The 506,145-nt window shown below is 30.2% G+C and overlaps 35 protein-coding genes and 3 long non-coding RNA genes across 80 annotated transcripts; 17 read left to right on the top strand and 21 right to left on the bottom strand.

Moving 5' to 3' along the window:
- Positions 1-94,289: 94,289 nt before the first annotated feature.
- LOC103580459 (uncharacterized) lies at positions 94,290-117,773 on the bottom strand. The gene is made up of 3 exons (XR_008403969.1): positions 117,631-117,773; positions 117,473-117,546; positions 94,290-94,455 (listed from the first exon to the last, which is right to left on the bottom strand). It is a non-coding gene; the product is annotated as an uncharacterized LOC103580459 (long non-coding RNA).
- Positions 117,774-118,654: 881 nt separating this feature from the next.
- On the top strand, positions 118,655-121,707 carry LOC103580460 (ADP-ribosylation factor-like protein 8B-A). Of its 2 annotated transcripts, none has more exons than XM_008562202.2 (2): positions 118,655-118,850; positions 120,796-121,704. In XM_008562202.2, exon 2 carries the CDS (start codon positions 120,823-120,825, stop codon positions 121,381-121,383), a length of 561 nt encoding a protein of 186 aa, XP_008560424.1. In that variant the 5' UTR covers positions 118,655-118,850; positions 120,796-120,822; the 3' UTR covers positions 121,384-121,704. The 2 variants fall into 2 exon arrangements, with proteins under 2 accessions (XP_008560424.1, XP_008560425.1); XM_008562203.2 differs by lacking the exon at positions 118,655-118,850 and adding an exon at positions 120,493-120,602 and having other exon boundaries at positions 120,796-121,707.
- Positions 121,708-122,421: 714 nt separating this feature from the next.
- Positions 122,422-124,018, top strand: LOC103580461 (G/T mismatch-specific thymine DNA glycosylase). The gene has a single exon (XM_008562204.3). The coding sequence runs from the start codon at positions 122,435-122,437 to the stop codon at positions 123,614-123,616; it is 1,182 nt and encodes a 393-aa protein (XP_008560426.2). The 5' UTR covers positions 122,422-122,434; the 3' UTR covers positions 123,617-124,018.
- Positions 124,019-124,602: 584 nt separating this feature from the next.
- On the top strand, positions 124,603-225,976 carry LOC103580479 (uncharacterized). Its single transcript, XM_053740449.1, has 6 exons — positions 124,603-125,341; positions 125,686-128,172; positions 129,815-131,379; positions 131,451-131,744; positions 132,587-132,860; positions 225,888-225,976. Exons 1-5 carry the CDS (start codon positions 124,603-124,605, stop codon positions 132,836-132,838), a joined length of 5,337 nt encoding a protein of 1,778 aa, XP_053596424.1. The 3' UTR covers positions 132,839-132,860; positions 225,888-225,976.
- Positions 136,417-198,163, bottom strand: LOC103580462 (beta-1,4-N-acetylgalactosaminyltransferase bre-4). Of its 2 annotated transcripts, none has more exons than XM_053740560.1 (7): positions 197,328-198,163; positions 159,121-159,410; positions 143,340-143,593; positions 142,067-142,303; positions 138,743-138,926; positions 137,919-138,137; positions 136,417-137,057 (listed from the first exon to the last, which is right to left on the bottom strand). In XM_053740560.1, exons 2-7 carry the CDS (start codon positions 159,273-159,275, stop codon positions 136,919-136,921), a joined length of 1,188 nt encoding a protein of 395 aa, XP_053596535.1. In that variant the 5' UTR covers positions 159,276-159,410; positions 197,328-198,163; the 3' UTR covers positions 136,417-136,918. The 2 variants fall into 2 exon arrangements, with proteins under 2 accessions (XP_053596535.1, XP_014298004.1); XM_014442518.2 differs by lacking the exon at positions 197,328-198,163 and adding an exon at positions 186,041-186,266.
- LOC103571168 (venom metalloproteinase 3-like) lies at positions 199,532-202,902 on the bottom strand. Its single transcript, XM_008549216.1, has 10 exons — positions 202,849-202,902; positions 202,716-202,779; positions 202,401-202,609; positions 201,928-202,020; positions 201,666-201,828; positions 201,340-201,578; positions 201,108-201,259; positions 200,095-200,265; positions 199,879-200,019; positions 199,532-199,799 (listed from the first exon to the last, which is right to left on the bottom strand). Exons 1-10 carry the CDS (start codon positions 202,900-202,902, stop codon positions 199,532-199,534), a joined length of 1,554 nt encoding a protein of 517 aa, XP_008547438.1.
- Positions 212,539-216,678, bottom strand: LOC103571145 (A disintegrin and metalloproteinase with thrombospondin motifs 5). Of its 2 annotated transcripts, none has more exons than XM_053740559.1 (10): positions 216,623-216,678; positions 216,099-216,139; positions 215,929-215,996; positions 214,967-215,125; positions 214,765-214,882; positions 214,369-214,571; positions 214,146-214,297; positions 213,215-213,397; positions 212,995-213,132; positions 212,539-212,901 (listed from the first exon to the last, which is right to left on the bottom strand). In XM_053740559.1, the coding sequence occupies exons 2-10, from the start codon at positions 216,103-216,105 to the stop codon at positions 212,619-212,621; spliced, it is 1,311 nt and encodes a 436-aa protein (XP_053596534.1). In that variant the 5' UTR covers positions 216,106-216,139; positions 216,623-216,678; the 3' UTR covers positions 212,539-212,618. The 2 variants fall into 2 exon arrangements, with proteins under 2 accessions (XP_053596534.1, XP_008547413.1); XM_008549191.3 differs by lacking the exon at positions 216,623-216,678 and adding an exon at positions 216,351-216,509 and having other exon boundaries at positions 216,099-216,274.
- On the bottom strand, positions 216,843-222,352 carry LOC103571144 (A disintegrin and metalloproteinase with thrombospondin motifs 1). Its single transcript, XM_008549189.3, has 11 exons — positions 221,811-222,352; positions 221,312-221,379; positions 221,146-221,203; positions 220,870-221,066; positions 220,320-220,409; positions 219,535-219,709; positions 219,215-219,426; positions 218,607-218,758; positions 218,338-218,520; positions 218,118-218,255; positions 216,843-218,024 (listed from the first exon to the last, which is right to left on the bottom strand). Exons 1-11 carry the CDS (start codon positions 221,815-221,817, stop codon positions 217,739-217,741), a joined length of 1,566 nt encoding a protein of 521 aa, XP_008547411.3. The 5' UTR covers positions 221,818-222,352; the 3' UTR covers positions 216,843-217,738.
- Positions 223,871-228,328, bottom strand: LOC103571140 (venom metalloproteinase 3-like). Its single transcript, XM_008549186.2, has 11 exons — positions 227,494-228,328; positions 227,333-227,397; positions 227,213-227,273; positions 226,929-227,143; positions 226,412-226,504; positions 226,159-226,333; positions 225,837-226,060; positions 225,618-225,772; positions 225,216-225,395; positions 225,001-225,144; positions 223,871-224,888 (listed from the first exon to the last, which is right to left on the bottom strand). The coding sequence occupies exons 1-11, from the start codon at positions 227,498-227,500 to the stop codon at positions 224,606-224,608; spliced, it is 1,602 nt and encodes a 533-aa protein (XP_008547408.1). The 5' UTR covers positions 227,501-228,328; the 3' UTR covers positions 223,871-224,605.
- On the top strand, positions 225,994-237,665 carry LOC103571142 (uncharacterized). Of its 7 annotated transcripts, none has more exons than XR_549029.1 (8): positions 225,994-226,076; positions 234,546-234,849; positions 234,950-235,215; positions 235,332-235,433; positions 235,976-236,141; positions 236,297-236,997; positions 237,059-237,162; positions 237,304-237,665. It is a non-coding gene; the product is annotated as an uncharacterized LOC103571142 (long non-coding RNA). The 7 variants fall into 7 exon arrangements; XR_008403962.1 differs by lacking the exon at positions 225,994-226,076 and adding an exon at positions 233,443-233,509 and having other exon boundaries at positions 234,546-234,831; XR_549025.1 differs by lacking the exon at positions 225,994-226,076 and adding an exon at positions 233,443-233,509.
- LOC103571141 (A disintegrin and metalloproteinase with thrombospondin motifs 7) lies at positions 228,417-233,259 on the bottom strand. 2 transcript variants are annotated; one of them, XM_008549187.2, is made up of 10 exons: positions 233,171-233,257; positions 232,087-232,154; positions 231,831-232,025; positions 231,649-231,741; positions 231,229-231,346; positions 230,940-231,160; positions 229,874-230,016; positions 229,340-229,507; positions 229,027-229,173; positions 228,417-228,868 (listed from the first exon to the last, which is right to left on the bottom strand). In XM_008549187.2, the coding sequence occupies exons 2-10, from the start codon at positions 232,135-232,137 to the stop codon at positions 228,574-228,576; spliced, it is 1,431 nt and encodes a 476-aa protein (XP_008547409.1). In that variant the 5' UTR covers positions 232,138-232,154; positions 233,171-233,257; the 3' UTR covers positions 228,417-228,573. The 2 variants fall into 2 exon arrangements, with proteins under 2 accessions (XP_008547409.1, XP_008547410.1); XM_008549188.3 differs by lacking the exons at positions 230,940-231,160; positions 231,229-231,346 and having other exon boundaries at positions 233,171-233,259.
- A 729-nt stretch (positions 237,666-238,394) lies between the features above and the next one.
- On the bottom strand, positions 238,395-242,935 carry LOC103571166 (venom metalloproteinase 3). Its single transcript, XM_008549214.2, has 11 exons — positions 242,890-242,935; positions 241,772-241,839; positions 241,650-241,710; positions 241,071-241,276; positions 240,893-240,985; positions 239,899-240,073; positions 239,578-239,801; positions 239,323-239,468; positions 239,037-239,219; positions 238,756-238,899; positions 238,395-238,677 (listed from the first exon to the last, which is right to left on the bottom strand). The coding sequence occupies exons 1-11, from the start codon at positions 242,933-242,935 to the stop codon at positions 238,395-238,397; spliced, it is 1,629 nt and encodes a 542-aa protein (XP_008547436.2).
- A 1,972-nt stretch (positions 242,936-244,907) lies between these two features.
- LOC103571139 (low density lipoprotein receptor adapter protein 1-B) lies at positions 244,908-294,559 on the bottom strand. 2 transcript variants are annotated; one of them, XM_053740562.1, is made up of 6 exons: positions 294,307-294,559; positions 253,843-254,057; positions 250,253-250,365; positions 248,264-248,517; positions 245,806-245,933; positions 244,908-245,302 (listed from the first exon to the last, which is right to left on the bottom strand). In XM_053740562.1, the coding sequence occupies exons 1-6, from the start codon at positions 294,347-294,349 to the stop codon at positions 245,114-245,116; spliced, it is 942 nt and encodes a 313-aa protein (XP_053596537.1). In that variant the 5' UTR covers positions 294,350-294,559; the 3' UTR covers positions 244,908-245,113. The 2 variants fall into 2 exon arrangements, with proteins under 2 accessions (XP_053596537.1, XP_053596536.1); XM_053740561.1 differs by lacking the exon at positions 294,307-294,559 and adding an exon at positions 278,296-278,495.
- Positions 294,560-307,388: 12,829 nt separating this feature from the next.
- Positions 307,389-313,405, bottom strand: LOC103571137 (zinc finger protein 33A). Its single transcript, XM_008549180.2, has 3 exons — positions 313,199-313,405; positions 312,037-312,270; positions 307,389-311,760 (listed from the first exon to the last, which is right to left on the bottom strand). Exons 1-3 carry the CDS (start codon positions 313,334-313,336, stop codon positions 310,594-310,596), a joined length of 1,539 nt encoding a protein of 512 aa, XP_008547402.1. The 5' UTR covers positions 313,337-313,405; the 3' UTR covers positions 307,389-310,593.
- A 933-nt stretch (positions 313,406-314,338) lies between these two features.
- Positions 314,339-318,657, top strand: LOC103571135 (elongation factor 1-alpha). Of its 2 annotated transcripts, none has more exons than XM_008549179.2 (5): positions 314,339-314,424; positions 315,896-316,072; positions 316,318-316,926; positions 317,126-317,401; positions 317,602-318,657. In XM_008549179.2, the coding sequence occupies exons 2-5, from the start codon at positions 315,929-315,931 to the stop codon at positions 317,956-317,958; spliced, it is 1,386 nt and encodes a 461-aa protein (XP_008547401.1). In that variant the 5' UTR covers positions 314,339-314,424; positions 315,896-315,928; the 3' UTR covers positions 317,959-318,657. The 2 variants fall into 2 exon arrangements, with proteins under 2 accessions (XP_008547401.1, XP_008547400.1); XM_008549178.2 differs by having other exon boundaries at positions 314,409-314,502.
- Positions 318,658-319,153: 496 nt separating this feature from the next.
- LOC103571134 (28S ribosomal protein S14, mitochondrial) lies at positions 319,154-320,498 on the top strand. The gene is made up of 3 exons (XM_008549177.2): positions 319,154-319,264; positions 319,775-320,014; positions 320,270-320,498. The coding sequence occupies exons 1-3, from the start codon at positions 319,196-319,198 to the stop codon at positions 320,453-320,455; spliced, it is 495 nt and encodes a 164-aa protein (XP_008547399.1). The 5' UTR covers positions 319,154-319,195; the 3' UTR covers positions 320,456-320,498.
- Positions 320,499-321,092: 594 nt separating this feature from the next.
- Positions 321,093-324,554, top strand: LOC103571164 (gustatory receptor for sugar taste 64e). Its single transcript, XM_014442485.2, has 7 exons — positions 321,093-321,544; positions 321,622-321,853; positions 322,476-322,611; positions 322,811-323,013; positions 323,073-323,385; positions 323,463-323,781; positions 324,404-324,554. Exons 1-6 carry the CDS (start codon positions 321,335-321,337, stop codon positions 323,521-323,523), a joined length of 1,155 nt encoding a protein of 384 aa, XP_014297971.1. The 5' UTR covers positions 321,093-321,334; the 3' UTR covers positions 323,524-323,781; positions 324,404-324,554.
- On the bottom strand, positions 324,553-329,215 carry LOC103571133 (gustatory receptor for sugar taste 64e). 4 transcript variants are annotated; one of them, XM_008549174.2, is made up of 12 exons: positions 328,547-329,215; positions 328,176-328,243; positions 327,574-327,697; positions 327,392-327,510; positions 326,738-326,932; positions 326,386-326,666; positions 326,160-326,314; positions 325,915-326,077; positions 325,479-325,568; positions 325,308-325,400; positions 324,978-325,012; positions 324,553-324,895 (listed from the first exon to the last, which is right to left on the bottom strand). In XM_008549174.2, the coding sequence occupies exons 1-11, from the start codon at positions 328,606-328,608 to the stop codon at positions 324,992-324,994; spliced, it is 1,371 nt and encodes a 456-aa protein (XP_008547396.1). In that variant the 5' UTR covers positions 328,609-329,215; the 3' UTR covers positions 324,553-324,895; positions 324,978-324,991. The 4 variants fall into 4 exon arrangements, 3 of the variants coding, with proteins under 3 accessions (XP_008547396.1, XP_008547398.1, XP_008547395.1); XR_549024.1 differs by having other exon boundaries at positions 324,640-324,655; positions 324,812-325,012; XM_008549176.2 differs by having other exon boundaries at positions 324,553-325,012; positions 325,289-325,400.
- A 98-nt stretch (positions 329,216-329,313) lies between these two features.
- LOC103571132 (uncharacterized) lies at positions 329,314-336,923 on the bottom strand. Of its 10 annotated transcripts, none has more exons than XM_008549170.3 (5): positions 336,121-336,923; positions 335,949-336,054; positions 334,186-334,303; positions 332,911-333,153; positions 329,314-331,389 (listed from the first exon to the last, which is right to left on the bottom strand). In XM_008549170.3, the coding sequence occupies exons 2-5, from the start codon at positions 335,949-335,951 to the stop codon at positions 331,325-331,327; spliced, it is 429 nt and encodes a 142-aa protein (XP_008547392.1). In that variant the 5' UTR covers positions 335,952-336,054; positions 336,121-336,923; the 3' UTR covers positions 329,314-331,324. The 10 variants fall into 10 exon arrangements, with proteins under 10 accessions (XP_008547392.1, XP_008547394.1, XP_008547390.1 ...); XM_008549172.3 differs by having other exon boundaries at positions 335,949-335,999; XM_008549168.3 differs by having other exon boundaries at positions 335,949-336,204; positions 336,296-336,923.
- Positions 336,924-338,626: 1,703 nt separating this feature from the next.
- LOC103571129 (nose resistant to fluoxetine protein 6) lies at positions 338,627-345,275 on the top strand. The gene is made up of 11 exons (XM_008549163.2): positions 338,627-339,256; positions 341,247-341,396; positions 341,669-341,904; positions 342,150-342,358; positions 342,457-342,712; positions 342,785-342,945; positions 343,165-343,333; positions 343,411-343,604; positions 343,672-343,801; positions 343,903-344,095; positions 344,876-345,275. Exons 1-11 carry the CDS (start codon positions 339,019-339,021, stop codon positions 345,172-345,174), a joined length of 2,235 nt encoding a protein of 744 aa, XP_008547385.1. The 5' UTR covers positions 338,627-339,018; the 3' UTR covers positions 345,175-345,275.
- Positions 345,276-345,475: 200 nt separating this feature from the next.
- Positions 345,476-348,824, bottom strand: LOC103571127 (probable serine incorporator). Of its 7 annotated transcripts, none has more exons than XM_053740995.1 (9): positions 348,736-348,824; positions 348,318-348,534; positions 347,939-348,103; positions 347,682-347,866; positions 347,129-347,607; positions 346,860-347,060; positions 346,749-346,787; positions 346,267-346,429; positions 345,476-345,974 (listed from the first exon to the last, which is right to left on the bottom strand). In XM_053740995.1, the coding sequence occupies exons 2-9, from the start codon at positions 348,342-348,344 to the stop codon at positions 345,836-345,838; spliced, it is 1,398 nt and encodes a 465-aa protein (XP_053596970.1). In that variant the 5' UTR covers positions 348,345-348,534; positions 348,736-348,824; the 3' UTR covers positions 345,476-345,835. The 7 variants fall into 7 exon arrangements, with proteins under 7 accessions (XP_053596970.1, XP_053596971.1, XP_008547378.1 ...); XM_053740996.1 differs by lacking the exon at positions 348,736-348,824 and adding an exon at positions 348,598-348,613; XM_008549156.3 differs by lacking the exon at positions 348,736-348,824 and having other exon boundaries at positions 345,477-345,974; positions 346,267-346,417; positions 348,318-348,641.
- A 75-nt stretch (positions 348,825-348,899) lies between these two features.
- LOC103571128 (extended synaptotagmin-2) lies at positions 348,900-356,044 on the top strand. Of its 3 annotated transcripts, none has more exons than XM_008549159.2 (15): positions 348,900-349,025; positions 349,296-349,417; positions 349,499-349,892; positions 350,098-350,238; positions 350,310-350,386; positions 350,658-350,870; positions 350,973-351,093; positions 351,158-351,328; positions 353,438-353,529; positions 354,068-354,116; positions 354,194-354,283; positions 354,365-354,610; positions 354,671-354,947; positions 355,016-355,310; positions 355,459-356,044. In XM_008549159.2, exons 3-15 carry the CDS (start codon positions 349,545-349,547, stop codon positions 355,787-355,789), a joined length of 2,451 nt encoding a protein of 816 aa, XP_008547381.1. In that variant the 5' UTR covers positions 348,900-349,025; positions 349,296-349,417; positions 349,499-349,544; the 3' UTR covers positions 355,790-356,044. The 3 variants fall into 3 exon arrangements, with proteins under 3 accessions (XP_008547381.1, XP_008547383.1, XP_008547382.1); XM_008549161.2 differs by lacking the exon at positions 353,438-353,529 and adding an exon at positions 351,924-352,009; XM_008549160.2 differs by lacking the exon at positions 349,296-349,417.
- A 1,302-nt stretch (positions 356,045-357,346) lies between these two features.
- On the bottom strand, positions 357,347-361,264 carry LOC103571163 (trichohyalin-like). The gene is made up of 2 exons (XM_008549210.1): positions 360,511-361,264; positions 357,347-360,456 (listed from the first exon to the last, which is right to left on the bottom strand). Exons 1-2 carry the CDS (start codon positions 361,262-361,264, stop codon positions 357,347-357,349), a joined length of 3,864 nt encoding a protein of 1,287 aa, XP_008547432.1.
- Positions 361,265-363,255: 1,991 nt separating this feature from the next.
- Positions 363,256-366,059, top strand: LOC103571126 (X-ray repair cross-complementing protein 6). Its single transcript, XM_008549152.1, has 3 exons — positions 363,256-363,552; positions 363,626-363,827; positions 364,489-366,059. The coding sequence occupies exons 1-3, from the start codon at positions 363,379-363,381 to the stop codon at positions 365,919-365,921; spliced, it is 1,809 nt and encodes a 602-aa protein (XP_008547374.1). The 5' UTR covers positions 363,256-363,378; the 3' UTR covers positions 365,922-366,059.
- A 377-nt stretch (positions 366,060-366,436) lies between these two features.
- On the top strand, positions 366,437-370,121 carry LOC103571162 (EF-hand domain-containing family member C2-like). Its single transcript, XM_008549209.1, has 9 exons — positions 366,437-366,505; positions 366,573-366,885; positions 366,947-367,413; positions 367,521-367,747; positions 367,860-368,057; positions 368,224-368,700; positions 368,775-368,888; positions 369,004-369,183; positions 369,896-370,121. The coding sequence occupies exons 1-9, from the start codon at positions 366,437-366,439 to the stop codon at positions 370,119-370,121; spliced, it is 2,271 nt and encodes a 756-aa protein (XP_008547431.1).
- Positions 370,122-370,460: 339 nt separating this feature from the next.
- On the bottom strand, positions 370,461-379,461 carry LOC103571124 (protein Wnt-11). Its single transcript, XM_008549151.1, has 5 exons — positions 379,081-379,461; positions 374,522-374,763; positions 373,350-373,702; positions 372,952-373,223; positions 370,461-370,767 (listed from the first exon to the last, which is right to left on the bottom strand). Exons 1-5 carry the CDS (start codon positions 379,173-379,175, stop codon positions 370,590-370,592), a joined length of 1,140 nt encoding a protein of 379 aa, XP_008547373.1. The 5' UTR covers positions 379,176-379,461; the 3' UTR covers positions 370,461-370,589.
- Positions 379,462-382,513: 3,052 nt separating this feature from the next.
- On the bottom strand, positions 382,514-386,931 carry LOC103571123 (arylsulfatase B). 2 transcript variants are annotated; one of them, XM_008549148.2, is made up of 8 exons: positions 386,395-386,931; positions 384,979-385,138; positions 384,603-384,829; positions 384,261-384,528; positions 384,021-384,178; positions 383,667-383,952; positions 382,814-383,097; positions 382,514-382,655 (listed from the first exon to the last, which is right to left on the bottom strand). In XM_008549148.2, the coding sequence occupies exons 1-8, from the start codon at positions 386,569-386,571 to the stop codon at positions 382,515-382,517; spliced, it is 1,701 nt and encodes a 566-aa protein (XP_008547370.1). In that variant the 5' UTR covers positions 386,572-386,931; the 3' UTR covers position 382,514. The 2 variants fall into 2 exon arrangements, with proteins under 2 accessions (XP_008547370.1, XP_008547371.1); XM_008549149.1 differs by lacking the exon at positions 386,395-386,931 and adding an exon at positions 385,988-386,202.
- A 302-nt stretch (positions 386,932-387,233) lies between these two features.
- On the bottom strand, positions 387,234-391,454 carry LOC103571122 (arylsulfatase B). Its single transcript, XM_008549147.3, has 7 exons — positions 390,830-391,454; positions 390,001-390,160; positions 389,688-389,914; positions 389,376-389,616; positions 388,940-389,097; positions 388,272-388,853; positions 387,234-387,836 (listed from the first exon to the last, which is right to left on the bottom strand). Exons 1-7 carry the CDS (start codon positions 390,950-390,952, stop codon positions 387,588-387,590), a joined length of 1,740 nt encoding a protein of 579 aa, XP_008547369.1. The 5' UTR covers positions 390,953-391,454; the 3' UTR covers positions 387,234-387,587.
- A 1,376-nt stretch (positions 391,455-392,830) lies between these two features.
- On the top strand, positions 392,831-396,623 carry LOC103571118 (uncharacterized). Its single transcript, XM_008549136.3, has 8 exons — positions 392,831-393,063; positions 394,212-394,379; positions 394,556-394,767; positions 394,944-395,229; positions 395,467-395,494; positions 395,693-395,939; positions 396,289-396,360; positions 396,429-396,623. The coding sequence occupies exons 1-8, from the start codon at positions 392,955-392,957 to the stop codon at positions 396,528-396,530; spliced, it is 1,224 nt and encodes a 407-aa protein (XP_008547358.1). The 5' UTR covers positions 392,831-392,954; the 3' UTR covers positions 396,531-396,623.
- Positions 396,624-397,037: 414 nt separating this feature from the next.
- On the top strand, positions 397,038-400,997 carry LOC103571119 (zinc finger protein 91). The gene is made up of 6 exons (XM_008549137.3): positions 397,038-398,067; positions 398,137-398,222; positions 398,752-399,067; positions 399,312-399,415; positions 399,478-400,309; positions 400,967-400,997. The coding sequence occupies exons 1-5, from the start codon at positions 397,038-397,040 to the stop codon at positions 400,045-400,047; spliced, it is 2,106 nt and encodes a 701-aa protein (XP_008547359.1). The 3' UTR covers positions 400,048-400,309; positions 400,967-400,997.
- On the bottom strand, positions 397,156-402,253 carry LOC103571120 (uncharacterized). The gene is made up of 4 exons (XR_008404011.1): positions 402,172-402,253; positions 401,695-402,084; positions 401,165-401,563; positions 397,156-397,242 (listed from the first exon to the last, which is right to left on the bottom strand). It is a non-coding gene; the product is annotated as an uncharacterized LOC103571120 (long non-coding RNA).
- On the top strand, positions 401,481-413,946 carry LOC103571121 (E3 ubiquitin-protein ligase TRIP12). Of its 7 annotated transcripts, XM_053740739.1 has the most exons (11): positions 402,392-402,540; positions 402,623-402,939; positions 404,757-405,104; positions 405,196-405,507; positions 405,591-407,026; positions 407,109-407,489; positions 407,915-408,485; positions 408,874-409,120; positions 409,205-411,635; positions 411,728-412,046; positions 412,313-413,946. In XM_053740739.1, the coding sequence occupies exons 3-11, from the start codon at positions 404,786-404,788 to the stop codon at positions 412,507-412,509; spliced, it is 6,213 nt and encodes a 2,070-aa protein (XP_053596714.1). In that variant the 5' UTR covers positions 402,392-402,540; positions 402,623-402,939; positions 404,757-404,785; the 3' UTR covers positions 412,510-413,946. The 7 variants fall into 7 exon arrangements, with proteins under 7 accessions (XP_053596715.1, XP_053596714.1, XP_053596712.1 ...); XM_053740740.1 differs by lacking the exons at positions 402,392-402,540; positions 402,623-402,939 and adding an exon at positions 401,481-401,571; XM_053740737.1 differs by having other exon boundaries at positions 402,392-402,939.
- Positions 413,947-414,111: 165 nt separating this feature from the next.
- LOC103571117 (transmembrane protein 256 homolog) lies at positions 414,112-416,223 on the bottom strand. 2 transcript variants are annotated; one of them, XM_053740745.1, is made up of 5 exons: positions 416,153-416,223; positions 415,795-416,064; positions 415,583-415,736; positions 415,400-415,509; positions 414,112-414,425 (listed from the first exon to the last, which is right to left on the bottom strand). In XM_053740745.1, exons 2-5 carry the CDS (start codon positions 415,882-415,884, stop codon positions 414,282-414,284), a joined length of 498 nt encoding a protein of 165 aa, XP_053596720.1. In that variant the 5' UTR covers positions 415,885-416,064; positions 416,153-416,223; the 3' UTR covers positions 414,112-414,281. The 2 variants fall into 2 exon arrangements, with proteins under 2 accessions (XP_053596720.1, XP_008547356.1); XM_008549134.2 differs by lacking the exon at positions 416,153-416,223 and having other exon boundaries at positions 415,795-416,146.
- Positions 416,224-416,274: 51 nt separating this feature from the next.
- Positions 416,275-417,625, top strand: LOC103571116 (mitochondrial import inner membrane translocase subunit TIM14). The gene is made up of 3 exons (XM_008549132.2): positions 416,275-416,384; positions 416,823-416,957; positions 417,310-417,625. The coding sequence occupies exons 1-3, from the start codon at positions 416,382-416,384 to the stop codon at positions 417,520-417,522; spliced, it is 351 nt and encodes a 116-aa protein (XP_008547354.1). The 5' UTR covers positions 416,275-416,381; the 3' UTR covers positions 417,523-417,625.
- Positions 417,626-417,713: 88 nt separating this feature from the next.
- On the bottom strand, positions 417,714-420,065 carry LOC103571112 (growth hormone-regulated TBC protein 1-A). Its single transcript, XM_008549127.3, has 5 exons — positions 420,001-420,065; positions 419,630-419,831; positions 418,902-419,402; positions 418,643-418,828; positions 417,714-418,045 (listed from the first exon to the last, which is right to left on the bottom strand). The coding sequence occupies exons 1-5, from the start codon at positions 420,018-420,020 to the stop codon at positions 417,941-417,943; spliced, it is 1,014 nt and encodes a 337-aa protein (XP_008547349.1). The 5' UTR covers positions 420,021-420,065; the 3' UTR covers positions 417,714-417,940.
- A 66-nt stretch (positions 420,066-420,131) lies between these two features.
- Positions 420,132-452,225, top strand: LOC103571115 (14 kDa phosphohistidine phosphatase). 3 transcript variants are annotated; one of them, XM_008549129.3, is made up of 4 exons: positions 420,132-420,225; positions 421,870-422,043; positions 451,034-451,167; positions 451,993-452,225. In XM_008549129.3, exons 1-4 carry the CDS (start codon positions 420,132-420,134, stop codon positions 452,083-452,085), a joined length of 495 nt encoding a protein of 164 aa, XP_008547351.1. In that variant the 3' UTR covers positions 452,086-452,225. The 3 variants fall into 3 exon arrangements, with proteins under 3 accessions (XP_008547351.1, XP_053596721.1, XP_053596722.1); XM_053740746.1 differs by having other exon boundaries at positions 420,168-420,257; XM_053740747.1 differs by lacking the exon at positions 420,132-420,225 and adding an exon at positions 420,304-420,471.
- On the bottom strand, positions 422,939-447,059 carry LOC103571113 (arrestin homolog). Its single transcript, XM_008549128.2, has 10 exons — positions 446,991-447,059; positions 436,482-436,653; positions 430,759-430,812; positions 430,403-430,538; positions 430,095-430,247; positions 425,974-426,121; positions 424,911-425,105; positions 423,967-424,130; positions 423,596-423,877; positions 422,939-423,513 (listed from the first exon to the last, which is right to left on the bottom strand). The coding sequence occupies exons 2-10, from the start codon at positions 436,616-436,618 to the stop codon at positions 423,217-423,219; spliced, it is 1,566 nt and encodes a 521-aa protein (XP_008547350.1). The 5' UTR covers positions 436,619-436,653; positions 446,991-447,059; the 3' UTR covers positions 422,939-423,216.
- A 26,386-nt stretch (positions 452,226-478,611) lies between the features above and the next one.
- Positions 478,612-491,671, top strand: LOC103571111 (barH-like 1 homeobox protein). Its single transcript, XM_008549126.3, has 3 exons — positions 478,612-479,702; positions 485,033-485,258; positions 490,559-491,671. Exons 1-3 carry the CDS (start codon positions 479,240-479,242, stop codon positions 491,043-491,045), a joined length of 1,176 nt encoding a protein of 391 aa, XP_008547348.1. The 5' UTR covers positions 478,612-479,239; the 3' UTR covers positions 491,046-491,671.
- The last annotated feature ends 14,474 nt before the right edge of the window (positions 491,672-506,145 follow it).

The following is a 506,145-nucleotide window of genomic DNA, read 5'->3' as shown; positions in this document are numbered from 1 at the left end:
AATTAATTTTTTTAAATGTTAACTTATAGTTTAGAAATTTATTTCAATAGAATATTAGTTTTTTTTTTTAAGTGCATATGCGGCAGTGGTTTTTTTTTAATTAGTAGATTTTATAGAAATCTAATTGTAGTGTTTGTTCTATTGGCGCAAATTTCATAAAATTTTTCTATCAAATTTATCAATTAGTCGCGTAAATTGTAGAAATACCGATAGTACAAAAGTTTATATATATTGAATATATGATAGTAGAATTCCCTTAATTTTAGTGTAACTTAAAACAAAATTCTGGATTTTCCAGTTTTTAATTAAAAAAAAAAAAATAATTTTGCATTCTGATTATAAATATAACATTGTAACAAAAATTTATAATAAAAATCTGCGGAAATAATTAAATATGAATAGTATTTAATAGCCCTTAAATTAAATTTTTTTTCTATCATAAAAATAAAAATAAAAAGAATAAAAAAAATATTTTACCGGAAGAGTAGAAAATTTTTGTGTGATTTTCAGCGTCAGCTTGGCAAAAAGGGATCACGCATGAGTGAACAAACGTGATGAAATGAGTAATATATATATATATATATATATATATATATATATATGAGATGAAAAATAAAAAGGAAGAGAATAAAAGAAAAAAAATGCGAGTTAACTTTATCTGCAGTGCAGTTTATCCGTAAAGATTAAACCAAGCCGAAAGGTACATCATTAGCAACGTGTGCGCAAGTGAAGATAACAAATATCCGTCTTCTTAAATGATAATAATTTTTATCACGCTTATATACTTACACAAAAAAAAGGAAGCGAAAAATACTATATAGAAAGTAAACTGAAATCACCAGTGGGATCTGATAGCTTTTACTTTCGACAAAAGTAAAAAATTACTATTTCTTAAATAAAATGTGCTATCATAAATCAATAATTACTAAGCGTTTGTATCTTTGGTTTATAGAATAGTAAATTTTTATGGTTTCATAACAACTAATTCCCGACAAGTGATCCCACAGACTAGATTCAATTGACAACTGATCTAATCCATCAGTTTCATAAAGATTTTCATAACTTTTCTTATCATCATCTTCAAAACCTTTATCTTCATCATTTTCCGCCAAATGTCAATGAGATCAATTTGTGGCATAAAATTATTGATATCAGTTGACGTCACACATTTTTTACTTATGCCAAAAGTAAAAACTATCAGATCTATTAATAGTTTTGAGTTACGTTCCACCGAGTAATTATAATTAAATTTTGAGTTCTGTTTTTTTTTTTTTTTCATGTACCTGAAGAACGGATCGTTTTCTGTATAACGAAATGAAAAGTAAAAAATCTACTGGATCTAAAATTTGGAAATATTTCGCACAGGCACTGGTATATCATCCGAAAAATTTCAGTCACACCATTACCCTTAAGCCATCTTTCAGTAGTGAAATTATAAATTTCTTAATTTTCGTTTCGCGAAAAACGTTCAAATCTTCCGGTAAATTTTTTTTCTGTGTACATCTGTGATATTATTTATTGCTCTCCTTATTCTTTATAGTTTATAAAGTACTAATAGCATCAATACAATTCTTTAGATGCTATTTTTTAACTTGACACTCTTAAACCCTAGCACATTACTGCCGTGCTATCAACTCCATCGTGTCTATATATCTACCGAGTAAATCGAGTAAAAAGTATTTCTGTATAACAATAGTAGTAGTGGTTGTAGAAGGTGAAGTTGAAGTTGAAGTACAAGTAAAAGCAGAAGCAGAAGCACGAAAAGAATAAGAAGAAAAAGAAGAAGTAACAATTTTATTTGAATCCTCACAAGACGAAAGCACTTTACTCAGATCGCTTTACTTGGTGCTTTCGATTCGTCTTTGCTTACCTGATTGAATTGCGAATCAGACGGAAACATTGCTGCGACTGACAATGAGGGCTTACATTTAATATTCTCTATTAAGTCTACAGACGATGCAGTTGTATATTTATACTCATATACATTTATGAAAATTTTAAATAATAAATTTAATTTATAAAACATTTATATTTTAAAAGCCTTATCTTGTAAGAATAAAAAAATCCATTCAAATTTTATATATTTTTATTGTTTCAATCTAATGGAACATAAATTTTCGAGAAAACACTTAAATAATGAAATACTTGTAAAATGTCACGCGAGTCCTTGAATACAAGTAAACTGTCGGCAAATGGGTGACGTGTTTTTTTATAACACGGAAAGTCATACTTTTTTTAATTATTAAAATTGACAGACCACTGCGATAGGTAAAATATTAAATGCGCATCGACTGAATACGGCTTAGAAAAATGCCGATGCTAATTGTGTAGAAAAAAATTTTTTATAAAAATATTCATTAGAATTTTGAGTTGACATTTTTCAGTAAATTTTTAAGCTTTAGATAAATTTTTTTTTGAACTTTTTATAATTATATTTTGAAAAATCAAATAGGGCAAAGGTACAAGTTTTTGGCCACTTGAAAAATTTTACTAATTTTAGAAAAAAAAAAATTGTTGAAAAAGTGTTTTTTTTTTCTCGCATCAAAAAATCCTTTTTTTTTCTGTGTAAAGTATTAATCACATGTCCGAAAATGGTACTTCAACTCTATTCACTTTAGATTAAGAATAAAAAAAAAATATCAAAATTAATATCCTGAGGCAGAATAAATAAAAAACTGATTCATTTCAAAATTTATTAAAATATAAATCATGCAAATTAGAAATTTTCAACTCAAATTTTAAAATTCACTATTTTAAAAAAATTTTTTTTTGCGCCAGTATATAATACCAGTAGTAATGTAATACACTTAAGCAAATGGATTGTTCTCTATTCACTCTATGAAATGAATAGTGTTATTGATTAGGCTTTTGAATTCTACCCAACGTGTAACATTATAATTGAAGAGTTATCCTTCAAGTAAGTGCTATGCGTATTATGTTTTTCCGTTCAGTTGCGATAGTTACGCTAAAGAGAACTGTCGCAATTAGTACAGAGTAAAAATTTTTTGATTACTGTCATTCTTGAAGATTACTTATATCATTAAGTTTTCAAATTTTTAACTTAATTTTTAAAAAACTGTCTTTAATAATGTAATAAAATTTCTTATGAATTTTAATTACAATGGGGTGGATTCAAAAATATATTTGCTGGTTAATATTAATTATAAATACGTGTAATAAAATAGACTTTTCAAATGCATCGCCTAATGATGATTTTCTCTCGACTTACAATCAAGTGGTAAATAAATTGTGATATTATTGTTATTAATATTCAATTACTGCAAATAATTAATTTACTTAATTAATATATTAACAGCTAGATATATTGAAGTTGTGTTTTCCGGACCGGCTCAACCCTCTCATTGTAAGTAATGATTTGATTGATGTAATTTATCCGTCGTCATGGCAGGGCGATGATTATTCGACTTCTATTATGATTATTGATGAGGATTTTGAGACAAATAATATTCAATTGTACAATCCCGCGTATCCTACTTATCTGTTATCTGCTGATTCAATTGCGAAACCCCGATCGTTGATGAGCAATCTACAATCTTCTTCTTGGTGGAACATCATTTCTCACTTTTTTGTAATTGAAACTAATGAAAATTTATGTGAAGATTCTTCAAAAGTTCTTCAATCACTTTGGAAAGCTGATTTATTCTCTTCATTCTATGTATGCAACGATTCAAACAACAAAACAATGGTCCACACCTTTAACCCCTTTACTAGACGGGCTCCAAATGCTTGGGAAGAAGTCTACACGATCGACAAACCAAATGACAAATGGACTCTCTATAAGCGGCCATTCATAAACAGTAAGTTACAAAAAATTTAAATAAATTTCATTGAGATAAATTAATTTTTATTTTATTTTACAGACAAAAGCGTATGTCAGAACCTGACATTCGACAAAACTAAATTTTTGGACGGCCACGAAGTCAAAGCAGTAGCAATTCCTGAATTTAATAAAAAATCCTCTTTAAACAGAACCCGCGACATTGAAAGCTGTCGTACAGCTTTACCGTACAATCATTATTTGTTTTTGAAAACTATATTTCCCGCGTTAAATGTCACACCCATTATTACTTACAACTCTTCGGTCGATTATGTAACATTTAAAAATGGTACATATGATATCGGTCTAAATACTCGGCATATCGGAGGTGACCTCGATGATATTGACCATTCAGAATTATTTTATGAGGAGGGATATATGATACTTACTCAAAAAAGAGGTATGACAGAAGTATTTGAACAAGTTTCTAATTTTTTCGACCTCGAGACCATAATATTTATTGTATTTCTATTATTTATTACCTTTATTGCAATTATCAGAAATAATAACCGACAGTACGGTTTAGGATTACTAGACATATTGAGTTTGATTTTGAGCAGAGGTATCTTAGCACCACTGAACAAACTTTACATACGCGTTATTTTTATCATAGCATCAGTTGTTATTTTTTTTGTGACTCCGATATTGCAAGGATATTTTTTGAGTTTCATAACGAAACCGGAAGTCAAAAATGTTGAGACCCTACAGGACCTTGTTGACTTAAAATATAATATTTACGCGCATCCTAGTGTAGAAAAAATACTGCGAAAACAATTGGAATGGAAAGACTCATATGACAAATACTTGCACCTTCCCGAAAATGTAAGAAAACTCTGCTATGAAAAAATTTTAGTTGACGATTCAACCGCTTGTTTGGCTCTGTATACTTTTCAATTGAACATGGCTTTGAAACACAAAAACTTGCATTTGTCAAAACAATATTTTGCTAAAAGTTTCATGTCATTCCAAATACGGAAGAATTGGCCGCTAAAAAATAAATTTGATAAAATAGCTTTACAATTACGAGAATCCGGTTATTTAGATTATTGGGAGAAACGGTCGTTCTATTATCCGTTGAAAAAATTGAAGGCTATTGAGGCGAAAAAATCGTCAGCGGAAAATCTTCAGTTTGCTCTTCAAAATTTTGAGTTCGGTTGGTTAGTTTTTTCAATGGGTTTGGTTTTCTGGACAATTGTTTTTGGCATTGAAAATTTGATTAAGAGGGTAATTCGAAAACGGAGACGTGCAATGAGACGTGAACCGCGATTTGTTAAATTACGACAGAGACTTCGGTACCGTGATGGAAAAATTTTTATTATTAATGAATATTTGTAATTTTTTTGCATATTCTGTCACAAACTGTTTTGATTGATAATTTTCCGAAATAATGAGCAGCAGTACTTGCGTGTTTTTACATTGAATTAGGTAATGGTGAAATTTTTTTGCACGTTTGATATCAATCAAGTTTGAACTTTAAATAAAATTTGAAAAGTTATTATTCAGAGTATCATGTTGGAAATTTGATTCTTTCGCGTTACAGAAAAAATTTAAAACCCCATAAATATTAATTTTTGTCATATTACTCGCCAATTTCGTAAATTTCTTTAAGGGATATCCCGCACAAATAATATACATATATATTAAATTAACAATTATCTCAATTATTAACAATTTTTTTTTCAGTATTTCAGTTTATAATATTATATATTTTCAAAATAAAACAAAATTTCTGTGATAAATATTTAAAATTTATGAGTGCGTATAATATATCTGTATTCTACTTTTATGTATTATGTTTATGCATACATTTGTGAGTGTATATGGATATATATAACTATTTGTCTTTCATTAAAAATATTAATTGTGAGTTTTAATAAAAAAAAAATACTTCATAATAATAATATTAATATAATTATTCTAGCATCCAGTCCTAAGTTATAATTTAAATATACAAAGAATAATTTTTCTCATTACTTATGAGAAGTATCATACATGATAAGTATTTTTATGATAAAGTCAAAAACTTTTGTTTCCTTAGCAAATATTATTTGCATACTACTTCATATTTTTTGTTCATTTCTATTCTTACAGTACGCGGTAAAAAGTTTTTTTCAATTATACAAAGCGTTTTTTACTTATATATATATTAGAAATATAAAAAAATTTTTTTTTTTTTCAAGTAATAAATATTTTAGTTATTTTCTCAATTCCGGAGTTCGAACAGAAGTAAAACCTTAGAAGGTTATTTTGTAGTGGTCCCGCTGCGATGTCCAACTTGCCCCATTTTCTCTTAGACATAAATAAACACTTTTAACACCAAAAAAAAAATGTTTCTGCATTTAGTGTCGATTTATCCCTGAGTTCTCTACTCGTAACAAAAATGAAATATTTTTGATAAAATTAATATGGTTAAATAAATATTAAATTAAATTATTATAAATGCAATAAAAAAGTAAACTATAATTTATCGAGCCTGCTGTTAGCAGTTTGGTGCAATAAATCATAACACTTAATTTTTACACTTGTATTAATCGTAAATCTCCAGATGTCAACCGCCGCGTCTGTGCAATACAAAAGACAAAAAAAGGGTATAAAAATAATAAAAAGACACGGAATGAAAATCACAAAAATATAAGGTGAACATGACAAGTTTTTAGGTTTAACTAAATTTTTAAAAAATTTTCATTTAAAAAAAAAAAAAAAAAAAAAAAAAAAAAAAAAAAAACAATTAAAGGTTGAGACAAGGAAATGAAGAAAAAGGGGCAATATAAGTCAAGTGTAGTTTGTAGTCGTAGAAGCGAACTGATGACGGTCTGACCGATGCTGACCCATGTCTACTGATGGTAATTTCCCGTACTATTTTGAATTTAGATCGAATTTAAGCAAGCTGTTACATGTCCTCTGCTTCATATATATCCACGTATATTTGTCGTGAATCGTGTCACGTTGAAATGCGTGTTGGTTAAATCCATATGTATATTGCACACTTATATACACATTTACTTACACTTGTGCATTACATATATATATATATATATATATATATATATATATATATCCGTTGTGATGTACAGATACATTTATGTAATATATATATGTATATATTTGTCGCTAGGGTGCAACGGCTTTGGCCCATTTACCGGCACGTCGAGTCGTTACGCGTAACGAGAGAACGTGTGTCCGTTAGCGTTATTACGAATTTTGTTGACCACGTGGAAATGATAAAATTACAGAGAAGAAATATTGCTTCGAAAATCATGATCTCTTTTTTATTTTTAAATTTAAATAAATGAATATACTTTCAAGTGGATGATTAAATATATAGTTGTTTTTTTTTGTAATTCGTTTAACAAAAAATGATTAATAGAAAAGAGCTGGACAAAAAAAAAAATTGCGTAAAAAATAGGGAAAATTAGTGAAAAAAAATTTTTCAAAATTATTTTCAGTCACTATTTAAATACTGCTACGATCATTTTTGAAGTTTGAAACACTCGGGACTTAATTTTAAAATTATTATTTTTTTTTTTATTTTTTTCGACTCTTTTACTGTTATATAAAAATTTAAAAAAATTTGTGATATTTTTTAAAAAAATTCCGACTCTTAATTAAATTAAAATTAATTTTCAATGATAATTCATTTAAATCAAATAACCATGTGGTTAATTATAAATTACTGTGACTGTAATCAATGTTATATATACCTCTATAATAAATTATTAATTGAAAATAATAAAATTTAAAATAATATGAAATATGATAAAATTAAAAAGAATGAAAAAATTGAAATAGCATTTTATTGATTTATTGAAGATTTTCTTTTTCCGATTTTACATAAGATTACAATAAAATGAGTCGATAGATGAATAATGTGAAAGACTAATAATAGTTACAGGAAACGCAAATGACATCGTTGCTCAACGATAGAGTGCTACGCTATATACGTAATTTAACTTGAGAAGTAAAAAAAGTTAAATAAAAATGAGAAAAAGAGTTTGAAGCATCTGGTGTCTCTGAGTGAAAGAGCTTCGTTTGCTCCTTATTCACCTCTATATATGTATACATATAGATCTGTATCTTATATTTTATACATATATATATCTGATAGTCTATTCAATACGCGTGAGTAAGAGAGACAACCAATCGCGCAGCCATCGTATATAAGGCTTACGAGCTCGAATGGTTATTACGCGTGATTTACTTGTAGGCTCAAGCATAAGATCCACCGGGGCTTTACTCTAGCGTACTTGAGGAATTGTCGCGCACCTCCGCGAATTCGTAATTCCCATCTTCATATTCACCACCATGAAAAGAGGAATAAAGAGACGATATAAACTACATTAACATGCTTTTGTATTTTAATATTAAACATTATATATACTTATATATATATATATATATATATATATATATATATATATATATATATATATATATATATATATAAGCATACTGTTCTAAAATTTTAGTCATGCCCATCAAGAGTTTAGCATCTTTTATTTTATACATAAATTATGAAATATATAAAATATCTCTGTAATAAAGGAAGTTAGTTTTTTTTAATAAATTTAGTAGGGGTGTTGCGAATATTCATCGAATCGAATAGTGACTTTGATTCGAATATTCAAACTATTAGAATAATTTTTACGATTCGAATATTTTGCACTATTTGAATTGAAATTCGAATCGAACACACCCCTAACATTTATGATACTAAAATTAGCCGCATGGAAAAAAATGATTGACAATAATTGTAGTTCAACTTGTAATTATTTATGTTGTGTTCAATAACTAATGTCGTTTCAATCAGTAAAATTATTAGTTTAATGTTTAAACTGCTATAATTAACAGTTGATAGTTGAAATATACTGTTTGACTATTTAAAATTACTATTTAAACTGTAAAAAAACTACAAGACACTTGTCAAAAAAATGCAACTGTTATTAATTTCTTACTTTCTACTCCATAGTATTTACTGAGATTCGGTCTAAGCGCGCTGTTCACGAGAATCTCTGTAATATTCACTAATATTTTTTTTTCATGTGACGTCCAATAATTTTTGGATTTTTTTTTTTAAAATAAATTATAAAAAAAAAAAATATTCAAAAAATTGCACCTATAGTTTTTTAAATTTTCTACACATGCATATTTTAAGTTTTTATTTTTCTGTAACTGATTAATTAAAAAACAATCTGAAAATTTTTAAATTGTCTGTCAACTTCAGGATCATTAAAATTTACACTGCGAAAAATTGGGAGTGATTACGGATTTTATTTAAATCCGACTCACTCCAGATTTCCTCCGCTAATTTTTTACAGTTTAAAAACTATAATTTTTTGATATAACTTAAAAGAAATTTTATTTTGCTACAAATTTAAATTATTTCATCTTCTCCAATTTAAGAAAATTACTAGAATAATAATAAATTCCAAAAAAAATTTCATATTTTACTAATTACTTTTTGCTGTACTGCAGAATTGATCACGTCCCATTTTTTTCAAAAAAAAAAAAAAAAAAAAAAAAAAAGTTTTTATTATACATTTTATTTTTTCATGGACAGTCATTATTGCAAAAATTTTTTTAATAGTTATCAATTATCGTTATGAGAGAATAAAATACTCTAGTAGATAATAGTAAATAATTTACGACTATCGCTATTGTTGATATTTTTTATTTTCAGTATTTGTGAATGTAATGGCGACAACACGTTGTTATGGGCCGATTAACTGAGACCGATAAAGCCACTAGGCGATAACGAGGGGGTGGAAATGATCCCGTGACGCCTCTAAAATCCATCATCGGCTATACAACTTTTAACAAAACGACGGAATATTCAATTGAAAAGCTAAAACTGTTGAAAATATAAAACGCTTTTAATTTTTAACGTTTTACTGGATATTTTAATACGCTTTAATGGTTAAAAATACAAAAAACAAAATAATAATAAAATGGGGTAACGTTTTATCTGGATAGAAATTTTAATTGTAATAGATATAGATACATATATATATAGGTATTATGCAATAAATATAATAGAGGCTTTAAAAAAAGGGCATGGAGTTTTTAGATGTTTTTTTATCGATTTCTGATTGTTGAAAAATAATAATAACAATTTTTCAGCATTTATGGACTAATTGATCGCTTTTCTTAAGAGTGAGTTTTAAATGAAAAACGTGATAGAAGTGAATTTGATATATTTTTTATATTTACTCAGCGTAGCGGCAAAACTTAGAAAGTTTGTGCGAAATTAAACTAATATGGCTAAAGTATATTATTATTAATTAACTTTTATCAAGTTAAACGCCCTGTGACAATAATGGTGTACGTAATAGAGAAAACTAAGTGGAATTTTAGTTTTTAGAGTTTGACATTTATATAAAGTAATTGCTATCAATTTACATTATGTAATTTTACTGGAGGCAAAAATTAAAATTTTTTAATATTTTGTCTGATTTAATATATACTCTGTAAATTTATTATTGTTATTATTTTTTTTAGAGGAAGGCACTGTTGGAATAAAGGAAAATTTTAAATTTGTATCTTAATTTATAAGTAAATTTATTTAAAATTTTTCAAGGCTGCGTCAAAAAAAATTTGAAAATGATAATTTTTGAGTAGAGAAATTCGGTGCAAAATTATACGACATTTTTTGATAGAAAAAATAAAATTCTGAGTTAGTTTATGGAAAAAAAATGAGGCAAGTTGGTCAGTTTAAAAGAGCGGGAAATTTTAAATTTTGAATAAAAATTTTTTTTTTTACGTTTGTTGTCTGAGTTTTTTTTTTACTGAAAATAAGAGAATTTGAATTTGAGGTAAAATGGATCACGATTGTAAGAAAAATTTTTGGCTCGGTTGATGCTGACCAATGTGCTCCAATCTTTTGTGTAAACGGTAACTAAGTATTTTTAAACAAAAGTAATTTTTTTTTTAATTAAAAAAATTTTTTTATTAAAGAGAAATTAAATTTTCGAGTGAAAAAAAAAAGGTATAATAATTTTAAATTAAATTTAAAAATGTAAATTTAACGGTAACTTTTGAAACGTTTGCGATATTAAAGAAACTTGAAATGTTGTTAACTACTATCGAAGTCAAGTGACACTTGCAACTCAAGTTAAGACGGATCGTTGAACTCTCTTAATAGCTAGGGAAATTGTGTCAAGTTGTTGATATTCTCGAACTATAGTAATTTAACAGTATATTGATTTAATTATAAAACAAATTTTATGATAACTTTTGCATAATAATAATGATAACAATAAATTTAATTTAAGTTCAAAAACAAAATTATAAATCATGAGAAATAAAAGTAACCAGTTTTCATTAAAATAAAAATTTAAAAGAACAACTGACATAGAAAGTAGTGAAATACGAGTGGGTACTTACAATCCAAGTGTTAGTTGTTAATTGTTCGATTTATTTCTGTTCGAATTATTTAGGGGTGGGGCGGGAAAAATTCAGTATCCAAAAATTTTAGTGTAGTCTTTTCGTTGAAAGCGTAGACCGATACTAAATTTTTTCAGTTTTAAACTTTGACGATCAATGAATTTGGGCAAGGAAGGGGGGACAAAAATAAGTTTTAAGAAACATCATAAGAATCTATTGTACGTAAGCTACAATTTGTTGCCTTCTGTTCTAAATTCTAATGAAAATTAGAAAATAAAAGACACAAGCGATCTATAGTTTTCTATAACGCACTATATTGTTTTCTCTGAAAATCCTAGAATCACCCGAGAGAAATCCTAGAGAAAACCTAAAGAAATCCTATACAAATCCTGAAGAAATCAAAAAGAAATCCCAGAGAAACCTAGGGAAGTCCTAGAGAAACCTAGACAAATCTTAGAGTAATCCCAGAGAAATCCTGGAGAAATCCTAGAGAAATCCTAGACAAATCCTAGAGAAATCCTAGATAAATCCTAGACAAATCCTAGAGAAAACTTAGAAAAATTTATTTCTTTGAGAATCCTAGAGAAATTCTAGAGAAATCCTCGAGAAACCTAGACAAATCCTAGAAAAATCCTAGACAAATCCTAAAGAAATCCTAGAGAAACCTAGACAAATCCTAGAGAAACCTAGACAAATCCTAGAGAAATCCTAGAAAATCCAAGAGAAATCCTAGAGAATCCTAGACAAATCCAAGAGAAATCCTAGTGAAATCCCAGAGAAATCCTAAACAAATCCCAGAGAAATCCTAGAGAAATCCTAGAGAAATCCTAGAGAAATGATAGAGAAATCCTAGACGAATCCGAGAGAAACCTAGACAAATCCTAGAGAAATCCTAGAGAAATCCTAGAGAAATGATAGAGAAATCCTAGACGAATCCTAGAGAAACCTAGACAAATCCTAGAGAATCCTAGACAAATCCAAGAGAAATCCTAGTGAAATCCCAGAGAAACCTAGACAAATCCTAGAGAAATCCTAGAGAAATGATAGAGAAATCCTAGACGAATCCTAGAGAAACCAAGACAAATCCTAGAGAAATCCTAGAGAAATCCTAGAGAAATGATAGAGAAATCCTAGACGAATCCTAGAGAAACCTAGACAAATCCTAGAGAAATCCTAGAAAAATCCAAGAGAAATCATAGACGGATCCTAAAGAAATCCTAGACAAATCCAAGAGAAATCCTAGACAAATCCTAGAGAAATCCTAGAGAAAACTTAGAAAAATTTATTTCTTTGAGAATCCTAGAGAAATTCTAGAGAAATCCTCGAGAAACCTAGACAAATCCTAGAAAAATCCTAGACAAATCCTAAAGAAATCCTAGAGAAACCTAGACAAATCCTAGAGAAACCTAGACAAATCCTAGAGAAATCCTAGAAAATCCAAGAGAAATCCTAGAGAATCCTAGACAAATCCAAGAGAAATCCTAGTGAAATCCCAGAGAAATCCTAAACAAATCCCAGAGAAATCCTAGAGAAATCCTAGAGAAATCCTAGAGAAATGATAGAGAAATCCTAGACGAATCCGAGAGAAACCTAGACAAATCCTAGAGAAATCCTAGAGAAATCCTAGAGAAATGATAGAGAAATCCTAGACGAATCCTAGAGAAACCTAGACAAATCCTAGAGAATCCTAGACAAATCCAAGAGAAATCCTAGTGAAATCCCAGAGAAACCTAGACAAATCCTAGAGAAATCCTAGAGAAATGATAGAGAAATCCTAGACGAATCCTAGAGAAACCAAGACAAATCCTAGAGAAATCCTAGAGAAATGATAGAGAAATCCTAGACGAATCCTAGAGAAACCTAGACAAATCCTAGAGAAATCCTAGAAAAATCCAAGAGAAATCATAGACGGATCCTAAAGAAATCCTAGACAAATCCAAGAGAAATCCTAGACAAATCCTAGAGAAATCCTAGAGAAAACTTAGAAAAATTTATTTCTTTGAGAATCCTAGAGAAATTCTAGAGAAATCCTCGAGAAACCTAGACAAATCCTAGAAAAATCCTAGACAAATCCTAAAGAAATCCTAGAGAAACCTAGACAAATCCTAGAGAAACCTAGACAAATCCTAGAGAAATCCTAGAAAATCCAAGAGAAATCCTAGAGAATCCTAGACAAATCCAAGAGAAATCCTAGTGAAATCCCAGAGAAATCCTAAACAAATCCCAGAGAAATCCTAGAGAAATCCTAGAGAAATCCTAGAGAAATGATAGAGAAATCCTAGACGAATCCGAGAGAAACCTAGACAAATCCTAGAGAAATCCTAGAGAAATCCTAGAGAAATGATAGAGAAATCCTAGACGAATCCTAGAGAAACCTAGACAAATCCTAGAGAATCCTAGACAAATCCAAGAGAAATCCTAGTGAAATCCCAGAGAAACCTAGACAAATCCTAGAGAAATCCTAGAGAAATGATAGAGAAATCCTAGACGAATCCTAGAGAAACCAAGACAAATCCTAGAGAAATCCTAGAGAAATCCTAGAGAAATGATAGAGAAATCCTAGACGAATCCTAGAGAAACCTAGACAAATCCTAGAGAAATCCTAGAAAAATCCAAGAGAAATCATAGACGGATCCTAAAGAAATCCTAGACAAATCCAAGAGAAATCCTAGACAAATCCTAGAGAAATCCTAGAGAAATCCTAGACAAATCCTAGAAAAATCCTAGAGAAATCCTAGACAAAACCTAGAGAAATCCTAGACAAATCCAAGAGAAATCCAAGAGAAATCCTAGAGAAATCCTAGACAAATCCTAGAGAAATCCTAGAGAAATCCTAGACGAAAACTAGACAAATCCTAGACAAATCCTAGAGAAATCCCAGAAAAATCCTAGACAAATCCCAGATCAATCCTAGAGAAATCCTAGACAAATGATAGAGAAATCCTAGACAAATCCTAGAGAAATCCTAGACAAATCCTAGAGAAACCTAGACAAATCCTAGGGAAATCCTAAAGAAATCCTAGAGAAATCCTAGACAAATCCTAGAGAAATCCTAGACAAATCCAAGAGAAATCCTAGAGAAATCCTAGAGAAATCCTAGAGAAATCCTAGACAAATCCTAGAGAAATCCTAGACGAATACTAGAGAAACCTAGACAAATCCTAGAGAAATCCTAGAGAAATTCTAGACGAATCCTAGAGAAATCCTAGACAAATCCTAGAGAAATCCTAGACAAATCCAAGAGAAATCCTAGAGAAATCCTAGAGGAATTCAAGAGAAATCCAAGAGAAATCCTAGACAAATCCAAGAGAAATCCAAGAGAAATCCTAGAGAAATCCAAGAGAAATCCTAGAGAAATCCTAGAAAAATTCTAAAAAATACTAGACAAATCCTAGACAAATCCTAGACAAATCCTAGAGAAATCCTAGACAAATCCAAGAGAAATCCACGAGAAATCCTAGAGAAATCCTAGACAAATCCTAGAGAAATCCCAGAGAAATCCTAGACAAATTCCAGAGGAATCCTAGACAAATCCTAGAAAAATCCTAGAGAAATCCTAGACAAATCCTAGAAAAATCCTAGAGAAATCCTAGAGAAATCCTAGACAAATCCAAGAGAAATCCAAGAGAAATCCTAGAGAAATCCTAGAGAAATCCTAGAAAAATTCTAAAAAATACTAGACAAATCCTAGAGAAATCCTAGACAAATCCAAGAGAAATCCTAGAGAAATCCCAGAGAAATCCTAGAGAAATCCTCGAGAAATCCAAGAGAAATCCTAGACAAATCCTAGACAAATCCTAGAGAAATCCTAGACAAATCCAAGAGAAACCCAAGAGAAATCCTAGACAAATCCCAGAGGAATCCTAGAGAAATGGTAGAGAAATCCTAGACAAATCATAAAGAAATCCTAGAAAAATCCTAGACAAATCCTAGACAAATCCTAGACAAATCCTAGACAAATCCTAGAGAAATCCTAGACAAACCCAAGAGAAATCCAAGAGAAATCCTAGAGAAATCCTAGACAAATCCTAGAGAAATCCTAGACAAATCCCAGAGCAATCCTAGAGAAATCCTAGACAAATGATAGAGGAATCCTAGACAAATCCTAGAGAAACCTAGACAAATCCTAAAGAAATCCTAGATAAATCCTAGACAAATCCTAGAGAAATCCTAGACAAATCCAAGAGAAATCCTAGAGAAATCCTAGAGAAATCCTAGAGAAATCCTAGACAAATCCTAGAGAAATCCTAGAGAAATCCTAGAGAAATCCTAGACGAATACTAGAGAAACCTAGACAAATCCTAGAGAAATCCTAGAGAAATTTTAGATGAATCCTAGAGAAATCCTAGACAAATCGTAGAGAAATCCTAGACAAATCCAAGAGAAATCCTAGAGAAATCCTAGAGAAATCCAAGAGAAATCCTAGAAAATCCAAGAGAAATTCTAGACAAATTCTAGAGAAATCCTAGACAAATCCTAGAGAGATCCTAGATAAATCCTAGAGAGATTCTAGAGAAATCCTAGACAAATCCTAAAGAAATCCTAGAGAAATCCTAGACAAATCCAAGAGAAATCCTAGAGAAATCCAAGCGAAATACTCGAGAAATCCAAGAGAAATCCTAGACAAATCCTAGACAAATCCTAGAGAAATCCTAGACAAATCCAACAGAAATCCAAGAGAAATCCTAGACAAATCCCAGAGGAATCCTAGAGAAATGGTAGAGAAATCCTAGACAAATCCTAGAGAAATCCTAGAGAAATCCTAGAGAAATTCTAGACGAATCCTAGAGAAATCCTAGACAAATCCCAGAGAAATCCTAGACAAATCATAGACGGATCCTAGACAAATCCTAGAGAAATCCTAAAGAAATCCTAGAGAAATCCTAGACAAATCCTAAAGAAATCCTAGAGAAATCCTAGACAAATCCTAGAGAAACCTAGACAAATCCTAGAGAAATCCTAGAGAAATCATAGACGGATCCTAGACAAATCCTAGAGAAATCCTAAAGAAATCCTAGAGAAATCCTAGACAAATCCTAAAGAAATCCTAGAGAAATCCTAGAGAAATCCTAGACAAATCCAAGAGAAATCCAAGAGAAATCCTAGAGAAATCCAAGAGAAATACTAGAGAAATTCTAGAGAAATCCTAGAGAAATCCTAGACAAATCCTAGAGAAACCTAGACAAATCCTAGAGAAATCCTAGAGAAATCCTAGACAAATCCTAGAGAAATCCTAGACAAATCCTAGAGAAATCCTAGACAAATCCTAGAGAAATCCTAGACAAACCCAAGAGAAATCCAAGAGAAATCCTAGAGAAATCCTAGACAAATCCTAGAGAAATCCTAGACAAATCCCAGAGCAATCCTAGAGAAATCCTAGACAAATGATAGAGGAATCCTAGACAAATCCTAGAGAAACCTAGACAAATCCTAAAGAAATCCTAGATAAATCCTAGACAAATCCTAGAGAAATCCTAGACAAATCCAAGAGAAATCCTAGAGAAATCCTAGAGAAATCCTAGAGAAATCCTAGACAAATCCTAGAGAAATCCTAGAGAAATCCTAGAGAAATCCTAGACGAATACTAGAGAAACCTAGACAAATCCTAGAGAAATCCTAGAGAAATTTTAGATGAATCCTAGAGAAATCCTAGACAAATCGTAGAGAAATCCTAGACAAATCCAAGAGAAATCCTAGAGAAATCCTAGAGAAATCCAAGAGAAATCCTAGAAAATCCAAGAGAAATTCTAGACAAATTCTAGAGAAATCCTAGACAAATCCTAGAGAGATCCTAGATAAATCCTAGAGAGATTCTAGAGAAATCCTAGACAACTCCTAAAGAAATCCTAGAGAAATCCTAGACAAATCCAAGAGAAATCCTAGAGAAATCCAAGCGAAATACTCGAGAAATCCAAGAGAAATCCTAGACAAATCCTAGACAAATCCTAGAGAAATCCTAGACAAATCCAACAGAAATCCAAGAGAAATCCTAGACAAATCCCAGAGGAATCCTAGAGAAATGGTAGAGAAATCCTAGACAAATCCTAGAGAAATCCTAGAGAAATCCTAGAGAAATTCTAGACGAATCCTAGAGAAATCCTAGACAAATCCCAGAGAAATCCTAGACAAATCATAGACGGATCCTAGACAAATCCTAGAGAAATCCTAAAGAAATCCTAGAGAAATCCTAGACAAATCCTAAAGAAATCCTAGAGAAATCCTAGACAAATCCTAGAGAAACCTAGACAAATCCTAGAGAAATCCTAGAGAAATCATAGACGGATCCTAGACAAATCCTAGAGAAATCCTAAAGAAATCCTAGAGAAATCCTAGACAAATCCTAAAGAAATCCTAGAGAAATCCTAGAGAAATCCTAGACAAATCCAAGAGAAATCCAAGAGAAATCCTAGAGAAATCCAAGAGAAATACTAGAGAAATTCTAGAGAAATCCTAGAGAAATCCTAGACAAATCCTAGAGAAACCTAGACAAATCCTAGAGAAATCCTAGAGAAATCCTAGACAAATCCTAGAGAAATCCTAGACAAATCCTAGAGAAATCCTATACAAATCCTAGACAAATCCTAGAGAAATTCTAGAGAAATCCTAGAGAAATCCAAGAGAAATCCTAGAGAAATCCTAGACAAATTCTAGAGACATCCTAGAGAAATCCTAGACAAATCCGAGAGAAATCCTAGACAAATCCAAGAGAAATCCTAGACAAATCCTAGAGAAATCCTAGAGAAATCCTAGACGAATACTAGAGAAACCTAGACAAATCCTAGAGAAATCCTAGAGAAATTCTAGACGAATCCTAGAGAAATCCTAGACAAATCCTAGAGAAATCCTAGACAAATCCAAGAGAAATCCTAGACAAATCCTAGAGAAATCCTAGACAAATCCTAGAGAAACCTAGACAAATCCTAGAGAAATCCTAGAGAAATCCTAGACAAATCCTAGAGAAATCCTATACAAATCCTAGTCAAATCCTAGAGAAATTCTAGAGAAATCCTAGACAAATCCAAGAGAAATCCTAGAGAAATCCTAGACAAATTCTAGAGAAATCCTAGAGAAATCCTAGACAAATCCTAGAGTAATCCTAGAGAAACCTAGACAAATCCTAAAGAAAATCTAGACAAATCCTAGAGAAACCTAGATAAATCCTAGAGAAATTCTAGACAAATCCTAGACAAATTCTAGAGAAATCGTAGACAAATCTTAGAGAAATCCTAGAGAAACCTATACAAATCTTAAAGAAATCCTAGACAAATCCTAGAGAAACCTAGACAAATCCTAGAGAAATCCAAGAGAAATCCTAGAGAAATCCTAGACAAATCCTAGAGAAACCTAAACAAATTCTAGAGAAATCCTAAAGAAATCCTAGAGAAATCCTAGACAAATCCTAGAGAGATCCTAGACAAATTCTAGAGAGATCCTAGAGAAATCCTAGACAAATCCTAAAGAAATCCTAGAGAAATCCTAGACAAATCCAAGAGAAATCCTAGAGAAATCCTAGACAAATCCTAGAGAAACCTAGACAAATCCTAGAGATATTCTAGACGAATCCAAGAGAAATCCTAGACAAATCCAAGAGAAATCCAAGAGAAATCCTTGAGAAATCCTAGAGAAATCCTAGACAAATCCAAGAGAAATCCACGAGAAATCCTAGAGAAATCCCAGAGAAATCCTAGAGAAATCCAAGAGAAATCCAAGAGACATCCTAGACAAATCCTAGACGAATCCTAGAGAAATCCTAGACAAATCTAAGAGAAATCCAAGAGAAATCCTAGAGAAATCCTAAAGAAATCCCAGAGAAATCCTAGACAAATCCCAGAGCAATCCTAGAGAAATCCTAGACAAATGATAGAGAAATCCTAGACAAATCCTAGAGAAATCCTAGACAAATCCTAGACAAATCCTATACAAATCCTAGACAAATCCTAGACAAATCCTAGACAAATCCTAGACAAATCCAAGAGAAATCCAAGAGAAATCCTAGAGAAATCCTAGACAAATCCTAGAGAAATCCTAGACAAATCCTAGAGAAACCTAGACAAATCCTAGAGAAATCCTAAAGAAATCCTAGAGAAATCCTAGACAAATCCAAGAGAAATCCTAGAGAAATCTTAGAGAAATCCTAGACAAATCCTAGAGAAACCTAGACAAATCCTAGAGAAATCCTAGAGAAATCCTAGGCAAATCCTAGAGAAATTCTAGACAAATCCTAGAGAAATCCTATACAAATCCTAGACAAATCCTAGAGAAATTCTAGAGAAATCCTAGACAAATCCAAGAGAAATCCTAGAGAAATCCTAGACAAATTCTAGAGAAATCCTAGAGAAATCCTAGACAAATCCTAGAGTAATCCTAGAGAAACCTAGACAAATCCTAAAGAAATCCTAGACAAATCCTAGAGAAACCTACATAAATCCTAGAGAAATCCTAGACAAATCCTAGACAAATTCTAGAGAAATCGTAGACAAATCTTAGAGAAATCCTAGAGAAACCTATACAAATCTTAAAGAAATCCTAGACAAATCCTAGAGAAACCTAGACAAATCCTAGAGAAATCCTAGAGAAACCTAGACAAATCCTAGAGAAACCTAGACAAATCCTAGAGATATCCAAGAGAAATCCTAGAGAAATCCTAGACAAATCCTAGAGAAACCTAGACAAATCCTAGACAAATCCTAGAGAAACCTAGACAAATCCTAGAGAAATCCTAGACAAATCCTAGAGAAATCCTAGACAAATCCTAGAGAAATCCTAGACAAATCCTAGACAAATCCTAGACAAATCCTAGAGAAATCCTAGACAAATCCTAGACAAATCCTAGAGAAATCCTAGACAAATCCTAGAGAAATCCTAGAGAAATCCTAGACAAATCCAAGAGAAATCCTAGAGAAATCCTAGACAAATTCTAGAGAAATCCTAGAGAAATCCTAAAGAAATCCTAGACAAATCCAAGAGAAATCCTAGAGAAATCCTAGACAAATTCTAGAGAAATCCTAGAGAAATCCTAGACAAATCCTAGAGTAATCCTAGAGAAACCTAGACAAATCCTAGAGAAATCCTAGACAAATCCTAGAGAAATCCTAGAGAAACCTAGACAAATCCTAGAGAAATCCTAGAGAAACCTAGACAAATCCTAGAGAAATCCTAGACAATTCTTAGACAAATTCTAGAGAAATCGTAGACAAATCCTAGAGAAATCCTAGAGAAACCTATACAAATCCTAAAGAAATCCTAGACAAATCCTAGAGAATCCTAGACAAATCCAAGAGAAATCCAAGAGAAATCCTAGAGAAATCCTAGACAAATCCTAGAGAAATCCTAGACAAATCCAAGAGAAATCCTAGAGAAATCCTAGAGAAATCCTAGAGAAATCCTAGACAAATCCTAGAGAAATCCTAGAGACATCCTAGACGAATACTAGAGAAACCTAGACAAATCCTAGAGAAATCCTAGAGAAATTCTAGACGAATCCTAGAGAAATCCTAGACAAATCTTAGAGAAATCCTAGACAAATCTAAGAGAAATCCTAGACAAATCCTAGAGAAATCCTAGACAAATCCTAGAGAAACCTAGACAAATCCTAGAGAAATCCTAGAGAAACCTAGACAAATCCTAGAGAAACCTAGACAAATCCTAGAGAAATCCAAGAGAAATCCTAGAGAAATCCTAGACAAATCCTAGAGAAACCTAGACAAATCCTAGACAAATCCTAGAGAAACCTAGACAAATCCTAGAGAAATCCTAGACAAATCCTAGAGAAATCCTAGACAAATCCTAGACAAATCCTAGACAAATCCTAGACAAATCCTAGAGAAATCCTAGACAAATCCTAGACAAATCCAAGAGAAATTTTAGACAAATCCTAGAGAAATCCTAGACAAATCCTAGAGAAACCTAGACAAATCCTAGAGAAATCCTAGAGAAATCCTAGACAAATCCTAGAGAAATCCTATACAAATCCTAGTCAAATCCTAGAGAAATTCTAGAGAAATCCTAGACAAATCCAAGAGAAATCCTAGAGAAACCTAGACAAATCCTAAAGAAATCCTAGACAAATCCTAGAGAAACCTAGACAAATCCTAGAGAAATCCTAGAGAAACCTAGACAAATCCTAGAGAAACCTAGACAAATCCTAGAGAAATCCAAGAGAAATCCTAGAGAAATCCTAGACAAATCCTAGAGAAACCTACACAAATCCTAGAGAAATCCTAGACAAATCCAAGAAAAATCCTAGAGAAATCCTAGACAAATCCTAGAGAAACCTAGACAAATCCTAGAGAATTCCTAAAGAAATCCTAGAGAAATCCTAGACAAATCCTAAAGAAATCCTAGAGAAATCCTAGAGAAATCCTAGACAAATCCAAGAGAAATCCAAGAGAAATCCTAGAGAAATCCTAGAGAAATCCTAGAAAAATTCTAAAAAATACTAGACAAATCCTAGAGAAATCCTAGACAAATCCAAGAGAAATCCTAGAGAAATCCCAGAGAAATCCTAGAGAAATCCTCGAGAAATCCAAGAGAAATCCTAGACAAATCCTAGAGAAATCCTAGACAAATCCAAGAGAAACCCAAGAGAAATCCTAGACAAATCCCAGAGGAATCCTAGAGAAATGGTAGAGAAATCCTAGACAAATCATAAAGAAATCCTAGAAAAATCCTAGACAAATCCTAGACAAATCCTAGACAAATCCTAGACAAATCCTAGACAAACCCAAGAGAAATCCAAGAGAAATCCTAGAGAAATCCTAGACAAATCCTAGAGAAATCCTAGACAAATCCCAGAGCAATCCTAGAGAAATCCTAGACAAATGATAGAGGAATCCTAGACAAATCCTAGAGAAACCTAGACAAATCCTAGAGAAATCCTAAAGAAATCCTAGAGAAATCCTAGACAAATCCTAGAGAAATCCTAGACAAATCCAAGAGAAATCCTAGAGAAATCCTAGAGAAATCCTAGAGAAATCCTAGACAAATCCTAGAGAAATCCTAGAGAAATCCTAGACGAATACTAGAGAAACCTAGACAAATCCTAGAGAAATCCTAGAGAAATTCTAGATGAATCCTAGAGAAATCCTAGACAAATCCTAGAGAAATCCTAGACAAATCCAAGAGAAATCCTAGAGAAATCCTAGAGAAATCCGAGAGAAATCCTAGAAAATCCAAGAGAAATTCTAGACAAATTCTAGAGAAATCCTAGACAAATCCTAGAGAGATCCTAGATAAATCCTAGAGAGATTCTAGAGAAATCCTAGACAAATCCTAAAGAAATCCTAGAGAAATCCTAGACAAATCCAAGAGAAATCCTAGAGAAATCCAAGCGAAATACTCGAGAAATCCAAGAGAAATCCTAGACAAATCCTAGACAAATCCTAGAGAAATCCTAGACAAATCCAACAGAAATCCAAGAGAAATCCTAGACAAATCCCAGAGGAATCCTAGAGAAATGGTAGAGAAATCCTAGACAAATCCTAGAGAAATCCTAGAGAAATCCTAGAGAAATTCTAGACGAATCCTAGAGAAATCCTAGACAAATCGTAGAGAAATCCTAGACAAATCCAAGAGAAATCCTAGACAAATCCTAGAGAAACCCTAGACAAATCCTAGAGAAACCTAGACAAATCCTAAAGAAATCCTAGAGAAATCCTAGACAAATCCAAGAGAAATCCTAGAGAAATCCTAGACAAATCCTAGAGAAACCTAGACAAATCCCAGAGAAATCCTAGAGAAATCATAGACGGATCCTAGACAAATCCTAGAGAAATCCTAAAGAAATCCTAGAGAAATCCTAGACAAATCCTAAAGAAATCCTAGAGAAATCCTAGACAAATCCTAGAGAAACCTAGACAAATCCTAGAGAAATCCTAGAGAAACCTAGACAAATCCTAGAGAAACCTAGACAAATCCTAGAGAAATCCAAGAGAAATCCTAGAGAAATCCTAGACAAATCCTAGAGAAACCTAGACAAATCCTAGACAAATCCTAGAGAAACCTAGACAAATCCTAGAGAAATCCTAGACAAATCCTAGAGAAACCTAGACAAATCCTAGAGAAATCCTAGAGAAACCTAGACAAATCCTAGAGAAACCTAGACAAATCCTAGAGAAATCCAAGAGAAATCCTAGAAAAATCCTAGACAAATCCTAGAGAAACCTAGAGAAATCCTAGACAAATCCTAGAGAAATCCTAGAAAAATCCAAGAGAAATCATAGTCGGATCCTAAAGAAATCCTAGACAAATCCAAGAGAAATCCTAGACAAATCCTAGAGAAATCCTAGAGAAATCCTAGACAAATCCTAGAAAAATCCTAGAGAAATCCTAGACAAAACCTAGAGAAATCCTAGACAAATCCAAGAGAAATCCAAGAGAAATCCTAGAGAAATCCTAGACAAATCCTAGAGAAATCCTAGAGAAATCCTAGACGAAAACTAGACAAATCCTAGACAAATCCTAGAGAAATCCCAGAAAAATCCTAGACAAATCCCAGATCAATCCTAGAGAAATCCTAGACAAATGATAGAGAAATCCTAGACAAATCCTAGAGAAATCCTAGACAAATCCTAGAGAAACCTAGACAAATCCTAGGGAAATCCTAAAGAAATCCTAGAGAAATCCTAGACAAATCCTAGAGAAATCCTAGACAAATCCAAGAGAAATCCTAGAGAAATCCTAGAGAAATCCTAGAGAAATCCTAGACAAATCCTAGAGAAATCCTAGAGAAATCCTAGACGAATACTAGAGAAACCTAGACAAATCCTAGAGAAATCCTAGAGAAATTCTAGACGAATCCTAGAGAAATCCTAGACAAATCCTAGAGAAATCCTAGACAAATCCAAGAGAAATCCTAGAGAAATCCTAGAGGAATTCAAGAGAAATCCAAGAGAAATCCTAGACAAATCCAAGAGAAATCCAAGAGAAATCCTAGAGAAATCCAAGAGAAATCCTAGAGAAATCCTAGAAAAATTCTAAAAAATACTAGACAAATCCTAGATAAATCCTAGACAAATCCTAGAGAAATCCTAGACAAATCCAAGAGAAATCCACGAGAAATCCTAGAGAAATCCTAGACAAATCCTAGAGAAATCCCAGAGAAATCCTAGACAAATTCCAGAGGAATCCTAGACAAATCCTAGAAAAATCCTAGAGAAATCCTAGACAAATCCTAGAAAAATCCTAGAGAAATCCTAGAGAAATCCTAGACAAATCCAAGAGAAATCCAAGAGAAATCCTAGAGAAATCCTAGAGAAATCCTAGAAAAATTCTAAAAAATACTAGACAAATCCTAGAGAAATCCTAGACAAATCCAAGAGAAATCCTAGAGAAATCCCAGAGAAATCCTAGAGAAATCCTCGAGAAATCCAAGAGAAATCCTAGACAAATCCTAGACAAATCCTAGAGAAATCCTAGACAAATCCAAGAGAAACCCAAGAGAAATCCTAGACAAATCCCAGAGGAATCCTAGAGAAATGGTAGAGAAATCCTAGACAAATCATAAAGAAATCCTAGAAAAATCCTAGACAAATCCTAGACAAATCCTAGACAAATCCTAGACAAATCCTAGAGAAATCCTAGACAAACCCAAGAGAAATCCAAGAGAAATCCTAGAGAAATCCTAGACAAATCCTAGAGAAATCCTAGACAAATCCCAGAGCAATCCTAGAGAAATCCTAGACAAATGATAGAGGAATCCTAGACAAATCCTAGAGAAACCTAGACAAATCCTAAAGAAATCCTAGAGAAACCTAGACAAATCCTAGAGAAACCTAGACAAATCCTAGAGAAATCCTAGAAAATCCAAGAGAAATCCTAGAGAATCCTAGACAAATCCAAGAGAAATCCTAGTGAAATCCCAGAGAAATCCTAAACAAATCCCAGAGAAATCCTAGAGAAATCCTAGAGAAATCCTAGAGAAATGATAGAGAAATCCTAGACGAATCCGAGAGAAACCTAGACAAATCCTAGAGAAATCCTAGAGAAATCCTAGAGAAATGATAGAGAAATCCTAGACGAATCCTAGAGAAACCTAGACAAATCCTAGAGAATCCTAGACAAATCCAAGAGAAATCCTAGTGAAATCCCAGAGAAACCTAGACAAATCCTAGAGAAATCCTAGAGAAATGATAGAGAAATCCTAGACGAATCCTAGAGAAACCAAGACAAATCCTAGAGAAATCCTAGAGAAATCCTAGAGAAATGATAGAGAAATCCTAGACGAATCCTAGAGAAACCTAGACAAATCCTAGAGAAATCCTAGAAAAATCCAAGAGAAATCATAGACGGATCCTAAAGAAATCCTAGACAAATCCAAGAGAAATCCTAGACAAATCCTAGAGAAATCCTAGAGAAATCCTAGACAAATCCTAGAAAAATCCTAGAGAAATCCTAGACAAAACCTAGAGAAATCCTAGACAAATCCAAGAGAAATCCAAGAGAAATCCTAGAGAAATCCTAGACAAATCCTAGAGAAATCCTAGAGAAATCCTAGACAAATCCAAGAGAAATCCAAGAGAAATCCTAGAGAAATCCTAGAGAAATCCTAGAAAAATTCTAAAAAATACTAGACAAATCCTAGAGAAATCTCAGACAAATCCAAGAGAAATCCTAGAGAAATCCCAGAGAAATCCTCGAGAAATCCAAGAGAAATCCTAGACAAATCCTAGAGAAATCCTAGACAAATCCAAGAGAAACCCAAGAGAAATCCTAGACAAATCCCAGAGGAATCCTAGAGAAATGGTAGAGAAATCCTAGACAAATCATAAAGAAATCCTAGAAAAATCCTAGACAAATCCTAGACAAATCCTAGACAAATCCTAGACAAATCCTAGACAAATCCTAGACAAACCCAAGAGAAATCCAAGAGAAATCCTAGAGAAATCCTAGACAAATCCTAGAGAAATCCTAGACAAATCCCAGAGCAATCCTAGAGAAATCCTAGACAAATGATAGAGGAATCCTAGACAAATCCTAGAGAAACCTAGACAAATCCTAGAGAAATCCTAAAGAAATCCTAGAGAAATCCTAGACAAATCCTAGAGAAATCCTAGACAAATCCAAGAGAAATCCTAGAGAAATCCTAGAGAAATCCTAGAGAAATCCTAGACAAATCCTAGAGAAATCCTAGAGAAATCCTAGACGAATACTAGAGAAACCTAGACAAATCCTAGAGAAATCCTAGAGAAATTCTAGATGAATCCTAGAGAAATCCTAGACAAATCCTAGAGAAATCCTAGACAAATCCAAGAGAAATCCTAGAGAAATCCTAGAGAAATCCAAGAGAAATCCTAGAAAATCCAAGAGAAATTCTAGACAAATTCTAGAGAAATCCTAGACAAATCCTAGAGAGATCCTAGATAAATCCTAGAGAGATTCTAGAGAAATCCTAGACAAATCCTAAAGAAATCCTAGAGAAATCCTAGACAAATCCAAGAGAAATCCTAGAGAAATCCAAGCGAAATACTCGAGAAATCCAAGAGAAATCCTAGACAAATCCTAGACAAATCCTAGAGAAATCCTAGACAAATCCAACAGAAATCCAAGAGAAATCCTAGACAAATCCCAGAGGAATCCTAGAGAAATGGTAGAGAAATCCTAGACAAATCCTAGAGAAATCCTAGAGAAATCCTAGAGAAATTCTAGACGAATCCTAGAGAAATCCTAGACAAATCGTAGAGAAATCCTAGACAAATCCAAGAGAAATCCTAGACAAATCCTAGAGAAACCCTAGACAAATCCTAGAGAAACCTAGACAAATCCTAAAGAAATCCTAGAGAAATCCTAGACAAATCCAAGAGAAATCCTAGAGAAATCCTAGACAAATCCTAGAGAAACCTAGACAAATCCCAGAAAAATCCTAGAGAAATCATAGACGGATCCTAGACAAATCCTAGAGAAATCCTAAAGAAATCCTAGAGAAATCCTAGACAAATCCTAAAGAAATCCTAGAGAAATCCTAGACAAATCCTAGAGAAACCTAGACAAATCCTAGAGAAATCCTAGAGAAACCTAGACAAATCCTAGAGAAACCTAGACAAATCCTAGAGAAATCCAAGAGAAATCCTAGAGAAATCCTAGACAAATCCTAGAGAAACCTAGACAAATCCTAGACAAATCCTAGAGAAACCTAGACAAATCCTAGAGAAATCCTAGACAAATCCTAGAGAAACCTAGACAAATCCTAGAGAAATCCTAGAGAAACCTAGACAAATCCTAGAGAAACCTAGACAAATCCTAGAGAAATCCAAGAGAAATCCTAGAAAAATCCTAGACAAATCCTAGAGAAACCTAGACAAATCCTAGACAAATCCTAGAGAAACCTAGACAAATCCTAGAGAAATCCTAGACAAATCCTAGAGAAATCCTAGAAAAATCCAAGAGAAATCATAGTCGGATCCTAAAGAAATCCTAGACAAATCCAAGAGAAATCCTAGACAAATCCTAGAGAAATCCTAGAGAAATCCTAGACAAATCCTAGAAAAATCCTAGAGAAATCCTAGACAAAACCTAGAGAAATCCTAGACAAATCCAAGAGAAATCCAAGAGAAATCCTAGAGAAATCCTAGACAAATCCTAGAGAAATCCTAGAGAAATCCTAGACGAAAACTAGACAAATCCTAGACAAATCCTAGAGAAATCCCAGAAAAATCCTAGACAAATCCCAGATCAATCCTAGAGAAATCCTAGACAAATGATAGAGAAATCCTAGACAAATCCTAGAGAAATCCTAGACAAATCCTAGAGAAACCTAGACAAATCCTAGGGAAATCCTAAAGAAATCCTAGAGAAATCCTAGACAAATCCTAGAGAAATCCTAGACAAATCCAAGAGAAATCCTAGAGAAATCCTAGAGAAATCCTAGAGAAATCCTAGACAAATCCTAGAGAAATTCTAGAGAAATCCTAGACGAATACTAGAGAAACCTAGACAAATCCTAGAGAAATCCTAGAGAAATTCTAGACGAATCCTAGAGAAATCCTAGACAAATCCTAGAGAAATCCTAGACAAATCCAAGAGAAATCCTAGAGAAATCCTAGAGGAATTCAAGAGAAATCCAAGAGAAATCCTAGACAAATCCAAGAGAAATCCAAGAGAAATCCTAGAGAAATCCAAGAGAAATCCTAGAGAAATCCTAGAAAAATTCTAAAAAATACTAGACAAATCCTAGACAAATCCTAGACAAATCCTAGAGAAATCCTAGACAAATCCAAGAGAAATCCACGAGAAATCCTAGAGAAATCCTAGACAAATCCTAGAGAAATCCCAGAGAAATCCTAGACAAATTCCAGAGGAATCCTAGACAAATCCTAGAAAAATCCTAGAGAAATCCTAGACAAATCCTAGAAAAATCCTAGAGAAATCCTAGAGAAATCCTAGACAAATCCAAGAGAAATCCAAGAGAAATCCTAGAGAAATCCTAGAGAAATCCTAGAAAAATTCTAAAAAATACTAGACAAATCCTAGAGAAATCCTAGACAAATCCAAGAGAAATCCTAGAGAAATCCCAGAGAAATCCTAGAGAAATCCTCGAGAAATCCAAGAGAAATCCTAGACAAATCCTAGACAAATCCTAGAGAAATCCTAGACAAATCCAAGAGAAACCCAAGAGAAATCCTAGACAAATCCCAGAGGAATCCTAGAGAAATGGTAGAGAAATCCTAGACAAATCATAAAGAAATCCTAGAAAAATCCTAGACAAATCCTAGACAAATCCTAGACAAATCCTAGACAAATCCTAGAGAAATCCTAGACAAACCCAAGAGAAATCCAAGAGAAATCCTAGAGAAATCCTAGACAAATCCTAGAGAAATCCTAGACAAATCCCAGAGCAATCCTAGAGAAATCCTAGACAAATGATAGAGGAATCCTAGACAAATCCTAGAGAAACCTAGACAAATCCTAAAGAAATCCTAGAGAAACCTAGACAAATCCTAGAGAAACCTAGACAAATCCTAGAGAAATCCTAGAAAATCCAAGAGAAATCCTAGAGAATCCTAGACAAATCCAAGAGAAATCCTAGTGAAATCCCAGAGAAATCCTAAACAAATCCCAGAGAAATCCTAGAGAAATCCTAGAGAAATCCTAGAGAAATGATAGAGAAATCCTAGACGAATCCGAGAGAAACCTAGACAAATCCTAGAGAAATCCTAGAGAAATCCTAGAGAAATGATAGAGAAATCCTAGACGAATCCTAGAGAAACCTAGACAAATCCTAGAGAATCCTAGACAAATCCAAGAGAAATCCTAGTGAAATCCCAGAGAAACCTAGACAAATCCTAGAGAAATCCTAGAGAAATGATAGAGAAATCCTAGACGAATCCTAGAGAAACCAAGACAAATCCTAGAGAAATCCTAGAGAAATCCTAGAGAAATGATAGAGAAATCCTAGACGAATCCTAGAGAAACCTAGACAAATCCTAGAGAAATCCTAGAAAAATCCAAGAGAAATCATAGACGGATCCTAAAGAAATCCTAGACAAATCCAAGAGAAATCCTAGACAAATCCTAGAGAAATCCTAGAGAAATCCTAGACAAATCCTAGAAAAATCCTAGAGAAATCCTAGACAAAACCTAGAGAAATCCTAGACAAATCCAAGAGAAATCCAAGAGAAATCCTAGAGAAATCCTAGACAAATCCTAGAGAAATCCTAGAGAAATCCTAGTCGAAAACTAGACAAATCCTAGACAAATCCTAGAGAAATCCCAGAAAAATCCTAGACAAATCCCAGATCAATCCTAGAGAAATCCTAGACAAATGATAGAGAAATCCTAGACAAATCCTAGAGAAATCCTAGACAAATCCTAGAGAAACCTAGACAAATCCTAGGGAAATCCTAAAGAAATCCTAGAGAAATCCTAGAGAAATCCTAGACAAATCCTAGAGAAATCCTAGAGAAATCCTAGACGAATACTAGAGAAACCTAGACAAATCCTAGAGAAATCCTAGAGAAATTCTAGACGAATCCTAGAGAAATCCTAGACAAATCCTAGAGAAATCCTAGACAAATCCAAGAGAAATCCTAGAGAAATCCTAGAGGAATTCAAGAGAAATCCAAGAGAAATCCTAGACAAATCCAAGAGAAATCCAAGAGAAATCCTAGAGAAATCCAAGAGAAATCCTAGAGAAATCCTAGAAAAATTCTAAAAAATACTAGACAAATCCTAGACAAATCCTAGACAAATCCTAGAGAAATCCTAGACAAATCCAAGAGAAATCCACGAGAAATCCTAGAGAAATCCTAGACAAATCCTAGAGAAATCCCAGAGAAATCCTAGACAAATTCCAGAGGAATCCTAGACAAATCCTAGAAAAATCCTAGAGAAATCCTAGACAAATCCTAGAAAAATCCTAGAGAAATCCTAGAGAAATCCTAGACAAATCCAAGAGAAATCCAAGAGAAATCCTAGAGAAATCCTAGAGAAATCCTAGAAAAATTCTAAAAAATACTAGACAAATCCTAGACAAATCCTAGACAAATCCAAGAGAAATCCTAGAGAAATCCCAGAGAAATTCTAGAGAAATCCTCGAGAAATCCAAGAGAAATCCTAGACAAATCCTAGACAAATCCTAGAGAAATCCTAGACAAATCCAAGAGAAACCCAAGAGAAATCCTAGACAAATCCCAGAGGAATCCTAGAGAAATGGTAGAGAAATCCTAGACAAATCATAAAGAAATCCTAGAAAAATCCTAGACAAATCCTAGACAAATCCTAGACAAATCCTAGACAAATCCTAGAGAAATCCTAGAGAAATCCTAGAGAAATCCTAGACGAATACTAGAGAAACCTAGACAAATCCTAGAGAAATCCTAGAGAAATTTTAGATGAATCCTAGAGAAATCCTAGACAAATCGTAGAGAAATCCTAGACAAATCCAAGAGAAATCCTAGAGAAATCCTAGAGAAATCCAAGAGAAATCCTAGAAAATCCAAGAGAAATTCTAGACAAATTCTAGAGAAATCCTAGACAAATCCTAGAGAGATCCTAGATAAATCCTAGAGAGATTCTAGAGAAATCCTAGACAAATCCTAAAGAAATCCTAGAGAAATCCTAGACAAATCCAAGAGAAATCCTAGAGAAATCCAAGCGAAATACTCGAGAAATCCAAGAGAAATCCTAGACAAATCCTAGACAAATCCTAGAGAAATCCTAGACAAATCCAACAGAAATCCAAGAGAAATCCTAGACAAATCCCAGAGGAATCCTAGAGAAATGGTAGAGAAATCCTAGACAAATCCTAGAGAAATCCTAGAGAAATCCTAGAGAAATTCTAGACGAATCCTAGAGAAATCCTAGACAAATCCCAGAGAAATCCTAGACAAATCATAGACGGATCCTAGACAAATCCTAGAGAAATCCAAGAGAAACCCAAGAGAAATCCTAGACAAATCCCAGAGGAATCCTAGAGAAATGGTAGAGAAATCCTAGACAAATCATAAAGAAATCCTAGAAAAATCCTAGACAAATCCTAGACAAATCCTAGACAAATCCTAGACAAATCCTAGAGAAATCCTAGACAAACCCAAGAGAAATCCAAGAGAAATCCTAGAGAAATCCTAGACAAATCCTAGAGAAATCCTAGACAAATCCCAGAGCAATCCTAGAGAAATCCTAGAGAAATCCTAGAGAAATCCTAGACAAATCCTAGAGAAATCCTAGAGAAATCCTAGAGAAATCCTAGACGAATACTAGAGAAACCTAGACAAATCCTAGAGAAATCCTAGAGAAATTTTAGATGAATCCTAGAGAAATCCTAGACAAATCGTAGAGAAATCCTAGACAAATCCAAGAGAAATCCTAGAGAAATCCTAGAGAAATCCAAGAGAAATCCTAGAAAATCCAAGAGAAATTCTAGACAAATTCTAGAGAAATCCTAGACAAATCCTAGAGAGATCCTAGATAAATCCTAGAGAGATTCTAGAGAAATCCTAGACAAATCCTAAAGAAATCCTAGAGAAATCCTAGACAAATCCAAGAGAAATCCTAGAGAAATCCAAGCGAAATACTCGAGAAATCCAAGAGAAATCCTAGACAAATCCTAGACAAATCCTAGAGAAATCCTAGACAAATCCAACAGAAATCCAAGAGAAATCCTAGACAAATCCCAGAGGAATCCTAGAGAAATGGTAGAGAAATCCTAGACAAATCCTAGAGAAATCCTAGAGAAATCCTAGAGAAATTCTAGACGAATCCTAGAGAAATCCTAGACAAATCCCAGAGAAATCCTAGACAAATCATAGACGGATCCTAGACAAATCCTAGAGAAATCCTAAAGAAATCCTAGAGAAATCCTAGACAAATCCTAAAGAAATCCTAGAGAAATCCTAAACAAATCCTAGAGAAACCTAGACAAATCCTAGAGAAATCCTAGAGAAATCATAGACGGATCCTAGACAAATCCTAGAGAAATCCTAAAGAAATCCTAGAGAAATCCTAGACAAATCCTAAAGAAATCCTAGAGAAATCCTAGAGAAATCCTAGACAAATCCAAGAGAAATCCAAGAGAAATCCTAGAGAAATCCAAGAGAAATACTAGAGAAATTCTAGAGAAATCCTAGAGAAATCCTAGACAAATCCTAGAGAAACCTAGACAAATCCTAGAGAAATCCTAGAGAAATCCTAGACAAATCCTAGAGAAATCCTAGACAAATCCTAGAGAAATCCTATACAAATCCTAGACAAATCCTAGAGAAATTCTAGAGAAATCCTAGAGAAATCCAAGAGAAATCCTAGAGAAATCCTAGACAAATTCTAGAGACATCCTAGAGAAATCCTAGACAAATCCGAGAGAAATCCTAGACAAATCCAAGAGAAATCCTAGACAAATCCTAGAGAAATCCTAGAGAAATCCTAGACGAATCCTAGAGAAATTCTAGAGAAATCCTAGACAAATCCAAGAGAAATCCTAGAGAAATCCTAGACAAATTCTAGAGAAATCCTAGAGAAATCCTAGACAAATCCTAGAGTAATCCTAGAGAAACCTAGACAAATCCTAAAGAAAATCTAGACAAATCCTAGAGAAACCTAGATAAATCCTAGAGAAATTCTAGACAAATCCTAGACAAATTCTAGAGAAATCGTAGACAAATCTTAGAGAAATCCTAGAGAAACCTATACAAATCTTAAAGAAATCCTAGACAAATCCTAGAGAAACCTAGACAAATCCTAGAGAAATCCAAGAGAAATCCTAGAGAAATCCTAGACAAATCCTAGAGAAACCTAAACAAATTCTAGAGAAATCCTAAAGAAATCCTAGAGAAATCCTAGACAAATCCTAGAGAGATCCTAGACAAATTCTAGAGAGATCCTAGAGAAATCCTAGACAAATCCTAAAGAAATCCTAGAGAAATCCTAGACAAATCCAAGAGAAATCCTAGAGAAATCCTAGACAAATCCTAGAGAAACCTAGACAAATCCTAGAGAAATCCTAGACAAATCCTAGAGAAACCTAGACAAATCCTAGAGAAATCCTAGAGAAATCCTAGGCAAATCCTAGAGAAATTCTAGACAAATCCTAGAGAAATCCTATACAAATCCTAGACAAATCCTAGAGAAATTCTAGAGAAATCCTAGACAAATCCAAGAGAAATCCTAGAGAAATCCTAGACAAATTCTAGAGAAATCCTAGAGAAATCCTAGACAAATCCTAGAGTAATCCTAGAGAAACCTAGACAAATCCTAAAGAAATCCTAGACAAATCCTAGAGAAACCTACATAAATCCTAGAGAAATCCTAGACAAATCCTAGACAAATTCTAGAGAAATCGTAGACAAATCTTAGAGAAATCCTAGAGAAACCTATACAAATCTTAAAGAAATCCTAGACAAATCCTAGAGAAACCTAGACAAATCCTAGAGAAATCCTAGAGAAACCTAGACAAATCCTAGAGAAACCTAGACAAATCCTAGAGAAATCCAAGAGAAATCCTAGAGAAATCCTAAAGAAATCCTAGAGAAATCCTAGACAAATCCTAAAGAAATCCTAGAGAAATCCTAGAGAAATCCTAGACAAATCCAAGAGAAATCCAAGAGAAATCCTAGAGAAATCCTAGAGAAATCCTAGAAAAATTCTAAAAAATACTAGACAAATCCTAGAGAAATCCTAGACAAATCCAAGAGAAATCCTAGAGAAATCCCAGAGAAATCCTAGACAAATCATAAAGAAATCCTAGAAAAATCCTAGACAAATCCTAGACAAATCCTAGACAAATCCTAGACAAATCCTAGAGAAATCCTAGACAAACCCAAGAGAAATCCAAGAGAAATCCTAGAGAAATCCTAGACAAATCCTAGAGAAATCCTAGACAAATCCCAGAGCAATCCTAGAGAAATCCTAGACAAATGATAGAGGAATCCTAGACAAATCCTAGAGAAACCTAGACAAATCCTAAAGAAATCCTAGATAAATCCTAGACAAATCCTAGAGAAATCCTAGACAAATCCAAGAGAAATCCTAGAGAAATCCTAGAGAAATCCTAGAGAAATCCTAGACAAATCCTAGAGAAATCCTAGAGAAATCCTAGAGAAATCCTAGACGAATACTAGAGAAACCTAGACAAATCCTAGAGAAATCCTAGAGAAATTTTAGATGAATCCTAGAGAAATCCTAGACAAATCGTAGAGAAATCCTAGACAAATCCAAGAGAAATCCTAGAGAAATCCTAGAGAAATCCAAGAGAAATCCTAGAAAATCCAAGAGAAATTCTAGACAAATTCTAGAGAAATCCTAGACAAATCCTAGAGAGATCCTAGATAAATCCTAGAGAGATTCTAGAGAAATCCTAGACAAATCCTAAAGAAATCCTAGAGAAATCCTAGACAAATCCAAGAGAAATCCTAGAGAAATCCAAGCGAAATACTCGAGAAATCCAAGAGAAATCCTAGACAAATCCTAGACAAATCCTAGAGAAATCCTAGACAAATCCAACAGAAATCCAAGAGAAATCCTAGACAAATCCCAGAGGAATCCTAGAGAAATGGTAGAGAAATCCTAGACAAATCCTAGAGAAATCCTAGAGAAATCCTAGAGAAATTCTAGACGAATCCTAGAGAAATCCTAGACAAATCCCAGAGAAATCCTAGACAAATCATAGACGGATCCTAGACAAATCCTAGAGAAATCCAAGAGAAACCCAAGAGAAATCCTAGACAAATCCCAGAGGAATCCTAGAGAAATGGTAGAGAAATCCTAGACAAATCATAAAGAAATCCTAGAAAAATCCTAGACAAATCCTAGACAAATCCTAGACAAATCCTAGACAAATCCTAGAGAAATCCTAGACAAACCCAAGAGAAATCCAAGAGAAATCCTAGAGAAATCCTAGACAAATCCTAGAGAAATCCTAGACAAATCCCAGAGCAATCCTAGAGAAATCCTAGAGAAATCCTAGAGAAATCCTAGACAAATCCTAGAGAAATCCTAGAGAAATCCTAGAGAAATCCTAGACGAATACTAGAGAAACCTAGACAAATCCTAGAGAAATCCTAGAGAAATTTTAGATGAATCCTAGAGAAATCCTAGACAAATCGTAGAGAAATCCTAGACAAATCCAAGAGAAATCCTAGAGAAATCCTAGAGAAATCCAAGAGAAATCCTAGAAAATCCAAGAGAAATTCTAGACAAATTCTAGAGAAATCCTAGACAAATCCTAGAGAGATCCTAGATAAATCCTAGAGAGATTCTAGAGAAATCCTAGACAAATCCTAAAGAAATCCTAGAGAAATCCTAGACAAATCCAAGAGAAATCCTAGAGAAATCCAAGCGAAATACTCGAGAAATCCAAGAGAAATCCTAGACAAATCCTAGACAAATCCTAGAGAAATCCTAGACAAATCCAACAGAAATCCAAGAGAAATCCTAGACAAATCCCAGAGGAATCCTAGAGAAATGGTAGAGAAATCCTAGACAAATCCTAGAGAAATCCTAGAGAAATCCTAGAGAAATTCTAGACGAATCCTAGAGAAATCCTAGACAAATCCCAGAGAAATCCTAGACAAATCATAGACGGATCCTAGACAAATCCTAGAGAAATCCTAAAGAAATCCTAGAGAAATCCTAGACAAATCCTAAAGAAATCCTAGAGAAATCCTAAACAAATCCTAGAGAAACCTAGACAAATCCTAGAGAAATCCTAGAGAAATCATAGACGGATCCTAGACAAATCCTAGAGAAATCCTAAAGAAATCCTAGAGAAATCCTAGACAAATCCTAAAGAAATCCTAGAGAAATCCTAGAGAAATCCTAGACAAATCCAAGAGAAATCCAAGAGAAATCCTAGAGAAATCCAAGAGAAATACTAGAGAAATTCTAGAGAAATCCTAGAGAAATCCTAGACAAATCCTAGAGAAACCTAGACAAATCCTAGAGAAATCCTAGAGAAATCCTAGACAAATCCTAGAGAAATCCTAGACAAATCCTAGAGAAATCCTATACAAATCCTAGACAAATCCTAGAGAAATTCTAGAGAAATCCTAGAGAAATCCAAGAGAAATCCTAGAGAAATCCTAGACAAATTCTAGAGACATCCTAGAGAAATCCTAGACAAATCCGAGAGAAATCCTAGACAAATCCAAGAGAAATCCTAGACAAATCCTAGAGAAATCCTAGAGAAATCCTAGACGAATCCTAGAGAAATTCTAGAGAAATCCTAGACAAATCCAAGAGAAATCCTAGAGAAATCCTAGACAAATTCTAGAGAAATCCTAGAGAAATCCTAGACAAATCCTAGAGTAATCCTAGAGAAACCTAGACAAATCCTAAAGAAAATCTAGACAAATCCTAGAGAAACCTAGATAAATCCTAGAGAAATTCTAGACAAATCCTAGACAAATTCTAGAGAAATCGTAGACAAATCTTAGAGAAATCCTAGAGAAACCTATACAAATCTTAAAGAAATCCTAGACAAATCCTAGAGAAACCTAGACAAATCCTAGAGAAATCCAAGAGAAATCCTAGAGAAATCCTAGACAAATCCTAGAGAAACCTAAACAAATCCTAGAGAAATCCTAGACAAATCCTAGAGAAATCCTATACAAATCCTAGACAAATCCTAGAGAAATTCTAGAGAAATCCTAGAGAAATCCAAGAGAAATCCTAGAGAAATCCTAGACAAATTCTAGAGACATCCTAGAGAAATCCTAGACAAATCCGAGAGAAATCCTAGACAAATCCAAGAGAAATCCTAGACAAATCCTAGAGAAATCCTAGAGAAATCCTAGACGAATCCTAGAGAAATTCTAGAGAAATCCTAGACAAATCCAAGAGAAATCCTAGAGAAATCCTAGACAAATTCTAGAGAAATCCTAGAGAAATCCTAGACAAATCCTAGAGTAATCCTAGAGAAACCTAGACAAATCCTAAAGAAAATCTAGACAAATCCTAGAGAAACCTAGATAAATCCTAGAGAAATTCTAGACAAATCCTAGACAAATTCTAGAGAAATCGTAGACAAATCTTAGAGAAATCCTAGAGAAACCTATACAAATCTTAAAGAAATCCTAGACAAATCCTAGAGAAACCTAGACAAATCCTAGAGAAATCCAAGAGAAATCCTAGAGAAATCCTAGACAAATCCTAGAGAAACCTAAACAAATTCTAGAGAAATCCTAAAGAAATCCTAGAGAAATCCTAGACAAATCCTAGAGAGATCCTAGACAAATTCTAGAGAGATCCTAGAGAAATCCTAGACAAATCCTAAAGAAATCCTAGAGAAATCCTAGACAAATCCAAGAGAAATCCTAGAGAAATCCTAGACAAATCCTAGAGAAACCTAGACAAATCCTAGAGAAATCCTAGACAAATCCTAGAGAAACCTAGACAAATCCTAGAGAAATCCTAGAGAAATCCTAGGCAAATCCTAGAGAAATTCTAGACAAATCCTAGAGAAATCCTATACAAATCCTAGACAAATCCTAGAGAAATTCTAGAGAAATCCTAGACAAATCCAAGAGAAATCCTAGAGAAATCCTAGACAAATTCTAGAGAAATCCTAGAGAAATCCTAGACAAATCCTAGAGTAATCCTAGAGAAACCTAGACAAATCCTAAAGAAATCCTAGACAAATCCTAGAGAAACCTACATAAATCCTAGAGAAATCCTAGACAAATCCTAGACAAATTCTAGAGAAATCGTAGACAAATCTTAGAGAAATCCTAGAGAAACCTATACAAATCTTAAAGAAATCCTAGACAAATCCTAGAGAAACCTAGACAAATCCTAGAGAAATCCTAGAGAAACCTAGACAAATCCTAGAGAAACCTAGACAAATCCTAGAGAAATCCAAGAGAAATCCTAGAGAAATCCTAGACAAATCCTAGAGAAACCTAGACAAATCCTAGACAAATCCTAGAGAAACCTAGACAAATCCTAGAGAAATCCTAGACAAATCCTAGAGAAATCCTAGACAAATCCTAGAGAAATCCTAGACAAATCCTAGACAAATCCTAGACAAATCCTAGAGAAATCCTAGACAAATCCTAGACAAATCCTAGAGAAATCCTAGAGAAATCCTAGACAAATCCAAGAGAAATCCTAGAGAAATCCTAGACAAATTCTAGAGAAATCCTAGAGAAATCCTAAAGAAATCCTAGACAAATCCAAGAGAAATCCTAGAGAAATCCTAGACAAATTCTAGAGAAATCCTAGAGAAATCCTAGACAAATCCTAGAGTAATCCTAGAGAAACCTAGACAAATCCTAGAGAAATCCTAGACAAATCCTAGAGAAATCCTAGAGAAACCTAGACAAATCCTAGAGAAATCCTAGACAATTCTTAGACAAATTCTAGAGAAATCGTAGACAAATCCTAGAGAAATCCTAGAGAAACCTATACAAATCCTAAAGAAATCCTAGACAAATCCTAGAGAAACCTAGACAAATCCTAGACAAATCCTAGAGAAACCTAGACAAATCCTAGACAAATCCTAGACAAATCCAAGAGAAATCCAAGAGAAATCCTAGAGAAATCCTAGACAAATCCTAGAGAAATCCTAGACAAATCCTAGAGAAACCTAGACAAATCCTAGAGAAATCCTAAAGAAATCCTAGAGAAATCCTAGACAAATCCTAGAGAAATCCTAGACAAATCCAAGAGAAATCCTAGAGAAATCCTAGAGAAATCCTAGAGAAATCCTAGACAAATCCTAGAGAAATCCTAGAGACATCCTAGACGAATACTAGAGAAACCTAGACAAATCCTAGAGAAATCCTAGAGAAATTCTAGACGAATCCTAGAGAAATCCTAGACAAATCTTAGAGAAATCCTAGACAAATCTAAGAGAAATCCTAGACAAATCCTAGAGAAATCCTAGACAAATCCTAGAGAAACCTAGACAAATCCTAGAGAAATCCTAGAGAAATCCTAGACAAATCCTAGAGAAATCCTAGACAAATCCTAGAGAAATCCTATACAAATCCTACATAAATCCTAGAGAAATCCTAGACAAATCCTAGACAAATTCTAGAGAAATCGTAGACAAATCTTAAAGAAATCCTAGACAAATCCTAGAGAAACCTAGACAAATCCTAGAGAAATCCTAGAGAAACCTAGACAAATCCTAGAGAAACCTAGACAAATCCTAGAGAAATCCAAGAGAAATCCTAGAGAAATCCTAGAGAAATCCTAGAGAAATCCTAGACAAATCCTAGAGAAATCCTAGAGACATCCTAGACGAATACTAGAGAAACCTAGACAAATCCTAGAGAAATCCTAGAGAAATTCTAGACGAATCCTAGAGAAATCCTAGACAAATCTTAGAGAAATCCTAGACAAATCTAAGAGAAATCCTAGACAAATCCTAGAGAAATCCTAGACAAATCCTAGAGAAACCTAGACAAATCCTAGAGAAATCCTAGAGAAATCCTAGACAAATCCTAGAGAAATCCTAGACAAATCCTAGAGAAATCCTATACAAATCCTACATAAATCCTAGAGAAATCCTAGACAAATCCTAGACAAATTCTAGAGAAATCGTAGACAAATCTTAAAGAAATCCTAGACAAATCCTAGAGAAACCTAGACAAATCCTAGAGAAATCCTAGAGAAACCTAGACAAATCCTAGAGAAACCTAGACAAATCCTAGAGAAATCCAAGAGAAATCCTAGAGAAATCCTAGACAAATCCTAGAGAAACCTAGACAAATCCTAGACAAATCCTAGAGAAACCTAGACAAATCCTAGAGAAATCCTAGACAAATCCTAGAGAAATCCTAGACAAATCCTAGACAAATCCTAGACAAATCCTAGAGAAATCCTAGACAAATCCTAGACAAATCCAAGAGAAATTTTAGACAAATCCTAGAGAAATCCTAGACAAATCCTAGAGAAACCTAGACAAATCCTAGAGAAATCCTAGAGAAATCCTAGACAAATCCTAGAGAAATCCTATACAAATCCTAGTCGAATCCTAGAGAAATTCTAGAGAAATCCTAGACAAATCCAAGAGAAATCCTAGAGAAACCTAGACAAATCCTAAAGAAATCCTAGACAAATCCTAGAGAAACCTAGACAAATCCTAGAGAAATCCTAGAGAAACCTAGACAAATCCTAGAGAAACCTAGACAAATCCTAGAGAAATCCAAGAGAAATCCTAGAGAAATCCTAGACAAATCCTAGAGAAACCTACACAAATCCTAGAGAAATCCTAGACAAATCCAAGAAAAATCCTAGAGAAATCCTAGACAAATCCTAGAGAAACCTAGACAAATCCTAGAGAAATCCTAAAGAAATCCTAGAGAAATCCTAGACAAATCCTAAAGAAATCCTAGAGAAATCCTAGAGAAATCCTAGACAAATCCAAGAGAAATCCAAGAGAAATCCTAGAGAAATCCTAGAAAAATTCTAAAAAATACTAGACAAATCCTAGAGAAATCCTAGACAAATCCAAGAGAAATCCAAGAGAAATCCCAGAGAAATCCTAGAGAAATCCTCGAGAAATCCAAGAGAAATCCTAGACAAATCCTAGAGAAATCCTAGACAAATCCAAGAGAAACCCAAGAGAAATCCTAGACAAATCCCAGAGGAATCCTAGAGAAATGGTAGAGAAATCCTAGACAAATCATAAAGAAATCCTAGAAAAATCCTAGACAAATCCTAGACAAATCCTAGACAAATCCTAGACAAATCCTAGACAAATCCTAGACAAATCCCAGAGCAATCCTAGAGAAATCCTAGACAAATGATAGAGGAATCCTAGACAAATCCTAGAGAAACCTAGACAAATCCTAGAGAAATCCTAAAGAAATCCTAGAGAAATCCTAGACAAATCCTAGAGAAATCCTAGACAAATCCAAGAGAAATCCTAGAGAAATCCTAGAGAAATCCTAGAGAAATCCTAGACAAATCCTAGAGAAATCCTAGAGAAATCCTAGACGAATACTAGAGAAACCTAGACAAATCCTAGAGAAATCCTAGAGAAATTCTAGATGAATCCTAGAGAAATCCTAGACAAATCCTAGAGAAATCCTAGACAAATCCAAGAGAAATCCTAGAGAAATCCTAGAGAAATCCAAGAGAAATCCTAGAAAATCCAAGAGAAATTCTAGACAAATTCTAGAGAAATCCTAGACAAATCCTAGAGAGATCCTAGATAAATCCTAGAGAGATTCTAGAGAAATCCTAGACAAATCCTAAAGAAATCCTAGAGAAATCCTAGACAAATCCAAGAGAAATCCTAGAGAAATCCAAGCGAAATACTCGAGAAATCCAAGAGAAATCCTAGACAAATCCTAGACAAATCCTAGAGAAATCCTAGACAAATCCAACAGAAATCCAAGAGAAATCCTAGACAAATCCCAGAGGAATCCTAGAGAAATGGTAGAGAAATCCTAGACAAATCCTAGAGAAATCCTAGAGAAATCCTAGAGAAATTCTAGACGAATCCTAGAGAAATCCTAGACAAATCGTAGAGAAATCCTAGACAAATCCAAGAGAAATCCTAGACAAATCCTAGAGAAACCCTAGACAAATCCTAGAGAAACCTAGACAAATCCTAAAGAAATCCTAGAGAAATCCTAGACAAATCCAAGAGAAATCCTAGAGAAATCCTAGACAAATCCTAGAGAAACCTAGACAAATCCCAGAGAAATCCTAGAGAAATCATAGACGGATCCTAGACAAATCCTAGAGAAATCCTAAAGAAATCCTAGAGAAATCCTAGACAAATCCTAAAGAAATCCTAGAGAAATCCTAGACAAATCCTAGAGAAACCTAGACAAATCCTAGAGAAATCCTAGAGAAACCTAGACAAATCCTAGAGAAACCTAGACAAATCCTAGAGAAATCCAAGAGAAATCCTAGAGAAATCCTAGACAAATCCTAGAGAAACCTAGACAAATCCTAGACAAATCCTAGAGAAACCTAGACAAATCCTAGAGAAATCCTAGACAAATCCTAGAGAAACCTAGACAAATCCTAGAGAAATCCTAGAGAAACCTAGACAAATCCTAGAGAAACCTAGACAAATCCTAGACAAATCCTAGAGAAACCTAGACAAATCCTAGAGAAATCCTAGAGAAACCTAGACAAATCCTAGAGAAATCCTAGACAAATCCTAGAGAAATCCTAGAAAAATCCAAGAGAAATCATAGTCGGATCCTAAAGAAATCCTAGACAAATCCAAGAGAAATCCTAGACAAATCCTAGAGAAATCCTAGAGAAATCCTAGACAAATCCTAGAAAAATCCTAGAGAAATCCTAGACAAAACCTAGAGAAATCCTAGACAAATCCAAGAGAAATCCAAGAGAAATCCTAGAGAAATCCTAGACAAATCCTAGAGAAATCCTAGAGAAATCCTAGACGAAAACTAGACAAATCCTAGACAAATCCTAGAGAAATCCCAGAAAAATCCTAGACAAATCCCAGATCAATCCTAGAGAAATCCTAGACAAATGATAGAGAAATCCTAGACAAATCCTAGAGAAATCCTAGACAAATCCTAGAGAAACCTAGACAAATCCTAGGGAAATCCTAAAGAAATCCTAGAGAAATCCTAGACAAATCCTAGAGAAATCCTAGACAAATCCAAGAGAAATCCTAGAGAAATCCTAGAGAAATCCTAGAGAAATCCTAGACAAATCCTAGAGAAATCCTAGAGAAATCCTAGAGAAATCCTAGACAAATCCAAGAGAAATCCAAGAGAAATCCTAGAGAAATCCTAGAGAAATCCTAGAAAAATTCTAAAAAATACTAGACAAATCCTAGAGAAATCCTAGACAAATCCAAGAGAAATCCTAGAGAAATCCCAGAGAAATCCTAGAGAAATCCTCGAGAAATCCAAGAGAAATCCTAGACAAATCCTAGACAAATCCTAGAGAAATCCTAGACAAATCCAAGAGAAACCCAAGAGAAATCCTAGACAAATCCCAGAGGAATCCTAGAGAAATGGTAGAGAAATCCTAGACAAATCATAAAGAAATCCTAGAAAAATCCTAGACAAATCCTAGACAAATCCTAGACAAATCCTAGACAAATCCTAGAGAAATCCTAGACAAACCCAAGAGAAATCCAAGAGAAATCCTAGAGAAATCCTAGACAAATCCTAGAGAAATCCTAGACAAATCCCAGAGCAATCCTAGAGAAATCCTAGACAAATGATAGAGGAATCCTAGACAAATCCTAGAGAAACCTAGACAAATCCTAAAGAAATCCTAGATAAATCCTAGACAAATCCTAGAGAAATCCTAGACAAATCCAAGAGAAATCCTAGAGAAATCCTAGAGAAATCCTAGAGAAATCCTAGACAAATCCTAGAGAAATCCTAGAGAAATCCTAGAGAAATCCTAGACGAATACTAGAGAAACCTAGACAAATCCTAGAGAAATCCTAGAGAAATTTTAGATGAATCCTAGAGAAATCCTAGACAAATCGTAGAGAAATCCTAGACAAATCCAAGAGAAATCCTAGAGAAATCCTAGAGAAATCCAAGAGAAATCCTAGAAAATCCAAGAGAAATTCTAGACAAATTCTAGAGAAATCCTAGACAAATCCTAGAGAGATCCTAGATAAATCCTAGAGAGATTCTAGAGAAATCCTAGACAAATCCTAAAGAAATCCTAGAGAAATCCTAGACAAATCCAAGAGAAATCCTAGAGAAATCCAAGCGAAATACTCGAGAAATCCAAGAGAAATCCTAGACAAATCCTAGACAAATCCTAGAGAAATCCTAGACAAATCCAACAGAAATCCAAGAGAAATCCTAGACAAATCCCAGAGGAATCCTAGAGAAATGGTAGAGAAATCCTAGACAAATCCTAGAGAAATCCTAGAGAAATCCTAGAGAAATTCTAGACGAATCCTAGAGAAATCCTAGACAAATCCCAGAGAAATCCTAGACAAATCCTAGAGAAATCCTAAAGAAATCCTAGAGAAATCCTAGACAAATCCTAAAGAAATCCTAGAGAAATCCTAGACAAATCCTAGAGAAACCTAGACAAATCCTAGAGAAATCCTAGAGAAATCATAGACGGATCCTAGACAAATCCTAGAGAAATCCTAAAGAAATCCTAGAGAAATCCTAGACAAATCCTAAAGAAATCCTAGAGAAATCCTAGAGAAATCCTAGACAAATCCAAGAGAAATCCAAGAGAAATCCTAGAGAAATCCAAGAGAAATACTAGAGAAATTCTAGAGAAATCCTAGAGAAATCCTAGACAAATCCTAGAGAAACCTAGACAAATCCTAGAGAAATCCTAGAGAAATCCTAGACAAATCCTAGAGAAATCCTAGACAAATCCTAGAGAAATCCTATACAAATCCTAGACAAATCCTAGAGAAATTCTAGAGAAATCCTAGAGAAATCCAAGAGAAATCCTAGAGAAATCCTAGACAAATTCTAGAGACATCCTAGAGAAATCCTAGACAAATCCGAGAGAAATCCTAGACAAATCCAAGAGAAATCCTAGACAAATCCTAGAGAAATCCTAGAGAAATCCTAGACGAATCCTAGAGAAATTCTAGAGAAATCCTAGACAAATCCAAGAGAAATCCTAGAGAAATCCTAGACAAATTCTAGAGAAATCCTAGAGAAATCCTAGACAAATCCTAGAGTAATCCTAGAGAAACCTAGACAAATCCTAAAGAAAATCTAGACAAATCCTAGAGAAACCTAGATAAATCCTAGAGAAATTCTAGACAAATCCTAGACAAATTCTAGAGAAATCGTAGACAAATCTTAGAGAAATCCTAGAGAAACCTATACAAATCTTAAAGAAATCCTAGACAAATCCTAGAGAAACCTAGACAAATCCTAGAGAAATCCAAGAGAAATCCTAGAGAAATCCTAGACAAATCCTAGAGAAACCTAAACAAATTCTAGAGAAATCCTAAAGAAATCCTAGAGAAATCCTAGACAAATCCTAGAGAGATCCTAGACAAATTCTAGAGAGATCCTAGAGAAATCCTAGACAAATCCTAAAGAAATCCTAGAGAAATCCTAGACAAATCCAAGAGAAATCCTAGAGAAATCCTAGACAAATCCTAGAGAAACCTAGACAAATCCTAGAGATATTCTAGACGAATCCAAGAGAAATCCTAGACAAATCCAAGAGAAATCCAAGAGAAATCCTTGAGAAATCCTAGAGAAATCCTAGACAAATCCAAGAGAAATCCACGAGAAATCCTAGAGAAATCCCAGAGAAATCCTAGAGAAATCCAAGAGAAATCCAAGAGACATCCTAGACAAATCCTAGACGAATCCTAGAGAAATCCTAGACAAATCTAAGAGAAATCCAAGAGAAATCCTAGAGAAATCCTAGAGAAATCCCAGAGAAATCCTAGACAAATCCCAGAGCAATCCTAGAGAAATCCTAGACAAATGATAGAGAAATCCTAGACAAATCCTAGAGAAATCCTAGACAAATCCTAGACAAATCCTATACAAATCCTAGACAAATCCTAGACAAATCCTAGACAAATCCTAGACAAATCCAAGAGAAATCCAAGAGAAATCCTAGAGAAATCCTAGACAAATCCTAGAGAAATCCTAGACAAATCCTAGAGAAACCTAGACAAATCCTAGAGAAATCCTAAAGAAATCCTAGAGAAATCCTAGACAAATCCTAGAGAAATCCTAGACAAATCCAAGAGAAATCCTAGAGAAATCTTAGAGAAATCCTAGACAAATCTAAGAGAAATCCTAGACAAATCCTAGAGAAATCCTAGACAAATCCTAGAGAAACCTAGACAAATCCTAGAGAAATCCTAGAGAAATCCTAGGCAAATCCTAGAGAAATTCTAGACAAATCCTAGAGAAATCCTATACAAATCCTAGACAAATCCTAGAGAAATTCTAGAGAAATCCTAGACAAATCCAAGAGAAATCCTAGAGAAATCCTAGACAAATTCTAGAGAAATCCTAGAGAAATCCTAGACAAATCCTAGAGTAATCCTAGAGAAACCTAGACAAATCCTAAAGAAATCCTAGACAAATCCTAGAGAAACCTACATAAATCCTAGAGAAATCCTAGACAAATCCTAGACAAATTCTAGAGAAATCGTAGACAAATCTTAGAGAAATCCTAGAGAAACCTATACAAATCTTAAAGAAATCCTAGACAAATCCTAGAGAAACCTAGACAAATCCTAGAGAAATCCTAGAGAAACCTAGACAAATCCTAGAGAAACCTAGACAAATCCTAGAGAAATCCAAGAGAAATCCTAGAGAAATCCTAGACAAATCCTAGAGAAACCTAGACAAATCCTAGACAAATCCTAGAGAAACCTAGACAAATCCTAGAGAAATCCTAGACAAATCCTAGAGAAATCCTAGACAAATCCTAGAGAAATCCTAGACAAATCCTAGACAAATCCTAGACAAATCCTAGAGAAATCCTAGACAAATCCTAGACAAATCCTAGAGAAATCCTAGAGAAATCCTAGACAAATCCAAGAGAAATCCTAGAGAAATCCTAGACAAATTCTAGAGAAATCCTAGAGAAATCCTAAAGAAATCCTAGACAAATCCAAGAGAAATCCTAGAGAAATCCTAGACAAATTCTAGAGAAATCCTAGAGAAATCCTAGACAAATCCTAGAGTAATCCTAGAGAAACCTAGACAAATCCTAGAGAAATCCTAGACAAATCCTAGAGAAATCCTAGAGAAACCTAGACAAATCCTAGAGAAATCCTAGACAATTCTTAGACAAATTCTAGAGAAATCGTAGACAAATCCTAGAGAAATCCTAGAGAAACCTATACAAATCCTAAAGAAATCCTAGACAAATCCTAGAGAAACCTAGACAAATCCTAGAGAAATCCTAGAGAAACCTAGACAAATCCTAGAGAAATCCAAGAGAAATCCTAGAGAAATCCTAGACAAATCCTAGACAAATCCTAGACAAATCCTAGACAAATCCAAGAGAAATCCAAGAGAAATCCTAGAGAAATCCTAGACAAATCCTAGAGAAATCCTAGACAAATCCTAGAGAAACCTAGACAAATCCTAGAGAAATCCTAAAGAAATCCTAGAGAAATCCTAGACAAATCCTAGAGAAATCCTAGACAAATCCAAGAGAAATCCTAGAGAAATCCTAGAGAAATCCTAGAGAAATCCTAGACAAATCCTAGAGAAATCCTAGAGACATCCTAGACGAATACTAGAGAAACCTAGACAAATCCTAGAGAAATCCTAGAGAAATTCTAGACGAATCCTAGAGAAATCCTAGACAAATCTTAGAGAAATCCTAGACAAATCTAAGAGAAATCCTAGACAAATCCTAGAGAAATCCTAGACAAATCCTAGAGAAACCTAGACAAATCCTAGAGAAATCCTAGAGAAATCCTAGAGAAATCCAAGAGAAATCCTAGAGAAATCCTAGACAAATCCTAGAGAAACCTAAACAAATCCAAGAGAAATCCTAGAGAAATCCTAGACAAATCCTAGAGAAACCTAGACAAATCCTAGAGATATTCTAGACGAATCCAAGAGAAATCCTAGACAAATCCAAGAGAAATCCAAGAGAAATCCTTGAGAAATCCTAGAGAAATCCTAGACAAATCCAAGAGAAATCCACGAGAAATCCTAGAGAAATCCCAGAGAAATCCTAGAGAAATCCAAGAGAAATCCAAGAGACATCCTAGACAAATCCTAGACGAATCCTAGAGAAATCCTAGACAAATCTAAGAGAAATCCAAGAGAAATCCTAGAGAAATCCTAGAGAAATCCCAGAGAAATCCTAGACAAATCCCAGAGCAATCCTAGAGAAATCCTAGACAAATGATAGAGAAATCCTAGACAAATCCTAGAGAAATCCTAGACAAATCCTAGACAAATCCTATACAAATCCTAGACAAATCCTAGAGAAACCCAAGAGAAATCCTAGACAAATCCCAGAGGAATCCTAGAGAAATGGTAGAGAAATCCTAGACAAATCATAAAGAAATCCTAGAAAAATCCTAGACAAATCCTAGACAAATCCTAGACAAATCCTAGACAAATCCTAGACAAATCCTAGACAAACCCAAGAGAAATCCAAGAGAAATCCTAGAGAAATCCTAGACAAATCCTAGAGAAATCCTAGACTAATCCCAGAGCAATCCTAGAGAAATCCTAGACAAATGATAGAGGAATCCTAGACAAATCCTAGAGAAACCTAGACAAATCCTAGAGAAATCCTAAAGAAATCCTAGAGAAATCCTAGACAAATCCTAGAGAAATCCTAGACAAATCCAAGAGAAATCCTAGAGAAATCCTAGAGAAATCCTAGAGAAATCCTAGACAAATCCTAGAGAAATCCTAGAGAAATCCTAGACGAATACTAGAGAAACCTAGACAAATCCTAGAGAAATCCTAGAGAAATTCTAGATGAATCCTAGAGAAATCCTAGACAAATCCTAGAGAAATCCTAGACAAATCCAAGAGAAATCCTAGAGAAATCCTAGAGAAATCCAAGAGAAATCCTAGAAAATCCAAGAGAAATTCTAGACAAATTCTAGAGAAATCCTAGACAAATCCTAGAGAGATCCTAGATAAATCCTAGAGAGATTCTAGAGAAATCCTAGACAAATCCTAAAGAAATCCTAGAGAAATCCTAGACAAATCCAAGAGAAATCCTAGAGAAATCCAAGCGAAATACTCGAGAAATCCAAGAGAAATCCTAGACAAATCCTAGACAAATCCTAGAGAAATCCTAGACAAATCCAACAGAAATCCAAGAGAAATCCTAGACAAATCCCAGAGGAATCCTAGAGAAATGGTAGAGAAATCCTAGACAAATCCTAGAGAAATCCTAGAGAAATCCTAGAGAAATTCTAGACGAATCCTAGAGAAATCCTAGACAAATCGTAGAGAAATCCTAGACAAATCCAAGAGAAATCCTAGACAAATCCTAGAGAAACCCTAGACAAATCCTAGAGAAACCTAGACAAATCCTAAAGAAATCCTAGAGAAATCCTAGACAAATCCAAGAGAAATCCTAGAGAAATCCTAGACAAATCCTAGAGAAACCTAGACAAATCCCAGAGAAATCCTAGAGAAATCATAGACGGATCCTAGACAAATCCTAGAGAAATCCTAAAGAAATCCTAGAGAAATCCTAGACAAATCCTAAAGAAATCCTAGAGAAATCCTAGACAAATCCTAGAGAAACCTAGACAAATCCTAGAGAAATCCTAGAGAAACCTAGACAAATCCTAGAGAAACCTAGACAAATCCTAGAGAAATCCAAGAGAAATCCTAGAGAAATCCTAGACAAATCCTAGAGAAACCTAGACAAATCCTAGACAAATCCTAGAGAAACCTAGACAAATCCTAGAGAAATCCTAGACAAATCCTAGAGAAACCTAGACAAATCCTAGAGAAATCCTAGAGAAACCTAGACAAATCCTAGAGAAACCTAGACAAATCCTAGACAAATCCTAGAGAAACCTAGACAAATCCTAGAGAAATCCTAGAGAAACCTAGACAAATCCTAGAGAAATCCTAGACAAATCCTAGAGAAATCCTAGAAAAATCCAAGAGAAATCATAGTCGGATCCTAAAGAAATCCTAGACAAATCCAAGAGAAATCCTAGACAAATCCTAGAGAAATCCTAGAGAAATCCTAGACAAAACCTAGAGAAATCCTAGACAAATCCAAGAGAAATCCAAGAGAAATCCTAGAGAAATCCTAGACAAATCCTAGAGAAATCCTAGAGAAATCCTAGACGAAAACTAGGCAAATCCTAGACAAATCCTAGAGAAATCCCAGAAAAATCCTAGACAAATCCCAGATCAATCCTAGAGAAATCCTAGACAAATGATAGAGAAATCCTAGACAAATCCTAGAGAAATCCTAGACAAATCCTAGAGAAACCTAGACAAATCCTAGGGAAATCCTAAAGAAATCCTAGAGAAATCCTAGACAAATCCTAGAGAAATCCTAGACAAATCCAAGAGAAATCCTAGAGAAATCCTAGAGAAATCCTAGAGAAATCCTAGACAAATCCTAGAGAAATCCTAGAGAAATCCTAGACGAATACTAGAGAAACCTAGACAAATCCTAGAGAAATCCAAGAGAAATCCTAGAGAAATCCTAGACAAATCCTAGAGAAACCTAGACAAATCCTAGACAAATCCTAGAGAAACCTAGACAAATCCTAGAGAAATCCTAGACAAATCCTAGAGAAACCTAGACAAATCCTAGAGAAATCCTAGAGAAACCTAGACAAATCCTAGAGAAACCTAGACAAATCCTAGACAAATCCTAGAGAAACCTAGACAAATCCTAGAGAAATCCTAGAGAAACCTAGACAAATCCTAGAGAAATCCTAGACAAATCCTAGAGAAATCCTAGAAAAATCCAAGAGAAATCATAGTCGGATCCTAAAGAAATCCTAGACAAATCCAAGAGAAATCCTAGACAAATCCTAGAGAAATCCTAGAGAAATCCTAGACAAATCCTAGAAAAATCCTAGAGAAATCCTAGACAAAACCTAGAGAAATCCTAGACAAATCCAAGAGAAATCCAAGAGAAATCCTAGAGAAATCCTAGACAAATCCTAGAGAAATCCTAGAGAAATCCTAGACGAAAACTAGACAAATCCTAGACAAATCCTAGAGAAATCCCAGAAAAATCCTAGACAAATCCCAGATCAATCCTAGAGAAATCCTAGACAAATGATAGAGAAATCCTAGACAAATCCTAGAGAAATCCTAGACAAATCCTAGAGAAACCTAGACAAATCCTAGGGAAATCCTAAAGAAATCCTAGAGAAATCCTAGACAAATCCTAGAGAAATCCTAGACAAATCCTAGACAAATCCTAGAGAAACCTAGACAAATCCTAGAGAAATCCTAGACAAATCCTAGAGAAATCCTAGACAAATCCTAGACAAATCCTAGACAAATCCTAGAGAAATCCTAGACAAATCCTAGACAAATCCAAGAGAAATTTTAGACAAATCCTAGAGAAATCCTAGACAAATCCTAGTGAAACCTAGACAAATCCTAGAGAAATCCTAGAGAAATCCTAGACAAATCCTAGAGAAATCCTATACAAATCCTAGTCAAATCCTAGAGAAATTCTAGAGAAATCCTAGACAAATCCAAGAGAAATCCTAGAGAAACCTAGACAAATCCTAAAGAAATCCTAGACAAATCCTAGAGAAACCTAGACAAATCCTAGAGAAATCCTAGAGAAACCTAGACAAATCCTAGAGAAACCTAGACAAATCCTAGAGAAATCCAAGAGAAATCCTAGAGAAATCCTAGACAAATCCTAGAGAAACCTACACGAATCCTAGAGAAATCCTAGACAAATCCAAGAAAAATCCTAGAGAAATCCTAGACAAATCCTAGAGAAACCTAGACAAATCCTAGAGAAATCCTAAAGAAATCCTAGAGAAATCCTAGACAAATCCTAAAGAAATCCTAGAGAAATCCTAGAGAAATCCTAGACAAATCCAAGAGAAATCCAAGAGAAATCCTAGAGAAATCCTAGAAAAATTCTAAAAAATACTAGACAAATCCTAGAGAAATCCTAGACAAATCCAAGAGAAATCCAAGAGAAATCCCAGAGAAATCCTAGAGAAATCCTCGAGAAATCCAAGAGAAATCCTAGACAAATCCTAGAGAAATCCTAGACAAATCCAAGAGAAACCCAAGAGAAATCCTAGACAAATCCCAGAGGAATCCTAGAGAAATGGTAGAGAAATCCTAGACAAATCATAAAGAAATCCTAGAAAAATCCTAGACAAATCCTAGACAAATCCTAGACAAATCCTAGACAAATCCTAGACAAATCCTAGACAAACCCAAGAGAAATCCAAGAGAAATCCTAGAGAAATCCTAGACAAATCCTAGAGAAATCCTAGACAAATCCCAGAGCAATCCTAGAGAAATCCTAGACAAATGATAGAGGAATCCTAGACAAATCCTAGAGAAACCTAGACAAATCCTAGAGAAATCCTAAAGAAATCCTAGAGAAATCCTAGACAAATCCTAGAGAAATCCTAGACAAATCCAAGAGAAATCCTAGAGAAATCCTAGAGAAATCCTAGAGAAATCCTAGACAAATCCTAGAGAAATCCTAGAGAAATCCTAGACGAATACTAGAGAAACCTAGACAAATCCTAGAGAAATCCTAGAGAAATTCTAGATGAATCCTAGAGAAATCCTAGACAAATCCTAGAGAAATCCTAGACAAATCCAAGAGAAATCCTAGAGAAATCCTAGAGAAATCCAAGAGAAATCCTAGAAAATCCAAGAGAAATTCTAGACAAATTCTAGAGAAATCCTAGACAAATCCTAGAGAGATCCTAGATAAATCCTAGAGAGATTCTAGAGAAATCCTAGACAAATCCTAAAGAAATCCTAGAGAAATCCTAGACAAATCCAAGAGAAATCCTAGAGAAATCCAAGCGAAATACTCGAGAAATCCAAGAGAAATCCTAGACAAATCCTAGACAAATCCTAGAGAAATCCTAGACAAATCCAACAGAAATCCAAGAGAAATCCTAGACAAATCCCAGAGGAATCCTAGAGAAATGGTAGAGAAATCCTAGACAAATCCTAGAGAAATCCTAGAGAAATCCTAGAGAAATTCTAGACGAATCCTAGAGAAATCCTAGACAAATCGTAGAGAAATCCTAGACAAATCCAAGAGAAATCCTAGACAAATCCTAGAGAAACCCTAGACAAATCCTAGAGAAACCTAGACAAATCCTAAAGAAATCCTAGAGAAATCCTAGACAAATCCAAGAGAAATCCTAGAGAAATCCTAGACAAATCCTAGAGAAACCTAGACAAATCCCAGAGAAATCCTAGAGAAATCATAGACGGATCCTAGACAAATCCTAGAGAAATCCTAAAGAAATCCTAGAGAAATCCTAGACAAATCCTAAAGAAATCCTAGAGAAATCCTAGACAAATCCTAGAGAAACCTAGACAAATCCTAGAGAAATCCTAGAGAAACCTAGACAAATCCTAGAGAAACCTAGACAAATCCTAGAGAAATCCAAGAGAAATCTTAGAGAAATCCTAGACAAATCCTAGAGAAACCTAGACAAATCCTAGACAAATCCTAGAGAAACCTAGACAAATCCTAGAGAAATCCTAGACAAATCCTAGAGAAACCTAGACAAATCCTAGAGAAATCCTAGAGAAACCTAGACAAATCCTAGAGAAACCTAGACAAATCCTAGACAAATCCTAGAGAAACCTAGACAAATCCTAGAGAAATCCTAGAGAAACCTAGACAAATCCTAGAGAAATCCTAGACAAATCCTAGAGAAATCCTAGAAAAATCCAAGAGAAATCATAGTCGGATCCTAAAGAAATCCTAGACAAATCCAAGAGAAATCCTAGACAAATCCTAGAGAAATCCTAGAGAAATCCTAGACAAAACCTAGAGAAATCCTAGACAAATCCAAGAGAAATCCAAGAGAAATCCTAGAGAAATCCTAGACAAATCCTAGAGAAATCCTAGAGAAATCCTAGACGAAAACTAGGCAAATCCTAGACAAATCCTAGAGAAATCCCAGAAAAATCCTAGACAAATCCCAGATCAATCCTAGAGAAATCCTAGACAAATGATAGAGAAATCCTAGACAAATCCTAGAGAAATCCTAGACAAATCCTAGAGAAACCTAGACAAATCCTAGGGAAATCCTAAAGAAATCCTAGAGAAATCCTAGACAAATCCTAGAGAAATCCTAGACAAATCCAAGAGAAATCCTAGAGAAATCCTAGAGAAATCCTAGAGAAATCCTAGACAAATCCTAGAGAAATCCTAGAGAAATCCTAGACGAATACTAGAGAAACCTAGACAAATCCTAGAGAAATCCAAGAGAAATCCTAGAGAAATCCTAGACAAATCCTAGAGAAACCTAGACAAATCCTAGACAAATCCTAGAGAAACCTAGACAAATCCTAGAGAAATCCTAGACAAATCCTAGAGAAACCTAGACAAATCCTAGAGAAATCCTAGAGAAACCTAGACAAATCCTAGAGAAACCTAGACAAATCCTAGACAAATCCTAGAGAAACCTAGACAAATCCTAGAGAAATCCTAGAGAAACCTAGACAAATCCTAGAGAAATCCTAGACAAATCCTAGAGAAATCCTAGAAAAATCCAAGAGAAATCATAGTCGGATCCTAAAGAAATCCTAGACAAATCCAAGAGAAATCCTAGACAAATCCTAGAGAAATCCTAGAGAAATCCTAGACAAATCCTAGAAAAATCCTAGAGAAATCCTAGACAAAACCTAGAGAAATCCTAGACAAATCCAAGAGAAATCCAAGAGAAATCCTAGAGAAATCCTAGACAAATCCTAGAGAAATCCTAGAGAAATCCTAGACGAAAACTAGACAAATCCTAGACAAATCCTAGAGAAATCCCAGAAAAATCCTAGACAAATCCCAGATCAATCCTAGAGAAATCCTAGACAAATGATAGAGAAATCCTAGACAAATCCTAGAGAAATCCTAGACAAATCCTAGAGAAACCTAGACAAATCCTAGGGAAATCCTAAAGAAATCCTAGAGAAATCCTAGACAAATCCTAGAGAAATCCTAGACAAATCCAAGAGAAATCCTAGAGAAATCCTAGAGAAATCCTAGAGAAATCCTAGACAAATCCTAGAGAAATCCTAGAGAAATCCTAGACGAATACTAGAGAAACCTAGACAAATCCTAGAGAAATCCTAGAGAAATTCTAGACGAATCCTAGAGAAATCCTAGACAAATCCTAGAGAAATCCTAGACAAATCCAAGAGAAATCCTAGAGAAATCCTAGAGGAATTCAAGAGAAATCCAAGAGAAATCCTAGACAAATCCAAGAGAAATCCAAGAGAAATCCTAGAGAAATCCAAGAGAAATCCTAGAGAAATCCTAGAAAAATTCTAAAAAATACTAGACAAATCCTAGACAAATCCTAGACAAATCCTAGAGAAATCCTAGACAAATCCAAGAGAAATCCACGAGAAATCCTAGAGAAATCCTAGACAAATCCTAGAGAAATCCCAGAGAAATCCTAGACAAATTCCAGAGGAATCCTAGACAAATCCTAGAAAAATCCTAGAGAAATCCTAGACAAATCCTAGAAAAATCCTAGAGAAATCCTAGAGAAATCCTAGACAAATCCAAGAGAAATCCAAGAGAAATCCTAGAGAAATCCTAGAGAAATCCTAGAAAAATTCTAAAAAATACTAGACAAATCCTAGAGAAATCCTAGACAAATCCAAGAGAAATCCTAGAGAAATCCCAGAGAAATCCTAGAGAAATCCTCGAGAAATCCAAGAGAAATCCTAGACAAATCCTAGACAAAACCTAGAGAAATCCTAGACAAATCCCAGAGGAATCCTAGAGAAATGGTAGAGAAATCCTAGACAAATCATAAAGAAATCCTAGAAAAATCCTAGACAAATCCTAGACAAATCCTAGACAAATCCTAGACAAATCCTAGAGAAATCCTAGACAAACCCAAGAGAAATCCAAGAGAAATCCTAGAGAAATCCTAGACAAATCCTAGAGAAATCCTAGACAAATCCCAGAGCAATCCTAGAGAAATCCTAGACAAATGATAGAGGAATCCTAGACAAATCCTAGAGAAACCTAGACAAATCCTAAAGAAATCCTAGATAAATCCTAGACAAATCCTAGAGAAATCCTAGACAAATCCAAGAGAAATCCTAGAGAAATCCTAGAGAAATCCTAGAGAAATCCTAGACAAATCCTAGAGAAATCCTAGAGAAATCCTAGAGAAATCCTAGACGAATACTAGAGAAACCTAGACAAATCCTAGAGAAATCCTAGAGAAATTTTAGATGAATCCTAGAGAAATCCTAGACAAATCGTAGAGAAATCCTAGACAAATCCAAGAGAAATCCTAGAGAAATCCTAGAGAAATCCAAGAGAAATCCTAGAAAATCCAAGAGAAATTCTAGACAAATTCTAGAGAAATCCTAGACAAATCCTAGAGAGATCCTAGATAAATCCTAGAGAGATTCTAGAGAAATCCTAGACAAATCCTAAAGAAATCCTAGAGAAATCCTAGACAAATCCAAGAGAAATCCTAGAGAAATCCAAGCGAAATACTCGAGAAATCCAAGAGAAATCCTAGACAAATCCTAGACAAATCCTAGAGAAATCCTAGACAAATCCAACAGAAATCCAAGAGAAATCCTAGACAAATCCCAGAGGAATCCTAGAGAAATGGTAGAGAAATCCTAGACAAATCCTAGAGAAATCCTAGAGAAATCCTAGAGAAATTCTAGACGAATCCTAGAGAAATCCTAGACAAATCCCAGAGAAATCCTAGACAAATCATAGACGGATCCTAGACAAATCCTAGAGAAATCCTAAAGAAATCCTAGAGAAATCCTAGACAAATCCTAAAGAAATCCTAGAGAAATCCTAGACAAATCCTAGAGAAACCTAGACAAATCCTAGAGAAATCCTAGAGAAATCATAGACGGATCCTAGACAAATCCTAGAGAAATCCTAAAGAAATCCTAGAGAAATCCTAGACAAATCCTAAAGAAATCCTAGAGAAATCCTAGAGAAATCCTAGACAAATCCAAGAGAAATCCAAGAGAAATCCTAGAGAAATCCAAGAGAAATACTAGAGAAATTCTAGAGAAATCCTAGAGAAATCCTAGACAAATCCTAGAGAAACCTAGACAAATCCTAGAGAAATCCTAGAGAAATCCTAGACAAATCCTAGAGAAATCCTAGACAAATCCTAGAGAAATCCTATACAAATCCTAGACAAATCCTAGAGAAATTCTAGAGAAATCCTAGAGAAATCCAAGAGAAATCCTAGAGAAATCCTAGACAAATTCTAGAGACATCCTAGAGAAATCCTAGACAAATCCGAGAGAAATCCTAGACAAATCCAAGAGAAATCCTAGACAAATCCTAGAGAAATCCTAGAGAAATCCTAGACGAATACTAGAGAAACCTAGACAAATCCTAGAGAAATCCTAGAGAAATTCTAGACGAATCCTAGAGAAATCCTAGACAAATCCTAGAGAAATCCTAGACAAATCCAAGAGAAATCCTAGACAAATCCTAGAGAAATCCTAGACAAATCCTAGAGAAACCTAGACAAATCCTAGAGAAATCCTAGAGAAATCCTAGACAAATCCTAGAGAAATCCTATACAAATCCTAGTCAAATCCTAGAGAAATTCTAGAGAAATCCTAGACAAATCCAAGAGAAATCCTAGAGAAATCCTAGACAAATTCTAGAGAAATCCTAGAGAAATCCTAGACAAATCCTAGAGTAATCCTAGAGAAACCTAGACAAATCCTAAAGAAAATCTAGACAAATCCTAGAGAAACCTAGATAAATCCTAGAGAAATTCTAGACAAATCCTAGACAAATTCTAGAGAAATCGTAGACAAATCTTAGAGAAATCCTAGAGAAACTTATACAAATCTTAAAGAAATCCTAGAGAAATTCTAGAGAAATCCTAGACAAATCCAAGAGAAATCCTAGAGAAATCCTAGACAAATTCTAGAGAGATCCTAGAGAAATCCTAGACAAATCCTAAAGAAATCCTAGAGAAATCCTAGACAAATCCTTGAGAAATCCTAGAGAAATCCTAGACAAATCCAAGAGAAATCCACGAGAAATCCTAGAGAAATCCCAGAGAAATCCTAGAGAAATCCTAGAGAAATCCTAGAGAAATCCCAGAGAAATCCTAGACAAATCCCAGAGCAATCCTAGAGAAATCCTAGACAAATCCAAGAGAAATCCAAGAGAAATCCTAGAGAAATCCAAGAGAAATACTAGAGAAATTCTAGAGAAATCCTAGAGAAATCCTAGACAAATCCTAGAGAAACCTAGACAAATCCTAGAGAAATCCTAGAGAAATCCTAGACAAATCCTAGAGAAATCCTAGACAAATCCTAGAGAAATCCTATACAAATCCTAGACAAATCCTAGAGAAATTCTAGAGAAATCCTAGAGAAATCCAAGAGAAATCCTAGAGAAATCCTAGACAAATTCTAGAGACATCCTAGAGAAATCCTAGACAAATCCGAGAGAAATCCTAGACAAATCCAAGAGAAATCCTAGACAAATCCTAGAGAAATCCTAGAGAAATCCTAGACGAATACTAGAGAAACCTAGACAAATCCTAGAGAAATCCTAGAGAAATTCTAGACGAATCCTAGAGAAATCCTAGACAAATCCTAGAGAAATCCTAGACAAATCCAAGAGAAATCCTAGACAAATCCTAGAGAAATCCTAGACAAATCCTAGAGAAACCTAGACAAATCCTAGAGAAATCCTAGAGAAATCCTAGACAAATCCTAGAGAAATCCTATACAAATCCTAGTCAAATCCTAGAGAAATTCTAGAGAAATCCTAGACAAATCCAAGAGAAATCCTAGAGAAATCCTAGACAAATTCTAGAGAAATCCTAGAGAAATCCTAGACAAATCCTAGAGTAATCCTAGAGAAACCTAGACAAATCCTAAAGAAAATCTAGACAAATCCTAGAGAAACCTAGATAAATCCTAGAGAAATTCTAGACAAATCCTAGACAAATTCTAGAGAAATCGTAGACAAATCTTAGAGAAATCCTAGAGAAACTTATACAAATCTTAAAGAAATCCTAGAGAAATTCTAGAGAAATCCTAGACAAATCCAAGAGAAATCCTAGAGAAATCCTAGACAAATTCTAGAGAGATCCTAGAGAAATCCTAGACAAATCCTAAAGAAATCCTAGAGAAATCCTAGACAAATCCTTGAGAAATCCTAGAGAAATCCTAGACAAATCCAAGAGAAATCCACGAGAAATCCTAGAGAAATCCCAGAGAAATCCTAGAGAAATCCTAGAGAAATCCTAGAGAAATCCCAGAGAAATCCTAGACAAATCCCAGAGCAATCCTAGAGAAATCCTAGACAAATGATAGAGAAATCCTAGACAAATCCTAGAGAAATCCTAGACAAATCCTAGACAAATCCTATACAAATCCTAGACAAATCCTAGACAAATCCTAGACAAATCCTAGACAAATCCAAGAGAAATCCAAGAGAAATCCTAGAGAAATCCTAGACAAATCCTAGAGAAATCCTAGACAAATCCTAGAGAAACCTAGACAAATCTTAGAGAAATCCTAGACAAATCTAAGAGAAATCCTAGACAAATCCTAGAGAAATCCTAGACAAATCCTAGAGAAACCTAGACAAATCCAGAGAAATCCTAGAGAAATCCTAGGCAAATCCTAGAGAAATTCTAGACAAATCCTAGAGAAATCCTATACAAATCCTAGACAAATCCTAGAGAAATTCTAGAGAAATCCTAGACAAATCCAAGAGAAATCCTAGAGAAATCCTAGACAAATTCTAGAGAAATCCTAGAGAAATCCTAGACAAATCCTAGAGTAATCCTAGAGAAACCTAGACAAATCCTAAAGAAATCCTAGACAAATCCTAGAGAAACCTACATAAATCCTAGAGAAATCCTAGACAAATCCTAGACAAATTCTAGAGAAATCGTAGACAAATCTTAGAGAAATCCTAGAGAAACCTATACAAATCTTAAAGAAATCCTAGACAAATCCTAGAGAAACCTAGACAAATCCTAGAGAAATCCTAGAGAAACCTAGACAAATCCTAGAGAAACCTAGACAAATCCTAGAGAAATCCAAGAGAAATCCTAGAGAAATCCTAGACAAATCCTAGAGAAACCTAGACAAATCCTAGACAAATCCTAGACAAATCCTAGAGAAACCTAGACAAATCCTAGAGAAATCCTAGACAAATCCTAGAGAAATCCTAGACAAATCCTAGAGAAATCCTAGACAAATCCTAGACAAATCCTAGACAAATCCTAGAGAAATCCTAGACAAATCCTAGACAAATCCTAGAGAAATCCTAGAGAAATCCTAGACAAATCCAAGAGAAATCCTAGAGAAATCCTAGACAAATTCTAGAGAAATCCTAGAGAAATCCTAAAGAAATCCTAGACAAATCCAAGAGAAATCCTAGAGAAATCCTAGACAAATTCTAGAGAAATCCTAGAGAAATCCTAGACAAATCCTAGAGTAATCCTAGAGAAATCTAGACAAATCCTAGAGAAATCCTAGACAAATCCTAGAGAAATCCTAGAGAAACCTAGACAAATCCTAGAGAAATCCTAGACAATTCTTAGACAAATTCTAGAGAAATCGTAGACAAATCCTAGAGAAATCCTAGAGAAACCTATACAAATCCTAAAGAAATCCTAGACAAATCCTAGAGAAACCTAGACAAATCCTAGACAAATCCTAGAGAAACCTAGACAAATCCTAGACAAATCCTAGACAAATCCTAGACAAATCCTAGACAAATCCAAGAGAAATCCAAGAGAAATCCTAGAGAAATCCTAGACAAATCCTAGAGAAATCCTAGACAAATCCTAGAGAAACCTAGACAAATCCTAGAGAAATCCTAAAGAAATCCTAGAGAAATCCTAGACAAATCCTAGAGAAATCCTAGACAAATCCAAGAGAAATCCTAGAGAAATCCTAGAGAAATCCTAGAGAAATCCTAGACAAATCCTAGAGAAATCCTAGAGACATCCTAGACGAATACTAGAGAAACCTAGACAAATCCTAGAGAAATCCTAGAGAAATTCTAGACGAATCCTAGAGAAATCCTAGACAAATCTTAGAGAAATCCTAGACAAATCTAAGAGAAATCCTAGACAAATCCTAGAGAAATCCTAGACAAATCCTAGAGAAACCTAGACAAATCCTAGAGAAATCCTAGAGAAATCCTAGACAAATCCTAGAGAAATCCTAGACAAATCCTAGAGAAATCCTATACAAATCCTACATAAATCCTAGAGAAATCCTAGACAAATCCTAGACAAATTCTAGAGAAATCGTAGACAAATCTTAGAGAAATCCTAGAGAAACCTATACAAATCTTAAAGAAATCCTAGACAAATCCTAGAGAAACCTAGACAAATCCTAGAGAAATCCTAGAGAAACCTAGACAAATCCTAGAGAAACCTAGACAAATCCTAGAGAAATCCAAGAGAAATCCTAGAGAAATCCTAGACAAATCCTAGAGAAACCTAGACAAATCCTAGACAAATCCTAGAGAAACCTAGACAAATCCTAGAGAAATCCTAGACAAATCCTAGAGAAATCCTAGACAAATCCTAGACAAATCCTAGACAAATCCTAGAGAAATCCTAGACAAATCCTAGACAAATCCAAGAGAAATTTTAGACAAATCCTAGAGAAATCCTAGACAAATCCTAGAGAAACCTAGACAAATCCTAGAGAAATCCTAGAGAAATCCTAGACAAATCCTAGAGAAATCCTATACAAATCCTAGTCAAATCCTAGAGAAATTCTAGAGAAATCCTAGACAAATCCAAGAGAAATCCTAGAGAAACCTAGACAAATCCTAAAGAAATCCTAGACAAATCCTAGAGAAACCTAGACAAATCCTAGAGAAATCCTAGAGAAACCTAGACAAATCCTAGAGAAACCTAGACAAATCCTAGAGAAATCCAAGAGAAATCCTAGAGAAATCCTAGACAAATCCTAGAGAAACCTACACAAATCCTAGAGAAATCCTAGACAAATCCAAGAAAAATCCTAGAGAAATCCTAGACAAATCCTAGAGAAACCTAGACAAATCCTAGAGAAATCCTAAAGAAATCCTAGAGAAATCCTAGACAAATCCTAAAGAAATCCTAGAGAAATCCTAGAGAAATCCTAGACAAATCCAAGAGAAATCCAAGAGAAATCCTAGAGAAATCCTAGAGAAATCCTAGAAAAATTCTAAAAAATACTAGACAAATCCTAGAGAAATCCTAGACAAATCCAAGAGAAATCCTAGAGAAATCCCAGAGAAATCCTAGAGAAATCCTCGAGAAATCCAAGAGAAATCCTAGACAAATCCTAGAGAAATCCTAGACAAATCCAAGAGAAACCCAAGAGAAATCCTAGACAAATCCCAGAGGAATCCTAGAGAAATGGTAGAGAAATCCTAGACAAATCATAAAGAAATCCTAGAAAAATCCTAGACAAATCCTAGACAAATCCTAGACAAATCCTAGACAAATCCTAGACAAATCCTAGACAAACCCAAGAGAAATCCAAGAGAAATCCTAGAGAAATCCTAGACAAATCCTAGAGAAATCCTAGACAAATCCCAGAGCAATCCTAGAGAAATCCTAGACAAATGATAGAGGAATCCTAGACAAATCCTAGAGAAACCTAGACAAATCCTAGAGAAATCCTAAAGAAATCCTAGAGAAATCCTAGACAAATCCTAGAGAAATCCTAGACAAATCCAAGAGAAATCCTAGAGAAATCCTAGAGAAATCCTAGAGAAATCCTAGACAAATCCTAGAGAAATCCTAGAGAAATCCTAGACGAATACTAGAGAAACCTAGACAAATCCTAGAGAAATCCTAGAGAAATTCTAGATGAATCCTAGAGAAATCCTAGACAAATCCTAGAGAAATCCTAGACAAATCCAAGAGAAATCCTAGAGAAATCCTAGAGAAATCCAAGAGAAATCCTAGAAAATCCAAGAGAAATTCTAGACAAATTCTAGAGAAATCCTAGACAAATCCTAGAGAGATCCTAGATAAATCCTAGAGAGATTCTAGAGAAATCCTAGACAAATCCTAAAGAAATCCTAGAGAAATCCTAGACAAATCCAAGAGAAATCCTAGAGAAATCCAAGCGAAATACTCGAGAAATCCAAGAGAAATCCTAGACAAATCCTAGACAAATCCTAGAGAAATCCTAGACAAATCCAACAGAAATCCAAGAGAAATCCTAGACAAATCCCAGAGGAATCCTAGAGAAATGGTAGAGAAATCCTAGACAAATCCTAGAGAAATCCTAGAGAAATCCTAGAGAAATTCTAGACGAATCCTAGAGAAATCCTAGACAAATCGTAGAGAAATCCTAGACAAATCCAAGAGAAATCCTAGACAAATCCTAGAGAAACCCTAGACAAATCCTAGAGAAACCTAGACAAATCCTAAAGAAATCCTAGAGAAATCCTAGACAAATCCAAGAGAAATCCTAGAGAAATACTAGACAAATCCTAGAGAAACCTAGACAAATCCCAGAGAAATCCTAGAGAAATCATAGACGGATCCTAGACAAATCCTAGAGAAATCCTAAAGAAATCCTAGAGAAATCCTAGACAAATCCTAAAGAAATCCTAGAGAAATCCTAGACAAATCCTAGAGAAACCTAGACAAATCCTAGAGAAATCCTAGAGAAATCCTAAAGAAATCCTAGAGAAATCCTAGACAAATCCTAAAGAAATCCTAGAGAAATCCTAGAGAAATCCTAGACAAATCCAAGAGAAATCCAAGAGAAATACTAGAGAAATTCTAGAGAAATCCTAGAGAAATCCTAGACAAATCCTAGAGAAACCTAGACAAATCCTAGAGAAATCCTAGAGAAATCCTAGACAAATCCTAGAGAAATCCTAGACAAATCCTAGAGAAATCCTATACAAATCCTAGACAAATCCTAGAGAAATTCTAGAGAAATCCTAGAGAAATCCAAGAGAAATCCTAGAGAAATCCTAGACAAATTCTAGAGACATCCTAGAGAAATCCTAGACAAATCCTAGAGAAATCCTAGACAAATCCAAGAGAAATCCTAGACAAATCCTAGAGAAATCCTAGAGAAACCTAGACAAATCCTAGAGAAACCTAGACAAATCCTAGAGAAATCCAAGAGAAATCCTAGAGAAATCCTAGACAAATCCTAGAGAAACCTACACAAATCCTAGAGAAATCCTAGACAAATCCAAGAGAAATCCTAGAGAAATCCTAGACAAATCCTAGAGAAACCTAGACAAATCCTAGAGAAATCCTAAAGAAATCCTAGAGAAATCCTAGACAAATCCTAAAGAAATCCTAGAGAAATCCTAGAGAAATCCTAGACAAATCCAAGAGAAATCCAAGAGAAATCCTAGAGAAATCCTAGAGAAATCCTAGAAAAATTCTAAAAAATACTAGACAAATCCTAGAGAAATCCTAGACAAATCCAAGAGAAATCCTAGAGAAATCCCAGAGAAATCCTAGAGAAATCCTCGAGAAATCCAAGAGAAATCCTAGACAAATCCTAGAGAAATCCTAGACAAATCCAAGAGAAACCCAAGAGAAATCCTAGACAAATCCCAGAGGAATCCTAGAGAAATGGTAGAGAAATCCTAGACAAATCATAAAGAAATCCTAGAAAAATCCTAGACAAATCCTAGACAAATCCAAGAGAAATCCTAGAGAAATCCTAGAGAAATCCTAGAGAAATCCTAGACAAATCCTAGAGAAATCCTAGAGAAATCCTAGACGAATACTAGAGAAACCTAGACAAATCCTAGAGAAATCCTAGAGAAATTCTAGATGAATCCTAGAGAAATCCTAGACAAATCCTAGAGAAATCCTAGACAAATCCAAGAGAAATCCTAGAGAAATCCTAGAGAAATCCAAGAGAAATCCTAGAAAATCCAAGAGAAATTCTAGACAAATTCTAGAGAAATCCTAGACAAATCCTAGAGAGATCCTAGATAAATCCTAGAGAGATTCTAGAGAAATCCTAGACAAATCCTAAAGAAATCCTAGAGAAATCCTAGACAAATCCTAGACAAATCCTAGAGAAATCCTAGACAAATCCAACAGAAATCCAAGAGAAATCCTAGACAAATCCCAGAGGAATCCTAGAGAAATGGTAGAGAAATCCTAGACAAATCCTAGAGAAATCCTAGAGAAATCCTAGAGAAATTCTAGACGAATCCTAGAGAAATCCTAGACAAATCGTAGAGAAATCCTAGACAAATCCAAGAGAAATCCTAGACAAATCCTAGAGAAACCTAGACAAAATCTAGAGAAATCCTAAAGAAATCCTAGAGAAATCCTAGACAAATCCTAGAGAGATCCTAGACAAATTCTAGAGAGATCCTAGAGAAATCCTAGACAAATCCTAAAGAAATCCTAGAGAAATCCTAGACAAATCCAAGAGAAATCCTAGAGAAATCCTAGACAAATCCTAGAGAAACCTAGACAAATCCTAGAGATATTCTAGACGAATCCAAGAGAAATCCTAGACAAATCCAAGAGAAATCCAAGAGAAATCCTTGAGAAATCCTAGAGAAATCCTAGACAAATCCAAGAGAAATCCACGAGAAATCCTAGAGAAATCCCAGAGAAATCCTAGAGAAATCCAAGAGAAATCCAAGAGACATCCTAGACAAATCCTAGACGAATCCTAGAGAAATCCTAGACAAATCTAAGAGAAATCCAAGAGAAATCCTAGAGAAATCCTCGAGAAATCCCAGAGAAATCCTAGACAAATCCCAGAGCAATCCTAGAGAAATCCTAGACAAATGATAGAGAAATCCTAGACAAATCCTAGACAAATCCTAGACAAATCCTAGACAAATCCAAGAGAAATCCTAGAGAAATCCTAGAGAAATCCTAGAGAAATCCTAGACAAATCCTAGAGAAATCCTAGAGACATCCTAGACGAATACTAGAGAAACCTAGACAAATCCTAGAGAAATCCTAGAGAAATTCTAGACGAATCCTAGAGAAATCCTAGACAAATCTTAGAGAAATCCTAGACAAATCTAAGAGAAATCCTAGACAAATCCTAGAGAAATCCTAGACAAATCCTAGAGAAACCTAGACAAATCCTAGAGAAATCCTAGAGAAATCCTAGACAAATCCTAGAGAAATCCTAGACAAATCCTAGAGAAATCCTAGACAAATCCTAGACAAATCCTAGAGAAATCCTAGACAAATCCAAGAGAAATCCAAGAGAAATCCTAGACAAATCCTAGACAAATCCTAGACAAATCCAAGAGAAATCCAAGAGAAATCCTAGAGAAATCCTAGACAAATCCTAGAGAAATCCTAGACAAATCCTAGAGAAACCTAGACAAATCCTAGAGAAATCCTAAAGAAATCCTAGAGAAATCCTAGACAAATCCTAGAGAAATCCTAGACAAATCCAAGAGAAATCCTAGAGAAATCCTAGAGAAATCCTAGAGAAATCCTAGACAAATCCTAGAGAAATCCTAGAGACATCCTAGACGAATACTAGAGAAACCTAGACAAATCCTAGAGAAATCCTAGAGAAATTCTAGACGAATCCTACAGAAATCCTAGACAAATCTTAGAGAAATCCTAGACAAATCTAAGAGAAATCCTAGACAAATCCTAGAGAAATCCTAGACAAATCCTAGAGAAACCTAGACAAATCCTAGAGAAATCCTAGAGAAATCCTAGACAAATCCTAGAGAAATCCTAGACAAATCCTAGAGAAATCCTATACAAATCCTAGACAAATCCTAGAGAAATTCTAGAGAAATCCTAGACAAATCCAAGAGAAATCCTAGAGAAATCCTAGACAAATTCTAGAGAAATCCTAGAGAAATCCTAGACAAATCCTAGAGTAATCCTAGAGAAACCTAGACAAATCCTAAAGAAATCCTAGACAAATCCTAGAGAAACCTACATAAATCCTAGAGAAATCCTAGACAAATCCTAGACAAATTCTAGAGAAATCGTAGACAAATCTTAGAGAAATCCTAGAGAAACCTATACAAATCTTAAAGAAATCCTAGACAAATCCTAGAGAAACCTAGACAAATCCTAGAGAAATCCTAGAGAAACCTAGAGAAACCTAGACAAATCCTAGACAAATCCTAGAGAAACCTAGACAAATCCTAGAGAAATCCTAGACAAATCCTAGAGAAATCCAAGACAAATCCTAGAGAAATCCTAGACAAATCCTAGACAAATCCTAGACAAATCCAAGAGAAATCCTAGAGAAATCCTAGACAAATTCTAGAGAAATCCTAGAGAAATCCTAAAGAAATCCTAGACAAATCCAAGAGAAATCCTAGAGAAATCCTAGACAAATTCTAGAGAAATCCTAGAGAAATCCTAGACAAATCCTAGAGAAATCCTAGACAAATCCTAGAGAAATCCTAGACAAATTCTAGAGAAATCCTAGAGAAATCCTAGACAAATCCTAGAGAAATCCTAGACAAATCCTAGAGAAATCCTAGACAAATCCTAGAGAAACCTAGACAAATCCTAGAGAAATCCTAGAGAAATCCTAGACAAATCCTAGAGAAATCCTAGACAAATCCTAGAGAAATCCTATACAAATCCTAGACAAATCCTAGAGAAATTCTAGAGAAATCCTAGACAAATCCAAGAGAAATCCTAGAGAAATCCTAGACAAATCCTAGAGAAACCTAGACAAATCCTAAAGAAATCCTAGACAAATCCTAGAGAAACCTACATAAATCCTAGAGAAATCCTAGACAAATCCTAGACAAATTCTAGAGAAATCGTAGACAAATCTTAGAGAAATCCTAGAGAAACCTATACAAATCTTAAAGAAATCCTAGACAAATCCTAGAGAAACCTAGACAAATCCTAGAGAAATCCTAGAGAAACCTAGACAAATCCTAGAGAAACCTAGAGAAATCCTAGAGAAATCCAAGAGAAATCCTAGAGAAATCCTAGACAAATCCTAGAGAAACCTAGACAAATCCTAGACAAATCCTAGAGAAACCTAGACAAATCCTAGACAAATCCTAGACAAATCCTAGACAAATCCTAGAGAAATCCTAGAGAAATCCTAGACAAATCCAAGAGAAATCCTAGAGAAATCCTAGACAAATTCTAGAGAAATCCTAGAGAAATCCTAAAGAAATCCTAGACAAATCCAAGAGAAATCCTAGAGAAATCCTAGACAAATTCTAGAGAAATCCTAGAGAAATCCTAGACAAATCCTAGAGTAATCCTAGAGAAACCTAGACAAATCCTAAAGAAATCCTAGACAAATCCTAGAGAAACCTAGACAAATCCTAGAGAAATCCTAGACAAATCCTAGACAAATCCTAGAGAAACCTAGACAAATCCTAGACAAATCCTAGACAAATCCTAGAGAAACCTAGACAAATCCTAGAGAAATCCTAGACAAATCCTAGAGAAATCCAAGACAAATCCTAGAGAAATCCTAGACAAATCCTAGACAAATCCTAGACAAATCCTAGAGAAATCCTAGACAAATCCTAGACAAATCCTAGAGAAATCCTAGAGAAATCCTAGACAAATCCAAGAGAAATCCTAGAGAAATCCTAGACAAATTCTAGAGAAATCCTAGAGAAATCCTAAAGAAATCCTAGACAAATCCAAGAGAAATCCTAGAGAAATCCTAGACAAATTCTAGAGAAATCCTAGAGAAATCCTAGACAAATCCTAGAGTAATCCTAGAGAAACCTAGACAAATTCTAGAGAAATCCTAGAGAAATCCTAGACAAATCCTAGAGTAATCCTAGAGAAACCTAGACAAATCCTAAAGAAATCCTAGACAAATCCTAGAGAAACCTAGACACATCCTAGAGAAATCCTAGACAAATCCTAGAGAAACCTAGACAAATCCTAGAGAAATCCTAGACAAATCCTAGAGAAATCCTAGAGAAACCTAGACAAATCCTAGAGAAATCCTAGACAATTCTTAGACAAATTCTAGAGAAATCGTAGACAAATCCTAGAGAAATCCTAGAGAAACCTATACAAATCCTAAAGAAATCCTAGACAAATCCTAGAGAAACCTAGAGAAATCCTAGACAAATTCTAGAGAAATCCTAGAGAAATCCTAAAGAAATCCTAGACAAATCCAAGAGAAATCCTAGAGAAATCCTAGACAAATCCTAGAGAAATCCAAGACAAATCCTAGAGAAATCCTAGACAAATCCTAGACAAATCCTAGACAAATCCTAGAGAAATCCTAGACAAATCCTAGACAAATCCTAGAGAAATCCTAGAGAAATCCTAGACAAATCCAAGAGAAATCCTAGAGAAATCCTAGACAAATTCTAGAGAAATCCTAGAGAAATCCTAAAGAAATCCTAGACAAATCCAAGAGAAATCCTAGAGAAATCCTAGACAAATTCTAGAGAAATCGTAGACAAATCTTAGAGAAATCCTAGAGAAACCTATACAAATCTTAAAGAAATCCTAGACAAATCCTAGAGAAACCTAGACAAATCCTAGAGAAATCCTAGAGAAACCTAGACAAATCCTAGAGAAACCTAGACAAATCCTAGAGAAATCCAAGAGAAATCCTAGAGAAATCCTAGACAAATCCTAGAGAAACCTAGACAAATCCTAGACAAATCCTAGAGAAACCTAGACAAATCCTAGAGAAATCCTAGACAAATCCTAGAGAAATCCAAGACAAATCCTAGAGAAATCCTAGACAAATCCTAGACAAATCCTAGACAAATCCAAGAGAAATCCTAGAGAAATCCTAGACAAATTCTAGAGAAATCCTAGAGAAATCCTAAAGAAATCCTAGACAAATCCAAGAGAAATCCTAGAGAAATCCTAGACAAATGCTAGAGAAATCCTAGAGAAATCCTAGACAAATCCTAGAGAAATCCTAGACAAATCCTAGAGAAATCCTAGACAAATCCTAGAGAAACCTAGACAAATCCTAGAGAAATCCTAGAGAAATCCTAGACAAATCCTAGAGAAATCCTAGACAAATCCTAGAGAAATCCTATACAAATCCTAGACAAATCCTAGAGAAATTCTAGAGAAATCCTAGACAAATCCAAGAGAAATCCTAGAGAAATCCTAGACAAATCCTAGAGAATCCTAGACAAATCCTAAAGAAATCCTAGACAAATCCTAGAGAAACCTACATAAATCCTAGAGAAATCCTAGACAAATCCTAGACAAATTCTAGAGAAATCGTAGACAAATCTTAGAGAAATCCTAGAGAAACCTACACAAATCTTAAAGAAATCCTAGACAAATCCTAGAGAAACCTAGACAAATCCTAGAGAAATCCTAGAGAAACCTAGACAAATCCTAGAGAAACCTAGAGAAATCCTAGAGAAATCCAAGAGAAATCCTAGAGAAATCCTAGACAAATCCTAGAGAAACCTAGACAAATCCTAGACAAATCCTAGAGAAACCTAGACAAATCCTAGACAAATCCTAGACCAATCCTAGACAAATCCTAGAGAAATCCTAGACAAATCCTAGACAAATCCTAGAGAAATCCTAGAGAAATCCTAGACAAATCCAAGAGAAATCCTAGAGAAATCCTAGACAAATTCTAGAGAAATCCTAGAGAAATCCTAAAGAAATCCTAGACAAATCCAAGAGAAATCCTAGAGAAATCCTAGACAAATTCTAGAGAAATCCTAGAGAAATCCTAGACAAATCCTAGAGTAATCCTAGAGAAACCTAGACAAATCCTAAAGAAATCCTAGACAAATCCTAGAGAAACCTAGACAAATCCTAGAGAAATCCTAGACAAATCCTAGACAAATCCTAGAGAAACCTAGACAAATCCTAGACAAATCCTAGACAAATCCTAGAGAAACCTAGACAAATCTTAGAGAAATCCTAGACAAATCCTAGAGAAATCCAAGACAAATCCTAGAGAAATCCTAGACAAATCCTAGACAAATCCTAGACAAATCCTAGAGAAATCCTAGACAAATCCTAGAGAAATCCTAGACAAATCCAAGAGAAATCCTAGAGAAATCCTAGACAAATTCTAGAGAAATCCTAGAGAAATCCTAAAGAAATCCTAGACAAATCCAAGAGAAATCCTAGAGAAATCCTAGACAAATTCTAGAGAAATCCTAGAGAAATCCTAGACAAATCCTAGAGTAATCCTAGAGAAACCTAGACAAATTCTAGAGAAATCCTAGAGAAATCCTAGACAAATCCTAGAGTAATCCTAGAGAAACCTAGACAAATCCTAAAGAAATCCTAGACAAATCCTAGAGAAACCTAGACAAATCCTAGAGAAATCCTAGACAAATCCTAGAGAAACCTAGACAAATCCTAGAGAAATCCTAGACAAATCCTAGAGAAATCCTAGAGAAACCTAGACAAATCCTAGAGAAATCCTAGACAATTCTTAGACAAATTCTAGAGAAATCGTAGACAAATCCTAGAGAAATCCTAGAGAAACCTATACAAATCCTAAAGAAATCCTAGACAAATCCTAGAGAAACCTAGACAAATCCTAGAGAAATCCTAGACAAATCCTAGAGAAATCCTAGACAAATCCTAGACAAATCCTAGACAAATCCTAGACAAATTCTAGAGAAATCCTAGAGAAATCCTAGACAAATCCTAGACAAATCCTAGAGAAATCCTAGACAAATCCAAGAGAAATCCAAGAGAAATCCTAGACAAATCCTAGACAAATCCTAGACAAATCCAAGAGAAATCCAAGAGAAACCCAAGAGAAATCCTAGACAAATCTAAGAGAAATCCTAGACAAATCCTAGAGAAATCCTAGACAAATCCTAGAGAAACCTAGACAAATCCTAGAGAAATCCCAGAGAAATCCTAGAGAAATCCTATACAAATCCTAGACAAATCCTAGAGAAATTCTAGAGAAATCCTAGACAAATCCAAGAGAAATCCTAGAGAAATCCTAGACAAATTCTAGAGAAATCCTAGAGAAATCCTAGACAAATCCTAGAGTAATCCTAGAGAAACCTAGACAAATCCTAAAGAAATCCTAGACAAATCCTAGAGAAACCTACATAAATCCTAGAGAAATCCTAGACAAATCCTAGACAAATTCTAGAGAAATCGTAGACAAATCTTAGAGAAATCCTAGAGAAACCTATACAAATCTTAAAGAAATCCTAGACAAATCCTAGAGAAACCTAGACAAATCCTAGAGAAATCCTAGAGAAACCTAGACAAATCCTAGAGAAACCTAGACAAATCCTAGAGAAATCCAAGAGAAATCCTAGAGAAATCCTAGACAAATCCTAGAGAAACCTAGACAAATCCTAGACAAATCCTAGAGAAACCTAGACAAATCCTAGAGAAATCCTAGACAAATCCTAGAGAAATCCTAGACAAATCCTAGAGAAATCCTAGAGAAATCCTAGACAAATCCTAGAGAAACCTAGACAAATCCTAGAGAAATCCTAAAGAAATCCTAGAGAAATCCTAGACAAATCCTAGAGAAATCCTAGACAAATCCAAGAGAAATCCTAGAGAAATCCTAGAGAAATCCTAGAGAAATCCTAGACAAATCCTAGAGAAATCCTAGAGACATCCTAGACGAATACTAGAGAAACCTAGACAAATCCTAGAGAAATCCTAGAGAAATTCTAGACGAATCCTAGAGAAATCCTAGACAAATCTTAGAGAAATCCTAGACAAATCTAAGAGAAATCCTAGACAAATCCTAGAGAAATCCTAGACAAATCCTAGAGAAACCTAGACAAATCCTAGAGAAATCCTAGAGAAATCCTAGACAAATCCTAGAGAAATCCTAGACAAATCCTAGAGAAATCCTATACAAATCCTAGACAAATCCTAGAGAAATTCTAGAGAAATCCTAGACAAATCCAAGAGAAATCCTAGAGAAATCCTAGACAAATTCTAGAGAAATCCTAGAGAAATCCTAGACAAATCCTAGAGAAATCCTAGACAAATCCTAGACAAATCCTAGAGAAATCCTAGACAAATCCAAGAGAAATTCAAGAGAAATCCTAGACAAATCCTAGACAAATCCTAGACAAATCCAAGAGAAATCCAAGAGAAATCCTAGAGAAATCCTAGACAAATCCTAGAGAAATCCTAGACAAATCCTAGAGAAACCTAGACAAATCCTAGAGAAATCCTAAAGAAATCCTAGAGAAATCCTAGACAAATCCTAGAGAAATCCTAGACAAATCCAAGAGAAATCCTAGAGAAATCCTAGAGAAATCCTAGAGAAATCCTAGACAAATCCTAGAGAAATCCTAGAGACATCCTAGACGAATACTAGAGAAACCTAGACAAATCCTAGAGAAATCCTAGAGAAATTCTAGACGAATCCTAGAGAAATCCTAGACAAATCTTAGAGAAATCCTAGACAAATCTAAGAGAAATCCTAGACAAATCCTAGAGAAATCCTAGACAAATCCTAGAGAAATCCTAGACAAATCCTAGAGAAACCTAGACAAATCCTAGAGAAATCCTAGACAAATCCAAGAGAAATCCTAGAGAAATCCTAGACAAATTCTAGAGAAATCCTAGAGAAATCCTAGACAAATCCTAGAGTAATCCTAGAGAAACCTAGACAAATCCTAAAGAAATCCTAGACAAATCCTAGAGAAACCTACATAAATCCTAGAGAAATCCTAGACAAATCCTAGACAAATTCTAGAGAAATCGTAGACAAATCTTAGAGAAATCCTAGAGAAACCTATACAAATCTTAAAGAAATCCTAGACAAATCCTAGAGAAACCTAGACAAATCCTAGAGAAATCCTAGAGAAACCTAGACAAATCCTAGAGAAACCTAGACAAATCCTAGAGAAATCCAAGAGAAATCCTAGAGAAATCCTAGACAAATCCTAGAGAAACCTAGACAAATCCTAGACAAATCCTAGAGAAACCTAGACAAATCCTAGAGAAATCCTAGACAAATCCTAGAGAAATCCAAGACAAATCCTAGAGAAATCCTAGACAAATCCTAGACAAATCCTAGAGAAATCCTAGACAAATCCTAGACAAATCCTAGAGAAATCCTAGACAAATCCAAGAGAAATCCTAGAGAAATCTTAGACAAATTCTAGAGAAATCCTAGAGAAATCCTAAAGAAATCCTAGACAAATCCAAGAGAAATCCTAGAGAAATCCTAGACAAATTCTAGAGAAATCCTAGAGAAATCCTAGACAAATCCTAGAGAAACCTAGACAAATCCTAGAGAAATCCTAAAGAAATCCTAGAGAAATCCTAGACAAATCCTAGAGAAATCCTAGACAAATCCAAGAGAAATCCTAGAGAAATCCTAGAGAAATCCTAGAGAAATCCTAGACAAATCCTAAAGAAATCCTAGAGACATCCTAGACGAATACTAGAGAAACCTAGACAAATCCTAGAGAAATCCTAGAGAAATTCTAGACGAATCCTAGAGAAATCCTAGACAAATCTTAGAGAAATCCTAGACAAATCTAAGAGAAACCTAGACAAATCCTAGAGAAATCCTAGAGAAACCTAGACAAACCTAGACAAATCCTAGACAAATCCTAGAGAAATCCAAGAGAAATCCTAGAGAAATCCTAGACAAATCCTAGAGAAACCTAGACAAATCCTAGACAAATCCTAGAGAAACCTAGACAAATCCTAGAGAAATCCTAGACAAATCCTAGAGAAATCCAAGACAAATCCTAGAGAAATCCTAGACAAATCCTAGACAAATCCTAGAGAAATCCTAGACAAATCCTAGACAAATCCTAGAGAAATCCTAGAGAAATCCTAGACAAATCCAAGAGAAATCCTAGAGAAATCCTAGACAAATTCTAGAGAAATCCTAGAGAAATCCTAAAGAAATCCTAGACAAATCCAAGAGAAATCCTAGAGAAATCCTAGACAAATTCTAGAGAAATCCTAGAGAAATCCTAGACAAATCCTAGAGAAATCCTAGACAAATCCTAGAGAAATCCTAGACAAATCCTAGACAAATCCTAGAGAAATCCTAGACAAATCCTAGAGAAATCCTATACAAATCCTAGACAAATCCTAGAGAAATTCTAGAGAAATCCTAGACAAATCCAAGAGAAATCCTAGAGAAATCCTAGACAAATTCTAGAGAAATCCTAGAGAAATCCTAGACAAATCCTAGAGTAATCCTAGAGAAACCTAGACAAATCCTAAAGAAATCCTAGACAAATCCTAGAGAAACCTACATAAATCCTAGAGAAATCCTAGACAAATCCTAGACAAATTCTAGAGAAATCGTAGACAAATCTTAGAGAAATCCTAGAGAAACCTATACAAATCTTAAAGAAATCCTAGACAAATCCTAGAGAAACCTAGACAAATCCTAGAGAAATCCTAGAGAAACCTAGACAAATCCTAGAGAAACCTAGAGAAATCCTAGAGAAATCCAAGAGAAATCCTAGAGAAATCCTAGACAAATCCTAGAGAAACCTAGACAAATCCTAGACAAATCCTAGAGAAACCTAGACAAATCCTAGAGAAATCCTAGACAAATCCTAGAGAAATCCAAGACAAATCCTAGAGAAATCCTAGACAAATCCTAGACAAATCCTAGACAAATCCTAGAGAAATCCTAGACAAATCCTAGACAAATCCTAGAGAAATCCTAGAGAAATCCTAGACAAATCCAAGAGAAATCCTAGAGAAATCCTAGACAAATTCTAGAGAAATCCTAGAGAAATCCTAAAGAAATCCTAGACAAATCCAAGAGAAATCCTAGAGAAATCCTAGACAAATTCTAGAGAAATCCTAGAGAAATCCTAGACAAATCCTAGAGTAATCCTAGAGAAACCTAGACAAATCCTAAAGAAATCCTAGACAAATCCTAGAGAAACCTAGACAAATCCTAGAGAAATCCTAGACAAATCCTAGAGAAATCCTAGAGAAACCTAGACAAATCCTAGAGAAATCCTAGACAATTCTTAGACAAATTCTAGAGAAATCGTAGACAAATCCTAGAGAAATCCTAGAGAAACCTATACAAATCCTAAAGAAATCCTAGACAAATCCTAGAGAAACCTAGACAAATCCTAGAGAAATCCTAGACAAATCCTAGAGAAATCCTAGACAAATCCTAGACAAATCCTAGACAAATCCTAGACAAATCCTAGAGAAATCCTAGAGAAATCCTAGACAAATCCTAGAGAAATCCTAAAGAAATCCTAGACAAATCCAAGAGAAATCCTAGAGAAATCCTAGACAAATTCTAGAGAAATCCTAGAGAAATCCTAGACAAATCCTAGAGTAATCCTAGAGAAACCTAGACAAATCCTAAAGAAATCCTAGACAAATCCTAGAGAAACCTAGACAAATTCTAGAGAAATCCTAGACAAATCCTAGAGAAATCCTAGAGAAACCTAGACAAATCCTAGAGAAATCCTAGACAATTCTTAGACAAATTCTAGAGAAATCGTAGACAAATCCTAGAGAAATCCTAGAGAAACCTATACAAATCCTAAAGAAATCCTAGACAAATCCTAGAGAAACCTAGACAAATCCTAGAGAAATCCTAGACAAATCTAAGAGAAATCCAAGAGAAATCCTAGAGAAATCCTAGAGAAATCCCAGAGAAATCCTAGACAAATCCCAGAGCAATCCTAGAGAAATCCTAGACAAATGATAGAGAAATCCTAGACAAATCCTAGAGAAATCCTAGACAAATCCTAGACAAATCCTAGAGAAATCCTAGACAAATCCAAGAGAAATCCAAGAGAAATCCTAGACAAATCCTAGACAAATCCTAGACAAATCCTAGACAAATCCAAGAGAAATCCAAGAGAAATCCTAGAGAAATCCTAGACAAATCCTAGAGAAATCCTAGACAAATCCTAGAGAAATCCTATACAAATCCTAGACAAATCCTAGACAAATTCTAGAGAAATCCTAGAGAAATCCTAGACAAATCCTAGAGTAATCCTAGAGAAACCTAGACAAATCCTAAAGAAATCCTAGACAAATCCTAGAGAAACCTAGACAAATCCTAGAGAAATCCTAGACAAATCCTAGAGAAATCCTAGAGAAACCTAGACAAATCCTAGAGAAATCCTAGACAATTCTTAGACAAATTCTAGAGAAATCGTAGACAAATCCTAGAGAAATCCTAGAGAAACCTATACAAATCCTAAAGAAATCCTAGACAAATCCTAGAGAAACCTAGACAAATCCTAGACAAATCCTAGAGAAACCTAGACAAATCCTAGAGAAATCCTAGACAAATCCTAGAGAAATCCTAGACAAATCCTAGAGAAATCCTAGACAAATCCTAGACAAATCCTAGACAAATCCTAGACAAATCCTAGACAAATCCTAGAGAAATCCTAGAGAAATCCTAGACAAATCCAAGAGAAATCCTAGAGAAATCCTAGACAAATTCTAGAGAAATCCTAGAGAAATCCTAAAGAAATCCTAGACAAATCCAAGAGAAATCCTAGAGAAATCCTAGACAAATTCTAGAGAAATCCTAGAGAAATCCTAGACAAATCCTAGAGTAATCCTAGAGAAACCTAGACAAATCCTAAAGAAATCCTAGACAAATCCTAGAGAAACCTAGACAAATTCTAGAGAAATCCTAGACAAATCCTAGAGAAATCCTAGAGAAACCTAGACAAATCCTAGAGAAATCCTAGACAATTCTTAGACAAATTCTAGAGAAATCGTAGACAAATCCTAGAGAAATCCTAGAGAAACCTATACAAATCCTAAAGAAATCCTAGACAAATCCTAGAGAAACCTAGACAAATCCTAGAGAAATCCTAGAGAAATCCTAGAGAAACCTAGACAAATCCTAGAGATATCTAGGATTCATCTATTCTTCGGGATAAATTTCACTTCGAAGGAATTAAATAAAAAAGAAACAATCACCATGGATTCAATCCGCGTTTACTTCGAAAAATTTTTCCAGTAGGGTAGTACCATTTGAAGCCCCTTCTACATTTTTGGACGTTTAATACTTCATTTTAATTAATGAAAAAGTGTAAAACAACATTACCATTTTATGAGTGGGATCAAAGTATCTTCAAATAATTCTAAAGATTAATTATGTAATTGCGTTTCTTACAAATCATTATATTAAAATTTTTCAAATGTCTAAATCTGGCACTAAAGTGGTCAAAAGCGGTACTTCTACCCTATAATTTAAAGAAAAAAAAAATAGTGTAGTCGATATGTGTCGTTAATATAAAATTTATTTAAATAACTAATTTAATGTTCCTTTAAAATGTTATCCAATATTCTCGGTAACATAATATTCACAATAGCCATACCGTTGAATCTATTGAGAACACAATATAATACAAGGGTGAATGGTAACTAAACTTGTCTGGTACGCTATACTCCTACGATATAGACCTTTAGTAGCGCAGCAGTGTTAGCAAACTACACATAACACAAGACCAAGTATATTTTGAGAGAGTAACAAAAGGGATGAAAGGATTAAACACTACATAGATCTGAAGATACACTTGCCGTGTGTATGTACATTTGTATGAGTGTGTGTGTGTGTTTGTGTGTGTGTAAGAGAAAGAGAGGAGAGAGAGATAGTAAACGAATGCAAGGCCAGTCAACGTATCACGTTATCCACTAATGAAGTGCCTCATCAATCCATCGTATCTCGATCCCGTAGCATTTACGATGACGCTATAGTGTGTAGAGAGAACTAAAGCTTCTCTAGTAGAGTTGCATACCCAGCACAACGTACGTTCACACTCATACAGATCAAAGTACTTACTATTTCACAGTAGTGAACTAGTTTTAGAATATAATGTAGTTTAAACCTTCTCTTGCTCTTTATAGTAAAGGGTACAGTAAAATCAACTTTGAATTTGCGTCGCTAAGCTCACTGAGCTTTACATCAGTTAGATTTCTATTACAGGGTTTATTAGAATTTTTTTTTTGCATAAAAAAAGCCATCTGCATGCATGGTCATGCATGAATCGTGTGTGATAATGCATGCTCATGTACGATCATGCAAAGAACTACTCAAAAAGGCATGGCCATTATTTTTCCACTAAATATTATCAGACATGATCGGACATGACTTTACAAAATCATATATAATAACTGCATGTTCATGTATAACTGCATGGATCATGAATGACCTTTCATTCCTCGTCATGTATGATTAAATTTTACTTTATATGAATCATGTGTAATCAGGAATTACTTTACATGAATCATGCGTGACTTTACATGGATCATGCATGCTCATGTAGGATCATGCAAAGTCATACTCAATTATGCATGACTATTATTTAGCTGCTAAATATTTTCATGCATGATAAGGCATGACATTAAGTGAATCATGAATGACTGCATGGATCATTTATGACAATCCTATAGTTCGAACAGATAGTGGATTTCATGAAAATAAATGTTCAAATAAATCTATTTATATTGTTTAAAATAATTAAAATTAGTACTGTTTCTAAAATAGTACTAATTTTGAAAGAAATTTTACAAAATTGACCTACGGCATAATTAAAAAATAATTCAGGGCAAAATTAATGAAAGTTAATTTTTTAATTTCAAAATTACTTAATCACCATTAAATTGCAAAAAAAAAAAAACTCAATAACTGGTTGGAAAGAAAATAAAAATTTATCGTCTGAGCTATAACATGCATTTAACGTAATTGAGCTGTTACCTTTCGTTTAAAAGTTCTTTAGTAAATCGATGGAATTAAACTTTTTTTATTCTAAAATAATTTTAAATGTCCATTATTTAAAAACTCCTACGAAGCTTGCTCGTTTTCAAACGAGATCAATATATTTTTCAATTAATAAATCTAATAAAAATTAATCACTCGTTTAGAACTACGCGCGTTACAGTGATATATGATAACTCGCGTTACTTCTATTCGCATATGGACGTAAACTAAAACTGTAACAGCAAAATTTTATGAAAGATAACAGCAGATTCTGCAATTCTTAAATTATAAAAAAAAAAAGAAAAAACTAAACATAATCTGTCAAATGTGAAATCGATCCCATAAAAATTTGATGGAAATGGTAAAATCCAAAGAGACGTTTTTTTTAAAATCTCTTTATAACTAACTTCGTACATATATCATACATTTAATGTTATCTTTTTTCATTTTTCAGTATGCATGGATTACTTTAGTTTTGTGTTGTTCTCTTCAGTGTATTCGCCCGTTTCATATATATGTGAAAACGGCGTCCGTCTGACAGCCGGACCGGAAGGGACGATATCTAAATCCGAAATGATTTCCAACCGGCTGCAGATATAATTGTCACGCTTCGTTGAGGCGAGTTGAAGCTCACTCTTCTCTTGTCTGTCGTCTATGCTCCTACTGCTATAAATGCTGGAAGAGAGTAGAGTCACTACTGTTACATCAACTGGATTCTCTTCCATAGCTTTCACAACTTGTGCTCCTTTTCTGTTAGCTTATGTGTAGATGTATGAACGGATGAGAGTGTGATGAGATTCGGCGACACAAGAGTGTGTTATATGTTGAGTTATTATTACTAATGTTATTGTTATTAAATATGCATTGTTAAATTTATCATTTGACGCTTCTATACTAACAGTGTATAAATAAACTTTGTTTGTGTTGTTTTGAGTTTAATTGTTTTTTTTTTAATTATTATTATTAATTCTATTATTATGATGACGAGGAAAACTGGGCTACGACGGCTCTTCTAAGCCGTTAATTATTCTTTATAACTTGAGTATAGGGTACAAATTTTTTTTATTATTTTTGAAAAAATTTATCGTAGTTTGAAAAAAAAATTCCGGGGCATGATGAGCCTCCTTTCAAAAATTTCGAATGAAAAGTTTCAGAGAAAATTTTTTTTTTCGAAATAGTGATTCATTTTACCATTTTTCCCTTAATCTTTCAACTACGTTAATAATCACGAATAAAAATAAATCTTATATTAAAAGCCGGTGACATTTACAAATTCAGTTAGCGCGAAAAATATATTTTTTAAATTATAATCTAACAAATCAAATTTTCCAGATGACACATTCTTTAGTTCTCATTTTAAAAATATTATTTATATGACTTACTAAATTTTTTTATTAAAACAAAGTCTTCATATTCAAGTATTCGAGAAATAATTTTTTTCAAGACCAATAACGTGTTCCTGCTCTCACTGAAATTCATTTTTATATAATTTGTTATAAAGTATAAACTTCAATCACAAATGTTCACGTTGGCATTAACATCAACAGTGTCTTATTTTCATCCCGAGAGAATTTCAGACACGCAGCTGACACGTAATTTCCCAAGCTTGCACATCCAGATGTAACTACTTGTAGTAGAAGTAGAAGTAGTAGTAGTAGTGTACGGTATCGTGCTGCCACATGATTGCCGATCCAGATGAGCAACGTCGCGCCGGATCAAATTAAATGTTGCTCCCTTTTCATTTTTCCATTATCACCTAATCCAAATATAAATAATAATAATAGTAATAATAATAAAAAAAAAAAATAAAACAATATACTGTAAAAAAATTGTGGAGTGAACATGGATTAAATCCGGAGGGAATTCGGAGCGACGGAGTTAATTCGGATTTAAATAAAATCCGTAAATAATACTACAGTTAGTCGACGTCTAATAATTTTTGAAATTTATTTAAAACGAGAAATTATAAAAAAAAAAATATTTGAAAAAATTGCACTTATAGTTTTTTTAATTTTCTACGTGTGCATAGTTTTAGATTTTTTTTTTTTTTATTTTCTGTGTTTAAAAAAAATTGCGAAAATTTTTGTCGACTAACATCAGAATAATCCGTAATCAATTCAAATCCACTCTCTTTCTTTTAAGGTGTGTAATTATTAATAATAATAACAATAATAAAAATAAAAATAAAAGCTCGACAGATAAATGAAAGATATAAAAAAATATATTTTTATGATTAATGCCAAAATCAATCAGCAAGTTTATATATACCCGCCAATACCTATCAACACTACTTTCATATCTTTTTCCTCTGTTATATATTTCTTTCTTCATTTTTATCTTTGTCTCTTTCTTTTACCTTTACTACTTATATATATTTTTCATCTTTTTTTCTTTAAGCTCAAGAGATCTGAACCTGTAGACAGTAATCATCTCTTGGACTTTGTAAAGCTCTTGGGTTTTATGCTGTCTCAAGCTTCTTAAAAGTAACTCATCAACAATAATAATAAAAAAAAAAAAAATTATATTTCTATATATACACTGAGAATTATATGATAAATTTTAGTCGTTAATTGTCAGCAAATTGAAACCAAATGAATAATAATTACTCTTTTGATGCTAAATATTTTTCGATTCGGGGTAAGAAAATACTCAATTTCGATGGCAAAAATAACAGGTAACAGAAAACGTACGATATCATTTGATACTTTTTTTTGAAACAGTTGGAAAAAAAATTTGCATGTGGCAGCTTAATTACCGGCCACATTCGAGTGTGAAATTGTCAATTAGTTTGGCAAGCTCGTTTCGAAAGTATACAAGAGCAAAAGTGGCAAGCCAATTAGCGGTGGACAGATTTCGAATAAGACGCTCCACTGAGTTTATAATCAATATGCTTGTTTATTTTATTTCGTTACTTATTATACAATTTCCGACATTATTCTCCCACGAAAAAATATATCCCAACACAATAGTATACATGCATGTATCTTTAGCGCTGTTGTATGTATGCCATATTGCCGGCATATTTTCCGGATATATATTTTTCTGTAAAAACTCAGTTTATTTAAATTTAAATTTGAATTTAGATTTTATACTTCAATAGTAAATAAATTATAGAATAATTTAAATGAAAAAGTACGCGCGCATTACGTGAATTTTTTTAAAATCCTCAAAATATATTGCCTTCAACTGACACTGTGCAGCTTTAGACATATCGGTTATTCAAATTTCACGTAAAAGCTTTAGTGAGACTAATTTAGAACACTTTGCACCTTTTAGTATTTGAAATTTTTATAAATTTAAAATACATTATGAAAAGTCGTTTAAAATAAAAAAAAATTAAGATTTTAAAAGTATGAATATAATATTTATACTATTGCTAACAATGCTACGGTGGAAGAGAGTAATCATAGAATTCGTGACCATTTTCATGATTATTTTCCGACGTCAAGATTTTGAAGACTACTAATAGCAAGTAGCAAATATCAGATTCAACTCCGCCGCCAATCTTACGGCATTATATATCGGGTTGTTTGATTCGATAATTTTTTAAATTTAATTATAAAAAAAAACACAGGGGCAAAATGGTTCTTTCGAAAAAAATTATTAAAAGTTAATTTTAAAGTGAGGCAATATGACCATCAATAAAAAAATTTAAAAAGTAGTTTTTTAAAATTTAAGTTTGCAGTGGTCCAAATTGCCCCATTACGTCAGTACTGTTCCTTTGAACAGTGAAAAATATTAGCGCACTTACCCGCCCCCCCCCCCCTTGATGAATTTATGTAAGTAAAAAAATTAAAAATCTTAATCGAGTTTTTTTGAAATTCAAAATTTTCATACCCGGAAATTGAGTTAAAAAAAGTATGACAAGTTATTTATGTTTAAAAATAAATATATGAGTAGGAGCTTACGTACGACAGTTAAATATTGCTCTCGGTGATATTATATTCTTACATGAGATCTCAAATGTCCGTAAGTCGTTTAGTTTTGAAATAACTACTAAGGGTAGCAATAAAACGACACGAGTGACTACGAAAAGTAAGAATGAGTTTGGTAACATTGCAAAAATACAATTTTGAATAATACAGAAAAAAAAATAAATAAATAAATAAGAAAAAATGAGTAGAGTAGAGGAAATAAAATAAAATAAAATGTGAAGATGATAATAAAGTTAGAAATAAAGAAATGAAAATTCCTCATAGAAAGACATGGAGGTCATCCTCATTTATCTTCATTCATCGAAATTTATCCTGATATCGGTCTCAACTCTGAAAATGAATGATTCCTAGGACTTTTTATGGCTTTTCCTACTAGAGGGCATCATAATGAATAGAAAACGTTGATGGTGTGATGGGTTATTCCCAACAGGAGCAGAGTTACGGGCTACTCTTCATAGAAAACCATCTATACCATGTCCACCCATCTCCACTAGCGCTTGTTTGGGTCTCAACTCAAAAAATAAATTATTCCCAGGATTTTTTATAGCTTTTCCTACTAGAGGGCATTATAATGAACGGAAAATGTTGATGGTGTGATGGGTTATTCTCAACAGGAGCAAAAATACGGGCTACTCTTCATAGAAAACCATCTATACCCATGCCCACCCATCTTCACCAACGTTTGTATGGGTCTCAACTCCAAAAATCGATTATTCCCAGGATTTTTTAGTGCTTTTCATGCTTTAGGAAATTTTTTTATTATATTATTAATGGAAATTTAAAGTGAAAATTAAAAAAATAAAAAAAAGTATTAAATGGTGCATTATAATGGTGAGAAAAAAAAAGGATTTAATTGCCGAGATCTTATCATGTGATTCACATTCCGATGCAAGATTCTAGAAATTTTCTGTTGGATGAGACTAATTTTACATAAAATTCCAGAATCCAATGAGTCACTCTCATTATCTATTCTATGAGAATTCGTTTGTCAGTTATATTCATCCTTGTTATCCGATCGTTATATTATTTTATATATAGAGAGGCATTAAGAAAGATAAGAGAGGGAGGATGAGAGATACAAGAGTTTAAGGTATTTACCAGCACGACGTTTATGACATTCTTTTAGAAGAGAATTTTCTCTTACCGTCAACCTATTAAATTCTTATTGAAAAATACGGTTTTTTATTTCTATTTGCATAGGATATATAATTAAGCAAAAGGATATTATGGTTTGAATCCTTTCAGTATTAAAAATTAACGAAAAAAAATCCAAAAAATTTTCAACAATAGAATATTTTTTAAAAGAGTAATCGGAATTAGTTTCATTAACTTTAATTAGGGAAGACTGTGGTATGATGGGACACAAGACGCGTCACAAATTTTATGATAAAAAGATATTTCATCATGAATTTTTTATTGAATTCAAAGTTATTACGCATCGTAATGTGATACCATGTATTCGGGGTAAAATGAGACAGCAAAATAATTTATTGAAAAAAAAAAAAAAAAAAAAAAAAAAAAATGTCAATTTTGCCTCGAGATAATTTTAAAATTAAAATTTTTCGAAGTAAATAAGACACAAAATTTTTTTATCGGTGGGGCAAGTTGGTCAGTCTATAGTGCAGCCAATTCCAAATTTTCAGTAAAAAATTTTTTTTTTCGAACTGTTATCGGCACTACTTTGTCAAAAACTAGGAAAGCTGATTCTGTGGTAAAGTGGACCACGTGCATATTTTTTTTTTTATTGCAATAGATTTGTTGAAAAAAAAATCGGAAAATCATCAATTGTCTGTTAACTTAATCATCTTTAAAATAAAGAATCACTCTCTCCTTTTTCTTATCGAATGTATTGTTGAAACAATAGAACGTACTGTTATTTTTAGGCATTCATACATTCATCAATCGCTAGCAGATCAATGAATAAATAAAAAAAATAATAAATACTCAATAAATTTAGTGGGTTTTTGCTGAACACAACAATAAATCGATAACGGCAACATGATAAGGCTTTTTGTTGAAACAATATGACGAGTAATAAAATTATTTCAATAATGCTCGAGACAAAGGGGTAACAAAAACGAAAAAGTGTTATAAAATTTGTCTATTTTACGCTGGGTATACGAGCGAGAGAAAGACGGAAAGAAAAGAGATATCCGCCGGGATATAGAACATAGTAATAGTATATAGTATATATGTATACCTCAACTTTTCTCTCAGCGTCATCTAGTTACGGACCTTCACCCTCCCCCAGGGAGTCACCTCTTTTCCATCAAATTTATCGCGTTACCAACTTTTAATTGTCCATTAGAGAGCGGCTAATTAGCTACGAGGGCACGTCATTGAGTTGACAACCAAAAAAAATAACAAAATTAAAATTGAAATGTTTAAAAGAAAAAAATATTCTAACTCGACTTGCAAAAGGTCAAAGAGTCAGACGAGTAAGTTAATGTACACCTAAAATAGAATGACAGTTAACATTCAGTATGAATTATTATTAAGATAAATATCTAAAGATCTGTTAATTTATATTTATTTCAAAAGTTTTAACTCACTTTTATTAAGATTATTATCTTGTAGATTATAACTTGTTCTTGTGACACTCAAGCGAGAGTAATATATATAGGGGGGTTAAGAAAATAATGAATTTTTGTGCATTTGAATGTAGAGAATCTTCTTTTTCTGACTTACATTTGGAACAATTAGACAAAATTTTCAGTTGCAGTAGAAAAAAAAAAATTCTGGGCGGCAAAATGGACCGACCCCAAAAAAAATTTTTTTTTTGATTAAGACACCGAATATATTTTTTGCGGTTATAAATATATTCAGTCCACTGAAAATTTTGGAAAAAAAAAATTTTTTAAGTGGTCCATTTTGCCCACACTTTCCCTGCATATATATGTGACCTCAATAACATGAACCTGTCTTTTTGTAACATCGTTTAGAAATTTCCAGTTTTCATACTTTAATTTTTTTTTAATAAAATTTTTTGAAATAAGAAAATAAGAATTTAAAAAATTTTTGAAGTTTTAAAATTTATCGAGCGACAGCGAGAAATTTTAGCTGTACTTCTTGTAAGAGTAAAGAAAATATATAATATTTCAAGCTCACAGTATCTTTATAGCCAAGAATGAAATTCATCTTAGGGCTACTTGTTCGCTTTTACACCGAGATCGACTGTTACACGATGATAGAGCAAGTTTATATTAGTAAAGTTTTTATACCACTTGTTACCCCAAACAATAATGTTATCACCCATTCTGTTTTGTTATTTTATTTTTTACGATACTTTTATCAGTATAATAATATTTCATATGGTCCAGCTGTCGTATATATAATATGAAAATATTTAGGATTAAATAATGTCAATACAAATATTTCATTTAAATTTATTAATCAAATTCACTGTAATAAAAAAAAGATAATAATTGATGAGTTTGTTCGTAGTGATGTTCATAAATTTTTTCTTATTAAGTTGAATTTGAATTTAAAATCAAATTTTACAGGAGGTATTATTTTTTTTTTAGGCAAATTTAGATTTGTTAAAAAAAATTCATTTTTCATATACTTAATCAAATTAATCGATTGTAGCAATAGGCATATAAATATGATAAGAAAAAGCGGGAAAATTTTTTAAAAAAATATGTTCCAGTTACCTGACAGTTTACAAAAAAATTATTAAATCCCTCGCTCTTTTTTGGTGTTACTATTATAAATATAAATTAATTTCTCAAAAAAAAAAAAAAATAATTACCATGATGATTAAAATTTAAAAATTACTTACATCTCAATTATCTTTTTAAGATGGAAATTTAAACCGAAAAGCACTAACATTAAAAGTAATAGCATATATATATATATATATATATATATATATATATATATATATATATATATATATATATACTTAAATGTTATTTTTACTACTTCGTAATCTAAATACACATAGTAGTTATTTTTATAAATTTTATTTCATTCCTAAAAAGAGTGTCGAGTAACGTTAAATGTAAGAATACAACCGAGTTGTGCAATTTCATTAAAAGTTAATGAAAATTCTCTCAGTTTAAATTAAAATTTTTTCTTTTTTCTCTCATTTTAAAATCTACATTTATACAGTCGATCTTTCTAAACTTTTATCTCATTCCGTTCATTTCTCCCATTCTTATTTATATTTATTCGTCAAGCTACAACCCGTGCGTTTTTTTATATAAATATATATATAGTTATGTTTGTAAATGTGAATGTTTGTCTGTAAATATACTTTTCTTTCATACAATTTATAATTTTCCAACTCAACATACACATTTCCAGTGCAACGAACCTTACAATTAGGAATGGCCAATTGGAGCGCAAGTAATAAATCGTGCGTGCGAATGTCATGATAACACGAAACACGAGAAAGCAAAAGGAAATTAAATTGTTTTTATTTCAAAAACTCGAGATTTGTTAATTTTTCATTTTTATTTGGTTTCTTTTTTTTTTTTCTTCATATTTATTATTATTATATTTATTTAAAGGGTGAAAAATAAATATGACAATAATAATAATTTTTTATATGAAAAACAATACGAAAAATATTAAAACTTTTAATTTCTTTTATATTTATTCAATTTAAATTAAATGTGTAGCGAGAAATGATAAAAATAAAGATAATAATTTTATTCAAGTGCGATATAATTTTCCGGAATGGAGTAATTAAATTTGAAATTAAAACTTTTATATTTTTTCAACATTGCCACTGTAGAACATTAACAAATATACGATATATGGTGACCGTAAATAAGAGTATCAGAGAGAAAGAAGGGGAGAGAGCGAGGACAACGTCGAGAGGATTAATGAGAAAAGTTAAGGATGAAAATCGTTACGGAAAATACTGCTAAGTGATTCGTGAATAAATGGCTATGGATTTTCGATTGTTAATCTCTATTTAAAGTTTATTCTATTTTTTTTTTCGGCTGTAAATTTTATTTTTTTTTTTAGCTTTTCCAAAGCTATTTTAATTAATTTTATTATTATCAAAATGCAAGCTAATAAGATCTTAAGTTTAATCCTTTAATTATTTTTGATTAAATATTATGAGGAAAATATTTTAGTTAAAGAGGCAGGAAAATTAATTTTCTTTCTTATATTAATTAATGTATGGCTTATTACTGTCTACTAAAATTTTTTCTAGAATGTCTTCAAATTTCGGGCTTAGAAATTTTGTATAAAAAATATTTTCCTGGCCACTCAAAAATAACTTGTGATATTTTTTTTTTTTGAGACAATTTGATACAGAAAAAAATTTTTCATGAGGAAATCAAAACAAAATTTTGTTTGCGTAAAGAAATCCTTGTTTTCTGTGTAATATTTTTAAAGATGATAGTTTTGACCGAAGTAAGTAAACGAACTCCTCTACTATTACGAGCGGTATCAAAACTTGCAAACTTGAAGGCGTTAGCCCGGTAGTAATTGGAAGCGTACCATAACCTATCTCTATTCATTTACTTACTTGCTATAAAGCAGTACCGACATATAATGAGTGATCGAATAACAAACCTTAATTATTTAAAGTTTGTAACTTTAGTTAGACCTTTAATTAAGACGCCACTGATCATTTTGCAGTGTGAAAAAAGGGTGTTAAAATGAGCTCATACCATGCGAAGTAAATTTACTCTTATCGGAACCTAATGGTGTGAATATAAGCATTTAAGATCTCATATGAAAAAAAAAATATAAATACTAATATTTATGAAACCTAAATTAGAAGACGTCTTATAAGTTTTTGAATTCTTTTAAAAGCGACAAATTATAAAAAAAAAAATATTTGAGAAAATTGCACCTACTGTTTTTTTAATTTTCTACATGTGCATATTTTTGTTTTTTTTTTTTTGTAATTGATTTGTGGAAAAAAAAAAAATTCAAAAATTACTTATTGTTTGTTAACTTTTTAAAAAAATTTATTACTGATAAAATAAGTGATGTCGCTTTTATTAAACTGAACAAATTGCATAAATTTTTTATCACTTATCAAATTAAATATTTAGGACTAATGTATTAATTATGAAGTGATATATTTAATTACAAAAAATTGATTATTATTAATGAACTGACATTTGGAATCAACTTTGAAATTGGTAATTTTATTTGATTATTTTATGTAAATTCACCCAACTATAAAATGAACTTTATCATTGAAATAATAATTAAATTAAAAGTACCTGTCAGTAATAAATCTATTAAAAACTATATGATTTATTTTTAATTATCTAAAGTAGTACGAAAAACATACTATACTAATAAACCGTAACTAATTTTCCTATTTTACAACTATACAGCTCTACTACTACTTGTATGGAAGTGTGTAAGCTATTCTCACGTGCCGACACTTGGGCGAAACTTTTGGCTCATTACTTAAGTAGCGCGAAAGCACCAACAATTTACGAGAGCCCATAGATACACTACACACCAGTGTTCCGACTAGTTCTCGATCTTCCCAGGATTACACCCTATCACTATAGAATAAAATGCTTCTCGTTAAAACTCAGTGAACTAAAAAGTATAAAAAAAAAAAAAAACAAAATTAATAAATTGTCGAAAAAGAATCTTCATTACAGTGAAATTTTTTTTTTCACATTCCGCTAAGAAAATCGATGAATTTTCAAAAATTCAGAAAGGTATTGGGTCGATTTTCTAAAATCGCGTCTTCAGCAATGTCAACATTTAAAGATCCTAAGAAGCTACTCCGACATTTTCAAAGAGATGTCTGCATGTGTATATATATTTATATATTTATGTATGCTCGAAAATATAAAAGTACTCGAATACTGTATTGGACAAATCTTTTGGAATAACCCTAGTATATAAAAGTAAAGGAAAGAAATTTTTTTTCACGACATCGTGCCCTGAGTTCCGATTTTTTAGATGTAGGGGAGGGGGGACGAGTCCCTTATTAAGGGAGAGTGGGGCAAAATGGACCCCTGGGAGCAAATGAGCTGACATTTATATTTCACCCCTCCCCTTCCCCAAGTTCTAGAACTGACAATTTCCGAGTTGAAATTTTTTTTTTTTTTTTTTTTTTTTTAAGTATTGTCTCATTTAGCTTCAAAGATCTACAAAAATATGCATAAGATATCGCTACTTGTCAAAACTTATAAAACTCAGATCGTCTTGAAAACGATGAAAATTAAAAATTTTCAAATCATCCGAAAACGTTACTTTCACAGTTTCCTTTCTCAGATAGCTTCTTGTGAAAAGACCTAGCCCATTTCTGTAACGAGGACTTTAAACCTGATAAGCTTCAATTTTTTTTTATTTTTCACTTCACGATAATTCTTACCGATTCCATCAGAGTTCAAAGTTATTTCAAGAAAAAATCTATTTCCTTTCTGGCTTTTATTATAAAAAAAAAAAAAAAAAAAAACTAATAAGATATAACAATGATATATATTTAATGCATTTGTCATTCAGAATGTAACTTTTACATGAATAGCAATAAATAAAATTTTTTTAAAATTACTACTGAAGTACTGAGGTCTATACAGCGGAGTAGAGAATAATGAAAAGGAATCCCGGTTCCGATCGATCTTTCACTTTAATGTAATGTAATGTAAGGGTCGTAGGTGACGGTACAGAGCCGGAATATCGTGGCTAAATGTTCAAGGGGTGTAGGGTAAAGTACAGAAGAGGTAGGAATTGTCGAGTAGTAGAGTAGTATAGTGGAGTGAGTGAAAGAGAGAGAAATAGAGGGCTTGTGAATGAGAAAGGAAGTAAAGTGAGTGAGAGAGTGTAAGAGAAGGAGGGTAAGGGGGACGAGAATGAAAATGAGGATGAGGACGAGGATGAGGATGAGGATGAGAATAAGGGTATGAGGAAGTTGTGCATTGCTTTGGCGCGGCCACGTGAACCGAATTGTCATTATACGGTCGAGTGTAAGCGTCGTCACGCGACGGAATAATGGCCGTTTGTATCGGCAACCAAACGCCCGTTGAAATTGCTGGCCTCATGCCTTCCGTCGATTCTCTAACAACGACTTGCTCGTATATACTCACCCGTTGCAATGTCCACTTTATATATATGTGTATGCATGCCTGAAGTCGATGACCTGCTTTAATTTATGTCCTACTCGATTTATTTTGAGAACTAAATAAACAATCACGTTGATATATTAAGATTACCGTCTAACGATACTCTATCATGCGACATTTCAGTTATCTTAGTATTTTATTAATTGGCTGATAGTCATTCAATTCAATAACAACAATCGAATTCTTATAGATTTTTTTTTTGTTGTCATTGATTTAAAGAAATATATTTTACAGTAATTAAAAATTTCGAGTCAAAGTTTGTTGGAAAAAAATTTGAAAAGACTTCACAAAATTCAAACAAAATTTTTTTTTTTTAAAACCAATACCCACAGACTCAAGCTTTATATTTAAAAATGTATTTATTTTAAATTCAAAAAAGTTTACATTTTTTATTTATTTATTATACATATATATATAAATTAACTAAAAAAATTTATAATTGGTTTTTTTATATTATTAATTTAAGTTTCATTCAGTGCCATTGACTCGCGCTCTTCGTTCATTAATAATTCTGAAAACAGAAAAAATAAAAAATATTTTATTTTTATTTTTTAAATTAATTAACACACTCGAGTGCCAACTTTTTAAATTGGAAGTTGGCTACTGCGTGCTCTCCACATCCACTCTCACTTACTCACACACACCCATCATACATATATACATATATATGTATGCAGGCGTAAAGGGATAAATGAAAGAGTGAATGTAACTCGCGATTTAATTTAGCTGAAAAGAAGACTGAGTAGTTGGATTTTTACCGAGGGAAAGTATCACTTTTTTTGATAGAACAAAAGCTAGTGGTTTTCTATTCTCACACCCAACATACAACGCTACTAGACTACACACAGATATATATATATATATATATATATATATATATATATATATATATATATATATATATATATATATATATATATATATATATATATATATATATATATATATATATATATATATATATATATATATATATATATATATATATATATATTCTACTAATGTAATGTAATACATGTTGTACATGTAGTAGTAGTAGTATAGTAGTTGTATAGTCAGGCAAGCAGGCAGGCAAGCCCATACCAACAACTGTACTATGAAACGCATCATTACCCTCTGCAAGGTCTAACGAACCGTGAGACGTTGGTGGTTGCCTTCTAGCTAGCTCAACATCAACGACCACCTGAGCCACTGGGAAATACCAAACTTTTTTCCAACTTTTTATATAGCGTTAAAAAAAAAATAAATAAATAAAACATAAAATAAAATACCGCAAATTAAATTTAAACTTTAGGTTTTTTCAATAAATAATTAATGGTAATAATATGGGTGAGTTAAGAAAAGTGAGACGAAATTGCAGTGTTTGAAAAATAGTAAAAAAAGAGGACTTTTAGTTTTTTTGGACTTTTAAATTATGCGAGAGCTTTCATTTTGCCACCCGATTGATTATGTTGAGATTTCAAACGGTCTGGTGATTAAATGGGTGATAAAAAGTTATTTTATTAATGGCTAAAGTGGCCCAGGTCGTTATAATTCTCATTGCGTTTTTAATTATAGTCATTAGGTATAAAAATTGATTCAATAGTGGGGATATTTTTTTTTTCTACAATAAAAGAAAGGATTTTTTGACGATAAAAATTTTTTGCATTGTAAATTGAAAACTAAAATTTATTAGGGTGAAAAAAAAATTCCTTGCGTTGAGAACCCATACGAAAAAAATGTATGTGCGGGCAAAATCCATATATGAGACATATAAGGCATATATGTCTCATACATGAAGCATATATGAAGTTTGCCCCCATATATATTTTTTTCGTACGGGAAATTTTTTCTAGTCCCAAGAAAATTTTGAGATTGTATGGAAACCCATAGGAATTCATGTAGGAGTGTATGGATTTATAGAAGAAATCATGTAGGAAACTATGGGTATTTGAATTCCCATTTTCACATGGTGCAGATTCCCATAAGAAATCGAGGTAAAAATCCCCATAGGAATCCACATGGATTTTCATAGGAACCCATGTGAGAATCTTCATCAGGATTTATACTCGATTCCTACAGGAAATCTTATGGGAACCCACATAGGAATCTAGGCTGGATTCCCATATGGCTTTTTTTTTATAGGAAACGCAAAATTTTTTTTGCGCCAAGAAATCTTTTTTTTCGGTGTATAATTAATAATATAAATAAATAAACTTACTTGATTTCAGTGAACATGAATCTGACTTCGTGTAGAACACGGATTACAAACAAGTGCAAGTACCAGTGTTCCGCAAATGATAATAGCAATTATCACAGCGATAAGATACCAAGTGTTAAACGGACCGGATTTAGATGTCGTTATTTTTTTAGCGCCTGATAAGTCAGCCAGTTCGTACTCAGCTAAGCCAAACCTTTTAGCCTTGGCTATAATATACCTCAGGCGCCGCGATGCTTTTTCGCACGACATAGTCTTTTATTAATTTATTCCTTCTTCGTCTGGGGTCTTCTCTGCGACCCGTAGTACTTTATTATATTTTTCAGTCGTACGGTTGAATTTATCATCCTCGAGATGATAACTCAGTAGCTATCAATCCTTTTTACTGGAATTCTTTGACATTTTGATTTATTTGCTGACCCAAATATTTATTGAGCTACAACAGAATTTTTTTTTTTTTTTTTCAATTCATTATTTTTTTTTATTTTCAACATAAATACAAAAAAAGTTTTACTTTTTTTTATCAATCAATAAAATAAAATAAAAATACTGTAAATTTTTTATTAAAAAGAAAAAAAAAATTATTTGTATAAAAAATTATTTAAAATTTAAAAACTAAATAATGATTATTCATATATATTTTTTCATAAACTTGTCATAAATAAAATTGCAAAAAAAAAAAAAAAAGATGAAAATGATGACAAATTGCTTTTTTAATATGAATGTACTTATTTTGTGCTCAACTCTGGTTAATTCATAAATGAATATTTATTAGCAACAAGCGCTTTTTTTTTTTTTATTTTTTTTTTTATTTTCTCTTATTTTACCCAACTTCTTTATTCATTTAAATCTACATATACATGTATATTTTTTTTGTAATTGTGTTTTAGAAATGCGTAGTAAAGTTAATTCTCACCAAAGAGCAACCGCAATCACCGAGAGATCCTTTATAAATAATTCATTAAACTCCTCTCGACCACGAAAATTCACAAAATGCCGCTGGGTGTCAAACTTCACAGTGCAAATATGTTTTACTAATTACTATTTAAATTAATTTATTATAATCAGTTATTTGATTAGCTGCATCGTATTAATTTAATGATTAATTATTTTCACTTACATATGCATATACACATATTATAATTTATAATTATATATATGTATGTATATATTTTTTTTATCCATTTATCTGGACGTTATTTGATCAACTATTATTTTATTTTCGTTTTTATTTTGAATTGTAATGTTAGTAGAATATTAATTATAAATATAGAAAAAAATCAAAAAACCACGTGGTTGGCGGCTTTGATTGTATCTGAACTGGCCGCATGTTCATACTGACGTCGCGACGCTTACTGGTTTGCTGTGATAACGCTTAAGACATTTTATGTGTACGCGCGTTTACAATTTTGCGACTGCGCACTTCTAATATATATATATATATATATATATATATATATATATATATATATATATATAAATTTAGTATTTTATATAGGGGAGACTAGGGCAAAATAAGATACCAATTTTAGGTAAAAAAAAATTTCATTGTTTAAAAATGTTAGGAAATGTTTTTGAAAAAATAGGGCAAGTTGATCAACCCCGAAATTGCGGCCATTTTCAAATTATCAAGTGAAACAATTCAAAAGTGTTGGAAAATATAATTTTTTTTTTTTTAATTTTATATGACTCGAAAAGTTGCCAAATTTTTTTTTTCGGCCGTCTAAAAATTTCTACTTTCACTAATTTTTAAAATTCTCTTATAAAATTAATAAGAGAGATCGCGGACAAATCTTGAAAAATTAAAAAAATAATTTTAAATTGAAGCATTTCTGGTAAAAAAAAAAATTACGTAGACTTAATTGTTCGTAAATGATTTGACTATTGGAAATATTTAAACAATGGTATGAAAAAGTCATAGCAAATATTATTTGTGTAATATAAATATAAATATATAAAATGTATGAATGTAGTAGACAATTTGATAATTAAACTTTTATAAGGTATTAATAAACCGTTTATTAAAATAAAATCCAATAATCTCTTTATTTCATATAAATACGCAAATATATATTATATGGTTCATATGATTCTGGAACTAATTTATAAATCAGAGAGTAAATTCCTTTTCAGTAAAGTAATTAAATTAAATATTCACAATAAATCCAATATTTATCATGAGTATTACGTTATATTACATAAAATATTTGTATGACTATTGATATTTGAATTTACTGACTGATAGCGATGAATAGAACGGTAAATATTAATTTAAACTGATGCAGCAGTTTTCACATTACAACTTGACCTACTCGCTCTATTTTGCATACGTTTATTAAATAACTCAATCGCAATTGGCTGAAATTTATTTTTTCTACTTTATCAGTTTTTACCTTTGCGATATTGATATCGAATATTAACTGGGGCGAAACTCTTGTAACGGAAATAAAATATTAGTACAGTTATCAACACGAAAAAAAATTTCACTGCAACAGAACTTATCTGCGGCTGCAATAGAATAGAATGACACTATTAGGGCCGAACGCGTAATTTTTATTGAGACTATTAAATTATTGTCAGTCGAATTATATTGCAACGAGACATTTAGTTTAGTACAGTAATGCATTTGTCAATGGTTAATTTTACCTCACATTTCGTGTACTTTGAGTCTCCATTATTAAAAAAATATTTCAATAAAAAATATTTTTAAAAAATTTTTTTTTTTATTTTGGAGTAGTCGCGTTATTAGCAATGGCCAATTTACCCCTTATCTTTCATAAATATAAGGAACAAAAAAATTTTTTTTTAGAATAGATGTCTTATTTTACCCTGATTTTCTTTGATTTTAAAAAAATTATTGATAAAATTTATAATAAATGAATGAAAAAATTAAAATCATGATACACGGAAAAAAAATTATAGTAACTGTTCCTAGTACGTTTATGAAATATCATCCCATACCGTTATGGTAATGATTACTTGGAATTATGGGATATAGACCCATACTTTCTGGGGAAGTTTCCATAAGTATGGGAACAATTCCTATCATTATGGTAACAGTTCCCATATCGCATGTGAAAGAATCATGGTAATGATTACCATACTCATAGGAATAGTTCCCATAAGCAAATAGGAACCAATCCTATAACCACATTGTAACGATTCCTAAGCGTATATGGTAATGGTTACCATAATATTATAGTAACCATTACCATAATATTATGGTAACCATTCCCATAGTATTATGGTAACTATTCCCATAATATTATGGTAACTATTTCCATAATATTATGGTAACCATTCCCATAATATTATGGTAACGATTACCATAATATTATAGTAACCATTACCATAGGTAAATAGTAACGATTACCATAATTCCATAGGAACTATTCCGATACCATGTGGGAATTATACCCATAATTATAGGAATGATTACCATAATATATATGGGTGCCGTTCCTATAATCAACATTTCAAAAAAACCGGTTACCATGCAGTATGGGAACCATTCCCATAATATACTGTAACTGTTACCATAATTTTCTCTCCGTGTATGTAATGAAATAGAGTTATTAACAAGCTACTAAAAATAAAGAGTTTATTATTAATAAAATAAATAAATACGTGTGAATGATATTGTGAGTAGGACATAAAATATTGTTATAGAAGAAAAATTTTATATCGTACCTTTTGTCTGTTTTATTTGTTATGGTCATGTAAAAGTTGGATACAACTCAATATTCAGTAACATATTTCACCATCATGTTGTATAAAAATAATTTATATTTTTTTTTATTTTATAGGAGACTGTGATGTCAGTCGGGTGTACACACTAGATAGAATAAATATACAGAGTACGGTGGTTATAGTCTTTTGCCTGTTCTCTTGGACAGGAAATAGCTTGGGATGGATGACCAGGGTGGTTTATTATCCCGTGGGAAGAGTGCCATGCGGAATTTGCGCCTTTAGGTGAAATGTGAGGGTGCAAGAGAGTTAGAGAGATAAAAATAAAGACAGACTAATGGAAAACACGTAAAAGGATATAAAGAAGTAAAATAATAAAAAATAAAAGAAAATGTATGAGTGACGGAAAAGAAGCACATCGTAAATAAAGTATACAAGGAAACGTGAAAACGCGAGCTTGGAATCGCAACCAATGGGAGTATGGGTAGTAACGTTTGGACACATATATATGTATGTGTGTATATATTTATATATTTTGGTTAAATTCGAGAAAATGGCTGTTTTAAGAACTTCTTTAAGTTGTGTTATTTTATTGATAGTATTTTAAGCAAGAGTGGGGTAAAATAAGACACCATTTTTTAACAAAAAAATTTGGAAACTGGTTAACCCTCAGGGCCAGCCTCGAAACTTGCCGATATTTTTAAGCTTTTTGAGTTCAACAATACCTTTGAGTACTTTTGTATTTTCAAGCTTTTTCTCACACACACATACACAGACATCTTTTTGAAAATGTTAGAATAACATCCTGGGGCCTTTGAATATCGATATTTGATGAAATTTAGATTTTCGAAAATAGGGATGAAAACAGTAACTTCCCAATTTTTTTTAAATTTGAAATTTTTTAGCGGGAAGTTTAAAAATTTTTTTTTGGGAATGTTCATATATAGCCTCGAGAAAAAAGAGATGGGGTAATATGGTCACCCCAAGTAATAATAATAAATAAAAAATTTAGTAATTGATCAGCGAACGGACGAACTAATCAAACCAGAGTGTAAATAAAATTTTTTACTAAAGGTCCTGAGAATTCGGAGCAGACTCTAGATCAATTTAGAAGTTTATTAGAACTCAGAGTACGCTACATAGTACTTTTATTAGCACTTGAGTGGTTCTGTTACTTTTTTTTTATTTCATTAGTCAATAGTCATGTTTACTATTTCATAAAATCCTCGAGATTGGATTGTTTATTTATTTACATACTTTTTTTTTTGAGCGCAAGTTTCAGTATTGTTTTTTATCTGATTCGTGTGCTTTAATTCATAATAGTATAAATCTTTTTGCAACAATAAATCTTTTATATTTACCTTTAATTAATTACGACTTTACAAAATATGACTAATTATTATTTTCCGCTTATCAATTTTATTTAATAAGACAATTTAATTTACGTACTATATATTTATTTTAATACTTTTCAATAAATTTTTTTTTATTTCTCATAACCAAATTCAAGAGAAAAAATTAATTAAAAAAATTTTTTTTTTCCTTTTTGGACGGCAGTAAAATTCAAATGAAAATATAGAAAATTTTTTACTCTAATTACTGATTGGCATTTTCAAAAAAAATATCAAAGTCAAACATAAAAAACTAAAGATTTCAAGCTTTAAAAAAAATCATATATATATGTATATATGAATTTGTAATGTAATTAATGAAAAACCATTGAACAGAGCTATTATTTAAAAATTAATATTATCAAATGTAAATTTATAATACATTATATTCGTTATCTGTCTTCCACATGAAATCCGTCGAACAGTTTATTCCCTTTGGAGACTAACAGCTGAGTAGGAAAACGAATATCCGAGTATTTCAAGCACGTTCTTGAATCGCATTATTTAATTAGAACTACTGCAGGACAAGAGAGATATAACGTAGGTACCTACAAAACGACCAGGCACATGGAAACCGTTTTCACGTCTGCGATATGAAAAGTCACGACAGTTTTAAATCTCAGCTTCACAAAAGAAAAAATAACACTGACAATAATAATAAATTGTATCATAAAAATCATTATTAATTTTTAAAACTTTTCAGATATATATTCCCTTGATCAACATTGATATATATTATCATCATTATGAAAAAAAAAATGGTAACGTATATTATTTAATGTTCCGAGTGACAATACAGTAAGTCAATGCAGTGATATTCAGTCGTTAATTGCTCAAATATAATTCAGATTTAATAAATAAAACTTTTTTCAAATTTCTAGAGCTCAAATTTGGTACTCCAAATTTTATTGTATTTTTTTTTTAAACATTTCATTAAAAAAATTAAATTTATATCGTCTTTATCCGCAAGCACATGATATGTATGAAGTTCCGGAACACGGAAGATAAAATTTTTTTTCTTTTAACAGAAGACAAGATAACGAACGATTTCGTTGTCGTGACAAAATAGATTTACTTACAGCAACAAATCTATTGGTTGCAGTAATAAATGATGTTGGGTTAGTATTATAAATTGCGTTTACTATTGAAGCGAACAGTATTAGTTGCCAATACTAAATGTTATATTATTGTCGGAACATATATTCAATTTGTGACCAAAAAAAAAAAATAGAATTATTGATACTATAGTTCTCGTTATGAAAACGTATTTGAAGAAAAGTAGGTTATATGAATTATCAACTGAAAACGTTAAGCTGACAGAAGTAGAATATAGAATTCGCGTAAATTTTATTGGTAAAAATATTTCGTGGAGAAGTGGAATGGTCTAGTTACTTTGAAGTGTCGGAAACTTTTTGAACAGATTATCAAGTTTAATTAACAGATCGAGTTTTATACTGCTGGATGTAAAGTAACGTTCAGGAATGCATTATTTATGAAAATCTAGTGAGAAAGTGCCGAAGTATAGTCACTTTGAAGTTTCGGAAAAGATTGTCATAAGATCTTAGCCCAAACTGAATGGTGATAGTGAAGATTATCAAGTTTGATTAACAGATTAAGCTCCGCAGTGTCTACACTTGTAATTTAGAAATTTTCTTTGAAATTTAAAGCAAATTACTTAAAATGATTGACAAGTTCGAGTGGATAAAAGATATAAAATATTAAATTATTTAAATACTTTATTTTTACATGGCTCTAAATTTCCAATAGAAATCAAAATCCATTTTATTTCAAAGAAAAACGACTGTATTGATTTCATTAGGTTAGAAGTATTGAAAAATAAAACCTTTTAAACTGACGTGTATGCTGTACATTGGTGCGAATTAGCTGTTATCACGATAGAACTGTAGCGTGATGACACAGAAAAAAATGAGGATAATAAAGTGCACTTTTAAGTGTTCAAGGTTTAGAAAAATTCCTAGTGCAAATGAAGCAATTATTTGTAAACAATCCTGCTAGTTCTGGGACGTAATTTATTAGCGACCTACATAACGTGTTTTTTTTTACACAGGAATAGATATGGAAATATATTTATTTTATCAGTTAGAGACATCATAAGTGACAATTCGGTATTATTGATATTTTTTTTCCATGACATAAATATTAATTTATTGGAATAATTTAAACTCTTAATGATTCTTTAACAGTTTCTATAATTATTATTGACTCGAACTTATCTATTACCAATAGGATACTAAAGGCTAGACACATTTTCATAAAATTTTCATCAATTGATTTACTGTCATTTGTTAACTTATTGAGTTCTGACTGTTCACTAATTGGAATTTTTTATTCTATGGATAATTTATACTATTTATCATTTTACATACAATCATTACGCCAGTAATTAAGTTACATTTTCAATTAATGGACATCCGAAAATGAATATGTCGATACATTTTACTGATTAATTTCAAATGTAAAATTGACACTAAAAATTAACCTTTAAATGGCGCCTCTAAAATGTCATACGTTGACACTTTGACCCATGCTTAAAAAAATTACCAAGAGTTTTCAAAATATTTTTACAAAGAAACCTCAGAACTTCGATCATATATCCCTACTCTAAAAACGAATTAGTGAAAATCACGTGACGATCGCTATTTGGCAGTGTTTAAATTAGTGACATACTTTTCAATAGTAAACAGTGAATAGTCACTATTTTCACTGTTTCAAATTTAAGAGAGCATTCTCAGTACAAAAAACCGCCTAACCCCATTGATTTAAAAAATAGAAAAAACTGTAAAAAAATTTGAAAATGATCAGGGGTCAAAATGGCACCCGGTATCATTTAAGGCCTAAAGAAATGAAAACTGTCTTATTTGATGTAATTTTAAAATTCGATTTTTTTTCAACTATGAAATTATTCTACAAAAATAGTATGAAATGTGTTTTACATATTTTATATGTTCCGGAAAAAAATCAACATTTTTAAATTAATCTTTAGCATTGTTTCAATGTCTCTATTTTGCCCAGCCTACTTTTTATAAACATATAATTAGCCCTTCCGGTTTTATAGCCAACCCATTAAAAGAGTTTTGTTTCCTCTGCTTTATTCAATTTTTTTAGATACTCCTACTATATCATATATGTACTTTGTAATAGAACTAAGGCTATAGTTGGTCGGCACCACTATAATAGGAGTGTCGATAAGTGTCGGCTAGAGTTTAGTGGGGACAGAACGAATAAGAATGCAACTCAAAGTTGTACTGCGTGTGACATATAAATGTACAGGCATATAAGTGTGTTTATGAGTTTCCCTACTTTTTCGAACTACTTATACAGGGATCGAAAGTACCGTATCAATAAAAATTTATCGTAGATATTTATTTTTAAATATACCTATTTGGTATCTCATAGTATGTATTTATGTATACGATACTGAAAACCGTCATTTGAATTCGTAACGCGGTCTTTCGTGTTGAGTAGGGATTTTAGGTGAACTGGGAAAGGGTTTGTTTGTCTAAAGTGACGATAGTTACAGTAACTTGAGGTATTCTACACCAGTTCAGTCAATAAGTAGACTTCATTTGGTTCACTTGTCATAGAAAGTTTAACTTCTCATTTATTATGACAAAAATTTATTTTAATTCAATAAAATTTTTGAAGTAAAATCAAATCAACTAAAGCTCATTACAATTTTCAATTGAATTTTTCTCATACTGAAAAATAATTTCTTAAATTTGGGTAAAAATATTATTTTGTGTTACTGAAATGTGTAGTGAGATCCAGATATCAACTCCAGAATCACAAAGAAAATATTTCATTCACATTTACATGGTAAATATAATTTATTGCCTCCCTGGTGGAAATTTTTCGGAATTTTCTCTGAAAAATTCAGTTCTAAAGACTTTTTCAGGGCAACCGAACTAATGAACTTTGAAAATTGAACTTTACCAATTTACTGAGAAAAAAGCTAAATTCAAATCGCCAAAGTTCAAATTTACAAAATTTCAAATTGCCAAAGTTCAAATTTTCGAAGTTCTTTAGGTATGAAACCCTTTTTCAGAGTTTTAAAGACTTTTTTTTAAACAAAAGTCCGAAAAATTTCCACTAGGGCTCTTTTAAATTATTTTTCAAATGTTATTAATTTATTAATTTTGAATAATTATTTATGCCAACAGGAGCAGCAATCAAAATTATGTACTCCTGGTTATCCAAAGCCTGCTGCCATAACTGTAGTTTTGATAAATATTATATATAAATTTTTACAAAAAGCAATTAATCTGGCTGTTTTGAAAATCGATGACCATTACATTGGAAAAAGTCAAATTAAATTATTTAAATCATCTGAAAAAATTAAATCCGTCAAATAATTTTGAATTTTTAGTAACTTTTTAAAAACGTAAAGAATTAATAATGAGAGCGCAATAAATTCAAATTTCCGCATATCAAATTTTTTTGTTTTATCAAAATTAGAACATTGAGTATTTTTTCATCGACAGAATTAATAAAAAATTAATGTTCCATCACTGTTCTTATCGATATATTAATAATAAAATAAAATGCATAATTTGAAAAACGTTGCCTGAATAGCGTCCACCGGTCATTTGACTTCTTGATTATTTTAACTTTCATCCACGGAGCTGGTGCATGACTTGTGAATGGATTGAATGTATAAATTATCGAGTTATTGTTGTATTCGTGATGTACAAAAAATGATGATTATGTTTGATACTTTCATAGAGTTTTAAGAATTGTAGATGCATCTCTTCACTATTTTGCTCTAGTATCACTAACAATAAATGGTGACTTAATATTCCACAGAGGTGGGGATTTTGATCCCTTAGCAATAGCTTGGGAACGTTCAATTGAATTCATTGTCAAAATATAAGTTGGATAAAACGGATTAAATGGTTGAATAGTTGTCGATTTTAAGTCTATTTCGGTCATAACAACATGCCGATCAATTGCTTAGCGTATAATTTTATGCATAATATTTATTTATTCCACAGCAGTGGCAAGGAGATTTAAACTATCGGCAAAACATAAGTTTACTAGTCAACTAGTCGACTCATATTTTGTCGATTCTTTAAATCCCATTGCCAATATCGCGGGCTTGAGTAACATTGACCACAAAATTATGCGCAAACTCATCAATCAGCATGATATTATCATCAATAATAATAATTATAATTCGATGACTATTAAACCGTTTAATCCGTCTTACCGGACTTATATATTGCCAATGGGTTTGATTAAACGATTCCAAATTATTATTAAGGGATGAAAATCTTCTCCTCTGTGGAATATTTAGTCACTGGTTTTTATTGGTGGTATTGGCGCAATGTAGTGATTAGATGCATCTACAGTTTTTAAAACACTATGAAAATTTTAAACAAAATCATCATTTTTTGAATCTCATGAATACAATAATAATTTAATAATTTATACATTAAATCCGTTTACAAATCATGCTCCATCTCTGTGAACGAGAGTTAAAATAATTTAAAATTCCGATGACCGGTTGACTCTTTTCAAACAACGACTGAAATGCTATGTCTTGTTTTATATATGATTGATATTTAATGAGGATATTTATGGGACATTAATTTTTTTATTAATTTCTGCCGATGAAAAAATGCTCGAAGCTTTAATTTTGATAAAATAAAATAATTTAATATGCGGAAATTTTAATTGCTCGCATTTCTTGTTTAAGTCTAAGTATTTACAGACAGAAATTATTCACTGATTGTTTGAAATTGTAAATGATGTTGACTGAAAATTTTTCACTGGTGTAAAATTGTAAATCAATTGTATTTTTTTTGAAAATAATTGTTATATTTATGTATTTGAGAGTGAAGTGGTAATTAATAAAGATTTATGTATGGGAATTGTGTTTTCGAAGTATGTTAATTATTTGATGTCAGTCCTTAGTAATTTAGTTATGATAACAATCGATAGAAAATAAAAAAGATTTAATAATAGTAGGTGTTAATAAAAAATTATAAGCGTTTGAACATTGCGTGACTGGACATCGTCAATGGGGTAGGAATATAAGGGTACAAACGGGTGTAAAATCGATTTTAACAAGACACAATCAGGTAAGTGAAGTAAAAAATATCATTTGTTAACATTATAGAAGATTTTTTTTGTTTAGTATAATCTTTGCATATTTCTAAGCTTTGTAAGAAGTGAAGTAATAGTCGCTTCAATAATTCAAGGGTTGCAACTAAAGGGATAAAAGTGAGAAAATTTTTCAGCTGAAATTTTTTATTCTTCACAAAAAATTTATTAGACAAAAAAAAATTTTTGACATTTATGACCTTTCAATTATTTGAATTTTCGTCAAAAGTGCCTCATTATTTTTTTAAAATTTAAATATTGACCGATTTCCAAAATTATTAGGATTTTCTTATAATTTTTTTTTTTTTAGTTTATAAAAATTTAATGAGGTTAATTTTTTTATGTATTTGGTCCTATTTCAATTTTCAAACTGGAATTTAAAAGTTACAAAAAATATACTGTATAACGTAATTTTGAAATTAATAAAATATATATTTTAATTACAACCATATTTTTTTTTTATTGTACGTCATATTTTTATATGATGGATTCTTTAATAGCTTGTGATTGGATATTTCTTAATTATCTGATAATTGAAAAATTAAAAAAAAATTTTTTTATAAAAAAAAAATTTCATATCGATTTCAGGTTCGAAGTAAAATATAAAAGCTAACAGGCTGACGTGTATGCCATCCATTTTTGCAAATTAACTGCGTTATCAAGATGTAGCGTGATGACAATAGCAGAATAAATAAAAAATTATCAATTACTTTGACTATTTTTATTTTTATCAAAAATACTCATCAGTCAACAATTAAAATTTATTGGCTTATTATAGAACCTAGTTATAGTTGCAACTTTAATTGAACTGCAGTATGAAATTTTTTTTATGGGAATTATTTTACACAGAAGGTGACGAAAATTAAAATGGATGTTCTGTGCGCGGCAATGCTAGTACATGTTCGCTAATTGTAAATTGTGGAGGGGACACGTGTGAAATGCTCGCGTGAGTTAAGTAGTAAAAGGACAAATAAGCAGACAGACAAAAACTTTTGAGATTTTACGTGCTGACAATTTTATGATCATGAGGTCGCTGAGAGTTTCGCAGTGAGATAAAAAGTAAAGAAGAAAAATTATAATTGAACGTAAGTCAGAAAATAAGTTTTTTTATGTAAATATTTATATAATAATTAATTGAAAATAAATATTTGCAGGTTTATCGCATGTTACTTTCATACTTTGCCACCAATTATGACTAATGATCTCGTGCAATCGATCAGCAGCAAAATGAGACCATCACACGTTACTAGTATCTTCAGTCAACTAATTTTGTTATTTATTTCCGCTGACTCTTAATTAGATGAATTTATTTATTTTTCCACATTCAAGTATTGGAAAATTAGTGTACTCAGATTTTTATTTATAATCATAATAATATGAATAAATTTCAAACAATTCGGTACAGTCCAAAAATTTTTTCTAAATTTAAATCAATCATTTTTAAAAATATTTTTTTGTAAGCCACGTTTTAAAACTTTTTTTTTAAATTTTTAATTTTATCACAGATTGCTTTTGCTTCAAATTATTTATAAATCTCATAGATTAAAATTTTTTATTGACCATAAAAAAAAAATGTCATTCACTTTTAAATCTTCTCTGTTTCACTAGAAAAAAAATTTTCTACATCATTTAAAAATAAGGTAAGAGATCAAGTACCTGATCAGGGAACTAGTACCCGGTCACTCATAGATTTGTATATATATACTAAATTTTATAAAATTTAGATATACAAATTCATGGAGATCGAGTATTAGTTCCCAGCGTATTAAAGTCATTGTATTGCCACAAGTAATTGATAATTTTATTTTTCTACTCAGCAAATTATTCATTTTTCATGTCAGTCTTATCTGCAAACTGATACCGAACTTTAATGTATACTATAATTTATAATTCAACTTGATTCTTAGTGGTGTCATAGTTAGCATTCACTAATAGATTTATGTTGTATTGCATAAATAAATATACAAGAATAATATTAACTTGAAAGGAAAACAAGTTAAGTAAAAGATAGCATTAGTATGTATGTATTAAAATAAGAGACGTCAGGTAACCCATAGTAACCGAATCTGTTCATTAGAATTTCACAGTTAACGGCACTTCAAAACGAGGGCTCGGCAATTAATTACGAAGGCAGTGATATAGCGTAATCTAATATCATAAATAATAGGAAACTCGCGCCTGGCTCGCTGTACAGTTGAGTCATTATTTATTCAGGCGAATTCTCTCCCTGCAGAATAGCACTGTACACTGTAGAGTAGAGAATACAGTAGTTGTATATTCATATATATACATAAAGAGAGAAAGAGAGAGAGAGAGAGAGAGAAAGAGACAGTAGTTGTGTCCCGCGCGATCCACTTTGTACCCCTTTTACCATCCAGTGTGTTATATACCCTACACACCCATTTACCCTCCCTCGACACTCACCCACGAGCACTGTTCTCTTCTACCAGACACCACTCTCTATATAGAATCATATAGATTAGTATATAGCGTGGCGGACACCGAAAATTTAAGCAAAACGAATCTGAATCATGAAATACAAGTTAATTGGCCTACTGCGACATGTCGCTATGTTCACTATGTTTTTCTCTCTCAAACTTCATCATTATTAATTATTATTTTAAATTATCGATTATCGATTTTTTTTTTTTTTTTATAAAAATTGATTCTTTCCTCTTTAATTTTAAATTACTACAGGAGACACTTTAAGTGGATTACATTGAAAGCATGGGATTAGTACAGGATTACAATGAATTGGTGATTTTATCTAATGGGTGGTATTGAGAATTAATATTTAATTACACTGGTAATTCACGGGGATTACTCGTGTGAAAGAAGGACGCAGTTTCAAGAGTCACCACTAAGCTGCGTATAAGCGCACAGAATTTTCTTCCTCAGACACATGTCATCTAGCTTTTAACAGCCGTTCAAATGGACAATTTAAAAAATTTTTTTTCATTTAAACAATCTCAGTAAACGTATGAGCGAATCGTATCATAAACAGTCCTTTAGCTTCTTACCAGCGTTACACATTTACGAGCTTGACTGTTGTCAAGCTTCATACTGTTTAACACAGTTACAATCTAAAGGACGATAGGCCTGAGCAAACCTAGTCACATAAGCATGCAGATGTTCATGGTATTTGTCGTGGGTGGACGCCTAGAATCGTGATGATTATCAGCGAAAATCTATCGATGGCTGAAAATTCATGCATACCTTTATCCAACTATTAAGAAATTTACGAGTTTTTATAAAGCTGTCAACCAAACTTGAAACAGGAAATGGAGCTGTCAAAAATTTCTATACTTCACTACAAAAAATATTATACACTTAAAACTTATTGATAAATTAAAATGAATATTTTTTGTATGAATTAGGAATTATAGCAGAATATAAAAAATTTCTAGATGATCACAATAATAATTATAGTGCAGCATAATAATTTTTTGACGAAACCTCCTGTTTTAGGTTTGGTCGACAGCATAGTAATTCGTAAATTTTTTTTTGTCTCCATTTTTCTCCGTGTATAAATAACTGTAATATTTTTTTGAAATTATTAATTTGAAAATATTCCTAAACATCGGATATTTTTTTTATTTTTTTTTTTTTTTACTTGTTCAAACAGAGTACAGCCTGGAGTTGTGTTATTATATACGGCTTATTATTGTTACTATTATTATGTAGCATTCAGCATGTACTTTGTAATTTATTTGTTATTCAAATTCGACTCCAGATGCACTAGAGTTGGATTACTTTATAAAATTCAACTGCTATTTAGTCGCCATATTTTAAATAAAAGTCTACCCAGTTTACAAAATAATGCTTCTTACTATGATCTTCTTTATAAAATTCAAAGCTATTGAAAAATAAAAAAAAAAAACAAAAGGTAATATACATATAATGATATTGGAAAAATATGAAATCAATTTGTCAGAGCTTTTGAAAAAATTCTCTAAAGAAAAATACATTCAATTGATAACACTTGAGAAATAATACCGTCGTTTTTCCTGATACAGCGATACTAGGATAGTTGAAAAATATATATCGTGTATTGGAGTCGTTTATAGTACGTCATATATATATTTATCTCGGGTCCCTCTCGTTCTCTCAATAGAGCAACGAGCAATGATAACTTTTTAAATCGAATTGACTCAAATTGAATCTCAATTCTCATTGAATTTGTCAAGTTAATTTAATGTATTTTTTTTTTTTTTCTTGTATTTATTTTACTTTTATTTAACTTTGTTACAAAAGTTTACGGTCAAGTCCAATTAGAAGTATTTCATAGGATATCTCTTATCCTTTATCAAGTCAAGGATAAAAAAAATAATGTCGAGGCACCGAAAAAATAAAAGGTAAAAATAAATAAAAGTAAAATGTAGGGAATTCAATTCACGTGCTTCCATGCATCCTTCACTAAAAATTTTTTTATTTTTTATTTTTATACGAACCTTATTTCAATGTATATTTTCATATCCACTAACACGATATATATTTTTCGTACAATGTGGGTGTACATATGGTATTCCGTATAGCGACACATGAGCTGGTTTTGTTATGTATAGTTTAGTATAGAAAAGCATAAGATGTAGAGGAGTGAATAAGTAAAGCAAAGCGTAGGTGGAAAATTCTTGTCGTTGCAAGCACACCTACGCCTTTTGCAAGTAGAGATCCCGGTAGTGACATTGAGGGGATGAGTCGAGCGCCCATTCAACCGTCTTCTTGTCCTCGAGCTACTGAAAATTTCTACGATACGCAATATATATATATATATATACATATTCTGCATATATATGTAAATATATATATGGAAGTGCAATGACATATACATTTGAGTACATGGTACTTGTGTAAATAATCTTTAACTGTCAAACGCACGTGGTCGATTTGGAAAAGAGTTTGAAGTTATTTCATTTATAAATATTATGTATTCATAATTTTTATTTTTAAATATAATAAAATATATAGAAGAGGGAAGGGTAGCCCGATAAATATTGAACCAAGTTTTATGTTTAGTACTAAAAGACTAGGTTGCTAAAAATTTAAAACCTATTTCGAGTAGTTTTTGAGTAAACGGAAAAAGAAAAGAAAGAAAGAAATTTTTTTTTTTTACTGTGGCTGATAGAAGCGATTTAGTTTAAAATTTGATATGCTTTTCGGGCATATAATGGCTGCTGAAAAAATTTACAGAAGTGGGTTATCATAAAGGCGGGAATAGAAATTTTTTTTGATACACAGAAAAAAAGAATCTCTTGGCAAAAAATTTTTACTCGCCCTAAGAAAAATTTAACTTCTTAAGAAATTTTTTGCATTATGAACTGAAAACGAAAATTTTCTTGGGAGAAAAAATTTTATTGAGCCTAGAAAAAATTATTTGAGGCGAAAAAAAATTTCTTGTGTCAAGAAAATTTTTGTTTCCATTTCATAATACTAAATTTTTTTTGCGCCAAGAAACCCTTTTTTTTGTAGAGTAAGACACAACCGGGAAAATGGTGACACTAAATTTTTTAGAAATTTTGAAAATTTTCAAATTACATTTTATTTAAAAGATAAGAAAATATAATTGTTCTTAGAAATGATAAAAAAATATAAATGTATTTATTTTTAATTAAAAACTTAATATTTAAAACGCAATTACTAAACCCGCCATTGATTTGTTTATAAAATTTAAATTTTTAAAAAATAAAATGAAAGCAATTTTGAATAAAATGAATTGATACAGTGGAACTGTACGGTTATTGTCAGTAAAATGATATTAAATTTTCATATGAATACTTGAATTGCAACCATTACATTGGTTTATATTTGCCAATTGAAACAGTCAATAACATATCAAATAATGCAGAGGAATAAAAAATATGAGATTTAATTTTAAAATAAATGAACACTAACCAAGCTAATTGTGTCAGACGAGAAATGTGTCGACGAGTAGATTAATTAGTTTGATAAATTGCAGGTTAGTTAGTTATGACCCATGTAATGAGATTCTAGGCTTTAATAAATATATAAATCCTCTAGTATAAATATATATGTGCTGAATATTGAGAGTTCAGGATAGCACGATTTATTGTATCGATTCGTGTACGCGTAACGTTTCTACAGTATTATTTATATATATACATATACATATATATTTGTCGACGTTGCGGATTTTCTCGAGTACGAGAGTTCTGTATGTGCTTCGCCGCATCGCACACACGGTATTGCATATGCAAACAAGAAATCACGTTTCTACTATTCTCGAAAAATTGTCATACGTCATATTCTCTTAGTAAATATTTGTTTAACTATTGGTATATATTTATTTACACAATTATATCAACACCAGTATATGAATGTTCTGTATAAAAAAATATACTTTTTTAAATTTTCCTCTTCATCGAAACAGACTGGGTGAAAAAAATAAAGAATATGTTTATTTACTGACTACATAATGACTTTGGTTTTTGATGAATTATTTACGAAATTTACAAAAACAAACACTGGAAAAAATCGGGAGTGAATTCGAGTGGTTACGGATTTTATTTAAATCCAAATTCACCGTCACTCGGAGTTTGTAAAAAAAATCACTTCGCACGGAGTAAATAAAGAGTTTGTTTCTTTAGCGGAGTGATTTCAGAGCCGTCTGGATTTTATTAAAATCCGCACTGACTCCGAGTTTTCATATTGAAATAAACTCCTTCTTGGAGTAAATTTCACTTCAAAACTTTTTATGATACTGAAGTTAGCCAACGTTAAAAATGATAAATTGTATAAAAAAAAAATATTTAAAAAATTGCACCTATAGCTTTTTTAATTTTCTACATGCGCATGTTTTTAGTTTTTTTTTTTTTTTTTTTTTAGAATTGGTTGAAAAAAAATCCGAAAATTTTAAATTGTCTGCTTCATAATTTTCCATTTTTTACAGTGAAGTTACGAAAAAAAAAGTTGTAAATAATCATCTATAAAAATAAAAAGAAAAAATAAATAGTGTAATGTCTTACTATATTATTAATCAAGCTTTCATTGTTGCGTGTTAAACCCAAGTGATTATTAATTGCTTAGGACTGGTATGGGACTCGAGTGTCACACGTTTAGTTGCATGATGTCTGATATATATTGGCGTTGGGAATGTGAGTACGTGAGTGTATGCGTGTGTTAAATGTATATATATATATATATATATATATATATATATATATATATATATATATATAAGTGTGAAATGTAACATACTATCGACAAAGCATGAACGCGAGCAGTTTGATCTTATTAACGTTTCCATTCGTCGCTGGCACGTGGTGGCAAACAAGGTTTCGTAGGGTGCTCAACTCTGCTGACTACAGAGTAGTATGTGCTCACCTCATATGCGATATGTGTGCTTCAACGCGACAATGTCGATGCATCATCGATGCCCTGTTTCCAATAAACTCAACCAGACGTTCCAGGCTCTTGTCATTAATCATCCGAAGTACTGAGCGACGGCTAACATGAGGACGGGCTGGTTACATCTAAACGTCTGTTACTAATGTTATTAATTTTCCTCTTTTATTATATTTTAAATAAATAAATAAAATATTACTGACGCATTGATAATTTGATTATTATTTTTTTATCGACACTTGAAGTGATTTTCAGGAAAATTTACTTTTAAAAATGGATATGAGGTTGAAATATCGGGCGGTGGATTTTATAATTTGCTATAAATCTCGACAGTCAGTGGAAACTTGAAGATGAATTAAATTGAAAGGTTCGAGAGAGAGTATGGAGGAAGCTGACAGTGATGGTTTAATTGGTGAAGAGACGAGCCGGTGACACATTGGCACGAGACATTGGGATCTCGAAGCCGTCTATCTTTGTGAATGATAGCAGGGAGCATCCTTCGGTCGAACGAGTAGAATGAGCCTCATGCTTGGTTCCCTTGGCGTTCGCACGAGTCGGCAGGAAATTGATTGGCTTCCCCAGGTTCCATTCCCTTCGACTGAGATTAATTCCCATCGACCTTCAACCGTGTAATTTCGTGTTACAAGTTTACACCAGGCTTAACTCCTTTGTATTCATTGACTGTGTACTAGTTCACCTACAGATCATTTTATTTTTTATCATTTTTTAATTACTAAAGTAATTGGGTTTTCATATTTTTTTGTGAGTTGATTGAGAATTTTTTTTTTAATTCCATTCATTTATTAGTTTCGAGTTTGATAAGCTCATTAAAAAATTATTCTAGGCTTTACATAATTAATTTTTTATGGCTTCTTTTGAGTTTGTCTTCCAAAAGTGAAAAAAAAAAAAATACCGCAGCTCGGATTTGAACCGAGACCTCCAGATTACCGAAAGCCCAGGGAATAGCAATGTATTGAGTCCTCGTTAACACACACAAACACTGCACACGGTAAATAGAGGAAACAACAGTTACACATCCACGGAACAAGGTCTATGACACAATCCTCTAACGAGTTTCCCCGAAACAAGAACTTCTGTAACGTGGGTACCAAGACGTTATTGAAGTAGTTGTTGAATAGATGCGTATAGAGCTCAAAACCGTTCTGGCGCGTTACCACTTTCGCCACTGCGGCTTCTGTCAAACGTAAATTATTTTATTGTCCTTATACTTAAAATACGAATTGCCAGATAATGAGAGACGAGCGATTACCGACTGTGGTAAAGAAATTTTTAAATAGCTTTTTTTTAAGACGGTCTATAATAACTGATGTTCGAGCTTTTTTTTTCAAACAAAACCGTTAAAGGCAAATTTAAGAACGAGGCGCAATGCATCATTAATTGCTTATTGAAATAATTTTTTATTATTATTTATAATAATTTTTTTTTGTCCCGATATAAAATTGGCCATAAAAATAATTAATTACCAAATTTTATTAATAAAAAAAAAAAAAATACCGCAGCTCGGATTCGAACCGAGAATTCCAGATTGCCAATTGGGGCTCATAGACAATGGATTCTGTTTGTTTCCAATCAAACTCAAACTCACACAAATCAAACGTGCAATGGAATGTCTTAAGTATGTAAAGACTAATTAGTGCTATTTAAAACCACACAGGAAACAAAGAGAATCCACCATCGAATCGACACCCGGCTGGTTTCACTGCCCCCACTGTGACAAGACAAGCTTGCCACAAGAGCCCCAATGTCATGGGGCTTCCTCATGACATCGGGTAAGTTACCTCGAAGCAGCTTACAGTCCACAAACTGTTCTGGCGCGTTACCACTTTCGCCACTGCGGCTTCGGTCACTTTGTCATATTTAAATCGCTTATAATGTGCCTTTATATTTGAATACTTTGACCGACAGTACTCATCATTTTTCAAATTTAAATTTTCTTAAATATTTAAATTATTTATATATATATATATATATATATATATTTTTTTTTTTTTTTTTTTTTTCAAGATAATTTAAATAGAAGGCTAGAAAAAATTTTAATAGACGTTTAAAAACATTGGTATGTAAATATAAAAGGATACATTGGACAGTTGTGTCTATATATTTTTTTTAATAAAAAAAAAAAACTATTGGATTTTTATTTGAAATTCTCTTTGATCTGGATCGTGATATTTTTTTTACTTTTACAGCCAACGATTTTTGCGACTCAGAAAAAAAAATATAATTTTGATTAAAGCTTAATTATTTGAACATTTAATTAACCTCAGACTCGCTGTAGTAATTTAATAAAAAAAGTTTAATTAGAATAAAATTTATGATAAATATTTTAACAAAGTAAATTAATAACTTCTGAAATAGGTATTTGTGTAATATAAATGAATATTAATATATATGTATAAAGTAAAACTGTCGAAATAGTTAGAATGAAATTAGTGAACATCGTATATGCAATAAATTAGAGAGTCGAGTGAAAGAGAATTAAATTTATAGTTACAAATGGACTGTCCGATGTCCTTGTGGTTTCAAGAGCCTTTTCCCTTGTCTCAGCATAGCTGTTTGCGTCAAGTACCGTTGACTGAGTTTCATTGTCTCCGTGCAACCAAAAACTCAACTATACATACTATTCGGGGTGAAGGTGCAAAGAGAACAAAGAGAATGATAAAAACACCCTCAAATCGTCCACGATAAATGCATTTTTAATTTACCGGTATTTACATACTTCTATTGCTATGCAGACTTAAATTTCGATCCAGACTCAAAGTACAACTTTAGCTCAATCATTTACTTTTTTTTTTTTTTTTTCATAAATTTTATTTATTCTCAAAATAATTGGAGTCAACCTAAGTAACTTTGGTCTAATCGGGTGATTTTAACCCTCTTTCAAAATGATATTTAACCCTCAACGGTCACGCTTCCGGCACGAATGGAAAACTAAAACGGTCACGAGAGATCAATTGATATTTTTATAGGGATCAGAATTACTATTTTTGTTAGATTCAAATAATTGGACATAAAAGAAGTCTTTTATAAAAATTATTTGCTAAATATAACGTGAAATAAATAAATACACTGTAAAAAATTTTCGGAGTGGACGAATGTTTATTTGTTTAACGTCAGAGTAAAATTCACTCCGAAGGGAGTTTATTTTTATATTAAAACTCTGGTTCAAAGTGAATGCGGATTTAAATATAATTTAATTCACTCCAAAATCACCGCTGGAAAAACAAACTCCCCCTCTACCCTATATGCGAATTGATTTTTTCTAAGACTAGAACTTTGAGTGACGGAGTGAATTCGGATTCAAATGACATTCGTATTTTTACAGTGTACTAAATTGATGAGTTTCTCAACCAAACAATCACAATGTCAAAAATTGGCAGAGTAAACGCAGATTAAATTTGGAGCAGATGATTTTTTATTTATTCAATTCATTCGAAGTGAAATTGACTCCTAAAGAGTTTATTTCAACACTGAAACTAGGGATCGAAAGGATGTGGATTTAAATAAAACTCACATCAATCTGAAATCAGTTCGCTGAAAAAATTTCCCTATTTACTGCATACGCAGGGTGATTTTTTTAAAACCCGAGTGACAAAGTGAATTCGAACTGTAGTAAAATTCATATTCCCTCAAATTTACTCTCAATTTCCTACAGTGAGTTTAATGAAATTATATATTTATAGTTTATCAGATTTTTTATTTAATTGATAATTATTTGATCAGTTTATTGAAACCGTTAATTAATTTATTTAAATTGCTACAAAATATTATTTATTCAATTTTATTTAATAGCTTTGAAATGCATTGAGTTTATTCGGATGTTTATTTAACAACTTGGTTCAATAAACTCTTTATTATTTATTAATAAACCATTCAATTAAATCTAATTAATTGTTCATTAAGTATAATTAAATTTATTGAAATCAATTAATTCCTTTTTTCATTGTCCATTGTGCCTTGAGTTCGTCATTTTATCTCAGTCTACTCTGTACACACACGTATACAAACACACACACACATATATATCTAAATATTGCCATTAATTGTAGGTGTGCATTTGACATCAGAAGCATTAGTAATTAGACGTCAATTAATTTCATTGAACTCAAAGACAAACGTTTAGTATTATGGATTAATTATCGTATGTGTACATATGATTAAAGAGATTGTTTAATTACAGAATAGATACGTAAACATTTAATAACACGATTAAGTGTTAATTCACAGTGGCATCTTTACTCATCCCTAAATTGATTCACAAATCCTCTCACACGTGACTACATTAAAGTACGTTCAGCTTTTAATGACTGTAATTAACACCATGTTTCGTAATTGGTAATTTGAATACTCAAGTATTACTAAATGCCACTAAAATATTTAAAAATGCTCTCAATTAGTGAGACTATGGCTCAATAAATAAACGTTATTTTGTAGGATTTGGTTAATTATAACTATTGATTGTTAATAATCAATTAATATTTTTAAAAAATCGTACGATAGTTTCATTAAAACTTCTGTCCGTGTTTCAATTAATATTTGAAGTTCGTAATGGATTTTTGATTGTAAATAAACGGATCAATAACATGCGTATGCTTTGAGTAAAGTAAATATGTGTATGTTTTAAACAAGGTATAACTGGATATATCCAATAATACGGATGTATCTATTTCATGAGCTACTGTAAACTCGAGTTTTGATTGGAAACGTGGGAAAATACCAGGCATTAATGTCATGTCAGTAGTTTGTGTAAGCTTTGGATTATCTCTCTGAGCTTATAACATCAAACATACTTTCAATTGAAGTCCACTCGTGTAATATATCATGCTTAATTTATTCCCGCTTAATTGTTATTGTATATTATTTCAAACTTACATAGAGGTCAGCATCTACTGGATACTGGGTAATTATTTACACAGGACGGAATGTATTATCGCCAAGGGCTAAATCTGAAATTAAATTTACCATCAATAAAAAATAATTTTTAAATTTCGAAAATTTGATATTTTAGTTTTTGAAATAATGTCTCATACCTTCATACTCGTTCATAAATATATATGTATATATATCAATGGATAGTAAATTTAAATATCATCCTTTATATTTGAAACTGATATTTTTTTACACAAGTTCTTTGCAGCATTAACTTTTATTTTTTTGATAATAATTAATTTTTTTTTTTTTGCCTAAAAATATCCAAATTGTCGGTTATCTATTTGTTTTTTGTTTGTAAAATTTAAAAGAAGCTGTAGAAATTTAAAGAAATTTTAATCTATTGATATAGAATTCAAACGAGTGTGAATGCAGCAGGTATAAGACTTTTCTGAATTTTAAATAAATAAATAAATGATTTAAAATAATGAAATTTAAAAAAATGCGCATACGGATTTTTCATTGATATAAATACGCATTTTTTTATTTTTATTATATTTACATTTTATTTATTTATTTAGAAATTTAAAAAATTCCCACTTGTCAGTTACATTTACACTCATATAATTTAATTATTAAAAAATGAAAATGAAGTCAGGTATCTTTTCGAAAAGTAAATAATAATTTATAAAAAAATTATTAATGATAATTTTTAACTTATTTTTAAAAAAATATGTAATTATAAATATTATTTTTCCAACAATTATTATTATCATGCAAATGAATTTTTATAGTTATCAAAATAAACAATTAAAATGCATTGAATGACAATTCATTATTTAAATTAATTAAATAATTAAATACTTACCAAATAGGTTAGAATTTTTTTTTTTTTAATTTTTTTCACCAATAAAAACTTTGATTTATTAATTTTATTTAAGACTATTCACTTTATCGCGCACATTTTTTTAAAATATTCACTGACTCTATTAACTTACACTAATTAAAAGTTCACTAATTATTAATTACACTTATTTATAATTAAACTATCACCACAATTGTTGTTAAAAAACTAAGCAACTAAAAAATTTATTTCTTTAGCAAAAATTAATTCACATTTCAAATAAACCGCCAGCGACCTCTGGTGGGAATTTTAAAACTTTGAATTCCCGCTCAAGTTAGAATTGTCGCCATTTTTTGTGCAAACCTTGTAAACATACGAAAGTCATAGGAAACTTAAACAATTTTACTTATTGGTAATTTATAATCAATTAACCACCAATTGGATACATTGCTAATAATCGCACAACAATAAATTATTGTAATTCAATTTATATTAAATCAATTGATGTGATTATTCTTCAAGTGACAGTTCATTAGGGTACGTACTAATAACCTAAAAATACTCATTAAATGTCATATGTTATATTTTATTATTTCATTTGAGTATATATTTAATTTGCAGTTATTTAATTATTTAATATTTCAATTTAATTTCATTTAATTTGAATTCTCGACTCGCAAAATTTAAAAATATTTAAATTCGCTATGATAATTATTGATTTTTTCACAAAATTATTTTGATTGCAATTATGAGTCATTGCATGATTAATCATAAAATAATAATAATAATTAAATATATTTTAATAATTATTTGAAATTTATTACTTTTATTCAAAATTTCGCAATAAAAAAATTTAAACTGATTACATTTATAATTAATTTTTTAAATTACTGACTAATTAAATTTATCATTTATTTTATAACAAAAATTAATTTATAAGTTGATAGATTTTTTTTAAAATTCATTAATTCTTTTATTACCCGACAAATAAAAAATGATTTAAAGAATTTTTGTTAGGTTAAGAAATTAAAATAAATTTTAACAGCACATTGTTAATTGATTCTTAACCTACTGTTTAATTATTTTATACAATTAAATTATTTATAATGTAATATATTTTATTAAATTCAATTAGATTTATTTTAATAGTCTATAGATAAACAAATGTCTGGTTTTTTTTTTTTAATGGATGTTATCTGTGGTAATTATTTTTATCTTTATCATAGTAGTTATTAAAAATTTTAAATAAATTCCATAGTACAATTGAACAATAAGGATATAGATAAAATAATAAACAAATTACTTTTATTATTTATAATTCAAATTTTAATTTTTCTAAAAATATTTTTCAGATCCATTAAATAAAAAAAAAAAAATTAAGACGATGAATTAATTTTTTGACGCTTTTCGAACTTAAAAAATTATGATACTGAAATTAGCTAACGTCTTATATTATGTAATTTTTGGATTTCTTTTAAGATGACAAATTATACAAAAAAAAGTATCTAAAAAAATTGCACTTATAGTTTTTTAAATTTTCTACATGTGCATATTTTTAGTTTTTTTTTTCTCATAAATTAAGCTGTTGAAAAAAAACTTTGAAAATTTTTAAATGTTTGGTAACTTCAGGATCATAAAAATTTTATTCGATTCACATTAATTTTAAAAAACTCACGCATGACATTTAGTTTAGTAAGCACTCGAAAAACAAACAAACGATATCGAATTGGAATTAATTACAAATAATTTTTTTTAAATTTATCTATCAGTAGTAAAAGAAATTAGTCATTTTGAGCATTAAATTGAAAAAAAAAAAAAAAAAAAAAAAAAGACTCTAGAAGATACACAAAAAATGTATGAGTAATTTTTTTTTTAATCAAATTTACTACAAAATTATCAATAATAATTTATGTAAAATCAATAATTCAGCTGCAGAAGTTAATTAATATTGAATCGGTCTCAGGTATCAATGCAATAATAAAATTAGTAAAAATAATTATGTAACTTTTTGTAGCAAATTAATTTTAGTATCGCCGTACATTCGTAATAATTAGTGATTAAATTTTTTATCTTAAAATACTTTATGTAAATTTAAATTCAATAAATGTATGATAACATCTGATTAATTCAAATCTATCTTAAAATAATCAGCCCGCAAAAAAGTGTCGAGTAATCTGATAAATAAATATCAGAACACGTGTAATTAAAAAATTTTTTACTCTACTTGGCAACAGAAAAAATGATTAGAATTTTTTATAAGTAATTCTCGTTATTAAATTCTATAATCAGGTAATTAGAATTTAAAGTAAAATTTTCGTGGTAAGACAGCATAATTTTACAAAATTTTTTTTATAATTTAAAATTTATTTCGGCATCGTTTGTTTGTAATAAATATTTAAAATTATTAATATATTAATAAATGCCTGTGCTGATTTGTTTAATAATTAAGTATTGAGGTGAACTATAATTTTTTAATTATTAGCTGGATTGAAACCTGGTGCAACCGAAAATGTTTGCATTAATAAATCGTATATTGGACTGGTTAAAGTCATTATTTTGGAAGGAAGAAATGGAATTGACTTTGATTGGACTTCAATACAGTGGGAAAACAACATTTGTTAACGTTATTGCCTCCGGGCAGTTCAGTGAAGACATGATACCCACAGTAGGCTTCAATATGCGTAAAATAACCAAAGGGAATGTCACCATTAAAATATGGGACATCGGAGGGCAGCCTAGGTTTAGATCCATGTGGGAGAGATACTGTAGAGGAGTTAATGCTATCGTTTATATGATGGATGCCGCTGATCCCGATAAAATAGAGGCTAGTCGTAACGAATTGCATAATCTCCTGGACAAACCTCAGCTATCGGGTATTCCTGTTTTAGTACTAGGCAATAAAAGAGATCTCCCCAATGCTCTAGATGAAAACGGTCTAATAGATAGAATGAATCTCTCAGCAATTCAAGATCGCGAAATTTGTTGCTACAGTATTTCTTGTAAAGAAAAAGATAATATTGACATAACCCTTCAATGGCTTATAGCTCATTCCAAAGGTAGTGTTCGTTAAATTAATTAGAGTTATTAAATTTTTTTTTTAAATCTTAAGTTTATGAATGGAAACAAAGAAAAAAATTGAAAATAATTCGAAACTTGTGTTATCAATAATAACCTTTTATCAATTATGCATAATAAATAATAATAATAATGATAATAATAAATAATAATATTAATAATAATAATAATGATGGTAAAGAAAAAAAATTTCTTTGATAATACGCTTCTTTAAATCGAGTATATATGCTTATGTATTTCTTTGATAGTCTAGACCGATATCACTAAGAAAATCCTCTTTTATATTTTCATTAAATTTTTTTTATTGTAACTCCGAAAATTATTTAAATTGTAGTATTTATTTTTAAGTTTAAATTTGATTGTATAGAAGTGTATGTAATAATAAAATAATTAAAAAATAATTTGCATTTTTTGTGTAATTTAAGAACCAATTAACAATGTGCCTTTTTTTTTTTTTAAACAAACTAATTTATAATCATTTTTTTGTCGAAGGTATGTATCGCTAATTAATAATTTTATTTAATGATCCTTAAGTTAGCAGACAATTAAAAATTTTGGGACTTTTTTTTCAACATATCAATTACAAAAAAAAAAAAAAACTAAAAATATGCACATGTAGAAAATTAAAGAAGCTAGAGGTGCAATTTTTTAAATATTTTATTTTTTTATAATTTATTATTTTAAAATAATTTCAAAAATTATTAGATGGCGGCTAACTTCAGTATCATTTTTATTTAATTAATTGTTTGTTTGAAAATTTTTTTATTAGTTAATTAAATTAATTTCTGGAAAAAATAAAATAGTCTGGTCAAAATGAAGATAGAATAATTTTAAATAGAAGAATTTTTTAAAATTGAAGTGCTTCTGCTTAATGAATAAAAAAGCTCTAATTTTTAAACGCGAGATTTGAAATTCTATTTTTTATTTTTATTTTATCCTGGTTATGAATTTTCCATACGTGTAACAAAAAAAAAATAATTTTCTGCATTCTTTCATAATGAGAAAAAAAAACTTTTTTTTGTTTGCAGATTTTCATAAATAATTTTATGATTAAAATTCTCAAAGTTAGATCCCAGGTAAATTCATTTTATAAAACAAAAAGTACCATAATGTCTAAGAAAAAAAACGGCCGGTTCGAGGGAGTGTCAGAAGAAGAAATAATGAAGAAAACCAATTCGCTACCAGATTATTTGCAGCCGGATTTGGATGTCGTTTTTGTGGGCATAAACCCAAGCTTAACGGCTGCATTCAAAGGTCGTTATTATGCAGGGCCCGGTAATCATTTTTACAAACTACTGCATGCATCTGAATTAGTACCAAGTTACGTTCCTTTTGATGAAGACTACAAATTACTTGAATATAACATCGGACTGACAAATATTGTCGATCGCGCAACTCGATCATCTGCCGATTTAAACTCTAAGGAAATAAAACGAGGTTGTGATATCGTTGATGAAAAGCTGAAGAAATTCAAACCGAAATTGGCGGTTTTCAATGGGAAGTGTATTTATCAAATTTTCGCCCAACAGTTTGGGAAGACGAAATTTAATTTCGGTCTTCAGAATGAAAAAATCGGTGACACTGCTATTTGGGTCGTACCTTCAAGTAGTGCAAGGTGTTCAAATTACCCGCGTATGGTAGATAAATTACATTTTTATCAAGCTATAAAAAAACATATTCTATTTTTACGTGGCGAAATACCAGATATTAATCTCAGTGAATTTTATTCAATGGATTTAAAAAAATCGACGGTTAATAAAAATCAAAATGTAGCTGATGAGTATCCGCAGTATTTTATAACAGAAATTCTTGATGGTACGCAGAATAAATCGAATGAAAATAAAGACAAAGAAGAAATAGGTGAATATTCGGTAAAAAATAATGACACTCAATCGTGTTATTTTTTAACGGATATAAAAAAAGGTGAGGATGAGACAGTAAGTGCTAGCGGTAGTGTTCTGTCAGAAGAAATAAGCGATGAAGGCAAAGAAGAAATAAATGATGAAAGTAAAGAAGAAATAAAAAGTTTTATAAATAAAGGCGGGAAAGCTAAAAAAAATTTAAAAAGAAGTCGAGATGAGAGTGAAGGAGGATCTCTATTTAAATTGAAATCTAAAGATAAGAATGATAAGGGCGGGAGTGTTGATTTTATGAGTTTGATTAAGCAGAGATTGTTAGAGAAAGAAAAAAAAAATAATGAGGATAACAATGAAGTGAATGATAAATAATTATTTGCACATGAGTTTCATAGTCTATTTTTAAATTAAGCTCCGAAGACTCAATGTCTTAGTACGTTTATATAAATTTAACTTTCGCAGTAACATAAGTTCTATTTCCAATTACGCTCTGCAATTAAACTTTTACAATCAGAAAGGATTTGAATATAACTCTGGTGAAAACTTTTTAGAATATTCTACCTAGATGGTTTCTGGGATTTATATTATTTTGAAATTTAATGGACACTGAGACAGAGTAGAGTAGAGACTTTTTTTTTTATCAAAAAATACAAAAAAAAATTTTTTTGGTTCGTTTTTTTTTTTTTTTGAGTCTGAAGTTTAAGTACAAACTGTATGATTGTGGTATTTATTTTTTTACTTTAACAAATATAATAAAAATAGATATATTTTTTTACGAAACCGCTTGTAGCGGATCTCAATTTCTACCTCGTTTTTTAAATTATTAATTATTTATAAGAATCTTATGTAAGTGTATTGAACAATAAAAAAATCAATTTTTTTTGTTAGAAAGTAAATTGATTTTTTATAAATTTATTTGTTAATTTTTAAATTTTTTACAGGCATTCTATGGAAAAAAAGATACTTTTTATTTTTGTGACTCATTCAAAAAAAATAGTTGTGTTTTTTAATTACTGATTATTAATTACCCCCAAGGCTTTTAAACATCCATCGGACGGCTTAATTTTGGTCAGGATCGCGGTCTAAACAATTCTATAGAAGTCTCTAGACTCATCTCCCTGAGTTCAAAAACAGCGGGGTTTTGGGATTTTCCCGCAGGGTCAACCGTTTTTCTGATTTTTTAAAATTAATTGTAATTAATATAGATGACTACGAATTTTGGGTTTTGGAGAAGAAAAATTTTTTTCTGGTACACAGAAGATGTAAAAATAATTTTATCAAAAATATCCAATAAATTAATGGCCTACTTCACGTTATTGAATTTCCAATAAATATAACCAAAATATATAAAATAATAAATGGCTGAAACAATAAGTGCGTGGATACGTTCAAGACTCGGTGTAATAATTGATTTAACTCCATCATCAATAGGAAATTGCTGTCGCGATGGGACATTTTATGGGAAAATATTACACAGTTACGCTATAATAAATGACAGCCAATTAAATACTATAAAACATACAACAGACCCAGCATTGGCACGTGTCAATTTACGACATCTTCAAGTATGGCTGCGATTTATCGGAGTCGACTGCGATCAAGAGTCCATTCAGGACATATCCAACGGCAAGGGTTCTGCAGCTTTGAATTTACTTTACAAAATATTTCTGTGCCTTGAAAATAAAGATCGCTTACATTTCATAACCCTCGAGAAAGAACGCGAAAAATATATTCCGACTTCAACGAAATTCGACGTTAAAGTTGTTTCAGAAGAACCGGAGTTCGATGCGAGTTTACCAGAACATCCGTTACTTAAATTATTAGAAAGTAACACGAGTTTGTCAAGTTCACATAAACAAGAAGTTCAAAAAATGATCAGTGATTATTTGCGTGGACGTCATAGTAAAGTACGTTTTTCACAAACGTCTGAATCGGAAACGGTTAGTCAGGATTCTGTTGATGAATTGTTGAAAAATAAACCTGTAGGTCGTCGGTCTAATCGTGAGGAAGTTAAGAAAAGTGCTAAAAGTAAAGTTTTGGCAGAACTTGATGAATTTGCTGAAAAACATGCTGACGTATCACATTCAAAAAGTGAAAGTAATATTAATTAACTAACTAATTAATTAGTTAATTAGGGAAGTCTACGGTTTCTGTGACGTCGTCCCGTGACTGTGAATTCTTTTAGAACTCGATGAAATAAGACTTTTTTTCTTAAATAGTTATAACTTCTTCAAAAGTAGACTATTTCAGACGTTTTTCTGTTCAAAATTTTCGTTTTCAAATATATTTTCCAGAAAAAAATACCAAAAAAATTGCAGACATTTAAATCTATGAAATTTTTCATTTTTTTTTTTTAAATCGTATTTTTTTGAAAACCGTAGACTATCCCAATAATTGAATAAATACTTGAGTTATTAATTAAATATTTAATTTTTCAAAAGCTTATGAAATTCACGGTCGCCCGGAAGCAGCGAAACAATACATTGAGGAGTTAAAAGCTCGTAGAAAACAAGAAGCAGAAATCCAACAACGTAGTAACCAAATTCAAAACGCGGCTTTGTCTCAATTTTGGGAAAAATTTGAAAAAGATCAAGAGTATAAATTCGATGAAATAACTGCCCGTACGGTATTACGTCAGTCGCGGTATGAAAAAAAAATGGTGACTAAATTATGCGAAATACACGCACAGAAAGACAGACTGGCTGCTAATAGGCAGATGGTTGACGAACTGATGTTCAAAGCAAAAGAGGATCACGCGCGTTTGATCCAAGAAAGCAAACGTGAAATGAAGCTTTGGGATAATGAGGAGCTGGGCGACGAAGCTCGGAGATTCAATGAATTGCAAAGCCGTATGCAAGATGAGGAAAAGGAAAAAGTTAAGCTTGAAATCATTAAAACGGCTCAAGATATTGTTGGTGACTTGATTATGCTTGCGGTTAATTCTGTGGATTCTGAAATCCCCCGTAGTTTGTGGAATGAATGGAAGAGTTTATTCATCAAAGGTATCAAAATTTTTCCATCTCGTTACGAAGAATCCTTTAACGAAGATTATAATGAGGCAGAGAATCGGTTTGGAAGTAAAGCTGATTACGAAGTCAAAAGCGAAAAGGAAACAAAGGAAGATCCTGAAGTCATTTCTGATTACAACCTTCACGAAAATGCTTTGATTGATAAAGGTTTGTATGATTATCTAAACATAAGTGGACCTTGGAGTGAATTTGCTCCAGAAATCGATCAACAAGATAAAGAATTCATTGATTTGGGGTCAGTGGTCTTAGGGTATGTTGTTAATAAATTATTACACGAATATCCGCACGAGCCCATGAGACCCAAACTCCCTGAGGTCAAAGTCCGGGCAGTCATACTCGGAGTTCCTGATTCAAAAAATTATCTTACGATTCAAGACTTACTGAAGCACAAAAAAATATCTGTCATTCGTGTTGAAGACGCCATTAATTACTGCCTGCAGTGCTACAAAGAAGAGATGAAAGATTACGATCACGTCGAAGTGGGAAAGCTGGAAACTGAATCTGAATCCTCAATAAATCTTAAGTCTTTGGAAAGAGATGATAAAAATAAAAGTACAATTGTTAATAAAAAAACGCAGACTCCCAAAATAATTCCTTACGATGACATGCATCCTACATTAAGTGACAGCGCGTATATCGGTAAATGGATCCACGAATTTTTTCTGTTAGGAGAACCGATTTCTGATGAATTGATGAGTAAAATTATTTTCGAACACCTAAAAAATATAAATACAAAAGGATGGGTCTTGATAAATTATCCTGAAACTTATCGACAATTAGCGTATCTTGAGTTTTCATTGAGTGGAAAATCACCCAGTGATATAGAAAAAGTGTTTAATTTTAATGAAGATGATACTGAAGATGCTGAGTTTGAACCTCGTATAAAATACAGTCATCCAGAGACGATTTTTTATCGCGAATCCAAGTTACTGCCGAACCCATTAATTAAATCGAATGATAAATTTAATTCTTGTTTGACTGCGTACATAAAAATGCTACCGAAACCTAAAGAAGTTGATGCCAACGCTGAAGAACTATTTGAAATACGGGCTGAAGACGCGACGCGATCAGATGAATTTTATGGCCAACAAGGAATAGCTAAAGTTGTTTATTATGATCAGTGTGACAATGCGACCCTTAAAAGAGTTGCGAGACTCGTGATTGGAGACGTCAAGTTGCCGAGGAAGCCTTCTGTAGAAATTTTCGGAAGTGCTGCCAGCAAAGCTGATGCTGAAGATAAATCTAGTGAAATTTTAACAAACAGTTCTGCTAAATCATTCAAAAGTTTGGAAAGTTCTGAATCTCATGAAGACAAAGTTAAACCTGGAGAAGAAAAGTGGACTTGGATTGATTTGCCTCTGACTCTTGAGGTTACGAAGGCGTTGATTTTGCTGTGGAGGAACTGCGAAAATACTTATCTTGATGGGTTAAAAGATATTTTGTGGTTAAAGAGATTGAATCTGACTGCGATTATTCCTTATAAAGATTACGTTTACAATCGTGTGATTCAGTACAGAAGTAAAGATGGTGGTGACAAACTAGAGCTTGTCCAAAAGTTTAAATCAGCACTCAATGATGTTCTCGGAAGTGGAAAAGTAAATGAGAATGTGAAGAATGAGTTGTGCAGCAAGCTTGATGAATTTCAGATGGAATTGTGGGAAATTTGTGATGTAAAGAGACGACGAGCTGAAGAAGAAAGGAATAAAATTGTTGAGGATGACTGGGCTACCAAGCAAATTATTGTTCTGGTTAATGTTTATGTCACGATTATACAGATTGAGATGGACCGCTTTGTTGATACTCTACAATTTTTGAGGACTTATTACCTGACGATGCTGAAACGGGCGATTGGAGATAATATTTTTAAAAAAATTATACTTGATAAATTTATTACAGAAGGTAAGGAAAAAAATTTATGATCTTTTGCTGACAATGCCCCCAGTTTTTTTTTTTTAAATATTCAGTGACTAAAAGTATTCAAATTTTGATAATTATTTAAAAAAAAGTTTAAGCATTAATTCGAAAAAAGGCAACGCAGTTACAATTTTGCCGAGACAGATTTTAAAAAAAATTATTTAAAGTTGACATCAATTAGGAGCTAAATGAAATTTTGAAAATAAATTTCAGTAAAATTCTTGGCGTCGAAATTATAATTTTGAATGTCAATTTTTTTTATGCTAAAATTTATTTACCGAGTTTCGTTTAATTACTAATTGATAACAACTGTGAGTAATTATTTTTAAAATCTATATTTTAGCGAAATTGTCCTTTTTTAGGGTACATTCCTAAATGCAAGTAGCTGTAACGTATATTTGAAAAATAAATTTATAAGAAATTAGAGAAAACTAAAAATCTTGTCGAAATAAAATGGCGACAGAATATGATAGAAAAAAATTTTAAATATTAAAAAAAAAACACGCAAGTGTTAAAACAAACCTTGGTGGGGAAATAATATGCAGAAGGGTGTCCTAATACACTTGGAGATTTGAATTAAATTGCTCCAAGTGTATTGCAGCTAAAAAACGTCACTTAACTGCTATTTCCCCACCAGACGATGCCAGATGAGTTTGCTCAGGAACATGGAAGTTAACAGCATCAGCAATCAGCTATCATAACACTGAACACATTACACTTTACTCAAGCACTTCACTTTACTCAACACTTCACTACACCACAAATACTTTGCACAATTTAAATTAATAAATAAATTTTACAATCACTGCACAATTTTACACGACGCCACTGCAATACTGTGTTACAATTCAAATGAAAAGAAAGGTCTGGACTACTACTGCCACTATCGATGATACTGTCTGTCGCTATCGAACCGCCAGTTGATACACAGTAATCGATTTTGCGATACTCTCGCCCCCCACTTTAGTAAAAAATGTAAACGCTGAGTGCCGCGACGCGCAACGGCGACGCGCAGTAGCGCCAGCTTGGCGCTAAATTTCAAAATGTAAATTTAATAATTTCATTAAAATTTATTTGTGTTAATAATTGTATTAATTTGACTAAAAAATATATTCTAAATTTTTTATTTTTCATTAACAATTTGTTAATTATTCTTATTACTCGTGCGGTAAATTCAAATGTTTGAAAAATAAATTCTTAGAAATTGGATAAAATTTAAAAACCGTAAGTCAAACGAAATGGTGGCAGCGCATTTCGGAATGCACTCTTAAACTAATCCTTTAATTTTATTGAAATTAATTAACAAAATTTTAATACTTTTACGACAGTGCAAAGTCATTTAATATTTTTAAAAAATAGGGAGCACTGTTTGACAATGCCCTTAATTAGGTTACAATATATAATGACTGTGAATTTAACAGGCATCAGTCAAACTCAAAGATATAAATAAATAGAGTAAATAATTTTAAATTTGTCTGATGTGTTACTACATTCACACTTATTATTACATAACCTCCTAAAATTGGAAAGTTTGATTTTAATAAGAAAAATTCAAAAGGATATTAGTTAATGTAATCTAACTTTTAATTATTAAAAAAAATTTATGACTAATTAAAATAATTTATAGGAAACGTTAGCGACACAGAAGAAAAAGGTTCAATGAAATTTCCCAAGTTACCGGAGATAAATGACACTGCGTTAAAAAAAGAAATTTCAAATTTGATGATAAATGCTGATGACAATTTACTCGATCAAGCCAAAAGTCATTGTTTGGAAATAATAAAACCAACTGTCAATTATGCCGAGTCAACAATTGTGGATGTGTCCACTTCAGCAGTTGATGATCTAAAAAAAGAAAGAGTTATTAAATCTACAAGACGTTCCTCGGATGTCAAAGAGAGTAAAGTAAAGAAGAAGGTTTCAAAATCTTCTGAAACGTCTGTTAAAACAAAAAAAATAACTTCTGGTACTAAAAAGAAAAAGAATTTATTTTTGGAATGGGAGTACGCGTTAATGTATGAGATAAATAGAATCAAAATGAGAATAAAAATAATAAAATCAGCAATTGAAGTAGATATTGACTTCCTTCTTGGAAATATTAGACGAGGATTTATTTCTGCATATCGATCAATAAATGAAAGATATAAAAGCGAAATAAATAATGTCGATTATTTAATAAAATTATTTCACATAGCGATTGATAACGGAAGAATATTTGAAGAAGAAATAATTTTAGTTGACGATTGTTTTGTTATTCAAAGAGATCTATCGACTATTGATACCTTAGCTTCAGAAGACGATAAGAGTGACGATGATATTAAATTTCGATTAGAGCAATTGTGTTATCTGAAGGATGTACTCCAGAGTGTAGAACCTTGTGGAATTATTTCAAAGGTTGCATTCGTTTATATTTTACAAGACTTAGTTATTTGTACGGAAGATGGAGACGAAGAAGAAGAAGAATTGGAAGAAGGGGAATATAAAATTTCTTCTTTACCTAAAGCATGGTTTGAATTAACGCCAAGAGAGATCGAAAAAATAATTGATGAAATTTTTAAAGATGATACTGTCGATTGGAGAGAGTTTATTATTTATGCATTAGATATTTATTTGAGTCAAGACGCGTTGCTGGATGCTCTTTATGCTTTAAAAAAGTTAGACAGTAATAATGATGAAATTATTAGTAAAGAAGAATTTTTATCTGTGCATCTCTCGCCTTTTAATTTCGAAAGTGATCATGAAGCAGTTGATGAAAAAATGGTCAGAGAAGAAATATTTGACAAAGAAATTAAGGAAGAATTCCTTGAGAAAGAAATTTTAAAAAATATTGATCAGAATAATCCAATAAAATTAGAAAATGAACAGACTATTGAAGTTACTGGAGAAAAAAAAGAAATCATGGATGGAAAAGACATAAATACAGAAAAAAGAAATAGTGATGAAGAAATAGAACGACTTTACTTGATGAAATTATTTGTCTGCAATATATTTTCAATTGATGATAATAATGTCAATTACATGGACATTTTATTGGCGTTTTGTAAAGATGATAACCCGGTTTATGGTTTCGGTAAAGCTCTGAGTGTAGCTCTTAGTCAGAGTATTTGTTTGGATTATGAAGAAGGAGAAAGATATGTTGTAAATATTGAGAAGAAATACCTGGCGAAAGAAGTGAGGAAACAAGCTAAGGAAGTAAGTTAATTGTGTATTTAAATTTGATTTCTTGAATGATGCTCAATAAAAATTAATTATAAATTTCGTAGATGTGTAGAAGATGCGTTGGCCAATTGATTGATGAAGTCATTGATTACTGCGATGAATCGGCTATTAAAATTAGTGAGACTGCTAATATAAAGTATGATGATAATGAGCCGTATGAGGATGACGATATGCAAGTGATGACTTATAAAGATGACATCGATCTGCTTTTCATTAATAATGAAGATTTTTATGATTATCAGAATCATAACGTTATATATTTTAATGCTGGTGGTCATCGTGCTAGAAGAACGAGTACTCGTAAAGTGATTTATTGGATATCAATAAATTTCTGTGAGGTAATTATTGTTTTTTATTTATTTATTATTTTTTTTTTAAAGATTTTTTTTGATAATCATTTTTAGAAGGCTATAATTTAATTAAAAATATAATTAAATGTAAATTTATGTAAATACATAAAAGGGAAACGAGCATAAGAGGACAGTTGCATATTTTTTTATTTTCTGATTAAATTTAAGCGAAAATTTGATTAATTAAATTTTAAATTTAAGTGTCATTGCCAATTTATATCAATTAGTGTATATATTTGTTTAAAGATATTAAAAAATAGTCATAAATTTAAAATCAAAAGTTTTTTGTTAAACTATCAAACATTATTTATTCAAATATTTTTTTTTTGACATTTAAATAAAAAATCAAGTCATAATTTCGTTTTTTTCATAATTATTAAAAAATTTTAAAAGTAAAACGATAAAACTCACAATTATTTTCACTGTAACAAATATTTTAGACATTGTAATCTATTAATTACATTTAATTTTAATAAGAAATAAATTTTCCGACGCATTTTCTTAAGTAATTTTAATAAAGTAACTTGTAAGTAAATAATCAAATAAAATAAAATGTCAATAACTTGATTTTCTACCCGCAATTCTATGAAAGAGGCCATTTTGAATTTTTAAATTTGAATCAAAGCGCGCATTTGTTTACGCATGCGCTAGAACTTATACGCATGCGTGACGAACCGACGCCAAGCACATACCGCTAGCGCATAACGCCAGCGCATGACGCCACTGCAGCCATTTTAGATTTCAATCCTTTGTAACTGGACAGAATTTACCGCGTTTTCAAACCGGCGTCATTCTCTCAGTGTCTAATAAACGTAATTTATAATTTTCAGGAGGTTTTAGTTAAATTATTACCAAAAAAAGTTATCGAACAAGTGAATATTAGTACAGAGATGTCATTAAATGAAAATTTACAAGTGGTTAGTAGTGAAGTGCAGTGTAATATTAAAGTGAATCCTAAATTCGTGTTGGCTCATCGTCTCATCCATCATGACTTCATTATCAAGTTACTCGAGTCTACAAATAAATTCACCAACAAAAATCTGAACAGCGTCGTGCGGAAAGTGATGGAGGAGAGAAAATAAAATCAAGTGTAATGCAGACAATGTGAGTTTTTATTTTTTTTTTAACCATTTTTTTTATTTTTTTATTACACGTTTTGTCGACTGAAATTTTTCTCGTGCTCGTTTGTTTTTTTTTTTATTATCACACTCATGTTCGTACATAATTTTCGAAAGCTGTACAAATGAACAAAGATTCGTTATTCCTACAGTTATTTTATTTTTTTTTTTTTTTAATAGCTGACCAACTCAAACTATAAATTATTATGATCCTGAAGTTAGCAGACACAGTAAATTTTTTTATTTTTTTTTTTCCATAAATAAACTACAAAAAAAAAATGCACGTGTAGAAATTTTAAATAACTTCAAGTTAAATTTTTTCATATATTTTTTTTTTTATAATTTATTGTTTGAAAAAAAAAATCCTAAAATCATTAGACGTCAGCTAACTTCAGTATCATAAATTATTACCATTTTACTTATTCACTTATTTTTAAATACTTTTATTTATTTTATAAATGCTTAGCAAATATCTAGTGCCTTATGGTATTTATAATTTAATCACTATCTGTCTTAACTGATGGACAGTTTTCATTTTATCTTGTGATTTTGTTACCCGAGAAAAAAATTATTTTTTATTTTCTGGAAGACAATAACTTTTTTTTTTTCAATTTCAAAGTATGACAACTAATTATTTATTTGTTGTTAAATTACATAAATATCATGGACCGCAACATATATATTTATAAAATTTCTCATTTTTTTTAATCCTCGAAATTTTCATTTATCAATCGACTTCCAATAAATTGTAAATATGATAAAAAGAAATTTAATTTACCACCTATTCAAATTAAGCGCCAAAATTGAAAGATAATTTTTTCATTTTATTTAAAACAAAATTTAATGCATATAATTTATTACCGGTTATAAATTTTTATTTATAGAAAACACAAGAGAAAAAAACTACATTTAATTTTTGAACATTAATTAACTGTTAATTAATTAATTAACGAACGTAAATAATTTTTTTTAGTGTTCTCGTGTAACAAACTTCACATTTAAATCATTCTGTTTAAATCCTACTATCAAAATCATACAATAAGTAAATATATTACAAGAGACTTAAAAAAACATCAATTGTTTATGGATAATAATTACAATATATAATAATCACACTCAATGAATGAACACCTGCATTCATATTTATTTATAATAATTTCAACAAACAATTATTTTACAACTAATTTATTTGTTCAATTGAAAATTTATTTTTCTATAATTAATTTTCAAAAAAATTCAAAGCCGATGTTCTTATGAGTACAAAAGTAACAGACATCAGACAAATTTGAAATTTTTAATAAATAAAGTAAATAATGAACAAAATAAAATTTCAAAAAAATGCGCACTTACAAAATTTTGAAATTAATAACTGCATTTTTTATAAATTTTACTTGTTTACTTATTTATTCATAATTTTAAAATTTTCTGATGTCTGCTACATTCTTACTCATATCTTTTTATCATCAGCTTTTAGATTCAGCAAATTTTTGAATTTTATTTATCCAATCATCTCATTTTCGATTATTATTTTTTTTTGTTCTTAATCGCGATTTAGTCGTTAATTTTAATCATTTTCACAGCCCTCGACTTACTAGTTGACATTTTGTTCATTATTCATTTTTTTTCTAATTAAATTATTTTTTTTTGTTAATTAAGTATCATGCAATTTATTAATTATATTATTTAATAATAATAATATATATTTATAAATGGTAATGATTATCATACATATGATATGATTCGAATGATTCAATTTATACAGAGAAAAAAAATCTTTATCATTATTATTAATTATTAAGTTTCAATTCGCTTATTGAGCGTTTTATTTTATTACGTCAACTAGACAATGATCAGAAGATAGCTAGTGGTATATATTTATCATTTTTTTAAGTATATTTAGTTCAGATAACACACTAGAGATCATCGGGCCTTTTATTGGAATTAATTATTTAATGAACTTCAATATTTATTTATTATTATTATTATTTTTTTTTATAAACAAATACTTGATTGTAAAAAAATAAGCATAACTCTCTAGGAATTTACATTATGGAAATCAGATCCTGCTACTTTAATAATTAATATTTATTTAATCTTAATTATTAATTAGATAAATACACTAGCAAATTAATAATTCCATTATTTATTTTCTTCATTTTTAAAAATTGTTCGATATTTAAATAATCAATTATTATTTAATTAAATTTACAAACTCTGACTGCTTGTGCAGAATATCTCACTCTTTAATTTTTGCACACCAGTATTTTATTACAGTATTATCTTAATTTTAAATACTCGGGTTCTTTATTTAAACTGAATATTGAAATTCTGAGAGCGTTAACTATTACTTTCGGGTTTTTTGAGTTAAATATGAGCTATTAATTAGGAAAATTATTTAAATAGATTTTTTTTTATTACTCGGGTGTGCTGCACACCAGTATTAAGTTCTGGAAATAACTTGATTCTTTAATATTAATGATAGCTCTATTGGAGATAAAAATAATAGCAATAGATTAATCAATATTTAATCAACTTTATTTTAGAGTAGACTTTAAAAATTTATAATTCATTTTTGTTTGAGTATTATTGTTTATTTTAATCCAGTCTTTACTAAACAAGTTCAAAGTAGTCTAGAAGCCAAGTCACCACAGTTGACTTTTTTTTTGTATTTATTTAAAAGATGTCAGTTTTATGGATCTCTAAAAAAAATAATAATTTTGTTGCCTTGTAGTTTAAAAGATACAATTAATCAAAGTCGCGCGACAAATTCACGGGTTCTTGTAGGGTTGCTATCAAATTTAACCGTAAGCTGACGATTTGTAACAAAAATCCCACAGTTCAACTGTAGAAAAAAACTTTTCATAGATAGTATGCTGTCTAATAAATTTACTAGCTAAATTAAATAATAATTAGCCACGCGGTTATTTTTAAATTTATTTTTTAATATTTTAATCCGATGTCTGTCTTATCTTCAGGCTGACATTTGTTCTTAAATATAAATTTCATCGATCAGTTTTAGTAAAAAATATTTTCAATATTTATAATTATCAAGTTTTGAATTTTTATACAGTCATTCAAAATTTCTAAGTCATCATTCACTAACTCTACTATAATTTTTCAGAAAACTAATTTTTCAGCGGCTCTTATTACCGTGTCTTTTTAAAATTAAACATTTTTTAAATCTTTGCGGCTTCTAGACTATATTAAAAAAATTTGTAAAGAGTTCTTTTGACATCGCGAGTAATTTCAATAAAATTTATGAAAAGCTTATCGTAGAGTACAATAGAGTGACTAAATAATAGAATTATTAATTTACTCAACAGTTCAATATTTCTCGGAATAAACACGCACCAAGTCTTTTATTATTCAATTAAATTGTCCAGTGTTTTATTTTATTCTTCAATTAAATTAAATAATTGAACAAAAAAAAATAAATATAAAAAAAAACTTCTAAAAATTTTATCTTACATAAGTGATAATAAATATTACATAATAATAATAATCATAATCAATAAAAAATATATTTATATCTAAATATATATCACTTAATAATACTATCACTATATACGGAAAATAAAAAATAAAAATATATAACAAAATAATACGCGCTAATTTTATTATCAATACAATAATTAAATTACCACAGTTTCCTATTTTAACTTTTTTCCAAATATTAAGACACTGTTTAATTATTATTTTTTATTTGGCACGTTTAAAAATTATCATCTCATTTTATACCTTTTTTTACATTTCCTAAGTCGTTATACTAATTAACGTGATAACTTTTAAAGGAAGCAATAAAAAAATATGGGATCTCAGATTATAACGCGGCTTAATAACACCATTCACTTTCATTCATAAATTTTAAATTCATTAATATTTAACTTTAAATCAAGTCTTTTGTCTTTAATTATTTATTTCCTTGTATTTTTTTTTTTTGTTACTATTTGTTGTTCTTGTTTTTACTTTAAGTTTGTTCACTTTATTTGGATTTGAAGTTTTATCTGTTGGCTGAATAAAACTTCAACCAAACCATGGTAGCCATCAGCTGGGCTGAGGGGGCGTCAATTTAACAAGTAACCAAGTATAAAGTTTATACTTTTTCTTATCAATTAAGTTGTATTTTAAATTCGTCAGTCCATCTGTTGCAAACCTTTTTTTACCTGTCTTCAAATATTCGTATCTGAAAAATATAATTTATTCATTAATAAATAGATAAAGAAACAAATTTATTGTTCGTTAAAAATTTACTGTCATAAATTAATTAATAATTAATAAGAGGGAGAGCTTAATTAGTACAATCAAATGGTCCTGTAACTATTGACCGGAAAAAATATTCTTGATAAAATATCATACATTTAAAATATATAAGTATATAAAATATGTGGAATATATAGTATGTACTCCCTTAAATTAATTTATTTAGGGTGTTTTGTCTAGACATTTATTAATATTTAACTATGATATTTTGTCCAGGAATAGTTGGCGGCCTTATTAAATTTTTTGATTTTTTATTTTTGAAATTTATGAGACAGTCTTTTATCTTACTATAGAATTTTTATAATTGAGCAATAATATGGGACGGTTCTGTAAAAAAACTGATAAAGTCCCTGCTATTGTGGTGTTAAGTCCGTTTTAACACCGTTTTTTTTACTGTACAATACTATTTTACATGTATAGTAAAATTATGCAACTGAAGATTGAAACGTTTTTGAAGAGCGCAACAAAAATGAAAAAAATTCATGTAATTTGACTGCTTAAGGGGTAGCTTCGGTGGTTGGGGTGGGCTAAGATTTTCAGCTGACATACCGGCATCTATATGCGAAACATTTCAGAAATCTAGTCATCCAGTAAATTTTTTTTTTCGTTGCGCGAAAAATATTCCGATCTTCAGATACATATTTTATAGAAATATTTTATTCATTGAAATTATTTATAAATCAACTGGTTGGATTTCCACACCAGAGTTCCGTTAATAAAACAAAAAATTTAATAAAACAATGACAGGAATTTATGGAAAAAAAATATAAAAGTTGTAAATTACCTTCGTGGATTGGCTTTTTCTTTCCTGTGTGACAGCATCTTGTAGCGCGCGATATTAGGTGGATATCGTGATATATGAAGCCCTTTGGCCTTTATACGATTCGCCATATCGTCATCTTCGCCACCCCACCCCCAAAACATATTACTGAAACCATTTACCAGCCGGAATTGACCCCGAGACATTGCTGATACTCCACCAAATAAATCCGCATATGGTAATCTATAATTTTATTTCATATATTATCAGTGACTTATTAGTATATTTGATGGCAATTAATAATTCGTACTCAATCATTCCACCGGAAATAATTAAATATTCAATAATAAATAAATTTTCTATTCTTAAAAAAGGAAAGAGAGCAGGGGGGTAAAATGGGTCTCCTAAGGAAAAAATTTAAATGATATTTTTTTCAATAGTTCTACTTTTATTTGGTCTTCCGATAAGTATTCGATATTGATACAAGTCAGCTGTATTAAAAAAAATTATAATGTGGGAGAAAATGGGCCATAATTTTACTTTATTTTTATTATCTCGTTATATAAAAAAAAAATTTTGAATGTTTGGTAAAATAGATTTTTCTGAAAAAAATTGAACTAAATTTTTTTTATAAATAAAATTTACTTTTTTTATTTCATAATAAAATAAATTTTCATGATTTCGAAATTATCAATTATGAAAATTTATCCCTTATATTTTAAATTTATAAAAATTTTTAACGGCGCGTATGACCCATTTTCTTCTATTGCAGTCAGAAAAATATTTTAGTGAGACCACAGTACATAAGAAATGATTGAATAGGGTAATAAAATAAATAAATAGCATACCTATATTTAAATTTATCGACTGCAACTGACATATGTCGTGGTTGCTCTGGACAAGTATAAAGATTTCTATCATCTTCTGGTAGTAAATCAACATCATGAAAGATAAAACAATCAAATGTTTTTTCTTTCAGTGCTTCAACGTATCCTACATTCATCAGCATTGCGCGGTTGAATGGTCCGTTACCTAATGCAGTAACATAAAATAAAATTTAAGTGATTTTTCTTACATTTTTTTTATGAAAACCCATTCATAGATTATTCATGGCTCATACATATAAACATGTATAGTATAGTGAGGGTGAGTTAAAGTAACTTCGAAAGGTATTGAAAAAAATTAAATTTGTATGAATGCATAAATGATCACTAAAATATCCATTGCTAATGCCCTGTATTAAAAATTCAGTTTTTTTTTAATACTTTTACTTAAAAAATTTTTATTGCCGCGATTTGTTTTCGAAGTACTTTTTCATAAATTGATTTTTTTTTACTTTCAAGTTGATAAATTTAGTTTTTAATTTCTGACATTTAAGAGCAGGGTTACAAATAATTAATTATTGCTCATAATAATAATTTATAGAGTAATTAATTTAAATTTCAACTTCTTTTTACTGTCAGTAAATAATTTGAATTTTTTTTTTAAATTATTGATCATAAACAATTAATAATTAAAATCTAATTTAATTAATAGAAAATTTATATTTTAAATAATTAAGAATAAATTTTGTTTTTGATTCATTATACTTTTAAAATTCTGTTCACAAGCTTGTAAACATTTATGGTGAATAAAAAAAAAGTTCTAGTAATGCAGAAAGATAAATTACTGTAATATGTCCTCATGAATGAAAACGCCATTAAAAAAAAAGAAATTAGTGTTTTCGCATTACTTTAGCTTGAATTAAAAACTAGAAAGTAAAAAAAATTAATTAAAAAAAAGTTTTGTTTTTTGTGAAGAATTCTCTTAATTACGTTACGTGAAAAAAGTTAAATTTTATGAACGTTTATTTCTGAAAAATAGTTTAAATGAGTTTCAGTAAATCTTGACATTATGATTTATCATTTATAATTAATCTAAAATGTTTCTGAAAGACCTTAATTGAAATCGTACTTCATTAACTAAAAACTATTAAACTGGGGCTCATTAAAAAAGAGAATACTGGTCACGCAATAAAGCTGAATCGAATTTTATTCCTATTCATGCTCAATACTTGAGCGAATTTTTTACAATACATCCATATAGAGTATACTTATAAACTGTCTCAATCAAGACGCAAAAGCCTTCAGCGCAGAATCTCTAGTTTTCAAGTATTCTTTTCCTCTCATACTTTACATACTCAGCTGTATACCAGCTACTTATCGTCTCTGCTTGATACACTTGTCTTTCTTCATTTATACCAGGCACTTTTTTTTTTTTTTTATTAATTCATTAAAATTTTTTTCATTAATAAATAATTTCAAAATTATAAAATTTTAAATTTTACCGGAGTTCTGGAGTTAAAAAAAAATTGCTTCGCATGCGGGAGTGAGTAGAAATTTTCTCATGGGCGGTAATTTTAGAGTGGCGCGATTTTATTTTAATCCGCATTAACTGGTCCAGAGTTTAAATAAACCAAATTTACGTTTAGTAGAAACAGCTGTTAATTATAAATTTAATTATTTAAACAAATAATTGATTCAGATATTAATAATTAAACTTAAAATATCATGTTTTTGATTTATAAAATATTTTAGTAACTCACTAAATTATAATTTCGTATATTTAATATATAATGAAAATAATTAATTATTTAATAGAGTGACGTAGTTTTCATGGAAATATTTAATATTTCGGTACAATATGAAATGTTATCTCGTGATATGGTTGATGTAAGATACGTCAGTTTATGACTCAGAGGAATTATATTTATCGAAATTTTATTATCAGCTGCTTATAATTATTAAAAATCATTTCGCATAAATATATGAACAGGGAGCTCGTTATTATTTGCGTAAATATATATGTCAAAATATCAAAGACCTAAGCTCACTATATATTTTAATTTTTTTTATAATTATTATTTTCCAAAACTCCCCTTACTATTTATTAAATAAATAAAAAGTCATTCACTCTGCATTCACTCCGCAAATTTTTACAGTGCAAAATTTATTCTAAAATATAATTTTTTAATAAAACAGTTCCCTAATTTAAAATTTTTGTTATCTTTCTCTATTAATATTTAAAATTAAATTCAACTTCCATTAACTTATTACACACCAACGAACACTTTACAAGATTAACCTGCATTCGTATTTTTATTTATAATTTTACTCTGTTCCATACAATGCTTTTATACTCTTTTTTTTTTTTTTTGCTATACACCAGCACCTGCCTTATCCTTTTTCTGCATCAAAAAACTTAAAATAAAATTGAAATTATTACGGATGAAAAATTTACGATTTAATTATATTGTTGACATTGAAGTCCACCTGACAGCGAATCAAAAGAATTAAATAAAAAATATAAACCCGGAAAAAGCTATATTTAATTTTGAAAATATTAATTAACTTTTTTCATTCAAAAATAAAAGAATTGATCTATAAAAGAATAATTTTTCTTTAGCCCGGTTGTAAAGTTGATAAGAAAAGTAAACAGACCGTTATCATAATAACTTTTCTCACATGTTTGAAATACGTATTATCTACGTTAAAAATATTACATCAGAATAGAGTTAAATTAGTAGACATATTTGTTCATATATATACATCATATATGTATATATATAAACTTTGTGAAATGTATAAGCATATAACCACAAGCTATTAGATCAGCAAAATTATTATTATACTTTTAGTTTTCCTTTTATAATTTTAGATAATATTGACCATATATACTTATATATATATAAATATATATATGCTTACATGGTTAGTATTTATTGATATTCAGTAATGAACTCTAACCTAATTATCGGTTAACAAGTTTTGCATTATCGTGGTCATAAATAATTATAATCAATTTTGATGATATTTATATTTTTATGACAGTAATAAATTTTTTCATAAATTATTAAACATGTTTAACATATATCGTACTGATTAATTTTATAATTATTTATGATTATTTTTTTACATTTGAACGAACAAATTGATTAAGTCATAAATAAGAAATTATTTCAAGTTTATTTAAAAGTAGTCTTCATTTTAAATTTATTATTATTGTTATTTTTTTTAATTCAATTTGATATTATCTTACGGTATTGTGAAAATATATATGTGAATTATTCAACAATAGGTAGAGAGATTTTTGAATTATAGATGGAATTAGAAATATAAATAAATGATGAATACCTTCTTGCTCAACGATGAATATTTGATAGTCGATTTGCTGTTTAAGCAGCATGGGATGAAGATTATATAAGAGCGTTTGAAGATGCTGAGGCCTGTCTCGATATGGAATTATTATGGCAACTTTGTATCGGGGCTTACAATTTTCTGGTGAACCTTTGCCTCCTGGTTTTACGTCTGTCAATTTCATTTCGATAACTGACAGTTCTGGAGGATTCTTATTGACAACTAGGGGACCGGCTGTAAATAAATATATTGTTATTTATTTGTTGTGTTTTTTTTTTTTATCGCAGACAAACATTGTTTTCGGTGATTAAACATGGGTTGTTTTTTTTTTTCATTAATTATGATACCGCGAAATGACTGGTCGATATCAAAGTCCATTATGTTGTAACTGCTTGAGATATTTTAGCAATTTTTATTTTACATTTTTTAAATCATCACTTGAATTTAATGACCCGTTAATTATTAATTTTTTATCGTGTATTATTACTTTGTAAATATATAATCAAATAAGTCCTTTTTTTAATATTTTGACGTGATTAATATTTAATTGACATGATAATAATAAATTAAGACTAGTTCAACTTATTTCAAAATAGTAAATTACGCACCTAGAGTGCTCCCGTTCGTATACAATTTTTTTTTTGTCACAAGAGGATAAAATTTTTGATTAAAATAAAATTTAAAAAATTGATTTAAGAACCCGTGTTTAAAAAATTCGTTTCAAAAAGAGTCAAAAAACGTTTGACACGCGGAACTTTTAAACTTGATACAGATTAGAACTTATTTTGAACTTTTGTAATTTTTTTTAGTAAAAAAAAAAAAAAACGTTTTTAATATACATTTCTCAAAACGTATTTTGAAAAAATTTTACCTTCGTTCCAAAAAAAGTTCTCATTATAAACAAATAGCCTCTATAAGAATCAAAAAAACGTTAATGAAAAGTTAAGCTACAAATTAGAGTTTTTTGAACTTTTTCGGAACCAGGGTAAAATGTATCAAATTTCCATTCAGAGAAATATGTTTCAAAAATGTTCTTTTTCGACTCAAATTTCACTTATATAAAAATGAAGCTGAAGCTAGCGGCCGTAACAAGTAGCGGCCACGCGAATAATTGCTGGCCGCTACTTATTACGACCGCTAGCTTCAGTTTCATTCATATAAAATTCTACATAAATTTTTATTAACACGGGAATTTCATTTATTATTATCATTTAAATTTATTTATTATTTGTTGTTTGTCGTGTAAATAAAAAAAAAGTGAATTATTTACCAAGATTTGGTGGAATAAGAGGACATTGTTTTATAACTGATGAGTCAGTGACGTTGGGTCCATTATAAGTTGTATTTCTTGTTGGACTAGTTTCCGTTCTTGAGACATTGCTGACATCCTCAGGTGCCACAGCAGTCTGCATTGTTTCTTTAGTGAAGTTTGTGTTTGTCTCAACCGAATAAGTTGGTACTCCTGTAGTGATACCGTAAATAATCAAACCCCGTGGATGTCCTCTGAATGAGCGCTCGGTATATCTACAACAATTAAACAAATTAACTTTAAAAAAATTTTTAATTATTTACGCACTAATTATTTTTAATTAAATAGTATATATTATTATAATAATTTTATAGGAATTTTGTTAATAATTATTTAGTTAATTAACCTCTTCTAAATTTATCCAAATATTTTGGCAAAGCGTTCGGCATTAATAGTCACTAGTACAAAATTATTCAAATGATATCTCTTGCACACGGAATAGTATTATTTTGGGCTAATGTTTCTATCTATAGGGTCTATCAGGAAATAGAACGTGAGGAATACTCTCAATAATTAGTTTATCGTGACTTAAGATAATTATCGAACTCGGCAATTTACTATTTCCTCGTTAATTTATTTAGAATATTGGATTTTAATTTAATGACTTTTTCATTTATTTATAAATTACATCAAGGAAGAAATAACATTTACTGAATTTGTAATTTTTTTTCTTAATTCAACTTCTGCCAGTTCTTAAATTTACATGGAAAAAAAAAAACAACAAAAATTCCAACTAAATACTTAAAAAAATTTGTAACAATTACAGTTTCAAATAATAATTTTTTAAAATTGAATTCTGGACCTTTTCTAGCCGTATGTTGCACTGAAAAAAATTATAAAATTTGTCATTGTTAATAGATAACTGAAAAAAGTTTACAGAAGAGTCTAAACATGTTCATTTATAGTATGCAGTTAACTGTTTTCTTCTTTGTATTTTCAAAAATTCAAAAATCGTTTGAAAAAAGTTCGTCAGTGTCAACTTTTTTTCAGTTTTCAACGATTTTTTGTACACGGGTGTATGTACTTTTGACTAAAATTTTAATACAATTTTCAACTTATATGAAACTGTAATTCTTACAGAATTTTTAAAAATATTTTCAGTTTTTTACTCGAAGCGCCGCTGAGTGAAATTTTAATTTTTGTTGTTTTCTTTCATCCGTATTTTTATTATTTCATTTTTCATATTATTTATACTTCTATTCTAATTTTTTTTAAATTTCTTCTTTAAAATTTTTGTCACTTTTAGTAACGAGGGTAAAATGTCAGCTTAAAATTTTTAATAAAATTGAAATTAAAAAAATTTTAAGTAAAAAAATATACCTGAGTTTATATAAATGAATTAATTAGAGTTAAAAAAAATGCATGTAATTTTTTTTTTTTTAATTTGTTTCATAGAGAAAAAAAATACAAAGTGTTGAGTAAAGTAGAAATTAAAAAATTAACGAACGTGACCTGATTAGTAAAAAAGATCGCAAACTCATTGGCATTGAGCATCAGCTGGCTAAACTAAAACCCTGATCGTCCAGCTAATTTTGCGGTGACACGTCCGGTGGGCTCGTTATTATGGCACGGTACCAACTGCCCGTAAAACCACATACGCACGTGCACTAGGCTGCACAAACTAAAACTATATATTATATACACTGGTGTGCACACACAATATCGTAAGCGAAATGTTGATTCCAAGTGCATTCATTCGGGAAACCGTGCAATGCACGCGTGCCGATGCCCCTCGGGAGTATTACTGCCAATATAGGTTTCCTTCTGTTCTATATAGCTATTTAGCTATAAACCAGTGATTGTTATGTGACTATGTCCAATACACAGTACACATAACTATTATATTATATTGAATACCCGAAATTTATATTGTCATATATATTGACAATTATATTTTATTTCTCGATTGAAAAATAATTGAAAAATTTTAAGCTTTTTTATTTTTCCACAGAAAAAAAGGATTTTTTGCCGCAAAAATTTTTTTCCATCATGAATTGAAAACGAAATTCTTTAGGGACGAGAAAAAATTATTGCGCCGAGAAATCTCTTTTTTCAGTATAGTTTTTCTGGTTTTTTGGGAGTTCATGCGCAATAATTACTTTTACATGATTCAATTTAATTAAAATCATTATTTAAAATTTTAATATTTATTAACAGTAAATCTGGCTAACTTTGAGTTACCGGGGTAAGATTGGCCGGCTAAAAAAAAAATATTAAAGTAATTTTCGTATTTGTACGTATAGTTTGCAGACGGCCTAGATGCTAAAATATCCACTTAAGTTCTTAAAAAAAAAAAAAAAAAAAAAAACTCAACATATTTTTAAACGAGCTCGAGTTACTTACACAGGGTCAACTCGAGTTGACTCATTGACAAATAAATTATTTATATATATATTTATTAATATCAAATTTTTTTCCAATGCTCTCCTTTTCTATTTGCAGTAACTATTGTGAAACAAATATGAGTATTTAAATGAATGAAGAAATGAAATTCTCATTTTTTTTCATAATACTATTAGTGCTTCATATATTTTGGTATTTATCAGCTAATTAATACTACGTAATTATCAAAGTCACTACTATTTTTCAAAAATAGAGTTTTCAAGTACAAAGGATTGGAACAAAATAAGCCTCTGGGGGCAAAATGGGCTTACATTGATATTACATATAACCTATTTTTTCTTAAGAGGCCCAATTTACCCTTCTTCCTTATTTCAATACATCAATCACTAAGTCGTTATTCGAAGGCAATCAAAATTTAATTAATAAATTTTTTTCGTCGTACAAATCCTCTTCTCTTCCAATCCCAATACAAAATAGTCTCGCATATTATTCTGTAGTGGTTATAAATATGTGACGTCATCCATAGAATTGGTTCAATATCTGCGGATGCTAGACTAGTATAAATTGATAGACAGACATCGCGAGTAAATATTTTCAGATTTTTCCATCCCATTTTCCTGAATCCGCTTCGCGAGTTTAATATTGAATAGTGCGCGATTAAAAAGAAATAGACAAGTGACAGTAACACCAGCAGGCTATAAAAAAATATATACATAGATAAACAATAAATTACTGACATCGCGGTGTCAGATTAAAAATCCAATAAAATGTTAAACTATTTTTTAATTATAAATTCAAAGTTTTTCAAACAATTTTTAATACTTTTAACGCTATGGTCTAGAGTCAGGCTTTGGGTTTTGCCTGCAGAAATTTTTTTGTGGTTTTAGGAGTTTAATTTTTTTTTAATCGCATTATTGACTTGAATTGAATAATAAAAATAATAATGAATAATATCGCGCCAATTTATAAATTAAAAAAAAAAAAAATTTTTTTAACTGAAATTAAAAAGTTTAATTGATAAATTACTTGCCTTAATACTTGTTAATTATTTTAATTTAATAAAAGACATTGTAATAATAATAAAAAAAAAAAGTTAATAGAATTTTTTTTTAACATCAAGTGAAAAAAAATTTTGAGTAAACTTTAAATTATCAATTAATCAAATGGACCGAATTAATTTTTCACATTAAGTAAAATCACCTTTAATTACTTCAGAAGTTTATAATTGTCTGACATTATGTCATTTTTTTTTAGAACAGAGTTTATTAAAAATTTTTCAACTCATAACTTTTAAATGATTTTTTTACTGCTCTAAAATTCAAAGACCGTATTTTAAAAAATTATTTTTAAAATAAAACAATTATATAATTTAAAAAATATTAAAATTACCATAAATATTTTTTCTCGACTTTACAACGTACTGCTAATAAATCACCACTTAAATTTTAATAGGTCGTAACCTAAGTGATGACATTATAACCACCGAGAAATGTTTGTTCTTACATATATGTGTATACATTAAAGTATGATTTATAGTTTTTTTTTTTTATCAATTAAATTATTTGAAGCTGCGATTATTAAATAAATAAAAATATTTAAAATAAATAAATTATAATTAATAATTTGTAAATCTAATCATAATATATATTATTATAATATATACATAAATGCGCTTATGCAGCATAAAATTAATTTACAACAAAATTATGCTGATGGTAGAATTGTCTTGAGGGCGCAATGACTATACTGGGGATAGAATAATGACATGACAGATACAATTTAGTAACGGAGAAGACTTAAATTTTATTATAAATTATATTAAATTGTTGAGTCGAATGCTATTGGTTTTCTTGTTCTTTGAAATATCCTCCAGGCGTTTCTTTTAATGTCTCTTTTTCCGAGGTCACGGATTTAGACATCTATCCCTCGGGGGATTTCGCGATAAAAAATTTATGCTAAAGTTTATATGCAAATTTTTTTTTTTTTTTCCATGAAAATATTTATTGAGTCATACATATATTTTTATTTATTTTATATACTAATGCATATATAAGTATAAATGCAGAGAGGGCAAAATGGACATCCCTAAAAATTTTAATAAATTTGAATTACATGAACAATAGTGCCATTTTTTTTTTTTTTTAATTTTACATTAGAGCAATATAGACATTTTGGGGCAGTTTGGACCAAATATTTGTCATGAAATTTTTGAATTTTAAAAAATTAAACTTTAAACTTTATTAGAAATGATGATTTTCCCGATCGTGATAATAAATATATTGATAATAAAATAAATATGAGATTTAATTATTTCAAAAATTGAGATTTGAATTATAATTTTAATATTTATTGGCAAATAAAGAGGACATGTCAATTTGAAATGATGTAAAGTAGACATTTATCAGTTTCTCTAACATGAATCCAATAACTTGGATTATTATCCATCACTTCCGGTTTATCTGGTAGTAATATCCGAAATGTCGATGAAATACGCGATAATATCTCTTGGTTGGCTGTGAGTGTGTCAATATTTATATCCGGCATGACCCTCATTCTCGAGTTATATTCATTTGTGTAATGAAATAAACTAATAGATTATGTATGCTCATTTATATCGAAGTGACAAATAAATATAAAAACGGAAAAAAAATAACAATAACAAATATGAAAAGGTTTTTATTTGATTTGTCCCTTGTCTACCTTGAGTTTTATATTTTATGTGACTTTACCAGAATTGACTGTCGAGTTCTTACCCTTGGGCTTTTATCATTTATTTTTTATCGTGACATCATGTCACGATTACAATTTTTAGGTCAATTTTTTTTTTTTTTTTTTTTTTTTTATATACCATTTTTGTCAAAGAGGTTTTTATGATCATTGATACTAAATTTTTTTCTATTATGAATAATAAATTTTAGTTAAATATGTATAAGTTTGTCATATTTTTCTATATACAAAAATAATAAACTTTTTTTTTATCAAAATTTATAAGTTTTTTCCATTATTTTTCTCTCATCGATGACAAAGTCGATTTTAAAACCAAACAGATTCTTATTCAAATTTTTATTTTTTATCAGAATATTTTTTCAAATTATAAATTTATTTTCCCTCTAGTTTCTTATTGAAATCAACAGTATAAAAATTTTTTTCTTTGATCAAAATGGGTCTTAAGAAAAATAAAAATAATAATTTTATCATATTTGTAAAAAATATACTTTACCCAGCAATTTAAGAGTTAACATACAAAAAATTATTCAAAAAATATGTGGGTAGTCGAAACTTTTTAAAAATAATTCTTAAAGTAATTAACTATAATTTAACACCATTTTCAAAATTAAAAGTGCGTGTAGTATATTTTTAATTTGTCAATAGAGAAAAGTCAACGCTTTGCGATTAGGGTGTGGATTAAAATCTTTTGTCCCCATCGCTCAAATCAGAATAAATTTTCAATAATTGTTATTATTATTTATTTCCATATTACACTTAATTGATTTCAACATTACTCAATATTCACAATCTCTAATTATCACAAAGCTGAAATTGTTTGCCGTAGGTATTTGTAAAGCGCAGTTACATATACAATATATCTATATCTATATATTATATATATGTTTATAATTCAGTATATACTCGCGGCAAACAATTTCACCTTTAATTGTTTGTTCATTAAACAAATATTATAATCATAGAAAGGTCGTTTACACAATTATTGCAAAAAAAAAAAAAATTCAAATAAAATTTAACTGTCAATACTTCAAATAGCAAATCAGATAATAATTTACGGCTCAACAATTTATTTGCTCTTTATTTTTTTATTTTGAAAAAAGCCGGTGTTGTTATTAAATTTATTTTCATTAAATTTAAGAAAATCATTAATCAGATGAAACTCTTCACAAGCATTGAATTACCGATGCTTGAATAGATGAATCAGATGTATAATGAATATATCTGAAGATATCGAGAGCATCGATCATGAATATAAATTTTTTTTTTTTTTTCTTTTTTTTTTTTTTTTTATATAAAATATTTTTTTTATATTGGGATTTATGATACCGTCTTTTAGGAAAAATATAAATCTTATGTCGTGTATGCACGTTCTTGAAAATATTTTGTGTACGAGCTCGAGGCGCGAGGAAGTAAAATGTATATAAGTACATACTGCATGTACTCGTACATTGATGTCTTTGACGCTGCCAGAGGGTAACGCCCAACTATATAATACATAGACGTGGATAATCTTGACGTCTTGATACTACCCAGGAAATATTTAAATTCTTAAAAGAAAAATATTCTCAGTCGGCGTGCTCTCAATCCTTAAATTTAATATCAAATATTTTCACCTCAATTTCAAATTTTATATTTATTTTAAATAATTAAAGTTTGTTTATCTTAAATCATTGGTAGTTACTTTGAATAATAAGACTCATTAACAACATAATTATTTTTTTTTTTTTTTTTTTTTTTTTTTTTTTTTTTTTTCAAAATCGAAGCTACTGAAACTTCATTTCAAAATAAAAAATTAATTACATTTTATTTTATCAAATTTCCTCAATTAAGTATTCAAATTTTAATTTCTTACGCATAAAAGTTTTGCTACTGATAAGATCAGATAAAAGACATTATCCACAAAAAGTTTCTAAATAAATTAAGAAAAATAATTGAAGCGAATAGTTTCGAAGAGGGGATCGAACCCGGAAGCTTTCGGTCACGGACTGAGTGCTTTGACAATTAACATTAAATTTTGGTGATCAATTTTCTTTCAAGACGTTATCGAATGTAGCGTGATAATAATTTATCAAGTTCGTGGAGCGTAAAAATTATTTGAATATCGATTTTTTTTATTAACTACTATTCGATTTTATAAACTTTTACTGATACTGATAGATTGTTTTATTGTTGCTTAAATTAGTTAGTGTTTTAATCAAATTTTTTATTGCAATTAATGTAAAATGATAATTTATTATAATTATCAATTTGAATTAACGATAAATTATCAGTGTTAATTATAAATATTGGCATTGCAATTTCCAAATATTGGAAATTGAAATTTCAGTGAAGTTTGACATAATTTCGAAATCTGTTATTTAATACCTTCCTAGGATTTAAAAAAGGGAACAAGTTAGTCGCTGTGTTTCTCTGAGACTCCTAAGAAGAGTTTATTAGTTTTTGAACACTTAAAAGACTTAAATATTCAAATTTATAAATTTTTTGTCTCATTATAAAGTCGCAGAGTTGAATAAGCTGTTGAAATAAAATAAAATCTGTAAATAAGCCAGTGCAAAATTTTTTATAGGTCATGTAGATGAAGCACTTTGCATAATTATCTTTAAATTATTCAGACAAGCTTCGTGTTACAAAATTTTACACAATTTAATTATACTTAAGTAATAAAAAAATTCTTAGTGGAAAGCCCAGAAAAATGGGATGCTCGGAAATCATACACTTTTTTCATTTAAATGCATTGGATTGTTTATTTTTTGTTTGTATTCTAAAAGACTAAATTTCAACTACAATTAACAAAAATTTTTTTTTATTTTCACGCAAAATCGAGAATTTAAAGAAAATTTTTTACCAAAAATTTGAGATCACTTTTTTTTGGAAAAAAAATTTTCATGTATGCGCAAATCTAGATTCACACTATTTGTTTTAAGAGCAAGTACTTAAAAAATTTTATCAGATTTCTACTTCACAAATTCCGATGACGCAGATCCCAAATATCTAAAATTTCTATGAATTTTCTCAGACTGTGATCTTGGTCAAAACTGAAGCTCTGATGGACGAAAAAATTCCACCAATTAACATACAGTGAAAGAAAAATTTTAACAAACCCAAAAATAATGCGCATCGACATCTGCGCACACGTGAAAAAATTTTTCCAAAGAAAGCGACCTGTGTCCGATTTTGCCGATCTCTATATCAAAAATTTATTATTCTATTATTATCTAATATCAAGAAAGAGGTAAAACGGACTGCCCAGAAAAATATCAAAAGTACTTACTAGACCCATTTTGCCCCCTATTGTTGTCATAAAAAAATTCAGAAGAACACATCTTACTGCTCTTTTCCCTGAATCTAATTCTTCATGAGTGAAATTACGGGTGCGACATTTCTTTCTTTTAGCAAAGACAAAAGTAAAACAAATCCTCAGAATACTTTAGAAGTTAATCAGCTTAAAAGCTGTAGCTAAAGTTATGCATTAAATTAAAATAATAAGTTAAATATAATTAAAAGGAATAAGTAAGATTTATTATTTGTACAGTAAGTAATGCAAGGCAAAGTTACACATTTCGAATGAAGTAAGGAAAGAATAATAAACGTGAATGTAATTTACACATAGTATTATTTCAAAGTAAACGAGAATAGAAGACAAGTATCATGTCTTAAAGTACCAGCAGTCTAGGTCATTAGTACAGTTTTGTATATATACATGCAGGCTGTCTAGTTAGTTGGCAGCATAGCATGAACGCAGTTATATGGTATAGAGCTTTAGTGCGACAGTATAGTAGCAGTACTACTGACGACTACTACTACTAGTGCTACTGCTACTTATACTACTACTTCTACTTCTACTTCTGCTTCTACTACTGATACTCCTGGTTTATACGAATGCTGCTGACTCAAAAAGGGGTAATGCCGCACTGTGTGCAAGTCTCGGGTAAACAGTCGGTCGACTGATAACTTGTAGAGACCAAGCAATATCGTCTACACATACCCTTCATACCCTACCCACACTTGTATGTATCCAGATACCTATACTAGATTATACCGCAGACTGAAGTGCACTATATATTCTATAGCACACCAGTAAAGCCGGAAAGCGCTAGTCTGCGGTGTCAGTAGAGACACAGGAGTTCGATATCCAAGTGTTGCCCTTGAGTTTGTAACCAATATTTATATATATATCTGTCGATTTATATACAATAGATATATTTATAGTATCGAGTCTGCCAGATATATCTGTTTATTTTTGGCTTATAAATCTTTATTCGACCTTTAGTTTACAGATACGCTATATTTTTTTTTATGCATAACCACATAAATTTTTGACTCAAGATATATAAATTTGGTTGAATGTTTTGGTTTCAAGTAGTTTAGGATTCAAGTCACAATATTTGATCTTTTTTTTTCGTTTTATAAAATTCATGTTCTATAGAGTTTTGAAAAATTTTAATTTTGAAAATTATGTTCTAAAATTTTGGTTTTGTTTAAAAAAAGTAATTAATTTCACTCCAAGAAGATTAAATAAGCGCACAGTCATCTGCTCCGAATTCGCTCCGCAAATTTTTTGAAATGTAGCTGATTTCTAGTGAATGTTCACTAATTTCCACACGAAATAAAAGAATTCTTTGTGTAAAAAATTTTTACTAGCCTCAAAAAATTTTTTTGCACGAGAAATTGAAAAAAAAAAAAATTTTCTTGGGACGAAAAATTCTTTTTTTCTGTGCATTGAATTTTACTAATTCATTTTCAGAGAACAATATTGCAGTAAAACATCGTAGTGCATGTACTACAATATGTAGTAGAGGGTACTACATAAATAGTGCTGACAACTTAGTATTGTAGTGAACATTGATGACTGTAATTGGTGTTACTACAAGTGTGGTTAAGTTTATTCCAAGCTGCTGCTGGGATTTCTTTACCCAACTTGTAGTTACCTCCACTACAGCTGCTATTGTAGCAACCACAATTGTTTTTCTTCTCAATAACTAAATGCCAAAATCAAAGTTGTTTCAACTAGTTTAATCATTTTCGAAGAAGTAGATCCACCGTTGCCATGTTTTATTTTTTAAGCAGAAATATTTCAAATTAAACAACCTTCCACTAGATAGTATACTGTCTTATACATTTACTAATTGCATTTAATGATAATGAGCCACACGAGTATTTTTAAAATTTCTTAATTAAATATTTTAATCTGAGGTCCGTCGGCGGAATTAAAAATTTATAAGTCATCATTTTCTGTTTTTATTTTAAATTTTCGCGGTTCTTAAAATATACTTTTCAAGTTTTTCTTTTGACCGTAATAAAATGATGCAAATTAGTATAATTTAAGTCGAGAGATCGAGTTTAAATATCAAACATACTTGAAGATAGACAGCTCTAATTGGAGAGCAAGTAATGTAGTTCAAAGTGTATACTTAAATAGTATTACCGAGAAATGAAAATCTCCGCTTCGCGTTCGAGGTGTACAATGTCTTCACTTAATAATGCGCTTAAATATGAATATTAAATATATTTCCAAGCTGCAGATCGCTTTCGCAATTGTCAGTTGTAAATTATATAATAACTATGCTCTTAAGTAATTATTCAATTAATTGATATCGCATAAAAGCTGCTTATATTCTGACGTCAATGTAAATATTTTTGCAATACTGTATTTTACTTCAGTGCGTCGTGATATAAATTGATCTGGCACTTGCTTAAATAATTTAAAAATTTTGAATATTTAAATTCCAAATATGAAAAAAAAAAATATATATATAAATATTTTACAGAGAAGTACAAAATGACTTGTTTTTGGTTACGTTTATTAAGACAATAAATAGCCGCTTTGAATTGATGACGTAATGAAGTTTGTTTCAAATAGGATTAAGGGTAAATTAAATTATTCGTATTACTAATGGCGAAGACAACAACAGTGACTACAATAGACGACACAAATTAAAAGGAAAAATTTTAATAATTCTGCACAATACTAAATATTTAAATTTAATTTATAATGAAGCTTTAATTAACACTAAATATCCACTGATCTCTTAATAATGCAGATTGCAAAATTAATAATTATCATTATCATAAGCTTGGTGGGTAGCCATCAGATTAATTAAACCGCGAACTAGATAAAGTAAAGAGTAAATAAATTTTTTTAATTAAAAAAAAAAAATTATATAATGCAATTTAAAATTTTTCTTACTTTTTTTTTTTATGCACGCTTAAAAATTTGCGGAGTGAACGCGAATTAAATCTGGAGTGAATTGTTTATTTATTTTCTGCCCCCGGAGTGAAATTTACTTCAAAGGGAAGTTTATTTTCATATTAAAATCCGAATCGATCCTTCCGAAATCTCTCCGCTGAAAACTCTATTTACTCCTTATGCGGTGATTTTTTCAAAACTCATTAATTCAGATCTGAATAAAATCCGTAATCACCGCGATTTCATTTCCTATTTTTGAAAAGTAAACAATTCAGCATAATCAAGATATAAAACGAACATTTTTTTTTCGTAGCGCCTGATTTTATCCAGCCCTATGCTGAAATCAAACAATTAAATAAAAACTCAATGATTTTATCTCTTTAGTGCAGAGAGTATCTAATTTGCATATTTTCCTTTAAATGACCGTTTGCGCAATAGTTAATGAAGCTTTTTAACATAATCACTGATTTCATCAGTTCCTGATAAACTAATTAGCAATTAATCCTATCGATTGGCGAAAATACCTGTGCAGACCCAATGGTTGGGATTAGTCGTTTTCCAATACAGTCTATCTTTCGATATACATATATTTATATATATAGATATACAATGTAACTCTCGAGAGGGCGTGTAACGTCACAGGTTACGCCTCTCCCAAGAGGATATTGTCGCCGACATACATGAGAGCGATACCCGCGATAACTAATGGCATTTTGTCCGACGAGACTTTTGTTATTTCAAACTCTAAGTGCATACTTCCATTTATTTTTTTCACTACAATTGTTTTAAACTTTTTTCAGTATTTAACTAATTCATCATTTTATACTTTACTCCATGTTTAACGTCCTTTAGTATTTTTTTTTTTTATTTATCTATTGAATTAACAACTTTTTGTTGCACATTGCGATCGCTAAATTTGCATTTATTTTCGCTGAATGATGAAATTTGTCGTTAGTGTAACAAAAGTGATGAGGAATGTTGAGAAAAAACGGTCACGATGGATTTCGTTGGCACGCCGGACATCCAACGGTGCTGTAATAGAATTTCATATAATTGGATCACGCGGATCGATGCCTCCTTCCGGTGTGATGAACACACCGCGCAAGTCTACGTTGTTGTCTACATAACACATAGTTAATTTTTTTATTTGTGGGTAGGAGGCAAGAGGGTGATTTATTTATATATTTATATTTTTATACTTTTTGACGAATTCGTAACTTCATTCACGTACGATAACTTTTTCATCTGAGTCTCAACGACGTTAGAGGTAACTTGGAAAGGATGTTAAGAGAATTTCAAGTGAGTTTGTAAAGAAATCTTGAGTTCGGGTTTAGTTATATATTGATGATGCCAGGAAGTGAATAGAAGGATGGTGTCTGACAAATACTGGGCACTACTACTTTGTAGAAATATTATTGAATTTTATGTTTTTAATAGTTTTTGTATTTATCGAATTTTTTTTATCTTCTGAAAAGTTTAAAAGTTTTTATACGATACTATTAAATTTATATGTTTGTATAATTGATGAATAATTGATCTGTTTATTTATTATTTTTTTTTCAAAAAAAATTTTAACATTAATCGAAATTAATATTTTTGAGATATTCTAGAAGTTGCGAAGATTAAAAAAATGTTTAATTTTGAAACTGCAGTAAATTATAGTAGAGTTAGTGAATGATGACTTAGAAATTTTGAATGACTGTATAAAAATTAAAAACTTGATAATTATAAATATTTAAAATATTTTTTACTAAAACTGATCGATAAAATTTATATTTGAGAACAAATGTCCGCCTGAAGATAAGACAGACATCGGATTAAAATATTAAAAAATAAATTTAAAAATAACCGCGTGGCTAATTATTATTTAATTTAGCTAGTAAATTTATTAGACAGTATACTATTTATGGAAAGTTTTTTTCTACAGTTAAACTGTGGGATTTTTATTACAAATCGTCAGCTTACGGTTAAATTTGATAGCAACCCTACAAGAACCCGTGAATTTGTCGCGCGACTTTGATTAATTGTATCTTTTAAACTACAAGGCAACAAAATTATTATTTTTTTTAGAGATCCATAAAACTGACATCTTTTAAATAAATACAAAAAAAAAGTAAACTGTGGTGACTTGGCTTCTAGACTACTTTGAACTTGTTTAGTAAAGGCTGGATTAAAATAAACAATAATACTCAAACAAAAATGAATTATAAATTTTTAAAGTCTACTCTACAATAAAGTTGATTAAATATTGATTAATCTATTGCTATTATTTTTATCTCCAATGGAGTTATCATTAATATTAAAAAATCAAGTTATTTTCAGAACTCAATACTGGTGTGCAGCACACCCGAGTAATAAAAAAAATTTATTTAAATGATTTTCCTAATTAATAGCTCATATTTAACTCAAAATACCCGAAAGTAATAGTTAACGCTCTCAGAATTTCAATATTCAATTTAAATAAAAAACCTGAGTATTTAAAATTAATATAACAAAGTTGATTGAATATTGATTACTCAATTGCTATTATTTTTATCTCCAATAGAGTTATCAATACAAATATCAAAAATATATTTTCAAGTATAGAATTCAAAACAACAAAATAAAATCCACTCATATTTTAACATCTTTGTTTTTCATACAGTCGCGTAATATTAAACGGTTTTATATTTCAATTATAGTTTTACAAACAACTCCCATCATATCTACAAACGTCCTGAATTTTTTCCCATTGTATTGTAAAAGTTTCAATATCGCTTTCAATTAAATATAAAAGTTGCAAAAACCTAAAACTTCACTAAATAAATAAAAAACAAACATCAATAAATAAACCCGGTTATATTGCCAAGTTTTTAATATTTTTATAAGAAAATAAATAGAAAAAAAAAAGGCAATTAATTTATATTTTATATTTTTGCTATTATTTTCCACTGTGTATTCACATTTAACGTTTATTTATTTTTGTCAGCAATTTACCGTTGATGTTATTTATTTTATTTATGTAAACGATATCAACTAATTTGCTTATGCTCATGAACCGCGTAAACCAGCAGAACAAGCATTACATAACAAGCGAACAAAAATGACACATGAATCTACGAGAATGTGGGTAATATGTAATATTTAATGTCTAATATTTAAATACCAGTTTACATATATAAGTACTGTGGTAACTGTTATTTAAATGTCAAAAAAAAAAAAAATTTTTTTTTTTACTACAGAGAATTTTAAAAAGTATTTTTGAAATTAAAAATAAATTACTATCTCTCTCTCTCTTTCTCTTAGCTGTTATAAATAAATTTTGACAAGGCGAAATTTTGTTATTTTTAGAAGTATTTTATTGGCTGTCATACTTATCAGGCATTAAAAAAATAATCAAACTTTGAATTACATTTATTATTTTTGATATTTATTTATCTTGATGATAAACAAAAAAAATGAGTACTTTGAAATTTATAAGTATTGGTAATTAATAATAATAATAATAATAATAATAATAATAATAATAATAATAATAATAATAATAATAATAATAATAATAATAATAATAATAATAATAATAAATTAAGTCGACTTAAACTCATTCTAAAGGATTAATATTAATTATAATACTGTAAAATCGGATTACTGAGTCATTTTGGAAGCTTAACATGTCATAACTTTATTACACAAATTATTTAGAAAAAATTTTTTTTTTATTACTGTCGAAAGTTAGTCAGCTTATAATATATATTTAACGTATGGCTTCGTTTTAAATAAATTAGTAGTTTGACGGAGTAACGCCAAACGAGGGTACTTTAGCCCTTGGTTTTTGTTAATAAGTAGAATTAATGAATATGAGACTAAGATTGAGAAAAATCCGATAAACTTGCGGTAGATTTGAATTAAATATTATTTATATTCAATCAAAATTTTTTTAAACTTCCCGCTATGAAAATTAAAAATTTTTCAAAAAAAGGGATTTTTATCAGATCTCGAAGTTTTGAGGTCCTAGGAAACTATTTTGACTACTTCCAGATGGATGTCCGGTCATGTGTGTGTGTAAACTTTTTTTGTCGTACGATATCTTTTGAATAAATCAACCGATTTAAATGTTTTTGGCGGCAATCGAAAAGGCTCACCAAGATTTAAAACTTGTTAGATTTTGCAGTTGATCACTCGAGTAGTTTACAAGTTATACGATAAAAAAAAGCTCGAAAACAGTAAGAAGTTTTGGGGTTGACCCCGTGTCAAACAGTTTGCTGATTTTTTTTTGCATTTATATTTTAAAAAATATTTTTATTAGTTTTTATTTTTATTTTTTTTCATTTTAATGCGATAAGAAAGTGTCAAAACTTTTTACTGATATCGTACACTATAATCTAATAATAATAATAATGAATTTAAAATAAATTGATTAGAGAAAAAAAAACAAAGTCAATATTTATAAACATATTTAATTAAATAAATATAAAAAAAATTAATAATAATAATTGTAATAAAAACCTTGAAGCATTAATAGTAAACATCGTTTCAATAGAGTGTCCATCTATAGCACCACTAAGTAGATATTGCAGTGCGATAAGTGCGATAACAACGCAGGCGAGCGCCTTGTATAGGTGGGCTCGGTGCCACGATGCCACGGGTGCAGCCACAGACATCGCACCCGGTAAGACACCATAACTTCCTCCTATCGGCGGAAGTTATGTCTCCTCACTTTCATTATTTTCCTTATTTCTTATATCTATTCCCAAGCTTATTATCAACTTCAATGCACTCACACATCACTCGTACCCCTGAAACCAAAGATAAAATATTAATTTATTTATTTATTCAATATTATTATTTTTTTATTAAAAAAAAGAATTAAAAAAAAAAACGGGAATACTGTATTATGATTTTATCTTGCCAGATATTTTATTGCACAAGTGCACAAGTTTTATACGGAGTACAGAGCGTGACAAATTACGTCACGTGACGGTACTAGGCCAAGGATTCTAAAAAATCAACCGCAGAATTTTTTTCTTTATTGGAGATTAAAAAAAAAAAAAATGTAGAATGAAATAAAGAAGTGAATGAACGAATGAATGAATAAATGGAAGCGAAGGGTTTTTGTAAAAAAGAAAAAAAGTGTGGATTTAAAAATACGAAAAGTATTTGCGGAAGAATTTAAGGAACGTAGTAATTGTTAAATGGGTTGGAATTTTTTTTCGGAATTATTAAAATGATATAGTATGCTAGAGTGACTTTAATGTTACTGAATAATATATTATCATGTTTATGTACATATATAAACACATCAATTATATATTAAATAGTATTTTATTATTAAAGAGACTAGGGCACGACAGAAAACCTCGACAAGTAATTAATTTTCGTACCTTTTTTTTTACAAAAAAAAAAAGTATACGTCATTTTTATTTATTTTTAAATAATCTGTCATTACAATCTTTTCAACTCAGTACAGTACCACGTGTGGTAAATATAACATAAAATTTTAATTTTGTGGTAAAAAAATTTTTTTTTGCGAAAATGCGAAAAATTTAAATAAAAAAAAATACGGAAGTCAACAATTTTAATGTAATTCAAAAAAAAAAACCTGAAAAAAGGTTAACCCTGTTGGCCAATCCCAAAATTTCTGACTGATTTTGAGCTTCATGAGTTCGAAAATAATTTTAGATAAATTTTTAAACTCTTTCTCAAAACATCGATATTTATTAGAAATTTGAATTTTTAAAATCGAGCAAAATCAAAATTAATTTGAAAATTTTCAAGTTTTTTAGAGAAAAAAATCTTTTTTTTTTTCTGTACTGTTATATTGTTCTAAACAACTTGTCTGATGTCTCTGAAGTCTGAAAATATTTAACTGAAGTCGTAATTTTGATCGGGATCGCTGCTAAAGAAATTCCATAGAAAATCGCGGAAATTTTTTGACTGATTTTTTTCCGAGTACTTCGCATAGATCTCCTTTACTTTGATGAATATAAAAATCCAAAGTACTTTGTACTTTGTAAAATGTCTGTTTATTCATATATTTATATGATGGATTAATCGTAAATTGAGTAAAAGATAAATAATCATTTAAAAAAGAGTAAATCTTTTCGTAAATAAAACATTATTATCTCTCTTAAGAGACAATTAAAATTCAGTGGAAAGGGTCTTAGTAAAATTATTCGGTAGCTGTTGAGTGTCGCTGATGGTAAATGCTTATCCCCGAGAATATTTGCCTTTCATACGAGAATCTCCGCGGTATGCAAATTTAATCCTAGCTTTTGGGGAAACACGTGGTGAAATCTCAAATACATAACTCCTGAGTAAATAAAAAATATTTTTAAAAATACATGACGTTAAATAAAATGGTAATAAAAACAAAACGACCCAAGTTATAATTGTTATTATTTTTATTTCCGCTTCCGGTAATTATTTTTATTTTATTCTCAAATAAAAAACAATTAAAAAAAAAAATTATATTGCATTCATTGCCTATTACTTTTTTTCACATTAAAGTTTTCATGAATTTTAAAAAAATATACTAGATTTTTTTTTTTTTTTTGTACATATTATAAATTCTTTAACCAAAATTTAGTGCAAAGTGAAATAGATTTCAAAAACTTTTAACGTTAAAATTGAAAAAAAATATTAAAAATTAAATTTGATTGTTTTTACAAACAATTTGTCTAGTTTTTTCATTTATAGTGACATTAAACTTTCAGAACAATACCCTAGAGCACAGAAAATAGATTTTTTTTGGCTTTGTTATAAAAGTTCAACTGATTCGACCGGAAATAGTGCTTTTAGGTCGTGGAGATGATGTCATATGACATAAAAAACATTGGGTCAAAAAGTTAAACTGAAGCGCTTTAGGAGTCTTGAAGGGTTCATATATAAATTTTTTTTTTTTGTTTCATTTTCGGGCTGTTGGAATTTACTGTCGAGGACAGTTCTGTCTGTTACTCTCATTTTTCTTCTACTTTTATTTTTTTTTTTTTATTTAACAATACACAGGTACTGACTTTATATTTATTTAAACTTGAAATCGTGGGTTTATGTAGAGTAGAGAACAAAAAAAAAAGAGGGGTATGTACTGCGCACTGTTACTGTTGAGTTTACGGACCAGTGAAAATTGTCGGATATTGGACGACAGAAAGAATCTAGTTGTAGTGCAGTAGAGTGGTAGAGATGGAAATGAAAGGAAAAACTTTGTGCATCGATGAATTGCGTATGCATACTATAGTATGTGATTTTATTTTTATGCATGAATTTTTTCTATACATTTATATTTCCATAGGATAAAGTCTAGTAGTATTGGTTTGAGTATTAATTAATATTCTTTTGCAATTCAGTCTAAAAAAAATTTCAGTATAACGAAATCATGTAATTGATTTATCTGTACGTTTTCAATGTACATTTCAATGTATGTTCAATTATTATTTAAATGCATGAATATTTACAGTTTTGAATTGGCGAAAATCCTTTCTAGGTCAAATGGCTGAAAGGCAGAAGATCAATAAGTTATTCTGGCTGGACCGAAAGACCGTGACCAATTGACTTGGAAATAAAATTTCATAACTTTTATTTCCTTTTATTTTCAAACTATCGATTCATTTTTAATAGCCTTGTTGCTGGGGATTTTTTTAAACAATTGTCAAGTAGTTTAAATTATTTGAATATTTTTTTAATGAAATAGGACTCGCCAATAAATTAAGGACGATTTGTTTATCTTTTACATTCTATCACAGAATATTAATATTTTAGATTTATTTTATTCAGTATATTTTTTTTTTTTTATTAACATGAAAGCAGTAACTTTATTTTTATTTTTGGAATTTTAATTTAGACGTTTAATTCAATATTTGTACTAGCTTGTGTAACAAAAAATATTGATTTTTTCGTGGTAATAGGTGACTTTAATCAAAGTGATGCAAAAACATAAATTTAATTTTCGAATAAAAAGACCTTGAGGTGGAGTCGAACCGCCGACCTTTTGTTGAAATTGCTTTGACTGTCAACAAAATGTCGCCATTTCCTTGATTACTTTTAATAAAATTTCTTATAAATTCAACTTATAAAATCAATATTCATATCTCTTATTAATTTCATCTTAGAGAAAAAATAGGGTAAAATAGGTCATTAGAAAAGTTTGATCAAAGTTTTACTTTTCAAAACTGATATTTAATATGGTACTGAAGTTAGAAGACGTCTATTAATTTTTTGATTTTTTAAAAGACGATAAATTATAAAAAAAAAAAAATATTTAAAAAAATTACACTTTTAGTCTTTTTAATTTTCTACATGTGCATTTTTTCAGTTTCTTTTTTTTTTTTTTTTTTTTTCAAATTTTATTGTTCAAAATAAAATTATAAAATTTTTAATTGTCTGCTAACTTCAGGATCATATATTTAATCATTATTTTGTATTTTGACAATCAATTACTTTCAGTAGATTATGAAAACTCGATTTTGTTTAAAATGAAAGAAATTTTTTTGCAAAATTTTTTTTTGAGACTAAGCCATTTTCGCTGAAAAATAGAAAAAATTTTCATAGCTTGTAAAATATGTCACAATTTTTTTCCATTAATAGCAAAAATAAACGATGTAGGATAATCAGGATTAGAAAAGTGATTTATTTATTCAGTATCCTAATTTAACCAGCTGTTCAGTAGAGATTTTTATCATTATAAAAAATATATGATTATCGATCTAAAGACCAAACTATTTTTCAAGACTTTCAAACCTAATTACTCATCGTCCAGATGATGTTTTCTACCAGAAATTTGATCAATTTTACTTATCTTACTTTCAGAATGTCATAGTTGACGTTAATTATCATCAATCATAAATCCTTGACGTCTCTAGCTTTTATAGGAGCATTTTTATATTTAATAATCTAATCGATCAATAATAATCTTGCTTCTAATCTAGTCTGCCTCGATAGCATGAGTCTGCCTTCTGAAAACGTGCCAATTTTTCCGTCTAATCTAAGGTTATATTTATTAAATATGCAATTATTGTTGAATATACATACATATATATATATATATATATATATATATATATAGCAGGTTTCTTGTAAGATTGGTAAAACGGTAATTGTTATGGTATTATTATTAGAGGCCACTTGAAAATTCTAATTCCACTCGAAATTATACACGTAAGCAGAGTCATGATTTCCGATAACGAAACAACTTTGATCACGATTCGGTATTTTATTATTATTATTATTGTTATCTTTGCCATCAGCCTATTTACCTTGTCTTTTTACTTTTTTATCTTTGTCATGGATTAAAAATCTAAAGTAGAGTATAGAGTATACTAAAAAAACTTTATAAATTTTTAAAATTTTAAAAGCTTCTATATCACGAAGACTCGTTTATTATCATATTTTTTTAACGTCTACCTTGAAAATAGTTACGAAAACGAAACATTTTTAAATTAAAAAAGTTTTTTTCTACTTATGCATACTCGCGTGTGAAAAATTTTTTTATTTCTATAAAAATTTAAAATTTTATTGATGATAAAATGTCTGAAAAGGTTTATAATAGTTATGAAAAAAAAATTTTTTTAAAATCTACAAGTGGGAATTGAATTTAAATTTAATAAGTCATTGTTTAGTTTAGTCTACTGATTATGTATATCAGAATATATAATATTACATTATCTTGATATTATCTTATGTCAATACAATCTGTTTCAAAATCGGTTCATACAATAAATTTACTTATTAGTCTGCGGTTATTAATAATTTATTTTTTTTTTTAACCAATTAAAATATATAAAAATTAATTTAAAATAAATATTTATCAGAGGGAAATATTTAGTAAATATTTTTACCAACAAACCTATTTTATTAATTTTTATATATATTTTACAACATGTTTTTAAGTCGACTTTGACTTTTGTCCAAGCAATTCATTTTAATATATCGTTATATATTTTAATTTTTATGCTCGGTCGTAAATATTTATTAATTATATTTCTAAAGTACTTGAAAAATATTTTTTACTACTATATACATATATATATGTGTATATTTTTTTTTTTTTTCATTAGCTAGAGTTACAAAGTAATAGGGTAATAATTTTATTTTTATCAACGACTGCGTGTTTATGATCCTCAAGAGTTTTATGGTTATACTATGGTACAAACTATCATCGATATATATCGATAGTTGCGACGAATGAGAATAAAAGCGAAATAGTAATATAGTAAGGTAAAAAGTAAATAGCCATAAAAAAATGGTGAATAAAATATAAATAATATATATTTTTTTATATTTATTTAACATTTTTCCAATAAAAAAAAAATATAAAAAATCGTTCGCGTACTTTTGATCGTAATACTTTTATACCATATGACGTGTGTTTATTCAACCGACTAGATATTAATTGTCAACAGTATATTCGTTTATCTTGTGTATTTGCGCATTTTTATCAATAAATTTTAGTAAAAAGGAAAGGAAAAATAAATATAAGATAGGGAAGTGGAAAAAATTTTTGATAAGCGATATGTTCTTGTTTTTTTTTTTTTTTTTTTTTTTTTTTTTTTTTTTTTTTTATTACTATCTAGTGTAATAGTTATTGCAGGGGAGACCGGGGCAAAAAGGTCCCTACTGCAGTGCCCATTTTTTAAATTCATTTTTATGGTTAATCATGATAATTAATTATAATGAAGGCGCGAGTATGACGGGTCATTTAGTGTCTAATTAAATTTCGCGGCTTTTTAACAATGAGTAGAAATTATTTTTATTTTTTTTTAAATCTGTCGTGAATTTACAATAATTTGAGTTAAAAAAAAAAAAAATAGTACATTATGAATCTAGGGCGGGAAATAAGACGACGCGTAATATTGTCACCCTGAGCTGGGATGAAGGTGACAAAAAAGCGGGTTGCGATACCTTACTATCCTCGTGTGGTGTGCATACAAATTTTTTATCATACCAACATGGAAAGTTTGATTGAAGTAACAATGAAAAAAATGTTTATGGTGAAATTATGTCTCGCTTAAATAACTGAATAAGTTTGAAGAACTTTAGTTTGAAGTTCTCCATTTTATTCAAAAGTAAATAAATGAATTGAACAGAAAGTACAATATATATATACATATATAAGACTCATTAAGCACATGACTGTCAAGAAACATTTTGATAATATTGAAACACTCTCTAATTAGTAGAGTCGTGAATGAAAGTTTGTAATTATAAATGAAATGAAAATGCAATGGAAAATAGAAGCAACTACGTCTGTACAAAACTTTGCTTCAGATTCATTTAATTTTCTATTTGCTGTAGTTTTTTAATTAGAAAAAAAAGTTTTATTTTACTTACACTCTTAACTAATTAACGTTTAAGTTTAAGTACGGATTTAAATGACAAGATTTTTTAAAATTTTATTGAGTGATTTTAATTTTCTACTTTTTAATATTTACATTAATGAAAAAATTAAAATTTATTATTTTGACCTCATTGATAAATTTAATTTCAACAATTAATTATCAGAAGTATGGAATGCAAAATTTTCATACTGATGGCTTTTGATAAATTATTCATTATAAATTACTTTGATAATTAATATCCTTTGTCGTTAAATATTTTTGATAGAATATACAAATAATGTTGAGAGAAAAATCATCCTAATAAAATTGATTAACTATAAATTAATCTGTGGTAACTAAATTCAAACGATAATTAAATTATGAAATGACATATTATCAGATATTCGAAAATATGCAAAATGATTGAGGGACACTAATAATAAATTACAATAATTTTCAATCATTAATTCATACATGGAGCGAAAATCAACCAACGATTCTAATAAATTTTGAAAACCATTTTTTAAATATATATGTATTGAAATATATTTTTATATATAAATTTATATTCTTATAAGAATCCTAAGAGGTACAAAAAAATTTGTTGACTTCCGGTTTAATTGAAGTTAACAATCGGTTACTTAAAAAAAATTATCTCCTTAAATTTAACATAGTCAACAATCTTTTTTTTTGTGTTCTTGGGTATGAGAAATTTCACCATAAATATAAAAATATTTACTATAATATAAAAGGAGCATTTTCTTGTCAATATGGACAGTTTCCATACTAGTACCGGATCTATTCCCATAAGTACATAGAAACCGCTCTTATTATTTTCTCTCCATATGGTTTCGTGTTACTTCTGTGGTAAGTCAAGTAGGAGATATCCGTAATATGAAAATTTTATCAGGAGGACACGAAAGCAAATCAAACCCTTGAGGTAAAATTGGCCGGTCAAAATTTTTCGCGCCAAGAAATTATTTTTTTCACGTGTACTGAAAATCTGGGAAAAATAAAATTTTTCAATCCATTAAAAATAATTAAGTTACTCATTACAAAGTAAAATAAATTTTAATCAATGATATTAATAATAAATACGTATAATATATAAAGACAATGCACTATGAATAAATTATCTGGAGAGATAAAATAGTCGCTTTGTAACCTTAAATCATCGGCATTTATTCCCCGGGATTCGAGGTCTCTGTGGATACCCTCGAGATGTACAAAGAAAAGAAGAATAAAAAAAAAAAAAGAAGAAAATAAAACGTAAAAGAAGAATAGTACGGTAACGAAGAACACGTTGATAGGAAAAGCGACGAAGAGCTGCGCTCGTAGTGGTGGTTGGTTAGGAAGAGGAAGAGGAAACAAAAGAGAAAGAGCAAGAGGAAAATAGCACCAGAGTAAGAAGATCGATAGACATCGTCATGGCAACGACCACATTAACTGTCTTTCATTCTAAATTTTATAAAAATATAAATGTTTCGTTAAATATTTTTTTTTATGGTGTCAATTTATGTTCGTTAATTTTTTCATATTTTATTTAATCTCTGGGTAGAAAAAAAAAATTTTTTATAAATAAAAAAAAAATAAAGTACGGATCTGAATGTCGCAATATTCTGCAGTACTTGAGCTCAAAAGCACGTACTGTTGTATCGATGCCAACAGTAATAGTAGTAGTGGAAGCAGCATTAGCTATTTCGCTTATTCTTCTTTCTGCATTCACTTGCTACACCTACTGAACTTATTGAGAATTCTCTCGAAATTCCTGCGAGAAAATCCGGCGAACAATAAACTTTATATTTAGTTTGATTAATTTTATCGATACTGGGAAAACTTACTTTCATTTTGCAGTTTGCATCATTCTGCAGCACCATTTTTTATAGTAATTAGAACTTTTAAGGTCGCTCTCGATTTCATGTAATTGAGAAAAAAAAACTATTTTTTTGGTTTCATTTATTATTTTTTGCGTTGAAAAGTTTTTGTCGATCTTCAGTTTTATAGGGCATTAAATTCTCTTCAAAAAAAGCCCATTGAGTCAAAGCTTTGTCGTAGTTTTTTCGTTATAGAGTGAAACTTTATTTTTTATTTAAATTCCGATAAATTCACTCGCCGCTAAAGTTTTCACGGTATAAAAAAAATCAAATAACTGTTTTATAGAGAGGTTCATTGCTTGCCACAAAAGGTCTAGAACGAATTGATAAATTTGAGTTCAAAAACTTGGTATTTTCACATTAGAAAAAAGGGCGGGAAAATAAGGTATTCAAAAATATTTTTTTCAAATCGTTCTGGATTGTCATTTATCACTCTTACAAAGATTTCAAACCAATTCGTAATGTCTGTAACTTATTTTTGAAGATTTTTTTTTTTCAACCTTTACTAGGGTGCAAATAATTTGAACTTAGAAATTATTAGATAGCCTTTGAATGATTTGATAAATTCAAATTAGATAGCAGATTATATTTACAACATTAATTGACCTATGAGCTATAATAAAAAAGTTTTTTTTTTTTTTTTTTTCATTTCTTGAGCCACCTCATTTTGCTCAAAAATGAAAAAATAATTTTTTGAATAGCTGTCAAAAATTCATCTTTTTCTGCATTTATGTAAAGTAATTTATCAAAATTTATCAAAGTGTACAATCAAAATGAAAAAGTGTATTTTTTTTAGTAGAGCTTCCATTTTTAAAAATAATTTGAAAAATATATATTTTCTATTTTTCAAAGCTTAATTTATTTATATTTTTTTTTTTTTTTTCGTTTGTTGGTTTAAATATTATCTTGTTATAAATATTTTTATTAACAAGTGTCTAATAGGCGAGTATTATTGAAAATTGATAAAGAAGATTAAAAATAATAATAATAATAATAATAATAATAATAATTGTTGTTATTATTATTATTATTGACTAAAAGAGATTAAAAGTTGGATGTACTATATAATGGAGTGGATATGGAGATAAAGTAAACAAAGTTTGTATGGATGTATAGAATATAGATAAAAAAATTCATGTATTATTCTAGATACTGGCAAAAAAAAATAGGAGTAAAAAAAATGATTATTCGGATGCATCATTCTAAAAGCTTTCTCTTTAAATTCAGTGCGCTGTGGACCAATATGGATTTTTTTATCCTACGTATTTATTTTTTAATTTCTGGACGACGAGAATTATACTGAATAGCATTTGGCAGTTTTCCAAACGTAGACGTAGATGTAGAGTATCATGATATAGGAATGGAGGTAAAAAGAATTAAAAGTGAAACAGAAAGCGATCAAATTTGGTGGAAAATTTTAAAGTTAAATTCAAGTATTTATAAAAGCTTTTTAATGTACAGTGAATCGGATGGAGATTGAAGTGGAGTAAATTCAATGATTTTATTCTGTTTTTATCTTTATGAGTTTGTTCGAGAGAATTTTTAGTTGGAATTTCTTTGTGAATGTTTCGCAGTTATAGAAATATTATAGTTTGGTTGAAAAAAAAAATATTAAACGAATCAGGAATTGATACAATAAAAAAAAAACCACTGTACTATATTTTTTTTTTTATTCACAGGAATGAATGCATTTTTATTTGAACCAATCGGTAAAGTGTAAAAAGACAATTTATTGAATACTCGATTTTTAAAAAAATTTAACAATAAAAAATTCAAAATAATGTTTAATTATATTTACAAAAGTGATTTTAGAATATTTGAAAAACATTCAAAGAAAAAAAATTCTTATGAAATTTTAGGGGTACTCGGTTTTGCCCCCCCCCCCTATATATTTTTGTATATACATATTAATCATCTCTGATAGCGTTTAAAACCAGGAATATTTAAGTATAATGTCTTTCATTTATATGGGAGTTGTATTTTTTTTAAACTGAAAGAACTAAAATAAAAATTTTTTAATGTATAGTTTATCTAGGAGACATCGTAAAAATTCTCGAGTGGGTAATAACTTTATATCTTCCTAACGTACACTAAATTTCCGTACAATACCGTAAAAAATCCGGCCATACGTTCATTTATTTCAGCGTCTATGAGATGCTATTCAAAAAAGTTTATGTACGGAAACAAAAGAAACTTTTATGTGTGGCTATTTATTTATTTATCTCCTCCATTAGTCGTAGAAACACGAATAAATATTGAACGTTCATTAAATCGACGGCATAATTAGCTTGTGTTAGAGGTTTATTTTTATTGTAATCAATCAAGGTTAAATAAATATTATTCAGTGTATATATTTTGTGTGAGATGGCACGGAACATCGAAAGTGACATCAGCTAAAAATAGTAAGTTACTAGAGTATTCAAATTGATCGCTCCGAAAATAATGATAATGTAATCGGGTTAATATATGCGCTTTTAAAATTAACATCCACGTTTCTAAATATTAACATAATACTTCGGTTTAAAGAATCTATTATTAAAGATATTTTTTTTACTTATTAAATGAAGTTATTGTAGAATTTTCATCCAAAGAAATCCCTACAATCCCATAGAATTTGAAAAAAATTTCGTTCAATAATTATCCTAATTTTTAACCTCACAAATCTCTACACAAACATAATCATCTCTAGTATCATTTAACCCATTGACAGATAAAAAATTGCCGTCTCTAGTTCAAAGTTCAATTATTTATAAACAATAAACATGAAAATATAAATTCTCTAACGTATACTTTGTCTACAAGACGCCATGAAAAATCTCAAGTGAATAATAAATTTAATTTTTTCCGACGACACTAAATTCCCGCACAGCGGCGTTAAAAATAGGCCAGCACTTTCATTCACTTCATCATTGATAAAAAAATATTTTAAAATTATTCATCAAGAGAAAAGTTCAATTAACTTTTTTATTCATAGCAATTTATTATTCATACCCTTAGATATTTTTGACTTTTCCATTAACGAGTAAACGTACATTTATTGAAAGTGACTAATACATTAATCTAAATTCAAGTGAACATTTTCTGTCATAAAATTGGGAAGCTAAAACCTTCGAGTTGAATCCCCTTATTTTCTATAATACTTTTTCTACGTATATATACCGAAATTGTGATGGCTCTATTTTCTTTATATCCGATCCTTAGAAAGTTAGCTATTGCATTTGACATTTTACGGTATGCACACCTTAAACCCACTCTTGTGTTCTTTACAATCGATATTTTATCGTCGGTATGTCTTGAACATAAACCAGTATTGGTAAAACTTTATTGTGGTGTGTTTCATCTCTCGTCATTTATTCTCAAAAGCCAAAGCTAACCTCCTCTGTATAACCAGCAGCCTGGAAACCGTTCAAGGTTTACTCCTCTTGACTGAGTATAAGATCATTCGATATTCCATGTGCTTCATCGTTTTCCGGGACGATGAGCCACGGTTGCAAATTTCTACACTCAAAAGTTTATCTTTTGAAGTTAAGCTCTTACAAACACGTAAAGTTCGCCCACTAAATTAATTACACCCTCTATTATTACTTCGAACTCAGCTTTCAATAACAAAAATATTATTCTACTGAAATTTCCTTAATAATATTACAATTGCATTTATATTTTAGTCATTTCAAATTTGTTTGAAATTCGAGTTTATAGTTCGCTTATATGTTTAAAGTATTATTATATAAATATTCAAACTGACTTTATTATTACATTTTAGTTTGAAATTTTTCTACATAAAGTCCGAGTCTCTTGTGCTTTTCTTGTTGAAATCATTTTTCATTTCTCTCTTTTACATCTAGACTGCCGTTTCAACTTTTCTTCTCGAGGACTCTCGGGAGAGCATATGAAAAATTTCATTCTCGAAATATTATCACATTTTTCCATAAAAGAAAAAAAATATATATTTATTTACTTTTTTTATTATTTTTACACTAGGGAAAAATAATCTCATTGACTTCAAAAGAGTTTCAATGCTCTCCATATTACATTCCATTCGAGTTTTTTTTTTTTTTTAGAAAATTAATCTTTCATTTTAATCGAAAAATTACAATAAATTTATTCAAACCTATTTTTAGCTCAAGTCAATTTTATTTCTAAAGAAAATAAAGTTTTTAACAAATAAATAATTTGAAATATTTATTAGTATTTTCTATCAAAGCATTAGTAGACTTAAGCTGCTTGAAGGTCTAGTGTTCGAGCCCGGATCTCGGCGCTAAGCTAAACTGTCTATAAGCTCTAATACAAAAAAATGATTATTTTATTTTTATTTTTTTTTTTTATATTTCTTGGAAAATTTAAATATCAATAAACGTACTCGATTTCATTAGCTTGTTTTTTTTCAATGACACGAATATAACTCTATCAAAATGACTTTTCGCAAATTTTTTCAATACCTATCGAATTTAAAAAACATTCTATTATTTAAAATTATAAGAATTGTATTGAGTAAGATTTTTTTTCATTACTGATATTAGAAATTATCTAATTTAATTTGATATTGAATATAAATTCATTAAAAGTTGTGATGTAGGGGAGACCGGGGCAAGACGGCCCCCTGGGGCAAGAAGGCCCACCTCAAAAATTAACCAACATTTCTTTTTTCTTATTTTCTTTTGATTATCATAAATTCAGATTATTTACTCATTTTTAGCCTTATACGTGAAACTAGGGGCAAAATGAACCACTCAAAAATTCTAAAAAAAATGTATTTCACACTATTATAACCTAATCATGATTAATTTAATATAAATATCATTTTTTGGTTAATTCTATGGATTTGGAGTAAAATACTTATTAATCAATTAAGTTATTTTTTATTAAATAACTTTTAATTCATTCATATAATTTGTTATAGAATCCAACAAAACAATTATAATTATTATATGTAACATAATGAATAATATATTTATAAAATTTGGTAATATGTTTGGAAAAAAATTAAAACACTCAATTTTTTTCTACAGAAGTGAATAAATTACTCGTATTATATCAAAGAAGGTTATTTCGAGTAATATAAAAGTAAATACAGTTGTTCAAGAGAAAAATATAAACAATTATAACGCGGGAAATTTTTTTACAATTAAAAAAAAAAAAATTTTTTTTCATTTTTTTTCGGAGGGGGCCGTCTTGCCCCAAAAAAAAAATTTTTTTTCAGGAGCTTCACCAAAATTTTGGTGAATTGGGTTAAAGTTGGACGAGAGTAAATTGAAAAGCCACAAAGAATAATAATCGGCTTAGGTGGGCCGTCTTGCCCCGGTCTCCCCTAATTAAAAAATAAATAAAAAATTTTATCACAAATATTTACAATATTAAAAGTCGGTTGGTTTAAATAACAACGTCATAAAATGACTATACAATAATATGACATTAAATCTGTTATAATTTTTCTTATCGCCCGTCAATTTAAATTAATAAACTCTAGCATCGATTTAGGTTTACGACGCAAAGTTAAAACCTCAGCTCTTTAAATGCCAATAAAATATAAGTATTTTTATTTATCACATCGACTTGCGCTAATTAATTTAACTTCTATTAAAAAGTTGGTACTCGGAAATTATAACTTACGTCAGTAGTTTTATATTTTTTTTTTAGTTTAGCTACAAGACTTGAAAAAAAAAAATTTCAAAGTATTATAAGAAATAAATTTGAGAATTGCTTTGAATATATATTTGATTTATTGAAACGTACGAAAAATATTATTCTTCGTATAGAATTTCAATTTCACGGTTGAAATGCAGATCGAAATTCGTCTGGGACGGAGGATCGCTCATTCTTCTACCCTTTTTCTCTTGTGAAATATTTCACTGAACCGTAAATATTCCGGAAACGATACACAACGATCAGTTAATATGGAATAAATGTGTGTATTTACATGATAAGTATTTAACATTATACGATATACGACCGGATTTAAAGTCTGTTTGAGTGACAAAAGCCATGAATAAATTTGTTGTATATTGTTTGAGGATATAATATCATTTTTTAAAAATTTTTACGCTAAACGAGCATCGCTATCCGGTGTAATTAAAATTTCATATTTGGCTACTTGTGGGTACACACAAAAACGCTCAATAAATAAAAGGAACCAATATATTTTTTTTACAAAAGTATTTATGATGCTTTTACTTCTCACTGACAATGAGCACAAAGTTAATATTAATATTTTAATTTTGTACTGACTTTATGCCACTCAGAAAATGTTCACTTGAATTTAGATTAATGTATTAGTCACTTTCAATAAATGTACGTTTACTCCTTAATGGAAAAGTCAAAAATATCTAAGGGTATGAATAATAAATTGCTATGAATAAAAAAGTTAATTGAACTTTTCTCTTGATGAATAATTTTAAAATATTTTTTTATCAATGATGAAGTGAATGAAAGTGCTGGCCTATTTTTAACGCCGCTGTGCGGGAATTTAGTGTCGTCGGAAAAAATTAAATTTATTATTCACTTGAGATTTTTCATGGCGTCTTGTAGACAAAGTATACGTTAGAGAATTTATATTTTCATGTTTATTGTTTATAAATAATTGAACTTTGAACTAGAGACGGCAATTTTTTATCTGTCAATGGGTTAAATGATACTAGAGATGATTATGTTTATGTAGAGATTTGTGAGGTTAGAAATTAGGATAATTATTGAACGAAATTTTTTTCAAATTCTATGGGATTGAAGGAATTTCTTTGGATGAAAATTCTACAATAACTTCATTTGATAAGTAAAAAAAATATCTTTAATAATAGATTCTTTAAACTGAAGTATTATGTTAATATTTAAAAACGTGGATGTTAATTTTAAAAGCGCATATATTAACCCGATTACTTTATCATTATTTTCGGAGCGATCAATTTGAATATTAAATAATTTCTTATTGTTATTAAACCGTGACCATGATATATAATCGATAATTATTAATCGTAGAAATGTGGACGAGGTTAATTGGACAAATTATGCCATCAATTATTTGGTCGTTTCGTCATTTATATTTTGACTTCATATTTATAACAAAATATTAGATTAATACCTACTGAGAGCCAACATTTTACTCAATTAAAATTACTTCAATAAGTGAATTGCCTCGAATTGATCAATTTTATCAAGTTTTGTTCTTTTAATTTGCGTCATATTTTGACATGAAGACTTTTTATTTGGGTGATTCATCCCTGAGTAAAATGTTGCCTCTCAGTAAATACTAACCTAATATTTTGTTTTAATTGTATAATTGTTTATTTATAGTTTGGCTGATAAAGTCGAAACATAATTGATGAAACGTCCAAATAATTAATGTCTTAATTTGTTTAATTAACTTCGCCCCAACTTCCAAGATTAATAATTATCGGCAATTACTATTTTTAGCCAATGTCACTTGTGAAGTTCTGTGTCATCTTACACCAAATATATTTACCGAATAATAATCATTCAATCTTCATTGATTAGAAATTCTTTCTGAATCCCTGATTACGAAAAATTATTTGAAATGATTCAAAACAATTTGAAACGATTAATCTAAATAATAAATATAAATTATTTATCATGATTCCATTCTTGCTCTTGTCCTAGTATTCAGAATAAGTGATAGTAGAGAAGATATTGTAAAATTTCATGATTAAATAAAGCCGTAGAAATGTAATTACTTTAAAATCTTGTGATTTCGGTATAAGAGTACTTAAGGATGCACAATTACTCAGTAAACTTTAAAAATACTACCACGAAGTCATATATATATATATAGCCACTGAGAATGTCTGAGGTTAAATGGATTAACTTATACACTCAGAAGCGTAAAGAGAAACAGTAGAGAAAATTACTACAGAGAATGAAGAGGAAATAGCAAGTTGAGTTGTTGGTAACAATTTTCAAAGCAACTATCCAATATCCACGAGTTCTATGAACACAACAACTTTTATACTAACTTCCAATGTTATAGTATATAATATTACCCTAACTTTCGGATTCACTTCAAATTGTTGTTGTAATAAATATCAATTTCAATGTTACTAGCATAGACTAATTTTTTTAAGTGTTGTTAGTTACTCAGCTGTCCGGTGATAAATAACGCAGACCGTCGAAATAAATTTTAAGCTCAGGGTTTCAATTTTTGTCATACCCTTTTCATACAGTTGAATTTTAGTCGATGAATAAATTTAATTCAAAAATTTTTTCTGTTACATCAAAAATAGAAATACATTTCAACCTGGAGACCAACTGAGTATTTTTTCTATTACTCCAATCAAGGGATTGAAAGAAAACAAATAAAACCTCCAATGAAATTTTCTATCGGTCAAATCAGTTCGGTCCCTCTTTTAGACCACTGGTTTTTTTTTATTTTTAAACCCAAGAGACCTTTTTTATATTTCTATTCAAATTTTATCAGTTTGACACACCAGCAAGCTTAGTATTTTTTTTTTTTTCATTTTCTCAGATCTCGATATTTCTCGAAATATGAAAATAAAAATGACTTTGTGTTATTCTACGATTCGCTTATTGAATTCGGCAGGAAATATAAAATCAAGAAAAATATCTTAGACGAATACTACGCGTTTGAAATATTTATTTCTATATATTTTAAAATTTTTTAAGAAAAAACAAAACTACGTACTAGAACCACTATTTATGTTAAGTGACATGTGTCAATAAAACAAGCGCGGACAAATGTGATTTATGGCTTACGACGACTACTGTCTGGTACTCGACTAAAACGATGTTTGAATAGTAAATTAAAATGTTTAAAGTCTGCAAGTACATTAATGCCTAGTTGACTTAAAAAATTTTCTACAAAATCACATATGTTAATTCTCACAGAGCTACACGTAGCAGGAAATAAATAAACGTATGAATGATACACAGAAACTTACAGGAAAAAATATATTTACACAGAATAAAATCCCGATTTGTGTCAACTTTGTGATAAACTGCCAAATAGAAAATTTTTCTATCCGCCAATCTTGCCGGTACTTTTTTCATTTTGTGTATTCAATTTTTTCATAATATTTTTTACTGGGTTGAATTTTTCTCATTTTCTTGACACGTCTCAGCCAGAAACTTGATGTTTTTTTCATCCTTCTAAAGCTCGGCCTCCGCTCTCATGCTGAATTCTTTATTCTTTTGTGTAAATTCTATATGATATATTCACACACGCAATCTGCATAACTTGTTCTCACGTTTAATCCGACATTACATTAACTCTTTTCAAAAGCTACATTTTTTTATACAATATATTCTTCTTTTTTATCACGATATAAATTATAAAAAATGTTCTAGTAGTAAATTATATACGTAGTAATTAACCACGTTGCTACATAAATTATTTAGTTTTTTATTCAAAATAATTGATCTCTATACCATAAAAAATCGGGATTTAATTCGGAGTGATTACGAATTGATATATAAATTTTTACACATTTTACAGACAAGTTAAATTTTGATTTCAGTATACTGTCATCATGTTAAATATTAAAGACCCGAATTTGAACCCCTTTTTTTTTGAATACCGCGCGAAAAGTTTTTAGTGCTGAAGTAGCATAAAAGCTTAATTTTTTTGTTTGAACTAGAGTTGATGATTTTATTTTTCACTTTTTTTGTTTTCAGAATAGCAATCGATCAATAAAAAAAAACCAAAATTTTTTCAAATTTTTATCATACATTTATAACGCGATATATTGATTTAATGTAACAAAAAGTAATAAATTGATAATTTATCTTATAAACTAATTGAATATGAAAAGAAATAATTTAAAACTGTCTTTTATCAATTCAAAAAATAAATAAATAGATAATTGCTTTGAGCTTTAAAATATCCTTTGACGACTCTTCTTATTGAAAGTTACTCCATAGAGTTTTATAAAGCAAATACTTACAAGTTTTAAAGTATTAAATAAGACGTTATTTTGGAGTAGTCAACTGGCAAACTTAAACTTTAGTGTATTGCACTCTTGAAGCCGATTGGATTTCAGAGATATTGATTTTATTCGTTACACACATGCAGACATGTAGCTTTTACATTTATATAGATTTAGATAAAGACGACTTTTAAACTTTTACTATTTAATTTCCGTTCGTCAAAATCTCTTTAATGCGATTTATATTTGCATTATACTATAAAATACCTATTACGTATTGAAATATATTTTTTATGTAATTGAATATAGATTAATCTATAATCGACTTATAAGATATTGAATTCAATGTTACTATTTTTTATTTGAAAGAAAACCCAAGGAAAAATTTTTTCTAAACAGTAAAAATATAATTACTGTCTTTTTATTAAAGTTGACGACTTGAAAAATTAGACGGCCAATTTTTTGCGTAAAAAAATAAGTTAAGGCGGCTGTAACGTGGATTAAAGTTTTTTTTGCTGTGGGTCATTTCGGTGGTAAAATTTTCGCCGCAAAGTAACGGATCGAAGCAAAAGTAAAAGAAAAAAAAAATTTAGATTCATGCTGGGATAGAAAAATTAAATTTGCGGGAAAAATGAAAAAATGCATTCATTTTTTTTTTATTAAATTTATGATAACTTTTGCCATGAGTCGTCTTCGCTTGATTATTAAATAAAATAAAAGAATAATATCATGAAAAAAAAGTTTTTCCAAAATTGGTCTCAAGTTTTCTTTACTCTTTTCCAATACTTGTATGAAAATTAAATCGGAATATTTTATTGCTTAAAAAAGTTTTCAAATTCTAGAGTATCGTCTTATTTAATAAATGGATTTTTGATAATCATTTGAATTATGGAAATTTTTTCGTTTGTAAATATTTGAATATTTGGAGTTCAAAAGAAAAAAAAGCTGAATTGAAATGGAAATTTAAACAATAAATTGAGTTAATTTATTTACTGAAACTATCTAGAAGATACTTTCCGTGTGAACTCACTTGTGTTATCTAAATTCCCAACATTCTATTGGAAAACGAGAATAAATGAGATTCCTGAACGAATAATCAGGTTTAATGAGACTCTCGTGTACCATTTGCTAATCTAGTAATGGCAAATCTACTTTGTTGAGATTCCGTTTGACACGTCACTCGAAATTAACCACTAGACTTTTAGACCCACAGTAACTTGGTAAGAGAAACTTTATTTGCACAACCGCACAAATAAAGTAATTAATTAATTACTAAAATCAAAATATAAAAGTCATCTAAAATAAACCATAAATGATGTCATCTTTTTTAAAATTGTTTTAATAAAATTGCTACGTGACATGTGGTTTCACGTCGTTATTTCAGCGTGCTCGTTTCGACGCCTCAATTTACTCTGATTTTGTTCAATTAAACTCATTGTTTTTCAACGCCAATTAATTTCATTTAATTTTTTTTTTTTTTTATGATAATAAAATAAACAATCAATAAAATCTACATTTATCACGTGAATTTGACAATTAAAATTTAATTAAATAAAAAAAAAAATTCCTCGGGTATTAAAAAAAAAACTTCGGTAAAAAATAGAAAGCAGTGAGCATTTAAAATAAATTTGTCAATTTATTTTTAGTAGAAGTGCACATTTTATATTGAAACAGCCATATAAGCGCCGCGACTGGCGCATTGTCGATGTAGTGCACGAATCGAATCAATGTACCTCGTGATAGCATATTCTCGAAATAGAATTGTACTTTTTTAGTCACTAGAAATGCCAAGTGTCTCGATCTTTGCGTTATCTTTTTATTTTTATTTTATTTCACTTAAACTCGATTTTATTTATTTAAAAAAATCTTTTTTTGAACGAAACCTACTTTTGAATTTTCTCATAATGCAACTTTTTGATTATTTCAACAATTTTTTTTTCTGTTTTGAGACTCCAAAAATATCATTAATCCAAAATTTATAAACATATATTTATATATTTCCAATTTTGTTTGAAAAAAAATTCGTTTTCCATTTTTTGGCAAAATGTGGCCGTCAAAAAAAATATTTACTTTCCAAAAACAAGTTTTGAGCATCTCAAATTGTTCAAAAATAATCGCCAAAGTACAAAATAAAAATTTGATATTATTTTGGGAAATTTATAGTTTTTTGATTTACTAAAATTTTTGGGTTCTCCGTTTTTCTTGGGCCTGTTTTTTTTGTATTTTATCTGCTCGTGGCTACTGTAGATGGCATTTATAGATTAAATTTTTTAGTTTTATTACCTGTTTTTTTGAATCTTAGTTAAAAGTTATTTTTCGCCTGAAGTATATTAGAGCAACAAAAGTTTATGTTGCGACTAAAAGTATTTGGAAAGTCGTTAAGTACCTCTGACAGCTTTACTTGAGCTCGCTTTCCACGAAAGTACAACAACGAAACATAAAAAATTTACCGTTTTTATATATATATTTTTTCGTTTAAATTGAAAGCAGCTGTCATTGGATTAACGAATTTCGTATTATTTTTTATAACAATAAAAAAAATCTACATGATTTTTCACGTCATTCGTTTCGTTGAAAAGAAATTTCAGTGATATAAATTTATCGGTTAGTCAAAAGTAAATTGTTGGTAGTGGTATTACGGTATCACCGTGATTTACGAGTGTCACGAAAGCCCATTTGCAAACTACGGCACTTCCGGTAGTTGTAGGAGACCAAGTATCTGGAAGTACTCCAAAAAGTTATTTTTTTATATTTTTTGTCTATTTTAGTTTATCGCGTTTCGTGTAATCGATTGGTAATTATCTCAAGTGAATTTTTTAGTTGATAAGGTTAAGAAAAAAAAATTGAATTTAACTGTCTGTTCTACTTCGTGAGAAAAGTAGACTAGACTCATTTATCAATGTCTCATTTAATATTTAATCCCAAACGTCCTTAATGTCTTGTACGGATATTTATAACTTCGTTTATATATTTTTTTATTTTTATCCTTGATAATTATTTTCAACCCGTCTAAAAAAACATTTATTTATGTCATCAGTTATTTGTTGATCAATAATTGTATGTATTGTGAAATTTTTTAAAGTAGCCACCTGCCGTTTTCCAAAAATTTATCAATTTTCTAATTTTTGAGTTTTTCAAAATTTAAATTTTATATAAAAATTTCTTAAATTACAAATTAGTTGTCTGGTTATTTTTAAAGTAATAAATTTTGAATTTAAAATTTTGAACTTTTTGAATTTTTTGTGAATGCCAGTGAAAAAATTCCAAATTCATGCAGAGTTATTACATTTTTTTTTTTTTTTTTTTTTTTTTCAGTAAAAAAAAATAATAAAGAATAATAATAATTTAAAAAAAAAAAATTACTTCATAAAAATTGAAATATTGCAGTTGTATAAAATATTTCAAAAGCTATTTTAAGAAGTCATGGAATGAATATTTCAATAAAATTGACATAATAGCTTTTTCGTGATAACTCACAATGGCCCAGATAGTATTCTACTAAAAAATTTCACAATAAGATAAGATGAAAGCGCTAATCACCAGCTGTTAGTTTTTCTTTTATCAAAAAAAAAGTTCATAAAAGTATTCAATAAAACAATTTACCAGAGATTAAAACAAAAGTTTTCAACTTCTTATCTGCGTGATAAAAGTATTAATATTTCAAACGAAATAATCTTTATGCTTTTTAAATACAATAAAACACAACATTCGATTATACAAATAAATCATTTCTATAATATTTCATCACTTTAATCAGCCATAATTATTTAAATGATGAATCAAAAATTCGAAACTTTATTCAAATGTCTGTTTTTTGTTTTTAATGAAAGTTTAATGTCCTTTTAAATACTTTACGTTATCCTTTAACTGAAAAGACGTCTAAATATTCATTGAAAATAAAAAATATACAAAAACAGTAAAAAGGATAATAACCATAATATAAATTTATGGCTTATTGAAGTTGTAATAATTAGCACTATAAATAAAGTATGTGGTCTTCATAAAACAAAAAAAAATTTGTAACCACTTTGAAAGAATTATAACTTTAATCTAAAAGTTACTTTTCTATCATTTTTCTTCAGGACATGAAAATCCTAATAACATATATCTGCTCATATATTTATCCTCACCATAATATTAAAACCCGAGGGAAAAAAATTATGAAATTGACATATGAACACGTAGATCTTAAAACTTTTTCTTTTTTAATCCTAGCGCATTATTTTTCATACTTTTTTTATCCGGTGAACCTCATTGGTGACACTCTGGATTACCCGATTTAATTCTACTTCCCCGCACTTTTATTCTTACTAAAAATCAAGGCAGCATATATATATATATATATATATATATAAACCATTTCCCGGATTTTTTTCTATTCATTTTATATTTTTATCTTTTTATATATATTTTTTATATTTATTTTATCTTACCCGCAAAAAAGCAGTAGCAAAGGCGAAAAAAAGTAATTCAAGACTCGACTTCCGTCGATGTGTAGTACAAAATTACCGGTTTTGCATCCAAGAAGCTTTTCTACTTTCCTTATTCCTTTATATTCATACATATTTTATCTATCTATACATACATGCATATATATATATTTATCCAACATATTTATACACACGTATTTATATATATTTTATCAGCATTACGCATTACGATTTTTTTTTTCATACTAAAAAAAAAAAAAAAAAAAAAAAATGCTGTAATCACAGAACACACAGGTGCCATAGAGTGTTACTTCCAGATAATAAATAACGACATACATCTTGGGGTGAATTTAATTATGGACTTAAAAAAACATCAGCATTAATACATAAAAAAAAAAATCTCACAACCTGAAATACTCAAGGAAGACTTAGTGAAAAAAAATATTAAATATACAAGGTCAATGACGCAAAGCAAATTATAATAATCATCGTGTAATGACGTTTACTCTTCCATGTCAAATTAATCCGTCAATTAAAATGAATTTTTTTTTCTTGGACAAAACATTCTATTAATATAAAATAAATACAATGTTTAATTATTGCATATCATGCATGATAAGTTATTTATGTCGAATAATATTTAACACCTGTGTTTATTTGCCTGTTTATTCAGCCTTGGATTTTACTTGTTTAATTTATTCAACAAAACAATTGTCTTTGTTCGGTTGTATTGTATTCATTTTAGAGCAAGTAAAAAATATGTATATATGTATATATATATGTGTATAAATGGATGTATATAGATGTATGCAGTGAGAAAATCTTGATACCGAATGGCACTATGACCCTTATATTATGGACTTGGACAATAAAGACCGAGGGGTTCCACATACTCTATAATTCAGTGTCATGAATATTTTCTTTAAACTATTTTATATCCATATGTAAGCATCATGAGAACTTTATACGAGTATGTATAAATTTCTATGTTTATATTCATGATTTAATGAATTAAATAAAATCTAATCTAAGTATTCAAATAAGAAATACTATTCTTATTTAGAGTAGATGTGGGATTTTATTAAATAACTTTTTTATGAAATTAAATAGCTCTTTTTTTATTTGTTAGGCTGAATTGAAAGTTATAAAATTTTAAAAAAAATTTGTTGAAAAAATATTGCGCGACTGTAAATAATTTTTTTTAAGTAGGAAGATATCTCGAGTCATAATTTAAATCGTAGATTGGATGTACTTATGTTGAAAACGTAAATTAAACGTTTAAAGATGTAGATGTTTATAAAAACGTATTTAAAACGTATTCGACGTAGGAAAACGCAAATACGACGCATTTATGTGAACACGCCAACAGACTAACGGAATATATAAATGAAATATTCGCGTTACTAAATCTAAAAGGACTTATATGTTTATTCGCCCTTTTGGCCTTCGGGAGCTCTCTAAAAAGAGTGTAAAATTTTTTTTCATTGCCAATTGTTAGGCAGACTTAGTTTAGAGTTCAAATTTTGAAATAACTTATTTTGAAAGCTTAAAGGGCGCATGACTTTTTAGCGTTCGAAAGTTTTTTTTAATTTTTTTGCTTCACAGAAAAAAAAAAGATTTCTAGGTACAGAAAAAATTTTGCATTATGAAATGGAAACGAAAATTTTCTTAGGACTAGAAAAAGTATCAGTTCAAGAAATTTTTACTTGTCTCAAAAATTTTTTTTCGACCCAAGAAAATTTTCATTTTCAATTTATTAAACAAAAAATTTCCTAAGTCGAGCAAAAATTTTTTGCGCCAAGAAATTCTTTATTTCTGCGTTCAAAACAACACAGAAAAAAAAATTCTCGACTAAAGGTAAATATTCTTGATTCAAGAAAATTTTTTTTGAGACCTAAACTTTCTCAGATAAAGTAGAAATCTTTTCTGACCAAGACGAATTTTTTTTTTAACCAAGACAAATTCTCTTGGCTCAAGAAAATCTTGACTTGGTTCCCAAAAACGTTTGTCTTCAAAAATATTTTCTTGATTAATGATAACTTTTTTTTCTGTGAAGTCTCCAATTGTAATAAAAAAAAATGATATGCCTTTTTGGCTCTAGCAAGCTTCTTAAAGTCAAAAGGGCGTACAAAAATTCAATTCCTTCGGGAATTTCTAACGCGATCTATCTTAAATATTTTTTTGAATTTCAAAATCGATTAATCGCCAACCATAACAATCGCAAATCATGTAAATGATTTATCCATGTTTTGAATAAATAATAGATTCAAACTAATGTAAAGTATGAAACAAATTAAATGCAACATCAAAATAAACGTAGCATTCATGTAAAACGAGATATAATATCACGTTGAATTACGATTGTTCCGTGTTATCAAAACATCAGAATAAGTTATATGTTATATATGAATAAGTGTAAACAGGTGACGTTAATGTTATCAATTATCAATGATACAACATTAATTTTTAACACGAATATATTAGTAATCATCTGGTGGATAAGAGCATCAATAATTATCACGCGATGCATAAATATATAAAATGGTATATTTTATTATCACAATGAGCAATGTACACAACATAACTCTGTTAACATTTATTATACAGAATTTATGTGGAATCATGCAATGCATTGACACGATGACTGATAGAATATACATTTTTTATTATTAATTTATTGTTATGCATACACTTTTTGTCACCGAATGCAATTATCGGGATCGTTCATCATTAAAAAATAAATGCAATAAATTAGTTCATTATTTTTTTTATTTTATTATATAATTATTAATGCAGTGACAGTTTTTTTTATAATTTATGGGACATATATTTTATGTATACTATTCTTTTTATTGTTGCAATTTTTTACTTCAGTTGAATCTCTTCTTTACTGTGTAGAATTTTATATAAAAATTTTCATTGCAATTTTTTTGAATAATTAGTAAAATTAAAAAAAAAAAATATCCGAGTACTTATTAATATTAATATGGAAAAAATCAATTTATAATGATATATTATTTATATAAAAATTATGATCCTGAAGTTAGCAGACAATTAGCAATTTTCGAATTTTTTTTCAACAATTTAATTTAAAAAAAAAAAAAAATTGACAATATGCACATGTAGAGAATTAAAAAAACTGTAAGTGCAATTTTTTTAAAGATTTTTTTTTTTTTATATTTATCGTTTTTAAAAAAATCTAAAAATTATTGGCTAATTTTAATATCATAAAAAATTCAGTATCCGCCAACTTATTTTAAGAATTACCATACTGGGACTCAATATTTTTTACATAATTTTATAGTATTTTTTATTATTACAATTATCAGATAACAAAAATAAACTTGTCTTTATTAGACAAGTTCAAACAAACATTGCATAATGTAGATAAATATTCTAATACAAAACATCTACTTTCTCCTGACTTACTTTCTATTTGTTTACTCTTCTTCACATCGTTAATATGTATATATATAGGTATACTCATAAAACTATTTCCAATACTCTATAGTTTATAATAATTTGATATATATATTTATATATTCGTCTATATATACATCTCAATTTCAATACATTGAAACGACAATTTATTCATGACTTGTCTTTGAGACATCCCAGACTCGCATACCACGTGCTTCAAAATATAAACTACACTAGGCAAGAAATGAGAGAATCAGCACTTACTACACCAACTCCGGACGTGAAAAGACCTCGCCAAGGTCTTTATTTAATAAAATTTCAAGGCTTTTGTTTAAAAAAAAAAAAAAAAAAAAAAAAAAAAACATTTATATACATGTCACATTAAAATATTTTTCTCAATCTATTTAAAGTTTCATTGACTAAAACTTCATTCATAAATTTAATTTGGGAATAGTCGGTTTGCAATTATCAAAAATAACTTTTTTCAAAAATTTTTTTCAACTGACCTGCATTAATGCTGCAAATTTTCTCTTGACAAAAAAAAAATAATAATAATAAATTTAAAAAAAAAATAATAAATGAGTCCTTAGTTTGATCACTGAATTAATTTAAAAAAAAAAATATTTGTTTTGGAGAACTAGTAAACAGTGAAGATAAATTGAAACGCAAAGCACATGAGATCAATTAGATGAATAAATAGTTGTGATACATAACGACATTTACAAAGTCCCGTCGTCGACTAGTTATATGTTTGACAGACGGATTCGGTGACCGCGCATTTCGCTGACTCCCCACTATGTCGGTACTTTTATCTCTGTCCTCTCTCTTTTTCAATGCGCAAGCGTTATGTTCAATATACATAATGTAATGATAGACGAAGATGAAGAAGATGAAGAAGATGAAGAAAATGAAGAAGAAAAAGAAGAAGAAGAGGGTAAAGATGGAGATGAGGATCAAGAAATAGAATGAGAAGAAGAGAAATAGTGATTAATACAAAATAAAAAGTACAAAAATCCAATAAGATTGTATATAAATATATATATAGATATATTTTATATATAAAGTAAAAAGGCTACTGGTTTGACGGGATAAACTCGGTATTTAGTTTTATTTGTATTGCTTACTACAGTTAAATGTCTATGTGAGTCTCGTGAGACCTCAAGTTGATACGAGGCAAAGTTCGAATATGAAGATCGTGATCCTGAGATTCGCGGTTACAGAAACATGCAATCTTTTGTTCATTTATGTCACGAAGGTTTATTATTGTTCTTTTGCTTTTTTTTACATACATAATTACTTATAAAGGTACTTGTTATAAACGTAATTATAATTGCAAAATCAATTATCCTCAATGTCTACACTTAGAGACTGTTCGTAAAAAAAACATTTTTTTTTAATTCATTAAGCTGAATAATTTAAAAGCTTTTGTACTTTTTGTATCTGCTAACAGATCCTTATATATGCAAACATATATATGTATATTTGTTATCGGAATATTGACTGTTAATAAAGATTGCATGGTGTGACCAGTGGGCGTACTCAATATGGAAATTTTAGTGGTTGATATGTATTTATAATGTGTTGGATAAATAAAATGCAATAATCAGAGTCAAGTAGACATTTTAAAGTTAAAAAAAAATGGAGAAATATCTTCTTTAAATATATGCCGGTTTTTCATGTGACCAAAGATTTTCTCAAATAAATTTTTAAGTGAAAAGTTTGAAATTTTTTGTGGAAAATTTAATGATCCTGAAGTTAACAGACAATTATCATTTTTTTTTTTTTTTTTTTCAAATAAGGAATTACAAAAAAACAAAAAAACTAAAAAAATGCATATGTAGAAAATTAAAAAAACTACAGGTGTAATTTTTTTAATTGATCGTTTTGAAAAAAATCAAAAAATTATTAGCTGTCAACTTATTTCAGTATCATAAAATTTAGTAGCGCGAACAAACGCATACTTGAAACGCGAAGCGTTGGTTTAACTTTTGCTCAAATTTTTGAATAGATCTTGTCTCATTAATTCTTTACTTCAACTTTAATATTTCAATCAATTAGTTAAGAATTAAGATGTCTGTTGGTATTTTAATAAAATCTCGATTTAATTTGAATATCAACGAAATATTTGCAGTATGGTAAGAATTTTCATAATCCTTATCTCACTGTACAGACCGTTATTATACAAAAGAATTTCGGGAATTTGATTTAAATCATTAGATTATTGCCGATGGAATTTTGATAATTCAAATCTACATACTAGATTTTTAAAAATTAAATATGAACTTTTTTTTGTACAAGAAAGTATAATTTATTTTTGAGAGCTGGTTTACGGAAAAAAAAAAAAAAACAGTTTCAATAAACGTCTGAACGAAGTGTTAATTTAAAATTAAACAATAAATTAAATTTAATGAGCCGTACTCTATAATTTATAGTAACAATAAAAACTAAATAGAGAAGTAACAATAAATAAATGAATAAACTATTAAATATATATGGAAAAAGTTATCGACCATTAAATTTTTATTTTTTCTCACGTATTTTCTACAATTCACGCTGTAACCACCTTTGAAAAATAACGTATTTCTTAGGCTAGGCACGCTTCTCAACTTCCGAACAAAATTCCACGGTTGCCGTACGACGAAGACGAGCAGGAACTTAAATAAAAAGTCGAAGTGGAAGTAGAACTTTCGTTTTACGTCCTATAACCCAACTTCAAAGATATATATCACACTTTTGTAATGTAGTTTCCGTGAAAATTCAAGGGAATAAGTAGTAAAACGAAAAAATAACTACAAGATGTAGCACATAAATGTGTAATGACATTGTATACATATAGATGTATATACGGGCAACATGAACACCAAGAAAAAATTCAAGATAAATTTTACAAAATCTAATACTTGGAAAAAATATACATTTCAGTGCAAAAAAGTCATTTTTGCCCAACGATGTCTTTGGAAAAAATCGACCGATTTGTTCCCAGTTCGATGTAATCAAAAGAGCTTATTGAGACTTAGATTTGATCAAGCTTAGAAATAAATCGGTCGAACGATTTACGATTTATCTAACAAAAACCTAAAAAACATTGTTTGTATAACTTATAAACTACTCGACCGATCGACTTTAAAATCTGATCAGTTCTAAATCTTGGTAAAACGTCTGTCTGAACTAATAACTTCCCTTATTTTGGAAATTTTTTTCACAATGGGAAGTTGAAAAAATTTACGTCCTTAATTGCGCACTTCAATTTTATTTTTCGCTAAAAAATAGTTCATTTAAATTTCCATTAGAAATAAAAGGTTTTTTTCATATCCGAGTTAATTATAAACGAAATCCCATAGCAGCTGAATCGTAATTAAAATAAAACCTAGCATCTGAGTTTGAATTAGAAATTAATCCTATTGAAAACGGTCATGTGAATATTAAACACATTCTAATATACAATTATACAGTTATTACATTTCATTTCATTTGCATAAATTTGCCTGCAAGGCTATCGAATACATAAACTTTCTGCTGTTGCTGTATTAGAGTTTAATTGCAATACAAAAATTTTTTTTTGCCAAGCGATGAAACTTCTCAATAATCAATTTTTTTTTCTTTTTATGATTAAATTTATAGACTTAAAAAATTTTTTCCATGTGTTCTTCTTACGATTTGAAGTTGATGCTAAATAAATTATGCCGATTGATTATGTATTCTGAAAGTTATCGTGACCGCATACATATGAGCAGACCGACTGAGGTCAACGGAATTGAAAATGATATTCAATTTTTTAATTTTTTTTTCTTTTATGAATATTAAAATTAATCGACAAAAAATTTGCAACTGAACATGGAGTGGAAGATTTTAATTATTTACTCTCCTTCGGAGTGAAATTTTTTTTTTTCGGAGTGAAGAAGAATTTCGGAAAATATTCATTATAAAAAAAATTATTAATATATAGGAAGGTTGGGGTTTTTATATTTTGACATTTATATTGAGTACGGAAATAATTACGACTTCCCTTTTTACTTCTTATTCTTTTTTTTTTTTTTTCTATGAATCTTTTAGCTCAAAAAATAACTAACCCAGATAAAAAAAAGCAAATAAGTTTGAGTAATAAATAAAAACAATATTTTATTTAGCAAATTTAAATTTTAAATTCAATCTTATCCCCCATAAATAATTCTATACATTTAATAAGAAGAAGGAAAGAAAGAAAAAATTAATTATGTAGAATAGTTTAAAAATTGATAAAGAAAAATATATATATTTATATTCTATATCGCACAAAGTGCGATAATAAAAGCACTTTCTTACTATTTCTTTTTTTATTTTTATTCCATTTCATTTATACTGCGTACTATAGAGTTTTATCCGTTTAGAAAGGGTGGCTGTGGTGATTTTACCTTCTGTAATGCTGACGAGGTACCCTGGAGGCAAGCCAATTTAAACTAGACATTTCGAGATTAGGGAATAATCCTTAGAATCAAACTAACTTTTTTGCTTATTATTTATTTTCTTTTTTTTTTTTTTTTTTTTTTTTAATTGCATAGTCAAAATGAAAATGCACAAGCATTATTTTTTTTTTTTTTCAAAAAGCTTTAAGATGCAATAATTAGTAGGTAATTTAATTAATTAGTTAGCTAATTAGACCGACGCTTCAAAAGATTAACAATTAAACCATACAATTATAAGAGACCCGGGACAAAATTAGACACTGAAATAAAATGAGAAAAAATCTTTTTTTTTTGCTTATTAACTTTTATTTACAAAATTTAACGAAGGGTGTGGCAAATAATTTGCATGTAGTATGGCCACTTCAAAATTTTTACCAAAATTTTTAGTTCATTTTACCCCGCAGTTTTGTCGTGTCTTAGTTTCCTATAATTGAAAAAAAAAAAAGAATTTTTTGCTGAAAATTTTGGCCGCATTTCCGGGACAACCAATTTGCCCCATTTCTTTCGAGACTTTTTCTGTTTTAAAATAAAATTTTTGTCTTTCATTAAATTAGTGTCTAATTTTAACCCAACTGCTTACATACTTTATGGTGTCTCGTTTTGCTTTATTCTCATTTTGCCCTTATCGTTATAGTAAAGAATTTTTTTGTACCATTTATTTTTAAAAAAATTTAATTAAAGCTGAGAGCACAGTAAAGCATATTTATGTTTTAAAAAAAAAGTTTTATTTAAAGAATGTTTTTTTTTTTATGTTAAGATATATTTATAAAAAAAAAGCTATTGTTATGGTTGCGAATGAGGGAAAGCAAGAACGAGAGTAATTAAGTAGACTCATGATGATGATTAACTTGCTTTAATATGTGACCACACGATTATCGACCGTGGACAATTGGCTGATGGAAGTCTAAAGAGGAAAGAGATGTTTATTGTTTCCGGTCAATGAATCGGATATCATTATCGTTAATAATTATTACGTAACCAGTTGGTAATTACACCAAAGCCTAAACATACTTTCAAAAAAAAATAATTATCAAAAAGTAGAGTAACTTTTAATGGAAACGGTTATGAGTTTTAAGATCGAAATTTAAAATTCCATTTCAATTTTACTTCCTTCTATGGAGATTGAAAATTGAAATAGGGAAGTTGTTAAATATGGAAAAACAATTTTCTCAATATTTCTGTAATTGATCAACTGATTTCAGTTATTTTTTAATCAATCGGCAAAAATTAATTATATTTAAGAGGAAAATAAACGAGACTACGTTTTTTGCACTCTTAGACTAAATGAGAATTTTGAAAAAATTTTTTTCAGAGACGAATTAGAATTTTTGAAAATAGAAAATTTTTAGCTCTCTGTTAAAGTTTTAAAAAACGCTAAAGTCTATTTTAGATTTCCAGTATTTGATCGTGATTCAATGAAATCGTGAATCAGTTCGAAGTACCCCTTAAATGATAACAGTTTTTAAAATTATTGTATAGTAATAATTTCATTAAAAATTAATCGTTTGTACAAAATCTCATTATTTGTGTCTAATTTTCAACTGCGTCATGTTAATTATACTTAAAAATAATGATTTTTGATTTTGAAAACAGAAAGTATTGATGTTCAAAAAATGAATCATTTTTCAAATTTTTAGTAGAAAATTAAAAAAACATGTTAATTCTGTCCAGTATAGTATGTTTTCTTTAAAAGTGTACTTTTTCGACTAATTTATCATTTAATTTAAATAGTCAACTGTTTCCAGAAGTAGTTCAAACCGAGAATCAGCGAAAAATTTTCTTTAACCAAGCGCACACCCACTGAGATGTGCAAATAAATTAAATGTTACAGTCTTAATGGTTAGAATCTAGATTTATATCTAAAGTTCGTACCTGACAGTTTTTAAACAAAACTTTTTTTCTAGCCGATAAAAATTACAATGTTTTATATATTTTTATAGTTCATACATACAGTAATCATAATCTGTCTTCATATTCGAGTGCGTTAGATGAGTTTGATAGTTGAAAAGTGATCTTCGTTGATAGACCGCGAAAAATTCCTCAAAATTGGCTAACTGTATTCATTTTTGTGAAGAAATTTATTTTTAATCGTGAATCAATTTTATGACATCTCAAAGTTTTTAAAAAGTTTCTTAGATACGGAAGTTAAATATTATTTCACTGGAAATTTTATTATCAATTAATATTCAAAATAGTGTAGAAATTATTGATCAAAATACAAAGTATGGCATAGAGATATAGATATTAATATATAAGTGCCAAGAAGTTGTGAATTTATGTATAAAAATTATTTATATTTCTTGTTTTCTGTACACTGTATACTCGTTATAGAAGGGTAGAAATGGTTAAGGGATGTAGACCGGTGGTTATAAATCAGAAACGGGAAAGCAGCACGTACGTCTCCAGAGCGAATGAAAGCAAGTTGGTCGTTACATCGTGCTTCACTGTGAGACTTGAGTACAGAAAATAAAGATGGAATATAATATATATACATATATATAACAACAGTACTAATCGTAATGAAGAATATATATAAAACGAGAGAGAGAAATTTTTAGTTTATTCAAAACTTGCTAACATTAGTACGTGCCTACATTCGAGTTAGGGCTGAAATTGCACTTGCATTCAAAGTAGAAATTGCACCCGTATTCAGAACTTAAATCACTACTTTACACGGAAAAAACATTAATTGCTACAGCTGTAGTTGAAGTTCTACGAGTTGAAGTAAAGAAATGTCAACTTCAACTTAGAATAACCTCAACTACGGATAATTACTGCAATGTTGAGTCATAAATACTGTTAATGTAGTACAGTTTACTACACTGTAGAAAATCGGGAGTGAATTCAGTGTGATTACGGATTTTATTTAAATCCCAATTCAATCTGTCAATCGGAGTTTCAGAAAAATCACTCAGCTGACGAAAGCTTTAGACAAGCCTTATAAAATCACGCTAGAACATAAAAATAATAGAAAATTATTATTTTTCCCAATATCGAGCTCCAAGTCTGTATTGAGTCTGTATTGAGTCTGTATTTTCTCTGGAAACTTTAGCCAAGGCTTCAAAAATTACGCTAGCACATCAAAATGATAGAAAATGAATATTTTTCCCAATATCGAGTTCGAAGTCTGTAGTGAGTCTGTATTTTCTATGGAAGCTTTAGACAAGCCTTATAAAATCACGCTAGCACATAAAAATAATAGAAAATTATTGTTTTTCCCAATATCGAGCTCCGAGTCTGTATTTTTTTTTTGATAATTTCTTTTTTTGAACAACTTTAAGAAATTTAAGAGACCAACGCCTAACTTTCTTTAACACGTGTCCTTCGCTGCATTTTGTGTTCTCTTATATTTCATAAAGTCGTTTAGAAACAAAATTTTCAAAAATATTTGTTTTTGAAATTTTTTTCTTTTTTTCTGAAAATTTGAGCACTGTTTGAAACGAAAATGTGGACGAAGCTCGGAAAATAATTTTTTTTTTATTTTTTAAAGATTATGAGCTTTTCAGAGCGAAAAACGTGATCCTTCAATTTTTTCAAAAATTCGCTCGAGTGAAACAAAAAAACGGCTTGTTGGATTCATTTGGCTCTATGTAGGGTTTCTTTGGGCATATTGAACTGTGAAATGCACACTCAGCATTATTGATCTCGACAATATTTTCGATCCAGCGCTTGGTTTCCAAAAAAACTATCAAAAGCCCTTTTTTCGTTGCATTTTCAAGTTCATGTGACGAAAGTAAAAAATTTTTTTTCGAGAAAACAATGGCTAATCATTCAAGAGAACTTATTTAAGTTCTTGAAACCAACCATTAACTTTCTGTGCGATCATTAGTCGCTGAGATATCGATAATCAAAGACAAAAGGATTCTTTTCCATGTGAAGACCGATATCTCGGCGACAAGTTGACGTATCAAGGTCTATAACAAATGAAATTAAAGCTAAACAATGAAGGTATCTGATCCTTAGAGTTGTTAAGCGAAAAAAAATTTTTCCACGCCCGTAGACCAAAAAAAAAAACTAAAAAAAATTTGAAAATTTTCCTTGTCGCTGGTTTTTCTAAAATTACCAAAAAACAGCTGACGCTAAAAATCTTTCAAGTTCTAATCCAAAAAGTAGACACTTGGAGCTACAATTTCCTCTTTTTTCTTCCTTGTACGCCCATTTCTCTCGAAGTTACGGCCTGTTGAAAATCTCCCAAAAATTTGGGATTTTTTTTCTATCTTTTAATTTTTTCCAGTAGTGTATTAATAAGAAATTTTATAAATAATTTACTTAAAATAGATTGTAGTGTTCGTAATAAATTTAACATTACTAATTTCTGTATCTAGGTTTAGTGGTAGTGTTAGTGTTAATGTTAGTGGTATTGGTAGTGGTAGTGCTTGTAACATAGTAATGAAACTTGAGTGCTTCTCTCGCACGAAATAGAACACGAAACATCCATAAGTACTAATACACAAGCTTTCTGCACACATTAAGAGTTTATATAGATGTGTGATACGTGTATGTATAACAGAGTACCTTGAACGTGTTACATGCGTTCAGTATAGCGTCTATTTACGTTAGTAATTAATGAAGGTGCGCTCACCAGGTCTCAGCTCGGGTCGTGTTCGTAGTCCGCGACGAAACAATATAATGCATTACCTACCTATCCCGGAAAACCCATGGAACCATTAATCCACCCTTTAATGTCTACTTCAATCAATCATCATAAACTTTGTGCGTTTAAATCTTTGAGTAATTAATTAATTTTTTTATTTTATTAATTGACTAATCTTAAGAATTATTTATTCAAAAATAGTTACTCCGCATACAAAGTGAATAGAAAAATATTCTTTTAGTGTTTTTCCAATAAGACTTTCGCTCTGGAAAGAACTTTACTCCATGGATATGAAATGAATAAAAAATCAACTCCGTGTTCACTCCGCAAATTTTTTACAGTCCATATATATTTATATATATTGAGCATTTAAAAATAATTTATTTAGTGTTTTTATTTTTTCACGCATCAATTTTAAAGTTGACGATAAGGTAATTGCCCATGTCGATTTCATTTGAAAAACTACATATATAATTGCGCAATTATAGTGACCATAAAATTAAAAAAAATCATTTCCGAGAAAGACAACATTTTTACAATATATATATCTATATAGATAAAATATATAGACTATACTATATTACACCATAAACTACACATAAATATGTATGCATATATATAGACTATAATATACGGTCATGTGAGCAGCATTATATTAACGGATCGCGTGACTGAGAGCTCGAGGTGAAAATCGTTCGATTGCATTTTTCCTATCTTATTTGATGTAACAATTATACGTTGATAATTTTACTTTTTCATCATCAAATATCGCACATAAATTACAATAGTTAATTTAAAATTGCTAGATTATAAACAGTGTTAAGCAATACTCCGCTTAAGAAATTGCTGATATATATATTTTTATCGCATGTCAAAGACACGTTAGCGTTTATTAACGCATTTGTAGGCATCTGTTTTCTATTATTATTATACATTCAAAAGAACTTATGTGATAATAGGTACCAAGTATTATTAATATGATAACAATAACGTCACGTAAGAGTGATTATTTTATTTGTATTTTTTAATTATCATTCTGATACTCAGCATATTATTGGTTGCAGATTAATAGAAAATTCTGTTCATTGTCATACGATACAATTTGGAGAAACTAATTGATAGTCATACACGGAGAGAAAATTATGGTAATCATTCCTATAATTATGAGTATAATTCCCATATGGTATGGGAATAGTTCCTATGAAATTATGGTAATCGTTACTATGTACCTATGGTTACTATAATATTATGGTAACCATTACCATATACGCTTAGAACCGTTACAATGTGGTTATAGAATTGGTTCCTATTTGCTTATGGGAACTATTCCTATGAGTATGGTAATCATTACCATAATTCTTTCACATGCGATATGGGAACTGTTACCATAATGATAGGAATTGTTCCCATACTTATAGAAACTTTCCCAAAAAGTATGGGTCTATATCCCATAATCCCAAGTAATCATTACCATAACGGTATGGGATATTTCATAAACGTACTAGGAACAGTTACCATAATTTTTTCTCCGTGTATTAATAAAAGAGCTTGCTTACTATTTTTTATTGTTGGATAAAAATAATTTGCATTAACGAAAACATAAATTTTGCATTCATAGAACTCGGGAAAATTCTATCTACGAAATCTAATCCGATCTCGATAAATAAATTTGATTTTTCTCGGGTGACAATCAAAACTATATATAATTTCAAGGAAAGAAGAAATTATGTAAATTGACTTAGTAATATCATGCGATGAAAGAAAATGTCAAATAAATTTTCGGTTATTTATAAAATATGTCATTCTTATCACAAACTGTTGAATTATTATTTATAAAATAAATAATAAATGTGAAATAACTTTTTTAATTAATCGATTTTACTGAATGATTAATTAATATTTTAAAATAACTCCTTTGTTTTTTCAAATGTCAGACTGAATATTCGAAGTTTATATATTGTGAATTTATATAGACGTTTTACTTATGTTTCATTTCTCGGGAGAATTAGCATCGATTGAGAATTCGGTTTAGGACAGAACACTAAATAATTTTCGAAGTGAATATCGAACAAATGATTTTTTTATTTATTTCATCCTTCTAGAGTGAAATTCACTACGAAAGGTTAAATGTCAACATGAAAATCTGAGTCACAGTAAAATTCAGAGTTTATTTTAATGTCAAAACTTTGAATCGGAGTGAATGTGGATTTAAATGAAATCCACGTCACTCCCAGATAATTTTTCTGAATGAAAACTTCTGACTCATGCGTTCCGTTTTTGGAGGGATTTTTTTTTTTAAACTCCGGAACTCAGACGATCAGAATAAATTCGGATTGAAATAAAAATCACATTCATTTCGAGTTCACTCCCCATTTTTTATAGCGTAGTATATTTTGACAAAATAATTTTTCTGTAAATTTTATATATATTTCGAAATATTCAAAGTGTCATTAATTAGAAAACGCAATCCCTGAAAATTCAAACTGTCTTTTAATTTCCAAGTAAACAAAAAAATTTTAGCATCATAAATTTTTTTCTACTATTGATTCATTTGATTTAAAAAAAAAAATTTGAAAAATTTTCGTTATAAAAGTTTATTCGAAAAAAATTTCTGTTAAAAATTTTGATTCTTTTTCAAATCAAAACTATTTATTCGTGACTAAGTATCAAATTCATTTATAAATTATTTCACGCAAAAAAGTATATTTCTTAACTACTAAAAAAAATAAATTCATAGCAATAAACATTTTTTCTCACCTTTTGTTGCAACAATAATTAAATGCGGAACTAAACTGATCCTAGAGAAAAAAAAAAACAATTTTTTTCCTACAATGTAATCAGATAAGTTTAATTTATCATATAATCACACACGACTCTATTTAATTATCCTTATTTATATAAATTAAAACAATTATAACCAGTTGACCTTGAAGGTCAGTATTCACTTGACACCGGTGCGCGTGGAAATCCCACGAGGTCACACACTCACGCGCACTTTTCTTTATTACATTCCTAATAAAAAAAAACAATAATAATAATAATAAATAACTTATATCAAATGAAATAAATCCGTCCTCATATTACATCTATTTAAATTCAAGATTTATTAATTGTACGTAATCACTCGTGTAAAAATTATTTAAATAATTTTATTGAATAAAAAATAATAACGACAATGAATAATTAATTAAATTAGCAAAACAAATATACGGAATGTTTATAGTCCTTTTTTTGGTTAAACTCAGGTTTCCATCAGGATCACAGGATAAAACAGTTTTTGGTCCAAATAAATAAGTAAAAATGAGATCAACACACCTGAGTTTATTTATCAGTGATCACAACAACTCGTAATATTTGTAAATTTATAAATTAAAATTAAATTTTAATCGAAGCGTTATTAGATATTTGTTGAGATGAGTTTTTAATTGAGACAATAATTTGTTATTTAATTGAAGCACTTGATGATTTAATTTATTAGGGACAAATAATTTCGTTAACGAGAGAAAGAAAGTGATAATAGTCGGGACGGTGCGCTCCGAGTGGCCATCTAATGTAGTGCAATGAATTGAGTGCAGTTGGATACTGCTACCACTGCGGCTGTTGGTCCTTTACTTGTTTATCTGCAGCATCACTGCATATGCACAAATACCTTCATCTATACCTTATACCCCGAGCTCATGGACTTGCCCGACTTGCTCGGTTGAAAAGGTTTAATCTATATTGAACGCGCGTGATAACGCTTGGGTTCATGGAATACCTGTTATACTGGCATCCACGAGCCATCTGGCGGACATATATACGAAGTTTTAAAACCAAGAGGAATTGGATACTAACTGTTTTATCGAATGCGAATAGTAGATTCCTTCAAAATATGGGTGAGGCTCATTCTCCCGAAGCCCAAAATCCCGAATGCAACCTTTACCATCTGTAAAAAATTTATTTAAATATTTACTGTCAACTTAAAAGTAACTGCTTGCTCTACAACACTTTCCTTAAAGTTACCTTTAAAATACGGCAGTAGCTTGTAGTTAACTTATGGTTAGGGTGGCTATCAGGGTTACTTAAATTTTTCTCAAATCACCACTGTCACGGCATCTATTAACCATACTTGAAACTTCTTTACCATTTCTTACAGACGGTAAAGGTTGCATTCGGGATTTTGGGCTTCGGGAGAATGAGCCTCACCCCAAAATATAAGGGTTGAATTTAACAGATTTCGAAATTAGGACTATTGGAATTGAAAGTACTGGAATAATTATTTCTTAGAATCAATGATAGGAATAAAGTTGATTGCAATGGTCTGTAGACAAAAATATCGAATGAAACACTTACTATCAATACGGAATGCTGAAGAAGTTGAGAATTTACGTAACAGATGGCAGTCTGTATGATGAAATTCGACCCGTTGCCGAACTTTGAGTTTGATTTAGTTTTCAATTTGAATTCGACTCAGTTAGGTGAATATAAGATCGCCCGAGGCCTAATAATATTTTATTCTTCACATTATGCAAAATGAGCTGATTTAACAATTTAGGTTCCAATTCCTGGCTTCCGATTACCAAAGACCTCAAAAATCGCCTCTACATCGTAATCCGATCGAAAATACTCTCTCTGGGCCTAATTGATGCGAAAATTTAATAGTGGGTTACTTTTTTGGAAGAATAATCTGTTGAGGGTTTTCCCGCTTTCGAGTCTTCGATTTTCCGAAAAAAATTTGAAACCCTCCTTTTGGGCTAAAAATTACTTTTTTTGGCCTATTTTCCTCAAAAGTTGTACCTGCCTCTATCAATTTTTGTGGAAGATAGTTAAAGTCTGTTATTGGGATAAAAAAAAAGAGATAGCAGTGTTTGGTCATTTGATTCATTTAGAAAGAAAGAAAAAACAATATGTTGTCTGATCATTTATATTTATCAATAAATGGCGTCATATTACTGCGAAACTGCACCGTATTTAATAAATATTTATACTACGGAGCTTTCAAGCATACATTGTCCATGAAGGCATAATTTACCAGGGCCACAAGGAGTACCTTCAGCAGCTTCAGGCAATTCGATTTTGTCTTTTTTTGAACATTTAAGTTTAGCGCAAATGCTGTCATCTATTACAGTCGCATTTCCATTTACTATCATTTTGCATTGTTGGTTAGCATCGATTCTTCTTCCTGGCAAATATCTCGGCAACGGTTCACCCGAACGAGGTTTATTGTACAAACAACTCGCTTTTTTACTTCTAAAAATTAAAATTACAGTTTTCTTATACCTTGAATATACCACGAAATTTATGTAAATGAACACAAAAAAAAATTTACCGTATAAATTTATCTATTTCATTAATAGAACACGGTGACCAATCGAATGAATGGTTTGAAAATCTATTATATGTAGTCATAATATAGCCATTGTCATCTTGACATTTTCCGGTTTTTTCGAGGTCGTGACTTGAACCCATTCTGTGAAGTTTTCAAACTTGTTTCAGTAAATAATACAATTGTAACTTAATTGATGAAATAATATTTTTTACGTACAAATGTCCCAATTCATGCGAAGCTGTTTGAATACCATCAAATGCAGCTCTGTCTTGTACAAAAGCAATTCTATTACAGGTATTGTCTGTACCTATATGACAAGCTCCGCTAATAAAAGTTGTTCCAACAGTATTACATTTTGATGTGTTAGTAGAGTTGCATAATCCTTGGCTACAAATTAACGGATAATAATTTCAATCAAGACGAAATAATTTTTGTGACAATCAGAGATTCTTTGAAATTTCTATTTTGCAAGTTTTTTGACTCATTGATTTCAAAATTTGATCAATTCGTCATCAATTTCTTTGATTGACACAAAAATCATAGAAATCGGCTGATAGCTCAAATTTTCAAATAATATCTTTTGAATAAATCAAATTCTCATGAGTTATTGGAACTATTTTGTTAGTTTCCTTTTCGTGTTTGAACAAAGGGGCTCTTAATAATATTTTTGATAGAATAATTTTTGAAGAAGGGTTTTACTTTTTTCTCTATTAGACTAAAGTCCACGGTCGTACTATCTTTGATGCGCTTGCGCAGTAAATAAAAACTTTGGCCGAGTTTTTCTCTTAAACAAACGAATATTATCAAAAATTGAAGCGCACTGCTACACGAAAACAAAAATAGGCGCTGCAACAAGATTTTGTCTTGTCAATGAAACAGGATTTTTCCTATTGTAGCAACAGGAAAATTTGAAAGCAGTTTAAAATTTGTATTTAGAGATTTTGTTTCTGAAAAAAGCTCAGCGGAAAATATCTGACGACCCCAATGAGAGCTTATTATAGTAAAACCTCTTAGAAATCATCCAAAGAATCGCAGTAGGTATCTCTACTCTCTAAATTTGGAACAGTGACTATTCCCTGTTTCACAGTTATAAGTACATCAAGTGGGTATACTTATAGCTGTAAAATAGTGCATATACACTATTTTTCAGTGGATATCCTTGTTTCAAATTTAAAGATCCGATTTTCAAAAGTTTTCACTGTATTTTATGATAAGTATTTAATACATACGTTAACATAGTTACTGCGATGTCATAAGTATCAAATGGAAATTTGTGCTGCATGTTATATAACCAAGTTCCCTGTTGCCGACGAGCATTTTGATAATAGAGCAACCCGATATTCTCGGAATCTACCTTCATATAAGGAAGAACTTTGGGATCCTAAAAATCCAATGATTTGTCAACGTGATTATTTGAAATAAATAATGATCAAAAATAGTATAATACAACTGTATAAATACCTCAGCTAAAATAACACCAGCTATATTCAATCGGATTTTTGGATTTTCAAAACTTCTGTATCTCATATCAACTCCGTTCCAAAATGACAAAAGATACAAAACTTTGTCCACTAGAGTTTCACCTATTAGTTTATTCAGTGTGTTTTCAACAATTACGAGAATTTCAGGATGAATCATTTCTATGGTAGATCTTTTGGATCTGGATTTTGTTTTTGATTCGGATGGTATTTCTTTTGGCACTATGGAATTATATAGAATGATTTTTGATACAAAATGTAACGATTTATTGATTACAGAAGCGTATTTAATTGCATTGTAACACTCACAAGAACGTGATTCAACAGCATCTGCTGGTATTTTATAAATAATATGATCAATTTGATCATCGGATTCATAGTCAAGTTCGTTATTGACTGATCTTCGTTTTCTCGCATGTTCCTTTAGTCGATCGGGTACTGGATGAATGTATGAGTCACCAATAAAACCAGTCTATTGTGAAAATCAAATGAATACAAAAATAATAATAAATATTTTCATTGATATTTATGAAAACAAACTACAGCTGGTGATGAATAATACCAGTCTTACCATAGTTAATCCTCCATTGGAATTATTGTTAACAGCTACTGTAGTTGCGTGTAATGTATTTTCGTAAATCGATGGTAAAAAATGTTCAGATATCTAATTAAAAATTAATTTATATGAATTTTTAGTTGACAGAAATTATTATTTATTCACTATCTAAAAAATTCGTATAACGATCCATCCATAAAAATTGACTAGAAACATCATGAGAATCCAAAAATCCTTATGGATTTCTGTTGATTTTCATGGGGGAAGTAAGAAATCCTATAGTTCATAAGAATCCATGGGAAAATTTTTCTACATCAATTTCATACATGAATCTTGTTGGGAACCCATGGAATTTTGATGGAAATTCATGGGATCTTATGAAAATCCATGGAAATCCAGCTGGATATTTCATAGAAATCCATATGGATTTATAGATGAATTGCAATATGAAAAGTTTGTAGATAGTGTTATCAATAAATTTTGCTTACGTTATGGTGTGTTATTATTGGATTATGAATATCGCTTGAATTTGATTTAATTGAATAAACAGGCAAATTTTTACCGGCCAAAATTCCATCGACAGGATTAAGCCACATCCTTTTAGACTCGCCAAAAGGCTTTTGAATAAGATACGAATCATTCATACGTTGATTTTGTGGTTTTGATATAGAAACAGGCACAACATCATAAGTTGGCACTGAAAATTAAAAAAAAAAAAAAAAAAAACAGAGTTTCGTTTATTAACAATCTTTCGTCTGTTAACGATAGTAAGTCGCGATAGTTGACGGTCAATGATTATTTACCTTCAGTAATATTATATACTGAGAATATTTTGTTCAACTCCTCCGGCGTCATCATTTGATGAATCTGTAATTTATTTTATTTTATTTTATTTACTATTTTAATTTTATAAATTTTTTTAATTTAAATAGTTACCATTTGCGAGGATGTGCTCGCAATAATACCGAGCAAAATTAGTTCCCCAATCATTTTCGCGGAATAAAAATTCAACAGATTAGAATAATTTCTTCTTCGCGCTTTATTAATTCAAAAATATGTAAACAGATCTTATACTTAAAGTATTAATGAAAAATTCACTAGACTATTCGAGCTTTTATCGAATCGAGAGACAAAAAACGAATTGTTAAATGATAAATTAATGCCTTTGTCAGGGCTATGAACCCACTGTATTGATTTCAATAAGTGAATCACATAAAAATTGTGATTTACTCTTCATTTATAGTAACATTCATCAAAATGGTGACTGATTTTTCTTTCCCAGACAATGAAATTCTGAATACCCCCCCCCCCCCCCCCCACTAGATAAAATCTTATTTAGAACATTCTATGGACAAAACATGTTTTAAATATCTCAGTGACTACAACTTGAAATATTCTTATCATGGGAAATTTCCGTCCTAATAAATTTCCGTTTCATTTTTATACCCTGATTTATTTTAGATCGAAAGTTATGACGACGTATTAATTTCGTATGGGCAATGACCTTATAAATAATATGCCTTATTAAATTAATCAAAGTTTCTTTTGTAAAGGTTAAAAAAAAGAACAACGGAAATCAAATGCGCATTAAAATTTTATTTGATTCTATAAAAATATATTTAAATATACTTCTAATTACGGTCATAAATAAACAATCAAATAATGTTACTAATAAATAGACAATGAAAAATAAAAATAATAAAATTTATAAATAATCGATAATAAAGTAAATAAGTCAATTAATTGTTTAATTATCGACTTCCGGACGATGAGAATTTATTAAATTGATGATTTAATAAATAAAAGAATAAAGGGTGACGGAAATTTATAAGAAAAGCATACAGAACAAACTTAACAAATTAGTAATTTTCAAATTAAAATTTTATTCAATAACATTAACATATATACAAAATAAATAAATAAATATTATTTTCAAGCATCAACAATTCTATAACTTAAAACAGTTTTTATCTGTATATTCATATATTAATTAGACTTTCAAACACACATTTTCCATGAAGACATATTTTTCCATTTCCACAAGCTGTACCTTCAGCAGCTTCCGGTACTGGATCATGAGAATTGTTAATTGAGCACTTAAGTTTCGTGCAAATACTATCATCTATCACAGCTGCACTTCCGCTGTTCAAAATTCTGCATTGTTGATTTGCATTCATCAGCCGTCCTGGCAAATATCTGTATATCGGCTTACCCTCATTAGGTTTATTGTTTAAACATGATGCTTTTTGGCTTCTGCAATAAAACATCTATTAATCACCAACACAATGAATTATTAACGGTAACTATACAGCAGCGTCATGTCACTAATTTTCTTTTGTTACTAAAGTATACATTGGAAAACAGTTCACGCGGTAATATACTTGCCAGAAAAAATCTACTTCAAAACAATAATAGCAGAGTATGGGAATTTATTAACTCGAAAGTAGAATAAAATAAAATTTTCTTACATTAAGAAATTTTGCATATCTATTAACGAACATCTTGACCATTCAAATGCATATTTTGTGAATTCATTGTATGGAGACATGATGAAACCATGCTTAGCTTTACAATTTTTGTTAACTTGACCGTCATGATTCATGCCAAACCTATAAGGTAATTAGTAATTACAATGGTTATTAGCTCAATTCAGTTAATATACCCATACTCGGAAAAATTATTGTTTGAAATGCTGCGGCGTTATATTAAAGCTAGACCACGTTGTCGACCCAATGGAAATTGAAATAAACACATGAAAAAATTACTGACCACTGCAAAATTTGTACTGTTTGTAGTTATTTGTGATAGAATTGTTGTCAATTTAACGATGGCCATAGTAATTTTTGCAATATGTCTATTTCAGTTTCTGCAGGTGGCAATCATGATTTTGACTTTACTATGGCACACCATAGCATTTCAGACGAGAATAGTTTCTTCATTTATAAAAAAAAATTCGTTCCAAAAAGGTGAATTTCGGTGGTTTTCCAAATTTGAGACAATTTCGAACCTTGAGTTGGTCATTTATTGAATTTGAAAAGAAATCCAAAAGTAAGCAAAATTTTAACTCAATACTTTATGTGCATCTCAAAATTTTTTCAACAAAAATGATTTGATTTGAAAGTTTTAATATGAAGAATGTTCAAAAAAAGCTCCCTTATCGGAACTGTTCAAGCATTAAGTCTGCAGGTTAAAAATTTTTTTACCATCGAATTATTGTAAAGTTTCAAAATTCAAAGTTTCGAATTGTCTAAAATTTAGAAGTTCGCTATTATGAAAATTTTTGAAACAAACTTTTTTTTACACAAGTTCATTATTATCCTTGACTTACAAATGTCCTAATTCATGGGCAGCAGTATTAATTCCATCAAAAGCAGCTCTGTCACGAACAATAGCTACTTTTTTCATTGTCTTCTTCTTATCATCTACATGACAAGCTCCTGCTATGTCTGCAACTTGTCCAAGGATATCACAGAAACCCATACGCTCGCATGACATCAATCTAATAATTTAATAAATTATTAATCATTTTATAATAGTCGAAGTTATTTATATATTCTGTGAGTATCAAATACGTACGGAGTCATAGTCACTGCTGCATCATAGCTATCAATAGAAATTAGTTTTCGCATAAAATACAGCCATTTCCCTTTCGCTGCGAGACTTTTTGATGATCCCATTAAGTTTCCATCAACAATTCTGATGTACGAAAGAACATATGGGTCCTATTATTAAAAAAAATTTTTTTTTACCATTATTAATAATTCTAATAAATGAATAAATTAAAGTAATTTGTTAATCACCTCAGCGAAAAGGATACCAGCAATATTCAATCTAACTTTTGGATGTTCCAAGCTTCTATATCTCATATCAACGCCGTTCCAAAATGTTAACAGATATAAAATAGCATCTTCTATTCCTCTAAATCTGACGAAGAAGTTGTAATCAGCAATAATTAATAATTCGGGATATATTATAGCTGGATATAGTCTTTTTGATCTGGGAAACACGCGTGGTGTATATGATTCCTTTAATGATGCTGTTATAAATAAAATTAAATTTTAATTTCATCAAAAAGTTGTCATTAATGCTTATAAATATTGATAGAACAAATTAATTATAATAAATCCTAATTACAATAAAAACATTATTTGCATAGCGATACTTCCTCACATTATCGGATAGCAAACCAACTTTTACTGATGTTTAGAACTTGATGGTCTCTATAAAAGCGACGAAATATTGCTATTCAACGAATGTTTTATCGAAATTGATGAATTAATCAATCAAAATCGGATTATGGTCAAAGTTCGAGCCACGGTCTTTGTTTCATTGCCCGTAGATCAGTAATTAATTACATGAATTATATCTGAACTGATACTAACGTGAGTGCATTTTGGTTTGCGGTATTTTATGGACGAAATGATAAATTTTGCTATCGGACTCATGATCCGTCGTATCGTTAATAGATTTTCGTTGTCTTCTTGCGTGTTCCATCAGTCGAGATGGCACAGGTTGAATGTAATTATCACCAATAAAACCCCTCTGTAACACGAGATAAGAAAACAAAAAATAATCTATACCTACTTAAAATAGCATACTTTTAATTAATGATAATTAATATCTTACCATACTTTCTCCATCAGGATGATTATTAACCGCAATCGTACTGGCGTACAAAGTATTCTCGTATAATTGTGGCAGCAAAAATTTTATCATCTAAAAAAAAAATATTATTAATATTTAAGTAACTCAAAATTAATTTTTTAAATATATATTCTTACTTCAGTATCTGTTTGTATATCCATTAAATGTCTATTATTTGGGTCAGTCTTAAATCTATAAACTGGCAAATTTTCTCCCGCTAAAATTCCATCAGCAGGATTGAGCCACATTTTAATATGTTGACCAAAAGGTTTTACAGATAGAAGTAAACTATTGTTAAACTGATTTCTCGGTTTGGTTATGGAAATTTTTACAATGTCGTAATGAGGCACTAAAATATATTTATTTATTTTTTAAATTATTTAAAAATCATGTCATTATTTGGTACTTGTGCAGTTTTCAGGCTCCACCTACTTTAAGATTTGATATGGTGGCACTCGGAACAGAACTCTACACTGTGGAAAATTCCCATTAAATTTTACTATGGGTGCATTGTAACCCCGGACCATAAGAAAACTGGTACAAAATTTACAAGTGTCCCATAGTAAGCGTATGCGCATATGTCCAAATCGTGTCGTCTGCGCATACCGTTTACTATGGGACGTTTGTAAATTTTGTACCAGTTTTCTTATGGTCCGGGGTTACAATGCACCCATAGTAAAATTTTTAGGAAATTTTTCACAGTGTATTTATTACTTCCGATAACAATGATGACCTTAATCATTACTCGCCAAGTCTTGATAATTAACTAAGAACCACTTGATCTAAAAAAAAAACGTTCTGTCTCACTGCGCATGTTCACAATTTATAATTTTTAAACGAAATGAAAACCGATGAGTCTGATAAAAAAATTAGCGAAACAAATCATGGCTAAACTGATATCTGTTTAATAAAAAATGTTATTTTAGTAAAACAGGTGGAGCCTCACTTGTGCATAAATACCAATAACTTTTATTTGATTTTAACTTAGTCCAAATGAAAATTCACCTTCAGTTACTTTTCTAACTCCAAAAAATTTATTTAATTCATTTTGAGTCATCATATGATGGACCTGTAACTAAATTTGATTATTTTTATACTAAAATTTTCTTTATAATTTTCAATATTATCTATTTTATTGCAATTACCGATTGCGAACCTGCAATCACAATAACAGCGAGTAAAATTAATTCTATATACATTTTTTTTTTTTTAAATTCTATTGAAATTCTAAAAAATTTTTTTAAAATATTTTCGAACCACTTATTGTGTTATAAAATTTCGCAAGACTACTGAAGTTTTACTTGGATTAGAAGACGACAAAATTATGATATTGAAAAAAAAAAAAAAAAAAAAAAGAGGCATTATATGGATATAAAAGCTGTTGACAGTCCGCTGAACTGAATACACTTGACTCAATAACTAAATCATATAAAATAGTGTTATTCATCAATAACTATTTACAATAATATATATCATGGTTCTCTTACGCACTTTCTTTTGATTACCGATTAATTAATCATTGTCGTACAAATAATATTTATATTTATATCATTACCAAATAGTCAATAAATACTTTATCTATTTGAGTTTTTTAAATATTTTTAAACGATTTATTATAACCTCACGTCAGTTCCATAATTTATATTTATTACTGACGTCATTGAAATTTTTTTCACCTCCAAATTTTATAAATGTGATCTATTGCTCGTTACTTGATCTTGTTTAATAAACATTCAAGGTTTATAAAAATAGAGGCATTTATTCTAGATCAAAAATTAAATAAAAGTAAACAATCTACTCAAATTATTATTTTTACTGTGAATTCATAATTATAATAATTAATAATTAAAGAAAAAAAAGCTTTTTTGTATTGATAAAATTTTATTTAAGTATAAAATACAATTAAAAAAAAAAATAGTACATTGTGTAACAAGTGAGCTAAGTCAGTACATATTAAGCGCAATGCTCGTTTACAACTTGCGCAAAGTGAGGGATGCTTATAATAATCAACAAAACACGAAATTTGAACGTTCAAAAGAGTAGGAGAACGTCAAAGTCGTAACGAGTAACACAATAATGGTAAATTGTTTACAAATAGCGTCAAATTGACTTCAATTTGTTATTTGACTTTCATACAGACATTTACCATGAAGACAAATTTTCCCCACACCACAGGGTGTGCCTTCAGCCGCAGCAGGAACAATATAATCAGATATCAGTGCATTGCTACCAAATAAACATTGCAAATGCATACAAGTACTGTCATTAATAACGTAAGCACGGACACCATTTAACATTTGACACTGTTTATTTGCGTCCATTAATTTCCCAGGTAGAAATCTGTGCAGCGCTTTGCCTTGATTTGGTTTGTTAAACATACACGTTGGGTTCGAGCTGATAGATATATAAAAATTAACCCAGAAACTGTCTGCAGTCATTAATAGTACTATTGTATAAAATATTGAGTCGCTTACTTGATAAATTTTTGGAGATCCAGTAGTGAACACAAAGACCAGTCAAATTGTCGGGGTGTGTGTACATCACTTGGTGCCATAATGTAGCCATTTTGAGCAGAACATGCTCTGTTGACTTGACCATCGTGATTAATACCAAATCTTATGGAAAATAAACATCAATTAATATTGATTGAGAAATTATGATTAATAGAGTCATGTGGGTCAAGTGTGCGAACCCATTTATTTTGGACTAAAATGCATGGGTTTTACATACACTTACCAACTGCACACACTTGCTCTACATGACTACAGTGTAAAAAATTTTGAGTCCGCAGTGCGGTGCGAATGATTTAGTGTTAAAATTTTCAATACTTCGACTCTCGGCATTTAATTTACAATTATAGATTATATTATCGGATATTTGAGATAATAGCACCGATCAGTGTGAAAGAAAATGGTTTGATATTTTACACCAAGAAAATTTCACACCAAGCAGATCGTGTAAAGTCCTGGGGACCATTTTCACCCCAAAAATTTTTTACAGTACAGTTATAAAAATAATGATTGTCAATAATAAAATTGTTTACGCATGTCCTAATTCATGAACAGTCGACGATATTCCTTCGTACGCTCCAGTATCACGGACAATTAAAACCTTGTACATTGTTTGATGGACATGGTCTACATGACAAGCTGACCCGACTGGACTAACTCCCAAAATAGCGCAACCTTGATTATCACACATTTTATGCCTTTAAAAATAAAGAATTAACAAGAGCGATTAATCAATTGGAAAATTTGACTTATTACTGAATACTCAATTCAATTTTTGAGTAAGTTCATACTTACGTCATCATTGTAACAGCGATATCATAACTATCAACTGGAATAACTGAATTCATGCTATACAACCAATGACCTTTAGTTTCTATTTTTGATATGTAATCATTAACTCTATTACCTTCGGCATAATTTCTTATGTACGAAAGAACCCATGGATCCTAAAAAGAAGTCACCAATTTTTTTGTTATCTTTTGATGTTAATTGATAAGATACGCAATAAGTTATATTACTTGAGCAAATATCAATCCAGCGATATTCAATCTTATTTTAGGATTTTGAATACTACGAAATCTCATGTCAACGCCGTTCCAATATGACAATAAATATAAAATAATTTCTTTCATATTTCCACCAAATTTACGATTCAAACTGTAGTCAACAATAACCAGTATTTCTGGATAAATCGTATTTGGATAAGACCTTTTTGATCTAGATTTTATTTTTAATGCTGCGTAATACAAAATTTGAAATTAGACACATTAATTATCTATAATTATCGTTGGGGCAAAATGGCGCGCTTTTGAAATCTTGCTAGTATATTCAAATAATTAGGAACTGTCAGAAAATTTGTGATTTCAAAATTTTATGGCTGGAACTTACGCATTTGCTTTTTCATTTTAGCCTCGGGTATTTTATGAATGATATGATAAATTTTATCATCGGGTTCATTGTCGGCGGTGTCATTGAGTGATCTTCGTTGTCTTCTCACGTGGTCCATCAGTCGAGATGGAACCGGTCGAATGTAGGAGTTGCCAATAAAACCTGTCTAATATAAAAGCGACAATAAACTTTTTTATGTATTCGCCCAGTTCAAAAACACCCAGTTCATGTAATATAGTATTATTTTCTTACCATACTCTTTTTGCCACTACGATCATTATTAATCGCCAATGTCGTAGCATGTAATGTATTTTCATACAATTGAGGTAGTGCATACTTGATATACTAAACAATGAAATCAGTACTATCATGATTATTGAAATACTACAGACAGAATTTGAGGCTTGTCATTAATAAACTTACGCCTATATGTTTTTCCGATCTAACTTTATTCCTATTAATGGGATCTGTTGAAAATGTATAAATAGGTAAATCTTCACCCGCCAATATTCCATCAACTGGATTTAGCCACATTTTGATATGTTCGCCAAATGGCTTCAAAGATATCAAAAATCCATTATTATTGTTATTACTTCTATAAACATAACTATTAAAATTATTGGGTACTTCGTAAATATCAACAGCCACAACTTCATAATTCGGTACTACAAAATAATTATTTATATATTAATAATTTAATTAAAGAATTTTTTAAATCTTCAATTCAATTTTTTTTACCACTATTTATATTATTATAATTTGATGCAAAACTTTTTTGCAATTCTTCTGGTGTCATCATTTTGTGTATCTATAATCGATTATATTGAATACATTATTTATTTAAATACTCAATTAAATTATTAATGATAAAAAGTAATTTTTATAATCTCACCAATTGCGATGATACGAACGTAATGATATTAATGAATAAAAATTCGGTAATCATTTTTTTTGTTGATCAAAAAACTAAAATATTTTCATATTATCAATGTTGAATAATTATTTATTTGAGTAATTAACATAAATAAATATTTTAATGATCTTACCTACTCGTTATTGTAAAAGGAACAAAGATCTTCCGAGTTCCCTTCAACTCTTAACGTGAGGAACTGACTTTTAAATTTTAGAATACCCGTATTATAAACTTCTATGTCTACTACTACCACTTGATAGTTTTTTACCTGGATAATGTATTAAAAAGAAAATATATATCTCTTTCGAATGAAAAAAAAATATCCTCACATGGACACGTTTTTTTTTTTTCACGTTATGATTTTTGACGTTTTGTGTTTGTATTCTAATGAAAGGAGTGACATCACCACTAGAATAACTTGTAAATTATGCGGCAGATAGGCCATTTCTAACGTCTTTTTAATCTATCATTCTTTTTTTTATATTACTTTTACTTTTTTTTTCTAAGCTTTTGCATAATTTTTTTCAGTTTATCGGTCATTCGTTAAGTATGACAATAAAAAAGATACTTAAGAATCATTTTTGAGACAGGGCATAATTTTTTTTTTAATGAAAAAAAAAAAAAAAATTTATGAAAAGTCACGTAGTCCAATTCTTGCTGAATATATTTTTTGAGATTTGTTATCAATTTATTGATTTCTCGAATTTATTGTATGCAAATGAAAAGAAACTATTAGAGTAAAGTAAAATGCCCAAAAATTTTTTCGAGAACACAACACTTTTCTTTTTTTTTTTTTTTTTTTTTTCAATTTTTGGGCAACTGGTTTTTTATTTATTCCTGAGTTTTTATACTTTAATTTAGCGAAATAATAAATTTGAGGTACAGAATATTATTAACGAAGATTCCTAACAATGCCTCAAATAAAAAAAAAAGTAATTAATACAAAAACAATAATTTACCGAATATTTGTAATTTTCTTAGCGGAAAATTAAAAAAAATTGGGCTCATTTGTAAAAAATTAGCGATGAAATTTGAAAAAGTGAATACTTATAATGATAATGGACAATAATTGATTTCTTTGTTTTAAGAATTTACAATTTTTTTCAAAAAAATGTTTTTTACTATTTCATAGTCAATTTTCTTCTCACTATAATGATGTCGTAAACAAACTAATTTTTTACTAATGGATTTTTATTATTTTTTTGCTTTATTGATAAAACTATAGTACATTTATTGATAAATGAATATCATTAAATTATAGATTTTTCATATAAACATGAACCATGGAGACACATTTTTCCGTCACCACATTTAGTACCATCAGCAACACCAAAACTATAATTTCGTTCAATTGTCGAGTTTCCATTTTCATTACAAACTAAATCTATACACATTAAGTCATCAAGTTCGCCAGCTGATGAGCCCCCTAACATTTGACACTGTCCATCTGCGTCCAATAATTTTCCAGGTAATAATCTTGGTATCTCTATACCTCTTTTTGGTTTATTGTACAAACATGTACCTTTTCCCGATCTGAAATCAAATAAGTATACGATGAATTAATAATTGACAACTTGATATATTATTCATGTTGAAAACTGAAGAAATAAATAAAATAAAAATTACCTCAAGAAAGTACGAAAATTAGATCGTGAACAGGGTGACCAATTCCACGACGTTGTTTTATAAACCAAGTATGAGTTCATAACATAACCTCGATTAAAAGCGCAGTATTTATTGTCATTATCATGATACGCTCCCAGCCTGAATTTGGTTACAAACTAATTAATACTCAATAGATCAATTTCTTCATAGTAATTTATAAACTCTGATGATTTCTACTTACAAATGTCCTATTTCATGAGCAGCTGCCATAATTCCGTCATAAGCACCCAAATCATTAACAATAGCAATGTTCTTAGAATGTCTTAATCTATGATCAACCTTACAAGCATTTCCAGAAGATATACCTTTAATTTCTGCACTGTTCTCAAAGTCATTCTTATATGGAGGTAAAAGTATTTTATATCTACAATAGAAATTGCTTTATAATCATATTGTAAAAATTAATATCAATGATGAGTCATCACAATAGATTTTTCAGTTTTCCATTAAATCATAAAAATTAAGGTGTAGTCAAGACAATTTTTTCAAAAACATTCGAATATTACTTAGAAAACATACACGCAGAGTATTTTTAACTAAAAATCACCCATAATATTTGGTACTGTAATGACATCTAGCCAGTAACTCAATTTTTACTACGTAATTAATAGAAATTGCACTTAATTTTCATGCTATCGAGTAGTATATTTTTACAATGTGCATAGGAAAAATTTCGATATTTACTACATGTCTTCGCAGTATCAAACTTTTTGGATAATTTTTACTCAAAATTTCTCTGCGTCTATAATAAAAGAGACCGAGCACGATTGGATATATTAGAGAATAATTATTTCTTGTGATTTTTAGACACTGAATATAATTCTTTTATAATTAATTGGGACTCTAATTTGAAATATATGTAATTTGTGAACATCCGGCGATAATCATATTTTTTTGAATATTTTGTCGTGCCTTGACCTTATATATATATATATATATATATATATATATATATATATATATATATATATATATATATATATATATATATATATGTATGATTCATTTTCTATGCCTCATTTACGTAAGAGCATCAATAGATAGCAATATATCAGGATTATTTTAACGACTTGAAAAAAAAAAACGTATGATGATAAAAAATTAAAACTCACGAAGTCATTGTGATAGCAATATCGTAACTGTCTAATGGAACAACATTTTTTTGACCATATAACCATCTCTTTTTATTATTTATTGATCTGTATGCATACAAAATTCTTCTATCATAAAGATTTGATTTTATATAAGTAAGAGCTCTTCGATTCTGCGTTAATTAATAATCAATTAAATTATTAAAAAAAAAAAAAAGTCATTTGTCAATAAAGTTTTTGATACCTCAGCAATAAGAATCTTGGCGATGTTCAATCTGACTCTAGGACGATTTAAACTTCTAAATCTCATATCTACGCCATTCCAAAATGCTAGGAGATATGGTATCATTTTCCACAGGCTTTTATCGAGCTTTTTGTACAAAGAATAGTCGACGATTACCAAAATTTGTGGGTAGATTATTGGCGGAAATGCACGATCAGTTTTTCCTAGTAGTGTTATAAGTTGAGAATGAAAAAAAATTTACAAATTAGTGGTTTGATAATTATATAAATCTATTGTATACATCTAGTGATATTGAGTATTGTAGTATCGTGTGTGAACCAAAATCACACTCGAGTAATACCTATTCCACACGGTGTATAAGATGCTATTAAAAATTGAATTAATCTTTTTACTTACGAAGTACAGAAGGAACCATTGATTTAATTTTTTCATAATTACTATTATTCTTATTAACTCCTAATGTGGTAGCATGTTCTATTTCATTATTCAAATTTGACATCACGTGATATATTACCTTAAAAGAAATGAATAATTGCACACTTCAAGCGCGAAAAAAAAATAGAAAATAATTATTTTAAAAAATTTATTATTAACTCACATTCGGCCACTCTCTAATATCAGGTCGACGTTTGTCTTGAGTAAAGTTAACCATATAAAGTTGCGTATTTGAATCAGCTAATATTCCATAAACAGGATTAAGCCATAGTTTTTTTTGTCTTTCAAAAAATACATCAGTATTACTTTCTTTTCTTAATAACTGTAATTAATAATTCGTTATTTCATTAAAAACCTGTTCTAAAATTAATTAAAAAATTTTATCGAATCAATATATCATAAACAATTGAAATAAATTAACATAAATAATATTCACTACACGGAGAGAAAATTATGGTAACAGTTACAATATATTATGGGAATGGTTCCCATACTGCATGGTAACTGATTTTTTCGAAATGTTGATTATAGGAACGGCACCTATATATATATTATTGTAATCATTCCTATAATCATAGGTTAGTTCCCATATGGTATGGGAATAGTTCCTATGAAATCATGGTAATCGTTACTATGTACCTATGGTAATCGTTACCATAATATTATGGGAATGGTTACCATAATATTATGGTAACCATTACCATATACGCTTAGAACCGTTACAATGTGGTTATAGAATTGGTTCCTATTTGCTTATGGGAACTATTCCTATGAGTATGGTAATCATTACCATGATTCTTTCACATGCGATATGGGAACTGTTACCATAATGATAGGAATTGTTCCCATACTTATGGAAACTTTCCCAGAAAGTATGGGTCTATATCCCATAATCCCAAGTAATCATTACCATAACGGTATGGGATGATATTTCATAAACGTACTAGAAACAGTTACTATAATTTTTTCTCCGTATATAAATATGATAATAATCTTCTGTAGATTTCTTGGACGATATGATATTTGAATGTTACAAAAACACTTTTCAGAAGAGTTTTTATTAGGATTACAAGTTAAATGACAGTTTTAATTAATTTAAAAAAATTATCTATTTATTTTTATTACCCTTTTATTTTCTTGTGCTGACAAACTGCAAAGTAAAATTAATCCGAATATAGTTATTGACAGGAACACTAAAAAATTTTTTTAAAAATGTTTAAATTAATTTTCAAATTTATACTATCGTCTTATAATTAAAAAAAATTTTTCTTTATTTAATAATTAATATCATTTACCAGACATACTGAGATTTTTTTAAATTTTCAAAAAATTCCCTCTAATGTAATAATGAAAAGTTTCAATTTCCAATTTATAGTTTTCGTCAATGAAATAATAACAATTCAATCCTTTCACTATTAGTTTTATCGGGTGATATTTCATCAGCCAATCCGTGCCAACATCTTCAGACCAACTGTGAAATTATAACATTGATTTACATTATTTTATAATTTTTTAATACATCTAAGTATTATTTATCTTCTACTTACAGACGTAAGTATTATAAAATAATGTAAATCAATGTAATAATTTAACAGTTGGTTCTTCAGATATTAACGCGGATTGGCTGATGAAGTATCACCCGATATAACTAATAGTGTAAAGGATTGGATCGCTATTATTTCATTAACAATAAATAATCAATCAATCAAATAATATATATGTAGGTATACGTAGATATATATGTATGTACGTATATATTAAACACACAAATATAAAATTTCAATTTATACTTTAAAAACTCAGAAGAAAATATAGATACCATTTAAATAAACTTTGTTTTTTACTCACGAGTCTTCGATTTACAAATACACTTGATATTTATTATTTATCATGAAATTCAAGTTCTGTAAATTTTTATGCTACATCGTTAACTTTGAGTCGTGAGGAAACAATAATTTTTATTGTGTTTCTAATGTTAATCGCATGAATTTTCATTGTCGAGATATACGTGTACGGTATGTTTCACTACATATATAATTAGTTATACAAAAAATTTGAAATAAAAAATTTTTCACCATACCTGCATCTAAAACTTCAATTTTCACTCTGCCCATGTGAAAAAAAGTTTGATTGTATAGTCTATATTAATATTAATCATCCAGAAGTTCAATAATGTGCTGAATAGACTATAGTCCAAGATAGCAAAATGACGTCTTAATGAGTTCTGAATGAGTTCCTATTTATGATTTGGATGTCTCATCAACATCTTAAAGAAGTCTTTAAGAAGTTCTCAAGATGTCGAATGAGCCACCTAGCGAGCTCAATAAGACGTCTTTCAAAAGAGTTCTTTTTTCTGACTTCGTAAATAAGACTTTAGTATGAATTTACCATGACGTCTTTAAGGAGCTCCTAATTTTTACTTCATAAAGAAGTTAAAAAAAGAATACATTTAGACGTCAAAAAACTGACGTCTTATTTATGGAGTTTTCAAAAACTTTTAATTAAGAGTTCTTAAAAATGACATCTTTAAGAAGTCATCATAAGACTTCTTGAAGACTCCTTCAAAAAGACGTCGTAAAGCAGTCATTCCGACTTGAATGTTGTCTGGGGTGATATCACTTATTATATTAACGCATTTATTAGCGAAAGTAATAAATCATCAGTATTTTCAAAATAATTTTTATTAGTGATCAATAAATCTATTTTATCTACAAAAGAAAAATATTTTTATACATGAGTAAAAATATTGGCAGCACAAGCCGAAGGCCAATGAAGCCAACGTTATTTTATATTCTATAATTATGTATGAATTTTTATTAATAAGTTCATAAAAGTGGGTTACAACACAGTCATTAAAAGAGTACTATTCTGGTTTTTTTATTTCTTAAGATTTAAAATTACTTCATGTCTTGTCGTCATAATTTTACATTTATTATTAATAAGATATTTCATTTTCATAAATACATGATCCATGGATACAAATTTTACCAATACCACACTTAGTTCCATCAGCAGCACCAAACTTAAAATATCTTTGAACTATCGAATTTTCATTTTCATTACAAACTAAATCTATACACATTAAGTCATCAAGTTTGTCAGCTGATGAGCTCCCTAACATTTGACACTGTCCATCTGCGTCCAATAATTTTCCAGGTAATAATCTTGGTATCTCTGTACCTCTTTTTGGTTTATTGAACAAACATGTACCTTTTCCCGATCTGAAATCAAATAAGTATACGATGAATTAATAATTGACAACTTGATATATTATTCATGTTGAAAACTGAAGAAATAAATAAAATAAAAATTACCTGAAGAAAATACGGAAATTAGATCGTGAACAGGGTGACCAATTCCACGACGTTGTTTTATAAACCAAGAATGGGCTCATAACATAACCTTGATTATAAGCGCAGTATTTATTGTCATTATCATGATCCGCTCCCAGCCTGAATTTGGTTACAAACTAATTAATACTCAATAGATCAATTTCTTCATAGTAATTTATAAACTCTGATGATATCTACTTACAAATGTCCTATTTCATGAGCAGCTGCCATAATTCCGTCATAAGCACCCAAGTCATTAACAATTGCCGTTTCAAGTACTAATCCAAACTCTTTATCAATCATACAAGCTCCCTGTTTCGTAGCAATACCTTTCATTTTAATTTGATTATCGCTGTCATCGAGATCTTGTGCTTGTAATTCATATCTTTAATATAATCGAATCAAGAAACAGGCCATAATTAATTAGATAAAAACTTATTGTCCTAATCATTAAAAAGAAATTCAACTCACGAAGTCAGTGTAACAGCTATGTCATAGCTATCAAGCGGGATTTTATATTTTTGTTGGAATAACCATGATCTTTTATTCTCTATTGCTTCTCCAACATACAAGTTTCGATGTCCTCGAACATTTGATCTCACAAATGAAAGAGCTTTTGGATCCTGTATGTACATAATTTATCTATCAATTATTGGTAATAAGAAAATTTTTTAATTAAGAATAGAAAAGAAAAAAACCTCTATCATATTAATAAAATGCGATTTAAAAGTTTTAGTTTCAAAAATTGATTTAATAAATTTTTTTATTCGCTTAATTTTATGGTCGTTTTAGAAGCCATTAGTGTAGAAGCGATAAGTAAAAAAAATATGTACCCGGGTATACTTACAGGGAAAAGACAGAGGTCTGTTAAATTTTTAATAAAATTTGTCACCTTTTTTGAATATACTTTTGTAGGTGATAATTTATATAGAAATTTTTACGGAATTTTAAATGAAAATTTTTTTAATTTATTGGTATTCATTAACTAGACATATACATATACGGAGACACAGACTTTTGTGTTTAAAGTTTGCAATTTAAAAATTTATTTATTTATTATAATTATGTATATAAATTACCTCAGCAATAAGAATACCAGCAATATTCAATCTGACTTTAGGTTTGGTTAACCCTCGGAATCTCATATCGACGCCGTTGAAAAATGCTAACAGATATGGAACCAATGCCCAAATGCTGCGATTAAATAATTTGTAGTATGCGTAATCAACTATCACTAATATTTCTGGATATATTATTTTTGGAGGTTCTAATGTTTTTTTTTCTGTCAGCGCTATTAAAGTTAAAAATTGTAATTAATATCATCGCTCAAAATCCAAAATAATTATTAATAAATATGTTACTGATTATTAATTACCAAATTCATTTATTAAATACTTACGTATATGATTACTACTGTTGCTGTCAGTTCTGACTAAATTATAGTTTTCTCTATAAAAAGTAATATTAGCATAAATACTATTAGAAATAGGTCTTGAGTACCTATTAATTTGTTTGGGAACATATTTCATTCGGTGTCCGGTAATATGAGGAGTGGGTCGTTGATAACCATTTGTCTGAAATTTCAAAAAATTTACAATTATTATCTATTCGATATTTTTATTGAAACTAAAATTCATCTGCCAACAATTTTTGGCTGCCGAATTTTAAGTAAATTATTATTTTCATATTTTTCCCTTTTGTGATATTTATTGCAAGCTACCCCACCCTTTTTGATATTAAAATGACTGGAGCTTTTTGTTTCATGATTCAAATTTGAAGTAAAATAAGAAAACAGTAAAACGGACGGAGTGAATATCGGATCGAAATAAAATCTATAATCACTTCTACTTCTTTTTTTTTTTTTTTTTTTTTTTTTTTTTTTTTTTTTTTTTATAGAAAATTAACTCGTTCTGGGTTTTAAAATTGAGCAGCCGTTCAGTCTAGCACGAAAATTACTTCCAAACAAGTTTTTTTTAAATCCAATGACAGTTTGTCTGAAATAATCTAACCCGAAATATTATCATAATCTTCAATATATTTTACACATCGGCACTAGCAAAAGCTTGAATTGCCTATATCTTAATCAATAAATATTGATAGATTAAATTTTTTTTTTTTTTTTTTTTTTTTTTTTTTTTTTTTTTTTTTATATATTAAATAAGAATTTATAAATGATATAACTACCGATTTGTTGCGGTCATTAGCTTTATTAATATCCAACGTAGAAGCATGCGCTATATCATCATACAAATTTGACATTATGTGACGTATTACCTGTAAACAGAAAGTTGAACATAAAAATTTTAATTTTATGATTACAAAATTCATATATAGGAAAAGGGAAAGGATAAACAAAATAATTTTATTAAAAAATAAAATGTAAATTATTAAAACTCTTTTCCATAATAAAAAAAAATCCCCATGAAATTTTTTAAGTAAAAAAAAAATTTATTGATCCAAAATTTATTACGCTTCTCAGTCATATGAATGTGAAATTTATTTCTAATCATGAATTATACTAAAATTATTGAAATTTTAAACATAAACTTTAGATGGCCCTAATTGGTAATTACGTTCGTGCTGCCTCTAGATACAATTTGAAAAAAATTTATCGGGCGCATTTTTTTCATAATTTTAATTTTCAAAAAATTTGCATCTCTCCCTTTCTCTTGACTATTACTTATTTTTATAATTATAATAATTATAGATCGTTATTATACAAAAATGAACTTACATTAGGATGTTCTTCAATGACAGGCCGATGTCTGTTACGAGAACTTCTAACTGAGTAAACTGGCGTATCTAAATTTGCTATAACTCCATGCAGAGGATTGAGCCATGATTTGATATGTTTTCGGAATCCACGTTGTCCATTAACATTTCTTTTTCGTTGCCTCGTTAAATTTTCCGGCGCTAGCTTATAAGTCGGCCCTAATATTAAATTTGAATTTTATTGAATTAATTTGCATTTCAAACATTTTTTTTTTTAATTTTTGTGTAACTACTATACCATAAAAACTAGCCATGCGGGTCGTAGATAATTTTTCCCCAGATATTTTATCGTATCTCTGTCAAAAAAATAAAATAATAATTAATAACAAACTTGATTATGACAATTGATAAGTCTCAATTTTTTATATTGTTTAATATAATGATAATTATTTATCACAAATTACCCCTTCATTTTGGTTTCCTGATACCGCATGAAGCAAAAATAGTCCGACAATAATTTTATAAAAAAATTCTGAAAAAATTTTAAAAATATAATTAATTTTTTTTTTTTTTTCATAACAAAGAAAATTATAATTGTCTATAAATTAATTACTTAAAATTTAATTAGTAGTAAATATGTTTTATTTTTATTGATGAATTCTAATGAATAAATTTTTTTTTTTTGCATCAATTTCAAAATGTCGGTTTTCTTTTTTTTCGCTTGATTTAAATTTCGAAAATATCTCGCCAAAAAAAAACTTTTACTTGAAGAAAAAGAAAAACTGCTCAATATATAATTAATTTATTGCTTTCGTGAATTTTTAAAAATTATCCAGTTTTTTGAAAAACAAAGCCAATATAAAATTTCCAAACAAACGTAAAATTTTGAATTACTTAAGAATAAAATAAAATAAAAAATTAACTGTAAATTAATCACAGTTTTAAAAAAAAATTACCACTTACCTCGCATAGTGACGTTTAAAAAATAAATGAACCGATACCTAAGAGATTAAAAAAGTAAAGTGATGATTATTTTATCACAAACTTCCTTATAAATCAAACGTCAATCGTTTCAGTTAAGAAAAAAAACCACATATTTACACATACTGTTACTAACTTTTAATTATTTTGATTACTGAAATTCATTAAAAAGTCATTAGTTCTATTCACATATTATCGTACATATGAGTTAATATTTATTTTTATAAATTTATCATTATTACTTTTATGTCACTTAAACATTCAAATTTTGTAATTGTTTAGGCTGATAAGTTGCTTTGTTAAGTTTTCATTGATAATTGGGCGTCAATCTGTGAGTACTTCGATTATTTATTTTTTCTACGTAATAATTAGTGTAAATCTATAATTTTTCAATTAATGATCACGCGATCAAGTTAAGTGTCAACTTTTTAAGATAAAATAATAGATAATACAAGTATGTCATATTCTAATGATTTATTTTAAATTCAACATCATCGATATTTTTTTTTAATAGTACAGTTGTTGAAACAGAATCATTTGAATATTTTTTTTATTTAATTACTGACGTATTAACGTAAAAATATTTGAGCAATGAGATAAAAATTATAGATTTAATTGGTCTAGAATTTTGAATTGTTGTTTATTATTTTACGTCATATATTTAACTTTTTTTTTTTATCAAATATGTTCTTTTGAGTTACGTCATTGATCATTTATTTTGGTGATGCAATTTGGGCTTTGAAATCAATTTTTTATTTTTAAAAAATGCCAACTCAAAATTGATTACCAATTTTATATATTGCATGTATTTTTAATTGCTTTTGTTATCGTAAAAAATAGCATTAAAAAAAACTTGAAATTAACTGCTGATTAACACTTTTTGACAATTAGTCATTTTGAAGTTTATAATTTTTTAATCGCGAGCCTTATCAAGCTTTACAGTAATTAAAGTCAGACAATTTTACTGGCGGTAATGAAATCATCAAATTTTCTTGTTATGTAGTGAATATGGCATATGGGAAAATTTATAAATTTTAATTAAATAAATTAATTAATTATTATAATGAAATTGAAAAAAAATGCGCGCATTGATTTTTCAATTATCTCAATTCGCATTTTAAAATTTTTATTCTATTTGCATTCCATTCATTTATTCCAATATTCAAAAAATTTCCAATTGTCAGTTACATTTTCCTATGAAACAAATCCATGGAGACCCATAGGAATCCATATAGAAAAGTATGAATTTATATAAGAACCCACATGGAAAAAGATATATTCAGGAATATATACCGACAAAAACTATATATATTAGTTAATATTCTATAAGAAACCATATGCGAATCTATCAAAAAATGCCATGTGGAAACCCATATACGAATCGAGGCTGGATTCCCATATGGATTTTTTCAATAGGGTCGCACTTATATGAATAAAAAATTTTCCAAATCGAGATTTTTATCTTTGAATAGATTTTCCAAAAATCGTTAGAAAAAAATTTCTACAACTAGTGACAGTATTTTTAAAAAATTTCATTAAATTGAAACAAATTTTTTGATATCGAAATTTTAATTACCTCAGATTATTATTTTTAAAAAATTGAATGTTTATATGTGAATTAAGTGAAGAAATTTTCAAAACAAAACTTTTTTTTAATTAAAATTTTAGGGTACCTTTTTTTGTCCGGCCCTATCATAGTATATACATATATTTATATAAGAATAATAAAATACCCAAAACATCGAAAATCCAGGTGTTCAGATCAATGACAAAAAAACTAGTCTACGTTGACCTTGTAGCCAGCACAGGTGTTCAAATTTGTATTAATTATGCGGTTGTATGTGATTATATGAATTCTACGAAGCGTTTCGATGACGTGTTCGATTATTCAAATTAAATACTAACACCCATTGATGACAAAAGATATTTTTTTTTTTTACACGAAATTTTTTCAAGTTACAACAATTAGTAACAGATCCGTACATTACTGCAAATTATTTATATTATTATAGAATATCAGAAATAGTTGAATAAACAAACTCTTAAACATTCAAAAAATTTTATTAAAATTAAAAAGTTTATTACACTTATAATTGGACGGTATTTTCCAATAATGTCCAAATTAAACTTTTTTTCAAAATTTTGTCTTTACCAAATTTTGGTCTAGAACAATTTTTTTAACCAAAATTTACTTTTCACGGAAAAAAAAACAGTGGAAAAATTACAGTTTTTATTGCAAAAACCGGGCCCTTGTATAAAAAAACTGAATATTACAGTTTACACTGTAATCAAAAGTACATCTTATAATTGTTTTTTTAATTGAACAGAACTTTATTATGAATAAAACGCTATTAATAACTGAAAAAAGTTTTACATGAAACTCTAATAATTGCTAAATAATTACTGCATTTCATAAATAATGTAATTTCTGTATTTTGGACGTGAATGTTCCTGAAGTTCGGAACGTCTTTCGCGCAACAAAAAAAAAAAATGATAAGTAAAAAATCTACTAGATGACGACTTTTGAAATATTCCGCTTATCTGCTGGTATGTCAGCCAAAAATTTTAGACCACCCCGAATTTCCGAAAGTACCCTTAAGCAGTCGAATTACATAAATATTTTTCATTTTCAGTGCGCGAAAAACGTTCCGATCTTCAGGAACATGAAGTAGAGGGACTGCTGATATTTGAGACCGTAATTCTTCGACTATTCTTTATCCTGATTAGAAAAAACCGTCCAATTAATAACATCAATTAAAAACAGTTCAAGTATTTAATCATCCTATTACATTTTCATCAACGCAATCTCCATAGAGACATATTTTTCCTCGAGCACAATTAGTACCATCAGCTGCTGACCAGCCCCAATCTGTATAAGGTCTATTGGTCAGTAGATCAAGACACGTCAATCTCTTACAAATCTGAGGAGTAACCACAGCTACCGTGTTTTTGTTAATTATTGAACACTGTCTATCTGCGTTCAATATTTTACCAGGTAACAATCTCGGTAGTTCTCTGCCTGGGCTCGGTTTATTGTAAAGACACGAGGCATCACTACGGCTGTTAATACACACAATTTAATCAATTCAAATATTTTTACCGCCCAAAAGTGGAGCCCACTTCCAGACCTTAATCAAAAATCTATTATTATAAATTTATAATATATAATTACCGGAAGAAATTAGATAAGTCATTCAAACTGCACGGAGACCAATTGTACGAATTATCTGAATCCAAAATTGGTGCACCAGCCATTATGTTACCCAGTTGTTTTGGGCATTCTCTGTGATCAGTACCATCATGAATAGCTCCTAGCCTGTAATAGTATTATCCAAATTAATTTATTGCTCACAAATATTTACTAGCATAAATATAAATATTGTTTACAAGTGTCCCAATTCATGAGCTGCAGTGTGAATTCCTCCGTAAGCTCCATCATCATGCATAACCGCAGATCTCTGATCTCCATATTCATTATTTTTTTGACAAGCTCCGCTAATCCAAGCACGACCAAAAATATATTCATCATAAGCGCCATTTCTCTCGTTTCTCATGAACAGTTGGTATCTTAATACAGCAAATAAAAGAGAGTTTTTCAAATTAAAATTAATAAAAATTGATACTTATTTTTTTTTTCTTAAGTATTAAATAATGCGTAGGCTAAAGGTACCATATGTGGTCACTGTTATATTTTTGGACATTTTATTTAAATTTTTCAAGTGACCAAAACTGGATCTAAAGTATCCAAAAACGGTACCTCTACTCTATACAAGAGCAAATAAAATTTACTTTGTCATCGTAACAGCAACGTCGTATAAACGCGATGGAATTACTGATGTATGTCTGTGGAGCCATTGGCTGCTCATTTGTAATGAAAAGTGAGCATCAATAGAATCGATTTTATTGATTTTCGATCGTTCCAAATATATAAGAGCGCTCGGATCCTATTTAAAAAAAAATTAGCGTTCAAATTAAACGGAATTTGTAGAAAAAAAATACATTTGATACCTCGGCAAGAAAAATTGCTGCTATATTCAAACGATATCTTGGATTTTGCAGGCCACGATATTTCATATCAACTCCATTCCAAAAGCTCAATAGATATGGCACAGCTTTTTGATAAGAACCACCGAGCTGTTGGTACAGATAATAATCAACAATTACAAGAACTTCGGGATAAACAATAAAAGGAAGTCCTGCAGAGCGTTTTGTTCTCGTTGATTGAGTTAGTGCTGAAAAATAAACAAAGTAAGTCTTACATTTAAATCAACATCATTTACTTAAATTATTTTTATTGTTGATATATAATATGTATATATAAATAACTTACGAGCCATCAGAGTTGTGTTATGATGAGTTTTCGGTATTTCAAAAACAAAATGGTAGGATTTGTCCTCGTACTCAGATTTCATATCATCAACAGATCTTCTGTACCGATTTATTGAGTTTCTCAGACGATCGGGCACGGGGGTAACATACCAATTTTTATCTCCAATAATACCATTCTAAATATAAAAAATAAGAAACTTGTTTACTTCCTACTCAATAAAAAATAGTTATTTATTATTCAGTAATGTAACTACCATTGCTCTGCTTCCATCAGGACGTTGATTAACGGTCATAGTAATTCCGCTCTCTTTATTATGATACAACATAGATTCTATTTCTTCCATCGCCTTTATAAATAAAAATATTTAAATAATTACAGAGGAGAGAAGGTCGGGCAAAACAGACCACTCAAAAATTTGGTAAAAATTTACTTTTTTTTTCAAATTTTTCTTAGTTATAATTTATGACTCACTACTATTTTTTCGTAATTTGGGAACCCAAAAATTTTTTTTATTTTCAAAATTGTTTCTAGTGAATTTTTGTCTAAAATTATTTAATAAATGGCCAAAAAATTACATACGGTGTCTTCATTATTACTAATTGTATCAAAAATTATTTTTTTCACTTGGATTCAAACTAAACAATTTTATGAATTTTTTTAATTATTTTTTTTGGGTGATCTGTGTTACCCAGCAGAAAAAAAAGTTTTCATGCTCACTGGAAATTTGAATGAAAAAGTAAAAAAATTTTCTAGTTAACTTTTATACATACTTTTGGGTATGGAGTTATCACAATACCGCCCCTACTACTTCTTACTCCACAAATTGGAGTATCTGAGCCAGCTAATATTCCATCAGTAGGTGTAATCCATGATTTAACTCTTTGGTCAAAAGCTTTTAATTCAAAAATATGTCCTCCATTGATATCCCGCTTTTCCCGCTTTTTAACAGAAGATGAATGGATCTCTATTACCTCATAAGGCGGTACTAAAATTCAATATACGGAAAATAAATAACTATTCAAACATTAAAAATATCTAAATTATTTTTTTTTACCTTCAGTTCCATCTGTATGAAACGCTTCCATTATTTCTTCAGTCGTCATATGATGATGTATCTGTAATTATTTTATTTATTAAAATAAATAATTAATTTTTTAAAATTTATATTAATTACCTCTTGAGATGGAGCGCTTAAGACAGTACTCAGAAAAATTAATTGACTGATTAATTTTAATAAGGCTAAAAAAAAAATATTTTATAAAATTTTCCAATAAAAAAAATAACAATAATTATAATAAAAGAAAAAATTTATGAAAAAGGTTTAAAATCACTTACTAGCCATAGTAAAAAATAGAATGAACCGCTTGATGGTGTTCAGAAATCGAAAGTGAATCCTCTCGAGAATGAAAAGAAGCTAATCTATTACTCCGCATGTCGGCTTATTATAAATTCTATCGCCTATTCAGAAAATTCGCCGTAAAACACTTGTCTGCACAATTTTAAATAAATCAAAATAAAATATACATATATTTCATTGTCATTTATTTATTGCTGTTTAGATAAATTCAATGTCAAAGGGCCTAGAGACATGTTATGAATTATTGTGTAAATATAAATACTATAATTGTATCAAAAATCAGAAATATACATTTGATTAATTTTGTAGATCTTCTGGAACCTTTGTAACACCTATTAGTTATGTGTTATTTATTTTTCGATCTGTTTAAACAACAGTTGCATTCGGTTTATTCAAATAAATATAAAAAAAATTGTCGTGTGTTAAATTATAAATGTCATAATATTTTGTTCTGTGCTGTACTGAAAATTTATAGAAGCAATAATTATCTGATCGTAGTCAAATTATAAATATTTTTACGATAGGGATCAAACTCCGGAACCCCGAGGGAATTTGGATTGAAAAAAAAACCATATTCACTTCGAAATCACTTCCGAATTTTTCGAGCATGCGGATATCATGAGGTAATTTGGATCAGCAGTTTTATTAGACATTTGTTTAGTGTTAATTCTAAAAAATAAAAATTAATATTTTGAACAATGAATAAGAAATTTATGAGGATAAATGAGGATGGGTGAAGATGGATGAGAATAATAACATGGAATTTTCTATCCATTTCCATGTTTATTTCTCGATTTTTGACGTCGGAAATCATCGCAAATTTAAAATTCGACTCCGCCGCCCATCTTATGACATAAAATCCATTAAAAATAAGTATATTGAAAAATAAATTATCTGTGAGTAATTTTGAAAAACATTTTATTAAGTAATTATTAGGTACGTTTCAAAACATTATCATTAATTTAAATCACTCCATTTTATGAAATAGTAATAATTTACTATTTTTCAATTTCGTCATTATTGTCGTACATCTTGCGTTGAAAATTTAAAGTACTCGATTAATGTATGAGATTTTCTTGCACACAATTTCCAAGGAGACACATTTTACCTTGGCCACAACTGGACCCATCAGCAGGCCCTACTGGCCATTCAGTTTGCTCATAACTCCCATTACTATTTTCCTCTGTCCGACAAAAGTATTTTCTGCAATCATCTTCGTTAATGACAGAAAAAGTGTTCGCTACTCTGGCATCACACTGTTTATCTAAGCCGGCTATTTTTCCAGGTAATAATCTTGGAACTGCGGCACCTTCCTTATGAATTTCGTTATATAAACAGATAAGATTACCCTCACTGTAACATTATAAATTAATTATTAAACTTGGTGTTCTATTGCCTAATTTATAAATAAATCAGTAATTATCACTATGAGTACACTAAAAAAATTCACTTCCGATTTTTACAGTGAACTATTTTTTATGGAACTAAATAATAATAAAAAATTTAATTACATAAAAGATTGAGTTAAATCTTCCAAGCTGCACCGTGACCATTCATAGTATTTAGATCCAACGTTTCTGGTGGTAGGTCCCATAATATTACCATCTTTTGTTTGACATCCCTGGTTACCTTCGCCATCATGATTTACAATACCAAACCTGAAGTTTAACATGGGTAAAAAATTTTTTTTTAATTCAAATTTTTAACTAAGCGAATAATAATACGTGAAAATTTTAGCCAATTCAAGAGTGGCTGAATGCAAAAATGACTGATTGAACATGAAATACTTTAGATATATTTATTACGATGCAGTATTATACGTACGAATGTCCTAGTTCATGAGCCATACTACGAATACCGTAAAAATCACCAATTTCTGTAACAAATGTTGTCTTGGCAACGAATTTTGATCCGTGTAAAATTTTACATGCCCCTGCTGAATTTGATATACCTCCAAGTATTGTTTCATTCCTTCGTGAGATCAAGTAATTGCTTCAATATGAACAAAAAAACATTATTATATTCAATTACTTAGTCGACTATTTACATAAAATTATTTTGGTAAAAAAATATTATCGATTCAAAGTTGAAAATTAAATTAACTAATTAATTAATGTAAAAAGAGGGCTTAGAGAGGTCCTCTGTCGCACCAGTTTCCTGTACTGATGTACAGGTTGCTTCGAGATAAAATGGTGAGACGCAACCTCGCCTCAATATTCAAAAAAGGGCCCTCGCCATTCGTTAACATTTGGTTTCGAACAAGCTATTATCCACTTGTTCAGCCCCCGATTAATTTTCTACTCTTCGAGCCGTTCATATCCTTGATTTTATAAAATAACATAATTTTGATAAACTTACGATGTCATTAAAACAGCTACATCGTAACTATCAAGTGGAAAAGCATTTTTGTTACGGTACAACCATTTGCCAATTGTGGACGGTAGTTCATTAGCATCTATTTTATTTGGTGCGTACTCTAATTTTGTAAAACCATCTGGGTCCTGTTAAAAAACAATATTTTATGAATCAAGAAACGAAAAATATTTGCCAAATTTATGTCTATTGCACAACTCATGATGCGAAGCATCAGAGAGTGCTTTACGATCGAAAAATTTTTTTCGCCTCACTTTGGCAACTATTTGAATTATTATACTTTTGTTGATTTACGGAATTAAGATAAGTTGCATACCATTTTGAAGATAATTTAATGGAGATTAATTCCATACTTTTCAAAAATTTATTTAGTTCAATAAAAACCGAAAAAACATCAAAATAGTTTAAAAAAATTTCCTGTCGGTCAAGTATGAAACTCGTAGACACGATAACTTGCGAAAAAATCCAGTAATTGAAACAGTTTTTTTTTTTTTTAAATTCTTTGAAAAAATTGTAGATCCCCTATTGAAAATGGCTAAGTAATTCAGTGTCGTTTAATTACAATTAATAAAAGAATAAAAAGGCTGTATAACTATACATATATATATATATATCTATGTAAAATTAACATGGATGGTGATATATCTATACATTATAAGTACATTTATTCCACCAGGGGCGCTTGCACATTACCGTCCTAGTACAGCTGTTTTTTTTTTTTTTGTGTTATTGCTAATTGGTAAGCCTGAATTTTTTCAATTTAATTCTTTTTTTTTGTTTTTATTGATATATATATATATATATATATATATATATATATATATATATATATATATGTTTTTTTGTTATTAATCGAGATATTTTAAGAAAATTCTTTTATAATTATAAAAAATTACTAATACAATTAAAAAAAAAAAAAAAAAGAAACAAATTTTAAATTTATTCGTGTTTCCCGCCATTTTTTTGTTATTATTTCATCATTTTATAATAAATGAGCATTATGAGTCGTGCACTTTTTGATTTTCCAAATTTTTTTAAAAAATATTATTACCTCAATTATGAGAATTGCTTCAATATTGAATCTGAATTTTGGACTCTCGAGATTCCGAAACAATAAGTCTACACCATTCCAAAATGCTAGAATATGGGTTACAACATCACGCACATTACTGCCCAATTTTTTGAATAGCGCATTGTCAACAATTACGAGAATCTCAGGATATACAATACTGGGATATGGTACAAAAGGTTTTGGTGTTGTCTGAATCGTTACTGCCAAGTTTAATCATTGATAATTATTATTTATTATAATTTATTGTTAAATCATATTAACAACTTACTATATATCTTTGATTTCGAATTATTTTTCATAATTATATCGTAAACTTTCTGGTTTATATCGTCCGAAATTTTTTGTCGGGCAGACCTTTCAGGAACTTTATTTTCAACTACAGTGTTCTAAATAATTAAAAGTTAAGTATTTGAATCAAATTGTATGGTATCGAAAATCCTACAAAATAATATGGTTATTTATTTGCACAAGGAAAAGGACAGAAAGAACGTTAAGAAAATTATTGTCAGCAAGCATTAATTTGTTGGAAAAACTCAAGTACATTTTTAGCTAAATAAATAATGAGAAAATTTTTTTTTACATTTAAATCGAAAATCAATAAAGAGTTTCAAAAGTATATGGATTTTACTCTATTTTGCTGAGATTTTTTTTTCAAATTATTTATATATTTATATATTTATATTATTACCTGTTCTTGATGAACTTTGGGAGGTTTAGTACTTGGCGTAGTAATTGCATCAGATTTGTTTTCACGCAAGTATGCAATAACATTTTTCATGACCTAAATTAAATAAATTAAAAATTGATATTGATATATAAATCATTGATCATCAACCCAATTTATTTATTAATTGTTTACCAATTACTTACGTCTTTATGCTCAATAAATTCATATCCAGTATCATTCACAGAAACTTTTGGCTTTTTTACCAAACCGTAAACAGGAGTATTTTCCGTTGCTAAAATTCCCTCATAAGGAGTAAGCCATGACTTAATGTCATCGCCAAAAAGTGTTGCTTGCGTAACATGTCTTGCATTATTAACTTCTGCTTCAGATAAATGAACCTTCAAAATTTTATGTTTTAATAATATATACAACTTTTTTTAAAATTTAATTATTAATTACCCCTTGTGACAGAATTCCAAGAACTGCACAGAGAAAGATTACTCTGGTCATAATTTCTAATAATGATCCTAAAATTAAATTTTATATATATTTGAACAAATGAAAATACTTTTATTTTGCAATATTCCTAAATAAAAATTTTCTAATTGTTGGGATTTGATAAGCCGGTTGTCAAAATGGCGGTTTGATATTTTAAATATTTTTTGAAAGTTCAAATAAAATTTAAATTTAAGTAGCTCTAGTGCCATCTGGTAATCAAAGATCAAATCATGACTGTGACGGGTAAATTGTATGTTATATTCAGAAGCGGTTCTATTTTTAAAATAACGTCTAAAGGTGCACATAAATACTAAAAACTTTTTAAACAACTTGGCCGATTTGAATCGCCTGTATATTAATTAATTGACTTCATTCACAATCGAAACTCATCCACTCTTAAAATCAATCGGTCAAACAGATTCTGCGTAATTCAAGAATTCGCGATCTACTTGACCGGCTAATAAAGTCACGTTTATTGCTGGCAAATGCGTCGAAATCAGAAAATCTTTTTAGCAGATATTGTGAACAAAGAATTTCAAAAATAACTCGATCGATTTTTGTTTTTGCATTATCCCTAATCTACCCATAGAATAGTTTGTTCAATCGCTTCAAAATTGATCTCAATTGGCGTAATATATTAAGAAATCAATTTTTTTTTTATTTAATAAATATTTTGAAAATTTTTTTATCTAAATGATCTCTTAATCAAACCGTATTCATATCCTAATAAATCCGCGAGTATAATTTTCTAAATTGCCAAATTTAGTGCAGAGCAGCTTTGATAGAAAAATTTGAAAATTCGATTGTTTTTGAGCAAATTATTAAACTTTATAATTTTAACAAAAAAAAATGGTTGTGAGCTCTAACATAGAGAAAAATTTGAGATTCTACAACGGAATCAAAATTTCCTAAGATATTTGAACTCCAAAAAAGCAAAATATTTTGGAGCTGTTCCGTTAGAAAAAAAAAAACAGAATTTATATCAAATTTATACAAACTATACAATTCACACAATAAAAAATAAAAAATAAGGTGATGAACTTACAATATATTGTAGAACAGTGTCTCAAGATCGAACTTTTATGTATTACTGTTAGTTTAGCTAAATTCATGACATTTTATATTTGCTGTTATCAGGGTAATGACGCTTTTAGGTGTTTGTGATGACTCACAACGAAACTCCTCAGGCTTTTTAATGTGAAATCCATGAATCTGTAATCTTCCTGTAATCAGACACCCACACTAAGCTAGAAAACTACGTTAGACTTTTTTTTTTGTTACTATCTGCTGCTGCTAAGTAGTCTAATTTGAAAATAATTACAACTGTATGTCACTAAGCCATCGAAGTAGATGATAGAAATTATAATAATTTTAAATTTACAATGTAATTTTTTAAATTTATAATAGGTTTTTTCTCATGAAAATAGTGCAGAAAAAAATTCCATTACGTCAATGATACTTTATTGCTTTTTTCGATAAGTTAAAATAGAGTAATCATCAGTAGTTTTTTTTAAATTATTGTACAAAATTTTAATTTACTTTTCAAGAACGATAAGTCATGAAAATTGAATAAACATATGTACTCCATATATGAATAGTATTCAAAAGTGTTGTAGGAAATATCTGTTTGTACACGGAGAAAAAATTATAGTAACTGTTCCTAGTACGTTTATGAAATATCATCCCATACCGTTATGGTAATGATTACTTGGGATTATGGGATATAGACCCATACTTTCTGGGAAAGTTTCCATAAATATGGTAACAATTCCTATCATTATGGTAACAGTTCCCATATCGCATGTGAAAGAATCATGGTAATAATTACCATACTCATAGGAATAGTTCCCATAAGCAAATAGGAACCAATTCTATAACCACATTGTAACGGTTCTAAGCGTATATGGTAATGGTTACCATAATATTATGGTAACCATTCCCATAATATTATGGTAACCATTCCCATAATATTATGGTAACTATTTCCATAATATTATGGTAACGATTACCATAATATTATAGTAACCATTACCATAGGTACATAGTAACGATTACCATGATTTCATAGGAACTATTCCCATACCATATGGGAATTATACTCATAATTATAGGAATGATTACCATAATATATATGGGTGCCGTTCCTATAATCAACATTTCAAAAAAACCAGTTACCATGCAGTATGGGAACCATTCCCATAATATATTGTAACTGTTACCATAATTTTCTCACCGTGTACTGAATAAGGCCTCAAATTCGTATAAATTTGCATTATATGTAACTAAATTCCATTATTTGTCTTTTTTATTTTCTCTTTTCCTAAAAACATGTCGTTTTCTCCTTCTTAGCCGTCTTTATCATAATATTCAAATGCAAGACAAATGCGCTCACTGACTAAAGTTAATCAATTTTTTTGCAGTTTAGTGCATCGTTCTTCAGAAAAAACTAATTCAGGCATACGTTGATCTACATTAAGTCTACGGTGATCTGATTTTTCCAAAAATAAGATCTACAAGATCTAGGAGGGATTCATTGCCAGGGATTTTTTTAAGAGGTCTATGAAAATTTTTGGAAATTGATGGAAATCATCAAAGATTTTCAGTGACCTCTGTAGCCCTGATATCAAAAATTGATGTTCGTAACATCAATCTGCACAGGCATGCATTAATTGAAATAGATCACCATGTTTCAAATGAAAAAAAAATGTAATTTCATATTATAATGTTAGTATATTTCAACATTATTGCCAATATACTCAAATTGTCTGTAACTATAAAGACATGAAAACATGCTTGTTGAATAACAACTTACATTTAATTGCAGATTATAAAAAATGTTTTTTTCCTCATAATAATTGAGAACTATTAAACGAAAATATATAATATATGCATAATTTTTATCACCACAAATAATTGTTTTAATTATCCGAAACTACGTTGTTTTATCAAATAATTGCCGCATTCTGAAAATAAAGGTCGTCATATGTAAGACACATCAGACTATTTGACAGTAAACGTCAACGTAAAAAATAGCATTTTAGTAATCACAGAATATTATTTTAATTCACAAGTCTTCTTGTGTAAATATAGGTAAGTACATAGAAATAAATTTACTGTAACAGTTACAATACATTACGAGAATGATTACCATATAGCATGGTTACATTAACTAAGCAAAAAATAATGTGATTCATTTTGATTTTTAGTTTAATTATCAATCTATCAAGAAAATGAAGATTTTGTTCATAATTGTAATAACTGCATTTTGTGCTTTCGATTCAGATGCGTGTGGAAATAGAGGTGGTCAGGTAAGTGACAAAAATATTATTTTTTCTATAAATTTATATTATATTGTACATATTCCAATCAATAACTTATCGTAAGAGTAAATTGGTCTACTCAGTAGAGAACTGCTGCCATATGAGTATTTTCGGCATCTCGAGCCGAAGGCAAGTGGTGCCATCATTCATAGATTGGCAAAAAATTATTAATCCGAATTAATAATTTTCTTTATTAAAATGACAATTTATTGATCATAATTTTTATAAAAATAAAAAAAATGTAAAATACATTAGACCATAGTTGAAAAAAGTCTGACGGAACCCAGTTTTTTTTTTTTAGGCGAGAGTAAGGCATACAATAGTTAATGACATCAATTGTTGCACTGAAATAGTGACTAGAAATTTGTCACTTATAGAATGTCACCTTATTTTTATTTAAGATTTGGCGCTAACAGTCTGAATTCAAAATTTGTTTATTAGTGTAACATGTTTAGTAAACCTTGTTACTATTGCATTAAATTACTATAAACTTATGGCACTAGAAATTCTATTTAAAATCTTTGTTTTAGTGTCTAGCGATTACTCAACCATGTTGCGATCCTTACTATTGCAATGGTAAATTTCTACGATGGGGAGTTTGCATCGGAGGTGAAGCAACAACGAAAAGTCCATACGCAGATGCTAACTCTCTCGCGGACTTTTACAAGATCATGAAACAAAGAGGAGTTGCCGCACGTAAATAATTGTGTTTATTAATATTCCAATTACAAAATTTATTAATTTTTTGATAAATCGACATTGAAAATTATTCTTTGTATTTATAATTAATAAAAATTGTCTTAAATACTGAGAAAAAAAATTACAAACTTGCAATTTATTGCACGACTTAGATGTGAAGCAGTATGATGGGTTCTTTTAACACTCACTCGATTCCAGTTGATTCATGCCCCTATCAAAAAAGTCCATGTGGGATTACATAGGAACCCATATAGAAAAGTATGAATTTATGTAAGAATCCATAGGAATTAATGTGTACAATTTTTATATAAATCCCAATACTCCGACTTATATAAGAATCTATGTAGAAAACCATGGGAATCTGGATGTGGATTTCTTTGTGGGAAATTTATACAGAAATTAGAGTTTCTATGTAAGTAATTTCTACAGAACCCGAGGTATCAGGATTTTAATGTCTATTTACTGTTGATACGAGTATATGAATCTATGCTGGATTCCTACAGAAAACCATATGGGTCCATCCGAAAACGCCATCTGGGAACCCATAGTTCCATTTTAAATCTAGGCTGGATTAATAAAAATTTTCTTTAATATTTTTTTTTTTTAAACAACTACGAACTATTATACAAAAAACACAATAAGTGAATCATCTTTATCACTAAAAATAATCGCTTAAATTATTGAAGCATAAAAAATAAGTTTATCGAATGCTTACCACGTTCTGATAATGAAAGCCGTTATTACTTAACATACATTGGATTGTTTCAAGATAAACGCAAGCGTAAAAAACAGCCTTTTAATAATTACATAATATTATTTTTTAAAATTTAAAAATCTACTTGCGTAAATTTAGGTAAGTACACGGATAAAAATTTACACTAGTGAATAATGTAATTAAATTTTTTTTTTTTTAGTTAAGCTATCAGCCCATCAAGTAAAATGAAGATTTTTTTTAATAATCCTGATAATTACATTGTTTGCTTCCAAATTAGATGCGTGTCAACGTGAGGGTAATGTGGTAAGTGATAACATTTTTTAATATTTAATGATATCATTTGTTGCATTAAAATAGTGAATAGAAATTGATCAGTTATGAAATGTAGCATTATTTTAATTTAAGACTCCGCACTAACAATCCCAATTGTTAATTTTTTATTAGTGTAACAAGATTTGGAAACCTTGTTGTGATGGTTACTATTGCAATAAATAACCGAGAGACGGACTATGTTTCTCAAATACACCAAAGCCAACTCCACAGGTGAAGACCGACAGCCTACTGGACCTTTATGACATACTGAATAAAAAAGGGATAACCAAGAATTAACTTATTTATGCGCAAATTCTATCATATATTATTTAATTGTATTTACTGATATTCCAATAGCATATTTTATTTGTTTTCTGATAAATCGACATTAAATTATGCGCGGTTTCCTTAAAATTACACATTAAAATATAATGTTATAAACAATTGTTGTTTGTATTTATAATTAATAAAAAATAGCACGTATTGAAAATAAATTTAAAATTGACAATTTATTTATAACTATAATTTATTCGAATGCCGGGGACCTGTACAGGGGATGGCGAAAATTTTTACATCAAGGACATCATAACTACTACCACAAAATTAAGTAGATGAAATTAATTTTATTTTTATTCAAATTTAAACATAACAATAATTGAACCATAAATTTAAATCGCTTATCACAAAACTCTTTTATACTTACGTAGTAATTAACAGTATTTTAGATAACTAGTGCCATCGATCATTACACTCGACGTCACTAATTGTCTACGATATTTCATATAATAATGCTCAGAATTAAAACGCCGTTAAATTTCTGAAGTTTCGCAATTATTCAGATAAGGCTTATTTATAAAAACCAATTTTATCTATTTTGTTAAATTTAATTATTAAATTATAACAAAAAATTACTCAATTGATTTTTTACCGTTTATAGAAATGAACCCTCTACATCATGGTAACCGATCCCATAACTTATTGTGGTAACCATTACCATAGTATCATGATAATTATAACCATTAAAAATACCATTCAGAATGTTGTAATAGAGAGGAAAGGAATAATCGTGAAGGGGTGAAGTGGTAGAGGGGGTGCATTATTATGCTTAAAAAAATTTGAAACACTACATCCGACCAATGATCAGTGTGTAATAAAAAAGTTTATGAAGCTGATGTCAGGCATTGAATGGCATTTATTTTGAGCATGGATTACATAAAATAAAATTACATGATTATTTTTTCATCCATACAATGACCATGAATACAAATCAAACCGTCGCCACAAGGAGTACCATCTGCAGCAGCCGATCCCAATTGAGTATACATCCTGTCATTTCCCTCTAGAAAACAATTCAGTTGATGACAAATACTAGGTTCAATAATGGCGGCTTTAGTTTTTCTGTACATATAGCATTGATCGTTAGCGTCCATCAGTTTACCAGGCAGTAACCTTGGTACCGCTTCACCATTTTTGGGTCTGTTAGTAAGACATTCTGATTGGTTTTCTCTGCAACAAACAAATATAAAAATATAGACGTGTTAAGATATTAAACATTTGCTTTAATTAAAAAAAGAAAATGATTACTTCAAAAATTTATTCATGTCACGTCTACTGCATGGTGACCATTCATGTGATTTTGTTGAATTAGCAACTGAACTACCAGCCATAATATGACCCTCGTTATGCTTACATTCTGCATGGTCAGTCCCATCGTGAGAAGCTCCAAGTCTACCAATATATTTTTAATAATCAGTAATATATTAATTATAATACTTACATTCGATTTCAACATGATTCGCACATCCACAGTATATATGTTTATATTTATATTATAAACCATAATGACAAATATGTAAAATACGTACGAGTGACCCAATTCATGAGCCGCAGTTTGAATACCAGTATAACCGCCGTCGTCATGAACAACCGCAGTTTTAGTCATGTTTCTTTGATGATAATTAACTCCACAAGTTCCTGATACCCATGCAATACCAAGTATTCCATCGTGATAAGTATGAGTCGTCTTATCTTTAACCCATAGAGTATGCCTTTGGAATAATAAAACATCAAATGTTAAGTATCATAAATAACTAATTAATTAAGTAAGTGAATACATATATTCAACCCAAGTAAAACTTCAAAAAATCTTACGATGTCATTGTAACAGCTGTGTCGTAGCTATCAATTGGAAATACCTCTTGGTTTTGGTACAGCCAATATCCGCTTAATGTCAATGTTGTCTCGACATCTATGTTTGGATATTGTAAATGTCTAATGTACTCCAAAGCTTTTGGATCCTAAATGAGAGAGAAATTATATAAGAAAATTTGAAAGTAATCTAGAAGTTTCTTTTTCATTTTTATGAGAGAAAATAAAAAAAAGACTGAACACTAAATTTTTTCATACTTTAGCTAAAAGAATTGCTGCGATATTTAATCTGTACTTTGGACGGCCGAGGGTTCGATACATTATATCAACGCCATTCCAAAAACTTAAAAGATATGGAACAGCATCCCAGATATTGCTCCCGAGTCTAGAATACAAAGTGTAGTCGACAAGAAGTAGAATCTCAGGATAGAGTATCTGAGAATTTTGTGCAGAACGTTTTGGTCTTATTGATTGGGTCAGCGCTAATCAGTAAAATAAAGTAAAAGTGAATTAGTCATAAATTCTATCGATAGTTTATTTATTGATACTGATTAATGTTAAAATATATTTTGTACTTACGAGTCATGAGAGTTTTATTGTCAGCCGTTTTTGGCATTTCGTAAACAATATGGTAAGATTTGTCCTCATGTTCGGATTCAAAATCATTGACAGATCTCCCGTAACGACGTAAGTAATTTCTTAGATGATCCGGCAAAGGTTTGATGTATAAATTATTTTGTCCAAGTATACCGTTCTTAATAAAAATAAGAGATACAAAAAATCAATTTTCAGTAATTTAGTGCGTTTATAAAATATCAACCCATAACATTATGGTAATAATTACTAGGAATTATTAAATTAATGTAAATTTCTTCCCGTGTAAGGAATAAAATATTTAATGTGATCTACATAGAGAAAAAAATATCGTCAGATACGCCGTATAGTCAATTCAGCTGTACAGAGTATCCTCACAGTGGATCGTTAAAATGACGATCCGCATCCTTATTTTAGGCATTTTATGTATCTGACATGACTATTGCGCAAACTCTGTATTTAGGCATACGGCAACCGAGAACGATGAAACGTATAGCCAATTTAGCTATACGGATCCTTACGCTGACGATCAACGAAACTACATATCGTTACAAAGGCTATTCGTCGTATTGTTAAAGTAAATAAACGAATACTTATCCTAACCTAAATACGTATCTTTATTTTAACCTACACTGTCAAAAATTTCCTAAAAATTTTACTATGGGTGCATTGTAACCCCGGACCATAAGAAAACTGGTACAAAATTTACAAGTGTCCCATAGTAAACGGTATGCGCAGACGACACGATTGGGACCTATGCGCATATGTTTACTATGGTTTTGTAGTTTTCTTATGGTCCGGGGTTACAATGCACCCATAGTAAAATTTAATGGGAATTTTCCACAATGTACTATAGATTATTAAATTAATATGAGAGTATTCTTAAATTAGGTATACGAATCGTTATTCTGACGATACGTCATTTGAGGATACATTGGATAGTCATTCTGGCGATATTTTTCTCTTTGTGTATAATTACCATTGCTCGACTACCATCAGGACGTTCATTAACAGAGACAGTGATTGCTTGAGCTTTATTTTCATACAAATATTTAATCATATCCTTCATTCCCTGTTAATAATAAAAAAATTAGCATAGTTAATAATAAAACAATAGGTTTTTTTTAGTAAATAAAGAGTGTAAATGGTTTTATTACGTCAGTATATACGGAAAATTGAGGCCCATTTGGAGATGAATTGACGGTATAGATCGGTGTATTTTCAGTTGCTAGCTTTCCGTCGATTGGTGTAAGCCATGCTTTAACACGCTGACCGTAAGCTTGCATTTCCATTATATGTCCGGCATTAATGTCTCGCTTTTGCACCCGAGATGAGTGAACTGTTACAACTTCATATGGCGGTACTATAATTTTTTAACAATCATATTTTAAATTACTATCATATAACTCTTTTTTCATATAATCTTAATAACGCATTTTAATTTAAAAAGTTGTCATTGAATTTTGATAAAAAAAAAAAAAAATCAAAATGTGATATTTAAAATATTTTAAAAAATTTTTAACACCCAGAAATTTTAAAAAATTTTTATTTTTCCCATAATTTTATATTTTCATATTTTCAATCAGAGAACGAAATAGGCAGAGAGCAAAAACTTTAAGGGTTTAAATATTTTATCAGTTTCAAAATGTAAAAAAATAATCACTGAGAGCTAATTAAAAATTTCCATACTCTTATTCCATTAAAAAAAAAAAAAAAGTTTTGAATTTCATTTTTACCAAAAGTTCCTGCTGTATGAAAAATTTTCAGTCTCTCCTCTGGTGTCATACGATGATGGATCTGTAATTATTTTTATTAATAAAAATTCATCAGCTAATTTAATTAACTAATTATTAATTACCTCCTGAGATGGTGCGCCAAAGGCATAACCGAGAAAAATAAAGCCCGCAATGATTTTTAAAGAAAATCCTACAAAAATATTTTAATTACGAAAATTTAGAAAATTTATTATATTTTTAATTTGTTAATTCATTTGTCACATTATTTTTACAAGCAAGTAAAATTTTGCTTTTGTTTTCAAAGCGAAAAAAAAATACTTACCGGACATTTTAAATAATTAAAAAACCGAATAAGTTTTCTAAGAGAACTCGAAGTGAAGACACTTGAGTTTGAAAAAATCTAACATATTTATATGCAAGCTGGCCCATTATAAATCCCATTAAATGCAAGTTTCTGTCAAAACACCTGTTTCCACAACTTTAAATCAATCTGAGTGAAAAACACATATTTAATATCACGCTATATATTTATCATATATATTTATTTTCACTATCCGAGGTCTCACTATCAATGACAAAATTCAATACAATGCCGCTATCAAAATTACCGAAGTTTGCTGTGGATAAATAAAAAAAATTCGACAAAATCTATTATTATTCAAATTTTATTTATTTTGTTTGATTATCAATTTCTTTAAGGTCAAATAGTGCGTAGAGAAGGACAGGCAAAATGTAGCCTTGATAATTTTTAATAAATTTAAATTATAAGGAGCGACATTGACCCGCGGAATTTTTTTTTTTTTTTTCAATTTGATACAGAAACAACTTGAACATCATGGGGCGATTCGGGCCACCCATTATTATTTTCAAAAATTTTTAAATCTGAAATCAGTCTTCGAATTCGAGATCAATAGAGTTTATGTTTCAAAACAAAATTTTTTAATACTAAATTTTGAAATTATTCTTCTGAAAAAAAGTAAATTTAATTTTTTGACCGGGTCTGTACTGCCTGACACTTTTAATTCTTTTAATATGACAGGGTCATATTGACACTGAATACTAATATGAAAATTAAAAAGAAGTAAGAAAAAATATGAAAACTTCTTGCATTTTTCAAACTCAGAGCTCGAAAACGTTCTTATTTGTAAATTTAAACTCAAAAATTGGTTCGACCGGAAAAAAGTTCATTTCACAGAAAAAAGGTATTTTTTGTCCGAAGATATCTTCGAAACGAATTAACCGACTTGCAATTTCTTAGCGGTAAATGATAAAGCTTCTTCAGACATAGGTTTGATTAAATTTTGAAACAAATCAGTCGCGCGAATTTCAAGTTACGCAACAAAAACCTCAACGAAATTCTTTAAAATCTAATCAGATCTATGTCTAGATTAACCCTTTCAATTGCTACTGAAGATATCCACCCGAAAATAGTCAAAATAGGACACTATAACATAAAATCGTTGAGGTCTGATGAAAACTCAATTTTTGAAAATCGGACCGAGACCAATAACTTGGCTTTTTTTGAAAATTTTCAATTTCACAGCGGAAAGTTAAAAATTAACAGGATTGTACATGAATAATGTCAAAGTGGGTAAAAATAAAAAATGTAAACTTTGAGTTACCTAAGCTTCGAATGAAATAATACTTTCCCCGCAGTAATTACATACTTTTTAATTATAAAAGTTTTCATTTGGTTTTAATTTATGCATATTATGCTGATTGCTTGTACCACAAAGCATCGAGCATCACAGAAAATAAGTTGTAGGTAGTCTAGTTAATACCCTAGAGTACTTTGGTCAGAAGCCTCGAGTGTCTATTCAGTGAAGTTTAGGTCAGTAAGCTTTTCAAACTGACGTTATAAATAAAACCTCGTGTGTTTCCCATTTAAATAGAAGGATAATTTAAGTCATTATTTGTTAACTTTGTTTTCTCTTTCCATTGACAATTTGAAATTGGGTACTGAATATGCTTATGTACTTAAATATATGAGTATTTGACAGCAGTTTTTTAATTTACGTTTATTAGTATCAGACTCAAAGTTAATTCTCTATTTTCAAAAATCTGCTGTAGATATTTTGCGTCGCACAAAAAAGTCCTGATCAAGCATTTGAGCAAAATCATTTATTTGAAATTAGAACTGAGTATTTTGAATCCAATAATTGTTTGAAAGTGCAATTAGATTTTTTTTTTAAAAACTGACTTTTATGAACTGATATTTTTTTATAAAAACTTTCTAAAAATTTTTGTAAATTTTAATTCCAAAAATCCAGTCTTAGTAAAAAGTAATTGGCTCAAAAACTTGATATTTAATTGTACTCATATATTTTTTTATAAAATTTTAGGTTTTAAATAATAATAAATATTTAATTCACTTTATTTATTTATTTTTTTCTTTTTTTAAAATTATAGATATGCGTATATTGTTCATTAAATCGATCCCTCATACAATTAAACTAATCTATATTCATATATTTATATATGTCAGTATATATTTATAATAGATAATCTCTTATATCACTAAACGATAAAAAATGAATATTAGTAAAATTATTAAAATTAATTACAAACTCAAAACTTACAATTAATGATATCGTGATATTTTTTACACTCACACATCAATATACATAATAACAATTCATCCTAAAGCTAAAATTCATAGTTACTTTCTTTTCTAGCTTGTAATTTTGTCTACAAACACAGCCATTTATTTACTCACAAATTATCATTTTATGCTTCACATTTTCAAAATATCCCACTAGTATAACTATCAATTAATTAATAAAAATTACCAAAAAAAAAAAAAAATCTTTTTTGTTTTAAGTTGCAAAGATTACTACAACTACTAATATTTAAATCTCTTTGATTCACCAGCGCTAATATGAATTTTTTAAAATAAACTAATTTCGATCAAATATATCATTCATAAATTATTAAAATTAGTTCATTTAAAATTACATGATTAGCTTTTACTTTACTCTATTAATTACAATCTAGATATATAAGTAGTTACATATTTTTTTATCTTAATTACATAATCAAATTTTTATAATTATTGATCTTTAAATTATTTTACATTTATTCAAATCAATAATTTTTTTTTTTTTTTCAATAATACATTAAAATTAATGCTTAATTATTTTTGTATATAAAAAAAAATCATTAAATTTTATATTATTCTAAATATATAACTGAAATAAAAAAATAAAATTAGTAACATTCCGGAAAAACAATTAATATGTAATTATATATATGTATATAAATTTTTTTTTCCAGGTAAATAAATGTCAAGTGTTAAAGTGTCAAAATAAAAAAAAGTAATATTATTTTTTATGAGCAGAATTATTCCGAGATTGATTATTAGTTGGGGATTGTACGATTTTAATTTGGCTATCAAGAGACAAATGCTTCCAGAGACCAGTAATCAGTGGTACATCTGTGAAGCTGTCAGCCTTCGGCTACGTATGCTACGAGCATATGAGGTCGACAGATCGTGATTCACCCCAGGCATTTTGTACTTTGAAACCCGGTGATGGTCTCGGTACAACATGATGATTTGTGTTGCTTGCGTGTCTTATTGTTGTCATCGGTATGTTATTGTTGCATGTTTTTTTAGGTACTTTTTTTATTTCCATTGTCTCATCTTCAAAGCATACCTGATGACAGTCATAAAATTATTCATTTATTTTAAGCTGTACTGTAAAAAAATTGCGGAGAGATCGCAGATTAAATCTGGAGTGAATGACTGTGTATTTTTAAAATCCTCTTGGAGTAAAATTCACTCCAAAGAGATTTTATTTTAATATTAAAATTCCGAATCGGAATTAATCAGGATTTGAAAATAATCCAGATCACTCCGAAATCACACATTTGAATAAAAACTCTCTATTTACTACATATGCAGAAAGATTTTTTATATAAATACGGAGTTTTAGCATTGAAATGAACACCCCGGAGTAAATTTGACTGAAATATAAAAGCAGTCATCCGTTCTGCATTCACTCCGAATTAACTCCATATTAAATCCGCTTTCACTCCGCAAAATTTTTACAGTCTATTTTTTTTTTTGCTGAAAAATATTTATTCCAATAATTATTCTATCATCTATTAATAATTGCAAGAAAAAAAAATATATATATATACATGCAAATAGACATACCCAAGATTTATCGTTAGACTTGACTTCATTGGATAAATCAATAAGTAAATTCTTTTCATTTTTCTGTTTGCTGTCATTTCCTCGTTTATCTGCGTCACTTGATTTAATTAATGATTTATCATCTTTAACTGTCAACAACCAAACATTATTAGTTATAAATCACAAATCAGAGTATCATAATTTATACTGTACTTTACAGGTTAAAATAAATAAATAAATAATTAATTAATAAAAATAAAAAATTTCATTAATTAATTATTCAAGTTCTATTTAATATTTTATGTTTAAACAGTTATTTTTGTTGTACAAGCAACTAATTTATTTCATAAAGTATAATATAGGCGATAAGTAAACAGTGATACAGAAAATACATAAGTAAAATTTACAAGTTTGGGTTCAGACCTTTAACTAGTTAGTTTATTTAGTAAAGTTAATGATAATATTTACTTTACTTCTACGTTTATATATATATATATATATATATATATATATATATGCAGTAGTTATATATGAATGTATAATTAATATTTTGATAATATCCGTCTATACAGGAACTAATCATCTACCATGCAATCAAATCAGCATAAGCTGTGTCTATATTTATATATATGTATATATAATGAACATACAGTTATTTATTCAAAATAAATAAATTTTGAATTTATTTAAGATATTTTTAATAAATAATTAATTATTTTAAAAAAGATTAACGGTTACATTAAACAAATAAAAAAGTTTTTTAAGAAAATTAACACAAAACTGTGAGTTAAAACATTTCACACAAATTTTTGTTATTTTAACATTATTTATTCATGTAAAAAAATAACAGAAAAAAACTGTTAAAAGTAGCGCGAATTAATATTTTCTGTCACCGGAAATTTTTAACACACTTTTTTTTTTTTACACAGTTACGAAAAATTTTTTATTCTGTACAGAGACTTAAAATCAGGGTTTCATTTAAATTTACGTAGATTTAATTTTTTCATTATCTAGATCAATGTAGATCTAAAAATGTCTGATTGTCAAACGGAAAAAAAATCAAAATTTCGATTTAAAAAATTAGTTAATTCTCTTGTACTCGGCGGTCTTTAACACGAAAATCAAAAGTTGGTTAATTAATTTAAAATAATTAAATCCAGGTCTTTAATCAACGCGAGCTTTTGATCTCCAATCATGTTTAATGACGCAAACCTCATATCTAATTAAATTGATTTGAATGGAAAGTAATTAATAACAAAAAAAGAAGTCATTTTGATACATGCGCCAGTTAAATGGAAACTAAGTGTCAGAGACTTTGCGGTCTTTAAAGGACCTTCGCAAAGTGCTGGACAAAGTATGCCTGAAATACATATGTACATGTATGTATATAATATTTAATATGCATATGTATATAGGCAGATATATATATGTGAATATATAGTGATGGGAATTAGATAGGAAGGTTCGTTAATGTAATGCAAGCGCTTGTCCACGATCGAATTTCGTCTGTGTGATTAAAGCTTTCAACGTGGACTAGTTTCTCGACGCTATGACGACAACTCAAGTGTCTAAATTGAAATTTACATTGTAATGGTTAGTGCCTAAAGTCTATAGAATATATAAAAGAGATATAGTAGTAAGAAGAAAGAGGGAGAGAGAGAAAGTGAGTCAGTATAAATAACCAATAGTAGGTAATTGCATCTAATTGAATTCTCATGTTATCTAGAATATTATCATATATATATATATATATATATATATATATATATATATGTATATATCTATCTATATCTATATCTATCTATCTATATATATATAGATATTTATAGATATATTAGGGGTGTGCTAATAGTTTGAAGTTAAGAATAATTCGTAACCCATATGAAAAAATATATATCCTGATAAAATAATATATATCAGATTTATATCTTTAGTATTGTCGTATGCTGTTTTGCTAGCATATATTCCCAGATATATCTTTTTCCGTGTAGGAAATTTTCTAATAATTCGAAACTTTCCAAATTATTGTAAGTTTTCAAATTTTCGAATCATCTGAAGATTTACGCGCAATTACAAAATTTTTTTTTGAATGACTTGTAATATTTTTTTCCAAAAATTAGAATTTATGTCAGAGGTAAATAGAGCTTAAGCACGAATCTATGAAAAAATTATTTTTGATTACTTTGAATACTAAGCTGGGAATTAAATAAAAATTAAATATTTGAAAGCTGATCAGAATTTTTTCGATTCGAATCGGGTAATTTTAAAAGTGACAAATAATTTTAAAAGTGACAAATAATTTGAAAAGTTACGAATAATTTAAAAATTTTTGAATTATTTGTAACTAGTAAAATTACTCGATTCGAATAGTTATTTTCGATTAAATTCAATTTGCACACCCCTGATATATGTATATATAATTTGCTTCAATATTGATTATTACGAACAACAGAATACTAATTAATCTCGATGTGCTTACTTATTGAATTGCCAGTTGCTAATTCACTGGAACTAGGGCTTTTGTCTAAGGTGTGATGAATCCTTGGTTCTGATTGAGACTGCAGCCAGGCTTCATAAGCCGTATTAAATGCCTGAGCTACAGTCAATGTTACTGTCTGTGCCATTTTACGTTTTGGGCATAAAAATGCATGACATTCCATGGTTTCGTTTAAATTTGTTGCGATAAATGCGAACACATGATCGTGGGTCGCGTCTGCTGAGCAGTAAGAAATTCTGAAAAAAAAAATATATTTATTGAAAATCATCTGATTATTATCAAAGCCTTTTAATTATTTTCAGTTATGAACCAGAGGCGAAATGGGACCGTTTTGGAGAAATATAAATTTTCTTTTTGTTCAAAGACTTTTATTGGCGGTGTCTTTTATTAGAGAATCGGGCGTTGACTGACCCGGATAGTGCAGCCATTTAAAAATTTATGGACTAACAGCTGGTGTTTATATGAAAAAAACAAAAAAAAATGAATGTTTTTGATATACATTTAATAAATAAACCTGTAGTTTGTAAATCTAATTTATGGGATAATTGAGTGATGTAAGCCGTGAGCTCAACACAATGTTATTTCCTGAGTAGGTTATATTACAAGACTGAAGTTTAATTTAAATTAATCGTAGAGAGAATCAAAGGATCAATCATCAGAGAAAATATCTAAAGTTACTACGGAGTTATGAACCCTTATAACTTTAGTTTCATACCGGCCTGCTAGTGACGTATTTAACTGAAGGTTTGTTGCAAGAGTAATTAATACTCACAACAAGATTGTTATATTGAAATTTATAAGTCTCTAGTGATTACTCTCAAGTTCATGAAACTGGTTAACATTAATATTGTTTTTTTTTTTTTTTTTTTTTTTTTTTATTATCTAAATTGAGTAATTTCGAAAAAAAAGAACATAAAATAATCAAGTAAACATAATTAATTTAATCTAAATAATTAAACAGTTAATTTTAAAAATGTTAATGCCATTAGTTTAATCCCAGGCAATTGATTTGCAGGGAGGACAAACCTTTCGAGTGTCCACGTAATCGAATCCACGAGTTAATAGGCTTGGGAAAATTTAACCGAGAGTCAATATCGATTTTGTTCCGCTGAACAAATTATCTAGGTTTTAAAATTTTTTATCCCTTGATTTACAATTGTAATATATATATGAGGTCATGTTATTTCAGAAAAAGTGATAATAAAATCAATGTATACGCGTGTAGATAAAATTTTAACAGATGAATAATATTTGATTATTTCATTTGTTTACAATTAATATTTCACGTTGCAGCCAATTTATTCTGATGAATAATAATAATAATAAAAAATTGATACACATGAAATCCGGTGTATAGATAATAATTGTTAAATTTATTCCTTTTTAAATTATTTATTCATTAGCAAAACCGTTGCTGGACGTTTAATTAATTTAATTCCAAACATGTTTGCTCTACACTGTAAAAAATCCTCCCTCAGGATCAAAAATTTATTTTGAGTCAATTGATCCCCGAAAAAAAAAGTTGGTGCAGGGTTGACCTCTCAGAGGGCCACTTTTGTGTTGTGAGCCACTGTGAGATGTGAATGACATGAATGAAACTTAAAATGAAAAAAAAATGTTTTTTTTCAATAAAATATTTGAGCTTCCAAATGTAACTGTGTCAGTTCAAAGAAAATATATTAAGTACACTGTGAAAAATTTCCAACAAATTTTACTATGGGTGCATTGTAACCCCGGACCATAAGAAAACTGGTACAAAATTTACAAGTGTCCCATAGTAAACAGTATGCGCAGACGACACGATTGGGACCTATGCGCATATGTTTACTATGGTTTTGTAGTTTTCTTATGGTCCGGGGTTACAATGCACCCATAGTAAAATTTAATGGGAATTTTTCACAGTGTAGTTTCCGTTTTCAAGGCGTTCTTATGAGTGTTGAATAATAAAATTGTTGAAATATATATTTTTACCTGTATATTGAAACTTGAAGTTGATCTTCCTCAGTCGCCAAATCAGTCATTCGGATCCCTCGTAAGCTTACTGCGAGAGCAACCCGTTGTAATTTTTTTCCACTGGCTTTAGCCTATAAAGACAATAGATAACGGAGTAAATTAATCAGCAAAATAATATTTTAAAGCTGTGTTATGTTGTATATCGTCATATTTATTTATAATTAACTGAAATTAATTAAATGGCAATGTGGGTAATTATGTAAATGATATGCTAATATGAATGTTACCGTGATATCAATGCATGCGATAAAGCTTTCATGTCAGTAGTATTACAGAATTTACATTCTGAGGAAGACGATTGAGTCAAGAGTTGGCTTTACAACTTTCACATGCGTAAATATTTTTTAATTAAGATAATTAATTTTATTCTCATACTTGAGTGATAAATTACATATATAATTATTTATCACTAAATTTATTATTTATCTAAATTAATTGCCTGTTAATATAATTAATATATTACCTAAAATAATTGATTTGACATTCATAAATATTTTCGATTCGTATTGTTATGAAATTTGATTAACTTGTGAAAAATTTCAGAGAACGTCAAATAAATGTGGCATTTTTTTTTTCACCATCGGCTTAGGTAAAAATACTACGCGGGTTGTTCAGTAAAAATTTTTCATCAATATAAAAAAGTGCGTGTTATAATTTGATTGTGTATGCAAAAATAAAATTTTACTGTCAAAATAACACACACGGAAAAAAGATAACAAATATTACAATTTAACATGTAACATGGCGCTTTGAATAAAAAACTGGAAACTTTTTGCAAAATTATGCAAAAATTACAGTAAGGTTTACTATTGCAGATGTACTTTTAACTAAATTTTTAATAAAATCCTGATTACTACACTGTGAAAAATTCCCATTAAATTTTACTATGGGTGCATTGTAACCCCGGACCATAAGAAAACTACAAAACCATAGTAAACATATGCGCATAGGTCCCAATCGTGTCGTCTGCGCATACCGTTTACTATGGGACAATTGTAAATTTTGTATCAGTTTTCTTATGTTCCGGGATTACAATGCACCCATAGTAAAATTTTTTGGAAATTTTTCACAGTGTACTTACGAAAATATATTCTTTTTACAAAAATTAATTTTTTTTTCAGTGTAAACTGTTTGTTTTTACACGCAATTTGTATTAACTTTGACAAAAAAATTTTCCCTTATGTTCAATGTCCAATTTGTCTCTCTAAGCGCGTAATTTACCATCTAGTGTTTAAATTCTTAATTAGAAATGATGAAGTAAATCTAGAATAAAAATTCACTTTGAATTTACTCCCGAGGTCTGACCTCATGTAATATCTCACATAAAGAATTATCATGAGCATCAAAGCGATAATAATTTTAATTAAAACGAGTAACGTAACCTAAATAAATCACGTTTCCTACCTAAATAAATTTAATAATCCGTTAATTAAATTCCTGCGACAATAATAAATTAACTATTTTGATAATTTCCACGTTGACATTTAATAAAAAATTATTTTGACACTATTTGTGTTTATGTTAATGAGAATACTATATGATGAAGTACTGACAGGTTCAATTTAATTAACCAACCACCCGAAACGATAGTTACAGTTATAGTTATATGAAGTAAGTTATCGGAAGTTCAGCCTCCTACAAAGTGGTAACCGCAACTATATATAGCACTGTCTCGTTTAGTTTGTCCACAATCAAGTGGTCGAGTTAAAAGTCTAGAGAAAATTTACGACTGAATGAGCACTGCTATCGTATATTATAGATGTACATATGTATATATACGAAACAATACTATTTTTTTTTAAAACTTTTTTTATGTCTGTCGTCACGGGTAAAAAGTAAATTCAGCAGTATTTTGTGGCTTAGCAAATCTCCCACAGGGTTACTCGTGCGAGCAGTTTTATCTGCACGGTATAACTAAAAAGGAAAAAAAAGTTCATCCTCTTTTCAGGTTCCATTTAATCTCTATATCTTCGAGTACGTGAAAGGAAAACCCCGCATAGTCTGCGAAAAATTTTTCATGATAATCCACTAGAAAATCTTTAAAATATAATGGACTATATTTTCACATATATATATATATATATATATATATATATATATATATATATATATATATATATATATATATATATATATATATATATATATATATATATATATAGCTTTAGCAAAATATTAGGGCTGGTAAAGAAAAAAATGCACTTTTTTATCCAAAATATGCATAATCTTTTGAATTTTGCTCATACATACATATATAAGCTACTTTCCTTCTGTTCTTTATCACTCGTCTTGAAATGCTACCCCCACTCCAGTTCCACGGGCGAAGTTTTTCGGTTGTTGTAAAAGATATTGTTTCTGCAACCCTTTTATAAGTTACTCAAGTATGTACGTAGATAAATGACAAACGTCAACTAACTTATGAAAGGGCTGCGGGCACAAACACAAACATGACACACATGTATGCAGAAAACCGAGCGATCGCTGAGTAAAAGATAATAGTAGTGGGAAAGCTATTTTCAATTAACTTTTCTCCTATAACCCCTAACAGTAACTTACAGCCAGGCTGTACTATATATATAATGTATACACCTAACTCCACATTTTTGGGAAATAGTATATTACATGTTAAGGGATGAAAGTAGGACATTCCAACCCGTGTGTATAATTACTTACCTAAACCGAAGACGAGAGTCGCAAACACGCCGATTGGAGCGCCCTACGTTCCTTTGTGATAAATACTATTTTTTACTATATCTGAACCTGAAAGTTTGAATTTTCGAGCCTTTTTGAGGAAAGAATGACGTATGCGCTAATTTTGATTATTTGTTTTCTCATGAAAAATACGATCGACTTCCTTCCTTTTAAACAGGGCAGGAATTTAAACTTTCGGCGCAAGCGTGATGAAAATGTTCTTTTCATTGAAAAAATGGTTTTCTAACTTTTTTTTAAGCTTTTCCAAAAATAAACACGCGGTTATCTACCGAGAACGATGATGTCTATTTATTTATATATTTATATTATCGAATATCGAGTAATCAGGAAGTTACGGTGGAATGTCAATGAGTTTCAAAAGCTTAGTCAAAATGGCACTTTGCCAACTCGGCGGGTAAAATCATAAAGAAAAAAAGAAATATTACAAATAAATAGCAATCATCTCAACGAATATTTCCAGATGTTATTTTTGTCTCATTATAAATTTTTCCATGAATTATTTCTACTTTTTTTGTTTCATGAATTTCAATAATTCATGATCAAGTTCAAAATACTTTTATGTTATAACTTTGTTATCATTTAATCAATAGATGATTATTTGTTGAAAAAAAAAAATTAATTTACAGTTCGATAATTAAAAGTGATGATAATATAAATAAATGACATTATAAAGCGTAAGTATAATTAATAGTATTATAAAGCGAGGGAAGTAAGGGAGTAAAGTAATATAACAAGTGAGCGTTAATAACATGGATGTAAGAAGATAGCCAGAGTTGTTCCAATTAACAGAGTGCATACCTGTGAGTATTATAATAATCATTATTCAGGATACGTACCATAGTAATGACCGTCTTGATTGCCTCAGCGGTGGCCTCTTCACTAGACGGTGTCTCCACCAACGTACTACCCAAATATTTCAGGGTAAATGTCGCCTCGCTTGTTTCATCATTATCATCGTGCCTCAGTGAATTCCTACTTCCGGTGCCAATTTTACTGCTTCCATTGTCGACGCACTCTCTGCTATTTGCCAACGCCCATTCCTCGCACAACTCTGAAAACATCAAATCCCCAACATCAAAATCATAGCTATGTTTACTCTTTGCTATTACTTATAACCGTACATGCATTCTATATGATCCTGTGCATTTCTCTCGGGATCTCACTCGCAAATATACCTCAGTTCCAATGCAAACTAATACTGAATATGAAAATAGTAAAAGAAATTATTCTACATCAAAAATTAAAATCGAATCTTTAGATGTTACGCTGATCAATCAAAAGTCAAAGAGATATTTTTTAAATTTCAACGAATATAATGTAGAAAAAAAAAGAAACAGTGTGTCTACGCTCTTAGTGTTCAACTTAACCCCGAAAACGGTGCGAAAATTTTTTCTGGTGTTATATAAAATAAGTTGTTTTATTTTTGAAGTATCAGTCGACTTTTATTTCAAATAAAAAATAAATTTTATTGTTTCAAATTTGATGATACGACGGATTAACCAATTTATGGAAAAATCTAAAGAATATTTGTCTACAAGACATGTTTATATTATTGTACAAAACATAGGAAATAGATTTTTATGATCAAAGTTTTTTTAAACTAAAACCGCGGGAAAAATAAATTTAAATAATCATTTTTAAATCAGTTAGGGTAGAGATACCGTTTTTGACCACTCAGGGCTACGGCTGCCCAATTTCAAAACACAGTAACTGACAAAAAAAAAGTTTTTGAAAAATGCATTGAATCAAGTTCACGAGACTCAATTGGAACTAAAAATACCAAAAAATCAATTTTGAAAAATTTGTCAGTTACTGTGTTTTGAAATTGGGCAGCCGGCTAGTTTTGAACACTTTAAAAATTTAAATATAATTTACAAAAACCGCAATGACAGTTAATTTTTTAAATGTGTTCAAAGACACTTTTATCCCACTATTAAAATAGGAATTTTATTTTATACTTCTTCGTTAATTAAAACAAAGTATTAAATTTCCAAAAATGGAGCAGTGGGCACGAAAGTTACTTCTACCCTATTATTTTATGAAAAACATCAGAGTTATAATAAAAATAATTATTGTATTATCCCTAAGTATTTAATTTAATAAGTGATCAGAAATTTATGCGGCTTGTTCAGTTTAATAAAAGTATCATCACTCATTTTGTAGATAATTAAATTTTTTTATCTCAATTTTAACGAAATATTATTATTATTATTATTATTATTATTTTTTTTTTCTGTATTGTAGATCTTGAAACATTTATACTCAAACCTCACACTCAAGAGTTAATTTACTTCGCATGTACACCGTTTTAACACCTTAACACCCTTGTGAGTTTATTTTAACTCTATTTTTTACAATGTATAAAAAACATAATAGTAATAATAATAATAGCATAATAAATATTTTTTTATCCAGAGTTATACTTTTTAAAAATAAAATTAAAATTAAAATTAACTGTCTACAAAGAAAACGCATAATTCAAACAAAAAAGCTCTTTTGAAAAGCGAAAAAATGTACGAACTGACAAAAAAAAAATATCTGTAAATATAAAAAATAATGTGTATAAGCTTCTTTTCATATTTAATAATAATACTGAAAAAAAATATTTTTAATAAAAAATGTGGATGTAAAAAAAAAATGTGAAATCCGTGTAAGAGGATGTCTTGTGTATGTCGCAGATTATATGGGATTTCATGTCTGCACAGGAGGTTGCATTAGGCGAGGGTTGCAGTTGACAGAACACCCGACAGAGACAAATGTCGTCCGTTCGTCGACTCAGGATGCGAGTGAGATGACCTCCTCTGATGTTAAACTACACTACCGTTGCTATTATACCGGAGAATCAGTATTTGAACATGGGAACTTTGTCTTCGTCTATGTCATTTTCGTAAGATTATAGTACTCTGTGATATGTATCGTCATATAAATTTAGCTACCACTAAAAGCCTCGGTGTATATTCATTTAACCTATATATCACGGCTCGAATGCCAAAAAGGTATTTTAAAAGTATGTACTTTAGTTTTATCGGATATAAATGAGGTTAAAGTTAAGCAAGATAAAAAAAAAAGACTTTATAAATTATTGTAGAACTTAGTAGATAAATAAAATATTAAACAGAAGCGACTTTTATTGTTGAATTTTAAATTTACACCTGCTTCTGTTGAAATATTATCATTATTTAGTGTGTTAGTATATTTCGAAATTTTATTCAATGCTAAAGTAAATAGAACAATATATATATGAAGAAGGTATTAAATACATGAAATGATATTCTTTTGATAACAGACCTCTAAATACAAACTACAGTTTGTTTAAGAAAAAAACGGCCCAAGTTTTTGATTACTGTATTAGTGCAACAAAGATAATACCATTCGCCCACGGGTGCGAAAGAGACAATAATACCAACTGATAAACAATAAAATTTTTTTTTTTAGGTTAAGTATTCTCAGTTGACTTATGATAGAATTTTAATAAATATTACTTCAAAGTCTTTATTCTTTACTCTTTGATGCCAATATACTTAAAAAAAAAAAAAAAAAAAAATTGATAGCTTTAGAAAAAAATATGACTTCAACAAACCCTTTGCTTTTAATCAACAACATGAAAAGAACTAGTTTCATATCAACAAATTTTTCAGGTAAAAATATTTTTTATTTGTTTTTATGAATTACTACTATGTGAAAAAATATATATTTATTTTTTTTTTTTTATAGCAATATATGCAAATTTTAACTCATATATATATATATATATATATATATATATATATATATGAAACAAGATGAAGAGAATAACGAGGTAGTCGCAAGTTTAATAAATTTTTCATTCAGACAGTTTTCTACGGTAGTAATAACGACATGTTAAATTGCGGATGCGTGTCACCCGTGACTTGAAATATTAAAATAGCACATGCTGGCATGTATGACGATAACTACATCTGATAATAATGTCATATCATGATGACACGATAGCAATTATATTTTTAAATAATCATCAAAAGTGTCAATTGTCAAGTATATATAGTCTAATTATTTGTACATATCATTTTTCAAAATGAATTTTCATCTCCAAAAAAAGTATTTTATTTCATTGCACACTTTTTTTTTTAGTGAGTAACAAAAACTTTGCGCTGCTAACTTTAAAAAATTCAAAATTCACCAAGAAATTCTCGAGAGCTTTTATTGAATTCTTTTAACCTGAGTCAAAGTTCAAAGCCACAGATCAAAACGGTACTTTTCTTTGATTTATTCTGTCTAGGCGTGAATTGATTTTCCATAAATTCCAAGTACTGTATGTATGAAGATAGATATAGATATTTATTTTATATCAAAAATATTTGGATGAATTTCTTGGATAAATCATTCAGATAATGGCGTAATATATTATTGAGTAAATGAGGTGTGTAATTTAATATTTTAACCGTCATTTGATTAATTAATTATTTTACTATAATTAATAATTATTTACATTCATAATGATGTAATAATGCTACCAAGTTAATTAAGCAATTAAATGACAAAAAAAATTTGGGTAAAATAATTGGAGCATTAAATTTGTATTATTAATTATCACTAAAGTAATTAATTTCACCATATCAATTAATAATATCATTATTTTAATTTGTAAAATTGGATACTCCAAAAATTTTTGTCATGAAATTTTTGACGTTTCCCTTTTTACCTTAGGCTATTTTTTTTTAAATTAACGATCCATATTTTATACATGTCTCGTTATATCCTAAGTGATTTGTGTCATTTCGAAATTTATGCTACCCATAAAATTAATCAAAATTTAATGAAAAAATAATTTTTTATTTTTTACAAATTTTTCCATCTTCCTCTATATGTAATAATTTAACCATAAAAAATTAATGTTCGGACTTGGAAACAAACCCAAGATTAGTTAATAACAAGAATGTTTTTTTTATCCAAAAAACAAATAAAAAATATTTAAACGTTAATTGTTCTACTCTTATATTTGGGAAAATAACAACGCACTTATGTATAATTACCGCTTTCTTTGCTCATTATTCCAGTTTTAATTGCTTTATTTAAACTAACGTTACGTTTCTATCAGTACACTAGGGATTAAAAAAAATTGTCGCGAGCAAAACAATAGAATTTTATAATTATAAAAAGATTAAACTAGAACAAGACACAAATAAATAAAAAGTTAAAAAAAAAAAAATAAATCTTTACAGCTTGAAAATTTATAAGTCGATGCCCGAAAAATTGAATATTTATTACAGTAAATAATTACTGATGTTTAAACCGAAAATTTATATTTTCTCGACAAATAAAAATGGAGTTATTTATATAGTATTCAAAAATTATAGATTTAGATCCATGAAGATTTTTTTTTTTTCAAAATTTTTTTTCAATCGGAATTTAACTGTCTTGTAATTTTAAAAAATATTTCTTTTTTTTGAAAACGTGTCCACACATATATGTATGAAATATACTTATTTATAATCATATATATATGTTACACATAAGTGCACATGTGCTCGTATGTGAGGTAGAAGGTACTTAATTCGCGGTAAGATAAAAAAAAGATTGGAGGAAAAGCAGTCACTTAGTAAATTGTCACTCAGTAATTGGACAGTATATAGATCTAGTCTACATAAATAAGTAATAAAGAGATCAAAGTATATTTCAGAATAAATGAAATGTCTTCTTAAAATTTTTTCTTACACATTTAATTAATTTCTCTAAAGATAAATTTATAGCGACGGTTAATTATTTCCATTGCTCTTTAATGCTGATTTATAAAACCTTGATAACAAATGCGCTAATTTATAAACTTAATTAGCAGATAAATGTCACAATAAAAAATAAAATATGAGTGTTAAAAAAATTAAAAGACTAAGTAATTTAATTAATTCAATTATTTTTCCGAAAAGTCTTATCATTGTTAGGAAATAAAATTATATGAAAATAATACTGATAAAAAATAAAAGAAATAGTTTCTCTGGTTTCATTGTTTGCGATATAAATTAAAAAGTAAACAAGACAATAAACTGACAACGAGTATCAACAAATTAAACTCTTTATTACTGACGTTGATCCTGAAGAACTCAGTTGATGGATGTCTGCAAGAGAAAAATATAAAGTAGAACTAAAGTCAGCAAACGACAAAAAAAAAATTAAGTTTTACTTTTTTAACGAGTTTTTAGTACTCTCTTTAGAGCAATAAAAGTGACGAAAACCCCTGGACTAACATATTTCTTATAACACGAAAAAAAAAAAAAAATAAGGGAAATAAAAAACAAACAGGAGACAGTTTAGAGTTACAAAGTAAAAAAAAAAGATGATGAACAAAAATGAAAAAGAAATATTCGGTAAAGTAACTCCATCAGTGTCGGCCGAAGTTTTATTCTTTGTATAAAACTTTTCTCGTCCTGTGCACACAACGACAGAGAAGAGGGTAAATATACATAGAGAAGCTAAAGCTGGTTGGTATATGGACAAGTCTTTACACATTCTTTTCACGACATTTCACCAATAAAGGTAGCATCACTTTAATCCTGAAAAAGTCCGCCGAGTTTTTATGGATTATAGGGGGTATAAAATATAAATTTTTTAAACAAAAAGAAAAAAAACTATTCATGTGGATTTACATTGACTTTGCGAGTAATAACGTGACCTGATAACTCTATGGAATGAAAATGAATAAATTTTCTTCTTCATCGAAATTATGGATGAATAAAATTTCTTTAGTTATTAGAATATTTTTATAACTTGCAGTGTAAACAATTTTCGAAATGAATTCGGATTAAATTCCGAGTGAATGTGAAGCAGATCTGTTTATTTATTTAATCCCGTCGCAGTGAAATTCACTCCGGGAAGTTTATTTTAATACTAAAACTCTGAATCAGAGTAAATGCTAATTGAAATAAACTCAAAATTACTTCACTTCAAAAACAATTGTTCTAAAGTTTCAAAGACTTTTTTAGAAAAAATTACGAGAAATTTTCCACCAGGAAAATTTCCTATTTACTCGGCATGCAGATCGATTTTTTTTAAATGACAGCACTCCGAGTGATGGAATAAATTAGAATTTAAATCAAATCCGTATTCACCCGAAATTTACTCCCAATTTTTTGCAATGTAATTATTATTGAAAAACTTTTAAAAAAGTTTGTAAATTATATTTTTAAATTACTATGTACGAACTGAAAATTTAATAGAAATTATTGTAATTAGAAACGTTTCATATGGTAGGATAATTTTGATATCATGAACTTTGATACTAATGGAAATTTGAAATCATTTCAAATGGGAAATTTTTCCTGCTCACTTTATGAATGAGTTGGACTAGAAATTCAATAATAATATGGAGATTAAATTTTCATTGAAAAAATTCTTCATCAGTTTTCCAAGCAAATAATCATTTTGAAAAAAAATTTCAAATCTAAAAGTTTTTGACATTTAAATAAAAAAAAACTGTAACTAAAAACATAAATTTTTTTTATAATAAGAACAGTTTTTATCTGTTTATTCTCACAGTTGTGCAACATTACCATCCAGAAAAAAAGCTCATTATGATACTGGCTAAATATCGTGGGTAACATGATGTTCTTTGCTCTCATTACAAGCAAACGTTAATTCAAATGAATGAAAATTTTAAATTACGAAAAAGTATGTTAGAGTATGAAAATAAAAATTTAATAATCTCTGTTCATATTATTTATGAGAAATAAATTTTTTGTTAATAAATCATCATGTAGTACGCAATTTCATTACTGGCTTGAGTTATTTAACTTTTCCAACTTTTATAAAACATTTTCTGCTGAAATCCTCTACAAATTGTAACTACTGCGCAAATAGCTATATATTTATTAATGTAAAAAGTATTTCATTACATAAAGATAACTAATGAGCATAATTTATACAATTTGAATGGAATTACTTTTATATTGGCGCGGAAAAAAAACGAAATTGAATTTTTTTATTTTGGCATTCGTTAATCTGCTCGTTTGCAAAGACAACCGTCCGAAATTCGCAATCGATTGACTTGATTTTTTTTACATACACCATAAAAAAGCGGTGTTAAGGTGAATTCACACCAGTGTACATGCGAAGTAAATTAACTCTGATAGGAGTAAGAGGTTGTGAGTATAAGAGTTTTAAAATTTACTCAGGAAGAAAAAAAAATAATAATGATATTTTGAAATTCTCTGAATCGGAGTGAATTTGAATTTAAATAAAATCCAGATCCCTCCGAAATCACTCCACTGAAAAGACAAACTCACTATTTACTCCGTATTCAGACTAATCTAGAGTAGAACCTGATAAAAAAAATCGATAATTGAATCTTACTTTAATTGCAATGATGTTAATATTTTGATGTTAATATTGAAACCTTTATGATGATAAATTTGTCTGTAATCTCTAATCTCTAATTGAAAAAAAAAAAAGTGGGGGGGGCAGAAGTTAAATTTAAATAATTTTTGCCGAATTTCATTGCTAGCGAAAAATGTAGTTTAGGTTATCACATAAACGCTGAACATCAGCGACAATGAGAAGAGACAATGCAAACTAACGAGGTTTTGCTGATTACTACTTTGGTAAGTTCAAAGTAATCACGTGGCATACAATTGTCTCGGAGTAAATAGCCCTTTTGTCTCAACCTCATCACCAGGCTCGTCTTCATTTCCGCTTTTACATTTTTTTTTTTTTTTTTTTGTCACCCCTAACTCTTTAGTGTTCTGTTAATTTCTCTTGACATCTCTGATGCCTCTATTGTCCATTTGGAAATTCTGATTTTATTCACGCCATCATTTTCACGGCTTGGAGATAACAATAGTGTTTTCACAATAAAATAATTTTTTTATTATTTTTTGATAGAGAAATTATTGCTTTTACAATTTTTTCGAAATTTAACATTTCTATATAATAATTAACATTTTAATTAAATTAAAAACCAGAATTTCAAACAAAAGTGACACTTTCAAAAAATGAAAAAAAAAAAATTATATAAACTTTTGAACTAATGGCGTTTTTTTGACCCTGCTCTAGTAAATAGTCGATCATCACAACAAACTTGTTCAAATTTTCATTTCTTGAATTTATCGAATAACTTTTTTTTTTCGAAAATATATTGGAACCTTTTGTATTAAAGCAATAAACAGATCAAAATAAAACTCATTCATTTTATTAAAAAAATATATAAGAAAAATTCTAAAATAATGTGTTCAGTCGAATTTATTTTAAAAATAAAAAACGTGGACCCTAGCAAATATATTTTATAAAAAAAATTCTACCTTCCATCCCAGCTGGCAACGGAATTTTTTTCGCTCAACATTCTGATGAAAACCGATAACAAAATTTAATATTTTTAACAGATAATCCACTTACTCAAAATATTCAAAAAAAATTTTTTTTATTTTTATCATAAAATTATTTCCTTTAAATAAATGACCTATTTATAAAAATTTTTAAATTTAATTTATCACAATCTATATCATGTATGCATGTGTGGTACACCAAGCGATAATATTATCCCTTGTAATTTCCAAATATATTTCCGCATCATGAAAATATATGTTGGCAACATACGTTGCATTAAACATCAGCAGGACGAGTAGATAGAGACAAAAAAGTAGTTATTCGAAATTACTCTATACCTACTGTACTATATTTACGTACATATATAAATTTATATGTAGTATATAAAGCTCAAACTCACATATGTATATAAATATATATTAGTATTATACTACTATCACTATTTTATTATAAATTATCTTCTACAAACGCTCGGGTGTCACTGATTGTACGAGTACAAGTGCAAGTACTCAACTTGTTACTTATAATTAAAAACTCATTAAGAATTCTTAATTGTACATTTATACAAGCAAATCGTTTATGACTCGTTGTACAAATAAAAATATAAAATATATCTTTACGTTTCTATTTAAAACGCCACTCATTTATAATTTAAAAAAAAAAGTATGATAAAATAAAAGAATAATTTCATGTCAGATTAAATTGACGTTAATAATTTGATATTATAATTGAAATTTTAAAAGCTCGAGGCGATTTACTTTTTTTTTTATTCTTAAAAAAATAACAGTGTTACAATAAAAATAAAAATTTTTTACGCAGAGCCATCTGGAAAGAGGAATAAACGACCTAAAAAATCAATTTACTGGAAAAATTCAATTTAAAATTTTATATAGAACCATTCTATATGACGTAAATACGTAATATAATATAAAAAAATTTTTTGATTCATGAATTTTGAATTTATTCGACAGATCGTAAATATTTACATTTTATACTTTATATTTTTTATAGGTAAAAAATAGTTTATGCAGAATGTTATGGGAAAATGTATAAAAATTTAATTTGGGTAATGCAATATCCCGAATCTGCAGAGTACATAGAGGAATGTGTGATGAAACTTTAAAAAGGAAATTTTAACTTTTAATTAAAATTTTTAATACTTTTGGAAGCGTCACACTTTCTAACTATTATAAAATTTTTTTTTATTGCTCCATTATAGAGAAAATATTTTTGTTTTATTCAAAATAGAAGCAGTCTAGAAGTGAACTGGGTAAAATAAGCTATCCAAAAATTTAAATAATTTTTTTTTTAATACTTTTACCCTCGAATCAAATATTCATTCAAATTTGAAATTTATGCAAAAATCGTTTAACTTTTTAAGTTTTTTTTATTTTTTTATTTCTAATAAATAAAAAAAATTTAATTTGCTATTAGAAATTTTTTGGATTTTAGACCAAAAATAGATGCTTCCAAAAAAACTTAAAAATTTTTTTTTTTTCAAAAAATGTATGACAATTTACAAATTAATTTGGTTTTAAATTATCACCTGTAGCTTAGAAGAATAAACAAAAAAAAATCTGAAAATTATGAAAAAAAAAAAAATTTCAACTTTTTTAACGATACCCCATTTTACCCGAAGTTAAAATTTTGTTGAACGAAATTACATTAATTAAAGTTTTATATTTTTAATTTCTTTTCTCAGTTAAAGAATTTTATTTCTCGAAAAATAACTTATACGGAAACTTTATGTTGTGTTCCAGAAAAAATTTAAAAAATAAATGAAAAGTATATATCACCTTAAATCTTCCTTATACTTTATTACATACGTCAGTTTAGCTTGCTAAAAAAAAATGTATGTATCGTAGCAAAATTCTCAAGAGTTTACGTGAGGCACAAGAAAAGCTTAATGTCGGAAAAAACAACGATACATCATCGTGAACGAATCATTAAGATATATTACTTCTATATATAGAAGAATGTACGGAAAAAACTTAGTAAATAAAATAAACATAAAAGTAATGTGACTTTTGACATCAACAAAATAATCGTTTTTTTTTATAAAATAATAAAATATATATATATATATATACATATATATATGTATATAGTATGTGCAAACTGTGTGACGATTTGAAAAGATTGCAATCTGGTTCACGCATTACTAAGGAAAATAGTCAGCCTCAAAGGAGAAATAACAAAAGATGTTAAAGCAAAAAAAAAAAAAAATACGAAATAAATGAAAATAAAAAAAATAAAAATAAACAGGAAAAGCTTATATAGAGGGAAGAGGGGTAAAAGTTGGGTTTGTTGTGAGTAAGTCCCGAGGGTGTGAGCCAGAATGAACGTCTCGAGGAAGATGCTGAGCATCCGATCGACACGAGTTGGAAACCAGTTCCCTCTTACTCTCAACTCTCGTTTCTATCTCTCGACGTCTTTTCCAATATAAAAACTACCTTCGAGTATGGGTTTTTTCCTGGCTCGGAGAAAACGGAGCTGGGGTAACTTCGGATGTGGGATGAGGGTGTAGTCGAATAAAAAAAAGAGTTTAGGGGCTAAAGAGGTGGGTTTGGTTTACGAGATGTACTCTGATGGTTTTCGAAAAGAGTCCGTTTTAAAATGAGATACGAAAACTCGAGGACTTTTTAGCTTTCAAATGCAAACTACTTGCGATTGTATGATCAAATAACTTGCAAATACTACAAAAAAATTATTTCAGATCAAAGTTTATTTTTTTGTTGGATTTTTAACTTGCTACTCAAGAAATCGGAAATTTTACAAACAGAATATTTATTAGCTTCAGTTTAGATTTTTCATTATTTTTTTGAATAGATAACCATATTTTGCGGTCTTAGAAAAATTTTAAAAAAAATTAGTTTTAATTAATGAGAGGATTATACGTCAGCCAATATGTCCCAAAAAATATTGGGAATAAAAGCTTTAAAAAATTTCCATGTTCTGATTTATTGTTTGTACTCCTAAATTAAAAAAAAAAAATTAATGTAGAAATATATATGAAAAAGAAAATACTAGTGGTTAGATATAAAAGCTGTTTCTCACTGACTAAAAATCAGGAATTTGGTTCGTACCCTCGTGTTCGGCGAACCGTATTTGCTATTTCTCGGATGAGTTTATATATATATATACATATATAAAGTAAAAGGGGATGCTATGAGGTTCATGTTAACCCAGTTGCCAAGGTCGTAAAAATATTTAAATTAGAAAAAAAAAATACATGAAAAAGATTAAATGGAAAAAAAAAATCAAATTTTTTTGTGTTAACTGATTTTAATGTGATAACAACGCTTTCATGTTAGATTTTTAGCAAAAAGTTTTGCCATTAAAAATAAAAAAAGAAGAAAAAAATTCAAACATTAGGTAGAACTCGAACAATAATTCAAAATAATTATCCAAGGAAACGGAAGTACTCTACTTATATTCTTCTATATTTGCAGAGACATAAGTAACCGGAGGCGGTGGAGAAATGAGGGTGGAATAAAAGCTTCTTCGGTAGATAATCCGGCATAACGAAGAAGCCTTAACGGTACTAACTTGGATCGTTAATCCTTTCAAAACCATTGTCTTCGCTCAGGATCCTCGTGGCTACGTTTATCAAGCCCCAAGTGCTCTAGCTAATGTCTTTTGCTGCTAAACCAACCTGAGGTGGATATTATACGATTTAAGGCTAGACACGAAGCTCTTGTCATCCCGAGTCACTAGATGAAACAATAAATCCCATCATTTTTTTAAAAATAAACCAAGTATATTGTTATCGAAAGGGCTATTTTTTTTTTTTTTTGTAAATTAATCTTAGTCTACCATTATACTGATACGTTGCCGTTGAAAGCTTGTCTGCTACACTGCATACTATATTGTATATACAGCAGTGAAATCCTATTACGGTCAAAGGATTACCGGGTCTTGAAAATCGATTTTGTTTTGCATTTCGATATCACACTTGTCGCTGTTCATGTTCTTCATGCTGTCATAGGTTTTATGTATATTTACATCTATATATATAAATATACGTTCTTGTTAATTCATTTGAACTGTTGAGCTTACAAAGCTTGTCGATATTTTTTGTTTTTACTACTGTTGAAGTACAGCAACAAAAGCATATTGTTACAGTAAATGACAAAGAAAAACGGAAATGTCCGTAGAAAAGGGCCAGGTAAACAATGAGGAAAATAACGTATTTTATATCGCATTCACTTCGTTTTGTGTGCCCAACTTCGCTCTGGGAAATTGACAACTTATCGCACTAGTAGCATAATGTACTATTTTATAATTTTTCGAGATAGGCCGCAATGGCCCGGAAAAATTTTTTCTGATACTTGAAAGCCATGAGAAATAATTATTTGCTTAAAAGGGCCATCGTACCCTCGTCGCCTCTGAATATTAAATGCAAACATAAATAAATCTATATAAGTTTCTTGGAAACTAGTAATCGACTAATAGATAAGAAGAAATGATGAAGTATAAGTTAAAGTAGTAATAGAAGTATAAATTGTTATACTGAAGTAATCCAATAATTGAAAAACTTTTTAAAATGTAGTTTAATAGTAAAGGAATGATAGTAAGAGCATAAAACTGAATAAAAGAAGTAAAATGACAATGATGATAGTGAGGTTACTTTGAACCGTTAACAAGGCACTATAAAATGTGTACAAAACGTGAAAATCCGAGGTAATAAAAAGTTTACAGTACTAGAGTATAGCCATTTTAGCTTTTATAGTCTTGAGACCGTCTAAAGTTACTTACAGTCGTTGTACAAATGGAATAGAATAGAATGAGAGCCGACTGAAGGCCTGCTCGGTTCATTTTATATAAAAAAATTTTTGCTTTGGATCAAAGACGTTCTTTGATATTTAGTTTTTTTAATCGCGGTTAATTGGACAATTCTTTTATTAACGAATAATATATAACGAAGGGTAAATAGTCGAACTGGTATATAGAAACTGATAACAACGAAGATTTATCAAAAGTCTGATGGTGTTCGTTTTTTTTTTTTTTTTTTTTTAAATTGATAATCATTATTTATAAAGCCTCAGAATAACTATTTTGACTTATGATTCTAGCGCGCAATTTGAAAAAAAAAAAAAAATTTTTTTGCAATGGAAGAGAAAATTTGTAATGTTGGAATTTGAATAAAATTGAAAAAGTAATTAAATGTGAGAGTAGAAGGTTTCGACATGAATCTTAAGACAAAGTATAATCAACCAAGAGGATGATAACGATTACAAGGATGAGAAGGGTGAAAAGAAATAAGAAGAGGAGGTAGAATGAGCAGAGGATATACACGGTAAAGGTTATTCCGGAATTTACCGTGACGCCGGCAAATCGCGTGTGGTCGCCCGAATTTATGACCCCGGCAAACTTGCTAGTGCACACAAGAGAAAATTGTTTGAGAGAGATAGATTCGGATACATATATATGTGAATGTATGTGCGTATATGTATGTATGTATGTATGTAGAAAAGTAAGTTGAGAGTAAAAAAAAAGTAAAGAGAATAAGTGAGTGTATAACCCACAAATGGTGCATCATTAATCCGATCTCGTTGGCAATTTATTTTCCAAAACCGTAATCCAATGCTTGAAATTATTCATTTTCAAGTTCATTTTCTCGGCAATACGACCACTAATATAAGGTAACTCATCTCGTTACAAACTATATATATATATATATATATATATATATATATATATATATATATATATTTATAGGTTAGATTGTTACGAAAATTTATTACTTGTCACGTATGTAATCACAGGCAACGAAAATGATGAAAATAAATGATCTCGTAGGATTAAATTCTCGTTTATTAAGTTAATTAAATAAGAAATTAACATTTTGATGTTCAATTAAGTTGTATTAAAAAATTTTTAGTTTTCAAAATTGTTTAAGTCATTAATTTTTTTTTAATCGTTTTAAGCGTTATTTGAAATTACGCTTTAGTTAAAAGTGGAATGAAAGTTACAGAAATTAGATTTTCATTACATTTAAAATTGGTTAAACATAATAATAATTAATAATTAATTTAATTGATGGATTTGAATTCAATTTAAAGTTGTTTGTATTAAATTCCATAAAATAGTTATGACAAACTTTTAATTAAATTTGATTTTGATGTAGAGCTTAAGTGAATTGCCGAATGGGCAACTCAAACTTCTGACCAATAACTTGTTAATATAATACTTTATCGTTCGTGGGTCCAAGTCTGATGGTGTATATTTATAGGTAAGAGAACCCAGTGGGTAGGGTTTAAGACTTTTTAATGAAAAAAAAAAAAAAAAACACAATTCCATTTAAATAAAATTAATTATAAGCAAAACTTCGTAACTTGAACCATAGAAAAATCCGTAACCAAAAATTTGTCATACTTCTTTCCCATGTAATCAAAAAAGAAAATATTTACTGTATTTTGTACAGCTTTCGCCTTTATAAATATATATAAATATATATCAAGATAAAAAGTCACGAAAAAGACAGAGATAGTTTAGCAATTAAATTGGTCGAGTAGTGCGCAAACTTTGTTAGCTTGTACAGCACAATTGTATTACGAAGCTCAGGTTGAGGTAATCGTACTTTAAAGCGTATATAGTTCGTATAATGCATACTTGGTACTTTCACAAAAGTTGTATAAATTTAATATATAATATACAGTAAGTGTTATAAGTGGGTAATTATATATATATTATATATATTAGTAGACTGCTTTTTACAATGTTATATATTGACCAACAAAAAAAAATTAAATGGTATTGAACTATAATTAAATATAACTACACCACTGAGAGAAAATCAACCGAACAATTCCAACAAATTTCGGAAACCATTCTAATAATATATAGAAACAATTTCTATTTGTGTATCGAAACCATTCCTATAAATTATGGAAAATGTCACCACAAATATGGAAAATAGCCCACAAGCCTGAAAATGAATCCTTTCATATTATTGGAATGATTTTTGGACATGGAAATGGTTTCTTAACATTCTGAGAATAGCTCTGGTTTACAGGAAAATTTTTGTAAGTAGTAGTATTTTCCATAAAATGCCTTTTCCAAAAAAACATGCCATCGATCTACAGACATCATTTCTATATCAGTATAAGTTGCTTTGAATTGAAACTGTTTCTATAATTTTTTTTTTTCAGTTCTAGAATAGGACATGCTAATGACAGAATTTTGGAAAAAATCTCTAGCTTAAGAAATCATTGGAAAATATTGAAAAATCATCTATGTTTCGACCAATTTTCATTTATACAAACATCAAAATTATTTTTAGTAATTTGAAATTTTTGTTTTACGTATAAATTGAAAAATTCAACAATTATACTAGATTTCGAAATGTGAGCTGACGTTTCATGAGTCTGCTAAATGAATTATTTGATACTCATTCCAAGGTAAATATTAATCTAGTGAATGTTGTCGCAACTTAAACAAGCTTTTGTGATATTACTGATATAGAGCAGTAGGAAAATTTTAATAAAAATTTTTCCATCATAAACTAATGGAAAAATTCCACCTGTACATTTATAAAATGTATGTGTGTTGAATAATAAAGCAGTGTGAGCAAATACTCGTGAAATAATATTTTTTACTCTGATCAATAAAAATGTGTGTAAAATAATAAAACACAATAGTAAGAGGAACATGAAATATTGTTCTGCCAGAAAAATATTTTTTATTTGAAATTTTTCCCCGTTGTAACCTTTGACTTTAAATTGTGCTAAAAATACATAAATGCATCATTTAACGTCTAAATGAAATTATTCTATTAAAAACAATAAATTTATTTTCGTTTAGCCTCTTAGTGATCTATTTTTTTCATAACTTTGAAATGTAATTGATTTTACGAACAAGTACAAAAGGGACAGGCAAAATAAGGTCAGACAAATTTTTCATTTTTCTGGAAAAATTTTTCTTTGTTTTTTCGGGCAAAATGGATCGCGAGTGTCCTTAAAAAATTTTTTCATCAAACTCTGGCAGGTATCGGAGCAACAAAAAAGAAATTTGGAAGAAACCATTTTCGAAAATCAATCCTAAGCATCGATTAATAATAATCGTGGAAAGAATCGATTATAATTTAAAATTATTGTTGAAAAAAGAAAACAATACTGGCCTACATGAAATTAAACATCAATTTGCATCAGAATGTTTTTTTAATAACGCATGTGTTAACTATTATTTATTTTTATATTTATTGAGTTCTGTGTTTGAAAATTTTATTTTCAATGCAAACAAACCATATTTTACATTTTCATCTCTCGGTTTCCCGAAGCTTTTAATGTTTTTTGTTACGATTCTAGAATTAACTACCAGCAAATAAAATACAAACTCTTGTTGGTTTATATTGTTAATACATTCTATTTTATTTTTAGTTCCATTATCAAATTGATACAAATCCGTGTCCGATAGCAGAAATAAAGTAAATGAATAAATAACACGATTTATTAATAAAAAAATAATAATAACAAAGGTAAAGTTGAATAAAAACAGAAAACGTAAAGATACAAACAAACATTTGTATTTATAAAATAAAAAAAAGGGACTCTAGATATTGGCAAAACACAAAGACGCGCGCATTTTCCGATGATTCGACTAAGCTTCCGGTTTGTTGGATACAGAGTAAATTATTCGCGCAAACGGAATTAGATAGTATCACTGACGATTTACTCGGCTGCCAAAGGCTTCACTTAAAAATGAAAAAAGGACAACGATCACGTTGATGAAGACAGTTGCGACTTTAACAAATTTTGTCAAACTTGCAAGAGCAGTTTTTTCAAACATCGTTTAGTTTCATATTTAATGAAAAATGCGATCGTGCTAAAAACATAAATCGAAGAAATGTAAATATGAGAGCGAAATTTCAGCGAAACTTATTACGATCCCGTGTGCAGGTGAGACAAAAAAAAAACAGTACTAGAAAAATTATTTTTATATTTTTAAAAAATGTTAGCGCGTAATTTTGCCACTAGGTGGCTTTAAAATTGCACCGATTAATAATATTTCTCGCATGTGCTTCGCAGTAAAAAATTCCCGAATTCATTGTAGGATTTTTACATTTACTTACGTCTTTAGAGATAATTTTCATTCCAACCGGAAGTGAAATTTTATACAATTTAAAAAAAAAAAATATTGAGGTCAAGGCTGAGTTCATTTATGTTCATAATTATGAGTAAGGAAATTTCAAAAATGGAACTTATATTTTTTATTTGTTAATAGACTGACATTTGAACTCGCTCATAATGTACTACTACATTATTCATTTATTAAATTTGACCATGAAGTGAATGCTACAAAGTCACGAATACCAATACATTTTACCACAAGAAAATCTAATAGATCAATTATTCAGACTTACAGACTTCTAAATATATCGACAACACTAAATATCTAATCAACAACCCACAGCTAGTCTACTTCTCTATTTTCAGCAAATAAATCATATTTATTACAGAATTTCATTAATGTCTCCGACAAAGTAATTTCTGATTCTAAATTACACAGCAATATTATTTACGACGCGTTATTTGATCATATCGTCACTGATATTTTTAACAAAAGTGAATAATAAAATTGAAAAATTGATACAAAGAAAAATTATTTAAAACTTCAAAACAGCTAATGAGCGATTAAATTTTCCGACCCATGATTTTCTGTTCTGCTGAAAAGACAAACTTTACTTAAGTTTCGAGTCTTGCTGTAAGTTTTTAATAATTTATTCAATACAAGACTCTGAATAATTATTTTCCAACTACACGTAATATTATATACTAGAGTAACAGCATAAATAATTAAATTAATCTATATTAAGCTTGATTAATACTCAAAAAGTTAGTTATAATTCCATTGAAGGCATTATAAATCATGGAGAATCTTGAAAAGTACTTTTGAGATACGAATTAATTCCCTTTTCTCATACATTCGCTGTCTTTCGAGTCTCACTAAAGTTTCCTATCCATTTTGCCCTTTCTCGTTTCCGTTTGCTGTACCTCTGGAATAGACAGACGAGAGAATACTTGAATCTTTCCTTAATTGCGTTGGTAGATTCGAGTAACGATCAACTTGCAAGAACAAAGCTCAATGCTGAAACGGTTGCTGAAGAAAAAAAAAACGATGCTTATGCTTTAGTTTTTGTTGTGTGTTAATATATGTCTATATATGTGAATGGTATTTTTAAAAATTTATTCTCGTCACATAAATTCCAAAGTTAAACGAACTTTTTGACGATAAAATAAATGAGAACACGTGACCAAGTATCCGCTGAGCAGAATGGTATTGATGAAGACAAAGGATCAAATTATTAATGAGAAAAAGAGTTTGAAGTTCAATTAAAGAATAATGAGTTGGAAATAATTTTAATTATTTTTTTTATAAATTAAAATCGATAACTTTTTTACTCTTACAATAATTGCAGATAAATGCAGTCAGGCAAAAATTAATACCAGAAAGACATTTATGGAATAATGAAAAATTGGTTTTGCAAAAATTCTAAATTAAAAAAAAAATTTATATGTTTTTTTGTAGTCATTTAAATTATTGTTATATAAAAGGTAATTTAATAAGAGATTGGGATATTAATTAAGAGTGAACGAATTATTTGAGCATTTTTATGCGTCACAAATTTTTTTCTCAATTATGACTCATTGATAAGAATTTTTTTTTTTTTTTTAAAAAAGAATGATAATTTTCTTGTAGTTTAAAATAAAGGTGGTGCAGATGAAGTGTTAGGTATTTTCTAGTAGTTGGTACTCAACGGTATGAATTCAATCGTGCGTGAAACCGTGCACGTTAGCGACCACAGTCTAGTACTCTGTTGAATATTCATAGAGTGCGGATGTTGGCGCCCGAGGTATATTGAGTGCACCAAAAAGAAATATATATATATATATATATATATATATATATATATATATATATATATACGTAACGAATTAAAAGGGAATAGTATGAACTAGAATACTAAAAACAAAAAAAAATTGTGATTCAGCCGTAAATGTAGAGTATGTTAAAATGAATTTAAGACTCACGTGACTGGATGACTTTAAATAACGAGCCAACTTATTCTACTGAAAACCAGTGAATTAACATCAACTGTAAAGTACTTAAATTTTTTTTTGTCTGCATAACTTTAATAAACAGCCATTAAATAAAAAACAGAGTAATGGGTAATAAGTGATGAATAATGATTACGGTTTTAGATTACTACTAAGTTATAGTAGCAGTAGTAGTTTCAAGCTCATTATTTCTTTTTTGTTATATGCTATTATACCTTTTTTTAAATTTAAATATATAGAAAAAATGGAACAAGCTTGTGGAATAAAAATAATTTGATGGCTTGTTACGGAATCAAAAACGCCCTTTTTTGATATCATCAAAGCTTTTCTATTATGTTATTGTTAGCTCAACTAATGCTTTTGTCGATTGCCCGCGTATATCTTATCTATAGATAGTCTATTGTTACGTCATTTTTTAATGATCATGCTGTTGTAAAGCCAATTTGTAAAAAAAATATTCTTTAAAAACATTGCATGTTTATTTGAATAGTTAAATTTTCACTTTTGAAAATTAACTTTTTTTTTAGCACGTCATTACTCGTAATTTCACTTTATCAAAATTTGAAATAAAAAAAAAAAAAAAAAAAAACTATTTTATCAATTTCAGCTCAATTTCCGGTATTTGAATTCGTATCAGATATCGAGGCTTCAAGGTCTCAGGAAACTTCTCTGAATATTCCGAGGATTATATCCGGGTGCGTGTTTTTAGATAATCCGATTTAAATCGGTCTTGCACTAATCGCAAAAACTTGTCAGCCATCAAAACTGATCCTCATTCATGATCAAACGATCAAGTATTATCTTCTACGTTATTAACGGACTAAATATAATAAGCTTCAAAATTTTATAAGCTTCAATTATAAATAATGAAAGATCGCCGTTGTCTTAACGGATTATAAAATAGAGAATTCATACCTCAACATAAAAAAAGTAGCTCGAAAAAATTGCTTTTAAAAATTATACTGACGGCTACGCGATTACGATTACACCGTTATGAAATACTTATTTTTATCTTTAAAAAATATATGTATATATATTAAGTTCAAAATAAATATGATAAAAAATAAATCGCGAAAATTGAATTTTTCATTACTGTAACTAGCAGCGTTTTCATTAAGCTCAAATAACAACAATAATAATAATAATAATAATAATAATAATAATAATAATAATAATAATTCGTCAAACTTTGAATGGCAGAGTTGAACCATTTATTGTTTAAAATGATAGCTCTTGTATTCACGAATTTGAATAGACGAATAAGATTCAAAGGACAATTTGGTATTTGATAATGACGATTGCTTGCTGTCAGACGCAGTGTGAATTGAAGAGGTAAGCAATAGTTTTGTTAGAGATGAGTTAGTTAGTTAGATAGTTTTAGTATAGAATAGAACAACTCAAATACCGAGTGAAAGACAGAAACAAAGATAGTGGTAGAGTTAGAGAGTAGTAATCACTAGAGAAATAGTAAGATGAGAATAAGACCCGTTAGTTTGAGATAAAGACTGAAAACAGAACTTGAGAATGTAACGGAGTTGAGGGTGATTTGCTAAACGCGTCGCGAATGGCGCAGCTGCCTATCTTACTTTCTCTTACAAGATGGGCGACGATTCCCAGGTGCAATTTTTATGACAATACCATTCACCTTTTCTTCACTTTAATTTTTTTTCTTCCCTCTCTCATTATTTTTTATTTTTTCTCATACAAATTGTAACGACACATAAATTATTCTGTTGCTTATTTAGTATATTTTTTATCCTCATGATCGCTGAACATCAAACTGTCCACAGCTGGTCTACTTTACATTTATGAAGGCCAAAGTGCAATGTGCACTTTCATCGTTAAATTTTATTCAAGGTGATCAGTGTATTTATAAATTTATCATATAAAATTACTGATCATGATCAGAGATCAGTCTTTTTATCACCTGGTCTTGTACTTAACAATTCAAGGACCAACTTCTTAATTACATATTTATTATTCCCGAACCCTCTAGAGTAACTTTGTTTATTTCTTATTGTAAGTAGAGGAAGAGAAAAGAACAAGAAATTCTACAAAGAGGGTCACACAGACATTGAGTTAATTTGGGCCAACCAAAATTGCTGATAAAAATTTTTAAATCGAAAACAGTCGAAACTTTTCTAATTTTCATTAAAGATCCATTTGGCCAAAACTAAAACTTTTTTGCGGCTGAGTGATATCGATACCGAAGACTTAAATAGGGGCTTCAAAAATTAAAAATGCCAAAAAAAAAAACAATGTTAAATTTTTTTATCTTAAGTGACCACTTGCCCCTCCTTTTCTTTTTTTACTTCGATCTTTGAAAATTGTCATATAAAATTTTTAAATAAATAGCGATTAATGTACTACAAATATTAATTTTCACTCCAAACTCATTCCATCAGTTCGGATCCAGGGATTTTTTGAAAAATGTAGGCCTCGTAAAAGTTATTAATATTTTTTATGACAATAATTACTATTAAATATTCTAAGGTTAAGTAGCTTCAAAAATTATTTAGTTGTGATAATAAAATATAAACTTAGAAAAACTTTTTAGTGGTTAATGGAGTAAACTAGAGTATACACGAAAAAACAGTAAAAGGTACTACCAGGGTATAAAATTTATAACTTATTAAGGTTATATAACAAGTATCAAATTTGCATTGTAATTCAACTAAGTGGTCCTTATAAAAGACATTTCTTACTACCCTTAGAGAATCATAACTTCAATATGGCAGTTATTTTTCCTCATATTTTTTCCTGGGCGTGGAAATTCCAGTAGCGCAAATTGTCTCATGTCTCAAATGGCCTTTTTTATTGACTAATATATCTATTCAAATAATATGATTATTATGACGATAATATATATAATCACTTTTTTTTGAAAACACTGTCCTAAAAATTTTATTAAGAAAAATGAAAGTGATTATTTAATTAAATTTGTGAAATATTACAAATTTGAATTTTTTTTTAGTAATAATTATCACGCACATGCCCAGGAAGGGTAAAAAATACTTCCGCTTCAACGCTAATTACTATCATTAAATTATCATCATTGTTTATCGATTTAATTGGTTATCGATAATGATAATAATCGCATCGTGTATTATAGATTAAAAAAATATGGTATTACACGTTGCTTGAGGGCTGTGCATCATAATATAGTATACCCTAGACTCTGGTTATTATCCGGCTTATTGCGCGTAATCATATTTAGTGTTCACGAAGTCCGTGTTATCATTTAATAAAAACGGGTGAAAATTTTCCAAGAATTTACGGAGATTATGAATTATATAGCCTTTACTGTTATCAAATTAAAATTTATAATGATCATAAAATTTTTTTTTAAAAAGTGTCCTTATTATTAATTTTTTTTATTGATTAATTAAATTTATAAAAAATTAATTTATTAATTTTTCATGAATTTTTGCTTTTTCTTTTTTTTTTTAATAAATATTTTATTGAAAATATAAAAAGATCATTCGTGGATTTTTTTTTTATCATTAAGAATTAAAATTTTAAGTGACGTATCATAATTTGATTTCCAAATAAAAAATAAAAAATAATGAAATAAATTTAAATGAGAAAATTAATTGGAAATTATTGGATAAACAGTTACTCTGATTGAATTCATTGGACCAGATGCTCCTTCAATTTAAGCTTTTATTTTCAGAGCTTCATCGAACGTTTTTTTTTTTAAATTCATAACAACAGTCGCGAATAAAAATGAATATTTAGTAAAAAAAAAAATTATAAAAATATCTCATTTTAGTTTATGTCCTGATCCCGATACCAAAATAACTAAACGAACTGTGGACTGAAAATTAAACTAACCCACAGGGCAAGGATAAGAGTATCAGTCGTGATTGATGATACAATCCAAAACATAAAAAAAATAAAATATCGAATTTAAATTATTGCCGATCGCGATGGTTTTTTTGATCGAGAGGAAACGAGGTTCAAGGATCAATGTGCACGGGTGCACGTTCCCAGGGGCTTCATGAATAATAAATAAAGAAGGACCACTACACTGACTAAAGTTCCTGACGGCTCGAGCGCTGTCGCGTACCAATGCACTTCCGTTTTCTCCTTTTTTTCCATCTTCCTCATTATTTGCTTACTTCCTCTTTCGTTCTTTCTCTGTTACACCATTCTTTGTTTTTCCATTTATTTCTTTTATTTTTTTTTTTTTTTTTTTTTTTTTTCAATACCGATTTTTTTTTACATCAACAATATCAGTGTTACAATGAAGGGATTTTATTTTTTTCATTATAGAGTCAATGGAAGAATTTTTTCATTCGTTCAATAGTATAATACTTTATTCTTTATTAAAGTATTCATTTGAATAACAATGAATTTATATTTTAAATTTATTATAATTTAACTCTTTAATTCTATTGGAAAAAGCGCGAAAATTCGTATATTTAATTCAAAAGTTTTTATTATTGATATTGTTATTATTATTATTATTATTATTATTATTATTATTATTATTATTATTATTATTATTATTATTATTATTGAGAGAAATCGGGGAAAAATGGAAGCTATGAAATTCTTGAGTGCCCGAAAAAAATGAGAAACTATTTAAAGAGAAATGGGGCAAATTGATCCCCTAGGGTAGTGGAGAGACTCTAAAATTTTGAGAAAAAAAAATGACCTCACTATTTCAGCTGATCAATTTACCCCACCCCTAAATTGTGAATAAACATTTTTAGCAAAAAAAAAAAAATTTATTTCTTCACAATAACTTTTTTTATTTTGCCCGGGAGTTCTATACAAAATTAGAACAAAACAAAGTTCGCAAATTTTCAAATTTCATTGATAAAAATTTTCTATTTGAAAAATTGATGATTTCATTATTGATTTATTTCAGAGTTAAAAAATATGAATTAATATAAATCGATAAATATAATAATTAAATTATAGTAAACTTACTCTTATGTTTTGAACTGCTTTTCCACAGACCCCGAAAAAAAGACATCTTGCTATCACGACTACCAACGATAGTTTACTGTTGCAATAATATTAAAACGAGTACAATAATAATAAAAAATTTGAATATCAATACTGTTGACACGAGACAAGTGCAATGTTTATGTTGCGTAAAGTGAGTAAATATGCAAGGTGTTACTTGATTCGCGCCGCGGCACGATATGAGCGTTACGGCAATACGAGTTGCTGCTCATCGTGTAATGCTCCTGCGCGTGGCATCTTTCCAGTTTCCCACCCAACGTATACCTGTTTCAATATATATGTATATACATACAAAGGCTCTGTCCGATCGAGTTTACAGACTCGAAAATTGAGACTTGAGACTAAGGTTTCATCGGTTAGCTACCAAATGAAGAAACAGAAATAAAAGATATTAACAAGGACAATTGAAATTTAATTTACTTTTTTTTTTTGTTAACGAATCGGAAAAAATAAATAAGAGAAAAATTCTTAATGCAATGCACGTAATGAAGTTCCAAAAAATAAAATTCATTAAGAATTATTCAACCTGATCTTAGAACAAATAAAAAAAACTGTCTATCTAGGATTCAGAGAAAACTTTTTAATAACGCTGGCACATTAATTTTTCTAAGTTTTGTCTAGGCTGAGTCTAGGATTTGTTTAGGATTCAGAGAAAGTCTCTCAATAACGCTGGCACATTAATTTTTCTAAGTTTTGTCTAATTTGAGTCTAGGATTTAGAGAAATCCAAGAGAAAAATGCTGATACATAAAAGTAGAAATTCCATTTTTGAAAATCGGACTGAAACCAATAACTCTCCGAATTTTTGAAAATTTCAAATTTTCTTAGCGGGAAATTAAAAAAAGTACCAAGAATTGTCAATTTGAAATTGACTACTACGGGGTTAAAAAATCCTGATTTACATTTAATTATTTATTCATTATCCTGTTAAATATCATATTAATTACACTCCTTATTAACTATTATCATTATTTTAAAATTATTCATTGTTATATTATCAATCCAACCCTTGTAGAACAGGCATGGCGTCAATGACCGTTTGTTCTATCGATTATGCTGACAATTAACTGGGACATTAATTAAAACCGACTGATATTTTATTCTTGGCTTGTGACCTAACATGATCTGAATTGAAAATTTTGATTAACTAGAATGATTTTTTGACTTCATTGATTTTAAACAGTAGATAATTTCTAATTATTATTATTTTTTTTTTTTTTTTTTTTTTTCAAAAACTATTAATATAAAAAAATACTATGGGCTTGTAAGAAGATTGAAAAAGTTTTGTCTCCCTTTAAATAAAAATATACAAGTGCTACAACAAAGTTATCGATTGTGTAAGCCCTGCAATAATGAACGCTTCGTTAGATTAAAAAAAAAGAAACTTTTCCTTAATATTTAAAAATTGAAGGGTCGAAAATCGTCGCATATTATCGATTAAAACTGGAAGTGACTTAAAAATGTAATAAGAACCGAGTTTTTCTTTTTTTTTTTCGTCTACTAAGAGTGATAAATTTTAGGTACTCAGTCACGTGGAAAAAAGCTCTTTTCTCACAGGGGCTCACTTCCTTCCGTCTATTCTTGTGAATGCGGTAAAGTCACCACGATTTTACAATACAAGGGATGGCACAGACTCGTTATTACAAAGTAGTGCTGACTCCAATGGCACTAACTTGTCATGTAACTCAAGAGTCGAGGGTTTGAAAGTACTTCTCGGCCTTGTTATATTTTTTTTGTCCATATATATTAGGACGGGACGTTTGGGAACAACCATTACCTTTTTTTTTTTTTGTCCCATCTCATAATTTTGTAGTAAATACAAAATAAAATATATAAAACTTGAAATTGAATTATATATAAATAAAAAAAAAAAGTGATCAACCAAATATTTAATTTGAATAAGATTAGAAATTTTTTTTTATATTATTACGTGAATAAATATAATGATAAAAAAAAAATCGATAATCTAGGACCATATTAAATTTGCAGTTGACGTTATTTTGAATGATAAATCGATAGTGGCATATAAGTAGTCTTAGATATGTATAGTAAGACGTACTGTTGTGAAAAATATCTACTTATTTTCTCTATCTTTCTCTCTTTACTCGACGCAATAACATCAAGTGACTACTACTACTACGAATAGGACGACGAGCTTCACCTCTTACCCTACACACCCTAGAGTCTAGAGACCTCGTGCTTGGAATTCCTCAGATACGTATACATCCCTTTGGTACGACGTCCAATCCCCTGTAGACCAATATATATCGGAAAAAAATTTTCAAGATGCTCTTTCTTATTTGTATTTTATCACAATCAAAAATATATTTTATAGCCACTTTGCTACTTTTAGTGAGGAAAAAACATATAAATTTATTATCTTATAATAATATCAAACATAACTTTTATTGTCAATTTTAAATCGAAACTAAATATTCGATATTCAATAGAAATCTATGCTGAATTTAATTTATGTAACTAAATTATTAATTATTTAATCGATAGCTTCCAAAATTTTTCGTCATTTCTAAAAATATGAGTGAAACAATTTTTTAAAAAATCTAAAAAAATTTACTACTGATGAAAAAAATTAAAAAAAAGAACATGATCGAATAATTAGATATATATATGCCTGTATATATATATATATATATATATATATATATATAGGGGGGGGGAGGTAGAAACGGTACAGTAAAAATGCGCTTATCTAAATTCAATTACGTAAAATCTTCAACTTTTTATTTCTCTTAAAAGAATAAAAAAAATTTTCAATTTCGTAAGAAAAAATATTTTTTTTTAATTTTCAATTTAAATGAGTTATTTAAAAAAAAAATCCATTTTATCATATTTTAGTAATTACTAAAACTAATATTTTACTAAAAAAATTAATCGAATTTTCGCTCTCTTACTTTATTGATAAAGAAAATGGAAAGAGTGTCATTAATTAATTAAAAAAAAAAAAAAAAAAAAAAAAATGTGAAGTTATTGGAAGTAGAATTGGTAATTCAAAAGTTCTATTAAGTAATTATAAATTTTAGTAAGAATATATAAAATTCATTAATCATGAAAAAACTAGTTTGATTAAAGTTGATGAAGAAAAACTTAAAAAAGTATTAAATAAAGGAAAATGTTCTTTACAACACGATTATATCGTCGAGTTTTTTCATTTTCGTTAAACTAAAACTCAAGTCGAAAGAAAACTTTTCAGTCTCGAATAATTTTAAAGAAAATATATAGATTTAGTAGGTTGTAGAAAAAGAAATGTAAGTCGCGAGTAAGTTTGAAATGAGGATGAAAGTCAAGAGGTACACAGAAGATGGAAAACGAGACAGGAAGTAGTGTAAATTGAGAGAGACAGAGAAAATGTGTGAGTTCGGGAAATGTTGGATGAAAAGTTAGACTAGGACGACTGAAGACACCTCGTCTTCCTGGTTCTCATTACTGCTCAAGTGACATTAGTGTTGAGTTATACGGATTTATATTATGACAAGATCAAAATTTTAACCCCGACCATGTCATTAATCTTAACGTTATTACTATTTTGTTAATCGTATTTCAACGCGATTGCAATAAACGGGTATTAAACTTTTTCATACTTTTATAATTATTTCAGGTATAAAGATAAATAATTTGAATTCTACTCAAACAATTTATGAAGTTAGTTTTGATAATATATCTCAAGAATAAATTTTCTGAAGAATAGTTATCAGATTTACAGATAATGGAATTCTCAAAGTTTTTACTTTTATCATTGTAATAAATGTAATCGAAATAATAAATAGAATTATTGTGATGTTGTTCAATGAATCCGTATAAGTTTTGAATAATAAGAGACTTTATAGACTTACTATTAATATATTATGCATTAAATTTATACGGGGTGTAAAATGTACTATATTTTGAGGTTGCGTGACGATGAAGCGATGACATGAGATATTTGAGAAGTCCTTACAACAAAAGTTGTATAGGCATAATATAATATGTTATGGGAAAAGGGATGAAATAAGACGATTTAAGGGTTTTTTCGACACACGGAAAAAAATGAAGTATATAAATTTAGAAACGACAAGTAGTATAATGACAAAGAGATCAGTAAATACTTTCATTGGAAATAGTAATACTCTCATTTATAATTAAAACGTAAAATAAAATTTAATATTTGTAATTTTGAAATTCATTATAATGATACCCAGGTTCCGAGTTATATTTTCAAATACTAATTTCATGTTTTTTTTCTGTGCAATTTTTGGATTTTAAGTTTCTAATTATGGTTAAAATATTTATGAGACCCAAATGATGAAAATTTTTCAATAAGTTTGTTTCATACATTTTTCCAAAAGCTCAAAAAATCGCTGTAGTGATAATCAATTAATAAATTAATAGAAATCAAAAATTTGAAAATTTTTTTGAGTATGACTTAGTGTTCAGACGAGTGTAAGATTGACATGTGTCATAAGAAAAAAAATATATATCCGGAAATATATGCCAGTAAAATAGTATATATACAACGATGCTAAACATATGAGTCTATCATATGACACTATATTTTTACACCTAAAATTAAAATTCAAATATCTGATTTATCAAAAAAATCCATGTGGCAATCCAACATATATTATTATATGAATTCCCACATGTCGTTTTCAAATGAATTTCTATATTATCTTATATACAGAAATCCAATAAAAATGTACTGCTAAACATTATTTTCTTCAAAATTTTTTTTAGATTTCCTCGATTTAATTCAAACCATTCAAAATTTTCCAAAAGTTTTATTCTGCTCTATCAATTTTTTCTATCTTGACTTTAATATTTCTTCTTTAACGCAATGAAAAAATTATAATTTTTGATGAAATCAAGCTTAAAATTGGGCATTGATGTCTTCAACTCGCTATCCTTTTTATGTGATTGGTTTTTTCTTCCGATGATTATTATTATTGTTCACTGCTGTCTCGGGATCTTGTGAGATTTGGCCTTGATCCAGTAGCGTGTATACACGCAGTTCTGAGTTGAACCTCAAAGGTTTTTTGCAACATTTTTCAGAGTCAAGAAATTCCCACAATTGCCTCTATATATTTAATAGAATCTGTGTCCTACTCAGATTGGTAGAGATTAGATATCTCTAACAATGAAATCTATTTCCTTTTTTTTTTTTTTTTTTTTTTTTATATTTCATTTATAATCTTGAATTCTTTCTCATCTCAGAAGGCTAAAAATGCAGAAGGCTTGAGGCTTTGAGACCGGCTGATGCAATTTCGGTAAGTGGTTTACACGAGAAATTGCTTGTTGGTGAATTGAGCGAAGGAGATAGTGTGTGTTTAATAAAAATAACGTGTATATTCAGTAGTAGGGATAATTTAAGTGTGTCGTGTTGAGTTGGCTGATGTAAGAAGTCACTCAGGTGAATAAGAAAATGGTGAATGAACTTCTGGTATATAATTACTATGATCGATAAATACTTACAAGTTATCATTTAGTAAATAATTATTAAATATCTGTAATTTAATACTTTTTTTTCCGATTTTTTTTTTTTTATTAGAAATTTAATTTATCGTTAATTGTATCGTATTATTAATAGTTATTTAAAATGAAAATAAACGATTAATTTTATTCACTCAATTATGCAAATAAAAAATTTTTTAATGCAAAATCGTTTGTTGAAAGATTAATTTACAGTTTTAAATAAATTTTGCTCTATTATAAAATTGAAAGTCATTTCCGCAAGCAAATTTTTAATGAGACCAAATTATGAAATTGGAAAAATACTGGAAATTGCGCGACGTTTTTAAAATTTCGCTGAAGAATTTCCTCTTTCACACGATTTTTTTTTGTACCAAACATTAGAATCGCAAGATAATTTCAAGTTAATGAGCATGGAAAAAATTTCCTGGTTAATTTCCACTAAAAAATATAAAAAAATATAATTCTACTCAATAAATTATGACAATTGTAATGAGGTTTCCTTTTCTTTTATTCTGTTTCCTTTGACAATGAGAATAAAAAAGCCAAATATTCAGTGGCTGATTCGAAAGTCAATGGATCTTGAATCGATAATATCTCTTGAACCGACATCTCGCGAGCTGAAGAACTAAGAAGTTCAACCGGGATATCAACCCCTATAATTTAACGCCTCAATGTCTGTCTTTTTTTTTTTTTTAACCCGAGCATCTTTCTTTACGAGAACAATTTAATTTCTCGATCTCTTCTTTTCACTCACTCTCTCATTTTACATTTAGCTCTCTCTTTATTCAAGTATTAAAAAAATCTAAAAGTCTAGTCCTAAGGATTTTTACTAATGGCATAGCTTTCTTTTACTTTCCCAGGAATTCTTCAAGGACCGAAAGTATTTCTGGAACAATTGTAAATCTTCCATCACTGTCTAAAAATTTTTTCTCGTAGATTTTCCCTTTATATTATACACACTTTGTGGTTTCTTTACCCTCTTTTCTCGTTTTATTACTTTTTGCGTCTACTTAAACTCAGTGATTGCAGTTTGTTTCAAGTCAGACATAGAAATTACAGAGTTTAAAAAAGAATGTGAGGACAATCTACGGATTATCTTTTTGATCTTCTTTGATGTTACGTCAGCAGATTTTTTTTTCTTCTTATCTTCATGTTTTAAAGTTCTTTGTCAGTAAAAGTACGATAATTACTTTTGTATACAACAACTTTGTTACATGGAGTATGAAAAAAAAAAAAAAAAAGGATGGTAATACTAATAATAACAAAGTAGAAAACATTACGAAGATTGTAAGCTCCGAATTAACAAGTAAATTATCATTAAAATAAATTTCATCACAGAAATCGTAAAATTTTTATAAACTAAAGTTTTTTGGCTATAAAAGAAGCAAACTAAAATTTAGAATCATGTTTTAGTAAACAATAAGATGCTAAAAAAAAATATAATGTGGTACAATGTAGAGTCTATATATAAACAGTAAAAGGATGAAAAAGGATTTAAGTGAACGGACGGAACTCAATTTTCTGTGAATGACTTTTACACAATCTACGCTAGAGGCTGGAAATGTTATTTGAAAATAATACGTAGTGTTGGTTGGGTAGAGTAAAATTGCTGCTAAATTTAAGCTTTGAAATTTTCAAAAAATTTCTCGACTTTTTTTTTTTTTATTCATGTGAGTAAAATTTTTCTTGCTCAGGAATAAATAATTTAGATCTGAAAAATCTGATTATGGTATTCTATTTAGATCTAATTTGTTTTATTATTTAGATCTGTGTAGATCTGTAGAGAAGAGCTAAAAAAAGCAAATTGTCAAATTTAAAAAATTCAAACGGAATTTTTTTTTTCATTGCGTATAATTCTCATTCTTTTTGATTGCATTCAAAAATATATACCAAGTAAAAAATAAAATATGCGGACTTTTGTAGTTTTTTGACAAGATTGTATCAGCAACAATAATTACACAGAAAAAAAGGATTTCTTGGCGCAAGAAATTTTTTGTTTCCATATCATTATGCAATTTTTTTTTTTCGCGCCAAAAAATCCTTTTTTTCTGTGTACATTTAATTTACTATGGAAGCCACGCACACTTTAAAAATAGATATACCTTATGCTTATGATATCAAATATATTTTACGAGGGTGAAAATATATAGTTTTGTTTGTGTTATGAATCACTAACAATCGCATGCATAAGCAAGTAGATGCTTCCAGTCGATGCATGTCACGAACATACATTCGCTGAATTTACCTCAGATAATTTAGTCGTTCATACAAAACAGAATTTTTACATATTTTCTATTAACGAAAAATCAATACTCTATTAAACAAAATCATATTTATAACAATGAAAAATTATCTTATATTTTTTTTTAATTTTAATATTTTTTTTCACACTAAATTTTGATCAGAAATCTCACAAACTGAATTATTATCTGAAATTATTCAGTCTCTCTATTTTCTTCATGAAATTAATTGTGAAATTTGTATCGAAATTTTTTTTATTTCTATTCAATGATAAATCAACAGCGGAAAAAAAACTCAGGGTTAGACACACGAGGTTATTAGCAAATAATAAAACCAATTACTTTTTCTCTTTTGATTAAAGTTCGACAAAAAAATGATTGCCTCTGATAAAAAATAAATATGAAATTTAGATGTATTATGTTTGAAAAAAATATAATTTCTACAGAAAATTAATAGAAAATTAAACAAAATAATAAAACTTCACGTGACTTTACAAGAGAGAAAATATATAAGAATGAAAAATCCTGCGGGGAATCGATTGAATTAAATGAGACACCAACACGCAGATAATAAAAAAACATATAAAATATTTCACTAAAAGCTTCAAAAAATTTTTATTTAAACTAAAAAAATTTTAAACTAAATCTGTATCATAAAAATTAATAGTAAAGTAGATCCTTTGAATAATTATATTTTGGATAATGAAATTTATTTTTTTTTTTTACTAGGGAACACATGCTAGTATATTGCCTGCACTAATCAATATCAAAATGGAAAGATAAATAAAAAAAAAAAGTAATATAATAGGAAGCGACAAAACTACTTGTCAGTCACTCGAAACCCTTTCGACATACATTTTCCTCTACACCTTTGCTGATGCTGATGTTCTCAAGAAAAACCTCTAGTGAATACTGAGCTTTTTCTACATAACTTATTTTCTTTCTCCTTTCTTCTCTAAATATATTCCATCACCTTTCTTCATTCTTTCTCCACAGTTTCTTATTTTCAACATTTTTTTTTGCACGAGCTACTGACGCATTCATGCATTTTCAAGCGCTCATTCTTTCGCACAAATGTCAGTCTACCAGCACCGTCAAATTAAATTTTCCAAGGTGAAGAATCTACGAGACTCTTATTCTTCTTATTCCTAGCACTTGAGAGTATCCTCTCAATTTAAATATATACAATTACGTGAAGAAGAAATGCTATATACTTGTGGATCTCTTGACGACTATTTTAATCTACTGTACGTTACAATGTAATTTGATTAAAAAAATAAAACGTATCACTACCCTTCAACAAAAACTATATTTACATATCTTTGGGAGGGTTGAGTTAAACGGAGAAGTTAAAAAGAATATGCATTTATTTTACTCTGAATACGCGACTGCTGCTTTTTTATTGCTTACAAAAAATAAGACAAGTTTTCAGTTAAAAAAAAAATTTTTTTCCATTTTCAGACAAAATAAGATACCTTCAAAAATTAAAAAAAAATATGATAGTTTTCATAACTGCATGTATGAGGCGTTTCTTATAAAATTCATTCTCACAAAACCACTTTGAAAAGTTATGAAAATCAAATTTTATAAAATTTTTTAAACTGAAATTTTTTACTCAAAGTCAATAAAAACATTTTTTATAAAAAAAAAAAAAGCCAATACTTAGCTATCCTACGTTTCCTAAAGTTTTCTATTTTCCCCACTCTTCCTTAATTACTATACACTTCTAGATTTAAATCATATCTAGAAATTTAATAGAAAAACAAAAAATTCAAATTTTCCCACTCAAATTTTTCCATATTACTGATTTTAATTTTTTTTCCAAGATAAAAAATTAAAAACCACTGATTACTAATCAAATAATATGAGTAAGTTTTTGAATTACGCGCATAAATTAAAAAAAAAAATCATATTGTTATCATCAGACCCATAAAACAAAATTTTTATTCGAAACTTCATACAGGAAAAATTGACAAAGTACTGTCCTGATTAAAATCATTGTCATATTTTTCTGACCGTGTATTTATAGATAAGATTAATCATTTGATTAATGATGAGAATAATTTTCACTAGTTTCCATGAATGAAAAATGAGTTGAACTTGTTTTTAGTAATGACTTACTAATAAGACTTCAAAGAGTTAAGACCACGTGAATATTAATCAAGCAAGTAATTAGCACTATCTGGAACCTACTAAACACTAATAGACGTCCTTTAATGTCCATTAGTGTTGATTAATATTTATACGCATAAGAAGGGTATCTAGGTTTATAAATAGCGCAAAAAATAACATGATAGTTAAATTTACTGCGAGTAAATAATTAAGATGTACAGAATCCTCATCCTGCATTTTTTTTAGATCCATGAGAAAAAAACATAATTCTATATCCCATATAATATTCCTTCTTACAGTAACAATTTTCTTCAAAGATACTGAACCGGAAGCTATATCAGTAGATTCGAATCCAATACCGCTCTTTTTTGAAAAAAATCGGAAGTAACTCGGGTTTTATTTCAATCCGGAATCAATCTGTCACTTGGATTTCCGGAATTTTAATAAAAATCACTTCGCATACGGTAACTTTTTTTCAGCAGTGGCTTCATTTTAATCCACATCTTTTCCAATTGTGAGTTATAATCTTAAACTCCTCTACAGAATTAGTTTCACTTCGAGGAAATTGAATAAATAAAAAATCATTCGCTCCGGATTTAGCCCGCATTTACACTGAAAATTTTATTTTTTAAAATTCCGAAGCTTCGAGTGAAAAAGTGAATTGGGATTGAAACAAAATCCATTATCACTCTGAATTCATTTCCGATTCTCTCAGGTCATAATTATATTTAATTATTTTTGTTTTTTTTATTTTTAAAATTTATTTTCGTAACAGTGATTTGATTTATTCATCAATTAATTTTAAAAAATAACCATCGAAACTACTATTAATTTATTGAAAAAATATCCGGAAAAAGGGATTATGAAAAAGCAATTTTTCAAAGTAGATTTTCGTTTTAAACCCACTGGTATATAGGAATAGGAAAAAACCACGAAACCCGTTTCTATAATTTAACCGAAGTTGACTGACTGTTATATATATATATATAATGGATATACATTTTATTATTGTATATGCTGTCCATTGTGATGATAAAATCGATAGAAAGACCTGGAGCTGTGGATTGTGATCGGTGATTCTGGGCAAAATGGCAATAGCGATATCGGATTCGCACGAGTAGAGCGTGTGATTCACGGTGTCTATTTCACACCAACAATATCCGAGTGAGTGGATCGTATTGGTTTGGATACATGAGATTTTATCTATGGATTTTGGGTGGAATATATGTGAAGAGTCAAAGGAAGTAGAGAACGAGCGAAAGAGCGAGGGAGAGTATTTGATGAGAAAGATATTGTGATAGAGAGAATGAGAAATACGTTTGTACGGTATGATATATACTAGACATGAGGAATTCGTGAGCTATTCAATCGGTTTATCCTTCAGTAGTTCCGGTCTTCCGCTTCGATATAACGTATACGATACTCAATGAAACATGTTGATCCACAACAATTGAGATAGTATTTCGTGGGTAAGTAATTTAATTTACTGTGATATTCTAACAATTTTGTGTAAGCAAATATCAATCAAGATAGATATCCGTTCAATCTTGATGCCCTATCAAAGTTACAACAAAAAAAAAAGATTTATAATACACAGAAAAAAAATTTATCTTGAGTCGAGAACCAAGTCAAAGTTTTCTTGAACCAATAGAATTTCTCTTGGTCAGAGGAAATTTTTACTTTATCCAAAAAAAATTGAAGCTTTCAAAAAATTCTCTTAAATGAAGGATATTTACTTCCAGTCAAAAATTTTTATTTTCTGTGTAAGAAAATTTGAAAATTTTCTATTATTACTTTTGTTGCAAATTTTAGAAAAATTCGAAAATCCTGGGGTACAATGGAGCATTTTGTAAAAAAAAAAAAAAAAAAAAAAATGTATTGTATTGTTTTGCAATTATGAATTTTTTAACGGTAAGAAATATATGGGACAAAATGGGACGTCGAAAAAATTAATCAAAATTTGAAAAAAAAAAAAATTGGCTCTCGATCAGCTCGAAAATTTTTTTAATAAAAATTATTATAGTCATTAAAAATAAATGAAAAAAAATTGTGTGACGTCACTATAACAAACAAAATAAATAATTTATGTATGAGCCCTGTCGTGGCAGAATAAAAATATTTTTTGATCCCTTTCTTATCAATGCTCAAAAATATATTTTATAAATATTAATATTTTTAAAATAAAATAAAAAAAAAAGTTATTGATTTTTCAGCGTAAAGCCTTAGGGCTTACAGCGGTTGGAAAAGTGTTTTTATTTTATTTATTTTATTGTTTTCTTTTATTTTAGTACTTAACGGATAATACTGTACTATAAATGCTGAACTCTCAGTAAAATTTGCGGGGCTTGCTGTACTTTATCTTCGCTGGCCACGCCTTGCACTATTGCGAAAAGGATAAGAGGTTAACGATACTTTGAGTGCAAGACCTACACTACTAAATCCCTTTTATCAGCTAGCTCGTTCTAGAAATGAATAAAAAAATAAAAAAAAAAAATTAAGTATTCCAAGAGTTAGTGCTCGGTGAGAATCGCGCAATCAGAAGTTAAATTGAGAAAACAAAAAATAAAATAAAAGAAAAAAATTTTAATTAATGAGCTTTTTTACCCGGCATTAACACTTTTTTTTACCATTAGATTTGTTTTTACTGGCTGATTATTCATGAATTTTCAAATGGAATATATAAATAAAGCTTATATATTTACATATTATATTGACGCATAAATATATTTATAAAATATCCAATAAGAATGTCAGTTTGTTGATATCGCACTATTGGTCGCGAGTGTCTTCGACAGCTGTCGATGAAAACTTTTTCGTCCAAGAAAACGAAAACGCCATGGCAATGTCATAAAATAGTTATTAAAAACAGAGAAAAGTATTTCTTTGAGTATCAACAAAAATGTATTTATATTGACACGTTCTTTCAAAATATTTCTCACATTTTTTTTTTACCCGAAATCTGAACGACTTTTAGGCAAACATTTTTTTTTGTAATAGTAGTAAAAAAGAAAAATTTTTCAAAGATTTTAACCTTACATGAGGATAAAATAAGATTAAAATGACATTTATTAAAAGATGTCAATTTGTTATTTTTTCTATTCGAATTAATATTTGACTGAATTTCAATAGAAAAAAAATTTCATTAATACTAAAATAATATTTCTATTTTGACGTTAAAAACTTTAATCAACAAAATGACAGCCTGAAAAACCTTATAATGAACTGCGATTGCAAAAACCATCGAGAGACGGGTGTGATAATAGAATACTAAAATTAGAGAGGTTAGAGTCTTTTGAAATTTTCAAAAAGTCTTTTTCTATACCTCATTTCATTTTTTTATCCCAAAAATTGCTTTAATCAATGAAATGACAGCCTGAACAACTTTTTAATGACCCGAAATTGCAATAATACAATTCTTCAATTAAAGAGATCAGTATCGATGAATTTTACATTTTTGGAACAGTAATGGAATAAAAACATCAAGTTAATTTTTTCAAAAACAACCGATATTTCTTAATTTGCCTATACATTGCTACCTATAATTTAAAATCCAAATATCTTCACTATGTTTAGTAATAGTAAGGATTTCATTCAAGATTTTGGTTTTCAGAAATAAGCTCGACCCAAATGTCTACAAAACATCCGGTTAGCTAACCTACTGTTTATATGACGCAACGAAGCTTATAAAATCATATTTTATGATAGTACATAAAATAAAAGTCAAATTAGTTCGTTACCATAAAACTGTGAAAAACATAAATTATCAATTCTCTAAAAATTTATTGACAATATATATATTGTTTCACATATAAGCTACTGATTTTTTTTTAAATATTCACATTTTTCACGATTTAAACATATATACGATACAATAAATTGCCGAGCATGTTTATTGAGTATTCGAATAACATTCTATCGGAATATGATATTTATTTATTAATAAAACGTTGTTAGCTCTCGGCAGTACGAGCATTGGCATCACAAGCCCGAGGCTAGTGACGCTAACACACGAGTATGACGCGCGCTCACTCAGTACGTGATACATTTTCTACATTTAATTCAAAATGATACCTATTGCGCCAAGAGAATTATCATCATACATCATATATATTCATATATCACATATAAATACCAGATTATATATAAATTATACTTCTACAACAGTACTAGCAATAAATCTATTAATCAAAATTATTATGTAAAAATAAATTATATGTTTACTATAATTATTAATCTCATGTCAAGAAATAGATAAAATAAAAATGACAATCATATTGAGAAAAAAAAAGTAATAGCTAACTTGGTGTACGTGATATAACTTTAGATCTCGTGAAAGTAGTTTTAATGACTATAGTTTATCTTACATTGATAATTACTTCCAATGTAGTTTTTCAATTTATTTTTTTTTTTATTTTATTTGTTTTTATTAGTTATCTATCATCATAACTTTTTTTTTTCTTTGAAAAATAAATAAAATAAACAACTTTTCACTTTGAAACTCATGAGAAAATATAGTGATGTCAAGTGTACTAATGAGTGTTTTATTAAAAGTTTATCTAACAATAAATTTATTTAATTTTGTTTCAGGTGAATAACCTCTGAAATTGAATTTATATTGTATTGTTTATGTATAGAGAGATAGATAAATGAGACACTTAAAACTACGAGATAACTTTCAACAGTGAATTAGAGAATAGTTGTTACGGTGAAAATTGTTTATAACTATAACTATTTTAATTTTGCAGATTGTATAAACGTGACTGTTTGTAGTATAGTACTTTATATAATTTTATACCAAGTATATATACTTTCTCGTGAAAAAAAAAATTGTTGAAAAAATGTTGAATGTTCTAAGCTTCAAAACGTGGTACGACGAACTTTTTTTAAACTTTTAAAAACTCAAGAAAAAAATCAATAATTGACTTAATACTATTAAAAGATGCTAAAAATTTTCAAAAAAGAAAAATTCAAAATTAGCTTTTTTACTTTAAAAACAAGTGTGTATTCAAATTAACACACTTGCCAAATAACATAAAAACGCCATAGATATTTAACACACCGTAAAAAAGTATAGTTTTGCTTGTGGTCTTAAACATAGAATACATTTATTGTGTGTTAAAATAATACACTCGTAACACACTTAGTTTTAGAGGATTCTAATCAATTACACTCAAAAAATGATAAAATTTATCACTTTTAATGGAGACTCAAAAAAAGTTTACAAAAGAGTCTAAAAACATGTATTTGTAAAATTGACAACTTTTTTTTTTCTTTGTATTTTCAGAAGTTTGAAAATCATTTAAAGAAAATTTCGTCATTGTCTCACGTTTTGAAGTTGGAAATAGCCAACATTCTTATAAAGATCATTTATTTGTAATTATTACAAATTTCTGCAAAAAGACAAGAGGAAAGACCATAATCAGTAAAGGAACGAATGAATTTAGAAAATATCGACCTATGGGTACATAAATTGAAATGACATGGAGTGGATACGTAAATTGAAAAAACATAGAGTGTTATTATTTTTATGATTATATTGATATTTTTATGTTTGTATGCATGTAGTTTTATCAGTTATGAAATTTATGTTATTAAATTTAAGATGAATCAGACGCACTGAAGAACTAAATAAATTGAATTTTTGCAACTTCAGCGCACGTGTTCACATCTTTACTCATGTTCCAAGATTTTTCAGTGATTCAGAATCTTTATCAAATAAACTTTCGCTGCGATTGCGTTATTTTTTTTTATACAACTAACCTTATCTTGTTTATTAAAGTTAAAGTTTAGTTTGAATTTTTATTAGAAATAAAAAATTTTCATATGGAAATATCTTTTCGCACATTATTGATTTATCTTTTAGCCAGTTCAATGTTAAAACTTTTTTATTCAAAAAATTATTCATTAAAAACCATCTCTACAGTTAAAATTAACAAATCTAGCAAAAATATGTGGCGTTATATAAATAATAATTTTACTCTGCCCGAAAAAAGTAAAAAAAAATCCGTAAAAACTCAAAATTAAAAAAAAAAACTGACTTAAAAAAAAAATCTTTTTAAACATCAAGTAAAAATTATTCAAATATTTATATTTTTTATATTCATATTTATTTTTAAAGTCAATAGAGTGTAGTTTGAAAATAAAAATAAACTCACTTCGATGTCTTGAAAATATTCTGAATTTCTTGAAAAAAGGCATTGTCACAATTTACAAAGTTTTGTAAGACTTTTGAATTGAAAAAATTAAATTTTAAAAATAATTAACATATAAAAATTTATTTAATCTAATTTAATTAATATATTTCATTTAAAAATAATAATTGAATAAAACGCACAACTCAGTACACGATTAAAAGTCTATTCAAGTGAACAGCAATATAATAACTGGATCTTTCTCTTTTACGAAAGAGACTGCACTACAGACAACACAGTAACATATAGTAAATCTTAGTAACTTAACTGCACATATATATCTCAACATGTGAGTTCGTGATACTTTTTATTCCACGCCTCTTCCCGTTACATCGCACAGATCTAGATCGATAGATCTATCGATCAACTGATAAGTCTAGCATCAACAAGTTGTTGAGTAACATATATATATATATATATATATATATATATATATATTATTAATCGTAAATAAAATTTATGTATAGAGATAATAAATATTTATTATAATTAAAAATATAAAAATATCATAAGCTTGTGAGAACAAAAGAGAATGACGATGGATTATATAATTGATGGGAAAACTCAATTGGATTTAGCTTGAGGGATGGTAAAGAGGGTTTGAAGCGTTCAAGTGCACACTTATGGTCCAGTGACGCAGTCACTGAGGTGTCTCTTTTGTTGTTGAACCTGCGAGAACAAGGGTCACAATAATTGCGTTGTAATTCACTATTGCGAAAGACTAGACGCAGTCGCGATTAAAACAAGGGTGATGAAGTGTCGTTTTGAAGTCAACTGTAGATAGTAAATCAAATTTATTTAAACTTTTAATTTTTGACATTTTTTTAATATGAAAATTTTTATAATTTCATATATAAATAATAAGTGGAAATGAGATTCTCATTGTAAAAAATTTTTCCTGTTAAATTACACTCATTATTGCCGTAACTCGTTTATAATAGTGGGTCACACGAATAATTATCCGAAAATGTTTAACCAAACACGGTGTAAAATTGAGTTCAGAGAAGCTTTATTTGGTAAAATATAGAGAAATGTGACACGGTTGAGTGACTTCAAAGTTTCGAGAAAGCTTGTCAAAAGGTTTCGTCACCAGCTTTGTAGGTAGTAAAGATTATCGCGTTTGATTAACAGATTTAGCTGTGGTGTCTCTATACGTGTAATTTAGTGCAGAAAAGCTTTATAAGTAGAAATATAGCGAGAAACTTCTACAGCCGAGTCACCTCAAACTCTCGAAAAAAGTTGTCGGAAAGTATTATCAAATTTAGTTCAAAAGAGATGTATCGATTAGTTTTGCTACTGTAACTAAACGGTTTGTGACCCTTCGTAATAAATTTTCTTACTTTGAGATACGGTTACTTGATCTTACGAGTACTTTGATGTCTCAATAATGTCATTGTGATCATGAAAAATTATTTTTTATTCTAGTATGTAATGAAGAAAATTTTGACAATTGCCCTTTCTTTGTATGCAGGGTAAAAATGACCAAAAAAAATAGGATATCTCAAAATTTTGTTTCAAAAATAATTTCAATTCTAATTAATAAACTAATTATTTTGAATCCGGAAATAATTTTGGTAAAATTTTTTTAGACTATTTTTAAATCACTGATAATGAAAACCTAATTTTGAAAATTTATTTACTTCAAATGAAAAAATTATAATATTTGGAATTGCTCAGTGCAAAAATTAATTACAGACAGTTTTTTAAAACGTCTTTGATTTTACTTAAAAAAAAAAAAAAAATATTAATGTACGATGTCAGCTTCGAAATAAATCAATACAATAAAAAAATCAAGCACAAAGTAACAGTAAATTTTTAATAAAATTAGATTAGAAAAAAAAAAAAATTTTTTTTTTTAGAGTTATCCTCTGAGAGCACGTTCATGTCTTTAATTCGTGACACGAAAAACTGTCCCGTTTGCACTTGTTGAAAATTTCATTAGCTTGTTCGGGTAAAATTCTCAGTATTATTTTTTTTTATTTTTTGTAACCCACATACTGCACAACTCGCGTCATCATTTTTAATAAAGCTATTTTTTAATTTATAATTTTATTAGCTATTAACTTTTTTTCATCTAATAATTTTTTTATATTCATCTTTATTTCAATTCCCATATACACTCTAGTCAACTTTTAATTTTTATGTCGTAGATACATCATTAAGTCTAAGTTTAATTTATTAAAGCTCATATTGAAAAGAGAGAGAGAGAGAAGGAGAGAAAGAGAAAATTAAATTTAAATTTTAGTTTGAGCTTAGACCTCGTGCGTCTATGAGATATCGAGAAATTCCTCAGATGCGCTGTATCCCTGAGGGTGAATTGCTCCAGGGTAACCAAGATTTCGCGAAATTACTCATTCCATTTCCTTCAAAGTATTACGAAACTTTGGTGCTGAACCGGAAATGTACGACAAATTGCACAAAATTACATTTAGATTTTTACTTTTTTCATGAATATTTAAAATTAAAAAAAAAAATAAAATAAATAAATAATTTAAATATTTAAAATTAAATAAAAATTATCAAGTTTATAAATAGGTCAACTTATATATAATTTAACAAGAGGTAATTACGATATATATTTGAATATTTATGGAAGGTAGTAATTACTGATTGCAATGCTCGATTTACTAAGTGGTAGTGTATGGAAATACGATAATCTAAGCTATGATTTTGACTAATGGGATTTATATTTATTAAGAGAAATAAAATATAATTTCATGTTTAGAAGCGAATTAATGTAATAAAGGAAAAGGAAAGGACAAAACGGGCCCGCTAAACTTTTTAATAAATTTAAATTATAAAGAACAAATTCAGCTCTTAAAATTTTTTTTTTAACCTTAAATAAGGGCAAAATAAGAAATTTCGAATCGATGAAAATTGTTTTTTGAAAATATATTTTTTAATACAAAATTCAAAGCTAAGATTATTTTTATCATTAAAAAAAAAAAAAAAAAATTTAATTTTAGAAAAAATTTAAAAAATTGAATTTTTTTAATTTTTCAGTAAAGCCCATTTTACCCCACATTAAAATTTTTTTTAATAACCGAATTATATTGTTATCAACTACTTGCTTGGGGGTTAAAAAAACCAAATTAGTAGAGTACTAATTTTGACAAGCGGCCCACTTTGCCCTACATTACAAATTTTTTTCTATAGCTGGGTAATATTGACACCAAAAACTTATTTAAGGTCTAAAAAAATATAATTCTCAAAAATAATACACTTTAGCGTTTTTTTTTCCTACAATGTCCGTTTTACCCCTCCTCTCCCCCTCCTGTCCTTTCACCGACTATAAACATGAACAAATCATTTGAATTTGATGTTAATATCGCTACTCAAAAAAGTGAATATCAATGAAAATTAAAAAAAAATATATATATACATATATATATATATATATATATTTATATTTATAACAATCATAGATAATAATTAAGTTGTAATTTCAATATTGTTATTGAACTCTGACGTTTGGCCTGGTTTAATAGATATAAAAACAAAAAATGATATCCGAGTCATATTAATTGAGTAATTCATAGATAACATAAACAAGATGATCGATAAACATACAAACAAATATCACATAGAAATAATATTATTACGCACAGTATAATTAAAATGTTTATCAAACAGTAAAACAAAATTACCCGTTCAATCAACATGACATTTCAAAATAAATATAAATAAGTAATACGAATTTCAGGTTTATAATATATGAAGATGCAGAAAAATATAAATTTTACCGAGTACATATTCGCATTCACTTGAATGCATCGTGTGCTCGATCATAGAAATGGTAATGACGAATTGATACAGAGAACTAAAAAAGTTTAGATGGAAATGCAAAAAAAAAAAAGTTTAAAAAAACTTGGAAGCCTGATATTTACGGTAGGAAACGACTTTGCCAATGTATAAATAAATGTATAAAATTGTTTACCAATTGAAATGGGCCTAGCTCACAGCAACGAGTGATATTTGAGGGTATTTTAAAAGATATACATATATATTTGCTTTTATCACGAGAATCTGTACAATTTTTCTCCCACTCAATTTCTCGCTCTCCGCTCGATGCTATCAATTTATGCAATTTAAATATGTACATATTTATTGTTTTATATTCTAATAATTTTGTAAAAAAATTTTTTCATATACATATATACATGAAGAATACGCGGATAATTTGAACAAGAGTTTTTCTAATCAAGTCAAATATTAATATCGGAATCAAAAATTAAAATCGTGTAATTCAAATTATGATATAATCTGAAAATTTTTTTAAAATATTCGGTTTAAATAATAATATTTAGTATGAAAACTATTCACACCTCCCTAAGTTATATTCAAAATAAATTTATATATATCGTAAAAAATATGTTTCATTAAATTATAATGAAATTCACGTAAAAACTATTTTAAATTTTCCAATAGAACGCTTTATGATATGCGAAATTTCTCGGAAAAGGTTTCATATTCATTGCAGAGTACTAAAGAAATTACTTAAACCCGAATGAAAGTAATATGTATATTGAACAAGAAAATTTATTCAACAGAGACTAAATGCATCATCTATCTGATGAAAGTTGATTACAGTCTTTTCATAGCCTGGAATATTATAAATTATGAAAAATAAACAGGACTATTATATATTAGATTTCTATAGATTAATTTTTTCAATTGAAATGTAAAATATATCGATCAATAGTATGACATATTTTAGCTTTTAGTTAACGTCATTGCAATTTCTTATTATACGTGGAAATGGCTAAAATTGCCACCTTGTTCAATAAATAGGTAACTACCATTCAATATATGTGATATTAATTTTTTTTTTTTAACTTCAATAAAATTTACTGTAGAACAAGATTCTTAAATCGTAAAAATTAATTAGACCACAGCAATAATCCTGAAGTTAACAGACAATTAAAAATTTTGTATATTTTTTTTTTTTTTTCAATAATTAATTACAAAAAAAAAAACTAAAAATATGCACATGTAGGAAATTTAAAAAACTACACGTGCAATTTTCTTAAATATTTTTTTTTATAATTTATCATTTTTAAAAAAAATCTTAAAATTATTAGACCTTGGCCAACTTCAGTATCATTCACAGGAATTAATCAAATCATTTTTTTCTATCCAACTAAATTCCTGAGAATAAGATTTAACCACAAGAAGTTATTTTTCCAAGCGAGATTGGTCAATGACAATTCCCTGGTCATGTCATTCAAGGATGGCTGATTAGACTCCTATCATTTAACTACTTGGCAACCAGAATCATAAATGTACAATAGTATCATCATTTCAATTAATTAGACTTCAAGAGATAAGAATTGTCAATAGAAGAGTACCCTTCTATACTCATGGATCAATGACATACATTTTTTTTGCTATTCGAAGCATTGTTTATTTAATCTATAATTGAAAATTTCACTCACCAAACTGAAGGTAACAGCATTATCATAGAAACTATCGACAAACACGAACTAGGTTCCAAGATCCAGACCATTAACTCCGACTCCTCGGATTGTTCATTCAATATCTCGAAATTCCAGATCTTCGATTATTCAATTAACGAACTTCATTAACTGGTTTACATTTACAGTGAAATTACTCCAAACAACATTTCAAATTGTCAGACAATCTCATGATTTCCAGCATACAATGGCTCTCCCCCACTTTTACCACATCTCCAGTCAAACCTATGCAAAAATATATTTTATCTCACATTTTTTGTCAATGAATATTTCCTTCACACATTTCAATAACCAAATAATCTATTATTATTATTATTATTAATTAAAACATATCAATAAAATCCAAAACATAAATTAATAATTACCATTCGTAATAAAAGCCAAGCACCAGACAAAGCTGCCAATATTCACAATCCGGAAGTTTGCCGACAATTTTAAATTTATAAATTATCGCACATTTTTTTCACTCACACTCATGACCATAAAGTTAGAAGACAATTAATTAATATTTTTTTTTTTTTTTATAACAATTTAAATTATAAAAAAAAAACTAAAAATGTACACTTGTAAGATATTAAATTGCAAAAACTATAGGTGCAATTTTTTGAAATTTTTTTTTTTTTTTTTTTTTTTTTTTTCATAATTTATCGTTTTTTAAAAAAACCAAAAATTATAAGACGTCGACTAACTTGAGTATCATTCTTCATGTTATTATCTTGATTCACAAAGAAATATATATCAATATATATATTAATTCTCTACGTTTGAGATTAATTCTACACATATTTATTATGAAAAAATAAGTTTAAATAATTACATGACACACAACACTGACGCTATTTTTTAAGAATTAATTACTCGTATACGCGGGAAGACAAGTTACGAAACAGTCGTTCATTGCGGACAGATGTCGCTGTGAAACAGATTCCAACGAAACAAATAACCAATCAATCAGACCTCGATAACCAGATTTACTTTCTTATTTACCGACCGTAAATCTTAAAAAATATAGGTGTCAATTAGTTGTTGTCAAGTTGACAACAACTCCAACCTTTTCAACTATTAACTACAAGTTGTTACACAACTCTCCCAGAAACTTGACGACAATCTACTGCCGCAATCTGTTGCCAACTTTCTCAGAAAATTGAAAGCAATTTTTCGTAATTAACCGAATGCTAACTTTAGCCACAGACTTTCTAAGCAAGTTGGCGTCTAGTTGTTGTCAATTTATATAAATTTTAATTTTTAATATTTGAAAAAAAAAAAAACTATTGAAAATTGGAGACAAATTTAAATTCACACGTTAAAATAAAACGGTGGTAGAATATGATGAAAAAATAATTAAAATATTGAAAAAAAAACACGCGAGTGTTTGAACAAACCTTGGCAGGGAAATAATATGCAGAAGGGTGTCCTAATACACTTGGAGATTTGAATTAAATTGCTCCAAGTGTATTGCAGCTAAAAAAACGTCACTTAACTGCTATTTCCCCACCAGACGATGCCAGATGATTGGGCTCAGGAACTAGGAAGGTATCAGCATCAGCCATCAGTCACCAGCCATCAGCAACACTTTACACTCAAACAGAACACTCAACACTTTAGACTAGCACTGAACACTTCATTACACCACAAATATTTGGCACAATTTAAATTAATAAAAGATAAATTTTACAATCACTGCACAATTTTATACGACGCCACTGCGATACTGTTTCAATTCAAACGTATAGAAAGATCTGGACTACTACTGCCATTGCCGATGATACTGACTGCCGCTATAAGACCACCAGTTGATACGAAGCAATAGTTTTTGTATGATTTATTTTTTTTCCTCCCACTTTAGTAAAAATGTGAATGCCGAGTGCAGCGACGCGCAATACTGACGCGCAACAACGACGCGCAGCAACGATGCGCAACAGCGACGCGCAACGGCGATGTGCAGTACTGCCAACTTGACGCGAAATTTAAAAATCGAAATTTAATAATTTTATTAAAATTCATTTGTGTCAATAATTATATTAATAATTTTTCATTAATAATTTGTTAATTATTCTTATAACTCTTGCGATAAATTTAAACACTCGAAAAATGAATTAATAGAAATTTGGGAAAAATCACAAATCAAAATAAAATGGTGGCAGAATATATTAGAAAAAAATTTTAAATACTAAAAAAAAACACTTGAGTGTTTGAACAAACCTTGGCGGAGAAATAATATGCAGAAGGGTATCCTAATACACTTGGAGATTTGAATTAAATTGCTCCAAGTGTATTTCAGCTAAAAAAAACATCACTTAACTGCTATTTCCCCACCAGACGATGCCAGATGAGTTTACTCAGGAACTTGGAAGATATCAGCATCAGCCATCAGCAAAACTTTACACTAGCACCGAACACTCAACACTTAATTACACCACAAACACTTTGCACAATTAAAATTTTACAAACACTGCACAATTTAATTAAACAATAACTGAGCAAAAAACTTTATAGATAATTACATGACGCCACTGCAGCACTGTTTCAATTCAAACTTAGAGAAGGATCTGGACTACAACTGAAGTTGTCGATGATACTGACTGCCGCTATCGAACCGTCAGTTGATTACATAGCAATCGATTCTACGATTCATTCGACCTTCCCTCCACTTAAGCAAAGATTCTAACGTTGAATACAGCAATGCGCAGTAGCGCCAACTTGGAGCGAAATTTCAAAATCGAAATTCAATAATTTTATTAAAATAAATTTATGTCATCGGATCTGATGCCTGATTGATTTTCTGTAACATCGGAATCTATATTATAGACATTCGCCCTAAAAAGTGGCTGTGAATTGATTTTTGATATAATTACAGAAAAAATTAATTGTTATAATTAAAGCAGATTTGGTTAATTTAAAAAACTATTTCTTTTTTCTTATTTATAAATTTCATTATTTAATGTTACTCATCAGATAAAAGTCATGACAAAAAGATTTCAGAAAATAAGTAATGAAATATCGATTATATTGAATTTTTTCTAGAAATTATTTTTTTTTCCATAAATTTAAATATTTAAGCGGCATTTTTCGTCATTGGACAGTGGTGCCAAAGTGGTAGATTTGAAAACTTAAAAATTTAAATCCACGAGAATTCTGGACATGAGCAATCAGTTCTCGCCAGGACTTTACACGAGAAGGATCTCCGCAGACTAAAAAAAATATAAACACTGATAATTCAAAACTCCTAAATTAAAGATATTACTTAGTAATAAAAAATCATAAAAATTAATCAGTACTTACAATAAAATATATCTGTGAAAATGACAATCATCAAATTGTTGATGTTCACCTTCGCCTGGACCTTAGCTAACATCACACGGATTTCTTTCACAACGTAGATGTAAACTTTGGCGCCAAAGTGCCGGCGCCCTAAAAAACTTTTAAAATTGTCATTTTAAAAATTCATAAAATCATCAATAAAAAATAAAGTTGCAGAAAAACTTACATGGAGACGACAGATAATGTTGGCCAAGCTCAGCGGCGGCTGGGAAATATTCTCCAGAGAGCCGAACAATTTCGTGTACCAACGCGGGAAATCCTGACAACACGTCCAGCAAGGAAACTACTGACAAGGACGAAAAATGCACATGCATGGGTAGTTTTTCTTGGAACTTTTTTAATACTTCTAAGTGGACTTATTTATTCACGTTGGACAACTCCGGATGCTGATACTATTCGTACAGTTATCAGGAAAACAGTAAGTCCATAAACAATTTTACTGAAAACCTCTTCTTCTTTAAAATATTCAATGGCTTTCAATTGTAATGACCGCATTAAAATTTTTATAGCTAATTTTAAAAAAAATTAAAGCTTTAATTGAAAAAAAGACAATTTCGCCGAGTTATAGATTTAAAAAAAAGTATTTACAGTTGATATCAATTAGAAGTTAAACGAAATTTAGAAAATAAATTTCAGTAAAATCTTTATGTCAATTTTATAATTAGAATTTTCAAATTTTGTAGTCTAAGATAAATTTAAAAAAGTTTATTTAATTTCTAATTGATAACATCTATAAATAATTTTTTCAAAATCTATATCTCGACAAAATTGTCCTTCTTTCGATTAAAACTTTAATTTCTTTTAAATTAAATATTAAATTTTTATACTGTTGACAGTAGAGCCATTGAATATTTTATATAAGTAGGGGCTGTCTGAAAATGCCCTTAATATTTTTATAAAAGTAAATGCTTCAAGTTATTAAATCTTTAAATTAGCCAACGTACTGCGTTCAATAGATTTTAGTAGCATACTAGCAAACTTGGTCTTACACTTTGATAAGTTTAATTGAGGGAGACTAATCTCTCATTTAGCCTCGTGGGAGGGAATCACTTTGGGTTCTAGCGGTCACCGTTAAAGTGAACACACCCAACACGTGGTCAATGTCACTGACAGTTAGTAATTGCTTTCACAATTTTATTACCGTTATTTAATTATCGAATTTTAATTAAAATTTCTATAATAATTATCGCTATCGATTTATCATATGAATATACGAGTCGAGTATCCATTCCAGTGAGTGAACCAATAAAGTTAAAATGAATAGCTTCTTTAAATAGCCCGAATAACTTCTCTACTAACTTTTAATTATTTTCTTATTACATTCATTAATAAGGGAATTTTAATATTTCATTTTATTTTAAATTACGGATACTTGATCAAACTATGCATTGAATTCGAGTACGGATTATTCTTTGAAGTCTGTAAGTACCTATAAATAATAACTTGAAGAATATTTCAACTTATTATCCGATGGTTTATATTTTCAATCAAGTTTGAAAATAATGAAAAAAAATGCGGCTTTTGTTTGTGTTCGAGAGCGCGATTGGGAGGATTTTCCGCGTATAAAACCGGATGCTATAAGCCACTAGAGTTAACTATATATACAGAATAAACCACTTGCTGGAGATGTTGAGAAGTTAATTCCGTTGTATTACTCGCTGGTACTTGATTAACTATACGCTGAACTTAAATAATAGAAAATATTGAACAAATAATTTATGTCTGTACTGATATTTAACTTCTCTCTTTTTCTTTCATTATTTATTTTAGTAACCACGGTAATTTACTGAAAAATTTCAAGTTATTGCAGAATTAAGACCAAGTTTTTAGTTATGTTTTAATTAATTTTATTTAACTGGTTCTGTTTTATTTTTATTTCATTCAATCAAAATTACTATTTGTTTTTATTTAATTAAATTATTTTTAATCAGATTTCACGGTAATAATTTTTTATTTAATTTATATTTTTGATGTTTTTTTTTAACTGTAATAAGAAGCAACTTATCTCAGAATTTAAATAATTCAGTCTATTTAAAGACTGATACTTATGATATTTTCTCAGTCTTCACTTTATCTTGGCGCCCCTATTTTACATGTTTATTAATAGTCGATAAATGGAATAAAAAATAAAATGCCATAAAAAGTTTGCTGTTTTATAAAGGTGTTAACTATCTTAGAGTAGAGTACTTGAAATTATAATTCACAAAACAGTAAAGCTGTGAATCTTTTTTTTTTCTTCCCTACTTTATATGCTGACTCAAAAAAAATATCAGCTTGCGTTGGCACGCTCAAGATAAATCTGTAACGTAAACTCTTATAATCTCATTGCTAGAACTCAAGGCACGATGAAACATAACATAGTGTTTGCTTCGTTTCTATATATTTATATATTAGACCATTATTACACTTCGTAGACAAACCTAGACCAGTCATAGTCATCTGACGCACACGTACTCTTAAAAGAAATTAGACAAATCTAACAAGTCCCGATTTTCTGTAGATTTTCTTGAATGGTGACAAATCCCCATTTTCTATAGATTTTCTTCAAAGGTGACAAGTTCAGATTTTCTATGGATTTTTTTGAAAATGTCTTGGTTTCCCATAGATTTACAGAAGTTCTTATATAAATATTATTAGAAGCTCCTTAGATGAACTTAGACTATTATTAGACATCTGACACACACGTGCTGTTGAAAAAAAAATTACAAAAATCTAGCCCATTATTAGACGATCACGTGCTCTGTTGAAAGAAATTATAAATTATAGAGAGGCGTGGGTACAATAATTTAATACTGAAATCCTATTGATTTTAGAGTTTTTGAACGCCAGTGGCCTATAGGTACCTGATTCCAGGTTTTGACCCTCCAATCAACGAAATGATCCACTGCACCACCTTCAAATATGAATCTATTATTTTCTTTTCCACTTTATATGCTGACTAAAAAAAATTCAGCTTGCGTTGGCACGCTCAAGATAAATCTGTAACGCAAACTCTTATAATCTCATTGCTAGTACTCAGAGCACGATGAAACATAGCGTAGTGTATTTGCTTCACTTCTATATATATATATATATATATATATATATATATATATATATATATATATATATATATATATATAGTACTCCTCTTTACTCATTTTCGCTAGATTCATCTAAGAAAACGTGAGAATCAAACTACCAGTACTCATTTTCTCAACCCACTTAATATTCCCATATTTTAATAAAAACTTTAATTTTTTCTTTCTCCTTATTTTATTTTTAAAAATATTTTTGCAGACAAGATTATTTACTGTAAATCGTATTCGAGAATTTGACGCACGGAAAAAATAAAAGTTATTCAAAAAACACGTAGAAATAGAGGGAAAATGATACAGAGGAGCACTCGGTGTCTTCTCCATAGACGGGACCAGTGCCAAGTGTAGATGAATTATGCACACATGATGTCGTAAATATGTGGTTTTCTGTTGGATATAGAATAAAGATGAAGGAGCTCGAAAGTGTGTTGACTGGTTAAAACTCAACGGTGTGTGATAATTCAAATGAAGCACCGGTACTCAATTTAGACGTTCATCCCAGCATCGTTTCTCTTCTGTTAGTGATTAATTCCAGCAATTAATGCAACAAATGTCATTACATACCGAGCATTAATTATCATTCTCTTCTAATACACATACATATTCCAGCATTTACTTTAATAAAAAAAAACACAAATTTATTAAAGATTAAATTGATATTCTCGTCTTTGTCTCCAGCTGCATAATTTACTCAACTACTTTTCAATATTCGTTCTTATTTTTATTTTATTTAAACTTTTAGTCTTACTTTGTATTCTCAGTCGTGAATTTTTAACCGAATTCTTTCTTCACTATTGAATAATGCACACGTGATAGACGTCCAGCTGCTTTCTCCGTCGTCTTCCTTTTCCGATTGCACTGTCAATATTCTGTATATATCGATTTGAGATTGGATTCAAGTGGCCTAGTGGGAATAAATGCCGTGTTAGAGAGACATGCGAAATTGGAAGAATTCTTGTTGGCCCAACACCTTGAAGAAATTCAATCATACATATTTTTTATCATTGCATGTTCTATTTTACCCTTTGTTTTATTTTTTACCAACACGTAACGCAAATTGATAATTTATATTTGTATTTATATTACAGTGTGGTCCCAAGGTAGCCGGTAAATTTTCCGAAAAAGTAGCAGCGCTTTTGTACACTTCTTCTACCCAAGACGACTGCTAGTACAGTGGCTGTAGCTGCTGTGTATTATGAAGAATTTACTTCTGCTGACAGGATCGATCTGCAAAAACGCCGAGTGCGAATTGTCAACGGGAAACAATGTATATACAAGAAATGCCGGCACCTAACTCTTTATACTTTAGCAACAGAGCAAGAAATTTAAAAAGAATATGACAAGAGATAAGAAATAAATAATAATAATAATAGAAGCAAAAAATATCTGGTTTTCTGACAACGAAGACAACTCACAAGAGACTCTCGTGACTTTATTGTTGTACTTGCACACAAGTTCTACATCTCAAAGTGTCTTTCTTGTTCCTGATGAATGAACACCACAATGAGTAGATAAAAAGTTTAAAAGTATACAATATAGTATTAATATAATAGTCAGATACTAAATTTTCTGACGGCTAGATTATTTTAAAATTAAAATTATAATGTAATTAGTGAAACTGTCATTTCACTTAAATTTTTAATGATAAATTGCTGCAAGTAATTAAAGGGACGCTGATATTTACATGTTGAGTAATTATTAAAAAATTAATTACCATTTTAAATGAATTGCATATATTACGTATTTTATAAATTACCGAACGAAAGGTCGACGCTCTTTAAAAAAGTTGTGAAAATTAAACTTTTGGTATTGAGGGCATCCGAAGATAGTGCCGCATTTTTTAAAAATATGCAATGATGACTGTCATAACCGTAGTAAAATTTTATGTTATTAAAAAAAAAAAAAAATAAAACCTTAATTGAAACAAGGACAAGTTCGCGGGGATATAGAATTCAAAAATAATTACTTACAGTTTTGATCAATTAGGGTTTCGATTAATTCCCAATTAATAACCACGGTAAGTAATTTTTTTTAATCTATAACTCAGCGAAATTGTAACCACGATGCCCTTTTTTCAATTAGTCCTTTAAGGCCATTCTCAGACAGTCTCCCCCACTTTTTTAAAACATTTGATGACTTTCGATCGTAATGACTCTATTAAAATTTTGATAATTAATTAAAAAAAAAATTGAAAAGAGGAAAATTTCGCCGGGACATAGAATTTTTAAAAAATTACTTAAAGTTGTTATGAATTAGGACTTAAACAAAATTTGTTAAATAAATTTCAGCCTACAGAATTTCAAAATTCGAATTATAAAATTTACACAAAGATTTTGCTGAAATTTATTCCAATTAATGCTTTGATTTTTTTGAAAATAATTAATAAAATTTTAATACTGTTATGACAGTTCAGTCATTTGATATTTTTAAAAAATGGCGACACTGTCTAAAAATTCCCTTAATTTTTTTTTAATTAATTGATAAAATTTCAATACACTTATGACAGTTATTGAAAATTTTCAAAAACTGGAAAGTACTGTCTGCGAATGGCCTTAAAAAAATAAAAAATATAATATAAATAAATGAATAAACCGTTGATGGATGTAAGGTATTACCAAAGTTTAATAAACATATTATAATATGTATATATATTATGATACAGCGGATAAGAGGTATTGTTGAGCACGACAGGCGAGTTGTATAACTTGAAATCTAAAGCGGTATCACTATTATACTCATGACAATATCATCCGGAAGATGTTTGAAACGCGCAGTTGTATAGTATTACGGTAACGATCTATGCTGGTACTTAGCAGGTACCAGGTTTACTTAGAGTACTTGAAACCCAACAGCTTGTGGCGGTGTCTCGTCTCCACACTATCTCTTGACTTGTTTCAATACACAAATGCTGCAACCATCAAGCCGTATTAAGAAAATTCCTGAGAAAAGGATAAGCTCTGGCGTTAATTATATCAGTGTACTTTCTGGCGCTCTGCTGGATTAAAAATTAAAGGTACTTTTAAAGAGTGAGTGGTTTTAAGACGCGGCGAGAAAAAATAAAATAAAAAAAATATAAATTAAGAGTAGAAGAATAAAAAATGTATCAGTAACCCTTTGTGTAAGTGCTTTCGTGCATTTGATATCGATCTAATCTTCTTGATGCCTTTAAACTAATTTTTTTGTTACTATCTTTAGTTATACATTCTATCTATGTACATACCTGCTGGTGCGGAGATAAAACTTGTTAAAAAAAAATTTGCATTCTAATGGCCAGCAGATAAAACAGTCGAGTAATCAAGTATGCAAAGAAGCACTGGGAGAAAGAGATAGAGAGATAAAGAGAGGGAGAGAGTAAAGAGAAGCTTCGTTAGGGTTGCGTGGTGATGAGAGTATGCGGATAAAGTGTAAGTTCACACTCCCAACCACGACTGATGTGTGTTGGAGCTCTCTACGTTGTATCAACAAAGCGACGACGCGGTAATAAACACCTGTTATACATTTTGATGAGTAAGTTAACTGGATTTGTAGTATGTACATACTCTCTATTATAAGAAGTTTTAAAAAAAAATATAAACAATTGAAATAACATACCATGGGTTTTCTTATTTTGTTAAATAAATAAATAAAAATATTATTATTATCATTCTGTACATTTGGTTCAATATTTAAATTTTAAATCTTTACCTCAGAGTTGAGGTAGCGTTTGTGGCCACTTATATTTTTGGACACTTAGTACTTGGTTTCAATTAATTTAAATGTGTAAAATAAAATTTTTATTGTAACACGCGTTACTAATTCCAAAAGGACATATTTTTATTCATATACTTAATCAGAACGTGTTATTAATTAACTTTTGGATTTTTTTTTAAACAATAAAATGGAAAAAAATATATATATGAAAAAATTGCACCTATAGTTAATTTAATTTTCTACATGTGCATATTTTTTTTTTAAATTAAGTAGTTGAAAAAAAAAATTTGAAAATTTTTAACTCTGCTAACTTCAGGATCATCATTTTTCATGGGAAATAAAAAAACATAATAAAAAGAAAAAAAATATACTGGGTCTAAATTTCTGAGATATTTCGAGTAGCTGCTGGTATGTCAGCCGAAAAATTGCGTCGACCCCATTATCTCTTAAGTCACCTTTAAGCAGTCAAATCACATAAAAATTTTTCCATTTTCCCTGCGCGAAAAACGGGCGTATTTTTTTTAAGAATAAATCTGCAATATGCTTTGCAATTGAAGACAAATCATATGCTTTTGGTTTTAAATTTAGTGACTAAAGTTAAATGGGCGTATAAAAATATGTCCTTTTAAAATTAGTGGTCAAAAACTGGCCAAGAACGGCACCTCTACCCTATATCTCCTGATTACTTGCTAATCAGTTTTCGGGCTATGAATTTTCTCATGTCTTTTCAATTTAGATTTAGTGATAAAAGCTTTGTTGCAAGTCTGGCAAACGAAAGGCTTTTCTCCAGTGTGACATCGCATATGTACTTTTAAATGACCTGACTCGTAATACGTTTTCATACAAATATAACACTGGAATTTTTTCAACCCCGAGTGATACTTGAGGTGCCGCGTTAGCTCAGGGCGTGTTACGAATGACGCATCACAACAATTACACGTGTATTGTTTGTTATTTAAATGTTTCTGTACATGTCGAATCAACTCGGAGTTTGAAAAGAATTTTTTGCCACATGTTTCACAATTAAACCGGCTCCCGAGAGTATGTCTTTTCATGTGCGTATTGTATGTACTGATATTTGAAAAATTAATATTGCAGTGTACGCACGTCAACGGTTTTGACGAGTGTGTTGTTTTGTGATTTTTCAGTTCAGTAAATAAATTGAATTGTTTCCCGCACTCTTCACATATCAAATTACGATTTTTAATTGAACATTCACTTGCATGGTCATTGATCATGTCTGTTGTTAACTCTTGGCTACAGTATTTGCACAACACAACACTCTCAAAGTAGTTGTCTTTGAACTTGAAACCTAAACAAATACCGCCTTCATCAATTATTCTATCTAATTTATTTCTAACTATCGGATATCGCCGCTGAGGATGCGGTCCATTTTTTTTCTTGTTCGTTTTTTTAACTCGTGGATTTTCAGATACTTTTTTTGTAATTATAGATGACTGAGTAATTGATTCGTTATTTAATTTATCTTCTGTCGAATTTGACGTTTTCGTTAAAGGGCTTAATGATAATTGCGGACTTTCTTGTTCTTCACTCGAGTTGACATCTTCTTCTCGAACTTGTTTTATTAAATTTTCGCTGGTCGCATTTCGCGTTTCACTTAATAAACAATGTTCAATTACATGTTTCTTCAATTCTTTGAGTGAACTGAATTTTTTAGAGCACAGTTGGCAATAGATATCAATGTTTTTTCTACACTTACTTACACTTATTTCATTATTATTGTCACCGCAGTCCTCTTCAGTCTCATACAAATACTCCATTTTCACATCACTGTCTCCTTCCGTCTCTTCGTCTACATTTTTTTTGAGTTCGAACGAATCTGCAGTATCCCATATCTATAAATATTAAATTTTATTTAAATTTTGATACTTAAGTCTGCCGATGTCTAATGATTTTTGAATTTTTTTTTTAAAATGATAAAGTATAAGAAAAAAAAATATTTTAAAAAATTACACCTGTAGTTTTTTAAATTTTCTACATGTGAATTTTTTTATTTTTGCAATTGATTGGTTGAAAAAAAATTCAAAAATTGTGAATAGTCTCTTAACTTCAGTCATTTTAAATTTCAAATTGAAATTAATAAAATATAAATAAATAATTAATAATTTTACCTGCGTTGAGTCATTCGGCATCGTAACTATATAAGTAATTGGCGAATCACTATTATCAGTAAATATATTGTCTTGATTAATACATAACTCGGAATTATTTCCATCATTTATTTTCAAATATGATCTGAGTGTTTTATCAGAAAGTTTAATTAAATTTTTGAATCTATCAAACTCTTCAACTTTTCTTTTACAATTAAAACAAATTGCATCTGGTAAACCATCTTTCGGGTCAATCTGAAAATAAAAATTATTTTATTAATTTTTTACAAATTTATTGTTATTAAAAAAAGTTTAAATTTCATTTAATCAATAAAATATTTCCATTAGTATTTTGAATTCATTATTTCGTTAAGAATTTATGACTTTTAGAGTTAATTAAAATTACATTAAATATGTAATGAACAACTCATTAAAGTAGAATTTATATTTATTTAATTTTAATGGAGCTTTAATTTGAATATAATCATACATTTATAAATGAGTTTTCAAATTCAAATTGATACAAAATTAATTTATAAAGTGATAAAAATAAATAAAATTATTTCGTTTATTTAAAAAATATTCAAATAAAACACTAAATTTTATGAAATAATCTAACTAGCAGAGACAACTAGAAGATATCAAAATTTCTTTTAAAAGGCTAAAACAAATTTGTTTTTATCTCAAAGCTGTTCTTTTAAATGAATAAGACATGTAGGCATTGGACCTAGGAGTAATAGGAAACTTGTCGTCTTTTTTCTGTCTTAAAAGTCATTTCGATTACAGAATCATTTAGATGACTTATTTGTAATTTACTTTTCATCGTCACTTGTTATGTGTCAAGTTTTTTAAGCAAATATTTTTCCGGTGACATAAATGTCTGATTGTTTTGTTGTCAACATACTGGTACCTTATCTACAAGTCAAAAAAACAGATAAATAAAATGTAAGCAGAAGAAAAATTTAAAAATGCGTATTTAAATATTTGAAAAATTAGTGCACGCATTTTTTAAATTTCATTATTTATAATTTTCAAATTGTCTCGTGTCTACTACAATGACACATCAAAATTGATATTTAATAGATGTCACAAAGCCAAGCTTACTACTTGGGAAAGTAAATTAAAAAAAAAATAACATTAATTAAAAAATAAACATGTTATCAAAAAAATAACCTTAAAGTACCTTCACATCTGCTAAACAACTAATAACATCAGCTAGATTATTACTATCGTCCTCAAAAATCGACGTCATTGTTTTCGAATCTTGTTGAAGGCACACACGACATGTATTGCTTAAATTAATTATTTTTATTTCTGACATGTTTATATACTATTATATATAAATCCGCGCAAAAATGAAACCTACGACCTGAAGCGCGCTGCAATCGAATTTCCGCTATCGACTGTCATTTAAATTTTCTTCTACAATCTGAAATTCGTCGCATAGTAATTTTGGCGTGAAATTTAAAAATTTAAACTTCTAAATATCCCTAAACTCGTTTACCCACATCAGTAATTACATTAATTAAATTCTTATACACATAAGGTTAAAAAAATATATTATCAGTATATAAATATGAAAAAATCCTAAAATATATTATCAGTATATGTAAATATGAATATGGATATAAATTAATATATCAAAATTAAATTTTTTAATCCGATGCCTCATGTATCGATTATTTAACTCGTATTCGATATCTCGATATCTATTAAATCGACTTAAATATATATTTTATTTTTAAAATACTAAAAATAAAATAAATTATTTATAATTTATTGATTTCCATTAAATCTTTTTTTTTTACTGCATAGTTTTTAAATTTATCACGAATTTAAAATTGATAAATTCGATATTTAAAAAGTAAAAATGTTAAATTTTCGATGGCTAGTCTCCCGGATAATGCTAAATACATTCATATATATATATATACATACATACATATATATATAAAGTAAAAGCATTCTCATTCTCTATATATTCAGCTAGGGTTTTGATACAGTATAAAATATACCTACAATTGTTGCACACATATAAAATAAGTATATATACATATATTTACATATATATATACTTCTCGGGACACGCCTCACTCCTGCACAATAGTCTCGAGCCCAAAAGCACCTCCAACAATGCCCATGTTGGTTTAAATAAATAAAATTTAAAAAAAAAATTATTTCCCGCCCCCATACAAATGTCAATTAATTCCCACCTGCCTATTAAATTATTTAAAAAATCTATTTCATTACAGAGCTGATTTAATAAATAAATAATGTATATTACTTATGAAATATAATATATATAAAGTGATCGATATGATGAGGCCGCTAGGTTGGAGGCTACAGCCGGGAAGCCGTATGCGCATGTCAGTTCATTTGGCCGATCTCTTTCTGTCGTGGCATCTAGAGGTGAGTGGTTGTGCGTGAATATTGCACTCAAGAATAATCCAAATATTAATATACCAAGGAATTAGCATCGACTGTTAGGTATTCAAAATATTAAAATAATAAATAATTAATAATAGTGCTGTGATTTGAGTTTTTTTAAATTATTTATTATTCGCGGTGTAATTTTATTTTTCAAGTTCAACGCATGGTCTTTTCGTATGTCCGAATCTTGCCGGCTGTGCCCTGCACGAGGACTTTTTTAACTTGCTTTTGCACATATATATTTTAAGTCTATAAGTTTTTATTTATTCATTATTTTTCATTGTTTTTTACTCAAGAAAATTATCACGAGTCTTGGGACAAGTTTATTTCAATTTCATATTTTTACGGTTCAATTCATTTTTCTTTGTCGCTACGGGAACGCAACGCTTCGAATCACGACCAACCGGATGCAGTATGGCCACCGATTGTCATAAATTAATATTCCAAACTTAATTCTTTTACAAAGTATCAGATTCATTTTCTGTTCATTTATTCATTGAAATAAATTTTCTCGAGTTTTTTTTTAAAATTTTCAAATTTCCCACTTATTACGCGAACTTGCTCAATACTCAGTACTGGTAATTTAAAATTTCTAGCACAAAAAATAAAGTCGATAGTAATTTCTTGATATATTTTTAATATATCTAACATATATAATAATTTAAATATAGTAAAAGTCGTAAAATATTGATATCTATTATCTGTTTGATCAAATTACTTCCGACATATTTGTACCATCACATGCATTAATGATTCATTGCTTCATGTTGCAAAATAATTTGCCGACTCAGTGACTAATTGATAATTGATCCGGATATAGTTAAATAAATATGTCGGTGGCAACAATTTTTATTTAAAACCTCAACATTTAAAATAATAAATTTTTAGTTAAAAATCTGGTAAATTTTTCCGCGAATTTTAAATAATCAATTCAAATTTGTTACGCAATGATCAATTGAGCAGCTTTACTCGGCATTATCGTGATATTCCATATCACAAAGCGTCACTAATATTACAGTTATATATCGTCACTACTCGGTAATACAAAATGGCTGCCGGGCTGGATTCTCAGAGGTTCAGAGCATCGCCACGTGGACGCTCGAAGAAGACCCTCGTTTTATCGCATCTTTTTTTAATTTCATTTAGCGTCTTGAGTAGAGGGTATCTATCAATAGATTAAACTTGCGTGCAAGAAAATTATTTTTATAAACAAATTTATTCTGATAACTTGATATCTTATTTTATCTAAAATTGTAATTTACGCTGGCGATTATTAAATTGACATCATGATGATAAAAAACTTCATTTCATTCGTGGTTTCCACCGGAGAATTTCAATGATGGCTTAATGTGTCTGAATGTCAATTTATTGATCTAATATTTATTATTGATAATCAAATTTTTATTCAGTAATATAGTAAATTAATTTTTGTTCAATTTTTGTTCTGCAGATTTGACCAGGCTGAAATAACCAAAACTACACCATGGGTAAAGAAAAGATTCATATTAACATCGTCGTCATTGGACACGTAGATTCAGGAAAGTCCACCACCACTGGACATTTGATTTACAAATGTGGTGGTATCGACAGACGTACGATCGAAAAGTTCGAGAAGGAAGCCCAGGAGGTAAATTATTTTAAATTATTTAAATTTGCTTTCGTTTAATTGGCATATGATGAGAAACTTTGAAATCTTAATGGTTTCGACCGACGAGCATTCGCGCGGGTTTTGCTCTATGTTGGACTTGGGACAATTCTGATTCATAATTTTTACACCTTCATTTTTGTTTAAAAAATCAACGAGCCAATAATTCGAATTTTAAATTAATGATATCGGAAGATAGAATTTATAATAATGGATTTTTTTTGTAGATGGGTAAAGGTTCCTTCAAGTACGCGTGGGTACTCGACAAATTGAAGGCCGAGCGTGAACGTGGTATTACCATCGATATCGCTCTGTGGAAATTTGAAACCGCCAAGTACTACGTCACCATCATTGATGCTCCCGGACACAGAGATTTCATCAAGAACATGATCACTGGTACATCCCAGGCCGATTGTGCCGTACTGATCGTCGCTGCTGGTACTGGTGAATTCGAAGCCGGTATCTCCAAGAACGGACAGACCCGTGAGCACGCTCTCCTTGCTTTCACCCTCGGTGTCAAGCAATTGATCGTAGGAGTCAACAAGATGGACTCCACTGAGCCACCGTACTCCGAGTCCCGTTTCGAGGAAATCAAGAAAGAAGTATCTTCATACATCAAGAAGATCGGTTACAACCCAGCAGCTGTTGCTTTCGTACCCATCTCTGGATGGCACGGAGACAACATGTTGGAGACATCCAGCAAAATGGGATGGTTCAAGGGATGGAAGGTCGAACGTAAAGACGGAAACGCTGAGGGAACTACTCTTATCGAGGCTCTTGACGCCATCTTGCCACCATCCAGACCTACTGACAAACCCCTCCGTCTTCCCCTTCAGGTAACTATCCCTTTTACTTTCAAATACTTATAGAAATAATTAAAATTTTTTTATTTTTATGATGAAACAATTTTAATTCATTCGTGGTTTCCACCGGAAGTTTTTTAATGACGGCTTAATGCGTCTGACTTATTAAAAATTTTAAAAAATTTTATTTTTTATGAGAACATTTTTAATTAACGAAAATTGTCTATTGCAGGATGTCTACAAGATTGGAGGTATCGGAACAGTACCAGTCGGTCGTGTCGAAACTGGTTTATTGAAACCCGGTATGGTCGTTACATTCGCCCCAGCTGGACTCACCACTGAGGTTAAGTCCGTAGAAATGCACCACGAAGCCCTCACTGAGGCTGTCCCCGGAGACAACGTTGGTTTCAACGTAAAGAACGTCTCTGTTAAAGAATTGCGTCGTGGGTACGTAGCCGGAGACTCCAAGAACAACCCACCCAAGGGAGCTGCTGACTTTACTGCTCAGGTAATTATTGATCGGCAATTTCCAAACCCCTACATCTATAAATTGACATAATGATGATGAAAATTTCATTTCATTCGTGGTTTCCACCGGAGAATTTCAATGATGGCCTAATGCGTCTGAATGTCAATTTATTGATCTAATGTTTCTTGATTGTACTTTTTACGAGCAAATTGATTAATAATTTTTTTTTTTTTCCCCAGGTTATTGTATTGAACCACCCCGGACAAATCAGCAACGGTTACACGCCCGTGTTGGATTGCCACACAGCTCACATTGCCTGCAAATTCGCAGAGATCAAGGAGAAGTGTGACCGTCGTACAGGAAAAACCACCGAAGAAAACCCAAAGGCCATCAAGTCTGGAGACGCCGCTATTGTAAACCTGGTTCCCAGCAAGCCCCTCTGTGTTGAGGCTTTCCAAGAATTCCCACCTCTTGGACGTTTCGCTGTCCGTGACATGCGTCAAACCGTCGCCGTCGGTGTTATCAAAGCCGTATCATTCAAGGACGCTACTGGAAAGGTCACCAAGGCCGCAGAAAAAGCCCAGAAGAAGAAATAACCTGTTTTCGCGTAAAATTGAGCCGCCGGGTGTATGCCGGCATATAGTAGCACAAGTAATTTGTCGTCTCTCTTTGAGCCTCTCATGCGACTATCCAAGGAAGATGCATTCGTTAAACACAATGACAACAGCCGCCACTACTTGTACAACATCATCATTATTAAAAAAAAATTTACATGGTTTTAAGACTGCGAAGAATAGACAAACTAATAATAATAATATTAAAAGACCAAGACGGTTTATTATTACTGTTAGATGTAATAAAATAACCATGCCATACTTTTTCAATAATATATTAACTTGTCCATCAAAGCGTTCAATCCGAAACTCTTTTCATCGAAAAGAATTCCGTAGGAAAGAACAACGAGAATTTATGGCTACTGCTGCTGCATAACTAATTATATATTATTAATTAAATTTTGTCATATTTGTATTATTGTACTTTTTTTTTTTAGGTTTATATATAAAAAAGAAAATGAAAAAAAATGAAAAAAAAATAAATAAATAACGCGTCTCCCTTGACACCATGTGGGCACGAGTGGCATAAAGATTGAATTCAAACTACACGAGCTATTATATAAACACCTGTTTTACAATTACATCAATCAATAACATCATAATTTAGCTCGGCTTAATTATATTTTCTAATTATTAAACGGAAATAATAAATCCTATATCTGCGATACTCGACAAAAACTACATTTTTTTTTTCATTGCTTTTTTTTTTTTACTTTCATCATTCATCCTATTAATTATTATTATTATTTTTATATTTAATTAGCTGTCTAATTTAGTTATTACTCTAAAATACTTTAAGTAACTGATCAATAAGCATGTATTTGTTGAGTTCGTTTTAATGATAACAATTATTACTATTAATTTGTTTAAATCTTTCACTTGCTTCAATTGGAGCGGGGTCTATTTTATAATGTTATTAATTAACAATTAGAAAAAGAGTACTTTCATACACTTAACTGATATTTATAGCAGTATGCTGTATATTTAATAATTATAAAACAAAAATAAGATGGTGTTTGGTGGTATCATTTGGAAGCCAATAAATGCGGAACTGGAAATAAATAATTATTGTTATTTATTTTTACAATTACATTAATTACCTAGTAATTATAAGCAATTACGTCTATGTAGGACGTGAAATATTGATTCCTAGGTGGCGCGGTTGTAGTTTTTGATGTTTATGTGATCAGCTGGATTTAAATTTTATTGCATTTAAAAAATGGCGAACTTGCGGTCGCTATGGTCAGCGGTACCGAAATTTAATTTTTTTGGAGTACATACTAATGCAGTAAGTAATTATTGTTATAATAATTAGATTTATAAGTATTCGAATTTATGTAATTAGCTTTTTTTATTTAATTTTTGAAAATTTAAAGATAACCTCAATGTGATACTGAATTCTGACGTCTGATAATTTTTTTAAAAATGATAAATTGAAAAAATAAAATAATTAACGAATTGCACTTGTAGTTTTTAAAATTTTCCACGTGTGCATACTTTTATTTTTTGTAATTTATTTGATGAACAGAAAATTGTTTATTGTCAAGTAAATTCAGGATTATTTTATGAGTGTAAATGTAGCAGGCATTAGACAAATTTAAAACTATTAGTAAATAGAGTAAATAATTAAAAAAATAATATTTAAACAAAATGTACATTTGAAAATTAAAAAAATTAATAAGTGCATTTTTTATAAATTATATTTTTTTTAATTAGTTACTCTATTTATTTATAATTTTAAATTTGTCTGATGTCCGCTACATTTACACTCGTGATTATTTTGAATGTTTGTTTTTAGCTCCAAGTAAGATGTCAGTCAAATTCATCGGTATTTCCAGCTACCAAGTATTCATATCCATCTCCAGTTCCTAAGCTAGGTCAGCCAGAAGGCCCAGCAGGAATTTATGATAATGATAAATGGGTGAATGCATGGATGAAAAGAGATGTAAAGAGACGTCGTGCTAATAGAGACTACGCTGAATTACGTGTTCGTTTGATGGCACTCAAAAGATGTACTATTTTACCCAAAGAAATTAGAGTAAGTTGAATTAATATTAGCAGATGCGTAAATTGTGAATCCCTTCAGTCATTTGTCACCGTAGAAGCATCTTTCTCTTCCAGAATGAATATCTGAACAGGCCCATGTGTAACTCATTACGCAACACGATTTCAGACCGGGTGATGTCAGCCAACCTCACCCTGGTCTGAATCCTTTACTTTCATCCCTCAGTTTCACACCAAGTACTATTGTTGCCTAGCTAATTAATCATTAATTTATTTTAAATTTAAACAGGCGATCGCCGACAAGCAAATGCTAACCGAAGTGCCAAGAATATCTTCAGTACATCAATTAACCCATAGATGCGTTTTGACATCTCGTTCCCATGGTGTCATTTATCCTTGGAGACTCTCAAGATTCGTGTTTAGGCATATGGCTGATTATAATAAGATCGCTGGTATACAGCGAGCTATGTGGTAGATTTGATAATTATTTATACAATAAAAAAAATACATAGATGTCACGTAAACTCTGGTCAATTTAATCCACTTCTTGTTTTTTTTTAAATAATTTATGATTTAATTGAATGTGGGGATGTGATGTTTAATTAATAAGCTTAGAAATTTATATAGATATCTGCACGTATCATCTACGTGAGCATTAAAATGATCAACTTTATTTGTAAGGGTATGATTTTTTTTCAATCTGATTTAAAATGCAGCAGAGCGCAAGTGCATACTCATCCGCGGGATTATAAACTTAGTGTTGTTTTAAACTCAACACAGCAAACTTGTTTTTCATATTTTACGCTCTTCATATTATGTATAATTTTTATTATTATTATTAATTAATTAATTACTAACTTGTAAAATCAATTGATGTAACAGTGATCGTTAATTATTAAAAAATGAAGTGATTGATTAATTTAAAAAGGTATGTATGTATGTTTTAATTACTGTAAATATTTATTATAAATTTATTTTAAAAGCTGAGTAATTATTTTATTTTTAATAATTAAAATATCTTTTAAATCTCAAGCTCTATATATTTTATTAAACTATTAAATATTTAAAATAATAATAATTGTTTTAAAATTTAATTTTTACTGGAGATAGGACAGATATAGCGACAAGTTATGATGGTTAATTATCGCTAACACGTCAGAGGATCACCGCTGGTCGTAATTAATTTGCAAACATGATACGATCTGTCCTTTTAATATTTTTTATATATTTTTATAATTAATTACATTGAAGATAAATATGTTCTGTCACACCTGCGGTATGTATATATACATATGTCTACATGTAGTTCCATGAGCGATTTTAAATCAAAAGTTTGTATGAAAAATTAATTGTCATGATAAATAAGGAACCAATCGATAAAAGTAATAAACGTAATGATTACAAGAGTGCGAGTCGCAAGGTATGGCCATTTTTAGGCGCTGAAGAAATAAATATGAACACAGACAACATAATTTTGCATCACCACCCGATCAATCGATCGATGCCAGTTAAAACTTTTCTGGCGCCTGCAGAAGTTCATAACAAACGAAATCCATCTGATGAGGTCTTTAAATTATTTAAAATACTGAGTCAGTAAGATTTACTTGTGAATTTAAATATAACTTGTTTGTTTAATTACAGAATAATGAGAGCTTTCATAGAGCGATCGGATCTATTTTGGCAGGAGCACAATTGTTTGGAGTACTGCCGCTCTATGGTGTACGTAGTCCGTCACCTCAGCAGCTTTCGTTTAAAATAATTTCACCCAAAACGATTTATAGTATCAGTTTGATGATAACACTTATTTTCATGGCGGGAGTTTCAATTACGCATATGATTAAGACTTTGAAAGCTGACACATTTCAAGTTCATGGTAAGTAATTTTACGTTGATGCCAGAATTGAAACTTTGACCGTGTTTAGAAATACACTCTGGAGATGAAAAATTACCTATCCAGGTGATTAGTACCTCTGTAATTTTGAATCGCACTTCCGGTTCGACTAGAGGATGTTTCTGAAAGTAGGGAGTTGAATATTTCTCTTCTAGAGGGTTTCTAAACACGCACTTTAAGTTTCATTGTTTCTACACCCAGTCAGGACAAGCGAATTTCAGTCCGATGCCACGAATTAGCAGGAGAAAATGTTATAATTATATGAAGTCGGACCTCGTTATAAGACTATTACTGTGTTTTTTTTTTATAAACCAGATGTCATAATAGTTTGAGAAAGAAACTACTAGTCTTATAACGAGGTCCTACTGTATATTTCATACCTTGGCCAGTAAAATAAAAAAAGTTTCAGATCATGCGTACTTTTAACTGGCTGCTGATATTTAAACTTTAAATTCCAATACAGGAAAAATTAAGTTTGTAACTCAAGATGAAAGACGATTTCAGATTGCGGGTGATATCAGACACCCTGGTCTAAAATTCTATTCTTTCATCCCTCGTCACACTATTTACTATTAATTAATAATTCAAATTATTATTTTTTAAGGCGGAATAGCAGCAGCAACAGCGGGGGCTGTATTTTACGGCAACAGTCTTTTTGGTCTCGGTTTATTTATGTGGCTGTCACCGCGATGGATCAGCCTTCAAAAGCAATGGCGATCTATGGAATTATTACTAGACAGGTAATTGGATGTCTCATTATTTATGTATTAATTTTCATTTTATTTATCTTCATTAAATCATCATTGTTTTTTTATTGAGTTTTTTAAAGCTCGTACGTGTCTCGCTGATTATACGAATAATTAATGACACTTTCCTGTAACGTGTGATAGAACATTTTAACTGCAATTTGAAATAATAATAGTTCGTGATATGTTGCAGGTGTAAACAATCCCGACCACGGCTCCGCTGGAAATTCCGTGTGATAACAATTGTTATTATGACTCTTGCACTTATTGAACATGTTCTCAGCCTCATTATTAATTTTCCCAACAGCAAAGAATTGCCTGTTAATTCAAATAATACTTGGAAAGATTATTTAAGAATTTACAGTTTTAAATCTCATGCATTCATGCTCAGCAGTTGTAAGTCAAGTGGATTAATTAATTAATTTATTTATTAACTAATTATTTATTTATTACAGTAAATTACAATCTCGCACTAGGAATATTTTTATTTATAATAAGTAAAATAGCGACGTTCACATGGAATTTTACAGACGTATTTATTATGTTGGTGGCGACGGGTATTGCAGAGAGATACAAAAGTTTAAATAAATGTTTGTTGAAGTCCTCGAAGATTAAAAATTTAACTATCGATTGGTGTGAATTTAGAGAGTATTATGCTACTCTAAGTATTCTAGTTAAACGCGCTGACAGCGATGTGTCACCAGTTATTTTACTGTCATTCGTAAATAATTTGTATTTTATTTGCCTCCAACTTCTCAATGGCCTATCGTAAGATTTTATTTAAATAAAATGACAAATAATTATTTGAATATTTTAAATAAATAAATTTATTTTTTGTAGACCAGAAGATATGGGAATGCTGAACACCGTGTACTTTTTTTTTTCTTTTGCCTTCTTACTGGCTAGAACAGTTGCTGTGACTTTATTTACAGCGAGAATAAATGATCAGAGTAAACTTGCTTTGCCAGCACTTTACAATTGTCCTGCGTCAAATTATACTATTGAAGTATGACCTAATTCTGGTATTTACTCATACTATTTATTATATCAATATGTTATTTTTATGGATTCTAGATGCAACGATTACAATTTCAACTAACAACTGACGAAGTTTCGTTTACTGGATTGAGATTTTTTCATATTACAAGAAATTTTATGCTTGCAGTAAGTTATTAATGTGATACTAAAAATATCAGACCTGACAGTTTTTAAATAAATTACAAATTATTGCAATTAATTAAAAAAGAATTTAAAAAATTATTTCTGTAAATTTATAAAATTATTTTCTTAAAGTATTAAGTTTATTTTTATAAAAATTTAAAAATGATCAGCTGTCACTCCTGATTAAAAATTCCGATTGAAACTCAATTGGATTCAATCAGTCAATGAAAATGTACTTCGGTTCTAATTAACTGATTGAATTTTTTTTTCGATTATCTTACGATTGCATCTGATTTAAATATTTTAATCGGATCTTACTATATTTAATCGGAAAATAATATTCTTTTTTCAATTATTTTTTAATTTTCGATTTAAATATTTTAATTGGATTCTATTTGATTCCCCTAATTAAAAATTCCAATTGAAATCCGACAGACTTTCAATCAGAATTCATTGATTTCAATTGGAATTATTCGGAAAATATTTTTTTTCGATTGAAATTTTTTAAAATTCAACTGAAAACTAATAAACTATTTTCCGATTCAAATATTTTAATCAGATCTTGATACTTTATAATCATAGAATTAATTTAATTTATTCATAATTTGTTTTTTTAATTGTATAGGTAGGCGGCGCGATTGTTACTTATGAAGTTGTATTGTTACAATTTAATGTGGCTATAAAAAAATAAAATAATTGAAAATTACAATATTATTTATATTAATTAATTATAATTAAATAATGTACATAAGAATTTTCAACACCACAAAATAATTAAATTTTTGATTATCATGTAATAAAATATTTTAATTATATATCATATATATTTGTTGATTTTATTTTATTATATGAATTCATCTCCCACGACGCAAGCTCGCTGAAAAAATATATAAAAGAAACAACTATTTATTTAATGAGTACAACATCGCATGTTTAAGTTAATTTATTATTTTTATATATATATTTTTATTCTCTGAAGATATGACAGTTGATATGGTCTATTAAATCAATTTTTTTTTTAGTGATGTCTCACCTCACGTATTAATTATTTTTCGTTTTGTTTCGCTGGATATAAATTAACCTGATTCCAAGAACGATGAATCGGGAAAAAAATAGTCTTGTTAAAAAATAAAAATAACTTTTAATACATACCGGAAAATATATATCTGCATATCATTTAAAAAATACTACTATAATACCTTTGAAAAGTTGACTAATTGCTTTCCATTCGATACTAAAAAAATATTATTTTAACAAAATAAATTTGTACTTTAGAGTTGGAAAAGAAAGAAAATAAAGTGAATAGAAATGGAAATAAATTCATAAGAAATTGCTGAAGAAAGAAGAATTCAATATATGATTATTTAATTTGTTTTATATCGAAGCGAAAGAAGCGATAATAGTCATGTAGAAGAAATGGATGATGATATTGAGACATGACAAGGTTAGATTTTTTATATATTTGTGTATTGATATGATGGAACTTGTAGTATAGAGAAAGTTAAGTTACTTTTTGGGTTCTACTTCACCTCGCAAACGTTAGTGAGGTTTAAATGGTTCACTTGTTGGACATTATTAAATTGTATTAGAACAAGTTCGTAAGTAACTATTGTCCCTGCGACCTGGAATTATAAAAGTTGTATAGAAAATTTTTCAACAATAGTTAGTAATTAATTGGTAAGTGAAAGGAAAATATTTACTGTGAGTACGAAGCTTCTGGTGATGGAAAAAAATTTCATACCCGTAAGGCCAATATTGTCTGTCGTTACTTGGGTTAAAAATCTTATTACCTATTAAAAAATTTTAATTAGTTTTTTTTAATTGTTAAGGGTAATCTTAGACAGTAACTTCCTGAACTGGAATATCAGATTTGTGTTTAATGAAAACACTTAAAAAATCTGAAATCTGATTCATTCCAAAGATATCTTCAAACAAAAAAAGTTTACAAATAAACTTCGCTAATTTTTCACAGCGTTATCTTTTTTTTTAAAATTTTCAATTTTTATAGCGGGAATTCAAAAAATTTAAGCGCCAAATTGAAAATAAAAATTTCAGTGATTAAATTTTTCTTTATAAAGTGGAAGGAACTGTCTGAGATCGCCCATAAATTTTTCCATAAATACTAATTGCAAATACTTCTGAAGAATAACTTGATCCATTGACGCCGTACAGAACAGGTGCTGGTAGCAAAGATTCATCATGAACAGATGCAGCCGTCAGTGATACTGCTGTCGTTCTACCAAGAAGAAACCCAAAGGAATAAGATAAGTAAATTGTCCTCATAACACTAGTCATCCGGCTGTAATTTAATTATTTTAATATTTAAATTTATCAATTTTACTATCAAACTTTTAGACTATTAGTTTATTTATAATAATTACTCGAATGAATACATCAGTTGAATGCAAATAAAATAAAGATCAGTTCCAAAAGACAGTAGCACAATATGTGCAACATAAGAGTCAACTTGTCTTGTCAAACTAGCAAGATTATTGTAATCAGATCTTGCTTCTGCCCACCACCACTCAGGCATCGTCTGTTTAATTTAAATAATTTTAATTATTTATTCATTTATTTATTTATCTTTTTAATTAATAGTTAATTTACTTTATTCTTAACATTGTTGAGACGTTGGTTGAGAAGATTAAAGTGATAAGTAAGTGCCGTGCTCAGAAGAATAAGAAATAAGTCCATAAAATTCCATGAAAAAGTACTCAGTACATTGGTACATTGCACGACAATTCCCTTCCATAATGCGTAATTAGTTTTATTAAATACCTGGGGAAATTGGGTCTTGAAATAAATAGCCGCGACGTCAGTGTCGCCCAGAAGATTTGCGCATTCCCGAGCGCTTATGTATCCGGAGGCAAGCGACAAGGCATGCTCGACTATTAATTCAATGATAAATAAGTAAATAAATTTTATTTTTTCAAGAAAGGAGAGAAGGCTAAATACTCACAGAATGCAAGAGTTACTATTATTATAGTGACAACTTTAAATCTTTTTACCAGAGAATATTTAGATGGTTGATTATAGCGTATTTTTAATTCCCCTTCAACTTTTTCCCAGGATTTAGCAAATTTTGGCCACGTTCTTGCCAATTTTAAAAACATTATACTTGTTAAACATGAAGTAAGAGAAAATACCAAAGTTGCTGTGAAAATAATATATACATATTATGTGACAAGGGATGAAACTAAAGGATTTTGAACAGGATGAAGTTGGCTGGCATCGCCCGCAATGAAATTGTCTTTCATTCTTAGTTGCATACTAGATTTTTCATGATTATTTGTATTGGATTTAAAGTTTCAGTGTCAGCAGCCAGTCAGTTTTTCTGTGTATTAAACAAATTGCAAGTATCAAAGTTTAAATTGCGAAAGCCTTCGGTCAGTGAGCAGAAACATTATTTGTTTTTTCCCAAGAGACAGAACAAGTTTGTTTCTGCTACTGACTGGGCATTCACAATGTACGCGTATGCTAATTTTCTTCGCGAAATTGAACTGAAATTCGCTTATTTCGACTTTCTGTAGAGACACTGAAATTTAGTTTCATTGCTGGTATCATGAAAAATGTATTAACTAATAATTGATAAATATAAATTATAAAGACTTACTTATTTTTGTAGTGTGGAATTTAGTTGAAAGAATGCGAATAATACTGGCTACTGTCATAAACGCTGACATTATCAGTGTTAATGCACAGTAAAGTATTTTAAAACTTTGCCAAGTGAAGCTATTAATTATAAATAAAATAAATAGTTGTAATTAATAATTAAATTATTTATGAGAGACTTACCTGAGACCAGATGCATCGGGTGCATTAATTCCATTGACAGGAAAAAGTGCGAAACATTGCGCAAGAGTTATAACAGGCCTCAAGGCAACATGAAGACTATCTGAATTTCTCATTAGTCCTGGCCCTATGTAATTAATACCTATATATAATATATGTGTAGATAATTAGCAAGTTAGTAAATACGAGCAACCTTCAGTCACAACGTAACTGTCCGCGTATTGCTGCCTAATTTATTAATATGATTTGAATTTAATTGTTTATTAAAATCTATACTCTAGAATATTTTGTTTATTTTTTATATATATTTGACCTTATATATTTTTTATCACTGATACCAAATTAAAATTTTTTAATTTTTATTATCATAGAAGACATGAAATGGACTAAATTTTTCTTATTCTCTCTTAATTACACAGATAAAAAATAATTTTTTCCCGCGTAATTTAAATGTAATTCAAATGATAGTCAAATTTATTCATCTCGATACTTGGCAATAAAGAGTTCAAACCAAGAAAAGGCACAAATTCAAGTCAACCTTTTCAACGATACCAAATTAACTAACATCAATTAATTCTACCATAGATATTTCATACAAAACTTACTGATAGGCTTCACTTGGTCGTTTTTTAAAATATCCCAGGTATTGAACGCCGGTTCACAAGGCACTGCTCTGAAATATTTATTAAAAAAACTCCAAAGTATTTTTTACAAGAATATATATTACTATCTAACAAAGATCGAATATAACTGATGAAAAATATCATGTTATTTACATCCCTTACAACTGTCCGACAATTATTTACTCAACTGAGTGATTCGTTATTATAGAGTACTATCCAATAAAAACTAAGTGACAGACAATGATAATTTAACGATTGTCAGTTCAAATGACTGACAAAAGTACACACCAGTGAAGTAAAATAAAGTAAATCTCATTTAAATCTACACTATAATTATTATTTCTACAACTTACTTATGTTTTATTTCACTGGCGATCAGTGATGGCTGATCAGATTCCTCGGCTGGGTGTATCATAGCGCAATTACGAAGGACAATAAATCAATTAGTGTGCAAACTTAAAAGTTTTAAACAAACTAATATCCGACGTGTTGCTGCGGTTGATTCTTCTGGACGATTAACGATCCCACCCTTAGTCAATTTGCAAACTTGCATGTCAGTCTAAAGTAAATATTTATGATATTTGTCCAGCACTAGTGCTGCGAATGTCGGTACTTGACGTGATATCAACAATAATTTTCTCTTTCGCGTAAGCTGTACTTAGCTGAATTGTAAATGAATTTATTGCGATGTGCGATCTCAATCATTATTTACTGTTATTTAAATTGCTCTGATGCTGATTAACGATAAGCTAGAAAATGTAGACTCAATTATTGTAAACATTGCGACTTATTTAAATAAAATAAATAATTATCGTAACATTAAGTGGATCCTAGTGCATATTGTCGTAGGCTTCGTTGGATAGACGCTCGACACAACAAGTTAATTCCATTAAATGTGGACGCTGAATAGCATCGTCATCAGAGAATCCAATAACTTTGATAGCAGCATTCTCCTGAACGCAAAGTTACCGCAACATGAACGATGGGTAATAGAACAATTGCATTGTCACCAGTATTCTACTTTTTTTTTTACGTTCTATGTGTTCGTGAGAAAAGCTTACATGATATATGTTATATATTATATTATTATATTCTACATTATATATTATGTACATTTTTATTGATTAATTCCAGTTTGCTTTGTATAAAAAAAAAATGTTTTTATTAATAGATACATTTAACTACATGTCAGGTATGTCCTTTGTCTATAAAAAATTTGGACGCGCCTTTAAAAGTCACCAGAGTTTTGTTTTTTTATAACAAATATTTATATTTTGAGAGAGCGTTTAATTTACATAAAATAAATTAAATTAAATTTTTAAATGAATTTTTATTTAAGAGTTAATTTTATTTGACTAGAGTTTGTATAAAATTATGGAAAAGTACACAGAAAAAAAAATTTATTGGCACGAGAAATATTTTACGCCATAAATTGAAGATTAAAATTTTCTTAGGACTGGAAAAAAATTTTTTCTTGCCCTAAGAATTTTTTGTTTTTTAAATTTATAATGCGAAAAATTTCTTGGTTCAAATACAAATTTTTGGCGCCAAAAAATAATTTTTTTTCTGTGTAAATGTTAATTGTTTTTAGAAGCTGTGTTTTATCTTACTTTTGTTATAATAAAATAACGTACTATTTACAGTGAGAGAACTTTTGTCGTTGACGATCGATACGTAAAAATAGTTTTCACTCAATGCGGGTCCTTGATCGTTATGTCTATAAGTATCATATCGGGTCGTGTGAATTTTCAGTAGTTTTAGTTTTAGGTTGTTATTAACTCAGCAAACTAAAGATATAATATATTAGTGTACATGTATGTACGTATGTATGTATGTATAGATGAAGTATGACATAGATTGAAATTAATGCGGCATAATTTTTAGTTAGTAATTGTGCGATACTGACTGGTAGTGAATTATAGGCCACAGCTTCGTTTAATATTAATATCAATAAATAATAATTAGAAACTTATACTAATTGTCAAGGTAAATAAAATAAAATGAGTGTCTAGTCTGGTACTAAATTTGAATGGAAAAATGAACGGACTAGTAATTAATTCCGTAATTAATTATATCCTTTAAATTTACATTGAAATAATTTTTATGACTAATTCGTACTCTCATACAAATTAATTATATAAAAAAATAATATGCGTGTAAATACGAGCCTTGAAAGCCCGAAATAATTATCAGAGGTAAAAAATCTGCGATCGATGAGCTACAGTCGAACTCCATTATCTCGGAACTTCCCCTGAATCTTGACCTCAACTACGAGCTAAAGTCAAACTCCATTAAGTCGAAAAAAGTCTACGGAGGAGCGGAAATTTCTTTGAATTTCTGAGTTAACGAATGCCCCTTCTCCCTGAAAAAGTAAACTGCAACGCATGCGCTCTTATGTCACACGAGTGATTCATATATAAATATATAGAATAGCATCGGGTGGGGATCAAGATTCAGGGAAAGTTCTGAGATAATGGAGTTCGACTGTACGCTGTCTTAAACCCTATACATTTGTCTGTATATTTATATATGTATCATTTATGTGACGTCAGAACACATGCGTCATAATTTACTTTTTACAAGAGAAGGGGCATCCGTTAACTTGGAAATTCCGCTCCTTCGTCGATTCTGTCCGAGTTAATGGAGTTCGATTGTAAAAAAAAAAGTTTAGTTGTTACAAAAACTAAAAAAAAAAAAATGTTCAACACACTAATCTCATTTGCAGGAAATTCACTCATTCAATAACATTTTTAAAAAATAATTAATCGAATATCACACAAGTTGAATGCCGTTCCACGGCATATAATGTACATTTTTATATATAAGTATGTATATATAGATTTGAAAATTTAATAAATCTACAGTAATCAAGAACTGCGTCGGTTCAAGTCTTTGAAGATAAATTATTCTTAGCTGACGATTCATTATACAGTCTCAGTGTGTGAGTATGACTCTGGTTGTCGTTGATAACGATGTAATTACATCACCGTTGTCAGAATCGATTTAAATATAAAACGTTTTGTTGTTGCTGCTATAAAACTGATCCTTCAGTTTTGTTACAAATATGTACGTAACGTCAAGATGAAATATCTTGGGAAATAATTATCATGAAAATGAAATTTAGTCTTACGTCAACCCATCTGCTGTTGAGAGGTAGACGGGCCACTTTGAGCCATACCACTCGTACCAGCTTCATCTAAAAATAATTAATTATTTTTTCATACACTCTCTTTATTGATTTTTTTTTATTGAGCTTTTGATTTTGTTGCTTAATTCTTTTACGATGAAGTAAAGTTACTTTGATGATCAGTTTAAAGGATTAACTTAAACTAACTTTACAAAGTTCATTATTTTAGTTAGCTGTTCTTTTTTTTTTTTATATTTTAGACTTGATTAAAACTTTATCGAGACTCAATCGATTAACTTTTATCTCGTTGTTTTGGTGAGATAAATAAAAAGTTATTTTACGAAACTGGGTAACTAATAATTTATGTCGTTTCGTGATAATTTAATAATTAATTAATGCTGGATTGTAAGGATCAATATGAGTACGATAAAATAGTATCAGGTCACAAGTGTTATTTTTAAAAATATATATATATTTTTTTTTACGATTGCTCGTGAGAAGTTTACTTATTTAAATTTTATATTAAGAAATACAAAGAACATAAATGATATATAAAAATAAATATTTGGTGTACGAGATCGATAAAATAAATATTTAATATTCTTTATAATGTTGGCTTATATATGTACATAAATATTTGAATAATTGATGAATGTAAATCTCTTGATAAATTTAAATTAATTATAGCAATTTCAAGACACAAAGAGTATTTAAATAAAAATCATTTTTTGAATAAATATTTAAAATTTATCAGTTAAATAAATAAAATATAAAGAATTTTTAAAAAAATAAATAAATAAAATTTATAGACCTGAAGATCGAAAGGTCTTTCACGGAATGAAGATAAAAAATCGAAAACCGCCTGACCCTACAGGCCAGCCCTAAAATTTCCCGCTATTTTTGGGCTCTTCAAATTCGAAAACAGTAATATCGCACCTTGTATTGCGGAATTTTAAGTAATTAACAATAAGAAAAAAACTAATTAAGTAAATCGTTTTTTTGAAACTTATATCAGCAATATCTTTTTAAATAATGAATCGATTTTGATATTCAAGGTGATATTTGACGCATTTTTTTAACTACTAACATTCGAAGAAAAATTGTCATCAGCTGCTTCAAATACCGGCTCAAAAAGTCAAATCGGTTCATTCTTTCAAAAGCTACAAAATATTTACATATATATATACGTATGCTCTCACATACACTCGGACATCAGCTTGAAAATAGTCAGAACCAAAACATCGAGATCTGTTGGAAACTCAGTCTTCGAACGTCGAATCGAAACGGGATCCTTTGAAAATTTTAAATTTTTTTAGCGGGAAGTTAAAAACCAAAATGAAACATAAGATCTACTGAATCTAGATTTCTGAAATTTTTTGCACATGTGCCAGTATGTCAGCCAAAAATTGCAACCATCCCCAATTACTCCCGTCACCTTTAAGAAGTCAAATCTTTCTATTCTCGTTGCGCGAAAAACGTTTCGATCTTCAGGTAAATAAATTTATTTAAAATAAATATAATTTTGCTCATTGTGTCTCAAATTAATGTAATTAAATGAAATGAATATTGACACAAAGTACTCAGTAGTACCTGATTTAGTGGTAAGAGATTCAAGATGTGATGGTAAATCAGCAATCCCTGTCTTAGCATGTTGACCCAAGATATCAGGCATCGCATTTCTCCGTCCTGTTCTTCCGGTTGATAGAAATTCCTTGGTACCCTCGCCATTAGAAACACTACCCGGCGTCACGGCGCCTTCAGCATCTCCACCTCCGCCACCGGCTTCGCTCTCAGCATCTGAGTCCGCATGTTTCTGCGACAGCATTTTCAACACTGAAACATCATAAGGAATTTTCTTACACTTTTCCAACAATGATATTCAATAATATAGAATAAAGTACAATATAATAGAATAAAACACAACTCATCTTATGAGATACATTGACATGACGCCTTTGTGCTCTCAATAGACACGTGTACTCAAGTCTTTGCACACACGTTCATCGGAATTTATGTGTCATAGACGTTTGTAAAGTTATCGAGCCAGGAATAATTGGTTTTTTTTTTATTCATCATCATCATCATCATCATTATTGTTATTATTAATGTGCTCCATTTAGCATAAAATATTCCCATGAATTAACTACTTTAAACAAAATGTCACGATAAAGTAAAAAATATATGTTCGAATAGAATATGGAACATAAATTCAAAATAAAAAATATGTATTAATAAATCAACGTAACGTGAGAAGAAAATCAATCATCGACAAAACTTTATCTGCTGCGTAAAAAAGCTCGGGATTGATTACTGACAAATCTTATTCTTTTTTTTGCGAACAAAAAAATGATCAAATAAATTTTGTCTCTTCTTGCCTTACTAATTTTAATACGAGTTATAAAAAAAAAATTAAATAACGTGTTTTTTTTTATCTCTTATAAAATTTGTTTAATAAATCCATTATTTATAAAGTCGTCTCGTATAAATTCATAATAGACATTATGTCACATCAAATTACGTATGATAGACGCATCCAATTACTCCGGGCTCTATACAATTTGTTAGATTACCAAAATTGCATGTTATTTTTGTTATTGCTATTCACGTGCATAAGAAAAATAATAAAGTATCTAGAGTTGTTAATCTATCTAATTCTAAGTAAATATTTATTGATGTATGAATGAATGAATGAATAAATATATAAATAAATAAATAAAATGTTATGCGGAAGAGAGCATTTTAAGTGCGGGTTAATGCGTAAAAGGGCAAAAGTACAATTTTATCACGAAGATAATTAAAAAAAGCCTCGATTCATTTAGTATACTTTTATTTCTGCTGTTTTCTTTTTCAAATTAAATGGGATACCTTTGGCAGAAGGAACAAGCCATTTTCTTCGGGCGTATTTGTATTTCTTCTTTCTGGAGTTTATTTTCTTGAGTTTCGGGTTATCGTCACCCTCATGTGACTCTTTTTGCTGCTTCACCTGAGTTTTATTTTTAAATTTTACAACTAATCTTATTCTCATAACTACCACCATCATATTAATAAATCGTTTATACAAATATTGTTTTACATATCTCAATTTAATTTTGTCCTATCAAAAAAATCCACATGGGAATCCAGCCTGGATTCATACATGCATATCAATAAACAATAGAAGTTGAGATTCGGATACCCGGATTCTGTAGAAATTACTTACCCAATCAAAAAAATACATGTGGGATTACATGGGAACCCATAAGAATTCATATAGAAAAGGAATTTATGTAAGAAACCATAGGAATTATTATAGGAGTGTATGGATTTATATAAGAAAGCAAATGTTAGACTCCCATATGGAAAATTTATATAAGAAATTATGGGTACTTGAAATCCCATGGAGAAACTTCATATAGAAAACTGGGTACTTGGATTCTTACATAAGAACTCGGATATATGGATTTCTATATGGAAAATTCACATAGGAAACTGCAGCTACCTAGATTCCCATAATAAGAACTTGGATATATGAATTTCTTTATGGAAAATTTATATAGGAATCTGAATTTCTATAGAAACTATGGATATCTGGATTTCTATATGGAAAATTCACATAGTAAACCGCAGGTACCTGGATTCCGATAGTAAAAACTTAGGTATATGAATTTCTTTATGGGAAATTCATATAAAAATCTGGGCTTCTATATAAGTAATTTCTATAGAAACCATAGGTATCTATTTTTACATCTATCGTCTATTGATACGTGTATAAAAATAAGAATAGATCAACATTCCTACAGGAAATTATATGGGAATTCATCCGAAAACGCCATGTGGGTAGGAATCTAGTCTAGATTTCCATATAGATTTTTTTGATAGAATATTTAAAAACCCAGATTCCATGAATTTTCCATAAAGAAATCCATATATCCTTGTTCCTCTGTGGAAATCCAGATACCCAGTTTCCTATACGAATTTCTCACATAGGAATCCAAATACCCATGGTTTTCTACATGGATTCGTGTATAAATCCACACACTCTTACATTAATTTCTATGGATTCTCACCTAAATCCATCCTTTTCTATACAGATTCCTATGGGTTCCCACGAAATCCCACATGGATTTTTCTGACAGAGATATTATTTCATTTACGTGGTAAATTTTAACCCTTTGATCACGTTCCACACTTGTACTATTTTTAGAGGGTCAGGTGGTTCATCATAAGCCCTCTTTGTTTTATCACCCCGTCGTATCATTAATTCTACATTCTAATTTTTTTTTTTTTTTTTATCTAAATAATAAATTTGAAACAAATATAAATATACATCCAAATATTTCTAGCACAAATTGACAGCTCAATGACAATAATATTAAATAAATAAAGTCATATATGTAAAGTATATAAACAGTGAAAATAGACATAGACGCGGAAAGACTAGATATAAAAACAAAATATGAATCATCATCGTTTATATTATTGTAACACGCGACTTTACGTAATATACATAAGTATTTTATGATAAATTTACTTATATATAAATATACACATAAAACTATGTACATATTTAAACAATTGTGATAAAATACTGCGGGACAACGAAATAACGCATGGTAGTGACTATTAAGTAAAAAAAAAAGACTACTTACCATTGATAATGTTCTCTTATCTCGTGCCGTCTAAAAACCAGTAGCTGTAGACTTTATATTAAATAATAAATATTATTTTATAAGCACGTAGATTAGACACCGTCTCCTTTATAAATACAGATATTTTTCAGTTACTACTATTATTATTTATTTAAGATAAATTGTTTATTACCAAGACGAGGAAGGTAACAACTCGAGCGCGCGTCAACGTCTGAACGAATCGATGGTTCTCGCGTCGAACTCCTTCAGCTGACGACTAAATTATTACATAAAAATTTTTTTTATCAACTATTTTAGAAACAGTTACAGAGTTGGTTAATTTGTTAGTTAATGTTGATAATAATTACTGTTACTTATTAATTGTCGGCTGAATAAAATCACAAGGTCAACGTTTTTGATAGAATCAACGACCGTATCGATAATTATAATTATCATATTTGTCAGCTGCTTGTCATTGTATTGTCACATATACATATATATATATACGGTGTATGTGTAGAATATACATATGTTTGTAATGAAATTGCGCGCCAGATGACAGCACGTATGCCTTTAATTTTCGTGTTTGAAACTTTGATTTTATTATTTTTTATGAGAAAATATTTAATGTGATTATGGTTGTAATTAAATTTATTATGTGATTGCTCGGTAATTTAAACCGGCTGATAAGAAATTTAAGTGATAAAAAATTATTTTGCCGGTTAGTTTTCACGATTTCGAACGGAGATTAACGAAAGTTATTTTGCAAATCCGAGGGATTACGAAAATACACGAAGGATTCGCGCATAAAAAAAGCGCGTGAAAATTCAAACAATTCGAATTAGTAGTGTGAATGTAGCTGACAATTGGAAATTTAAAAAATTTTGATACAAGTGAATCAAATGTGAATTTGATAAAATTTAAAAAATGCGCATTTATAGAATTTGAAAATTCGTAGGTGGATTTTCTTTATATTTTTATTTTTAAATGTTTAGTTCGTTTATTTGTAATTTAAAATCTTGCTCATCTGCTACATTCACACTCATTCCAAATTACTGTTAATTAGCGACAAACTTCCTGATTTATTAATATTTAAATATGATGTTTATATATTTAAAATATTTGTTAAAATTTATAAAAATTAAAATAAAGTTTAATTTTTAAATTTCAAACTTTTTTGTGACGTAAATTTTGAATGAGTGTGAATGTACCTGACAAATGGGAGTTTTAAAAATTTTTGAATAAATAAATAAAATGTAAGTTGGATAAAAATTAAAAAATGAGTATTTAGATCAATGAAAAATCTGCGCGCGCATTTTTTTAAATCTCATTATTTTTGATTTATAAATTGTCTTATATCTGCTATATTCACACTCACAAATTTTTGACAAAAAAAGAGATTTTTCATGACAATTTTTTAAGAGAACGAAAGACTTCGGAGTTTTTTTTTTTTTAATTAATTATTTATATTGTCAATCATTTTTATTAATGATAAATTCAATGATTTATTGCAATAATAGTTTGAAATTATCACGGATAACTTGTTTGAAAGGTTATCAATAAATCATCAGCTTCATCTTTTCTGAATAAATATAATTAATATATTATATATTATTATTATTATATTTTTTATTTTGTAACTCTGTTAATTGGTTTTTTCAGTACGAATTTTTCGTACAACACATTAATATTCACAAAATGTGTTTACTCTCTAACTTTCCTTGATTGTCATTACATGTACGAAATTAAAATTTAAAAAGACTTTTGCCAAAATAATTTTCTAATTTATTTCAAAATTAATGAGTAATAAAATATGATGACTTGAACAAACATTAATAAGTATAAAGGTTGAAATTTAAACCAATAATGATGTTTAGTGTAAATAATGACGGAGGATGACTAGGGTTTTTATTTTTAATAAAGAAAAGTAGTTGAAGTGTGTTGATTAATTAAGGACAAGTAATTAGGTGATAATAATCGCAAAACCCTGAAGATTCTTTAAACGTTTTAGAATAATCATGTCTTGTTTCTACGTATGTACATGCGTACTTTCACAAGCTCAATTAAAATAAATAACGTAACTCCGTTGGTGTAAGCCAAGATGTTGGGATCGACAAGGTCTCGCTTTTACATGTGTATTCTTTTTGATGATTTAGCTCGAGCTCTAGTATGTGATAATTTAGTCTCGATTAATATTTTAATTTACAATAAATTTGTTCTAATTCTTCATTATTTATTTTTTGTAAATCCATTGATCCACTAATTGTAAAATAGTAAATTTCAAAAGGGTCATTGGTGTCAAATTTATTGGAAAATTTTTTGTAATTCATCTTTAGGTTTAAACTGTAAAAAAACGAGGTAAGTCCGGGCGGTGTAAGTGTTAAAATAACACCACCGCCAGTGTAAATATTCTTTACCGGTGTTAAAATATTTTTCGGTGTTGAAAATATTTATATGTAACACATTTTTTTTCTAATTTCTACAGTAGAATTTTTTTTACACCAATTTAACACCAGTATTTAACCACCGTCTACACACCGATGTTATTTTATTTTAACACCACGTGGTTAAATTGAGTTTATTTTTAACACCGCTCTTTTTACAGTTTAGAAATGTCATTTATTTTCCAGCAGCTTTTAGGCTGCTAATTATGATAATAAAATTTGTATTGCATAATATTTAAATTATTTATTTTTAAATATTCAGTAAAATTTCCGGCTTATTAATTGATTTGTTAATTTTAAAAGGTGTTTATTGTTTACAATGAAAACTATTCTTCTTATTATTGTCTAAAGACATCAAAGAAGGTGGGGAGTTGTAGACTTAAGGTGTACCCCTCTTTTTGTATCCGCGACATAAACTCCATCGAACACATAACAAGTGATTCTTAGCTTATTCCACGTTCAATCACAAAACGTGTTTGTTCATAGAGATATTATTTTTAAAATTATTTTATTTTAATAAACGAGATGTGACTTTATAAAATAAAGTAACGTTTACTTGAATATTTTTCACATCGTGTTTAGCCGAATTTTTTTTTATATATCCGATAAATTATAAAAAAAAAATTATACATACAAAGTAAATAAAAATGGTGAAATTACACATTAAATTATTAATATGGATAAATTTTATTTTTATATGTCGAGCTGCAAGAAAAATAGTGGATATTACGCCGACATCTGGATTAGATCTTGACGACAATTATATTATTAAAATATTTACGCACAACAGGTCGAATACAAGATACTTTGAAAATTTGACAATTGCGTTCAAAGACACTGAAGAAATTTTTCACATTAACAGTGAAGCTGACTCTCATTTATCAGGTTTGTTTTTATATCAAATTTATTATTTTTATAAATTAGTAATAGTTTTACGTCACAGGACCAGCATTTAAATAAAATTAGCACGCGGAAGTTTTGAAACCATTGTTTTAAATTTTAAAATTGCAGTCACGGGTAAAATAAATCTGTTGGATTTATACATAAATGTATAAAGAAGTTAAGTAAATTTGAATATCAGATAAATACAGCGATCGAAGGACAGATTTATAAATATATATTTATTTCGCAAAGCACGCGGGTGCCTTTCTCGTTAGCATTTAAAAATCACCGCGTCTTGAATGCAAGTAAGCTGTAGAATTCAAGTAATAGCACAACTTAACTCAATGTTATTTAGACTATACTTGTAGTAATAGATACATCACTTTCAATTTCATCAATCCGATATCGAATTTTACGCAGTAAAAAAAATTTTGAAAATTAATACAAAACTATGGGTTAAAATTACAATTTACATGAATTTTTATGTTTTAACAATAATCATTTGTGTAAAAAAAATGTTAATAATCTCTGTACAGAAAGAAAGGATTTTTTGGCGCCAATTTTTGAGTACCCCTTGGAAATTTTCATTTGTAACAAGAAATTTTTACATCATGTTAAAAATTAGAATTTTCTTGGATCGATAAAAAATTTCCTTGAGACGAAAAATAATTTTTTTCTGTGTGTTACTGATTCTAAAATTTTTTAAACATTGAAATGTTATTTACAACACATGTAAAGTGTTAATTTAACATTTTTATTTGTGTTATGTTAATACTTATAAAAATTTATGAGTATATACTAATATATGTACTAAAAAAGTAACTACGGTAAATTTAACACATTCTTTATTTTACTTTAATGAATTAACACTTTATCTTTGTAAGAGTTAAATTTTAAAAGTGTTAACATTTGTCTGAACAGTACTGAGTAAATGTTACTTTTATTTAAATTAACATTTTTTTGTGTTAAAAATGGACTTTTTCTTACACAAATACAAACAGTTTTTTACTGCCTTATCTATCAAACCATTTATATCAAACAATGATAATAATGATTAAATAAAATTATAAAATGTTAATAATTAAATAGGTAATGCCGATAATAAAAGCAACTGTCGCAATAGAGACAATTTTTTTTTTAATTGCAATTGCAAAATCTAGCCGACAACTTGTCAAAGTCGAGTAATTTCGCGGTCTCATTAAAAATCAAAGCCTACGACCCGATAGCTAATAGAACGTAAGCCTCAATAAATTAAATCGATTACACATTAATATAAATATTTGCATATTGTAGTTTTTAATTGTGTCAATTATTTCCGTTGTTACAAAACAATAAACTTTAAACTCAGTTAAATTATGACTTTATAGTTTTTTATATTTTCTCCATTCAGATGATGCGCCGTCAATGTAATAGCGAATTCGGTTCGTGTAATTTTTTTTATATTAGTATTTAGGACACGACGCACGTCCGTTGTTGGTGCAAGAATCATTCAAGAGCGAGTAAGTAACAAAACATTACGCACACTTTTTTATAAGTGTAATGTTTTTGTGTGATGGGACATCCACACAACGATAATTGTAACTCGTACAATTTTGAAATCGCATTCTATTCTATTTTTCACTACGCAATTTTCACTAACAAACCCTTTAAATAATTTTTACCGATAAGTACTTACACTACAAAAAATTGGGAGTGAATTCGAACTAATTATGGATTTAAATTCAATCTGTCACTTAGTTTTGGAGTTTAAAAAAAATTACTTCGCATACCGAGTCAGTAGACAGTTTTTTTTCAGCTGAGTGATTTCGGAGTGATCTTAATTTTATTTAAATCCGCATTTACTCCGACCCGGATCTTCAATATTAAATAAAACTTCCCTTCGAAGTAAATTTACTCCGAGCATCTGCTTCACATTCACTTCGGATTTACTCCATTATTTTTTAGTGTACCTGAAATTATATAAATAAAAAATTTGTTTGTTTTTCTTTATCAGGAAATAATGGAGAAATTCAAGAGATTAAAAATCTTATTGAAATAGTTCCTGAGTTTGATTTAAGTGCAGAGAATGTAAGTGCGCAGTGTCGGAAGGACTCGGAGTTATTTAAACGCGAACTGAGGAAGATGAGTCTCTGGGCTGTAAAGAGTAAGTTTTAATTATCAACTAATTAAGAATGTTATTAACAAATAGTTATATGACAATGCGGCATTACATTTCATGCCAATTGATTATATAAAGCTACAAAAAAAAAGTATCAATGCATTACCGGGTAAAAGACATGAGACTTGAGAGTAAGAAATGCGACTGGTATTTGGTAACAACAAACGTTTACAATTGTCTCGATTTTACCTTCTCTTCCTGATGATCGAGCTCACGAGCTTGAGTTGAGGTCACGTATTAACTTTTCTACTTTTCAGTGTACGATGCCACCGCTAAAATACCATCGGGTTTGCTCAGCGGCAATGTAAATCAACTGGGTGATTTTGACGAGTGTCTCGGCGTAGATTCATCAGCGGATCAGTCAACTGGTAAAATAAATGGCCAATACTGTTTGGTTTACCTGCAAATTGATGTCGATAAGTCAAGACCTTATCTCAAGTACCTCCATCGTCTTACTCACTCTCACTATGCTTTTAGAAGTAATTTAACCGACGTAAGTATGAGTACATATGAGTACAAATATGAGTACATATAATGTATTTTAGAGAGTTCAATATAATCGTGTACTGAGTACCTCGTTTGAATTTATATCAAGCACAGCAATGTAAGAAAATATTTAGCATGAAAGTAAAAGCTAGTAAATTATAATTCAGGTCGTGTCCTTGGTTTTAAATATTTAATATCTGTAATAGTAATTTTCATTTTATCATAATTATTATTTAACTTTATTTATTGCAGCCAGGGCACAGGGTACCGCGATTTAGTACCGTCAACTGGGCGGTGTGTACACCAGCTAGCTGTTCACCTCGTGATGTTGAAATAACTTTCAAGGATAAATTTTCTAAGTACACGAGAGGAATCGGTCTTGATGTAACCATCAGAGTCGACCGTGAAATGTGCCAAGTTCAAAGGACCGACTCACTTCCTGTTGGAACAATCATAGTTTGGTATTTCATGTTTTTCCTCAGCTTAATAATTTTACTCGCCATAGAAATAATTAATAATCCTGAAGGTTAATGTTGACTTTTGTGTATTTTAACAACAGTCTTCTCTTCGCTGGCATTGTAATCCTGTCCATTGTTGGCGGTATTTGTGATCACTATTATGTTAATGTTAATGAGATACTACTGTCGTTTTCCCTGAAACGTAATTTCCGTAAGCTTATCTCATTGAAACGCAGTCAAGATGACATAGCAGCTGTTCATGGTGTGCGAGCAATTAATGCGCTGATGTTGATAGTAGCGCACAAGAGTATGGCCATTTTTTTCTATCCTTACGCCAATAGGACGACTATGGCTGAGGTGATTTGCATCAATCTGTAGAAATTCTTAGTAACTCGCGGTATTTTTATTATTTATATTTTTACTAAACAGTATCTCGGACGTCCTTGGACGGTACTAGGTCGAGCAGCGAGTCTTTATACGGATCCCTTCATCATGTTGTCTGGGCTTTTGACGACCTATTCGTTTGTACAACAACTAGATAGGTCAGGAAAAATTGATGTCAAGAGAGAGTATTTGTCAAGATTACTCAGGTATATTTATAAATATTTTTATATTAATTTTAAATGAAAAAAATATTTTTTTAAATTTTACTTATAGTTTTTTTGATTTTCTACATGTGCATTTTTTTACTTTATTTTTTTCTGCAATTAATTTGTCAGAAAATAAAATCCAAAAATTGTTAATTGCCTTCAAACTTCATGATCATAAATTATTATACTAATTAATTATTTAAAATACATTTTACATAGACTAGTACCAACTCTAGGTGCTCTGATACTTTTTTGCACCTTCATAATGCCCTACATTGGGTCAGGACCTCAGTGGAATTTAGTGGTAACCCATCATGCAGAAATATGCAAAATAACTTGGTGGAGAAATTTACTATTCATTCATAATTATTTCGGATTTGAAAATATGGTAATATATTTATTTGTTATTGTGGATATTTATATTTTTATTTGCTTATTTATATTTAAATTTTTTCAATTACTCAGTGTTTGACGCACACCCATCATGTAGGAATTGATACTCAACTATTTGCATTATCTCCATTAATGATATTTGCTCTCTACAAGTGGCCCAAGTTTGGAGGACTTGCACTTGCTATTGTTGCTTTATTATCAACAATATTACGATTTTACGTTACTTATTATAAGCGTCTTAGTAATTATGTTTTCTTTGGTACATCGTAAGTATTTTATTTTTATGGATTTTATAGTTGATGAAAAAATAAATTACCACGTGCATATTTTTAGCATACGACAATTGTTTGATACTGCAAATCTTTCATATATTTTACCATCTCATCGATTGACTGTTTATATAATTGGTATTTACCTCGGTTACTTGCTTAGAAGATACCCCAAAGGATTGAAAATAAACAAGGTATTGCCATCGGCACTTGATGTTGATGAAAGTATTTTATATATATGTATATATAAAGTATTTCATAATAGTTGCAAAGTTATTTATCTTGAATTTGACAGTCAATCATTAGACTCGGCTGGATGGTGACCTCTTTAGCAGCTCTTGCTGCCTTCTTAGGACCTGCTGGTATGGGATCCATCAACTATGTTTACGATCCAATACATGCAGCAGCTTATAACGCATTTGCACCGATCGGTTGGTGTGCGTTTTTTGCGTGGATTGTTGTCGTTTCTCATACAGATAACTCTACAAGTATTTTTTAATTATTTTTTTATTGATAATTATTAGGGTGACTGAAAAAAGGGTTTTTTTCTTTTTGATAAATATTATGGAGTTTTATGAGTGTGAATATAGCTGACAATTGTCAATTTTTGAATAAATATGAATAAAATTTATACATACATTTATAAGGAGAGTAAATGAGTGTGAATGTAGCTGATAATTAGGAATTTTTTTAATTTTTAAATAAATAAAAAAAATAAAAGTAGAATAAAAATTTTAAAATGCATATTCAAATATTTGAAAAATCAGTACGAGTTTTTTTTTCAATTCTACTAACAATGAATATATTTATTTTAAATTCAAAAATTTTAATAAAATATATGAGTGTGAATTTAGCTGACAATTGTCAATTTTTTAAATTTTGAATGAATTAAATTTAAACCGAATAAAATTAAAAAATACACGTTTTTAAAATTTGAAAATCGGCGTTTGCATTTTTTTTATTTTTATATTTTCAATTATTTAATTCATTTATTTGTAATTTAAAATTTGTCTTATATCTGCTACATTCTCATTAAAATATTTTGAGGTTACTCAAGAATTTTGAAAATATTGAAGATAAATTTTTCGGTAATACAATTTCAAAATAAATTTTAAAATTTTCCTAATTTGGATCGCTGATAGTTTTTCCAAAGAAAATTTTTCCATAAGATTCAAAAGAAAATTTAATCAGTTTTTTAGCGCAACCCTAATAATTATTATTCTATTATTCCAAATACTGTCTCATATATTTATATAATTATTTTTTAGCATCGCTTACAAGATTCTTCGGATGGAGAGGCTTTCTAGTCAGCACAAGATTGAGTTATGCCGTCTACTTAACACAGTTTCCGGTATTTTTTTACAATGTCGGAGTAACTCGTAGTTCAGAGACATATGAGTTCTTCCGAATGCACTTCAACTTCAACGAATTTTTCTGGATCATTCTTACCGCTGCTATTCTCACACTTTTATTCGATACGCCCTTTCAAAATATTAAAAACTATTTATTAAAACCTACACCAAAAAACCAAACGATCCAAGAAATTAATGATAAGAAAGTTGAATAAATAATTATATTAATTATTACTTAAGAAACTGTACATAGATCTAGTTGACTTTGCATCAAAACTTTGTAAAAAATTTGTTTATAAAGTTTTTGATGCCTAGGGACTGTAAATATTTTTTTTTTATTCTTTTTGAATTATTAATTGCACAATAATTCACTTTTATTGTTTATTTTGATACAATCACAATTAAATAAATGACATTTATTATTATTATTATTATTATTATTATTATTATTATTATTATTATTATTATTAATAACTTTTTTTATATTAATTCGCAAGCAACATGATAATTTTAATTACTATACTATATTTAATAACAATAGTACTCGGTGATTACAAATTATCAATTATTGCGCGCAATTATCACGTTGAGACATTGAGTTTAATGTATAACTTCATAGCTGGATACATTTTATTATTTACAAGCTTACTTTCGTATTTTAAATTTCAAATGAGTCTTTGAAAATTACAATTATAAGAAATAAAAAAAAATACTTTGCTAAGTAACTTAAATACTTAATTATAATAATTGTAAACATGGATAAACATACGTAGTGTACAAGGTAACAGTATGTATTAAATAATTACTTGAAAAAAAGTTTAGCTGTTAACGATTCAAATAATAAATATTTGATCTTGCGGCGGTTTATTTTAAAATTTATGAAAAATCGCGGTCGCGAAGAACTGCGGGTGCGAGTAATGACCATAAGTATAGGCCCAGACACATCCATGATGAAATTATTTTTACCCACATGGAAGCAGGGTTGGAGTTCAATGTTGCAAGAGTTGAATTCGGCCTGGAAATTTTAATAATTAATTTTCATTTGACTAATTAATGAATTTTTATATAAAAAATTTATTGATAAATAATTATTTGTAAATTTAAATATAGTAGGCTCTGAGGTATACATTCTTTTTATAGTTTATTATAAATTTAAATTAATAAAAAAAAAAGATTTTTTATTTGATTTATCAATTTATATTGAGTAGTTTAATCTCACTAATAAAAAGTCAGCGGGTAATGGATCTTTTGCCTTAATTTAAAATAAATAAAATAAATACTGATAAGAAAATAAAATAAATACGTACTTGTACCAATTAGTGAGTGTCATCATAACATACAGAGTTGCTAAAGCAAACATCAAGTGGAAGAAACTCCAGCTGTAGGCGACCGAGTCTTCTTCATTATCCCAGACCTTGGTGTTGCCTCCAGCCTCGGCGTCGGGATTACGACCCTCTACTGGAACATAGTCTGTTTTCATTTGATAAACGATAAAAATAAAATAAAAATATAGCAATTAAATAAGTGATGGCGTTTAAGCTGTTGGCTAAAATATTAAGCGGTAAATAATTATAGAATCAAGTGATGCTGACACTTGACACTTGATAAGCGACAGAACAGCCATTTGTATTTATATTTAATATAGCATATATTAATATAACTTCAAAAAAGGCAGGCACACACATTTATATGTGCATACTACTGTTTATTTTTTTTTCTCCGGCTGCTTTGTCTTACGCTACTGACTTTGTTGGATAACTACTCTAGTGTCCATAGCGTATGTGCGTACCTTCGTTGTCGATAAGAGAAGAATCTCCTGCATTGCGAACTGCATAAAATTTGCGAGATAAAAGTTAAGAGATTAGTTTTAGCAATGGGATAATAAAAGTTTGATATTTACCAGCGCCATTTTCGTTGACGAGGACTTTGTCGCTCATTGTTATCTTCGAAGACTTAGATGCAGTGCGGAGAGAACTGTAGAGTACGCAGGAGAACCAGATGATCAGACCAATGACACTCTCTTTGTCGAAAGCTGCTTGGTTTTGTTTACGGATGTCGTTGCTGGCAATTATTCCCAGTAGTCCGGGATTACACTCGTGGTCTGTAGAATAAAATTTTTTTTTAGTACTTAGTAAATACTTTTAAAAGACTTGGTGATGAGAAACATACATGGGCTGTTTGAGACACCGCTCCAAGTCAAGTAGACAACGTACAGAGACACTACGGAAGCTTGTAAAAGTCCACTGCGTGGCTGATGTTCTTGGACACTTGGTAAAATAGATACCGCGCTGACAATAACGCAGAGTATTAAATTGAATGAAATGAAAAATTTATTCAGTGAACAATCTGATGGCAAAGTGAAGTAGATGTAAAGCAAAGCAACTCCGCCGATTGCGAGGCAGTAGTTGATGAAAGTCGAACCCAAGAGCGCAGCGTACCAGCACTTGGATTCTGATTCTTCGTAATTTCCGACCCAGGCTTCAGCCCAGGAGTGAGCGAAGTCTATTATCAGTATCAGCTGTATAAGTATGAAGAAAAATCCTCCTATCATTCCGAAGTACATCCATACTGGTCCGAATGAACCTTCAGGAATGAAGAATGCTCCTATTATTCCACCGATCACGAGCAGGAATTTAATCGCCCAAAATCTGTGGATGACATCAGCGAAATTAGTAACAGTTAAAAGAAAGTGGTCATCAGTATCAGTAGATAAATAAGTTACCCATTTTGTATAGGAGCTCGATGATCCTTGGAACTTTTGACCCCTATCATCATCACTGACATGAGGAAGAAGAAAAGCGAGAGAATGAAACATATACGATATACTGCTAAATATCCAACAGCTGATTCGCAGTCGATTGTAAAAGAAGAGGGGACGTAATTTGAACTATTAGCGCAAAATGGAACCTAATAAAAAACACATGGATATTAATATAAAGTATTGATCAGAATTCCAAAGACAGAGGAACCTGGACGTACCTTTTTCATAGCATTTTGCAGACCTGGAGCTAGAGTGATGCAAGCTGTTATTGTCCCCAACATCAATAGCAGAGCGTACATTATCCGTGCACTTGTACTGTTTCTGCATGAAGGACATTGCGAACAACAAAAACTACAGGCTGTGCTACCGCACAGACAGGCGAGCTGGAATAAATATTTTTTATTTTTTTTAACAAATCAATTACAAAAAAAAAAAAAAAAAAATAAAAATATGCACATGTAGAAAATTGAAAAAACCACAAGTGCAATTTTTAAAAATATTTTTTTTTACAATTTATCAGTTCTAAGACTCAAAAAACTACCAAACTTGAGAATAATAAACAAAATATAAAAAAGAGAACAAAGAAAAAAAAAATACCTGAGCTGTTGAACAAGCTAGACCCATTTTGATCACTTTCTTTAAAAAAAACTCTTATCCAAGTTATCAAGTGTCACTGGTGCTACTGAATGGTGCAATCTGATGATTTCTACGTCTCTAATCACTAAATGAATCACCGAAATATTTTTTTGACTTCCAATGGCGGTCACTTGACTCTGACTCTTTAATTTTACTCTGACGCAGTTTACTCAGAATCCTGATAATAATATTGACAAAACATCAATCGCTGCTACCTTCACTTTATAGGTTATATTTATACCTCATTTTTTGAGTGTTAATATAGCGGACATCAAATTCAAAATTATTAATAAATAGAGTAAATAATTAATAAAATAAAATTTTAAAAAACGCGCACTTCAAAAATTTAAAAATTAATAATTATTTTTTAAATTATTACCTCTATTTATTTATAATTTTAAATTTGTCTGAAGTCTGCTACATTTACAGTTTTTATTTTTGTCTCCTTCTTTATCATCTCCCATGATAACCACCAGCTTCAGTACTCAGCCGAATTTCAAGATGGCGCTGAATATTTTATTATTTTCCTAATCCTAATATTAAATTAATATTTTCCAGTTGGCGCCGAGACGGCTGAGAATAAGTTTCGTATTGTTGCTTTACTTACTCCATATATATGTATAAATATAAGTATAAGTTTATCATTTCTGCAAATAAGTAAAGTATGAGGTAAATCTTACTCATCAGTTATTAATAACAACTTATAATTTAATTATTAATTAATAGGTTTGACATGAAATACTTTTAAGAGTACTAACAAAAGTAATTAAATTTAAGATTATTATCACTGATAAAAATTCAATTAACACAATTTTATGTCTAATTGTTTAATGGAACTTAAAAAAAAACGAATAACACTGCGGTGGTGATAAAAAAATGAAGTAGAATACGACTCGGAGCTTTTTTAACTTTGATACGAAAAAAATTTTTTTTTTATAGAAGTTTATGACAGTGACGTCATGTTTTTATTTATTTAATACTCAGCTCGAGGCAAATGTCTGAAGGCTAATTCAATACAAACATCTATAGGTGTTTTAATAAATTGTTCTCACTGTACTGGAGTATGAATCATTTTTATTTGATAGTACTGTTGACATTAGAAAAAAAATCTGGTGATATTTAAAGCTTGTAATTTTTTACAGGTAAAGTGATTTTGTTTATTTATTGAGTGGCAAAAATAACGGGACAATGGGTGAGAAAGAAGAAGAAATGAAATTAGTTGAAGAGAAGACAGAGGAGCAAATCAGCTGGCCTTATATGACAATAAAATCATTCGCGGCCAGTCTGTTTATCAAAGCAGCTGCTGTCGGCGCTATTTGGGGATGGGGGTACATGAACTGGAGCATCGGGTGGCTGCTTCCTCCAGTTATTTTTTCGGTATGGAAAGTCGAAAATAGCAAAAGTTCTCAGCTTAAGAGATTGACAGCGCAAGCAGCTGTTATGGCCAAAGAAAAAGATGTTATCATTAGCAGACTTGATGAATTACCATCTTGGGTTTACTTTCCTGACTTTGATAGAGCGGAATGGCTCAATAGAGTATGATATTTTTATTTAGTTATATTAAGTTGTGAGTGTGAATGTGACAAGTGGGAATTTTTAAAATTTTTAAATACATATTTAGATTAATGAAAAATCAGTATGCGCATGTTTTTAAATTTATTTATTTAAAATTTAAAAATTTATGTCTGCTGCATTCACACTCATTATTAATTTATTGTGTAATGAATAAATTTTTTTTCAGATCTTATATAAAGTTTGGCCGGGTATGAATCACTTTGTACGCGAACTAGTTAAAGAAAAAATCCAACCGGCTGTTATTCAATCCTTATCAGAATATAAAATGACGGGATTTCAATTCGGGCGATTAGTTCTTGGGAGAATTGTAAGTGGAAAAAAACTAATAGCAATTGTTTGTTTTTGTTATCACGCAAAAATGTCATTATATTTTTTTAGCCTCCTAAAATATATGGAGTCAAGGTTTACGAAAAAAACACATCGAGAAATGAGATAATAATGGACTGCGATATATTGTTAGTATTTTTTATTAGCAAATCAAGATACTGAAATTACTCGACGTCTAATAATTTTTAGAATTTTCTTTAAAACTGTAAATTAAAAAAAAAATATATTTTAAAAAATTGCACCTGTAGTTTTCCAAATTTTCTACGTGTGCATATTTTTATTTTATTTTTAAATTAAATTCTTGAGAGAAAATCCGAAATTTGTTGACTGTCTGCTAATTTCAGGATCATAAGTCTCGATTTAGGTGCGATTGTTATTGATTGTTATTATTAACGATAGGTATGCTGGAGATTGTGATATATCCTTTTCATTAAGTAACATCAAAGGAGGAATAAGAGACTTTCAATTACGTGGAATGCTGCGGGTTGTTTTGAAGCCAATGCTTAATACTATGCCATTAGTCGGTGGAGTCCAGTTATTTTTTTTGAACAATCCAACGATAGATTTTAATTTAGTCGGGGCCGTAGACGTCCTCGACTTTCCTGGATTAAAGTAAACATCAATAAGCTCAAATTTATTTACTGTTAAAAGTTAAAAAATCATTCGCCCTTTGACGGTAAATGATATCACTAATTTTAATTGATTACTTTATAGCCAAGCGCTGAGGAAAGTCATCCGAGAACAGATAGCAGCGTTTGTAGTGTTGCCAAATAAAATAGTCGTGCCATTGAGTGACAGTATTCCTGCCGAAGTTCTGAAGATGCCAGAACCTGAAGTAATTTACTATTTGATAAACTTTTAATGAACGCAAATTATAATTATTTGGCTGTCTTGCACAGGGAGTGCTGAGAATTCACGTAGTTCAGGCCAAACACTTGATGAAAAAAGATATTGGAGTACTGGGTAAAGGAAAGTCCGATCCCTATGCTGTTATCACAGTCGGCGCTCAGGAATTCAGGACTAAAACAATCGATAATACCGTAGATCCTAAGTGGGATTACTGGTGCGAGGTACGAGTCGCTTTGATCGTTATATTAAATTTAAAAAATCGGCTGTTTGTGCACGTGCTTAGCTGATAAATCGCAAAATAATTTATTTATTCGTTTAGCTGTTATTTATTCAGACCAGAATTATCTTCAAGTCACATTAAATGTAAGCACTTAGACTCTGATTATTTTTTACATTCAGTTACATTTAAATATTTTCATTCACGGAGAAAAATGGAGACAAAAATGTACGAATTTTTATTGTATTGTCGACGAAACTTGAAACAGGAAGTTGAGTCGCAAAAAAATTATTATGCTACTCGTCGACAGCATAATAAAAATTCATAGATATCTTAAGCCCATTTTTCTACGTGTATTTATCAGAGGAAAAAATTTAGTCAGTCATAAAAAGTGGTAATTAATTAATGAATTAAAAATTAAACTAGTTAATTTTAATTTATAAATTGTCTATGGAATTTAATTGAGCAACTGAGGCAAGCACGTACGAATATTTATTCACAGTTGAATTTGTCGATGAATTAGTTAATTATATATTTATAAAAATGTTACCATATTTGTGTGTATGCTATGTGATGCGTGTATAATTGTATGGGATTAGTTTGTCGTGACATCAGCCATCGCAAGTCAACTGACCGTATCTTTGTGGGACTACGATGACACAAAGGGTGACGAGAGCCTTGGAAGGTATGCTATCGATTTATTATAATTAATAACTTTTATAACTCATTCATCATCATCATACTATTTATAAAATATTAATATCTCAATTGTGTCTATTTTATTTTTTTATTTTTATTAAGGTAATTTTTATTTGCGCTTCTGTTGGGCTTGTTTATTTATATTTTAAATTGCTTGTGCATTCGGTGGATTAACATTGCATTGTGTTGTTCATGACTAAAACAATGGTTCTGTAACAGAGTAACCGATGACAAAATAACCGAAATTTTTTAACTAGAAGTAATATTTTTTTTTTTTATTACTGCTGTAAGATGGACAGTGGAGTTGGCTCTGTTTGTACTAGAAAAAAAAGTCGAAGACGATATAATATCAGTCTTAGACCGTTAACGTACAAGGGACATAAGTGTAATTTTTAGAATGATTTTAAAAATTTTTAATGACAACTGTCAGACGTATCAAAATTTTATCAATTAATTTTAAAATTATTAAAGCATTATTTGAAAAAAAAGACAATTCTGCTGAGATATAGATTTTAAAAGAAATTACAATTGACATCATTTGGGAGCCAACCGAAATTTGGAAAATAACTTTTAGTAAAATCTAGATGTCAATTTTAAAATTCGAATTTTTAAATTTTGTAGGGTAAACTTTATTCAAAAAATTTTGTTTACTTCCTAATTGATAACAACTAAGTAATTTTTTTAGAATTCTGTCTCGGTGAAATTGTAACTGCGTTGTCTGACAGTTGGCTCATTGAATATTTTCAAAGTGGAGGCAACTCGTAAAAATTATTTTGTTAGTTATTTCGTTACAGTACCAAAAAAAAATAATTGTCATCATTTTTGTTTGTCAACTTGTCTACTATTTATTTTTAAATGTTTTATTTGTCCTGTCTATTTTTAATGTCTTATTTGTTTTGTTATTTGTTATTTAATAGTAAAAAAAAACAACATTAAAATTACACTGCTAATTATAAATTATTATTATTATCATAAAATTGATAAATAATTTTAAAAAACATGATGAATAAAATATTGTACAACTTTACCCCTCATTTAAATCGTTATGCCACGCAGGCTATCATCAATACACGAAGTTTAGGACTAGAAGTTGCTATATCTCTCTGGGATTGGGATCCAAACATACCTGGGGTCGAAACTGACGATTTACTTGGAAGGTAGAGCCAATAATGATCGGTTTTAATTAGTGCATTTAAATTAATTTATTAATTAAAGCAGTTAACAAATTTAGCTTTTTACCCGGCAGCTTATAATTTCTTGCAGACTTCATTTTATTTATTATAATATTTAAAAAATTTTTTTTTTAAGGACAATCGATATGAGTTTATAAACTAATTATTATTTATAACAAATTAAAACCCTTATTTTTTTTTTACTTTGAAATAACAAACTAAATCAGCTTGTGTGGTGGCAGTTTATAGTGGAACAGAGCTCAGGAGTCAACAACAAAGTCATTACTCATCTTTTTGACAAAGACAAAACTGGACAAGATGATCAGCTCGGAAGGTATTTTGTTAATTGTCAGAAAAAAACAATTAAATAAACGAGTAATTCCCGTTAATTATAAATGTAGTCATTAAAAAAAATAGTTTAGTATTTTCTTTGACTGACCCAGTAAAAAAATTATATTATTTAGTAAATTTAAAAATAAATTGAATCTGTATTTAAATTGCATATTAATTGATGCATGATAAATTTATTTACGTTAAAAATCACCATGTAATTAAATTATTTAATTACTAAATAAATGTGCTGATGTTGAGTCTTTTAAAAAGTCCACCGTTGGTTTTGCATGTGCTGTACATATCACACACTAGCATTTTTTTTTATTATTTTTCATGCATTATCTTTTACTCAAAGTATTGATTATCGCCATACATTAATTGCACTCTGCTATTTTTTCTTTAAATATTTTTTTTTATTTTACTCTGGAAATACACGCGAACATTCACATAAAATTTACTTCATTTCACGCAAAATGTAAATATTTATAATTAATTTATGCCTTTAATTGGTTTTAATGATATCATTTATGTACATGAAGAGCCAGCATCGAAGTCAGCCGCGTTAAGAAGAGGGGAACAATCGATAATGTGAGTACTTGTTAATTAATAATTCTTTTTAAGTATCGCTTTTTATTAATTACGATAAATTTACTTATATTTTTCAGTGGTTTACGTTAGAGTTCGCCAAACATGGGATGGTACATCTCCGATTAACTTGGCTGAGTCTTTCTAAAAGTGTTGCCGATTTACAAGCTGTCAGTATGCAGTTAATTTTTAATTTTTAATTTGTAATTTGGAGTATAATATTTTAGCTATTAATAAATTTAATTATTTAGGCTTTGGTGGAGACTCAGCAGTTACGCGTTACGTCAATGAGTACGGCAATTTTGACATTATTCATCGATTCAGCTAAAAACTTACCCTGTCTCCGGGGTAGTAAGCAACCGGATGTTTATTTAGAAGCGAGTATTGGAAATAAAACTGAAAGAACTGGCACGATGTTGCGTTCGTGTGATCCTATATGGGAGCAGGGATTCACATTTTTAGTAGGAAATCCCGAAACCAGCAGCTTAAACATCAGAGTAAGTGATGGAAATTAAAATAAATTTGCAGAGGAATAATAATATATTTTTTTTTTGCAGATTGTAGATGAAAAGACTGGATCAGTTGTTGGAACTCTGACTTACAGTCTTTCAATTTTGATAACGAAACCAAATCTCGAAGACATGCAGCAGCCTTATGATCTCCAGAACTCTGAGCCTGAAAGTAAATTAATAATGTCCATGACTTTACATATTTTGAAGTATGAAGTGCCGGAGATAAATATGGACGATGAAGAGGATGATGAGGACTTTAGTCAGTTGAAGAAAAAAGTCGAACGCCAGGAATCAAACCTCAGCTTTTCTCAAAGCAGTAGTGGTAAATAATTCATTAATTTTGTGTACATTTTTTTAAATGAAAATATTTATTGTTACCGTGGATTTTAGTACCGTCCACTCCGTTGAAGAAACAGGCCTCCAAAGAATCTATTCACAGTGCAGCAAATAGCACCGTTTCTAGTTCCGCGACAGTTCCACCGGTATCTGAAGTAGAAAAAGAGATGGAACGTGAAATGGTAATTCCATCTGAGGCTTCGAATAATGATTCATTCCATCCTGAACTTCTTCATCGTCATCCCAGTGTGACGTCGTCTGCTGGAGATTGGAAACTCGGTAGAATTCAGCTGACACTTCGTTACAGTGTCCCCAGGCAAAAATTAATTGTTGTAGTTCACAAAGTTGCGTAAGTATTGAGTAATTTAAATAATTTTAAACTGTCAAAAATTGGGAGTCACTCTGGATTTAATCCGCGTTCACTCTGAAAATTTTTTACAGTGTAATTAAAAAAATAGTAAGTGTTATTAATTACTGAATTGATGATTTATTTTTAGCAATTTACCTCTACCTCTAAATGACCCACACAATATTCCTGACCCATATGTCAAGCTTTATTTACTACCGGACCGACATAAGGAAACGAAACGCAAGACCGCTGTTATAAAGGACAACTGTAACCCAGTTTACGACGAGCAATTTGAATATGTCGTATCACAAGGTGATTTAAACGAACGAATTCTTGAAGTTTCCGTGTGTACACAGAAAGCTTGGCTCTCTTCGAGCAACAATATTATGGGTCAAGTTCGCATGAATTTATCCGAAATCGATGTCACTCAAGCATTTACGAATTGGTACGACTTAATGCCGGAAGTCAAAAAAGATTAATTTATTTATGTTTACAGCTTTATTTCATAACGAGCACGAGTTGTAATCTATGCTGGCGTACTAACATAAACGTATTAATATATTAATATGATGCTAATTTTTAATACTTTGTTTGATTGTTCAAAAATTTATTGTTCTGTTGAAAAGTAACAAAGTGTTGATACGAAGGGCAGGCCTTTACTCAAAATTATCTATGCGAAAAACATGTTAAACTAAAAATATTTATATGAAAATATATATAAAACTTTACAATAATTTTTATTTAATTATTTATTTACCCTGCTGATAATTTTCCACATGGTCTAGTTTTTAAAAATGGCGGCTTTTTTAAAAAAAAAGACTAATGGAATTTTCTTATTATTTACTGGTAGGGGTACTATGGTCATGTTCAGAAATTAACTTGGGGACAGAAAGATGCAACTTCTGCGCTCACGAAAGTTATTTGGTTAAATCACGTGGTTTAATTGAAGTAGAGGAATGAAATAATACCAGATACTGCATTACCTTCTCTGCAGAGTTTATGAACGCATTATTGTAGTCGAATTATTCCTCTAGCTTAACCAGATGATATCCATGAACGCAGAAGTTGTATCTTTCTCTTCCAGAGAAGAATAAATTCCTGAACATACCCCAGGTATTCTTTTGCTCCTCTGGTTTTAATTGACCACGTGACTTTCCACTTACTAATCAACTGTATAATCAATTATATTTTTATAATTATATATTATTGTATTACACACCAAGGGAGGAAAGTCGGAAATTACAACCCACGTGTATTGTCTGCCCAAACCAAATTCGAGTCCTGCTTTCCTCAGATCTGCAGCAAAGAGTTAAAAATTTTTGTCTGTTTGTAGGAAGAATACGCATGTGCTAAAAGGAAGACTTTTTTTCCCTCTAAACAGGGTAGGAATTTAAACTCTCGGGTATAAAAATTATTGCCGGTAACAGAAATAAAAAAAAAATCGATTATTTTCCAGTTACAATTAAAATAAAAATTCAAACAATTAATATTTTTAGTTGTTTATTAATCAATAAATATTTATATAATATTTTTTTTTTATTATGTAGAGATATTAATTATATTTTTTAATAAATAATTTATTGTCTGACAGTATTGATGTTTTTAATGAAATTGAAACTGCCGGATATATTAAATGTTGTAGATATTGATTAGTTCTGTCATATGTCATGTTTGAGCTTCAGAACCCCTTGCAATTTTCCAATTGCATACAACTGCAACCTTGCAGCTTTATAAATACTCTTCAAAAAAATTAGTATACTTTCGTAATATAATATGAGCAAATATCAATTTTTAAATATATTCAAAAATAATTTATTATCACAATGTATATCACCAAAAAATAATTTTATATATCAAAATATATATTAAGGTAAACTAATATTAAATATATTATAAAATTAAATAATCGATTGACTTTACTGACCATTTCTATAACGCGAGTTCAAAGACATCTGTGAGTATATACATGTTTTTAAACTCGGTCTAGTGATGCAAGTTTCGTTGGCATTACCTGTATATGGATATAATTCTTATTTTTACTTGCAAAGTAATCTAAAATAAGGTTTACTTCGCCAAAAAGGAATAATACACTCAGTGCATTTGGCAGCTGGACGAAAGTCAAGAGTTGATTTACTGCATTTACCGCAAATTCGGCTGTTAAGTTTTTTACTTGATGTTAATTTATGGCCGATCGCACTTCTGCAGTAATTATCGTACTCGTCTTCAGTATCTTCGTAACAAAATGTACAAAGAATGCGATCTTTGGATACCCATGCAATATCTTCAGCACACAGCATTCGGCCAAACGGTGTCCAAGTTTCGTCCATTAAAAGTTGATTCAATAATTCATCTTCTGAAGTTATTGTTTTAATCAAAATATCTAACGCTTGTTTCAATTCTTTAATCTGTTGTTGTTTGAAAAATATTGCGATTTCTTCTTTCTCAATCATTTTTTTGCATTCACTAAAAATCAGTTGATACTTCAGTATCGTTAAATAATCTTCGATTCCGTTAAACTTCTCCAGAGACAGTAAAAAAGATGAGTGGGTCGACGAACTGACTGTTGGCTGTCGGGCATCGCTGGGCTCGTTATTGATAGCAAAGGTTACGTGTTTAGTTCGTTTTTCTTTTTGCTTTATTTGCTGTCGACTTAGAGTTTCTTCTGTAGTTTTTGTTTCACTCAAAACTGAATTTCCCGAAATATGTGGGAGAATATTTCCATTTAAATCTTCTCCATGACTTATTGAAGAATCTCCATCATGTGCCCATGTGTCTTCATCATCTTCTTTTTGATTTCCATTTTCTTCTTCTTCTTCTTCTTGCGTTTCATTAATCAATAGATTAGACGATAGTCCATCATCATTGGCTTCTTTTATTCCTTGATTTTTTTCCTTATCTCTTTGGTCTTGTTGGTGATTTTCTTCTTCATTATCATCAACGGATTCTTCCTCTGTTTCACTCGTTTCGACGTAATTTTCTTTTTCTTCACCATTGTCGACATATTCTTCTTCTGCATCTGTTTCTTCTTCACGATCTTCAGTGTATTCTTCTTCACTATCGTTGACGTTTTTTACTCCTGCATCTATTTTTTCACCATCATCGACGTATTCTTCTTCTGCATCTGTTTCTTCTTCACCAACGTCGACATATGCTTCTTCTGCATCTATTTCTTCTTCACGATCTTCAGCGTTCTCTTCTTCACAATCTTCAGCGTTCTCTTCTTCGCCATTTTCAGCATCCATGTCTTCTTCTTGTTCATTATCGTCAACGTATTTTTCTACTATTCCTCCATCGTTTTCTTCATTCTCATCGTATTCTTCTCTTATTCCATCTGTGTTTCCAATACCTTTAAATGTTCGCTTACTTACTGCTGAATTTTTTGAAGAGCTCGGAAAATCGAATTGATTCCTTGTCAAATAAAATTCAATTACATCATTTTCACTAACTTTATTACGTTTAATTATTTCAACGTTATGACGTTTTTCAAAAGAAGAAACCCAATCGTAGGTAGGCTTAAAAGGAAATTTCCCGCCTAACTCTTCATATATTTCCATTGCTTTTCTTTTAAATATCAATCCGTTTCGTGATTGTTTTTGGTTCTGTACTCCATTTAACCAAATTAAAAGACGTTCCTCAAGTCCTTCGTATGGATTTGGTAAATTACCCGCGAACTCATAATTCTCTTCTGTTTCATCCCGTTCTTCTTGATGTCGTACAGACGCATTTTGTCTCGCACTCGGTAACAATAATTCATTTTTCATCATATTCTCTATTCGTCTTTTTGACATACGAGGAAGATGAGGTCGAGTTCTCAATGGTCTATATGCCCTGCCATTTGATTTTCTTTTTTTCCTAATTATTTTAACTCTGTAACGTTTTTCAAACGCATTAATCCAATAATAACTGGCCCTAAAAAAATATTTCATACCCAACTCTTGGTGGAATTGTAATGCTTTATTTTTAAATTTTTTTCCATTTACCAGAATACCCTTACTTCGCGCATCGATTAACCAGGCTAGCATATTTTCTTCTAGTTTTTTGATTAAACGGTTTCTACAAACCCATTTATTGGATTTAGTTCTTTCAGAATAATTACTTACAGCTGTTTTATCTTCTTTTTGATTTTTCATACTCAATTTCTTCATACTATCAGTGATATCACATTGTTCCATAATTTTTCGCTTTTTCATTCCAGTATTTCTCATCTTCGTAACATCTATTTTCAAAATTTTGTTTTTTTCGATGGAGAGAATTGAAACCTTGGACGGTATTTTATTTTCTTCGTTATTGTCAAAATATTTATGAGAATCAGGAACAGCATCCGCATCTTCTGATTTTTTATGTATTACAGACACTTGTTGACTCGTACTTGAGGACATTAATCTTTCTTGATTCACTTCTGTTCTAGAATTTTCTGCAGCATTAGTACGATTCGATACATCACTCAAAAATTCTTCTTCTTTGTTTTCAACTCTTACTTCCTCTTCTTCATTACCTATTTCTTCAATATTCGTATTTATCATAGACACTTGTTGACTAGTACTCGGAAATATCAATTTTTCATTATCCATTTCCTCTGTTCTATTTTCTGAAGTATTTGAAAAATTCCATTCATCAATCGAGCATCCTTTCTCTACTTCTCTGCCTCTTAATTCTTCGCCTTCCTCTCCGACGACTTCTTCTTTATCTTCAATAACTTGATTTATGAGCGTTTGTAGATCGGTACTTGGAATTATCATTTTGTCTATTTCCCCTGTACTAATTTCTGAACTGTCTAAAAAGTTCAATAGATTACCCGAAAAGTTTTCTTCTTCGTCGTTTCTGTCTTTAAAATTTTCTTCTTCGTTTTCAATTTTTCTTTTTCCCTCTGTTTCGTCTCTTTTCTTTTCAATTCCCAAATTTATCAAAAATTCCTGTTGACTGATATTTGGAAATATTGATTCTTCTGTATCTATTTCTTCTGTTAAATTTTCTGAAACGTCTAAAAGATCAGACTGATTATTCAAAGCTTCCTCTTCTATTCCTTTATTTTTTAGTTCTTCACTTTCTTCACTCGGGTTTTCTACCTCTTCTCGTTTATCTTCTTCTTGCGTTTCTTGGTAAAGTATCGGATCATTTTGGAAAATAGTTACAATTATTATACTTCCTGTAAAAATTTCTGTTGTAAAATTTTGTAGAGTCGCTGAAAGATTGGATTGACCAACTGTTAATTCTCTGTCTACTTCTGCTTCTCTTTCTACTGCCACTTTTTCTATTTTCACTTCTTCTATTTCCACTTCTTCTTCTATTTCTACTTCTCCTCCAATTTCCACTTCTTCTCCTATTTCCAGTTCATCTAATTCTTCAATTTCTTTATTTATTATCGACTCTTGCCTACTAACAGTTGCCTCCAATTTCTCTTCATCAATTTCCTCTGCCTGATTATTCAAAATATCCGAATCTGTTTGATCCCCAAATAACGTACCTACGTTCATATTATTTTCCCTTGCCCCAAAAGTGACTTTAACATTGTGACATTTTTCAAAAAAGTGAACCCACTTATAACTAGCCCTAAAAGGAAACGTCGAACCCATCTTATCATATAAGTCCATTGCCTTCTTTTGAAACGTCAGACTGTCTAACCCAAGTCCTTGACTTCGAACTTCACTCAGCCAAGTAAGAAGATGTTGTTCCAATTCTTTGTATTCAGGGGCGATACTTATCATTTCTTTCACTTTTAAAAACGATACCAGATATGATTCTTTAAGTAATTTATACTTATCTTCATTTTTCATTATATCCTGTAGCGTATCTTCGGTTATCTTGAACTCGTCCATAATTACTTTAGCCTCTACTCCGGAGTTTTTCATTTCAATTATTTTCAATCTGTTAACTACAAAAATCCAGTCTGCTAAATTCTTCATGTTGCTCATTTTACTTGGTCCTGAGTACTGGTTTTCTGTCTTAAACACCATTACATTTTTTACAAAGATTTAAATCCACAATAATACTTCTTGTATATAAACGTAATGGAAAAATCTCAATAATATCAAGGAATTTGATTGAGAAAAATAAAAATCTGATTAAGCTCCAGATCTTATGATTGAAGATATGATCTCACTCACTGAACCGCATTAATTCACTAAATTATAAAATAATCACTGCATTAAGCTGTCATTGATGCTACGTACTCGGAAAATTCATTTCCTCATATTTAACGGTTGACTTCCAACTGTGTAAAGTCACTTTACTGTCTAAATGCGTGTAATATCGATTTTAGTTAAATGTAGAAATATCCTCCCATAGACGATGCGCAACATGATGAATCTATGTACAACTGCGTAAACTAGCGCCGATACAAATTACGAAAATCAAGCAGGTTGTTACGGTGTGGACCAAATATTTTTACTCTTGAACTTTGCTTATGATGAGGGGAAGTTTTTAATTTGACTGGCGAATAATGCGCCTACGCTCAGCGTCCAATGAATAATTCAGTAAGTCATGAGATTTCTGTAAGGTGTCTTTTATTATCATGACTTAAATTGGTTTTGTTGAATTCTGTTAAACTAATATTTAATTGGGATAATTAATTTTGGGATAATTAAATTTACTTACGTCAAAATAATCTAATAGACTCTATTTAGTGGTTAAAAAAATATTATTTGATAAACAACTAAATTATTTTGTAGTACCAATAAACCCAAATATTAAAACAAGATATCACAATACTAACTCTAATAAATATTACTTAAGCCCAAAAAAATATATTCATTTAGAATAAATATATATATTTGTTCGAGGTTGATAAATATATATTTAAACCTAATGATTGATTTAAAAAGTTATGGTGCTAGGCAGCAGTAGTGAGAGTAGTTCAGTGCTCGCCACTAGATCGCGCCCACTTTTTGTGGTGTCCCTGGTAAGAAACTTATTTCAGAGTTATTATATTTCCAACTTGAAGCATTTAAGGAGCATGGTATCTGCTGACAATTTTTGACAATAACATAAAGGTACAGGTGATCAATTAGATGACATGTTTGCTATTCAAAGCGTAATTCTCTTTTTTCGATATTTTATAGGTTCTAATAATTTGTTTTGTTGGTGGATCATAAAATATTGAGTTAAAACAACCAAATATTTGATTGGCAATGGGCAATAAAATCATTGTGTTGTCATAACTACAATTTAGTTGTCAGAAGAAAATTTATTTCTCATTGTGTATAACGCAGTCTAATATTGACATCTTCCGCATTTTCTATGTTAGTTTTTAATTAATGAGAAAAAAATTATAATTATTTTAGTTTAATACTTTTAATTTAAACTAGACGCTTTCAGCACTGAAATTTTCTCAATTCAATGTATTTAATTTAATCTCGAGTAATTGGAGACAACTGATCGCCAAAAACTCTTAGTAAGTGAGGAAAATTTCTATTATTAATGGACTTTTGTACAAGCACCTTCAAATACCATACCTGGTGATGGGTATAGTTGATTAGAATAAAATTTTCTCATAGAAATAAAGTAAACAGTAAATGAGCATTGAACCCTTATAGTACTTATCAATTTTGGTTCTGATAAATAGATTTTTCTAGCTAGAAGACTAAATCAAAATACTAGTAATGACTCATTTGCCCCACAGTCAACAAAGAATATACATTTTAAATAATTAAACGAGAAATGTTTGACATAATTACTGTGCCCAGTTGATGACATTCAATACTGGACTTATAACTAATAATGGAAAAGTAAAATAATTTGTTAATTAAAAAAATTAAAAGTTCAGTTTCATTCATTAATAGTTTAATTATTTAAATGATTCACCACATCATTTAATATTTAATTCGAATTCAATCTTTTCCTGGGATAGAGCCATAGTGGTGTAGGTAATTAAATTTTGGCGCGTAATTTTGATTCGCTGCCTAGTGGTCAATTCAAGAACTAAAATTCGCCGCAGCGCAGTCATACAAAAAATATATATAGATATATAAAAAATCAAAACATTGCATCTGACTCCAATATTCTATTTTTGTTATTGCAAATAAATATAAAATTACAATTGTCATATTTACTAATTGATAAATAAATAAAAATGACATCTTTATCACAAGTAAAGTCGCAAATAAAATTACCAGAACCTCGTTATTACGGAAATGAACCGGTTCAGTATGGATTTAGAATAGGTAACCTCTTTATTATTGATTTGACTGACAAAATGTTTATCAAAGATGAACTTGGTATCACACCCTTTCATCAATGTCTTGATGTGAGTGTTAATTAATTTTCTAAACATTCAGGACGATAATTTAAAATTAATTTTTATTTTAATTGTCATCCAGGCTTACATGAAAGTCATGAGAAAAAAACTCTCCGCGAATGCGGAAGATTGGATGGGTTTGATGTTTTGCCGCGCAAATAAAGAACTTGTAGAAGATGAGTATCCAGCAGATGACGAGAATGAAACTGAGCCAAGGAATGTTCTGTCAGTACAGAAATTCAAAATGATTGAACGAGATATGTACATGGATGTCGCCAAAATGCGTGAGTGTCTAATTTTTTTTTACTCATGATCATTCTTAGACAGTCCTCACGTTTTTAAAATTTTTAATGACAACTGTCAGAATCGTATTTAAATTTTATTAATTAATTGAAAAAAAATTAGAACCTCAATTGAAAAAAAGGACAATTTTCCGAGGTATAGAATTTGTAAAAAATTACAGTTGTCATCAATTAGAAGTTAAATAAAATTTGGTAATAAATTTTAGCCTGCAAACTTTGAAAATTTGAATTTTTAAATTTACATGAAGATTTTACTGAAATTTTTTTAACAAATTTTGTGTAACCTCTAATTGATGTCAACTGTAATTTTTTTTTTAATCTTTGAAACTGCAGCTACGTCATCCTTTTTTGAATTTGTTTTTAAATAATTGATGAAGTTTTAATGCGCTTATGACAGTTGAGTCATTGAAAATTTAAAAAGTGGGGCCACTGTCTGAGAATGACAAGGTAAAAGACCCAGTACCGGATCAGGGAACTAGTACCCGATTACTCATATATTTGTATATCTATATTCACTAAATTTGACTAAATATAAATATACAAATATATGGAGTGAACGGGTACTAGTTTCCTGATCAGATACTAAGTCTTTTACTACTATAAAATCGTTATACAATTTATTGATGAGTAATAATATTGTTAGGTGATAAAGATATCGATTACTATAAAAAACTATGTTCATCTGATAATAATTCTATTTCTGATGTTCTGCTACACGCGACCAGAACTTACAATGCAGTAAAAAAAGTAATGGCAGGTCGTAAAGTTATTTTTATGACTTGTGATGACAATCCAGCCCTCGCAAATCCCGAGGAGAGAAATCGTATACGAATCAATGCTAAGAGTTTCAAAGATCTTGCTATCAAGCTTCAGGTCGTAGGTTTAGGCGATGATTGGAACTACGAGTTGTTTTGGAAAGAAATAGAAGAGATATCTGACAATTTAGCTGCGCGGAATTTCCGGCGAGTTGGATTGGGCGAACTGGAAGAAGATATCGTTCATAAATCATTCGTTGTTGGTCATCTGGACTTTCGTGTTCAGCCGAATTTGAAAATTCGTGTCAGCGTACAAGCGTTTTCTAAAACTCGTAAAGTTTTGCGTAAAATAACAGCAAGTAAAGCTACCAATGAACCGCTTGATAAGTATTCTTGGTGGTCATTTGATGAGAACGTGTTTGATGAACTGGAGGACAATGATGATGCTTCCAGGCTGCAAGATCCAAATGATCTAAAGCGATCACAAAGGTACGGTCTCAAAGATATTCTGTTTACACCAGAGGAAGTTCGACGTCTCCACCACGTCCATGATCAGGGAATCGATCTCTTGGGGTTCAAGCCGATGTTAAATCGAGAGCCCATGGATCAAATAAATCATCCTTATTTTCTTGGGTGCCATAGTGCGGCCAGTAAAGGTCAGATTGAACTTTTTGCTGTACTACTGGCTAAGATGAACGAGAAAAATCTCATGGCAGTCTGCAGCATCACCATCAAAAAAACAGGAGCACCCAGACTGGCTTATTTGATACCCTATGTTCAGTATGGGGGTTTTTATTTGTTCCGTATTCCGTTTAAACATGAGGTGAGAACGTTGGATGACATAACTAACAAGTATATTTTTGATGAAGATGAAAATCCGGCGCCGATAAATGAGGAGAAGTTAACGCTGATTAAAAATCTTGTAAAGAAACTGAGTGTCAAGTACGACGTTACCATGTTCGAAAATCCGAAGCTACAGAGACAATTAACTTACGTCGAAAATCTGGCGCTGGAATTACCGCCGCGAGAACCACCGGCCGACACGACTCTGCCTTCGGTGGAAGACATTACGGACCGTCTGAGCCAGGGAAATCTTTTTGATCGATTGAAAAGCACAATTGACAATACTGCTCACTTGATTCCAACTTCAAAGGTAGTAAAAGCTGACATGGAATACGTTAGAGAAGTTTTGGAAGAGGAAAACTTTAGTAAACTTACTGTTGATAAGTTGAAGGCCATACTTAAGGCTTTGGATTTAAGCATCACGGGAAAAAAACAGGATCTCATTAATAGGCTTCTTGAGTACAAAGCGACGCACTAATGACTATTTTAATTTTTAATCAACTTCATTACCTCTTGAGAGTATTATAAAAGAGTTATCGTTAAATTTTATGAGAACGGTATATTTATTATTACTAATATTTTATACTGTAAAATTAGTTTGTAAATTTCTTTACAAAGGGCATTTGCTATTTTTGTATTTAAAATATATTTGAATAAAAGTAAAATATTTAAAAATTTTTATTGTTGATTGAAACTCATCAGAAACTGACTAATTAAATTTATGAGGATTTATCAATTCTATAATGAAAAACATGAAATAAATGGCAATAGTTAAAATTTAAAATCAATATTCACGCAAAAAAAAAACCTCTTACTCGTCATTCGTAACCATTAATTCAAAATCCCTACTATCAAGCTCTGAGCTTAAACCGTAACCATGGTAACACAATAACAGATATATCATTTAATATAAACACTTTACATTTTCTACCAACAATTTCTATACATCCCAGTATTTACTTACTTATCCATCCAATTATCTTTTCTTACTAAATGGATGATAAAAATTTCCATCGTGCCCTTGCCGTTCCTCCTTTGCCCGGATACAATACCAAGCCACCGGTAAGCTTATCAATATTTTTTTTTTTAAATTTACAACTCAAAGCACTCAGTTTATTATTTACTTTAGGTTAAAAGAGATAATTTCCATATAAGTCAACTGTTTGACAAAATTCACGACGGAGTTTACTATTTAACTGAACGTTCAAGCATCAATCAGATCCGCGATCCTTCGATTTATCCATACGATGATGAGACACGAATTCCCCCGTGGCTTGCCTACGATGGGCAAAGGCTCATGTTCAAAGCATTTTTCCAAGAGACTGTTCAAGAACGACGTGAATCCGGTCGTCAAATTCGCGTGGTGACGATCAGCTTTTTTTTGGAAGATGGAACAATGAAAATCGTCGAGCCTTCGATTAGTAATAGCGGATTGGAACAAGGTTTCTATTTAATTAACTTTCAAAATTACTCAATTAATTAATTTATTAATTAATCCTGCAGGAGTTTTAGTAAGACGTCAAAGAATACCGATGCCCGACCCTGTAAAGTACCGATTTTACGATATAATTGATTTAAATATCGGAAAAGAGCCTGAAATATTCGGCCGCGTCTACAAGATTGTCGACTGCGATAAATTTACCCGAAGATTTTTAAACCGTATGGGCATTGCAGTACCGGATCCAATACAAGTCCCATCAGATCCTTGCGATGATAACCGGAGTATCAAAGTATTTCCAAAGAAGCCCAACAGAAAGCCCGACAGTCTCGGGAAGTTTTTAAAGTACGACCGCAAGGTTCTTAAATTTACCGGGTACTGGGACGACACTGCCAGCGAGTACGGAGTCATTCATGATCTAGAATTGCGATACTATCTCGCTGATGACACGATTGAAATAAAGGAAATATTGCCGAGCAAGTCGGCACGAGACGTGAGCTCGATGTTTATTAAACGCATGAAAATACCAAAGGTACAGACATGACTTATAGTGATAATGATCATTATCAGTTTAAATGTAATTAAATTTATTCCGACAGTTTAATTACCGGTGGTAACAAATTACGGGTTTTGTTTTAGTTTTACTCGGGCATAGATCCGATAGGTGCTAATGATCCTTTCACGGTATTAAATGTACTCGGGGATAGTACTGAGCAGAGTTACTTGATTGCTGACTCATTGAACACCGGCAAGCTGTCCAACGAGTACTACAAAGACAGCGATCTAGCCATTGGTGTTAGGATCAATGTGTTCGGTCGTGAAGTCGTCATTACTGACCTTGATCCTGCGACGAGAGAGTATTATAGGTATTTTTTATTCCTATTATTATTTTATTTGAATTTTTTTTGTGCGCCAACACAATGCGTTCATTGATTTTGACTCTACTAATTCGCGTACTCCAATTCTTCTAATCACAAGAACCAAGTATGGCATAGAAGAATTCAAACCGCTTGAACGACCGGATACAATGCACGATTACTATTGCCCGAGTGCCGAAAAATACAAGCCGCCGCCGTACAATGGCTTTGGCTCTTATGATGATTCGCTGGGTAACTGCTTTAGGGTCGTTCCCAAACCACCCAAACTTGACTACGTGAGACTATTCTCATACGATAAGTATGCTTATATATATATATATAACATATGATTACTTATTAATATATGGAGCATTTTATGTTTACTCAACTAAATCAAAATTCTCGGCCAGTTTAATTTTTTTAAAAAATTAAAAAATTATTTTTAAAAAATTAAGATTTTAGATTAAAAATATTTGTGTCCATAGGCAAGAAAAAGACAGCCATGTTTTAAGATTTTGTGGAAAAATGATATCAGATGTACCCGAAAATTCAGCTCGTGTGTTTGTTATCAGCGTTTATTTACAAGACAACACGATATCAATTTTTGAATTGGCGCCTAAAAATACTGGGTTCCAGCAGTGTTACTTTCAGAAGCGTATGAAAGTGATGCTTCCGGAACAAGAAATTTATTCAAGTGATAAACCGCGATTTTATGATCCCTGTTCTTTTTACGTCGGAGCACGTCTGAACCTTGGAAAATTTATCTTTGAAATAACTTCAGCCGACGACTACGCCATCCGCTACATGGAGAATAATTGTGAAAAGTTTCCCAAAGCTAATACCATTTTAATTATTGATAAAATCCGAGACGCTCTTAAGCCTGTTTACGCGCAATTTATTCAAGAATTTCGACCAATTACTCAAGTATCTGGTGCTCTTGTACTCTCTTACGATAAATTGAGGTAATTATTTATCGACGATAACTTTTTAAAATAAATAATTAGTATAAATAATAACAATCATTTTAAATTTATAGAGAGGCTTTGTATAAGTATCTGGGTAATAATATAGTAGAACACGAAATAATAACAATAGCAAGACACTACGCGATGAAAGAAAAACCTGAACGTGATTTACGAGAAGACATCAGGTAGTTAAAATTTTTAAAACCCGTTACGTAACACAATAGACCGTAAATTAATTATTTAACTAATTAGTAAAATATATAATGAATCATTCAAAACGAATAAATTAATGATCTACAGGCGCTTGATCCATAATGAGCTCAAGAGATTTTTGTGGGATGACTTGGATCGTCTTGAGGAGGATATTAAGCACTGGGACCCTGCAGGTATAGGTTTTTTACCTCGCAGTAAAGTCTATACGATTTTACGCGGCTGTAGAATTCCTGTAGACCCAAAACTTATTGACGCGATGCTTGATCGGTAAATATTTTCTTATAATAAGTTTAATTAATTAGTAAATTAATGAATTATTTAATGATCCTGGAGTTAGTAGATGATTAACAATTTTCAGATTATTTGAATAAAGGGAGAGTAAATTCGGAGGGATTACGGAATTTATTTAAATCTGAATTCACTCCAATTCGAAAATTTTAAATTAAAATAAACTCTCCTTCGGTGTAAATTTGTGAGTATGAATATAACTGACTATTGGCAGTTTTTTAATTTTTGAATAAATAAATAAAATGTAACTACAGCTAGATCCCGTTATAAGACTATTTGCTGTCTTTTTTATAAATCAGGTATCGATAGTTTGAGAAAGAAACTAATAGTCTTATAACGAGATCCTACTGTACGATAAAAATTAAAAAATATATCTTTAGATAATTAAAAAAATAATTCGCGCGTTTTTTTAAATTTCATTATTTGAATTTATTTATTAATTTACTTAAAACTTATAACTTGTCGCATGTCTGCTACATTCACACTCGCGTGAATTTTACTCTGAACTAGAGTTTAAATATTTAAATAAACTCCTCTTCGGAATAAATTTTACTCCAAGTGCAATTTATTAGTGCAATTTTTCAATTTATCTGAAAAAAAATTTAAATTTGTAGCCGTCGACTAACTTTAGTATCATATTATTTATTTAAATGAATAATTAAATATTGAAATAACTTGATTTGAATAACAGAATTAATAAAAACGAACAAGGAGACATAGATTGCAAAGACTTAATACAGTACTTGGATGTTAAAGTAAATCCAGTTGCTCCAATTGAGCCGATGTCTTTGAAAACTTCGCTCCGGTGGGCTTCTGAAGACAAAGATTACTGTCCTGGATTGGATTGGTGCAAATTTTTAACTGACCTTAATATAAGCGAAGATAATCCTGTTTCCGCCATAGCAGACAGTCGATAATTTTGATATATATTTATAAAATTTCACAAGTAAATTTTTTTATATGCATGTATTTATTTAATACTATTTTATTTTTATTATTAATATTAATGAATAATGTATTTTGATACATCGAGGCCGACATAACTATTTACACTCTACTAAAAACTATCGTCGACATCTATCATACTTATATAATATAAATACGCGTAAATATAAATGACTTGGAGCACAAATATCAAATACTGGATTAATAAATATCGCTTAGCACAATTAATTAATTAATTAATTAATAATAATATAAATAACGATTTGGTACAAGTACGGTATCCATTAAAAAGCATTTTTTTTTAATGTCGCAATTATACTTGACCCCTACGAATTTTATAAAAAAGATAAATAAATAAAATAATGAATCGTTTGATAAACGTCCGTTGTATCACTGGTATGTATATGTGTTAATTTAATTGAGTGAGTGTTAAATTAAATTTAATTGCACTCGTAAGTGGTGACGATGTTTTTACAGGTTTTACACTTTACACTGTAACAACAGCTTATATATTTGCATTCGCATCTCTCGAGAATTTCACGTGTCTTGGTGACATGACCGCGACCACAGCAGAGATATTCACAGCCTTCGTAACCAGCGCTGCTGCCATTACATTGCCTGGAAAAATAATATCAATTATAATTTTGTCTGGTGGTTGTCAAGATTGAAGAAGAAGATGAAGAAGAACAAGAAGAAGAAGAAGAAGTCGAAAAATAAAATAAAGAACAAAAGACATATTCTCAGGCTCAGATGCGTGATGGCACGAACATAAATCTGAGAAAAGATTTCCGTTTCCAATAGCAGGATCTCGAAAGCGAGAACTGAGACTGCTAAGAGAAGTATAGGATCAGCGTGGCTAATTTGAGGGCGCGGTAGGTCGTATAGGTCGTCATCGATTCCTCCATTTCCTCATCTTTGGCGGTAGAAAATCCGTAACGAATGCAATCATGAACAAAAACGCACGTCTTCACTGTAGTTCTACAAGTTTTTTTTATTTTCCTACAATGAAAATCACTCAACCTCAACCACACCCCCCGGATTCTACTCACAATGAATCATTGTTGTATTTATATATCTCTGTACAACAATATTAACAATATACATCTATATATAAATCAAATAACTGATTAGATTCAGCACAAGTACACGGAGGTCCCGAGGGTTAACGTCCCGTGGTGGCAAATTTGTTGGGTTTTCAAGAACTGGTTTTCCAGATACTCAATACAAATACAAATAAAAATATAAAATAAAGGAAATGATTTAAGTGTAAATAAAATAACTTAAATGTATCTCCTATCTCTGGAGGCTTCATTCTCACTTATAATTACCTTCACGCTGACATAAGTAAAGAAACGACATCGAGTGAGATAACGCGTGTTTATGTTGAGATATTCAATGTGTGGGCCTGGTCTCTCCGCTGGATACGAGCCGCACAAAACTATCAGGCCGGGGATAGGAGCCAGAGATCGAACAAAGAAGAGAAAGAGAAAAAGAGAGAGTAGATAATTCGTTATTAGCACCTGAAATAAAATATAATCCTCTTTAGCATGTTTGAGAACACATACATATGTATCGACGACGATAGTAAAATAAGTAATTTTCTGTAAAACCCGTGTCCGAGCGTGATTGGTACAAACTCACACCTCGGGTAAACAGGCGTTAAATGCCAAGAGATAACGAAAATAAAATATAAATAATAATAATCAATCGTAATAAATAAATCGTTAAATTTGAAAGGGTTTTTTTTCGGAACTAATCGATAGGACTAGATATACCGAGAATATTCTTGACTCCCATTGATGGCGTGGACGTTAAAAGCGTCGTAAAAGTTAATCGAGTGAGCCGTTTTTGCTGAGGCACACCTGGATCTGTCTCCCCATGGGTATATTTATATATATATATATTTATATATATATATATATATATATATATATATATATATATGCTGGATTTGTCGCGTTTTCAATACACGGCCACAAAACACCTTTTTCGTCTCTGTCTTTTCCTCTTTCTTCATACCTTTCTCTCACTCCAATATTTTTTGTCATGTATATATATATATGTATGGTGGAGATGCTGAACTCTCCTACGTCTTGGTTATTTTATTTATCATTATTATTTTTTAACATACCACCACTAGCACGGAATGCTCGTTTAAATCGTTAAAAGTTTAGCTACCGGTACAGATCATATCTAAAAGCCATTTATCGATCTCGTTAACGATATATTTTAAAAGCGCGACAACTATACAACAAGGATACCCCGTCGCGAGTTGATTTATCGTTTGATCCTCAGTCGACGACATATTATTCATAATGAGCTGATTGTCATTTGCACAAATGATTAATCGATCGTTTACTATATTTTTAAATATTTTTACAAAAGTATTCTATGTATATGCTATTTAAACCAAGACCAGAAAAGACGTCAAATTTATAAAAAGGATGATGACTTCTTTGCTTCATCTTTATCTTTACCTTTATCTCCTCAGCGAGGATTATACCTCTTTTATTTATTATTTTATTTAAAATATTTTCCCTGGTGCTGGTTCTGCACAAAAACCCGACTTATTTAACTCTATTTTATTTTTATTACTCGTTCTAAAAGACAACCCCCCTCTATATCAAATCTTTTATGCTTATCCTCTGGCCACTCAATGGCTTTAATCCTTAACAAACCGTGTATCAGCAAATTTCACGACGGGGTTCAAGGCCGTATTGTCAGTTGATCGATAGTAATCCTTACCCGCGTATATATAAATATATATAGATGTATCTATATAAAATATGGGCGATGTCTCACCTTCCAATGGTGCCCAGACTTCCTCTTTTCTTGTCCGGTAGACAGTAGTCCGGACTCTTGGTCGTGTACAACAAATTGTCATGATGATAGAGAGGTGGCAGACGACTGCCCGATTTGGGTCTTACTTCAGCAGCAGTAGCATATTTGCGGAAGAGTCGTACGCCAGCAGCTGCTGGTCCTTTGGAGTCCAATCCTCGCCAGCAGGTTCGCACGCTGCATGATCCTGACACACCGTGACACTTGCACTCCAGCGTTAACGATTGCTCTACTGCCTATTGAAAAATATAAATCACAATAGATTACTATCAGTCTCATCTTGTATCTGATGATCGTCATCATGATCATGATGCAAATTATAATGCGCCGAGATAAGTTAGATTGAGAGCAGGATTACTGACCCTTCGACCAGCGCGATTGTTGTGCATATTGACAGCATGCAAAAACTTGCTGGTCGATCCAGAACCAGTTGGACTGGAGCCTTGGAGAAACCTCTTAGCCATACGAGAAGCTGATCGGACGTCGTCTCCGCACCCGCCCCATTTGAAGGAATTTCTCGCGGACATCGCGTCGAAGGACGCTGATCTGGAGATGAAGGAACTCGAGGAAGTCAGTGCTGAAGGCGACGGCGGTTCTCTTCGCGGTGGTGTCGCGCAAGAACATGCTGCCAAATTTCCCAGCGCACATCCGCGGGCCAGTCTCCAAACAGCCGCGGCCGCCGACATCGCATAGACGAACGCTTGCTCTCGGGTTCCTGTACATTTAACATAAAATAATAATGTAATTTATAAATAATTAATATAATTAACCGGAAATGAACGAGTTGAAGAGTATAAGCCGGTCTAAAAAAATGTATCTGGCTCTTCTCTGAAATAATAATAAATCTTATTGACTGTTTTGCCCAGCCTGAGTATCTCCGAGTCCCAGAGTTCCATAGCCAACACGATGAGTATTCTACCTTGGAATTGAGTACTAATTAAAAGCCGGGTGAGCTTGAAAACGAGTCTATGGTTACGTAGCAGTAGAAGCACAAGTAGCAGCATCCCAGCAAGAGTGTGGTACTGTAGTTGAGCGCATCAGGAAAAGACCTAAGTGAGAAGGTAGATGGGAAGAAAACGATGAGGGAAGCCAGTTTGGCGAGAGAGCGCCTAATCTTTTTCGTTTGGTAATAGCCTCTAATTACGCAGTCGCTTCGGGGTCTTCCCATTGAATGGCCAGCTCTCTGCTCTCGCTTTTTTATTTTTTATTCTACTCTCCTTTTTTTTCCTTCTCTTTTTTTCAACTCCTCTTCATTCTTATTCTCTTCTCATCTTGAAAGGGAACACTCGTACACAGAGATATTGCCCTGTGAGTTATCGGCTCCGCCTCTCTTCCCACATAATAATGAAATCTTCGTGTTCTCCATCAACCAGTGAAAATACATTCAGCTTAAGATATTTATTGTTTTTCTATACGCACATTTAAATCAATAAAGATTATACTGGATATTTTATTCCCATAGTAATAAAATATAATTAATTTGCCGAAAACAATTTTCTGAAAGGATTTTTTTTTTTTTTAGGGAAAGATTTACCTGAAAGCAGCTCTGGTGTATAGTAAGGTGCGCGCTCAATGCTGCTGCAATTCCATCGACGGTTTCTGAAAGCCTGTTGGCAGACAAAGGAGGTGTCTCTTGCCGCTTGTATGAGACTTGGCATCACATCTGGAGCAGACCGACATGCTCGCGCTTGTTTTCTCTCCAGCAATCCTGAGCTTCGCGCGCTCGTGCACAATTCCCGCGTCCAAACTCTTCCGTCGGATGTCTTACCTAAGGCCCTGGGTATAAAAAATAAAACATGTCCATTAGGGTGTAAAAAAAAAAATAGATTTTTTTTTCTTGGAAACAGGTTCAAAATTTTTGTTTCAAAAATAATTTTTCTGCGTCTTCTGATTTTTGACTAGGTAAGGATGCGTCGTAAGAAAAATCTCCGGATATAATTTTGTAGAGAAATGAATGTCCTACAAAAAAAGTCAAATTTATAGTAAATTTTGAGATCTTTTTACTTTTTCAGCGAAACTATCAGACTTATCACAAAATATCACAGAATCTTTTTTGTAGAAAATTTTATTTTCTATAAATTATCTCTGATAAAGTTTTTTAAAATTTCGCATTGCTGTCTAGTTATTTTCATTTTAATGTTGAGCTCTTAATAAAAATAGTGTTCTGATCGATGTCACGAGTTCGCAATTAATATGAAAATAACTAGAAAACAATGCGAAATTTTAAAAAACTTTATTCAAGATAATTTGTAGGGAATAAAATTTTCTACAAAAAAGATCTAGTGACATTTTGTGATAAGTCTGATAGTTTCGCCGGAAAAGTAAAAAGATCCCAAAATTTACTCTAAATTTGCTTCAAGCTCAAATAACTTTTGAACAGACGGATTTATCAAAAAATGATAAGACTTTTTTGTAGAGCATTTAATTCCCTACGAACTTAATCTACAGATTTTCCTACGACGCGTCTTTATCTAGTCAAAACTCAGAAGACGCAAAAAAAATTATTTCCATGTCATTTTTATAGAAAATAGAAAAGTGCGATTCGGAACTTAATGTCCCTATTAAGAGCTCTATTTTTCACAAGCGGATTTTTGGATCGAAATAAAACTTTCGAAGCTGTTTCCTAGAAAAAATCTATTTTTTTTAAACCTCCTAATGCCTATAAATAAATTAACAAATAAATATAAAATATTAGTACTTATATATATAACGCAGTACGCATTAAAATACCGTAATAATGCCACACTCAATCAACCTAATAAGCGGAGTGTGATCCTTTTCACGGAATACCATCAACCCGTACTACATTTTATTATATATAATATACGCGCTTTATGCTCATAAATCATAAGGATCTGAGAAATTATAGGGCAACAAACTTATTTTAGATGTATGTATATATATAAAATATATACATATAGTTTCGCAGAACAGAAACATACCAACAGAACCTCGTCCTTCCATTTAATACATACATACATATATATATAAATGTAATAACGAATAACACCTTAAAACATAAAATGATCCTTTTGAAAATATCAAATGATATATATTATACGTTGCGACATAAAACTCCTGTCAGTTTATTGTATTATTTAAATGGCCAAGTTGCCAACCGTGGGTTGACGCTGACAATTCGCCAATAAATGACCCCTATCAAAAACGTTGTGATATACAACGTATATATGACCTGATGTATATGCATATATGCGTAGATGTGATGAGTGAAGCAATATACATAACACGTGCCATCTGTTTTCCCTCATCTGAGTGTACGTCCATCCACACACACAAACACACAATGACGTTTGGGTATAATTATTTGCACGCCTACATTAATCCGCGATCGATTATCAATGATTGCCAGATGTGTCAGTAAAAAAAAGTATAATAATAAAGTGATATTTTATTTATCGCTCGTAAGCTATTAATCGGGATAAATATAAAAGCTGTGTAATTAAATGCGTGATAAGTATACATTTAGCTTCCAATTTAATTCACGTGACAGGACCAATTCGATTGGCCTACCGATCTCGAGCACGCATACATAATAAACATATGTGTTGCATATATATATATACATATAAAAGTGAACGAGTTGGAAACCTGTTCAGGTGCTTCCAGATCATCATCTGCGATACGGAAGAAAGATGAGCCCTATTGGCAATATTATTTGAATATTTAACGCGTAAGATAATAAACAGCAAGAGCTATATGAAGTAATTAGCGGAGGTAATCAGCGACTATTATTATTGTAATTAAGTATATACACTGTAAAATATTTGCGGATTCCCGGAGTAAATAATCATCGGACTGTTTATTTATTTACTCTTTTTGGAGTGAAATTTACTCCGAATCACAGTGAATGTGGATTTTAATAAAATCTAGATCACTTTGAAATCACTCACCTGAAAAAACAAACCCTATTTGAATCGTTTATTTGAAAAACCCCATAAGTCAAGAATAAAAAATTTTTCAGGAAACACAAGAAAAGTTTTTTTGGAAAAATTTGCCATTGAAATAGCAGATAAATAATTGAAGAGAATGTTTGCGGCTTTGAAAAATATTCAAACAAGAAAAATTCAATTTTCTAATTGAAGCTACTTAAAAAAATTATTTAAAGTTGATTGGCTTATGGAGTTTCTCAACCAAACGGAAGAAAAAGTTAAAATTATTGTTTTTTTTTATTTTTTCCACTCAAATTATTTATTAAACTGATAAAATGAAGTATGTAATATGTATTCAAACTCTGAAACTCAGAAATTACAAAAAATAATAATTAATTTAAGTATTTTAATTAGTCATATGATTTTTTTTCCAAAAAAAGCGCGAATTTTAAATAAAAAAGAAAAAAAATTCCTGTAAAACTAAAACTGCATGTTTCTTTGAAAAACTCCATAAGTCGTTGACTTATGGGGTTTCTCAATAAAATGAAATTTCTGTCACGCAGTTAATTGTTTTTTAAACACTGATTTGATGGATATTTTGATTAATTTCTATGGGGAGAGATCCAAAGAACCCAAAAATGCAAAAACCCAATTTCGAAAAAACATGACTTATGGGGTTTCGTAAATAAACGATTCATTTCCTCTGTACGCAGAGTTATTTTTTTTAAAAACTCCGGAAGTCCGAGTGAATTCGGATTTAAATAAAATCCATAATCACTCCGGATTTTTTAGTGTAGTAGAAATAAAAGAGACTGAAATAGAACAGGAGTATCAAGTTTACGTCATTGATGGTATAAATATATATGTATATAAAAGGGCGTAAAATTCTGGTGACGTCCCACGAATTTGAAATTAGTATCTATAATGCTGGGACATGATCGTAAAGTATAAGCTTTATACACATTGATAATAGGCGCCTACGACCTTGCGGAACTCGGCCACACGAGGCGACGTTAATACGACGTAATATCCTAACAGGCCCGGGAGATTATTTATTTAACGTGGGACCGGGGTTATTGTCAACTTTCGTAACCAACGGTATTTATATTTTTTTAATATTATATTCATTAATAATCATTTTTTAATTTTATCTTTTCTCTATATGACAGCTAACTGCCCGTGCATTAGAGCTAATGAAGTTTTATTGAAGAAGCGCAAAAGGAAGAAAAGAAGTAAGGAAAAAACCGAGGATTAATTTACAAACTGAGGTGTGGTTGTAATTAAAAGGAATGAGCGAATGATGAGATAGCGATTCTACCAGATGGAGCAGGATAACATCATTCCCCTGTTACGTACGGTAAAGCAGTATTAAATATATATGCCTTATATATATATATATATATATAAGCCTTTATAAATCACAATCGCCAAGAGTACGTATGGTAGTGCTCGGAGTAGTCGGAGCAGTATAGCCCCCTAATCTTTAACTCCCTTTATTTCCTACTCAACTCTTTGGCGTTCAACTCCCCCCTGGTTCTCGGATCGCACGTCTTGTCTTATATTTTAACATCGTGGGCTGCTTCAACCCCGCGGACTTGCCAGCCTAGTCTAGGCGAGGGTATTATATGATTTTTTAGGTTTGCTTCTCAACACGCAAAACCACCATCGCTCCTTCATTCATCATTCCCTCTCGACCCCTTCACCCGATCAAATTCTCCCCGTCCTCCTCCGAGATCTTACAATAATTACATCGACGCTTAAGCTTTCTACTCATTCTCTGGTGAAATTAATAAGACACACAATAACTTGCTGCATATTTATATATTTATATATGTCTATATAGATATAGATGTATACACATATATAATATATAATATTAAGTATTAAGTCTTAAGAGTTTGCTGGGAATTGTCTGGTCTACCTGCGTGATAAAAGAACGTCTGAGATCACCCGCGGTTGCTTACCCGGGTCGCTCTCTACTCTCGATCATTCTATTTGTTTCTCATTAAAGTGGCTACATTAATCACAGACAGATGGATCCTGCGTGCGAGCACACGTCGTGTAGACTCGTTATATTTACTCCAAGGAATATTGGATCACGGACCACCGGTGTGTAAGATTTAACTCGCTTATCTTTTTATTTTATTTCTTATATTTTACTCAAGCTCATTCTTTTTTTATTTTTTTTCCATCAGGTACTTACAGCCACTTGATGCACGATCCATCCTGGATGATTGACAGCGAGAACAATAAAAGTAACACGATTTCCGATGTCTTTACACACTTAATTACACGCATTTTTTAAAATAACTCATATATTTATATATTATTTTTCACATTCTTATTCTTCACAATAATCTGCTCAGATAAAAAATTTTTTATCATCCTTTTGATTAAATTAATTTTTATTATAAATATTTCGGCGCACACTTGTAGCAATTAAATTTATTACATTTTTCCAATGACTAATTTAAAAATTTCCCGGGTCGCGATACACACAGTCATGATATATTTAAAGCAATAGATAAAAGCTTGTGGTGTTTGACGGCTTGCCGACGACTAGTTTTAAACTCCCCGGGTGAAACGTCTGGCGAAAGAGAGGCGGCCAACGAGTTACAGGTGTCCGAAATGAAGCGTCTTACTCGAGGAGTGACGTTAGTGGTGGTTATAAACGTATGGTGGTGGTAATCGCGTGATGGTGTGTATAGTTGTACAGCATAAAGCGGTGGTTGAAGAGTGGATGCGCCCTAGGTGGAGTCGGCGCGTGGACACTAAGTTTTTCGTGTATTCGAAAGACTGGATGGTATTCTGACAAGTACTCGTCCAGCAAAAGTTATGTCTGCTGGAGTACTCAGCACATATATACAATACATGATAAATACAATGAGGAATAAAGACCCGTAGAAGGAGAAGAAGAAAGTTTTCATCCGTACGTTGAGGCTGAGAGTGGAGGCAGAAGGTGGAGACGAAGGAGGACCCAGGATACCCCACCATGCACATCGGAATCCAACCACTATCCAATAACCATCTGTCATACATTATACTCTACTCGGATGCTGAATAAACGCGCTCATTCACTATTTTTCGTTTAGCTCTGGTGGTTTTGTTCCCGCGCCTCCTCGGATTCCTCTGGACATACGTGTGGAAAGCGCCCCACACGTTGAATCCATATAAATCTTGTATATCATCTTATTTTGTTCCTTATTTATTTATTGTATACTAGTTCTCCCCAATAACTCTCGATGTCTCTATCAGTTTCAGGCCTGCCCAAAAATATACAACAGGATCGGGCCCATTGCCATTTATATTTATTTTTACCAAAAAAAATAAGGAGGAAAAAAACGTGTACAAGTATATTATAATGGTTAAATTACCAACAAGAGTGCGAAGCAGGTAAGAAGAAAAATGTATCGTGACAAAGAAGCCGCCTGGTAATTACCTGCGGGTTGCCGTGTGGTATAAAAGGGCTGACTCGCGGCCACTCTTATTCTCTTTCATTTCACTTGCCCTCATATCATACTTACCTCCACTCTACTTACCTCCATTTATACTCGTATTTCCGTAACGATCAGCCGCGTATTCATGGACAAAATATCATCGCGCTATTATAGTTTTTACGCTTAACGTCAATAGACATAATCCCACCTCAACTAAGCTCTAGTATTTTAACTTCAAATTGGCTCGTGCATAAATGGTGTATTTGATGGAGGTTTAAAAAAGACTGGGTACATCATATACCTGTGCATGTATAGATGCACAAATCCTCTTGCGTCCGCTGCTGGTGGGCATCAAAGTCAATCGGTCCGAGTCATTCCGCACCCTTCAAAGCGCCATTCACATCGATAATTAGTACGATCGTGCTCACAATACCGGACCAAGATTTCATATATTTTTTTAAAACTTATTTTCTCTTACCATTTTTTAAATCCGCTGTTGTTTAATTTTTTTTGCTCAACTCCTTCTCCTCTTACTTTTTCTTCACCGCATCCCTCTTGGAGCCTTATCCTCGCGGCCGTTACTCCTCTTTTTCCTTCTGCCGCCTTTTTTTTTCTTCTTCCATCGCCAATAAATAATCCTCTGTCAGACGTTCATTACGTCGTTAAGTTTTGGGCCAAACTTATCCCGCACCTTGTTCTCTCTCTCTCTCTCTCTCTCTCAGCTCTCGAGCGTCGAACCTAATAAGCACTTGGATACCTGGCTTTCATACCTCACTCTCTGCGTTATATTCCTCATCTTCATCCTCATCTCTGATGCAGTCAGCCACCAGCTACACTGCACATTTTTCATATTATCATCCCCTCAGGAAGTACAAAGTGACTTACACCAAAACAAAGACCATGATTCAACCAACGAAACTTCCTCAATTCCTCAGACTTTTATGTCTCATGACCTCTCAATCATTTCCCTTTTTTTTCATGATATGCATACGCCCCGAGCCCCAAGTAATCCATAAATCATGATAAAAAAAAATTTAATAAAATATTTTTCGCATATATTTGAATGATGAAAACAAAACATAACAGCCCGTCGTTAAATCAGGCAAAGAAAAGGCCAAAGACACAGTACCAGAGAGTTTGGGGTGGAAGGCAAGTGAGTAGCGGCAGCTGCGAGTAGTTGGCCGGCTATTAAAACCGACTTACTCAACCCTCGCGGGTGTACAATCCGCGGGATCCCCTACTACTAATTCCTCTCTTGCGTCTCTTGTCACAAGCCCCTCAACAAACCCTCGTCTCTGATCCTTCAGTCATCGTCCTTGTTCCACTTACCGGAACCTAAAGCTCAGGCCACTGTGACTGTGACACATTTATATATCATCCATAAACTATGAGCCGCTTCAAATATTAATACAAATACTAATACTAAAACCCATGCTGATGAACTCGTACAGAGTATGAGTCCAGGAACACTAAATGACCCATGACAATGCTTGGGACAAAGAAGAGACTACTAAATAACGTAATGAGAATTGAAAGGATGGAAAAAGAAGAAAAAGATGTTGAGGAGCTAAAATTTATCACGCATCGGCAATAACACTGCATGCGATCGACGTTAACCGCTCTGGCGTTGCGAATCGCTTGGCTATGATTCGTCAGGGGTAAGGAAGAAAGGACGAGAGTTGACAAATGCAGAGTTTTGGCTCACTGAAAGAAGAGTAGGAGCTGGGGTGCGAGTGACGTTTTAACTTTGTCAGCCTTCAAGGCAACTGAAAAAAAATTTAATATAAATTGCTGTTATATTTTATTATATATATTATATATTAACTAAAAAATAATAATCCATAGACACGGAGATAAAACATAGTCTTCTTAAGCAATTAATGTTGCTAGGTAAATTTATGCACCGGACCAGAGTTTCTGACAACCCGGAGGACGCGGTTATTAAACCGATATCAAGGTATAACTCACCGATAAGCGATTCTCATCTCCATAATGTTTATACAATGACAGCACCGGCGCCACCACTGAAAGTCAGCAAAACGAGTTGATCGTTTCGTCTTTTTTACTGTATTTATTTTTTATTTTAAATAAAACCCCATGGGTGTTTTAATAAAAAAAAAAAAACAAGACAAGATTTATTGCTTCTTATTACATTTAAAATTAAATATATAAGTCTATATCTTATACTTAATTATTTGTATCATAATTTTTGATTATTCAGCCAGGGCATCCATACACCATTGAAATTAACCGGAAATGATTTTGGATCAATTGGATTTTTGCTTTGTTCTACTATAGCTCCTCGGTAGCCATCGATAAAATGCTCGAGTGTTTGAACCATCTGTAAAAGGGGACAAGAGAAATAAAAGGGATGATATATAATTTGTCACGTGTCGAGTTAAGTTGGTGTAGTAACAGTAGTAGTAGTAGTAGTAGTAGTAGTGATAGTGATCGCAGTTGTAAGAAGAGAGAGAATAAGTTGATGGATAGTCTACTTACCTCAGGATGTTGCTCGGAAATGTCAGTCGTTTCGCATGGATCAACGCTGAGATCGAATAGACAACGAGTTGAACAGTTGGCGTATTTATTAAATGATTTACATACAATCATATTTTTCGAACGTAATTGTAATATTTTTTTTTGTGTCGTTATTGTACCGGTTGTGTCTGCGATAGCTTGACTCGCTGGTGATGATATAACTGCGTCTACGTCGTATGCTGGAGCTGATGGATCATTATCGCCAGCATTTTCTCCGTAGTAGCTATCATACAACCGACCGGCTCCTAAAAAGAATAAATGTATACATTTAAATATTTTAATAGGCATGCGCACATAGAAACATTTAATTCTGATTGTCTTGAGTAAGAAATTATGATGCTGGAAGTAAAAGTCATGAAAAAATTTATTTGTGTCAATAAACAAAGTAAACTGACAGGCAAAAATTTTTTGATGACAATTCACTAAGTAATTAAAATTTTCAGGTGACGGCTACTTTTAGCATCATAAAAAAATGATGCTAAAAGTAGTAGCCATTAAAAAAATTTATAAATCCATGGGAAGGATTTTCTAAAATTTTCTCGGTTATATTTTTAAAAAAATTTTTTGATGACAATTTACTAAGTAATTAAAATTAATAAAGATGTCGGCTACTATTAGCATCATAAAAAACTATGACCGTGTAATTTATTTTAAACTAAAACGTTCCTAAAGGATCAATAATTTTTCATTAAAAAAATGTAATTTTTTTTACTGCCTCAAGTGATGATTATTAACTACAGACGTTTGGTATTTATTTAATTTAAGTTTACGTAATTAGTTAGTGTATACTAATGTGTAAAAGAACATTTGTTACCTTTGAGTAATTTGTACTGTTGAACAATAGCTGCCTCAAGATTTTCCTCAATATTAACCAACAAGGAATTACGTTTGCCGAAATTCCCTCTACTGATGGTGGGCCACTGATTAACGCCATCAATCACTCCTAAGTCAGCGGTATTGCCTCCAGCGGCGCTGTATAGAGTAGGCAGCCAGTCAGTCATGTGGAAAAGATCATTGATGATTCGTGCCTTTTGTTTTATCAACGGGGAAAATACGCACGCAACTCCGTGGACTCCGCCTTCAAAGAGGGTAAATTTCAACTGAAAAAAATTATCAATAAAATAAAATCAGTATAACAATTACAGTTAATTAATATTCATTTACTTACACCGCGAAGTGGAAAATTGGATCCGTGATTCTCGAGAAATCCTATGGTCTGAGCTCCATTGTCGGCCATAAATAAAACGATAGAATTTTCTAACATATTATTCTGACTCAAGGCCGAAACTACTCGTCCAACTGATTCATCAACTGCGCTCATCATGCCTGCGATAATTATTGCCGCCAATTAATTGTAATTAAAGATCGCGACAATAATAATTGAAGAAATTTTTTTTTTTTTAATTACCCGCATATTTACGCCGCTGAAGGTCGCGGATGTAAGCAAAAGTGCGATTAACTTCTGCGAAATCACGTGTCTCGAGTGTTTCCTCAGCGTCAGAAGCATGCGGGGCAAGATGAGATATGTGAAGATACAGGGGCTGACTACTGTCATGTTTGTCAATGATCCTGATAGCTTCGTCCGTGAAGACATCAGTTGCATACTCATTTGTGTGTGACCAGTCTGGTTTTATTTCTTTGTCATTATCTCTATGCATATCGTACCCTGTTTGGCCCTTTATGATAAAATAATTTAAATCCCAGTACTTAAAATCCATAAAATAAATGTTAATATTATTAAAATACTTACGCTTTCTGATATTGTATAATTAAAGTATGTTATGTAGCCATTGTAGTACCCATAAAAAGTATCAAACCCACGTCTTGCTGGCGTATATTCGTCTGACTGGTACCCCAAGTGCCATTTACCGACCATATGTGTCGAGTATCCAAGACGATGAAGATGTTCGGGAAGCAAAGTTGTATTTAGTGGAATACCTCGGGACTCTCCAGCTCTCAAAGGATACCCGTACATGCCTGTTGGTCGATATTTATATTTAATATCGATACTGGTATTAATATTATTGTAATAATATAGTAGCAGTTATATGAATGCATGTAAGAATAAATTTAAATCTTTACTAAGTTGATACTACTTGGATTAGTGTATTAGTTGGTCTGCATACCATCTCTTATCGGATAACGTCCGGTAAAGAATGCTGATCTTGATGGCGTACACAGTGGAAGGACGTAGTGATTTTTTAATATTGCGCCGTTGTATGCCAGGGCGTCGATGTTCGGCGTGGGAATTTGGTTTGAACCATGAAAACTTACGTCATTCCATCCCTTGGTAATTTTAAAAAAAATTAATTAGTGATTATTATTATTGATAGAAATTATTTTTTAATTTTTTACAGCCGCCTTTTAAAGTGGTAAAGTGTAATGTGGGATTTAAATCCCGGTTTCGAAATTATTTTCAAACTTAATTATTTTTTTGCATTTCAGCAGTTTATAAATTTTAAATATTTGTTTTATATTTAAAAAAACGCGGTATCATTTAATAATTAAAAGTCATATATTTATTTATGATAACATTTTTGCTTAATAAAAATAGAATAATAATTTTAACACTCAAATAATTATAGTAGACTTTGACTGATAAGACGTATTTTTTCAGCCGTAAATTTGATATTTTATTTTGGCAAAAATTTATTTTTTTGATAATTTTGAAATTAAAACAACATTTTTTAAAATGATTAATACATTGCTAATTACAGTTTTTATTTTTGACATATATATGAAGAGTTGAACATAAATTATAAAAGAATAAAAAAATTTTCCGTAAAATCGGCGCGAAATTTAAATAAAAATCAAAAATTGTATTCTTCAAGCTCTCTAAACATTAATAAGTGAATTAAGTGAATATTTATTAATTCTGAGCACCGATCAAACCACTTTTTGGAATTAGTGGTTCGGTTTGCACTTGGAGTTAGCGAATATTCACTTATTTTCACAAATTCATGTTTAGAGAGAAAAGACAACGATTTCACCATCTGCCAATAAATCAATAATTACTCCAAACAATTTGAGTATGAAAATTTTTTTCCTAGACGTAAAATTTTGTTGTTAGGCCTTAGCTGACAACACCTTTATCATACATACTAATTAATTTAAAATATGATATTATATTATTACCAGATCATCACCCATTATCATGATTATATGTGGTCGTTTTCGTCGGTTAAAATTTTTACCGTCAACACCATTAAGTATCAAAAAAATAATTACAGTTACATACAAACGAATAGAGATACTGATAATCATCGTGAGAATTTAGAAATTCGATCCGCTCACTTGTAAAGTAACGAAAATAATGACAATGTTATTACTTCGAACGAGTGCCTGATGAAACAAAAATAACCTTGACTTAACTATTGCGATTATACCCATAATTACTGTCGTTTTTATTCGTCCTTTTGTAAATAATTTGCTTTTTATCTCAAACTCAGTGGAGGTTTTTTTCTAATCGTAATCTCACGTCCTGTTACTCAAATGCGGGCTTTTTGAACTCTTTTTAAAAATAAATATGACTTTTGACTTACCATGTCGTCAGTAATAATGACAATGACATGGGGTTTGGTAGGTGTCTTCTTCAACAATTTATCACCCCATAGAATATTTGTTCTCGATGCCGCGATACAAATAAATACCGAAACCACAATCACAGCAGCAATCACTGATGTTATTCTTATCAAATCTAACAGTTTCGAAGATTTCATTTTTCAATACAGTATTGATATCACTCTCAACGTATATCCAGTGTTCAAATGACGATGTAAAAAAATAACAAACTATGTAAAGTAAAAATAAAAGTATCAAAGCTTGCCGATGAAGTCTCGACGACCTCGGTGACAGTAAAATTGAATCGGATATGCTTTCATGAGCAATACGGAAAATAATTCATAAAAATAAAATAAAGTGGCTTTCTTTCCGCTATATTTATTATATTAATGTCAAGTACGAAAGTTTAAATATATATTATGTATTATTTTCTATTTCATTTGTCATTAAATCTTATAATTAAAATGAATTATTTCATTATCCGTATGCGCACATTTTAATGATTACGGATTTATTCGAGTCACGGCCACGCGAATAAACTTTGAAGCAAATGAAAGTAATCGTTATCTTTGTTTTAATATAATGGCTTATATACATAGATATATATAAATATATATAAATATATTTCTAAGCGGTGGGGAAACTTGAATTTAAATTAATTGTCAAAGTTGATGATGCTGTCAATTTATAAATAATAATTTTTATTTTTATCATGAAAAATATCCAGTTATAAAAGCTTACAAAGATTTAAAAATAAATAAAATATCATTGGTTGATCAAGGATTCTATATTGAAAACTCAGGGTTACATAGAACTGGTTTTATATATTTACAATTATCTTAATATATATGTCTTAAATTTTAAACTTCAAATCGACTTAATCGGTACACCAATTATTATTACATTATATATATAGATATACATAAAATTAAAAATAAATAAATTTACGTAGAAAAAAAAATCAATATGAAAAAAAAAACATCAGCGGATTAAATTATTAAAAATAATTGATGATAAGATAAAAATATATTTTAATTACTGTCTCTAGCTTCTATCTTGATTATCATTAGTAAATAATTGACATACTTGTTACCTAAATATTTAAAAAAAAGTTATTTGTCAGAAGACGTAATTTTTTATTTTATTTTAAAAACTCATGACCACAGAGTCTGAGTCAAATGAATGCACTCATACTGACAATAAGTAAAGCCATGCCAATATGAACACACACTGCTAAGGTACTAACTGCGGCTGCTGCATTATAATTGTAACCGTAGAGACCGGTTATCATCCCATAGTCGAGCCACGGAGCCCAGGTGTTGTTTCGTCTTCTAGGATCGGCCATTCCGTCAATTGGAAGTCTGGGCTGCTTCACCAATAAACTACCGTATTTTTCCAGGATCATGTCCAGCTCTGAGACAACCTATCCAGTAAAAAAAAAATTTTTTTTAAATTAACACAAAGTAGATTAGAAAATTTTACATAAATTTATATGTTGTTTTAACATTTTTCATTTGTGCAAAAAAAATGACAATATTTTCTGTTACTGGTTTTCAAACTTTCACTTATTCAAATGTTAATTGCAGCACATGTAGTGTTGATTTAAAATTTTTACACTGTAAAAAATCAGGAGTGATTACGGACTCCATTTACTCACTCGGAGTTCTAGAGTTTCAGAAAAAATTTCTAAAATTAAATTTTAAAAGTGTTAACACTCTTCTGAACCGTGGCACTGAGCTTTTTTTTTTTACACAAATACGAAAAATTTTTTACTGGAATTATTTGTATAAGACATCATTTTTTTTGTCGTAATTGAAAATTTGAAATAATTATTTACTGAGAAAAAAATTCTTATAACCTTTGGATATTGTTTTGCAATATTTGTTGCCTCACAAGGATCATTAACAATGTCAAATAGACACTCTGTTTCATTGCAATAAGAAAAAGTACTTTTTCGTTTGCATAAAACAGTCGCTTGTTCCCGTAGATGAGTCATAGCACTGGGTTGGGTCATTGGATCTCCTAAATGAGCGCTGATAGCCGAAGAAACAACGCTGCTGTGTACCAAAGTATAATTATAAGACTGCGTGTCATGATTTCTTCCCGACTCGCCGTAGTACTGATCATAGTAACCGCGTTTGTAAGCACCCCTGACTAATTTAAATCGTCGTTTAATAGCGCCTTCGGTTTTCGAAACCTCATCGATGTTCAGCAAAAGCGACTCCCGAGGAATATCTTTACCCTGACTCAGATGCGGCCAGTGGTCAACGCCATCGATTTCACCCAAATCAGCGACGTTTCCACCAGCTGCTGAGTATAAAGTCGGTAGCCAGTCGGTGACGTGCATCAGATTGTTCGACACACGAGCCATTGCGTGCAATCGAGGAGACCAAACTGCTGCTACACCTCTCACTCCACCTTCGTACAACGTATACTTGGTCTGTAATTAGATATCAAGTTTAATTATATTTAAATTACTTTATAAAATATTAAACTTTGATTGTTGTTATGCAGTTCAGTACTTACACCTCTTAGTGGCCAATTGGAACCTGAATTACGATATTTTCCAATAGTCGGTGCTCCATTGTCAGTCATAAATATTATTATACTATTCTTCAACATATTTTTGTCACCCAGAGCTGCTACTACGCGACCTAATGACTCATCTAACCGTGAAACCATCACTAAAATACATAAGATTATTAATTTACTCAATAATAGTATATTTTATCAGACAAAAGAGACTGCAGGTAATGTCTGCCGTCACCTCTCTCGGCAGACTTCACACTGGTCTGAAATCGTCTTTCATCCTAAGTGATACCCTAAATTTTTTATGATTACTTGCATTGGAACTTAAAGTTTCAGTGTCAGAGATGTTAAACTGGCGTAGAGACACTGAAACCTCAATTTTCGATGCTGGTATCATGAAAATAATGTTTATGATAAATAAGTATTTAATTACAAGCATAGTTGCGGCGATTCGGCTCCCGAATGTGCGCAAAGTCTTCCAAATATGCGCTGTCTACCGGTACTTCCAATGGCGCATGTACTCCAAGATGACTCAGCTGAAGATAAAGCGGATTTATGGGATCGTGGTGCTCAATTACACGGACAGCTTCTTCGGTGAATAAATCGGTGGCATATTGGTCATGAATATCGTAAGCGGGACTGTCGCCGCGGTGCAAATCGAATCCACTCATATTCTAAAATAATTATTAGCAAATTATTTAAAAAAAAAAATTTTTTTTAAATATGAGTGACAGGAAATAATTACTCCTTGTGAATATTTGTAGTCGTAATAAGCAATATGGCTGTTGTAGAACCCTAAGAAGTGATCGAACCCACGGTGCAAAGGGGTGTGTTGCTTAGTGTGGAAACCCAGGTGCCACTTGCCGATAAGTTTCGGCGAGTATCCAAGATCTCGAAGATGTTCTGGTAGTATTCTTACGTTAAGTGGTAATCCACGTGGTTCACCGCCCATTATTCCCTCACCTTGCATTCCTATTGATCCAAATCGTTGATTAAATTGTTAAAGTTCATTTTCCATAATTACTATAATTATTTTTTTTTTAACAGGTGATACGTACCCATACGTATTGGATATTTTCCCGACAAAAATGCAGCTCTTGTAGGCGTACATGATGGTAATGTGTAGTGTCTATTTAATATTATTCCATTGTAAGCCAGCGCATCGATATTTGGTGTAAAAATTTGACTCGATCCATGGTAACTTACGTCATTCCATCCCTGAAAAGTAAAAAAATAAATTAGAAAATTTTTAATTGCTCAGATATAAAAGTAACTGCTGAGTTATTTATATTTTTATGCTCAAGTGTAAGAGCTTGTAATTTATGTGTAATGTATCTGTAGGATAGGGGCAAGTGTGAAGTTGTAACGATGATTATACAATAGACGGTTCGGTGCGTTTGTCGTTTGCTGGTTTTAAGAAAATAATATTTTTATTTGTTGTGTCGGTTACTGTGAGTCATCAGTAGCAGAGCATCCTTATTGACCATGTGGGCGTTGATAACATAACGTGTCAGCAGTTGTAATTGTCTTAACTAAGGCTCCCATTAATTCAAGACAATTTTATACTACAGAGTAATCATATTAAATTAAATATGTAGATATATGGAGGAAGAAAATATTTTAATTTGTTATTTTGTTCAGTTAAATTTAATTTATAATAATGATATATATATAAAAAAAAAAAAAAAAAACATAAATAAGGTACCAAGTGGATGAGATTGATAACAGCGATCACCAAGATGATTCATTGTTAATAAATTTATTTTTGAGCCATTCAATTATATTTTGACGCGCAAAATCCACATCAGAGTCATGGAATTTTTTTTTTCTTATTCATTATATTGATAATTGATATAAAATATGAAAAGTTTTAATTTGTTTACGTACCAAATCATCCACCATGAAGACGATTATGTGCGGCGCTGATTCATACTGGCCGTCTGTAAATTTAGTACACACTCCGGAAGAAATTATAAGACTGAGTGTTAAATAAATAAATGGAAATTTCATTTTCGTTATCGGGAAATCACCAACACACAAATCTTTTATTTATTTATATATTTATTAATGCACTTTTATATTTGAATTTTTGGACAATTTGAAATTTATCTTCGTACTGGGGGTTCTTGAGTAAGGACAGTATCAAAACATGGTAATCCAGAAGCAACTGAAGGCCCTTGATGAGACGCATGAATTTATATACTACACCCACAATTAAATATATGTGTATGTATATGTATGTATTTACGGTTGAATGAAATTTATGAAGGGGATGTGGAAGACTGGAAGATGCTCACATGATGATTACATCAATGAAACAAATAACGTAGCTTGACTTGTTACATTCATTATGCGTCATGATGCTCTTCGTTGCTCTTGCCCGCAGATGTAGATAATTGGATTACCTAGTTGGTCAAATATTTTTGACACTTCATTTTCTTGTTAAATAATCATCATGCTGAAAATTCATCTCCAAGAGGGCTTCATGATTCGATCATTTATTTGAGCGCAAAATCGTCTGCGTTTAGATGAAATGTAAAAAATATTAATTAGATAAATGACAATTAATAGAATAAATTAAAAAGACTAATAATTGTTTTGAAATTTGAAATAAATAATTTGAACTTAAGAAAGAGGCGGGAAATTTTGTATTTTTAAAAATTTCTATCTGTTTGAAAAAAAATGTATTGTATTGTAAAAAATTAGGAGTGAACTCAGAGTTCTGGAGTTTTAAAAAAAATCATTCTGTATATAGAGTTAATATGAAGTTTTTTTCAAGTGAGTGATTTTAGAATGATCTAGATTTTATTTAAATTCGCATTTACTCTGATTCAGAGATTCAATATTAAAATAAACTCCCCTTCGAAAAGAATTTCACTCCAAGAGAATTAAATTAATAAACTGTGCTCCGCATTCATTGCGGACTTAATCCGCGCTCAGTTTGAAATTTTTTGACAGTAAAAATTTTATGAGTGCAAAAAAAAGTCAACTTTTTATATAAAATTTTATTGTTAATCTTTGGCTGAACATTGTACCCTAAATAACAAAAATACGTCAATTCATAGAAATCCAGATAATTAATAAAAAAAAATATTCAGATAAATCCGGCAGTAAAAAATAAATAGTGAGCGGCTAAAAAAATATCCGTAGAAAACGATATAGATATATATATATATAGATATATTTTTTTTTACGAACTAAATAAAAAATAATTTTTTGCCCTGCGAATAATTTAGTCGTAATTTGACAGAAGCAATAAAATAAATAAATAAAATGATTATGGTAGTTTTCAAAATAAAAACATAAAATATATCATAATTAATGTTCGGCAACTCTTTGGTCTTAATAAGAAAGATTATTAATCTTATTTATGAATCCTATAATTAAAACGACGAAATAGTAAGTCGCCCTATGAAGGGTAAAGGTCAAGTGAAGTTAAGTAGTAATACCAATTACTTTATTTATCGCTTCCTTCCCGAAATACTGGGCGTTTTTTAATGCATTGCATACATTATACACGCACATATTATAACATAGTACTCAGTACTATATTATTACACAAGCTCTATATAAGATTATGGAATAATTAAATAAATTACCGTCTAACCAAGTGGGCATGTAGTTTTAATTTATTATTTTCGTAAAACTTGACACTTAATTGTGTCAGTGTGTCAATTTTCATTACGAAAACAATTATAAGTTACAAACTTTAAAACAATTATTCGTCGAATTATTTTTTTTTAATTTTTCAGGAAAAGCGGGAAAATTCAAACACAAGGATTATCAATTAAAATTATTTAAATTAATTTAAATACGAACGAAAAAATTATCTACGATCTGTTTGGTCTAGCATTCAAATTCTTAAAACAGTTATAGGTGGCGTTAGTGTCCAATCAGCTGATAGTGATGGTAAATGGTAACGTGCTGATGTTGATGTCATGTTACCTTGAAAGTTTATTTTGTTTATGTTATTAATGTTTCATAATTTTGTTAAAATGAAATAACTTGAGTCATGTTTTCAACTAAAAAACGTTTAATTGAACGTACTGGTTATAATAATGTAGGTCGATATGATTATTTAAAATTACTGGCTACGGAATTTCAAACTTCAAAATCAAAAGGTATTTTTTTTTTTAAATTAAGTAATTGTCGATAATAATAATCATTTTTTATTTGTTGATAGTTTAAAAATATATATGTTTATTAAAATTATTTTTGTTTTGATCAATACTTATTATTACAGAATAATTAAAGACACATCCAATCCAAATCAATAAAAGATTTACTCCATTAAAAACAAATGATCAATTTTATAAAAAAAATTTTTTTTTTTCGATTTGAAAACTGTAATAAAATTACTACAATTAATATTACGATTTAATGTTCTTTATAATTATATTAAATACATTACTTATGTACTACTTAGGATAATTTAAAAAAAAATTAATTACTAAATATTGTAGATTTGATCTGAAGATGCTGGTAAATGGAACCAGTGAAAGATTATGTGTGAATGTAGCAGGCACTAGACAAATTTAAAATTATTAATAAATGAGTAAATAATTAATAAAATAAAATTTTAAAAAATGGGCATTTAAAAAATTTTGAAATTAATAAGTCTATTTTTGACAAATATTATTTTTTATATTATTTACTTTACTACAGGAGCAAAGTTACGGGCTACTCTTCATAGATAGTCATCTTCATTCATCCTCATTTATCCTTTTATTCTCATATGGGTCTAAATTCAAAAAATAATTTTTTTCCAGGACTTTTTATGGCTTTTCCTACTAGAGGACATCATAACGAACAAAAAACGTTAGTATTGTGATGGGTTATTCCCAACAGGAGCAAAGTTACGGGCCAGTTTTCATAGATAGTCATCCTCATTCATCCTTATTTATCTTCATTTATCCTCATATGGGTCTCAACTCAAAAAATAAATTGTTTCCAGGACTTTTTTGGGTCTTTTCTACCAGAGGACATCATAACGAACAAAAAACATTAATATTGTGATGGGTTATTCCCAACAGGAGCAAAGTTACGGACTACTCTTTATATAGTCATCCTTATTTATCCTCATATGGGTCTTAACTCAAAAAATAAATTTTTAAATATTTATAATTTTGAATTCGTCTGATGTCCGCTACATTCACACTCATGAAATATTATCAATAAATTTTTTATCGATCTGGATTGAATGTGCCTTTAATTAAAATCAAATGATAATAATAATTAATAAATATTTAATATTAATATTTAATTACAGAGGCTAGAAAACAAGTACTGGCAAATTTATCAAATTTCGCATATGATCCAGTTAATTATGACTACATGCGGCAATTGAGAATAGTTGATTTATTTTTACACGTTCTTTCGGAGCCTGATAAGATTCTCGTGCAGTTTGCTATCGGAGGAATATGTAATTTATGTTTAGGTAAGACAATAATTACTTTAAGCTGAAAGACCCAATTATTGACAGGGTACCAGTGACCTGATAAATATAATCTGTAGTAAAAGTAGCAAGCAACTGACAATTTTTAAATTTACTCATGTCAATAGCTAAGCTTTTTATTTAATTAATTAATTAATATACTTGGTATTTATTTACAGATCCAATAAATAAAGAATATATCATACGGAATCAAGGCGTACAATTAATAAAGCCACTTCTATCATCCGATGATGAGCAATCAACATTATCTGCTATCACAACATTAATGTTTCTAGTCACTGATACATCTAGAGAACAAATAATCACACCAGAATTAATTAACCAATTAGTTTATTTATCTAATTCATCAAATAACCGGATTAAAAATCTAGCAGTTATTTTTCTGCAAGACCACTGCGGATTTAACGAGACATTAGAAACTTCTGCGAGTACATCAGCTGATTAATTAATTAATCAAAAATGTATTTTTTAAAATTAACCAGAAAATTTAGTAATTTACCTAGAAAATTTACTAGAACCTTGAGTGATTCCGTAGTTAAAAGAAAGATTGAAACTGGCGATAAGGTTTTGGTTGTCAGAAAAGTCACCGAGGATGACGTAATGAATTTTGCAAAATTAACTGATGATTATAATCCTATTCATGTAAGTGCTGAGAGGAAAGTAGTACATGGCGCTCTGCTGAATGGTTTTTTATCTGGTGTACTGGGTACTAAACTTCCTGGACCGGGGACGATCGTCGTTCATCAGTCTCTCCATTATCCGAAGCCTTGTTATGCAGGGGATACTATTGAAATAACGGTCACTGTTTTGTCAGCGAGAAAAATAATAAAATGTGGATACAAACTCGTCGCTGATGACGATCGAATTGTTTTAGAAGGAGAAGGGACATTTATTACCAGTAAAATAATATAATAATTTGACCTAAAATAAATGTTATCATTTTGTAATTAAATTGTGTTATAATTTTCTACTTAAGTCATTTAATTATGTGATATTAATTATGTAAAGTCATTGTTTACCTTTAGTTTTATTAATTGCAACCTTGCAAATTATTCATTTCATAAGCTAGTTTTATTTATTTTATCAATTGCGTTACTGTTTGTATAAAAAGAAGTGTAATTACACTTTACGTTCATTGACAGTTTTGAACTGCTGGTAAAACATTGCAGTAAGTAATTTTTTATTTATAATCAATAGTAATTAATAATTTAATAAATAATTTATTTAATTTTATTTTAGATGATTTATCAAATTGGATTAATTTTTTTCTGCTTTGCTGCTGTAAGAAGTAAAAGCGAAAATTATGTATCTGTAAGTGAAAAAATCACAACAGAAAATATAAATATTAATATTACGCATGTAAACTCATCAACTGTTCCGACAAAAGTTCCTGGTTGTCTTTGTGGAATTTTTCTCAGTGGATCTAAAAAAAAGATTAAAGAATTACCTGAAGGAGATCCTGTTATCACTCATGATATTTTTGAAGAATTTCCAAACAATTCCGATGGCAATAAATCGTGTATTAAAAAGTGTCTATCAATTGTAAGTTTAAAAATATGAAAAATTAACGACCCTGTGGTCAAATTCCAAAACTTCCCGCTGTTTTCAAGCTCAGAAAGTTTGACAATGTAATTTTTGGAGCTCTTGAAAGTCAAAAAATCGTTACTTTGTGTTCAACCAAAAAAAATTAATTTTTTTCATATGATATCTGGAACAAAACGTCTAGATCTGATGGAATCTCGATTTTTAAAAATTGTACCACACCAGTAACTTCCTTTATTTTAAATTTTCAAATTTTATAGCGGGAAGTTTAAAAATTAAAACAATTATTTTAATTAATTAGATAGGAATTACCAATAAAAATAATAGAAATTTTTGTTTTAATTTGCAGATAGTGAAACACTTACCAAACAGTCCAACAATTATCTGCAGTTCATTAAACCGCGATTGCTACAAAGAACGAGTGAGTATTTAATTATTCATTTATTACTTTAATTAAAAACATTAATTTCATAATTAAATGTATGTTAGGCTCAATTATTTATAAAAAATAGTAGCGACAAATGGATCAGAACAAACTTATCAGCTGGCCGTGAGTTTTGCTGCAAAGACAATTTACCTTACAAGTGTTAGTTAAATTAAATATTTAATTTTTATACCAAATCAATAATTTTGTACGTTTCAAAGTATGTAAATAAAAAATAATTTAAGTAACCATTTAAATGTCCCGCGGTAAATCTATTATTAGCTCAAACACCCTGAACTCATTTTTAAACTTAAGCTGATGTATTTTAAAGTCAACTTACTCAGGCTTATATAAATAGTTTTTAAAAAATATTTTATTTATTAGCAATTAAATAACAAAAAATTATATTTGTACTTAAAAAAATTAATTAATTGCCATTATATCCACAATTAGTTAATTAGGTCAAGTTTAAGATGACTTATAGTTTAAATTTAAATAGTAGTTTGTGATAATAATAGTTTTGGGTGATGTGATGTGTGCACTTGAAATATGCTATCATTTTTATCATATTGCGTCTAGTGATTTGTCTTCTATTAAATATTAATTATAATTAATCATAAATATTGTAAATTATTAATAATTAACAGTGAGTTATTAGTACTGATGGTTAATTTATGTCTGGCAAAATGTGCGCTCAATTATTTTCTTGTCCACTGTGTGCTCGGCCTAGTTTTTCATCATTGGATTCCCTGCGAGTAGGACTCGTCAGTGTGGCGACACGACCACTGCAGTGTCCTGTTTGCAATGAAACACTTCTAGGCATTGATAAACTGACAATCCATTTATTCGGTCATACAATAATTAATGCACCTGATGATACTAAAAAATTATTAATTAATGATAATAAAACAAAAGTAGTGTCAGAAAATATTTCTGATGTAAATGTCAATTTGCACTACGAAAATGAATTTGAAAATAATTTAAATAATAATTATCAGTCAAGTTGTGCAGTTGAATTGGAGCAGCCAGTTAATAAAAATTATTTAGTAAAAGCATTAAATTCATGTGTAATTCAATCTAAAGAAGTTGCTAATGCTACAGTTTCTATAAATAGTCTAGACCAATGTGAGTCACGTCAACTACCATCGGTTTGGACTAACGATTTATTGCCCCACGATCTACAGACTTCAACATCTGATACCAAGTCATCAATTACGGGGGTTAAAATTTTTAAAAATTTGTTGCCAATTAAAACCGCAGATGTCAAAATTTTAAATGCGGATATTAATGATAAAATTGGATCACAATTGACTTTACGCATTCCAGAAAGCTCTGATACTTCAGTCATGATTAATAATAATAATAATAATAATAATAGTAATGATAATGATAATGATAATAATTGTAATTATAATTGTAATAGTAGTAATAGTGTAAATATTTTACCACAATTAAAGACATTAAAAAATAACTTAATGGGTAAAGAGAAAACTGAGCGGTGTAATATATGCGGCTTTCACTTTCCTGATCACAATATTTTAATGTTACATAAACAAATAGTTCATATGATTGATGAAAAAGATATTGATATCAAACCAGAAGCATTATTAAAAAATTATCCATGTCATTTGTGCCATAAGATATTCAAAATGCGGGGAAGTTTGATGGTTCATATGAGAGTTGCTCATACTGGTATTAATTTAGGTAATTAATTTAGTTAATTAATTATCTTAATAGTTAAGGTGTTTTATTAAACAATTGTTTATTTTTTAGGTTCATTGACAAAAGATAAAGATTTAAATCAAGTTTGCTGTGAGAATGGTTTCAATTGTCCGACTTGTGGTAAAAATTTTCGTAAGGTAATTTAATTATTATTTATAATTTATTTAATTATATTCATGGAATAAAGACAGTGTCTCCTACTTCCAATGGCAACTGTCATAAATGTATTAAAATTTCATTAATTAATTAAAACCTTGATGGAAAAAAAGATAATTTTGCCAAGATATAGAATTTTTAAAAATTACAATTGTTATCAATTAGGAGTTAAAAGAAATTTTTTGAATAAATTTTTGGCTACAAAATTTGAAAATTCGAATTATAAAATTGACTCTCTGCAGAGTGATTTTTTTTTAAACTCCGGAACTCCAAAGTAAATTTGAATTAAAATAAAATCCATAATGACTTCCAATTTTGAACAATGCAAGTAATTTTTTTTAAATCATAATCTCACGCAATTATTCCTACGTTCTCCTTTTTTTTTTAATTAAATGATAAAATTTTAATCCGCTTATGACAGTTATTAAAAATTTTTAAAAACTGAGGACACTGTCTAAGAACGGTTTTAATGATTTTACTAGATGAATAAATGAAATGTTTGATTAAAAGGAACAGCATGTAACGCAACATTTAAAAACACACGAAGCAAAGCAATGGGAGTGTGATATATGCAGTAAAATGTTTACGACAAAGTACTTCCTGAAGAAACATAAAAGATTGCATTCTGGAGAAATGCCTTACAAGTGTAATATATGCAGCAAAACGTTTACATTTCAGCAGTCTTATCATAAACACAGATTATATCACAAGGATGATAAACCACACACGTGCACTACTTGCGGACGGTCCTTCAAAGAGCTTTCAACGTTACACAATCATGAGAGAATACATACTGGGGAAAAGCCATTCGCATGCGAAACTTGTGGTTGGTATTTAATTATTAACATACATACATACATATGTATATCTACACATATATCTTTAAATATATTGTTTTATTTTTATTATCAAGTGCTTTTCCACATGCTTTCAGTTAATTTTTACTAACCATCGTGTGACGCATGATCTAAAATATTTTTGTAAGTTTGTTTTTTTTTATAAACTAAATTTCTAATTTAATTCAAATTAACCACTGGCATTAATTTACAAAAATATATTTTTTTCTTCAGGAAAATGTTTCAGACAACGCGTGTCGTATTTAGTACACAGGAGAATTCATACCGGAGTAATGCCGTACACTTGTACTGCTTGTGGGAAAAGTTTTAGATACAAAGTAAGCAAAAAAAAATTTATTATTACTATCAAAATTATAAAATTTATTTTCTTTTATCTCAGGTAAGTCAGCGGACCCATAAATGTCCAGTTCAGACAGAAGCCAGAGAATCTTTATCAGACCAATCAGAAAATTCCTCTGGAGCCGCAAATGAAATCAGCAATCTACCGGACACTGATAAGAAAACAGTCGAAATGCCTTTGGAAATAAATGAAGCGAACAAATTTGTCCTGGTGGTCAACAATGGACAGCCGATTTTAAAACGCGAGCAAGAAGTCAAGTTTAATTCATTGGTCAATTCGTCGATTCAAGAATGCAATAATTTAATTAATGAATCAGTGCAACTAAATGCTGATAATTTTTATCCATTTGTCGGAATAGCGCCAGAGCTACGTGCCGATTTGTCACTACCGTCAACAGAAATGAAACAATTAAGACTGTCATCGCCTACTAATGAAGAAATTTATTGTAAGCCTATCGACGAGTCTTTTCGAGAAACTCTAGATCTTCATAAAGACATTAAGCATGCAATCGATGGTATTTTGCAAGAAAGACGAGAGATTAATGCTCTAGAAACAATAAATGATGAATCATTCAAACAATTGTTGTATGAAATTGATAAGAAAGTTTGAATAAATTTATTTTATATCCCATACTGTCTTGAAATTCTCATAAACTTTTTTCGTCAAGTTATCTAGTGAAAAATTATTAGCAAAAATATATAAATATATAGAAATTTGTTGATTAATTCAAATCTATAATAAATATTGACAGTTTATTTTTAAATTGCCTCGACCTGAACCGTAACTACTATCTGGTTATAAAATATTGAGCGTAAATTTAAAACATGAGTATCTCGTGTTTGAAAAAATTGTATTAGACATATATAGATCGGTAAGTTGAAGTCTCTTTTATTCCTACACTATGAAAAATGAGGAGTGAATTCGGAGTCATGATGGATTTTATTCAAATCAGAGTTTGGAGTTTTTTCAGTAGAGTGATCTGGATTTTATTTAAATCCGTATTCGATTCGGAGTTTTAGTATTTAAATAAACTCCCCTTCGGAGTAAATTTTACTCCGAGGGGATTAAATAAATAAACAGTAATCAACTCCGCATTCACTCCGTAAATTTTTATGATACTGGAGTTATTCGATGTCTAGTAATTTTTAGATTTTTTTCTAAACTATAAATTATAAAAAAAACCAATGTTTAAAAAAATTGCACTTACAGTTTGTTAAATTTTCTATACGTGCATTTTTTTAGTTTTTACATTTTTGTAATTGATTGATTGAAAAAAAAATCCGAAAATCTGTTAACTTCAGGATTATAAATGTTTCTCGATTTGAAGTTAACTGACGTCTATTAATTTTTGACTTTTTTTTTTAAAACAATAAATTTAAAAAAAAAATATTTGAAAAAATTGCACTTGTAGTTTTTAAAATTTTCTACATGTGCATATTTTTAATTTCTTTTTTTTATAACTGATTTGTTTGAAAAAAAACTTCAAAAAATATTTACTGCCTGTTAACTTCAATCATAAATTTTTCAGTGTATCCAAAATTTCATAAGCTCAAAATTTTTTACCAGACATAAACAATTGAAAATTGAAAAACGTGGTGAGAGTATAGTGGTATAAATTCAAACTCAGTGCCAAGTAGTTTTGAATAAATTGCACTAATTGTCACTGAATTTTTCGAACCCCCGTAATCATTACTTACAAAGCAAACAATTGTTTATAAAAACCCACGTGTAAATTGTCAAAATAGTCCTTGATATTTGACGTTATCCATCGAGTAGGACTCCAAGTTAAACAAATTTTCGAAAGCGTGTTTCGTAGTTCAGTCAGCAGGCGGCTACAGCAACATCACGGAAGTTTGAAGGCCTATTGCAAAGTTGCTAGAGCTCGTAGTTGCTAGCAAGGTTGAGTTCGGTCATTTTTTGTTCATTTTACTATCGACTATCTAAAATTAAAACCCAACTTTAAAAAATAAATTTAAAAATAGTTTGCCAGTAATTGAAAAAATGTCTAAATAAAATAAATTCATTTGACAGCTCACCTTTTTTAAATAATTCCACGTGTTCATAACTTTAATTATTTATATTATTGCGTAATAAATTTGAGTTCCACCTTAACGGAAGGAGCTCCCTTTTTTGGTAAGTCGTAATAGTTTATTAATATTTAATTTTACACATATATATTTATATATTCATAGCACATAAATAAATATATAGATTAATACTAACTAACAAGTATAAGAATATGTTAGAAATACTTACATATAATTACTACATATAGATAAGACAATTGTCATTGACATTCATCGCGCAGTAAATAAATTACTATTTGAATATTTAAATATTTGAATAAAATAAAAATGACAAATATTTAATAACAAATATAGTAATTAAGTAAAAGTAATTTGGGGTTGTGTTGTTGATGGACACGAGCTCGAGCTTTTCTTGTTTCCCAGTCAGTTAGACAGAAAATGAACGGCCAATGAAAAGTGCTGGGTTCATCTCCACCAATCAGTTATCGTACACGAAGGCCGAGACTGGACAAAAGGACCAGCATCAAACAGCTGTTAGAATATCGACGTTGTCATATAAAACACGACACTAAAAAATTGTCCTCGTCCTCGTCCTCGAGTCGTTTAATTCTTGAATTATCTATCGATTCAGAACACAAGTCTTATTTAAATTTTTTAAATATTCCCGCATTTTTACTTAAAAATTTAAATTCCTAAAAATCATTACCAGCTGGATTTAAATTAAAAACTTTAAAAAATTACTGTATAAAAATATGACAAGTAATTATTTAAGTAAAAGTGAGTGAGGCTGAGTTACGTCGAGTATTTTTTTGAAATGGAGGGTTCCCGCGGTCAGATCGATTGCGATCCGGCAACGCCGCACTCAGTAGACTCAGCCATCAGCAACTCAGTTTTCAGTTCTCCTGCTCCACTCCACTCGTTCTCTACTGTTTAAATTAATAGTACACACAGTGCACGCACTTTATGCTGCTTTGGGTCCGCCAGTAGTGTAGAGTTTCATTTAAAGTCACAACTCAACTCTATCCAAGTGCCAGCTCTGACTAAAACCTCCAACACCTGCGCATTGATACCTTAGGTAACGCACCAGAGTTTTCTCGTCATTATATCGCCTTGCCTTCACTTATATTCTGTTCTCGTATTAATACATTACGTTGCAGTGGATTGCACACAGACACGCATTTATATAAACTTTTATCTCGGGTGCATTGGGACTGAAAACATGATTAAAAAATTGTGACCAGTGATAAATTTATAAACTGATAATAGTTTATCGTTTATTATTAATTGCTGATTTATTGTGAGTGCTGTGCTAAAATATAAACATCTAGCCATGATTGAACCCATTGTCAGGCCGTCTGAGGCCACAACCAACTAGTGGCTCGTCATCCATTGTTATTTTTTTTATTTAAATTTAAATATTTTTTTAAAATTTGAATAAAACCAGGACTTTATTCTCGAGTCTCGAGTGAATATGGTAAGATATTTTTTTAAATTTTCAAAAATTAATTTATAAAATAAAATAACTTCCAGTTACTCCATGTTCGAATAGTTGACTGCGTCTAATTGTTCCAGTATTTATTTTTAAAATAATTTTTGGTTTATCAAGTGGGCGGAGCGGCTCCTGAGCTCCCCAATCCTAGGCCTGATAACCCGCACATTAAGATAGTACTGTAATATAACAGTATAAGTTTAATTTGATCGTCGTCGTCGACCTCGACGGGGTAGTGACTTGGTATATTTTTTCTTTGTATCCATATACATAAATATATATACATATATCTACAGTTTCTGTATATGTGTGCTGTCGAGAGCCAATAGTGTGCGTTGTATCCGTGCGAGAGCTACCCCCTACATTATTGTGCATGCGTGTACTGCGCTACACTTAAACATCGTGTCTCAAGCACTGCACTAGCATAGTAAAGAGTCGAGAGTGGAGATATACATATACATATATATGTATATATACATATACATTTATATCAATCAAGGAAATCCATTTGAATTATTTCCATTTAATTATGGCTATTGTCTTAACTTTTGATAACACTCAGGTAAATTTAATCAGTATTTTAATTATTTCTTTTTTTTAAATTACATTAGTCTTTGTTTATATATTTTCATATTTATTTATATGGTTAATTTTTTTATCTATTTCTGTTGGATCAAGAATTTCAGGTTATTTGAGAAACGTTAATGTATTTATATATGTACATATAACATATATGTATTGTATGTGTGTGTATATATATATATGTACGTATGTATATGTATATATATATAATAATTTAGTATGGTATATAGGGTCACACTGATGATATACAAGTTGCAAGATCCCCTCTCTCTCTCCTTAGCCTCTGAATCCCCGAGCTCTCAGTTGGGTTCTGGCGACAAGAGAATCGTCGAAAGAGAGAGGGAGAGGGAGAGCCAACTCGTCCTCCATTACTTTATAGCAGCATAGCAAGCAAGCAAATGGTGGCTTGCTGTCTGTGAGCTCTGTAAGGGTCTTTGTTATCCACCTACACGTCTGCACCTTAAACGCAACGTTCGTCTGCACTGATAAATAATAAACGTGTGTGCTCTGTGTCATCTTAACAGCTATTACTATTTTTTTTTCGTTGACAACCAGATCATGCTGACGATCGGCTCCTGATTTCGTTTATTGTCTGTATTAATACGTGCAATGATTCGTCAGGTTTTGTTATAAATACTGCTGATAGTTTCTTTGGTTTTTTATTTTTTTATCCAGTGGAAGGAGACCAGAACCAGACCAGTTATTATTTTTTCTCCGATGTAATTGTTTTTTTTTATGGTGATTTTATTTTATTTTATATTTTTTTATCTTTTATTTGTTTCCGTAAATGAAACGTCGTTTGGTTAAACTCAAAAGAAAGAAAGTGTTAATTGCGCGTCAAACAAACTGTCGATTTAATTAACTTAATTAACAGAATATTATATATTTTATAACGCGATAATTTAATAACAATGTGATGATATACTGCTGGCTTATATTTTATTATATTGCATTATATAAATCATAGTAATCAAGTTTAATCAGTTTGCGAAATTTTTTTATGAGCCATGAAGTCGTGTGGAATAAATATTTCACGTAACCTATAATACTTATAATATATATGTCGATAAAAAATATATAAGAATAAGAAATAGCTGATGTATTAGTTTGTTTACGCAACATATTATTAATAATAATAATAATAATAATAATAAATTACATAAAATAAATAAGTAAATAGTAAAATTGATAATAATAGTAATTGCTATGTTTAATTGCAGACAGAATAGTGGCATGCGTCGATTAATCTATGGCAGATCAACAAGATCAGTCGTCACTCGGGGGGTCTGTAGAGAAGGCTAGTGCTTCAGCAGACGCCTCTAAGCTAAGGGGGAAAAATATCAGCTCTGGTAGTTCGAGAAAGCGACAGGGAACTAGCACTCTTGTTGCCACACTAGGAGAGAAACGTCGCAAGCAACAGCAGCAACACCACCAACAGCAGACTGATCCACAACCCTCGCAGGCTTGTGCTATCCCCGTTCATCGGCGCTCAATCGATTTATCTAAAGGAGAAAGTAAAGCTAAGGGAGAACGTAAAAACCATGGAAGTGGTGTAGGATCAATTACTGGCAAGTATTTTATTAAATATATTTATTAGTCTGTTGTTTATGGGTCTGGAGAAGCTTGACGTATATTAATTTTTTTTTCTTCCTTTTACAGACACGGATAAACAGAAAGCACACAACTCTAATAGTGCCAGCAGTAGCATTGGAAGAAAGTCTGCTGGTAAGAGTACTATATTTGAACTTAATTCAGCGCCCATCGATTGCGTGGCTTCCCGAACTCGTTCTCGTGTTCCCCAAGTCCCGCAGATTATTCAAAGTACGAGTAACTTTCAAGCTTCACTGGCCAATATCTACAATAATATATACAATAACAATAACAATAAAAAATCTTCCACTGGATTACCGAATTTAGCGGCATCGTCGAGTAACTCCTTCATCAGTCATCCGTCAACGTCCCGTGGACGAGGTAAATACACACTAAGTGCCTAGTGATATTATTATACATATATTTTAGCTTAAATAATAATATTTACGTCATGATTGATCAAGACTTTTTGACCGAAATATTTTTAGGTTCTAAATTGCAAACTGTTGGAGGTAATTACGCAAACGGTGGAACGGGTAGTCAAGTTTTGGGTGTCAAGTCCAGCATCAGAGTGGGTAACGCAGCTAGCAACTCTGTGGAGAGCGGAGGGGGGGCGTTGGCACATGACGGGGCAGGCACAAGTGGCGTTACAACGACGTCCACTGGCGGCAACCCCCCGGTGTCTGCCTCCGCGAGTGCCAACTCTGCGCACCATCATCCAACGCACAAACATTTGTTACGTTCACGAGTAAAATTATCTAGCGATCAATCAAAAGAAGTTACTGCTGGTGGTACTGGTTCTTCTAAATCACTTGGTAAACATCACAAAAAAGACACAACGACGGGATCCTGCTCGAGTTCAAGACATCGTTCATTGTCACGTGCCCGTAAATCTGCTGGAGAAAGTACTTCAACTGCTGCTGCTGCTGGTGGACTTGTTATGTCGACAAGCGACTCACTGACTAATAGCACCGCGATACCAACATCCGCATCAGCATCTGGAGGTCTACTGAACCCCTCCGTACCTGAAGAAGAGTCCGCTGCCAGTGCAACCCCTGCGGCACCCAGCGGTGGTCCGTCTGGAATGTCTGGCACTACTGGTGACAGTGAAAGCGATGATGGCGAAGTTGGACGACTACAAGCGTTGCTCGAAGCACGTGGATTACCTCCTCATGTCTTTGGAGCACTTGGTCCACGTATGCAGCATCTGCTCAATCGCAGCATGGGGGCAAGCTCAGTTGCCAAAGCGCAACAGCTTCTGCCCGGACTCCAGGCCGTTGATGACGAAGGCGAGCAGCTGCAAGCGGTTATAGGAATGGGAGAAATTCTCGTCATGGGAAATGAAGACACGCTTACTGGTTTTCCAGTTAAACAAGTCGTTGCAGCCTTAATAAACTTGCTTGGAATTGAACACAATTTTGTAATAATGACTCATGCTTGTCGAGCCCTAACTTACATGATGGAAGCGCTGCCAAGATCATCCACAGTTGTCGTTGACGCGGTTCCAGTTTTTCTGCAGAAGCTAGAATCCATCGAGTGCATGGACGTCGCTGAACAATGTCTTACTGCTCTTGCCATGCTGTCACGTCGGCACAGCAAAACAATTTTACACGCCGGCGGTGTGTCTGCTTGCCTGAAATTCGTCGACTTCTTCAACATCACGGCTCAACGTGCTGCCCTCACAATAACTGCTAACTGCTGTCAAAATCTTCATCCTGATGACTTTCATCTGGTGTCTGACAGCTTAACTCTGCTGACCACCAGACTGACCAATCAAGATAAGAAAAGTGTCGAGTGTGTTTGCCAAGCATTCAGTCGTTTAGTCGACAGTTTCCAACATGATCCTGTGATGTTACATAAAATTGTGACGCCTGAGCTCTTGCAGAATTTGCAGCAACTGGTTAATATCCGTCATTATATAAATGTCTTTTTTTTTATAATTGATCTCTGATAATTAACTCTGACTACTTTTTTTTTTACAGCTTATGATCACTCCGCCAGTAAATAGTATTGGTAATTTCATAACTGTTTTACGAATGCTCTCTGTGATATCAAATCGCTGTCCCGATTTGGCGCAACTGCTTCTTCAACAAAACATTGCTTTGACTTTGAGTTATCTGTTAACTGGTTCGCTTGAAGTTAAAACCGAAGACGTTGAATTGGTACCACGTTCGCCTCAGGAGTGGTTTGAAATAACTTGTCTGATTGAGGAATTAATGCCTCCATTGCCCACAGACGGTATATTTAGTGTAAATAATTTACTTGAAAGAACAACCAATCAACAAGAAACTGTTCATTGGGAATGGCGTGATGAAAGACACTGTTGTCATCCATTTAGCACTATCGATTCTCGAATTATTGAGGTTCGTATTTTTTCTTTTTATTCTCAGACAGTGCCCTGTACTTTTTAAAAATATTCAATGACTGAATCGTCAACAATATTCAAATTTTATTAATTAATTTCAAAAAAAATTGAAGCATTAAATGAAAAAATAACAATTTTGCTGAGATGTAGATTTAAAAAAAAATTATTCAGTTATTAGAGGTCGCTTACACTTACGGGGGGAGGGGGTTCTGTCATTTATGACGCAATATTGATAAGAAGGTTGCAGGAAATGTGACAAAGATTTAAAAATTTATTTTCCAAATTTCATTCGACTCATTGCTATTAAAATTAATTGAATATTTTTAAAAAGTGGGAGGGCACTGTCTGAAAATAGTTTTAATAGATTTACCTAAGGGGCATTTATATATATATTTATTATAATTAAATATTAAAAATTAACAGATGGCTTTTCAAAATGGAGAAGACGAAATTTGCCTTTCAACATTGGGTAGAACATATACAATTGACCTAACTACAATGAAACAAATAAATGAAGATATTGGAATGGCTCGCAGTATATTCCGTCGTGTGATGACTGATCCAGCAGAGAACAAGAGTCCTACTTGTTCATCAAGCATGGATGTTGTGCCGCCGGTGATTGAAACAAACGAGTGGCTAGTATCTTTCATCAGAACATTATTTTCCGTTTTATACGAAGTATATAGCAGCTCTGCTGGTCCTGCTGTTAAGTGTAAATGCCTTCGAGCTCTTTTACGCATGGTATACTATGCATCAACTGATCTTCTCAAGGACGTACTGAAAAATCAAGTCGTATCGTCACACATAGCTGGAATGTTAGCCTCACAAGATTTAAGAATAGTTATAGGTGCTCTGCAAATGGCTAGTATCCTCATGAAACGATTGCCTCAAGTATTTGGTGTACACTTTCACAGAGAAGGAGTTTTACACCAAATTAGACAGCTTGCTGATCCTGAGGTTCCCCTTGGCGTATCACCACCCAAGTGCCCTTCTGGTAAATTATTTTTCTTTTACTTCATACACATGTAAAGAACAAAATGGTACTGGTTACTGTCCCGGATTATACTCAGTTACATCTGAATTAAAAAAAAATTCAGATAGTTCCCAGTTCTATATAAATTGTGCTGAGTTTCATTTGGATTTTAATGATACTAAAGTTAATCGACGTCTAATAATTTTTAGATTTTTTTTCCAAGCAATAAATTATAAAAAAAAATATTTTAAAAAATTGCACCTATAGTTTTTTTTATTTTCTACATGTCCATATTTTTATTTATTTATTTATTTTTTTTTTAATCGATTATCAGTACCATTTTATTCTTTCCATGTACATTTAATTATAAAATAAACATTTAAATAATTTTCTATTAATATTATTACAGGTACATCATTACCAAGTCCACAACCGGGTCCATCAAACACACCAATTTCATCAACAATGACTTTATCCTCCAGCAGTGCGATGTCTCCAGTGGCCTCACCCACAACCAATGGAAACATTTTATTCGGTTCCATTGCAACCAGCCAACTAAAGTCAAGTATTGCAACACCAATGGAAACTCGAAGTAAAAGTGATTTAAATACTAGTACTAATGTTGAAGAAGCAACTACACCACAAAGTGCTCATTTGTAAGTAGAATTTTATTTAAAAATCATAATAATTTTTATTAAATTAAATTATTAATTAAAAACATTTTTTTTTTCTATCAAAAGGTTTGGAGACGTACTGAAACGAAAACGACAAAATAAAAAAGGCAGATTTTCTCGCCTGGGTAACACAACGACACCACAACAAACTCAACAACCAGAGTCATTATTTACTGGTTTCGCTCAAAAAAATAATAGATTTTTGGGTAATTTAAATCCCGCAAGATGGGGAAGAAAATCATCTGGTTCAAGTGGTTCTGGTGAAAAAAGAGACTCGAGCTCATCAGCCAGCCTTACAAAACCACCAAGCAATCCAAGTTTAACTGGTGGTAATCGTGATAAAGCTAAAGCATGGGTACGTGAACAAGCGTCAAATTTCCTCGCTAGGTATCAAGATGATGCGCCTTGTACACATCCAGCACTTACGGTACTTTCACGTCTTACTTCAGCTATACAACGTTTGCAATCAAATGAATTAGATGAAATGTTATCAGCATTGACTGAATTACGTGATATTGTGCTTGAAAGTGATATTTCACCGTTCGAAATGAATTACAGTGGCCTAATAAAGGCTTTATTAAATTATCTTACGACCACCGACGCACCGGGAAATCGTTACGACAGACTGCGTATGTTCTGGAAACTATTCGCAGAGTCGACAATGCAACAAGACGGAATTGTCGTCGGTGATGTCAATCCAGGGGCATTTGGTGCACTGGTACACAAATTAAATAGTTGCGTTGCGCAGCTGGAACAATTTCCAGTTAAAGTCCACGACTTGCCAGCTGGTTCTGGAGCCGGTCGCGGAGGTACAAGTGCGTTGAAATTTTTCAATACGCATCAGCTTAAATGTAATTTACAACGACATCCTGACTGCAATAATTTGAAACAGTGGAAAGGCGGCACAGTTAAAATAGATCCGCTTGCACTAGTCCAGGCCATTGAGCGCTACCTTATGGTCCGCGGCTACGGTAGAATACGGGACGCCGAGTCCATGGTCAGCGATGATGAGAACAGTGAAGACGATATCGATGATACCTTGGCAGCAGTTGTCATCAGCCAAGGATCCAAGCACAAGCTTCAGTTTTTAATAGGAGATGAAATCCTGCCATTTAATATGACTGTTTATCAGGCTGTTAGACAATTTAGCTGCCCGGGGATGGACCATTCCGAGGCTGAGACTGATAGTGAACCGCCTTTGGGTCACGATGCCGTCTGGGTTCAAACTCACACAATTTACTACCGACCAGTACCAGAAGAAGAAGTTTCTGCGTCGCCTAAACCGGGCTCTAGTTCCCAGGGTACGTCTAGCAGAAAAGGTAAAGGCAAAAGTACAAAAATAAGTTCGAAGAGAAAAGAAGATAGTTTTTGGCTCGAAGGTGTCATCCCACCACCCAAGTGTCCTCTCGCTCCATATTTATCAGCGACGTTGCCGTCGGTGACTATTTCCGACGCATCACTAGACGGTTTGTGTCTACTTCGGCTCCTCCATTCATTGAATCGTCACTGGGGAGTTTTGTTCCCCCACCTCAAGAGTTCTTCTCTGCTGTCACCGCAAGATTTTATAAATAATAAAATAGCTGCCAAAGCTAACAGACAATTACAAGACCCATTAGTTATTATGACGGGTAATTTGCCCTCTTGGTTGCAGCAAATAGCAACAGTGTGTCCATTTTTATTCCCATTTGAAACAAGACAGCTGCTTTTGTATGCAACCTCATTCGATCGTGATCGCGCTCTGCAGAGACTTCTTGATTCAGCGCCTGAATTGTCTGGCTCTGATAGTCAAGAACGCGTAACCCCACGTTTAGAAAGACGTAAACGAACTATCTCACGAACAGACATTTTAAAACAAGCAGAACAAGTTATTCAAGATCTTGCGTCAAGCAAAGCTTTACTCGAAGTGCAATATATCAATGAAGTTGGTACTGGACTGGGTCCAACTCTTGAATTTTATGCTTTAGTTTCACGTGAACTACAACGTTCTGATCTAGATCTGTGGCATGGAAGTTCAAACTCCAGTGAATCTGGTTACGTTAATGTACCTAAAGGATTATTTACAAAGCCAGTGCCATGGAATACTAAAATTCCACATCTAGCAAAACTTAAAGCTAAATTTAAATTCTTAGGAAAATTTATGGCCAAAGCGATTTATGATTCGCGTATGATTGACATACCGTTTAGTTTGACATTTTATCGCTGGTTGTTGGGTGAAGAGCACACACTGACACTTGCTGATTTAGCGCATGTTTGTCCTGATGTTTATCGGTCACTCAGCAGACTCCAGGAAGTTGTGAGACGGAAAGAAGCCATCGAGAGAGACCAGACTCTGCGGCCACATGAAAAAGCGCAAATGATTGAGTCACTTGAACTGGACAATTGTACGATAGTTAATCTAAGTCTGGTTCATCAGTTACCGGGCTATGAAAATATTGAGTTGAGAAAAGGTGGAAGTGAAATACCGGTCACTATTCACAATTTGGATCAATATATCAAAGTGAGTAAGATACTATTTGCTGAGTATGGTGTCGACGGAGTGTTTTAATTAATTTTTTTTTTTTTTTTTTTTTTTTTTTACCTTGCTTACAGCTTGTGGTTCATTGGTTCCTCAGCGAGGGCGTATCGCGTCAAATGGAGGCATTCCGAGAAGGTTTTGAGTCGGTATTTCCTACTAGCCAACTAAGATTATTCTTCCCCGAGGAACTTGAAGCAGTATTTTGTGGCCATGGACAGAGTGGCGGCCAATGGGATGTCAAAACTCTTATGGAATGCTGCAGAACTGATCATGGTTACACACCAGAGTCACGTGCAATTAGATTTTTGTTTGAAGTCATGGCTGAGTATAACAGCGAAGAGCAGAGACAATTTATACAATTTGTTACGGGTTCTCCACGTTTGCCTGTCGGTGGTGAGTATTACAATTATTCATATTTCTATTATACAATTATCAGCTGAAAATCTTCGATCACCTCAACCTCCAGAACTACCCCTTAAGCAGTCAATTTACTTTTTTCATTGTTGCGCGAAAAAAGTTCCGATCTTCAGCTACATATAGAGTTAATTGACCACAAAAAATTGCAAAAACATTTTTTAGACTTGAAATTAATTATGAATTATTTTTGCAATTATTAAATTTTTTTTTCCTAAATGTCATAATTTCTTAATATGTTACAGGTTTCAAAAGTTTAACTCCGCCATTAACAATCGTACGTAAAACATTCGATGCTTCAATGAAGACGGATGATTTTCTACCATCAGTAATGACATGCGTTAATTACCTTAAACTGCCGGATTATACAACTCTAGAAATAATGAGAGAAAAGTTGCGGATCGCAGCACAAGAAGGTCAACACTCGTTCCATCTGTCCTAGAAACTGATTTTTAATTATATTTGTATCCCTTGTTCATTAGGATAGGGACCATAAGACATATTTTCGCGGAAGCCAACGTAATATTTAATTCATAAAAAAAAAAATTAATAATTACAATAATAATAATAATAATTAATTAATGAATAATAAATTGGAACAAATACGTCTCTCACATAACACCATTAATATTAAATTACATTACATTATAAAATTCTTTTTGATTTATTTTAAAAGTCATTATTTTTTTCTTTTTTTTTTTTTTTCATTACAAGTTTTAATAAAATGTAAATTTGGTTTGATTTTACATCTAAGTATCATTTAATTTATATTTAATTAACAGTTTAAATTTAATCGTGCGATAATTGCCGATACAATGGAGAAAAATTAAAAAAATAAAAGCAATGTCTTCAACGTATTAAAACTGAGATAAAGCAAACACTAAGTAAAGTAATTAATAAAAAAATAAACTAATAATAATAATAATACTAATAATAAAAAAAAAACATTAAGAAATATGTGGAGACGGGAGTTGTAAATATTAAAAATAGTTATTTCAGCATAGTTTGATATACGCAAACAATATAAATACTTTATCATACAGCCACGAAGCACTGATACTATTGGAATTATAATAAATATTAATAAATAATAATAATACATGTAGGAATGTGAGGACGATTAATAAGTATGTTAAGTCAACGTTTTATATCAGTGGTGCACTTCGGTCACCGTGCATCGCCAATGCTCTTGTTCCCTGCGTTTGAGACATGAGAATCTATATAATTAAAATAAAAAATTAAATGATTTAAAGAAAAAAAGAAAAAAAAAATTTAAAAATCTTGAGTAAGTAACGCGCGATTGAGCGCAAGAGTAATTTTTAAGATCAACGTCCCTTGGAAATGGAGTAAAAGAGTGTAAAGGAAAAAAAAGAAAAAAAAATTTAATAACTTGGTGTCTTGCTCGTTGTGTTGTAATTGATCTCTTGTTTGCTATCAGATATTTAGCAGAGCTTTCACGCACTGCTGGATATCATGCAACACTATTTAATTTTACTTATTATTGATTATTAGTTTATATATATATATATATATATATATATATATATATATATATATATATATAAATATATATTATTTCATATTGCTATTGTAGATAAGGTAGCGAAATAACTTTATTATTTAGTTTGAATTAAGGGTGCCGTTATCATCGTCAGACTGTCCGGCTTATTCTTTAATAAGTACTTTAAATAAATAATTAAAATAATTACGGTTAATTAATATGAATATTAATCAAGTACCGATATAAATAACACTCATTTGTAACTATTTTGAAGTGAAAAAATACTAGATTATTTACCATTTGGTTTTTTTTTATTTTAACGCTAAAACGTTAATTGATTTTTTTTGTTTATGAAAATAAATGATAATTAAAAATATATGTATTTTATAATTACTTTTATTTAATATATAATTAACACACTTTATTTTTGCCATGATACATTAATCATCTTTTAACGTCTGACGATGTTAATTTGCTTTATTATTTTGTTATTAAACTTACTGTGTTATAATAATTTTTTAAATTTAAATTAAAAAATATAAAAAAAGGTAACAATTATATTTCTTTTATCCTGGAAATAATAATTAATAAACTATAAAAATTTATATAATTATATTTTAAACAAAATATTTTTAATCCGCCTATTTATCCTCTAGCTCGCACACACTTGTTTATTTTATTAATATATATATATATGTATATATAAGTGACATTTAAATGCACATGGTCAGCCATCCGAGGATGAAACACGTTCCTCCAAACGGAGTTATTTTGCTTAAACGTTTATCTCCAGTAAACGCATAATAATAACAGCTTCCGCTGAACATCATCGTTCCCGATAACCAAAATGCGGCAGTCTAAAAAACCAATTAAAATGATCAAATTCATATTTAAATATAAATTAATTATTCTACTTAAGGGTAACATTTTATAAAACCTTAACAGAGAGCTAAAAATTTTTTATTTTCAAAAATTCAAATTCTTCAAGAAAAATTGTTTTAAAATTATCATTTACTTAAGAGTACAACAGAGATTGTCCCGTTTATTTTTCTGAGTAAGAAAAAGGTCCAGTGGCGCTGTTCCTTAAATTGCTAAGTGAATTTTCACCAATTTAAAAATCTTTTACTCCATTATTTCATTTAATTTACTAATTAATATAAAACTGCTGATTAATTAGCATATAAATCCACCTGATATTTAAATAACAGACATCCTGTCGGGCTCAATATTACGGTAAATTATCGTAGATTACGGTACTAGAGTAGTATACTGTAAAATTACCGTAGCATGACTATGAGCATGGTAAATTGACTGTAGAACTATGATAAAAATACGGTAACTATTTGTGCAATCATCAATAACTAAGTTACGATAAAAACTACCACAATATTAAGGCCACTGGGAGGAAATTTACCGTAGCTACGGTAAGCATACTTTTAAATACGGTACAACTGTTAACTACCCTCAAGATTTCGGTATTTACGGCCCTACAAAATGTTTTTACGGTAACTTTCTCGTAAATTATTCGGGTAACTTTACCCGAGTTTGCGGTGAATTTACCGTAGAATGACAACATGTTGGCAGTTGTGTTCCGGTAAGTTTTCTGTGGCATTGCGGTATGTTACAATAATTTTACAATAGGTCTCTCGAAAATTATAATACATTTACCGTATATTATGGTAGAGCTCCCATTGGAAATTTTGTCATACTAATAATTAATTAATAAATATTATAATTTTTAATTAAATTTTTTAAAAAATACCCTGGTTATTTTTTCTGACAGTATTTAAATTCTGTTAGTTAATAAATAAATAAACTTATTTTTATTTACCACCATCGGTGCACGACAAAGTGATAATCCCAGCATAGCAAGTGCGTGATAAAAATGATAACGATTTGCTGTTTCAAATACTTGTTTTAAATTATCATCTGAAAACTTTCCTGTAATTCATAGACTAGTAATTATTAATGGTATTAAAAGGTAATGTTTTGTAAACAGTTGATAAAAATTTACTGTGAGCGCCATAAGCTCCAAGAATAACAGCAGCGGCTCCATTAATACCAGCGAGTCTGATGAATGGTCCAGAGGATGCTGCTAATTTCCACAGAGGTTCTGGTGGGATCATTTTGTATTCAACTTTGGGAGCTATTCCAGAATAACTGACAATCTGAAGTAAACAAATATTTAAATATTGTTACAATAATATTATGCACAAATAAACTTACAGCATCTGCTGTTGATTTAACTAATGACCCAGCAGTTGAACTCAATGGGTTAGTAAATACTACGTAATTTATCGCGTCGTAAAAACTCATTTGCTAAGATTGCGATTAAACTGGCGTTTACTTATAATATATATTAAGTACAAATATAAATATACAAGTTGATTTTTATTTTATTACTTCTTTTTTTTTAATTTTTATGCGAATGACGTCGCCGGTTTATTTTTCCACCAACTTTAATTTATTATTTTTAAATAAATTTTGTATTTAAAACTGCAGGTGCGTGTAAAAAAAAAAAAGTGCTTTTTAAGTGACTGAGTTTAGTGTAATGATATAAGTATGTACACTTTTAATTACTTACACAATTACTTAATACTTTTTCCTGTGTTAAAATAACAACTGATTACTGTTTACCGTTTTTGTAAATTTTTTTTTTTTTTTTTGCAACTGTATCTAAAGTGACGTTTAATTGCAACAAGTATAGATTTTTGCACGTGACTTTAGACATTTCATATTATTCCCGCATATTTTATATAAAACAATAACAAGTGCGCAGTGCTCGTGGTATTAATACTTTTTTTTAAATAAAAATGGTAAGTGATCAATTTTTATTAATTATTATAATTACAATTAATTTTTAAATGATAATTATTTGTTTTTTTTTTTTTTTCATCAGACATTTATTTGAATTTTTTAAAATTTATTTTACAACATAACCAATAAAATTTATTTAAAATTCAAAAAAATTAATTAAAATTATTGTAATAAGACTAAAATTAATTATAAGTGTTAATGTAACTGACAAGTGTCAATTTTTTAAATTTTTAAATAAATAAAATAAAAAATGCGTATTTAGATATTTGAAAAATCCGCGTATTTTTTAAAATTTAATTTTAATTTAAATTTGAAATTTATAAATTGTCTTGTCTGCTGCATTAACACTCTGATATTAATTAGTAATTATATTAGTTTTAATTAATCTGATTGCATGAAATAATTTCATCAAAAAGCTGACGTAATTTTTTTTTTAGGCGAGTACTGCAGTTGTAGCTGGTATAGGACTTGCGGTGATAGGATTTACTGGTAGATATATTTTGAAATCAATGCCTACGTTGTCGAAACGAATGGCCGAAGCTTATAAAACTTTACCGAAATTAGATTCGCAGGTAAATTTATTTATAACTCGTAAATTTGATCAACGTCAGTAGAAAATCTCAATTCATATTTTTGATAACTTCAGAATTTTCTGGTAAAAATCTTCTGATGCTATCAGATTTAGATTCAATTTTATTTTTTAATATAAATAAAATAATTACGTCTTCTGTACAATAAAAAGAAATGAAATTTGAATATTTTCTACTGTCGTTTTCTATACATGTAGGAAATTAAAAAAACTACAGGTGGAATTTTTTAAGAATATTTTTTTCTTATAATTTATCGCTTTGAAAAAAATTTTAAAATTATAAGATGGCTAACTTCAGTATTAATAATTAAATTAATTGATTTTTTTTTAAATAGTCATTAGCTAACAGCAAATATTACAAAGGAGGATTTGAAGCGACGATGACTAAAAGAGAAGCCAGTTTAATTCTAGGAGTTTCACCGACAGCAAATAAAGCCAAAGTTAAGGAACGCTTCAAGAAAGTCATGTCTGCTAATCATCCAGATCGTGGTGGATCTCCTTACCTAGCGGCCAAAGTAAACGAAGCTAAAGATTTGATGGAAAAATAGTGAAAGTTTATTTTTAAAAATTTATTAGGCAACTAAATAATGTACATACTTGATTAAAAAAAAAATTAATTATAGACCTTAATAAAATCATGATTATACTTAATTAGTACGACTTAAAATTATCGATCCAGCGATTTACACAATTAATAGAGAGTAAAATATTAAAATAACAATTTTTAAAGCTATAGAACACTGAATTATTTATACAACTGTCTAAAAAGTCAACATTTAATTCAAACATTTAAATTGAGTTACCAAAATATTGTTGATTTGTTTGTAAATACGTATATGTAATTAAAAAAAAAAACGTTTTTTAAAATTGCACGATTTAAAATTAAAACAATTGTTTTGACTAGAGCCTGATAAAATTCTTACTGAATTTTTTTTTAGTATTGTATATTTTGTATCACTGTAAATGCTATCGTTTTGAACTTTTCTTGTTCATTGCTCGTTCCTGAGATACTTTTGTACGCAATTTCGCTATTGTATTGCTAGGTAATGATCCAGGTACTTTGAAAATACTCTAAAATAATTTTATTAATTATTTACTTATAATTTAAAAATTTTTAATAATACAATTTTAAAAAATATATAAATATTTAGACGTGTGCGAATAGTCCGAATTTTTTTAATTTATTTGCAAATTTTTTAATAATTCCGACATTTTTTTTTAATCCCAAGTAGCACAGAGTCAACTTTAAGATGTCTTTTAAAAGGACAAGACAAATTTTTTTTGTCTCAAAGTCATCTTTTTTGGTATGAAAACGACATGCAAATGTTAGTTCCGTCGTTTTGTCAACATATTGATGCCTTATCGACAAGTCAAAAAGTAGCCTAAAAATTGACATCTTATAGATGTCACAAAGGCAAGTGTGCTACTTGGGATATTCTAATAATTATAAATTGACGTCAATTTGAAAAGTTACAAATAATTAGAAAATTTTCGAATCCGATTTTATCGAATTATCAAAGATTCAAATTATTCGATTTGAACACAATTCGCACACCCTCAATATTTTTTTTAATACTTTGATTTGATTCAATTTTCTAATTAATAATAATAATTAAATTAAATTTCTAAAAATTAAAAATTTGTATAATAAATATAAATAAAAATTACCTGCATAAAATTGTGACATTGTAAAACTATACTATCTTTAGTTATATTTTTAAAACAATCGGCTAATAACGCAAAATCATCACAAGCCAATAGATTATTTTTATTTCTTTTAATAAGTGTCAATGCAACGCGAAATATTATTTTATTACCTTCATAAAAAAGACAGTCCCATATTCTCAGTGTTGTCTGCAATAAAAATCAATCAGTCGACGATAAAAAAATTAAAAAAACAACATAATAATAAATATTTCTTTATTACCTCTATCGGTAGGACTTCCGCGAAAAGACATATAAACCACTTAGTGGTAATAACAGCCCAGGGTAACCCTAAATTAGTAACATGCTCATAAACTTCAGGTATCTTCAATTTAACAAATTCTGCCAGTACATCAATGTCCGTAAGCAACCCATCCATCGTCGGAGTATAATAATCAGGCAGTATTTTTTCAATTAATACTTTCAGTAACCAAAACGCCGTTTCCTCGCTCTTAGTAACTAGTAACAATAAACCCGCGATATAATTAAGCCCTTGACAGTAACCAACAGTTTCATTCTGGTGTGCAAATGCTAGTAATATATTGTACAGCTGGTGCTGATGATTAACAGTATTATTAAAAAATATATTATCAGGAAACGTCCTCGGGAGATCAGTCTTAATAATCTCAGTAACCTGGACATTGTGAGGACCATTCAATAATCTCTGGTAAAGATCCGGGTTTGCGTTTTTCAAGTCTTCGCCTCCACTCACTGCCAGCCACACCTATTTCGTTAAAAAAATAATTCACCTAAACAATGACTCACTTTCTTACTCACTATATAGAACAATAAGACGATCAATTACAAAGTACAATTCAAATTATTTAAAACACCCGCGCACAAGAATGAACTTTTAAATTTCAAATATTCAAATTTTAATATTGACAATTATTTTGAAGTTTACTTTGTAGACTTATGATTAGAGATAATTAAATTAAGATAATTAGTTACCATTCCTCTGTACTCTCCTGGAATGCCTTTACGCACATAACGTTTGATAGTGATACTGCGTTCAACAGATTTACCATCACCAACAATATCAGCCCATTTTTTCGCTCTTTTAGCCAACACCTTCAAGTATTCAGACATAAATTCCTCGTAAGTTCCATAATCAAAATCCTGTGGCCTTTCAAATCCATACTCGTCCACATTGCTAAAGATATTATTATATATTTTAATATTATTATTATCACTGGTAATTAATTATGTTAATATATTTAAGATAATATGTAATTATGATAAAGGTGATTGTGGTGATAATGAATTGTGGTAATTATCATTATGATTATTAATTAAATAAGTATAAGAAACAGAATGTTTACCTGAAACACGAGGTGGCCATACCCTGCGTGGGAGGAGGATTTATGACATCGGAGCATTGGAGCCACTTTACCAAAGTGTTACGATTTCCTGTTGGTAGAGTTGGTACCTGCTCGTACCAAGTGACCGTCTTATGTCTTTGTTGTTTTTTTTTGTCTTGTTTATGGCAGTGTCTGTTATTTTGTCCACATTAACTCGTGTCCAATCGAGTTTTAAAATAAATAAAGGTATTGGAGTATTGGATTATTTAATTTTTTATGTATGTACAAATATTTAGTCATTTTTTTTATATATATTTATGAGGTTGATTGTGGAAGGAAAAATTACCGGTAGAGGTTAAATTATTAATGAGTTTTTCTGTTTAGTTTATTTAAAATTAATTAGTACTTTTTTATGGAAGAATTTAATAATTTAAATTATCGAGGATAAGAATAAATTAGGAGTTGGAAGAATTGTGTTTTGTGTAGTTGTTGGTATGAAATATTTATTTTGAATTTCAAATTGCGTAGTAATAAGAAATGTTTGAAAATTTGATTATTTAATTTGGTAGCTCATTATATTTTGGTAAATTTATTGAAAATAAGATAATTTTCAAATAAAGTTGTAGATAAATGACGTTTTTTTAATTTTGTAGAAAAAATTTTCAAAATGGATACCAACTTTCAAAAGTCTTTGGGCATGTTTTCAATAATTTTTTTTTGCATTGAATATCAGATGAATTTTTGAAATTATCGTAATTATATTTTATAATCTGGCACAGTTCTAGGTGACAAATTTTTAAAAGACAGTAAATTTATAATTTAATTATTTTTATTTTTATTCTAGATAATTTTGAATTTCAAATTTCATATTAATTAGAAACGTAATTTAATAGCTCATTAAATTTTGATAAATTTATCATAAATAAGATGATTTAAAAATAAAGTAGCAGATAATTGACGTTTTTTTCATTTTGTAAAAAAAATTAGGAAAAATTTTTAAAATGGATGCCAACTTTCAAAAAACTTTGGGCATGTTTTCAATAATTTTTATTGCATTGAATATTTAAAATTATTGCGATTATATTTCAGTTATTTCATAATCTCATAAATGATAGTAAACATATAATTAAATCATTTTTAATTTTTATTCTGGATAATTTAGAATTTTGAATTTCAAATTTCGTATTAATTAGAAACATAATTTGAAAATATAATAATTTAATTTAACAGCTCATTAAATTTTGATAAATTTATCATAAATAAGATGATTTAAAAATAAAGTAACAGATAATTAACGTTTTTTTAATTTTGTAAAAAAAATTAGTTAGGAAAAATTTTCAAAATGGATGCCAACTTTCAAAAAACTTTGGGCATGTTTTCAATAATTTTTATTGCATTGAATATTTAAAATTATTGCGATTATATTTCAGTTATTTCATAATCTCATAAATGATAGTAAACATATAATTAAATCATTTTTAATTTTTATTCTGGATAATTTAGAATTTTGAATTTCAAATTTCGTATTAATTAGAAACATAATTTGAAAATATAATAATTTAATTTGACAGCTCATTAAATTTTTATAAATTTATCAACTATAAGGTAATTCAAAAATAAAGTATCAGATAATTGACATTTTTTGAATTTTCGAGAGCAAAATTCAAAATTAAAAGAAAAAAATTTTCAACTAAATACAAAAACTTCAAAAAACCTTCGGGTATATTTTCAAAAATTTTTTTTGTACAAAATATTTTGTGATCATATATAATCTGCTACAAAATCCAGATGCAAAATTTTCAAATGACAATCATCAAATTATTTTGATTTTTATTCTGGATTTTGAATTTCAATACGTTGTTATAAATAATTTTAAAAAAATTGTTACAGGTTCTATTGATCAATTTAGAAGACTGTCAACGATGTCTGAACCATTGGATAAAATCCCTGATGTTATCATTGATCCCAATGGCGTTTTTAAATATATTTTAGTTTATGTCCATGATGATAACAGCAAGCAAAGCAAACCCATAGTACGCGGCTACAAGAAATGCAAATTCCACGGTAAGATTAATTGTTTATTCACTTAGTAATTAGTTAATTACATATAGTAGTAGACAGTGAAGGTTGGGCGAATCGATATTTTGGGTGGTTTATTTTGACGGAACCAAGGTAACGCATTGGAAGGACGTTATTCTATTTGACACCGTAAAATAGTTTTATTTATTTATTTTTTGTACATAAAATTATCTGTTTATTAAACTTTAACTACAGTTCATTAAATACAGATCAAAGAGAGATATTTTTTAACAAATTACATTTTTTTTGTACAAATTCAAAATACTAGAATAATAATTTTCTTATAAATTTAATTAATTGAAATAATTGTAAAGAGTAAGAAAAATAGAGAGATTAATTTTTTTTATGAGATTGGCTGTCGATGGCAGTAAAAAGATATACATCCGTTACAAAAAATAATAACATAAAGCTTATTAAATAAATATATATTTATATAATTTTTTTGATATACTTTGGCTTCTGTTGATACAAAAAAAATAAATCTTATCCTAAAAATTACATTTTTATTCTTCACAATATTTTTTAAAAATATTTTCACTTTGTAACCTGAAGTTAACAGACAAAATTTTTCGGTTTTATTTAACAAATTAATTATAAAAAAAAAAAAAAAAAGTAGTAAAAATATGCACAGGTAGAAAATTAAAAAATCTATAGGTGCAATTTTTGAAAATAATTTTTTTTGTAAATTGTTTTGAAAAAAAATTCAAAAATTACTAGACGTTGGCTAACTTCAGTATCATTTTACTTTACTATTATTCATTTTTTTTAAATTTACATAAATTAACAAACTAATAAAGTAAAAAAAAAATGGCGGGAAAATTCAAACTCATCAAAATTTTGAATTTTAATTTTCAAAGATCCCGTAAATTTCATAGTGAAAATATTTAAAAAAAAAAAACATCTTAATAATTAAATTGACTTTTTTGTATCAATAAACTTATTGAAGATAATTAAATTTATACAGTTGATAAATATACACTAGGACGCTCGTCGAAAACAGCAACAAGCTCTTTGAATACTGAAACCCTCTGTGCAATTTCCGTGATTAGTATTACTGAGAGTTTTGATCGTATTACTCGCAATACTTTTATTATTATTTGAATTTGAATTGTTAATATTACAGGGCTGGCTTATGACAGCGTAAGCCCTGTCCTGCTCTCAGGTACTTTCCGAAATCTCATTCTTCTCTATAATATCCACGTCAGTCATTTTCCTTTTTGCCAACTCAGTGCTCACCTTCCCGCTGTCCATCTGAACAGACGTTTCCATCACTGCTAAATACCCTGTTTCGTCTTTGCATACATTATTTTCATTCGATGTTGCTACCATCGGCGACGACGGGTTTCTCAGCGGTGATGGAAAGCTGCACAGCTCTGAATCCGAAGTTCGATTCATTAACGTAAATGGCAATTTGACAGAAACTACTCCGCCCATCAATGAGACGAGAAGTTTTACCTGAAAGTTTTTTTTTTAAAAATCCAATTAGTTAATAAACTAATTACTTACTTAATCTTACTATAATTAATTAATTAATTACTTTTACGTAATAAGATACATTGATCGCAAAAGGATCTCTGTCTTTGTCATTATATCCAGCGCAGACGACTGTTGAGGCCAAACTACTTCCGGTCTTAGTATAATTATCTTCAAGCGCGATCCAATTTTTAGTTGAACTCATTGTCGGCTTAACACTGTACGTTTTTGTGAAATTTGTCCCAGGAGCTAGAGGACAATTTTCTCGTTCTGCCTCTGCTCCGACGACGTTTTTAAATTTCCCACTTTTAAACATACACACGTCCACGTGCTGAAGTAGTAAAATCTGTAATTACAGTTAATTAATTTTTAAAAAAGTATTTAGAGGAATAAAGACATTAATTTTTTTTCTTTATACTTATAATGAGTAATCACCTGAATCCTCTTTACGGATTTGTGGCTATCATTATTAATAGTCACGTGGACTTGTATAGCGTCGCTGTGAGTATAATTAGCGCGATCTAGATGCACCTCTAGGCGTATTGAACCGGCATTTAGTAGAAATGGTTTCTCGACTATGGCATGGGGGGGTTGTGGCTCTGAATGCAGATATTTAAAATTTTATTTAATCAAAGAACGTCAATTATATATAAATGTCTGATAAAAAAGAATTGGGTACCAAGTTGTGCCCTTACGCAATTACGAAATGCGCGCTCGAGTAAATGAGATTTGAATAAAGAAGAATCTTTTTTTTTAACTGAAATTTTACAACTTGTTACTGGATCAATAAATTGAAATGACTGTAACATATTTTTGTAGAGAATCAAGTGCTCGATAAAAAAGGCATCGTATAATTTTTTGATAAATCTGATTGTTCAAGTTATTTGAGCTGAAATTCAAATTTATGGTAAATTTATAGTTTTTTTTTACTTTACACCAAAACTATCAGTCTTATCGCAAAATGTCACAGGACATTTTTTGTAGATTATTTGATTCTCTACAAAAATATGTTACGGTCATTTCAATTTATTGATCAGTTAACGAGTTATAAAATTTCACTTAAAAAAAAATATTTCCCATGTTATTTAAAACGGAAATTTTATTTGAGCGAGCGCGGGTTTTGTAATTGAATTGAAGGACGAAACTTGGTACCGATTTTTTTTTTTATGTTACATTTAACGTAATTTCCGCATGAAACCGAATAAAAATACCGATTTTATTTGGCACTTTAATGTAAATAAATAAATTAATTATCTGTGAGCTTTATTAATTAAGCAGAGACATTAATAAGTCTTGTGTAAATACAATGGTGGTTAAAAATTAACTTAAATCTTCTTTGAAAGTATATGGAGTACTAACTCTCTCAGTACATTACTCACCGTCGCACTCAACGATCTCATTCTCACCCTCCATTATTCGTGTCCTTTGTGGCCTGCAGTCAGATTGAATTGTTGCTGGTTGTGAAACCGAGTAGAGATTACTCACTGGTACAGGTGCTGGATTTGTACGTTGTACAACTCTTATTCCCATTCGTATTGCTGAATTACGATGAACTTTTTCATCTGTTCTTTCAGCTATAAAATAAGTTATTTAAAACTTTTATATTATTAGTGTTGAGTATTCTATAAAATATTTTTATATTTTAGTTTAAAACTTTTCACGCATATTCTAACTTTTAAAAAAAATAAAAAAGTTATTTTAATTACTTGGATTTATATGAATTTTATTTTCAATAAATCTCTGTTGGAAATTCTTTCGAGTATCCCATGATTTTTAAAATAATATCTGGTGGGCGGGCTTATATATATGTACTCACAGTTTCTTTTAAATGGAATCGATTTAAATAATTCTCGCGGCAACAGAAAATATTCAGAGAGATTCAAGTCTTATTAAATTTACAATTCAATAATATCAATATTTCTAAAATAATTTAATTATGAATAAAAATATAACTCAGACCGTTAAATAAAAACCTCAATTTTATTTTTCATTTGCGATTTTTAAAAATGGATTGAGTTATAATTAATTAAATCATATAATTAAATTTCATGGGTAAAAAAAATTAATTTCTTATCATAGTAATCCACTTTTTAATTAATTAATTTTTTTGACAAAAAAATTGATAATGTATTTAATTTTGAATTAATTGATTTTATATTCAGACATTAAGTAATTAATTCAATTCAATTAAAAAAATATATAATTGATTTCTTATGTTATTAATTATTAACATCATTTTCTATCTTTAATTAAAATCAATTATTGCAGTACTACACAGAAAAAAAATTCTTCAGGTCAATTAAAAATTTTGTACTCAAAGAAATCTTTTTTTTCTGTGTAGTAAAAATCATCTCATTAACTCTACAATCGATCGCTTCACAAAAATAAATAGAACAAAATTTTTTGTGTCGATTTTTAAATAAAAGTTGTATGAAACCTTACCGACATAAACTTTTACATCGTAACAAGTTCCAATAGGGGCTCCATTATACTCTTTAGCGGGCAAAAGATGGACTGAGGGTGGAGCAACTGCTGGAATCTCCATAGAAAATGCATGAGAAGTAGGTCCTAGTCTTCTAATTAAGGCTTCCTGGATTACATGAAATAAATAAATAAAATATAGATTAGTTTCCAATTATAAAGATTAGTTCTTCAAGTTTCTTAGAGCATTAATCATTGGCATTATCATTATACTCATATATCCTAGATGTATATTTTTCAAGCGATGTTTTCCCAGTAATTTTTGTCGCAATCGATATTGATGTTTGCTGAGTTATAGATGGGGACAGATAACTTTTATCATGAAAGGTATATCGTAGGGATAAATATTACGAGACATGAGGGCGATGGTTGTCGTGTGGCTGATATAGATTGATTGGCTGTTTGATGATAGTAAGCACTGAGGAGTTGGACAGTAAAAAATATACGACATTATTTCATATTAATGTTAAAACTTTTTTTCTTATTATCGAAGTGGTGTTAATTTTTTACGAGCAACTTGAATTAGTGCTTGTAAGGCTCGCGTGTTTAATTTATAAAATGAGTTTGTTGGGTTTGTTAAGCAAAAGCTTTACTTTTTCTCAACATTTTTTTAATTGTTTCAGTTGAATTTAAAATATGAAATATATAGACAGAGCTGTGAGCATTTAAATAATTTTTTTTTATTTTAAATTGTTCATGCTTGCGAATAAAATAAAATATTTTTAAAAAGCTCGTCGAGTTGAAACATGTACAAAGAATTCCACTCGATGCACAACTTATACATCCATTATTATTTTTTTTTTTTTTGCATTTATCAAATTGTTAAGACAGCTGACATTTAAGGTTTACATAAACATTTAATATTATTTTCTAGGAGCTTTGATTTTATAAAATAATATTTTATGTACATGGGAGAATAAGAAATGTTGCAACAGGACTTGCTCTTAGTATTCACAAGATTAGTCCTGTTGCAGCAACAAACTCATGCTACTGGACCTATTCCTGTTGAAGCAATAAATATTTTTTTTCCATACATACAAAAAAAAAAAGGATTTTTTGGCGCGAAAAATTTATACTTGCTCTAAGAAAATTTCACGTGGCCTAAGAAATTTTCGTTTTGTGAAACAAAAATTTTTTTAAGACTAGAAAATAATTTTTTTTTTATTCAAAAAATTTTTTTCCTTCAAGAAAATTTTCGTTTTCAATTCATTATGCGAAAAATTTCTTAGGGCGAATAAAAATGTTTTTGAAGCGAGAAAAAATTCCTGCTTTCATTTCATCATAAATTTTTTTTTTTTGCACCAAGAAATCCTTTTTTTTTTTTGTTATATTTTTTCTCTTGTATTATTATTATAAATATGATTGAAACACTAGGATTTTTACATGACACTATTTTAAAATATAGGTTGTTTATTTAATGACGGATGACAACTGACAATGACATACATATTTTCATTTTAACTTCATTGTATATAATAAGAATGTAATCAAGTGTATAACGACTGAATTGAATGATGGAACTTCATTCATGTATATTATAATATATATAACAGCATACATAAAAAAAAAAAAAAAAAAGTTTGACAGAAATGGTCGAAAGCACTCTCGTTGACGAAGGTCTCGCCTTGTTCGCGACAGAATTAAAAAAAAATGGCCTCATAAAATTGCCGAGTAATATTCAAATGAAACTCAAAAAAGAATCCATTCGAAAAATTTATCTCTAAAAAATGATAACAGATTATCAATGCAGTTACGCAATTGTTTTTTTAACCATTTTATCTGTTATCTTTTTCATCCATCAAATTCTATCGCTCGGGTACTTTATCCTTATTATTGTTTAAGTAGCTTATGAAACAAATGGGAAATAGAACGCAAGTACCATAGATAGGAAGAGTTATTTTCTCAAAATATATAAGCTATTTATAATAAAAAGAGCTTTTAGCTTCTATTAACACAGTATAAAGTTTTAGAGAATATGGTAGTCGTCAGGAACCCACAGTGCTAAATGTTGGAGCAGCATATTCTAGTCTATTTGAACAAACCAGCAGTGATGAGTTATATTGGACTTTGGTGCGTTACTCTATTCAACCAGAGGTGCATTGTAGTATTTATTTGATACAAGCTTTAGTTCACTAGTCTACATTATATCTAGCTTCCGTTGGTTAGTTTCCAACCGGCTTTCTCCATTTGTGTCCTCATACGCTCATATCGTATCGCGAGTTTTAGGAAATAAAGCTAAAAAGATTTATGTTTACAGCTGAGTTTGTAATAGGACGGAAATTTAAGGGCGAACAGATGCCGTGTGTCACGAGATACTAACTTAACTTAAGCTACTTCATCAAGTTAAACATATATATACATATGTATGTTCAAGTATTTCTGATTCATTATACAGTAGAGCCGGGAGCTAGCAGCTAACAGCAAATAATTAAGTAGATGGGATCGAGTATAAAGAGCGAAATCCTAAACTCCTTCCGCAACATGTCCGAGGACAGTTTTTCAGACAGTAAATTTATTGGTGTCCTTGTTAACCTTGACTCTGTGACCTATCAAAATATATATATACTCTTAATCTTGTGTACTTTCAATTTATCGACTAAGTGATGAGCGCCCGAATTGATGGCCTCATCGTACACCTCAAAGCTACGGTCTACAATCTTCTCGTGCATCTATATAGTATGTGTGTTATATATTGTCAGTGTAGATATATATACATACATATGTATATAGTTGTCATAAAATGGTAAACGCGACTAAATTCGCGGCGAGTTTATCGAGTCGAGGCCAAGGTCAGGTCTCAATTCTCTGACGTCAGAGTGTACATCTCTTCTGATGCAGAAAAATAAAAACGTTATATTATTTCTTCAGGTGAAAAGAGAAATGTTTCAATTTTTATCTACTGATACTCTACTCTGATATCGTATATACTCATATTTATATTCTGCGCTATATTCCTACGAATTTTATCATCTTATATTGTATATTTATATTATTTTTTTTCCTTTTGTGTTGATGCTGAGTCGTGAGATGTGTCAAGACGAAAGTGATGTTGAATTCGAGTTTGAAATTTAACGTCGACAACACAAAGTCAAGGAGGATTATAACGCTCAGTGAATTTAATATTCCGGATATCGATTGCGGTTATTGATATTACATATATATGTGTATACATACATATGACAGCTAAACTTTTGATATTTAATAACAAATTTTGTTTTGTTTAAATATAATTATAAGTGCGGTAAAAAATTTAAATTTTTTCTTTTACGGTCTTTTAAAAATCAATGAAAAATTTTAATCACAGTTTTTTTTTTTTTTTTTTTACTATCTTTATGCAAAGCAGAATATTAAAAAAAATCACCTTGGTTCTAATTATTTAAATTTAAAAAAGAAAAAAAATGCACAATAAAAATGAATTCATGCATGCAATTATTATTCATTTTAAAAACAAGTTATAATGAATAACGCAAATATATGTGTACATAAAAAAAAAAAAACAATATTTGCGTTTTGTTCTCAGTTTTTAATTAAATAAAAATTGTATTTGATATATATTTGATAGCAAAATATGAATGCGAAGAATTCAATTTAACTGCTTAATAATTTCACGTATGAAAAGTATTTGTCGATCTTGATATATATTCAGCAGTATGCTTTATATGTTAACAAGAATATTAATAATAAATGCAGTGGGTCATTTTGCTCTGTCAGTTATTCTCATTAAATTGATTAATGAACAACCCGCGTCGAGTTGAGCTCGGGGGCTGGTGGTTAATCGGAATATGCTGTTATGTTATTGCTGCACTAGTTAGTGACGAGTCGGTCACGGAAAACAATAAACCCTCTGAGCTGTGTAACAACTCCCACTTAGCCGATACTCAATAATTGTCGTCTAAATCGCGTGTACTATGGCGGCAACATGTTACGCATGTTTATAACGTAGTGTGGTTGCGTATGTGCGAGGGTTGCAAATGTGGAAACCTATGAAATGTATGAAGTATATGAAATATATGATGTAGATGTGCAGATGACAAGTAGAATAATTTATACGAGTGTCGTAGTAGATGTATTTTAGTAACTACCTGTAAAGCTGTCGATGGCTCTTGGTGATCTGAGCCCGGATATGGAGGATACAGTTGGGCGAAGCAGACTATTGCCTCGGTGCAAAATTTTAGTCCCATTACCTCTTCATCCTCTCGTCCATATCGGAAGGTCAAAGTGACTTGTCCGTACACCTACTCATACACCAACCAATTCAATCATCCATGAAATACCAGTCTACTGGGTACTTCATCTAGTTGATTCAATACTCAATATATATGTACATATATACATATAGAGTATATACTCTAGTTCTATATCTATATCTATCTATACAAAAGCTACTTACCCGTTTGTTTTCAACGTATTCTGGATCTACCATTATTACGCCCAAGAGCTTATCTATTTTCCCATTGTAGACTATGAGATCACGATTAATTAAGTAAAGGATCAATTTGTTGTTCGGTAAAGATTTTTTGAATACCCTGAAATGAAAACTAATTTGAAGTAAATAATTAATTTTAAATAAAATTAATATTTACAGAGATAATATTATTTATTAAATGAAAAATTTAATTAATATTTAATGAAATTATTTTTCTTTTAAAAACTGAGATGATAAATGATAGTGAGTTGATAAAAATAACGACGTTCTGATAAAAGTACTTTTTGTGACGAAAAAAAATAATAATTGTTTGTAAATACCTTTGGTTGTTGAATATCGAATCATTGACCGGTGATGGGGTAGGATCGATTTTTCTGTAAATAATAAGAGATGAAATATTATTTCCGAGGGCATGAATATTTCAAATTCATTTCATAGTTGTAAAATTTTTCAGCAATTGTTGGGTATTGTAGATGATAATTTAATTGGAGCTTGTATTTCCGCATGAACGATATTTTGTTGACAATGGAAAATTTGTGATGCTTTAATATGCTTTGCATGAACTATTCAATTTTCTAGATGCTGCGCGAAAGAGGAATAACGTCAAAATTTTATATTGAGCTATAGCGTTTAATTTTACCCTCGGATAATTATATTTGCACGGTGTATTTGGTAGAAAAGCACTTTCATATAACAAGGTACCTTCATATATATATTAGGGTGTTTTTTTTTTTTTTTTTTTTTTTTCAAACATTTTTTTTTCTTAGCGTATATGAAAATTTTATTATATAGACGCCAGAAAAAAAACAAAAAAAAAAAAAAATAAATTTCCTGAAAATTTGAGTCTTTACTTTTGAATTTTAAAAAGTCGCGGTCTTTTAAAGTTTTCCCATTTAAAAACTGTATGTATATCAAATTTTTTTTTTCTAAATTCCTACTCATGCAGTTTTTGAACAATCGACTAATTTTTGGGCTCTATAGAGCTTGAAGTCTTCTTTAAAATTTCTGCGAGTGACAGGTGCATTTTCAACGATTCAAAAGTTATGAGTAGGGCCAGGATTTTTGGGTTGATTTAAAAATAACAATTAATAATTAATTAATGAATTTTTGATATTACGGTGAAAAAATTGGTCTTATTAAAAAAGTTTTCAAACAAAAGTTGTAGGAAATTTAATTTTCCAAAAAAAATGTCTCTTATGATTTTCGTATACGACCGATATTTTCACCGTAATTTAAAAATTAAAATTAATAACGAATGATTCAAATTTTTGTTAATTATGAAAATCTTAATTTTGAAACTACGGCTTTCTTAATAGTCCTAAGAAAAAAACATAAGAGACACTTTTTTTAGAAAATTAAATTTGCTACAACTTTTGTTTGAAAACTTTTTTAATAAGACCAATATTTTCGGCGTAATATCAAAAACTTGACACCATTAATTTCAAAAATAAAGCAAAAATCGTCCTTAATTGTGACTCGCCCTAGAAAATGAGTTCAAAAACTAGACTATTGCAGAAAAACTGCCTGAGTAGGAATGCGACCTTTTCAAATTTAAATTAAGGGCTCAAATTTTCAAGAAATTTTTTTTTTGTCGTCTACATTAAAATTTTTATATAGGCTAAGAAAAAATATAAAAATGAAGGCAGTAAGGATATACTTTAAAAAATGAAATTTCTTAATGGAATTTAAATTTGATACATTTTTTTTTTGCTTTTAACGAATTACTTAACAAAATGATGTTTATTCATTCACTTAATCACTCCAGCTATTACGGAAAAGTAATTTGATATTTATAATTCACGGGTGCAAGGAATTTGAATCATCTTATTTGACGCGATGTAACGAGTCTAACTTGTAGATTTAGAGGTTATTGAAATCGATTTTCTCTCATCTTGTAGAGTTTCTTCTTTTTCTTGCCCTTATTTTTTTATTATTCTTTTTCCACGGTAATAAACTAACCATAAAGAAAATCGACCGCGTAATATAAGTAGCAGATATATAAATATATCACTGAAAAATTTAATGAGAAAAAGGATGACGCAGCTTCAGGCATTAGCTATTGTTGCCTGAGAAAAGTACAAAATATATGAAAAAGTATAAAAATAAAAGTTGAGTAGAATAAAATTTTCCGATTGACTGGTACATTTTCATTAGTCTAATCGTCTCTGCTATGACGCCGTAAAAATAAACTCTTTTTAAATTAAATGTTAGAGTTTACATTAAAAGTAACTTGAAAATAAATTAATCTATAAATTTACGAATTAAGCCAGACAGTTTTGTAATAAAATCTTTCGGTGGCTATGAGATTTATTCAAATTAGTTCACTTGTTTCGAAGATTTCAACGGAAAAAAAATATCTATAAAACTTTTATCGGGATATTTAACAAACGGCTCAAATAATTTACATTTGACTTGAGGCAATGAGGAGTTACTATCTTACACCAGGTGTGATTTAATTTGAGATCACTTTTAAAGTTTTAAATTGTTAATGAAAAAGTGAAAGTTTATTTCTTTGAACTTTATTCTTCAAATAACTCAGAAGTTAAGTAACGTGATCGATTCCTTTCAGAATTAAATTATCAGGGACTTTGAATTATTTTTTTTTACCGCGGTATTGAAAGAACTCATTATGCTGATTAATCCGTTTGACTAATACTTAATTTATTTATATCAAGTAAAGTTTGTTTAATTATATTGAAATTTGGTCGCCTCAAATTCTATCCGGGCGAGTTAAACGTAACTTCAATTTACTTTAATGAGATTTCTTTATAAGTAAAATTTTATACAAACGTAAATATTTATTTTGACAAAATAAATTATTTGATAAACATTGAGGAAAAACTAAACTTTTAATGGGAAAATACTTTTTTTATTAAAAATTTTTTATCAAAATTATTTAGAAATTTTCTCGGTTTTAAATTTCCATACTTTAATTTAAAAATTCGCGCCTTTATTTATTCAAATTCTCAAATTATATTTTTTTAGTTAAAAGAATTATCTGACTAAAATTTGAAATTTTCCGAATGAAAATAAAAGAAAAATTATTTAGAAATTTTTTCAGTTTTAAATTTCCATACTTTATTTTAAAAATTCGCGCTTTTATTTATTCAAATTCTTAAATGATATTTTTTTAGTTAAAAGAATTATCTGACTAAAATTTGAAGTTTTCCGAATGAAAATAAAAGAAAAATTATTTAGAAATTTTCTCAGTTTTAAATTTCCATACTTCAATTTAAAAATTCGCGCCTTTATTTATTCAAATTCTTAAATGATATTTTTTTAGTTAAAAGAATTATCTGACTAAAATTTGAAGTTTTCCGAATGAAAATAAAAGAAAAATTATTTAGAAATTTTTTCAGATTAAAATTTCCATACTTTAATTTAACAATTCGCGCCTTTATTTATTCAAATTCTTAAATGATATTTTTTTAGTTAAAAGAATTATCTGACTGAAATTTGAAGTTTTCCGAATGAAAATAAAAGAAAAATTATTTATAAATTTTCTCAGTTTTAAATTTCCATACTTTAATTTAAAAATTCGCGCTTTTATTTATTCAAATTCTTAAATGATATTTTTTTAATTAAAAGAATTATCTGACTGAAATTTGAAGTTTTCCGAATGAAAATAAAAGAAAAATTATTTAGAAATTTTCTCAGTTTTAAATGTCCATACTTCAATTTAAAAATTCGCGCTTTTATTCAAATTCTTAAATGATATTTTTTTAGTTAAAAGAATTATCTGACTGAAATTTGAAGTTTTCCGAATGAAAATAAAAGAAAAATTATTTAGAAATTTTTTCAGTTTTAAATTTCCATACTTTAATCTAAAATTTCGCGCCTTTATTCAAATTTTTAATTAAAAATGATCTGAATGAAAAGTTTAGAAAATAAACTTTTCTATCAACAAAATAAAATATTTTATTAAAAATCAGGTTTTCATCAGCCTTAAATGCTATGAGCCCGTAGAAATTAGCTATTGTTACTATCAGAGGAAAAATGAAATATATAAGCAATAAAATAAAGAACAATAACAAAAAATAAAAAGTAGATTGAATGTTCCGCTTTTATCAGTTAAAGTCTCTACTGTTCAGTGAGAAGAAAAAGGAGTCCAGATGTGTTCGGTCTGCTCAGGGAATAGGAAACAAGCTAGCACTCGGGAATAACAACTAAAATAAAAATAGGAAACTTCGTATTTATATGTATCAAGAAAAAGAATCTAGTCGATTGAAATTTCTATCTTACAATACACAGTGCAATATAGTTATTTCCGACACTCTATTCAAAACAATAACCATATCTCGGTAAAAATATTGTGAAATTGTCCTTGCGTATATATTGTCAGGCTGCTCTCAATATATACATAAATATATTTATGTTAATAACGTATTTTATCTTAAATGCATCTGTTCTTTCTATTCCAAGGCTGGCCTACTTTTTGCAAACTCGCGTAAATAACAGTTTTTAGGTGTTGCCACTTAGTCTAATAGAACACACGCACACGGTATCGATTATTGACCTATCGATTAATTATAGTGACAAGGGTGTTTTCGAATAAAAAATATTAATTTCGTAAATAATTTTAATCTTATATATTTTCCATCAACCACTCCCTCAAAAAGCTTTTTTTTCATGCTACCGAGTAATAAAGTGACCCCACTATCAAAAAAACGATAAAATAAACCTTACTACGTCCAGTACTTTTTTCTTTGACCATTAACTTGCCAGAATCACACAATTTGTGAGTTAATCCCTTGTATGTAGACAAACTTGCATTGAATCATTGTCTTAATCCAATTAGAACACACGGACAGGGATTTGATAGCTAAGGTTATATATTTAATGATATTAAGTAACATGACTACACTCAGGCTGGTTATCGCATTGCATGTTTTATTTATGGGCTGTACCACGTATGTAGTTATAATATCCTTGACGAATATTCTATGAGAAATGTTATGTGCTGGTGCTGGTGCCAGCGCTGTTCTTATTACATTATAAATTATAACAACATCAGCAACATATAGCTGACGGTATCCCAATTATGGTTAGCAGCCACTTGGAAAATAACAAAATCTCGTCGCGAAAACTCTACAGGTTGGAGTTTTTGTTGCACATAAAGAACAAGTGATGGAAAGAAATGTCTATTGTGAACTGGGACAGTTATCATCAGCGCTGGACTGAGAAAAGAATGAAAAAATGTATGAAAAAAAAAGTAAAAGATATAAAAATAAAAGGAGTGATAGTGAAAATGAAATTCCCCTATACAATTTGATGATAGTACCAACGGTAAAGTGTCTTGGGCTTAGACCCACTTGTCACGCTCATCATTTTATCTTACCCCTCATACAATATATACGTGTCTTTTGTTTCCCTTCATATCTTATCATTTATTCTGACAGTAGTTTCCTCAGAAACCCGGAATAAAAATAATAAAGACGCTTTACTTGGTTTAAACATTAAACCTTCAGTGTAAACTTTTAACTAAAACATATTTTTTAAATTTATTTATATATTTTTATTTGTAAATAAATTCACGCAAAAGTTTACTTCAAGTTTTCCCATTCAAAGTTTATTAATTATATTTGTCGTAAAAATAGGTGAGACTTAATTTGATAAAAAGGGGTTGGCTTAATTCCCCAGCGTAATCCGGAGACTACTCTGTACTCTGTACCAGTTGTGTTAATTCTACTGGGAAATACCATTGAATATTCTTTTCACATTTTTGAAGTGCGTATCTCTTAATATCGGTAAAGTCTGCCAAAAGCTTGTCTAAGATGCTACGTGCGGAAAAAATATTACGGTGACTTAAAAGTATTTAATTATCTTGGAATAGTTTATCGATACTCTAAGAAGCTTTGACAGTAACTTTAGTCTGAGGAAATTAAGTTCTAAGTTTGTGTTCGGCATACTGAGTATGGCTTTTACTTGTTGGATACTTTTAAATTGGCCAAAGTGCTTTATAATACCAGAGTACTTTGTATAATAATATATATAATATATATATAATAATAACAATGCAAAAGGGTTTACGTATAGTAGTCACCTATCAGATCGCGTGTCTGTCTGTTGCTGCAATCCACTTGATGTTTCTTCCTGACGACCCACATTTCTGCAAGCCTCCTCGTATGTCTTTTTGTCATCGCCGTTAGCATTTTCTATGGCATCTAAACTATCCTCCATCCTGTCAATCGTTTATTTAATACCTTAAAAGCAACCTGTAATTTGATTTATCACTTATTATCACAATACAAATTTATACTGGCACTCTCTATATTGATAAAAGCCAAAGCGTCGATAAAAAAATTATGCAGGAATAATTTTTTACCATGCGTCAATGTCGGGATCAATCATTTGTCATATTGGTTAGATTTTTATCTCATGATTTACTATTTGAATTTTTTTATATTGTAGAGGCTTAACTTAACGCTCCGACTCTGAAGGCTCCGCAGTTTATATAAAATCCCTGATTGATTTTCTGGGGGTTGAAATGTATATGCGGTGAAAAATAAATGAGAAAAATTGAGGAAACGAAAGGTACGAAATGGATGAAAACATTCCATAGCTTCAGGGATTGATTTTTTGGAACCTCTTCAAATTTATGAGTTTGGTTTTTTCGGTTGATGTCAATTTTCAGTCGCGTTTAAAAAAATTACAGAGCGCCCGCGTGAAAATATATATGGTAAACATATATTAAAAAATATATGTTATGGATATAAATATGTGACAGTACATGAAATTTTATATAGAACTATATAAATTTTGGCCGATTTTATTATATTTCTATATATGTTTTTTCTTATATAATTTCATATATTTTTGTATGATTTCAATATATTATTTATATATGGAAACAAATAAGAATACATTTATAATTTATCATTATATGACACGATATATGTACCATGTATTGAATTTTATAAATTTTTATATATTTTTCGATATATAGAACCATATAATTCCCATATATATAAGAATAAATCAAATCTATTCTTTTCTGTCTTCCTCTGTTATAAGATTCAATATATATATTATATATATATATATATATATATATATATATATATATATATATATATATGCTAGCTTACAAATTTACATATATAATTATCAATATATGTAATACATATATATGCTAACTTATAAGTTTACATATATGATTATAAATATATATAATACATGTATTAATTTATAAACTTATGTATATAATTAATTATATTAAAACTTACTATATTATATATAAAAAAAATTATACAGTCCCATATTGATTATATATTTTTCCATATATATTTATCATATATTATTTTCATGCGGGCAGAAGTGAAAAATTTAAAAAATTCACGGAGAATTTTAGTTTAAAAATATTGAATGTGACAAGTGATTAATTATTAAAAGATAAAGCTTACGTGATCGATCATGCATAATAGAGTTGGTAATCGCTTGCTAATAAAATCCTGCGCGATAAACCGCGGGAGAATATAATTTGGGTACATTGACGCTGGTGCTTCGGGGATCTCAATATAAACAGATTATGTTGTTATAATTGAGTTTTATTTTATCTTTACATGAATATATAAAAATATATTTTCATATTAAAAACATGTTTTTCATCAATTACACAAAAACAATTATAATTTTTTAAATAATCCAATTTGTAGTCAAGTATGAAAACAATTTTTATTATTTCAAATGCGGATAAAATTTTTGTCAACTTTTAATTAATTTTTTTTTTTGCTTTTTATCTGAGGGTTAAAACTTTAAAGTGTTTAATTGTCATGAATTTCCACTGAATAAATATTTTCTGTGTAATTATGTTTTAAATTTCACGTGAATATAAACGAAAAACGGCTCGCTGACAGACTATTTATGAATATTTAGTTTAACTAACGCCTTTTTGCACGGTAAAAAAAAATTATAATCCAGGCTTTTTAATTAATCTTCATAGCTATAGATATATGCAAATATATATAATAGAATAAATCCGTAGCAGCAAAACAAAGGCTTGCTCGCATGTATCTCTGATTCGTGCTTTGTCTCATTCGAGATAAAATGCTAATTCACGGAGACAATAAAAAACTATATGTCGGACACACTCTAAACACAACGCCTGCGATCCCTATAATCCCGTGGGCAAAAAGTGAAAACAATAGACACATGATAAAAAGTGTTTTTTATTCAAAAAAAGTAATCAAAGTGACAGCGTAAATGTTTGTTTGATTGTGTGCATAATAATAGGATCGAGATTCGAGGGTAATATTCGAGTTTGTTGACGAACAGATCTCGTGTCACGTCAAAGCGGTCGTGTAATTTTTTCCAAGCTGCCAAAGACAAAGGGAATAAAGTACGCGAAGTAAAAAAGTTTGAATTTTAGCAAAAAATAAAGAGGAACTGAGCGTAAGACATTAGTGGGAAATCTTTGATATCAAGTTACGGGTCAATCGAGTAATGTTACTCGTTTACTTTTTTGTAATACATATGACTATTATTTTAAACTTTTGTGGATTTTTGAAAAAGCGGCTTTACGTCATTATAAGCCAAGATAACTTTTGACGACCTCGAAATATAATACATACTCAAAAGTACTTTTCAAGTCTAAGTATTTTGTGTACCGTGTACCTGTAAAAGCCTCTCTTTATAAATATATATATCTATCTATACATATATATGATGTTTGGGACAAGTAGTAAATTTAAAAACTTTATTCATTTTTCATTGCTTGTCCTTGGTTTAACGACGGCCATCCTCAAGATACTTTAGACTATTAAATTAACTTTTATTTTCACTCACCACCTGTGCTTCCATTCTTTTTATTAAATTTTCATTACTTTTTTTTAAATTATTTGTTTTTTTTTATCAACAGCAAAAATTATTTTAATATTTAATCTAAGATAATTTACACTGGAAAATTTACGAAGTAAACATAATACTGAGGTTAGCTCCATTTTTGAATTTTTTTTAAAGCAGCAAATCATAAAAAAAAAAATATTTGAAAAAATTGCACTTATAGTTTTTTCAATTTTCTACATGTGCATTTTTTTAGTTTTTATTTTTTTGTAATTCATTCGTTGAAAAAAAAATCAAAAAACTTTTAATTGTCTGTTAACTTCTGGATGATAAGTTAGCTAACGTTTAATTACGTTTGGATTTTTTTCAAAATGACAAATTATTAAAAAAAAAATATTTTGAAAAATTGCACCTGTAGATTTTTTATTTTTCTACATGTGCAATTTTTCGTTTAATTTTTTTTGGGAATTGATTTGTTTAAAAAAAATCCTAAAGTTGTTAATTGTACCCTTGGAGTAAAATGAACTCCGAATTAACGCGATATTTTTCATTATATATTTTTTACAATTAATTTAAAATGTAACTGAATAAATTACCTTTAAAAGATTTAATCTCGTTATCTACTTGCAAGTGATATATTTTTATGTGCACACTGAACTATATACTAATATATAACTATAAAGTCCGCTTGTTGCTCACAACGCAAAAGTTTTCTCGGTTTTTTTTTTACTTTTATTTTACAATTTCACTCCACGGTCGATCGAATGATATAACGATGTGCACAGCAATCAACCGAACATCTTTACAAATAATAAATATATAATTGTTTCAGTAAAATTTACTTTTAATGATACGTATAAATTTAACCGACTGACAACATTTTTTTATATTTAATAAAACAAACTTTTCCCTTACTCATTTATTTTAGTCACGCACACATATATTTTTTTTCATGATTAATGTCTAAATAATATATATGTATATATATATTTTTTTTGTTTAAATAATTTACATCATTGATAGAAGTAAATTGAATTTCGGGCGTAATAAATTACAAGTTGATTGTTGATTTTATGGGATTGTAAGTAATTAAGTTAAATTAGTTTAATTACGATGTCAAGTGAAACTAGTCGGTGTAACATCAGACCGATCCGACATCTGAAGCGGCTCGTCGAGCACTGAAGGCAACCAAAGGAAAGCTCACGCAGGCGTTTCGCCGGGCATCACGTTCTACTGTATCTCAACAAACTTTTTCACTAATATATACTGTTATAATTTTTTCCTCGTTTACTTTATATGTAGAAAAAATGGGGCTTAAGGTTAATAATAATCACAGTAGGCAGTCAAAAAAAACGAGGAAAAATAAAAAAGAACAACACTACTAATGATAAATCACTATTTCCAGTAAAAAATTACTATCTGTAATGAATAATTACATGCGGAGAAAAATATTGTAGTTTCTACGATGTCTGATAGTAATTATTACAATCGAAAAATTTTTAACTACACGCTAAAAAAATGGTAAGAATTACTACGGCTGCCCTATTCCAAAACACAGTAAGAGACAAATTTTTAAAAATCAATTTTCTAGTATTTTTAATTCCAGTGGAACATGATTCAATTAATTTTTCAAAAAAAATTTTTTTGACAGTTACTATGTTTTGGAAATGGGCAGCCGACAATCTTGTAATAGAGAATGATTACATGGAGAGAAATGTCAAGTAAAGATACCTATGCATGGTAAAGGTTACATTACTCTATAGTTTGTGTCACGCCGCTATTATGTGACTGCTTATATAAACTATAGAGTAATGTAACCATTACTATGCTGCATAGTCATATTTACTTGATATTTCTCTCCGTATACTGTATTGTATGTAATAATCATTATCATGCTTTTATATTGACCATTAATTTCTCGTACAGTAATTATTACTGTCGATAGTAATAGTTACCGTCTAAATAGTAATATTATAACTGAAATTTTTTTTATTTTGCCACTTGAGACAATAATGATTACCGTCTCAAATAAGAATAGTTACTTCTTTGAAATAGGAGGTATTGTCACTTTTTTCAGCGTGAGTCTTATGTATTAATAATTACAATGCGTAGTTACTCTCTACACGGAGAGAAAATTATGGTAACAGTTACAATTTATTATGGGAATGGTTCCCATACTGCATGGTAACCGGTTTTTTTCAAATGTTGATTATAGGAACGACACCCATATATATTATGGTAAACATTTCTATAATTATGGGTATAATTCCCATATGGTATCGGAATAGTTCCTATGGAATCATGGTAATCATTACCATAATATTATGGTAATTGTTACCATAATATTTAGAAATTATTATAATTTTTTTTTTTTTAATAAGCGTTTTTTTTGTATATGTAATAATTTCCATACATTATGGGAATGATTACCATAATATTATGGTAACCATTACCATAATATGATGGTTATGTTTACAATAATATTATGGTAATCGTTACCATAATATATAGGGCTTATTCCCATATACACTTAGGAACTATTACAATGTGGTTATCGGATTGGTTCCTATTTGCTTATGGGAACTATTCCTATGAGTATGGTAATCATTACTATGATTCTTTCCCATGCGATATGGAAACTGTTACCATAATGATAGAAATTGTTCCCATACTTATGGAAACTTATCCCAGAATGTATGGGTCTATATCCCATAATCCCAAGTAATCATTACCATAACGGTATAGGATGATAATTTATAAACGTACTAGGAACAGTTACCATAATTTTCTCTCCGTGTAAACACGAATAAGTAAAATAAGTGAATATTGACTAAATCTGAGTGCCAACCACTTTTTGAAATTAGTGGTTCGGTTTTCACTTGGAATTAGCGAATATTCACTTATTTCCACTTATTCATGTTTAGAGAGTATTCCCATCATGTAAGAATAACCGTTACCATCTCGCGTTAGCAACATTAACAATCTGACGCTGCTAGTCGTTTTTAATACCAACTAAGATAATAAAGAATACTATCTGCATAGTAAAAATTACCATACAACATAGGAGGGTCTGTTACAAAATTTTCTTTTACTAAATTTATAATCCTCCTCTAAAAAGTTTATGACCGGATGTCGTGTCGTTTTACGTCACTTCTGTGACTATTTTATTCGGTTGTCGATTGGTCGACTGAAATAGTGGCAGCATTTTTGAAAAAATGAAGCGAGCATGCCATGTCTAGTAAATTAAAAAATAATGAAATCAAAATAATTAGCCAGTCAAAAAAATCTATTCTGAGTAATGAAATTTATTGCAATCAGTCTTAGTATCTGTTCTGGACAACAAAAACTTGGTTATGATTTATATAACGTGCAATATCACAGATGTTTTCTATCATATTCAAGGATACTTCAATTATACTTACAGTATCATGTTTTTTTATATTTTTCAGATAAGTTAAGTATTGAATTTCGATAAATGGTGTAGTGTACAAAATTTCTTGTACATTACTAATGAAAACGACTTTTTTTTTTAATATTATTGATAAAATTAATTCAAAAATCGGCAAAAATTTGAATGCAAATAAAAAAAATTACTTTTGCGACTGCATTGATTTCTTAAATATATGAGAATTCTTTCAATATATTAAACTTAACTCAGCATAGTAAAATAATTTAATAAGAATGACAAATCCTTTTTGATTTACTGGGACAAATTTTAGCCAGATGTTCTCTATGAGTTATTTCTACTATCGCACGCGTAATTTTTTACTCGAGAAAATAATCTCTGGATTTTAAAACTATTTATAGTTCGCCCAGTCATATATTCATTTTTTTCTAAACTTTTTTTCCCGTGGAATTTATTTATTGTAATTTAACTATATCCATATTTAAATTATCGCCGACGGTTATTTATGCGTACAAAAGGTTTTATCTCTTCATTAAGAAGTTTCCAGGACAACAATAACGTCAAGTTATATATACATTTAGTCTTATTTAAACATAACCTTAAATATCAAACAAACTGCGTAATATATTAATAAATTCATATAACATTGAATTTATTGCGTAATTAAAAGCGTTGATATTTTTTTTTCCTGTTACTCGATAAATGTCAATGTGGGAAAACTAATTAAAAATTACAATGAATTCAATTTATATTTTTTATTTGGTGACGTAATGGGTTAATAAATGGAAAAATAATATTTAATATTATAAACTGATAAGAGTATTTGAATGATGTAATGACAGAAGCGATGAGTGGGAAGAAAATAGTCCCTGCGGAAATTATAAGTGTCACGAGAAGAATAAAGGAAGCGGTTAATCGGGATAAGAGAAAGCTTTTTACGGGTTTCTTCCTACTTAAACATTTTGCGGATGTTACCTCTGAGAACAAAACTAACTTTTTCATTCTAGTGCAAGTGTAAGTTTAATAACGCGGATTTTTAAACTTTTTTACCTTTACACGGAGATAAAATTATGCTAACCGTTATGATAATAATTACTTGGAATTATAGGATATACGCTTATAATTTCCGCGAAAAGTTTCTATAACTGGGAACCATTCTTTTAATTATGGTAAAAATTCCTGCAACGTATGGTAATTGAATTATGGTAATGATTACCATGCTCATGGGAATAGTTTCCATAGTCATGCAGTAATTAATCCTATATCCCCATTGGAACGGTTCATAGATGCGTATATAGTATACGCTCCCACATATGTGTGATATTTTCCTATAGTATTATGGTAAGCGTTTCTATAATACTATGGTAAAAATTACCGTATACTAAATCACTATGACCATAATCTCATGGTAATTATTACCATAATACTATGGTAATTATTGACATAATACCATAGTAATTATTATCACAATAGTAATTACCATAATACTATAGTAATTATTACCACAATACCATAGTAATTATTATCACAATAGTAATTACCATAATACTATAGTAATTATTACCACAATACCATAGTAATTATTATCACAATAGTAATTACCACAATACTATAGTAATTATTACCACAATATCATAGTAATTATTATCACAATAGTAATTACCATAATACTATAGTAATTATTACCACAATATCATAGTAATTATTACCATAATACTATAGTAATTATTAACATAATACCATAGTAATTATTAACATAATACCTCAGTAATTATTAACATAATACCTTAGTAATTATTACCATAATATATGGTAACGTTTACCATAGTAGTATGGTAACGATTACTACCGTGACATAGAAATTATTACCATAATTTTGTAGGAAATATTGCGATATTGTAAAGGAATGAAACCCATATAAATAAGAATTTTTACCATACAATATAGGAACCATTCCCATAATATTCTGTAATTGTTACCGTAAATTTTTTCCGTGTACTTCGATTTATTAATTTTTTTTTAAAATTCTATTGCACTTTTTGTGCGACTAAAATTTAATAAAAGTAAAAACAAAACAAAAAAAAAGCCAATAATTTATTTTTGTATCACATAAATTCGATAGAATACTTATGTGAAACTCGTAGTAACGTACGTGACAAGAATTTTTATATTAACAAATGTTTGCGTTTTAAAATTAATCAAAACAGATTAAAGTAAGTTATGTGGGTGGATGTAAATAACAAAAATCTGGCACAGTTATTTGGTAATGAAATTTTGAAAAAGTTATAAATAAAATTTTTGCTTTGACTTCTTGTTGTTAAACATCATAAATATATATAAACTTAGAATCACAGCTACGGCAATAACACATACGTTTTATTGAATCACCAAAATAATTTATAATTTACTCTTATTCAATACTCTCGATCAAAGTATACTTAAACAGCAAGTCAATCTATTTTTGATACTTTCAATATCGTTAAATTTATAAATAACCAACTGCTACAACCATAGTTCACGCTTACTGTCAATATTTAATTTAAATGTTAACATAAACTCGTAAATCCAATGGGTATACGTATTTATATTTTATCATTTAATATTTATTATCTTCGATTTATCAAAACTCATTTCATATTTGATTTTATAAATTTATTTATTTGCTCGTAAATATTTTTTTTCATTCCAATAAAAAAAAAAGTTTATATCAACATACGAGTTCTTTGAGCCAAATTAAATACATTTTTATTTTATATGAATCGAACACTGTCAAAAAATTGCGGAGTGAACGCAGATTAAATCTGGAGTGGATGTCTGTCTATTCATTTGATCTCCATGGACTGAAATTAATTGACTACTTAATTATCCTGTGCGACTTGGTTGTTTCTAAAGCTCTGTAACTCTGATCGACAAGGCGAATTCGAATTTAAATAAAATCCGTGATCACTCTGACCCGTGTAGAATTTATTTCAAAACAATTCGACGAGGAACTTTTAAACCCGACACCAATTAGAATTTCGAGTCGAACTTTCGTAATTTTGATAGTAAAAAAAAAGTTTATCTAGGAATTTATGAGTGAATTTTGAGTAGAAAAAAAACGTTTTCAAAAGGCATTTCTCAAAATGTATTTTTACTAAATTGTACCCTTGTTCCGAAAAAATTTCCATTGGAAACCAATAGCCTCAGCAGAATGAAAAAACTTTCGTAAAAAGTTCAAAATTTGAGTTTTTAAAATGTCCTTTTTTTTTTTTTTTTTTTTTTTTTGAATTTATATGCCAAGGCTTAAAGCCAGATGGCAAAAATATAAAATGATATACATTGTCACATAGAATACTATATAAACAGAACATTTAATTTGATATTAATGAGATTTGACAAACTAGTAGGTTCTATCAATTTCTAGATTTAAGAAGAATTCAAATGCTTCATTTTTAAAACTTTCAAGAGAATGGGTGTTTATGACATCTGATGGTAGCTTCTGCCATAACCGAATTTTACCCAAATTTCGCTCATAAAATTCTAGATAACCTTTTTTTTCTGTCAAAATTACAAAAATTCAAAAAAAGCCACTCGAAATTCTAAAAGGTTTCAAATTTAGAAGTTTCACTAATCGAATTTTTTTTAAAACTTTCAAGAGAATGGGTGTTTATGACATCTGATGGTAGTTTTTGCCATAACCGAATTTTTACCCAAATTTCACTCATAAAATTCTAGATAACCTTTTTTTTCTGTCAAAATTACAAAAATTCAAAAAAAGCCACTCGAAATTCTAAAAGGTTTCAAATTTTGATGTTCCACAGATCGAATTTTTTTTTTTTTTTAATTTTTTTACTCGATAAACTCCCGATTCTCACAACATTTTAATGTCAAAAATTATCATCTCGTTAAATTTATTGACATCATTGTAAAACTAAATTTTTTTGAACTAAAAAAGTAATAAAACCCACACATTTGTCATTTATTTCACAAAGTTATCCTCTCAGAAACTTGTGATACCCTGACACAAACATGCTAATTAGTAATTACGATGGGATCCCGCATTAATGAGCTTAGTTGTTGATGAAATTGCTTAGGGAAATCTATACTATCTCTGTATTTTGTATTTTCTGCCTTTAATCTGTCGTCTGTTTCTATTTCTACCTCTATTTCTATCTCTATCTCTGTTTCTTAATTACTGGTCGGTATTTTCCTGCCTTATTGGAGAAAAAATTTCAAGTCATTATGATCATGATAAATCGATTTACAAATTACTCTATTATCGTCGACAAGAATACTTAAAAGGTAAACAAAAAAAAAATTAAATTTGCTGACGGAATTTTATAAGAGTCTTACAGTAATGAAGAATAATAAAAAAACAAATATTACCTTTTATGGGTATCTCAGTTTCAACAATTTCCACATCGCGACTATTTGCTCTCGATCGGTAGAGCCTCGAGCGAAGCGTAATTTCTTGAAACGGTTAAAACTCTTTTCCAAAATAAAATTATGTTTTACTGAAGTCTGTAACAAAAAATATATAATAATAAAAATAAGAAAAATCAAATAAAATTCTCTGTTTATTTGATTTTTTTTATTTTTATTAACATTAGGATTTTTATCTTGCAGAAATTTAGTCTCTAGAGACAGCAGTAAATTACAAAATGTCTGGATACATTCTATCACATCTTATTTATATACTTTTAATGAACAAGTAAAAAAAAAAAATACTGTCACTTTGTACATTTATATTCATATAAAATCTATAAATATATAAACCCTTTCTGTTTAATATGAATTTTAAATGCAGACGTGGGCTTAAAATTTTAAACATTATAATAATTAATAATTCAAAGCCTCCATTGGATATTTTTGAAGATCACTAACCTTAATCGATCGTGAAAGACCGAATACGATGGAAACACTTTTTGCTTGTGTCCAAATACTCTCACCACTGGATTATCATACGGATTATTTGCGCTTCGATGACTGCCAAAACTATCTCGGTTTTTTTTTTCATGTCCGTCCCGACAGGTCAAGTTAAACCATTTGAGTTGATCCATTTTTGTCATCAATCTACTTCAATGTTATCAGTTTACCTAGATATAGTTTTTATATAAGTTGTTATTTATTAGTATCCGACATAGAACACTTATAAGATCGCTCTATTCGTCTCACATTTTCAGTATTTTTTAAAAAAATATTTGACTATTTTTAAATTCAAATTTTTTACTCCATGAAGAAAATTCGAATTTTTAATAACAAGGCGGGAAATTTTATATGTTTTAAAATTTTTATTCGTCTGAACAAATTGATTGCATTGAAAAAAAGTTGGGGTAATTATAGATTTTATTAAATTCCAAATTTGATCCTCCCGGAGCTCCGGAGCTTTTTTCAAAATTATTTCACATATGGAGTAAACAGGAAATTTTTTTTTTCAGCGGAATATTTCGGAGTGCTGGATTTTATTTAAATCCACATTTACTTGATTCGGTGTTTCGATATTAAAATAAACTTCCCTTTAGAGTACATTTTACTCCGAGGGTTTTAAATAAATAGACAGTCCACGAAAATTTTTCCGACTTGCGCACCATTAATAAAAATAACCTTCTTTTAACCTTACCGCCATATTTTTATCTTCTATTTCTATTATAATTTTCTAACTCTTATAAACTATTTAAAGAACTGGCACATTATATAAAAGCATTAAAATTTTCCATTGGAGTATTTTCAGAATTTTAAACCCGTTAAAATAAGACCAGATACAATAGCATCTGGCTGAATGTTGTATAGAGCTCGTTAGCAAATAACACCACCCCATACCTTAACTCGATATTTAACCGAAATAACAACATATCAATATTATTTAAAATTTATATAATGCATACATACAATTATTCTATTGATAAATTTTCAATTCCCAAGAGCCATCAAATTGTAATTACTGTGTTATCATCCCGAACAAATACGTTTCGTTAGTTTATTTAATATAGATTAAACAAGCGTTTCATTGTTTTATTATTTGACATTTATTATTATTAATTGAGTTGGAAAGATAAAATAATATAACTGTCAAATAATTTAAATATAAAGCTTTAAAAAGATTAAACACGAAGTTTACGATGTTTTGCACTTAACTCTATACTCGCCGAAGCTTTTACTACCCACTGCGAAAACTTGATCGATTTCTAGTAATTTTCAGACTCTGCCTTCATTGAAATACGCTTCCTGTATTCATTTTTATAGGTATAATGAAAAATAAAACTAAACAAATTTTAAATACACCTGCTGCGTTCAAGGACACTTCATAAATTTAATTATAGACATTATGAGTTAATTCATTTCATTAAATAACAAATACATTTTTTTTTTTTTTTTTTTTTTTCAAGGTTAAAGTTCGCGCTTTTTTTTTTTATTATTCATTTAAATAAAATAATAATAAAAATAATAATAATATATAAATACATTGATTAGTTGGATAAATTTATATATAAATATATATATATATATATAGATATTTACAAACAATGTTTATATATTGAAATAATTAACGTGGGTAAATTGAATAAATTGAATTAACTTTGACATAAAAACTTGATGGATAATAACCCACGATTTGTATAAATATATATAGCAATTAAACAATAGTTATATTTGTAGATGATTTTAACGTAATGTTACAGAATAAATATGATGAGTTAACAAATATGTTTGATATGAGATCATTTAATTTATACAAGTAGAGAGAACAATGAAAAAGGTTTGGATCAATATACGAGAGCTTTAATAATTACTAAATAATTAAACAATACAAATGAGTTGATGCCATGTTGACCTTGTTTTTTTATGCAAAACTTTTTTTTACTTACAATTGCCCGGTAATTTGGAACGATGATGGGACGGAAAAAAATAATTATCAATTTTTGTTGCTATTTTCAGTTATTTGTGATGAAAAATTGAACTTGGAACAATATTTCACTATGGGTGAATCTGAGTGAAGGATATTCAGAGAAAATAACTTATGATGTCCGAGGATTACTTAAATTGCGAGCTGTTTTTAAGTAATAAATTCTCTTTGCGAGGATGTCCGTCTCTCGTTTTCTATAAAATTTTAAAATCTTTTTAAATATTTTACCGCTTATTACGAAAGGCATGGGAATAAAAAATAAACTTTTCCAATCTCACGTTTTGTGCAACAAAACTTTAGTTATTCATTTTTTTTCAAAATTTATATTGAGAATTTTTTCAAAAAATTTTTTACATCAAAACTATAAATTGGCTAATAAATTAAAGCCGATGATCAATAGATTGTTATTATATTTCTTATAATTAATTTTGGTTTGTAGAATAACCCAATTAAGGTTTAAAAAAAAATATTATTTTATCTGACTTTTAGAAAAAATATTAAGGGCCAGTATGTTTTCAAAAAAAAAAAAAAAAAAAAAAAAAAATGCGTGAGTTATTATACTATTAGTTTCAAATTACGGTTACCGAGTTGAATTTTTTAAATAATCGATTTATAGGGTAACGATATCGTTTTTGCCAAATTTTGGACATTGAAAAAATTCAAAAAAATAATTTGGACAAGACGCAATGACATAATTAACTGACAAAATTTGTGCAAAAATATTTTTATCAACTGTTACAATAAAAATTTTATTTTGCACTTTTTTATTAATTAAAATAAAGTATTGAATGTCCAAAAATAAATCAGTAGTTGCAAATAATACTACCCTATTGTTTATTTAATTCTGCGTGTAGCCTAGTTTCCAAACTAAAAACTAAATGAAAATTTTCCAGTAACGAAACATTGAATTTTTACAAAATATAAAATTATCAAACTTTTCATATTTTCAATTTTTCCACTTTTTCCAATCGTGATACTTTCAATTCTCCTTGAAAAAAAAAAATTAAGAATCAATACGGATACATTTGGATCGTGAGTAAATTCACATCTCACATCTGTTATTTTTTTTTTTTTTTATTATAAAAAAATAACATTTGCGGATATTAAAAAGTTATTAAAGTGGAAAAAACATTTTTACTCAGGGAATTTTTAATATTTTCGTAAAAAAAAAAAAAAAAAATTAATTTTTAGTTCAAGAGCCGGAAAATAAACAGAATATCGCTTTTGAAAAAAGAGATACTTTTTCGGACAAATTAACAGATTATTTTATTTTATTTAATGCTCACGTGTTTGAAGCACGTGGATGTAAAAAGAGACGGGTTAGTTAATTAACGAAGTTCAGATCCGACAATTACTTTACAGACGACGAGTTGAGTAATCGTTACGTGAAATTAATAATGTTTTTAGTGATAATTATTTAAAGTTATTAATTGCGTGCCGTAAGCGGACATGAAAGTAAGCAGCTGAGGTGATTTATTGTCATTTATCTATTCGTTGTATAACGTTTGTTTATTTTTTATTACAGCTGATATCTATGAAACAATAGGAGAGGATGAGCTGAAGAACTGCGGGGCTGGACTAGACACCGAATGCGTTGGGGGAGGCAGAATCAATCATAATGCGCCGGCAAAAACTATCAAGGTTTATGGATACTCCCAGGTAGGGGAAGCTATCGATTTATCAATTTTATAAAAAAGTAAATACACTGGGGCAATGTGGTCACTAGGAACTTTGCTTGTTTATACAGAATAAATTGGATTTTATTTAAAGATACGCAATCATATTTCATTGGTTACAAAAATATCTAAAATCTGGGGTAAAAAATTTATGAAATGGAATTCAAATAGATTTGCTTTATTTTCCGCGGCAGTTCAAATTATTCACTGCAAGTGGACAGAATAAATTTGAACTTGAAATAATTAAAAAAAAAAAATTGGATTTTAAATTGAATTATGTTGATTTTTATTTTACTTTGAGAAAATTATGGAAACTTTTATGTTTTGTCCTTTGACAGTAAATTGAATCAAAATTCAGTTACCCTTTAAAGTTTTTAGTATTTAATTAAGTTCATGTTGACGCGTGTTAAAAAAAATTTTAAATTCATTAAAAAAAAAAAAGATTGATTATTATTTTTGAAATTAAATGAAAGCCAACTTTAAAATACCCAAGTAAATAAGTAACATCTGTTAGCACCGCATTTTGCTTTTATTTCTTAACTTTCTCAAACTTATAGATTTCCGAAACTATGAAGTTCTGCTATTGATTTAATATTTTTTTTTAAATAAATCATATTCAAAAAAAACTAATTAATATTTAAATACTTATCCGCTACTTGTTTAAAACTAATGAGTAATTGATGAAGAGATTAATTTATTAAAACGCGGGTTTCAAGGATTTTTAAATTTTGTAAAGGTTGCGCGTGGCTAGATGAGTTTTTTTATTTATGATAAACACAAAATAAATATGAGAAAATTTTTGTTCCAGGGATTTGGAAAAGCTGACCATACTATCGCGGTTGGATTATTGAAGAAAAAATACCCTGATTACGAAATCACTTGGTCTGACGAAGGCTATTAGGAGATAGTTATTACTTTAATAAAATGCTTTGGCAAGTACATTTAAATTCGCCATTTGAAATTCAAAATATTGTGCAACTTATTTATATTGTATTCATGTATCCCGTGTGAAACTTTCAAATAAATTATTTATGAGTGAAATTTACATTGTTCAGATATCGGTACTACAGACTTCTATGTACTGGCAATCGGTTTCATAGAAACTCGAAGATATTAAGGCAATTTCCGGTGTTGAACACGCCGGGATCTAGTTTTACAACGGGAGATATTACAGTGGAATCATAAAGTCTCGTTTGAAGGGAATAATTCTTTAGATTTTTCAAAAGATGGAGTCTTCTGTCTAACAAAGCGATCAAATTTTTTTTATTTGAATATCCTGTAAAAAAAAAAAAATTAATTAGAAATAATTTTTTATAATAAAAAGTAAAAATTGATTTTTTTTTTCATAAATTTCATTGAAAAAATTTCAATTTTATTTTTTTAGTTCGTGTCCGTAAATTTTTTCATAATCAGAATAATTTTTTTTTTATTAGTCAATAAAATAAAAAATTTTATCGAATCGAATATTAATTTTCTTTTTTGTTTCCGTAACTAAGTAACGAAACTCTTTATTTTTACAAAAGTTTATATGGCGAATTATTTAAAAATTGTCAGTATGAAGTTTTCAAAAAGTGTCGCCAGTAATTTTAAAAATCTAATAATAAACCCGCGATTTTATTCTGAATCAAAATTAATAAACGACATTTACAATAGCAAGAAAGTTTTATCTGACGGATCTAGTCAAGCACTGAGTTTAAGTCGCGAAGAAGAACCGAAATATCGCGAGGTATCAGAAGAAGACCAAGCATTCATAGACCCCACGGCATTCGTCAATGAACTAATAAATTACGCTCTACCCAAGTGCGCACCTCCAAAACTGCTACCACCAGATCCCTGCCCTTTTTCATCTTCAACTGAATCAAATCCAGAAAACAGCGATAAGTTTTTCTTCCTATCAACAAATTTACCAAAACCACCGTCTCCGCCAGTAATTCTCTGCCCGTGTCCGCCTCCCCCGAAGCTTCCTCCAGACTGTCCACGGTTTTCAAAAACCGACATAGACCTCGACCACGATTTATATCTAAATTTGAGGAAACCAAATTTTCCAAAGCCAGAAAGTCTAAACGACTGTTTGCCCAAGTCCTAAAATTATAAAATGACAATTGATAATAAAATATTTCCTTTCAAATTTTTGCTCCGTCATTTTACTCAAAATTAATTAGATATATTAATTATTTATATTTAGGTGATAAACGTGATTATTATTAATATAAATGTGGAATTTACCGGATACGTGTGATGTCATAATACATAAAACTGCTATCATTTATATAAATATATATAAAGCTCCGCTGGGGGTGAATGCAGACCCTCGGCATTTTTCTTTCGCTTCTTCAGCATTGTCCGGCCTGTCTTTTACCATTTTTTCTGGGATACTCGAACCGTTTGTAATAAATAACTCGATTATCCTCAACTGAAGAGCATTAACGAGCTGTCAACAGTTTTTTTTCACTCCGCTACTCTATTATTACCGTCGGAAAAATCAAAGCTTATTCATGAACTCCATGACTTTTATTAAATATATATAAAATAGTCATATAAGAGCACATAAATATTATGAAGGTAAAGATAAAGTTGATAGGTTGGCAAGCGCTCCTCCCACACTTGGCGAATTTTTATCCGCGATCGTTCGCGAAACGTAAGTGACGTTTCCATTCCGGTGCGAGAGGATAATCCAGTAGATGTAGGGTCGGAAAAGAGAGTCCCGGATGGGTTTGCTCGATGGAAATGAGCGGGACGGATAAACTTTGAAGCGACTGGCCTCCAGGGTAATGCATAATTCAAGAATCGTCACTGGCGAGGATATTGCCAATTTGGCGTCGATGAAAATACGATCGGATTCGTCGAGCCGACTGCTCGTATCTTCAATAGTTTCAACCAGCAACTGCTTGCCTACGGTTGGATACAGTAAATTTACCATCTCTTAATTCTCTCTCTCTCTCTCTTACATCAAGTAATCACTAATTTATTGCTCTAATCATTTTGTTAATTATCCAGAAAAAAATTCAAAGCAGTAATAAAAAATATGATATTCAAGTTAGCCGTCTAATAATTTTTGAATTTTTTTTTAAACGATACATTATGAAAAAAAAAATTTCTGAAAAATTGCACTTGTAGTTTTTTTAGTTTTCTACATGTGCATATTTTTAGATTTTTTTTTTAATTGATTTTGAAAACAAAAATCCAACAATTGTTAATTGTCTTGTTAATATGATATTGAAATTAGGCGGCTAATAATTTTTGGATTTTTTTAAAAATGTAAAATTTAAGAAAAAAAAATATTTAAAAAAATTGCACTTATAGTTTTTTTAATTTCCTACATGTGCATATTTTTAGTTTTTTTTTTTTTCTAAATTAAATTGTAAAAACAAAATTAAAAAATTCAGTCATGAAAAAATTACCGTGAGCATAAATATTTTAATTGAGATGTAAAAAAAAAATATATATATAATTGATTTGTGCTGGCAGACCTTGACGAATTTATGATACTGATTGATGAAAGATGATCGGACTGTACATAAAACCCTGAAAAAAAAAAAATGATTTTACCCGAGATAATTTTTGTAGGAGTATTAAATATTTATACCGTATTGGGGTTTTGAAATATATGTTTAACTATGAAAAGAATACATTGGTATCAATTCAATTTGTCAACACTCATAATTATGATATTATACCAAATGTGGGTGGACTTTAAGAGTAAAAGAGGAGAGTCATATGTGGACATGAAAGGGGGAAATAAAAGTATATCGGGAAGCGCCTCGACCATCAATAATCTATAAAAACGTCTTTTACAACAATGAGTCCGTGACTAAATTTGTAGACGAAGCTGCTGTGGATTATAACTTATGGCGCAGAGACTCGCGTTGTTTAACGTTAATTTTCCAAGCTTACGTGATGTACTGCTAAAAAATCGGGATTAGTTTTATCGGATTCCATCGTCACGCGTATGGCCAGCGACCTCGTGCGAGGGTTCATGGTCCAGGTGTCATTTTATGCTATAAATATATATATATATATATATATATATAATATAGGTTTTCAAAAATATTTTAGATTTGTAATTCAATAGTTTGTCGATCGATGTCTAATCTTCAAGAAGGGAGTGATAGATAAGTATAAAAAATGTCGGTTGCAAATTAAATCAGGAGCGAGACTTGGCCACTGCTATGAAGAAATTGAGGGAGAGAGAGTCCGCAAATATCTGGGGGGTAGAGAAAGCGTTATTTATTACTCCGGAAACGCGAATACGGTAAAACTTGCCTGGTTCCGGATCCGCCGGAAACTTTCCTCGGTCTTTTCACGTACTTTTTTTTTTATACCCTCTCGCCAGTTTTTCGTTAATGTCACAATAGTGTATGAAGACATTCAGAAAACATTGAGGATCATCTTTGATAATAAGCTTTTATAATACCAAATTAAACTCGACATTTTATGAAACATTTTCTGCAGACTAAAAAAAAAAAAAAAAAAAATAAAGCGGATGGAATTTTCTATATATTATTTTAAACAACTTGGAGAAAATTGGATTTAAGACTTTGCCGAAGCTGAACACTCCCGGAAGCTCGAGGGGTAACCGTCCAAATGGTTCTTTTAAGTCTGGAAAAAGCTTGCCGTTGCGATATCCTCATATATATCAAATACTTTATCTATCCATTCATCTCTACTGCTATTTACTATCTTCGGCACATCTAATGCCAATAAAAATCAATATGTCATCTTATAAATTTTAATGAAATATCAACGATACAATCGTAAACAAAATACTTGAGTTCCTGAGGACTTTACACCGTCTGCACGGTGTCAATTAATGGTGTGAAAAATCATGTCCTGTATTTTTAACGGTCTGTTTTCTTTTACACCCTTCGGTGTTATTACCTCAAATATTGTCCAATAATATTATCTGCAGTGTGAAATTATCAAAAATATACAGATTGTAACCCTGGTGTATCATTATTATTGGTGTAAATTATTTTAAAATAAAAATTGAATACTTGATGTCAAAGTAATTGAGAATTTTAAATAAAAACACTGTAAAAAATTTTGGTGTAAAAAATGGTGTAAATTATCCACCCATGTAATTTTAACACATTAATTAAATTATTTACACCATTCAATGTTTTTTAAATTTAACACAATGGGGTGATTTTTACACCAAAATTTTTATGTTGAGTTCAAAAATTTTTTACAGTGTATTTACACCATGGTGGCGTAAACATTCTAATTCATACGGTTCAAAATTTAACACCGTGCGCTGTGTAACTTTTACACCAGCAATATTGAAAATTTAAACACCAAGTCATTCACACTACTCAAAATTTTTTACACCATTCGATGTTTTTATTTAAATGTTTTTTAAATTTAACACGATATTTGGTGTAATTTTTACACCAAAATTTTTACACCTAGTCCAGAATTTTTTGACAGTGTATACATTTACACCGTCGATGGTGTGACAATTCTAATTCATACGGTTCAAAATTTAACACCATGCGCTGTGTGACTTTGACACCAGCAAAATGTAAACACCAAGTCATTCACACTACTCAAAATTTTTTACACCATTCGATGTTTTTATTCAAATGTTTTTTTAATTTAATACAATATTTGGTGTAATTTTTACACCAAAATTTTTACACCTAGTCCAAAATTTTTTGACAGTGTATACATTTACACCATCGATGGTGTGAAAATTCTAATTAATACGGTTCAAAATTTAACACCATGCGCTGTGTGACTTTGACATCAACAATATTGAAAATATAAACACCAAGTAATTCACACCACTTAAAATTTTTTTGTGTACAAGTAACTGAGGGTATTACTCTATTAAATGTACATACGTCTCAAGAGCGGTTGCGCATTTTGTGAATAGTAGGGCGGCATTAAATTCACTAAGATCATTAATATAAACTCGCCCCATTCCCGAGCAGTAGACTCTCACATCACAGTGAAACCGGGGTCAAACGGAACACCCCATCAATAATTCTCATGCAGTTAGCAACATATATACATATATACCAACATATACCCCTGTATCAAATCGGTCTCCCTTGATCACTTGAAGACAATAACGAGCAGTAGTTATAAATGTATTAAACTGCATAGTCCATTGTTGCATATTTGTCAATCTCTTGAGTCATGTAACCCAAGCCCTTGACTTTCTTTCTCCCATCAACATCGCCAGCCTCCTCGGGCAGTGTAACTGCTCACTTACAGCCTCAACCGTGAGAGTTTCAACCCTCAACTGAGCAATAGGGTGGAGTATTAAGAACACTCGTGCTCATTACCACCACAGTAGCCAGTTCTCAGCCTTCCACGTCCTCAGAATAAAGTGGAAACACTAAATAAATTAATGACGCGATGATTGAAAAAAAAAAATAAAAATAAAAATAACCGCAAATCGATGTATATTTTTATGTCTGCATGAGCGGTATTCTGCAGAGGTTTCCACAGCCAGTGATTTTCTGATTAGCAAAGGCTCGACTGGCTGCGGTTAACCGGCGTTAGGTTGACGATTGGTATGCATGGGCTGGGACTATGGAGCCTCAGGCCTCCGAACCCTCTCACCACGGCAATCTCTCCGACTATCTGCACAACTATCCTCGCTCTATCACTTTCCTGTCCCTCCACGATTCTTACAAACCTAGATAAACCATTACATATAATTATTTGCTACACCCATAGCGGAAATAACAACTCTCATACATATATTATACACACAATCTCTTTTAAATGAAACTTAATTCCACTAAATGGCTATTGAATTACAGATTACCGGTTTTTACCTCCAGCTATATGTAAATAAATTATTTCATATTTTATTATTTTTACTGCTTCTACTGTACACTAAAAAATTTCAAGTTAATTCGGGGTAATATGGATTTTATTTGAATCCAAATTCACTCCGACATTTGGAGTTATGGAAAATAATTCCGTATACGGAGTAAATATCGGAATTAAATGTAAATCGGATAAAATTTTAAAAATGCACATTTACAAAATTTAAAAATCCGCATGTGCATTTTTTTAAATTTTTAATTTTTAATTGTTTAATTCATTTATTTGTAATTCAAAATTTTTTTCATTTCTGCTATTGCCACCAATTTTTTCTATGATCCTAAAGGCAACAAAAAAAAAAAAAAAAAAAAAAAATGCACATGTAAAAAATTAAAAAATCTACAGGTGCAATTTTTCAAAATATTTTTTAAAATAATTTATCATTTGAAAAAATCAAAATTTCTAGACGTCGCTAATTTTAGTATCAATTTTTTTTTTTTTTCCATAAATTTAATTTATGTAAATGATTTAAATTATCGGTCATTTTTCAACGATTTACTTTTGTTTGACACCAACCACTCAACATACATTAACCCTCAGTTAAGTTACGCGCGTGTATACCAATTCCATAGGATGAGAAGGGGATTGTGTAATAATTCTCCTTCATGTCTCTATACATACATCAGGGTACTATTCACTCCCATTAATATATATACATATATACATATATACATACACACAATCACCCAATTGGGGGTTACTATTTCCCATGGGCTATAGTACTTTGATTATCCCGTGACGGCGTATCCACTCCGTCAAGTGACACGCTAAACCACAGTAAAAAAAAACAGCACGTTGCGATCAAGTCAAGAGAGAGTTAAGTGTATTTTATAGTGTGTATAATAAAAGTATATAGTAATACTTTTGTAACGTGCCAATAGACTTGGGTCAATTGAATATTTTATTGCATGTATCGAGGTTGCACGTATGCAACTCACTCATCATTATTATTGTTATGTTTGATACTCGATATTTTTCAGCCACAGTCACTGGTTTTAAGTACCGGGCCAATGGTGAAGGAAGCAAACGTTAAATAGACCAGCCAGTTGTTATCAATTGTCGATTTGTAGGATCCTTGAACGAGGACTTTGTGATATTAACAAACTGGTATGTTAGTATTTAAATATTGAGTGGGCACTCATTGTCGCAATACAACTCCATCACCGGAATCAAGGATCTGTGAACTAAAAATATTTAACAGTTAGAGTCAGGCATCGATGTACGGTTTAATTAAATTATATATTTGTGAGAGAGTTGATATGAAATATTTAGTCATGGGTTTATTTTTATTTATATAAATACTTTTAATTATTTATGTTTATGTTGATGTTGAGTGTACACTTGATAGTTTTTCAGAATTAATAAATCTTTGTTCGTGTCCGTTATAATGATAGCATTAGTCTCGATACTTAGTTCTCTTCGTGTAATTCAGGATCTCGTGTTTGATTCGGAATCGTCGACACGTGAAGCCACGTGTCTTAAAAACTCCCTTGTATATTATAACTTAGCCCTCAAATGTGGTCACAATGTTCATTTTTAAATTTGAGTCTATCATATTTTTATTATTATTATTTTAAATATATATATATATATATATATCTATATATATATCTATATATTTATGTAAGTATAGAAAAATTTCGGTCTAATATTTGGTATGAGATAATTTAAAAAAAAAAAATTTTCACGAGGATTTTATTTAAAGTATAAACTTTAATTAACTAATTTTGATATTCATGAGTAATTTATTTTCTTTGTGAGGTATTGTGTGTTTTATGTCGACGGCTTCATATGTGCACAAAGAAGGTTAAAAGAATATTGCGCCCACGCAGCTAATGTCATTCTCGCGTACTGCAAGAGGTTTTACCAGGCAAGGGGAAATTTTTATTGTAGAATAGAAAGAACGACGTCGGGTAAATTATTTTGACGTTAAGTAGTCTAGTCGACGTGTCAAACGATCCGTTAATTTTGAAATCGGATTTTTTGAATAAACGGAAACGGAAGATGAGACAAAGTTTTGGTCATTATGCTGGTATATTAAATGCTTTATATATTTTTGATGACGTAATTATCTCAGTGTAACTTTTTTAGTGTTCTGTCATGGAACGAAGAGAAAATGGCTTTAATTTTTAAAAAAACTTTAATATTTTTTAAAAAATTTGTCGCTAAAATTTAAATTTCTATAAAAAATTTTTTGAATAAAACTCGGCATTTAAATTTTCAATAAAAAATATCATCAATATGTCGGATAATTAAATTGGACTTGAAAAAATTTTTTTTAATTACACTAGAGTTTAAAATAAAAATTATTTGATAATTAAAAATTAAAAATTATTAACTCAGATCTGAGATTTGAAATTTTGATTTGAATTGAAAAATTATAATTTAATATAAAGATGAAAAAATAGAGGGTAGTGTTTGGTCAGTCATGATATTCATGGCTCGGGACTACCTCGGGGTCATATGACAAGAAAAAATTTATAGAGAGAAACGATACAAAAATATACAGCAATAAGTTATTCGATCTGAGATTTGAATATCGAAAGGCCAGCGAAAAAATTCATGTTTATTTTATATTTTATCCCACATAAAAGAATTTTTCCCAGTCTCTAAATATTTCAATATATACAACATAAATAATTATTTTGATAAATTAAAAATTCATGAGCCAGACAATAATATATAATTTTATTTTATCTAATTAAACTTTAAATAATAGTATTGTTATCCAAACAATGAGTTTAATATTCATTCATTTCTGTAATTACCTCATTATTACTTAATAATAATATTTATTCGCACTATTATTTATATAATTATCTCATTACTTATTATCACGTTAAATAATTTCAAATATTTGCACAGTTAATTATTTAAATTTTTGTAATTTACTACACAGAAAAAAAATATTTCTTGGCGCCAACAATTTTTTACTCACCCCAAGAAAATTTTTGTACTATGGATTGAAAACGAAAATTTTCTTGGGGTAAAAAATTTTTTACTGAAGTTAGCTGACGTCAAATAATTTTTGATTATTTTACAAAAGATAAATTATAAAAAAAAAAATATTTAAAAAAATTGCACCTATAGTTTTTTAAATTTCCTACATGTGCATTTTTTTATTTTTTATTTTTTTGTAATTGATCTTTTGAAAAAAAAAATCCGAAAGATGTTAATTGTCTACAAATCATGATACTGAAGTTAGCAGCCGGTTAATAATTTTAGGATTTATTTTTTTTGAAGATGAATCATAAAAAAAAATATTTTGAAAAAATGCGCTTGTAGATTTTTTAATTTTCTGTACGCGCATTTTTTTTTTTTTTTTTTTGTGATTTAGTTGGTGAAAAAAAAATCATAAAATTATTATATGTGTGCTAACTTTATAAAAATTTTTTTTTCGTAGCTTTAATGCTTAATAATTAATCTTTTGAATTTCAACAAAGCTTCAAATAGACTGGGAGTGAGCAAAATAATAAACTGAAGCCATTGTCTGACCATCAGTTCTCTATTTATTTTAAAATAATAAAATCTGAATGGTTCATTAATAAATAATAAGAATTTTTATTGTTAAATTGCTTTAAAAAAATTTTCATTTATCATGTGTACCCCTGGTGGGTTGGTTGAAGACAGGTGTTCTAAAATATACATATATATATTTGTAACTTTATTTATTTTCAAAAACCCAACAGATTTCGCTGTGGTCATTCGTGATCGACCATTAGACATGTGTGCGCCAGTATTTCCGATTTGTCGTTCTATTATACCTGATACATCTTGTTCTTTAGATTTTTTATTAACGCGCTCAATCTATACAAATATACAATGTAAGTATACTCACTGAATATAGCAAACCAAAGAAGCACATGACGTCTTGACCACAAGCTTCAATTTGCCCAACTGTTGCCCGCAATGTATCGATGAATCGTTAAAGACGACAAGCACGCGATTCAACTCATTCTTCTTGTTATTATACAATAACTCGAACAAAAATTTAATATTCTTCCTGCTGTTAATTTTGAAAAAATCCCGGCTGATGCTCTCCCTTCAGATTTCTTTTTTCTTCCGATAATAATTATACTCCGGAAATCGGAAGTCTTTTGTTATAAATATTATAATTCTGAAGATACAAAATTCTTTTCTCTAAACTTCAATTCACAACCTTAATATTCTTTTTTCATATATATAATATGTAGTAGAAGTTGGGACAAAATTATATAGACACTGGGGTAAAATAAGACATGAATGAGAATGGGCTGTTCATGTCTTTCTATGATGAGTGACCTGTAACTTTGCTCCTTTTGGAAATAAACCAACACAATATTAATGTTTTTTGATCATTATGATGTCTTTGAGTAGGAAAATCACCAAAAAGTACTCAGAAAAATTTATTTTTTGAGTCCAGATCCATATGAGGATGAATGAGGATGTCAATTCATGAAGAGTAGCCCGTAACTTTGCTTCTGTTGGGAATAACCCATCACAATATTAATGTTTTTTGTTCGTTATGATGTCCTCTAGTAGGAAAAGCCATAAAAAGTCCTAAGAATTACTTATTTTCGGAGTTGAGACCCATATGAGTCTTGGTGGAGATGGGTGGAGATGATTTTCTATAAAGAGTAGCCCATAACTTTGCTTCTGTTGGGAATAACCCATCACAACATCAATGTTTTTTGTTCATTATGATGTCCTCTAGTAGGAGAAACCCAAAAAACTCCTAGGAAAAATTTATTTTTTGAATCCAGATCCATATTAGGATAAATGAAGATAAATTAGGATGAGGCTGTCCATGTCTTCCTACGAAGAGTGGGTAAATAAGCGAACACAATATTGATGTTTCTTTGACTAAAAATTTTCGTTGCCCAAATTATTGTATTGAAATTTAAAAAAAATTTCTGAGGTAAAATAAATTACTAATAAAATTTTTTAAAGCCTTTAATTTTTTATCAATTGCCCATTTTACCTCAGGTTCAGTTTCTCCTCAGTTTCCAATAAAACGATTCATAGAACAAACAGCTAAAAAAAAAATTTCTTATTTAAATTTTTAAATCTACAGAATGTCTATTTTGCCCCACTTCCCTATGCATATATTTATAAAAAAAAAAAAAAAAAAAATATAGACATATATAAAAATTAGTAATGAATGATATATATCACCTGCTTACCTTTACAACCACGCAATCCTCATGCTATTAATTTTTATAGGACAGCCATCACGCGAAGCGTTGACTTCTATCGAGAAACTAAATCGAATCAAATTGATATCTACTTATTTCCGAGTATCAAAAATAATAATCCTAATATTAAATAAATTATTTTCTTTCCACGTAATAACTCTTTAATATTTATCTATTAATAATATATCTCTATATCAATAAATAAAATCTCAAATTTCAAAATAATAACAGTAACAATATCAATTGTAAAATTGGACAATTTTTTTTTTTAATTGATAACTGTTATTTAAAATAAATCATTAATGTCGAATTTATATAATAATATCAAATATCACTGAAAATAAAAATAAAAATAATATGAATGTTGATGTAATGACGTTGCGCACTACGGCTAAGATATTTATCAGAGTGTAGAGACGCAAATTATTAAAACTGGGGTGAGATCCGAGGCGAGAAGGCAGGTGGACGGAAACCGATCACAGTAATTAGAACAAGTGCATTATGTTGTGTTGTAAAGTTAAAAAAAAAACAATAATAAATGTGGGGTGTCAATAATTACAGACCGCTCATTATAAATTAAATTCTTTAAGAGAGTAATTAATTTGTTTAATTAATTTACCATATAACACCTTAGATAATGTGTATATATGTTTAGATTAGGATTGACAAACGGCTGTCACTTTAATAATTCGGATCACCAGCAATTCACTGACAATTGACATCAAAAAATTTTTGGTTTTGTAGAATAATTTTCTGGAAAAAATATCAAATCTAGACTTGTAATTGTAAGTAAATTGCACCTGATATCAAAATAACATCCGATTGGTTTATTTAAAAAAATTTTTCTTTACTTCAATTTGATGCAAACTGATGGTAAAAATTTTTGGGTAAATTTTAAAATTGGCGCGGAAACGGCCATTGGATTAAAAAAATAATTGACGGTAAATTTGTAGCTGGTAAATTGACGTCAATTGTCAGAGAATTTCTCTGTCTTACATCACTAGACATATATATATGTTTTTGTTGTAAGTAATAATAAAGATGGTATAATTTAATGGTTGTATCTTTCTTAAGGAAGTAATGGGTGCCAGGAAGACATTTTTACTGGATCATAACAAATTTAAAGCGATTAAATAGCCACTTAACACGGATACCCTCTTAAAAAGAGGAAATCCCTCGTCCAAATAGAGCCGTGATTAGGTGGGCGACGATAGAAAGGAAAGGACCAACGAGGACAAGCTGAATACCTGAACGGTGTTTCCGATAACTTTTTTAAAAGTGACCGTATACTAATCGTCTCATCGTTTCTCCCTCTAAAGATAGAATAACGTTTTTCGGTCCTTAGATAATATAACTGAGACGAGAGACAGAGGTGTGAGAGCAGGAGAGTTTGTATTTAAACTGTTGTACTTGTTTAACATTGCTTTTTTTTCGGCTATAATTTAAATACTTAAACACTTTAGATCCCGAGGAATATAAATGTTTTTTTACTTTAACATTCTCTTGATCAAAATATATTTTTTTTATTTAGAAATATTTTAGTATCGTTGATTTAGATTAATATTCCTTCTTGTATCTTGTATCTTATTATTTATCGATTCGAAACTATGACATTAAACACTTGGAAATTATAATCTTAAATATATATGTATATATATATATTTATTATTCACTTATTTAAAAGCCTATTTACAGTTTAGTTTTTAGAAAATAATTTTTTTTTTTTTCAGTAATCAAAGGCTGTAATTAACCGACATATTAATCAACTTTTTTTTAAGACAAAATAATTGTTAATTTTTGCGGATTTTTTGGGCCGCTACTTTCGAACCTCAGGACATACTTTTAAGCGCCTCATTAGTTTTTAATCAGTAAAATCATTAAGAAGGTGTTATAAAAAATATTATAAGAATCTATTAATTGAACGATTTTATTTGATACCTGACATGTCATTTTTTATAAAAAAAAAAAAAAAAAAAAATTTCTAACCAATCAAATTAATTTTTTTTTTTTAATGTCAATTTTTTGTCTACGATATTTTTATGGATAAGTTTGAAAAAAAAAAATATTTTTAAAAAATTGCACTTATAGTTTTTTTTAATTTCTACATGGGCATATTTTTAGTTTTTTTTTTTAAATTAAATTGTTAAAAAAAACTAAAATTGTTAATTGTCTTTTAATTTCAGGATCAAATTTTCAGGTCAATTTCTATTCTACGATATTTTTATGGATGATAAATTTGAAAAAAAAATATTTCAAAAAATTGCACTTATAGTTTTTTTAATTTTCTACATGTGCATTTTTTTAGTTTTTTTTTTTTTTTTTTAATTAAACTGTTAAAAAAAAATCTAAAATTTTTAATTAGCTGTTGATTTCCGGATCATGAAATTAAAAAATTTTTTTTTTATTTAATAACCAATTGAAATAAATTTTGGTAGTCATATTCATTAATTGCAAGGTTTCATATTTAAATAACAGAATTAATTAAAAAAAAAAAAATAATTTACAGTAACGTTCAGAGCAGGTGTGAAATTAAAATTTCAAACGATCCTTTAAACCCTGAAATAATTTATTAACAATTTAGTAATTTCATTTGTTGTTAACACTGTACACGCATTCTTCTCATAAAAAAAAATTATAAACAAAAATGTTAAAATGTAAATCAGGGTAGAACGGGTTTGTTGGTATGAAAGAATACGATAAACGGTGCAAAAGTACGAATGTTTAAACAGGTATATATACACACATATATTATAGGCGCCAAGAGAAAATTAGTAAAGCATGTTGTTGATAAAATCCACACCAGCATCACTTACTAAATTTACCAAACTCTTAATTTATCTTTAATATTTTCTCAGCATGTGCTAAATACTTCCAACTATAATTAGTTTAATTAAAATAAAGTAATTAAATATAAAAATATATAATTTTTCTATGATAGCTTATAATTGGATATATTTAAATAGACATATTTTTCGTTGTATATATATATATATATATATAGATATGTAAAATATATGTATAGTCAGAATGAGAGTGTAGATAAAAGGCCTGAACGGTTTTTAATAAAAATAATGATAATATGAGCATTTGATGTCCTCGTAATGAGAGTCCGGGTATACGGGCTATCTCTTAGGACCATGTTACTGATAACGCCGTCACATCAATCATGTCCCGGTGTTTCTTTTTCCCAACAGAGAGAAGAAACACGACAGCCCACTAAGAAGATAGAGACGGACTCGGCAAAGGTGAGTCTTATAAATATATACTCAGTATATATTTTATAATAATAAAGACGCTGTTGCTCGGCATAGCAAAAGTCTCGTGTGCAATTCAATGGGAAATGGCAAGTGGAATATTTCTTGTGCAGCGAGGAACTTTGGCTGAGGGCATACTAAAGTGACACATTATATATCCAGGACACCTTTGAGCATTTTTGTGGATGGAAATGCCTACACGGCACTGCCTTATTCAGCAGACACGTTACCACAGTAGCCACTCGGTTATTAACGATCTGAGTAATCGACCGGTTATTATAGTCATTCTCAGCTAATTTTATTTTCTCTCCGTTAATATTTACTCATAATCATAAATAAATAAGCTGAGACCGAGTGGTTCTTGATGATAATATATATATTTTATTCCAGCATAAATTTACTCTCTTACTTTGTCGCTGATTACACGTAATTGACAAATATAATAATTAGTTTTGTTATTGGATTACTATTGATTAAATAAAATCGATGGACGAGCTCGTTATGTCTTTTATACATATATTTTGTTGTAGTGGTAAATTAGTCCGGTATATATATGTAATAATTGACCGCGGCAATGCATATAATATAAACCGCAGCATGGCCGACGCCCGGATAATTAAATAACAATTACAGGACTCAGGTGGGGCGTGCAGTCGCGCGTGCATTGCTGATCTGTACGGCATATTTTATGTTTAAGTATAGTTTTAACATTCACATATGCTCTTTTTCATATTTCAATATATAAATGTATGTATTAATTAAAGTACAATGAGTAGCGTCAAAAATCCTCGATCCAGTTTACAAAGACTGGACTAGTACATTCCATCTCTTGAAATTTGAAATTAGTGTGTGTGCGTTGTGTAGCTGAAAACTTTGGGCCCCTGGGTTTCTTAGCTGTTGTATTACTGTTGGTGTCCCCTCGCTCGTGTACATACTGTGTTGTTCGTGATCGTTCGGCCGCGAAAGCACGATACCAGCCGCACGCCATAACCACAACTTCCTCCGTTTTAGCTTTTGCCTGTTCTCTCTCTTTTAAATCCATCGGTTGATGTCCATCTCACTTTCCTGACAGTTCGTATACCTGTCGGACCTTTTGTCTACAGCGCGATGTTAGACGCAATAGCTTTTTATTTAGTTATTGTGATAATATATAATAGAAACAGAGAGGAGAGACAGACACACACTCAGATATAGAGAATTAGTGCCCACGTCCTGCGGCGATTATTATTAAATATGCAGTCAATAGTCACTGTTTTGATTTCCGGCTCCATCATCTGTGATGCGATCACGCTGCATTTTTTTTTTTTCTACAAATGTGTATAAGGTAAAAAAATAAAATTAGTAGAGTAGAATGGAGATGTCTATATTTTTAAAATAAATTGATGCTTACTTCTTTTATCTGATGGACAATAAAAATTCGTTAACTTTTCAGTGGCCATCTGTGGTAAATTATTTTCTATGTCGATCATAGCTTTGTCCAATATTTTGCGTGTGGCCTCCTAAGCCCACTCCGCGGGGGTGTGACTTTTGTTGAGAGTCACCTGCACAAATGACAACATGAAAAATTATTTCTAAAGGATATATATTAAGTGTTATTAAAAAAAAGTTAAACGAAATAAAAAAAAGAAAAAAAAAAAAACTAAAGAAAACAATGTCGTAACTTTGAGGAAATGCGGTGGAAACATCCTGATGAGACCAATTACCTGGGAACCGGGAACTAATAGTCCGTTGGTATTTTATTATAGTCTTGTGTCGAAAATCTCTTTTTAAAAGAGGAAAGGATCCTCCCCGGGCGTTTCTTTAAAATACTAGCACTTGTGGTCCTAAAAGATCAGTCAGATAGCCGAGTTACCGGTGCATCCGGTCTTGCCCATACATAATACACTGCTGTAGCGGGTAAATAAATTAAAGGAAAATTAAATGACAGTTAAATGAAAATTACTACCTACTTCATAATGAAAAATAATTTTTAAAATAACAATAATAATTAGTGTGTATTTAAAACTAATTGAAACAGACATTTGATGTTGGTTTTTTCGAATAGGAAAAATATATTTTCTCAAGTTATATCCCATCACGACATATATTATTACGTAGTCGCATTGTTTCACACACCTGCTGTAGAGCCAATTAAGAGCCATAAAGACGCCTGGATTCTTGTCCTCACAGTAATTATAATAATAAATAATTACATATATATATATATATATATATGTATATTTATATAAACACAAATGTATATATGTGTGAGTGTGGTAATGAATAAACGCGAGTGAAAATGACGCGTAATGCGTCAAATCGAATTAAGCGGGCGCAATTACCGGGATACAAATCCGTGGCAGGCGTTAATGAGCGCCACCGGAAGTACTTCTTTCTCTCTCTCTTAAAATAATATCCCTGTCTCTTGTATGTGTACTAATACTCGTACTTGAGTCGGGTTTCCGGCTCGGCTGGGGGTTCGTAGAACTACTCGATGAATACACCAGCACTCGAGGGAGACAGCATGCAGGTGGTGAACCGCGATAAAATCACCTAATTGTTTCACTAAGCGTACGCGACTGTCCAACTGTGCAGACCAGAGCATATATACATCAGTATACACATACACACACATATATATATATATATATATATATATATATAATATACTTTCCTCTATTATTTTAATTACCGTCAGCAATTGTACCGAGAACTGGATACACAATGGGACATAATTTTTTTAACGGCCTTGGTTTGTAACTTAAATAAGTTTAAATATATATATACATATACATATATATCAATATGGTTAATTTACTAAAATGCCTGCGATAATGCCAGGCAGAGATAAAAATAAACGACGGTGCATTATTAGTACAGAGACTTGTTGCTTGTTGAGTTAAGATAGACCGAGGGTCATTATTTCCTTGTTTTGATAAGACTCGGACCAAAGAGACCATCAGACATCACTGAGTAGTTGTGTACTACAGTGTCCGGGTTGAAAGGAATAGAAGCCCGTGGGAGCTGTTGACTCGGTTCAACTTGGAGATGGAGTTTAAGCTGGAGCTCGATCGAGGAATAGCCAGACATGATTCTCTGAGTAGTGGACACATCTTCTGTCCCAACTGGCGCCAATTATACCTCCACACTTTCCCTTTCTGTATAATAAATATCATACATTGTATATATATATATAAGTATAATTTTAGTACTGGACTCAAGTAAAATTGGCGGTATATTTTTACTGTAAATTAAATGACCGAATAAGAGAAACATTTCGAGAGATTATAGCCTATGGGCGAGTCACGATTCAATATATATCTCGAATTGTTGTTTCTCGACCTCCCTCGCTGGACGCGATACGTATAACCCTCCTTATATTATTAATGTATATATATAGCTTCCAAACTGGACGGAGCACTCGGTCTCGACCGAGTTCCCATGATTCGTGGATCATTATAAAAATTAAACGACGTTCATGCGATTGATTATTAAAATTACACAGGCTTCAGACTACAGAGTGGCCCTTGCAGCCAGTGGTCATCGGGCAGCCCAATAAAAGTTGTTTCCAAGATAATCCACTTCACGGGTGTGTCATTTCATTTCGAGTAATTTTGTGGGGCCGCTAAGTCAGAGTTTATTATTTTTTACTCGCGTTTTAAATATAAATATATAAGAAGTCTGAGTTGTATTCTATAAATGTACACATCTATATATGTGTAGAGTCAAGATTACACTCATTCAGTCGCAAAAATTTTTTTTTGTCCCAATGCGAGACGTTTTTTTTTTTTACTCCATTCTGCGGTGTCTTCATTCACAACCACGGTCCTATTTATCTATATTTATTTTGTTTTCGAATCCGTCTCGTCGTGCCACTGAAACCTCGCCTCGGGGAAAGTCACTCTTTCATTCACGAGAATTAAAATTACTGTAGTAATTTAATATTTTTTTTTTAGCAAACTTAAGTCGGAGTTAAAGACCCGGACAACAAAAAATTGCTGAAAAAAAAAAAAGTATAATGTAGATATAAAAGTAAAATTTAAAAATGGACTGACATGAAATAAAACTTAGCTCTGATGGACAGTAATGTTGAAGATGATACGGCAAGTAATGACAGCTCGTTTGATTTGATGGTTGATGGCATTGGATGGCATCATCATCATCATTGGTATCATCATTGGTATATATATATATGTATATATCTCCACATCGTATAATATTCTCAAGCTATTGGATTTAGTCGCGGGGATGTAGCCGGTGAGTAAAGTGCATCGAGAGGGAGACCATATGATTATTATACTGAAGAGCCAATAGCTGAGCTCAGCAGCCATCATGGTCCAGCCCGAGACGTGCAATCACGCGTTTCAGAGCACAGCAACTCGCAAATAATCTACACCGTCTGCTTCAACAACTCTCAGCCTTACGGATAATATTTATCCGCGTGCCCTTGGAAATATCATTTTACCTTTTATATATATTATATACATACATATAAATCATAGAAGACTAATATTAAATATTATCTTATATCGATATTTAATATACTCGATCGTCAAAGAGACGTACAATTTACGTTACTTTGACATTAAAAATAAATTGACAGTAAGTGGAAACTGAGGGTAATTTAGCTGAAGAAAATTGTCCAGTTACTTTCACATCATCTGCAGCCATTTCATATTATATATAAATCCACACATGAGTATATATATATATATTTATATTTATATGTAAAAGCGGTTGTAGAGATTGGCGAGAAACGCAATAGGTGCAACAATATTATAACTTTGTTCCTGTTGCTTGGATGTCTTATCCGGCAGCCTCATCGACCAACCAAAGCGCCCGCCCGTCGACTTCATAACGCTAATTACCGGATCCAAGAGTGTAGCCAGCAACACTCGGCGTCCACGCGAGAGTGCCTGCAAAACGACTACTCCAGTTCACTTTGACGCCGGACTGGAAATATAAATAAATGTAGTCATCCACAGGAACTTGGAGTTATTTGTCATTGCAAAAAAAATATACATATATATATATTTATTTGAGCTTACCTGTCTACAGCATGGAGTCTATAATCTATAGTCTGTAGTCTCATTGCTCGGGTGGGTTTGTATTGTTGATATTATGTAGCTAAATAATTAAGTCGCAATATGAGCGATGGAATGAGAAGAAAATATATAAGAGCACGATAATCACACTTGGTAAACATTTTATTGTTGAAATACGATAACGCTTGTAATTGCATCCTGCTTCCAAACACGATGTAAAAAATATCAAAACGCTACATATACGTCAGGTATTTCATGTTTAACTTTAAATAATTGTACACTTATATGTATGTGCTGGTTTAAATATATATGTATATATATTTATAAATATAAAGAGACGGTAATTTTGTGTGTACAACAGAGATTATCGTCGAACAATCGAGCTCTAGAATAGATTTCACTGCATGTTATATATATAATATGTTGTATACATATATATATATATATATATATATGTATGTGGAGTTAGAGACCGTGTGAAACGCGAGTGGTGGTAATAATAATGACGAGTAGCAACATATACGTCCGCGCGAGCATTTTAACTCTGGCGGGCTCTTAATAACTCGTTAATTATCGTTTTAGGAAATCTACGATGGAGCAACCAATTAGCTTTACGTAACCCCGTCTCTTCCTGCTGATATATGCCAAGAGTATTAATATGTGTGGGATGTTATATATATTAATATAATTTATAATAAGCAGAGTTGTACTTTACACACGAATCGCCTAATTTCTCTGCGGCATTGCATCGTAATTGATTTAATTGCGGGTGTAATGAAAGAGAAAAATAATAATAATAATAATGGTTAGCTAAAGTACTGGAGGTGAAGAATGTTTTAGCGTTACAACATATATATGTGGATATTTTTTAATGTAATGTATATTGTACATGAACAAGTCAGAGTACCTATTTGCTGTTTGCCAGCGTATGGTGAAAGGAAGGAAAAAATTATATTTTTAGGGTAATGATGGGCAAAAGTCCAAGAGATTTACTTGGTTCAAGTCAGTCCGAAGGCGCGATTATGTCGGTTTTAACGGCACATAACGTTACTAACAAGAAGATCGCGTGTTACGTTTGAATCCCAGGGTCGAAGGAAGTAACCACGCGTGCACGTGGTAAGTCTATGTGTATGCTTACTATTTTAGTTGTTATTAGTTATTTTATTATTTATTTAGATTTCATTGTTTAATATTTCTATTGTCATGGATCGTCTTCCCCGAAAAAATTAATTACAATAATTAATTATTGTTTAAGTACACTGTGAAAAATTTCCATTAAATTTTACTATGGGTGCATTGTAACCCCAGACCATAAGGGAACTGGTACAAAATTTACAATGTCCCATAGTAAACGTATGCGCATAGGTCCCAATCGTGTCATCTGCGCATACGGTTTACTATGGGACACTTGGAAATTTCATGCCAGTTTTCTTATGGTCCGGTGTTACAATGCGCCCATAGTAAAATTTGTTGGAAATTTTTCACAGTCTAAGGGATTACTTTCCAGTGTCCCACTTTCCGTACATACTATATTTTATAAAATGTCCGTGATTAATTTTTAAATGTTTACTACACAGAAAAATAGGATTTTTTGACACAAGAAAATTTTTCTCGTCTTAAAAAAATTTTCATTTTCAATTCATAATAAAAAAATTTTATTGGGACATTGAAAAGTTTTCTTAGGACGAGTAGAAATTTTTTTTTGAATTTAAAATATTAATTTTATTTATTTTTCTATTGTGATGTTGCATTAACGTAATTTTTATTTTCTTTGTAGAATGAAAAGTAAAAAAAAAAGTACTTTAGTACTGATTTGAGAAAACAAAAGGGTAAAATGAACGGACGGAAGTGACAACTGTGTATATGCAAGGAACTTGAGACAATAACAGAGAAACGAAGGAAGTTTAAGAGAATAGTGTCTTGGAGTATGTTTTGTTGAGACAAGAAGAGGTGATTCAAGTGTTTTGAGCCAACTCTAGTTGGGTCTACTTGGAAACTTAGCGCTTATTTTACACGCTGTTACCTCGCTAAGTTTGATTATACTCGTACATGTACGACTTGTAGGTGTATACGTATTATTTTCCTCTCTCTCTATCACCTTGCTCTTGTACTTAATATGCTAATTAGTAAGTCACCACAAGACTGACGCTCGTGTACGGATGATATCTTGGTTAACTTTTACAAAAGACCTGTATAATCATTTTTTTATTTTAAAACTACGGTTTAATGTTCACGTAACATCTGATTGGAGGTTTCAAGATCGTGAAAATAATAAATAAAATGGCGAAACTGCGTATTTAAAAAGGTAAAAAAAATAAAAGGAACTGAAGATTTATCGTGGTGATAGGGGTGTTGAGCAGGAACCCATGAAAAATAACGAAAATTTAAGTGGGGCAAAGAGAGTAAAGCGATTAAGTCCATTATACAGTTTTATCAGCATGAGAAAGATCTAATAATGGGGGAGAGCCTCCCCGCAGCAACTCTAATTCTCACCCCTGCGTTATAAAAGTATAAATATATATGTATATAATGTGTAGGTACATACGTGCGCAGTGAATACTGTGAATACTGTGAATAAAGCTGAAAAGAGTGTGGTGAAGTCGCACTGGGACATACAAGTGACACCCTCTTATGTAACACACGATGTGTCATACACGCCACTCGTGTTCCTTCTCATCTATATTAGCCACCTCTGTGTTCATAAGTCGTAACTACCATTTTTTTTTCGACACTGCACCCTAAAGGCTGCATTTGACCAGCAAACACCTGCAGGAAATCACAATCATAAATGTAAATATTTTTTTTTTTTTTTTTTGGGTAATTTAATAAAAATAACAAAAAATATTAAATAAATTATGTCAGCATGTTTATTTTTTAATTTATACTCAGTGATTGTATTAAATTCTTTTGTTACTTCGGTAGGGCAGACCTTAATTCAACTGCTCCTGTAATTAATTTTTTTTTTTTTTTATTGAAATAAATTCGTGTGAATTTTTTGGGTGGTTGGTTTTTTTTAATTGAAAAATTTTATAAGAAATTGGATCTGACTTTGAAAAAAAAAAAAACTAAATTTAAAAGTTATGTTCTCAAATTAAAATTTTTAATGCGTAAAAAATAAAAAAAAACTTGGACTGACTTAATAAAGACAATGGCGTGTCTCGATAAAAGAATTAAAAAATAAATCCGATAAAAAAATAATTTTCCACAGAATAAATATTTTTATCAGCAAAAAATTAATCATTGCAAGATAAAGCGACTGCCGAAGGAAACTAAACCCGAAGTACATCATATCCATAAGTAGCTTTTAGATCGGTTTTAAGCCGGTTGCTCATTCCTATCAATGCAAATTGCCGGTAATGGAGGCTCTTTGGTCGCCGTGTACGTGGATGTAACCCGAGCAGAGCTCTCGGGCTGATAATCCGAGTTGGTTTTAAACTAGACTGTACACCATCTCTTGCTATCCTAAGCCCGTATAGTATACCAACTACCAACTAAAACAACCAGTGACAGCACCCACAGCACTGAACTTAAACCACATTTAGAGTTGGTACGCCTGCGCAAAAGCCGTGCGCATTACCAACTTATAGCCTTAAGGGAATACCGCTTAAGTTTAGCCGTTAACTTAACCAGCGTTTACCTTAATCTAAGATCGACGAGCCGGTCTGGCTGTATACCACTGTAATGTATGCTCATATGAATATGCATTGGACACGGTAGACAGGTCATACGTGTACATAGTGCCCGATGTAGACCTGCTGCGTGTAAGCGCGAGCATAAACAACCAACCCGATCTATCGCCTATCGTTTTTGACTCCATGTCATTCTCCAAAACTATATGACCCTTGCGTTTAATTACTTTGTTTCTCTACATCCACATATCCTTATATTTATAATATATGCAGGTATATGTATACATGTTTGCCTTATAAATTTGAATATGTATAAAAGTATTAATTCTAAAAGTTTTATTGTTTTAAATTGTCTGGGCGTTTTGCTCGACCGGAAACGCTGCCGATACTCACTACCGAGGTAACCAACATGAGTGTAACCCATGTAAATGTACTGTATGTTCTTTATTGCTCAAAGAACACATGTGTTACTTCCCGGCAGGATTCTTATCTCCTTTGAGTTTTCAGGAACGCTTTAAACGCTCGTTAATTCCATTCTCGTTCATCCGACAGTCTTTTTTAATATTATTTTATCTTTACTTCAGGTTTATTATATTTATTATGGCTTTGTAATTTATATTGTAATTTATTAATTGACGTAATAGGCGCTGGTTCAACGTGATTGCTACATGTACTTATATGTATGTATATGAGTTTTTTTGTGTAACGAGACAAAACTGGCCAACGTATACATTATTTATTATGCGTAAGTGTCTTATACTCCCACAGAGCTTTAGAAAAATTAATTGGAGTACAATTAGCTGAGTTTTATATTCTTAATATACCATTTACTTTTTATGTATTGTGGATTATGAGTACAAGTGAATAAAAATGGGTGGAGAATAAATAGTAATGTGTGTTGTCTTTATATGTTATGACGGGTTTATTAATTATAGATATCACAGAGGAATTATTGTTGTTTGAAATTCTATGGTGTCATAGTAAACTGGATTATGTTAGCCACCTGCAGAAATTTAAGTAGACATGAAAAAATTACTTGCTATGACCGTGCATAGAAAAAAATTATGGATAGCAGATGATTAAAAATTTTCGGGTTTTTTTTTTTCAATTCTTTAATTAAAAAAAAAAAAAAAAAAAAAAAAAAAAAAAAAAAAATATGCACATGTAGAAAATTTAAAAAACTACAAGTGCATTTTTCTGAAATATATATTTTTTTTAATTTATCATTTTTAAAAAAAATCAAAAGATTATTAGACATCGGCTAATTTCAGTATTGAAAAAAAAAAGATTTTTCGCGCCAAAAAATTATTTTTTCTGTGTAATAAAATTTCCAATGGTTACAGGAAGTTGTGATATAATCGTTATCAATTTTACTATGCCATAGTCATTTTTCCATGCGTTTATTTAAATTTCTGTAGGTGGCTAACATGATTCGAGTTTATCATGACCCCATAGAATTTCAAACGATAATAATTTCTCCGTGTATGAGTATTATACATTAGATATACAAAGAAAAAGATTTCTTGACACAAAAAATTTTTACTCGCCCCAAGAAATTTCTAGGCTTAAAAAAATTTTTATTTGAATTTCATAAAGAAAAATATTTCTCGCGCCAAGAAATCTTTTTTTTCTACATGTATGTATATATTTTTATAATTTAAGGCAAATGATTTTTAGGCGTGATTATAAAGTATTATATATATACTTATTTTTATTTATATATACGCTTAGTCTTTTAAGACTTAAGACGCAATGTTACGCTTTGATGATCACGTTACGAGCTCCGTTAACTTTTTTTTTCCACTCTTATGAACGACGTGTTGTTTTGTCGCTTAACCATTTAAGATTAAATTTTATTTATATTTTAAACTCAATGTCACTTTTTATTATCGTCAAATTAAAAAAAAAATACTTAATTAAGATAATTAATAAACTGTTTGACTTTGGATTTCACGGATTATGTTTTTTAAGCCATAAGTGATAAGCAATAATAATTGATAACAAATGAGTGCAAGGAGTAAACACGTGTCATAAACGTTTTTATCAGCATGTCGTGGCCGTGATTGACAGTTTAGTTGATTTCCTATTCACACAAGAATTGCTGTGAATAAAAGCATCGACAAAGTTAAGAATGTACATTTATTTTATACACATATATATGTATAAAATATTGCCGTAGGGCGCAAGTCATTTCCGCCCGTGTTACTTCAAATGACAACCAACTCGTCCAGATGGCTTATTCTAATGTTATTATCTAGTTCAATCAAAACAGTCTCTTTAATTTATTCATGTTTTATTTATTTATTTAATCTAGACACTAATTATTGCCTACATTCCTCCCATTATTTTTCAACCCTTAGCCCTAAATTTTTTTTAAATACTAATAATTTATTCGACTCAAAAATAAATAATTAATTTTTTAATTACTATAATTTAACATTTAATAAATTGATGGTAATTTTTTTCGTTGGTTGTTTTGTCAATCTTACGACATTAAGGTGATTAAAATACTTTTTATACAGATTATATATAAAAAATATATAAGTACAGCGGATCGGAGTATAAAAAGGGTGGGAAAAATTTTCACTGGCAATATCCCGAGCTCTCGTTAATTCAAATACAAGAGGGAGAGACGCAGTATTTTTTTTTTTAATCAGAGCAGAGCCGAGTCCTGTCCCAAGTCCTGAGTCAGTTCTCTCTCTTGGAAGAACATTCGTTTTTCATTGAGTGTCACATCGCTGTAGGTTCGATCTCGCTTAGTCTTACGTGAAAATAATATTCTCGATCCAGCTTCCTTCTTTCTCTGCTAAAAAACTCTTACTCAGTAGTCCTTATACCGATAACGCTGTCACTCTCAGCCGCACGTTTCGTCGAGGGTCGTGAGTTTTTTTTCTCTTTCTTGAACGAAGCGGTTGGCCCCCCGCCAGTAATCCTCCTCGGCACGACCGACCATAATGAAAGATATTAACTACAATTTTATATCGAATTACTGCTGAAACACATTTCAAATTACTTGGGCGTATCCCGCGGATGATGGAACGCTGAGGTTTTCGTGTTGCCCATTGGCTCACTCGTTACTATCTCTCCTGTCTATTGGCTGAGACTTTGAATTGGTGGGGTTCAATATGGGCGTTTCTACCTCGCGGTATGGCCGCCCCAGGAGGCTACGGTGATCCTGCCGCGAGCGACGATGCTCAGTCGAGTCAGCTCAATCCATACGTTCACACGCTCCATAATATTTTGTTGTCAGTGTTATTCCTCGTTACCTAAAAAAAAAAAATTAATATCAATTATTACTAATTACCAATTATTTATTTACAAACTAAAAAATTTTGTGCTCACAATTAAACGCGTGGCTGTGTTCCAATTTGATTATGTGTTTTGACAGCTGACTTAATTTGAATATGTGATACCAGTGGTTGTGAATGTTAATAAACTTGGAGTAATTTCTTCCTTTTCTTTTTATTTTTTTTTTTTTTTTTTTTTGCATGTAAAGTGGAGTTTTGTATAAAAATCACTGTCACTAAAAATTAAAGTACATACTCAAAAGTATAAAATAATAAAAAATCTAAACGGAAATGGCTGACGGGTGTGCTTCTGTGCACGGTAATTATGTTAAGTGGGCAGTTAGCAATTAAGCAAGAAACCGAGCAAGCGCAGCCTCTTAATTGCTGCGCGGCCAAACGAATCTTATTCTTATTATATGTATACCAATGTATGTACATGTATATACATAAATATATGTATAACAAGTCGTGATCTTGTACATGTTCATTATTATGATAATAATAATATAGACTCAGACCCCAATCAACTTTAGTATCAGAACAATTTATATAATCTTTGAATAATATAAATTTATAGTGAAGGTTGATGAATAAAAACTAATTACTTTAATTGGACGGACGTCATAAGTGATCGGATTGACCGCAGGTAGTTTTTAGTGTCGCGAGTTAATTAATAAATTGAAGGATTTTTTTTTGAATTTCGCATCAACGGAAGAGCCACGAGAGTAGCAGGTGGCAGAGTGTCACCGTCGGCAAAATTCTGTCTTCTGGTTACCGCTTGAGTACCGACGTGGTGGCGACAAAGGGACCGAGAACCAGGAGCCCTGAAGGGTCACCGCACCTCGCGATGACTGTTCACCACCAGAGTCACCACGTAGCAGCATTGAATGGGATCACGGTCCAGGCTGGAGGTACTGCTGGTACCGGGTTGAACCTCAGCCGCATGGCGGGTCTCGAAGCGCACCGGGGTCTCGAGAGCATCGACAGGCTGTCAAATGGTATCGACTCGCGTGCAGACATCATCAATAACAATATTATAAATAATAGTAGTCATAGCAATAATCACTCGGCAATCGATCGTTCGGGCGATGCGTCAACGACGATGCCACACAGGTCAAGGTTTATGATCACCGACATCCTCGCCGACGCTTCCAGTCCGGCCTCCTTGCAGAGCCAGGAACCACCCGCGAGTCCTCCATCTGCACCCCGGGATCTCAGTGTTCGCCAGGTCCGCAATGTTAACCTCAAGCGGAAAAGAGACGAGGACAGTGACGCCAGTCATCATGATGCCACTTCTGTGTCTTCCAACGGTGAGAAATTTTTATTTTTAATTAACTTACTCCGAAATTTTTTTTATTCATTCCGTCAATTGTCGGTAGCCACCACGGGATTTTCAAAACGTTTAGGTGATATAATAGTTTGAGATTAGAGTTATTCACTTCCTTTTATATTTATACTTTTTTTTTGTTCAGTAATTACTGACCCTCATTTCGTTCCATTCATATATACTAAGGTATGTAGGTATATATATATGTATATATATACCTGACGCGGAAGACCGCGTGTGTTTGAACATCAAAGATGTTACATGGTCATCTCTATTAAATATCCATAATCACGGTGGTTAATGGCCTTAACCCGAATCTCAGTTTTTGGAAATAAAATATATACCAACTGTATTATTATTTTTTTTTATCTTAATTTTGTGTATTCATTCAAATTATTAATTTATTATTATTACTTATAATAAATTTAAATGACGCGTCATGATTGCAATTGATTACCAGACAATTAATGATTGTAGAAAAAAATAATAAATATATGTATGATATATATGGCTACTTATGTATAATAGTGTACGAGGAAAATCGCGTTTCTTTTATCTAATAACACGTAATAAGCGTTTTGCGTTATCACGAGGACGCGGTTATTTGAGTAAACGTGCGCAGACATATATATAAAACTTATATGTATATATATATAGGCCGACTAATGCCGGACAAAGAGAATTAATGAGCGGTGATTAGCTAAAGATCTGAGGCGCGTGCTCGGGAGTTTTAAAAAAAATTTGCCGGAGAATTTTTACGACGTAAAGCGTGAAAAGTTAACCAGCAAAAAGCCGCTCTGGCTGCTAGTGAGATATAATACAAAAGTACAAAAACTCGCGCGCATTATATATATAATAGGAAGAAAGAATAAGTGTGGGCTTTGGATGGTTGTATTCGAATCAACTTTAATCCGCTTAGAGTCTGACTCGCCCGTTGGATCCATGCTCTCTAGGCGCCCGGCTTCACGCCCTGTCGCTGTATATATGTGGATATATATACTAACAACGTCGAGAGGTGTCGTAGCAATTGTCACGATGACTACACGGTCCCATTTTTAATCCTCAAACCGGAAATGATTGGCAAGCGTTTAGAGATCTCACTGCGGAATATTGTATCGCTTTACTATGACTGTTCAACGCTTGTCAACGTCTTGACCTGCAGGATTAATTTTTTTTTTTTTTTTTTGTAAATAAATATATATATATATTTTTTTTTGTTACTCAACGAGACGTAGATGCAGACGTGAAAGTTAAGCGTCAAAAAAAGGGTGTTGGAAATTCATATGACAGTTATACGGAAGTTTAAATTTAAAAGTCACATATACACATATCAATAATACATATATATATATATATATATATATATATATATATATATATATATATATATAAGGGACGGGGGACAAATCGGGGCAAAACAAGATACCCCAAAAAAATTTTTTTCAAAATATTTTTCAAATATTCCAAAATTACTTTTGTAAATATTGAGCATTATTTTAAATTTTTTCAAAAATCTGGTGTCAATCAAAAAATGTTAATGACTTTTATATAAAATGTAATTTTTCTTTATGTAAATTACTTACAAAAAAATTTTCTTTTTCTTCTTTTTTAGGGAGTATCCACTTTGCCCGCAAAAAAAAATTTTTTTTCTTAACAGCAACTGAAAATTTTTTCTATTTACTTTGAATTTCATTAAAAAAAATAAATTCTCAAAAACAATATTTCCTTGAGTACCCCGTTTTGCTCCCCACCCCTGTACAAATATAACCGTGTGACGATGGTGACAAAATAACAATACTGTGATAAAAATATTTTCTAAGCTCACAGCATAGAATATGACGCTTTTGATGTTGTAATTCAAAATTAAATGCTAATGACCCGACGAACACGCTGTTATTCACGCGCGAGTCATCATTATCTGTCGAGACGTAACGCTGTCACACGGTGATGTTGATGGGGTTGTAGGTTGGTGTACACATGTGTGTATGTGTACTACATGGATCCCAGTGTGGGCAGTCTGCCGTCGAGATTCGTGTAAATTGCATCTACATGTATGCAAACATCCTACATATCTCATATATATACACACACATATATACATATATGTATATGTATTTAACACCGATAACGAGATTCGCGAAAGCCTCTTAACCCCACATTGTTGAGGGCAACAGCTCCCATGCCCCTGCTGTCGGGGAGATTTAACTCTTCATTCAAACCTAAGCTAAAAAATTTTATAATAATTGTATTATCATTTAATGCCAACACTTTGACATCGTAATATTATTTAAATATCCAGCAGTGAGATTACCCAGCGATAAAAAAATATTTAAATTAAATGAATTTAAATATAAATGTAGTAGCGTTTTTTTTTCGACGTCAATGCCCTGGCCCTGGACACTTGAACGGTGCATTAAGAATAAAAGTATTAGATCGAACTGAAAAGTACATACGCGCTATTGGCACGCGAGCAAAACAACCATGTGTATCTCCAATCAAAAATACCTAGTGAGCTAGTAGTATGAAGTTGTGTTGTATGATTACATGTTTGAATAAATAGGTATGCATTAATGTAGATATATGTATGTATGTATATATGTTACCTAGTGTGTACATGTGTATACACAAATCGGCGCGGGTACTAACGCGCACCCTGCTGTTGGACAAACTCACTGGACTCCCCGCGTAGTTGCGATTCTTCGTACATACGCATCCAATACAACATGTGGTTTTAGTTGTGAACGTTAACAGAACAGCCGAGCCGAGCCAACCACTTGGTGACTCGCTAACAGGGTTATTGCGTGACTGAGAGAGCCGATATATATATATATATATATATATATATATATGTATGAGTATATGGTATTTGTAGTTGGTAGTTAGTAGTAGAACTTGAGCTAATGTAATGTTCGAGAACTAAGAGCCCCTTCACTATCGAATCTTAACTCGTGTAGTCTCGGTGTGGTGCCGATTCCTGCAGACAAATCTAACATTAGCTTTCATCTTTTATTATTAAATGTGATACTTAACTTTAATGACACAGATACTTGAAGTATAAATCACTCATCTGAAGTCTGTGATAGAAATATATATTTTTAAAAATAAAATAAATATGCAGAGCAATATAAATGTAGATCTAGTCCCCGGTCGAGGTGTCGAAAGGTAACATACAATAACTCGAGGGTCAGATTCGAGTACACATTGACTAGGGGCCAAAGAGCAGTTCTCCTATGGCTCTTGTGTAGGTAAAATAAAATAAAAAAAAAAAAAAATAATAAAATGACACAGGGGTTGCGGTAGAGCGTGTAGAACACGGTACTCAAGAGGGTAAACTCTCATGAATGCCGATTCATTTTTCACGCTCTACCTTTTCACAGTTTGCCAATGCGACTATTTTTTATTTATATATTATATTATATATACATTTCATGCCACACGATGAGATTCCTTTTCAACTTACGCAAGCTTTTTCACATACATCACATTTAATTTGCGGTGATTTAATTGTTTGATAAACATCCGTTAATCATCATTATACGTCGCATTGTTTTTTTTTTTTTTTCTACCACAATTATTTTATAAATTACACATGTCTGTGTCTGACCAAACTACACACTATTACTGACAAGCATATAAATTGTAGGTATATATAATATATATGTGTATATATTTAGTTTGAGAAATAAAAGCAAGACTTATTTAGTAGTTTCGAGTTACTAAAGTTGCATGTGGATATCTCTTATGTGAAAAACTCGGGGAAAAAGTTCCGGCTAACGTCTTGGAAGTGTCTCAAAAAGAAAACTCCTCCACCGGCGGGACTTCTCTAAGTGTATCACATAGTAAATTTAGTTTTCCAACCTCCGTTTCTGCACACTGAGTTTTCTCTCTTTTCATTTTCTCTCAGTCCCTCTGCTCGCTTGGTCTAACTCTCATAGCCTTTTACTTGTGTGTTATCTTGTGTAGTATAGAGTAGAGGAATATTCTTGCATCGGTATACCATCTAGTCTAGTCTTGCCGACGTCGTGCGGTGAATCTCTCTTCTCTTGTACTCAACTCCATTTCCCCATTCTTACCCCGGAGGGCTTTCTCTCCTCTTCCTGTGCTATATTTTTCCTCTGGAGGAATGGCCGCCATTTCCCAACATGGTGGACGAGTCAGATCGTTCAAGCGAATCTGCCCGATCAAACGGGGGAGTAAGAGCCACGCTTTCGCTTGGGTTAACTCAATCTCAATTCTCATGCCTTTTTTTTTTACTTTTTTATCTCGAGTATTTCTATTTCTATTTCTACTTTATACTCGCTCTGTCTGTAACACCCTCTATGCTTGGTAGCAGTTTTATATCCAACTATCGACCATCAACTATCCGCCGGTTCCAATCGATCAACTCGCTACAACGAGACTCTTTACGTTCTATTCCTTGTGGAAAGAGATTTAATTCTCAATTTACTCTGTACTCTTTTCCTCTTTCTTACATCACTCAATTTATATATATGTAGTAAACATACTCTTTGTAAGAGATAAAAATAAAACTTAAATAATAAAAATACCGCTTTGTATATAAAGTATATATATATATATATATATATATATGTGATACGAGAAATCCACACCCATGTCGTTAAAATTAATTCACGCGGTTATTATTGCGTCTGCGTGGTCCAATTTAGTTATTCAGCCAATCGTATCTTGGGTGCGCAAAAATTATCCAATAAAAGTAAATCATATGTACGTAAAGTTTATTATCGTTATTATTATTATTATACTGTACAAAATTTACAGAGTGAACGCAGATTAAATTGGGAGTGATCCCTCCCAAAGTCTTTTTTAAATTTACACTTCAAATCGGAGTGAATTCGAATTGAAATGAAATCCGATTTACTTTCAATCTGTTGCTGTCTGTCTTATGATGATTGTAATTTTTTAACTAGAAAAAAGTTTTTTAATTAAATTGTTTTGGTGGAATATATATTTACTTTCTCTGTATAATGGTTGTCAGGCGTCTGACTTTATTTATATCTTTTAAAATGATGAAATCTTTCGGAGTTAACTTTGACACACAACAGTACTAACCTCAAATTTTGCCTGATGGTTGTGAAGTACAACGAAACGTTGCAATATTTGAAAATCTAGTACTGAAAATTTTTTTCCTGTCCAAGTTCCTGATACTTTACTATTATATCTAACAACATGGATGAGAACTCAAATCTTAACTCAAATAAAATCTGAGTTTACTCCTGGTGTAAAGTATAGTAAGTTTGTATATTTAATGATTAGACAGTAATAATTAAAGAAACTATTTTGTCAATATTTCAGGTGTCAAGGAGGACCATGATCAAAAAGAGTCTTCCTCAAGTTCACAAAATTCACCGCCAAGTAAAAAACAACGTAAAGCCCGCACGGCGTTTACAGACCACCAGCTTCAAACACTCGAAAAAAGTTTCGAGAGGCAAAAGTACCTGAGTGTTCAGGATCGGATGGAGTTAGCGGCCAAGTTACAATTAACGGATACGCAGGTCAAAACGTGGTACCAAAATAGAAGGTATTATTATATTATATATATATATAAATAAGATAATGGGAGTAAAAAACAAAGTTTTAAATTAAATTAAGTACAATGTACTCTAAAGACTTTAAATCTGAGTTTTTAGCGAATCGTCACGGACACCGGCTGCTGATATATAATTAAAGAACAAAGAATTTGTTAATTATCATCGGGGGAAGTTAATTCTAAAGAGAAAGGAATTATTTTTTGACTTGGCATCAATAAAATCCACTCAGCAATAATTATCCCGATAAACAAGGTTTCTTTTGACGGGTTTTCGTTTCAGATAAATTTGTACCGGTTGATTATTGATCCCCAAACGAAAATCCGTGACTAATTAGAGAATGAAAATCGCGGCTTTCGATAAAAGGTTCTCGTTTAACAAGTTAAACGCATCATCTTAACTATAACTAAACACTTTAATCGGTTATTCTCTTTCAGATTATTTTCAGTCAAGCTCGTTTATACTTAAACTTGTTTTTCCATTATGTTGAGACGATACAAAATGTTTTTACTGACGTCTTTAAAACAACATCCACCGCGTCATTTGGATTTATTACGCTCGCTGAATAACTATAACCGGACTAATCGTTCGTCTATACACTTTAATACTCAAAAGAAACTAAAGCCCGAGGACTGACGGGGGTGAGGGCGCGAGGGCAACATCACGGTCTTAAACCAGGCGCCAGTGACCAAGCATAAATTATAAAACATAAATTAAACTATTATAATCTAGAAAATTTGTAATTAGTCATTTTTTAATTTAAAACTTTGTTTCTTATCTCTAAAAAAAAAAAAAAAAAAAAAAAAAATTCCCAGACATTTGACTTTTTTATAATTTCAAATATTCATACACTGTAAAAAATCCGAGGTAAGTCCGGGCGGTATGTTAAAATTTTTGGTGTTAAATTTAAACACCGGCGGTGTAAATATTTTTTACTTGTGTTAATTTTTTAGACAAATTACGTCATTTTTTTACACCGATTTAACAGCAGTATTTTGACACCGCTTACACCGGTGTTATTTCATTTAACACCGCGTTTTTTACAGTGTAATATTTCATTATGAAAATTATTACCAGGTATGATATTAATCTATCAGATAAATCGCCTGAGGAATTTAAAAGTCTGTTAAATTTGACCATGATCTCTTTTGAACAAATCCATATTTTGATTTTTTCACGATTGTAATTCAACGACATTGGTCAGCGTATATATTCCAGGAACGTTTGTAGGCGGGCAATCGTTACGGGTCGTTAAAATATCCCCCCGAGGAATCGTTTCTAGTTATCAGCTAATCACGGGCGCGAGTATGGACGTATGGTCAAAACGGCATGGCGTGACGTTTAATGCACGAGTTTTCATGTCGCTGTGATTGTTTTCTCCGTACACATATATACCCACATCTATCGGGTATAAAAACACAATTGGCTGCTGAGTCTACATATCAGAGTATAATAAAAGCCCCTCCTTCCTCTTAACTCCTACTACATCTACCCATACATTATTACACTATTCTCTGTATGTCCCATTGAAATACAAATCAACCCGTACACTAGATGCCCACCAAAGTCGATCACGCTACAGCGTATTTATAAAAATAATAACTATAAAACCAATTATTATTTTTTACACAAAGACAACCGTTTTATTTCCGTTCTGTCGTTCGAGGTAATTCGTCGTGCCCAAAATTCGCATAAAGGAAGTCTAAATAAAATAAAAAAATTTTTTTAAAAATGGGTGGATAGTGAGCGTCAGCCGCTGGAAAGCAGCTACCGCATAATACTCTAGAATTATGAGTTTCGTCCCGAGGGCAGGATCCTCTTACACGCATGGACTACTGCGGCTAGACTCGAGGATATATACGTTGACGGATGACGAGAGACCGCACTTTCGAGCCAGTCAAGTCTACCGGGAAAATTATTACACGTTATTCACGCTGCTTCATCCTCCTTTCAATCCTCGAAATTTTTTATTTGCCTCAAGAGCCAGTCTTTCTTATCCTTAATAAATTTTCCTTTTTTCATTTAATTCATTACTGCATTGCCTCTGATGATTAAAGAGCCACCGGCCAAAGGAGAAAGACGATGACAGATCGTTTCAGGTTTTAAATTAATAATAAATTAACAATACCGTCAGCCTAGACAACTAAATAAATTGTTTAAATAATTCAACGTAATAACTCCCGGAGCATCAATTGTCCAGTAAAACTGATGACCAAACTTTTTATACTTTTCCTCAATAAAAAATATTTTATTTGCAGTGTACGGTCTTAGTGACACTAGTTTGATAGCCACCGTGAGAATGTGTCTCGAGGATGATCCAGGAAGAAGAAGACGCGGCTTCACTTCCCACGCTACTCCTTACTCTGTACCCCCAATAGTGTCCTAACGTTATAACGGCCACACACGATCATTATCGTAATGCGTTCTCGTTTTACTAAAGTCCACGTCACAGTCTTACTAATAATGTTACTGACCGGATACATGTATATATTTACTTATGTATGTCCATAAAACTCATATACATATATATATGAACATAACCGCGAGTCAATATCATACCGTTTTGAGTTATTACGGTAGTCTTGCATTATTTATGATAGGGTATCTTTTGGTCAATTTGTGGACACGCAGCTAACGCGACGATTAATAGATAACTCGACGATACCATTTATTTATTTATTTATTTATTATCACAATAGTCACGAGCTGAAGGCATTTATTTGTTGTAATTTTCTATATATGTATGTATATATAGTTATATCCCCTTATTGTTAGTATATGTACTATACTAATATTCTACGACTGTTGTCATCAAGCATATGCTCTCCCGAAGTCTAATAACAGGCATTAAAACTTAGATAATTATAAAATGTCTCCCTCATTATCTAGTTTTTAAAATCGTTTATATTTTTTTTAATTTTTTTAGAGAAAAAAAAAAAAAAAAATGTTCGTCTATTATTATTATTGCGTGCGCGGGCATCAATGTGACGTACGGTAGACCGCAGACAAGAAACCAGAACCTGCTGGTGCCATTATAAATACATTAAATCCAAGTGTATGATATATTATTTTAGTTATGTTTACTCCTATTATTTAAATACTTCGTTTACTCAATAAACGACAAATTAATAACGTACTTCTATAAATATAACATTACAGTTACGTAATATGTTATACATATGTATATTAACATAATAATAATAATAATAGTTTATTAATTATTTAAAGAAATTCGTTTGTAATCTTATATAGGGGATGGGGAGGGGGGGGGAGTACTTGAGGAAATACTTTTGAGGAGTCAAATTTAACTCTTTCTTTTTTTAATGATTTTAAAAGTAAATTTTAAAAGAAGAAATTTTCAGCTCATTCAAAAAAATTCAATTTTCGCGGGCAAAATAAGGTACCCCCTAAAAAACTTCGATTGAGTTCTGATATCAAAATAAATTCCCTTTGAAATTTTCTCACTGACACTTTCTATTTTTGAAAAGAATGAAGCTGAAGCTAGCGGCCGTAATAAGTAGCGGCCGTAATAAGTAGCGGCCACGCAAAAAATTGCTGGCCGCTAGCTTCTGCTTTATTTTAAAAAAGTTTTATCAAAAAAAAATTCAAAATAATGTTCAATTATATTTACAAAAGTGACTTTGAAATAAAAAAAAAACAAACTTGTTTATAAAATTTTGGAAGTAGCCCGATTTGCCCCTCCCTGCCCTATAATTTAACTCTTTACATATTTAAAGTTTGATAAAAATAACTAAAACCGTTTCAGACATTTGTATCTCAGGTGATAAATCAATAACGCTCGAGCGCGCTGTGAGGGTACGCGAGCCCAATTAAGGGTGTTTTGGAGTGGCTCCACTCATAACTGCTAAACTTCTCTTATAAATAAGATACAAGGGGAGAAGTACAATAGTAAAGAGCAAGAAGTATTAAAAAACATTACTCATCATATAATCGCGAGCATTGCCATGTTTTCTGGCCTCTATTATCCATGACTGCTATATATATGTACTCTTTTTTCTCTCATGTCAAACCGCACATGGACATGAGAAATGATCTTGCCTGTTTTAAATTCATAAACGACTTTTATAATGCTCCACAAAACCAACACATATTAATATATATAAATATATATATCAGTGAGTTCGGGTTATATATCTATATATAAAGGGTGTTATGTTTAATGTGGCCTATATTCTTTACTTAATACCCTTGCGAATTTTCCAAACCATCGAGTCATTGCACAAGATGAAGAGCAGCATCAACAAAAAACGTATGACATAACACACCTGATAACTTTTTAAATCAACGGCTCTACTTTCTCTTCATATATCATATATATAAATACCAATATATGGCTTCACTATTATGTACATAAAAAAAAATATTTTTTGGCGCAAGAAAAATTTTGCATTATGAATTGAAAATAAAAATTTTCTGCAAGAAAAAATTTTATTGGAAAGAGAAAAAAATTATTTTTTGTGTAAAAAGTTGGCAGTTATTTATTTTGTGCAATGGATATATTGTGATATATCTTGATAGCTCGATGTTGGTGTAAGCAAGGGTTTGTCTCCCTGAGGTCTGTGATAGTCTGGGCAGTCAGTGTCAGTAGTCAGTTGTCAGTAGTCACAGGATAGTGGATAGCGAATAGATACGATAGTGGATAGTGGAAAAGCGTTGGGCGTCAGTGTGCGTGGCATGATACGTGATGATTAGCCAGTGAACTCCATGGGCTATTTGTTAGTATAATAAGGGCCGCAGTGTGGCAAACGTAACCACTTGCTAGCACGCCATTCCGTTTTAGCGTAATTTTCTCAGATGATAATTTACATACACGGTCGTGGGTCAAGGGAGAGACGTCAGGGGGGTTAAAACGTTGTAAATGTTACTATACATATATACATACATTTATACATATATATAGAAAGAGCGAGAGAGAAAGATTAGGGAGTGGAAATTGTGATTACTCGATGCAATTCATAGGATTGCTTTCAAGAGTTCTCCAGCCAGCACTGCCCTATCATCTAGCGCACTCATATCACCCTCAATACTCGGTAAAAGTCAACCCCCACACTCAATTCGTACATAAGCTTCCGTTGATTTTACACGTGATGTCTATAGTATTGCTGGCAATCTACATGCTCAGTGTATAAACATCGTAATAATACGTCTAACGAGCTTTAATTCCGCTTGATTTTAATATTTATTTTATAGCTATAGCCCATCATGCAAAGTCATACTTGATAGCCACCAATTTAAATAATAAAATGTATATTTTTGATATTTATTGTTTCAGAACAAAGTGGAAACGACAAACAATAGTGAGCTTTGAAATACTTGCCGAGGCGAGTAACTACGTGTCCTTCCAAAGTGTGTATGCCAACCGTGCTGGTATGCCAACGCAGCCTTCCTACTGGTATCCTGGTGCACCAGTTCCGCCACCAAATGAGCTCTTCTACAGACAAGCATCAGCAGCAGCTGTCACGCTGCAGAAACCGATGCCCCATCGGTTTTACCCGCCGATGCAGATGCTCGCGGGTCCCAGTGCGAATGTCCCTCTGGGAAACTTAGCAGCCAGCTCGAGTCTCTCGAGTCTCAGCAGTTATTACAACCGCGAAAGCCCGGAGATGATGCAGGACCCTCGTGAACGGGAACGGGAACATCTTGAACGCGCGGCGATGCGGGCGAGAAGCAAGAGCTTGGAAAGAAGTCCGCCGCCGAGAGATGACAGTCCGCAGAGTAACCGCAATGACAGTGATGACGAGAGTATAAATGACATCTAGGACTCGGCTGATGTGTTCCCGACTGACAGCGACAGTAATCCGTGGAGCAGCCAATGCAGTGAATTTTAAATTATAATAAATTTTTATTAATATCGAGGTTATTTTGGTTTAGCTGTTGATGGATTTTTGGTGAATCAGAGTTGAGTGCCGGTTTTCGATGACAACCGGACGAAGGAAACGACAAATAGTAACGTGATACGGGGCCAGGGCTTGACATTTTTAGACATTCGAGATTTGCGAGAAAATAATGTAGTATATATTTATATATATACATATATAAGACAGGATGTGACGTGCGGTTAACCAACCTACAAGAGAATAATGAACTTTGATGCTGATTAATCGATCCAATCCCGTTTGTGGTGAATTTAAAATGTGTGTTAGAATTAATTTGTGTCAACGGTAAATTAAATAATTATTTCAACATTATAATTATTATTATTATCATTACTATTACTATTATTAATATATATATATATATATATATATAAATATGTGCAATTTGCTTTGCCAAACATTTAAATTATTTTCTCCATTCTCTGTTCTCTGTCACTGTACTCGGACTTTTGTTATTGAGATCTGAGATTTATTGCAGAAAGATTTTATTATTCAAATCTTACTGCGATATTTAAACTCATTTTTTATATTTTAAATAATTATATTTAATGCATTGAACAAAAAATATGTAAATAGACACTCGACTGTGAGTTTTTGTCATTACAATTAAATGTTTAAATAAAAAAAAAAAAAAAAAAAAAAAAAAATGGGGCAAATATGCTTCGTTGGAATGAATTTAATTGAAAAATTATAAATTTGTAAATAAAATAATGAATAATGTAAGTGTGTAATGTACGTAATTATTAATGAGTACGGTATGAATGGCCTTGGTTGTAAGTGTGTGTGAAAAATAATAAGTAATGATTTTAAATAATTGTAATACTTCGATATAAATTTTAAGGGAGTTTTAAAAAATGAATATATATATATATAAATCTATATATATATTTAAAAATATTTTTCAGATTAAAATATACATATTGAGTGAAAGCTCATGCGCATGGCGCACTTTCGGCAAACTTATTCTCAATTTCGCAGTAATGCGATATTTTAAAATTTTAAAACAAACAAAAAAAATTAACAGTATTATGAGTGTATAAAAGTATAGTAGTATGGGTAAAGATGATTGTGTTTATAAAATTGTGCGGCTCAACATTGCAATTATACTCAATTGCATCGAATGCAGGAGTAAAAAAACATTTAAAAAAAAATAATTAAATAAATAAATAAAATGAAAATTGTAAAAAAAGTTGGCCGCATGATAAATGTTAAATCTTGCAGCAAAACTAAAAAATAAATAGCGAACTTGTGCTTTGTATAATAATGTCTGTATAGCAAAAAAAATTATTATATGAAAAAATATATTATACTAAATTTATTCTGCTTATTATTTATTTTTATTTAAAACCATAAATTCGCGGTTAATTTACTGATGGATAATAGTCCAGTATTAGTACTTACTAACATGTTTCGCGGAAAAGAAGGGGTGTTATTTCTTGAATTAGCTATTAGGGTAAACTAAGTGCAGCATGTACAGTAGTAATAGAGGTAGTTATTGCTGTGGCGTACAGCAGTTATACTCTTTCTCTTTCTCTCCTCGTCCTCCAATTACGCGAAATTAATTTGGTGGCCATTAGTGGTCAGAGAGTGTGGGGTTAACGATTTTCTAGCCGGTAAATTCACCGAACCGGGACACTTTAAAGTTCTCTAGAGCTCACCCACCGTGAACGGCTAAATTCTAGAGTTATTTCTCAAAATACTTCAAAAGTAATAATAACAATAATTTTGGTATAATAACCTAAGCTTCAAATGACTGGATGTCAATCTTGATCCAAAACGTTACTTCCGGCGATCAGAGCCACCATATATCCATAATATAATAATATAATAAATATATATACATATACATATATATATAGTGATGGGAACGTAAACGAAGAGTTGTTCCGTTGATATAGAAACTAAAGACGGCAAAGTTTCTTTCCATGTGCACACGGGATGTGGTTAACCCTTGCACGGTTAGATCGCACTTTTGCAAGGCTTCTGCATCCTTTTGGGCTTGCAACCAACTCGGGAACGTTGAAACAAAAATCCCAGGCCTTTTATAAACACACACGCTCATTTATATTATACAACATACATATATACATATATAATATACATAGTCGGACAATTACCACATTATACTGATCATCATCATCATCATCATCATCATCACGAAACTGATGACGAGGGTACAGGTAAGAGCGATAAAGACAAATGAGAAGAGAACACACACACACCCACACACATGAAGAATAGTATGGTAGTGTGGTTGTCGTCTTGGTCGTGGCGTTACAGAGGCACCTGCTTCTACCTCAGCCTTTATTGCGTTATCTTTTGGATCGACAAGTGGCGAGAAGTAGCTGCTAGACTCCACGGACTAAACGTGATTTTATCTTTACTCCAAGACCAGCGGACCACTTATATCGTTAATTGCTCCAACTTCCGGTTCACCATTTGAGCGCACGTACTCTTATCCACTGGCGTGCGCCATTTACAATCTATCTACTCTTCTATAAAATATATGTGCACATATATATGTTTGTGTATTCTTTTCGTGCTTTAATTTAATGCGCATTATACACAGAAGTTAACATATTGTACAATCAACACACACATCACACATGACACACAACCTTCAGCGTGTCTCTATGTGCATTAAATATATGCGCATTCTTATAAGTGTTATTTGAGCGTGACACGGATCAGTGCTTTGGAATTTACATGCTGATCATTATTGACGCGTTATAATCAATTCCACCGGCTCCATTATAGCAACTATCGAACACACACCTTTCTGTATCATCATCATCATCATCAGCAGCAGCAGCAGCATTACCAACATATAGGTTTAGAGCAAAAGGACGCAATCTAACGCCCAGTTGGTCGGGCATTTGATAAATGGCCACGTAGATATGTCACACTGTAGCCTCTATAGAATCTATAGGTAACAGAAATATATATATATATATATAAAGGTCGACGCAAATTTAATCACCCTCATTTTATATAAAATATTTAAATACAATGAATTCGTTAAATATTATTAATGGTTTGAAGTATAGCTTATATCAGGAAATGAAATCTTGTTAAAAATAAAAGTTAATGAGTCATTATGATCGCGATAAAAAATTAACGAATATATATGTTTAGTCAAAACATATATATCGCAGATCGGAGTCAGTGGGCTTGTATCCTTTCCCTCGCTTGCTCATATGTATATATTTATGTATGTATTATAAATGAAATTACGAAGACCATTATCATTATTGTGGTAGCATTAAATTTTGGTTAAACTTTATTAGTGTGTGCACACATGTCGGTTTTTAGTTTTTAAATTTAAATATTGTAATTGAGTATGATTATTATCTTGAGTTAATCGTGAGATGAAAGCTTCCTTCCTACTCGTTCATCGTCGCACCGTCAACATTTACCGTTTTTCTACACGGCTAAAATGCGTAAACATATGGCGCCTTTTAGACACGATTATACTACACCTATACTATGTTTATATATATATATATATATATATATATATATATATGTGTATGTATGTATGTATGTATATATATGAGAGAATGCGGTAAAAGTGCTCGCGTCTTATCGTTAACTGAGATCCGTTCCAAACGGCTAATCTGACGTCTCTTAAGACGTACAAGCAAACCATCAGAAAACAGAGAATAAGTTTATTTATTTTTTTTTTTTTTTTGGTTTCGTTATCTGGACTCATTATTAATTTGTATCCTACTTTTTATAGCCCACTATATTCAATTATGCTACAGTAATGCGTTTAAATAAATATGAACATGATCATTGAATTTTTATTATAATTAAAAGTAAATTATATAGAGAAAGTTTTTTTTTTTTAAATCGATGTAGATAACAAGTTTACAATAATAATATTTATTATTATTATTTAAATACACTGAGAAAAAAAATAAATTTTGTAAAGGAAGTCAAAATTTATTTACTGCAAAAAAAAACAGATCAAAATATTTTGAAATAAATTTGGGTTTTTTCGATAAAAAAAATTTTTTGAATGAAATCTTCAAAATTTTGAATAGTATAATTTCGTGTGGTAACAATATACAGTGATTTGAAAAGATTTATTTTCTCTCAGTATATTTTAAAAATGTTTTTTTTTTTTTTTTTTTTTTTTTTAAATTATAGATGTGTTGAAATATCAGATCAATACCGGAAAGACTGTCATAAGAATTTTCTGAGAATAGAGATCCGGATGTCAAAAGACTAATATATATATGTGGCATGTTAGAAGATAAATGGTAAATCATTTAGGTAAAAGTAGTAGGCTCGGTGGGAAGGACTATTAATTATGACAAAGAAACCGCAAGAGTCCGGCAATCGTTGTATTAAAGACTTCCCGTAGTGTAAGCGGCGAGTTTTAAAGAACCAAACGATTAGTTACTTTAACCAAATTATTCGTCAAACAATGAGTTAAGTATATTGAGGATACACACTTCACTTGGACTCGTGGGTATTCATCTGACCAACACATGGTACTCAAGACTCGTATGCAAGCGCAGTAATTTCGTACACGTGAAACTGATGATGATCGATGTAAAAAAAAATAATAAATAATAATAATAAAAGCCCAAGTGTGGCGGAAAAATAAAAAGTTTAAAAAATCACTAAGTTAAAAGTTAAATTGTAATGAGCACGCAATTACTGAGAGAAAGGATGAAAGACCTCAATGATGAGGTGGCAAGCGACTCTCCAGCATTGTCATGATCGTCGCTGTAGACAGCATGATCGTCATCCATTTGTTTCCTGGCGGGCGGCGGCGGCATTCGAGCTCATCTGTAATTTCGTACGTCAGCACCGAATATTAATTTGAATTCCTCCAGCCACTCTGCCGTTTCGCTCACTCGCTCACTACTCATATATACATATATATTATTTTCCTTTAATCCCATAACCATCATATGGTGAGAGAAAAGATGTTACTGTAAAGATTATTGGCTTTTTGTCGTAAGTAAATTAAATATATCCAGATCTCAGTAGCTGTACTTTCAATCTTTTATGATTCTCCTGAGATTGATAATAATCTTCAGTTAATTAATCTCATAATTGTTTTATCAAAATTTTGTTTTTTTATAGATTGTATATATGGAGAAATCGGGGCACGATAGTCCACCTATGATATTTATTTTTTTTTAACACCGGGTACAAATTATTTTGATCTATATCTTGGTTAACAAATTCTTCATAATTTTGCCATAATTAAAAAAAAATATCGTGGCAAGATGGGCCTTCAAAAATGATACAAAAAATTTTTGTAAAAAATATTTATATTGAAGAGGAAACTTGTAAATTAAATCAAATAAATCTAAATAAATTTTTTTTCAAATTTTTTAGGGGGTCCGTCATGCCCCAAGTACCTCATATTGCTGTCAAACTTGAATATATCAAACTTATGAAAATATGACGACAGAAAAAAATTTTTGGCGAATTTTTAAGGGTGTCCATCGTGCCCCGATCTCCCCTATTTATGAATAATTAGTAATATGGTATAGTATATATTTTTGCTGAATAAGTATACAAAATGTATAGACGTAGAGTCAATAAATGTATAGAATGGTGTGTAATGAGGGCAAATGGGGTGAAGAAGGCGTAGTGGGAGGTGATGTGGATAGTTTGAGGGCAATCGAGGGATATGTGATAATTAAGCTGGATATAATGTAGTAGTAAATAAGGTTGTGTGCCGTGTAGTGTATCGAGGCGGAATACATAACTTTGTGACATTTATTGATGATGGTAGCACTACTGCCATCTTAAAACTACCGCAGCGTTGAGGATCACGCGAAAGGGGCGAGGGATGGGTTAAGGTGAGAATAAAGGAGCGAGATGAAACAAAAAAATAATAATAATAATAATAAATAAAGTTTTAAAAAAAATATGAGACAAATGAAGAGAGATAGACAAGGGGTATTAGAGACTAATTTGGCAGCGCACCGCTTGTTAATTTTAATTACAAAAATAATCCGTTAAAACTTTCGTCGGAGATGAAAAGAATGAAGAAGACGGATTGTTATTATAATACCGTTCAAAAATTATAATAAATAAAAAGTCATTCTTTTAGATAATATATATTAATATGCTCAAGATTCCCTTTGATAAATATATATATATATAAATATATTTTTATAATTATTTATTTATTGACGAATAAATTATTTATCAAACGTTAAAACGCGTACGGATAAATAATTTGTCAGTTGTCAAAAAAGAGGACAACGGCATTGCCATGGCACCATAAATTACTTATATGTACATATAAAAAAAAAAAATATACGGCGCCATTGGTCAGTACTAATGAAGCGTCAAAAATTTAAACAAGTAACACGTTGACGTTTTATCCAAGCGATTGCACCCGGCAGTGCAGCAAGAATGGATAAATTTCACGGGACATTGGGATTTCTTTAAGAAAATTAAACTCATTGGCTATGGCGGAACATGACAAGTCAGATATTCCATAAAGATATCATTTAAATATATGTATGTATGTATATTTATTTAAAAGTGTAAAAAAAAGGGTTTGTAACTTTTAAATCCAATTAAATATAAACCCAATGGTTACAAGTTACAATGCAATAATACACTACAGGGATTTACAACAAACAACAGCAACTATTATATGTACAATCCACGTATATACCGGTGCAAATCGCAAAAGCTAAAGCAAGAAGAAGTTAATACCCCTCTCTGGTTGCCACGCCCTATCTGGATGCACCCCCGCTACGCGCCTTTTGTTTCGCGGTTCATTTGTCTCCTCGGTCTGCCCACTCTTCTACAAATGACGGGAGTTCTGGTACTCTACCGTATACTCAATGCTGCATATCGTGAAAGAGAATGGAATGAAAAAGAAGAGAAGAGAAGAGAAGAGAAGAGAAAGAGTAGGTGGGGTGGGGTGGGGGTGCTAGAGACGGAGGTGAATGAGAAAGAGGACAAGATAAAGGATAAAAAGAAATGAGAATGACGGTGAAGGAGAGAGAGTGGGATGTAAAAAGGGAGAGACGGCGATTCGATGCAAAAGCGCAGCACGAGAAGAGCAATACAAGAGAGTGGACCATAAAGCGATAAATTAAAACCCCGCGGAGAGACTGCGGGCAAGCGTAAACCCATCATTCCCCTATACCCTCTATACTACTACACTGTACTCTAAAAACTATAGAGCAACTACTGGTAGAGCACACCGTGCGCACATTATTACCCGATCGGGGACCGTTACTTCCCGAAGATGTCGCTTTTTGTCAGAGTTATAGGCGCGTCGTTAATAATATTTCACTTCAATCGATTGTCTGGAGGTCTCACACCGCCACCACCATCACTAGATCTTCGTCATTATTTTTTTTCTCCGGTTCATCGAATGTATTTATTACATTATATTATTATTTTTATATTTTGCCCAGCACGTAGCTGATATTATTGTCATTATGCCTGCATTGTCCCCTATAATAATAATTTTAAGTATCAAGATTCTCTATTAGCCATTTAATTTTCAAAGGATTTTATCATTGGCTCGTATTACTGCGAGGGAGGATCCTGGTGAGTTAAAATAAAACGTGTATACAAGAGTATAGAGTATTAAGTATACAAGTTGAATCATCATCGAAATGATATCGAATAAAATAGAACGATTCGACTTAGCTCTTTGCCAGGGTCATTCTCTTATTCTCAAACTGCTGCCTCAAATGACAGTAATATCGTCTGGGTTGTGGTTTTGGGCACCACAGACTGATTATAGTCCACTTCCGACGCGTAAACAACGGTTCCCCCGAAAGAGCTTTAGTCCCATATATTTTTTTTTTTTACTCCATACACAATTTTTAATCCATGAGAACTAAAACTCTTATGCTAGTGGACTTGTTTCGTTTAATATTTTATCACATTCCTGACAGGCTATTTGTCACTTGAATGTCATCTGTCACTCAGATGAATTTTTAAAAAATATTTCATAGAAATAAAATTTACCAAGCCCTAAAATTCAAATTTTTAATAATTTAAAAGATGAAAATTTTTAAATATTTTTTCCCGCGTAATTTTTAAATTCAAAAAATTAAAAATAATGTGCTGTCATATTTTTAATAATTTTTTTTTAATAATTATGGAAAATTTGAGTCTCCAAAAAAAAAAAAAAAAAAATTTAATACAGACGTTCTTGGATTGTAAATATCAACTGAAAAATGATCATGTTGGAGTATAATACTTTTTCGAAATCGTTTCGATGGTTCTAATTAGAAGCATTACAATCCTTACAAAGTACATCACACCACGGAATAGAGGGCTTTAAGCTCATTTACAGACAGCTGCAAACGATCTCTGCCCGAACCCAAAGGATTTACTAATATAATATAAAGTGCTATGCGTGTACACATGGCCCGTGCCAGGCGTACTTTTGCAAAGCAACACAACTTACAGCCTTACATTAACAAGCGCGTCTGTACAAAAGTACATATACCAGTATAATGAATTGTCTTGAATTTTATTTTTTTCAGTTCCTCTGAAACGTGTAATTTTACCGTACGTAAACTTGGACTCGGTCTTTCTCTTAATCTGCCTAATTAGACTACATCTGTGCTCAGTGGTTCTCAGTAATTTTAAATATCCACATCTGCAATATCAATATACATATATACACATATATATGAATTTATGTTTAAGTATTACCTGCAAATTCACGCACGGAAATTCAAGAATTGAAACAAAGTAACGCTTGATAAAATAGACTGCAGAAGATAAAAAAATAAGAGATAGAGAAATGAATCTGCGGCAACGCCAACACAGGCACGTCCCCTTTCAGTTCTCTGTAATTTTACACTAATCCTCCGGCGCGCTGAGAAGAAAATATTATCCCTTTGCCAATTGCAATATAATCTTTCTATCTATTACAGCCACTCATATATATAAGCGCTCGTATCTATAAATCTACTCATATATATATACCGACATACCGCGACTTATTTCCGTAAGTAAGAAAGAGCTCGCGGGAATCAGTAATGACAAGATTTTTTTTTTCTACTCCTATTTATTATTTTTTTTTTTACTTCCTTTTAAACTTTTAAACTCCCGCTCAGTTTATATAGTTCTTATATGACGATTAGACAGAAATAAAAAGTAATTTAATTTTTTTAAAGTTTATTACATCGCTGCAATCGCACGAAAGTCATATTAAAAACCAGTTACTGTCGTCAAGAGTAGGAGCTGAGAAACATATAATCCTTATTCGCTTTTACATCCATGTGTCATTCTCTTTCCTTCTTTACGAATTATTATACTTCAATGATCTCCACTATATATATATATATATATATATATATATATATATATATATATATACATACATATACATATACATATACATATATACACATATTATACTATACATTTATCAAAGGTTTCGATCTTTTAGTTGCGTGTTAACGGCCACGTAATCGTTCACCAATGGAGAGAATCATTTTATCACGATGTAAAAAAAATATAAAAATAAATCGTTGACAATTATTTAAGTATTTTAGTTAAATGAGTATAGTTTCATTAAAAATAGCAGGAAAAAAAAAAAAAAGAAACAGACAACAACGTGAGAAATAACATCTCGATGAGAAATGGTTGTTAATCCTTTTAACCACAGAAACGTTAAGTCCTTAAATAGCTAATTCGTTATCCTTTATTTAGCCAACAAGCTAAAGATTTACGGTCAATTTGTCGGTTTGTTCATCCATTCATTCATTATATATTTTCAGTTAACGCATTGTATATTATTCCTAAAAGTTATCTTATTGTCTGTGGCAAGTCAAAGTATTACTGATAGACTTTACAGTGAGGGCTTAGTCGGTAGTTTTATTTACGACTTGCTCAACTCTCAGGAGACTTTAGACTGGAGTTTTCTCGCTCGAATTGCAATCTGTCATTGATTCGCAACGGCTCGGCCCCGCCGCAACTTTTAGCGTTAACAAGAGTCAAGCTGCAATCTGAATCTTGTACTCTTTTTCCGTAAATTTATTATGGTCTCTCCTTGTATTCATATATGTTTATATGTTTGTATGTATGTATGTATGTATACATAATATACTCTTATAATGGTGTAAGGTTTTATCTCATGTTGGCGCGTCCAATCTCTCCTCTACGACTCAATTATTCACGTTTGACTATTAAACATTTTCCTTATCCCAACAGACCAAGTCTATCAATCTGTAAGCTAGAAAAGATTTAAAAATCTCCAGGTATTATGCTAATACATTATAATCGACTGAGACACCTCGACGACGTTTGGGCACTCGGTTCGTCGCCCAGATGAAAGTTTTATTTAACATACTACACTCGAGAGAGCGGATAACGACTACGGCCATACCGATCATCGCGATTATCTTGACGACAGTCAATCTATATCCGTTCATTTATTATTTATTTTTATTTTAATTTGTCTATTTCTTTTTTTTATTTAATTTATAAATTGTATATATATATATATATATATATATATATATATATATATATATATATATATATATATATATATATATATATATATATATATATATAACCATTGTAAAAAAAACATGCTATCGGGATTTCTCGGTTGAGTAGATTTGAATTTCGGGTTAACTCGTACATGGGTTAATATTTTAGCTTTTAAAAATAAAGTTGATGATTAAAAATAAAAAAGCATGAGCTGAGCAGAGAGGGAGAGAGAATGGAAGCCTCTTATGAAATCCCAATGGCTCATCCTGTTGGAAAAGATGCTGGAGACCTCCCACGTGGTAAGTAACCCGATACATAGAGAGTTGAACCGGGTGACGATCCCCGTCGCTAATTGACCGTAGCTGGACTGAAGCGATGATCTTAAAGCGTTCCAGGACTGGTATAATCATTCGGGACAAGGGACACTGTATCATCCTAATTTAATAACTCGAGCCCTTATAATCGGTAACTCGAGATACGTGTCCTCAGTCTTTTACACATCAGAGCTATAGTCTGCCAAAGTCCCCGAGGTACTGATGTATCCGCTACCATACATTCGACGAGTAATTTAACAAAGCATCACTTTCCTTGCATTATCCTAAACATCTTTCGCTGCTCAGCGTCCAACTGTTACAGAAATTCACTCATAAAATACAGATAAGATGAGAAGTATGCAATCATCCTGACTTATTGTATATTTTATATTCATATTCTCCAGTGCAAACGATTGTTTTTGCGGTAGCTGATGATATGCGCCGTGTTATGTTCATCCTACAACATAGACATTATATATATACATATATATAGAATAGTGTACACGGTAGCTATAGTCTGGACAGGCTCACAAATTTCGCGCAATCACCGTGAATTACTCGACTGATTGGATCGTTTATGCTGATCTTTTGATCCTACCCCCTCTTGCTGGCTTATAGATACCAACCTCATCCTGATCTTTTAGCGTCTCTTACTTTTCTTGCTGCCTTCTCTTATTCTCTTTATTCTCTTGTTAATCTTTATGTTCACCAACACAAGAATATAGTTCGCGGGATCTATACATACATATATATATATATATATGAGATCGCATATTATTGTACAGTGGATTCTTGCTCCGTTAGAATTTATCATTATCCAAATAAGGTATGAATAAAATGAGGAGGCGATTCTCCCAGGGTCCAGCGTTGCGGTCAGGGACAATCATCCAACGAATCACCGATATGATTGCTACTGACATACTCCAAGCCGACAAAGCTCGAAAAAATATCTATAAACACACACACATGTTATATATATATTTTTTTTCAGTTTGTTATTCCCAAGATTTCATTCTGTTTGTTTATATAAAATTTATAATGACATTTTTATTAAACCTTGTGTAAGGTAATAAATGTTTTTCTGGGAAATAATAAAAGAGGTGAAGAGCAGAGCCGGGTATGCATCAGTACTGCGATAATAAAATAGGTGTATAATATATAATAAATAATAAAAATGCACATCGTTGAGCGGAGGAAAAAAGGCAGCATTAAAATAATCGCTCATTATACTCCTTATTCAGTCGTATATACTTAGGACTCGTTACTGGCTGTCGTTAAACGGGAGCAAAAGAGTGTAACCAGGTAAAAGCCCAACTTGAACTCTCGTTACAGCGAAATTATATTACAACAACAGCAGCAGCAACAGTAGCAGTGGCAACAAAGTATATTTATATATAAATTCCCACATGCTCTCTATAATTGACATTTTCCTTGGTGCAATGCACCTGCTTATAAAACTGCCACTCAACTGCACATCTCCGCCACAAAGTAATATTAATAATAGTAATAATAATCATATAATAATTTATATATATATACAGAACCTCTTAGCTCTTTATGATATTTCTCTTGGACAAATTAGAAACCGCACAAACTTGAAGTAAATGATAAATGTAAACTCTGTATATTGCATTAACGTTATTCATTTTATAGCCCTCATTATACTCATTATGGGTACATATATATGTATATGCGACTTTAGATTAATTTTTATTTCAGAGCTCAAGTATTTTTATTCCCAACTCCAATGCATTAGCATTTTGCGTTTGTACGAATTTAGTTGGGAGGTTGGCTACATATGAAGGGAACCCCGCGGGCGTGGTGCTGGGTCGCGAAAGCCTCCCAGGCGAGATGGATTTGTGGCAAAGTTGGCGCGGAACGACGGCAATTAATAGTGAGCTATAGGGTGCCTGCGGAAGTTAAATAAAACGGATGAAACCGTGGCGTGCTTTGGCGGCACTCTTGCCGAGTCATTAGGATTCGAGAGGAGGATAAGAGGATCAAGAGGGGGCTGTTGGGTGGGTGAATGGGACTCGAGGGCACCCTGAGAGTTTAAAGTACTACTATATACATTCCCTGTATTTTATATATATGTATGTGTGTGTGTGTGTGTGTGTGTGTGTGTGTGTGTGTGTGTGTGTGTGTGTGTGTGTGTGTGTGTGTGTGTGTGTGTGTGTGTACATACAGAGGCGAGCATTGTATAATCACGTGCGTTACCGAGTGAACCATCGGCAACATGCATGTGCATATAAAAAGGCTCGCGGGGCCCGCGGAGAAGGAAGAGGAGGCAACCTTGCGTTTCACCGCAGCTGCGTTACCGGCACGAGCGAAATAATAAAATTTATAATTGCCTCTGATTGCCGCATTCAACAAACACACCGACGCGAGTGCTCGCTCTTCCCTTGTATTTATTGTCTACTTCTGTATAAAATAAATAAATAAATAATAACATTTACCTCGGCGCTCACTCTTCGCTAGATTTTTTGTTATTCATTTTTCCTATACGTGTAACGTGTCCACCAGAAATCACTGGCTGGCTCAAAGAATTTATTAACAATCATAGAATGTAACGATGCCGACGTTATTACGGCAGCTCGTTTGTTAATAAAGGTAATTAAGTTTTTACATTCTCACACCAACACCCCCGCATATAATTCAGAGACTGCAGTTCTGTCTCGCTTCCGCGGGATGATGGATGTCCTGGAAATAAGATGACCGCTGCCACCGTCTCACTCCATGCCATTAAACCACCAGCTCAACACGAACCACTGGTGCGCGATACCAGGCGCTGGACAACCCTGCCAAATATACACCAGAGACCAATGAAAAATTAACTTCTCGAGACACTTTTTTGCCGTCATGTCCATCACACCTAACCAATGGACTCTTTTATTCATCCTGGTCTCTCGCCCGACTTCGTTCTTTCTCTCATAATTTATTTTTTCATTTTTCCCATCATTAATACTCGGGCGTTTGGACACTTGCTGTTGCTACCAACGTTATATTTTTGCTCTACACTTATTACAGATACATTAGAGCATTGATTATTGAAATAAAAAGTGCAAACAATAAATGAAAAAATAAATAAACAGAGTAAAATAAGAGGACAGTTGGCTGGATGGGCATGATCGGATCAGCGAGGCGCGAAGGTATCGGTTAAGATACGGAATGCGGTTCCGCAGCTTTTATACTTTGTAACTGATCGTTCGAATCACCTCGTTCTCTCTTGCTTTTATTATTCTTGCTTGCGCAATTTTAGTCCTGGAGGCTCAAGCATAAGTCGTTTGAGCTCTCAGGTCACATCAGTTACACGATACACGTCTCGCTTGGTCGTTTAGCGTGTCCCTTCACGTTCTCCTGCGCTCCTGTCTTTCCTTCCTTCATATTTTTATTTACTCCTTCTTTTCCCCGTCTTTATCCTTGTTCTTTTCTTCCTCTACTCATAAATTTATTAACAATTTCTCTCTTACTCGTGACATCACCACACTTAGTATCCACAGCCGGTCGTTGTGCCACGCGGCAGGCTTCAGACCACAAAACCTAACGTTCCCATATGTATCGTGTGTTGCATATTTTGTGGGGTAGACGATTTCGATCAAGACAACATCCATACACTCAGCTCGTAACGATCATCTGTAAACATTACTCATTTTTAAACTTTTAAAAATTTGTAGAGTGAGCGCGGATTTGAATAAAATCCTTAATCACTCTAGATTTTTTACAGTATGTTAATTCTGAACATTTTAAAATAAGAGCAAAAAATTTCATATTTTTCTACTTACCGCGAAAAAAAAAAAAATGTCTTGCAACAATCCAGTGGTTGTAGTTGCAGATTATATACGTTTACCTTGCATTAATCATGTCGTTTTATACGTAACATGATCCATCGTCCTTCTCAATCTATATCTAGCCGGTATCCGTAATTCTGCAATTGATCCATGAATTGATACTTATATCTACTACGCGATTGATATTAAAAACGTGTGCAACAGACAGTAATACGATATTATATATTTACAGTGATCTAACCACTTGTTCGATCAGTAATACACTTTTTCCCAATGCCTACAGCCCGTGGAATCTTGAAACTTTTTTTCTTATCACTGTCGATAGCCACTTACAGATAAATATCACGTTGCTATTTTATAATTTATGATACGATGACTTATACTGTCACATTTATACCTACATAAATATATGTAATGTGT

The sequence above is a fragment of the Microplitis demolitor genome, chromosome 7 (assembly GCF_026212275.2).
Source record: "Microplitis demolitor isolate Queensland-Clemson2020A chromosome 7, iyMicDemo2.1a, whole genome shotgun sequence".
Classification (NCBI taxonomy): Eukaryota; Metazoa; Arthropoda; class Insecta; order Hymenoptera; family Braconidae; genus Microplitis; species Microplitis demolitor.
This window is presented reverse-complemented; position numbering and strand designations above follow the sequence as displayed.

Coding starts and splice junctions, on each gene's coding strand:
- LOC103571140 (XM_008549186.2), bottom strand. Junction 227,274..227,332: donor TAAGCGCTCCATCTCAAGAG/GTAATTAATATA, acceptor AAATAATTACAG/ATACATCATCATATGACGAC. Junction 226,061..226,158: donor TAACACAACTCTGATGGCTC/GTAAGTTATTTA, acceptor TTTATTTTTCAG/CACTAACTCAATCAACGAGA.
- LOC103571129 (XM_008549163.2), top strand. CDS start 339,019: ATGGTGAAATTACACATTAAATTATTAATATGGATAAATTTTATTTTT. Junction 342,359..342,456: donor GTTGGAACAATCATAGTTTG/GTATTTCATGTT, acceptor TTTTAACAACAG/TCTTCTCTTCGCTGGCATTG. Junction 343,605..343,671: donor TATGTTTTCTTTGGTACATC/GTAAGTATTTTA, acceptor GCATATTTTTAG/CATACGACAATTGTTTGATA.
- LOC103580462 (XM_053740560.1), bottom strand. CDS start 159,275: ATGTCTGTGGCTGCACCCGTGGCATCGTGGCACCGAGCCCACCTATAC. Junction 143,594..159,120: donor TTTACTATTAATGCTTCAAG/GTTTTTATTACA, acceptor TAATTGTTGTAG/ATATACCGAGCGCTCATTCA. Junction 137,058..137,918: donor GAAAAAGCCAATCCACGAAG/GTAATTTACAAC, acceptor TATATTTTTCAG/ATACGAATATTTGAAGACAG.
- LOC103571111 (XM_008549126.3), top strand. CDS start 479,240: ATGACTGTTCACCACCAGAGTCACCACGTAGCAGCATTGAATGGGATC. Junction 479,703..485,032: donor CACTTCTGTGTCTTCCAACG/GTGAGAAATTTT, acceptor TCAATATTTCAG/GTGTCAAGGAGGACCATGAT. Junction 485,259..490,558: donor ACGTGGTACCAAAATAGAAG/GTATTATTATAT, acceptor TTATTGTTTCAG/AACAAAGTGGAAACGACAAA.
- LOC103571144 (XM_008549189.3), bottom strand. Junction 221,204..221,311: donor CAGGAAACCAAAATGAAGGG/GTAATTTGTGAT, acceptor TTTTTTTGACAG/AGATACGATAAAATATCTGG. Junction 220,410..220,869: donor TCATTGAAGAACATCCTAAT/GTAAGTTCATTT, acceptor TTCTGTTTACAG/GTAATACGTCACATAATGTC.
- LOC103571162 (XM_008549209.1), top strand. CDS start 366,437: ATGGATGATAAAAATTTCCATCGTGCCCTTGCCGTTCCTCCTTTGCCC. Junction 367,414..367,520: donor AACGCATGAAAATACCAAAG/GTACAGACATGA, acceptor GTTTTGTTTTAG/TTTTACTCGGGCATAGATCC. Junction 368,889..369,003: donor GATTTACGAGAAGACATCAG/GTAGTTAAAATT, acceptor AATGATCTACAG/GCGCTTGATCCATAATGAGC.
- LOC103571113 (XM_008549128.2), bottom strand. CDS start 436,618: ATGGAGGATAGTTTAGATGCCATAGAAAATGCTAACGGCGATGACAAA. Junction 426,122..430,094: donor AGCCATCGACAGCTTTACAG/GTAGTTACTAAA, acceptor CATGTAATCCAG/GAAGCCTTAATTAGAAGACT. Junction 424,131..424,910: donor TGAGATCGTTGAGTGCGACG/GTGAGTAATGTA, acceptor ATCTGCATTCAG/AGCCACAACCCCCCCATGCC.
- LOC103580461 (XM_008562204.3), top strand. CDS start 122,435: ATGATTAAAATTCTCAAAGTTAGATCCCAGGTAAATTCATTTTATAAA.
- LOC103571133 (XM_008549173.2), bottom strand. CDS start 328,608: ATGATACACCCAGCCGAGGAATCTGATCAGCCATCACTGATCGCCAGT. Junction 326,315..326,385: donor TCAACAATGTTAAGAATAAA/GTAAATTAACTA, acceptor TAAATTAAACAG/ACGATGCCTGAGTGGTGGTG. Junction 325,401..325,478: donor CCAGAAGCTTCGTACTCACA/GTAAATATTTTC, acceptor TTATAATTCCAG/GTCGCAGGGACAATAGTTAC.
- LOC103580460 (XM_008562203.2), top strand. CDS start 120,823: ATGTTTGCATTAATAAATCGTATATTGGACTGGTTAAAGTCATTATTT.
- LOC103571137 (XM_008549180.2), bottom strand. CDS start 313,336: ATGTCAGAAATAAAAATAATTAATTTAAGCAATACATGTCGTGTGTGC. Junction 312,271..313,198: donor GTTGTTTAGCAGATGTGAAG/GTACTTTAAGGT, acceptor TTTTATTTTCAG/ATTGACCCGAAAGATGGTTT. Junction 311,761..312,036: donor TGCCGAATGACTCAACGCAG/GTAAAATTATTA, acceptor TAATATTTATAG/ATATGGGATACTGCAGATTC.
- LOC103571121 (XM_053740740.1), top strand. CDS start 404,786: ATGGCAGATCAACAAGATCAGTCGTCACTCGGGGGGTCTGTAGAGAAG. Junction 407,027..407,108: donor TGCAGAATTTGCAGCAACTG/GTTAATATCCGT, acceptor TTTTTTTTACAG/CTTATGATCACTCCGCCAGT. Junction 409,121..409,204: donor ACACCACAAAGTGCTCATTT/GTAAGTAGAATT, acceptor TTCTATCAAAAG/GTTTGGAGACGTACTGAAAC.
- LOC103571145 (XM_053740559.1), bottom strand. Junction 215,126..215,928: donor CAGCACAAGAAAATAAAAGG/GTAATAAAAATA, acceptor TATTAATTACAG/TTATTAAGAAAAGAAAGTAA. Junction 212,902..212,994: donor AATTTTCGTACTTTCTTGAG/GTAATTTTTATT, acceptor ATTTGATTTCAG/ATCGGGAAAAGGTACATGTT.
- LOC103571116 (XM_008549132.2), top strand. Junction 416,958..417,309: donor TACCGAAATTAGATTCGCAG/GTAAATTTATTT, acceptor TTTTTTAAATAG/TCATTAGCTAACAGCAAATA.
- LOC103571139 (XM_053740561.1), bottom strand. CDS start 278,341: ATGTCTTTTTTTCGGGGTCTGTGGAAAAGCAGTTCAAAACATAAGA. Junction 254,058..278,295: donor AAGCAGTTCAAAACATAAGA/GTAAGTTTACTA, acceptor TGATGTTTTCAG/AGTTGTGCGAGGAATGGGCG. Junction 245,934..248,263: donor AGCAACTGGCAATTCAATAA/GTAAGCACATCG, acceptor GGTTGTTGACAG/TTAAAGATGATAAATCATTA.
- LOC103571168 (XM_008549216.1), bottom strand. CDS start 202,902: ATGATTGGGGAACTAATTTTGCTCGGTATTATTGCGAGCACATCCTCG. Junction 202,780..202,848: donor CGAGCACATCCTCGCAAATG/GTAACTATTTAA, acceptor AATAAATTACAG/ATTCATCAAATGATGACGCC. Junction 201,579..201,665: donor TGCTGTTGAATCACGTTCTT/GTGAGTGTTACA, acceptor ATAATTCCATAG/TGCCAAAAGAAATACCATCC.
- LOC103571164 (XM_014442485.2), top strand. CDS start 321,335: ATGATAAATAAGGAACCAATCGATAAAAGTAATAAACGTAATGATTAC. Junction 321,854..322,475: donor TGACACATTTCAAGTTCATG/GTAAGTAATTTT, acceptor TTATTTTTTAAG/GCGGAATAGCAGCAGCAACA. Junction 323,014..323,072: donor TGCATTCATGCTCAGCAGTT/GTAAGTCAAGTG, acceptor TATTTATTACAG/TAAATTACAATCTCGCACTA.
- LOC103571141 (XM_008549187.2), bottom strand. CDS start 232,137: ATGACCAGAGTAATCTTTCTCTGTGCAGTTCTTGGAATTCTGTCACAA. Junction 231,347..231,648: donor CCAAAGTTCATCAAGAACAG/GTAATAATATAA, acceptor TTAATTATTTAG/AACACTGTAGTTGAAAATAA. Junction 228,869..229,026: donor GATTTAACTCAATCTTTTAT/GTAATTAAATTT, acceptor ATAATGTTACAG/TGAGGGTAATCTTATCTGTT.
- LOC103571132 (XM_008549166.2), bottom strand. CDS start 334,360: ATGATGGTGGTAGTTATGAGAATAAGATTAGTTGTAAAATTTAAAAAT. Junction 333,154..334,185: donor GCTTGTTCCTTCTGCCAAAG/GTATCCCATTTA, acceptor ATGATGTTTCAG/TGTTGAAAATGCTGTCGCAG. Junction 331,390..332,910: donor ATCTCTTACCACTAAATCAG/GTACTACTGAGT, acceptor AATTATTTTTAG/ATGAAGCTGGTACGAGTGGT.
- LOC103571126 (XM_008549152.1), top strand. CDS start 363,379: ATGACATCTTTATCACAAGTAAAGTCGCAAATAAAATTACCAGAACCT. Junction 363,553..363,625: donor CCTTTCATCAATGTCTTGAT/GTGAGTGTTAAT, acceptor ATTGTCATCCAG/GCTTACATGAAAGTCATGAG. Junction 363,828..364,488: donor CATGGATGTCGCCAAAATGC/GTGAGTGTCTAA, acceptor TAATATTGTTAG/GTGATAAAGATATCGATTAC.
- LOC103571119 (XM_008549137.3), top strand. CDS start 397,038: ATGTCTGGCAAAATGTGCGCTCAATTATTTTCTTGTCCACTGTGTGCT. Junction 398,223..398,751: donor GTGGTAAAAATTTTCGTAAG/GTAATTTAATTA, acceptor TTTGATTAAAAG/GAACAGCATGTAACGCAACA. Junction 399,416..399,477: donor GGAAAAGTTTTAGATACAAA/GTAAGCAAAAAA, acceptor CTTTTATCTCAG/GTAAGTCAGCGGACCCATAA.
- LOC103571128 (XM_008549160.2), top strand. CDS start 349,545: ATGGGTGAGAAAGAAGAAGAAATGAAATTAGTTGAAGAGAAGACAGAG. Junction 350,871..350,972: donor CTCGACTTTCCTGGATTAAA/GTAAACATCAAT, acceptor ATTACTTTATAG/CCAAGCGCTGAGGAAAGTCA. Junction 351,094..351,157: donor TGAAGATGCCAGAACCTGAA/GTAATTTACTAT, acceptor TGTCTTGCACAG/GGAGTGCTGAGAATTCACGT.
- LOC103571163 (XM_008549210.1), bottom strand. CDS start 361,264: ATGGTGTTTAAGACAGAAAACCAGTACTCAGGACCAAGTAAAATGAGC. Junction 360,457..360,510: donor AGACAGAGAATTAACAGTTG/GTCAATCCAATC, acceptor AAATTTTTACAG/GAAGTATAATAATTGTAACT.
- LOC103571112 (XM_008549127.3), bottom strand. CDS start 420,020: ATGGCCACCTCGTGTTTCAG. Junction 419,832..420,000: donor ATGGCCACCTCGTGTTTCAG/GTAAACATTCTG, acceptor TAATATCTTTAG/CAATGTGGACGAGTATGGAT. Junction 418,829..418,901: donor CGGAAGTCCTACCGATAGAG/GTAATAAAGAAA, acceptor TTTTTATTGCAG/ACAACACTGAGAATATGGGA.
- LOC103580479 (XM_053740449.1), top strand. CDS start 124,603: ATGGCTGAAACAATAAGTGCGTGGATACGTTCAAGACTCGGTGTAATA. Junction 125,342..125,685: donor ATCACATTCAAAAAGTGAAA/GTAATATTAATT, acceptor ATTTTTCAAAAG/CTTATGAAATTCACGGTCGC. Junction 131,745..132,586: donor TATCAATAAATTTCTGTGAG/GTAATTATTGTT, acceptor TATAATTTTCAG/GAGGTTTTAGTTAAATTATT.
- LOC103571134 (XM_008549177.2), top strand. CDS start 319,196: ATGGCGAACTTGCGGTCGCTATGGTCAGCGGTACCGAAATTTAATTTT. Junction 319,265..319,774: donor TTGGAGTACATACTAATGCA/GTAAGTAATTAT, acceptor GTTTGTTTTTAG/CTCCAAGTAAGATGTCAGTC. Junction 320,015..320,269: donor TTTTACCCAAAGAAATTAGA/GTAAGTTGAATT, acceptor AAATTTAAACAG/GCGATCGCCGACAAGCAAAT.
- LOC103571166 (XM_008549214.2), bottom strand. CDS start 242,935: ATGTCTGAAGAAGCTTTATCATTTACCGCTAAGAAATTGCAAGTCG. Junction 241,711..241,771: donor TTGGCGCACCATCTCAGGAG/GTAATTAATAAT, acceptor AAATAATTACAG/ATCCATCATCGTATGACACC. Junction 239,469..239,577: donor CAGCAATTCTTTTAGCTAAA/GTATGAAAAAAT, acceptor TCTCTCATTTAG/GATCCAAAAGCTTTGGAGTA.
- LOC103571127 (XM_053740995.1), bottom strand. CDS start 348,344: ATGGGTCTAGCTTGTTCAACAGCTCAG. Junction 347,608..347,681: donor CGAGCTCCTATACAAAATGG/GTAACTTATTTA, acceptor TGTCATCCACAG/ATTTTGGGCGATTAAATTCC. Junction 346,430..346,748: donor TTCTCTTATCGACAACGAAG/GTACGCACATAC, acceptor AAATGAAAACAG/ACTATGTTCCAGTAGAGGGT.
- LOC103571135 (XM_008549179.2), top strand. CDS start 315,929: ATGGGTAAAGAAAAGATTCATATTAACATCGTCGTCATTGGACACGTA. Junction 316,927..317,125: donor CCCTCCGTCTTCCCCTTCAG/GTAACTATCCCT, acceptor TGTCTATTGCAG/GATGTCTACAAGATTGGAGG. Junction 317,402..317,601: donor CTGCTGACTTTACTGCTCAG/GTAATTATTGAT, acceptor TTTTTTCCCCAG/GTTATTGTATTGAACCACCC.
- LOC103571117 (XM_053740745.1), bottom strand. CDS start 415,884: ATGAGTTTTTACGACGCGATAAATTACGTAGTATTTACTAACCCATTG. Junction 415,737..415,794: donor TTAAATCAACAGCAGATGCT/GTAAGTTTATTT, acceptor TGTTTACTTCAG/ATTGTCAGTTATTCTGGAAT. Junction 415,510..415,582: donor TGGAGCTTATGGCGCTCACA/GTAAATTTTTAT, acceptor TATGAATTACAG/GAAAGTTTTCAGATGATAAT.
- LOC103571123 (XM_008549148.2), bottom strand. CDS start 386,571: ATGAAATCTTCGAAACTGTTAGATTTGATAAGAATAACATCAGTGATT. Junction 383,098..383,666: donor ACAGTACAAATTACTCAAAG/GTAACAAATGTT, acceptor TATTCTTTTTAG/GAGCCGGTCGGTTGTATGAT. Junction 382,656..382,813: donor TTTCCGAGCAACATCCTGAG/GTAAGTAGACTA, acceptor CCCCTTTTACAG/ATGGTTCAAACACTCGAGCA.
- LOC103571124 (XM_008549151.1), bottom strand. CDS start 379,175: ATGCGTGTAATTAAGTGTGTAAAGACATCGGAAATCGTGTTACTTTTA. Junction 374,764..379,080: donor GGATCGTGCATCAAGTGGCT/GTAAGTACCTGA, acceptor TTTTATACCCAG/GGCCTTAGGTAAGACATCCG. Junction 373,224..373,349: donor ACAATCGCGCTGGTCGAAGG/GTCAGTAATCCT, acceptor ATTTTTCAATAG/GCAGTAGAGCAATCGTTAAC.
- LOC103571122 (XM_008549147.3), bottom strand. CDS start 390,952: ATGAAATTTCCATTTATTTATTTAACACTCAGTCTTATAATTTCTTCC. Junction 390,161..390,829: donor TCTTCATGGTGGATGATTTG/GTACGTAAACAA, acceptor TTTACTTTTCAG/GGATGGAATGACGTAAGTTA. Junction 389,915..390,000: donor AAAATATCCAATACGTATGG/GTACGTATCACC, acceptor TTGGATCAATAG/GAATGCAAGGTGAGGGAATA.
- LOC103571118 (XM_008549136.3), top strand. CDS start 392,955: ATGTTTTCAACTAAAAAACGTTTAATTGAACGTACTGGTTATAATAAT. Junction 395,230..395,466: donor AGCGAGAAAAATAATAAAAT/GTGGATACAAAC, acceptor TTCATAAGCTAG/TTTTATTTATTTTATCAATT. Junction 396,361..396,428: donor GCGATTGCTACAAAGAACGA/GTGAGTATTTAA, acceptor AATGTATGTTAG/GCTCAATTATTTATAAAAAA.
- LOC103571115 (XM_008549129.3), top strand. CDS start 420,132: ATGTCTTTGTTGTTTTTTTTTGTCTTGTTTATGGCAGTGTCTGTTATT. Junction 422,044..451,033: donor CAAGAAATGCAAATTCCACG/GTAAGATTAATT, acceptor TTTTTATTACAG/CTGATATCTATGAAACAATA. Junction 451,168..451,992: donor AGGTTTATGGATACTCCCAG/GTAGGGGAAGCT, acceptor TTTTTGTTCCAG/GGATTTGGAAAAGCTGACCA.